This window comes from Dromiciops gliroides, chromosome 4 (genome assembly GCF_019393635.1).
Source record: "Dromiciops gliroides isolate mDroGli1 chromosome 4, mDroGli1.pri, whole genome shotgun sequence".
Lineage (NCBI taxonomy): Eukaryota > Metazoa > Chordata > Mammalia > Microbiotheria > Microbiotheriidae > Dromiciops > Dromiciops gliroides.
Genome location: NC_057864.1, coordinates 445,021,997 through 445,598,712, shown reverse-complemented (window position 1 = coordinate 445,598,712; position 576,716 = coordinate 445,021,997). Strand labels below are relative to the sequence as shown.

At 41.7% G+C, this 576,716-nt stretch overlaps 3 protein-coding genes and 1 pseudogene across 5 annotated transcripts; 2 read left to right on the top strand and 2 right to left on the bottom strand.

Annotated features, from left to right (window-relative positions):
- Positions 1–105,355: 105,355 nt before the first annotated feature.
- On the bottom strand, positions 105,356–224,746 carry CD2 (CD2 molecule). Of its 2 annotated transcripts, none has more exons than XM_044004769.1 (5): positions 224,549–224,746; positions 144,557–144,862; positions 142,802–143,050; positions 127,077–127,199; positions 105,356–108,458 (listed from the first exon to the last, which is right to left on the bottom strand). In XM_044004769.1, exons 2-5 carry the CDS (start codon positions 144,855–144,857, stop codon positions 108,145–108,147), a joined length of 987 nt encoding a protein of 328 aa, XP_043860704.1. In that variant the 5' UTR covers positions 144,858–144,862; positions 224,549–224,746; the 3' UTR covers positions 105,356–108,144. The 2 variants fall into 2 exon arrangements, with proteins under 2 accessions (XP_043860704.1, XP_043860703.1); XM_044004768.1 differs by lacking the exon at positions 224,549–224,746 and adding an exon at positions 145,196–145,354.
- A 49,744-nt stretch (positions 224,747–274,490) lies between these two features.
- Positions 274,491–420,305, top strand: IGSF3 (immunoglobulin superfamily member 3). Of its 2 annotated transcripts, none has more exons than XM_043962351.1 (11): positions 274,491–274,752; positions 275,562–276,233; positions 357,260–357,637; positions 362,372–362,782; positions 371,626–372,015; positions 376,937–377,338; positions 382,716–383,120; positions 399,846–400,256; positions 402,988–403,395; positions 411,630–412,061; positions 416,012–420,305. In XM_043962351.1, the coding sequence occupies exons 2-11, from the start codon at positions 276,164–276,166 to the stop codon at positions 416,260–416,262; spliced, it is 3,558 nt and encodes a 1,185-aa protein (XP_043818286.1). In that variant the 5' UTR covers positions 274,491–274,752; positions 275,562–276,163; the 3' UTR covers positions 416,263–420,305. The 2 variants fall into 2 exon arrangements, with proteins under 2 accessions (XP_043818286.1, XP_043818287.1); XM_043962352.1 differs by lacking the exon at positions 274,491–274,752 and adding an exon at positions 275,013–275,099.
- A 2,727-nt stretch (positions 420,306–423,032) lies between these two features.
- Positions 423,033–514,218, top strand: CD58 (CD58 molecule). The gene is made up of 8 exons (XM_044003547.1): positions 423,033–423,048; positions 424,397–424,582; positions 432,579–432,758; positions 432,988–433,119; positions 480,380–480,673; positions 497,256–497,504; positions 503,751–503,834; positions 513,862–514,218. Exons 1-8 carry the CDS (start codon positions 423,033–423,035, stop codon positions 513,873–513,875), a joined length of 1,155 nt encoding a protein of 384 aa, XP_043859482.1. The 3' UTR covers positions 513,876–514,218.
- LOC122725531 lies at positions 462,572–462,892 on the bottom strand (annotated as a pseudogene).
- Positions 514,219–576,716: the final 62,498 nt, after the last annotated feature.

Below are 576,716 nucleotides of genomic sequence, written 5' to 3'. Positions count from 1 at the left end.
CTATCTATTCTTCTTGAAGAATGACTCTTAAGAGCATTCAATAATTTATTAATATCATTCCTAAAAAGTGCTACCCCAAAATGAACACAGTATTCCAGATCTAGTCTAGTCAGAACAGAGGGCAAAAGGACCATTGTCTCTATCATTCTGGATATTTTGTCCACATTAATATAGCTTCAGATCCAAATAGCTTTTCTGGCTTCTAGCTCACACTATTGACCTATATTGAACTTGTAATTGATGAAAAGCCTCAGATCTTTTCCACATAGATATGTTTAGCCCCATGTTTCCCATCTTATATTTGTGTGGTTTCTTTTTTAATACAAACTTAGACTTTCACAGTTATTCCTATTAAATTTTCCATTCATTATTCAGCCCAATGCTTTTGCCTATTTAGGGTTTCTTGGATCCTGACTCATCAAACAGTGAGCTAAAATGAGAATGGCTGCTTCAGACAATAGTGAGCTCCCTATCATTAACAGTCTTCAAGAGGTAGTCTACAAGATTGCTACATGGTGGGCATGTGACTGAGTGAATAGGTAACTGGTCAATTATAGGCTAGCCAAGAGGTCAGAGATCTCATCCAACTCTGAGATTCTCTGATTTTTTTTTTTTAGGACATAAGAAGTAAGTAGAATGAGATCAAATACTAAAATAATAATTATAGAGCAAATATTTTCCCCTCACTGTTTACTTATATTCACATTCTCATTCATTCAATAGAGATTTATTGAGTACTTTGTATGTGCAAGGTATTATGGGAGATATAAAGAACATATAAAGAAAAAGATATGATCCTTGCCCTCACAGAGCTTGAAGATCTAATAGGGGAGGTTAGGTACATACACAAGGAAGTGCAATGTAAGGTAGGGAGTAACAGTGGAAGAGAGATTTTTAAAGTGCTCTGGGGATTCAGAAAGAGAAGTAATTACTTCTGTCAGTTGGGAGGGAGATATAGAGGAGGTTTCATGGCAGAGGTGAAATTTGTACTAGGCCCTAAAGGATAGATAGGAATTGTACATCATTATCATAATAATATCTAACAATTATACGGTTACAATAATAATGGCTAGCAATTATACAGTGCTTGTTTGCCAAGCACTTCACATATGTTATCTTCATTTGATCTTCACAATGCTAGGAGGTAGGTGTTGAGGAAATGAAGACAAACAGAGGTTAAGGGACTTGCCCAGGATCACACAGCTGTTAACCATTGAGGTAAGATTTGAACTCACACCTAACCTAACTCCAGGTCCAGTGCTCTATCTGTTTTTCAAGATGCTGTGTCATTACACACGCAGAGTAGAGGGCCAGGGAAAGAGTGTTGCATATCTGAGTCCATAGCAACATCAGTGAGAAGGGGATGTGACCAATCTACTATGCCACAGAAAGGTGATTTCTCAAGTAGAGACTATACAAGGGACAAACTAATTTACGAATGGCTTATGTGACTCACTTGGTAGTGATTTTCTCAGATAATCCATTCGGATTTCCCTTGGATTTTGGACTGCTATTCCAATCTTCTGTATTTTACTCAAGTGAACTCTTTGTTCTCCTTTTGTTTGTAGTTCTTTCTTGTGATTTCCCTTTAGATTCTACACCTTTTTTTCTTCCAAATGAATTTTCATTATTGTCATTATTTTGTCTAGTTTTTTTGGTTTTTTTGTTTGTTTTGTTTGTTTTGTTTTTGCAAGGCAATGAGGGTTAAGTGACTTGCCCAGGGTCACACAGCTAGTAAGTGTCAAGTGTCTGCGGTCAGATTTGAACTCAGATCCTCCTGAATCCAGGACCAATACTTTATCCACTGTGCCCCCTAGAGGCTAGATTTGAACCAATCTTTGCCAAGTCAAGATCCAGCACAGTCTTGGTAGCTAGTACAATAAGTACAGAAATCGGTAGAGTGAATAAAGAGCCAGAAGTCAGGAAGATCTCAGTTTTGCCAGTTAGTTATTATCTGAGTGACCTCAGATCAACAAGTAGAGTCAATCGCTCACTTTAGTGTCTTGGTCCACAACAGCAAGTTGCTTACCCTTTATGGGCCACGTTTAGAGGTTGGGCTAGATGATTTCCAATGTTCTTTTCAGTTCTGAAATTCTGTGAACCTCTAGTAGTGCAAGGAGGGAGGCTGACCTGAGGCCTATAAGAATCATATCCCCTCTGATTTTACATTAGATGAATCACTTTTTAACTTAATCCTATAATCACTTTTCCCTTTACAACTACAATTATAGGTGACTCACAGTGTTTCTAGTCCCCAGTGTTTCATGGTGCAGGAGGAGGAATAGGAGATGGGGGAGGCTTTGATTTGGGAAGACTAAGAAAATGATGGTGTCACTAACAAAAATTGGGCAACCAGGAGCAGGCATGATCTTTATGGGGAAGATCTAGTTGAGGAAAAAGAAAAGCACAGTCAAGAATTCTGTAATTCAAGGGAACATATGATAAGTGCTAAATGGGTGGTCCCACCTGACATGCACTGACTGTTCGGGTTTCTGGGCAAGTCCCTTAACCTCTCATGGGGCCAAATAATTCTCTTTGTAGTTTAAATTTCAGGTGGAGACCTTCTTTGCCCTAGCCTCAGTCTACCAGCTAGATCTGCTGGAGGCTAGGACACAGAGAACAAGAGTGAAAGCAAAAGATCGGGAGTGAGAGTGAGAGGAGAGAGCTAGAGGAGAGAGCGTGAGAGCGAGGCGAGAGTGAGAGAGGGAGAGAGAGAGGGAGAGGGAGAGAGAGGGAGAGAGAGAGATTGAGATTGATTGTGAGAGCGAGAACAAGTGAGCTTTGGACCATCTCCTCCTTTACCAAAGGCTACCAATTAGCAAGAGGGAACTCTTCTCTTTCCCTTATAGTTGCTCAGTTCCCACAAGCACTGAGTGCTAACTTTTCAATCATCTAGTATTTATGAAGAGCGTACCTCATACCAGGCATTGGGCTAAGTGTCGGACATAGAAAGACAAAGAAGTTCCTGACCTCCAGGATCTTATATTTTAAAGGTTGAACACCACATTGCTATTTCTAAAGTATAAGTTGAGTGCCAGCTTTTGATAGGATGCCGGCCACCTCCCTCATCCCCTCTTCTGCCGTGCTCTGGCTCCCCAAAGTCAACAGGGCAGGAGGCTTACCATCTGCCCACTGCTTTGCTTGCTATATCCTAAATGCCACCTGATTTTTCTATCTGTCATGAGGATGGCTTCTCCTTGATGCATTGTCTCCTCCTATTTCAATAGATCTTTGAATGCCAGGGATGTCTCTCTATTTATATCCCCAGTGCTTAGCCTAGCATATGTTGCTGTTCACTCATATCCAATGCTTTGTGACCCTGTGAACCATACTGTTCATGGGGTTTTCTTGGCAAAGATACTGGAGTGGTTTGCCATTTCCTTCTCCAGTGGATTAATGCAAACAGAGGTTAAGTGACTTGCCCAAGGTCACATAGATAGTAAATATACAGAGGTTAAGTGACTTGCCCAAGGTCACATAGATAGTAAGTGTCTGAGTCCAGAAGACTCAGGTCTTCCTGACTCCAGGCTCAGCACTCTATCTACTGAGCCACCTAGCTGCCTTCTAGGCGGAGGTTAAATGATTTGCCTGAAGTCACACAGGTAGTAAAAGTCTGAGGTTGGATTTGAATTCAGGTCTTCCTCACTCCAGGCCTAGTGCTCGATCCATTAGCCATTTAGCTGCCATCTATATGCTTGGCATGAAGTAAGAGCTTAATAAAGGATTTTCCATTCTATCCCATTGTATGGGTATCAAAAGTTTCTGCACTGGTCGTTCCTATATCAATGAAAGGATTACTCTGGATTGAACAAAAGGAGGGATATGGACAGTAAGGAGTTCAGAAGAGGAAGACTTCCCTGGGCATAGTCAAGGGAGGCTCAGTGGTGGAAGTGGGGCTTAGTCTTCTCACTTTGAAGAGTATGTAGGATTTGAGTGTGTAGAGAATAGAATGAACATAGGTCAGGAAATCAAAGCCTTAGACTTCAATTCAATAATTACTAAGTGTGGACTTAATAGCCTGGTGGATGGCCCTTTGGCCTTGGCATAAGGAAGATCTGGCTTCCAGTCCTGCCTTTCAATGCCCTAGGAAGCTCTCTAAAACAACAGAGTTGCCAATATGCACTGGTGAAGGGAATTTCCACAACTAGAGTTCCCCCCAAATAATGGTCAGATAATAAAATAATAAATATATAATAGAAATGAAGTCAGATAATAATGGGCTCCTCCTCCCTCCCCCCAAAATGTGCAAGGCTGTCTGCCACACAGTGGAAAGTGTCAGCAGCATTTGGGCTTGATGGGTAGTAGTATCTGGCTGGAGGTAAGGATTTCTATCTAGCAGCCTTGCTAAATGGTTCCCAAAACCCCTTCTAACTCTAAGAATCTGTGATTCTAAATACAAATTGTATCCGTGGTGTGTAAACACTGGACAGCTCTTAGCTTTCCAACATGCTTCCCTCTCCCAGAGATTCATTCCCTTGATATGAATTCACCTGCCTCATTATTCACACTTTTCTCCTTTCCCAGCTGTGAAGCGTTCGCTGGATTGTTCTATGAAGTTTGCATAGACGAAACAAATTGCAGGGGGATTCTGTAGACCTGCAACACTTCAAATAAAAGAAAATCATGCCTTATTCTGTCAAAAGCTTTTCTTGATCTAGCCTGAAAAGATATCCGGTCTGTCTTCCTTCTTCAGCACATGTTACAATTTCTCTCATTATCATAGAAAGTCTCCCTAGTTTTCCTTTCTCTCTCGGCCTGTGTTTGAGCTTGGTGAAGCATCTGATGGGCCAATACTGCCGCTCTGTGTAGGAGAATGCCTGATAATATTTTGTAATTTGCATTCAGCAGTGTGAATACTCACAGCTGTCGGATGTTAATTCTGTCCTCGGGCTGAAAAAACAAATGCCAGTCACTTTTGAATCCTGGTTGGGATAGCCTTGCTCTTTCATCTGGCAATTAGAGCTGCTGCTAACAGCTCAATCAAACTTTCAGGGAATAATAATAGCATTAATAACTAAGAAGCAGGATGGCATAATGGAAAAAGAGCCCATCTTGGTATCAGGAAGGCCAGGTTTCAGGCTCACCTCTAACACTTACTGGCTGTGTGACCCTGGACAAATCACTTCACATCTTACTGCCCTGGAAACTCTTTTTTTGGGGGGGGGTATTTTTAAAAAATTGTAATAGTATTTTATTTTTTCCAATTACATGTAAAGACAATTTTCCTGGCAATTCTTTAAGACTATAATTTATAGATCGTAATTCTAGAATTCAAATGGGTCCTCAGAAGCTATTTCTTCCAACCCCCTCATTATCTTTATTTATTTATTTATTTTATAGGACAATGGGGGTTAAGTGACTTGCCCAGGGTCACACAGCTAGTAAGTGTCAAGTGTCTGAGACTGGATTTGAACTCAGGTCCTCCTGAATCCAAGGCCGGTGCTTTATCCACTGTGCCACCTAGCTGCTCCCTCAACCCCCTCATTTAACAGGAGGAAACTGGGGTTCAACCTAATGGCTGTGCAGATCCCACTAAGCATGAATGAACTCACTGGAGCAGGTGTTGTAAGGAGCCCTTCTACCCAACCTTCTTACATATCCCTTTCTTGTCTTCCTCCTCCTAACTAGACGCTGACATTCCCATCCCCATTCTCCACCCCATCACAGGAACTCAGAGCCCCTGTTCTACCCCAACTCTCCAGCCTCCTCTCCCTTTTCAATGATCATGGGCATGGCTCCTTCATAGTCCTCCCTACTCCCTGTATGGTGGTGGTGGGGGGCGGTAACCCTAGCCACTTTATGAGCAGAGAGCCACTAACTATAATCTTTCTGACAAGGTGGAGGACCACTGGGCCTTGCCATCTGCCCTTCCACTATGTCCCACAGACCTCTGGGTATTATCAACCACCCTTTAGTCATACCCTCTTCTTGGAATGTGACCTCTTTGAGGGCAGAGATTATGTTACATTTCTATTAGTAGTCACAGCACTTACCACAGTGTTGCCCTTATAGTAAGCATTGATATATTTCATTCATTCATTCCCTCAAGATCATTTACACGGATCACTAATCACTGATCTGTGGCAATCATGATGATGATAATGTTACTCCTTGCTCAGGATATTTCATCTTTTGTCTCCATGCCTCTGAACTAGCTGTCCTCATGCCTGGAATACTTCACCTCCTCACGTCTGCTTCTTAGAATTCCCAGCTTCCTTTGGGACTCAGCTCAAATGCCACTGTCTGCATGTCACCTTTTCCAGTGTCTCTCCTCCTCCACCCCCAGCAACTAGACTGTTCTTCTTTAAAGCTGCTGTCCATCTACTTTGTATTTCTCTTCTATGTCAGATTTATGGATAGCCTACACATGGCCTTAACCCCTACAAACTGGCTCTCTGGGCTGGCTTGATCATCCAGCCTGTACTCACCCTGGCAAATCTTTTTTTCCTTGGTGTGGTGCTATGCCAGGCTGCTGTATCTCACCATTTATTTCCTCAGGGTCCTAGGGTTAACTCTGGTGTGTGTGAGTGTATGTGTGTACAATGTGTGTCACCCACTACTCTCTACTGTAGCTCCTGAGCTGCCACAGTTGAAATCAGACACTATGACAACATTCACTCTTTTATGGTCTAAAATAAAATTTTATTGATATCTTTCATTTTTACATTGCCTAATTTTTTCTCAGTATTCTTCCCTCTTCCCCTTCCCAGGGAACCATTCTACAAAACAGAGAATAATTTTAAGGATACAAAAGAAAAAGAGGAAAAAGAAGGGGAAAATCAGCAAAACTGATCAATATATCAAAAACATCCAAAAATATATACAAAAATTTCAAATCCGTGGATCTCCAATCTCTGCAAAGGAACAGGAGAAGAACACCATTTACTCTTTTTTTTTGGGGGGTGGCAATGAGGGTTAAGTGACTTGCCCAGGGTAACACAGCTAGTAAGTATCAAGTGTCTGAGAACGGATTTGAACTCAGGTCCTCTAAATCCAGGGCCAGTGCTTTATCTAGTATGCTACCTTGCTGCCCTGACACCACTTATTCTTTTTTTGGGGGGGGGGGCAGGGCAGTTGAGGTTAAGTGACTTGCCCAGGGTCACACAGCTAGTAAGTGATAAGTGTCTGAGGCCAAATTTGAACTCAGGTCCTCCTGAATCCAGGGCCGGTGTTCTATTCACTGTACCACCTAGCTGCCCCACCATTTACTCTTAAGCATAAAAGATGACTAAATGATAAAGTAAAAGCAAGAGTAACCTTAACATTTGGTCAGTAGAAGGCAAAAGCAGTAATAAACATTTACCAAATTAAAAACTAAAGCAGGAATAATATAAACAGTCCCCTCATACATGTGGGTTACAATCTCCCACCAAAGCACACAGTGTCAGTAGTGGAGAATGGGCAACACAGAAATCTAGCAAAGAGGTAAATAGATAAGGAAACCCATATTCCCAGGGCAAATCACATCTCAAATCCGCAAGCTTTGCTGTTCTTGGTCCTTTCAGTAACAATCTATACCACATGAATCTGCTTCTCTGTGAGGTATTCTCCATTCTCCTGGGTAAAGCTGCTGCTTTGCTGCTCTCAAGCTGATAAAGCAATGACCATCTTTTTTATCTCATATCCTTTATCTCATCTTTTTTTTTTTAATCTCATATCATCTCTTCTAGCTCATATCCACCTCTACCAGGGCTCTGAGAAAGTGTTATGCTATTATAGTGACAAGCAATTCCCTTTATTGTCAGGGGATTATACTTTGCCCAGTTGCCTCCAAGCCTCTACTCACACACACAAAAAGCACAGCTCACAGTAAAATGAGATGCGGGACTTTGACTTTGCCCTTTGTTTCTCCTTCTCAGACTAGAGGGGGCAGTAGAGGGCAAGACAGCCGACTGCAATCCTTAGCCTGTAGATGGCACTAAAGAGCAACAAGCTGTGAGCTCATTTCACAGCAGCAGCATCCGGCTCTGTTCTAATGAATTTACTGCAGTTCCTCAAGCCAACCAGGAAAAAAAAAACCCCAAAATATCTCTCTTCCAAACAACAAAGTCCCAGCAGAGGAGCAGGAGTCAGGTCTCTTAACTGGAAGCCTTCTGGGTCTCTTGTCCCCAGCTTCTTGTGATTTCTCAATTGCTCAGCTTGTTCTTCTTTGCTTCTTTTCTCTTTCTTATCAAAGCTTCTTTGCTACCTTCTCTTCTTCTTCTTCTTCTTCTTCTTCTTCTTCTTCTTCTTCTTCTTCTTCTTCTTCTTCTTCTTTTGGCTGGGCAATGGGGGTTAAGTGACTTGCCCAGGGTCACACAGCTAGTAAGTGTCAAGGCCGGATTTGAACTCAGGTACTCCTGAATCCAGGGCCGGTGCTTTATCCACTGTGCCACCTAGCTGCCTCCCTTCCCTACCTTCTATGTTTGTTTGTTTTTGTAGGGCAATGAGGGTCAAGTGACTTGCCCAGGGTCACACAGCTAGCAAATGTCAAGTGTCTGAGGCTGGATTTGAACTCAGGTCCTCCTGAATCCAAGGCCGGTGCTTTATCCACTGTGCCACCTAACTCCCCCCCTTCTCTACCTTCTTAATGGCTTCTAATATCTCAAATCAAAATCCTGCTGGCTAGAGGATCATCTTTACCTTATAAGGTTAAAATGTAAGAGACCCATAATTCTGTTAGACATGATCCCAACAATCTTTATGTAATTTCCCCATTGTTCCCAAGCAGCTATTTGAATATAATTTTGTCAGTTATAAACTTCAAAATGCTAAAAACAAAACAAAAAACACCACACAACCATGTGCAAATGAGCCAATGGACCACAATGCTCTATAGACATCACTTGGTTTACATTCTGCCTTCAAACTGGTGCTCAATGTACATTCAGTGGGGTAAGCAGGTGGGGTGATGAGATCCTCAGAACAATCTGTGTTTCTTCTCCACATTTTATCTAATATATTTTATTCCTTTGCAAATTGATTTTTATCAGGGTTTTTTACACAATGTTCTTTCTCTGCCCCCTTTCAGCAAATTGTTCATATATGAAAGGGGGCAAGACCTTGCACATCTATGGTATCTTCCTGTATATAATATGAGAAGCTAGAGAGATGGCGCAGTGGATAGAGTGCTCCGCCAGGAGTCAGGAAGACCTGAGTTTAAATCTAGCCTCAGATACTTACTAGCTGTATGACCCTTGGCAAGGCCCTTAACTTTATCTCAGTTTCCTCATCTATAAAATGAGCTGGAGAAGGAAATGGTAAACCCCTCCAGTATCTCAGCCAAGAAAATCCCAAATGGGGTCACAAAGAGTCAGACATAACTGACCAACAACAACCATATAATGTAAGTTACCTAAAGTCAGGGACTGTTCTTGGCTTTTTCTTTGTATCCACAGGGCTTGGTACAATGGCTGACACATAGTAAATAAATATTGTTGATTGATTAATAACTGACTTTTATATAGGATGTCTCAGAAGTCTTAGTGCCGTTTTAAGCTTTACTATAGGTTTACTACATATATAGTATATATACAAACATAGCATATATATATATGTTATATACATAGTATATAACATATATATGAGGAAGCTGAATCTCAGCGAGGTTGTGACTTGCCTGTGGTTATCAGAGGTGAGATGAAAACCCAGGTTTTCCGATTTCCCAAATCTATCACTTTAGCCACTATCTCTGTTAGTTCATATTTTGAAAGGATCGTACCTTTTGTCAGAGAATTTGGTCAATTCTTTCTCCTGCAGACAGGGTAGTGCCAAGCTTTACTACCATGGGTTTCTGTGGATGCCTGTTTTAGAGTGTGGCTTGACCCCTATTCCCTAGCCATAAGTCTCAGTCATCCAAGCAGTTCCCAATGACTCTGGGAACACATGGGTTCAGAGAGCTCAGCTTTTAAAACTTGCTCCATGTCAGTAGCTTTAATTATGCCATCAGGGTTTCTGCAGAGTCCTGCGGGTTTCTCTTTTAACGATCAAATGCTATCCCGTCAACTCAGACAGGCTGAGGGATGACATAGAGTCTGCATTCAAATCAAGACAATTTGACCACCTGAGGTCTCAATAGATAAGGCAGGGGAAGAAAAATAAGTCACTTTATTTACATGTTCAGGCAGGCCCCTAAGGCCCTGGCCTAGTTTTCAAGAAGCAACTTCTCTGTTTATAGGAAGCATCTGAGTTGGAGTTCCCTTTGTCCAGGGTCTAATATGACTTTATGTAGGGTCCAAGGAGCAGTTGGTAGCAGTGGCCTTACAGAATAATCCAACTACAGATGCAATTAGGACTTGGAGTGACATGGGGTGGTCCATTCCCACAGAGGCTTGTCTCTCATTGCCATCGTTACTGGAGGATGGGCCTCAGGAAAAGGGGCCTGTGGAGATTGGAATGGAGGGGGGGAGCAGCTGTACCACAAGTCCTTGGTGGATTATAAAACGACGTATAGGGATGGTAGTCACCATGGTGAGGAAACTTATCCCCTGCATAGCTCTTCCTCCTAGCAGAGAAAAAAAAAACATTCATTCAGCCCTAGTTATTCTCCTGCTGACCAACAGGCCTTAAATTAGACCCCTTGCCTCAATAACTGACTTACTTCTCTTCCTGATCAACATGTGTTCATTATAGACCTCCTTTCTAGCATATTTGTAACAATACATTCAGAATAAACCATTTCGTTTAGTCTTCTCTTGCTTCTGCTTTCTTCAGGGAATCAAATCGCCTCCTGAAATCCTTCCACCTTGGTCCTTGCCTCCTTGACCCTTGAGCAAAACCTAAGCTGGAGGATCAAAGAGTATCCAGTAGCTTAGATTGGATGGCTTGGGTTAATATCCTCTGTTCAAAAGTATTTTGATATAGGCGATGAACTCAGTATGCTCTCTTGGGAGATAGACCACATATTGCCAAAACTTGGTGACTCCTATGGACCTGTGAGTGGCCATTTCGAGCTGAATGCTAAAGTATTCTTGCATTTTTTTTCTTGCAGAGGCAGGAGATGCCAAATTGAGATGCCATTCAAAATAAAGTCTCCTTTTCCAATGCAGAGCAGGCTCTGCTGAATTTCAATTCTCAAGTCAAAGCTATCCCTGGGGTACATCAATCCCTTCAGCGCTGGTGGTGCCAAAATCATGCCTCCCTGGAGGTAACCAGTCTGAGGAGAAGGTGGCTTCGTAGGTGAGGTTGAAAGAAGCCCTGAGGCTTATATATAGATGGATCAATGCTCCATCTTCCCAGCACCCCTTAGAGCACATCCCTTAGGCTGGTCTCTGGGGAGTAAGGCTGCCCTTGCTGTTCTCTCTAAGCTGATTCACCTGTGTAAAAATGTTTGGGGGTGGGACTTAAAAATGCACACACAGTGTCATTGGCCAGGCCAGACACCCCCCTTTGGGACTAGCCCTATCTCCAGTCCTGTGCGCGTGCACACACACACACACACACACACACACACACACACACACACACACACACACACACCACAGAGTGGGACAGAAAAAACGAGATCAGCAGGCATGACAAAAGGGGTGGGGAAGTGGGGGGGTGAGTCTGAGTAGAACCAATGCTGGGCAAAAACAAGAAGACGCAAAATAAGAAACCCTGGTGGAAATAAAGTGTTCACCCAGTACTGTATCCATTAAAGTAATAACATCATTGCGTGGCAGCTTTATCACTCCCTTGCAGCTCCTCAAATGTGGGAGCTGTGGCCCTTCTAGAAATGAGAACTGAGCTGCAATGCATTGTGGATGGTCAGGGCGCCCCTCTCTCCCCTCTCTCCCCTTACCCCGCCCCCTGCAGCACCCCTCCTCAAACGCATTCTTGGACATCTCCCAGCTTCAAGAAGCATCCCTAAAATTCATTTCACTCTTTAATTAGATTTCACGGAGGCCAGAGTAGAGAGGGGGTGGGGGAGCTCGTATGACCTCTTTCTGTTGAATGTGGTAATGCTCTTGACAGGGGAGGGTGGGACAATGGTTACTATGGTGACATATTCCCAGACATACAGACACACACATTTTAATGCCTTTTTTTTTCCAAGCAAGGGAAGGATCCAGTGCCCTATTTTTAGTGTCAAATTTCAGCAAAACAATTCACTTTCATTTCATCACATTTAGACTGCTGGGCTTGTAACTAGGTCACGTTTTCTAGGCATATCAAGGGCTCAGATCTGTCTTGCTTGAGTACCTCAAGGTAGTGAGGAGAATTTTTACTGAGTGAGAAGAAGCTCTCCAACTTGCTTTGATACTGACTTCTTTCATCTCTGTTTGACAGTCAGAAAAGAGGGGAACTATGAAAAGGGAAATGAAGAGCTGGATAAGTTTACATTTTAAAAGCTACTTAATGCAAGATGTCTAATTAAGGGTAGTGGTAAGTGCAGATATAAAAATCTGAAATGAGGAAGAGGCAGAGGGGTGCCGAGCAAAGGTTAGGGAGGCAGATATCTCTGCTCTGCTGGATGCTACCTGTGTGACCTTGGACAAGTCACTAGGAGAGATGTTGAGTCTTCTTCCTCCCTTTACAGGGAGGAAGTCAGCCTACAAATTCTCTAAGGTCCTTCTGAGCTTCAAATCTTTTCTTTTATTATGTATTATCAGTTAGAGTCTACAGGGTGGTATAGTGAATGGAATGTTAAACTGGGAATGGGGAAGACCTGAACTCAGAATCGTGCCTCAGACTAGCTGTGTGACCCTGGGCAAGTCCCTTCACTTTTCTCAGGCTACTGTTACTGTTACTGTTACTGTTACTGTTACTGTTACTGTTACTGTTCCTCATCTGTTAAATGAGCATTACCATCAACCAGTTGAAATTCAGATCAGTTTGCATCTTTTTTAAAAAGCCACAGCTTAAAAAAAAAAAAGCCACAGTTTCCATGTGGAGGATAACATCATCTCATAGGACCACTGTAAAAGATCAAATGCGAGATTACATGTAATGTACTTTTGCAAACCTTAATGTGTTATATAAACACATCAGACATTGTTATTACTGATCATAATACAAAACATTGGCTCTCCATTTAAAAAAAAGACCCTTAGATAGGCATTCAAAGCCTTACCCATTCTGGTTCCAGTCCAGTCCTTCACAGTTTCATCCTGTTGTCTCCTACATCTCAGCATTTGCATAAGTAATCACCCTTACATAGAAAAGCCTTCTTCTATATCTCTTCCCCACTGTAGCTCACTTTTCTTCTTTCCTTTTCTTTTTTTTTGGGGGGGGCGGGGCAGGGCAATGAGGGTTAAGTGACTTGCCCAGGGTCACACAACTAGTAAGTGTCAAGTGTCTGAGACTGGATTTGAACTGAGGTCCTCCTCAATCCGGGGCCGGTGCTTTATCCACTGTGCCACCTAGCTGCCCCACTGTAGTTCACTTTTATCATTGTATACACAGTACCTAGCATATAGTAAATCGTTAATAAATGTTTATTGATTGATTGGATGGTTAAGGGCAAATCCACAAGCCACCTCTTTATTGAAGCCTCCCCTTTAGCCCTAGCTAGAAGCAACCTTTCTCTCCTCAAATTTTCCCAGTGCATTGTGTCTAAAACTCTCCTTTGTCCATAATATCTTACCTTGTACTTACTTATCTATACCCTCCCTTATAGACTGTAAACTCCATGAGGTCAAGGGTCTACATTTTAAAAAACATATCAACAGGGGCAGCTAGGTGGCACAGTGGATAAAGCACCGGCCCTGGATTCAGAAGAACCTGAGTTCAAATCTGGCCTCAGATACTTGACACTTACTAGCTGTGTGACCCTGGGCAAGTCACTTAACCCACATTGCCCCTCGCAAAACAAAACAAACAAACAAAACAAAACCAAAACCAAACCATATCAACAGCCCCTAACACAGCGCTTTGGACACAGTTAGAGTTAAATAAATGTTTGTTAATTAAATCGATGGTCATTACTGTATTGCCCTGTGGATTTCCAGACTACATTTCTGTGTTTTCCCCCCTTATGTTGACAGTGAATATCCAAGTGTGAGTACAGAGTCTTGGGAGTTATGCCTCTTCTATATGTATTTGCATGTACCCATAGGAGCTGAGGTGGGTACAGGCAGCACCAATCATAAGTTTGTGGTGTGGTGGGTTGAGAAGAGTTGTTTATGGCCTGTTTACACAAATGTAACAGAAGGTGGACAATGAACCCAGCCCTTAAAAGCTTGCATAGAGTGCTTGACTGATACAATCTCCACATGGCCTTTGGAGCTTGAAAAGGCATCTCTAACTGGTTCCAGCCCACTAACTACATGGTGAAGAGGAGCCTCTTTGATTCGCTATGGATATGACTTCTTCCCTTACAATGCTATGAAACTAACATGAATACTGGTGACTATGGATGGGCCTGGGTTCTTTGCCTCAGGATTTGTTCTTTCTGGTTTTAAGTGGAGATTGGAGATGACTATCACCTTGTGAGTTTCCCACAGTCCAGGAAAGCAAGGCACCAGGAAGTCCTGGAACAGAGTCTATGCTAGGTTTTGCAGTCTTCCCATAAAGCAATGAGGCCTGAGCATCCAAAATTGACCTTCTAAACACTACTCAGTGGCTATGCTAATCTGGACACGAACTTGGTAGCACCATTGCTATGTGGAAACACTCTTAAGCCTGAGCCCACTCTCCCCAGGATCCAAGGTATTATGGGAGAAAACGTGTCCCCCAGATGTTAGGGGGGAAATGTTGGTACTTTTGTTCTTGCTATATCTTCCCAGTAGATACTTTTGCAAAAGCTGATCCATATTAATTGGATAAGTGGAACTGGGATGTTAGTGGCACTAGAGTGGAAGTTTGGGCTGATAAAATTAAAGAAAGATTCTCTCACCCCTCAGGGTTACCCCTAGGACACAGAGGGAGAGGTATGGCTAGACTTTCTCTGGCAAAGTAATGCCAAAGAATCATCACTATGCAACAAACATGGTAGCAGCTAGTTTGAGTCAAAAAAGAACTTTCTTCCCCACTCCCTCCTCTGCCATCCCCCATGAACTAAGGGGTGGGTGAGCTCTGGGCCACTGGAGGAGTAAATAAGAGCTATCTTACCTGCTTCTCAGGCCATTAATTTCCTGTGAGCTGACTCCACCTGGGATCACCAAGCACATCTTTACAAGGTAACATGAATACCATAGAAAACTCTACTGAATATGTGTCCTTATATTTCTACTTGAGAATTATAACTTTGGGGGCAGCTAGGTGGTGTAGTGGCTAAAGCACTGGCCCTAGAGTCAGGAAAGCCTGAATTCAAATCCAGCTTCAGAAACTTGACACTACCTGTGCAACCCTGGACAAGTCACTTAACCCTGCTTGCCTTGCCAAATTAAAAAAAAAAAGATCAGGAGAATTATAATCTTTACCTCTTAGTGAAACAATTGCTTGCTTATAAAGCTATACTTCAGGTGTTTTATTGTCCCAGATATGCTATTAATTTGAAATAACTGGCCACCAACCACAAAGCCTTGGGATGTCATCTGGGAGTTGAGGCATACATATACAAGATATAGCATCATTAGAGGCAGCTGGTGGTAGAATGGGTAGAGTGCTAGGCCTGGAGTCAGAAGACCTGAGCTCAAATTTGACCTCAGATACTTAAATTAGCTGTGCAACTTTAAGCAAGTCACGTAACCTCTGCTTGACATAGTTTCCTAAACTGTAAAATGGGATTATAATGGCTTCTACCTTACAGGGTTTTTGTAAGGGTCAAATAAGATAATAATTGTAAAGCATTAGCACTGTGCCTGGCATATAGTGGGTGCCATATAAATAATGCATATTTATTTCCCTTCCTTTGCCACATTAAGGGAGTGTGAGAGTGTAGCTGGGTACAGACTAGGTGGAGTCCCAGTCTGTCAGTACCATAGCAAGAGAATGAGAGGCCGGAGGAAAGGAACCATTAAACCTCATCGGAGCCATATTGATTAACCAGAGGGAATGAACCTGTGCTTGCAACAGGAACATGATTCTATGTGCAATTCTGTGATTTCACTCATTGTAGTGGTAGGTTTTGAGGAAGGGAAACAGTCCACTGGGAGAGACTTCCCCAATTGCTTTGCAAAGAGCTTGGATCCAAGTCCACTTTGTCTTCCTTACTTCCTTAAGTAACCTGTTCTATAATTAGTGCCTTTGTTAACCCTAGTGCTTTTGGGGGAGCTGTGGTCATCCAAAATACTCTGGTTTTGGAAGTTGCAGCCTCGTTGCCCACCTAGTCCTTTGAGGAAATGATGGAAAGGCATTATATTTACAATGGCTTTCACACTTTGTGTAATCTCTCCCCTGCCAGGTCCGTTCCATCGATACCATGAATGGGGCGATGACTTTGGGATAGTGACTTTTGGAGCTACCTTACTCAGTATTTGGTGGGGGGGTTGGGCAGGGCAGGATGGGTTCAGTGACTTGCCCAGGGTCACACAGCTAGTAAGTGTCAAGTGTCTGAGGCTGGATTTGAACTCAGGTCCTCCTGAATCCAGGGCTGGTGCTTTATCCACTGCCACTCAGCTGCCCCTTGGAGCTATTTTTAAGGGTGTGACAGATAACACAAAATCAGACTTGAAGTTGTACCTTTAAGGTTTGCAAACTAGTTTGAGAGACTATGTCCCCCAAAACTAGTTTCCCTAGCTTGTGCTGTTTGTGTGCAAATGGAAAAAAAAATCTTTGACTTTGGAATGGTCTTTGATACATGCTGCTAGAACAGAGCAGAAGTTAGGCCCAATAGCGTTAAAAGCATCTAGAACAGAAAAGAATAAATCCCTGCTTGAGCAGCAGGGAAATCCCACCCTTAGGGAAAAAAAACCAGGTTGGCGAAGCAAAGGTCATGTATGTGTCTGCTTCTCCGGCAGTTTTTACCTCAGCGTTCTAATAGCTAAATTGTCTGAGATATTTACGTAAATTGTCATGAAGCCTCTGTTGTACCAATGTCAGATATTATTATTGTTTCTACTTTATGTTTTCCCCTCCCTTGCTTGAAGATCTATTTGCAGGGGATGGATCACCTACAGCTGTCAAGAAGGGAGAATGCTGATGTGAGGCTGGCTGCGTGACATCCATGCAGATTGTTTGCTTGTTATTCTGTTTTGATCTTCGGTCCATCCTCAGGGCTGAGCACCTCTATTTTAGGAGACCAAATCGGCGTTAGGAATGATTATTATCAGCATACCTGCCTCACCCTTACTCTTCCTCCACAAGAGGACACCTGTCACCAGGTTATTTCCTGGGTACCTTTGTCCAACATGTTGGAATATAGGGCTCTGTGCGACACTTCTGAAAAATGAATCAGGCCCAAGTAAGGGACTTGGAAAAGTAGTCTTGAGAAGGTGGTGGTGCTCGTTGCTGTTCAGATGACTCCTCACCCCAGCCCCAAAATGGAAGAGTTGGTCCAACCTGGTAGACCCATCTATTGCATATCTGTATTGGAGATAGCTTGCAAGATCCAATGAAATTGCGTTTGAAATGTAACATACAGTCTAGAAGGGGTAAAAAGGCCTATGAATACAGAATACTGATAACCAAGGGTGAGGTACCTGGAAGTAATATTCAGTTGTTTTTCACTGGTCTCCATGACTTCTTTTAAGGGGTTTTTGTTTTGTTTTGGGTTTTTTTTGGTGAGGCATTTGGGGTTAAGTGATTTGCCCAGGGTCACACAGCTAGTAAGTGTGTAAAGTGTCTGAGGCCGGATTTGAACTCAGGTCCTCCTGAATCCAGGGCTGGTGCTCTATCCACTGTGCCACCTAGCTGCCCCGAGGTTTTCTTGCCAAAGATACTGCAGCGATTTGCCATTTCTTTCTCCAGTTCATTTTACAGGTGAGGAAACTGAGACAAACAGGATTAAATGACTTGCCCAAGGTCGCACAGCTAATAAGTGTCTTTTTTTTTTTTTTTTGCAGGGCAATGAGGGTTAAGTGACTTGCCCAGGGTCACATAGCTAGTGTCAAGTGTCTGAGTCTGGATTTGAACTCAGGTCCTCCTGAATCTAAGGCCAGTGCTTTATCCACTATGCCACCTAGCTGCCCCCACTAATAAGTGTCTAAGGCCAAATTTGAACTTGGGTCTTCTTGACTCCAGGCCTGGCACTCTATCCACTGCACCATCTAGCTGCCCTGAAGGAAACATTGTCAAATCAGTGGCCCTGTTGTGTATAACACTCTAATAGTTTAGTTACAAGTGCAAGAATGGTGAGATGGATGCATTCAGTTCCATATAAATGTAATCAGATTTGATAATTTCCCAATTTAAGTCAATTTCCATTCCTCTATTTTGCCTCAGAAACCAATTTAGACAGGTGGGCTATACACTTAGACCCTCTACCCCAGAAGTAATGATTGAATAGTGGGGCCTTGTTTCCTGTCGGGGTTGTTACTCTGGGCAGCTCAATATGGTGGATAATGTGCTGGACCTAGAGTCAGAAAGACTTAACTTCAAATCCTGCCTCAGACACTTAGTAGCTATAGGACCCTCTACAAGGCACTTGCTGCTCTATGCCTCAGTTTCCTCGTTTGTAAAATGAGGACAGTAATAGCACTTACATCAGAGTTGTGGCGAGTAAAACTATATGTGGTCACCCTATTTCTGTCCCAAATGTAGGGAATTCTAGCTGGGGTTTATCACATATTTGTTACTTAGAAATTAGAGGCTACTGCACCAGTTTTGGGGCATTAAGCATTTATTAAAGCTTATTAAGTATTAGTAAAGAGAGCGCACATGGCTCTGAAAGATTAGAAAGCCTAGCTAGGAAAAAGAAGAGAGAAGAGAGAAAATGGGGAACCCCTAATGGGCTGCCTCTGTTCTCACCCAGTTCCTACACCAAAAGACAGCGAGTGTCTATGCAAGCTTGCTGAGGGCAGGAGCAGAGCCCACCCATATACATTGTTCAAAACTAGTTGGCTAGCATCACTCAAATTTATTGGTTGACTGGATTTGGGGGCTGTTCGGCCCAGTGGTGCTGAGGTCAGAGAACAGATCCTCTGGAGGGAACAAGGATTTCATGTGGGTGCGGTTTTGAATGAGGTAACTTCCTGACTCTGGGCTGACCTTAAGAAAGGTCAGGCCAGTCTCTCTCAGCAGGGGCCCTGGCGAGTTCCTAAAACCCCTATTATTAATAATTTTCTTACAGAGTTGTGAGAATTTGATGAAATTATATCTAAATTTGTTGCTTGTTGTTTTTCAGTCATGTCTGATTCTTCGTGATCCCATTTGGGGTTTTCTTGGCAAAGATACTGGAGTGGTATGTCATTTCCTTCTCCAGTTCATTTTATAGATGAGGAAATTGAGACAAACAAGGTAAAGTAACTTGCCCAGGGTCACACAGCTAGTAAATGAATGAAACCAGATTTGAACTCAGGAAGATGAGTCTTCCTGACCGAATGTCACCTATTTTATTAAGTTCAACTTTTCCTGGGGCAAGGAGAAGCTTCTGTATTCATTTATGTTTTCTTTCTTAATTTTGTCCTGTTCCCAAAATGTTCTCAAAAAAAAAAAAAACAACTGGCCTACATATCCGGTTACGTGTGTCTTTCTTAATTTTGCCCTGTTAGTAGAAAGACTCTGACTGTTCAGTTGTATATAATCACCCTTAACAATCAAGCAACAAACATTTATTGAGCACCTATCATGTGTCAGGTATTGTGCCAAAGGGCAGCTAGGTGGTGAAGTGGATAGAGCACTGGCCCTGAAGTTGGGAGGGCTTAAATTCAACTTCACCTCAGACACTTATTGGATAGCTGTGTGACCCTGGGCAAGTCGCTCAACCCCAGCTGCCTTAAAAAAACATCCAGGGCCATCTCCAGTCATCCTGATGTATATCTTGCCACTGGACTCAGATAGCTCTGGAGGAGAGAGTGAGGCTGGTAACTTTACACAGCCCTCCCTTATTTAAATCTAATTCACTGCAGTCGCGACATTACCCCAATGTCACGGTCCTCTTCGAACGAAGGACAAACAACAACAACAACATGGTGCCAAGTGCCAGAGGTATAAATACACACACAAAAAAATGATCATCACCTAAGAGGTAGAAGGCAAACCCCCTGTTTCTGTGTTTTTCTTATTTTCCTGGAGATTGACCATTCTTGTGACAACTTTCTCTGCTCCAGACTCAATCCCTTCTCTTTCAGTATACCCTCCCTGACTTTTCTCCACAACCCTGATATCTGGAAATGTCCATGTCCCCATGCTACTAGCTTTGTTGGCAGCTTCCTGCCAGAGATATCAGAGGTGGAAAATCAACCAAGTAGGTCTAAGAGGGATATGTGCCTTCCCTTTAAAGCACCTGCCTCTTCTTCTGCATTACAGAGAACCCAGGTGTTCCAGTACCAAAGAACCTGGCATAGCCTAAATGAGGAGAGTCACCTCTAACAGAACCGGGTCATCGATCCTAATCCTCTTCTTTCTGTGGCCTGAAAATCATCAGATCCACACTTTACCTTCCCTCACCTCCCACTGGAGAAGCTGTTGATCTATCCTGCCCCCCTAGAAAGATCTGATGGTACCTATTCCTCTCTGGTGACTGTGATCCAAGGGTATCTTTGCCTTGCTATTTATGGGTATTTTGAATTAAATGCCTTTCTTTGTATTAATTTAAGAATGCCTAATAAAAGTCTATCTCTTTTAGCATCACTGACCAATTTACGGCTTCTGTGGAATTCTCTAAGCTCCCCAAAAGCAACTACAATTGACTGGTGCCAAAACGGAGTGTCCTTTGGGAGACACAAGTGATATTTTGATGCCTCCAGGAGAGATCCTGGGTGAGGACATGAGCCATAGCACTTATTATTTGAGAGAGGCCCCCAGGATCTAATTAAGTTTATCTGATTGAGGTCATCCTATGATTCATGGATTACATATTGCTATAATTATTAAACGATTTTGTGTAAGGTCCTTGCTGTGGCACCTTTGCCAAATTGCTCAGTACCTCTGCCTAGGTTACCCCATCTCCTGGAATGAGCCTTGAGCATTCTTCAGTCAGCGCTGGCCCTAAGCTGTGAGAAAAGCATAGTCTCTATTCTTTACAGAGTCCTTTCCCACTGACCTTGGTATCCATGACTCTCCTTGTCAGCCTTGGCTGCACGTACCTATTGTAGGCCCCCAATTCAGATGGACCGGTCCTGCCTTCTCTCTGTAAGCTGTACTCTTTGACTTCCATCTTTTGGGCCTTCTCCCCTATTTCCCAATTTCTCAGAGCTCTGCTCTCTGCTTTACCAGGTAGCAAAGAGGGAATCCTTCCTTATTCTGTCAGTTTCTCCCTTGCTTTTCCCCCTCTTCACATTCTAGAAGTTTGGAGACCATCACTTCAACAGAGAACACCTCTTACACTCTTGAATCCGCTGGCCCCTTGTCCTCCTGTTTATGACTTGCTAATTTCCAACCCTGGGTCACCTTTACCATCTGCTTTCTCCTCTCTGTCTCTTGAGCTGCCACGAACAGCTGTAAAAAGTCATGAAACCGTGCTGACAGGGTTCGCTACAAATTCATACAGGCTCAGTTCAACTGAGCCCTCATCAGTTGTTCTGTCATCACAGGATGCCAGAAGTAGAGGGGGCTTCAGAGATCATCTGCCCCTTCTCTTGCAAAAAGAGAAACTGAGGCCACAGTTTCAAGGTCATAAAGCAGATAAGTAGCAGAACCAGGATCCAAATCTTTTTTTTTCCTTGAGACCTGAACTTCACCTCTACCATCTTTTTCCAGCAAATAACATAGCCTTCTTATTTTCCTGAGATGTAGATTTTCTGTCATGTGTTCCCTTATCTCTCCAGTTCCATAACTTGAAATTTTTCTATGGTGGGGCATGGTGGCATGGACCTATAATGCCTACTACATGGAAGCTGTGCTCCTGAGCTCAGGTGTTCTAAGTCACAGTGGGCTATGGCAACTGGGTATCCACACTAAGTATTGCATCAGTAATAAGCCCCTGACCTGGGGGACAGTGGGTTGCCTATGTTGGGGTGAATGGTCCTAGATTAGAAACAGAGGAGGTCAAAATTCCTGTGCCAATCAGTGGTGGGATCAAATTTGTGACTATAGCCACTGCACTTATAGCCAGGGAAAGATGGGGGGAGGAGAGACAGAGAGAGAGAGAGAGAGAGGGAGGGAGGGAGGAAGAAGAAGAAGAAAAAGAAGAGAGGAGAGGAGAGGAGAGGAGGGGAGAGGAAAAAAGAAAGAATGAAAAAAGAAGAGAAAGAGAAGGAAGGAAAGAGAGGAAAAAAGAAAAGAAAAATAGAAAGAAAAGAAATGATTCTGGTTTTATTCATATTTTTCCTCCCTCTATTCTTAGGATGAGGTAGGCTTTGTCCTTGCAAACTTAATTCTTTTATTTGAATCCCAGTTCCCCTTTCCTTTCACTTTGACAATTTCCTAGGTGTGAATGCACACCCATAGAATTTAACAATCTGCCCCTCCAGTCTGACTCCAGCACACCTATGTGGTTTCACTTGGGCACTAGGTAGACTTCCTTTCTTCTTATCTCCTCTTGGAGACCTTGTCATCAACCATTCCTCCCCCTTCCCAAGATCTGGCCTTTCCTGACATTCTTCCCCTCCACCTAGAAAAATGCTTAAGTCTATCATGTTGAAAACAACAACAACAAGAAGAACTCCACATTAGACCTTATTATGTGGGTCACTTAACTACTGCCTGCCTCAGTTTCTTCATCTGTAAAATGGGGATAATAATTGCACATAACTCCCAGGATTGTTGTGAGCTTAAATGATATTTGTAGAACTGTTTTATAAATCTTAAAGCACTATATGAATGCTAGCTATTACTATTAACACCTTTCCTTGAGATAATGTGTAGAGTGCTTTGTAAGCTTTCATGTGCTATATAAATGTTATCTATTGTTTGATAATAAGTAAATGTTCCCTCTCAGTTATCATCCCCTGAGACTTATCTACTTTAATGTTAAACATCTAGAAATAATATATACTTGTTGCCTCAATTTCATCATCATCTACTCAATTCTCAACTCTCCATAGTTGGGCTTCTAACTCCGCTACTCTGCTGAAATAATGCTTTCTTGGTTTACCGGTCGATTTTTGATTGCCATATTCAGTGACATTTTCTCAGTTCTCCATATCTCCTTGACTCCTCTTCAGTGTCTGATACTACTGATAACCTTTTCCTCGGTGTGTGTGTGTGTGTGTGTGTGTGTGTGTGTGTGAAGTGATTGGGGTTAAATGGCTTGCCAGGGTCACACAGCTAGTAAGTGTCAGGTGTCTTAGGCTGGATTTGAACTCGGGTCCTCCTGACTCCAGGGCTGGTGATATTTCCATTGTGCCACCTAGCTGCCCCTTTACCCTTTCCTTCTTGATGCTGTTTTTCACCTTTTGTCTCCTGGACTCTACTCTTTCTTGCTTCTCCTGATACCTATTTGGTCTCTTCTATGTAGTCATATTCCTCTTCCTCTCCTCCAAGTGTGGACAATCTCCAAAATATCATGGTTCCACAACCTCTGATCAAGTGGTCTCAGGACTTTTGTCCTAGCCATGCCCAAGAGAGGACAGTAGGGTGCTAAATGTGGAGTCAAGAAGAGCAAGGCTAGGATCTGGTCTTGAACGATGGCTCTCTCTATGATTCTGGGCCAGTTATGTCATCTCTGGGCTTCAGTTTCCTCTTCTGTAAAGTGATGCAACAGATGGGATGACCTCTTAAAACGCTTCTGCTTTTCAGCAGTGATCCATTCAGCATCCCACTTCCTGACCCCTAGTCTTCACCCTAGATACCACACACGCCCCCTCCCACCCTTTCCTCTAGTCACAACAGAGCTCATGGGAAATAACAACGCTTTCCAGCGAGGATGGTCTTCCTTGAGACATTTCTTCACTACAAGAAGACCATCCTCACTACAGTGGTGTTCTGGTAAATGTTTAACAACTTGCCCTCCAGGGGGATGAAAACATATGTAGAACACACTTTTAAGTTTAATCTGCATGATTCATATTTTCTCTGTCAGCTTCCTTGAGTCTAGACAACCAACAGAACTATAAATCAAGCCCTGAGTTGTCACTTTGACAATTTCCTAGGTGTGAATGCACACCCATAGAATTGAACAATCTGCCCCTCCAGTCTGACTCCAGCACACCTATGTGGTTTCACTTGGGCACTAGGTAGACTTCCCAGCATGCATTGCCTCCCAGCAAGGTCATGATGGAGGGCTTGCCCCATCATTCTGCTTAGTTCCCAAACTAACAGACACCGGTCTCACTCCCTGTTGTGACTCATCTTGTAGTAACAATAACTCATACTAGTATGGTGTGTTAAAGTTTACAGCTCCCAGCAGGTGACATCAATATCCTTATGCAAGATAAAAATTCTTGTCTGGTATGGGCCCCATCCCAGCACCACCCGGAGGACCACTCCAGAGTTCTTTGTCTTGGCAGGAAGCGTCCCCAGTGTCCTACTTTAATGCAATGCCAAACTAGGGATCCCTGCTTAGGAATTTCTTGCCAGAACTCTTCCCTCAAAAGTATGCTTAGCTATTGGGAGCCCCCTGCTTCTACCATCTCCAAAGGTGGTTTTGCTTCCACTGTATATTGGGTTGGGGAGGGAGAGGGGTGCAGATGGAATCTGTTGCTCACCCCAGAGACGGTCTGTGTTTTCACTGGAGCAAATATTGCTACTTCCAGCTAGCTCTGCTTTCCCTGAAGGGTACCTGGGCAGGGTTATACAAATTACACTGGACCGATACCTCTGAATGACTTAGGATTTAGAGCCGGAAGGATATTTAGAGACCTAGCCGAACCCCCTCATTTTACAGAGAAGGAACAAGACACCAAGCTGGGAAGAACAGTCAACACATTAGATGACATAATCCTTGTCCAGAAATACCTAGACAGGCTGGAACAGTAAGTCCAGACTAACAAGATGAAAGGAAAAGAGGATAATCAAGAAGAAACCATGGAGTCCCCTGTGCCATGTACTGGGAAAGTGGAAGGGGACAATAGTCTTCTTTACAGGTGGAAATTTCAGGCCCATTTGAAGACTAGTAGGGGAAATGATGGATGACAGATTTGGTTGTCTTTGTGGCCTCCCTCCCATAATTCCACTGATGGGAGGAACTGACCCCCTACTCAAGGGCATCCAGAAGGCTACAATTTTTGCAAGTAGAGTTGAGGACAGAGTAGAAGTTACTGATTCCTTTTTGAAAAGTTATAGAAAATGAGTGCACTGAAATCTTAGACTCATGAAAGACCATCCCAAGGACTGTAGTTTCAGAATATTTGGGAGAAAGAGGGCTCTAAAGGGATGTGGAAGTTCCTGGGGAGGAAGGGTGGAGTGAATGTATCTTTAGGCTAAAGTTTTCTTGAGGATTCTTGGGTCAGTACCAGGGCTACCCTTGGAAATTTTGATCTGCTATTCATGAGTCTGGGGAGAGATTTCAGGATCCAAAGATAAAAATTCTCACAACCAAACTTGAAAATATCCCCTTTCTCCTATAAAATAGTAGCTAATCCCTAGACTGGCCCTAATACATAATCACAAAGAAGATAGACCTGGATGGGGTTGGCATTGGGGGGTGGGGGAAGGAAGCATTGGGGGGATGTTTACTAATGTTCAGAGTAGCCCAATGTCCTAATTTCCTAATCACACACTATAGTGACTTATTAGTCCCACAATATTTAGAGCTGGGAAGGTATTTAGAGATCTTCTTATTTAATCTTCTTCCCCCTCATTTTATAAAAGAAGAATATGATGCCACAAAGCTAGGCGGTATGGTTAACACACTGGATCAGAGGTGTCACACACCTAGCCAGGGTCAGCCTTCAAAATTCCCAAGTACCTCTCAAGCAAACCGTAATTGGGAAAGGTCTAACCCAATTTTAAAAAAATGCAACACAATATAGATAATGTTAATTTGTGGTTTTCTAACTCAATAGTCAGCCACAGGGATCCTAACTGAGTTTGCCACTACTGCATCGTGTGATACAGTCAGGATCGCAAAATTGTGCAACCTAGAATGTAAGACTTAAACTAATAAAATGAAATTAAATGGACGTAGACACATATGTGTGTGTGTGTATATATATATAATATATATACAAATATCTAATATGTACAGATATATGCATATATAAATATGGAAAGACAGCCTGACATAGTGGACATTCAGAATGCCACCTCCATATTTGATCCCAGGTCTCCTGGAAAGACTAATAACTTGTCTGAACTCTTTCCTTAATTGCCAGCCTATTCCTGCCTCATCATACCCTCCCAATCCCAGTCATCCTGACACTCCCTTTGGCACTGCACAAACCCATTCCCTCCCTGTCACTACCTGCTTCCTTGTTCCCCACCCCATCTTCCCACTCCCTCAACTGCTTCTTGGAATACTTGCTCTGTGGGTAACAAACTTGCTTTCATCTTAAATCATTTCCTTCCTCCTTTCTCTCTTCTTTCAGCCACTGAGGCCTGGCTCCCCTCTGATGACACAGCTTCTCTAAATACCCTTTCCAGCACTGGTTGTGGTCTCATTCACATCCTTAACTAACTAGTAGGGAATCTAGAATACTCCTCACTCCCCGCTGCCACTTCCAGGTCCTCTTTCTACCACCACCACTCAATGATTTATCCTCCTTTGAGTTCTTTCAATCTATATTTATCACCCAGTCAAGAATCTAGCAGCTATTATCTACTGATATCCAAAACATTCTCTTCCTTCACCAATGAATTTGGTATCTGGTTTATAGTCTTTCCTCCACCATCTCTTGCCCTCGTGCTAGGAGACTTCAACATCCCCGTTGATAATCCTGTAAACACTCTTCCAAAGCCCTCAATTTATTTGCTTCTCCACCTCAACTGCTCACAGAAATGACCAGAACCCTGAGCTTAGCATCACCCACAAGTGTTCCTTGTTCATGTTTGGGTGCTACAATTCCTTTGTCTCATCATAATCTTTTGTCATTCCACCTTTCCTACTGATTTACAACAGGTATCTCTAACAGGTGAGGTATCCTCACCATGCCCTCTATTCCTTTCATCCCTCAGTTCTTTCCCAGATCATCACCCCTATACTGGCTCCATTTGCTATTTCCATGTCTTTGTAAGGTGTACAATGTACTCCATCTTCAACTTGATCTTTTAGAATTCTGAGTTTTCTTTAAAGGTCAATTCAGGGGCAGCTAGATGGCGCAGTAGATAGAGCACCAGCCCTGGAGTCAGGAGGACCTGAGTTCAAATCCGACCTCAGACACTTAACATTTACTAGCTGTGTGACTCAGGGCAAGTCACTTAACCCCAATTGCCTCACCCCCCCCCAAAAGTCAATTCAAATGATACCTCTTACATAAAGCATTTCCTGATTCCCTCACCAAAATTACCTTACATGATTTTGCAAATTTTAGACATATACTTATATGCATACCTGTTGTCTTCCCTTATATAATGTAAACTCCTTGAGGGCAGAGATTGTTTCATTTTTGTCTTTGTAGACTTAGTACCTAGAACATATTAGAACATATGTTCATTGATTGGTTGATTGTCATTTTGAAATCCAAGTTGACCAGTGGGTTCCTTGTAGAGCCACATAATACCTTTGGATACCTCTCCCTTTTATTTCTCAATGGAAGTTCATGCTTATATCATAACAATTTATTCTTTTTGTGTGTATGTGAGGCAATTGGGATTAAGTGACTTGCCCAGGGTCACACAGCTAGTAAGTGTTAAGTGTCTGAGGCCAGATTTGAACTCAGGTCCTCCTGAATCCAGGGTCAGTGCTCTGTCCACTGCGCCACCTAGCTGTCCCCATAACAATTTATTCTTGAGAATTTTCCATCCCTCTTGGGCCCACCATAATAATAGGCCACAGGATCTTGTTCCTATTTCCCCTAAACTCTGAAATCTACTCTTCTGAAGTCTGGGCCATCCATCAGACTGCATGTTTCCCCCTTTCTTATTCATCACAAACTCCAAGAAGATATGGTTACTTTTTCCCAAGATCTATCACCTCTACCAGACAGAATCAAATCTAAAATGGTAGTTCCCCCTCATTGCTTCTTCCACCTCTTGAGAAATGAAATAATCATTAAAGCTATTTAAAATTTGATCAGCGATTGCCCTCTTAACAGAAATAGAATTCTAGCCGATGTCTGAAAAGTTGAAGTCCTCCCTCACCACTCTGTCATAACACCATGACACATTTGTGATGTTTCCCAAAGTCATCATAAGTATACTTCATTTGTTAGTGGTTCCCCTAAGATCAATTTTACCTCTTTGAACAAAGATAATCTTGTTTGGTTTGGTTTTAGAGCAGACCTGTTATTTCATTGATTTAGGGTACTCTCAGTGAAGAAAATCTATCAATGCAGATTGTGACCTTCTCTATAACCTGTCTGAGGTACTCAGTGGTTCAATGACTTGCTAGGCTTGTCAATTCTCTTTAGGCTATACCATACTGCCACCTCCTTATTGGTTCTTATCTGCATATTTGCATACTGACATCGGAGGCCATGGGTTTCATTGCTGTCCCTCTTCTCCACTGTCATCTACTGTGAATTACTGGTTGTCTCCTCTGGGCTACTCTCTGTCATGTCTGGCTTGACAGATGTTGAGTAGTTTTAGTAGCATCTGACTCTTCATGACCTCATTTGAGGTTTAATTGGCAAAGATACTGGAGCGGTTTCCTAGTTTCTTCCCTAGATCATTGACAGATGAGGAAAATGAGGCAAACAGGGTTAAGTGACTTGCCTATGGTCACACAGCTAGTAAGTGTCTGAGACCATATTTGAATTCAAGAAAATTAGTCTTCCTGACTCCAGGCCCAACACTCTATCCACTGCACCATCTAGCTAAGTAGACACCATCTTCCTCTCTCCTCCACTTTCAGTTTTAAGCTCTTTTGAGATCTGAAACATCTCCAGGTTTACAACAAGAACAGGAAGAAACAGAGAAGGAGGTTTGCAATATATTTTAAGTTTCCATCCAAAATAACTAAAATCATTGTTTTGGTGTCCCAAGGGGGTAAACTTCAGTTATGCCAAAAACTCCTTTTTGTGAAGCAGCTCATTCCTTAATTATTCCAGATGGCAATCTGATCCAAATCTATTTTCACTCTTTAATGTATCCCCATGGAGTTCTCTTTTGGGGGGGGGGTGGTATGGAAATAAATCTTCATGTCTTATTGATTTTCTGTAGTTTCTAGTTTATTCTCTGAATCAACGATGATTACCTAATCACTTGCGGAGCCCATTGATCTAATTATTTTGTTATTGATGAACAGAATGTCATCAGGTACTTTCAATTTCAATTCAGGCAGGATGATAATAATGCTTGTTTATAAAACTGCTTTGAAAATCACCAGGGAGAAAGTGCCACATCAGTACAAAGTGCTGCTTTATCACTCCCCTGGGAGCCTGCCTTGGCTCAAGTCCGAACTCAGGGCATGCATTTTTAAAGATTCCACCATGCCTTTTTTTTTCCACTTCTAAATGATATGCAGAGTTAGGTACAATCTTTGGCTGCTATTTCTGTCAGTGTGTGGCTGGAGGGAAAGTAAGCTAGGAGTGGGGTACACTGAGGGTGATCAAAGAGGGCAGGGAGGCAAAGAAGCTTTCATCAAAGGATTCTTAATTTCCCCAGGGGCTAACCAGGCTGCCACAAAACCTAGAAATGGCTTTGAGTATGCAGCAAAAGCTCACCACCGTCATTGCTGGGAACCTTCACGGTTAGGCAGATTGCTGCAGTAGGCAGCTGTCCCTGTAATAACGTACTCCAGAGTTGTGCCTTTATTGATTAGATGTGTCTAATTGGCCAAAAAAAAAAATAGAACTAGTATTTCTTTAAAAAAGGATTATTTAATGGTTTTTTTTTTTTTGGTGGTTGTTTTTAAGATTGTTCCTGGAACTGAATGTGTAACTGATAACCACTTAGATAGAATTAAGGTAGAAATTTAGTCCCACACACCCATGTGAACAGGCCCCTTGGGTAAGCCAGATCCTACCCCTACAAAAACCCAAATGTAAGAGGTTTAGGTAAGAATGGACTGATATTCAGAATATAGTAAGTTAGTCATTTCGTTCAATTTCCCCTGACTATAAAAGATCTTCCCTTGAGCACAGAGTGGGAACTCTATTTCTCTTGGGAGAGGGCACACGCCGAGAGAACATATGTGTTTATGGAACACAAATGGGAGGTGTCTCTATGTGTCCGGGGAACATGAGAGGAAGGAGAGGAATATGCTCTGTGCCTTTGTGACCGGGGTATACATATGGAGAGCACACACCTCGGGAAATGTATATGGCCAGTGAAACTGAGACTTCCACCACTGCAGAGCTGCTAATGTCCCTTAATGCTGACTGCTGCGTGTGTCGCTTCTGGGAGTCTCATGAAATCACTCTTCATGTGTTTGAGGCTGGGAAGCTACAAAAGTCTCTTGCTTGCTGAGCTCTTCTTGGCTGCCATTTGCTGGGCTTCAGATATTTATTCTCATGGGGATCATTGAGCTTCTTCTAGACTATCACTTACACTGTTACCATCTGGGTTGCAGTGGTTGGAAGGTCTCTTTCCAATGGGGAGAGCTACACCTCTTTTGGGACATAGCTGAGGGCAATAAAACCATCACACCCAGCAAGGCAGACCATAAAAGCCCAGGCCAATATTTATTTATTTATTTGTTTGTTTAAATAATTAATTTATTTTTTGCAGGGCAATAGGGGTTAAGTGACTTGCCCAGGGTCACACAGCTAGTAAGTGTCAAGTGTCTGAGGTCAGATTTGAACTTGGTCTGTGTTTTGTGAGTCAGAATCCTAGAATATCACAGCTGGAAAGGACGTTAGAAATCAGCCAGAGCAAACCCTTGGATTTATAAATGAAGAAATGGAAAATCCAAAGAAATCCTACAGAAAGTTAGTGGCAGAACTAGGACTAGAACTCAGCTCTCTTTATTCTCATGCAGAGGACTGGATGTGGAGTAAGAAGACCCCCTTTCTTAGGTTTTGCATGATTTTACATTTAGAATAATGCTTGCCTTCTCAAAGAGAGGGGAAGGGTTGGAGGGATGGAGAGAATTTGGAACGCAAAATGTGTTTTTTTAAATATGATTTTATGATAAATGAAATGAACAGAATCAGGTGAATAAGCTACACAATAATTATACCATCATAACAATGATACATTAACAAAACTGTAAAAACAAGCAACTTTGAAAGTTGTAAGAACCATGAACAATACAATGACCATTCATGATTACAGAAGAACAATAATGAAGTATTATCCATTATAGAGAGGTAATGGATTTAGAGAACAGAATGAGGAAAGTGGGAGGGTGGGATGGCATTTATTAAATACTTGAAATACAAAATGTTAAAAATTATTACTAAAATTTTTTACATGTAATTGGGAAATATTTAACAAAATAATTTTTTTTTAAAAAGAGAAGCCCTCATTTATTTATTTATTTATTTAGGTTTGGCAGGGCAATGAGGGTTAAGTGACTTGTCCAAGGTCACACGGCTAGGAAGTGTCAAGTGTCTGAGGCCAGATTTGAACTCGGGTCCTCCTGAATCTAGGGCTGACGCTTTATCCACTGCACCACCTAGCTGGCCCCCACATTGATTTTTTTGTGCACACATGAAGGTGCCTTTTGTGCTATTTGATCCAAAACAAATCTCGCTGTTCTCCCAACAATAGGACCATAGGTTTAAAGCTAGAAGGCCCCTTACAGGCCATCTCCCCCAACCTATCATTCTGCAAATGACAAAAATTGAAGCCTAGAAAGACCAGGTGATTAGCCCAAGGCAGTGCTGTCTAGGTGAAGTAGTGGGACCAGGATTAAAAATGAGGACTTTGGGGCAGCTACGTTGCAGTGGATAAAGCACCAGCCCTGGATTCAGGAGGACCCGAGTTCAAATCTGGCCTCAGACACTTGACACTTCCTAGCCGTGTGACCTTGGACAAGTCACTTAACCCTCATTGCCCTGCCAAACCTAAATAAATAAATAAATAAATGAGGGCTTCTCTTTTTTAAAAAAAATTATTTTGTTAAATATTTCCCAATTACATGTAAAAAATTTTAGTAATAATTTTTAACATTTTGTATTTCAAGTATTTAATAAATGCCATCCCACCCTCCCACTTTCCTCATTCTGTTCTCTAAATCCATTACCTCTCTATAATGGATAATACTTCATTATTGTTCTTCTGTAATCATGAATGGTCATTGTATTGTTCATGGTTCTTACAACTTTCAAAGTTGCTTGTTTTTACAGTTTTGTTAATGTATCATTGTTATGATGGTATAATTATTGTGTAGCTTATTCACCTGATTCTGTTCATTTCATTTATCATAAAATCATATTTAAAAAAACACATTTTGCGTTCCAAATTCTCTCCATCCCTCCAACCCCTCCCCTCTCTTTGAGAAGGCAAGCATTATTCTAAATGTAAAATCATGCAAAACCTAAGAAAGGGGGTCTTCTTACTCCACATCCAGTCCTCTGCATGAGAATAAAGAGAGCTGAGTTCTAGTCCTAGTTCTGCCACTAACTTTCTGTAGGATTTCTTTGGATTTTCCATTTCTTCATTTATAAATCCAAGGGTTTGCTCTGGCTGATTTCTAACGTCCTTTCCAGCTGTGATATTCTAGGATTCTGACTCACAAAACACAGACCATTTACAACAGCCCAAGATCTGCTGAAGAGTTGGCAGATACTATTTGCAAAAGAAACATTGGGCATTTGTTGGGGCTCTTTTAGGTCAGTCTTAGGAGATGATTAACCTTGATCTGTTATTAAGATGTGATTTCAGGAACACAAGGCCCCTGCTGTTCAGAAATACAACAGGAAATTTTGACATCTTCCCAAGAAAGGTCAGTGAAAATGGGAGTTTTGCTTGAATGATCTGGGCAGCTATCTCAAATCTTGATTTTTCTCTTGAGTGTGGAGAGCAAGCCCCCAAGTGACTTAATTTTAAAATCTTCCTTGGAAAACCAACACAAATCACGTTGTAATTCAGAATATTAAAGGAGCCATTAGCCCTTGCTGAGATGTGCGCCCTAAGGGAAGCTTAAAACTTAGAACACCCCTCCTGCTGTGGGGACATCCTCCACCCGTTCATGTTACCCAAACCAGCCTCTAATTGGGCCCAGCTGGCAGGATGGGAGAAAGAGGCCCCTGTACTGAGCCAGGAATCAAGTTACATACTTTATCCCTAGAAATAAGCCAGTCTCTCACTATTAAGAGTTAGGATAGGTTAGGTCAAAGGAATTGGCGTTAGGATCTGGAATCCTCATGGCCCAAATAGTACCTAAGATAAAGTGTTCATATTAGAAACTAACTGCTAGGTTCCTTGCTCCAGGACAAGAGATTTAGGAACAAAATGGCTTGATTGTATAGGTCTAGTCTCTGAGCCTTGTTTCATTTTGCCAGCAGCTGACAAGAGGCCCTCGTCTGTTTTGCTTGAAATAGTACAATAAATCTGCATGCTCCCCAACACCCTTCCTTCCCTCAAAGTCATTTCTGCTTAGCCTGTTACAAGTGCAGAATTCTTAATCCTTGCAGCTTGGATGAGATCAGCCTTAATATGATTGATACCTCCAATTCCTGGAGTTTCCCCATCCCCAGTGTTTATGGAGCCATAGATCTATTTCTTCCCATTCCCCTTCGATTTCTACTTCCCTCTATCTGCTGTTGTTAACCTCTCTAACTCAGCCTTGGCCTCTAGTCTGGGTTTGATTAGAACACCATGCTCTATTCTTTGGCAATTATACTATGCAGCTGGTCCCTGTTCCCCTGCCAGACCTATAACAAGGAATTCTTGGGCCTAGGGCAAACTCACTTGAGGGGGGAGGTGAAGGTTAGGGGCACAAGTGGCAGTGCAGAGGACAATCCAATCAGAGGTAGTGGTCACTCATGTAAGGAGAGGGGGTAGCCCATCATCACCCAGAGAGTTTGGCCATCATTCCTGCAGCTGTTCGAATGGAAAATGGATGATAATAGAAGTTGCCATGGGCATGGAAACCCAGGATTGGAGGCCCAAGAATGTGTGGCATGGACTGCCAGAAGACCTTGAGGCAAAGTATGGGGATAGCATTCTCTGCACCCCTTCTCAGAAGAAGCAGCAGCAACCACCCACTCTGGATGTCGGTGCCTTGGTTTTCCCATACTCACTATGACACTGTCCCTGTGAGAAATCTCTAAATTATTGTTCTTCCTGAATTTCCATATGACATTATCCTTCAGAGAGTTAAACACCTATTTGTTGTTGTTGTTGAGTCATTCAGTTGTGTCGGACTCTTCATGACCCTGTGGAACATACTGTCCATAGTTTTTCTTCACAAAGATACTGGAGTCATTTGCCATTTCCTTATCCAGTATATGCACCTATAGGACCAAGAAATGAGGCAATGCCAAAGGGGATGCCATGATTTGGCATGAAGGAAGAAAAGGAAGAATATGGAAAGAGAGACAGAATGAAGAATGTACGAGAAAGTAGAATGAAGTGTTGAAATAAGGACAATGTTAGAAAAAAAAAAGTGGAACAAAAGGAAGAAGTAATTTGAGGAGGGATCAGCAAGAACCTAAGAGGGAGCAAGAGCAAGGAGAGAAAGAAAGGCAAGGAAGCAGTACTCTGGAAGAGGTCATTCACCTTATTAGCACAAGTAATTGAAGACTTTAAGGAAGTTGGAAAAGTAACTTCCCTGAGGTATTTCTCAGGGGAGTGTGTATGTGTGTGTGTGTGAAGTGCCTGTGCTTCAGTTTTCCTGATAATATATCTTGCCACTGGAATGAGATGGCTCTGGAGGAGAGAGTGAGGCTGGTGACTTTGCACAGCCTTCCTTCACTTAAATCCATTTCATTGCAAGTCACGACTTCTATCATGGTCCTCTTTGAGAATGACAATGATGATGACAAAAGACAACAACAGCGTGTTCCTAAGTGGACATTTGAGAAACACAACAGTTTTTGTTTGAAATTTACATCTAGAAATAAATTCCAGTTGTTCTACTTACCAACTGTGTGACCTTGGGCAAGCAGCTTCCCTTTTCTGGGCTTCAGATTCTTTATTGTTAAAATGAGGGGCTTGCACTATTTAAATCTATGAATTCCCTTCTAGGTCTAAATTCTCTTAGCCTGGCATCCTGGAAAATGGGAGAATGATAGCACCCACCTCACAGGATTACTATGAAGATCAAATGAGGAAACAAGAGAATGGACACTTATTAAAGCCCTACTATGTAGCTGACACTACACTAAGCCTTTTACAAATATTATCTCACTTGATCCTCAGGACACCCTGTGAAGTAAGTACTATTAATATCCTCAATTTACAATTGAGAAAACTGAGGCAGAGATAATATGTACTGTTTTGCAAACTTTGAAGAACTATAGATAAATGCTAGTTATCAGCAGCAGCATCATTATCCTATGATTTCCCATTTTCTAGTAAACATGCAGGTTGAGAAGCTTTATATATGTGTATGCATGCTGCATAGTATGTATATACCTGATTTGTTTATGTTATGTGTATGTAGAGATACTGGTGTTTTTGGTTTGGGGAGGGTATTCATGGGTATCTGAGGTAATGTGCAATAAATCTATGTTCATAGGATCTCAGATCAGTGAGATCAATCAATAAGCATTTATTAACCACCTACCAATGCCAGGCATTGTGCTTAAGACAAAGATATCAATCCCTACCATCAAGGAGTTTATGAAAATTAGAGTTATTGGGTTGGAAGACAACTTAAAAGCTACCTCCTAGGCCAATCCCTCATTTTATAGATAAAGAAATTGAGGTCCAGCAAGGTGTAGAGATTTATTTAAGTCCACATGAATATTAAATGATAAAAGAAGGATTGTAGTTCCATTTTAACTTTTTTTTTAGGAAAAAAGGAATTTATTCAAGTAACTACAAATAGGAAACCATAGTGGGGGGGCCCATGACCATCTTGGGACCATCCCTTCCTCTACCTCAGCTGGACCTCCTTCCCTTAAGCCTCTTAACTTCAAGATTACCAAAAGGAGCACTCTGATGGGGGGAACTCCCCTGGGGCCCACTGTATCTTGACCCCCAACATTGTGGTGTCATTTTGGTCCTCTTCAAGAAGGAAAGACAACAACCCAACCTCTCCAACAAGGCTACTTTTTAATAAACTAAGTTTAGTGTCTACCATTCTCCCACCATCTTCCCCATGCTTCCTTGTAAAGACTTGAGAAAGATGAGCAGGATAAATATAGGAGGGGTAGAGGAAAGATGAACATGGCAACCAACCAAGCTTCATGGCTGGTGGGCTGGCAGCTGTAGAACATCAGAACAAAATCATTTTAAAAAACAAAGCCAGCAAAATGCATTGAGAAGTAGACTGTGAACCACTTCTCACTGTAACTTACATCTAAAAAGGGAAACCTTCATTTATTTTCTTGAAAAGGAAATCAACTGAAAGGATTCTTAACAATTAAGGAAAACTCTAGAAAAAAAAACCAGTTGGGATTAAGTGCCCTCTGCTGGCCTTTGTGAGTTTTACCTTCATAAGGTTTCAGAGTATATCCTAGCATTTAAGCAAAAACTCTGTGGTTGAGTATATGTCTTTCATCTATCCACCTAAATGCATCTATGTTCTCTACTCCCTCCCTTCCAAATTGATTGTTGGAATTAGATTCATTTTTACAGGCATATTTTCTATCCAATAAATTCCCATTTTGGGAAATAGACTAAGGAAGGTGATTATTATTTGTAAGTGGTAAGTTGTGACACATTTGCATGGGTGATTAATGTCTCATGTTAGAAGGATAAGCATTGTGTGGTTCTTAGATGCCTGCTTGCCCTGTGCCTGTACCCTCCTCTGGGAAGGGATATTGAGTGGTTATGACTTCAGAAAGTGCTATCCATTGAAAGTCACCATCTTTCAATTGTGACTACAAAACAAGCCAGACTATAACATCCCCAGAGTTGGGAGCAGGAGAGGAGGCCAGAAAGGAAAATTATTTTCCAGTAAACAGATTTACAAGAATTACATTTCCCTCTGAGTTCAGTTTTATAGACTATACAGGAAGCGTACAGCAGTAAACAACCTTTAAACTGGAGAGTTGTGTGATTATCTGCACTCTGCTGATATCTGTGGAGAGTCTCCCTCTGAGGTCTGGTGCATGTCATTTCTGCATGCGTCCTCCTAAGTAGGCACATGGGATCAAAGAATCACGGATTATAAATTGGAAAGTGCCTCAGCAGTCAAGCAAGTTAAGCATTTATTAAGCACCTATTCTATACCATGCACCAGGAATGCAAAGACAAGAGTGAAATCCCTGTACTCAAGGAATGACATTCTAATGGGGAAAGACAGTGTACACATATATAGTTATATACAAGACACATACAAAGCAGATACAAGTCAACATTGGAGGGGAGGCACCCAGGGGGAGGGAGGGGAACCAGCAAAAGTCTCCTGGGGAAGGGAGAGTTTGAGCTGAATCTTGAAGGAAGCCAGGGATCCTAAGAGATGGAGGAGTTCACTCTAGGCATGTTTGGGATATATTGAGTTTGAGATACTTGTGGGAAGAACCAGTTTGAAATGTCCAGTAGGTAATTGATTAAATTTTGGGCTGGAGCTCAGGAGAGAGCCTGGGGTTGGGTGCACAAATCTTTGAGTTATCTACATAAAGAATGAGATTGTTAAATGATGCAGTAAAACAAAAGCAGAGGGGCAGCTAGGTGGCACAGTAGATAGAGCACCAGCTTTGGATTCAGGAGGACCTGAGTTCAAATCCCACCTCAGACCCTTGACATTTACTAGCCATGTGACCCTGGACAAGTCACTTAACCTCAATTGCCTCACCTCCCCCCCCCAAAAAAAAACCACACACACACACACACAAAAAAAAAAAAAAAAACAGAGAAGAGGGCCCAGAATAGAGCCTTGGGGCCATGCCTGCAATTAGTGAGCATGACATGGATAAGGATCCAGCAAAGGAGACTGAGTAGTCAGACAGGTGGCAGGAAAACCAGGAGATGTCCCATGAAAACTCAGAGAGGAGAGAGCATCTAAGAGAAGGTATTCAACAGTGTCAAATGCTACACAGAGGTTAAGAAGGATGGATTGAGAAAAGGTCATTAGATTTGGTATTTAAGAGATGATTGGGAAATTTTGAGAGAAGAGTTTCTATGGAATGATTGGGGCAGAATTGAGATTGCTGAAGACTTAGAATAAAGAGTAGAAGAAATGGAGGCAATGAATAGGCAACTTTTTCAAGGAATTTGGCTGATAAAGGGAGAGTTATGGGATATGATAGCTTGAAGGGGTGGTAGGATCTAATGTGTGTTTCTTTTTAAGAAGAGAGGAGATTTGAGTATATTTTGGTAACAATGGAGAAGGAACCAGAAGATAGGGAGAGAGAGATTAGATGGAGAGTGGACATGATAGTGGAGAAGACAGGAGGGCTTGGGATAAAGGGAATATATGGAGGGGCTCCCTGTGTTTAGGAGAAGGATCAAGGATCACCTCTACATCAGAGAAATTAGTGAGGTATGATGTTATTTTGCGTTGTTTGTCCTTTATTCTCGAAGAGGAGCATGACATTGGGGTGATATCATGACTTGCAGTGAATTAGATTTAAGTGAGGGAGGGCTGTGCAAGGTCACTAACCTCACTTTCTCCTCCAGAGCCATCTGGATTCAGTAGCAAGATATATATCAGGATGACTGGCGATGACTCTGGATTTGGGGTGGGGCGCAATGAGGATTAAGCGACTTGCTCAGGGTCTCACAGCTAGTAAGTGTCAAGTGTCTGAGGTCGGATTTGAACTCAGGTCCTCCTGAATCCAGGGCCGGTGCTTTTATCCACTGCACCACCTAGCTGCCCCTGACTCTAGATTTTTAAGGCAATTGGGGTTAAGTAATGCCCAGAGTCACACAGCTAGTGTCTGAGGTGAGATTTGAACTTGTGTCCTCCTGAATTTAGGGCCAGTGCTCTATCCAGTGTGCTACCCACAAGCCCTGATATGATATCAAAGGACTGTGAGATGAGGTAAAAAAGGATAAGAGGGAGCTCCTAGCAAATTGCCTCAACTTTCTGGATAAGGTGTGAGACAAGGTCCTCAGTTGAGAGGTTTGGAGAAGGGCATGCTCTGGAAAATTCAATAAGAAAGAGAAGTTTGAGGTAGCCACCATGGTGAGTGGGAGAGAGGATTTATTGGGTAGAGTAAAAGGTTACCTTGCTGCTGTGAGGACCCAATTAGGATTAGTTGACATAAATTTGCCATGGGGCTCATCAGATAGACTTCCTCTAACTCTGCTCAGAAGCATATGAGTAATAGTAGAGAAGGAAGATTATGCGAGGAATCCAGGGTTGGGAATGGGCAAAGCATGTGTCAGGCAATAAAATGTGGAAGCCTGAATTAATTCAGACTCATTGGTAACATGGCTAAATTAATTGGTGGAGTCTCTCTTTCACTGATGGTGGCTGGTCAGTACTACCAAGTCTACTTCCAGTCAGCCATGGGATCAATATCTCACTAGAGCTCAACTGATGCAGAAGAGGGAATTAAACCAATTGCTGGGAGCCCCACTTTGCTGCTGGGGCTCTGTAGTATTCCCCTCAAAGGAGAATGGTTTTGGAGAAGAGGTTTGAAAACCCCACATTTCTGAAAGTAAACTATCTATACTTTCCAGAATAACAAACCCTTCCTTTCCTTCCCAATATTACCTAACCTAAATCTCTGCCAAAACTTTTGGTGGAGACAGGTGATTTCCTCCAAGGGGATTCCTCCCGTTGCAGAGACACTGTTCACTAAGTTAGACCAGTGACTCCTTTACCACTTATAATGTTAAAGTCTTGCCTGTAGCACTGACAGTGACTTGCCTAGGGTTACCCTGCCATTTGGTGTCAGAACCCATGGTTTCCTGATGCCAAGGTTGGCTCTTTACTCACCATTTCACATCTCTTTCCCCTCCTAGGATTAAGAAATACATGAAAATCTTGCCAGGATTGAATTTTATGGGTCCACAAAGGTTTCCGCCACCACCACCACCACCACGCAGGTTTCTGTCAACCCCACCCCTTAAGTTGTAAATAGTGGTGTGCTGCCTTGCTTAATATTAAACCAAAACAATAAAGTTTTAAAAAATTGTTGATACAGAACTTTGCCGTTCCTTACATAAATGTTATTTCCAGGAGATTTCAGACTCAGCTGAAACTGAAACTCTGAACCTGATGTGTTTTTCGTAGTTTTCAGAATGGTTCCTAGGTTCCTAAAGACAGAGAAACCTTTTGAGATGCTGGGGCGGAAATTGGCCATTTTTAACAATAGCTTAATTGTTTGGACTTCCGTTCAACAAAGCAGAGCTAGAAATGATTAGACTGGCTTTCAGGGAAGAAGCACCTCATGGATATTTCAAGTGACAAAGACTTTTCCCAGAATTGACCACGAGCAGGGGGACCCAGCCACCAATCATTTCCATTAAGAAAAGGCTTAATAGGGGCAGCTAGATGGTGCAGTGGATAGAGCACTGGCCCTTGATTCAAGAGAATCTGAGTTCAAATCCAGCCTCAGACACTTAACACTTACTAGCTGTGTGACCCTGGGCAGGTCACTTGACCCCAATTGCCTTACTAAAAAAAAAAAAAAAAAAGAAAAGGCTTAATAATCTCATTCCTTGCTTCTCCAAATGGGAAACAGATGTGCCTTTCTTTGCAGCCTTCCTTCTCCCAACTCAGCCCCTTTTTCTCTTTTCCTTAATTGATGATTTATTTTAATATCACAGATATTTCTAGATATGCCAACCCCCAGACTTGAACCCACCCTGGTAACAAAGAAAAAGAGTTAAGTAAAAACAACTGATAGAATAACCACTCCTGACAATGTATGTCACATTATTACCCTCTGGTCCTCTATCTTTCTGCTGGGAGGAAGGAGGCATACTTCACTATCTATTCCCTATGACCAAGGCTGGCAAGTGTTGTTACCTGACTTCCGTGTGGTCTTCTTTTTACTAACATTATTGTGGTCATAGGGTAGTTTGGTTTTCTGGCATATCACTAGTTCATAGAAGTCTTCCAGTATTTCTCTAAATCCCCATATTCATTATTTCTTCCTGCATTCTTATGTAAAGGAATATATTCCATTCCATTCCACATACCATAGTTCACAGGCTAGCAAAGCTCTAGAGTTGGAAGGGAACTTAGAGGGCATCTGGTCCAACCCCTTCATTTTACAAATGAGGAAACCGAGGCACAGAAAGGCAAGTGACTCCTCCAAGGTCATATGGATAGGAAGTACAGAGCCATTCTCCTGCCAGTGGGCAACTATGTTGTTTCCAGTTCTTTGTTGCCCCCCTAAAAAGTTCCACCTCTTTTTAAAAATCAGTTCGACAGGGGTAGCTAGGTGGCACAGTGGATAAAGCACTGGCCCTGGATTCAGGAGGACCTGAGTTCAAATCTAGCCTCAGACACTTAACACTTACCAGCTGTGTAATCCTGGGTAAGTCTCTTAACCCCCATTGCCCTGCAAAAATTTTTTTTAATTAAAAAAAATAATAAAGCATTAGCATTAATTATTAATAATTAATTATTAGTCATTTTGGGGCAGCTAGGTGATACAGTGGATAGAGCACCGGCCCTGGAGTCAGGAGGACCTGAGTGCAAATTCAGCCTCAGACACTTAACACTTACTAGCTGTGTGACCCTGGGAAAGGCACTTAACCCCAATTGCCTCACAAAAAAAATCAGTTTGACATAATTTTGGATCTCATCTTCAAGTCCCCTTTTAATGGCATATCCTACAAGATCAACCAGGAGGGCAGACTTTATGAGATGAAGTAAGGTGTGCCTGAAGAGATAGCAGGATAGAAAAGAAGAATTACTGAACTTAGTCAATAAACATTTATTAAGTGCCTACTGTGTGCCAGCCACATGCTAAGTACTGAGAAGATATAGAAAGGTCAAAGGCAGTCCTTTGCTCCAAGGAACTCATAGTCTAATAGGAGAGATCAGACAACCTGGATTTGGTTCATTTACCAGCTTTGTTAATTATTACTTCACCTCTGCGGCTTCTGTTTCCTCTGTAGAATGAGGGTGACAATAATAATTCCTTGAATTTGGGCAGGGCTTGCCAGTTGCAGAACTTTCACATTCATTACCTCGTTTGCCATAACATGGTGTAATGTGCTTATGATACTGTGGTACTGAATAAATATTATTATTTCCATTTTAGAGCTGAATAAACTGAGGCCAAGAGGGACTAGATGGCATGTCTGGACTCACTCAGAGCTGGGGCTCAAGTCAAGTCACTGGACTCCTAGTCTGGTCATTTCTCCAGTATTTGGCATTGCCGTTTCTCTACTTGTCCACCTACCTTTAAAGGTTGTTGCAAGACTCAAGATAATGTTTGTGGAAAACACAGTGTATCTGTAAAGTATCTTCTAATTGTTAACTATTTTTCATCTGTGAAGTTTACTGGGGGCACCCTCGATGAGCCCCTGAGAATCTCTGTCTCTCTTTCTCTGTCTCTCTTTTTCTCTCTTTCTCTGTCTCTCTGGCTCTTTCTCTATCTCTATCTCTCTGTCTCTGTCTCTCTTTTTCTCTGTTTGTCTGTCTGTCTCTCTCTTTGTCTCTCTGGCTCTTTCGTTGTCTCTGTCTTTCTGTCTCTTTCTCTGTCTCTCTGGCTCTTTCTCTGTATCTCTCTCTGTCTCTGTCTCTTTCTCTGTCTCTCTTTTTCTCTCTTTCTCTGTCTCTCTGGCTCTTTTTCTATCTCTATCTCTGTCTCTGTCTCTCTTTGTCTGTCTCTCTTTTTCTCTCTTTGTCTCTCTGTCTCTCTTTCTCTGTCTCTCTGTCTCTCTGGCTCTTTCGTTGTCTCTGTCTTTCTGTCTCTTTCTCTGTCTCTCTGGCTCTTTCTCTGTATCTCTCTCTGTCTCTGTCTCTTTCTCTGTCTCTCTTTTTCTCTTTCTCTGTCTCTCTGGCTCTTTCTCTGTATCTCTCTCTGTCTCTGTCTCTCTTTTTCTCCCTTTCTCTGTATCTCTCTCTGTCTCTGTCTCTCTTTTTCTCTCTTTGTCTTTCTCTGTCTCTGCCTCTTTCTCTGTCTCTCTGTCTCAATTTGATACTCTGAATTTGACTGATCTATATTATTTTCTAATTGGTTCTGGCTGGTTAGTCATATCTTGCCTACTTAGCTGTTAACTATGAGGCAGTGTGGCAAAGTGTAAAGATCACCGGATCTGGTGTCAGAGACCTTGGGTTTGAGTTTTGGCTCTGCTCCTGCCAATGTGACCTTGGGCAAGCCCCCTGACCAGTCCAAGCCTCAGTTTCCTCATCCATGAAGTAAGAGGCTTAGACTGGATGATCTACAAAGTCTCTTCTAAACCTAACTCCTATAACCACATCTTATGGTTCTCTAGTTTTCTGTGGGTAGCTGAGGCCCCCCCCCCCAAAACCATCCATGCTTTGGGCCTGCAATCAAAGAACATCCAATGATTGTGTGCAGAACCTTGAACTTTATCTCTGGGGCCCCTGGCTCCAGGAGGTGACTGTGTGCCTTACCTTGCCCTGAACTAGACCTTTACCTTACTTCTAGGCCACCAGCTCCATGGTGCCCTCCACTCATCGCTGCTTGGGTGCTGTTTTTCCCTATTAGAATGTAAAATCCTTGAGTGTTGGGAATGTCTTGTATTTGTATTAGAAGCACTTAGCACAGGGCCCGGTACATAGTAAGTGCTTAATAAATGCTCTGTTTCTCTCTTTCTGTTCATCCATTTATTCATCTCTCTGCCTCTTGTCTGTCTGTCCTTCTCTCTGTCTGTCTTTCTCTCTGTCTCTGTCTGTGTGTGTGTGTCTGTCTCTCATAGTCCCCTTACCTAACACTCCATGACAAATCCTGGTCATCACTACCTGTATGAGATGATACCTTACTTTTTGTGGGGGTATGAGCTCCCAGGGAAGGCAGCACTCAGAATTTCTGCTTAACTTGCCTTCTTCCCCTGAGTTCATCATTTCCAATTACACACACACACACACACATACATAGATATGGATATATGATATGATTTTCCAAACAGTCATTTTCATGTTTTCTTCCCTGATTAGAGTATGAGCTCTTTGAGGGCAGGCACCATCTTTTGCCTTTTTAAAAAAAAATTTTTGTTTTTGGTGTGTGTGTGTGTGTGTGTGTGTGTGTGTGTGTGTGTGTGTTTGTTTTTGTTTTTGGCAGGGCAATGAGGGTTAAGTGATTTGCCCAGGGTCACACAGGCTAGTGTCAAGTGTCTGAGGCTGGATTTGAACTCAGGTTCTCCTGAATCTAGGGTGGGTGCTTTATCCACTGCACCACCTAGCTGCCCCCTTGCCTTTTTTTTTATACCCAGGACTTAGCACAGCACCTGGCACCTAGTAGGGGCCTAATTAATTTTTGTCGACTGACTGATAGACAGAAATATAAACTTTTCTGTTTTCTATTGGGAGGAAAGACTCCTGTATTTCTGCTGGAATTTGCCACACATGATGTGCCTGTTTGAACCAGAACACTTGTGGCAGCTTGGAAAACAAACAGTGCCCTTTTCCATGATGTAGTGGAAAGTGCACCAGAACTGGAGTAAACAGATTGATGTTGGAGTCCCAACACTGCCACTAGATGACTGTGTCACCTTGCTTGATTCACTTTAATTTTCTGGCTTTCCGTTGCCCCATTAAATAAGGCAATTGTATCTGATGACCTCCAAGGTCCCTTCCAGTAGTTCCACTCTGAGACGTTCTCGTGTCCACCCCGCAACACTATCCTACTGCCCTGGGATCTCCTCTCACTTCTTTGGCCCCTTTCAAAGCCACTCAATGGCAAGAGCCTGATGGGGAAGCCTGGTGGTAGCTGCAGCCACCATCCCACTGAGTCCTGCTGGAGGAGGACCCTGCCTGAGGCTTCAGCTCAGCAGGGAGTACGCAGTAGGAAGGGGCAGGAACAGGAAGAGCAACATTTTCCAGAATAAAATGACTAATCATGGGTTAAATGCTGCTTCTCACTCCTTCCCACTTCCTGCCCTCAGAGTCACTATTTTCTTTTTCCTCTCTGACTCTCTCCACTCTCCCACTTCCTCTACAGTCACCATCACAGTGGCTAGGGGACCCCCTCAGCTCTGCTTTTACATTGGGACCTTTGGAATGATAGGAAATTCAGATGAATGTAACAACTTCTATGGAGAGTAGAGGGGTACCTGGACGTGCTCTTGGGCTCTCATCAAAATTCACACCTTTCTACAAGGATCCAGAGCTCATAGCTAACAGAAAGGGCCAGAACACCCATCCAACAGCAAGGAAGGGGTCAGAGCACACAGTCTGCTCCACTGGAGGTGACCCAAGCCAGAAAGCCACAGGAGCAAAGGTTTAGAGCTCGAAGGATCATTTTTGGCTATTGTTATTTGTTCAGTCATTTAGTTGTGTCAGACTTTTTATGACCCCATATGGGGTTTTCTTGGCAAAGATACTGGAGTGCTTTGCCATTTCCTTCTCTAGTGCCTTAAGGCAAATAGAGGTTAAGTGAATTGCCCAGGGTCACACATCTAGTGTCTGAGGCCAGATTTTGAACTCGGGTCTTCCTAACTCCAGATCCAGCACTTTGTCCACTGAGCTACCTAGCTGCCTCCTGTAAGGAACCTTAGAGGTCATCTGATCCAACCTACAGTTGACAAAAATAAGCCCCAAAGATGGTTAGGTAGCCTGCCTGAAGTCCCACAGATACTAAGTGGCAGAACCTAGATTTATACCAAATCATCTGACTCCAAGTGAGTCAAGACATCACCCTGTGATTTCATAGGTCCTCTTGAAAAATGAAGGTTGAACAACAAACAAACAATGCTCCCCCTCCCAAATTAGCCCCATGTGAAAGACACTACTAGGTGCTTCCCATGATGTAGGTCATAACCATCCACGCCTGCCCATGCAGTGTAACTCTTACTCAGGTTTGATGGCGTGTTCGGGTGATAGGCTCTAGTCCTCAGTGGCAGCACGCTTTTGACTCTGGTTCTCAGCCTGAGAGGTAGCTTTGGGATTTGGTGAGTTTTATAAAAGAATATAGACTAAGCTTTGATCTAAGACTATTCATTTGTATTTCTACTTTCCTATTTCCCTAATCAGTATCACCTGTTTGTTGGCTAATTAATTCCCAAACAATAAAAGCTAAGTAATCCCTCTCTAATTAAAGCTTAGAGGTTTCTTTCTCTTACTGGTCTGGGAGATATATATATATAAGGGAAAGGTTAAGGGGAATTTAATGCTCTTATATCCAATTTTAAATCTCACAGTTTGCCATAGGGGGCTCACCCAACTTCCTGAAGGCTTTCCTAGCTTTCCTCTTATGTCTCTGGGGTACCAGTGGTACACTCTGTCCACCTGTCATCCCTTGTTCTCACCATATGACCGGTCCATCTTCTCTTCCTGTCACACAATTCCTTGTTGACATTTTTTACTCTTTTTCTTCAGAGTTCCTTATGAGTTCAATATGGTGGCCTGCTGAAATCCACCATGTACTTATCAATGGATAAGTGTGTATAAAGTTGCTATCTAGTTATACTGTCTAAAATACCTAGTGAGTGGTCACCAATAAATTATAAGCTGTAGCAAGAGTTTAGACTTTTAAGCATTTATTAAGGAGAATAAGAATATAATGACCAGAGAGAAAGGTAAAAGTCCAACTATTTCTGAGAGACCCCATCATCCGACCTGCCATGGCGAGGTCAGGAACCAAAAAGACCCAATGCTTCTTTCTTCCTCCCAGAAGCCTCCTCTGAAACTGGGAACATTCCATACACACACACACACACACACACACACACACACACACACACACACCTCCAAGCTAATTGGCTGGTAGCTTTGATAGTACCCATGAACAAACATCACTTCCTGATGCCAAGGAACTGACCTTGCAAACCACATGGCTTGCCCTCAGATGCCTTCTCCTCATGGTGGAGCTTTCCAACAGTAACTCTCCAGCAGGTGGCATCAGTCCAATTGTTACATGTGATAAGCCTTCTGTAACGATTGGAATAATGCCACCTGCTGGAGACTTACTGTAGAAGAGTTCCGCCCATGAAGCGAAGGTCTTTGAGGGCAAGACCAGGAGTCTTTTCTTTGGTGTCAGGAAGTGACGCGGGCTAGTGGGAGGAGGAAGGAAGAGACTGGCGCTTGGTCTCACGCTCTTTCCTGGGGACTCTGGTGGAGAGCAGAGCTAGAAATGTGCTCTCCCTTTAATAGATAGGAATCTAGGCCTTTCTCTCTCTTTACCAAATTCTTATTCTCCTTAATAAATGCTTAAAAGTCTAACTCTTGCTAAAGCTTATAATTTATTGGTGACCACTCATTAGATATTTTAGACAGTTTAGCTAGAATTTTAGCCCTTAACACTTCTATGTGATATACATCTCTAATTTTGCAGAGAAGCTTATAATTTATATCTCATTATAACATGGTAATACCATTGGAAGATTGGTATCAAAAAGATGGGCCTACAATTTTTAAAAAATTGGACCTTTGTTTCTATAGGGATCTTGGAGGTGAATAAATCATAATTTCCCAAAGACATTCCATCCAGTTTGTTCTCCTGAAGTGGTAAAAGCTGGTCTATTGTTGAATATAGTTTTGCTTGTTGACTACTACTAATTGCATCAAGGATCTCCTGAATTGGTTCATAGATGACTCTCATTAAGATTTTACATAGATGGGAGACATGACATCTAGGTCAAAAGTTATTAATATTTTCTTGACCATCTTTTTTCTTGGTATTAAGTCCAAGATTTTCACCTTGATTTCAGCATCTTCCTCTTCTCTAGATACCCTGTATATCAATTGCTCAATACCCTCACAATTGTGTCACCTCCATCATGGATCTCTTTTCCCATATATGATTCAACTTATCTGCTTTTCCCATCTTTGTTCTCTTTGGTACTATTTCTACCTCTCCTCTAAGTATATCTAGACCTGTGATGTTGGGATTCAAGTGTGGTTCTTGTTCATTGTTCTTGGTGAAAACACAATTTGTTATAATGCTTCTTACAAATCTTTTTTATTTTTCTCCTGGTTGTTCTTCCACTTAATCCTTGTAAGTTAGCTCTCAAGGTGACTTGGTTCAGTTGGATGGCTTACCAAGCTTTCTTTAAAATGTTTTTTTCTCTCTACTGCTACTCTGCTTTATGAGACAATACTACCCACAATTGTCCATCATCCTTCTTGATAAGATTTTACAAATGAGTTTATATTCTAATCCAGTGATGTCTTTGGCAGCCATCTCTGTCTAGCAAGGAAGTCAGATGTTTGCTGACTAAGATACCTTCTGTACTTTTGAGAATTCCTTGTTGTGGTAATTAGTTTACATTAGTTAAATTTCAAATAAAATTATTATAGTTGTTGATGCCATTTCTACTACCCATTTCCCATTTTTCACTGTCAATTACTTGTTTAAGTAGCTTGGAATTGAGTTTTTTTTCAATTGTATGCTATCTTTTTTGCCTTTTTCTTAAGTAATTCTGATCTTAGCGCCAATGAGTTGATAATATGAGTCAATGGTCTGACTGTACACAAACAGCTGACTCAGGGATAACTACCACATCAATAACAAGTCTTTTCCTGTCTGTTGAAATATAATCTATTTAATTTTTATGATGTTATGTGGTACTCACCATGTCCAGTGCCTGCCAATTTTTTTCTTGAAGGAAAGGTTCATGATATAAAAGCATGAGGCTTATGTGAAATATATTAGACTTTGGTCATTCTTTATTTCTCAATCATGTGCTTTCTCACATATGTTAAGGGCTAAAATTCTAGCTAAACTATCTAAAATATCTAATGAGTGGTCGCCAATAAATTATAAGCTTTAGCAAGAGTTAGACTTTTAAGCATTTATTAAGGAGAATAAGAATTTGGTAAAGAGAGAGAGAAAAGGCCTAGATTCCTATCTATTAAAGGGAGACCACATTTCTAGCTCCCTTCTCCACCAGCGTCCCCAGGAAAAAAAAGCCGGAGTCAGAGCACCAGGTTCCTCCTTCTTCTTCCCACTAGCCCACGTCACTTCCTGACGCCAAAGAAAAGACGCATGTTCTTGCCCTCAAAGACCTTCCTTTCATGGCAGAACTTTTCTATAGTAAGTCTCCAGCAGGTGGCATCATTCCAATCGTTACACATAGTTTTTCCCCCATTCTCAGTTTAATAAAGTAGAGTTTACATGAAGTTAATCTGACATATACACATTGATGTGCTCATGAAATCATTCTTATTCTGCATCAGGTATATTTTAGTCTGACTTTGACAAAATCAAACCAATACTTTTACTTATTCTTTTTAATTACAATAATTATAATACTGTTTCTCCTTTGTCTTACTCCTCCATCATCATCATCACCTCCTCCTCATGCTCCTTCTTCTCCTCCTCTTTCTCCTTTTCTGCCTTTTTCTTCTCCTCCTCTTCATTCTCCTCCTCCTCTTTTTCCTCCTCCTCTTTCTCTTCCTTTCCCTCCTCCATCATCATCATCACCACCACCACCATCGTCATTGTCATTGCCATCATCTCCTTCTCCTCCTCTTTATCATCTTATGGATGACAAAATTGTCATTCCTGAGAGGATAAACAGCTTGGTCCGTTTCACAGCAGAGACACAGCTGGAGCCTTATCTGTTCTCTCTCACTTTACTATCCATACATAGTCTGGCTCCAATATATATATATATATATATATATATATTTTTTTTTTTTTTTAAAGTGAGGCAACTGGGGTTAAGTGACTTGCCCAGGGTCACACAGCTAGTAAGTGTTAAGTGTCTGAGGCCGGATTTGAACTCAGTTACTCCTGACTCCAGGGCCGGTGCTTTAACTACTGCACCATCTAGGTGCCCCTTCCAATCTATATTTTTAACCTGGGGTCCAGAAAGATCAACTGACTAGTTGAAGGTCATGTAGCTAACCTGAGTACCTGGATATGTATTTGAGTGTTTTCCCTTTATTTCCTTCATGCTCTCTCTGTTCCAGCAAAGCTAGACTTGAAATCCCTACCATGTCTTCCACTTTTGAGCATTCATAGAGGTGGTTACCTAGGACTGAACTACACTCCTTCCTCTTCCCTGCTTTTTTTTCAGGGCAATGAGGATTAAGTGACTTGCCCAGGGTCACACAGCTAGTAAGTGTCCAGTGTCTGAGGCCAGATTTGAACTCGGGTCCTCCTGAAACCAGGGCCAGTGCTTTATCTACTGCGCCACTTAGCTGTCACTTCTTCCTTGCTTTTTAAATCATCTTCTGTCAAGGCTCAGTTCAGGTACCACCTCTTTCAGAAAGTCTTCCATGATAGATGCAGGTAGCTCCATGTCATAATGGGTAGAGTTCTGGTCCTGAAGTCAGGGAGACCTGAGTTCAAATCCTGCCTGAAATACCATCTGTATGACCCTGAAGAAGTCACTGTCTTTCTCAGTTTCTTCAATTGTAAAATAAGAATAATAACAGCACCTAACATAAGGGGTTATTGTGAGCATCAAATGAGATGATATTTGTAAAGTGCTTAGCACAGTGCCTGACACATAGCAGGTGATGTAAAAATATTTATTCCCTTCCCCCCAAGTTGAAAATGTCCTCTCCCCCATGTTATTCAATTATGAAAGAGCATGTTGTCTGGATCTTCCTTTCGTCATTTTCTTGTTCTTTCATGTATACTTATCCAAAAAATCTCACTCCACCACCATTATCCAGTACACCTCACTTAATAGAATTTGAGCTACTTCAAGGCAGGAATTATGTCATTTAAAGAAAACATCTTCTCCCCAGTAGTGTCTCGCACTATTTTGGGGAATATAGACCTGTGATTTCATTGGTATAAATAATTTCTTCCATGGCAAAAATGTAGGTGAGGGGGATATGAAGAACTGAAAATCAAATACAATTTTTAAAAAGATGTCAATTGTGTTATGATTGCACTATCCATTTCACTTCCGAGACTAAAATGTCTCTCCCAGGTTACCACTCCCTATTGTATATTTTTTTCTAAGCTCCTTGAGGTTGGAACTACCTTGCTTTTATTTATTTAAAAAACAAAACTTAGTGGGCAGCTAGGTGGTGAAGTAGATAAAGTACCGGCCCTGGATTCAGGAGGACCTGAGTTCAAATCTGGCCTCAGACACTTGACACTTACTAGCTGTGTGACCCCGGGCAAGTCACTTAACCCTCATTGCCTTGCAAAACAAAACAAAACAATGCAAAACAAAATAAAACCTTAGCTTTCTTTTTAAAATATTTAGTTTATTTTTAATTTATGTAAGAAAACAAACACTTCTATAATGTGCAATAAAAAAAGAGAGGATGAATGAAAATTCATCCAAGACTAATTTCTTAGAGGCTATTTGGCCTCAGAGGGGGAAGAAGGCTCTAAAGTTGTTCCCTTTTCCAGAGAGTACCAGAAATAAAGGGATCTCCACCTTCCCTAAGACACAAATGGAGCAAAAAGAGACAGTGAAGCTGATTCAAGTCGTTTTGAAGACAAAAATAGTTCTGGCTATGGATCTTCCCAAACTATGAAGTCAGCCAACCAGAATGTCCAGCATGCTCTATGCTCTCTCCAAGGTACTTCTCTTCTATGTCATAACAATTGACCCTGAACAAAGCCTCCCAGGTTCTCCTAGTAGAGAGATGCCATCAAAAGTTCTTTATCCAATATAGTCTTTCTCCTTTCTTCTTTGAGGCTGCCCATGACATTAATCTTTAACTTAGCAGAGGGAAGAGAAGGTATAAAATGTGATTTGTCCCAGGTTGATTCTCCCACTCTACCCCAGCCCTACACGGATGATGACCCAATGATCTTACTACATCCTTGTGGGAAACAGTAATAACTTGATTCAGTAGTGGAATCTTCTCAGGGAAAAGCACGCCTATATAAGGAACAGCAGGGCAATATTATCTAATGAATTACGGTCGGCTCATGAAAGAGAAAAGCAAGTTTTTTAGGGCTAGATATAGAAACCAGTTTGAGCTGGCTCTTGCTGGGGTCCTAGTAAAAGTAGGTAAAAGGTTAACCCTAGTTTCTACTGTGTTTGCCTTGTAGACTTATTAATATTAACTTTTCCTCCCCTGTCCACAATCTCCACCTCATTTTGGATCATGGTTTGCATGAAGGTGGATGTGCATGGGAAGGGGAACATATCAAGGAGAATTTAGCTAGGACTCTTTCAGGAAGATTGTGAACCTATGCCTAGCAACCAGTAGCTCAGGGGAGGGACTGACTGCAGAAAGGTGTAGGATAAATACAGGGTGCTTGTTTTCAGTATTTGCACTCACTGACTGCTGTTCTTTCTGTGGGTGCCCATTCTCATGAGAATGCAATGAAAGCCTTTTTGTTATAGCAAAGCTGCCTGAAAGAACTTATTTTGAGGAGGTGTTTGCCCATTCCTCACGATCCTTATTTGGTGTTCAGATGTTCTCTGTTCACATATGACCAAATGGTTGATGAACTGCTGAGTCTCTAGAGCACAGGGATGGTGCCTGGTCAAATTGGGGTTAACTGACCTGCCCAGGGTCACACAGCTAGTAAGTGTCAAGTGTCTGAGGCCGGATTTGAACTCAGGTCCTCCTGAATCCAGGGCCGGTGCTTTATCCACTGTGCCACCTAGCTGCCCCCTCAGAGTATATTCTGAAATGAAAGAATGGTCTTGGGGCCAATTCCCCAAGCAAATTGTATCTCCAAAGGAAGCTGCATCCTATCTTCATCATTAACAACCAAATGGTACCTTGAATGTGGCTATGGGGTTGGCTAAATCCCAGCAACCTGAAGTCTCAGGCTCTTATATAATCGGATGATGATAATGGTGGTGGTGATGATGGGGAGGAGGAGAAGGAGGAGAAAAAAAGAAAAGAAAGGAAGGAAGGAAGAAACATGGGCTCAAGATAACTCAGAAGTTCCTCTTTTGAGAAGCAAAAGGTGGCCAGATAACAGGACAGACATATCAAGGAATTAAGGGGCTATTACAATTTAGCTTGGCCAACTAGATATCAGGATGGACACACCTAAGAAATAAAGGGAGATAACATTGGGTAGCAGGAAAGTCAGTTAGGCAGGGCTACTACCTGAGCTAGGAGACAGATAACTAAAGAGGTCAGGACAATCATTCCAAAAAAACCCACAACAAACAAAAACAATCCCCCTCAACTTTCAGGAATGACAAGCATCCAAGCTTTCCCCACCCCACCCCCAAAAGAAACTTTCCGTTTTCAGGTGGTCCCCCATCTATTCTCTCTAAAAGCCTTTTCCTTCCTTCTATTCTAGGAGGAAGATGTTTCTAAGCCATCTCCTCCCCTTGAGGCTAAGTTTTTGACTTCCTTCTTGGTCACTTTCTCTAGCGCCCAATAAAGGACCATTTTAATTCTAATTGGACTGTGTGTGAGAGTATTATTCTTTACAGAGGAATACCTAAGGACCCCTACCACCTATTGCCCCCATGACAGGAGGAAGGAAGGAAGGAAGGAAGGAAAGAAACCATAGATTCTCTACAGGGGTTTAGGGCCATTCCTAGAGAGAACAGGTAGGGATAAATTCAACTGTGAATCCCTACCCCTCTTTATATATATATATATATATATGTATGTATGTATGTATTCGTGTATGTATATGTGTGTGTGTGTGAGTGAGTAAATTCAGGTTAACATCAAGAGTATGAGCATAAAGGGTGGCCTTGGGGAAAAGAGAAGTCACAAAAAAGCAATATAAAGTTGGTAGGAGTGGGGAGGCAGAGATGGGCCCAATCCTACTAGTTCATTGAGTATAAAAATGAGCCTCAGGACTTTTTTTTTTTAAAAGCAGCAATCACTAAAATCCATTCCAGTTGTAAGATTCTGATTTTAAATATAGAGATACCTTTTTTTCCCCTCCTTGGTTCACTAACTCCTTGAGTTTTTTCTCTGCAAACCAGGCTGGGGAATTTTTCCATACCCAAGGACAGCTCTGTCAGTTGACTCTCCTTTATCTTATCACACCTTATAGGGTTCAGCCAAAGCTGAGAAAGGCAGTCGGAGGCCTTAGATCTTCAGCCTACCTCCATCACAGCAGAGTGATTCAGCTGTTTAGTGTGAGGCCATTAGGAGGGTCTGCATCCTAAAAGCAGAGTGGGGGTAAAGGGCAGCATTAAATATTAACTTTACAAAAAAAGAACTGACAAAAGAGAAAGGATGGAGTGAAAATGCTGCATAAATCTGCATGGCTAATGAAATCAGGTAAAAACCATCCTAATAGTTGTGGGTGACCAGGTAGAGCTGTAAGGAGAGAGCACAAAAAGCACAAGTCTTAGAGGCATCTCCCCCTACAAGTAAAGTAGAAAGTTGGGAGTGTGGGTGGGTGAATATTCTCTGACCAAGTGAAGCGGAATTTCTTGCTTGAACTGAGGAACAGGAAGACAATTAGACTCCTTGGGGTTTGAATAACAGATCTTTTTTAATTCTCTTGTTACAGTAAATGAAGAGACTTAGTGAAAGGTCTGTTGTCCTTCATCCTTGAAGAGGAGCAGGGACATCCTGAGGATAGCTTGGCTTGCACGTGAATGGGATTTAAGTGAGGCAGAGCTGTGTAGTCATCAACCTCACTCTTTCCATCAGTCATCAAAAGTCCAGTGGCAAACTGTCCGATGGCCCAGGATACAGTGGGTGAGGCTTTCTAAATTAATATCTTTCCCAGGCACTCAGTTTCTCTGAGGCAAACATCCAAAGAATGACTAAGGGCTAGGTAAGAATTGAGACAAAAGATGGTCTAATTTACCATCACAAAAATATCAGTCTGGGAGGGGAAGATCCTCAGAGTTTCTGGCTAGAAAAGAAAACAATTGGACTGAAGCTAGAGAAACAGTTAGAAAGGTCGAAGTTACACAATCTTCACATTGTCCATAAGGCTTTTCCTTAAGAAAAGTGCTAGAGATGGGAGCAAAACCATAACAGGGGTGACTGGGAGGCTGACTGAAGCAGGCAAATATAGGGACTCTGTCCCCTGGCATACTTAACAGCTTAGAAACTTCATGGTGTCCCTGGATAGGTGTTCTACCTGCAAGCATCAGCTCCCCAGATGAGCTCCCTCCAACCCTTACCCAGAACCACAACTTACACTGAGCTTCCCCTCCCCAACTCATCCCAAGTACAAAATAACTAGTTTTGCCAGTGGAGACTCCTCAATTTGCAAGTACCTGGAAGAGGGAAGACCGGTATCTATTAATGTAATGCTAATTCACTGTTCCACAAAGGGACAAAGCATGAAACTCTAGGTTCTGTTACCTGGGCAATCGCTACAGTAGTTTGCGACTATCCCTAGAGGGAACAGGTAGTGGCCAATTCAACTGAACACCCAACCTACCTTTTTATGGATAGTGCTGAAGTTGGATTAAGATCAAGAATTTGAACGTGAAGGGGGGTGGGAGGTGGAGCTGGGAGAGAAAAGAGCAACATAAGGTTGGTAGGAGTAAAGAGGAGAGAATAAGCCAAATCCTATCCCCTTTATTATTTTTGTTTTTTTGTTTTTTTTATGTGAGACAATTGGGGTTGAGTGACTTGCCCAGGGTCACACAACTAATAAGTGTCAAGGGTCTGAGTTCAGATTTGAACTCAGGTCCTCCTGAATCCAGGGCTGGTGCTCTATCCACTGTGCCACCTAGCTGCCCCTCCCCTTTATTATAAAGTAATAGAATCTAGAGCTCGGGGGAACCTTAGAACTCATCTGTCCAACTTCCTCATTTTATAGAAGAGGAAACTGAGGCCTTGAGGGATTATGTGACTTTCCCAAAATAAATATATAAAAAAAAAATTTTTTTTAACTGGGCTAAATTTAAATCCAGGTTGTCTGACTCCAAATTGAGGCCTACACTATTTTCTGTAGAGCAGTTTAATAAACTTCCTAGCTCCATGATTCTTGCCCCAAAGAAGGCAAAGACCTAGTCTGAGCAAAGGATTTAGAAGTACACAAAGTGTCCATTCCACTAAGCTCTTTGCTGGCTGGCCAAAGCTCTCTATGCCCTTAGAGAATGTACCTCCACCAGTCTCTATTTAATTAACTCTAGTATTAAAGTTGAAAGGGACCTCAAAGGTTGATGACTGCATAGCTTGGCCACACTTAAATCTCATTCATGTGCAAGCCAAGAATCCCACTCAATACAGGATTCTTCTGTGTAAAATCCTTGGGAAATGGTCATTCAGATTTTTCTTGATCATAGGCAGGGAGGAGGAAAACTCATCTGATGAGGCAGACCCTTTCATTCTAGGGCAACTACTTAGTGGCAAGTTCTTTTTTATATTGAGGTGAAATCTACCTTCCTATAGCTTCTCCCTTTGTTCTTACTTTTTCCCTTTGCAGTCTTACAAAATGTCTATTCCTTTTTATTCTTCTATACCTTCCACCCTTCCTTTCCATTGCAACCCATTTTTCTAGGAATGGAAGGACTGGTCCACTTCCTAAAGGTTTACTTCAATTTGCAAACGATCTTTTTTTTTTTTTTTGGTGGGGCAATGAGGGTTAAGTGACTTGTCCAGCTAGTGTCAAGTGTCTGAGGCCGGACTTGAACTCAGGTCCTCCTGAATCCAGGGACAGTGCTTTTATCTACTGCAACACCTAGCTGCCCCTCAACCAATGACCTTTTAAAAATGCAGATAAGTTGAGTCATTCAACAAGCATTTATTAGGCATTTATTTTGTGTCAGGCACAGTGCTAAGCACCAAATACAAAGAAATACATTCACATTCTAAAGGAAGAGACAACATACTCCCCCAAAAAGTACATATAAAATGTAGACAGTATAAATATAAGGTAATCTTAGAGAGATGGGTATTGGGAAAGGTCTCCTGTAGAAGATAAGATTTAAACTGAGTCTGTTTTTTTGGGGGGGGAGTGTGTGTGTGTGTTTGGTCGGACAATGAGAGTTAAGTGACTTGCCCAGGGTCACACAGCCAGTAAGTGTCAAGTGTCTGAGGCTGTATTTGACCTCAGGTCCTCCTGACTCCAGGGCTGGTGCTTTATACACTGGGCCACCTAGCTGCCCCCTAAACTGAGTCTTGAAAGAAGCCAGGAAAGCCAGGAGGTGGTAGTAAGGAGAGAGAGAGACTTCTAGGGATGGGCACAGAGGCAGAAGATGGAGTATTGTCAGTGAGGAGGGGTAAAGTGCCAGTGTCAATGGAAGGTAGAGTAGACAGAGAGGCTTTAAAACTCAAAGGACTGGGCAGCTAGGTGGGGCATTGGATAAAGCACCAGCCCTGGATTCAGGAGGACCTGAGTTCAAATCCAGCCTCAGACACTTGACACTTACTGGCTGTGTGGCTCTGGGCAAGTCACTTAACCTCAATTGTCTCACCAAAAAACCAAAAACCAAACAAAACAAACAAACAAAGCCTCAAAGGACTTTATATTTGATAATAGGGAGCCACTGGATCTCATAGGGTGGCGGGGGGGGGGGGGGGGAGAAGGGGCTTAAAAGGGAAGAAGTGAGGCAGCCAAACCTATGATTTTGAGAAATCACCTTGGCAGCTGAGTTAAAGGTAGATTGGACTTGAAGTCCAATCAAATGACTATTGAAATAATCCAGGAGAGGGGCAGTTAGGTGGTGCAGTGGATAGAGCACCAGCCCTGGATTCAGGAGGACCTGAGTTCAAATCTGGCCTCAGACACTTGACACTCACTAGCTGTGTGACTCTGGGCAAGTCACTTAACCCCAACTGCCTCACCCAAAAAAAAAAAAGAAAGAAAGAAAGAAATAATCCAGGAGAAAGGTGAACGGGCTGTTGGAAATGTAAGACTAAAGACCAGCAGAAAGGGCTGGATACAGAGCTCTGGGAATAACATGTATAGAGATCATAATTGAGCTCCTCATGGGAACTGCCGAGATCACCAAGTAGAATTGTCAATAGACAGAACAGGACAGAACCTTGGTGAACACTTGGGCATGGGTGACCTAGATGAAGACCAGCAAAGGAAAGTGAGAAGGAATGATCAGACAAGTAGCAGAAGAATCAGGCAAAAATAGCATCAGGAAAACTTAGAGAGGAAAGAACATATCAAAAAAGGATGATTAAAAACATCAGAAAATGCAGAGAGGACGAGAAGAATGAGAACTGAGGAAAGGTCCTTTGATTTGGCAATTAAGAGATCCTTGCAAGGGCAATTTCAGTTGAATGATGAAACCAAAAAGCCGATCACAGAGTGAGAAGAGAGGAAGTTGAGGAACAGTGAAGAGACCTTTCTTGAGGAACTGAGACACAAAAGGGAAAAGAGATCTAGATCAGGGCCACACAGAGAAATGTAGGGTTATAACTTCCTTTGTTATTGTTACTATGTGATATGGGTCTGGGCTAACTCAGGGATTTTCTCCTTGAGAAGGTAAACTGAAGGACAGACACACCTAAGAAGTAGAGGCAGATAAGCAGGCCCTGGAAAAAGGTAGCTTCAGAAGTCAGGACCACCAGTCCTCATTCAAGCTTCTCCCACCTCACTGGCCCATTAGGCCAGGGGATAGAAGTATGAGCACCCCTCATTCACACCTTTCCCATCCTACTCCTCATTCAAGCTTTCCCCACCCCCCAAGGGAACTTTCCATTGTCAGGTGGTCACCCCATCTATCTTCTATGAAAGCTTTGGCTTCCCTTCCATTCTCGGAGGAGAGAAAGATGTCTCTAAGCCACCTCCTCCCCATGAAGGTCACTTTCTGTCATTTTCTCTAAGCACCCAAATAAAAGACCATCTTTATTCTAATTGGATTGTGTGGGAGAGTTATAATTTAATTCTTTACAGAGGAATGCCTAAGGACTGCCACCACCTATTTCCCCTGTGACATATGCTTCAATTAACAAAGATTTAGCTATTTGGATATATTGGGGGGACTTGCAAACTGGATCAGGGGGCTAGCTCACCCAAAGAATTGGAGGCTCATCATGAATCTTATAAAATAAAAAGAAATTTATTAGGAGAGAGGAATATATGGCCAGGAGACAGATCACTATGGAAAGCTATACCACTTGAGTGAAAGGCCCGGTCTTTTGCATGTTTACAAAACAAAGCGGAGAAAATTACACAGTAAGAAGAAATGCAAAAAGTGGGAAAGGCAAGATAACTGGGAGGGGATCTTTGAATAATGGGGTATCAGTAGAATATGCAGAATCCATCTATATCCTTTATATCAACTTGCATACCTTGGTATTGCTTATCAGCTACCAGGGTCATGTTCTGCCACACCTTATTCCTGAGGGGGGAGACAGAGCTGCTTTTCCCTTGGGAGAGTTTAAGGAGTTCTTGGGGTCCCACTGCATTCCCACAACAGATAGACATATTGGCTCTTATTGAACTTTCAGTCAATTAAAATCCCTAGGTCTTTTTCATATGATCTATCTTTTACATAAAAGCTCAATTCAATAAACATTTATTTTTAGCAGGGACTGTTATGTACAAAGCACTATGTGAGTGACTGGGGATACAAGTGAAAAAAATACAACTATCCCTGCCCTCAAAAAGAATACATTTAGGGCAGCTAGGTGGCGCAGTGGATAGAGCACTGGCCCTGGAGGCAGGAGGACCTGAGTTCAAATCCAGCCTCAGACACTTGACACTTACTAGCTGTATGAACCTGGGCAAGTCACTTAACCCCAATTGCTTCACCCCACCCCCCAAAATAATACATTCTATAGAAGGAGACACATATAGAATTAAGTATAATACAAAGTAGTCTGAGGAGGGGATAAGAGTTAGCCAAGGGTGAGATGGAGAACCAAGGAAGACTTTCCAGAGAAGGAGCTGTCTGAGCCAAGCCTTAAAGGAAGATCTGGATTCTGAGAGAGACATGAATGAGGAGAATGTGACTTCTGGTCACGGTGGAAGATGGAATGGCAGTTTCTGAAACAGACCAGCTTGACCAAAATATATATATATATATATATATATATATATATAATGGGCAATAACATGAAGTAAAGTTAGAAAGGATAGAGAGATCTGGAAGTCCTCTGCAGAGAAGTGATGAGTGAACACACTGGAGCTCAAGAACTCACTTAAAGGATATTGGAGGGAAAGAAGAAAAGAGGCCCCCAAGACTGAGCCTTGAAGGACACCTTCACATAATTGGAGGGTGATAGATGGACGATGAATCATCAAGGAGACTGAAAACAGCAGTCAGAAAAATAGGAATTGGATCAGGAGATAATGTGACAGGAGCCAAAATAGGAAGAAGTACAAGTTTGTGCTATCTAGTACTTTTTTTTTTTTTTGGTGAGGCAATTGGGGTTAAGTGACTTGCCCAGGGTCACACAGCTAGTAAGTGTCAAGTGTCTGAGGTTGGGTTTGAAGTCTGGTCCTCCTGACTCTAGGGCCGGTGCTCTATCCACTGCACCACCTAGCTGCCCCTATCTAGTACTTTTTAAAAAGTGTTTTGTTTTTGTTTTAACATAAGTAAAGGATATTACATTTATGAGGTAGCTAGGTGGCACAGTAAATAGAGTGCTGGACCTCATTTTCCTGAGTTCGAATCCAGCAGCAGACACTTACTAACTTTGTGACCCAGGGCAAGTCACTTAACCCTATTTGCCTCAATTTCCTCATCTGGAAAATAAGCTGGAGAAGAAAATGGCAAACCACTCCAGTATCTTTGCCAAGAAGACCCCTAAATGGGGTCACAAAGAATCTGACATGACCAAAAAATGATTAAAAAACAACATTATGTTCATATGATTAGATTTTAGTCCTACTAATCTGGTAAATCATTCCAGCCAATGAAGAATTTTTTTTTTTTAATTTTGAATCTGTCAGGGACAGCTAGGTGGCACAGTGGATAAAACACCGGCCCTGGATTCAGGAGGACCTGAGTTCAAATCCAGCCTCAGACACTTGACACTTACTAGCTGTGTGACCCTGGGCAAGTCACTTAACCCTCATTGCCCTGTGCAAAAAAGAAAAAAAAAAACAAAAGAAACAAACAAACAAAAAAATTTGAATCTGTCATCTAGTGTTGAATCATAGAAATGTGTAATTGAAAAGGACCATGAGGGTCAATCCACTAGACTAATCAGTACCAAAACAAGAATCCTATCCATAATATACCCAGAAATTGTGCATTCATTCTTTTCATGAATACCTCTAATGAGGGATGTTATAGGGGAAATGGGTAGTGATGTGGGCTGGAATTTGGGGTCAAATTGATCGTGAGTCATCCCAAAAGAATTACAAAACTCAGTGACTTGGTTTCCCAAATTTTATTGCAATACTGTGAGTGAACACAGGGAGAGAACCAGAATATTGGAAAGGTATCTCTCAAATAAGGAAAGGAAAGACAGTTATATTTATAGTATGGATAAATTGATTATCAGTCTCATTATAATATTCTCTACCTTGGTGAGGTACAGGGGAGGCCTTATCCTAATTTAGACTTCCTGGGGTCCTAAGCCAACCCCCGAGTCAGGTACCTTTTTCAGTGGAGGTGTGTTTTTGGGGTTTACATGTCATAAGGTGAATCTGGGGACAAATTTGGCCTTTTCTGCGCATGTCTCTTTCTGATTCCCATGCTCAGTTTCAAAACATCTTCATTTATTATTTATTCCTAGTTTGAGTTTCTATAGCCTGTCAATGTATCATTGTTATAGTCTTAGGCCTTCATGGCCTAGCTCCCTCTGTTCCTGTTATGGGTACTGATTTCTGTGGGTACAAGAACTTAGCATCCTGACTTGTAAGTTATCCATTAACTGGGGTCTGAATCTCTTTTTGAGCTAATATCTAAATTAGAGCTTGGGTCTTAGGTTTTTCTGTTAACCCCTTTTTGCCTCCTACATCAGTGGGGGTTTGGGATAGGGGTTCTTAGGAATTCCTCTTTAAAGAATTACACCCTCTTGCACACAAATCCAATTAGAATAAAATAATTGTTTATTTAGGGTACTAGGGAAAGGAAACCAAGAGAGAAATCCTTGGACTTCTCATGGGAAGAAAGACATGGCACAGAGCGTGGCTCTGTGATACCAATCTTCTCGAGCAGGAGACAGGTAGATACTTTTATAGAGGACTGATGGGGGATGACCATCTGACTGTGGAAAATTCCCTTATTGGGGGAGGACCATCCTTCACTGGTGGTGGCTGGGGGAATTTGGCTGAAGGTCAGCTCTGGATCTCTCCAGCCGTCTCTGTCCTCCTCATGACACAAAGGCAACAGCCATACCTAATCTTATCTCCCCAAGGGGGTGGGGGGGGGACTGGAATGAAAGGTGGTGGTCCTGGAGCTAGCTCAGTCTGACCTGGTGCCACTTATCTCTTTAAGTGTGTCTGTCCTTTAGTTTAGTTTCTGAAGGAGAAGGTTCTTTGATTTGCCCCATAACAAGGGAGAAGCTACTACCTCTGGAGGAAGCCCACCCCCCCTTCTCTCTCTCTCTTCCTTCTATCCACCCTTCTTTCCTTCTTTCTTTCCTTTGTCACTTTCCCTCTTTCTTCCTTTTTTAAAAAATTGTGTCTTCCTATGTTACCTAGGCTGGAAGTATAAGGGCTACTTATGGGCCTGGTACCACTCTGATAAATAGAGGAGTTTTGACCTGCTATGTTTTCTGATTTGGGCCACTTTGTCCCTTCTTAGGAAGCCTGATGGCCTCCAATTCCCTTGGGAGCTTACTGCTTAAAGGAGAACTTAGTGTGGCCATCCCTGTTGACTACTGTAATAACTCAAAACTCCCAAGCTCAAGAGATCCACCAGTCTTAGCCTTCTGCTAGCTGTGTGCTACCATGTCCAACCTCCCATTTCACTTTTAACTAGCTCTAATCTTTAGGACATTTTTCCCCCTTATATCTGCCCTAAATCAGTCTCTTGCAACAACCATGAATTACTCCTGATTCTGCCTTCTGGGCTCAAACAAAACAAATCTCGTACCTTTTCCATATGACAGCACTTCAGCTCTTGCATCCCTCATGGATCTTCTCTTTCTCTGCCTTAAAATTTCCAGTTTCTTCAACTGACTATCCTATAGAAGGAACCAGAAGCCCTTCACCCTCTATCTATGACTGAACTCTGGACATTCTCCAGCTTAGTGTCATTCTTAAAATGAAACCAAACATAATACTCTAGAGGTGATCTGGCCAAGGCAGAGGAGAGGAAGTGTCATCTCCTAGAATCCTTACTGGACATGCTACTTCTCTTGAGTTAGCCTAAGATCACAATAGTTTTTTGGGCTACTATATCATACCATGGACTCACATTGAATCTGCCATTTACAAGAATTACCAGATCTTTTGCAGACAGACTTCTATCTAGCCAGGCTTCTCCCATCTCGTACATGTGAAGTTGATTTTCTAAAAAATCCCTATTGATTTTATCCTAATAGATTTCGCTTAATATTCAAGTTGTCAAAATCTTTTAAAAATTCTTATTCTGCTATCCAAGGTGCTAGTTTATTTATTCTTCTTGTCTTTCTATGACCTTCAAATTTGATAAGGGTGCCATCTATGCCTTTATCTAAGTTATTGACATATGTCATTGTATTAGCATGTCATTCTTTCATTTGATGTGTGTCATCTATGTCTTTATGATAATCAGTCTAGGAAACAGAGACAAAGCCTCACACTAAATTGTGAAGGCTTTAAATAGCAAACAGAAAATTTTTTATTTTACCCTAGAGATAGGAAGCCATTGGAGCTTTTTGTCTATGATGTTCCACTGTTCATTCATCCTCCAATCAATGGGCACTCACTTTGTTTCCCATTTGGGGGTAGTGAGGTTTTATTCTAAGGTAGACAAAGGAAGCTTAATGTTCTAATCTAGGATTAAAAAAACCCCAAACAGCCACCTTTTCATACTCCAGTCTTGCTGTATGTCAGATATCCTGAAGATAAAGAAATGAGTTAATAGAATTCCTCTGAGTTGGGACTTGTACTCACAGTTGTTCAGTCACATCAGTTGTGTTCACCTCTTCATGACCCTATTTGGGGTTTTCTTGGCAAAGATACTTCAGTAGTTTGCCATGTCCTTCTCCAGCTCCTTTTACAGTTGAGGAACTGAGGCAAACAGGATTAAGTGAATTGCCCAGGATCACACAATTAAGCAAGTGTCTGAGGCCAGATTTGAATTTAGGAAAATGAGTCTTCCTGAATCCAGATTGGGTAGTGTTCTAGTTGCCCTCTGTACTCATGGACTACTTGTTAGTCACTTTAACTATTCTTATCTGTATGTCTTTCCTCTTGAAGAGGAGCCATCTTGTATCAAAATCATTGCTAAAATTGTCAAACAATGCAGTGAAGGACAAAGCCCCATGGCACACCACTACACATATCCCTCTAGGGCAGAGGGTTTTTGTCTGTTTGTTTTGCAGGGCAATGAGGGTTAAGTGACTTGTTGAAGGTCACACAGCTAATAAGTATCAAATGTATGAGTCCGGATTTGAACTCAGGTCCTTCTGACTCCTGGGCCAGTGCTCTATTCACTGTGCCACCTAGCTGCCCCCCAAATAGTCTTGCTTTTCTTGTGGATTCCTTATGCTATTCCCGCCTGATCAGGTCACTCAATTGGACTTCCAGGGTCTGCTCCTATCTTTAGCTCAATTACGGATTGCCAGTGCAGTAACTGTCTCCATACCTCCATAACTGACTCTCCTCTCTGCTCCAGATGTTACTCTTTTCAGAACTTTTGGCACTGTCTTTTTTACTCCCTACTAGCCATGAAGTCTCCTAATGGGCAAATAACCCCACTGCAAAGCTCTGTGATCAATGCAGGAGGAAGAGAGGAGAAGAATTTCCTCTTCTTCCTACTGCCTTCTGGTAGAGGTACAAGGAAGAAGGTAAAGGGCAACCCCATCCCAAGAGTAATGTTTCTTCTCCATAGGTAGTCCTCTTCTCTGCTGCCAGGGGTCATATTCTATAAAGCCCTCCTTTATTGTCTGGCTCCATATCTGACAAAATATCATTTTAAAAAACTACCATGGGGGGCAGCTAGGTGGCACAGTGGATAAAGCACTGGTTCTGGATTCAGGAGGACCTGAGTTCAAATCCAGCCTCAGATACTTGACACTACTAGCTGTGTGACCCTGGACAAGTCACTTAACCCTCATTGCCTCGCCTAAATAAATGAATGAATGAATGAATGAATGAATGAATGAATGCTGTTCACCTATGAGTCAAGACATCACCTGTAATTTCATTGGTTTCCTTGGAAAAAGAAGTACCAACAACAATATAACAACAACAGAAACAGAAGGATGTAGAAATATCTTTGCACTTCTTTTATCATATTCATGCCCAGTTGTCTGTTATTTATCTCCCCCTTTTTTGATTTCATCAACTGGGCTAGGTTTGGGATAGAAGAGAGAGATCAATTAATCTAGAGTGTCCTTATCAAATAGACTGTCTTTTCATGTAGTTTAGGTCCCGATCTAAAATGATTAACTCTTCTGAAACTAGGGTGACCAGGCAGCAGTTGCAAAGGAACAGATTTAGTTTGAAGTAAGGAAAAACTTCCTGACAATGAAACCTATACAAAAGTAAAATAGCTTTCATTTTTTGAGGTAATGTCTTAGAGAGTTTAAAATCCCTTCATTGGGGCAGCTAGGTGGCGCAGTGGATAGAGCACCGGCCCTGGATTCAGGAGTACCTGAGTTCAAATCCGACCTCAGACACTTAACACTTACTAGCTGTGTGACCCTGGGCAAGTCACTTAACCCCAATTGCCTCACCAAATCCCTTCATTGTAGTCTTTAATCACACTGGATGTGGAAAGAGTAATATCTGACTTAGGTAAGCTGGGTTGCTTTTTCTTCAAGGCAGGAGGGAGGTAATCCTTGGAATTTGGGTGGTTTAGGGGACTAGGGCTTGATTTATTGACATGACTTCCTTGTCTCCTGAAGCAGAAAAAGCCTAGTCTGTGGGGAGTTAGCATGCTAGAATTTTTTTGTTTGTTTTTTTTTTAATGTTATTGTTAGCCAAATTTCACAAAGTGAGCTTCTCATGGGCTGGTTGGTGAAATGAATGAATTATTTCTTTTCTTTCCTTTTTCTTTTGTGGGGCAATGCGGGTTAAGTGACTTGCCCAGGGTCACACAGCTAGTAAGTGTCAAGTGTCTGAGGCTGGATTTGAACTCAGGTCCTCCTGAATTCAGGGCTAGTGCTTTATCCACTGTGACACCTAGCTGACCCAGCATGCTAGAATGTCAACAGAATTCCAACTGCCTTGTGGTACCTCTTTCTGACCCAAAGTCGCCATGATGAGTACAGAAGTAGAGGGGCAAATCATCCATTGAAATTAATAATTACTTAATTCTATCCTTTTGAATCTCTAATTTGAAATAAATTGATTTTTATTTAATTTTATGATCAATTAATGTTTTTTACATTTTACTCCTCAGCCTGAATTACTGTATTGGCCCAAGCTGGGCCTGGCTCAGAACATTTGTGGGTGTTCTGTAGCAAGGGAATGGGTTGGCCTAAATAGACACTAAGGTCTCTTCTGAAATTCTGTGTTTTTGTGATGAAGTTGTGCTAAATGAACTCAGAGGTCCCTTCTAGCTCTAAAATTCTATAACCCTATTAATTCAGACCAGATGAGCAGTGATTGCTCAGTATTCAGCCTCTCCATAAAGGGAGTCCCAAGCTGAAGTTCTTTCTGCAAACCACATTGATTGCAAAGTGTGTTCCCAGCAGTGCCAAATTTCTGTCTGTGTGAAATGCTCAGGGATTTGAAAAATTTCAAGTATAGTGTAGTGTAGGTGAAATGAGAGAGGAAAGTCAAGTGCCTAATCAAATCAACAAATATTTATTAAGCACTTTTAAAACTCTTGATTGGGTAGAATGTTGGCCCAAACTAATAAGATTAAATTTTTAAAAGGATAAATGTTAAACTCCTACCCTTAGGTTGAAAATAATTAACTGAAATAAAACAGGATGGGGTGACCTGTCTTAGCAATAATTCAAGTTTAAATAGTAGGTGCTTTCAATGACTAAAGAGTATGATGTTATTATTATAATGATGCTATTATTATAATAACTGTAGTACAATTATTTTTGGTTCTGAATTCTTTCCCTCTCATCAGCCCTTTCTCATCCATCAAAAAAAGCAGGAAAAATAAAACCCAATCCAAATATGTATTGTCTTAAAAAAAAAGTCTTAATCTGCACTCTGAGTCCATTAGCTCTCTATCAGGAAATGAGTAGCATGAGTCGTCTGGAACTGTGATTGGTCATTGTATTTATTAGAGTTCCCAAGACTTTCAGAGTTGTTTGTCTTTACAATTTTGTTGTTATTATATAAATTTTCTCCTGGTTCTGCTCGCTTCACTTTGCATCAGTTCATAACAGTCTGCCCAAGTTTCTTTGAAACCATCCCCTTCTTCATTTTTTACAACAAAAGAGCATTCCATCCATCTCAATATCATAACTTGTTCAACCATTCCACAATTGATGGGTACTTCCTTGATTTCCAATTCTTTGCTACCATGACAAAGTTGTAACAAATATTTTTATACATATGGATCCTTTTCCTTCTTCTTTGAACTCTTTGGGGGTATAGACCTAGTAGCAGCATTACTGAATTAAAGGGTATGCAGTTTAATAGCTTTTGGGGCACAGTTCCAAATTGCTTTCCAGAATGACAGTCCCCCTTTTAAAAAATCTTTCAAAATGTGTTCAAGATCCTCTAACTTGTCAAAATAACCATGTGATACCCTCCTCCTAGAAGTTAATGGTGTCATGTCCCTTAGAATCTAAGCAATGAATCTGCAACAAGCAGATTTTTTCCCCAGAAAAATCGTTGAGTTAATCTTGGCAAAAACAAATTGAAATACAACCGCAAGTTCACAAGGCAACTCACCTTATGAATGAAGTCTAAGTGTAAATGTTCCATGATGCCAAGAGTAGGTTTAGAATTTCCATAGCCATATGGAGGTTATTTTTGTAAAAGAGCCGAGCTGTGGTTTTTGAGGTCCTTGCTCGCACTGAGGAAGTTGGTTGTGCGTTTTGTTTTCCTCTGTGGGTTAGTTTAAAAACACCAAGATTTGAAGACAATTGTTAACCTTTCAAATTGGAATTTAAGCGTTAGGTCTTTGTAGTGGACCTACCAGAGGTGAAATCTTCACTGCTGGGCAAAGGTAATAAATGCACTCAGAAGGGATTCCCCAAAGGCCCATCTACCACTAACTTAGTGGCTATAACACTTTTACAAGGGAAGGGAGGGGACAACAGTAGCTTGAGTCATACCTGGCAAATTATTGTGTGTAGCTTAACTTCATAAGAACTGACTAATAGAGATAGAGAAAGCCTATCTTCTCAGTAGAACATAATAAACTCTGTAAAGACAGAGACTATTTCTCAATATTAGAGCAGTTGAAAGGAGTATATATAGGCAGAGGGCACAGGTGTGAGTTGAATATGAAGGGATGATATCTAAAAAAATAAAATGAAGGGGGAGAGAGGAATGCATTGGGAGAAAGGGAAGGGGAGAAGTAGAATGAGTCAATTATCTCACATAAAAGAAGCAAGAGAAAGCTTTTACAGTGGAAGAGAAGGTGGGTGATGTGAGAAGGAGTGAGTGAACCTCATTCTCATCAGAACTGGCTCAAAGAGGGAATAACAGAAATACTCCATTGGGTATAGAAAGCTATCTTACCCTTCAGGAAAGCAGAAGGGGAAGGGGATAAGAGATGGGGGCGGGTGATAGAAGGGAGGGAATGTTGGAAGAGAAGGTAGTCAGAAACAAAACACTTGAGGAGAGACAGGGTGAAAGGAAAGAAAATAGAATAAATGGGGGTGGATAGGATGAAGTGAAATACAGTTAGCAATAGTAGCTATGAAAAAAATTGAAACAAGTTTCTCTAATAAAGGCTTCATTTCTCAAACATATAGAGAATGGAGTCAAATTTATAAAAATAAGAGCCATTTCCCAGTTGACAAATGATCAAAAGATATAAAAAATATTCAGATGAAGTAACCAACACTACATATAACCATATTAAAAAATGTTCTACCTCACTATTGATTAAAGAGATACAATCAAAACATTTCTGGAGTACTACCTCATACCTATTACATTGAATAATAGGACAGAAGAGGAAAATGACAAATATTGGAAGGGATGTGGTGAAAACGAGACATTAATGCACAATTAGTGGGGTTGTAAACGGATTCAACCATTCTGTAAAGCAATTTGGAACTATGCGCAAAGGGCTATAAAACCATGCATACTTTTTGACCTAGCAATACCATTACTATGTCTGTATCTAAAAAGAGATAAAAAAGAAAAAAGAAAAGGGAACTATATTCACAAAAATATTTATAGCAGCTCCTTTCCGATGGCAAAGAATTGGAAATTGAGGGGATGCCTATCAATTGGAGAATGTCTGAACAAATTGTTGAATGAGATTACAATGAAAAACTGCTTTGCTATAAGATATGATGATCAGGATGCTCTCAGAAAAACCTGGAAAGAATTACATGAGCTGATGCAAAGTGAAATGTACTGTGTACAAAGTAACAGCAATATTGTAAGATGATTATCTTGTGAATGACTTAGCTAGTCTCGGCGATACAATGATCTAAGACAGCTGTGAAGAACTTATGAAAAATGCTATCCATCCCCAGAGAAAGAATTGATAGATTGAAGCATACTTTAAAAAATTTATTTTTCTTGAGTTTTTTTGTCTATGTTACCCTTTACAACATGACTAATATGGAAATATTTTGCATGACTATACATGTATAACTTATATCAAATTGCTTGCCTTCTCAATTATGGGGTGGGGGAGGGAAGGAGAGAATTTGGAACACAAAGTTTTAAAAACAAATGTTAAAAATTGTTCTTATGTGTAATTGGGGGAAATAAAATACTAAATAAAATTTAAGAACCCCCAAAATAGAACATAAAAAATAAAGACAGAGACAATTTTATTTTAATAGTATTTTTTCCCAGTTACATGTCAAGAAAATTTTTAGCATTCATTTTTACAATATTTTAGTTCCAAAATTTTCTCCCTCCCACCCCTCTTCTGAAAATGGTAGGCAATCTTATATAGGTGTTACATGTGCTGTCATGGAAAACATATTTCCGTATTAGTCAAGTTGTAAAAGAAGAAATAGATCAAAAGGAAAAAAAATAACAAAAAAGAATAAAGTAAGTGAAAAAAATACGCTTCAATCTGCATTCAGAGTCCATCAGTTCTTTATCTTAATGTGGATAGCATTTTCCTTTGTGAGTCCTTAGTACTTGTCTTGAATCATTGTGTTGCTGAGAAGAGCTGAGTCATTCATAGTTGATCATCACACAATGTTGCTGATACTACAATGTTTTCCTGGTTCTACTCATTTCATTTTGCATCCATTCATACAAGTCTTTCCAGGTGTTTCTGAAATCTGCATGTTCATTTCTTATTGCATAATAGGATAGCCATCCCCCAATTGATAGCCAACCCCTTAATTGCCAATATTTTGCCATCATAAAAAGGCTGCTATAAATATTTTTGCACACGTAGGTCCTTTTCCCTTTGTTATAATCTCTTTGGGATACAGACCTAGTAGTGTTACTGCTAGATCAAAGGGTATGCAGTTTGGTTGTCCTTTGGGCATAGCTCTAAATTGCTCTCCAGAATGGTTGGATCAGTTCACAACTCCACCAACAGCGCATTAGTGTCCCAAACTATAACTGGTTTGTGTCCTGTTGTTTTCTAGTTTTCCCAGCAGTTTTTGCCAAATAGTGAGTTCTTATCCCAAAGGCTTGAGTCTTTGCATTAGCCAAACACTAGATTGCTATGGTCATTTACTACAGTGTCTTGTGTACCTTATCTATTCCACTGATCTACCACTCTATTTCTTATCCAGTACCAGATAATTTTGATGATTACTGTTGTATAATATAGTTTGAGATCTCATATGTCTAAGCAACCTTCCTTTGTATTTTTTTCATTAATTCCCTTGATATTCTTGACCTTTTGTTCTTCCAGATGAATTTTGTTGTTAATTTTTCTAGTTATATAAAATAATTTTTGGTAGTTTGTTTGGGATGGCAATGACTAAGTAAACTAGTTTAGGCAGAATTGTCATTTATATTGTCTTGGCCTACCCATGAACAAATGATATTTTTCCAATTGTTTAGATCTTATTTTATTTGTGTGAAAAGTGTTTTGTAATTGTGTTCATATAGTTCTTGAGTTTGTCTTGGAAGGTGGATTCCCAAGTATTTTATATTGTTTGCAGTTATTTTAAATGGAATTTCTCTTTCTCTTTCTTGCTGCTGGGCTTTGTTGGTCAGAGACTATTTTATTAGTTTTTTATCTTTGTATGTTGTTGTTGAGTCATTTTTAGTTATCTCCAACTCTTTGTAACTCCATTTGGGATTTTCTTGGAAGAGATACTGGAGTGGTTTGCCATTTCCTTATTTAGCTCATTTGACAGATGAGGAAACTGAGGCAAACAGGGTTAAGTGACTTTTCCAGGGTCACACAAATAGTAAGTTTCTGAGGTCAGATTTGAACTCAGGTCTTCTTGACTCCAGACCTGGTGCTCTGTCCACTCTGCCACCTACCTATCTCTATCTTTGTATACCCAATATCTAACAGCCACCCAGAACAGTGACTTGTACATAGGCATTAAAGAAATGCTTGGATTGGGTTAGAATGACCTATAGGCTGTTACCCTTTCATGTTCACTTCCAAAGGTTTACTTGGAGATCCCATCTTTCTTTGCCATTTCAACACATATTTCCATGTCCCTCTGTGGGGTTTGAGATGGAGGAGATGAGGTAGGTGATGGACAGAGCACAAAAAAGCTTGTGGTTCTGCTAGCAAAGTCTACAGTTTCATGATAATTTAGAGCCCAAGGAAGGAACCTTATCTTGTTCTTCATTGCATCTTCATCACCAGCAAGTTTATTGCCAAAGGCAGAGGCACAAGAGTGCTAGATCTGGGTGACCTTAGGCGAGTCATTTAACTTCTCTGAGCTTCAGTTTCCTTACCCGTAAGATTGAAGACTCTACAGTTTGCTCTAACTCTAGATCCATGGCACATAATCTTTTTTTTTAATTAATAAAGTATTTTATTTTTTGTTTCCATTACATGTAAAGATAGTTCTCAACCTTTGTTTATACAAGCTTTACAATGCACATGATCTTAATAGTGAAAATGGCACTAACACAAGGAATCAGAGGACCAAAGTTTAACTCCTCTTACTTACATGATCTTGAGCAAGACATTTTATTTCTCTGAGCCTCAATGTTCTCATCCATAAAATGAAGATAATACTTGTATTACCCATCTCACAGGTCTACTCTGAGGCCTGATCTAATCCAACAAGCATTTATTAAGAGATTACTAAATTCAAAGCACAGTGCAAAGTGTAAGGAAAAGAGAAAATGAGAAATACCTCCAACTCTCAAAAAGCTTACTGTGCAAGTAAAGATCTTGATAGGCATGTAAACAGAAAAGTATGTCTGTGATAATTTGGAGAGAAGGAAGTGTAACAGTAAGGGCAACACGAAAGGTTTCTGGTTAGAGATGGCACCTCTGCTGAGCTTCAGGCCTCATGAAAGCTAGGGATTCTAAGATGCAAAAGTAGGTATCAAATGAGGGCACTTTAAACTCTAAAGATCTGTATTAATACATTTATTGTTGCTTTTATTATCCAAACATATTTTTGATGACCCAGTATTTGAGGATGGTACTTTTAAAAAAACAAAAACATTCTTTGAGATCTCTCTTCTGGTGCCTCCTAATGAGATGGAGCAAGGTAGAAGTGGAGGTGGGCAGAGACAATGGTCAGGGTTGGGAATGAGTGAGCAGTTGAATGACTTATTGGAGATGGAGAGGGAAAAATTCTTGGGCAAACCATCTTGGCTTTCTTTGTTGCTTTTTCCTCCCCCTCCCACTTCAAGTAATGCTATTTCATTATGTGTAACAAAATAGGTTTCCAGACCTGAAGTCTCAATTTTGAGAGAAATCTTCCTATCTCATATCTCCCCATTTCTAAAGGCAGATGTAATAAGATTACATCCATAGTAACTAAACAAAATCTAGGGTAGATGGATAATAATTATAAATAACTAATCTTGAATTAGTTCCTTAAAGTTAACAAAACAATTTATATGCATTATCTTACTGATTTTTCAAAACAACCCTGTAATATATGTACCACAGGTTTAATCACTGGGTGGCATTGATGGGAACTTGTTGAAAGTTCCATACTTACTTGATAAGTTTGTACCTATACTGCTGTGGTGGAATCACTGAGTAAGTGTTGTGTTCTCTATGGTTACCAAAGAGTCTGAAACTTTCTGTCACTCAGCAGTATCTCTCACTATAGAGTTCGTCCTTTTTGAAGAATGAACAACAACTTCACCTGCTGGTTAGGGGTATGTGAGATAGGGAGTTCCCCAATCAGAACTTTGCCCTAAGCCCCTATGCACTGGATAAACCCATTTTCTTCTGATTATGCTGTATTTTGATGAGGAATAGAATGTGACCTATGCATGCATACATACAGACATGCACACATATATACATATATGTATAGAAAGACAGATACATACATATTTACACACATACATAGATGGATCCAGAGATAGGTAGGTAGGTAGGTAGATAGATAGATAGACAGACAGACAGACAGACAGATAGATAGATGGAGTTAGATACATAGATGCATAGATAGAAAAATAGAAATATTGTATGTGCATGAGAGACTTAAAAATATTTATTTAGGGGCAGCTAGGCAATGCAGTAGATAAAGCACTGGCCCTGGATTCAGGAGGACCTAAGTTCAAATCCTGCCTCAGACACTTGACACTTACTAGTTGTGTAACCCTGGGCAAGTCATTTAACCCTCATTGCTCCGCCTCCCCAAAAAATTTATTTAAAGGGATCTCAGTGATTCATTTAAAGGGATCTCAGTCTGATTTATACCTGAATAAGACTTCTGTAGATAACATAGGCCAAAAATGGTTATACAACCTTTGCTTGAAGACCTCTGGTTAGGGGAATCCATTCCCAAGGCTTCCATTTCCCTTTCAGGATAATTCTAATTGTCAGTAAGTTCTTCCCTACACAGAGACTGCATTTCTTTCTCTTTAACTTCCATCCTTTGCTCCTAATTTTGCCCTGTGGGACCAAGTAAAACAAGTTGAATTCCTTCCACATAATAACCTTTCACATATTTGAAGACAGTTAGAATATCCCCCTTGAGTCTTTGCTCATCTGGAGGAGGTATTGAGATGTTTATTTTACTCACTAATGGATCAAATGGAAAATGTAATTATTTACAATTGTTTTATAGGCTTAGGTTTGCAAGATTAGCATGAAACTATTTACATCCTTCCAGGCATTATGCAGCTGTCACAAAATGAACAGTGGCACCTTGTGTTAGGGCTGTTTGCCAACTATTTAGACTTACCTTAGGAGTGGATACCTTAAATTGGTAATACCTCATTATGTTAGCCCTCAGGACAGCTGTCTGGGCATCAGTGAGCTCATGGATCCTTTCTACTGACAATTAATAGTAGGATTGATTATTGGATATGCAGGATGATCCTTGCACTCAGCACCTCCCTCAGAGATGGTGGACAAAATGCTGCTCAATGGTCCTCTGCATGGTCTTCCTGCCCCAAGTCCTGAAAAACCTGGACGAAGTAGTGACCACTAGTTTTATGGCCTTTAGGAGGACTGAATGGCTCAATACCACCAGCAGTTTCCTAATGTTGCTAAAGTCATGGAGTTTTCTCATAGCTGACCACAATAAAGCCTTATGCAAGGCATGTCAAAGGTGGCAAAGACAATTTATGAGCCATGACCCTGGCGATCTTCAGATATCCAGAAAAAAAAAAGGATACATGTCTGCTACACTGGCGTGTTGGAAATTGGTAGGAACTGCTGTCCTCCAGACAATATGATCTCCTCCTGACTCTCTGGACTTTCTCTTTCAGCAGCCTCCTCACTGTGGACATACACCCTACCCCAGGAGTCTCTCCTTCTGACTGGTCAGTTCCTCTCAGAAACTCTATTTTAAGGAACACATTCAGGCCAGTCACATCTTTCCACCTGTCTGTGCTCTACTCCTGATTCTGAAAGTCTGAAGACTTTCTCTCCTGGGCTCCTGAGCAGCCACCTTCTCTTCCTCCTCTGCTCTCTCTCTCCCTCTCCTTTTAGTTTCCTTTTATATATTATCTTCTTGTAAGATGCTTGAGGGCAGAGACTGTCATTGTTTCTGCTTGTATTTGTATTCTTGGCACTTAGCACAGGGGCCTGGCACAAGGTAATAAGTGCTTCATAAATGGGTTGTTTTTTTTCTGACTTGACATAAATATTGGTTGAAAGAATGGGTTATTTTTAGCCTGGAGAAGAGAACATTTGCGGGGAAAGGAGTAAGTCATGGCACGTGTTGGAAAAGTTGTCATAGAGTAGTTGTGCTTGTTTGGGTTGTCCCTAAAGGGCTTTAAGCACTGGGTGAAAACTGAAGAAAGGAAGATTTCCTCTAGACATAGAGTGGCACTGATTTAGTTTAGCAACTAAAACTCTCCAGAAGGGGAAGGGGAAGGGGAAGCTTTAGGAGCTCAGCATACTTGAAGTCTTTAAGTAAAATTGGATAACCATTTGTTAAGGATGTTGTAGTGTCTTTGCTCAGGTTCGAGCTGGAGTAGTCTCTTCCTCCATCCCACCGCTTTAAGAGAGAGAGAGATACACCACCTACTTCCCTATGGGCTACAGTGTCATGCCCAAGGTAATGCTTTATAATTTAAGTAAATAGTTATCTGGAGTAGGTGGTGAAGTTTGTAGAGCATGAGACTTGGAGTCAGGAAGTCCTGGGTTCAAATTATACTCCAGGTACTTACTAGCTGAGTGACTCTAGGCAAGTCATTTAACTCCTCTTGACCTCAGTTTCCTGAACTATAAAATGGGGAGAATATGTTGAAAGTGTCTGGCAAACTTTAAAGCAGTAGATGATAGATAGATAGATAGATAGATAGATAGATAGATAGATATAGACATAGATATATGTATGTATATATTATATATAATATACAAACACACACACACACACACACACACACACATATATATATATATATATTCTACCTCTAAATCCAATTCACCCATGAGTCAAGACATCATATGTGATGTCAATCCTCTTTGAAAAGGGCAAACAAATACAGTGTGCTAGGGATGATGGTGGTGGTGGTGGTATTCAGGTATGAGAGCCACATTTTGTTTTCGTTTTCGTTTTGCTTTGTTTTGTTTTGTTTTTGGTGAGGCAATTTGGGGTTAAGTGACTTGCCCAGGGTCACACACCTAGTAAGTGTTAAGTGTCTGAGGCCGGATTTGAACTCAGGTCCTCCTGAATCCAGGGCTGGTGCTCTATCCACTGCGCCACCTAGCTGCCCCAGAGAGCCACATTTTTACAAAGGACATTGACAGCTTGGAGGCCATCTTGAAGAAGCCAACCAGCAATGGTCTCAAGCATATGCCATGTGAGGAATCAATTGAAGGAAATGAGGAGATGATTATTTGGATGGTAGAGGAAAGTGTTTAGTTTAAGTATTTGTAGGGCTGTCCTATGATAGAAGGATTAGATTTGTTCTGTTTGGCCTCAGATGGTAGAACAAGGGGCAACAGGTAAAAGTCAAAGAGATAGAATTAGGCACAAGGAAAGGAAAAACTTCCTACCAATTAGAGTTATCCAATAGCATAGTCAGTTTCCCCTCACTGGAGGTCTTCACATGGAGTTATACTATACTGTGGATTCTTGTTTGTATTGGGATTGTTCTGTTAATAATTCATCTCTCATTGCTAGATTAAATATAACTTGGGGAACATCATCACCTCAGAGATTGCATCGGGAAAGCCCATAACCCCTCTTTTCCTTCTCGTTCTCTGTACCCAATGTACTATCAGGCTCTTTGTCACTTTAGTATGTATCTCAGGGATATTAATGTGTGGATCATCTGACATTTTCATTCTTCCTACATGACTAATTCACTCCCTTTTCTAGTCCGGGATATATTTAACAATGTCTTTTATACCTCTTCTTTTTTAAGATTTGGATTTTATTTTTTGTTTTATCATTTATTAAATTCTAGAAATGTGAACATTTGAATACACAAAGATTAGAAAAAAGAGAATTGTACATGAAACTATGAATTTCTATTACATGGAATTTGGTTTTTAAAGTACATTTTACATTTCAAACAGTAATTCCCAAAGTGCCCGACTGCTCTGGTTCCTTCCTGAGATTCCTTCTGCTTTCTTCTTCTGTATACTTGTAAATGTTTCATTGATGCTCTTTTCTTTCTTTTCTTGCTTCTTTTTTTGTATCACTAACACTGTCCACCAACACCCCTTCCAACCTTTAAATGCCTCCTTTCCTAAATAGAAGTTTTCCCTTTAGGCAAATATATACAGTCAAGCCAAAACGAATCTGCCTTTCCTAAAATATATGTCTCACTTTGTACCTCTGGTCTATTACCTCTCTGCCAAGAAGTGAGGAAACATACTTTATCACCAGCCTTCCAAAGTTATGATTGGCCATTTTGTTGATCAGAATTCTTAACTGTTTCAAAGTTTCTTTCTACTACATTATTAAGGTCATTGTATAAATTGCTCTCTTTTTCTCTGCAAACTTCATTCTGCATCAGTTTATACAAGTTGAATTGATCATTAATTTAATGAAATAGGGGCCAGCCTACCCAGTTCTTTGGGTACTCACTGGGAACTTGAGTGCTCACATGGAAAGACCATGGCTGGCAGTGGGAAATGGGGCAGCAATCACATTTTAATAACCACAATGGGTATAAGGGTGAACGGCACAGGAAATACAGAGAGGAGTAGTGAAAAGTGGGGATACAGAGGCAAACCAGGGGAAATGGGATGGTAAAGGGAGGCAGACAGTGTGAGGAAGAAGCCTCTGGTCCTATCTGAGCTTGGATGGGAAAGAGTGGAAATTGTCATTGAAGCTCAGACCCTAAGTCCTTTTCCTGCCTCTGTGTGTGTGTGTGCGCGCGCGCGCGCACATGCATGCCCTTGGAGGTCTACATCTCATTGCTATTTAGGAAGGTGACAACTGGTTATTTTATAGGTCCCCTACTGTCGTTGAGGTGCTGAGTGGATTAGTGGAAAGAATGTCTGATTTGGAGTCAGAACTGGGTATAAATCCTGGCCCCTCCACTTACTAATTGTGTGACCCTGGGCAAGTCACTTACTAGCTTATCTCATCCTAAGAAATGAGAAGACTTCTACTATCTAACTCATAAAATTTGTCGATTATAATTTATAAATGTTGTAAAGAAAGCATTTTGAAAACCATAAAACCATATAATAAAAATAATAAATAACATTTGGGCAGTTAGGCAGAGTAGTGCCGTGGAGTCAGGAAGACCCATCTTCCTGAGTTCAAATCTGCACTCAGACACTTCCTAGCTGTGTGGCCCCAGGTTTGCCTCAGTTTCCTTATGTATAAAATGATTAGGAAAAGGAAATGGCAAACCACTCCAGTGTCTTTAGCAAGAAAACCCCCAAAAGGGGTCACAAAGAGTCAGACACAACTGAAAAAATAAGCAGCAACAGGGAAAGTACATTCTAAGTGATAGGCGTCATGTTTTAAGTATTTGTCAATTGATTCACATTGGCTAGGGAAGCAACCCTTGCTTTGATGACAATAAGGGGGGCAGCTAGCACCGGCCCTGGATTCAGGAGGATCTGAGTTCAAATCCGGCCTAAGACACTTGACACTTACTAGCAGTGTGACCCTGGGCAAGTCACTTAACCCTCATTGCCCTGGAAGGAAAAAAACAAAACCAAAACAATAAAATGCACCTCTGGAAGGAAATTCCCTGTTGCTGAAGCATAGGGTTCAGGTTCCAACCCTTGATCTCTTTAGTGAAGGCAGGAAATCTTGCCCAAGAGGTAAGGCTGCAGACAGCCCTGGTCCCAGTAATTCATGGATCCAAGAGAGAATAAATTATCTATGACTGAAATACAAGGTTCAGCGCCAGAGCCCTTGCTTTCTCTAGAGAAAACAGAGGTTAGCCGTGGTGTTCCCTATCCTTGCTTTGGAGAATGGCTAATGAATTAAGTGAAGGGACCAGTGGCACCAGCTCACTGTATTACCCATTCACTGGGTTCAGCCAGATTCTGACAGGAAGGGATGACTCCAACAGTCATTACAAGAGGCTCCAATAGCAGAACATTGACACCCCAACCAAATAGCAGTGGTAAAAATAAACAAGGCACTGATGCCAGTTGTGCGAGAAGTGAAACCTACATAAAAAGGAATTAGGAAGGGGAGAAAAGAGGAAGGTAGGGTCCCACTCCAGTAATTATATTACCTATGAGGAAAAAGAGCTCATCCCCATGTATCAGCTGAAGTTAAGACATAACCATGCTCGCAAGGGCCCTGTAATGATTGCTCCACTGACTTGGGACTTGAATGGGGTTTTTATAGGGCTCTTCAATGACATTCCTTCTGCCCATTTACACAGTGGTAGTGCCCATCTCTAGGTGCAGAATAAACAAAAGCTCACCCACTGTTTCAATCTCAGTCATCTCTATGATGATGGCTTTATGCCAAGAAATACAGTAGGAGATGGTGTGATCGACTTATACTAAGAAACCAAATAGGAGATGGTTGCTTATCAGTATACACAGTCAGAGAAGACCAAGCCATGTGCGCATGTGTGTGTGGGAAGTGGGGAGAATCAGTGAGGTGGCTAGAAAGTTTCCATAGCAAGTTAAAACTCTGTCACCAGTCAGAGTTACAAGATGAACCCCAGGCCACAAAATGGCGTCTAAGAGACATCAAAGAATAGAAAACAATACATATTTCCACTTTAAAAAAAGTATTTTGTGGTAAAGGAAATAAATAGTCATCCTGTGCCACAACTGCTTTGTACATTGAATACCTCTGTGGAAGGGACATTACTAATCCTTTTTGGGGAGGTCCTAGATGTAAGACTAATCTAAGCTTTAAGACGTTTTCTCTGAGGCTCCAGAGATGAGTATGAGTCAGAAAGTCCAGAAACCCTTGATTCCCACCTCTTTGGAGTCAGGGACCTCCTCAGATTGAACTAGGTATATGTAAGCCCAGAGCAAAGGCCTGTTAGTTAGAGAGGGTACTCCAGGATCTCTTGATCTCTTGATTTGTCTTTATACTACGACAAAAAATAAGTACTGATATAAATATTTGGTGTTTTCGTTTGTTTGTTTTTGGTTTTTTTGTGGGGCAATGAGGGTTAAGTGACTTGTCCAGGATCACACAGCTAGTTAGTGTCAAGTGTCTGAGGCCAGATTTGAACTCAGGTCCTCCTGACTCCAGGGCCGGTGCTCTATCCACTGTGCCACCTAGCTGCCCCCTGATATAAACATTTGTGTACACATGGATACTTGGCCCCCTTTTGACTTCTTTTTTTCTCCTTTCTTTCTTTCTTTCTTTCTTTCTTTCTTTCTTTCTTTCTTTCTTTCTTTCTTTCTTTCTTTCTTTCCTTCTTTCCTTCTTTCTTTCTTTCTTCCTTCCTTCCTTTCTTTCTTTCTTCCTTTCTTTCTTTCTTTCTTTCTTTCTTTCTTTCTTTCTTTCTTTCTTTCTTTCTTTCTTTCTTTCTTTCTTTCTTTCTTTCTTTCTTTCTTTCTTTCTTTCTTTTTTGCAAAGCAATGAGGGTTAAGTGACTTTCCCAGGGTCACACATCTAGTGAGTGTCAAGTGTCTGAGCCTGGATTGGAACTCTGGTCTTCCTGAATCCAGGACTGGTGCTTTATCTACTGCACCACCTAGCTGCCCCCTCCCTTTGACTTCTTTGGAGAATATGCATAGAATCGGTATGATTGCATCAGAGGGCTATGCATGCAGTGACTTTGGAGGTCTAGCACCAAATTATTTTTTGTTTGGACCAACTCACAGATCCACCAATGGTGAATTACTGTGGTGGTTTTCTATAGCCTCTCTAACAATAGCCACTTTCCTTTTTTTCCATCCACTCTGATGATGAAGCCAGAATTGTTTATAGTGCATTTCTCTTAATATGATCTGGAGTACTTAAGCCACTTCTGGTTAAATTGTTATTTGCAATGTGCAGAAGCCTATTTCTACTCATTCCAGTATTTTTATTATGAAGCCTTCCAAGATCATAGTCTTCCATGATTTACAACTATAGAGCATCAATTGGCAAACATTAGCATCAAAGAGACAGGCTTTTGTGTCTGAAACACTCTTAAGGTCACAGAAAATACTGTATCATCTTCCAAATGTGATTCAGAACCATTTCGTCCTCCAGTTTAATTCTTGGCCATTGTCAACCTGAAGCACCAGACTGGAGTTCGGAAGACCCAAGTTCAAATCTGGTGTCAGACACTTATTCACTGTGTGACCCTGGGCAAATCACTAAACCCTGTTTGCCTCAGTTTCTTTATCTGTAAAATGAGCTGAAGAAGTAAATGGCAAACTTCAGTATCTCTGTCAAAAAAGAACCCCAAATGGGGTCACAAAGACTTGGATGTGACTGAAAATGACTAAAATGACAACAAAGCTACCTTGCATTTACTTGAAAAAGTTTAGATGAGACAGGATTTCATGGAGCTTACAGTCTGTTGAGGGAATGTGACATATACATAGGGAGTTTCAATAAGTAAATTATAGGAGGCACAAGTTTTATGCAACATATAAATGAAGGAAAGTCGTTACTGGCCAGGGACATCATGGTTGTGATGTCCACCAGCAATCAATTAATCAGTCAATTAATCAACAAGTATTAAGTGTCTACTATGTATCAGGCATTGTTCTAGGTACAGAGGATACAAGCATAAATAATGAAATAATCCTTATTCTCAAAGAATTTTCAATCTAACAGGGGAGAGACTACAAGGAAGATGAAAAGTAGCACTGTGCTAAGTAAGCACTACCTTGACAGTAGGTGCTATCATTATTTCCATTTTACAGTTGAGGGAAATGAGGCAGACAGAGGTTTAAGTGACTTATCCAGGGTCATACAACTAGTCAGTATCTGAGGCTGGATTTAAACTCAGGTCTTGCTGATTCTAGACCCAGTGTTCTATCTATAGTACCATTTAGCTGCCTAATAACAAGTTCATATATAAATATATATAACAAATATAAAGTGAAAAAATCCAAATATAAAAAAGTACTTAAATGCATGCAACATTTTAGGAACAGATAATAAAGAGTTAGCTCAGGGTTAATCCAATTAGCAGAAGTAGCTGGAGGTTGGATCTGAAATCCAATTTTAGCATCAGTTATACTAACTCCAGTGTCTTCTATATATGAGCTCTAGAACTAAATGTGTCAAGAATTCAGATACAGAAACTCATGATTATACCCCACTCACTACAATGAAGACACATGGGGGAAAATATAGACCTCAAGATTGCAACCACCACCACCACCATTGAAAGACTCTCTCTTTCTCTCTCTCTGTCTCTCTGTCTCTGTGTCTCTGTCTCTCTCTGTCTCTGTCTCTCTCCATCTTTCTGTCTCTCTGTCTCTCTGTCTGCAAGTGCTCTGCTCATCATCAGATATAACCAGCCTCAACCCTAACACACCAGCTTCTTTCCCACTGTCTGACTCCTCTGAATATTCTAATGAAAGCGTGAGTGTAATAAGCCTTCACTCAATTTGCCTATTCATTGAAGCCCCAGCTCTATAGGATATCAAGCTGTGTCATCTCCTATATGTTATACAAAATGTTTCAAGACTATACAGTATCTCATTTTTCTTATTGATAGAAAAGTAGTGCCATTAATTCCCTATTCTCTCTAGGCTCCCTATTTCTGGGCAAGAGCTGGCTTCCTCATCCCATATACACCACTCCAGTAGGTAGGGGAAAGAAGGAAGAGGGAAAATAAGCATTCATAGAGTACCTACTATGTGCCAAGGACTATGTTAACCACTTTTTACAAATATTATTTCATTTAATCCTCACAGGATTAGGTTGGTATTATTATTATCCCTACTTTACAGTTGAAGAAACTAAGTCAAATAGAGATTACATGATGTGCCCAGAATCATGTGTGTGTCCGAAGCTAGATTCCAACTCAGGTCTTCTTGACTCCAGTCTTAGCCCTTTGTCCACTGCACCATCAGGCCTGGAGTCCCAGAGGATCAGCCATGTGGCTACACCTCACTTTCAAGTTCCTTGGTACTGGGGGAGAGACATACATTTAACAATTCACAACTGTATCTCCTCAGCCCCAGATGTTGTACTTTTCATTTAAACTAATCATGCAAGGTGGCACCATCAACAATCACGAAACACTTATCAAACAAGAATACAAAAGCCATCATGATTGGAATATCACAGTCCACTCTTCAACCTAGGCCACACTCTCCCACTAGTGTCCAGTGTCCACAGAGAAGATGCCCATAGGTACAGCATCCATGGGCATATGCTTATAGAAAACTAGCAGTGAGGTGCATGAGAAGGTGCTAAGGGGAACTCATGACTCGGGTCTGGGGATTTTGATGTCCTCATTTCCTTTAGGGTACAGCCTGCACCACATATCATGAAACTTCTTCTTTTCTAAGTATTATCTGTCTCCAGCTAGACAAAGCCACTTATCTAGTACTCTATGGCACTTTTAACATATGGTAGCCTTCATTCTGAAATGTTCAGAAGTTCCCATGTTTATTCCCTTTTCTGGGCACTGGAATCAAGCCTCACTATTATACTTAAAAGCAGCCCACTTAAGTCTGTGATCACCAATGCTCTTCTCATCTGCCTTCTAGTTTTGAAGGAACAAAGCACCTACCCTGGACCCAGGAGGACCCAAACCCAAATCTGGCTTCAGACACAATATATTCCCCAACTGCATGACCCTGGGCATACCCCCCAACCCTGACTACCCCACCAAAAAAAAAATAAACAAATAATAAATGCTTTACAGATGGCATCCCTTCATAATCAGTTCCCACCTATGCCCTCTGTCCAAATTTATTCCTTTCAGCTGCCCTAATACTGAGAAAGTTCTTATGAGTTAGAAGTATCATCTTCCCATGTAGGAATGTAAACAATTTAACCTTTTAACATCCCTTATAGTTTCTTTTTCCTGTTTACCTTTTTATGCTTCTCTAGGGTCCTGTATTTGCAAGTCAGATTTTCTATTCATTTCAGGTCTTTTCATCACAAATGCCTAAAAGTCCTCTTTTTCATTGAAGTCCCATTTTTCTCCTGAAATATTATATGCAGTTTTGTTGGGTAGGTGATTTTTGGTTGTAATCTTAATTCCTTTGCCCTCCAGAATATCATATTCCATGCCCTCGGATCCTTTAATGTAGAAGCTGCTAGATCTTGTGTTATCCTGACTGTGGCTCCACAGTACTTGAATTGTTTCTTTCTGGCTGCTTGCAATATTTTCTCCTTGACCTGGTAGCTCTGGAATTTAGCTATAATATCCCTAGGAGTTTTCCTTTTGGGATCTCTTTCTGGAGGTGATCAGTAGATTCTTTCAATTTCTATTTTACCTTCTATTTCTAGAATATCCCTGAAATCTCTTGGAAGATGATGTCTAAGCTCTTTTTTAAATTCGTGGTTTTCAGGTAGTCTAATAATTTTCAAATTCTCTCTCGGCTCTATTTTCCAGGTCAGCTATTTTTGCAAGGAGATATTTCACATTGCCCTCTATTTTTTCATTCATTTGGATTTGCTTTATTGTGTCTTTATTTCTCATAAAGTCATTAACTTCCATTTGTTCAATCCTAATTCTTAAGTAATTATTTTCTCCAGAGAGCTTTACGATTTGGCATTTCAGGCTGTTGACTTTTTTTCATGATTTTCTTGTATCACTCTCATTTCTCTTTCCATTTTTTCCTCTACCTCTCTTACTTTATATTCAAAGTCCTTTTTGAGCACTTCCATAGCCTCAAACCAATTCACATTTTTCTTGGAAGCTTTGGGTGTAGGAGCATTGACTTTGTTATCTTCTTGTGAGGGTGTGTTTTGATCTTCCTTGTCACCAAAGAAACTTTCAATGGTCCGCATTTTTTTCTGTCTGTTCTTGTTCCTAGCCTATTTTTTGACTTTTAAGTCCTTCTTAAAGTGGGGCACTGCTTCCAGGTTGCACTGTCCCAAGCTTCAGGGGGTCCCAGGTGGATAGATTTAAGGAGAGGCAGGTTCTTCATTTCCCTGACCTGAGCTTTAGTCTGTAAATAGCCCCAGGTTTGCTTGCTCTTTAACCTGGAAACAGAATTATGTCTCACTATGGTTGCTAGCTTCAGGCATGCCTGCACCCCTCTCCCACCTGGGCCCACCACTCAAGACTGCTTCCTGTTTCCCAGAATAGGCAAGACAACCGAGTTCTACCTCAGTGCCAGCAGTGACCCCTGTAATCTCCCCCTGGCCAGCTGCTCAACCCTCTCACTAGACTGTGAGTTGAGTTTCAGAAGTATCCACAGTTGCAGCCTATTCAGAAGCTCCAGAGGTCTCTTTCTCTGGTGCAGCCTGCCTGGGGCTGGATCTGTGTCAGTGCAACTGCAGGGCTGGACTCTACTCCCCCCCTGGTATATCAGGCTTTTCCTGCTGACCTTCTAAGCTGTCTTTGGCTGGAAAAAGATATCACCCCATCCTTTTGTGGGTTCTGCTGTTCCAGGAACTGTTTTATGGCATTATTTGGAGGTTTTTGGAGTAACTGTGTAGGGAGCTCTGAGAGGTAACTGCCTTTCCTCTGCCATCTTGGTTCTTCCCCCTGGAAGTAGCTTGAGAGTAAGTGTAAATAGATAGAAGTATGTCTAGAATAATTTTATATGTATGTGTATAAATATACATACATAAATGTACACACCTATTTGTGTCTAATGTTAACCATCTCTAAGGCAGGGAAGGGGAGAAGAAAAAAAGGAAAGAAAAAAAAGAATTATACAAAATAACTTTATTATATATTTAAAAGCAAGTTGTATATAATAGATTTGCATTTTTCATCTGCTATCATCTTTTATTATATTATAGAATTGCTTGTTTTATTCCATAAATTTTTTTAAAAAATTGAAACCACTTTAAAATATAAACTCTTGGAAAATTGAGGATGTGGAAGTTGAGAATAGGGATATGTTGGGGTTTTTTCAATTTCATAGCAAAGGGTAAAGAAATTATATTGCATTTGGTTGGGATAGAAAGGTTATGCAAAGACCTGAGCCTGTTTGTGGGCAGAGTAGAGAGGGAGGGATTGAAGAAGCATGAATGAGAAGGCATCATTGTTGAAGTAAGATCCTAGAGAACTTCTGAGAAGATGAATGAATGATAAAGCATTTAGTCATGGTCTGTTAAGTGCAGAACACTCTACTAAGTGCTAGGGATGTGGATAGGAAAGTAAGACAGTTCCTACTCTTAGAAAGTCTGTAGTCTAACAAGAGGCAACATGATGCAGTGGGTTTGCTGTTCAGTCATTTCAGTCTTGTCTGACTCTAAGTGACTCCATTTGGGGTTTTCTTGGCAGAGATACTGGAGTGGTTTGCCTTTTCCTTCTCCAGCTCATTTTATGGTTCAGGAAACCTAGACAGAGTTAGGTGACTTGCTCAGGGTCACACAGCTAAGTGAGTGTCTGAGGCTGGATTTGAACTCAGGAAGTTGGGTCTTCCTGGCTCTAGGCCTGGCACTCTATCCAATATACCACCTAACTGCCCTGATGCAGTGGGTAGAGTGATGTAATTGGAATCAGGAAGACCTGGGTTCAAATTCCACCTCAGATACTTATTATCTATGAACCCAGGAGAGTCACTTTATCTCCCCAGACTGTAAGTTTCCTTATTTGTAAAATGAAGAGTATGGATTCAGTGAACTCTGGGATCCCCTCCAACTCTAAATCTGTGAGCCTATGATCTTAATAGGGGAAGACAAGACACATAGGAGATTTCAGCTATAAGTGCAGATGGCAAGACCCAGTAGTTCTTAGGCAGATGCTAACCCAAAACAAAGATGGATCAAGGCCACAGCCAGAGGCACTATTCTAAGTGAAGAATAGGAATATATCTTCTTCTATGACTGGAGGGAAGAAAAGAGTGAGGCTGAGAAGCTGTGAGGCTGAGGTGGGGGGCGGGGATAGAGGGAGTTTCTGCCAGATGGCCTCAATATTCAATAGGAGGTTAAGTAATCTGCTATAGGTGGGGTTGGGGTTGAGTGTGGGGCAATGTGGTTGTGAGCTTTGGGAGTTATGAAAAGGGTCATCAAATTCTCCACATAGCACATAAGTGCCTGCTTGTCCCATCCTGGATGAAGCAAGGATGGCAAATGCATAATAGAGTTCATGTCAAATACTCTCCAATAATTACTGTGCAAGAACAATGCATATTCTGTCTCAAGTGTGGTATGTTCAAGTGTTGTATATGAACATTACAACTGGTATTTAAAGTTCGAAAAAGAATCAAGATCAACATGGAAGTTCTGAGGTTGATGATAGGGAATGGTTGTTGTTCTTGAAGAGGACCAAAATGACATCTCTAGGTTAGAGTTGAGTTGCAGTGTGTCCGACTGTGGTTGATCAGACCAATACGAGCTCCAAATGCTCTTCCACAGGTCGGGCACAACTATTCCAAGTGAACATTTGGGGTGGATTTTCTAAATTTGTTCATCTTGTGCTTCTTTGGAGCTACTTCAATTCTGCTTTGCCCATAGAGTACAGAGCCTTCTTTGATCCTAGCACACCATGTCCTGTGCCAGCATCTCTCATGTCACACAATCAAGCCCAAAGTCCTTCAGAGAATAGGATGGAGAAGAGGACCCTGAACCAAGTACTGAAGTCATTTAAGAAGTTAGGAAAGTGACTTGTAGTTCAGTCAAAAACAGCAACAAGGATGGGAAGAGGAAGGCATGAACAGAAAGCATGGACTTTGAAGGAGGAAAGAATATTTAGTGATGGTGACAGAGAAATCTAGAAGTGGCAAAATAGAGAAAGGAGTGAGCAGTTAGATGGCTCAGTGGATAGGGCGCCAGACCTGGAGTCAGAAAGACTCCTTCCTGAGTTCAAATCTGGCCTCAGACATTTACTAGCTGTGTGACCCTGGGCTAGTTACTTAATCCTGGTTGCCTCAGTTTCCTTATCTGTCAAATGAACTGGTGAAGGAAATGGCAAACTGCTCCTATATTTTTGCCAAGAAAATTCCCAGATGGGGTCATGAAAAGTTGGAAACAACCAAAAAAATGACTGAACAACAAGAGAAAGGAATACGCCAGCCTCTCTTCCTTGATGCAGAGGAAAAGGGAAACAAGAAAATTCCAAAGGAGAGAGAGGGTTGCCAGGGATTTGGTATCCTCAGGGGAAAGGCAGGTTTCAATTAAAGCAAGGAAACAGGAGGCATGTTTACTGAAAACCCAAAATGTAGAAGAATTTGTTTGAATAAAGGGTTTCAAAGAATGTCCTGGGGTGGACTAGAAGGGAGGTGGGCTAGGAAGCAGCAGGACTGATTTGGTGTCAGAAGAGACAAAAGGAACATGAAGCATCCACCCAAGGTTTTGAGACTGGATGACTGTGTTTTAGAATAGTGAGTAGCTCACATTTATGTAGCATGCTAGGGTTTCCAAAGTGGGTTTTGCATGTGTTAGTGATGGGTCCATTCCCATTCCCTACTGTCCCATATCTCTCCTCTCTTTTGTGGCTCAACTCCTTGAGAAGACCATCTCTAATTGGTGCCTCCACTCCATCTTCAATTATTCTCTTCTTCACTCTTTGCATTCTAGCTTCCATCCTTTATCACTCAACTGAGACTGGTCTCTCCAAAGTTACAATGATCTCTTAATGGCCAAATCTAATAGCCTCTTCTCAGTTCTCATCCTTTGAACTTTATGTGGCCTTAATCAAAATCAATTAATCTCCTCCCCTATATACTCTCTTCTCTCTAGGTTTTCATGACACTCTCCTGAGGTTTCAGGTGACATTTGAGGTAGCATTTCAGGTTGGGCATTTGAGTAAAGTCAAGTAAACCTGAACCATCATTTTCTTTTATGGGTAGCCTGCTGGCAGCCATTCTAACCCCAAGTAGTGGGTGGTATAAATGACTGACCCAATAGAAACAAGGGGATTATAAAAGAATGTTTGCTTATCTTCTAAGAGCACTATTGTCAGACATGGGGCAAGGATGTGTGTTGGTAGTTCTGATTCAGCTGGACTGAGTGCCAAGACCTCCCAGGGAATCCTTCTTTTCTTCCTGGAGAGTTTTGTTTTGCTTTGTTTTGTTTTTTACATGTTAGCAAATGAGGCCACCATAGAGTGGAGAATCAATCTACCAGATCAAAGAAGATAAGAAGATGCCTTGATAGGAGGCTTTTTACAGGATTAGGAAGGATCCTGGGGACCAGGTCACCAGTGCAAATCCTTCTTTTATGCATGAAACAAAGACATTCTAGCTGCTTGTGTGGCAGGGGCTACCATTAATCAGCATCTCTTAATTGCTATGTGGTTTATAATTCTATTTTCCTCTCAGCTTAGATTCTCCTTCCCTACACCTCATCTTGAAATTTTATCCATACCATAGCCTAGAGACTTCCCTCTTAAGATCCCATATGCTAGGGGCAGCTAGGTGGTGTAGTGGATAGAGCACTGGCCCTTGAGTCAGGAGGGCCTGAGTTCAAATCCGGCCTCAGACACTTGATACTTACTAGCTGTGTGACCCTGGGCAAGTCACTTAACCCCAATTTCTTCACCAAAATAAAAAAAAAAGATCCTATATGCTCTCCATTTCCTTCCCCTTACCTTATGATGTATATAGGACTGGGTATAACCTATTATATCCTCTTGAACCCATGGTTTGGGGGCCTTGGGTTTTTTTTTTTTTGGTCCCCCTTCTATTCCTCTTCCAGCCATTCATAGGATATATGGCTACCAGAATAGTTGTGGCATAATGGCAAAACACTAATTGTGTATACTTGTCTAGGCCTTTATTTGTTAAATGTTCAGTGTGAGCATTTATGCCTAGGAAATTGGTGATTGTCATCAGGGCTTGATTTATTATTTTGTCAGTTCTCCAGACTTAAGAAAGTGATGGAGGAAATGTTAATAACGTGGATTAAACTTAAAAGTGTGTTGCAATGCTGTCCCCTCCAAAGAGCTAATTGTAAAATATTTACCAGCACACTCCTGTATGTGTATATATTATATATGCATGCATACACATATATACACAAATATGTGTGTGTATATATATATAAGTTTATATATTCTATTATGAATCACATATTAATTCTCTTTGAGGTGGTGATATATATGTACTATATGAGTGATAGATATATATCCCACATAAACACATCTCATATACCATACCTTATATGTGTGCATGTATGTATACACACACACAGAGCCATGTCATGGTAAGTTAAAATAACAGGAAAAGCACTTCACTTTGAGTCAGAAGAGCTAAGTTCTGTTTCAATGTCTAGTTCTTACTATTTGTGTGACTCTGCAAGTCATTTCACTTATCCAAGCCTTGATTTCATTGTCTGTAAAATGGGGTTAATGATACTTGTACTACTTACCTCACTTACCATATTCATCCTCCATTACCTGCCAACATTTCCATCTATACTCTTGTTTCTTTTCTTCCCCATCAGAATGGTTTCTCTTTGTAGCTTCAGAATTTCATTTTTAAAAGCTGCTTCTCCCTCTTGGGCTTAGTTCCTCTATGCAATTTTAGGTCATGGGGTCCTAACTATCCTTCCTCTGGATTTCCTAATATCTCCTCTTCCAAATTCCTATGTACGTGCCTGTGTACATTCAGTTTTCCTCCTCCTTATTTCTCACAAGCTTAGTTGCTCCAATCCAGAGATGCCATCATTTCTATTTCATCAACTAGTTCATTCTTGTTGGTCAGAATGAGTGCCTGAATGTTAGTTTCCTTTTTTTGCTGCTTCTCTTTTTTAAAATGCAAGAATGAGTAGACACCATCCTCTTAATCTCTTCTTCTTTGAATATGGAATTATTCTTTTTTTAAAAAAATGTTTGTCAAGTTCACAATAAAAAAGAAAAATCTCAAAAAAGAAAAACAAATGAAAATATGATTTCTAAATTTGCTTTTAGAAATTTCACCCACAACTACCTTTTTCAGGAGGGTTTGACAGAATTAAAAGCTAATATTATAAAAAATGCCCATAGAAATGGTAGTGATCTTAGAGATTATCTCATCTAACTCTGTTTTACAGATAAGGAAACTGTGGCTCTGACAATAAAAGTGACTTGTCCAGGTAGGAGTGGCAGAAGCCGGAGGAGTACTTAGACTGCCTGACTTGCTGACTCCTTGTCCAAGTCTCTTTCCATGATCAATTGACCACCTGTCTCTCTGCCACAAATGACATAACATAAATTATATCAAATGACACAACATAAGCAAAGTATTTAACAAATCTTAAAACACTATATTGCGTGGGTTAATATTATTATTTTGCTACATATTGTGAAGGATACAGGGAAATATCTGTTCCTTTCATCAGTGAAATTTGTAATTTTGTGGGGGAGACAAAGAATAGGGATTGGGACTATGATTTCATTGGTAAAGGTAATTCCTAGGTAAGGAAGCTCTCTTGACCAATGAAGATTGGTTCCTTCTCTGTAACTGATAACCTTATGTCAAGCTTAAATCTGCCTCTTAAAAACGTCTGCCATAGTAATGACACATAGCATCACTGAACCAAGTTCTGTCCTCTGGGGTCAAGCAGAACAAGAGTAAAATACGGAAAAGTTAAGTGAATTTCCCAGGATGCCACAGGCAGTTTTTATCAGAAGCAATACTTGAATTTGTGTCTTTCTGGCTTCAAGACTGACTCTGTAGCCACTATACCACAATGATGCAGCCATGACATTGCTAGATCTAAATAACTCAGCACTTTAACCAAATCTCTAAACCTCAAAATGAGTTGTGTAGATGACAAGAGTACTACATTCCCCCATCTTAGCAGGATTGTCCCTTCATAGTAGAAGATAACTGTGCTGACTTTGTTCTTTCCATAAAGCTGGATAAGTGGTCTCATCTTAGGAATACCATCTTATATCAGAGACTTAAATGATAAAGATCTAATGGATCTTTACAGGAGACTCAGAACACTCTGAAGTTGGGTTTCCTGATAGATTTTATTTTGTTTTGTTTTTTACATAGAGGGGCAATATAGGGATGATGGATGGGTTCTGAACTTAGGAGACCTTAGGAGGAGACCTGAGTTCCATAACTCTCTCTGACATAGAGTAGCCACATGACCATGAGCAATTCCCAAGCACACTAAAGGACAAGAATTACTTACAAAGCCATGGAAAGAGAAAACCATGGTGGAATAATGGTTAAAACACAAATAATTAGAAGAATTCTTTTGATACTCTTTGATTTACATTATCTCCCAAATGATGACCTAAGACATTGGTTATTTTCAATCTGCAGAACATTAATATATATATATACGTATTTACATCTAATGATAGCCATCTCTAGGGGAGGGGAAGGCAAGAGGGAAGAAAAAAAAAGAAATTTCATGGCAAATTTATTATATATATTTAAAAGAAATAGGGGCAGCTAGGTGGCACAGTGGATAAAGCACCAGTCCTGGATCCAGGAAGATCTGAGTTCAAATCCCACCTCAGACACTTGACACTTACTAGCTATGTGACACTGGGCAAGTCAATTAACCCTCATTGCCCCGGAAGAAGAAGAAGAAGAAGGAGGAGGAGGAGGAGGAGGAGGAGGAGGAGGAGAGGAGAAGGAGAAGGAGAAGGAGAAGGAGAAGGAGAAGGAGAAGGAGAAGGAGAAGAGGAGGAGGAAGAAGAAGAGGAAGAAAAGGAAGAAGAAGAAGAAGAGGAGGAGGAGAAGGAGGAAGAAGAAGAAGAAGGAGGAGGAGGAGGAGAAGAAGAGGAGGAGGAGGAAGAAGAAGAAAGAGGAGGAGGAAGAAGAAGAGGAAGAAAAGGAAGAAGAAGAAGAAGAAAAAGAAGAAGAAGAAGAAGGAAACAGTAAGTTGTACATAATAGATATGCAGTTTCATGGACAAATTTTTTTTGCTATTCCGCTATGTTATGGAAATACTTGTTTTATTTCTTAAGTTCAGAATAAAATAAACAAAATTTTAAGAAAACACTAACATGAGGATCTTTGGGAAATGGGAGAAATTTTTTCCTAAGTATTGTTGTTTTTCTTTCTTTGTCAGCCATTTTCAGATATGTAACACCCCTCCTCAACACATAGACACACTCACCATACCCCCCTCACAGCAGAAAACCAAACAAAACTAGCCAGCATTTCAGCTCACATCCATCAGTTACAACATTCTTTCCCTGTAGTCCTTCACTTCTCCATAGGAAGGAGGAAAGTATATTTCAAGATCTCTTCTCTGCAACCATGATTGGTCATTACCACTACATAGTATTCAGTTTCATTTTAGTGCTCTTTTCATTTATATTATTGTAATAATTGTGTGTGTTGCATATGGAATTCATGTATGTAAGTTTTTTCATGCTTCTCCACTCAGATGTCAAACTAATTTTTCCTAAAATGCAGGACTATCTTATCCCCCTAATCAATGAACTCCAGTGGCTCTCTATTATCTCCAGGATCCAATTTAATATACAGTTGAGCTTTTAAAGTCCTTCATACCTTCCTACCTTGACAAGCTTCTTTCACCACACTTCCTGGGAGGAAATGGGTAGTGGTCTCCTCCCAGTAGAATATAATACCACCATTCAAATTATACTCTTCCAGACCTGTTTGAGGACAAAGGTCTCAGTCACCCTCCCCTCCCCTCTCCACCAGCAAACAGATCACATGGTTCAAGTAGTGCTGAGCTGGTCTCAATGAGGTCCTCTTCTGGGATATGTCCATATAAGGGAAGACTGAAGAAACATCCCTGTATCACCTCCCCCATTGGCTGAGAACCCAAAGAATAATTGTGGAAATTAGGGTTAAGAATACTGAGTTCTGGTTAGCTAGCTTTCACGCATAGATTGTAACCCTTAAGTAATCGGCCAATGATGAACAAAGGGAGAGTCCATTTCACATTAGGGACTAGGGTATTAAAATGAGGTCTGTGAGCCTGAACTCTGCACTTGCTGGTTGTACAACCTATTTGAAGTGTCCATTCTCTGGAGAATGAAAATAAATAAGCCTTTGACACATCACCCTGAGATGCAGAGAATTATTGAGCAGGGGTCACTTTCCTCTCACTTCCTTACACATACTTGGTGATCCATTAGCCTCCTTGCCACTCCTTACTCAAGGCATAAAGGAAGCATTTTCAAACTCCATTCCCCAGGGAATTCCAGTTCCTGGAATTCTCTTACTCCTCATTTCTACCTCCTGGCTTCTTTCAACTCATAGTCATCTAGAAGAAGCCTTTCCCAATCCCCCTTAGTGCTAGTGCCCATTGTCTTTTGATTAGCTCAATTTATCCTGTATATATTTTCTTTGCGCCTAGTGGTTTTCTTACTGTCTCTCCCCTTAGATTGTGAGCACCATTTTTTGCAAGTAGAGATTGTTTGTTTGTTTTTCTTGGTTTGGTTTAGTGTTAGTGGTTTGTGTTTTTTTCAGGGTGTGTGTGTGTTGGGGGGGGGGCGGTTTGCCTTCCTTTCTATTGCTAGTGCTTAGCACTGTGTCTGACACATAGTAAAAATTTAACATAGTAAATAAAAACTTGATAAACATAGCAAAAACTTACTAAATGCTTATTGACTTGTTGACTTATGTCCCAGAACAAAAATCCTTGTTCCTATGCTTGATGGAAACATATTTTTTTAAAGTTTGGTGGGTTTAAAAATATTAAAATACTTAAAATATTATAAGCTTGTGGAGGTTTTGACTGAAATAGTGGGAAGTTAGAGTGACCAAGATTCAGGGTCTTATTCAGGTCCCCTAGGAGAGGTGAGGTACATTTGCTGTCAATGATTGCCCTTAGTCCATTGTCCCCACACCCTCTGCTCCTTTGCTGGTCCCAACTCTAAGGATCTCCCTCCCTGCACAGGTTTGGCCGTCCCCAATCCTTCGCCCCCAGCTGCTGAATCCTTCCCCTCTCTACTTGGTCAGACAATCTGGGAGACAGACAACTCTGCCTCCTGACATCAGTTTGCCCCAACTCAAGACAAATTATTCTCTGTGTCCTTCCAGTCAACTGAATTTGCCCCGGTGCCAATTTTCCTAGTTATAGCTCAGCCCCAATGAAAGGGTTTTCTGGATTTTAGAAAGCTTTATCTAAGGGTTCAGAAAACCCTGGGATTTGGAGAGGCATGCTACAATCAGCTTAGTGTTGTTGAAAGGAAAATTCTTCATTTAGGCTTTCACTCTGATTAATGGAGCAAAACTCAAGACAAAGAAAATTAAAAGGATTTTATTATAAGTACTCCGAGGTAGCAACACATTTATAGGCTGATTACTGGAAATCAGCAATGGCTTCAAGGTGGGAACAGCTTTTGTAGGTAACTAAGACAATTCAGAAAGGTCCATCTCTGAAGAAGAGGCAAGCCTCTCGGTTCCTCCCCAAGTCACAATAGAGTGATAATTTACAGGTAGGGGTGTGTGATAAGGAGCAGGTGATACAGAAAGCTGAAGATGGTGTCACCTACCCCCCCCCCCCGCCCAGAACCTCCCCCAACTCTGGTTGGAACAATGGAGAACTGAGTCAACATAACTTTCAACAGTGTGACCCCCAAATCCCAACCCAATGTGCAACAAAAGGACACTGAGGCTCTCTGAGCATTTTCAATTTATAGGGAAACTGGTGATCCATAGGAATTGGATCCAAGACTTGCTTCTGTAGCTATGGACTCCTTTCAGTATAATGACCAGGTATATTTAAGAATACTAAAGGGGCAGCTAGGTGGCACAGTGGATAAAGCACTGGCCCTGGATTCAGGAGGTCCTGAGTTCAAATCCAGCCTCAGACTCTTGATGCTTGCTGTGTAACCTTGGGCAAGTCACTTAACCCTCATTGTCCTGCCCCCCCTAAAAAAAAGAATACTAGAAACAAAATGGAGAAGTAAAATTTTTCAATTGGTCACTTCTAAAAAGGGGAAATTTACATGATTGGTCATGGGGATGGAGTAGAACTCCATATTTGGTCATAGGAAGGAACACCCATATCTGGTTCAGGGTAATGTTCATCAATACATAGTGTATCAATTAATCATAACTCTTATCCTAATAGCATTAACTATCAGAATTTACACAAACTTAATCCTATTCTACTTGAACCATTAATATAATCACTGATACCCATTAAATGGCAATGAACTGAGTAGATACTGATCAAATAGGAGTGTCAAAATTATTCTCATATTAGAGACCACTGGAACATATCACCACAGAAGAGTGGGCTTTGAAAGAAACCCAAGGTAAAGAGAGGAAGCAGCAAGAGAGCTTGAGAAAAGAGAGAGAGAGAGAGAGAGAGAGAGAGAGAGAGAGAGAGAGAGAGAGAGAGCTTAAGAGTAGTCTCCCTGTCCTCAGAAACAAAGGAGTAAAATTAATGTTGATTCCTCTGCCCTGGCCAAAACAAGCAAGCAAACAAATCTCCTTTCTCTCCTATTTTCTATCTTTTTTTTTTTTTTTTAGTGAGGCAATTGGGGTTAAGTGACTTGCCCAGGGTCACACAGCTAGTAAGTGTTAAGTGTCTGAGGCCGGATTTGAACTCAGGTCCTCCTGACTCCAGGGCCGGTGCTCTATCCACTGCGCCACCGAGTTGCCTCTTCTCTTTTTTTAAGAACTGACAGAATTCATCCTATAAAAAAGAGATTTATTAGAAGGAAAAGCGTGGGTAAAGTGAAGAAGAGCTGGGAACATGTGTAGTCCACTGGAAAGAACACTATTGGAGTAAATAAGGGAGCTTCAGGTTCAAATCCCAACTCCAGCTAACATTAGCTGCTTGAACCCAGTATATCATTTTCTTTCTTTCTTTTTTCTTATATTTTCTTTTTCTTTTTCGTGGGGCAATGAGGATTAAGTGACTTGCCTAGGGTCACACAGCTAGTAAGTGTTAAGTGTCTGAGACTGGATTTGAACTCAGGTCCTCCTGAATCCAGAGCCAGTGCTTTATCCACTGCACCACCTAGCTGCCCCCCAGGTAGATAATTTTCTGTCTCTGAGACTCACTTTCCTGATCTGCAAAATGGGATAACAATACGAACACTGCCTACATGCCTGGGTTATCCTGTGAACCTTCAAGCATAGCACCTAAAAGTGTGTTTTCATTCTCCCCATCCCATTCTTGTCTTTTTCGATAGGGTTCAGATAAAAGCAACCCTGGAACAGGTCACTATCCAGCTATTTAAAAAAATATATTTAATGTTCTACAGACTAACACCCAGCTGGACAAAAGAATTACTTTTTGTAGTTGAATAAGAGACTTTGGGTGCAAGATCATCTTCTCTTGCCTTGCTGGAAGCTCCCCTACTTGTTACAGCACCAGTATTAAGAGAAGGCAACAGGGACAAATAGATGGTTATTCTTCCACCACCTTCAGGATTGCCAGAAGCCCAAACACTGTTAGACTTCCCTTAGGTCCCTGTCCATCTGGGTTATTACAGTGCACTGCAGCTGAGAGGAGTTCCCGGTATGAGTGTTGGAGTGGGTGTCTTCAAGAGAAATGTGAATAACAGCATCAAGTATTTTGTCAAATGGTTTGCCTAGACATTGGGGAGGTCATGCAAATTGATTTCACTGGAAGCGGAACAAGCAACAAGCGTTGGGGATTCTGTTCATTCCACTCGTCATTATTCATCACTTGGCACCTTCTTGCTACCCCTGATTCCAGGACATTGGTGGCTGGGAATGCTTCACAAACAGCCCCCAGACACGGTTTGTGTTATATCTGGTAGCCAGTGCAGTAAACAGAAATATTCCTCTCATGGAAATTCTAGCTGTGTTTCTACCTTCACAACATCTCTTATATAGGTCTCTTCTTTGTTCACACAACCACCTCCCAAGTTTGGGCCCTCAGCACCTCTGGCCTAGGTTATTTGTTTTTGGTTTTTGTGGGGCAATGAGGGTTAAGTGACTTGCCCAGGGTCACACAGCTAGTAAGTATCAAGTGTCTGAGGTCGGATTTGAACTCAGGTCCTCCTGAATCCAGAGCTGGTGTTTTATCCACTGTGCCACACAGCTGCCCTCTTGGCCTATGTTATTGCATTAACCTCCTAATTGGTCTCCCAGCCTCAACTTTTTCCTAGCTCTAATCCATTTTCCACTCTCAATCATAGGTGTGACCAAGTCTCTTTCTCTCTCTGTCTCTCCGTCTGTCTCTGTCTGTCTGTCTGTCTCTCTCTCTCTCTCTCTCTCTCTCTCTCTCTCTCTCTTTTTCTCTCCCTCCCTCCCTCCCTCTCTCTCTCTCATTCTCCCTCCCTCCTTTTCTCTCTCTTTCTCTTTCTCATTCTCCCTCCCTTCCTCTCTCTCTCTCATTCTCCCTCCCTCCCTCTCTCTCTCTCATTCTCCTTCCCTTCCTCCCTCTCTCTCTCTCTTTTTTTCTCTCTCTCTCTCTCCCTCTCTCTTCCTCTCCCCCCCCCACACACATACACACTCAATAAATTCCAGTGACTTCCTAAAATCTTAAGGGCCAAATAGAAATTCTTCTGTTTGGCATTTAAGGCTCCTTACCATCTTTCCAGTCTTCTTACACTTTATACCTAGGGACAAAAGCGGATAGAACACCAGCTCTGGACTCAGAAGGACCTGAGTTCAAATTCAGACTCAGATACTTATTAACTGTGTGACCCTGGGCAAGTCACTGTTGGCCTCAGTTTCCTCATCTGTCAAATGAGCCAGAAAAGGAAATGGCAAACCACTCCAATATCTTTGCCAAGAAAACCCCAAATGGGGTCATGGAAAGTTGGACATGACTCTCAGGACTCCAAAACACAATCCAATTATATTGCCTATTTGTTCCTCAGGCTTAACACTGTCACCCACTTTTTCACTTTTGATGGGCTACCCCCCATGCATAGAATGTATTCCCTTCTTATCTCCACTTCTTTGGGTGTTTTTATTTGGTGGGGCAATGAGGGTTAAGTGACTTGCCCAGGGTCACACAGCTAGTAAGTGTCAAATGTCTAAGGCCAGATTTGAACTCAGGTCCTCCTGAATCCAGGGCTGGTGCTTTATCCACTGCACCACTTAGCTGCCCCTTCTTTTGTTTTTTTAAATAAATTTTTTTTAAGAAAAAGAAGATTTTTAAAAATCAGCAAAAACTGATCAAAACTTTTTTTTTAACTGAAAATATATGTGTAACCTTGGTTTCCAGTAAAGCCTGGAACGTTTTTCATGAGATTCTCTTAATTGGTGGAGAGGATGCTGATTCAACACTTTATGCCTGCATGAGGGGTAGAGTTGGCCCAAAAGCTTTGGTGAAGGGAGATATTCTTTATTTCTTGAGAGAATCACTCATGATCCCAGCCTCTCTTCCTTGGCTCCCTTTACATCTCAACTAAAGTTTCACTTTCTTCAAGGAGCCTTTCCCAAGCCTTCTTTATTCTAGTGCCTTCCCTCTCCCAATGATTTCCTATTTATAGTGCTTTTATGTTGTCTCCCCCATTAGACTGTGAGCCTACCTTAAGAGTGTTTCTCTTCCTTCTTTGAAGTGAGAGATGAGACTGCCAAATCTCCATGCATGATCTTTGAGTGATGGAAGAAAGAGAGTAGAAAGATATATCACAATATGGGAGACAGACAAATATTGTCCCATTTAAAAAAAAAAAGGAATAGGCTAGAATTTGAACCCTTGAAAAAAGTCAGCAAGCTTGACTTTAATTCTTGGCAAAATTCTAGAATGGCTTAATAAAGGAAAGAGTTTTGAACATTAAGTATGGGAAGTGATGATTTCTAAGGGCCAGCATAGCTTCAAGAATAAGACATATCAGACTACATTCCTTTCCTCTTTCCTTCCTTCCTTCTTACTTTCTCTCTCTTTTTCTTTCTCTCTCTTTCTTTCTTTCTGTCTTTCTTTCTCCCTCCCTCCTTCCCTTCCTTCCTTCCTCCCTCTCTCCCTCCCTTCCTTCCTCCCTCTCTCCTTCCCTCCCTTCCTTCCTTCCTCCTTCCCTCCTTCCTTCCTTCTTTCTGAGAGACGGAGAGGGAGAGGGAGAGGGAGAGGGAGAGAGAGAGAGAGAGAGAGAGAGAGAGAGAGAGAGAGAGAGAGAGAGAGAGAGAGAAGGAGGGAGGGAGGGAGAGGAAGGAAGAAAAGAAGAAAAATGAAGGGGTTAGATTTGGTAGACAAAGATACGTTCCAGCTCTAAGTATACAATCCTGTGGTTCTATGAATAAAAGACCAAATCTAATAAGATACAATTTAATACCATGATATTCAACAAGTCAATTCCATAAGTACAAGATGGAGGAGGCATGGTTATTCAATAGTTTATATGAAGAAAAAGGACCTGGGAGTTTTAATGGACTGAAAATCAATGTGAGATAATGGTATAATATGCCTGCCTGAAAAGGGTCATGTGAGCTTTGGTAGCATAAATGGAGACATATCCAGAATGAAGGAAGTGATGGTCCCTCGGTACTCTGTCCTAATCAAACTACATCTAAAGTATTATATTCCATTTGGAACTAGAGGGGCACTATGGTGATGAGAACCTTGTGTAAGGGAAGGCCACACAACAATACCCTAAGGGGAGATTTCAAGACAAGGAAAGGGGATGGTAGATGCTGTGGAGTTGGTGATTCTTGGAATGGTGCCTTCTGGAGAATAAGCCGACCAGTGTTGGTACCCCAGGACAAAGCCCTGCTGGCCCCCTTCTAGTTACAGCTCTGTGATCTATGGTTATAAGTGCTTTGCAAAAGGGCTTAATATAAGTGAAATGCCCTGCTAATGAGAAGCCTGGTCTTCAAATAGTTTTGTATGTGAAAGCAAGTCTCATTCAATTATTCAGCAGGAGGCAGAACATGGAGGCAAAAGAGATAAGTGGAAGAGAGGGGAAGTTAGAGAGTCAGATGGGAAGGTGAAAATGAAGAAAAGAGAGAGATGGAAGGGTTCCTCTCTTATTCCTCCCCCCTTCAAGCATATTGTATTGCTATTTCTTGGCTCTTGGAAGAAGAGCCTCTTATGGGAATTATTGCATGTTCAGCAGCCAAGGAGGTTGAAAACAATGAAGAAGATGAGGACACGAGACCTGCTGCCTCCTTCCTAAACAAAGGAACAATGGGTTATAACTTTGCTGATCTCCCCTTCTATATTTCTTTTCTTTTCTTTTTTTTTTTTTTTAGTGAGGCAATTGGGGTTAAGTGACTTGCCCAGGGTCACACAGCTAGTAAGTGTCAAGTGTCTGAGGCCGGATTTGAACTCAGGTACTTCTGACTCCAGGGCCAGTGCTCTATCCACTGCGCCACCTAGCTGCCCTGCTTCTATATTTCTTAAAGATGCCCCCCCCCCCCACTATCCAGGGCAGCAGGAAGATGGAAGGCCGAGATTCTGAGTCAGATATCCAGAGGCATCATCATCTAATCCACAGGCTCCAGGGTTCCCCTGAAATGGTGGTAACAAAGACCAGCATTACTTATGGAAACTATTGCCTCTTTGTTATGTGGACAGTTTAGTTTGCTGAAAGGGGCAGGAAAAAAATAACATTCACGTGTAAAACATTTTTTAAAAATCAAGTTTAGAAGAAACACAGCCCATTAAGTAAACATCCTTGTAAGAAGACAGCAAATGCTCTGAAAGGACTAGAGAGAGAACAGTCTCTCTCAGAGACAAAAAGCCTGGCCTTAATATATGGATGGCTATAGGGCATTGTTGTCCAAAAGTTCCTTTACATATGACTGTCTTCAAAAGGTTTGAAGGATAAAACTGAGAAACTATAAATCACAGAAATGTCTGACCTAGGACAAAATTGTTTGTTGTTTGTATTATACCTGACAGAATTGTCGATTTTTGTGTTTTTAAACCCAAGTTAGAAATGGATCACTCCTCATGAATAGGTCCTGATTTGAGGCATTAGAAGTCGCAGATGACTAGATAAAGATTGAAGATGAGAAACCAGAGAGCAGAAGAATGAGAAGACAGAAGAGAGTAACTGACAGAGAACTGCCCCTTGCCACTGTGCAGAGGTCAAGAGTGTCACAAGAGCCATTGGTTTGAACATGCTCTCTGACACCGTGTGTGTCGATGGGAGAGTGTTACCCAGGTCTGTGGATGGACGGTGTTAAAATTATTTCTAATTTTGCCTTCTGTTGAGCAAATGCTATGATTCTTGTGTTTGCATTCTTACTTGGTCAATATTCCATGTCTAATGACCAATGCAATGGTGTCACTGTGATTAATTTTGTGCAAATTGAAGTGTGTGAGGTGGGGCTCAGGAGTTAAAGTAGCAAGGATGAAGAGTGTATCCCCACACGCATGCCAGGGCTACCCTCCCCAGACCCTGGGAGAAGGTAGTAGCCATGTGGCCACCCTTCTGGGGACATTACTCTGACCTGCCAACATTGGAAAATTGGTTCCAATCCTTGGGAGAGAAGATTTAGGGTAAGTGAGGGTTGTTATTTTCGGGCTAGATTTATATAGTCAGCAAGATATCTCTTTTTCTTGTAGATTATCAGTTACACTGGTCCCTCCAGAGTATGCTAAAGGCTCTCCCTTAGTCAAAACTCTGAAAACCATGAGTATGAATCCATCCTTCTAGCACCTGGCCTGTGCTAGAACTATGCTAGGACCTCTTCCCCTGGCCCTAGTATTTGGTGGCTAAGCCCTGACTTCCTAGTTCTGGGAATTGTTTATTTTTGTCTTCCTGGGGAGAGTTATTGACACTCACTGGTCTAGAGTGTGCATGCCTTTCCTCTTCCTGGTGCCCAATTGTTAACAACCCAGGGGAGGCAATGCATCTGAAGCCACGGAGACAGAAAGGGAGTACTCATGGACATTGCCCCCTGATATTGAAAGGGTTTCTGCCTCTGCCAAAGCTCCATCCAGCCTGCATATTTAAGTGATAGCAGAGCAGTTGATATCACTGTTGCTGTTCTAAGCTGATCCCACTGAAGGTCGTGAGAGGCAGAATTGTTTAGGGATTATTAAATCAATCTGCTTTCCAGTCAAGGCTTTTAGACTGAATTGTCCTCTCTGAGTTTCACTTTGCTCCTCTGTGAAATGAGGGTGTTGGCCCTCATTTTCCATAAAAGGAAGCTGAGACCTAGAAAGATGATCAGACTTGTCCAAAATCACACAGCTATTTTACAAACAGAGCTGGGGTTCTTGGTCTGATACTTTTTTTAAATGAATGAAAAAGCATTATTATATGCTATTTGTTGTTGTTCAGTTCCATCTGACTCCAGCTTTTTATAGGTGAGGAAACTGAGGTAAATAGGGTGAAGTGACTTGGCCTGGGTCACATAGCTAGTAAGTGTCTAAGACTGAATTTGAACTCATGAAGATGAGTCTTCCTCATTCTAAGCCCTGTGCTCTATATACTTGGCCAACTAGCTGCCCACTATGGGCTAAGTACTATGCTAAGGGCTGGAAATATAAATAAAAAGGCCAGACAATCCCTGCCCTCAAGGATCTTATATTCTAATAGAGAGAAACAATATACTAAATAGGGACTCTTAGAGTTGTATGCTCAGACATATGCTTTTATTGACTAGTATGACCAATTTTAACCATCAATTAGCCCCTCTAATCAGATTGGTAAATTAGGAAGCATTTATTAAACACCGACTATATTCCAGATACTGTGCCAAACACTGGGGATAGATACAAAGAAAGGCAAAAGACAGCTTCTGCTCTCTAAGAACTCATAGTCCAATGGGGGAGACAACATGCAAAGCAACTATATTAAAAAGATACGATAGAAGGGGTAAATTGAAAATAATCTCAGCAGGCATTAAGATTGAGGAGGATGGGGGCAGCTAGGTGGTGCAGTGGATAAAGCAACGGCCCTGGATTCAGGAGGACCTGAGTTCAAATCCAGCCTCAGACACTTGAGTCTTACTAGCTGTGTGACCCTGGGCAAGTCACTTAACCCCAATTGCCTCACCAAAAAAAAAAAAAAAAAAAGATTGAAGAGGATGGGAGCAGACATCGTATAGAAGGTGGAACTTTAGCTTAGACTTAGAGGTGAGAAGGGAGAAAATTCCAGACCTGGGGAAGCCCCAGGGGAGACTGAGATAAAATGGCCAGAGTTGGGAGAGAGAGGGCCTTGTACAAGGAGGCCAATGTGACTGGAACATAGACAGTGTAAAGACATAACTTTTATTAGTGAAGGTCCAAAATGAGTCCAAGATCCAGAAAGGCCATCCAAGCAGGGACAAGAGAGGTCATTAGCAGAGACACAATGAGGTTATTGGGAAATTGGGGAATGTGTCAGGAATCCCACTTTTGTTGTGAAACAGAGCAGAGTGGGGTCAGCATTATGACCTAGGATGCTAAGACCGTGAGCATTTATCATAAAACTTCTTATATATGGTCTTTCTGCCTGAGGCCAGGACTGGTTCTGGAAAGATGGGCACAATTACCTTCTTCATTCTGGATGTGCTGGATAAATAGAATTTATGTAGCCAAAGTTCAAATCAGCTTGATTGGTAGCCGTGTTATTTTAATGACTCATACTGATCTTTAGTCCATTAAAATTCCTAGGTATTTTCATAAACAGTTGGATAACCTTGCTTTCCCCATCCTATACTCATGAAGTTGATTTTTTAACTCAAGTATTGGACTTTACAAATATTAAATTGCCATTAAATTAATGGCACAGTGAATAGAGCACCTCCTTCCAGAACCAGAAAGAGGAGTCTTCCTATGTTCAAATCTGGCCTCAGAACTTACCAGGTATACAACCCTGGGCAAGTCACTTAACACTGTTTGCCTCAGTTTCCTCATTTGTAAAATGGGTCAGAGAAGGAAATGGCAAATCACTCCAGTATCCTTTTTTCCATTCCAGTATGTTTGCCAAGATAACTCCAAATGGGGTCACAAGGAGTCAGACATGACTGAAAATGAGTGAACAACAACTAATTAATATTAAAGCTGAAAGGTGTGAGCTTGGAGTGGAAATCAAGAAGGTGGGGAGTCAGGCAGGCAATGATAGAAACTAGTCCTTCTCTCTCTGTTCTTCCTCACTCCTCTGCCTTTGCAGTCTGTCTGGCAAGTCTCTACAAATTATGAAAGTTTTTCAAAATGTGGCTGACTTCATTTGAATGGTGCTTCATTGCCAGAGCAGCTCTATACATTTTAGATTATTTTTTTTCTTTCAGCGCTACACCATTTACATAGTAAAGCTTAGAGTCTGAGCACTTGTCCTCAACTGAGAGATTGTAACATGTACTTTAGCATGAGAGGAACGGTGTGAAAAACAGCCACCCACATTTACCAAGTTCTTATCTTGGGCTGAGTACCATACTGTGTTAGGCAGTGACGGGGAGGGGAGATAGTAAATTGAGATCAATCATGGACCTTACATCCCAAGACCTTTTAGTCTATTGAGGTGGGTGAGGTTTGGGGCAAATAAAAAATGCGTGGGTGGGGTCGACCCTTTGCAAAGGAAACCCCAACAAGGTAGTAACTTCAGTATTTAGTATGATGCTGTGCCTTTGAAACTGACAGAGATGTAGATGTATTGCAGTTTGTATTTCATAAGAACAATGCTTGCTCACTTTAAATCTTTACAATAAACATTGAGATTTATTAGGCTGAGTGGTGTGGGCAAACACAAACATAGTAGATGCTTTCTACCCTTGAAAAGTTACAGGTTAGCCTGAAAAACCAGAAATACACATATCAAAAGGAAGGTTAACAATATGAGATAGTGAATCAATTAATCAACAAGCATTTATCAAGAACTGACTATGTGCCGGGCACCCATAAACCAAAGGCATGTAGATAAACCAGGTGTTCAGAGGAGGAGATAGATTACAGAAGACTTCTTGAAGAAGGGGGGACTCATCTGGGTCTCAAAAGAAGGGCAGGATTTTTCTGCATTGCCCAGATGGGAGAAAGGGAGAGGATCCAGGGTCCTCTTGTATCCAGCTGAGTAGATGCTTAGCTTAATGTTGTTATCCTGTTGGTTCTCATCTTTGCATTCCAAGTGAATAAATGTGGGGTTTTAACTTTTTAAATGATTGACTCCAGATGTTCAAACTGGAGACTCATATTAAGTGGGCAAAGTGTGCAACACACACACACACACACACACATATACACACATACCAGGGCTGTCACAGGAAGTTTTAAGTGCACAGAGAGTTTGTGGTTTAGACCTCAATGTTTCCTGGCAAGGCTGAACAAGTTTGAGAAACCCAGGAAGAGATAGAGCCACAAATATCACACTGCTGTTTCAAAGAACCGACTTCATTGTCTCCACTTTAGAACTTTAACGGACAATTCTTGTTCGTTCCTGTTTCTTCTCTCCTCCCTGATCCAGAGTACCTGAATATCAAGTCCCGGGTGGGAATAGGCATAGGCATGCAGAGGCAATTGGCCAGCCCTGAGCTATCTGTAAACCTGTGGGGGGACTTTTCTATAATGACCCATTATGGCTGTTTGATGGGACTAAATTCTTTCTCATTCCTGCTATTGTGATGCCATCTGTTTGGCTTCTTACTACTGGACTTGGGTTGATTCACAACAAATAGTGTGGTACTGTGAAAAGACTGGGGGCAGCTAGGTGGCTCAGTGGATAGAGCACCAGCCCTGGAGTCAGGAGTACCTGAGTTCAAATCCAGCCTCAGACATTTAACACTTAACTAGCTGTGTGACCCTGGGCAAGTCACTTAACCCCAATTGCCTCACTAAAAAAAAAAAAATGCTATGGAAAAGACTATTGTATTTGGAATCAGTAGACCTAGGTTTGATTCCCAGCTGTGTAACCCTAGACAAATCAACCTGTCTGGGGCTTGATTTCCTCACCTGTAAAGTGGCAGAGTTGGACCAGATGGCCTTTAAGATCCCTGACAGTGCCAAAGCTCTGGTCACTTTCAGGTTTGCTGCTTTCTACTCGAGTGACTTTGGGTAAATGATTTCATCCCTCTGGGCCTTGGTTTCCTTATCAGTAAAATGAGGAGGTTGGATTGGACATCCTCCAACTTCCCTTCCATTTTTTTTTGGTCTTTGGTCCTGTGAACCGTGATTTCCCACTTCCTAGAGTATCTGTGCAGGGCCGAGGGACGCCAGTGGCCATTGAGGAGAATCGTGAGCAGCTCCAACAGCACAGGGAAACCAGATCTCAATTCCAAGTTGTGCTCATCCCAATTTGCAGTGGTTTATTGATGCCGCCAAGCTGGGGAGCTGACACCTCCCTTTTCAGTTTCATGCCGTGGGACTTGGATATGGGTGTGGGAGTGGGGATGCTATAGACCTTCTTATAGACCTGTGCTGACCAGACTTTGGGACCCCAGTTTGATTATTCTCCTGTTGTATAGACCCGGTCCAACTCCGTTTTATTTTAACTGCTTAACACTGGCTCTGTCTGACGAGGAACAGACTGAGATTGTCACAGTAATGATTTCTCGCTCCCTTACAAAAGAGTAGATAAGCAAACACTTCAAGAGAAGGATTTTCTCATTTAGTTACACAATATCTGCATGGCCCAGTCAAGCTTTAAAAAAAAAAAAAAACACACCAATATGTATTATTCCCTCACTTTCTTCAAGGCTCAGTACTTGTACTATCTCTTAGGGGAAGTATTTTTTGATACTCAAGTTTGTAACTTGGGGGTCTATGAACTTTTAAAAAAATAATGTCAATAAGCATTTCAATATCATTTTGTATTCCTATTTGCTTTATCTTATTCATTTAAAAACATTCTTCTGAGAAGTTTCCATAGGCTTCAAAAGACTGCTGAAAGAGTCCTTGACACAGAAAATGTAAAGAACCCCTGCCTTACTTGTTAATATTCTCTCCCCCCTCCTTAACTGATGAGGTACTTACTTAGCTGCGTGTTGTGTCAGCCCAGGAAGATCTAAGTTCCTTAAGGACAAATACGTTTTTCAGTTTATTTTTATTGCCCTGGTGCCTAGCAAAGTGTCTTACTTGTTGGACTGTTGGATTGAACCAGAAAACACCAAGGACTTCTCTTGTCAAGGGTAAGAATTGTTGATTGGTCATCTGAGGGTCCATTCTACCTCCGGTTCAATGATACTATAATTCATCCTTCTAATGGTTGCAACCTTAAGCGCTTTTCTCTCTTTGACACTGAAGGAGTGTGGGCGTGAAACCACATTACCCTGGACCAGGTCAACAAGTCCTCAGGCATTTTGGTTTCCTTCATTTCATATTATATCTCTCTCCCTTACCAGAGTAGATAAGCCCTCACAAACTGTCCATGACCAGTGATGCTTAGGAAAAGTAATAACCCAACAATAGAAAACGCTCATAGGAATTTGCACCATGAATAGGGAAAACCGCAGTATTGCTTATTTGGAAGGACCTTTTTACATCTGTTCACAGGTGGGGCAAAGAAAAACTTCTCGCAGGAGAAATAATTCTCATTTTTCCATCCCCTGGTGAGGAGGTCTCTGCTGATTTCGAGGCCTGGGCAAGGGAGGGCCGGTTTGCTGCTGGACTTTGGGAGAAGGCCTTTTCTGCTGCGGCTGAGGACGATGACCAGCTGCTGGGGGACAGTGACCAGGTACCTGGAGACGGTGGCCAGGTGCCTGGGGATGGTGACAAGGTGTCTGGGGGCGGCGTCCTCCTGGTTGCTGAGGATGGCGACCACCAGCTAGCTGCGGATGGTGTCCTGGACTCTTTCGACCTCTCTCTTCCATATTTAGTCTGGGGATGTTAATATCTAGATTCTGATCTGTAATTGCAGAAAGAAAAAATATAATGCATTTTAAGCCTTTAAAGAAGTAGTCTTATATTACTGAAGAAGTAATATAAGACCCCAAGGGATGCAAGTGGGAGGACTACACTGGAGAGTTGTTATAAGGCTGTTTCTAGGGACCATGCCATCAGACTACCCATGGGAAGGATTCTTAGCCTGAAATCATATTTTGATGCCGCCTGTATTTTAGTAGAATTGGTTTCCTTTGTAATCTGTGTGTTTTATTTTGTACACTGAAAAAACATTCTGAGAAGGGATTCCTATGTTTTATGAGACCACCAAAGGGGTCTAGGACACAAAAAAATGTTTAAGAACCTCATGACTTAGGGTCAAATCAAATTTGGGGGGGCAGGGCAATGAGGGTTAAGTGACTTGCCCGGGGTCACACAGCTAGTAAGTGTCAAGTGTCTGAGGCCAGATTTGAATTCAGGTCCTCCTGAAACCAGGGCCAGTGCTTTATCCACTGGGCCACCTAGCTGCCCGGGTCAAATAGAATTTTTAAATTTTGGAGCTGGAGAAAGCCTTAGGAGGTCATGTGATCCACTTTTTCATTATATGGATGAGGAAACTGAGAGTCAGAGAAGAACAAAGTATGAAGAGATTCCAAGACAAATTGACTTTTTACCAAATTCCATTCTATAGCAGTGTTCTGAGTTGGAGTGTATTTTAAGGGGCACTCTTGATAGACTCATAAGATTTCTTTTCTTTCTTTCTTTTTTTTTTGTGTGTGTGAGGCAATTGGAGTTAAGTGACTTGCTCAGGGTCACACAGCTAGTAAGTGTCAAGTGTCTGAGGCCGGATTTGAACTCAGGTCCTCCTGAATCCAGGGCTGGTGCTTTATCCCCTGCACCATCTAGCTGCCCTTAGGCTCATAAAATTTAACTCTTTAATCTTCAGCATATCACAAGTTGTTCAAGTTCTGAGGCCTGAAGTTAAGAAACCCTCCCTCTGCCCCTCTCTTCCTCAAAGTCTTTTGTAATGTGCTTTACTGTATTATTTCAGAAATGACAAGAGAAATCTAGTGATAGTCAGTGTCCTCCTACTGTCCCCCTCTTGTTTTCTTCCCCCTTGGAAGCTGAAGATTAGGGTTTAATCATACCCAGGGCTTACACCAGATAGTGGTGCCCCCAATAATCTGTCTCATCAGCCCCCATGAATTTAATTATCTTCTCTTTAAAGATTCCCAGATCTGTATTTCCAGTCCTCTGGATGTCCCAAAGACATCTTTTTTTTTTTTTTTTGGTGAGGCAATTGGGGTTAAGTGACTTGCCCAGGGTCACACAGCTAGTAAGTGTTAAGTGTCTGAGGCCGGATTTGAACTCAGGTCTTCCTGACTCCAGGGCCGGTGCTCTATCCACTGCACCACCTAGCTGCCCCTGTCCCAAAGACATCTTAAATTCAATGTATACAAAACAAAACTCATTAGTCTTAGCCTATCAGAATTCTCCTCTTTTCCAAACTTCCCTATTATCATCAAGGGTACTGCCATCCTCCAAGTCACTGAGGCCCAGAACTTTAGTATCATCCTTGATTCTTCATTCCTACTGGCAGTACATATTTAATCCGTTGCCAAGTCTTTCATCTCCACATTTACTACATCACTCCTATATGTCTCACACAGCAAGCAGTGTGATGGGGGTCCCCATCACCTCCCAGAACCTGCTAATTGTTCTCTCTGCCTCAAGTCTTTCCCCATTTTAATCTATCCTCCACTCAGTTGTCAATGTGATCTTCCTAAAGTACAGGTCTGGCCATGTCACCACCCCACCAATTGGATAAATACCAGTTTCTCTCCATTACCTTTAGGATCAAATATAAAATACTCTGCTTGGCTTTGGGGGCAATTGTATGGTGTGGCAGACAGAGCACTGGCCCCACAGTAAGGAGGATCTCAGTTCAAATCCAGCCTCTCACATATATGAGCTATGTCACCCTGGGCAAGTCATTTAACCTTGTTTTTCTCAGTTTCTCATCTGTAAAATGAGCTAGAGAAGGAAATGACAAACCACTCCAGTATCTTTGTCAAGAAAAGCCCAAATGGGGAAATGAATAGTATGATACAACTGAATAAAAGCTTGGCTTTTAAATCTCTTCACAGCCTCTCCAATCTTCTTATACTTCCCTCCCCTCTATGTATCCTGCAAATCAGCCACACAAGCCTTGTTGTTCCTCACACTCTATACATCCAGTTTCTTGAATCTCTGCCTTTTCACTCGCTGACCCTCATTCTTGGAATGCTCCCCCTTCTAATCCTGGATCCCCTTGCTTCCTTTAAGATTCACCCCACATTCCATGTTTTTATAGGAAAATCTCATCAAAATCCCAGTTACTTATGCCTTCCCCTTTCAGGTGATCTTCCATTCATACTATATAGATCTTATATATTCACAGTTATTGGTATGTTATCTCCCCCATTAAAATGTGCCCTCTTCCAAGGTGGGAACGACGTTTCTTGCTTTATTTCAAAAATGTCTTTGCCTTTATCTAGAAAACATTTTTTCCTTTATTCCTGGAGCTTAGAATGATTCCTGAACTATCGTAAATAATAAATAATGTTTGCTGGACTATCTAGTACTCCCTTTAGGTAACTGTGGCCCAGTGAATAGAGCATTAAAGACCAGAGGTCAAATCTGGCCTCAAACACCCCTTACTAGCTGTCACTTAACCTCTGTTTGCCTCAGTCTCCTCATCTGTAAATGGGGATAATAATAACACGTCCCTTCCAGGGTTGTAATGAGGATCAAATGAGACAATATTTCAAAGCACACAGCACAGTGCCTGGCACAAGGAAGCACTTAATAAACATCTGTTTCCTTCTTTCCTTCCCTAATGGTACAGGATAAATATCTCCTCCCTCAAGTAAACCTAGATTTCTTCTGGTGACCCTCCAGTAGCTCTTTCTTCAACATTCATCTTTTGGTCGAGACATCATGGTGTAACGACTGCCAGTCCACAAACCTGGACTTTATCTTTGTCCCTGCCAGTAACAATGTGCATGACCCTGGGTAAGTCACTGAAGCTTTTTGAAATTCAGTTTCCTCGTCAGTAAAATAAGGAGAGTCACACTCATTTCCATCTACCTCATACAATGATTATGATAATTAAATGAGATAATGTTGGGGCAGCTAGGTGGCGCAGTTGATAGAGCACTGGCCCTGGAGTCAGAAGGACCTGAGTTCAAATCCAGCCTCAGACACTTAACACTTACTAGCTGTGTGACCCTGGGCAAGTCACTTAACCCCATTTGTCTCACTAAAAACAAAACAAAACAAAACAAAAAACAAATGAGATAATGTTTGAGAAATACAAAATTCAAAGTCATAGCATTCTAGAGATGGAGGGGTACAACTGGAAGAAACCTGGCTTTGGAATCAGAGGATCTGCATTCACACCTTGCCTCCTTACTAGCAGCGTGACCTTGGACAAATCTCTTAACCTCTCTGGGCCTCAGTTTCTTCATTTTTTTAAGGCAGGGCAATGAGAGTTAAGTGACTTGCCCAAGGTCACACAGCTAGTAAGTGTTAAGTGTCTGAGGCTGGATTTGAACTCAGGTCCTCCTGAATCCAGGGCAGGTGCTTTATCCACTGCGCCACCTAGCTGCCCCCTGCCCTGGTTTCTTCATTAAAAAAAAAAAAAAGTGGGAATTTAGACTAAATGGCTTCTAAAGTTCCCTTCCAGATCAAATCTATGATGCCAGCATGTCATCTCCCCTATTAGACTGTGAGCGCTTTGTGAACAGGACCTGTCTTTTGCCTTTCTTTGTATCCCCAGAACTTAGCATAGTGCCTGCCGCATGGTAGGGGCTGAATATAGGTCTAGTAACTGCCTGACTCAAAGAAACTTTAGAGGTCATCCAGTCCAACCCCCTCGTTTGACAGATAAGGAAACCGAGGTCCATGCAGGTGAAGGGCTTGTTTGAGCTCATTTTCTGCAATTTTGACTTCTGCAAAGGGGGAGAATATTTGGCCAATGCCATGCTTACATACATATGGTAGGAATTCTTGATAACACAGCCCCTTATTACCTTCATTCAAATATAGCATTTATCAAAGAAACTTTCCATAAAACAGAGGAATGGCACCTAGTGAAATTCCAATGTAACACAATAGTCTTTAAGGCAAATATTAGCCCTATTTCACAGAATTTTACAATTGAACCAGGACCTCTGTGACCATAGTCCAACCCACAATGGAAGAATGATCCTCACTACAATATAGAAAAAATATGGGCATCTGTTAGTCTGCCAGCCAGTCAGTCAATAACCTTTATTAAAACACTGGCTACGAGGGCAGCTAGGTGGCACAGTGGATAAAGCACCCGCTCTGGATTCAGGAAGACCTGAGTTCAAATCCGGTCTCAGACACTTGACACTTACTAGCTGTGTGACCCTGGGTAAGTCACTTAACCCTCATTGACCTGCAAAAACAAAACAAAAAAAAACAAAAAACAAAAAATAAACAAACAAAAAACCACTGGCTACTTGCCAGGCACTGTGCTAAGAAAGGTAAAAGATGGGTCCTTGCTTTCAAGGAGCTCACGGTCTAATGGGAGATATAACATGCAAACAACTGTGTACAAACAGGATATCGACAAGATTCATTGGAAAGGATGGACAGAGGGAAGGCATTAGAATTATGGGAGATCAGGAAAGACTTCCTGTAGAAGAGGGGATTTATTTATTTTTTTTTTTTAGTGAGGCAATTGGGGTTAAGTGACTTGCCCAGGGTCACACAGCTAGTAAGTGTTAAGTGTCTGAGGCTGGATTTGAACTCAGGTACTGCTGACTCCAGGGCCAGTGCTCGATCCACTGCGCCACCTAGCTGCCCCAGAAGAGGGATTTTAGTGGGAACTTGAAGGAAGTCAGGAAGGTCAGGAGGTAGAGATGATGAGAGAGAGCATTCCAGGCGGCTTGGAGTCAAGACATCATCAAACTTTGGCTTGTAATCTCCCAATGAAGAGAAACCCACTATCTCCCAATGAAGAGAAACCCACTATCTCCCAATGTATTCCATTCCACTTAAACTGTGAAGAAGCAGCTGGGCGGCGCCATAGTACACAGAGCTCTGTGCCTGGAGTCAGGAAGACTCATTTTCCTGTGTTCAAATCCAGCCTCAGTTGAGGCAGCTAGGTGGTGCAGTGGATAAAGCACTGACCCTGGATTCAGGAGGACCTGAGTTCAAATCTGGCCTCAGACACTTGGCATTTACTAGCTGTGTGACCCTGAGCAAGTCACTTAACCCTCATTGCCCTGCCCCCCCCCAAAAAAACAAGCCAAATCCAGCCTCAGAAACTTAGTAGCTCCATGACCTTGGGAAAATCACTTCACCCTATTTGCCTCAGTTTCCTCATCTGTAAAATGAGCTGGAGAAGGAAGTGGCAAACTACTCCAGGACTCTGCCAAGAAAAATCCAAATGGGATCAAAAAGAGTGGGACATGACTGAAAAATGATTGAATAAACAGTAGTATAGAACAGCAGTAATAGAAAAATGACCAGACAACAGAAATGTGATGTCTCCTGACATTAACCCTAAATCAACCTTACTGAAATTTCCACTCATTTACCTGGCTCCTCCCTTCTTAGAAGAAATCGAATGATAGCTCCTCAAATCTTTGAGCACAGTAATACTATCTCCTTTGAACCTTCATAGGCTGGACACTTCCGATTGCTTCAAGCAATCCTCACGTGGTGTGGATTTGAGACTTTCAACATTGTTGTCCTTTTCTGTAAGCGATCTAGCTTATCCTAATTATACCATCCATAGCTAGATATAATACTGTAGGTATGGTCACATCCGGTCAGGGTACCAAGAAGCTGTCACTACCTTGTTCCTAGAAGCTGTGACGCTATCTATGCAGCCCCAGATTGCATTCATTTTTGGGGGTTGCCACAAAACAGTCCTGACTCATATTGAACCTGCAGTCCACAAAAACCCCTGATATTTTTTTTCAGATAAATTGCTATCTAATCATTCCTCCCCCATATTCTACATGCAAAGCTGATTTTAAAAATTTTTTATTTTTTTTTTTCAAAGCAGATTTAAAAAAATATATGTCTTCACATTTAATCCTGCTGAATTCCATCTTTCTAAATTTGGTCCAGTGCTGTAGCCTGTTGAGGTCTTTATGGATATTGGATCAATCATCCAGTATGTTAGAAATTCCTCCCATCTTTGTGTCATCTGAAAATCTGATGATCTTGCCATCTCAGCCTTTATCCAAGGCATTAAAAGAATTGCAAGCAGCACAGGGTCACATGCAGACCCTTTGGCACTCAAAAGAAGGAAGATTTCCTGCCAAATTGTTAGCGACTACTCTTTGTTTCTGGCTTTTCTGAGAATTGAAATCCATCTGATGGTGTTATTGCCTAGTCCCCATCTTTCCCACAAAATAGCATGAGATGCTTTGCTAAAGTCTAGGTAAACTATAGTCAGCTAGGTGGCACCAGTCCTGGAGTCAGGAAAACTCACCTTCGTGAGTTCAAATCCGGCCATAGACACTTACTAGCTTACTAGAATTCACCCTGTCTGCCTTAATTTCCTCATCTGTAAAATGAGCTGGAGAAGAAAAGGGCAAACCACTCCAGTATCTTTGCCAAAAAGACCCCAAATGGGGTCAGCAAGAGTCAGATACAACTGAAAATAACCAAACAACAACAAAGGTAAACTGTATCTATGGAATCCCAATGAATAACTGTCAAGAAAGGAAATAAGTTTCACTAGGCATGATCTGTTCTTGATGAAGTCATGATGGCACTTCATAAACATCCTTTCAAGATGTGAACACAATTGAAAAAGGGGTTCCTGCTATACTTAAAAAGCAAACATCACTTTTTTCCTAGTTTGAATTATCTCAATTCCCTCTTTCTCCCCTTAGAATTTTTATTTTCTGTCCCCTTATTCATTTCTTTAACTTTCCCTGAATCCAATAGAATTTTAGAGGCAATGTGGCAAGAGTGCTGGACTTGAGGTCCAAGTTCGAATTCTGACTCAGACACTGACTAGCTGGGTGACCTCAGTTTCTTAATCTGTAAAAATGAAAATAATAATAGTTGCAGTCCCTGTCTCAGAATTTTTGTGAGGAAAGGCTTTGCAAATCCTAAAGTAGTATAGAAATGTGTTATCTTTTTTTCTCCCTTTAGCCATCTTAAGGAATGGGGATAACACAATTAACTTTTTATTATCCAGAGACTGATAATCCATTTTGTGTAATGCTCTCTGATCCCTCCTCCCTGTTTCTGCTCCATACATATTAAGATACTTATCACAGTAAGTAAAATGTGTAAAAATATTCTGCCCAGAGCTAGTCAGTTCTTGGTGGAGATTAACCACAAGATTTTGTTTGCCCAAAGAAACTGTGCCCTAGATTACATATTGAACACTAGTTTTGCTCTGGTAGTCATTGGGAAATTTCCTTAGAGGCTGGATACAGTCCTGAACAAAGCTGAGAAACCCATCCCAGTCTAGGCAGCTAGGTTGCACAGTGGTTAGAGCATTGAACCTGGAATCTGGAAGACCTAAATTAAAATCTGGCTTCAGAAGTTTACTTGCTGTGTGACCCCAGACAAATCATATAACCTCTCTGTGTCTCAGTTTCTTCATCTATAAAATGGAGTTAATAACAGCACTTATCTTCAGGGTTGTTGTGAGGATAAAATGAGATAATAATTATAAAGTACTGTACAAATCTCAAAGCTCTATATAAATTAGCTGTTATTAAAGTGGCTTTCCTTTCTTTGGGTCTTTCTAGGTGCTACAGTGGATAGAGTGTCAGGCCTGAAATCAGGAAGACCTGAATTCAAATTCAGCCTCTGACACTAGCTGTGTGATCCTGGGTAAGTCACTTCGCCCCGTTTACCTCAGTTTCCTCATCTGTTAAATGATCTGGAGAATAAAATGGCAGACTACTACAGGATCTTTGCCAAATAATAAAAAAAACCACACACTCACCAAAAACCCAAAAGGGGTCAGGAAGAGTCAGACACAATTGAAATGAATGAATTCAGTCTGACTAAACCAGACTTAAAGGTCCAAAGACATTTACAGGATTAAGAAATATGGAAGAAGGGGCAGCTAGATGGCGCAGTGGATAGAGCACTGGCCTTGGAGTCAGGAGTACCTGAGTTCAAATCCGGCCTCAGACACTTAACACTTACTAGCTGTGTGACCCTGGGCAAGTCACTTAACCCCAATTGCCTCACTAAAAAAAAAAAAAAAAAAAAAGAAATATGGAAGAGGGGAAGCTAGGTGGCACAGTGGATAGAGCACTGGCCCTGGATTCAGGAGTACTTGAGTTCAAATCCAGCCTCAGACACTTAACACTTACTAGCTATGTGACCCTGGGCAAGTCACTTAACCCCAATTGCCTTACCGAAAAAAAACAAACAAACAAAGAAATATGGAAGATAAGAGGTGGGAAGGACCTGAGAGGCTCCCTCACTAACCTGTACCGAAAGGGTACTTCTACTACAACTCCCACGAAGAGCCATTTAACCTCTGTTTGAGGTTTGCTTCCTGAAGCAGCCCATACAGTTCTAATTAACAGGAAGTTTTGTCTTGCCCTAATATACCCTAATATAGAACCTACCTTCCTCCCGCTACCATCCACTGCCAATGCTAAAAAAATACCCAATCTAATCCCTTCTCTACATGGTGGCAATTCATATATCTTAAGACAAATATCATTCCCTTATCTATACTGTCTCTAGATACCCCGTTGGTTCCCTTAATGGTTCCTTTGATGACATGCACTCTAGTCCACACCACCATTTTGGTTGTCTTCTTTTGCACTTTCTCCTGATGATGTCAGTATCCCTATGAAAATATGGTGGTAATGATGGGGATGATCATGATGGATAACATTTATATTGTGCTAACTATGTGCCAGGCACTGTGCTAAGTGCTTTATAAATATGATGATTTGATCCTTACAACAACCCTGGGAGGTAGGTGCTATTATTAGTCCCATTTAACAGATGAGAAAACTGAGGCAAGAAGTTAAGTGACTTCCTAGGGTTACACAGTTATTAAGTAGCTGTGTCACTGTATCACTACTGTGTCACCAGCTGCCCTTCAAATCCAAAGTGAACACAATATGCCAAACATGGTCTGACCAAGACAGAATACAGAGAGACTCTCACCTCCTTCATTCTGACACCATGCATCTCAGTACAGCCCTAACATAGGGGAGAAAAAACTTTCTATCTATCTATCTATCTATCTATCTATCTATCTATCTATCTATCTATCTATCTATCTATCTGTCTGTCTGTCTTTCTATCTATCATCCATCCCTCCATCTATCTACTTACCAAGCTAGAGATCATAGAAAAGAGCAGCTATAACATCAAAAGAATGGCAAGAGAGATTCCCATTAATTCATGGGAGTTTCAATCCAAGAAAGAAGCCACAAAGCAAATCCATGGCCTCCAATGTCTATACACAAGTACCCAATATATTAGTAATAAGCAGAGTAAACTAGAAAGCCTAACATAAAGACCTTACAGGTATCACTGAGACTTGGTAGACAGAGGCTCATGGCTGAAGTGTGGGTCTGAAAAGAAACTTTATCCACAAAAAGTGATGATGATGATGCCGTTCAGTCATTTTTTAGTCACGTCCAACTCTCTGTGACCCCATTTGGGATTTTCTTGGCAAAGATACTGGAGTGGTTTGCCATTTCCTTCTCCAGCTCATTTGACAGATAAGGAACTGAGACAAACAAGGTGAAGTGACTTGCCCCAGGGTCACATAGCTAGGAAATGTCTGAGGTCAGATTTGAATTCACAAACATGAGTCTTCTTGATTTCAAGTCCAGGGCTCTATGCACGGTGCCACCTAGCTCCCTTGTTTAAAAAAAAAAAGGAATAGATAAAATAGGAAGCAGAATAACATTGTATATTAAGAGGTATAGTTGCATGAAGATATCCAGGTATCAGACTGGGGAGGCCTGGTGGGGAACATTTGGTTGAAAGTCAAGAACATTCTGAAGAAATATCCTGGGAAGGTGAATATAGTATCTCTGCCTGGTAGGTTGTATAATCAAGCTGCCAGGGTGTTCTCTCTACTGTATTCTGGAATTCTTTCCTTATTGCCAAGAAAAGCTCTCCAAATCCGTAGCCTTTCTCTGCTGCTAGAGGTCTTGTTCCTGGAAGTGACTTCTTCCTTCAAGTTACTCAGTCTCTGTATTTGGAATGTGTATCTTGCACCTTGAAGCAGCATTTCCTTCTGATTGAGGAGCCCCCCTTCCAGCTATAGCTCACAATATATGACTGGTGGAGGGGTGGTAGAGAAATCATCCCCTCTCCCCACCTATCCATGTTGGTCTCCTACACAGGTAACTCCTGGCATGTATTCTAAAATTTCTGAATTAATCCAGTGTTTATTTATCAAAAGTCCTTCAAAGCCAGTTGTGAGAGAAAACAGTCAAAAAACCCAAAACTTCAGACTAAGGAATTGTCAAAGAGGAAATGAAAAAAAAAATTTTTTTTTAATGTGTTTCCATCTGTTTTCCAAGTCCAAAAGGATTTCTCCCCTTAATTCCATTATAGAAAGGTATTCACATTTTGTGAAAGGATCACTAGATGTTAACACCTCCTTAACATATCAACACCTCATTACCTCTGTCAAACTTGCCTTTCTGAGACTATATTAATTATGTCTATTAACTATAATTACATTCACTATCTTCTTTTCCTTGCAAAATTTTGATTGATTAATATCATGAACTGATCATTGAGTTATCAGGAAATCTTCCACTGATCCTTTTATTTTTTTTTTGAGGGGCCATAAGGGTTAAGTGACTTGCCCAGGGTCACACAGCTATTGTCTGAAGCCAAATTTGAACTCAGGTCTTCCTCACTCTAGGTCTGGTGCTCTATTTGCTGCAGCACCACCTAGCTGCCCTACTTTGTGCATACATAGCTATTCTTTGACAATAGCAGGAAGACAATCCTTCACTCTTATTACAACACTACAAAATTTCCCTAGCCTAATTATTATAATTATAATTATAATTTATGTAGTGCTTTAAGGTTTGCAAAGAACATTACAAATACATTTCATTTTATCTGTATAAGAATCCTACGATAATGTTGTTTAATCATTTCAGTTGTGTCTGACTCTGTGTCCCCATTTGGGGTTTTCTTGGCAAAGGTATTGGAGTGATCTGCTATTCCCGCCTCCAGCTCATTTAACAGATGAAGAAAATGAGGCAAACAGGGTTAAATGACTTGCTCAGAGTCACACAGCTGGTAAGTGTCTGAGGTCATATTTGAAGCTACAAAGATGAGTCTTCCTGACTCCAGAGTCAGTGCTCTATCTACTTTGCCACCTAGCTGCCCATAGATGCTATTATTTTCCTCATTTTATAAATGAGGAAACTGAGGCAGGCAAGGATTAAGTGACTTAGCTCAGGGTTACACTGCAGGTAAGTTTCTGGGGCTGGATTTGAACTTAGTTCTTTCCAATTCCCTGTCCAGCTCTCTGTCCACTGCACCACCTTGCTTGGCTTCTATTCCTTCTGGAAGTGAAACTTGTAGTTCTCAGCCCTCTATGTTCTTGTTCACGATCTTAAGGCAAATTGCTGTGATGAACTAAATGCCTTTTAGTGATAGCTTAGTCAGCTTCCTGAATGCAAATTGGCAACTCCCTGTGAACCAATCATGAGAAACTGATCCCAGCTGGTGTGGATGAGGGCATTTCTTGCTGAATCCCATGACCAGCCACTTCATACCTCTTCCTACCTTTTCTATCCTCTCCCAATGATGGGAGAACAGAAGCCTCCTCCCATCTTTCTGCTCCTTCGCTGCTCATCATCTGTCCTCTCTTGGAGAAGCAGCTCACTCTTGGAAGAGTCCTGGAAGTAGAGTCTGAACCAAGACCCTAAGGGAGAATCAGTGAAACATTGATTTATTTTTCTCCCTGGATCTGTTGGTTCAGAAGAGCCTTTTCTCCAGGCTGTGACAGAATGGTATCGCCTGGCCACTGTGGAGGTCCTGGAATAAATAAATAATCTGTGACCCAGCCACGACTCCTCTCATACCTCATGATTCTTGTCCTCACATTCTTGCTTAAATCCTACATATACTTAGTATACTAGAAGTCTTCCTCCTGGGCCGCTAGTGGAGAGAGTGCCTGATGTGGAGTCATTAAGACCTGGATTCGATTGCTACCTCAGATGCTTGTATTCTATGTCACCCTAGTATTATGGACCAGGACGCTATGGTGCAGACTCAGAGCAACTTGAAGTAACCTTTCCCCCTGTACCTGCAGTGCATACCCTGAGAGGCTTCAGTTGGCTCCTCAACACCTTTCCCCCACCCCAAGGTTGTTGTGACCAGGGAACTGTGGGACAAGCCCAGGACAATCTGAGTTAACTTTGCCACTAAGTGGAGTGACCTAAAACACAGTTGTTGTCCCTTTGGACAAGGAGTATTTAAGAACTACTTTATGGGGGGCAGCTAGGTGGTGCAGTAGATAAAGCAATGGCCTTGGATTCAGGAGGACCCGAGTTCAAATCCAGCCTCAGACACTTGACACTTATGATCTGTGTGACCCTGGGCAAATCACTTAACCCTCATTGCCCTGCAAAAACAAAACAAACCAAAAAAAAGTTTTTAAAAAAAGAACTACTTTTGGATTTAAGCATAGGCTTCTGTGATTTCACAGAAACTCCTTGAGGACTGATAAAAGAAATTACTCATATGGACGTTCAAGTTCTGAGTGGTCCATTGCATTCAAAGTGGAACTCCTCCCAGGATACATAGGCAAGTCACTTAACCTCTCTCACCCTCAGTTTCCTCATTTATAAAATGAGGATAATCATATCAGCTATCTCATAGAGTTTTGTGAGAATTAAAATAATTTATTATGTATACATATATATGTACATGCACATATGTATGTATAAATATGTACTGCATAGACCTCGCTATGCATAGCCTTAGCATAAGACTTTTGGGACACCCTGTCTATATAAATGTATGTGTGTGTATGTGTGTGTGTGTAAAACTCTTGGCAAACCTTAAAGCACTGTCTGAATGTTAGCTATTATTATTTTCATATTTTGTGGATATCAGTATGGTACTTCAGCTGTCTCTCAGTTTCACTATATGAACAATTAGCTACCTTTTCTCATTATACATTTCCTGAAGGATAGATTTGATGCCACTTCTGTCATTCAATTGGGGCTAATATGCCAGTCTATTTAGGTCAGGGATGCTCCAACAGATCACCTGCAATTGTGTTTCTTCAACAACTGCTGGGAACCATGATCATAGACTTAGAGCAGTGGTGTCAAACTCACCTAGAAATGGTGGCCAATAAGCCATCCATTAGGATATCTGAAGGCTGCATATTGACTCAGAAAACCACATATTAACATTATCTATGTTATATTGTATTTTTATTTATTTTGTTAGATATTTCCCAATTACAATTTAATCCGGTTTGAGGGCACTTAGGAGACAACACTCTTAAGTACCCTCAAATCAAATTAAAATGTAATTGGAAATTACATTTTGGAAATGTAATGAGAAATGTAATTGGGCCTCTATGGTTTAAAGTATTGGTGTTCCAAAAATGGAGTCTGGTATCACAAAGCAGCTTGGGGTTGCTAAAAATGATGTATAACTTCCCTATCATCTGTCCCATTTTTTCTCCCACTGTCCATCCACTTGCATACTCATCAGGTCTCTCACTTTTGCTTCCCATCTCGTCTACACAGCATTGCCAGGTCGATCTTAAGAGTTCTGAACATACCACTCACCTGCTTAAAAGCCTTCCATTTAATTTGTTCTTTCAATTAAGACTTTATTCAGAATCCCCTATGTGCATAATGCTCTATGGTGGGAGCTGAGATCCAGAATTGAAGAAAGACACAGTCTGGACATCAAAGAGATTAGTGTCTAGTTAGGGAAGGCTATAACAAATACATAAACGCACAAAATATATATCAATGCTATCATTCTGTGCCAAGCTAACTCAGCACTGGACCTCAGAACGGGAAGAATCCTCAAGGGTCGCCAATCCACCAATCAGCATGCTACAGTGGAACAAACAATTGCTTCTGAAGTCCAAGGACCTGGGTTCAAATACCAATTTGGGTATTAACTACCTCTATGACTTTGGTCAAGTATATTAACCTTCCTTCATTTATAAAATTAGGAGATTGGGCTAGCTGGACTCCAGTCAAGCAGACCAAGTGATCTGAACCTGATTAAAATGTAATCAGTGGGGCAGCTAGGTGTTGCAGTGGATAGAGCACCATCCCTGGAGTCGGGAGTACCTGAGTTCAAATCTTGCCTCAGGCACTTAACACTTACTAGCTATGTGACCTTGGGCAAGTCACTTAACCCTAATTGCCTCACTAAAAAAAAAAGTAATCAGTAACTATTAAACAAAATAAATAAAAATACAATAGAACATAGATAATGCTAATCTGTGGTTTTCTAAATTAACATACCCATAGATCCTTATGTATGCTTTGGTGGCCCCTTTTCTATTTGAATTTGATATCATTGTTCTAGATCCAGCAGAATCCCTTCTATATCATAGCCAATCAGTGGTCATCCTGCTTGAAAACCTTCAATAAAAGGAGATTCTACTCTTTACTCCCTAGGCAACTTTAGGCAAATCACTTCTCTCTGGGTCTTGCCATGGATAATCTCTAAAGTCCCTTCTATCTTTAAATCCTATGCATTCTGGGAATTTATAAAGTAAACAGGAGAAGTCCAGTTAAAGTGGTATAGTAGATTCAAGCAGGGAGAAGTCGCTTTGTAGTTGGAGAAAAGATCAGAGAAAGCTTTGTGGAGGTAGGAGCCTTGAAATAGGGGTACTTACCCTTTCCTGTGGCATGGAGCCCTTTGGCAGTGTGGTAAAGGCTATGGATCCCTTATCAGAATCATATTTTTAAATAATGGAAGGAAATGTTCAATTTCAATTAGAAGTCAGTGAAAATAAAAGCTGTCATTTTTCCCATCCAAATTTATGGATCCCCTGAAATCTATTCTGGGGTCTCCTTGGTGGGGAGGGGGTCTATGGACCCCAAATAAGGAAAGTCTACCTTAAAGAAAGAGAAGTATTTCAGTAGACAGAAAGGTGGCGGTTACATGGAAGAGAACATTTCAGGAATACGAGGAACAGTGTCAAAGGTCCGGAGATGGTAAAGAGAATGTAAATTGGGGAAACATCAAGGTTCATGGCTTTCTGACTGGTCTAGCCTTCCAGTCACTGAAATCTGCCAACTCCTACCTTTCCAGAATCACCTTGCACTACCTCCTCTTTTATGCCTTGTACTCAGAGCACCAGAAAAAACCGAATAATTTACTGTTCCCAAACACTGTCCCAAGCTTTCCCTCCTCTGTGGCTCATAACATTCTTATATTCCCTTCTCCCTTTAAATCTTCATTCTTCCAGGGCTCAGCTCAAATGCCTCTTCCTCCACAAAAGTGTCCCTGAACCCTCCCCTTGCCCCGGCCAAGGCTGATCTCTCTGTGATTTGAGCTCAGAGCAAACTCTGGCATATTTTATGTTCTTAAATTTCAATTTTTATTACAGTCATTTGTATATATTTAGGGATGAGCTGTTTTGATTGGTGACTGAGTGCAAGCTTACATAGCTCACAATATCCATCCAGGTCCAGACCAGACTATGATTCACACATCCCATCATGGCCTTCCTCTTGCCATTTGCCCTACTGAAACCCCCGCCCCCCCAGGATGGCTAGGTGGCATAGTGGATGGAGAGGGCTGGAGTTAGGAAGACCTGTGCTCAAATCTGGCCTCAGAAACTTACTAGCTGTGTGATCCTGAGTAAGTCACTTTACCCTATTTGCCTCAGTTTCCTCATCTGTAAAATGACCTGGAGAAGGAAATGACAAACCACTCCAGTATCTTTGCCAAGAAAACTTCAAATTGGGTCATGAAGAGTTGGTCACAACAGAACAACAACAATCCTTCTCGCTGCCCCCCCCCCATCTCTTTTTTACCTCTAACTCTGGACAAAGAAATTAAATCAAGATTACCATTATTTCTAGCAAGGGTGAGTCAATTGACTGCCCTATATATATATCAGCTCACCCTCCCTGTGACTCAGGATTAAAACCCCTGCTACATGTGCATATGTGTATGTGTGTATGCATGTACTGTGTATGTGTGTTTGTGTGTATATTCTCACACATGTATGTATGCATGTATGCATGTAAGTTGTTTCTTTCTATTAGAATGTAAGCTCCTTGAGGTCAGGCACTCATTTTTGGTATCCATATCCCTAGCTCTTGGTACAGTTCCTGACAGATAATAGACATTTAATAATATCTTCAATTAATTGATTAATTTCATTTCCTTACTTCACCACATAGATTGTAAGCCTCCTTTGCTCAAAAGAAAAAAAAAAACAGTCCCTGTGCTCAAGGTGCTTACCTTCTACTGGAGGTGTACAACATGTACCCAAATAAATAAAAGAAAGATAATTTGAGAAGGGACAGAGCCATTTATGGCAGGCAAGGGACCCAGGACAAATTTCTCATCAGAATTATCATATGAGGGGGCGGCTAGATAGCACAGTGGATAAAGCACCGGCCCTGGATTCAGGAGTACCTGAGTTCAAATCCGGCCTCAGACACTAGACACTTACTAGCTGTGTGACCCTGGGCAAATCACTTAACCCCCATTGCCCCGCAAAAACAAACAAACAAAAAAAAGAATTATCATATGAACTGAGCCTTGAAAGAAACAAAGGACTTGACAATAGAAATGTGAGAAAAGATTGAACGCATTCCAGGCATAGAAGTGGCAGATGGGACACCAAATCTGGGGAATAGGAAGCAGGCCAGTTTGGCTGGGATGTAGAGTATGGGAAGGGGAGTAGCGTACAATAAGATGAACTAAATCCAAACTATGAAGGGCTTTAAATGCTAAAACAAAGGGTTTGCATTTTGTACTTGACGCCTTGTTCTTGAAAGAAGACTCAGGTAAATGGCGCAGTGCATAGAATTCTGCACCTATATTCAACAAGACCTGAGTTTGAGTCCTGTCTCAGACATTTACTAGCTGTGTGACCCAGGACAAGTCACTTAACCTTGTTTGCCTCAGTTTCCTCATCTGTCAAAGGAGTTGGAGAAGGAAAAGGCAAACCAACCAACCACTCCAGTATCTGCCAAGAAAACCCCAAATGGAGTTATGAAGAGTTGACATGACGAAAAAATGACTGAGCAAAAACAACTGAATCAGACATCCAGTTATATGACTCGGGATAGAGAATATATATATATATATGAGTTATCTATATAGAAATGATAGTTGAACTCATCAGAGCTGATGAATTAACCAAGGCAAACAGTGTGGCAAGTGAAGAGAAATATGTCTCTGAGGACTAGTTTCTTTACACACTTAAGGCTCAATCTGTAAAGTGCTGTACGACGTTTGGCATTCAGAGCTGACCCCAGTCAACCCTTCCAGTCTTGTTTCCTAATTCTCTCCCTTCAAGCAGTCTCCAATCCAATGAAACCAGGCTATTCACTTTGCCCAAAACATGCCCTAGGCCTTCCACCTCTGTGTTTTTACTTATGTTGTTATTATTTCTATCTGGAATGATCTCTCCTTGCAATATTGTTTGAATAAATAAATAAAAGAATGAATCAAAGTTGTATATAGTCCAACCACTGACAATGTACATTTTGACTGGCCTAAGATGGCAAGGAGATGCAGAAAGAGGCAGAGCTAGCCAGAACCTTTATGCCAAGGTGGGAGTGAAGTCGACCTACCTTTTGGGGTGTGTGGGGGAAAACCCCTCTGATACTCTCCGCTACCTTTAGAATCTATGACATTCAAATTTTTACTCTGATCGATACAATGACTAACCACAATTTGAGAGTACTCATGTTGAAACAGCCTTCATACTTGCAGAAAAAGAACTAAGAAAAGGGGAAGGCAATAAGCATTTAATCGCCCACTATGTGCTAGGCACTTTGCTAAGTGCTTTTGAAATATTATCTCATTCAGTCCTGCAGATTGAAGCCTATTTCTTTTTCTTTTCTTTTCTTTCTTTCTTTTTCTTCTTTCCTTTCTTCCTTTCTTCTCCCTTCCTTATTTCCTTCCTTCCTTCTCTCCTTTCTCTCCTTCCTTTTTTCTTTCTTTCCTTTTGGAAATAATATGCAGGAATTTGTTTTGCTTGACTAAACATATTTGAAACAAGTTTATTTATACATTATATATATATATATATATATTCTCAATAGATTGAGGAGAAGAAAGTCAGAGAAAATATTCAGAACTAAGAATAAAATAAAATTCAATTTAAAATGTAAATTTTTTTTGAAATGTAAAACTTCATGTAACTCTATGCCTGGAAGAAGCAAATCATTTGCTATTCGGTGCCTCATTTGAGGTCTGTTTTTTTAATCTGCCCCATTACCACTCAAAAGTACTTGATTTTCACAATTAAGCAAACTGCAAAATGTCCTGCACAAGCAGAGGTTGCCAGCCCTACCAGTTAAAGTTGCCCAGCTCACCAATCTTTTCTTCATCACCTCTTTTCATCATGGGCAGCCAGTTAGCCCAAGCAGGTGTACAACAGCAGGACTGAACAACAGCTTACCATTTGTCTTCTTATTTTGTTTTTTCCTCCTCAGGCAACAGGAAATGAGCAGAGCCAAGAAGATTAACAGGATTACCCCACCTCCACAAATACTCAGGATGTGATAAATGTCCAGGACTGTTGCTGTAAGGAAAAAAAAAAAAAAGATAGCTCACACGAGATAGGGACACAGTGGCAAAAGTCACCAGTTAGTTATCCAGATTGAATGTAGGTTACCTCCATCCCAGGTAGCTCAATGAGAAAAGTCGTTTCAACTTTATCCTGGGATGGCTGGATCACATAAGTGGTGAAATAATGTTTGAAAGCATCTTGACAGAGTCAACAGATGACACAGAACCCTAAGAATCTGTTTTGGGCATTGTTCTCTCTTTCAGACTAATAACATATTCTTTAGAGTCCAAGCTGAAACCACTGGACAGTCAACAAGTAGTAAGTGTATTTACTATAAGTTGGGTTTTTTTGGTTTTTTTTGGGGGGGGAGGTGGTGAGGCAGTTGGGGTTAAGTGACTTGCCCAGGGTCACACAGCTAGTAAGTATCAAGTGTCTGAGGCCGGATTTGAACTCAGGTCCTTCTGAATCTCGGGCCGCTGCTCTATCCACTGCGCCACCTAGCTGCCCCATAAGTTGTTTTTCATCAAGGATGAGGTGTGGCAATGAGCCATCCTCAGTTTTCTACCTCCACGTGATCCATTTGTGAAGGTAGCCAGCTGTGGTCAAGAGGAAAAAAAAACATGGCTGTGAATTAGATCAAAGCAATCAGGGAGGCACCAAGATCGAACTCATGACCTTGACCTTAGCAGTATCATTTTACAACCAATACAAATATCAGTCTAATAATGTATCATGAAATCTGACCCAATAGGGCATCAAAACAGAAATAGCTTCTTCAGCTGAATGTTTCCACAAAAATCAATGATGGGAAGAAATTTGCTTACTCTTTTGCAAGAAACATGATGGACTCCAGGGGAAAAGTCAAAGAGATAGAAATCAGATTTCTTAAAGGATTTTCTTTAAGAAGAGAAATCCCCCTCTAAATAGGAACTACAGTGGCTTATTAATTGTGGCTTTGCTGTTTTATGCTCTTATACTCACTTGCCTTTTATAGATAAGCCATATTGTGTCTTAAATTATCCAATGGGAAGAAGAAAATAAGGCTAATCCTAAACCTGGTGAAACAGGGCTAAAACATTCAGGATCCTTTGAATAGAGCTGAGATGGGGGACTAGGTTAGTTTGAATCTAACATTAACCGAAGGGAAATTATTAGATTGGCCATTCCCTCCAAGCTCTTTTTGTTTGATGACTGCAGTTCTGGTTTTAAAGAATTCAGAGGGTGGGCAGCTAGGTGGTGCAGTGGATTAAGCACTGGCCCTGGATTCAGGAGGACCCGAGTTCAAATCTGGCCTCAGACACTTGACACTAGCTGTGTGACCCTGGACAAGTCACTTAACCCTCATTGCCCTGCAAAAGAAAGAGAGAGAGAGAGAGAGAGAGAGAGAGAGAGAGAGAGAGAGAGAGAGAGAGAATTCAGAGGATTGTTAGTTCTATGACTGCTGCATCCTCACATCACCCTCTATATCTACCATGGTTCTCAGGCTTTCCCAATCTAGACCTGAAGCTCAGGAAGAGAACTGGAAGCAATTTGGGCAGAAGGAAGGGGAGCAGAGGGATGGCACTGCTGCCTGCTGATCATAGGATGAAAAACTTCAAGATAGAAGACACCTTAGGCATCATTTAGTCCAAACCACTAATTTTGCAGATGAAGAAACTGAGACTTGGAGATGTAAACAAGTTCTCCAACATCACATAGGTAGTAAGTGACAGGGCTTTGATTGAAACCGAGGCTGGGATTTGAACAAACATTCTCTGTCTATTATCCTGGCATTATTTCCACTGTACCATACTTCCTGGTTTGATAGGATGGCCAGGGACTACTATGAGGTTCGCTTATAATTCAGAGGGCAGGAAGGCAATTCACATAAACCCAGATCCACTTAAATAATGAACCCTAAAGAAAAAATAAATATTTTAAGAATTGAGTGGCCCTAGATAACCCTAGAGAAGCATTGTGGCATAGGACAGTGAGAAGGCCTTTGAGTCAGAAGACCTGCTACACTATGGAGAAGTCACTTATCCTTCAAGATTGAACTGAAATCTCACCTTCTGTAGGAAACTTTTCTAGGTCTCCCCCAGTTGCTAGGGAAAAATTTGCCTCTGAAATTATTTTCATCTACTCAGTTTATATTGGGTATGTACTTACTTATTTACATGGTATTTCAATATTAGAATGTACTCTCCTTGAGACCAGGGGCTATGTTTGCCTTTCTTTGTATAGAGGATAGGTGATTGATTTACTCAATTTCATCCCACTGAAAAGATGTTCAATCCATTAAGTATAGGCATTAGACAAAGTCTGGGAAAAGTCCTTCAAACTTCAATGACATTACAAGAATAATGTTTGAATAAGCCAAGGAAAGTTGAACACTATAAGTCTATAAATTAACCAGCTAGAGAACTGGAATCATTGCAGAAATTAGAGCAGGTATGGCTTTCCAGCACATCCTTGAGGAAGAATCATCTGGGGGTAGGAGGGAGGGAAGGAAGGAAGGAGAAGCTTCAGATTTGGCCTTGGCCAGTTCTCTTTCTCCATCCTTTGTGTAAGATCTTGAAAGCTTTGTAGGGTCTGAGAAATGTTGGACCTTTTTCCATTCGTGTCCTTGATGGATCCCCATATAAGGGGAGCCTAATGAGCACTTCATGAATGGGAGAAACAGATTTCAAACAACCAGGAGATGGGAATTACCCCTTTGCCACGTGTGTTCTCTTAGTTTGATCCCACTTTCCCTTGGACTCCCCATATGTATTTGTGGAGGGGGATGTGTCACAAACATGTGTAGGGGATGTTTTATACCAACTGTTATTGTACCATCTGAGTAAGTCCTCCTTTCTAAAAGCTACTTAAGGCTGGCAAACGAAGCTATTTTCAACTGATAATCTTAGATAGAAGCACACCAGTAGGGGCTCAAGTCAATGACCTTATAGAATAATTCCTGCCTCCTCAGAGGTACCCTTGGAACCCTAAGAAATATAGTTACAGGGGCAGCTAGGTGGCACAGTGGATAAAGCACCAGTCCTGGATTCAGGAGGACCTGAGTTCAAATCCAACCTCAGACCCTTGACACTTACTAGCTGTGTGACCCTGGGCAAGTCACTTAACTTGTTCCTGACTCAGTTTCTTCATCTGTCACATGGAGATCATAATAGCATCTCCCTCACAGGATTATTGTGAGGATCAAATGAGACAATATTGGTAAAGTGCTCATTTTACATACTTACTAATACATAATAATATTATAATGCTTATTAAATGCTAGCTCCCTTTCCTTTTGCTTCTTACTGTGTATAAGGAGAGAGGTCTATGAAACTAATAGCAGCATGAGGGGAAGGGAAAAAAAAAAACAACTCTTTTCTGTCTGGGCTATAGGTACCAGGTGGCCAAAATGTCTAGAAGTTAGCCTAGACACATAGCCCCTAAATGGGCAGGGCAGGGAAGAGCTTGGAAAAGGCTTGGGCTCTTTTTCTCTGCTAGATTCCTCTTGCATGGGAAGCAGAGGATAGATACAGGTATGTGCATTGAAGGGTACACACTCAGAAACCCAGGGATCACCACCCTGAATCAGGCTCATGGCCAAGAGTCCAGTTTTCTGAAATCCACAGATGCACCAAGGGTTGTGTCCTGGAAGAACAGGGCTGTCCACTCTAATGCCCACTTTGAAGATTCAGTACATAACAACAATGTCCATTTACAAGACACATCACTATTACAAAGCACTGTATGGATATTTTTTCATTTTATCTTTCCACAACTCAGTGAAGTTGTATTGTACCTATTTTACAGATGATGAAACTAAAGCTGAGGGAGGTAAAGACACTTGCCTAAGATCATACAATTAGTAAATGGCAGTTAGGATTCAAATCCAAGTCCTCTGACTCTAAATCCAATATGCCTTCCACTATACCAGGCTGCCTTTCTTAGTAGCAATTTAGGGCTCTCTCTATTCATACGCATGCACCTAAATAGAATCTCCTCCTCCTCCTCCTCCTCCTTCTCCTTCTCCTCCTCCTCCTCCTCCTCCTTCTCCTTCTCCTTCTCCTCCTTCTTCCAAAGGAAACTGATTATATTTAATTTATCATGTAATTTTTTTTCTCCACCTACATTCACAGATCCTCTGAAATCTATTCATGGACTCCTTAAAAGTTTGTGGATCCCAGACCATCCCCTCATAGTATTACCACTCACACCAAGATAGAGAATCATCTTCTATTCACTGCCAGCATCCCTTCTTAGAGGAATGAGTTTCTCTCATGCCTAGTGCTTGTGTAACTTTGGCCAACTCACTAAACCTCCCTGTGACTCTGTTTCCTCATCTGCAAAATTCGGTGGCTGGACTGGATAACCCCACATGTCTATTCCAGCTCTGAATCTGAAATCCTGAAAACATCCCGATTCTCTCTCTCTCTCTCTCTCTCTCTCTCTCTCTCTCTCTCTCTCTCTCTCTCTCTCTCTCTCTCTCACACACACACACACACACACACACACACACGCACACGCACACGCACACGCGCACTCACATACTTTTTTTTCCCTTGACTTCTCATGGTGTACGTATTCACTCTAAAAGTATGTGCTTAATTTGCATTCTAGTACATGATTTTGCACTTGCTGACTTGATGCTATGTAAATGGTCTCTTATTTCATGTGCTAATACATTGCCTCCGCAATTAGAGACAGAGAGAGTGTGGTATAATTAAAAGAACATGGAAATGAAAGTTGAAGGGCCTATGGGCTAGTCCTGGCTCTATCACCCACCAAGCCATATGACCTTGGGCAAATGGTCCAAGTATCCCAGGACAAGGAGAGGTTTTTCTGAGATAATCTCCAAGGGGTTTTGAGGAGATAATCTCCAAGATTCCTTCCAGCTCTGACATTCTATGCCACAAACCACACAAGGGGAGGGACTATTTCTTTCACATTCCTTCCCCCAGTGCCCAAGACAGAGCTCACCCCAAGTACCTCCTTAAGGGGCTGCTAGAGTCCTGGGCAAATAAAAAAGGATGCTGTAACTCAGCCAGAACCTGCAGGCTCCCCAAACACATCCAAGATTTAAAATGAGCATGAAGGTCAGCCACTAGAGGAAAACTATGATCAATATATTGACACTCTAGTTGAGGGAGTGCTCCAGTTCCAAGCCTTCCTGAATAGGTCATCTTTTTTTTTTTTTTTGGTGGGACAATGAGGGTTAAGTGACTTGCCCAGGGTCACACAGCTAGTAAGTGTCAAGTATCTGAGCCTAGATTTGAACTCAGGTCCTCCTGGATGCAGGGCTGGCGCTTTATCCACTGTGCCACCTAGCTGCCCCCTAAGTAGGTCATCTTTGTGAATTAAAGACCCCTCACCCAAATTCACCCTCAGGGAGCCAATCATAGCATCATAGTTGGAGAGGGAAGGGGCCTCAGAGGCTATCTAGTCCCACCCTCTTATTTTACTGATAAGGAAATTGGGGCCCAGAGAAATTAAATAATTTGCCCAAGGCTACACAGGCAGTAAGCATGAGAGATAGATAGCATTTGAACCCGGGTCCTCTCATTCCAAAGCCTAGTGTTCTCGTCCTGGCAGCAGTCCTTCGTTGAGGTAGACTGATCTACATCTCTCAGACACAGAGGTCCTCTAGGAGCATGGACTCCAAACTGTTCCAGCATGGAAGAAGAGGCCAGAGTTCTCAACCTACTGGCAGAGCTTTTGAGAACCTAGAGTGACTCTAGGTTCTGTGCCAGGATGAACGATCAAAAGGAGACTTGAGTAAAGGTGAAAGAAAGCTATAACGCTGGGGGAGAGGTGATTTCACTCCATCTTAGTGACAGGGGAGGGAGGAGAGAGTTAGAGATTGGTGACGTGATCCTTTTATTGATCCTCATTGAAGTCTCAGGATTGTCAGCTGGACTGCTACCCTAAGTCACCGCCCTCTTGTTGGTAGCCCAGAGAGTACCCCAAAACCCAGACCAAGGCGAGCATGTTACCCTCTGGACCCTTGATTAAAATCAATGTTAAGGAAACTGAAGTCTAGTGAGCTGAAGTGAATTGCAGAGGCAGGTTGGCATAACAGCATGCTGGACCCAGAGTCCAGAAGATCTCTTTTCGAATGCCACCTCTGACACTTTAGCTTGGAAGACCGCGGGCAAATCAACTAACCTTGCTCATGCTCAATTTCTTCATCTGAAAAATGGGGATAATAAAACTATACTGCCTCCCTCCCTCCCAGAATTGTTGAGAAACTCACATGAGATAATATATATGAAAAGTGCCTTGTAAATTTTAAAGCATCATATATGTATGAATATGACATGGATCGTATATGTCAATCACTATGCTGTTATTCTCCAAGAAGAAAAATCTATCAATCAGTTATGGGTATCAACTAAGTTAGGGGTAGAACTAGAATTGGAATTTATGCCGTACCTTCTTGCCCAGTCCTCTGTCGACTATAGTAAAAAGCCTCTCTAACAGGCAAAAGACTGAGACAAAAGACGTTTCTTTTCCCATCATGCAAAAATGATCAATTCCTTGCACAAAGCTGGCTTGGCTGGGAAGCCATATCTGTCTGACCTCCTCTTATTATATCCCCTGAGAAACTCTGAAAAGAGAAGCGGAGCTCCACTGTCAGCCAACGATTGCCCCCAAACTGCCTTACACATTTTCATCATTTCTTTTTGGACCCTGACTCTATCTTGTTTTGCTTGGAGGGAAGAAAGAATGGTCTGCCAAGCTCTCCTCATCCTCCCCTCTCTAGACCCCAGTGTTCACATGGTCACAGACCTTCAAAGCTGAGAGACCTCAAAGGCTCAAGGATCCAACCAGACCTGAATAATAATCCAACCTTCAATACCTCCCCACTCCCATTTCCTTTGTGGAGCTTGGGGTCCATGTGTGCAGGACATAAAGTATAAGGTCAGATTTTTTCCAGTTTTTTTGCATTAATTTTCTCTCTCTTTTTTGTCTTTAAAAAGAAGTGATGGGGCAGCTAGGTAGTGCAGTGGATAGAGCACCAGCCCTGGATTCAGGAGGACCTGAGTTCAAATCTGGCCTCAGACACTTTACTAGCTGTGTGACCCTGGGCAAGTCACTTAACCCCAATTGCCTCACAAAAAAAAAAAGTGGAAAGAGACATATTTCCCTCTGTATGTCTCCTCCTTCCTCTTGGATGGGGATGGGGAGGTTTCCTTCAGTACACCCAACTAGTAGACATCCAGACCTTGTTTGAAGACCTCCAAATAAAGAGAGACTTATTAATCAACTAGTATTGATTGATAGATTCGTCTTCTTCTTCATCATCATCACTAGCATTTATATAACCCTTTAAAGTTTACAAATATTACCTCATTTTATCCTCACAACAGCTCTGAGAGGTGCTATTGTTGTCCCAAAAAGAGAAAACTGAGGCAAATGGAGGCTATGTGACTTGTGTAGGGTCACATCACTAATAAATGTTGGAGGCTAGATTTGAACTCAGGTCCTTCTAACTCCAGATCCATCCAGCCCTCTCTTCACTAGGTCTCCCCCAGGATAGGGACGCTATTTGCATGACTTTTGACAAGTTACTTAATCTCTAAGAGACCTTAATCTTCTCAGGCATAAAATGAAAGGGCTGCTTTTGGTTCTGGTCTCTGAGCCTAAGTGGAACAAGACTTATCCATCTTCCCCATGAAATCCTCAAACACAGCTATCACATTTTCCCCCATAATCTTCTCTTCTCTAGATCAAGCAGTCTCATAAGACATGATTTCAACTTCAGGATCCTATAAACCCTCATCTTGATGCCCTCAACATTATCAATATGCTTTTCAAAACATGATCCCTAGATTGAACTACTCTAGACATGATATGACTAGGGGGAGAGCACAACTGAACTCCTTCCTCCTTAGTCCTGGAACCCAGCCTCTTTCATTGTTGGCTAATATCACATGAACTTTTTTGGCTGCCAAATTTGCATATCACTACCCCAACACCCCCAGTTGTGGTCTGGTCAGGCCGCCTCCAACCTTGTTCTTGTGAAGTCAACTTTTAGAAAATAAGAGTAAGACTCTCCATTGGTGATGGTTCAATTTCATCTTAGAAATAGCCCATTGAAGTTTTTTTCATATGTGTCACCTACATGTTAACTCAGCCTCCTAGATTGGTGTCATCTACAAACTGGAGAAGTCACCCAGCCCTGGTGCTAGCCATGCCATTGATAAAAATGTTACACAGTGCCCAGGGTTCCAGAAGCTTCTGCCTATCTTCAGTTCAACTCAGTCCAATTCAAAAAGTATTAATTAAGCTCCTCATATGTCAGACACTATGCAAGACGATACAAAGAAAAACAAAAGTGCCTATCTTTAAGGAACTTACATTGCATCAAAAAGAAACCAACCAGTATCCAAATAAGTTGTTATTCAGTCTTTTCAGTCTTGTCTGACTCTTTGTGACCTTATTTGGGGTTTTCTTGGCAAAGATACTGGATACTTGCCATTTCCTTCTCTACCTCATTTTACAAATGAGGAAACTGCAGTAAACAGGATTAAGTGACTTGCCAGGATCACACATCCAATAAATGTCTGAAGCCAGATTTGAATTCATGTGTTCTTGACTCCAGACCCAGGACTCTACTGTGCCACCTAGCTTCCCCACACAAAGAAGTACTTTTGAAATATGTACAAAATATATACAAAATGAGCACTCTATGGAGTGATCATGAGAACCCCTGCTCAATCTTATAATCCCATCCCCCCCCCTTTATCTCCTTGATGGGATTAAAGGGCATGGACTTTTATCTCAAAGACTCACATCCCATGGAGCTAGCTGTACATGTAGGTTTCAGGGGCACCTTTCTGGTGGGGGAAGAGGCAGCTAGGTGGCATAGTGGATAGAGCACCGGCCCTGGATTCAGGAGGACCTGAGTTCAAATTCGGCCTCAGACACTTGACACTTACTAGCTGTGTGACCCTGGGCAAGTCACTTAACCCCAATTGCCTCACTTTAAAAAAGAAAAAAGGGTATATGTTAATTGTTACATGAGAAATATACATTTATGGTGGCAGCTAGGTGGTGCAGTAGATAAAGCACCGGCCCTGGATTCAGAAGGACATGAGTTCAAATCCAGCCTCAGACACTTGACACTAGCTGTGTGACCCTGGGCAAGTCACTTAACCTCCATTGCCCTACAAAAACAAAAACAAACAAAACAAACAAACAAACAAACAAAAAACTGGTGGGGGGGGGGGAGTTGAGGGAGGCAGCCAATTGCTGAATCATGTCAGAGGGAATGTCCCTACTTTGTGGCCTAGAAAAAAGAGCAAGGAATGAATTCTGCTTCTCTAAAGCTTTCTCTCCCTTGGATTGTCAGCAAGGCACCAGGGCTCATGTCTACCTCCATGGGATGCATCATTCTCACCTTAGCTCCACACCCTATAATCTTATCAGGTATATTGAGAGGACTCTTGGAATTGAGTTCTGTGTTATCTTGATTACCCCTGAAATTACAGGGGTCACAAAAGTCTTAGTGTGTTTTTAAGAATGTTTATAACTTCACTAGAGACTCTTGGGATGCCATGGATAAAGTAAATGGGGGGAGGGGAAGGGTTAGAAAATAGTGTTGACAATTGAGACAATCAACAAAGGCTTAGAGTAGGAAGCAGCTTTTGAGGCACCTTTTGTTTACTCTTTCTGGGCTCTGAGTTCTATCCCTACTTCCAGTATGAAATGGCATTACTTGCCAAAGAAATGTTCTTTCATTATTCATCTTTTCTTTCAGAGAAAAAGGGGGTATGATTGGGGAAAGACATCTCTTAGATTGCTTGTTAGTTTGAGTGCTGTGGCGAATTTCCAAGATTAGTACGGCTAACAAAGTAAGCCACTTTCCTTACAACTTTCCCTAAACATTTCAGTTCATATTCCAGGCAGCATGATAGTCCAAGACAGGGACATGGTTTTGCCCAAATCAATTAATCACCTCTAATAAAATATAAACTGAGGGCAGGGATTATTTAATTTTTTTTTCTTTGTGTCCTCAGCATCTAGCATAGTGTCTAGCACCTAGTAGGCACTTAATAAAATACTTGTTGATCAGTTGATTGACTAGAACTGACATCTCCAGAGGGATGGGTGTGTTGTTTTGGGGGGGGGGGGCAAAAAGGCAGCATAATATAAGGGATAGTGGACTTGTCTCAGAGTCAAGAAAAAACTGAGTTAAAGTCAAGAAATAGGATGGAAAACGAGCAAATAACAAAAAAAACCTGACTATAAAAAGTTACTCTGGTGACAAAGAGCAAGACACAAACTCAAAACAGGACAATTAAATAAAAACAGCTACAAGCAAAGCCTCAAAAGAAAAAAAGTGAATCAGATACAAACCCAACAAGAATTCCTAGAAAAGCTCAAAAAAAGATTTCAAAATCAAATAAGAGAGGTAGAGGAAATTTTGGAAAAGAAATGAAAGTTACATGAAAAATAAGAAAAGAAAATCAACAATTTGGTAAAAAGAGGGGAAAATACTGAAAAAAAAACCACCTTAAAAAACAGAATTGGTCAAATAGTAGAAGAGGTACCAAAATCCACTGAAGAAAACTCCTTAAACAGCAGAATTGGGCAAATGGAAAAAAAGAGAGATACAAAAGCTAAGTTAAGAAAATAATTCCTTAAAAATTAGAATTGTAAGTGGAAGTGTATGCCTCCACGAGACATCAAGAAACAATAAAATAAAGCCAAATGAATTTTTAAATGGAAGAAAAGTGAAATATCTCATTGGAAGAACTGACCTGGAAAATAGATTGAAGAGAACTAATTTAAGAATTATTGGAATACCTGAAAGCCACGATAATAAAAAAAGAGCCTAAACAATATCTTTCAAAAAATTAACAAAGAAAACTGCCTTTATATCCTAGAATCAGAGTATGAAATAGAAATCGAAAGAATCCATTGATCACCTCCTAATTTGATTTAAAAAAGAAAGAAAAGGGGCAGCTAGGTGGCACAGTGGATAGAGCACCAGCCCTGGATTCAGGAGGACCTAAGTTCAAATCTGGCCTCAAATCCTTGACACTTACTAGCTGTGTGACCCTGGGCAAGTCACTTAACCCAAATTGCCTCACCAAAATAAAAAAAAGAAAGAAAGAAAATCAACTTTCCAATATAAAAAATGAAAATGGTGAATACATCACCAATGAAGATAAAACTAAGGCAATCGTTACAAGTTATTTTGCCCAGTTATATGTCAATAAATGTAACAAAGTGAAACAAATAAATATTTACAAAAATAGAAATTGCCCAGATTAACAGAAGAGGAAATAGAATATTTAAATAACCCTATCTTAGAAAAATAAATTGAACAAACCATAGATGAGATCCCTAAGGAGAAAAAAAAAATACAGGACAAGATGGATACAAATGAACTCTACCAAACATTTAATGAACAATTAATTCCAATACTATATGAACTATTTGGAAAAATAGGCAAAGAAGGAGCCCTACCAATTCCTTTTATTACAAAAATATGCTGCTGATATCTAAACCAGGAAGAGCAAAAACAGAGAAAGAAAACTGTAGACCAATTTCCCTAATGAATTCAAAAATTTTAAATAAAATAGTAGCAAGGAGATTACAGAAATATATCATAAAAATCATACATTATGAGCAGGTGGAATTTATACCAGGAATGTAAGTCTGGTTCAACATTAGGAAAACTATCAGCATAACTGACCATATCAATAACAAAAACAACAAAAATCATATGATTGCAACAATAGATGCAGAAAAAGCCTTTGACAAAATACAACACTCATTCCTATTGAAAAACACTAGAAAACACAAATAAATGGAGCTTTCCTTAAAATTGTAAGTAGCACCCATCTAAAACCATCTGCAAGCAATATCTATAATTGGAATTAACTAGAAGCCTTCCCAGTAAGAAAAGGGGTGAAGCAAGGAAACCCACTTTTACCACTATTATTCAATATTTTACTAGAAATACTAGCAATAGAAATAAGAGAAGAAAAAAGAAATTGAAGGAATTAGAATAGGCAATGAGGAAACAAAACTATTATTCTTTGTAGATGATATGATGGTCTACTTGGAGAATTCTAGAAAATTAACTTAAAAAATAGTTGAATTAATTAACAACTTCAGCAAAGTTGCAGGAAAACCCACATAAATCATCAAAATTTTTATATATTACCAACAAAATCCAGCAGGAAGAGATAGAAAGAGAAATTCCAATGAATATAACTGTAGACAGTATGAAAGATTTGAGAGTCTACCTGCCATGACAAACCCAGGAACTATATGAACACAATTACAAAATACTTTTCAAACAAATAAAGCCAGATTTAAACAATGGGAGAAATATTAATTTCTCATTATTAGGCCAAGCCAACATAATAAAAATGACAATTCTACCTAAATTAATTAACTTATTCCATTCCAGTGCCATACATATCAAACTACCAAAAAATATTTCACAGAGCTAGAAAAATAATAACAATTTATCTGGAAGAACAAAAGATCAAGAATATCAAGAAAATCAATGAAAAATGTGAAGGAAGGTGCCTAGCAGTACCAATTTCAAACTGAATTACAAAACAGTAATCATCTAAATAATCTGGTACTAGCTAAGAAATAGAGTGGTGGATTGGTGGAATAGATTAGGTTACGATACATGAGCCTAGTAACCTAGTGTTTGATAAACCCAAAGATCCAAACTTTTGGGATAAGAACTCAGTATCTGACAAAAGTTGCCAGGAAAACTAAAATTCAGTTTGACAGAAACTAGATATAGACCAACATCGTATATGATACACCAAGATAATGTCAAAATGGGTACATGATTTAGAAATAAAGGGTGATATCATAAGCAAATTAGGGGAGAATGGAAAATTTTACCTGAATGATGGGGAAGAATTTGTCACCAAATAAGAGATAGAGAGTATTATGGGAGGTAGAATAGATATTTTAGAGTACATGAAATTTTAAAAGTTTTGCACAAACAAAACCAATGCAGCAAAGATTAGAAAGAAAGCAGGAAACTGGGGGGGGGGGAGGATTTTACAGTATTTCTTTGATAAAGGCCTCATCTCTCAGATATCTAGAGAGCTGAGTATAATTCATAAAAATATGAGGCATTTCCCAATTGATAAAGGATGTAAATGGGCAGTTTTCAAAAGAAATCAAAGCTATCTATAGTCATATGAAATGCTCTAAATCCCTACTGATTAGAGAAATGCTAATTAAAACAACTCTGGGGGTAGCTAGGTGGCCCAGTGAATAAAGCACTGGCCCTGGATTCAGGAGAACCTGAGCTCAAATCTGGCCTCAGACACTTGATACTTACTAGCTGTGTGACCCTGGGCAAGTCACTTAACCCTCATTGCCCCACCAAAAAAAACAAAAACCCCAAAAACCAAAAAAACAAGTCAAATCCAGCCTCAGACACTTAGTAGCTCCGTGACCCTGGGAAAATCACTTCACCCTAATTGCCTCAGTTTCCTCATCTGTAAAATGAGCTGAAGAAGGAAATGGCAAACTACTACAGGACTCTGCGAAGAAAAATCCAAATGGGGTCACGAAGAGTGGGACATGACTGAAAAATGACTGAATAAACAGTAGTATAGAACAGTAGTAATAGAAAAATGACCAAACAACAGAAATGTGATGTCTCCTGACATTAAGCCCCACAAAAATAAAATAAAATAAAAACCAACTCTGAGATATCACGTAACACCTAATCAGATGGGCTAATATGACAGAAAAGGAAAATGACAAATGTTAGAGGGGATGTGGAAAAATTGGGACACTAACGCACTATTGGTGGAGTTATGAACTGATCCAACCATTCTGGAGAACAATTTGTGACTATGCCCAAAGAGCTATAATATTTCACATACCCTTTGATGCAATAAAACCACTATTGGGTCTATATTTCAAAGAGATCAAAGGAAAAGGAAAAGGACCCTTACCTACAAAAATATTTATAACAGTTCTTTTTGTGGTGGCAAAGAATTAGAGAAGAATGCCCATCAGTTGAGGAATAATTGAAAAAGCTATCATATATATAAGAAATGCTGAGTAGGATGGTTTCAGAAAAACCTGGAAACACTTATAAGTAAGTAATGGTACAAAATGAAATGAGCAGAACCAGGAGACCATTGTACACAGTAACACAATATTTGTGTGATGATCCACTGTAAATGGCATATCTATTCTCAGCAATATAATTATCTAAGTAAATTCCAAAGAACTTATGATGAAAAATCCTATCTACCTCCAGAGGAAGAACTGATGGAATCTGAATGCATATCAAAGCATACCTTGTTTATTTTTCTCAGGTTTGGGGTTTTTTTTTGGGGGGGTCTATGTCTTTCATGACATGGTTAACATAGAAATACGTTTTGCATGACTTCACATGTAGAAGCTATATTGAATTGCTTGCCTTCTCAAGGGGTGATGTGAGGGTAGGAGAGAGAAAATTTGGAAGTCAAACATTTTTTAATATTAAAATTTTTACATGTAATTTAGAAAATAGAAGAGAAAAAATTAAATTAAAAAGATTACAAAAGACACAATATTGTAAAGACAGACAACTTCAAAAGACTTAGGAACTCTGATCAACCCAATGGATTCAACCACAATTCTGAAGAACTCATGATGAAATGTTCATCCTGTACAGATAGAGAACTGGTAGACTCACAATGACAATTAAGGCTATTTTTCTTTTTTCTTTCCTTTTTCCTTTTTTGGCTATAGTTAATGAAGGAATTTGTTTTGCTTGACTATACATGTTTTGTTTTGCCTTCCTCGCTTCCTCAGTTAGTGGGGAGGAGGACTCTAGATTATGACTTCTTAAACCTTTTCTACTAGCAACCCCTTTGTGCCCGAGAAATGTTTATGCAGTCCCAGGTATATAGGTATATAAAAGAGGCATACATAACCTTTTACTGTTGCCAAATTTTTCACAACCCCCACATTCAGTAACGTGACCCCTTGTGAGATCACAACCCACAGTTTAAGAAGCTAGGATCTAAAGAACAGATAATAAATACAATTGATTTAAGAAAAAGAAAGACTGTAAGATACAGTGTAGCTGTTGATGTACATAGATAAAGTTTCCTCAGCAGGAGACACATGTCTTGACCAAAGGGGGTAAAATACCGAGTTGGTCTGGCATAGTGGATGGAAGACTACAGAGAGAGGCAAGTCTTGGTACAGTAGCCTGGCCTCAAAGTCAGGAAGACTCAGTTTCAGATACTGACCTCTGACATTTACTAACTGTGTGATCAGTCTCTTAACCTCCGAGTCTCTACTTCTTCATCGGTAATATGGGGACAATAATACCTCTAGTACCCATCTCACAGGATTGTTATAGGGCTTAAGTGAGAGAAAGTCCAGAAATTGTTTTTACTCATTTAAAAGTACAATATAGGAGCGGCTAGGTGGCACAATAGATAAAGCACTGGCCCTGAAGTCAAGAGGACCTGAGTTCAAATCTGGCCTTGGACACTTGACACTTACTAGCTGTGTGACCCTGGGCAAGTCACTTAACCCCAATTGCCTCACCAAAAAAAAAAAAAAAGTACAATATAACTGTCGTTACTATGTTTATTCTTACCGTGGCTATTTCACACTCGCTCTCAACTACGCACCTGTGCAGGGGTTTTGGCCCACAGCCCACTCCTCGCTGACTTGGTTTTTCACCACACATTTGAACTCCCTTGGTGGTAGGCCCTGCCAGGTGTACTTGAGACTCAGTCCCTCCTTCTTCACGGTCCCCTTCTTCAGAGGCTGCGTCCCATTGTCAAATAAGGTCAGCTCGGCATCAGTTCTGTTCTGAACCTCACAGATGATACTTCTTTTGGTGCAGTTCCATGTCATTGTTGGCTTGGAAACAGCCTCTTTGAAAAGAAAAAAATTTAAATCTCATTTACTTTGAGAACATGGAAGATATGTTCTAGCTTGTGTGGTCCACACGGAGGCAAAACAAAGCTGGCCCTGGAGCAGCAGGGATTGAGACGTGACTCTCAGGCCATGGCTGGATGTGAAAATCCTCTTGGTGACAGGCCCCTTTCATTCCATTCTATTCAACAAATATTTGAATGCCTGCTCTATGGAAGTAGAATATAACTTTCATGAGGGCAGGGACCACTTGTTTTTGTGCTTGTGGCCACAACATCAAGCACAATGCCTTGTACCTAATAGGTGTTTAATAAATGTTTGTTGAATTAAATTTGAGAACACTGGGCTAGGGGCTGTAGGAAATGGAAGGTTTAGTTAAACCAGTCTTTTCCTCATGAAACTTACAGTCTAGTAGGACCATTCAGGAATAAATATTTCCCAAGGTACAAAGGGTCGAGAAGTTGAACAGAATGTGCATGTAGATATATATTTAGACTTTACTTAGCTCAAAATTAAGATTGCTTTCTATGGTTACTAGGGAAGGCAAAGATGCTTTGAGAGTGAACATGTAAAGAACAAGGTTACCTTGCACTATTAAGTGGGTGGAGGGGAGTTAGAGGGAAAAGGATGGGCAAGAAATCCTAGAGAGAAAATACAATAGGATGCTTCATGAAGTAACAACTTTTTAATCCCTGGAAGTGTGTAAGAAGCAGTTGAATGGCCTTATATTAGTGACGTTTTAGAAGGGATTCATACCACAGGTGAAGTATTGAGCTGAGATTATCTGATCCCAGGGAGGCATCATGTCATGGCAGAGCAGGTTGGCTTTAGAGTCAAGAAGACCCACATTTCACGTCTTGCCTCTGGGGCGGCTAGGTGGTGCAGTGGCTAGAGCATCCATCCTGGAGTCAGGAGGACCTTTGTTCAAATCTGGCCTCAGATACCTACTAGTTGTGTGACCCTAGGCAAGTCATTCAACCCCAATTGCCTCCCCTCCCCCCCAAAAAAAGTCTTGCCTCTGATTAATATTGAGTTTGCAACCCTGAACAAGATACTTACAGACAACTCTGAGACTATTAACTATAGATAAGTGGACAATCTTCATTGGCAGAGGGAGCACCACACTGGCATCACTTTCCTATGCTAATGAAATCATAAAGGGTGGGGATATTTGGGGAAGTATATTCATTTTTCATTGCTATCTTCCTCATGCAGCCAATAAATTGCATCATGAGAAGCCTGGGATTGGGTAACTGAGAACTTGGCAAAAACAACAACAGAGCAAGGCAAGAATGGGGAGGGCAGGGTGGCTGGGAGACCACATCAGGAATGGGATCATCAGAGGACAGCTTCCTCATAAAGTCCATGACCTGAAATTTCAGCCAGGACATCTGTCTCACACTAACTAGTTCTTTATTAGAGTCTATGGCCAGCCAGAGGCCAGAGAAATGTCAATTGTTTGACCACCACCAGCGATGGAGGAGACAGAGAAAAGGAAAGCTCACCCATCACATGCAGAGTCAGCACTTTCTCCAACAGGTTTGTCCCATTATGATGATACACTGCCAACTTGTAGCTGTGCTCAGAATCTTTCTCCAGATTGTTAATTCTCAAGGTTCCGTTGCTGAATATTTCGTAGATTGTTTCATTTTTCACCAAATTTTTCCCCTTTTTCTTTGTTGTTGCAATCACAGACGTTCCTTTCAACCACCGTATCTCATCTACTTCCCAGTCCTTCAGGAAATCAGGGATGTCCAAAGAGATGGACTGAGTCAGTATACCCCAAACAACATTCTCTTCTGACATGGCACCTGTTCAAGAGAGCAGGGACATTATGGAATCATCAAATATTGGGGAAACATTGAGGAGATCAAGTCTGCCCCCACCACCACCACCACCACCATTGTACTAGAAACAAAGGGCAAGAGGTTGAGCTGGGTCTAGACTGTGGGCCTTTCGACTCCTAATCCAGTGCTCTTAAAGAAAAGAGAAGAAAACAAGAGAATATGCCTGGGGACATTCCCACAAGGAAGAGAAACCATTTTAGATCCCCTTAGATTCCTACAATCACAAATTTGGTATTTTAAAAGCAGCCTCTCAAAATATTGCAGGAAGAAAGAGGAACAATCAGACAGTTCACTTACCTCTTGAGGAAAAGAACAAAAGAAACTGGTAGGTGACTAAAAAATGACTTTGGAAGTTCATCTTCGGAAAGTATCTCCAACTTGGGTTACCAGAAATTTGTTAAAGAGAGAAGCTGCAATTCTCCAGTAGGACCCACGCACTCGTCTTTCTGTTTCTTCTGTTTGTATTCAAGAGTTCAAGCTTCACAATACTCTGTTCTTGCCACTCATCCGTGTACAGTATTCTAATTCGGCTGGGTGGAGGCTAGGGGATGGGAGGGTGGGGCCCAGAAGAAGGATGCCAAGCGTGTTGTGGGCCCAAGGGGAGCAAAAGATTTCTCTAAGAACAAAACCGCCTTCAAATTTTCAGTAAAAGGAAACAGCAGGATTATGGGGAGGAGTTCAGGTGTTCAACTGCTTCCAAAGTTCATTCTCCCCTCTTACTTCCCTTTACTGATTCTTCTCCCTTTTTCATACCCGCCAAGCAGGAAATGGAGCTAAGGGGGCACTGTGGCCTCACAGGACTTGATCTGTTTAACAAATACTTGAGTGCTAGAAATTATAGCATTGGTACCCACAAGAGACTTATTTGTTTTTGTGGCTTCTTACCTTAGCCCAGTTGTAAACCTTTTGATGACAGGGGAATGGTATCCTATTGCTTTTGTGAATGGACTTACTAATAACCAATATTTATGTTGAGTTTGCAGAGTGCTTTCTACACATGATTCTGTTTGATCGCTACAGCAATTTAAAAAAAATTGGGGTAGTATCTTTATTTTTGTTATATTTCTATATCACACCCATAAGCACTATTTTATCCCTCCGGTTATTTAAGTCATTCTTTATTTCTTTGTGTAAACACTTTGCAATGTTACCTTATCTTAATATGTGTCTTCAGAGCAGGGGCTCTTAAATTATTTTGTGCCATGGACCCGTCTGGCAGTGTGGTGAAGCCTATGGACCCCTTCACAGAATAATGTACAGCAACACTTTTTAGAAAGGGGCAGCAGGTACTATTATTCCCCCTTTATAGATGAAGAGACTGAAGGTCAGAGAGTTTAAGTGACTTGCTCAGTGTAAGTGTCAGAGATGGGATTTTAAGCCAGTTCTTCTGGCTACAATATGCTAGTTCTATACCATCTTCTTCACTCCCCTAGCCTGCCTTCCCCTACTCCCCCAAACCCAGTGTATCTGGATGGGTTTATATTCTAGCTTTTGACCAAAGGTTTAAGCCATGAGTTCTTTTTTTTGGGGGGGGGCAGGGCAGTGAGGGTTAAGTGACTTGCCCAGGATCACACAGCTAGTCAGTGTCAAGTGTCTGAGGTGGGATTTGAACTCAGGTCCTCCTGAATTCAGTGCTTTATCCACTGTGCCATCTAGCTGCCCCGTAGGCCATGAGTTCTTGGTTTGTTTTTTTTGCGAGGGGCAATGGGGGTTAAGTGACTTGCCCAGGGTCACACAGCTAGTTAAATGTCAAGTGTCTGAGGCCAGATTTGAACTCAGGTCCTCCTGACTCCAGGGCCGGTGCTCTATCCACTGCGCCACCTAGCTGCCCTGGCCATGAGTTCTTAATCCTTTTTGTGTCATGCATTCCTTTGATAATCTTGGGTAGCCTATGGACTTCTTCACAGAGTAATGTTTTTTAAATACATAAAATAAAATATATGGGATTACAAAGGAGATATGGAACTACAGTCATCAAGATATTTTTTATAAAAAATTTAATGATCTCAGGTCAAGAACCCCTATAGGTTAGGTCCTACAGTATTCTTTCATTTCATTTCAATTTGGCAAACATTAAGGCCTATGCCCTGAGTACCAATCAGTTGAACAGTATAGATGGAATAATGACACCTACTAGGGGAAATATGACACATATACAAATAAGTATAATGCAAAATAATAAGTGATAAGTTCTCAAAAGAAGTGGAAAAGTTATGTGATGTTCAAGGGAAGAAAGGTCAATACCCACAGGGAGTATCATGGGGCTTTTGGGATTTATTAGGCCCAGATTTTTTAGTGTTGCCATCAGAAAAAAAAAAGAGCTAATCAAAGAATTATAGATTTTAATGTTGAAAAGAAGCTCAAAGGTCATCTTATCCAATACCCTCTTTTCACAGAAAAGAGAGCTGAGGTCCAGAGGGTGAAGGGACTTGTCCAAGGTCACCCACACAGGCATTAAGAAGCAGAGTCAGTATTTGAACTCAAGTCCTCGGATTTTTTTTGGATTTTTTTTTTTTGCAGGGCAATGAGGGTTAAGTGACTTGCCCAGGGTCACACAGCTAGTACATGTCAAGTTTCTGGGGTCAGATTTGAATTCAGGTTCTCCTGAATCCAGGGCCAGTGCTTAACTACTGTACCACCTAGCTGCCCCAAATCCTCTGATTTTGAAAGCAGCTCTCAACCTGTAATGCTGAGAGCCCCTGAAATTAGCTTCTGACCTTGGCATCTGGAGCTGCAGAAACCTGGAACCTGAAGCAATGAGGTCTTTTTGTGTCCATTGAGTCTAGGGGATATCAGAGAGGGGTGAAGCAGGGTAAAAATTGTAAAATGACACATTTACTAAAAGGCGAAAAAATAAAATAAAAGGAGGGAGAGGAGAAAATAAATCTATGAAATCAGTGAAAAATCAAGAAATCTACCCCCTTAAAATAACAAACCAGACCCCAAACTTTCATTCATTTGCCCAATTATTTATGGAATGTCTCTTAAGTTTAAACATGGTACTCCTCACACAAAATCCACTGGGATTCAAAGGTGGGGGACTCATTTTTTTTATGTCACCATTGGCTACATGAGCAATCGAAAGAACCCAGAATTGACAGAATCACAGCATTTTAGAGTTGGAATAGTCCTCAGTGACCAATTATTCGAACTCAGGCCCCCAAAAAGAATCTCTCCTACAAAAAATCCCCCAAAGTGTCATACAGCCCTTGAAAACCATCAATGACAGGGACTCCCACAGCCCACCCAGTCTACTTTTGGATGGCTCTCTTAGGATGTCTTCCCAGACATCAGACCTAAATTTGCCTCTTTATGACTGCCAACCATTGGCCCTGGTCCTGTCCCCTGAGGTTAAACAGAAACAAATTAAATCCCTCCTCTACCTGACTGACCTGAAAATACTTGGCAATCACTTTCCCCACTGAGTCTTCTCTTCTCCAGTTCTAGTTTCTTCAACCTACCCTGTCTTAGGTAAAGCATGGATTAAGTCAGAATGTTCTAAAAGAGCAAGTGGAGCAATGATGAGTGAGCATCAAGGATGAGCTGCCCTGGAGTTCAGGCTCCAGATAAACTGCACTGCTCTAAAGTGTGACAAATCATCAGTCCATTGGGCAGAAATCCTTCCTCTGAAATCTCAGAGTGTCTTTTGTTGTTAAAAGGGAACTGATATATATATATATATATATATATATATATATATATATATATATATATATATATATATATATATATATATATATATATATATATATATATATATATATGACATCTTATTTAACAGGAGAAATAATGAAAACAGAACCAAAACTCTGGGCTAGTCTCTAATGATGTATCAGGAACTGCCGCTGGCTGGGGAACCTTGGACATGTCGGGGAACCTGGCTTCAAATCTTCTCTGGGTGATCTTGGGCAAATCACTTAGCCTTCCTCAGCCTTTGTCTTACTCATCTTTGAAATGAACAGTTTTGACTAGATGGCTTCTGGGGTTTCTTCGCACCTCAAAATTTGTGATACACGCTTTCCCTCTCTGACTCAGTTTCCTTCTCTGTAAAATGGGGGATGGACTCAATCATCAAGGTTCCTTTCAGAGCTAAGATTTAATCATTCTGTGATTTAGTTCATCTGATCTCAGCTGGAAAGAAAAAGCTTATGTCTTATTTATTATTTGGAGTCTCTTCATCTCTGTGTGGCAAGGCCAGGAGACATCAAAATAAGGACCCTGACATCAGCAGACATACTCTCACTACAGCTCATCCATTCGGTGGCCTCCAGATCTCCTTTTCTCTAGTTCATTTAGGGAAAGATTCTGGAGGGCCACCTGCAATCAATCAATACAAATATTTATTAAGCACTTTGCGTGTTCATAGTTGGGTAGCGGTGGGTATAATACACACACACACACACACACACACACACACACACACACATGGGACAGTTAGGTGGGACAGCCTGAAGTCAGGAAGAACTGAGTTCAAATATGGCCTCACACATTTAGTAGCTCTGTGACCTGGGGCAAGTCATTTAACTCTGTTTGCCTCAGTTTCCTCATCTGTAAAATGAACTGGAGAAGGAAATGGTAAACCACACCAGTATCCTTGCAAAAAAAAATAGACATGGGGTCACAAAGAGTCAGACACAACTAAAACAACTGAACAACAACACAATACAAAGCGAATGCAAGCTATTTTGAGGAAAGTACGCTAGATAGGATGAAAAAAGTTTTCTACAAAAGATGATGCTTGGGGCAGCTAAGTGGCACAGTAGATTCAGGATTCAGGAAGACCTGAGTTCAAATCCGGCCTCAGACACTTGACACTTACTAGCTGTGTGACCCTGGGCAAGTCACTTAACCCCCATTGCCCCGCAAAAAAAAAAAAATTATGCTTGAGATGAATCTAGAAGGAAACCAGGGCTTGCAAGAAGTGGAGGAGATCAGGCAGCATTTTTCAGGCCCCAGCGACAGCTAGGGCAAAGGCACAGTTATAAGAAATCAAAGATCGTGTTCTTGGACTGGTGAGTAAGCCACCATGCCTAGACTGAGTCCAAGAAGAGCATGGCAGGAAAAGACTGAGGAAGTAAGAAGGGGTCAGGTTATAAAGAGGTGTAAGGGTCAAATAGAGAAGTCTGTTTTTGATCTTAGAAGCAATAGGGAACCACTGAAGTTTATAGAGCAAGGGAATAACATGATCAGAACTGCACTGTAGGGGAATCTTTTGGCAGTTGTTTGGAGGATGGACTGATGTGAGTGAGAAGAGGCTTGAGGTTAAACTGAAGGCTGAGTGAGCACAGACAAGAGAGAGTCACCATGCTGGTTTGTAATGCAGTGGGTTACTTTAATGTGGGTTGGGAAAATATCTTTCCAACTTAACCACCCCCAGGCTCAGGCAGGTGGCCAGGAGGTGACATCTCTATGACTGAAGTGGCGAAAACAAAAATCATTAGCAACATCTTTTAAAAGCTACTAGTGGGGCAGCTAGGTGGCGCAGTGGATAAAGCACCAGCCCTGGATTCAGGAGGACCTGAGTTCAAATTTGACCTCAGATACTTAACACTTACTAGCCCCACCAAAAAAAAAAAAGCTACTAGATATAATTGCTACTCTCATGAAAGTCAATCTTTCCATTCCATTGAATTTTTTAAAAAACAAACCCCAACATACTTATTGTTTCCTTGTCACTGCATAGAGACTGGGTAGGGAGACAAACAACAACAACAACAAAATGACAGGTGTTTGTCCTGATGTTGCTGTCTTTGTCTCTCATGGTTTTCTGTTTGTGATGATCTATGAGCCCCTATCTGTCTATATTCAATCTATAGGTATTCTATAGGTAGATAGGAATCTACCTCAAGGAATCTAAGATCCTTGAGGGCAAGAACTGCTATATGGTTTTTCCCCTCTTTTTATCCCCCCAAAGAGGGCAACTATGTGGCACAGTAGATAGAGCTCCATGTCTGGAGTCAGGCAGACTCATCTTGCTGAGTTCAAATCCAACCTCAGACAATAGCAGTGTGACCTTGGGCAAGTCACTTAACTCTCTTTGCCTCAGTTTCTTCATCTGTCCAATGAGCTGGAGAAGGAAATGGCAAAGTACACCAGTATCTTTGCCAAGAAAATCTCAAATGGGGTCACAGTCAGACACAACTGAAAATGACTAAACAACAAATCTGCCAAAGAAACCTTGTATGTAATAGGTACTTAAATTTTTTAACTGAATTAAATTCTGTGCCTCTGTAACTCCCTCTTTATTGCTCTTATATTCCTCTCTATTTCTATCTTTGCCCTACTATGTATCTGGCTTTGCTTCTCTCCTCTGTCCCCCTTAATTAAGCCCTAAAGTAGAACTCAAGCATCATTTTAAAATTATTTATTGTATAATATTAATAATATATTATTTTATAAATATATTTCTAGTAACATAAAATATATTTTATATAATCTATTTAGAGTAATGCATAATATTTATACTAATATATTTATTATATAATGTTAATATTATATAATATTAATATTGGTACTTACTATATGCCAGGCACTATGCACATATATACTACTAATATTTTAAAATTATTTATTAAATAAGATTAACATCTCTCTAGCACTTTACAAAGTGTTTTTCTCACAACCTTGTGATGCAGAGAGGCTATTATTATCCCCATTCTTCAGATGTGGAGTCTAAAGTTTGGAAAAATAACGTTATTTGTCCCTAATTGTTAGAGGCAGACCTGGGACCTATGTCTTTGTCTTCTGAATGAAGGTCACTGTTTCTTCTAGTATATATCATGCTGCTTCTCCAGAGTCACTTATATACTTATTTATGTATTTAAATTTTCTGTTTCCTACCCTTAATTTTAAAACCCATCAAGTTCCCTGAGAGATAAGTGGTCAAAGTCTATGAACAAACATTCCTCAAAAGACAAATTGCAAACTATTAACAACTAGATGAAAAAAAAATGTTCCAAATCCTTATTAATAAGAGAAATGCAAATCAAAACCACTTTAAGGTTTCACCTAATATCTAGCAAATTGGCTAGATTGGGAACTAGTCAGTGCTGGAGGGGTTGTGGAAAGATAGGTACACTAACACAGAGGTTTCAGATATGCCAACTCACCACAGATGCCCTCAATACTTTCAAGTGCTCCCAACCAGATTAAAGTGTAATTGGGTGGGCAGCTAGGTGGCTCGGTGAATAAAGCATGGGCCCTAGATTCTGGAAGACCTGAGTTCTTACTAGCTGTGTGACCCTGGGCAAGTTACTTAATCCTCATTGCCCCACCCCCAAAAAATAGCAGTTGGGAAATTTTCAACAAAATACAAATACAATAAAATATAGATGACATTATATTTTAAACCTAAGTCAATATGTGCTCCCCTCCTTCCAGGAATCCTTTCAAATGGATCGTTGGCCCCTAGTTTCTATTTTAATTTGATACCAATACACTTATGCATTGTTGGTAAATCTTTGAATAAATATAACAATTGTGGAAAATAATATAGAATTATGCAAATAAAGTTACTAAAATGCCCATACCCTTTGACACAAAGTTTCTGTTGCGAGGCATTTATTTCTAGGAGGTCATTGATAAAAAGAAAGTCTCCATATACATCAAGATATTTATAGCATTAAGTTTTGTGGTATCAAAGAATGGGAAACTAAGTAGATGTTTATTGATTGGGGAATGGATAAAAACATTGTGGTATATTAATATAACAGAATGTTACTCTGATGGAATATTCTTTTAAGTCCCAACTAAAATTCTACTTTCCATGGAAACCTTCCTCAACCTCTCTAAATTCCAGAGCCTTTCCTCTGTTAATTATTTCCTATTTATCTTGTATATAGCTTGCTTTGCATATTTGTGTGTTGTCTTCCCCATTAGATTATAAGCTCTTTGGGGCAGCTAGGTGGCACAGTGGATAGAGCACCGGCCCTGGAGTCAGGAGTACCTAAGTTCAAATCCAGCCTCAGACACTTAACACACACTTACTAGCTGTGTGACCCTGGGCAAGTCACTTAACCCCAATTGCCTCACTAAAAAAAAAAAAAAGATTATAAGCTCCTTGAGGGCAGGATCTATCATTTGCTGCTTTTTGTATTCCCAGGTCTTAGCAGAGTACCTGACACATAGTAGATTCTTAATAAATGTTTATTGATTGATTGATTACTGTGCTCTATGAAATGACTAATATGATGAATATAGAGAAGCATGGAAAGACTTAAATGAACTGATGCTAAGCGAAAAAAGGAGAGTCAAGTAAACAACACATAGAACTACAACAATATAAATGGTGAGAACAACACAATTGTAAATGACTATTACAAAATGACAAAGTACAAACATGGCAACAAAGGATATATAGGAGAAGACAGCTCCCCCCACTCCTTTACAGAGGTGGTAGGTATCCAGGTATGAAACATTACAAATATTTTCCAGTCTTTAAAATATATTGATCACTTTTGCTATTTTTTTCCTCTTTACTTTTAAAAACCATGTTTGTCATATGGGATAGTTTTCTGGGAAGGAGCAAGATAGGATACAGACAATATAAAATATTTGGGAGTCTACCTGCCAAGACAAACCCAGGAACTCTATGAAAACAATTATAAAACACTTTTCATACAAATAAAATGAAATCTAAATAATTGGAAAAATATCAATTGATCATGGATAGGCTGAGCTAATATTTTTTTTTTTTGCAGGGCAATGAGGGTTAAGTGACTTGACCAGGGTCACACAGCTAGTTAGTGTCAAGTGTCTGAGGCCGGATTTGAACTCAGGTACTTCTGAATCCAGGGCCAGTGCTTTACCACTGCGCCATTTAGCTGCCCCAGGATGAGCTAATATAATAAAAATGACAATTCTACCTAAATTAATTTACTTATTCAGTGCCATACCAATCAGACTACATAAAATAATTTTTTAGAGCTAGAAAAAATAATAGCAAAATTCATCTGAAAGAATAAAAGGTCAAGAATATCAAGGGATGTGTGTCTAGGTGGCGCAGTGGATAGAGCACCACCCCTGGAGTCAAGAGTACCTGAGTTCAAATCCAGCCTCAGACACTTAACACTTACTAGCTGTGTGATCCTGGGCAAGTCACTTACCCCCAATTGCCTCACTAAAAAAAAAAAAAAAGAAGAATATCAAGGGAACTAATGACAAAAACTGCACAGGAAGATGGGCTAGCAGTCATCAAAACTGTTTGGTACTGGTTAAGAAATAGGATAGTGTAGGGGCGGCTAGGTAGTGCAGTGGATAAAGCACCAGCCCTGGATTCAGGAGTTCCTGAGTTCAAATCCGGCCTCAGACACTTAACACTTACTACCTGTGTGACCCTGGGCAAGTCACTTAACCCCATTGCCCGTAAAAAAAAAAAAAGAAAAAGAAAAAAGAAATAGGGTAGTGTGAAGCTATGTGGTGCAGTGGATAAAGCACCGGCCCTGGATTCAGGAGTTCCTGAGTTCAAATCCAGCCTCAGACACTTGACACTTACTAGCTGTGTGACCCTGGGCAAGTCACTTAACCCCATTGCCCGTAAAAAAAAAAAAAAGAAAAAGAAAAAAGAAATAGGGTAGTGTGAAGCTATGTGGTGCAGTGGATAAAGCACCGGCCCTGGATTCAGGAGTTCCTGAGTTCAAATCCAGCCTCAGACACTTGACACTTACTAGCTGTGTGACCCTGGGCAAGTCACTTAACCCTCATTGCCCCACAAAATAGAAAGACAGACAGACAGATAGATAGATAGATAGATAGATAGATAGATAGATAGATAGATAGATAAAAAGAAATAGAGCAGTGCATCAATGGATTAGGTTAGGCACAGGAAACAGAAGTAAATGACTACAGTAATCTACTGTTTGATAAACCCAAAGACTCCAGTTTCTGGGATAAAAACTCACTGTTTGACAAAAACTGCTGGGAAAAGTGGAAGATAGTATGGCAGAGACTAGGAATAGACCAACATCTTACACCATATACCAAAATAAGGTCAAAATGGGTACATGATTTATTCATAAAGGGTGATACCACAAGTAAATTAGGAGAGGAATGAATAGTTTACCTCTCAGATCTATGGAGACAAGAAGAATTTATGACTAAACAAGAGGTAGAGAATATTATGAAATACAAAATAGATGATTTTGATTACATTAAATTTAAAAGGTTTTGTACAATCAGAAGCAATGCATCCAAAATTACAAGGGAAGCAGAAAGCTGGGAAACAATATTTATAACCAGTTTCTGATAAAGGCCTCATTTCTAAACTATATAGAGAACGAAATCAAATTTATAGGAATGGAAGTCATTCCCCAATTGAGAAATGGTCAAAGGATAGGAACAGGCAATTTTCAGATAAAGAAATCAAAGCTATCTATTTCCATATGAAAAAATGCTCTAAATCACTATTGATTAGAGAAATGCAAATTCAAACAACTCCAAGGTACCACCTCAAACCTATCAGATTGGCTAATATGACAAAAAAGGAAAATAATAAAGGAGAAGCTATGGGAAAATTGGAACACTAATGCATTGTTGATGGGATTGTGAACTGATCCAGCCATTCTGGAGAGCAATTTGGAACTATGCCCAAAGGGCTATGAGACTGTGCACACCCTTTGACCCAATAATACCACTACTAGGTCTGTATTCCAAAGAGATCATAAAAAAAGGGAAAAGGACTCACATGTACAAAAATATTTATAGTAGTTCTCTTTGTGGTAGCAAAGCTTTGGAAATTGAGGAAATGCCCATCAATTGGGGAATGGTTGAACAAGTTGTGTTATATGAATGTAGTGGAATACTATTGTGCTATAAGAAATGATGAGCAGGAAGATTTCAGAAAAACCTGGAAAGACTTAAATGGACTGATGCTGAGTGAAGTGAGCAGAACCAGGAGAACATTGTACATGGTATCAACAACATTGTGTGATGATCAACTGTGACAGACTTAACTCTTCTCAGCAATACTCTGAAGGACTTATAATGGAAAATGTTTTCCACATCCAGAAAATAGAACTGTGGATTCTGAATGTAGATTGAACCATACCGTTTCTATTTTGGTTTTGCTTTTGTGGCTTTTCCTTTTTGTTCTGATTCTTCTTTCATAACATCACTATTGCAGAAATATGTTTAATGTGATGAGATTGCTTTCTATCTTGGGGAGAGGGGAGGGAAGGAAGGGAGGGAGAAAAACTTGGAACTAGAAATCTTATGAAAACAAATGTGGAAAACTGTCTTTACATGTAACTGGAAAATAATAAAATACTTTTATGTTAAAAAAAAGTTTTTGTACAAACAGAAGCAATGCATCCAAAATTAGAATGGAAGCAAAGAGCTGGGAAGTAATATTTACAGCCAGTGTTTCTGATAAAGGCCTCATTTCTAAACTATATAGGTAACTAAATCAAAATTATAAAAATGCAAGTCATTCCCCAATTGTGAAATGGTCAAAGGATAGGAACAGGCAGTTTTCCGATGAAGAAATCAAAGCTATTTATTGCCATATGAAAAAATGCTCTAAATCACTATTGATTAGAGAAATGCAAATTAAAACAACTCTGATTGAAACTAGAAATCTTATAAAAAGATAAGTGGAAAACTATCTCTACATTAACTGGAAAATAACAAAATACTTTTATGATTTAAAAAACAAAAAGATAGGATACAGGGGGAAATTTAGGAGATGTAAAAACAAAAGATATCCAAGAAAAAGATATCCATAATGCTTATTTTTAAGTTGATTGAGTGCAATTTCTTTCTCAAAATATAAACCCTGAAATTTAGTTGTTTTGTTTTTGTTTATCATTGCATGGTACAATACAAAGAATACTGAAATTATAAGGTCTGGATTCAAACCTTGCCTCTGAAGCTTTCCATCAAAGTGACCTAGGGGTAAGTCACTTAACCTCTCTGGGCCTCAGTTTCCCCACATGCACAGTGAGGGGTTTGGACGTCATGACTTCTGAGGTCCCTTCTAGTCTCAGATCTCTGTCCCTATAAGTGTCCAGTTCACACATGTCTTTTCTGATGGAGAGCCAACAGGAATGTGCTGTGAAGTGCATAATTCCCATTTGGGTTCTAGCACTGAGTTGTTCTAGACACAATGTGTGAAAACGTCTCTCCCTTCCCCTTCCTATACGTTTCAGTTCTATCTGGCTCTCCCTTACTTCCCCAATACCCAAGGTTAGCTTAGGACAAAATTGATCAATAAGCCCTCCAGAAAGGGCATCACCTCATAGTTCTCTGCTGCCCTCTGCTGGGCTCAGTCACTATTACCTTACCAACACAGGTTCTCCCCAGCTGGCTAATACCTGAGGCCAACTCCCAGGAATATAGATTTAGAATAAGAAGATGTTAGAGAGGATTGACTCCAACTCTTCATTTTATGCATAAGGAAACTAAGGCGTAGAGCAGGGAAATAGTTTGTCTAAGATAGTGCAGTAGTATAGCCAGCATTCAATGCATACCTGTTCTTTTTTTTTTTCCCCACCTCAGGGCAATGAGGGTTAAGTGACTTGCCTAGGGTCACACAGCTAGTAAGTGTCAAGTGTCTGAGACCAGATTTGAACTCATGTCCTCCTGAATCCAGGTACAGTGCTTTATCCACTGCACCACCTAGCTGCCCCTGCATACCTGTTCTTTACTCTGTGACCCTTGTCAATCTCCCTATCAACATCTGACCTCCCTTTCCTCCCTGATCAATCTGGACCTCATTGATCATTCACTTTGATCATGAAGTCTCCTCCATTTCAGAATCCTTCTGCCTCTCTTTCTGCCATTTTCACTCAACTCTTAACCTTGGTTAACTCCTACCATCCACCACTCCTACCTTGTGACAGAAAGGTAGCTCAGTGGGGAAGTTAGATAGCCCAGTGGATAGAGTGCTGGGCTTGGAGTCAAGAAGACCTGAGTTCAAACACAATCTCAAACCTTAGCTGTGTGACCTTAGGCAAGTCACTTAAGCCTGTTTACCTCAGTTTCCTCATATGTAAAATGACCTAGAGAAGGAAATGGCAAAACACTCCAGTATCTTTGCCAAGAAAACCTCAAATGGGGTTTCAAAGAGTCAGACAACACTAAAATGACTCAACAATAAATTAGCTCCAGTGGATAGATCACCAGATCTGGAATCAGAAAGACCCGAATTCAGATTCAGCATCAAATGCTTCCTAGCTGTGGAACTTTGGACAAGCCATTTAACCTCTGTGCCCCTTGACTTCCCTAAACTGTAAAATAGTTATCCCTATCTAGTAGCACCTACATCCTAAGGCTGTTGTGAGGATCAAATGAGCTAATTTGTAAAATGTTTAGTCCAGTAGGGACTTAATCTATGTTTGTTTCCTTTCCTGGGGTTGTTTTGGGGTTCAAATGAAATGATTTATAAAGTACTTTGCACAGTACTAGTTGCATGCATATACAAGTATATATGTATATGTATGTATATGGAGAGGGAGGGAGGGAGGGAGAGAGAGGGAGAGAGAGAGAGAGAGAGAGATCACTATGTTATATGCATGGTGGCATATAGTAAGGGCTTAATAAATGCTTGTTTCTTCCCTCCCTGTTTGTACTTCCAAGCTGCCCAGCGCTGCTAGAAGAAATAATGAAATCATGCTGACTGGGTCCACTACAGATCTATTCTCAATTGCTATCTCAGTACTATACAACAATTCTTTCTTGGTAGCTATTCCTAAAATTTTTCTCTTCCCAAACATCCAGTATTTCCCTTACCTCTCCTTCCTCTTAGCATATGTATTCATCTCCCACTATAATGAGAAGATGAAGGTTATCTGAAAAGAATACCCTCAATTCTAATCAATCAGTGAATCAACACACATTTATTAAGCACCTACTATGTGCCAGGCACTCTCCTCTTCTAATCTTACCAAAGTCCATGGTCACCCTCTCCTTCCCCTAACCTCAGAGAAAGAGGCTCTATTCCTTGCTGAAGCCCACTTTGTCACTATGACTTTTAATACCTCCTTCTCATGACCTTGTTCCAACCTAGCATTTCCTGCCTCCATGCCTTTGCATTGGCCCTAACCCCATTCCTGGAATGCTCTCCTCCTAACTTCAGTCTTTTAGTATCCCTTGGCTCCCTCAAGGCCCAGCTCAAGTCCTCCAAAAGGCCCTTCCCAATTCCATGCTTCCCACTCCCAGGGAATTATTTGTGTTTATTTACCTGTGTATATATTGTTTTGCCCTAACACAGTGGGGTCTAAACTTTTTGTGTGTGTCATGAACTGCTCTGGCAACCTGGTGAAGCCTATGAGCCCCTTCTCCATAGTCTGCTTTTAAATACATAAAATATATGATATAAAAATGAAAGGAAACCAGTTCTATTGAATAGCTATCTTTTGGGGGGGGGGGTTCACAAATCCCAGGTCAAGAATCCCTTATAGAAAGTAAGCTCTTTGAGGGCAGGGACTATTTGATTCCTGTCCTTGTATGCATAGGACTTAGAGCTTTTTTACTCCTTGTGATTTGACCTCTCCTTAGGGAGCTCTACCAGTGGAGATCAGCCCCAGCCCTGCTATGAGAATTCCCCCAATCTGTTCCTGTGGGTTCCAGGGAAGTTCAGTGAGTTGCCCAAAGACACCTAGCCAATATATGTCAGAGACAAATCATCCTTATTCCAAGGCCAGCTCTCTCCTCTCGCTCTAGCTCTCGCTCTCACTCTCTCTCTCTGCTACTATACTATGCCTAATGAATGTTTGAATTGAAGTTGAATTGAATTTCCATCTCCCCCCAAAGCATCTTCAATCTCCCTCTCTCCAGTCCTTCCCCTTGGTTTACAAACCTGCTCATGTCTTCCCTATTCTATGGACCTCCCTCTGACTCTTCCACCCTCTTTAAATATGATTCTCTTTCCTCCTGTTACTGCCAATCCATTAGAAAGAATATTCTCGGAAATTGAGGGGATATCCATCAACTGGAGAATGGCTGAACAAGTTGTGGTATATGAATGTAATGGAATTCTATTGTGCTATAAGAAACGATGAGCAGGTGGAGTTCAGAGAAACCTGGAAGGACTTGCATGAACTGATGATGAGTGAGATGAGCAGAACCAGAAGAATATTATACACAATATCATCAACATTATGTGTTGATAAACTATGATAGACTAGATTCTTCTCACCAATCCAACAGAACAAGAAAGTTCCAAAGGACTCATGATGGAAAAGGCTCCCCAAATCCAGAAAAGAAAGAAAGAATATTCTCTGGGAGCAGCTAGGTGGTGCAGTGGATAAAGGATGGGCCCTGGATTCAGGAGGACCTGAGTTCAAATCTGGTCTCAGACACTTGACACTTGCTAGCTGTGTGACCTTGGGCAAATCACTTAACCCTCATTGCCCAGCAAAAAATAAGAAAAAAGAAAGAAAAAAAGAACATTCTCATTGTCTCTACTTTCTCCCCATCCCCATTCCTCCATCCTTTGTAATCTGAATTCTACCCTTACTACTCTACTGAAAATGGCTGGATTGTAAATCACTGATGATCTCCTTGTTGCCAAATCTAAGGGTCTTTTTGTCCTGTGCTCCATGAGGATTTGTTGAATTGTTGAGACCAGTCACTGAGCAGATCCTTGACTTTAGATCTGCCTCAGAATTCAATAATCACAGTATTTCGTACCATGCAGTCATTGAACATAATAATGACAATGAACCGAAGCTGCTAAAGTCTCGACATGTCTGCTTTGTAGCTTCGGGGAAGGCTTACCCACCTGGGATTGGTCTCTGAGCCGGCACAGCACCTCCCGCACAGAATGACGCTCCCTGGGCCTGTGGCAACCCTGGGGCAACTGCCTCTCCCACCTGGGAAGGGCAGTGCAGCTAGTAGTCACAGAAACTAGCTGTCAGAGCCTTCTGTGCTGGTTACTGAAAAACTGGCCTCTCTCCAGAGGTAAATAAGAGAGAGAAAGGCAGCAGGAATGATGGCAAAAGATTGCTCCATACAACTTCCTCCTCCTCTCTCTTCCTCCCCACCCCCACCCCCACTTGGGATGTAACCCCAGGTCTTCTGATTCTAAGAATCTCTCCTCTTCCCCACACTGCCCCTCCTTTCCCCTCACGCTGTGAGTCTTGTTTCTTCCTGGGTGAAACCGGCTGCCCTTCTGGTTCCCCGGGGAGGCTCGGGTACCTCTGTGCTTGACTGAATGTCATTTTGTGACACTAAAGGGCTTTGGAGTTGGTTCTCAAGCTCATCCCTTGGGCAGGGGTTAATGATTTCTGACAAGGGTTGACCTCAGCTTAGCCCATAGACTAGCGATTGTTCTGAGCAACCTGTCCCAGTAATATTCAGGGAAGATCCAGCCCCCTCACCTTGAGATTCCTCTAGGGGGGAAGGCTACGCTTCCTTTTTCCTTTTATACACAAGATGTGCTCTGTCCTACAACCCCTTAGTCCATCAGGGATGAGGACTGTATACAGTAAGCACTTAATGAATACTTATGGAGTAGCAGAACACCACTGAAAAAATGACTCCAAACAGAAGGGGGAAAAAATTCAAGATAATTGTTGGTGCCCTGCTTGGCTGAGACCATTCATTAATATTATGGTTATTATTATTATCATTAATTATAATGATCAATAAAACAATATCCTATTTCTCTAGTGTTTTGAGAGTTAGCAAACACTTTGGCTCTATTCCCAGCCCCAGTCCTCAGTCTACAGCATCATGGCCAGCTGCCAAAGACAGTATACCAGGAAAGCTGAATGATACAATGGAAAACCTCTTAGATTTGGAATCAGAGGACCTGGGTTCAAATCTCAGGGCTGCCACTTATTACCCATTTGACATTAAGCAAGTTGTCTGACCTCCTTATGCCTGTGTTTCCTCACCTATAAAATGAAGGGGTCAGGGTAGGTGATCTTTGAAGTCTCTGCCAGCTATAAATCTATGATCCTACTCTAGTTCCTCCTTTGGGGTCACTCCCCCAAATGGGAACTCATACTCAATGTGGGGTCCTGAGAAGGAGACTGAGTCCTCTTTGTTCTCTTCTTATGGTTCTAGGAATAACCTGTAGAGGCTGAGTTTCTAGCACTGTCCCCACCACCATGCTTTCCACCCATAATCAACCAGTGGCCTAAATTAATTTTTTAGCAAAGGAATTTACTAAATATAATAAGAATTGGTAGAAAAAAAGCATTCCACCAAAACCTGGGGCTTACTTTCCCACCAATACATACAGTATCCATGAGAAGAGAGGACTCAAACTTAAAATGCAATGATAGTGAGGGACAAGTATATGTAGCCATGGGGTGCTTGCTTCCCAACTTCTGGTACTAGAACTCCTTTTCTCCTTTCATAGAGTCTTCATGAAGTTAACCAATCAATCAATAAACATTTATTAAGCACCCACTATGTCCCAGGCACTGTGCTAAGCACTGGGAATACAAAAAGAACAAAAGATAGTTCCTGCATTCAAGAACTCACAATCTAATGGGGAGTTCCTCTTAGGGATAGCTCCCTCCTGAGTGGCTAGCCCAGTTGGGCCATGAGGGTTTATTCCACTGTCAAGTCCATGGCCAGTACTTCTCAAAGGAATACCACTCTCTGGAGGTGGGGTTTTTTTGGGATTTGAATAGAATTTTATTTTCCAAAATATATATAAAATCAAAATGTTAACTGTTTTCCTCCTGGTGGCTATAGTCCTTGTCCATATGTCCTCATTGTAAATCTTTTCTGCTGGAGACAAGCTGATCTCTACTTCATTCACCTCTGATCATGGACAGCATCTCTGATGGGACCTCTGCATCTTCTGAACTCACAAAGTTCCCTGGCCCTCCCATCTTGGAATGCTGATTTACTTAAGGTAAAGGAATAATATATAATGTGCTTGGAGATGCCATGAGCAATTAAGAGACCACTCTTCCTTCTACCCAGGTACATCTCAGGGTTGCCTTACTTCCCCATATCTGTAAAGAAATGAGAAGGATGAAGAAGATGGGTTGTCCATTTTGGAAATTTATTCAGTTCCAGCTCTGAAGTGACTGTCTATTTCAATGATTAAGCTCTTATTCACTATCCTCCTCCACTTCCTAAGATGGACCAATCAGCTTTGCTGTGTTCTATGGCCCGAAACTGGAGATCTAATATTGATCAATCAGAATGTAGAAGAATGAATGTAAATCTGTACTTTATGCCTAAAGGAATCAGGAACAACCTCTCAGTGGAAGGTAAATGAATTAACGAATGACTTGAATGGGCATTTATTTTTGTTGTTGTTGTTCATTCATGTCCAGCTCTTCCTGAACACACTTGGGGTTTTCTTGGAGTGTTTAGCCACTTCTTTCTCCAGCTCGTTTTACAGATGAAGAAACTGAGGCAAAAAAGTTAAGTGACTTGCCTAGAGTCACACAGCCTCTGTCTGAGGCCAGATTTGAACTCAGGAAGATCAGTCTTCTTGACTTCAGGTGTAGCACTCTATCTACTGTGTCTCCTTGTTGTTGAGTATATATTAAGTGCTTACCATGTGACATATACTGGCAAAGCAAATATTAAAAGTAAGACAGTCCCTGCCCTCAAGGATCTTATATTTTAATAGAAGAAAGCAACATATTTGGTGGAGTAGTGGCCAAGGAAGTGTGTTTTGGCCTGAGAATTATCAGGGATGATGACTGGAGTCATAGGGCAGTTGACTGACATATCATCTGCAAGATGGTCAGTAGTCAGTTTGACTAATGTTCCTAGAGCTAGAGATGGAAAATGAATAAGGCTAGGCAGAGGAACAAGTACAGATAACCACATGGCATGAAGCTAGCTGGAGAGCAGCCTAGTGAATCTATGTTGGGTTAAATAAAGATAATTCTCAGGGGCAGCTAGATGGCGCAGTGGATAGAGCACTGGCCCTGGATTCAGGAGTACCTGAGTTCAAATCCGGCCTCAGACACTTAACACTTACTAGCTGTGTGACCCTGGGCAAGTCACTTAACCCCAATTGCCTTACTAAAAAAAAAAAAAAAAGATAATTCTCACTCATCAAGATCTCTGCCCCAAGGTAGGGGCTGGAATGTTGGGTTAGAGGTGGAGGCAGACTCTAGTCAGGAAGAAGCATGACTGGAGAGCAATGTCATCATCCCACTGACATCTCTGTGTGTAACAAATGGAAACTTCAGAGTACCAGGATTTCCTCGTGTTGGATATTTCCTTTTGTGACATGGATCATGATGTTTTCATAATTTAGTAAATAGCTTTTGAGAGTTGTTGTGGTCAAAAAAGTGTATCTCCATCTCCCTAGTGATCCTAGTGATCCATCCTAGTGATGAACTACCAACAATAGGCATGCAGTCCAACCCTGGGCCCAAACTCTAAGTCTTTCTGAGTCCATAGAACCTTCTAGAACTTATACTCTACTGTTAAAATCTCTGAGCACCCAGGATGATATCCACTTTATAATGAATCAGCAGTGTAGGACCTTAGCAGAGACTTTGTGTACAAAGCTTTATTAAATTCTAGAAGCATCATGACACCAAAAGTCATTTTGCACTGTACTTCAGGGCTTGGTTATGGGTCCTGAGTGATCTCTTCGAAGACATATGTTCTCTTCTATCCCATCAGGACTCCTTTAGCTTAGATCTGTCACTTTCACCAGCAGGTAAACATTGGGGGAGAGCTCTGGTAGAAGTGAGGCAGCTAGATGGGTTGGTGGAATAAAGTACCAGACTTAGAGTAAGAAAGACCTGTGTTCAAATCCTCCTTCAGATATTTACTAGCTGTGTAATCCTGGGCAAATCACTTAACCCTGTTTGCCTCAGTTTCCTCATCTATAAAATAAGCTGGAGAAAGAAATGGCAAACCGCTTCAGTATCTTTGCCAAGAAAACTCCAAATGGGGTCACATAGAGTCAGACACAACTAAAAATGACTGAATAACAATGTCACATGGGTAGTAAAGAACTGAATTGAACTTAAATATAAATCCAGGTCTGACTCCAAAGTCAGTGAGAAGCCTAGCAGCTGGTCCAGTTTGTGCCTTTGGCTTGCCCATCATATGAGGATCTGCCTTTTACAGAAGGTGGTCCTTTCCCTTGAGGACCATGGACAGTGAAGTCCACAAATGGGAGCCCTGAACACAGGTGATATGAGAAGGGAGATCATGGAAATGGAGAACTGACTTCATGAATAGGCCTGTGGCTTCCATTGGGGTGGAAGGTGTACTACAGGGGAGGAAGTTAACCATCTTGGTTAGGGTGTGTACCTTTATCAAAATGGAAACAAGCTAGTGGGATAGTGATAGGTCCCAGCACTATTATCAATCAGAGATGGAGGGGGAGTCAACAGAGTTTAAAACAATACTCTTGACTTCCTCTTAGGGTTTCTTGGCACAGATTGATAGGTGTTATATTGGATGGGCAGATGTAATGTATTTATGGGCACCTAAATTCCAGGGTGATCGTATATAGAGTATCTACATAAGTTAATAACAATTGCTAACAGTTATATAATGCTTAATGTGTACCAGTGTGCTAAGCACTTTACAATTCTTATCTTATTTGATCCTCACAACAACCCTAAGATGTAGGTGCTATTATTATCCCCATTTTATAATTGAGGAAACTGAGGCAGACAGAGGTTAAGTGATTGCTCCAGGGTCACATAGCTAGTAAGGGTCTGAGGCCAAATTTGAACTGAGGTCTTCCAGACACCAGGCCCAGCTCTTTATCCACTATACTACCTAGCTACCCCTAAAATACCACCAGGCTATCATAGTAGAGATGGAACTCTCTCTATTAAACTTCACTAGAGGTTGAGGAATGATATCCAAGAACTATTAGAGGTTCAGGAACCTAGCAGAGAATGAACCTCTTTCAGGTGCAGGAATCACAACATCTGTAAAAGCAGACTATGGGGTCTGGCTACTGGACTTTTATGCATGTGGTAGAGGTCTAGCACCCAGGAAAGAAGAAGAAAGACCCAAGTGGAAACCAGTGGTGAACTGAAATGGAGTAGGTTAGTCTCATTAGAAAATTGGATTTCATTTTGTAACCCTTTTTGAATTAAATTAAATTTTATGTGCTAAGAAAGTAAGCCTTAATCTCCACTCCATCCTCATTCCCTTCCCCCAGGAAGCAGAGGGCATTTAGGGAAATAAAGGACAACACATAGAGATTATTAGCAAAGTGAAAATGGGGTGTATAGACCCATTGGATTTCATTGGGTTGTAGATATTCAGAGCCAGAAGAGACCTCAGGAACCACCTATGCCAATCCTCTATTTTAGAGACATCTGGTGGCACAATTGATATAGTCCTAGGCCTGGAGAAAGGAAGACCTGAGTCAAATCTGGTCTCTTACACTTATTATCTGCATGACCCTGCACAAATCATTTAATCTCTGTGTGCTTCAATTTCCTCATCTGTAAAATGGGTATAGTAATAATAGCACCTACCTCCAAGGGCTGTTGTAAGAATCAAATGAAGTAATATCTGTAGAACACCTAGAACAGTGTCTGGCACATGGTAAGTGCTTAATAAATGCTTATTTCCTTCCTTCCTTTCCTTCCTCTTTCCCACCCTCCTTCCCTCCCACCTTCCTTCCATCTTTTTTCTGCTTTCCTTCCTTGCTTCTTTTCTTCCTAAATTTCTTCCATCTATCTGGATTGACTTATACCAAATCATAAAGAGTAAGTGGCAAAGTCAGGATATTAAGCTTAGTCTTCCAATTCCAGACCCAGTGGACTTCCCATTACAACATGCTGACTCCCACATCTTGAGAGCTTATATCTGCTAAATAAATGAAATGCTTCCTTCTCCCTTCCCCCTACTCATACCAAACACACACACACACACACACACACACACACACACACACACACACACACACACACACACCCCTATGCCCTCACAGTTGGGGAAAGCTTATTGCCTAAGGGATTGCAGGAGAGGATCTGGAGAGAAGCAGCAAGGTGAAAAGAGGTGGGTAGATATCATTAGCTTCCTGTCTGACTTCTTGCAGCTCAGAAATTTTGTGAGTTTGTCAAAGTGTGTCACAGCAGTTAGCCAAAGAGTGTTACCAAAAAGAAACAAAGAACTGCCAATCTTGCTTCAAGCAAGTGTGGAGGGCAAGGAAAATCTTGCAATTACCTGTCGAGAGTATATTATGTTTGTGTTTCTGCCAGTAGCAAGTAACACCTATGTGCATCCGCAAGGTTCAAGTTGGTGTCAAAATGAAAGAACTATAGGAACACATCTCTGCTCTCTAGGTTGTCAGGATGAATGAAGTGTTCTTTGAAAGAATGGAAGAAATGCTTCAAGGCAGAAACTATGAAGAAAAAAGATGTGAGGCAGAGGAGAATTCCCAGACACTGCATCAGCTTGGTACAATGGCTTGGGATGGAGAGCGGGCTTTGTAGAAGAATTAGGTGAGCCATTCAACTGCTGAAAGCAAATTGGGTGCTCATGCATGGATGTATATGTGTGTGCACATATACGTGTGTGCATATGTGTATGTGTTCTTTTAACTCGACACACTCGACATTGGGACTGTGGAGTGGAAGGCAGGGGCAAGAAAGAAAGAATAAGAGAGCAATAACCAATATGTAAACCGGTACAGCAGCCAATACTTCCAAACAGAACCCAACAGGACAAGGAAGAGACACAGCCAGGTATGTTGGTAGAGGCTCAAATGTGATGGCTTTGAAACCATGGCAAGGCAATGAAGTCCACTGTGCTCCTTAGGAGAGGCTGCCCCATGGACTTTGCCAAAGTTTCACCAAGTTCTTATCCTACCTTCCAGTTCAGTGGGAAGGACTCCTGGATCAAGGTTCTCTCCAAGAATCCGAGCAGCTCAAGGATGCTGAAGATGACTAGAGGTTTATCAGGTGAAGGGTAGGGTTTTGCCCAATTGCTTAGGAGTCTGGAAGTTTCTAGCATGAAAATTCCTAGATATAAATGAGTCTACAATAATAACAAATGTTTATACAGTACTCATCTAACAGAGATTGGCATCTCCCAACATGAAGAAGGTAGGAAGTACATTGAAGAGACCATGGAGGGGCAGCTAGGTGATGCAGTGAATAAAGCACTGGCCCTGGATTCAGGAGGACCTAAGTTCAAATCCGGCCTCAGACACTTGACACTTACTAGCTGTGTGACCCTGGGCAAGTCACTTAACCCTCATTGCCCTGACTCCCCCTCCCAAAAAGAGATAGAGAGAGACCATGGAGCATCTATAGACATTCTCTGAGTCTACTATCTTCATGGTAAATGGCAGCCTCTTCGATTGGCTACAGTAGTGAAATCAGAACTAGGTCTGCCTTTGAAAGACCTTTGTGAGCTTTGACAATCCTCTTTGGGCTTCATTATTTTCAGTTGCTCTCTTGGTTTGATCCCCTTGCTGATGGTATCTAATGAGAGAATTCTATAAGCAGAAAGGTCTTGGACCTTCCCATGTAGCCTTGTGAGACTGGGGTTCTTTTCATTTGCCTTAGCATTCATTCTTTTCTGTGTTGGATGAAGGGATTGGAAACTCCAAAAATTGAGAGTTGGAAAATGTCAGGAGGGCTAGCAAACTAGCATCCTTGTGTCTTAGTATCCCAGAGTCTGAGTTTTATAGTCAGCTCAGAACCTACATCCAAGGAACAAGGAATTGCCTCTGGGACCCATCCCACTGGTAGCTGAGACATGAAGGGTGGAAAGGGCAAGGGCATCAGCACAAATAGAGAATTGTCCCAACTCAGACTGTCGCAATCATACCAGGAGAAGAGGTGGTCTGGTGACCAAGAGGATCCCACTGGACAGAACCAAGCTCCTGGGAAGAGGCAAAGTGAAAAATAGTATGGGGACACCACTTTTGTCTCCATGGTGCTAAAAATGTCCTGGCAATCCTGGTCCTGGCAAGGAGACTCTGACTCTTGCATGGGCTCCAAAGGGGGCCAGAGATGGATGGAATGTGTCAGCCCCAGACGATATTTCCAGCGATGCTGGAGGCAGAATATGACCTTCCCCAGATCCCATGCAATGGCTTCATCATTCAACACCAGTCACTAGGGATCCCTCGCACCCCCAAGAAGAGGAGGGATTGAATCATATTCATCTTGAGTATTACAAAGTTTCAGAGTTGGAAGGGACCTCAGTGGCCATTTAGTTGCCCCCCACCCCTTCATGACATGCCTAACAAGTGGTCATCCAGCATCCATTCAAACACCTTGAGTGAAGGGAAGAGCTGATTGTTCAATTTTTAGTGAGAGCACTTCCACCTCAGAAATGGGTCAACACTATAAATCAGGGCCTGGCTTATTATTTTGTGGATTGTTCAAGACAATCCCAAAGGACTCATGATGCTATCCACATCCAGAGAAAGGACTGATGGATTCTGAATGCAGAGATCAAAGTATACAATTTTCACTTAATTTTTTGGTGTTTTTTTTCTTTGGGTCTGTTTCTTCTTTCGCGACTGTTACTAATATGGAAATATGTTTTAGATGATTGCACATTATATAAAATTGTTTACCATTTTAGGAAGAGGAGGAGGAAGGAGGGAGGGAGAAAAATTTGGAACTCAAAATATTTTTAAATGAATGCTAAAAATTGTATTTACATATAATTTTAAAATACCATTTGAAAATTTTTAAAGATTATCTAGACGTTTAAAAAATGATAGAGGGGGGCAGCTAGGTGGTGCAGTGGTTAAAGCACCGGCCCTGGATTCAGGAGTACCTGAGTTCAAATCTGACCTCAGACACTTAACACTTACTAGCTGTGTGACCCTGGGCAAGTCACTTAACCCCCATTGCCCCGCAAAAAAAAAACAAAAAAAAACAAAAAAAAAAACAAAAAAAAAAACAAAAAAAAAAAGTGATAGAGGGGGGCAGCTAGGTGGTGCAGTGGATAGAGCACTGGCCCTGGAGTCAGGAGTACCTGAGTTCAAATCTGGCCTTAGACACTTAACACTTACTAGCTGTGTGACCCTGGGCAAGTCACTTAACCCCAATTGCCTCACTAAAAAAAAAAAAGTGATAGAGGCGGACAGCTAAGTAGCACAGTGGATAGAGCACTGGTATTAGATTCAGGAGGACCTGAGTTCAAATCTAGGCTCAGACACTTGACACTTACTAGCTGTGTGACCCTGGGCAAGTCACTTAACCCTCATTGCCCTGAAAAAAAAAAAGTGATAGAGAAAATGTTAATAAGGGGAAGGGGGAAATAATAAGGGAAGTAGCATAATAATAATAATAACAATAACAATAACAATAATAATATCAACAATTACAGCTAACGTTTACATAGTGCTTACTTGTGCCAGACCTGATCTCTGTGCTGGTTGGCAGGAAAGGCTTAATCTGCTCTGTTTTTCTGACCTGGGCTGATTTGCTCCATCCTTACTGAGCCTGGTGGGCCTTCACTCCCAGGGGCTCACAGTAAGTCTGGTACCAATATGCAGTATAGAGATCAGGCCCATGAATGTCTGTTGTACTTCCAGTCTGGGTAAGATAGAGAAACTAATCTCAATTTTTTTTTCTTTTTTTACAAGCCAAGAAACATGTTATAATTATCAGTGAGGCTGTGAATCAGTGCTAAGTGGGAATGCAATCACTCTCCCCTTGTATGCTGTTGGTAAGTAGGCTGGTCCCTGGATAGTCATGTGCCCACATATTGCTCAGGTACTAAGCAGCAGGTGGGAGAGCCTGGGGCGATATTCTTTGAGCTCCATAGGCTCCCCATCCTCATCCCCATCATGTATTAAGCTGTTGGCAGTTGAGCTGGGAGAATGTTATGGAAAACACCCTCAGCTTCAACCATAAATGAACCCAGGCCTCAATCTGAGATAATATATCATTCCAAAAATGGATTCACCAGCGCATGAGTGTTTTCTAACAAATCCCAATTTAGGGTCTGAATGATGGACCCCATCTAAATCAGGGACTGTGTATGTATGAGAGCAATCAGGCCAACTCCTATGAGGGGGGGAGGATTTGCCTGGTCAGAGGAGGCAGGGTCTAAATAGGTTATGTAAAGCAAGTGTAAATTCAAACATCAGATTGGGTTGGACCCAGGGTATTTGCAAAGTGATAGAATCTGGGGAATTATGATAAATGAGAAGGCATTATTGGAGCAAGAATGCAAATCTGGGAAGACCATATTAGAAAAGGAAGCCAGATTGCAGGGAGTTCCAGGTTGCTGACCATTTGTTCGACTCAACCTATCTTCCCAACCCTTGATCCTTTTGTGATTGCTTCCTACCCCTACCTAACACCTACATGACCCTGTGGTCTGGAGTAGGAAGTACATCATTTCTTGATTAAGTCAATGCCATCAGAAGGTCAGAAATTCATATGTTAAAGGTGCTAGCACATTCTACAGACCTTTGTCCTAGCTGCTCCCCCCACTATCCTTGGTATCACCACTGCAACCCTCACTCGGAGTGTTTTTTTATTTATTTATTTTTTTAACCTAGGTGAAAGAAAAATTCCTTGTTATGACTACCTAGAAAGTCTCTCTCATTTTCTCTGACTAGTCTTTCTTGTGACAGGCTCTCTTTGTTTTAGATATTCCCCTTTCCCCTGCCTGATACCTCCTTCCTTTTCTATTTGACAGTTTGACATAGTAGATAGAAGAATGGGCTTGGAGTTGTGGCAGAGGAGTTCAGATCCCATCACAGATACTTACTGTGTGACCCTGGGTAAGTCACTTAACCTCTGAGTCTGAGTTTTCTCATTTATAAAATAGAGATAATAAGAGCAGAATCATTATAAGGATGGAATGAGATAGAGTATGTAAAATAAGCATGTCATAAGTCTCAAGGTGCTATATAAATTTTAGCTGTTCTTATAAGTAGAATTTCTTATTCTTGGAAATCTTCAGGCTAGAGCCATCAAGCAGTTAGAAATTTTGGATTAAAGGGAGGTGCCAAATGTCTCTTTGAGGTCCTAGAGCAAGGGTTCTTAAACCAGAAGTCACATATCCCCAAGTGGTCCATGGATTATAGGGGATCTATGAGGATGGATCGGGGAGGGGAAGAATTCTATCTCGATTCATATCTTCACTAACTTATAACTGAAACTCAGCATTTCCTTCAGTTATTAACGTAGGTAACAAACCACAGTAGAAATAGTAATGCCTGTGACTTTGTCGCCAATAGAAATCACCTCTATTTTCAAATCATATTATAGTTATTAGACCAACTGCCAGCTCCCACATGACTGCAGTCATTCTGCCTAAAGAGGTTTGAGAGAACCCTATCCTCCCCTTGCAAAAAAAGCTCTGGGGACTTTAATTCTATTTGCAAAATGGGATTTTCAACACTTGTAACCATCAAAACAAAAACCAAAATCAACATGACGTGTTACCGTAACAAAGACCACCCTTCAGTTGAATGCTCTTATTTAAGCTAAGTGACAATAGCCTTCACACCTTGAAATAATAAAATTTAACGTGACCACATTTTAAAAGTATTATGTGGGTATTGAATGCATTCATGCAGAAGCATACAGGTTATTTTATCAAAAATTATTTTTTAATATTTTGATAACTATATTTCAAGACAATTGTGGCCAGTTTTAGGTGGCACCGTGGATAGAATGCCAGGCCTGAAGTCAGAAAGATTCATCTTTCAGAGTCCAAATCTAGACTCAGACACTTTCTAGCTGTGTGACCTTAAGCAAGTCACTTACCCCTGTTTGCCTCAGTTTCCTCATCTGTAAAATGAGCTGGAGAAGGAAATGTTAATCACCCCAGTGTCTTTGCCAAGAAAACCCCAACTGAGGTCATGAAGAGTCAGGCATGATTCAAGCAATTGAATAATGACAACACAATTAGTTTCCTTTGTAATCCTATGTATTTTATGCACTTAAAAACATTATTCTGAGGAGACATGGTCCATAGGCTTTACCAGCTTGCCAATGACCCAAAAACAGCTTAAGAACCTTGTCTTAGGGGCAGCTAGGTGGCGCAGTAGATAGAACACCGGCCCTGGAGTCAGGAGTACCTGAGTTCAAATCCGGTCTCAGACACTTAACACTTACTAGCTTTGTGACCCTGGGCAAGTCACTTAACCCCAATTGCCTCACTAAAAAAAAAAAAAAAAAAAAAAAAAAAAAAAAAAAAGGGAAAAGCTTTGCAGATTGTCCAATAAGAAGCTGAGGTAGGACTGGCCCAGTGAGTAGGCTGAAAACAATTACTGGGCTGTAGAGACTGGTCAAATTGGAGATTAGTGAAGAAGAGGTGCTATTATAACCTCTTTGCTCACTACAGAAATAAGGTGGTTCCTGGACGGTCTCTTACCTAATTAGTATTCAGAGCTTTACCAGCAGGGATAGATTTGCCCCAAATGTCCCATCCTATGAGAAATTCCTGGGAGAGAGAATTATAAACAGTTTGCACAAGAACCCCTGGGACATCTATCCACCCTGTGAAATAATCTGGGGGACTCACTGTGTGGGGCCAGTAAGCAGGGACTGACCATGACTACTTATTTCCTTCCTATAAGGCTTCAAGTGCTCCTTAAGCACAGCCAGCCACTGCATCTTGGGCCATTATAAGTTGTCTTGACTTTTGTGTAGCCACTGGATTTCCAATGACTTTGGAAGGGAGAGAGTGGCTGACAACTTTGTGCCCCTCTGCCACACTTGAATACAATCGCAAGAGTTGAGACATCACCCTAGGACGCCACTGGTCTTCTTTGAAAATGAAAAATGAACAAGAAGGGTAACTCTGCCAAAAGGTCGTAGGTGAGGGGTTGCCTTGCAGGAAGGCAAGTGCCTGGACCATGTTTGAGCTGAGAAATGGGGGTCAGGTTACTATGGTTTGAGGATTAGACAATCCTATCCCTTTACCCTAAAGAGAAGATAGAGTAGAGGGTGGGGATTTCAAGATAAAATGGTTAGGAGAAAATGAACATCACCCAAAGATAAGAATCCTCCTGGGCAGAGGGGAGATGGAGCAATACTTTGAGAATGCAGACAGAATTGAGGCAAGGAATGATTTTCACCAATTGGGGGGGGGGCAATGAACATTAAGTGACTTATCCAAGGTCACACAGCTACTAAGTATCAAGTGTCTAAGACTGGATTTGAACTCAGGTCCTCCTGATTCCAGGGCACCACCTAGCTGCCCCAAAATTTTTATCACTATTTTTTTTGGCAAAGAATGATTCTAAATCCAGAGGGGCAGCATAGAGTTTGACAGTGTTCACAATGAAGGGCAGCAGCAGGCATTTGTGGGAAATGGTTTGTCTCCCTCAGCACCTAACTCTGTCCCTTTCTACCTATGGGACCACAGAGAGTTAATCTAGGGGCAGCTAGGTGGCGCAGTGGATAGAGCACCAGCCCTGGAATCAGGAGTACCTGAGTTCAAATCCGACCTCAGACACTTAACACTTACTAGCTGTGTGACCTTGGGCAAGTCACTTAACCCCAATTGCCTCACTAAAAAAAAAAAAAAAAAGAAGGAGAGTTAATCTAACTTCTCTGGGATTCAGTTTCCCCATTTGTAAAATAAAGTCATGGCACTAAATTGGGGTTTCTTAACCTAGAGTCAGCAAAATTGTTTATAAAACAATATCTTGATAATTTATTTCCTTCCAATATAATTGTTTTCCTTTGTAATTCTATATATTTTATTCTATGCATTTAAAATATTACTCTGAGAAGGAGTTGATACTATTGACTTCACCAGACTACTGAAGGCATCTATGACCCCCCAAAATATTAAGAACCCTTGAGTAAAATATTCTCTATGGCCCCTTCCAGCACTGAATCTATGATCCTGGTGGTGGCCCTAGACAGTTACTAAAAAGCAGTTTGAAAGTTTTTGTTGCTTCCAGCTGATGAATCCCCAAACAGCCAGCAGTGACCTTTCCAATTATTGATAATTATTAAGTACTGAGTACCAGGCACTGTGCTAACCACAAGATATGTGAAGACAAAATTGAAATAGTCTCTGCCTTCAAGGAGTTTATGGTCTACCAGGGGAGGCAACAGACCGGTGTGTCTATACCAAAAACAAACAAACAAACCCACAAACATACAAGATAATTAGTGGGGAGCCAGGAAAGGGAAGGACAGGGAAGCTAGAAATTGGAGGATTAAGAAAGGGGATTGTAGCGGGGCAGCTAGGTAGTGCAATGGATAAAGCACTGGCCCTGGATTCAGGAGGACCTGAGTTCAAATTTGACCTCAGACCTTGACACTTACTAGCTGTGTGACTCTGGGAAAGTCACTTAATCCTCATTGCCCCACAAAAATAAATAAATGGATAAATGAATGAATAGATAAATAAATAAATGAATAAATAAATAACTAGATAAATAAATGAATGAGTGAAGGAATGAATAAATAAATAGATAGATAAATAACTGAATGAATAAATAAATAAGTGAATGAATGAATAAAGTAAAAATAATAAAAATTTAAAATAAAAAAAGAAGAAAGGGAGTTGTACTTGAAATGGGTCATTAAGAAAACAAGAGATTCTAAGAGGTGAGGGTAAGGAGGAAGTAGTATATTCCGGGTGTGAGAGACCATGATATAAAATCACAAAGACAAGATGTGGACTGTCATGTCTGAGGACCAGTAAGAAGACTGGTTTGACTGGAACATAGAATGCAGGAAAGGGCATAATATATAATAAGGCTAGAAAAGTATATTGGAGGTAGCTTGTAAAGGGCCAAATAGAAGAGTGTGAATTTGACCCTAGAGGGAAAGGGACTGAACAGAACAAGTATTTATTAAGCACCTACTATGTGCCAGGCATTAGGCTATTTTGCTTTACAAACATCATCTCATTTGATTAGAAGTAATAACAAACCACTGGAGTTTATTGAGCAGATGAGTGACACAGTCAGCCCTAAATCAACATCCAGTGAATTTAGGCTGAATTGGCATCTAGAATCCTTTAATATTTCTGTCCCCCCTGCCACTAGTTGGCTTAATTGTCCATCAGCATGTAATCAGTGCAAATGTAGGGCAACCAATTAAAATCATTGTTGAATAGCCAGATGCTGATGAACAGATTAAGCATCCAGTGACAATGTTGAAAAAGGAGGGCCAATGAAGTCTATTTCCAGTGCATCTTTAAAAGAATCATTGTTATTCCTGGGGTCTATCAGTAACAGTTATAACTCATTAATAAAGAATTTCAAGATTAACAAAATGTTTCCCTCACAAAAGCCCTGTGAGATTTTACCAATGAGGGAAACTGAGACCCAAAGGGACTTGACGACTTGCCCAGGGACACACAGCTAGTAGATGTCTGAGCTGAACCTTGTTCAAAGTTCATAGGTCTCTTCAATGCCAGGAAAGCAGGCTGAAATCAAGCACTAAATGAAGCTGCAAGGAAGTGTAGTGTATACTTGGGCCACCAGGTGGTGCTGTCATTAATCATTGTGCACATCTCAGCTTTCCCTAAGAAAGACTCATTCTCCCCATTGCTCAGCAGAGGACATTTCATCTATATACTCAAACGGCTCCCCTTGATTCTGAGTTCACGTGGCTCTTGTTGCCTCTGAGCTGGACCGGGGTTCAATCTGTGGGCATGATCTAGGATATGCTCAAATATTGCTAAAATGGGGAATTATTTTCATTTTTGCACTCAAGCCCCAATGCCAAATCTAGAAAAGCTCTTGCACTCTACCTACAGACCTCATTTATGAGACAGACAGTGAACATTTTGGTGTCCACATGATTTATTTTTTTTAAAAACCCACAAACACAGTAAATAACTATAGACAGGATTTCTACAGAACAAAAATACCAAGAAATCACTTTGTCTGATCATTTCCTCCTCAAAATCTTCTGTCTCTTGAAACAGAATTCCTGCACTTGCCACTATTTGTCTCCTGTAGTAAAACAATCAGGGACAGGATATCTTTGTCTGAAGGCTCCTTTCAAAGGCCAGGGGCCTCAGTTACCTGGGGCAAGGAAATGTCAGAGGAAGGGAATTTGTCCTCTTTCCTGCTTACTATCTGCCATAGGCTCTCAAGAGCTGTTCGTCCAGGTGCCCTGGAATCTGTCTTTGCTGTGGATCTTGAATCCCATTACTTTCCCTCCCCACCCCCACCCCCACATCTGACTCATGTAGCCCCAGGAGGAAATTACCATCCCAGTTCCAGATCCACTCTGAGCTCTGGCTGGTCCCAGTCAGAGAAGATGCAAATGCTAGAAAGTGCTGGCATTGCCAACACAGCCCAAAGTGTCAGTTTGTGAACTGGGGCTGCCAGCTCCCTGTGGCTAGCATTGGTGACCAGCACACAGCTACACAGCTGTCATCCCCAATACAGGCTGCATAGGAAGGAGGAAAGGAAATGAAAGGTGGACTAGGGTGTCAGGCTCCAGGTAAAGCCCATGAAAAACACCTAAAGGGGAGGGACAAGATTGAGCAGCACAACCCTATGCAGAATCTCCCCCTGCATCCTGACCTCTTCATACCAGTCTCAAGCTTGGGGAGAGCAGAGAGGAAGAGAGGAAGCATCATTATGGACCTTGCTACATGTGTTTAGATGATGGAGAAAGGAAACAAGTGCTTATTAACTACCTACTTATGCCAAGTGCTTTACTAATATTATCTCACTTTACCCTCACAACAACCCTTTGAGTTAGGATAACACCTTTTTGAGGTAGGTACTTTTAATATCCCCATGTAATAGATCAGGATAGTGCTATCAAGTATCTGAGGCCAAATTTGAACTCAGATCTTCTTGACTCCAGTTCCAGTGCTCTAACTAGTGTGCTACCTAGCTGCCCCTTTCCCATAATTTGATTGAGTAGACTTGCCTGGGGTATAGGGAAGGAAGGAAGGAAAAGGGAAAGGGAAAGGGAAAGGAAAGGAGGGAAAGAGGGAGGGAAGGAAGAGGGGATGAAAGGAAGAAAGGAAGGGAGAGAGGAAGGGAGGGAAGAGAGAAAGAGAAAAGGAGAAAAAGAAGGTGGGAAGGAAAGAGAGAAGAAGGGAGGAAAGGAGGAAAAGAGGAAAGGAGGAAAGAATGGAGGAAAGTAAGGAGGGAAGGAAAAGGAGGGAGGAGGGGGGGGAGGAAAAATAAGCATTTATTAAGTGACTACTATATACTAGTCAATGGGCTAAATGCTTTACAAATATTATCTCATTTGATAAGGGAAGGCAAGACCATTAGAGACCTAGTTCTTAGAATTCACCTAGGTCCTAGAAACTCTGTTTTTTATACTTAACATTCATCTTCATGTATCTCTGGGGACAGGTTAGGGTTAATATAGCCCTAAGTTTTATAGATTGAGCAGGACTCAAACATCCTTTTGCAGAGCACCTGACTGAAGGGGTCAAATATATGTCCAGCCTGCATAAAACATGAAATGTCCCAGTGGACCCTGAGTAGAAGGTCTGCCCATGTCCTCAATCCTCTCTCTCCATGCTGTATTAATATACATATGGATTCCCCCTCCTCCTCCCCACCATTGCTGCCCCCAGGGAATCTGTGCCAAACTCATTGCTAAATATATATTAATAAACTCTGATCCATTATGACTGTCTCATGGTTTCCCCCTGCCTTTTGCTGCCTGCAAAACATTTTTCCGATTAGAAGACCACCTGCTGTTTCGTCTATTACCAGTGAAACTGGATGAGTCTCCTTGGGTCCACTGGGGGTTGGCAAGTAAAGCTATTGTGCAGGGTTGAGAGGGAAAGAATTAAAAAGGAAGTTAATGCTGTCGCCAGGGAATAGCTGAGGAAACAAAATGCCACTCCAGGAAAAGCAGGACTGCACAATGATTTTCTGAAATGTGTAGCCCCACACAGGACAGTTGTAGTTTAGGTGGGACCTAGAGATTCCTAATGCGATGATTGTTTCATAGGATTCTACAACAGGAAGTGACTTGGAGGGGGCCGGGAGTAGGGGTGAGAGACATCTTAACAGTTGGATAAGATTTCACGGCACCCACATGCCTGATTTTCTTCCCTTTTTTCCCAAAAAAAGCCAATAATATCATATAAGAAACCTTTGAAATTATACTGATCATTGGAGAAATTACATCATTTGAGATCAAATCAATGTAGGCCCATTGAATAATGCTGCCTGGGGGGTTAAGGAAATGACTGTGATATGGGCCTTCTGAACCATGATAACAGATGATGTCCTTATACATACATCTGTCATTCAATACAACATAGCCTAGAGTAGGAGAAAGAGTACTGGGCCTGGAGTCTGGAGGCCTGGCTCCCCTGGTTACCAGCTTTGTGTATTCAGCAAGTCACAGAATCAATCAACATGTCCTGTCTGCCCCTAGACTTATTTCAAAGATGAACTTTAAGTACGCCCATAAAAGAGAAGCTTGGGTAGCTAGGTGGTGTAGTGGATAGAGCACTGGCCCTGACATTGGGAGGACCTGAGTTCAAATGTGACCTCAGACACTTATGAGCTTTGTGACCCTGGGCAAGTCATATAACCTCAGTTGCCTTAAACATCTGGGGCTATCTCCAATAGTCCTGATCTATATCTTGCCACTGGACCCAGATGGCTCTGGAGGAGAGAGTGAGGTTGGTGACCTTCATTCCCTCACTTAAATCCAATTCACTGCAAGTCATGATATCTGTCATGGTCCTCTTTGAGAATGAAGGACAAACAACAACAAGACAAGCTTACATCTCAATGCTTTGACTGCACTTGTATAATCTATATAAAATTGTTTGCCTTCTCAAGGAGGAAGGGAGGGAAAGAATATGGAACTCAAAATTTAAAAAAATATGTACATCTCAGTGCTCAATTACAAAAAGAAGTCATTTTCTCCATCTGCTCAATAGTCCACCAAACAATAAACATTAAAAAAAGTTGAACAATGATTTTTGTGAGGAATATTTCTATCTGAATTTTGTAGAATATAAGATGGAAAGCATAATAAAAATCACATAGGAATACAATGCAATATATTGTGATAAAAGCAGCTAGGAAGCGTAGCAGATACAATGATACGCCTGGAGTACAGAAAACCCAAGTTCAAATCTAGCTTCAGACACTTTCTAGCTGGATGACCCTGGGCAAGCCATTTAACCCCAAATGCCTTTAACATCCAGGGCTATCTCCAGTAGTCCTGATGTATAGCTCACCACTGGACCCAGGTGGCTCTGGAAGAGAGAGTAAGGCAGGTGACTTTGCATAGACTTCCCTCACTTAAATCCAATTCACTATAGGTCATGACATCACTTCCCAATGTCATGGTCCTCTTCAAGAATGAAGGACAAACAACAACAATTAAATACCTACTACATGCTAGGCACTAAGGATACAAATACAAAGAATAAAACAATCCCTACTTTCAAGGAGTTTGTCTTTTAGTGGGGAAACAAGTATACATATGTGTGTGTGTATATATAAAATATAAAGTTAATACATACATACACAGTATAGTTAAACAAGGAACCTTGGGAGGGAGAGAAGTAGCAATGGCAGCATCAGGAAAGGCATCATGCCGAAGATGGTGCTTGAGCTGCTTCTCAAAGAAAGAGAGGGATTCTAGAACCCAAAAAAGTGCTCTAAATTTCATAAACTAACAGAAGACAAATCCTCATACAATAAATATAGACAATTAGTCTAGGTAATTAGTTACAGAAGAGTTGTTGATATGAATGACTGAAGGGAGATTCTACTGCAGAATTCCTTATGCTGATGGCATCTTGGGTCTGGACCAAAAATGAAACAAAACAGTAACAATAATATATAAAATAATAGGGTATAATGTTACACACAAACACACACACATTGAGTTAGGCTAAATCAGGAGACCTTGTTTCAAATCCAAGTTCTGTCATGTACTTCATGGGCAAGTCCATGTCTATACCTTAGTTTCTTCAGTGTCATATGGGGATAATGATATTTGTACTACCTAACTCTCATTATAAGGAAAGCATTTTATAAACCTTAAAGTGCTATAAAAACTGAGTTAATAAAATTATAAGTGTAGCTATCATGATCAAATGGCAGCTAGGTGGCGGAGCAAGTCTGGAGTCAGGAAGACTCATCTTCCTGAGTTCAAATCTGGCTTCAGATAGTTACTAGCTGTATGACCCTTTTTACCTCAGTTTCTTGATTTGTAAAACAAGCTGGAGAAGGAAACGGCAAACCACTCCAGTGTCTTTGACAACAACAACAACAACAACAAAAAACCACCCAACAACCTCAAATGGGGTCACAAAGAGTTGGACAGGATTGAAAACAACTAAACAAGAACAAAATCATTATCACATCCCAAATCTGATGTACAGGGACATGCTTGGCAGCCAGGTTTTGTAGTATTTAATACACAAACAGCTACTGATTCTCCATGGTAACTGACCACACAGTAGCATGAAGAACTGTCATCCTTTTAGCTGTTAGTTTTCCTGCCATGACACCTAAGCATCTGCTAACTGGTAGCCAAGTGTCATCTAATCTGGGCTTCCCCCTCTCCTTTCTGGTTGGCTCTGTCCCCTGCAGAAGGAGGTCAGGCCTCCCTATGGGTCTGGCTCTAAGAAGGCTAAGTCAGCTGGCTTCAGGGGGAGTGGGTTTCAAGTGGGAATGTGTCCGAGACAAATTAAAGCTCAGCCCAGCACTTCTTGGGAACAGAACTGCAAAATGCCACCACTGCAACTTCCCCAAAGGCTAGTGAGAGATCAAGGGAGAAAGAAATACCATTCTGAGTGTGAGAGAGAACTCAATGTAATATGCCACATCGGTTAAAGCTTCCTAGGAAAAAAGAAGAGCGGAGAAAAATCAGAAGTAGATAATGCTAGCCAAAGCAATTAAGGAGAATAAGATGTGCTCTTACAAATATCATGGGGAAAGAAGATTATAGAGAGGAAATAAGACTTAATAAATGCAGAGGACCATGAAATTGATGAGGACCATAAAATGGCTGAAATACCCAATTCATTCTTTGTTAGCCTTTAACTGGAAAAACAAAGAAAAGACATTTGAGCAATTAGGAAGTAACTGAGACTTTAAAAAAATAGTTAACAATAAAATCCTGATGAAGGAATGTTTAATCTGTGTCTGCCCACTAGTGGTCCTCAAACTTTTCAATTTGCAAGTGACTTTAGTGGGCCAAATCCCACCACCAACTCTCATCAACACCCCCCCCCCAAGCACAAATCACTTCCCATGGGGCAATGTCCTGTGGTACACTCCCAAATGAGTAACTCTTAGAGTTATAAGGGACCCATATAACTAAGACAGAGTAATGGGGCCTTTACATCAAGATGCCAAAATTTAGAGGGTGAAAAAATTTAACATGTCTTCCTTAAGTAGTCCAGATGCTACCAGATCAACTCATTCTTTTTCCCACTCAACTGAATTTGTCTGAATTACTCTTCGTATTATTTTTACGTAATCAATTTAAAAGTTAACATAAGGATGCTGTAGCCTACCCTCGGTGCCTTTTGTGCTGCTTTCCTGCCTCAGTCACCAAAACTCCTAGTTATGGCATCGTTAGAGAATCTGGAGTTCAACCTCCTCATTTCACATGAAATGAATTACTCAAGATCACACAGTAAATTAATGGCCAGTCTGGGATCAGAACTGAGGTCTCAACTCTAGTTTGGTGCCATTTCTGTATTACAGAGTCATTCTTCTATATGAGAAATGAGAAAACAGGGTAAAGCAAGGCATAGGGGGAGATGCAGATAATCCTGATCCCAGAGTCTGCCTGATATTTTTAAGTACTGTATAGCAAGGGCAGGTCTTCAGTGACTGCCCCAATCTGCTCAGTCTCCAGGTATTTACTGTTCCCATACAACCTACAAGTTTCTCATCAGAGTAAAACATAACCTGTCAAACTCATTCAAAATAAAGATGTTTTACCTCTGGGGTGGCTAGGTGGCACAGTGGATAAAGCACCAGCTCTGGATTCAGGAGGACCTGAGTTCAAATCTGACCTCAGATACTTGACACTTACTAGCTGTGTGACCCTGGGCAAGTCACTTAACTCCCATTGCCCAGAAAAAAAAAAAAAAGGTTTAACTCTCTTAAGAGCATGCGAAATTAAAACAAGTCAGACTCAGTGGGGCTAGGTTTAACATTAAGAAATTCTTCTATAATGGTGAAAGACAGGAAAAAACCCTCTAAGACTATAAATTACAAAGGAGTTCTCCATTTGTATCAGTACAGGGTCTTTTTACCTCAGAGGAAGGAAGGAAGGAAGGAAGGAAGGAAGGAAGGAAGGAAGGAAGGAAGGAAGGAAGGAAGGAAGGAAGGAAGGAAGGAAGGAAGGAAGGAAGGAAGGAAGGAAGGAGGGAAGGAAGGAGAAAAGAGGAGAGGGGAGAGAGGAAGTATTTTGTCTGCTTATTGTCCCTTGTTTGAAATGACCACCTAAACCAAAATCTACACGTTTATTACAAAAAAAAGGAGCTTCTTTAAAAATTTCACCATAAAATATTTGCAGATTATCATTTTCTCGTATACCAAAACTTTTCTATTTTACCTTACTTTCCTTCATTTCTTTTATAACATAAACTGTCCTCTTAATGAAGTCACGCATTATCTTATTCTGAGAGTTCATTACTCATACTCTCCTCTAGTCTTTCAATTACCGCCACATTAACTAACTTCATTTCCCCTCATTCTTCTTTTTAAAATATTAGTCAGACAATTTATAATCATGCCATTGCCCCTTTCTTTACACAACAGTTATGTTCCTAAGGAATTTCCTCCTTTTTAGTCAATTGAACATGATTTCATATGCCTTCTTATAACACAGATCAAAATTAGCACAAAGCTAGAAGAATTAAAAAAAGATATGATATATATTTAAAAAGACTCAATCAGTGCCGACCTGTTCAAACAAGTTGCTGATAATGAAAATGGTCCCAAACAGAAGATTATAATTTCTTACAGTATTTTAACCACTATAAATTCATTGCCATAAGCAGAGAACCAACAGAGCGTACTGTGATGTTTAAAATATAAATGTGTGGTTGCCTTAAAGTAGAAGCTTTAGCACCAGTCTTTGGGCATTAAGCATTTATTAAAGCATACCAGGTATTCTGAACATGGAGTTCAGAAAGTTAAGAAAAGGTCTATCTAGCCTAGAGTTCCAGCCTGGTCGGGTTCTTCCTCAAGTCTTCCACCACAAGCCTGCTTCAACCATGGACTTCCTCAAACTGAGTGTGGAAGTTTTTTATAGGTCCAGAGCATAGGAGGTCCTTACACACTGCTTCAAGCTGATTGGTTAGCATCATCCAAAACCATTGGTTCACTGGATTTGAAGGTGGTCTCCAGTTAAGTTCAAAGTCTTTAGCTTCTGAGAACAATACCTCTTTAAGGGCCATCCAGGTGTGGTTACAATCTAATTAACTTGAAGTAGGCTAATCAGCAGTCAATCACTCTCAGTTAACTCAATCAGTTTAGATTAATCTCCAGGTGAGCCTTTGAGTATCTGCCAGATCCCATTATTTTCTCTAATTACAAAGCACTGGAGATAGCCAACATTTGGCTTATTGGTCAAGTGGAGAGAGAGAGTGGTCAGAGATAACACCAGTTTAAAACCTAAACTCATCTGTAAAATATTATGGCAAAGGAGGATGGATGATTATGAACAGCATCACTTCATAAAGCAGAAGGAAGCCTAGTAAGAGGCCCATCTGAGGATATGTTACCCCGAGGACACCAAGGATGAAAGAGAATAACAAGCAGATGAAAATTGGAAAATATCTATAAAAATTTACCCAACAAGCTGTTTTCACCATCAAGGACAATTGGATTAGACCAAGCGTATACAGAGGAGAAGTGTACAGGAGGGAACACAAATGTCAGGGTGCTGAGGGATAGGTGCATAAGGAGAAGAATATACCAAAGGCTTGAGACAAAATCTTGGACCTGATTAACAACAGAAAAAGGCAGCTACATGGCACACTGGATAGAGCACCAGGCCTGAAGTCAGGAAGACCTGAGTTCAATAATGGGCTCAGACACTAGCTGTGTGACCCTAGGCAAGTCACTTAACCCTGCCTGCCTCAGTTTCTTCACCTGAAAAATGAGCTGGAGAAGGAAACAGCAAACCACTCCAGGATCTCTGCCAAGGAAATCCTAAATGAGGTTATGGAAAGTCAGACAGGACTGAAAAATGACTGAATGATCACAGCTCAAAAAGATGGCCAAAAGAACATTAGCAACTACTGAAACATATGCTGATATTCCCATAGCCATTCAATTTCTATGAGAATCATCTTCATATGCATCAAGAGAATCCTAGATAACAGTAGTAGGAGAGAACATAAAGGGTTTCACAAATGATATGCCACAGGACACTTAAGTGACTGCAAGATGTTTTGTTGTTATTATTTGGTCATTTTGTTGTGTCTGATTCTTGGTGACCCCATTTGGGGTTTCCTTGGCAAGGATACTGGGGAAGTTTGCCATTTCCTTCGCTAGCTCATTTTACAGATGAGGAAACTGAGGCATACAGGGCTAAGTGACTTGCCCAGGGTCACACAACTAATAAGTGTCTCGAGGCCAGATTTGCACTCAGGAAGATGAGTCTTCTTAACTCCAGGCCCAACACTCTGTGCACTATGGTTGTAAAAAATGCATAATTTCAATGTGCCTATTGTTTGTTAATTTTTTTTTTTGGCAAGGCAATGAGGGTTAAGTGACTTGCCCGGGGTCACACAGCTAGTAAGTGTTGATTGATTTTTTTTTTTAAAGCATTTGATCCAGTAAGACAAAAGGCTGCCTTAAATAGTCTCTCTTTCAACAAAATGTCACCTGCTACATGTCAAAATTGTTTAAGATTGATTGAAAGCTACGTATGATAACAGAAATATTCTTGTTCAATAACACCAGGGGAGGTAGAAAATAGGAAGGCATGAGCTCTCTGAAGGTGTTCACCAATCTGAGGGAGGAGATCCTGAAAAGAATCCAAGTGAAGGAGGAATTCCCTGTGGAAGACGAGGTTCTCCCAGCTGTTCCTGTTTGTAGATGACATTACCCTGATTGCAAGTATGTTGGGAAGATTCCTAGAAAAGATCTGTAACCACTCAAAAGAGTTCCACATAGGCATCCAGGATTAGGGCTCAGTGCAGAACACTGGACCTGGTGGAAGACTTCAGTTCAAATCTAGCCTTACTAGTTGTATGACCCTAGAACAGTCACTTAACCTCTGTTTGCCACAGTTTCCATGTCTGTAAATTGGGGAAAATATTAGCATGGGCCTCCCAGGATTGTTGTAAGGATAAAATGAGATAATATTGGTAAAGTGCTTTGCAAGCTTAAAACACTATTATTAGTTGTATTAAGAATAATAATTAAAAAAAACATTATTGTTGGGGGAAGTAAGGAAGAAAAAAGGAAAAAAAGAAATTTACACGATAATTTGTTGTTTATTCAAAAGTTGTGCAAAGAAGATTTGAAACTTCATCTTTTTATTGTACTATGTTAAGGAAATGTTTGTTTTATTCCATAAATTAAAAATAAAATAAAAATTTTTAAACATTCCTATTCTTATTATGTTAGCTATTATAATGATGATGTAGGAAAAACCAAGTGGATAAAGAATGCCTGTTGCCCAGATTATGACAGGCAGCTGACTTACAGTTCTTATCCATCAGCATGTATGTGACAGAGAGTAAAATAAATTGGGCCCAGAATTAGACAGGAGGAGGAGAGTGGTCTGAATTCCCTTCAGGAAACTGCGAAGCTCCTTTAATAACTTCTCCCAAACTTCTCCCAAAAACAAAATTCCATCTGCTTAGTACTAATCTCCTACCCGTGTTTTATGTCTGCAGAGCATGGAATGCCACAGACTCAGAAGAACTGAAAATAGGCAGCCCGCAACAGACGACAGATGAAGAACTTTGAAGAACAGACGTGAAGGATGACATCAGGGGAAAGTAGCATCCAAAAAGAAAATGGGATGATTGTATGGTGAAGGTGAAGGCAAAGAATAGCAGGTTAACAACCCGTATCCTCTGCTGGTTATTTTCCCACATCAGGAGAAAATGAATAGGAGCTTCAGAACATGGCTAAGATTTCCAGGGGTAAACATATGAAAGCATGTGGACAAGGGTCACCCAAGATGGGCAGACAGAGTTGGTGATTGGCCTCATGAAAAGGAATTCCCAAATCCATGAAGTTTAAGATCCATTTGTTGATTTGAGCGATACCATTAGGTCTAGGGGCCTTGTCAACCTTAAGATTCCTAGAAAGAAAGGATCAATGATGGTATGGAGTTTATTCTTAGACACCGCCCCCCCCCACTTCATCAAGGGAAGGATGAGAGCAAGGACAGGCAAGCAGGGCATGCTCCCCATACTGGGACTTGGGAACAGTCCCATTGTATAAGACTTTTTTTTTTTTAGCGTGGCAATGAGAGTTAAGTGACTTGCCCAAGGTCACACAGCTAGTAAGTGTCGAGGCCAAATTTGAACTCAGGTCCTCCTGAATCTAGGGCCAGTGCTTTATCCACTGTGCCACCTAGCTGCCCCTGTATAAGACTTTCAAGATTTAACAATGCATCCCCAGGCAGTGGCGTTTTCAAAGACATTCCCCTCAGTCCCTGCCACCTGGTCTGTTAAGAAAACATCCTAAGACAATGAAACATTTTATCTCGAGATCCTCCTTCAGAGCACTGAACCGTTCATGCCTCTAGCTTCAAAGGAAGTAAATCTTAACCTTTGCCCAGGCTGTCCCCATGTTTAGAATTCCTCCCTCCTCACCTCTACTTCCTTCAAAACATAGTCGGGCATGACCTCAGACATACCTTTCCTTATCTCCGCAGCTGTAAGTATTCCCTCCCTCTTACATAATAATAATTTTTTAAATCATCTGATTTATTGTCATATATTATGGAAATATTTGTTTTGTTCTGTGAATTGAAAATAAAATACAAGTTTTTAAAATAAAATTATGAAGATGACAATAATAATAATAATTCACATTTATGTAGCACCTTCAGATTTACACAGCACTTTACAAACACTATCTCATTTTATCCTCACTATACACCTGGGAGGTAGACTCTCTTATTATCCCCAGTTTACACGTGAGAAAATTGAGGCAGGCAAAGATGGAGTGACTTTCTCATAGTCAGTCAGCTAGAAGTGACTGCAACCTAGATTTGAATTAGAGTCTTCCTTTCTCTAGGTCTATATCACTGTACTCACTGAGCCACCTAGCAGCCTCTTGAAATTATTTTTATTTTTTTATTTTATATATTTATTATTTATTCTATTACATTATTATATAGTGTTGCTTATTATATTTGTTATAGATATGCGTGTATATGTATGTATGTGTATATATATGTGTGTGTGTGTATACACATACATATACACGCATATCTATAACAAATATAATAAGCAACACTATATATATACATATATATACACACACACATATATATACACATACATACATATACACGCATATCTATAACAAATATAATAAGCAACACTATATATATATATAATACCATATATATATATATATATATATAATACCAGGTTGAGGTTGTATATACCCACAACCTGGTTTAACCTGTCAGTCAATACACTTTTACTACTGTGTGGTCACTGTCCACAATACAACTTCTCGGAGTCACAGGTGAGAGTTGTGTGACAGGTGGCCACCAAAGGTGGATGAACAACACTGAAAAGGGCCCAGCAAGCCCTTACATTGGAGGTTCTGGTCCTCCCTTAACATCCCATACAGGCCTCAAACCCATTGGTGAGTTAGGGGGATGTCTGCCCCAAGCACATGAATACATCCCCCTGTGGAATGGGTGGATGAGAACAATTTGTCCCAATGAAGGCGGCTAAAGAAGATGTTGTTTAGTCAAACATCAAAGACACCAAAGTCATCAAACATATGTGTATGTATATGTGTAACATATATAAATATATTTCCTTATCCTCTCCTCCCAAACAAGTAATCTTCATTCCTCAAGGATAGGGACTATCTATCATAGTACCTTGCATATGTTGTTGTTGTTGTTCAGTCATTTTTCAGTCATATTCAACTCTTCATGACCCGATTTAGGGGTTTTCTTGCCAGAGATATTGGAGCAGTTTGCCATTTCCTTCTCCTGCTCATTTTACAGATGAGGAAACTGAGGCAAACAGAGTGAAGTGTCTTGCCCAGGTTCACACAGCTGAGGGCAGATTTGAACTCAGGAAGATGAGCCTTTCTGACTCCAAGCCCAGCACTCTATACACGGCACCACCTACCTGCCCTACCTTGCATACAGTACGCCCTTAATAAATGTTGAGTTAAATAGAATGTGTGGCTCATCTTCCCAGAGAGTCAGAGTAGAGGAATAAAGAGGGTTCAGATGAAAACCTAGGCAAGTAGCAGAGCAAGGAGCAGGTTAATGATTAAAGGCGTCAAATGCAAACCTTTCCCAAACAATGGATGTCATGATAAAACAGATACAGGCAGCATAGCTGTTGCCCTGCTGGACCCTGGGAAAGCTTTAGGGCCACAAGAAATGCTGAGAGGCCAAATCAGAAGTTACAAAAGTGGCCATCCAGGGAGTGAGGGTGCCAGAACACCCGGTTCTGTCTCTGCAAGGTCTTCTCCTCTCTGCTCCTTCCTCAACCTCACTTCCATCACAAAGGGATTGTCCACTAGAGGAGAGATCCCCGGGAGCTACTTCCCTGTGACCTGGGGAGGGGACATGGTAGGACCCACTTATTGGCATGACCTGCTTCTCAGACATCTTTGCCAATCCTCCAAGTGTGCCCCCACCCCTATACCTGAGTGCCACCCAGAGCTCTGCCCTGCTCCTCTTCTCATAACTCTCTATCTCTTGATGATTGACCCATAATGATCTCAGTCAATCATCATGGGTTCAATTATCATGCTGATGATGCCCAGATCTGCACATCCAGCCCTCATTTCTCTCCTAAGCTCCATATTATCAAATGCCTGCTAGATATTATTACTTTGGCCTCTCAAACTCAACGTCCGAAAATAGAGTTCATTAGTCAATTAACAAGCATTTTTTTTGGTGAGACAACTGGGGTTAAGTGACTTCCCCAGGGTCACACAGCTAGTAAGTGTCAAGGGTCTGAGGCTGGATTTGAACTCAGGTTCTCCTGAATCCAGGGCTGGTGCTCTATCCACTGCGCCACCTAGCTTCCCCAATAAGCATTTTAAAAAATGCTTTCTATGTTGCAAGACACTGAGCCAAATACTAAAACCCACAAAGAAGGGTAAAAAAAATAGTCTCTGCCCTCAAGAGGCTCATGTTTGACTGGGGAGACAACAACATGTAAATAACTAGGAAAATACAAGATATATTTCAAGTAGATGAAAGGGAATCTGAAAGGTGAAGGTACTAGCACGTAGGGCAGGGTGACCAAGAAAGGCTTCCATTATATTTTCCCCTAAATCTATCCCTTCTCCTAACTTCCCTAATTCTGTCCAGGACATTTGGACCCTTCAAGACACAGGTTTGGAATCCCAGAGTCAACCCTGAGTCCTTCCTCTTCCTCCCTATCCATCCGGGATGAGTTAACAAATCCCGTCAAATCTACCTCTCTGACCTTTATCTAATACGTCCCCTTCTCATTCTTCCTACAGCCACCCCCTACTTTAGATTCTCCCTGCATCGTATTTAGTCTACACTGCAATAGTCTAATTGCAAAAGCAGCTAATTGGCCGCTCTTCCTCCACCTGTTCCCCTCTCCCATCCATCATCTGCACAGCTCCCAGACTGATATTCCCAATGCACAGTTAGGACCTCGCCTCTCCCCTGCTCAAGAAGTTTCGGTGGTTCCCTGTATCTCTAGAATAAAATACAAACGCTTGTGCTTCTTCAAGTCTTTAGCAATATGGTCCCAATCCATCTTCCTGGGCTTATTGCACAGGGCTCCCCCTCATACTATCTTCTCTCCTACCAGTCTGATCTATGTGCTCTTTCCTGTGGACCACAGTCTGTCTGTCTCAGCTTTTCGTCTGGCTCCCCTCCAGGCCCGGAGCACTCTCTTCTCTTTGACTCTCAGATTCCTTGGCTGTTTTCAAGCTTTGGTTCAAATGCCACTTCCTATGGGAGGCCTTTCCTGACCCATCAGCTGTGAGCATCCTCTTCTTCCTAAAATTACTTAGTATTTATTTACCTCTCTGTGCATGTTGCATCCTTCCCCACTCCAATGGGATGTAAAGTCCTTAAGACAAGGATCCTTCCTTCCTATGTTTTTTCCTTCCTTCCTTCCTTCTAGCTCTCCTTCCTTCCTTCTATCTCTCCTTCCTTCCTTCCTTCCTTCCTTCCTTCTTTCCTTTGTTCCTTTCTCCCTCCCTTTCCTTTCTTCCTTCCTTCCTTCCTTCCTTTTATCCTTCCTTCCTTCTTTCCTCCCTCCCTCCTTCCCTTTCTTTTCTTTCTTCCTTTCTCACTTCCTTTCATTTCTTTCCCAAGAGCCCCCAACCCAATGCTGTATATCTAATAGGCCCTTTGGATAAATGTTTGTCATTACCAAATGTAATGACAATCACATGAGTTGGGTATCATATAAGTTTAACTCTCATTTTACAGATGAGGAAACTGAGGCTTATAGAGGAGAAATGTCTTTTAGATAGATAGATCATAGAAAGCTAGGATAAGAACCTGATTTCTCAGAGCCTAACCCTAACACTGCACCACACCTAGTGCTCAATGATAACCTCAGGCATCATGGCTGGTTCTGAATTCTGCCAAGGGTGAGTCTCCCCAAGCTAAGCAACCTTCTGGAGTCTGCAGATTCTCTTTCTCAGCTCTGCCTTGCTCCCCTTTCTGCCTCTTTTGACATATGCAGATGTGCTTCAGCTTAAACCTGATCTTTTAAAAGGTCTTAAAGAACAGAGCTGTCACAAAGTCAGTTTTCAAGGAGAACACATTTGCATCTTTTTCTCAGCTAGTACATTAATTGCAGATAATAAAGGTATTTAGCAACAGAAGAATGGTTGATGATCCTGAACTATAATAAAAAAAAAGACTTTGCCAAGAGCCATTTCCTTTGTCAAGAAGAAACTTGCTCTGAGAAAATGGGAAGCTGTGATTCATTCCTGGGCTTTGGAGATGTTAGTATAAGTGATTCAGAGCATCAGGCCAGTTAAGATGCCCACCACTCTCCAAAAGGGTCTATAACTAACTATCAGAATCACCTTAACAAGAAAGGTGCCTCCCCCCTTTGAAAACCGACATTCTTTTTTGGAGGGGTGGTTTAAGCTGAAGATACAACTTTGTGTTAATCGTCTGTAATCAATGCATTGCAACAGGCTTCCCTGAGAGGGAAGACACATGGCATGCCCAACTGGTAGAGATTTGGCTGAAAAAAAAGGCTTGTGATGTGGTGCTTGGGAATCCTTAAAAGGTTCAATCCCCATCTTGATTTCCCAAGTGAATCAATCCCAAGATTAGCTTATGTCCTGTATGGGTGCATTGTTCTTGAATTATGTCTATAGGATGACACCATCCCAGGGACTGATGCTTCTAGGTCTGGGCTGATCCCATTGCTGGGTGGATGAATCAGGGTTGATTAGTTCAACCAAGACTGAGGGAGCATGATTTGGGCACAGTTCTCTGTCATTACATGCATACTTTTTGAAAGAATAGATCAAGAGCAAATATATACTTTAGCACGCCAATTTTTTTTTTTGTTAGTGCGGAAATCAGTCTTCTAGACACAGGGAGAGGCCTTTCCAGTTTGGCAACATCTCTGATACTTACTACCTATATGACCTTGGGTAAATTATTTATGTGTATCTCGATAAGGCAATGGATAGAGCACCAGGGGTGGAATCAGGAAGATCTGAGTTCAAGTCTGGCCTCAGATATTTTATCAGCTGTGTGACCTTGGGCAAGTCACTTTAACCCCTGTTTGCCTCAGTTTCCACATCTCTAAAATGGGGACACACTGGAGAAGGAAATGGCAAACCACTCCAGCATCTCTGCCAAGAAAACTCCAAAAGGGGTCATGAAGAGTCGGTCACCATTGAAAACAACTCAACAAACAACAACAACAACAAAAATGAGTGGGAAAATCTAACTTGGTCGATGAGTTCCCTGGGTAGTCACATCAATCTCTTAAGGTAATTCTCTCTTTTTTATCCCTTCTCATCAGAATGATTGGCTTTGGATCTTCAGAATGTTACTCTTGTAAGTTTCCCCCTTCTCCTGGGCTAAGTTCTGGAGCATTTTAAAACATGGGCTCCTACCTAGGATCTGAATTTTTCAAAATCTTCTCTTCTCAAATCTAGAACATAAATCAGACTATGCTTAGTTTTTCTCTCTTTCTTTCAAAAGAGAGTGATCCATCCCCTGGGAGATTTCCATCATTTTTACTCTAGTAAACAGTCCCTTCTTTTTTTTAAGAAAAATTTTGTATTTATTTTATTCTGAACTTAAGAAATAAAATAAGCATTTGTGTAGCATAGTAGAATGGGGGGAAAGATGATTGTATATGAAACTGCGAATCTATTATGTACAACTTGCTATTCCTTTTAAATATATAATAAAGTTATCATGTAACTTTCTTTTTTTTCCATTTTTCTCTTTCCTCTCCCTCTCCCTGCCCTAGAGATGGCTACTATTAGACAAAAATATGTACATGTGTATATACACATATAAATATTTGTACATATATTCATATGTGCATACACACATGTATATGGGGAAACATTCTACACATATGTGCATTTATCAGTTATTTCTCTGGATGCAGATAGTAGTATCTTCCTCATATGTCCTTTGTAGTTGTTGATTTGGGTATTTATAATAATCCAAATGACTTAGTCACTCAAAGTTGTTCTTTTTTTTGGTGGGGCAATGAGGGTTAAGTGACTTGCCCAGGATCACACATCTAGTAAGTGTCAAGTGTCTGAGGCCGAATTTGAACTCAGGTCCTCCTGAATCCAGGGCCAGTGCTTTATCCACTGTGCCACTTAGCTGCCCCCTAAAGTTGTTCTTAACATAATATTGAAGTTCCTCTTCATTGGTTCCTCTGCCCTGACTCATATCCAATCAACTAACAGATTTTTATGGGTTTTACCCCTACCATATTTCTCACCTCCACCCCCTTTTCTCCACTCATGTACCACCCCCCCAGCTTAAACCACCATCAGATCTCACCTAGACTCTTGCAATAGCCTTCTAATTGGTTGCTGTGTCTCTAGTCTCTCTCCTCTCCAACCCATCCAGCTGCCAAATGGATATTTCTCCACCTTAAATGTGACCTTGTCATGTCCCAACTCCAGAAGCTCTGGTGGTTCCTTATTACTTCTGAGATAAAGCACAAACTGCTTGGCATCTCGAACCTTTCCCAGTCTGGCTCCAGCCTCTTTCCAGGTTTATTGCATATTACTTCCCTTAGCATAATACTCATTTTAATCAAGCTGACCCACTTGCAATTCCCCATATACTCTGTCCTCTCTCCCAGATCCATGCTTTTGCACAGCCTTGAATGTACTCCCTACTCATTGTTGTCTTAGAGAATCCCAAGCTTCCCTCCAGGCTCATTTCCAGTGCCAATTTGTATATGAGGCCTATCCAAAACCCCTCCTACCCCACCCCACCCCTAGTTTATGCTGTTTGCCCCCTGCAAAATTACTTTGTCTAAATTTTGTATTTTCTTAACTCTTGAGAGAATATAAGTCCTTCAAGGACAAGGAAGATTTAATTTTTGCCTTTGAATCCCCAGAGACAAGCACGTTGTCTGGAACAGAATAGGTGCTTCCTGTGTGTCCCTGGGCAAGTCACTTTACTCTGTTTGCCTCAGTTTCCTCAACTGTCAAATGAGCTGGAGAAGGAAATGGCAAACCACTCCAGGGTCCTTGCTAAGAAAATCCCCAAAAAGGGGTCACAGAATTGGGCATAACTGAAAACAACTAAACAACAAATGCTCATTAAATTGTATTGAAAATAAAATTATCAGGGCAGGAGGGCTGCGCCACCTAACTGCCCCCAGTCCTTCTTCTTTTACTACCTCTTCCATTATTATTTTCTTCTGGAATGGAGCTTCCCCTCTAAGAGTCACTCATGACTTGCCTCAGGTTTCTGGCTACTTTCTGGCTTCCCCATTGCCTTTCTTTCTTCCTTCCTTTCTTCCTTTCTTCCTTCCTTTCTTTCTTTCTTTCTTTCTTTCTTTCTTTCTTTCTTTCTTTCTTTCTTTCTTTTTCTTTTTCTTTCTTTCTTCCTTCCTTCCTTCCTTTCTTTCTTTCTTTCTTTCCTTCCTCCCTCCCTCCCTCCCTCCCTCCCTTCCTCCCTTCCTTCCTTCCTTCCTTCCTTCCTTCCTTCCTTCCTTCCTTCCTTCCTTCCTTCCTTCCTTCCTTCCTTCCTTCTTTCCTTCTTTCCTTCTTTCTTTCTTTCTTTCTTTCTTTCTTTCTTTCTTTCTTTCTTTCTTTCTTTCTTTCTTTCTTTCTTTCTTTCTTTCTTTCTTTCTTTCTTTCTTTCTTTTCCCATTGCCTTTCTTAAGACAGGATAGAAAAAGGAGAACTTCAAATGGACTTTCCCAGCCTCAGAGATGGAAGCAACATCTGGAAAATATCATGGGTCTCTGCCAAGCAGACAGGTTTTCCCACATGGGGCAAGAGTGCTATTCATAAGCAATGCTCTAAATCCCCAAACTCCTGTGTAAAGAGGGAGGATAGCTCACAGCTATATGGCACCTTAAGGTTTACATATGTTATTTCATTTGCTTCTCACAACAATCCTGTGAGGTAAATTCTCTTATTATCCTCCATTTTATAAATAAGGAAACTGAGGCCAAGAAAGTTGAAGTGACATGCTCAAAGTCACTCAGATGATTATTTTTTCTTCTTTTCAAGATTTTATTTTTTCCAATTACATTTATAAATTTTTAACATTCATTTTTTAAATTTCAAATTCTCTCCCCCTCTCTTTTCTGTCCCCTCTTGAGAATGCAAGCCATTTGATACAGGTTATACATGTGCTGTTATGCAAAACCTATCTTCATATTAGGCATGTTGTGGGCGGGAGGGGAACAGACAAAAAAAAACCTCTAGAAAAATAAAGTAAAAAATAAAGCATGCTTCAATCTGCTTTCAGATTCCATCAGTTCTTTCTCTGGAGTTTGATAGCATTTTTCATCATGAGGTTTTCAGAATCGTCGTAGATCATTGTATTGCTGAGAATAGCTGTCATTCATAGTCGATCATCCTACAGTATTGCTGTTACTGTCTACAATGTTCTCCTGGTTATGCTCCTTTCATTTTGCATGAGTTCATGGAAGTCCAGGTTTTTCTGAAAGCAACTCCCCCCCCCCATCTCCCCTGCTTGTCATTTGAATGGTTGCTGTCTATAAATTCTAGCTAGTCTGTCTAAAATATCTAATGAGTGGTCGCCAATAAATTAGAAGCTTTAGCAAGAGTTTAGACTTTTAAGCATTTATTAAGGAACATAAGAATTCGGTGAAGAGAGAGAAAGAGGCCTAAATGCCTACATCTATCTATCTCAGGAAGCCCACCTTTCTGCTCCACTCTCCACGAGACTCCTGACGAAAGAGAGCAAGAGACCCAGCCTCACCCCTTCTTCCTCCCAGAAGCCTCCTGTGTAAACTGGAAATATCCCATCCACACGCATACACACAGCTCCAAGCTAATTGGCTGGTAGCTTTGAGAGACAGTACCCACGAGGAAATGTCACTTCCTGATGCCAAGGAACTGACCTTCCTAGCGACATGGCTTGCCCTCAGACACCTTCTCCTCATGGTGGAGCTTTCCTACAGTAACTCTCCAGCAGGTGGCATCACTCCAATTGTCACACATTTCTTAAAGTATAATAGCATTCCATCACAAACATATTCCACACCTTGTTCAGTCATTTCCCAGTTGATGGATATCCCTTCAATTTCCAATTCTTTGCCACAAAAAAAAGAGCTGCTACAAATATTTTTGTACATATAGGTCCTTTCCATTTTTTTTTCTTTTTAAATCTCTTTGGGATATAGACCTAATAGTAGTATTGCTGGGTCAAAAAGTATGCATAGGGGCAGCTAGGTGGCACAGTGGATAGAGTACCGGTTCTGGAGTCAGGAGTACCTGAGTTCAAATCCAGCCTCAGACACTTAACACTTACTAGCTGTGTGACCCTGGGCAAGTCACTTAACCCCAACTGCCTCACTAAAAAAAAAAAGTATGCATAGTGGGGCAGCTAGGTGGCGCAGTGGATAGAGCACCAGCCCTGGATTCAGGAGGACCTGAGTTCAAATCCAGCCTCAGACACTTGACACTTACTCGCTGTGTGACCCTGGGCAAGTCACTTAACCCTCATTGCCCCACCAAAAAAAAAAAGTATGCATTGTTTTGTAGCCTTTTGAGCATAGTTCCAAATTGCTCTCCAGAATGGTTGGATCAGTTCACAACTCCACCAACAATGCATTAGTGTCCCAGTTTTCCTACAACCCCTCCAGCATTTGTCATTTTCCTCTTCTGTCCCATTAACCAATCTGATAGGTGTGGGATGGTATCAGAGTTGTTTTAATTTGTGTTTCTCTGATCAATAGATCAGATTATTAATAAATATCAAAAGTAAGATTTGAACTTACATCTTCTTGACTCCAGAACCACTGCTCTATTACATTGAGCTGCTTCTCTATTTTCTAAGAAGTGTAATCCCAGAATCTAGGCTGCTAACAGAGACAAGATATTTCTTGGGCAGTGCCAGCCTTAGGAGGTTCCCTCAAAGGTGACATCAAAATTTACAAGTTTAGAGATTAAAGAAAGAGCAGGGCTTTCTAAGCCCCAAGTCTACTGGAGAGAAATGAGAATTACCCACATACTCCCCCACTGCCTGGGGCCAAAAGCACATAGGTTACTGCTACTGGTTCTTCTACCCATGTGACCCAGAAGGAGGGTCCCTGTGTTGCCTGAGCCACCAACCACCACCATTGCTGCCTCAAGCTCTATAGATGGCAGTAGCTCAGGACATGGTGAAAAGTCAGGAGTGTCTTGGAGAATCTCCCAGAAACTCCATGTTCTTACTCACATACCCCAGGGGTGGGGGTGGGGGGGTTCATAGACAGTGTTCCTGAGCCCCAAACTCCAGTGTAGAGGAGAAAAATCTAAAACTGCTAAGTAGTATGAGCTTACAGACCACTAAAATCATGAGACATTTTTTTCCAAACAAACTGCATCTCATACATCATCTTATATTTGTAAAGCTGATTTTTTTTTACCGAAGTATAAGAATTAACCTTTATTCCTACTGAATTTCATCTTAGATTCAGTCCAATGACCTAGCCAATCAGGACCCTTTTAGACCCTGACTCTTGTCAGTCCTTTTAGCTATTTAGTATAGACATCTGACTTTGGGTTTTATTGCTGACTTCTTTCTTGGATCTTGCCTCTTGTGAATTTCTAGGTTTCTCTAGTCCTATTCTCTCTACATTGTAGGTATTCCCTTTGGTATCTGGTTTCCTGGATATACATAAACAATTTTCTCTCTTTCCTTTCCTTCTCTACTCTTTAATGAAAACTTTTTTGTCATGGCAGAAACTGGTGGTGTGGAGGTCCTTAGGTATTCCTCTTTAAAGAATTACACCCCCTGGGGCAGCTAGGTAGTGCAGTGGATAGCACACTGGCCCTGGAGTCAGGAGGACCTGAGTTCAAATCCAGCCTCAGACACTTAACACTTACTAGCTGTGTGACCCTGGGCAAGTCACTTAACCCCAATTGCCTCACCAAAAAAACAAAAAACAAAAAAAAAAGAATTATAACCCCAGGGGCAGCTTGGTGGCACAGCGGATAAAGCATTGGCCCTGGATTCAGGAAGACCTGAGTTCAAATCCAGCCTCAGACACTTGATACTTACTAGCTGTGTAACCCTGGGCAAGTCACTTAACCCTCATTGCCCCACAAAAATAAAAATAATTACACCCTCTTGCACACAAATCCAATTAGAATAAAATTATCTTTTATTAAGGTGCTAGAGAAAGTTGACCAAGAGTGAAATCCTTGGGCTTCTCTTGAAGGGAGATGTTTCAGAGACATTCCCTAAAATACCTATCTCCTTGAACAGGAGAAAGGCAAAAGCTTTTATAGACAGTAGATGTGGATGATTACCTGGGGGTGGAATGCACTTTACTGGGGATGGGATGGGAGAAGTTGGGTGAGGGGTGGCTGGAGCTATCTCTGTCCCCTTGATGCCACTCAGGCAGCAGCCATACCTAATAGGCTTATCTGTCTTGCTTCTCAAGGTGTGTTTAACTTCTCAAGGAGAGTTACCCCAGACCTGTGTCCTTTAGTCTAGTTTACCAGTTTAAACTTTAATAGTCCCAAAATCCCAATCTCATAATATTTTTATTAGATTTATAGGACTAGAGAGGAATACTTTCTTATCAACCTTCTTTTAGATATACTCAATTCCTAGGAGTCTGTCATTCATAATATTTAACGTGTGACTTTTAAGAAGATTCCATAGTTCCTGGGTAATTTAATCATTTTTTTTAACAAGGCCAGCAGGTTATCAATAAAATGATGGTCATTTAGCCCTCTCGCTTAGATCAAAAGCAATCATGGCGGTGACTCACAGGTTATATACCCTAAGAAAGAGTAGGTGGTTGGGGGCAGCTAGGTGACACAGTGGATAAGGCACTGGCCTTAGATTCAGGAGGACCTGAGTTCAAATCCAGCCTCTTGACACTATTTAGCTGTGTAACCCTGGGCAAGTCACTTAACCCCCATTTCCCTAAAAAAAAAGAAAGAAAGAAAGAGTAGGTGGTCAATGAGGGGTTCAGAGTGACCCTTGGAAAGAGAAATTATTTCTACTGAGACTACCCCATAGCCTTGGGCTATCTAGACAAAAGGATCTATCTCCACCCAAGCTACCCCACCTTAAATTAAATTCCTTGTAAGGTTAGGATGGGGTCTGGCCAAGATGGAGGAGAGTTAATACAACCTCATTATCGGTAATGTCCCTCAAGAAACTGAACTTTTTCAAATTAGGGATTTAGAAGAAGGGGAGAACTCTCATTCTCCCCAAGACATTGGTTATTAATAATCATTTCTCTCAAAGCCCAGGTCCAGAAAACCAGATCCTGTTTTCAGAGACCACCCTCTTAACCAATTGTTCCTCTTCCCATTCTCTTGCCTTACTTAGACGGTCATCAGTGATGAAAATGTTACCTGTGGGGGCAGCTAGGGGGCACAGTGGATAGAGCACCAGTCCTGGAGTCAGGAGTACCTGAGTTCAAATCCGGCCTCAGACACTTAACACTTACTAGCTGTGTGACCCTGGGCAAGTCACTTAACCCCAATTGCCTCACTAAAAAAAAAAAAAGAAAAAAAAAAGAAAATGTTACCTGTGTCTCTAAGGACTTTTATCTTTCCCATCGCTTCATTAATGCTTTATAGATTTCTTCTAGAAGCATCCTTTATATGTAAATCACCAGAAGCAGGTACTAATAACTTAGTTTGACTAGGTATAGGAGGTTATCTATGCTCTACTGAATAGAATACTCTGGAGAGCTAGCAGACATTTCTCTTTTTCTTATCAAATAAACAAATATCTTCCTTAGCCACCAACCATCATTATCATCTCTTTCTCTGCTGACCTTTATGAGATGATCTCTCACTATATATGTATCTATATATCATCATTCCAAGATGGACCCTTCAGAGAATCTAAGTCTCTCTTCTTTGGTAAGAACGAGTGCCGATGGAGGAATCCACAAATTAATGAAAGTACCTAAGTGCCCAAAGATGACAGGGAGATGATAGCTGCCACTATCCTCTAGCCAGATGACATCTGGGGTATTTATTGGGTCTAGTTCTAGAGGTTCTAATTTTAGGAAGGGTGTTGACGAGCAAGAATAAGTACAAAAACATCAGCAAATCAGTTCCATTTAACAAGGGTTTATTGTCCCCGTTCCATCTACAAATGGCCTAAAGATGATCTGGCAGAGTTGTGGAAATACTGATCAGTTACAGTCGATAGATTTATTTTTGTACATTTGCTATTTGGGGAGAGGAGGTTGAAAACTTTGTTAAAAAACACACCAAAAAACCCAACAATAGTTTGAGTAGAATTTTAATCCCATGCAGTGTTTTCTCTTTGTTTGTCCTTTTTCCTTATTTAGACTAAATGGCTATTGAGAGCTCTTTCAACTCTCAAATGACATGATCCTCTGTGTCCTGAGATGACATAGACAGAGAGATGAACTGGAGCAGATTGAATTCTGGGTAGGCTCCTAGCTAGGAGGTGATGAGGTAGCAAAGCTGTGGTGAATAGTAGGATCTTCTAATGATGCCCAGAGAGCTGCAGCTGGAAAGCAGCATAACAACCCAAAGTTACAAGATTGGATTAATAACTGAATGAAAAAAAAATTATTAAGCACCTAATACTGGGCAGCTAGGTGGCATCATGGTGAATAGAGTGTTGGACCTGAAGTCAGGAAGACCTGAGTTCAAATCCAACTTCAGATGCCTACTGTGTGACCCCTGAGCAAGTCGCTTAACTCTGTTTGCCTCAGTTTCCTCATCTATAAAATGGGGATGGGTAATTAGTGGTACAGTAGATAGAGAGCCAGTCCTGTAGTCAGGAAGACCTAAGTTCAAATCTGGTCTCAGATACTTACTAGCGGTGTGACCCTGGGCAAGTCACTTCCCCCTGTTTGCCTCTGTTTCTTCATCTGTAAAATGAGTTGGAGAAGGAAATGGCAAACCACTCTGGTATCTCTGCCAAGAAAACCCCCAATGGGGTCACAAAGTGTCAGACACGACTGAAACATCTGAAATATTTCTCACTATGTGCCAAGCACAGTGCTTGAGAGTGCTAGAGAGACAGAGAGGTGAAGCGGCCCCTGTCACCATGGAACTCACATTGTAATAAGGGAAGACAACTCATACAGTAGGGCTCATCTACAGGGCAAATGGAAAGGACCTGAAAATTCTTAGGATGAAGCTGCAGGTAAAACAGCAAGGCCTGGTGACTTAGAGGGGGCAGGGGGAAGGCAAATGAATGTCAAAACTTTATGCTCAACCCTTTGCCAAGCTGAGTGAAGGGTGTCATTATTAAAGAGGAAGGAGGGGCAGCTAGGTGGTGTAGTGGATAGAACACTGGCCCTGGAGTCAGGAGGACCTGAGTTCAAATCTGGCCTCACATACTTAACACTTACTAGCTGTGTGACCCTGGGCAAGTCACTTAACCCCAATTGCCTCACTAAATAAATAAATAAATGGTTTAAAAAAAAAAAGAGGAAGGAGATGAAGCATTCCTTCACTGTGGCTTTCCTCTTCTCTGCTGCTCCAGTCCTCTCATTCCCCGCCCCAGGCCTCATGGCACCCCCTCAGCCCCGATGAGTAGGGTGGGAAGCTGCTGAGGTATTATGCTGTAATCCCCAGTTGTGAGTGGAAATCTCAATGGGATGCAGTGTCTTCCTCAGACCACGCTGGGAAAGAGAATGGGAATGCATTCATTTGAGGGATGGTCGCTGAGCATGTTTCTGATCGTTTTCATTTCCACTTCTGTTCCGAAGAAATGCGTTTGCTCATTCTATGCTGCTGTTTGCCTAAGTTTGTGTTAGCACAAAACAGTATATGCCAAAACAGACTAGGCACAGAAAGCTCGAGGTTCTGGCGATGCCAAGTAGATTGTGTGAATTTTTGAAAACGGTACTTCTGATGACTATAGAATGTGAAATTAGCACAGTGTGGCATGCCGAGTGAACACTTAACAAATGCTTTATTCATTCATTTAAATATTATTTTTATCAAGATTTATAAAAACACAGAATCTTTTTTTACTGAACTATTTTGGCAGTAACTCAGACCTGAGTTTTACTTTACAGAGGCCCCCATTTTCACAGTGGGATGTAGGCTGGTATAAGTGAAGATACATTTTCATTTACTAGAGAATACACCCCCACAAGCATGGACTCCCTCAAGTCCATGAGGGACTAGTGATGACTGACCCATGGAAAGTCATTCTTATAGGTCCCCTACTTGTTTCCTGTCTGTAGAGGCAGAGGATCATTGTTTCCCCCGTGTTGTTTGGTATTTATCATACCCTGAACTTTCTACCTCTCTTCTTCAAGGATTCATGAGATATGTGTGAGACTTCTGAGTGGCCTATCAATCAATTGATAAACTTGTGCCAGACACGGTGCTAAGTTCTAGAAATACAAAAAGAAGCAAAAGACAGTCCCTGCTCTCAAGGAGTTTACAATCTGAATGGGGGAAACAGCATGCAAACAAATCTATGCCAAGTAAATTATCTACAGGATGGAGTTGTTCATCCTTTGTTCTCAAAAAGAACTCATAACATCAGGAGGATAACATCTCAACAAATTGTTCTCTTTCATTCGTTTTCAATCTTCTCTGACTCTTCATGATTCCTTTTGGGGCTGTCTTAGCAAAGATACTAGAGTGGTTTGCCATTTCCTTCTCCAGTTCATTTGGCAGTTGAGGAAACTGAAGCAAAGAGGGTTAAATGACTTGCCCAGGGTCACACAGCTGGTAAGTGTCTGATACCAGATTTGAACTTAGAAAGATGAGTCTTCCTGACTCCAGGCTTAGCACTCTATCCACTGTGTCATCTAGATGCTCCCAGGATAAATAGGAAATAATAAAAAGAGAGAAAGCACTGGAATTAAGGCGGGGATCAGGGAAGGCTTCCTATAGAAAGTGGGATTTTAGTTAGGACTTACAGGAAGCCAGAGAGGTCAGTAGCTACAGAGGAGGAGGGAGAGTGTTTCAAACATGAAAGCTAACCAAAGAAAGCCTTTGGTTTCTTTTATGCTTAATCCAAAAATATATTTTCCAACACAATCTTTGTTGTTCTTCCCAGTGTCCACCCTTGCCAACCTCACCAAGTAACAATATATACATTGATATAGTTCAGTGGATATTGTCAGATTCTTTAGGGAATTGTTCTACTTCTTCATCCTTCAAGGTGGACATTGATGAAGCAGCTGCAATTGTCTTCCCAGTGATGTGTTCACCATTAAATGTGCCATGAAGTTATGTTTTCTAGACTTTGAGCACACGAGTGAACTGCCTCTGCCAATTCCTTTGTTCAAATCACCAACAGTTAAACTCACTTTTATAGATTAAGAAAGTTGGGATTCTTAGATCCCTCTGCCCACCTTTCTGTCCCCATCATTGCAGAAGTGAAAGGAAGTCATATAGAATTAAGACCCATTTTGCATTTTGTCTGGTCACTATGGTGACTGGCCTTCTGGACATGAGCCTCTCCTTACTGACTGAGCTTCGATTGTCTTTTGGTGAGCAGACACAGCAAGCTATTTGGACTCATACTTGAAGTCTTTACAGTTTGGCAAAACTTGTCAGAGTTTGCTGCCCACTGTCATGGACTTTGAGATCCTATAGTTACCATCTTGCCATGATGAAGCAGGAGAATAGAATTCTAGAGGAAGGGCTTTGGACCCACCCTGTTAATGTTCCTATTAATGCAGCTAAAGAATATTTGAGCTTTTTTAACTGTCTATTGAGAGAGGGGGTTAGAGAGAGACAGAGACAGACAGACAGACAGACAGACAGAGAGCCCACAAACACCCACTTCGAGTTTATTAAAACCTCTAGGGCACTGGTTCTCAATGAATAGTCCAGGAATGTCTGGGTGTACTGAAGACTTTATCAGGGGGTGTTCAAGGTCAAACCAATTTTCACAATTGAATTCACACTCAAGTCAAAAGACAACACCAAAGTGATATCATTGGTCATCTTTAAGAACAAAGGACAAACAACTACATTTTCATATAAGATGTCAATTTCTAACAAGGGAAATATCTATAGTTATAACCCATGTAAGCAAAAGGTCTTGGAAGAGGGATCCTCAATAATTTTTTAAAGTAATATTTCCCCCTAATTACATGGAAAACAATTTTTAACATTTTTAACAAAGTTTTGAGTTCCAAATTCTATCCCTCTTCCGTCTCCTCCCCTCTCCTGAGATGGTAAGAAATCTGATAAAGATCATACATGTGCAATCATGTAAAACATTTCCATTTTGTGCAAGAAAACTTGAACAGAGAAAGAAAGAGTGAAAGAGACAAAAAGAGGAAGAAAGAAAGAGGAAGGAAGGAAGGAAGGAAAAGAAAGAAAGGAAGGAAGGAAAAGAAAGAAAGGAAGGAAGGAAGGAAAAGAAAGAAAGGAAGGAAGGAAAAGAAAGAAAGGAAGGAAGGAAGGAAAAGAAAGAAAGGAAGGAAGGAAGGAAAAGAAAGAAAGGAAGGAAGGAAGGAAAAGAAAGAAAGGAAGGAAGGAAGGAAAAGAAAGAAAGGAAGGAAGGAAGGAAAAGAAAGAAAGGAAGGAAAAGAAAGAAAGGAAGGAAGGAAGGAAAAGAAAGAAAGGAAGGAAGGAAGGAAGGAAGGAAGGAAGGAAGGAAGGAAGGAAGGAAGGAAGGAAGGAAGGAAGGAAGGAAGGAAGGAAGGAAGGAAGAAAGGAAGAAAGGAAGAAAGGAAGAAAGGAAGAAAGGAAGAAAGGAAGAAAGGAAGAAAGGAAGAAAGAAAGAAAGAAAGAAAGAAAGAAAGAAAGAAAGAAAGAAAGAAAGAAAGAAAGAAAGAAAGAAAGAAAGAAAGAAAGAAAGAAAGAAAGAAAGAAAGAAAGAAAGAAAGAAAGAAAGAAAGAGGATTCTTTCTCCAGAGGCAGAGAGCATTTTTCATTATGAGTATTTTGGGATTGTCTTGAGATCTTCAATAATTCTTAAGAGCATAAAAGGGGTCCTAAGACCAAAAAGAACTGCTATTCTAGGATATTGTTTTTCCCATATAAAGTCTTTTGTAGTATACTAGTATAATGGGGGAAAAGGAATAGGTTCAAAGATAACAAACTAAATTTTCAATGTGTTAAGGAATCCAAATGTAAATGTTTTATTTATATAAAACTGTGAGCCCACTCACCCACTCCCATCAACTGATATAATCACAGAAGGCCTAGACTGAAATCATAAGGTGTTAAGTATCAGAATGAGAGGTGGTAAAGGTTTTTTTTTGTTTTGTTTTGTTTTGTTTGCAGGGCAATGGGGGTTAAGTGACTTGCCCAGGGTCACACAGCTAGTAAGTGTCTGAGGCTGGGTTTGAACTCAGGTCCTCCTGAGTCCAAGGCTAGTGCCTTATCCACTGTGCCACCTAGCTGCCCCCAGTGGTAAAATTTTAATGTGTAAACACGATGGATTGTCTATGCTCTTTGAACCTCTGTGATTGGGAAAAGAAGAGAATAGAGTGATTGGCTATGAAGGCTGCCTGGTCATACCTTTGGTGCCTTTAAATACTTGTAGGAAGTTCAGTAGCCAGAAACAGAGAAGGAAACCTTCCTTATCCCAGCTCCTACCTTTGACCTTGTCATAAGAAAGATTGGACTGGTAGGAGAAAAGGCATCCAGGTGGGAGCAGGGAGAAACAAGAAAGACCTCACCAGAGGAAGGAGGCATTTTTAAGAAGTGTGAACCACTCATGTTGCAGAGAAGTGCCAGCTATCATCTCCTACTGAGTTGCCTGCCCAGTAGAGAGCTGCATCAAAGAGGGGCTGCTTGTCAACTCTATGAAAGAGGAAAGAACAATCAGGAGTCATAAGTTACTCCTTTGCCACACGTACTCACCACCTAAGTACCTCACTACTATTGCGCTCTAAGTTTGAGCCCTTTTAGCCCACAGATCTATGTGTATTTCTGGAAGAAAGTGTCCCCCAGGATTATGGGGGTGTAAGGAATATCTGAACCAGTTGTTCTTTACTATATACCCTCCCAGTAAATGCTTTCCTAGCCAAGTGACCCTGGTCACTCAACCACTGTTTGCCTCATCTGTTATATGGGGATAATCATGGAAACTACCTCCCAAGGTTGTTATAAGAATCAAAGGGGATTATAATTATAAAGCACTTAGTTTTGGTTATTATTTTTATTCATTTGTTATTTGTCCTTCATTCTCAAAGAGGACCATGACATCCTAAAGGTGATGCCTTGACTTGCAAGTGAATTGGCTTTAAGTGAGGGAGGGCTGTGCAAAGCTTATTAATTAGGTCTCCCAGCACAACTGTTAATAGAAAGCACACTGGGGCAGCTAGGTGGCACAGTAGATAGAGCACCGGCTTTGGATTCAGGAGTACCTGAGTTCAAATCCGGCCTCAGACACTTGACACTTACTAGCTGTGTGACCCTGGACAAGTCACTTAACCCCCTTTGCCCAGCAAAAAAAAAGAAAAAAGAAAGAAAAGAAAGCACACTGGTAGAGGATGGTAAGCTCTAAGGTTAGAGGCAGTCACCCGTCCACCAGCCCCATCTTCAAGTACAAGTTGAAAGAGTGCCCCATGGAGGGTCAGCTAGGTAGTGCAGTGGATAAAGCACCAGCCCTGGATTCAGGAGGACCTGAATTCAAATCCAGCCTTAGACACTTAACACTTACTAGCTGTGTCACACAAAAAAAGTGACTTGGGCAAGTCACTTAACCCTCATTGCCCCGCCCCCTCCCCCAAAAAAAAGTTCCCCATGGAAGGTATCATAGATGCAAGTATGGAATCTGCAATAGAATGAAAGAAAGGTCTGGTATAAATTTGGGAAGAATACAAATGCAACTGAAGTCCTGTGAGAAAGCCAAACTGACTTTCTTGATTGAATTTTTAAATATGCAAAAAAAAAAAGAACATGTTATTTTCAGTTTCAAGTCTTCTTCCTCCTTTTTCTTCTTCCTTTCTCTCATCTACTTCCTCTTGCCCACCACCACTGAGGAGGTATTTCTTGATGATCTTCTTCTCACGCATCACTTCATCTCCCTTCTCCTCCCCTAGGCCCAGGGTGTTCCCCCATGCTTAGAAAGCACTCCCTTCTGCCTTTTGAAGTCCCCACTTCCTCTCAAAGCTCAGCTCAAATACTTTCTGCATGAAGAGTACCCTGATGCCCCCAGCTGCTAGTGGCACCCCCCTCCAATTCATCTTGTATTTATTTTACATATACGCTTATACGTGTGGATGTTCTCACCTCTGCTGGAATATAAATTCTTTTCATTTTTATATCCCCAGAAACTAATGCCAACCCTGGAGCATAGTAGGTACTAATAAATGTTGTCGATTAATTGATTCCTGAGCTTTAGGAATTCTCCATGAACAGTGGGGAGGGAAGAAACTAATGAAGGAGACCTAGAAACAGGATAAAGTTGGATAAACCAGGAGAGCACTGTGTCACAGGAGCCAATAGAGAAGAGTTTTAAGGAGGAAATTGATGGCGTAAATGACAGTTTTCCATTAACTCTTCATGTTATTTTCACAGCCGTTCTGCAACACACACCCCGCTTTGCTGTTTACCACCCCCCTCATGTAGACAATGTTTCCATCTGTCTCAGCTCTCTCTCTTAGCTGTGTACACCCCATGTCTCTGCCACCAACCTCCATCATACCCAAACCCAACAGCTAGGTGAGATATGTAAACCCCAGCGTTGTTGGTCTTGGTAGATAGGAATGTGCCTCTGAACAACAATGTACCTAATGGATGTCATTATAGAAACTGACAAAAAGAACACCCAGAAGTCTCATCTTTGGAGCACGGGGGCCTACACTGGCAGTTTGCTAGGACCCCGGGGGCTGAACTTAATTTGCATAACTATTTGCAATGCACAATTTCCTTTTTACCCATTTAGATGGAATTAAATTCATTTTGGAATGCTCATACATTGTTTCTTGACTCCCCACCCCCTTCCTCAAATGCACATACTCTGTACCTCCAAGTTCCGAATCTGGGGGCCTTGGAAATAGGGTCCAACCAAGTCACACCCTTCCCCTAGGCCATAGCTTTGCCTAGGCAAAACTGGAAGGAGTGTTTTTAACCTATCTTTATTTCCATACCCCAGAAAGCCAGAGGACTTTTGTCCATACCCTGTGGGACTAACCACCATCAGTTAACCCTTTCACTGCATAGATTATTAATTCCCCAAAGAAATTTTTTTTTCTAAAAACTATTTTTTCTATTTCTTTTTTTTTCTTTCTATTTCTTTCTTCGTATTTTGTGTGCTCCTGTTCTACTGAGGATGATCTTTCTTTCTGCCTATCCCTTCTTTTAGGCACATTCTACTTCTTTCTCACATGCTGACATTTTACATTTAAAAATGGATTTATTCCTCAGGGCTTTGAAATCTTTCTCCTATGTCATCCCCGTCAGACCTTCTCTTCACAAAGCTCCCCTTCCTAGGGGAGAGAGAGAGAGAAAGGTGGGAGAGGAAGAAGAAAGGGTTAGGAAAGGTTAGCTCTGTACCTTCTTAGGCATAGAACTCTGAATCACAGAATCTCAGAACTGGCAGAGATGTCAAAGACTATTAACCCAATCCTTCCTGGCCAATCATCTACTCTCAGGCATATCCAAGAAGTGATAATCCAGCTATTACCCCAAGGTCTCTAGGGAGGGGTAAACTGCCACCTCCCCAAGTCTCTTTTTCCATGTTTGGAAAGATCCAATTGTAAGGATATTTTTCCTCACATTGAGCCAAATCTATTTTGATACAACTGCTGCCTATTGCTTCTTGTTCTTCCCTTTGGGGCCTAGCATCCTTCTTCCTCGTGACAGCCTTATAAATATGTGAGAATACAACTATTATGTCTCGCCTGATTCTTCTCTTCTCCAAGTTAAAGATATCCATTTCCCTCAACCTATCCTAATAAGGGCATAGTTTCCAACCCTCTCACCATCTTGATTACTTTTCCCTATACCTTCTACATCTATATAGGGCTTCATAAACTTTTTCCACTCACAATCCCTTTTCATCTGAGAAATTTTTACTCGACTCCCCCCTCTCCATTTATAGGCATATAACAAAGCTTCTTAACCTTTTACTGTTGCCAAATTTTTCAGGACCTCCAATCAGTTACCCAACTCCACATGGTTCAATGCCCACAGTTTAAGAAGCTTTCGTTTAGAGCGGTTATTTAATATAGCTCAAGCACTAAGAAAGATTTCTCTTCAAAAACTTTAAAACCCTTCTTGTACAAACAACAAGCAATAGGTTGGTTTTGGTCCCTTGGGCAGCAGTTTGCTGACTTCTGCTCTCACTTCTGCCCCATTTCCAAACTCCTCCATTCCTCAACTTCATCTCCAGTTAGTTTTCTCTCTTCCCAAACTGAAAGAACTGCAAATTCCAGTTTGATTTTTGTAACCAACCAATCCTTTGCCAGGGGTTGTTACATTTGCTTTCCCTGTGATGCCTATGATGTTACTTGGTACACAATAGGTGTTTAATAAATAGTTGTTGAGTGAATGACACTGCCCTGGCTCATTCTTTCTGAAGGGAAAGGAGGGACCTGGAACTTGATAAGTTAATATAAGACCTAAGTTCCATGTGAACTGTGGTGCCCCCTCTAACCATTTTCAGAGAGCAGATTGTTAAATTTTCAGTGTGAACATTTACACATTGGAAATCAGCAATTGCTACAAATTAGAATTTGATTTATTATTTTGTTGGTTGTCTAGACTAAAGAAAATGATAGAGAAAAATATTAATAATACAGATTAAACTCAAAAACATGTATTCTATTTTTGAAGTCCTGGTTGGAAAGCTGGTTGTTAAACACTTATCAGTATATGCCTACATTTAAGTAATTGGGTTGCGTTTAGACAAGGGCTGGGGAAGGCCAAGCATAAGAACTAACCTCAATTTTTGATGTGTACCTCAAGAAAAACATGGGTATCCAAACATCTAGAGACATGAAGTCCCTTATGACAGAGACCTTCACAAAAAACAAGGGTTTATTACATGCCTACTATGTGCCAGGCATTGTGCTAAGTTCTGGGAATGAAAAGGCAAAAATCTGATCTCTACTCACACACTGTAATGACTGAGGCAATATGCAAATATCTATGTGCTAAAATGTGTGTGTGTATATGTGTGTATATTTATATACACTCATACATGTATACATGTATACACACACATATATATATGAATATATACATGGGTGTATGTATGTTTATATATAGTTCCACATTGTGGGGGGGGTAGGGGTGCGGTACCCCCCCATTATCTGGAAAATCCACATAAAATTTTTGGCTCTCTCTTCGTTCCAGAGAAGACTGAATTTTTTCTTTTTCTTTTATGGGGTTCCTTATTGTAAAATTTGGGCCATTTGGTCACAGGTTATATATCGGTCAATGTTAAATAAAAATAATTTTTCTGTGTCATCTGCTGGCCTTTGTCATCTGCAGCTTCTGTAAAACTCCTCAAAAATTCCCATTTGATTTCTTATGCTGAACTTCAATCTATCAAAACTGTAATGAGGAAAGTTGTGATGTGGAAAGGATAACTATATAAGTGCATACATGCCATGTTAGATATATGTACACATATATTTATCTGTGGGTATAGACATACATACATATGATGTAAATGTAAGGTCATCTCAGCGGAAAGGCACTAGCAGTAGGGAAAATGGAGAAAGGCTTCTTGCAGAAGGTTGGATTTGAGCTGTCTTGAAGGAAGTCCAGAGGCAAAAGTCAGGAAGGGGTGAGAGCTGTCCAGCACAGCCAGTGAAAAATCACAGAATTGGAAGAATGAGCGTCCTGTGAAAGGAACAGCAAGGAGACTGGTGTAGCTGGATCATAAAGCATAAAAAAACTGGAAAGGTAGGAAGGGGCTCTTCAAAGCCAGAAGATTTTATTTTTGATCCTGGAAGCAATAGGGAGCCACAGAAGTTTATTGAAGGGGGGAGAGGTTGACATTATCAAGCCTGCACTTTGGGAAGATCACTTTAGCAGCTAAGCAGAGGATGGACTGGAGTGGGGAGAGACTTTGAGGCAAGGAGACCTCCCCACCCCCCACCAGGAGCTAGTGCAATAGTGTAGATGTTGGGGAATGAAGGTCTGTACTGGGGTGGCATCAGTGTTAGTGTGACAGAAAAGGATAGAGACCAGGACAATTAGGACAACAGGCTTCTACCATATTGGGCCGATCATTAGGAAACACCCTGGGCTACAAGGGATGGGAGAGTAATTTGTTCTTTTTTCCTGGAAGGTCGAAGAATAGAACCAAAGCCAGACAGTGTGGGATCTTTTAGGAAGCTGGAAACAAAGGGAGTTACTGTAAAAAGATCTTTTCATTGTGAAGAGTATAAAGAATAGGATTCTTTGTGACTCCTCCATTGTCCTGCTAGGTCCAGAAAACAGGGAGGCCCCAGTGTCAGGTAAGAATGGTCAAGACACACAAAAGCGGCTTTGATTCTGGATGTTATAGAAGACCCAAGGCCCACTGTCCCTGCAGTCTACCCCATACATCCCCCAAAGGAGTCAGTTCCTTCCCTCGAACAGAGACAGCTCTGTACAGGACACAAATCCCTGGCATTGTAATGCTTCCAGAAACTTGGAAATGTTTTAATTAGGGGCAGCTCTGTGATCTTAGCCATGGTGAATACTCCCTTCAAAAGTGCAGAATCCAACTGAAACATGTAGTGCTGTGGAAAGGACTCTGGATTTAAGAGTCAAAGAACCTGGATTTGAATCGTGACCTTCTCACCAAATGCCTGGGTGATCTTGGGCTACTCACTTAATTAATCTCCCTGAGCCTCAGTTTCCCCATCTATAAAGTAAAGAAGTTGAACTAGAGATGACCTCTGACATCCCTGTGAATGTTCAAGTTATGATTCTGCAGGACTCAACTAACATGAATTCTGTTGTTGTTGTTGTTGTTGCAGTAGATCCTTCCCCTCACCCAAAGAAGAAATCAATACCCTGTGTAAATGACCACATTTCTTCCTTCCTTCCCTCCTTCCCCTAACTGTGGCAGCTCTGGTTTCCCATCTTCTACAAACATCTAACCCCTATGCCTTTATGTTGTCCCATCATTTCAGTCTTGTCCGACTCTCTGTGACCCCATTTGGGGTCTTCTTGGCAAAGATACCAGAGTGGTTTGCCATTTCCTTCTCCAGCTCATTTTATAGATGAGGAAACTGAGGCTAACAGGGTTAAGTGACTTGCCCAGGGTCACACAGCAAGTAAGTGTCTGAGGCCAGATTTGAGCTAAGGTCTTCCTGACTCTAGGCCTGGTGCTTTATCTATCATGCCACCTAGCTACCCACCTATGTCCTTATGCTTTACAACTGTGAGATTTAAAATTGGATATTAGATCATAAATCTCCCCTCTTTAACCTTTCCCTTAATTTATCTCCCAGACTAGTAAATGGAAGAAGCTTCTCGTTTTCTAGTTAGAGCTTTTATTGTATGGTAGTCACAAGGTGATGTTGATTAGAAGGATAGGAAAGTAGAAATACAATACAAATCATCTTAAGTCTAAGCTTAGTCTATATTCTGTATAAAACTCACCAAAAGCCCAAGGCCACCTTTGGGGAGAGAGAAAGACCTGTCAAGCACGTGCTGCTGCTAACTGCGAGCCGGCCGAGTCGAACTCCCGTCAGCATCAGTCTGTGCAGCAAAGTCAGGAGACCAGCAGAGCAGGAAAAAGTTCCCACTTCCGTTCCCTCCTTGCCTTTTAAGCTCGCACCCCGGAAGTCGAGTGTATAGCAGGCAGTCTGATGTGTGCAGTAGGCGGACTGGCATGCCGTAGCTCATGCCATTGGTCTCCTTCCCAAAAGAGTGGTCCTTCAGTTATCCTAACTGACTGTTAAAAGACTTTCATTTTTTTTTTTTACCACACCACTAACAAAAGTGATGCAGTAGTAATTCCAAAATATATTCCTAGTAATAACCATGGGACATAGGTAATTCAAGTATTATTTCCCCCAGGATAGTAACACTAGAGTGAGGCAATTGGGGGGCTTAGACCCAATGGGCTGGAATTTATAGAACTGCATTCATCACCCTTCAGAAACGAAAAACTTAATTTAGCCCTTAATTAGCAAAGTAATTCATTAAAGTGAGAAGCTGTCAGATGGCATGCTTCCTTTCTCTCCTCCCTCACCTTCAGTCAAACCTGAGACGAGTTTCTCCCCAGCAGCTGCCTCATAGTATCCCAAGATCCCCCTGGCCAAGCAACTAGATTTGCCTTTAAAAGTTTATTTGATGGCAGACTTTTTTGGTGCTTGCCCCAGGCACAAAAACTGTTAGTTACAACTCTGACTGTTTCCATTTTACAGATACACAAAATGCGTCTCAGAAAAATCAAATGACTGACTTGACATCACATAGCTTGTGAGAAATTTTGCACTGGATGTGTTATAGGAATCTCAATCTCAAAGTGATCAAACTAGAACTGTTGAGTGGGGCTTACAACCTGAGTTAGAGCGAGGAATTAAGGAAAACATGGAGATTGGGAATCTGGGTGACCTGGGCAAAATAGAGAAGCTCACCCAAAGAACTGGAGGCTCATCACAAATCTTGTAAAATAAAAAGATATTTATCAGGAGAGGAATATATGGCCAGGGAACAGATCATCTTGGTGACTGTCCCACTGGAGTAAGAGAAGACTGGTCTTTTGTATCTTTGCAAAACAAAGAAAGGGAAGGGTATTACAAGGTAAGGGGAAATGCAAAGACTGCCCCCCCCCGCCCCGCCCCGAGAACTAAGAGAGGATCTTTGATAACAAAGTATCAGTAGGAGATGCAGCATCCAACCATATCCTGAATATCTTCTTGCAGACCTTAGTATTGCTTATCAGGATAGTGGGACCATGTCCTGTCCCACCTCATACCTGAGGTGGGAGAGAGAGCTGCTTTTCCCTCAGTCTTGGGGGGGGGGGGTTTGAGATCTTTAGGTTTCTTGGTTTCTGCATTCCCATAACAGAACCAATTGCTTTTGACCCCAAACTCACCCCAATTCTGAACTTCTCTATTATTGCCTGGGTGACCCAGATTCACAATTTCCATGCTTTCTTCAATTCTTCACTCTAACTCACCCCAAATGGCCAATCAATTTTCAAATCCCGTTGTCTCTATCTCCTAAGCAATTCTTGTATATATCTCCCTTTTCCCCCACTTCTACGGCCACCACCTTGTACAGACTCCTCTTGCCTATATCATTGCAATGGCTTCCTATTTGGTCTCTGCCTCAAATCTCACTCCAGTCTGATCCATCCTTTGTCTAGCCACCAAAGTTATTTTCCTAAAAGACAGATCTGATCATCCCATTACTCAGTAAAATTCAGTGGCTCCCTATTACCTCCAGGATCAAATATCAAGCCCTTGGTTTGAAATTTAAAGCTCTTCTTATCTTTCCAGTTTTCTTAGATATGATTTCCCACTATAAATTGTATGACCAGGTCAGTCACACTGGCCTACTTCCCATTATTCACATCCAACACCCAACCCATGTCCTTGCCTTTGTACTGCATGTGCCCCATGCCTGGTATACTCTCCCTGTTCACTACTATCTCTTAGAAGGTTGCCCAGTGGATGGAGCACTGGTCCTGAAGTTGGGAGGACCTGAGTTCAAATCTCACCTCAGATACTAGTTGTGTGACCCTGGGCAAGTCACTTAACTTCAGTTGCCTTAAACATCTGGGACCATCTGCAGTCATCTTGATATATATCTTGCCACTGGATCCAGATGGCTCTGAAGGAGAGGGTGAGGATGGTGACTCTTAAATCCAATCCAACGCAAGTCATGATATCGCCTCCCGATGTCATAGTACGCTTTGAGAATGAAGGATGAACAACAACAAGAAGGTCTTAAAATCTCTGACTTTCCAGACTCAGCTCAAACATCAGCTGTCCCCTCCACAGCTAGTGCTTTTCTACTGATCTTATATGGACGCCACATACATTCATCATCAATTTGCATATACCTATACTGGCCCCTGTTATCTCTCCCCCATTCGAATATAAGCTTCTTGAGGGCAGGAATTATTTTCTATTTTTCTTTGCATTCCTAGGACTTAGCATGGCATCTGGCTAGACTTAATAAACTCTTTTTTTTTTTAAGCGGGGCAATGAGGGTTAAGTGACTTGCCCAGGGTCACACAGCTAGTAAGTGTCAAGTTGTCTGAGGCTAGATTTGAACTCAGGTCCTCCTGAATCCAGGACTGGTGCTCTATCCACTGTGCCACCTAGCTGCCCCTTTATAAACTTTTGTTGATTGAACGATGGTTGATAGAATCAGAATTTGAACCCAGGCCTGTCTCTTGACTCCAAATCTGGAGTTCTTCCCACTAGACCGTGGAGAAGTAACAAGCTATTTCGTTCAGCTGCCTTCTAGGAGGAAGGCAACAGCTGCTTTATTCTATGATTTATAGAACAGATTTGCATTTCTTAGTCTTTGAAGCTTGCCTATAATCTGCCACATAAATATTTGAAAGACAGGATGGCATGGCAAAAACAGATTGAAGCAGCCCAATCAAACTGCTATCTTGGCAGTTAGGAATTTTCGTCTTGTATTTATTTAAAACTCCCTCATTGCCCTAGGGTCTCTCAGGGTGTATATACAAATGTAAAATCAAGGTTAAAACTGAATGCAAGGGAAAGAAAAAAGGGGGGCGCAGAATGAATGCAAGAAGCAAAAAAATCTGCCTGAAGAAAAAGCCAGAGGGCCTCCCCATGGGGAGGTTGGGTCTGCTAGGGAAGGTTGGTTTGGTGGCAGCTCCACTGGGAAGGTAAGTAGCAATAAGCAAGAGGCAGGTGCTCCTGCCCACAGATCGCTCACCTAACCGGGGAGTGTTCACCATCCTTAAGATCACTGATTCACCCCAAATTAAAATGTTTCCAAGCTGCTGGAATTCTCACTGTGCCCAACATTTGTGTCTTTTTTGTTTTGTTTTATTTTATTTATTTATTTTTTTACTGGGAGATGAGGGTTAAGTGACTTACCCAGGGTCACACAGCTAGTAAGAGTCAAGTGTCTGAGGTCAGATTTGAAGTCAGGTCCTCTTGAATCCAGGGCTGGTGCTTTATCCACTGCACAACCTAGCTGCCCCAACATTTCTGTCTTTTACAAAACTGTTCCTGTTTGGGAGAAACAACTGATTCCTCACCTAAAGGTGAGGCTCACCCCACCCCCATTAGCCAGCTCTATTCATCTTATTACTCCTGATGGGGAACCTGCTTTAAATTGGAGTAACCCCCTCCTCCCTTCCTTTCTCCCCCCAGCATGACCTTAAAGACCCCTAAGGTGGCCCTGAAACCTACTGGCCAAGGACACAAGAATGGACCTTCATACCATACAAGCAAGTCAAACCAGTACCATGACCTTGATCAACTCGGGACCCTAAGCAGAGGAGGAAAGGGAAAAAGCACTTATTAAGTCCCCACTATGTGCCAGGCACTGTGCTAAATGCTTTACAAATATTATCTCATGTGATCCTCACAACAGCCTTGGGAGGTAGGTGCTATTATTATTATTACAGTTGAGCAAACTGAGGCTGACTGAACCCAGGGCTTCCTAACTACAAGACAATATCCAGGGGGCAGCTAGGTGGCACAGTGGATAAAGCACCAGCCCTGGATTCAGGAGGACCTGAGTTCAAATCTGGTCTCAAACACTTGACACTTGCTAGATGTGTAACCCTGGGCAAGTCATTTGGCCCTCATTGCCTGGCAAAAAAAAAAAAAAAAAAGACTTAATATCCACTATGTCACAATACCTTTATTCAACATCAAACCTGTAATGGTTCCCCACCCCCACTTCTCTATGATGTAAAATACAGAGTTGCTCCCAACCCATAGCCCTGAACCCTGGCATAGCTTAAGAAAACTGAGAGAAGAGGGAGCTTGGAGAGTTTAAGTTGTTGGAAGCATTCGATTTTGTACATAGACCAGGGTCAGAACTGTTGTCCTCTAAGTCAAGGCAGGAAGCATTTGTCAAGAGCCTACCAAGTGCAGGCACTATGCCAAGAAGGGGATACAAAAAAAGGCAAAATCTCTCAAACAGCTCACAGTCTAATGGGGGAAGGCAATATGCACACAACTGTGTACAAACAAGATATGAATAGGATACACAGGAGATAATTAACAGAAGGAAGGCATTAGGGGGATTGAGAAAGATTCCTCTAGAAGGTGGGATTTTGGTTGGTTGCTGTCCTTTGTCCTTGAAGAGAACCAGAATGGCATCACTATGCTAGGGTCAAGGGGCAAGGTGTCCAACGGTGGCTTATCAGACCAATACAAGCTTGGAAGGTTCTACCACAGGTTGGACACAAGTAGTCAATATGAACACTTGGAGAGAAAATGTTTCTAAATTTGCACATCTCACTTTTCTTTTGAGCTACTAAAATTCTGCTTTGCTCATAGAGCATAGAGCCTTCTTTGATGTGGTCACACCATGCCAGGTGGTCCTCCACCAGTTCTCCCATGCCTCACAATCACTTCCAAAGTTTTTCAGAGAGGCCTGAGAGTATCTGTGTATCAATCACTTCTTCTGACCTCCATGTGAGTGCTTGCCTTGTGTGAATTCTCTGTAAGATAGTCTTCCAGGCAAATAGAAGTCTGGGGCCCAAACAACAAGGCCAGCCCATCAGAGCTAGACTCTCTGCAATAGAATTGGAATGCTTGCATTTTACCTTGAGAAAGGACCTTGCTGTCCAGTACCTTATTCTTCTGGGTGATCTTCAGAATCTTTCTAAGACAATTCAAATGGAAGCGATTCAGTTTCCTGGCATGGCGCTAGTAGACTGTCCAGGTTTCACAGGTATACAACAACGAGGTCAACACAGCTGCTCTGTAGACCTTCTCTTTGGGATAAATTTGGGATAGATTTTTTTTTGGCAGGGCAATGTGGGTTAAGTGACTTTCCCAGGGTCACACAGCTAGTGTCAAGTGTCTGAGGTCGGATTTGAACTCAGGTCCTCCTGAATCCAGGGCCAGCGCTTTAACCACTGGGCCACCTAGCTGCCCTGACCTTCTCTTTGGTAAGTAGCCTAATACCTCTTCTCCCTCATACTTTCCTAAGCTAGTTCTGGCAATGCTTACATCAACCTCATCATCTATGTGTACATCCCTAGAAAGCACACTGCCAAGGCAAGTGAATTTATCCACGGCATTCAGAATTTCTCCATTTGCTGTAACTGATGGTTCTATATATGGATGATGTGGTGCCGGCTGGTGAAGCACCTATGCTTTCTTGGTGTTAGATGTCGGGCCAAAAGTAGCACGAGCAACAGAGAATCGATTCATACTCTCCTGCATCTCAGCCTCAGAGGCTGTGTTGAATGCACAATCATCTGGGAACAAAAAGTCGAGTACCAACTCTCCTTCCGCTTTACTCTTGGCTTGCAGACTTTTCAAGTCAAATAATTTATCTTCGGTGTGGTAGCTGACTTTGATGTTGGTTTTGCCCTCTAAGGCATCCAACAACATTATTGAAAACATCATGCTAAAAAGCATGGGAGTGAGCACACAGCCCTGCTTCACTCCATTAGTGACTGAGAAAGCTCAAGAACATCAAACTTTATCCAGAACCTATGTGAGCAGGTAGGGCTGTAGCTGAGGCTTGAAGGAAGTCAGGGAAGCCAAGAGGTGGAGATTAGGAAGGAGAGCATTTCGAGTGCGGGGGACAGCCAATGAAAATCCATGGATTCCTTGGGGCAGCTAGGTGGCGCTGCAGTGGGTAAAGCACCGGCCTTGGATTCAGGAGGACCTGAGTTCAAATCCAGCCTCAGACCTTTGACACTTACTAGCTGTGTGACCCTGGGCAAGTCACTTAACCCCCATTGCCCTGCAAAAGCAAAGAAAAGGCAAGAAAATCCACGGAATCCTCAGATGGAGGGCCTTGCTCAAGGAACACAAAGGGCCTGGGGAGGAGTGAGGTGTAAAAAGACAGCGAAGATGGGGCAGCCAGGTGGCGCAGTGGATAGAGCATCAGCCCTGGATTCAGGAGGACTTGAGTTCAAATCCAACCTCAGACACTTGACACTTACTAGCTGTGTGACCCTGGGCAAGTCACTTAACCCCAATTGCCCCCCCACACACACACACACACAAGACAGCAAAGGTGAGGGGGAGGACAGCTTATAAAGGGCTTTGAATGCCAGAGGATTTTCTGTTCAATCCTGGAAGTCATAGGAGCCACTGGAATTTGTGGAGTGGGGGGTTTGGGAGGTGTGTGACAGAGTTAGGCCTGTGCTTTTGGAAGATCATTTGACATCCAAGGGGAGAATGCACTGGAGCAGGGAGAGAGATGAGGCCAGGAACACCATCTGATCATTAGACAGAGGGACACCCTGTTGCCAAAGTTCTTCAGGCCTACAGATCTGCATGATGGAATATTCTGTACCCAAATCAGAAGGCATGCGTCTATTATCGTCTCAATGGATAAACACACACACACACACACACACACAGAGATATCCACATACCCTGATCAATGGAAGAGAGGATGCACTATTTTTAAAAAAGTAATCTAAGTGACATTTACAGATGAATCACAGTTTTCATCACTTTCTAGTGGACTCACATACAATAATTTGTATCTCTCCCAATATTACCAGCCTTTGCATGGCCTCTAGGGTTCACTGATTCCCCCAAATCTCTTAATCAAGGATATAAGAGGGGCCAACAGAGCTCACCCTTACCATCAGTGAGGCATCTGTCTTGGCTCTGGTTTACTTATAAGCTCTGAGATACCTGGCACCTCCACATGAGGTTTTCATGGGCCGGGTGATGCAGACTTTGGTTCAATGGGGACATCTGCAAGGCATGCTGGGCAGAGATCTCCTCAGAGAGACAAGATATGGAAGGGTTAAACAGAAGACAGAAAGCATGCAATGAAAAGAGCCCTAGAGCTGGTGTCAGAGGACCTGGGTTCCAATCTCACCTCTATTAGCATCTGTGTGACCGTGGCCAAGTTACCTTACCTCTGGCCCATAGTTTTCTCATTTATATTGAACTAGATGTTTCTAAGATACCCAGCTCTAAAAAGAGGGGTTAGGGAGAGGGATTTATTAATTTATTAATTTAATTCCATATTCTACAGGAAACCTTTCCCAACCCCTCTTAATTCTAGTGCCTTTCCTCTGTTAATTATTTCCTATTTAGTCTGCATAAACCTTGTTTAGGCAACTAGACTGGTCCTGGAATCGGGAAGACCTGAGTTCAAACCCAACCTCAGACAATAGCTGTGTGACCCTGGGCAAGTAATTTAACCCCATTTGCCTCAGTTTCCTTATCTGTAAAATGAGCTGGAGAAGGTAATGGAAACGTACTCCATATCTTTGCCAAGAAAATCCCAAATGGGGTTATTAAGAGTCAGACAGGACTAAAATGACTGAACAACAACAAAATACCTTGCTTAGGGATATTTGTTTACTTGTTGTTTTCTTCTTTAGATTATGAGATCCTTGAAGGCAGGGGTTGTGTTTTACATCTTTTTGTATCCCCTGCATTCAGCTTAGTACTTGACACATAGGAGTGCTTAATAAATGCTTCCTGATTGAAATCACTATGCTAAGTGATCTGCAAATAATATCTCTTTTAATCCTAACAACAACCCTGTGAGGTAGGTGCTATTGTTAAGCTTCAATTTATAGGTTTCTTTTTAATTTCTTTTTATTTTTTTCTCAATTACCTGTAAACAAAAATGTTTAACATTCTCTTTATAAAATTTGAGTTCCAGGGGCAGCTAGGTGGCGCAGTGGATAAAGCACCAGCCCTGGATTCAGGAGTACCCAAGTTCAAATCCCACCTCAGACACTTGACACTAGCTGTGTGACTCTGGGCAAGTCACTTACCCCCCATTGCCCCGCAAAACAAAACAAAACTGAGTTCCAAATTCTCTCCCTCCTTGCCTCCCTTCCTGCCTCCTTGAGAAGGCAACCAAGTTGACACAGATTATACAAGTACATTCATATAAAACACTTCCATATTAACCATGTTGCAAAAGAAAGTGCAGACCAAAAAAACTACCCCAAAATAAAGTTTTAAAAGTATGCTTTCATCTGCATTCAGACACTATCAGTTCTTTCTCTGGAGGTGGATAGCATTTTTCATCATATGTCCTTTGGTATCATTTTGGATCATTATATTGCTGAGAATAGCTCAGTCATTTCCAGTTGATCATCATACAATACTGCTGTTACAATGTTCTGGTTCTGCTCACTTCACTTTTGCATTGGTTCATGTAAGTCTTCCCAAGTTTTTCTGAAAGCATCCTGCTCATCATTTCTTACAGCACAATGCCCCATTTTATAGTAGAGGAACTTATAAGCATATGAAATGAGAGAACCTGAGACAACACAGGAGGAGGAAAAAACAGACCCAGAGACCGGAGCCCTTAGCCAAATTTCAGCTAAGTCTAATTCCAATCTGTGCTAACAGGAGGCTTCCCATCAGCTGTGTCTAATTCCTGCTGGGCTGTGGCAGAAGAGGTAGTCATCCGGCACAGTGAACCATAGGGTTAGGTTTCCCATCCAGAAGCCCAAATACCCAAGACAAGCTGCTGCTATACTGAGAAATGCTACTAGTGATCCCTACAAGGATCTCTGGTTACAAGCCCAGCTCACTCAGAAAAAAGGGAGGTACCACCAGCTGTGCATTCTAGGTCCTGGCATATTTATATTAATGAACAGATGTGTCCTCTCCTGCTATGGCAGATATGTAGGAAAAATGGGCTTGAAAGTCAGTCCCCTGTGGCTTGAGATCCACCCTTCTTGACTTAGCCCTTGCCTCTTCTTCTAGCAAAGGGCCCTTTTCCCTTACGCAGATGTTGTGTGTTGAATCAGCACCCAATCAGGAGATGGAAGGTCAGTGGAGCAGCAATCTGAGTAGATGAGGGACCCAAACCCATTCCGGGAACCAGAAAGTAGCCATGGAGGCTATATGGATGAAAGTTACACATAAGCATGGGCAAAAGCCCTTCTCAAGGCAAAAGCTAGAGTTTCCAAAAAACAAAAAACAAAAAACATTTTAGTAGCACCTTGGGAAAGTCATGGGGCCTTAGTTCCCTAATCTGTAAAATGAAGGGGTTGGATTAGAGGAGCTTCAAGATCCCTTCCAGTTCTAAATTTTATGATTTTATGAAATAGGATGAAATGAGGGGGAATCAAAGAAACAGAAAAAAAAGGATTAATGAGTTTATAGTATAAAGAAACCTTAAAAAATCCATAATGTAGCCCTAGATGCCGACACAGCTTTCAGAGGTCTAGCCAGCCCCAATCCAATCTTTCCCCTTTCTTGATTATTCTTATTACAAACCTGTCCCTAAGGCTGGTGTTTCCCTTAGATCAAGGTTCTTAACCTTGGGTCCACGACTCCCTAAGGAGTCTCTGGATAGATTTCAAGGAGTTCATGAAGTTGGCTAGAGGGGGGGAAAAAGCATCTTTATTTTCACTAAGCTCTAATGGAAATTTAGCATTTCCTCTAATTGGATTTAAAACAAAGCTATTGTTCTGAGAAGGGGACCACAATGCCAAAGGGTCTGTGATACAAAAAAAAAAAAAAAAAAAAGGAAAAAGATTAAATGAAAGTGAATGCCCTAAGTGAAAGGCTGCTCTTTTCTTTAACTCTTGTTTTAGCTGGTTAGCCCCCCTCTGTGGCCAGCCACCACCACTCCTGGAAAAGGCAGATCCAAGATCTGTCACCTCCCTTTTCTTTGATGCCCGTTGTGACACCTATTTCCAAGTTCCAGTTTCCAAGAGATTCTGGTTTTTCTGTCTTCTACTTACTGGCAGAATCTGGATAACAGAAATACCCTGGGGTCCAATTCGTACTTAAGCCTTTTTTGGGCTTAGGCTACCAACTCTGTCTACTTCTCTATATTGTTGCTCCCATATCCCTTGTGGTTTCAAAGCTCTCCTTAACACTTTTACATCTGAAATACTTTACCAATCCTATAATAATGATATAATAGCTCCACTAACAGTGGGGAAGGGTCATTTAAAAAGAGTTTTGATGGTTTTTTGGTTTTTAATATCACTGTTACTTCCCAATGACTCCCCCAACCCTCAATAGAATCCTCCTTGGGGACAGCTAGGTGGAGCAGTGGATTCAGGAGGACCCGAGTTCAAATTTGACCTCAGACACTTAACACTCATTAGCTGTGTGACCCTGGGCAAGTCACTTAACCCTCATTGCCCCACAAAACAAACAAACAAAAAAAACCCACCTAGAATCCTCCTTTTTAAAGGACAGTTAAAACATATCAGCACATAATCCATGTGTGAAGTTGTACTTCATTTTTGTTATTCCATCATTCCAGTCATGTCTGACTCTTGATGACCCCATTTGGAGTTTTCTTGGCTGAGACAATGGAGTGGTTTGTCATTTCCTTCTCCAGCTCATTTGACAGGTGAGGAAACTGAGGCAAAGAGGGTTAAGTGACTTGTCCAAGGTCACACAGTGTCAGAGGCCAGATTTGAACTCAGGAAGATGAGTCTCCCTGACTTCAAGCCCAGCACTCTATCCACTGTGCCACCTAGCAGCTGCTCCCAGATACTTCATTTAAGGCCCTCCACCCCCATATTCCACCTCATCTTTGAAGAGAAGCAGAAGGGCATGCTTCATCCTTAGTGCTCTGAAGTCATGAATGGTCACCGAATGCAGAATCAGATCTGAATTTTCTGATGTCTTTCAAAGGATCTTTTCATCACAGTAGGACTTGTTGGGTGGGAGGGGAAATGGGTGGCAAGATCAGTGAATTGAGAAGAACTCTCTCGGTGGGCAGAAAAGACTGAACTCAAATGCTTCCACAGCATGTGGATCTCTCTATAATAGGCTGATTTTAAATTGAATTACTGTAGTCACCTGTGAGTCCTTTCATCTCAATTCACCCTAATTGTCCAACAGGGCCCTAAACGTTTAGCAACCCACTTTTTTTTTGGTTAACTAGCCTGTAGCAAATATCACATAAATGATCCAATAAAGGAAATTCAGTGGTATTTACTGCTGGCCTGCCCCTAAGTGGTGACTGCCCTCAGACACACAGAGACACAGCTATTTAGAAGAGATTGCTTTAAACACTGAAGAAGCCATTCAAAAGAGCACTCAGTCCCAGGGAATTACCTGATATTGTGAGTTGGCACCCCGATATCCTGGAAAAGACAAGTAGACAGGCAGGCCAGGCTGACACTGATGAGGCACGCTCTCGTTTTTCCTTCTCTTCACTAAACAATATGGTAGACACCCATCATCATAATAGAATAATGACATGAGCTAATTTCCCGAGGCTTCCATCTCAGCAGGGGAGAATATAATATTGCAAGCTAGCAGAACCCAACCTGGTGGTGAGATACAATGGTTCTCTTTTACATTACATTAAATGTTACTATTTCTGAAGGGACTATCTGTGGATGCCGGGGGTAACCCATAGCAACCAGCTAATAAATTGTAACTTTCACAGCCTCAGCTTATCGTAGGGGTGGAGAACAGCATGAAAAAGGCAAAACAAAAAAGAAGAAGAAAAGAGAAAAGAAGCAAATGCTGGCAAAAATCCGCTGCCCCCCTCCCATCAGCCTCAATGAGGGGAGGCAGCATCAGCATTCCTCAGCAGAATGGCTTGAGGTTAAATGGGGCAATGGTTAAATGGCCAAGGTCTGTCGATTCTTGGTCCTTGGGTTTATCAGGATGTGGTATGATACTCCAGAAGCTCCAAAGGCACGCTCCAACTGTGTATAATGAGGGGTTTCTACTCTGCAATAAGACATTCCTCATCATTTCAGAGAATGTCTGGCAAGTCGCAGAGATGCTGACCTCTTAGGAGGAGCCCTGCCTAGAGGGTTTTAAAAAAAAGAACAAATTCCTTAGCATGGCATTTAAAGCTACCTGTAGTCCAACTCCAGCCTACTTTTCCAGCTTTATTTCACCCTGAACCACAGTTCTGCCATTTACTATCTGTGTGACCTCAGGCAGTCCTCTCTGGACTCCAGGCTGCTCATGTATAAAAGGAGGGGGTTGGTCTAGATGCCCTATGAGTCCCCATCCAGCTTCAGGTCGATGATCCTTGGAAGTCATTTAACTTCTCTGGATCTGCTGTTTTTCATCAATAAAATAAGCAGGGTTATCTATATGACCTCTAAAGTCTACCAGAACCAGTGGTTTGCTAGTAAATGTTTAATAGTATCTTTTTTTAAAAAGTAAGCAGGACACATTTTTTAATTTTTTCTTTTTCTTTCCACTTCCAAATTCTCTCACTCTATACCCTCTTCCACCCATTGGGAAGGCCAAAAATATGATACCCATTATACGTATGAAGGGCAACCAGGTGGTGTAGTGGATAGAGCACCAGCTCTGAAGTTAGGAAGACATCTCCCTGAGTTCAAATTTGGCCACAGACACTTACTAGAGGTATGACCCTGGGCAAGCCACTTAACCTTCTTTGCCTCAGTTTCCTCATCTGTCAAATGAGCTGGAAAAGGAAATGGCAAACCACTCCACTATCTCTGCCAAGAAAACCCCAAACAGGGTCACAAACAACTCACCAACAAGAACAATGAATTACGCATATGAAGGAACAACACACTTTGAAGTTTTAGTCTACAAATCATTAACCTTTTCTCCATCCATTCCCTAAATCTAAAAATTAACAAGACAATAAATCAAGCCCAGATTTGTAGCCTTTGCCAATTTCCAAGGTGCAAATGCTCACATTGAAAATTTTACAATCACCCCTCACAAGCAAGTTTAAACTTGCTTCATCACATTCTGGCTTCCAGCCCTAAATCTCTGATCCTTTATACACTTACAATGCAACAAGACTTTTAGTTCTTGCCTGATCTCATCTTGTCCTCTCTCACTTTTGTATCTTCTTAGGTCTTCCAACATGTCAAGAATGCCCTCCTTCCACACCTAGGCTTTTTGAAATCATAATGAGGTGATTAAGAAAATAGGTTTGTGACATACTCACGACTTATCACCTAGATTTTGTTGCTGCTGGGATTATATTATTTGACTATTCAATTTGACCATTGATGGAAATCCCACCTCGGCATTTCCAATCCCCCTTTAACTGGAAGTTTGACTTAATAAGGATAATCTGTAAGCAGGCATGAATTGATGCAAAGCCCTAGTGTAGGGATTGAAGGAAGCAGTTGGGCATTGCTATTGGCCTCTTAGAAGACTCTCATAAATAAAACCCTTCCACCCTAGGGATGGTTGTTAAACTAGCAGTCTCTAGCTTTTGCGATTCCTTGAGTCCTGCGGTCCAAAGTTCACTTGAGTCCTAGAGAAGAGTAGACTAGACTAAGGACAAGTGAGCTGGGACAACAGCCAAGGGACTAGCAACCCAGATATGAAAGCACCTAACATCTATTACCACACGAGCTTTCCAACGTCATATGAAAGGGTTATGATTTTTCAGCAGGCAGAATTCCTTTTGAATTACTATAGAACATCTTGTACCATAGGCCATCTCTTGGGGGGGCATCTAGGTGGCACAGTGGATAGAGTGCCTGAAATCAGGAAGACTTATCTATCCCCTTGAGTCCAAATCTGTCCTCGGACACTTATTAGCTGTGTGATCCTGGGCAAGTCACTTAACCCTGCTTGCCTCTGTTTTCTCATCTGTAAAAATGAGCCAGAGAAAGAAATGGTAAACTATTCCTGTATCTTTGACAAGAAACCCCCAAGTGAGGTCAAAAAGAGTCAGACACTACTGAAACTAGTGAAGAACACCACCATCTCTTGTACAGATAACCTTCCATAAGTATATGAGCCACGTATGTATATGTATATATATATATATATATATATATATATATATATCAGGAGGACTGACCAGTGAGCTTAGACTTTCTGAGAATGTGCATCATGCATAGCTGGCACAGTCCTCATGTGGATTCCAGAACATATGCAGGCATTTCTGGTCTGCTGGGCCCACCCAGGGCTATGAATACAACCCTCTGTTCTTTGCCTTCTTGTGTTTTTTCTTTCCTATGTTTAGGTGAAAGAGTATTAGAAATGACTATAACCTTGTAAGCTTTGAAAAGTGAGAATATCCATCACTGAAATCTGGGAGCTGAAGTCTACACTGGAACTGGCCAGAGACCTAACAGGGGTGAGGCAACAGCTGAACATTCTGAACAATGATCTTGACCCAGCCCAGCAGTAGCAAAAACATGGACTCATCCATTGGTTATACTGCATTTGGAAGTGAACTTGGGGTGAATGTCTTAGAGTAAGTGCTTTAAAGGCACTTACTCTAAGCCCCCCCCCCCCCCCCCCGCCACTTCCTGGTGACTGAGGTAATAGATGAAAGTGTGACACTCCTAATATGGCAGGAATACTCTATAACTTCTGTTCTCCCTATAGTTTTGCTTTAAATATCTTTTTTTTTAGTGAGGCAATTGGGGTTAAGTGACTTGCCCAGGGTCACACAGCTAGTAAGTATGTGTTAAGTGTCTGAGGCCGGATTTGAACTCAGGTACTCCTGACTCCAGGGCCGGTGCCATCTAGCTGCCCTTTTAAATATCATTTGTAAAAGCTACTTGGTGTTAATTGTTTAAATGAAATTAGGGTGCTAGTCACTGATTATTGATATTAGAGAGAACACATTAGAATGCGGGCACAATCTAATAACCTTAAGAAGACACCTCTGACTCCTTCAAGGGTACCCCTAAAACAATGAGGGGGATATGTGGCCTTACTCAATTACCTGACTCATAGATATGAGTGTCTCTTGGGATGAGGTTGCCCAGAGCTACATATGGCCTGCAGATATCATATTTGTAGCCAATATATAGATATTGTAGATAGATGAATGGATGAATGGATGGATATATAAATATATCTTTTAGAGTACCTAATAAATGCTTTTGGAATCCTAAAGTGAATCTACTCATTAAGTAAGATAATAGAAACCCAAATAAAAGTTAACAAATGGTACAGTGAAAAAAAAATTGACATTGGCTATAAAGAATCTAGGTTAAAATCTGCTAATTACTATCTCTGTGGCAACTAGCAAGTCAGTTGATCTCTCCAAGCTTCAGTCCCTCATCTATAAAATGAGGGAGTTAGACAAGATTACCTCTGAGGTTCCTTCTACTCATATAGATCTATGGTCCTTCTCAGCCAAGGGGCAGAGTGAATAGAGCACCAGACTCGGAGAAAGGAAGACTTGAGTTCAAATCTGGCAGGACACTTACCAGCTATGTATTGTGCCAAGTGTTGTGTTGTCTATTTCAGTTTCCTCAGCAGTAAAATGAGGTTGATAACAGCACCTACTTCACAGCATTGTTGTGAAGATCAAATGAGATAATATTTGTAAAGGGCTTAACTCAGTGCCTGATACATAGTAAGTGCTTAATGAATGCTTTTTTCCTTCCTTCAAAGCTCTAAGCCATGGTGTCATCTCTGCCTTTCCTGATACAGCCAGATAAAAGTGTTCTTCCCCTCCTTAAAGCTTCTCAGAACACTTTGTCTGCACCTTCTCCAGGGCTCCATCCCTGGATTGGACTCTACTATTCTACTGGACTCAGCTCTGCTGGGTCAGCTTCCAAACTTTCTTGTCAGGCCTCAGGATTCCACACCACATCCTGGATGGTTCCACTGCAAGCCACCAAGCTCTTCCCCCTTTGCAGAACCACCTGATGTGTTGTCTTTCCCCATTAGAATATAAGATCCTTGAGGGCAGTGCTTAATAAATGCTTGCTTGTTCTTTCTATCTATCTATCTATCTATCTATCTATCTATCTATCTATCTATCTATCTATCTATTTATCTATCTTTCTATTCATCCATCCACCCACCGATCTATCTATCTATCTATCCATCCATCCATCCAATACATATTGTGCCACCTCACCTTCACAAACTCTCCTCCACCCCCATGCATAGAAGTTCATTGAAGGCAAAGATTTATTTTTCAGTTTTATGCCTAATTCAATGCCTTGTCCATGGTAGCATGGGGACCAATTTTTAATTGGGGAGTGTTAGCTAAGCGGCTCGCCGCAATATTGGGACAAGGAAGGAGACTGGCAGCCTCCCTCAAAACAGAACAGGATTTATTTTAACAAGAACGAACTTAAAAAAAATTAAAAACACAAACAGGATCAGTAGGATCAAGGGAAAGGAAATAAAATGGGGAAAGGGAAATTATACAACCTGAAAAATACCACTGCCCAGGAATCAGCTGAGAATACGCAGCAGAACTCCTGTCTCCTTCCAGGGTCCAGCTAGAATGCCCAACTCTCCTCCCCCAATCCCAGAAAAACCCCACACAGCCCCAGCCAATGGGATAGCCGCTCTGACAGTCACATGACTGCCCTCACTAGGCTTCCAATCATTATAATTTTGCCAGGCCCATGTAGGCATCAGCGAGTGGTGATGACATGAGGTGCCAGTGCCATGGCAACAGCTACAACCAGTGGGTGGAGCATCGTGCGGTTTGCAGAGCCCCAGGCCAGTGTGCACGGAGGCATAAAAACCTCAAATAACAATGAATTCTTTACAGTAGGTATTTAATGAATGCTTGATACCAATGTTATACTGGATTCTTAGGTCCGCAGGATTTAGACCAGGAAGAAAGCTTTCAGATAATTTAGTCTAATGGTCCCATTTTATAGATAAGGACATCAAGACCCAGAGAAGTAAAACTGCTCCTCCCAAGGTCTTACATGTAGTAACTATAAGTATCAGGCTTTGAACCCAGAACCTCTGACCACTGGCCATGTAGGTGTTCTTTCCACTATACCAGATGCTTCCCAAATTGACTTGACTGAAGAATATTTAAGAGCAGGGCTAACATAAAAATTAAAATTTCTCTTTTTCTGTCTCTAGGTTTCTCATTCTAATTTATGTCACCATCTAAATACACGTAGACTCTTCTTTGCCTTCCCAAATCCCTTTAGTCTCATCTCCAAGAAGATTCCTTCTATCCATTAACTCCTGTTCCCTGAACCAGCCAGTCTTTTCCACACTTATTTCTTTCTGAAACTTGACCATTGGGTCACTATTTATAGAATTGTGTAGCCTCTGCTGAAGCAGGCACAAAATATATACGGGAAAGAGTATTGGACTGTATATCTGTTTCCAAGACAAGTCTGACTCAGTTTGGAGTGGCTCATCACCAGAAAGTGAGTGCCAAAGTGATGCACTTTTTGGTCACATTAAAACTCCAAGCCAAGGGCTAAATTATAGAAGGGTCAGGCTCTGTGTTGGTGGCCAAAGGGCCCAGATCAATGAAATTACAGATGCTTGAAGTACAGAAGGATAACATTATCCTATTGTAATGATTGCCTATAGACTGAAAAATCAACCAATCGATAAACATGTATTAAGTGCCTACTATGTGCCAGGGACATATAGGGTGTTCAGGGACAACTAATACCTTTAATGAGAGGGTCTGCCAAACCCTGCTTATCCAAGTCTGGTGTCCACCTTCGCCCAACTCTCACCCATGGCTCCAAGAAGCTGTAGCACATGCAGCAACCACACCCTGGGAAACCATCTGGCAGATGGGCAAAATCAGGAGGGTAACCGACAGGCTTCAAACTCATCGGTGAGTTAGGGGATGTTTACTCCAAGCATGGAAAGACTTCCCTGGAAGAATGGGCAGATGAGGACAATTTGTTCCAGTGACCATGAAGGCAGCTGAACCAGGTGATGTGGACTCAGACATCAAGGACTCCCAGGTCACCACCAGTTGTCCTGACTTTTGTCTTACCAATGGACTTCGATGACTCTGGAAGAAAAAGTGACGCTGATGACTTTGTGCAACTCTGCCTCACTTAAATCCCATTCACCCCTGGTGTCATTGGTCTTCTTCAAAAATGAAAGGCAAACAACAACTATGTGCCAGGCACTGTGATAAGTACTGGGGATACAAAAAGAGGCAAAAGACAGGCCCTGCCCTCAAAGAGCTTACCATCTAATGAGACACATACCAACAAATATATACGAAGCAAGCTAAACATTTAGGGTACATTCAATTCAACACCAATTCAGTTCAGTAAACATTCAAGTACCTACTATGTGTAAAGCATATTGCTAGATGTGAGGGGTATAAAAATGAAAATCTGAAGTAGACTGGGTTTACTACAAACTCAGGAAATCTGATCTCAACAGAGCTTTCACTGCTACTTGACATTCATTTTATTCTCCCTTGATTGACTCTTTATCACATATCACAAGGAGCAGTTCCAGACCACTTACTCTCTCCTCAAAACCCCCATGCCTCTTCAATCCTTCCCCTTTCTCAGAAGATGAGTTTGCCTTGTATGTTATTGAGAAAATCAAGTCCATTTGTCATGAGTTCCCTCAGCTCCCCATTGCACAGTTCAAAATTCTCTCTCTCTCTCTCTCTCTCTCTCTCTCTCTCTCTCTCTCTCTCTCTCTCTCTCTCTCTCCCCCTCTCTCTTTCCCCCCCTCTCCCTCTCTCCCCCCTCTCTTCCCCTCTCTCTCCCCCTCTCTCTCTCCCTCTCTCCCTCTCTCTCCCTCTCTCTCTCTCTTTCCTTCTCTCTCTCTCTCTCCTTTCTCATTCTCTCTACTCCTTCCTTTCTTGCTCTTCTCTCTCTCTATATATACATATGTGTATGTGTATATATATGTATATACCTGTGTATCTATGTATATGTATGTATCTATGTATGTGTGTATATGTATATATGTGCATATATATGTATATCTAGGTATGTGTCTATGTATATATGCATGTTATAAATATACATGTGTGTATGTATATGTGTGTATTGTGTGTCTATGTATATGTATATATTGTGTTTATATATAAATATATGTCTATATATGTCTATATCTGTGTATGTATATATGTTTTTGTCTATGTATATGTGTGTATGTATGTGTATATATATATACATATACATATATATATTCGCCTATGCTCTTATCCTTTTCTTCAACTTTTAAGTCCTTCTTGTTCAGGCTTACCCTGACCCCATCCTTGTGCCCTTGATCCCTTCCCCTCTCATCTCCTTTAGGACCTTGTCCCAGCTATTAGTCCTTCCCCTCAATCATCTTCCATCTCTCCCTTTATACTTTCTCCTTTAACTGCCACCTACAAACATACTCACCTCTCCTCTCCTAAAAAAAACCCCTTTCCTCGACCCTGCCGTCTACTCAAAGTTCCTCCTCTGAGTAGTCTCCTCTCCTCCCTTATGGATTTCACTACAGGCCTCTCATCATCCACTCTTGCTGCCTCTACTTCCTTACCACCTACTAGCTCTTATTCCTTACCCTTTTGCTTCTGACCTCACCCACCATGCTACAGAAATTGCTTTCTCCAAAATTGCCAGTTATCTCTTAACTACTAAATCCCAAGGACTTCTCCCATTTATCATCCTCTTTGACTTCTCAGAAGCTTTTGGCACCATTGGCCATCCTCTCCTCTTGGATGCTGTCTCAGGCCTTGGCTTCTCTCTTATTTTTCCTCTTACCCAGCTGACTCCTCTTTTTGAGTATCCTTTGCCACATCACCCATTCCCTACCCTTTGAACATCCTTCAAGGCTCTATCCTGAGTCCCCTTCTCTTCTCATTCTATCAACAAATCAAGCAGCAAATTTATTAAGTGTCAACTAAACCTAAGTGGGGTCACAGTCAGACAGAACTGAAAGGACTGAACAACAACACCAAAAAGTGCCAAGCATTGTACTAAGTCTTTATGAATCTTAACAGCTTTCATGGGTTCAATTATCATCTCTATGCAGATGATTCCCAAATGTTTCTCCACAACTCCAGGATAACAATGTCAACTGCCTACCAGATGCCTCTTATTGGTGTCCCCAAAATGGAACCTATCTTCTTTCCCTTCGTGTCTGCTCTTCCTCCAAATTTCTCTATTTTGGTTGAGGTCATTGCTATTTTCCCAGGTACCCACACTGATCCCTTCTAGGTCATCCTTAACAATTCCCTCCTCCTTACACCCCACATTCAATCAGTTTCCAAGTCCTGTTAATTCTATCTCAGTAGCATTTCTTGAATTTATTCCCTTCTCTCTCCTCACATGTCTGCTACCCTAATTCAGGACTTCCATCACCTCTCACCAGGACTGCTGTCATAGCCTCCTAATTGGTCTCCCTGCTTCCATTCTCTCACTTCACTAATCCATTTCCCACAGAACTGCCAAAATAATCTTCCTAAGGTACAGGTCTAACCACATGAATCTCCTTCTCAAAAGCCTTCAGTGGTCCTTATTATCTCTGAGATAAAATAAAAAAATCTTCTACCTGGCTCCAATCAACCTTTCTAGATAAATTTCCCAATACTCCCCTTCCCACTCTGTCTTCCAACCAAACCAGACTACTAGCTATCTTCAGAATTGATGTTCTATCTCCCACCTCCAAGTATTTGTACAACCTGTCACCCAGGCCTAGCAATCACTCCCTTCTCATCCCTGTATCTTATGATTCTTATCTTCCCTCATAGCCCAGCTCAGTTCCCACTGCCAAAAGCTCCCCAGATCTCCATCACTGTCCATTTGTCAAAGACCCAGTTGCTAATGCTCTTTCCTAACTCAGATTACCTTCTACTGGTTTATCTATGTGCATATCATATCTAACAGGTTGGATGTTAACTTCCCTTTTCCTTCATTGCCCCCTCTGTTGCCTCAGCCTCTCAGAAGGGAGGGTGGAAAGGAATTCCTCCTCAAGCCTCCCTTTCCAGAGGGTTCAGAAGCCCAGCTAACCCTTCATTTCCCACCAACTACAGTGCTAGGTTAGATTCCCCCATCATCATCATGCTCCTGGGTCTGGTAAGCCCCTCCCTGACACACTCTTTTTAGTTTCCTTTCCTGTATTGTCTTTTCTTATTAGACTGGAAGCACCTTGAGGGCAGGAACTGTCTTTCTTTTTCTTATTTGTATCCCCTGCACTCAGCACAGTGCCTGGCACATAGTAGGTGCTAAATAAATGTTTATTCTATCATATAGTATTCATGCTGGCTATTTTTGCTCTCTAGACTCACTTACCTTGGGATGGTCCAAGTACCCACCCTGGGATCCTGATTATCTATATGGCATATCATCATATTTGTACCTCCTTACCTCTCCCCTCCCCTCCACCTTTCCTAAAATAGCATCGCATCAATACTCTGATAGCTGTCCTTTCTGACCACCATTTCCCCTCATAAGAGAAGTAGTCACTCCTTATTTGTTTGTATTTGTAGCCCAACTGTTTAACACAGTGCTTGGTGCTGAATCAATGGTTTTCCATTCTATACCATTCCAACCAGAGACTTTTGTCTTCTCAGTGTCTAGGGCAATGCTTTAAAAAGAAAAGGTGCTTTGTTGAATTGAATTGAATGAAAGATGGTGGTCACTATTCTCAGGGGGTTCAGGCTCTTGTAGGGAGATTTGTCATACACAATTAAGTATAATTCAGATAAAATGCTCCAGGAAGATTTAAGTAGATCAGGGAAGGCTTCCCAGAAGAGGTGGCACTCAAGTTCAAGCCTTGAATAGAGAGAAGTCTATGAAGTAGTATCGAGGAGAGAGGGCATCCCATGGGTCAGACACAGCCTGAACACATGCACAGTCAGCATGTTGAATTCAAGGAACAGCTAAGCAGGCCAGTTTGGCTGTGATGGAGATGTGAATGATGACGAGCTTAATTAAATGGCTTGGTGCCTCAAAGTGACTATTACTTAATGGCCTGGAAAATGCCAAGACAGTCGTACCTCCTGGCTAAGTACCAAAGGATACCTTCCTCCCTCTTTGGCTTTCTGGTCCTATCTCAGCTTGGATGGAAAAGAGCAGAAAAACATCAGTGTAGCTCAGGCCCTAAGTCCATTTCCTTCCTTCCTGTGTGTGTGTGTGTGTGTGTGTGTGTGTGTTTGTATGTGCGCACATGCACCCTTGGAGGTCTACATCTCATTGCTATTTAAGAAGGTGACAACTGGTTATTTTACAGATCCCCTACTGTCATTGAGGTGCCAGGTGGAGTAGTGGAAAGAACGTTTGATTTGGAGTCAGAACTGGGTATAAATCCTGACTCTTCCACCTACTATTTGTGTGACCCTGGGCAAGTCGTAAATCTGGCTTGGATACTTACTAGCTGTGTGACCCTGGACAAGTCACTTACTAGCTTATCTCATCCTAAGAAATGAGAAGACTTCTACTATCTACCTTATAGAATTTGTCCTTGGTAATTTATAAATGTTGTAAAGAAAGCATTTTGAAAACTGTAAAACCATATGATAAAAATAATAAATAACATTTGGGCAGTTAGGCAGAGTGTAGTGGATGCAGTACCAGGCCTGGAGTCAAGAAGACTTATCTTCTTGAGTTCAAATCTGGCCTCAGACACTTACTAACTGTGTGAACCAGGGTAAGTCATTTAACCCTGTTTACCTCAGTTTCTTCATTTGTAAATAAGCTGGAGAAGGAAGTGGCAAACCACTCCAATATCTTTGCCAAGAAAATCCTAAATGGGGTCACCAAGAGTAGGACAGAATTGAAACAACTGAACAACAAGATCTTTAGGTTTTGCAAGGCACTATACATACATACATGCCTGCACACATGCATGCATACACACATACCTATATACATGCACATATATGCATATATACATACACAAAAATCTGTGTGTATATATGTATGCACACACAATCTCATTTGATCTTCACAACCACCCTGTGAGGTAAGCAATGCCATCATCTCCATTTTATAGATGAAGAAATTGAAACTGAGAGGTTGTGACTTGCCCAGGGTCATGCCTCTAGTGAGTATCCTAGGCAGGACTATAACTCAGGTCTTCCTTCCTTCCTTTCTTTTTTTTAGGCAATTGGGGTTAAGTGACTTGCCCAGGGTCACACAGCTAGTGTTAAGTGTCTGGGTCTGGATTTGAACTCAGGTCCTCCTGAATCCAGGGCTGGTGCTCTATCCACTATGCCACCTAGCTGCCCCTCGGGTCTTCCTGACTTAAAATTCAGGGTTCTGTCCCCTATGCTACATGGATGCATTATAGGATTATATAAACACTAGCTATTCCTTACCATCTGCTATTCCTTTGTACCTGGTATTCTATAACCCATCCCCATGCCTTTGCCCAGGGTAAGTCCATTGCTTTGATTGCTCTTCCTCTTGTCCTCTACCCTTTCAAAGCCTGCTTTAGGTGCCAGCTCTTAGAAGAAGCCTTTTGGAATCTCCCTTTTCCTTGTTAGGAATTCCTTCACATCCCTAACCCTCCCCCCCCCCCAATTTATTTTGTATATATTTTATGTAAGAGCCTGAAACTGAGACTTCAAGTGATCATTTGCATATGAAAGCATCAAGGAGTGGCCTGGGGAATGGTAGAGAAAATGGATTTGCCCCTGCATTGCCTGGGTGTTTTTTGGGTTGTTGTTTTTTTCTCCCACCCTCTCATTTATGTGAATAAATGGGAGAAACTGAGGAATTTACATTGGCAACCCTGGTGAGAGTCCATTAGAGATGAGAAATCCTGGTCCCTGGGTAGGGGATCCTGCAGTTCAAGAGATGGTAGAGGGGGCAGCTAGGTGGTGCAGTGGATAAAGCACTGGCCCTGGATTCAGGAGTACCTGATTTCAAATCCAGCCTCAGATACTTGACACGTATTAGCTGTGTGACCCTGGGCAAGTCACTTAACCCCCATTGCCCCGCAAAAAAAAAAAAAAAAAGAGATGGTACACCTCAAAACTGAGACTCTAAGGGAACAGAACTGGGGGAGTTTCCTGCTAGTCTTAGGGTAAAAGTTTTAGCTTTTTCAAAGAGCTCAGCAGGGCCCCATCCAAGAATTTTAAGTGGCATGAAACTGTAGGTAACTAGCTACTCTGTAGGGAGCACGGTACAGTGAGCTCAGTAAAGCAACATGGCCAAACAAGACATCTCACCTAGCAAAGAGCAGAGTGGGGGACATTATGAGAAGATACCTTTCTTAGTGACTTGACCACATGTATTCCCTATGAGTTTGACCTTCTGCTTATGAACAATTCTACAAATGTCCATTCCCCCACTGATGTCAGCTATATTTAACAAGGGATATTGTGTTCCCTATTATTTCTGTTCAGTAAATGTCTTTCAGCCAGTTTTCCTCTTTGGTATATTTATTACTGAAAGGTAAAAACATTGGTGGGAGCTCATGAACTATGATTTGAAGAGTGTGAAACTCTGGTGTTATTGAACCTTAGGACTCAATCTGTGAGTGTAACTTGAAGAGCTAAGGGCTAGTACATATTTACTTATCTATGCACACATTATTTTTGCCTAGTAGACTATACACTCCCTGAGGTCGGGTCTGTTTTTTTTTTCTTTTTTTGTTTTTTGTTTTTTAGTGAGGCAATGGGGGTTAAGTGACTTGCCTAGGGTCACACAGCTAGTAAGTGTTAAGTGTCTGAAGGCAGATTTGAACTCAGGTCCTCCTGACTCCAGGGCCTGTGCTCTATCCACTGTGCCACCTAGCTGCCCCCGGGTCTGTTTTATTTTTGTCTCTGTGGAACCTAATTGTTAGCACAGGCGCTTAGTAAACGCTTGTTAAATTGATTGAATTGGTCCCTAGACACTGAATTCTTAAAAAGCATTTCTCATTCCCAAAGAAGAATGGGTGAAGATCCAACTCTTGAAAAATGGGTCATATTCAAGGAAAAGAAGAAACAAAAGAATCTAAGTAGCAATAAAGCAATGGGCAAGAGCGTGTCCTTTCTTGATGTTGGTGTTCAAGTACAGACCATCCTGGCAATGGATGCATTCTGCATTTCTCTGGATCTATTTGGAAAAGAGACAATTTTGAGAGTAAAGATGGCCAAAGCAAGGCACACAAAGACCATGGGCCAGAGCAAGAAATCACGCTTAGAAGCACTGGGCCTGGAATCATGAAGAACTGAGTTCAAATCGAGCCTTGGATACTTCCTAGTCATATGACCGTGGGCAAGTCACTTCAACTCTGTTCACCTCAGTTTCCTCATCTCTAAAATGGGCATAAAATAGCGCCTACCTTGCAGGGTTGTTGTGATGAAATGTTTACATAGTGCCTGGAACGTAGTAAACACTATATGAATGTTTATTATTATTCCTTCAGATTGTTCACTCGACAGCTAACTTTGGGTGCATCTTTCTCTGTTAAACCTCCTGTCTCTATTTTCAGCCGGCCATCAGTTGTCTTTTTGACTTCTGTTACCCAGCAGAAGGCAAGGCAGGAACAAACAACTGTTAAGAGCAGATTGACAAAGGCAGGCATGTGTAGACCCACACTTGTTATAGAATAGGAAAAGTAAGGGGCCCAGAGTCAAGAGATACGGGTTTTAATTGTTTTTGTTTGTTTGTTTGGGGTTTGTTTTTTTTTTTTGCAGGGCAATGGGGATTAAGTGACTCACCCAGGGTCACATAGCTAGTAAGCGTCAAGTATCTGAGGCTGGATTTGAACTCAGGTCCTCCTGAATCCAGGGCTGGTGCCTTATCCACTGCACCACCTAGCTGCCCCTTCCCTATGTATTTTGCTGAACTTCAATCCCACTTTTCACTCTGGCCTGCCCCGAAGCAACACACATCATACATACACACACACATATACCCCACACACACACAGGCACCCATGGAAAAGGTTTCAATATTTGTTTGGCATGCATAAATTGAGATGAAAAATCAGCTGATTCATGCTGAGGTCTTCTTTGTACAAAGAAATGTAAATGGCTATGTAGAGAGAAGCTAATTTTTCCACTTTATGTAGAGACGCCCCTGGCTTCTCTAAGATGAGAAAGGGTGACTGTGGGTCCTAGACAGGGGAATGCTGGAGATCACATGTACTATCTCACCAGAGCTCATTTTAGAATTTTTGATGTGAGCATTTACACCTCAGAAATTGGCAAATTCTACAAATGAGGGCTTGAGTAATTGTTTTATGGATCATATGGACTTGAGAAAATGATGGAAGAAATATTCAACTTACTTGTGTCCTGAAATCCATCCCCCCAGAGCTAGTTGTTCAACATTTACCAAGTCATCCCTGGTTCCAGAACAATAAAGGAAAGGAAACCCTAACTCTGATCAGAGATAGAGGGCAATTAGAACAATTAAAGACATTAATGGGGTCTAGGGAGCAGAAGATGCTCACTTATTTTACCCAAAAAATTTTTTGGATTATATTCAAGTTGTGGGAAGGGGTGAATGCATTCTACCTAGAAAGCTCCATCATTACATTTCCAAAAGATTTCCGTAGTTCGTACACATTTCTTGGATAGCCGAGGTAGGAGTAAGCATTGGGGAGCACTCATTCACTCATTAAATAGAAATCTCCTAAGCAGCTGCTATAGGCAATGTACAGTGTGAGGCATCATAGGAGTTAAAAATAAACATAAAATACAGTCCCCGTCATCAAAGAGCTGACAGCATAGAAGGGAAAACATAACATTAGCACAAATAACTAGGCATTTCCAGTGTTCTGTGGTTGGCCCCTTTCTCTTCTCTGCAACATTTGACACTGTTGGCACTTCCCAATTCCACTTTCATGACATTGCTTTCTCCTGATTCTCCTCCTATTTATCTAACTTCTGTCCCTTCACTGGTTTGTTTTTCTCCTTTTGCCTCCTAACTGTGGTTGGCCCCTGATACTCCATCCTCAGTCCTTTTCTGTTATTCTTGACTATTATTATTATTATTATTTCCATTTTACAGATGAAGAAACTGAGGCAGAGAGAGTCATACAGCTAGTGTCTAAGTCTGGATTTGGATTCAAGGCATTAGATGGCCCAGTAGATAGAATGTTGACTTGGAGACTGAAAGACCTTAGTTCAAATAGCTGTGTAATTCTAGGCAAGTCACTTAACTGCAGTCTGCCTATAAAACTGAGCATAATAATAGCACCTACCTTCCAAGGTTATTGTGAGAGTCAAATGAGATGATATTTGTAAGGCACTTTGCAAATCTCAAAGGGCTATATAAATGTTAGCTATTGTTAGCTCATTCTGACTTCATGCCCGGAGTTCTATCTACTTGTTGTAGTTCATCCTTAATTCTTTTTTTTTTTTTTTTTTTTTTTTTTAGTGAGGCAATTGGGGTTAAGTGACTTGCCCAGGGTCACACAGCTAGTTAAGTATTAAGTGTCTGAGGCCGGATTTGAACTCAGGTACTCCTGACTTCAGGGCCGGTACTCTATCCACTGCACCATCTAGCTGCCCCCATCCTTCATTCTTGAAGAAGACCAATGACATCACACATGTGATGTCCTGACTTGTGCATGAATTGTATTTGAGTGAGGCAGAGCTCTGCAAAGTTGTTAGCTTCACTCTCTCCTCAAGAGTCATCGGAATAAAAAAAAGGGGGGGGGAGCAGCTAGGTGGTACAGTGGACAAAGCCTTGGATTCAGGAGGACCTGAGTTCAAATCCAGCCTCAGGCACTTGACACTTAACTAGCTGTGTGACCCTGGGCAAGTCACTTAACCCTCAGTACCCTGCCAAAAAAAAAAAAAGAGTCATAGGAATCCAGAGGCAAGACAAGGGTCACAGTAACTGGCGATGGCCCAGGATGCAAGGGGAGACCCTGACCTTCCTAAATTAAGGTCTTTCCTGGTTTCAGTTTGTCTGAGGCCACACGCATTCAATGACTAAAGGCTGGGTAAGAATTGAGGCTGTACCACCTGAATGAAGGTTAAGCAATGAGGATGAAAACCCAAGACATTGTACATGAAGGACCAAAAAGCCTTGGCTAGGATGGTTAGATGTGATGGACTAAGGAAAGGGAAGAGTCAGTGAGGACTGAAAATTTGAAACCTAGCTGACTAAGAGAATGATGATCCCACCAATAGAGGTAGAGAAATAAAAGGGAAGGAAGACCCTGGGGCTCTGTTTTCTGAGGCAACCCCTGGGTTTTCAAGTCTAGGCTTTCCCAGTCCAGCAAACTGTCTATGTCCTATCCATACTCCTTCCTACTGCCTGGTATCATTCCCCTTCTGCCTTTTTTCCTCTTAAGAACCCAAACTGATTGATGCTTCTTCCCTGCCTGCATGCCCATGACCTTAGAGCAGGGAAACCAATGCTAACTGCCTCAGAAAGACTTCTCACTTAGTATAAGACACCTGGAGCAGCCTCAAGACCTGCCCTGACCTTGTTCAGCCCCAGAGCAGGAAGCCAGGAGTCTCAGTGGGAATTTGATGTAACCATTCACAAGTCATAGATGCAGCCTTTTCCCAAGACCATCAAGGACTCCTACTTGTGCAGTTGTGGGTAAGACACTTCACCTCTCTAGACCTCAGTTTCCTTGTTTGTAAAATGGGGTGTTGGAGAAGTTAGACTAGATCATCCCTAAGATCCCTTTCAAGTCTATATCCATTACCCTGGGCTAATCCTTATGCTGTGATCCAAATACTGCCCAGAGCCCTGTGGTAACAACCTGGGCTTAATACTTCTCTGTCCTTTCCCAGTCCTTTTTTCCAAGCCAGTCCTAGTATGACAGGTGTAGTGGGCTACCTTTTTCTTTTTTTTCTTTTTTTCTTTTTTTTTTTGTGGAGCAATGAGGGTTATGTGACTTGCCCAGGGTCACACAGCTAGTAGGTGTCAAGTGTCTGAGGCTGGATTTGAACTCAGGTCCTCCTGAATCCAAGGCCATTGCTTTATCCACTGTACCACCTAGCTGCCCAGGCTGCCTTTTTGGATAGACATTAATCATGGCCTTTGAGGGGAGGTGTGTGTGTGGAGGGTTCAGGGACTACCTCTTTGCTGCATGTCTCTCCCCCTGCAGTAAGTTTCTCCAGTTAAGGCCTCATAACCATATCTTTTAGATTTTTCCTTAAAACACCCCCAAATAAAAGATCCATAGCTTTCAGCATTAACTGACCAGTCTGCTTTTTCTTTGAAGCAACAGCCCATGACAGACCAGGGGAAACATTGGTCAGCTCATTAGGTTGTGGGGCCTCAGCTTGGATAGTAAATGGAAGGAGTTTTAAAATAGAAAGAAAACACCTATTTTAGGGGTGCGGGAAAGGACTCTGTAACTAGAAAAAGGTGAGACTTAAATACAGTACTAAGGTGATCCCTGTCCCAAAGCCCATCAATATAGGACTCTTTATTGGTAGATGCCCTGCCCTAAATTCATCTCCAACAATAAGAAGAGAATCCTGTATGATGGGCTTGGGGACAGGGGTTACACTGAGAACAACAAAAATTATCATAGTGACTCTCAGAGATGGCTGAGACAGTGATATCACCAGAAAGACATGACTCCTAAACAGGACCATGAAGGATTTGTATGGATTTCACAGACTTGTGTTTCTTGGACCATACCCATGTGGTTTCTCATCCTCTGTCAGAGCTGTAGCCGCAAGCAAGCATCCCCAGGTTTTGTTGGTGACAGGCAGTCAAGAATGGGAGCCTAGAGTATTTTCATATGGTGACAAGAGTCAGCAAGACTTGAGGCCCCCGTGGTCTGGAGAGCGGCACCATGATTTTGGTCTCCGTTTTTGACCTTTGGCAAAACCACACCTCCTAGGAGTTGAGGGAGAAAGGATGGTACAGCAGAAAGTCAGGGGTCAAAACACCCATTGGTTTTGTATCTCAGCTTTGTCACCTACTTCTTGTGTGACCTTGAGCAAGACAATGGAATTTTCTGAATCTCATTTTTCTCATATGTAAAATAAAGAGATTGGACTCAGACTCTGAGATTCCTCCCAGCACTAAATCTACCATTCTATGATCAATTCTGATACCCTGAGGGGCAGCTAGGTGGCGCAGTGGATAGAGCATCAGCCCGGGATTCAGGAGGACCTGAGTTCAAATATCTGACCTCAGACACTTAGCACTTACTAGCTGTGTGACCCTGGGCAAGTCACTTAACCCCAATTGCCTCACCAGAAAGGAAAGAAAGAAAGAAAGAAAGAAAGAAAGAAAGAAAGAAAGAAAGAAAGAAAGAAAGAAAGAAAGAAAGAAAGAAAGAAAGAAAGGAAGGAAGGAAGGAAGGAAGGAAGGAAGGAAGGAAGGAAGGAAGGAAGGAAGGAAGGAAGGAAGGAAGGAAGGAAGGAAGGAAGGAAGGAAGGAAGATCCCTCCAATTCTAATACTCTGGAGTTTTCCTTCTTACACCAATTCTTTGACTGTGAGAATAGGGGAAACAGTCTTTGGGGGTGGAAACTCAGATTGTCACTAGCCTCTTGCCTCCCAGATGGATTGCAATCACGGAATCAAAGACAGAGACAGAAACTCCATGGGCCCTGAAAAAAACCTCTCCCAAAACAATGAAAGTAATCCTGGAGAATCCTTTTATGCTCTTAGTTTGAAGATACTCTGCTTGGTCTGCTCACTCTAGCTCCAAAATTATTAAATATCATTATTATTTCTACTAATTATGTTCAATATCATCCTTATATTATGCTGATAAGCATGTGGTGCAGACTTATCCCACCTTCCCACAGGATCGATAGCTACCCATGGTGCTTTTTACATCCCTCAAATCTGGGTCCTCCCCTTTCCCCCCACACCAAACCTCAAGCAAGTATGAGGAGGCTAGGGTTGGGCAAGGGTGGAGTTCAGAAATTGTTAGGCACCCCAAGCCTTAAATAGATTCCCAAAGCCTCTGCTGTCTGCTGTGTCTTAAGGATGAAAGGGAAACACTGGCCACATTACATCTGGAGGCAAGGACTGGTGGTGGGGAAAACTCTCCTGGCACAACTCCATAAGGCGGCCATTGTTACAAGCAGGACTGTGACAGTCAAGTGAAGGGTATATTTTTAGACCAGAACCAAGCCAGACTTGTAGTGGTTCAGGGTCACGGGAGAAAAATAGCAACTTTTTTTTTTATTTGGGAGTTTTAATTGGGTAGCCCACAAAGAAAGGGGGCTTTGTTTTTATAACTTTTTTTCCTCCCGGCATCAATTGAATGTTAATATCTTTCTTGAGTAGTCGCAGCTGTTTAAGTGCAGACACTTGGAATGTCTTTTACAGACGCATCTGTTTTCAAGTTAAGGTTCCTTGCTCTGCCTTTCTTCCTACTCTCCTTCAATTCAGTAAATGGTAATGAGTCACCTACTCTGTAGCTCTAGGTATTCAAACACAGTATTAAGCTCTAGGGAAACAACAGGGAAAATGAGACACAGTCTCTGCCTGCACAGAACTTACAATCTGAATATCCCATTCTCTTTTATTGCTTCTTTCTTTCTTTCATAAACAGACAATAGGGAAAGAGAAGAAAGGAGGAAAGAAGGGAGAAAAGTGTTGTAAGCATTGCTAGTTATTAGGGCAGCATCTCAATGTCAAGGTAAGTTTATTGAATTATAACAGTTATAATAGTATGTTATTATTGGTATCATATTGATATTATAAAGAAGAAAGAGGAAAGAAGGAAGAAAAGTATTGCAGACATTGCTAGTTATTAGGGCAGCATCTCAATGTCAAGGTAAAGTTATCAACATTATAAAAGTTATAATATATTATTGTTAATATGATATCGATATTACAAAGAAGGAAGAAGGGAGATAAGTGTACGTGTTGCTATTCATTATGGAAGAATCTCAATATCCAGGTAAGGTTAATGATTCTGTGATTTCAAGGATGCTTTTTTGGGTATCCTTGAAATCACAGAATCCTTGAAATCACAGATCTGGGAATTTGTATGATGAAAAAAGAAAAGGAACTCTATGCAGTAATACAGATAAGGAAACCTATTTACCAAATATTATTAAAGAATTATTGAATACTCAGAGGATTCGTGGTACTATGAGTTTAGGCTGTGGAGAGCCTCTGCCATTTCTGAGCTAATCCCATTGGAGATGCTCAAGTTTTTATTATATAGTTTGTGTCACATACAAAGAGTTTGTGGTATTTCTGGCCTTTCTACTCATTGGTTGTATGACTTTGGACAAATCATTATACCTCCCTAAGTCTCATTTTCCTCATCTTTCAAATGAGGGACCTGAATTACTACCCATCCCTTAAGCCCCTTCCAGTGCGAAAATTCTGCGAACCTAGCTAAAAGCAATCCAATCCCAACATGAATTTATTTAGCACCTATTATGTGCAAGATACTGTGCCAGATGCTGGGATTACACAGAAGAAATGAAAAATAGTCCTCAAGGAGCTTACATTCTATTTGGAAGGCTTTGAGATATAAGCAGGTAAGTAGATAGATAATAGTGTAAGGAAGAGAGTAGTAATAACTAAGGGGATTGGGAGACCATGCATAGAGGTTGACACAAGAATTAAGCTTTTAGGAATGCCCATCAATTGTGGAATGGCTGAACCAGTTGTGGTACATGAATGTAATGGAATATGATTGTGCTGTAAAAAGTGATGACCAGGCAGATTTCAGAAAAACCTGGGAAAACTTAAGTGGACTGATGCTGAGTGAAGTTAGCAGAACCAGGAGAACTTTGTACACAGTAGCAGCAACATTGTGTGATAATCAACTGTGATAGACTTGGCTCTTCTCAGCAGTGCAGTGATCCAAGACAATTCCAAAGAACTCATGATGGAAAATGTTATCCACATCCAGAAAAAAGAACTGTGGATTCTGAATGCAGATTGAAGCGTACTGTTTCTACTTTTTGGTTGTTGTTTTTTTTGAGGTTTTTTTCCCCTTGTGTTCTGATTCTTCTTTCACATGACTAATGCAGAAATATGTTTAATGTGATTGTACATATATAACCTATATCAGATTGCTTTCTGTCTTGGGGAGGGGGGAGGGAAGGGAGAGAGAACAATTTGGAGCTAAAAATCCTATGAAAACAAATGTTGGAAACTATCTATACATGTAACTTGAACATAATAAAATACTTTTATGATTAAAAAAACGAATTAATCTTTTAAAGAAGCACCTTAAAGAGAAGGAGATGAGAAGGGACCACATCAGTACAAAAGGATGGAGGTGAGCAAGAGCTTCTGAGTCTGGAAACCATCAAGGAAGCAGTTTGGCTGAAAGTCACAAACCAATGTATTTGTAAGAGTAGAGACTCTGAGTAGCCCAGTTACATTTGTAAAGAATTAATTGTTCTTTGAGGTTTTTATGCCTTGGCGTGCACTGGCCTGGGGCTCCGCAAACTGCATGGTGCTCCACCCACTGGTTGTAGCCTGTTGCCAGGGCTCTGGCACCTCATGTCATCACCACTCGCGGACGCCTACATGGGCCTGGCAAAATTATAATGATTGGAAGCCTAGTGAGGACAGTCATGTGACTGTCAGAGCGGCCATCCCATTGGCTGGGGCTGTGAGGGGTGTTTCTAGGTTTGGGGGAGGAGAATTGGGCATTCTAGGTGGAAGCTGGAAAGCGCCAGGTGTTCAGCTGATTCCTGGGTGGTGGTATTTTTTCAGGTATTATAATTTCCCTTTCCCCATTTTATTTCCTTTCCCTTGATCCTACTGATCCTGTGTGTGTGTGTGTGTGTGTGTGTGTGTGTGTGTGTGTTTTAAGTTCGTTCTTGTTAAAATAAATCTTGTTCTGTTTTGAGGGAGGCTGCCAGTCTCCTTCCTTGCCCCAGTATTGCTGCGAGCCACTTAGCTAGCACTCCCCAATTAAAAATTGGTCCCCACACATTTTAAAGGTTTAGGAAATGGCAGAAATAACAGGCTGCCACCCTGTAGAGCACAGGATGTTTTTCTCTGCTATTCACAAGTAGACAAATTAGAAAGTCTAAGGATGGGGGGTTTTAATGGGAAAATGGGCTCTTCAAGGAAGAGCAAGGACTTGTGGCTTTGAGTGGGGATGTTGCTGAGTCTCCAAGGAAACAAGTTCCCTGGTTCTAGGGTAAAGATTCTGGTAAAGATTGATGGTGTCTTAGTCAAAGACTTCCTGCGAAGGTGGTGGTGACAACAGCCAAGCAGTGTAGTGACATGATCATTCTTGTTTGGTTTCTTCATTCTAGAAGAGGACCAATGACATCAGTTGGGTGATGTATTGACTTGCATGTGAACTGGACCTAAGTGAGGCAGAGCTGTGCAAAGTCACCAGACTCACTCTTTCCTCCAGTCATCAGGGTCCAGTGGCAAGACTTATATCAAGACAACTAGTGATAGCCCCTAATGCAGTGGGAGACCTTGGCTATTTTAAGCTAAGGTCTTTCCCAGGTTTCAGTCTGTCTGAGCAACACCCATTCGATATTTAGCGGCTAGGTAAGAATTGAGGCAAAAGATGGCCTAGTTTGCCTCCATAAAAGAATCTGTCTGGGAGGGGAAGACCCTCAGGGTCCCATGCAGAGCCCAGAAGATAGCAGATGCAGGTGGCCCAGCACTGCAGCATTGGAGATAATGTTGCCCCCTCCTTACATATAGCCCATGTTGGGAAATGTGAAGAGGGGGAAGGATTGTGTGATCTCTATGTTTGCTCCATTCCCACATTTACAGTATGTCTATTTGTGGGAGCATATTTCCGGGATCGATAGGGAATAATGTAAATCTTATTAATATGTTACTCCAATAAATGGCTTTGTTCTATGCCAATTGTGTCCTTTGATGATTAAAAGGTAAATTCATTGGTAGAGGCTGGTGAATATAAAGACTACTACAATCTTCCCAAATCAGTTCAAAACCTCAGACTCACATGTCAGAGTTAGCCCCCTTTTCCCATAGCCAGGGAGTTTGAATATCAACTAGCTGCTAATTCCCTAGCCCCTACAGCACGTGTCAGCACCAGTTCTGACCCTTGACCTACATGCCACTGTGTCATCTAGCTGCCCCCTTACCACTGATCCTGTTTAACCCACATAAGAACCCTATGAAAACCCATCCAGCTTCACCCAGGTTGGATGCCTAACCCTATCTAGGACCCCCCACCTCAGCAAACTGCCTTACACCCATCTTACTTGACCACCCCCTTCATTTTGTAAGTATCTCCCTCAGCAAAGCTCGATTCACTATCTTTCTGCTCTTTTCCGTCTTGTGTTGATTTTTGTCTGTTCCTCCTGCTCATCCCTATGTTCTCTCCTTAGAAGCATCAGTTATGGTCCAGGATTGGGACTGACAATCTCAGCGACCATTGTTGTTAGTCATTTCAGTCATGTCCAACTCTTCATGACCCTCATTTGAAGTTTTCTTGGCAGAAATACAAGAGTGGTTTGCCATTTCCTTCTTTATATCATTTGACAGATGAGGAAACTGAGGCAAACAGGGTTAAGTGACTTGTCATGGGTCACACAGCTAGTAACTGAGTCAGTTATCCTGACTTCAGACCTGACACTCTATCCACTATGCCACCTAGCTGTCCCATCAGCAACCACACCTATGTCTCAAATCCTGACTTAGAGGATTATAGAGCTAGGGAACAACATGTCCTAGAGGCTTTTTCTCAGGCAACAGAAATAGAAGTCCCAGTACTGGACTTTGGTATCCCAAACCATCATAATTCCACACTAAAACAGTAAGCTGTAGTTTTAAGAGTACAGATCCACAGGTACAGTGAACCTGGCTTAGTCATCCTCTCGAGGGCCCAACCTGTGAGTCCAAGTTATGGAGAAAGGAGGGAGTGACTCCGAGAGGAGCTATATAGTTATATCAACAGATGGAAAGCTGGAGGCCATATCATAAAAAGGATAAGACAGTTTAGTCAATAGCCCTGCCTACTGTGAAAAGCACTAACAAGAGTCTGCATACCAGGGATCAAATTCTCTGTGGGCAAGATACTTACAGGAAGTAAGTCTTCTTGCAGTAGGACTTAAAGATGCTTTTCTGAAATTAAGGTGCCACTCCAGAAGAGGTAACTTATCATGTAGCCAATAAAAAATGATCTATAAATTTGGAGATTATGGTAGGAAGACATGGTGAAATAAAGAAGCCACCTAAGTACATGCTGAAGTAAGTGGTCCCCAAAGTTTTTAGAAAAAGGAGTGGTAAGGGGGCAGCTAGATGACACAGTGGATAAAGCACTGGCCCTGGATTCAGGAGGACCTGAGTTCAAATTCGACCTCAGACACTTGATGCTTACTAGCTGTGTGACCCTGGGCAAGTCGCTTAACCCTCATTGCCCTGCCAAAAAAAGAAAAAAAGGGGGAAAAAAGGAGTAGTAAGTCTGAATTTGTCACTGTCCTGGGAAGAAGACACGAATCCTAAGCAGCTAGATGTCTCAGTGGATGGAGTATCCAGCCTGGAATTAAGAAGACAAGTTCAAATGCAATCTCAGACATTTATTAGATGTGTGATTCTGGCCAAGTCACTTACTTTCTGTCTGCCTCAGTTTCCTTATCTGTAAAATGGAGATAGTAATAGCACCTTCTTCTTAGGATTGTTGTAAGGAACAAAAGAGATATTTGTAAAGTTTTAGCACGGCACCTAGCATATAGTAGGAACTTAATAAATGCTTATTTCCTCCCTGGATGATTGGTCCCAGCTCCTTAAACTGAAATCATCCCTAAAATGAAGAAGGACAATTAATTCATTACTCTCTTTCTTCATAAAAATACTTTTAAATAATATCCAATTCTCATTAATGATATGCTACATTTTCCAAGAAATTTTCTCATGTGTAATTTGATTCCTACCCACCAAGTAGGGAATGATCGGAACAGATGATACATTCCAGTTATTAGGGTAAATGTCCAGTATTTCCCCTCCTAAATTAATCAATTGGGATTCCTGTAAGAATACTTCTTAATTCTAGTGTCTTCTCTCTATTTTTTTCTGATTTCATCCTACATATATAATATCCTCTATATAAAAATTTTATCCTACATATTTGTTTGCTTATAAGATCATGAGTTCTTGGAGGGCAGCACTTCACAATTATTATCTCATTTGGCCCTCACAATGATCCTGAAAAGTAGGTGCTATTATCACCCCCACTTTACAGATGAGGAAAGTGAGACAAGCAGAGCTTAATTGACTTGTCTGGGGTTACATAGTTTGCAAGTGATTGGGGAAGGATTTGAACTTGGGTCTTTCTGACTCTACCCCATATTTTAAGCACTCTGTCCACTGTGTCATCTAGCTACTCATTTAATGCTTCTGTGCCTCTGGCAACTCTTTATGACTCTAAATTGAGGATAGTTGCTAATCTTTGTTGGTAAAGGGAATTTCTTCCTCTGGGATTTCCCTCTACTTATGTAGATGAAACAACATCTGTTCTGCCATTGTAAATAGCTTCCTGATCTCCCACCTTTCAGGCTTTCCCCATTCCCATTTCTCTTTCATTCAACTGCCCAACGTGATTTTCCAATATATACTTTTGACACCATTATTCTCCTACTCAAAAATCTACAGTGGTTTCCCCTGTTCTTAAAAAGAAGAGCCTTGGGGGCAGCTAGATGCTGCAGTGGATAAAGCACTGGCCTTGGATTCAGGAGGATCTGAGTTCAAATCCAGCCTCAGACACTTGACACTTAACTAGATGTGTGACCCTGGGCAAGTCATAACCCTCATTGCCCTGCAAAAAAACACTAAAAAGAAGAGCCTTTCTCCATATGGGCCAAAATATTTATGTCAGCACTTTTTGTAGTAATAGGAAAGAAAGTAGACACACAAATTGTAGTGTATGAAAGTAATGAAATATCACCTTTTTGTAAGAAACACACACAAAAATATGATGACTATTGAAGAGACTTATATGAACTGATGCAAAACGAAGGAAGAAGAACCAGGAAAACAAAATGCACATGACAACAGAAATGTTAATGGAATGAACAGTCACACAACAATTGAAAATGAAAGCTGTGTCGTTATAATTACCAAGGTTGGCTCCAAAGAAGAAATGTGAGAAAGGACTTCTCCTTATTTCTACAGGGGATAATCAGGCTTTTCTGATATACTGGTTCATTTCGCTGAACTATTCCTCCCACCCCTTTTTTGTTTCTTTGTATAAATATAAATATTCCCTTTGTATCAAGCTAGGACTTGATACAATCAATACAGTACCATGTACAAAGAGTAGCATCCAAGCATCAGTTCTCAAAACGCGGAGCCTGAACCCCTGGGGATTCCTAAGACCCTTTCAGGGGGTCTGCAAGGTTAAAACTATTTTAAGACATTATTGGCCTATTAAAATATTTCTCTCTTTTTCAACTATGTGAGAACAGATTTTATTTCTATTGTTCACTTGTTCAATAGCGTCCCACTCTTTGTGACCCTTTGGACCATATTGTTCATGGGGTTTTCTTGACAAAGAAACAGGAGTGGTTTATCATTTCCTTCTCCAGTGGATTAAGGCAAATGGAGGTTAAGTGACTTGCCCAGGGTCATTACAGCTAACAAGTGCCTAAGGCCATATTTGAAGGGGGGAGTGGTCTTCCTGACTCTAAGCCCAGTGCTTTATCCACTGAACCATCTAGCTAATCCTTTCTTCATAATTTACAACTGAAACAACACACATCACAACTGATTTTTTTTGGGGGGGGGCCCCAATGGGGGTTAAGTGACTCACACAGCTGGTAAGTGTCAAGTGTTTGAGGTCGGATTTGAACTCAGGTCCTGCTGGCTCCAGGGCTGGTGCTTTATCTACTGCACCACCTAGCCACCCCCATCACAACAGATTTAATGCAGAAGCAAATAGGAGAATCCAACTGTCTTCTTTTTAGCCAGATGTTAAAGAGATCTGCAAAAATATGGAAAACTATCATTCTTAGGAATTTTTTTTTCAGAAAATATTTTTTCTTTAAAATATGTTAATGGTACTATATAATGACTTTATCATTATCTTAAATGAATTAATATAAATATTTAAAATGTTATTAGTTTCCATTTCTAATCCAAGAAGTATCAATAGATATAACTGACACAAACAAAAGCTTTTGGGGGTTCTCATTAATTTTTAAGAGTTTAAAGGGTAGAAGGCAGCTAGATGGCACAGTGGATAAAGCACCGGCCCTGGATTCAGGAGGACCTAAATTCAAATCCAGCCTTAGACACTTGACACTTACTAGCTGTGTGACCCTAAGCAAGTCACTTAACCCCAACTGCCCTGCAAAAAAAAAAAAAGTTTAAAGTGTTCCCATGCCAAAAGTTTGGAAATTGCTCATCCAAATATATCTAAATATCTATGCAACACAAGGAACCGTGTTTTTAAACATAGAAACTGCACCAAACCTCCTCCATGAAAGTGGCAACCACCTTTGACAAGCATGTCTCCCTGTTTTATACCTTTCTTGACATTAATAATCAGAGGGTTGTTATTTTTGTTGATATATCTTTTAAAGTATCTTTTATGATTTTGAAATATACACTGGGGACACCATAATGGAGGATAACCTTAATGGTGGCATTTCGCTTTACCAAATTAACTGCTTTTCTTTTAAATAGCAAACTGCACAATGGGATCTTGGGATACAGCTTGGGCACCCAAACAACTCCTTGAAACAAACCCGGTTTTTTAATGCCAATATTGCATCTCTACAAACTCATGGTTGTATCAATCTACCCGACTCTCAGTCTCTCAACGTTTTTGTTGCCATTCATATGAAAAGAACCTATCAAATTTTGCATCAAACAAGGGACCAATAAAAACTTTTCAGGAAATGGCAATAGTTCCAACCAGACTGAATAGGGTTTCCATCCCTGGCTAGCTTTACAGACCAAACCCAGCCAGAAAAGAAGGGCAATACTGTAGCAAGTCAACTGGGTCTTTCTCCCTCTACGCCTCTACCCCATATTCTTTTTTGGGGGGCGGGGGAGCAGTGAGGGTTAAGTGACTTGTCACACAGCTAGTAAGTGTCAAGTGTCTGAGGCCAGATTTGAACTCAAGTCCTCCTGAATCTAGGGCCAGTGCTTTATCTGCTATGCCACCTAGCTGCCCCTCTACCCCATATTCTAAATGCTCTATCCCTTAGGTATAGGAGGTGTACCAAAGAAGACTCTCAACATACTTGTTAGTGACTGAAAGGACAAATCAAGGTACTTATCAGGTGGAGGATAAGAGCAGAAACACATGCAGCATCAGCCAGAGAGTCACTCCCAGACCCTGGGCTCCGTGCCAAAATCAGAGCCTTCATTAACCAAGAGATGGCCAGGCCAGGTCCCACTAGTACTGGATGAGGTAAAACAAGCAATGATTGTAGGTATAGGGCTTTTCATAGTAAAATTGTGTCAGCCCAAGGACTATTACTGTTTTTGTGTATCCCCAGCATTTAGCACTGTGTCATTTAAGAAAAGAAGGTGCTGAAGGATGCTTGCTGAATTGGATTGAATTAAATCAAGCCCTGCAGCTGACCAATCAATTAATCAATAAGCATTTATTAAGTACCTATTATGTGCCAGGCATTGTGCTAAGGGTTGGATTTATCATGGGCAAGCATTAAGCTTTAGTCAGTCAGGAGAGGGGGATCTGAGGGAGTTGGAATAGACATTAGAGGTCATCTAGTCCAGCTCTCTCATTTTATAGAAGAAAAACCCGAGGTCTGGAGGTAAAGCAGCTTGCTCGATATCCCTCAGATTGCTGAGCTAAGATTTGAACTTATATCCCTTAACTTCAAATCTAGCACTCTTCTTATTGTATCATCTTGCTTCTGTAATTTGGCTGTAATTATGGCTAAATGGGGAAACATCTGAGCCATTCAGTATAGGAAAAAAGAGATACTAAGCTTTTAAAGTGGAGAGAGGCACACATACACACACACACAGAAGTTAAATAGAATTTGTTGAAAGCAAGCCACATAATTTTATACTAGTGAGAATATGTAAACTGGGTCCTATGGACTGCTACGTGGGGTCAGTCCTGGGGCTGAGTGATTATCTCTTCCCAAAGCTCTATATTATTTTTTTAAATTCCCAAAAAAAGGATTATAGTGTTAGAGGCATAAAGGTTTACCAGGTTCCTGGGAGGAAAATATAGAGTCACAAAAATATAGAGTAGGTAGGCAGCTAGGTGGTGCAGTGGATAAAGCACTGGCCTTAGATTCAGGAGGACCTGAGTTCAAATCCAGCCTCAGACACTTGACACTTAACTAGCTGTGTGACCCTGGGCAAGTCACTTAACCCTCATTGCCCTAAAAAAACAAAAAATATAGAGTAGGCAAAGATCTCAGAAGTCATCTTATCAAATCTCCTAACTGATGTGTGAATCTGTTCTAAAACAACCCCAGTAAGTGGTCATAAAGCTTCTGAATGAATACTTTCCAATGATAGGGTATTTACTACCTAACAAGGCAGCCCCTTCCATTTTGGATGAATTCTAATTATTAGTAAAGTTTTCCTTATATTGAGCTAAAATCTATCTTCTGTAACTCTTAGCCCATCAACCATTGTTCTTCCCTCTAGAACCATATAAAGATGAATCCCTTTCCTATATGAGAACTCATAATCTCTGGAGTAAGTATTTTGTCCCTGACTAAGTCTTTTCTTTTTCCATCAAATATCTTCAGTTCTTCCAACTATTTCTTCTAAGGAAGCTAGGTCCGTTTCACGTCCTGGTTGACTATATACCTCTTGTCAATGTCCCTTGCTAATAGCCAGAACTGAATGTAACCTGCCAAATGGGGTCTAACCATCATGAAGCAGAGTGGGACTGTCATCTCCCTTTATTTGGACACTGGGTTGCTGTTAATGCAGCCTATGATTAAATTAGCTTTGGCTAATTAACCACATCACACTGTTGACATATTGAGCTCACAGTAGCTAAATCCCCTCAGTCTTTTTCCACAAGAACTGCTCTCAAGCTACATCTCAACCATCCTGAATTGATGTTGGGTTTTTTTTTTTTAACTTAAGCAAAGAACTTAACATTTATCTCTAATTCAAGAGCAGTTATGTTGGGAAAGCATTGGTATTTTATGGTTTACTGAATGTAGGAAGTAAAGAGCATTGAAATGTTTAAAAAAAACCTTCAGGATTTTAAATTTGGGCCTGGGTAAACAACATCAGCTGACCAATCAACCATTATTTAAGTACCTACTAGGTTTCAGGTTCTGTGCTAGGTGCTGAGGATCCAAGAAAAAAAAAAAGAAATGAAACAGTCTTTTCCCTCAAAGTACTTACATTCCATTAAGATTGTGGTGTTTCTGACAGTAATGAAGAAACTAAGTTCAAAAGGAAATTTTATGGAAATACTAAAAATTTCTTCCCTACTGAAATTATGTTTTTGTTCAGTCTTTTTTTCAGTTGTATCCGACTCTTGGTGACCCCATTTGGGTTTTTTTTGGCAAAGACACTGGAGTAGTTTGCCATTTCCTTCTCTAGCTCATTTTACAGATCAGAAACTAAGGCAAACAGGGTTGTGACTTGCCCAGGACCTCACAGCTAGTAAGTGTCTTGGGTTAGTAAGTCTTCCTGACTTCAAGCCCAGCATTCTTAGCACTGCACCACCTAGCTGCCCTGAAGTTGTATTTTAAATCTCTCCTAATGGTAATAATGGTGCAAAAATTCTATTCAAAGCTACACATGGATTTAAGTTGCTTTGTCTCCCTATTCTTGACTCTTCTGTGCTTTGCTAGAAGGATTTCTCTCTAAGAGTCTAGAAGAACATCCGATCTTTTAACCTGGAGTTTAGTGGGTCCTAGTAGGAGGACCCCAACAATTCACATGTACAGTCCTTCCTTAAAAACGAGAATGTATTGGGGCAGCTAAGTGGCACAGTGGATAAAGCATCAGCCCTGGATTCAGGAGGACCTGAGTTCAAACCCAACCTCAGACACTTGACATTTACTAGCTGTGTGACCCTGGGCAAGTCACTTAACCCTCATCACCCTGCAAAAACAAAAACAAAACAAATCAAAAAACTCCACAAGAATGTATGTTTATTCTCTGGCTCCACAGCCTGAGGCTCATCCCTGTTACATATTAGCCTCTATTCCCACCTTAGTAAGGGCTTAAAGAATAACTGTTCTCTACCATCGGTTCAATCCCTCACTGATTATGTTACTCCCTAAATTTAGGAGTCCAGTGTCAAACCTGTTGGTGAGTTGGGGGGAGGGGGGAGGTATACTCCAAGAGTGTGAAGACATTCCCTGGTTGAATGGGCAGATGAGAATAGTTTGTTCCAACAGCTATGAAGGCTGCTGAAGGAGCAGCTGTAGAGTGCTTAGAGCTTGGTAAGACATCAAAGCCACCAAGGTCATCCACAGCATCCCAGGCCATCTCCAGTTGTCCTGACTTTTGTCTTAACACTGAACCTCAATGACTCTGGAAGAGAGACAGTGAAACTGATGACTTTGTCTAGCTCTGCCTCCCTTAAATCCAATCCACCGGCAAGTTAAGACATCTCCAGTGAGGTCATTAATCCTCTTCAAAATGAAGGATGAACAACAACAAGGAGTTGGGTGTCTAGCATCCTATTCCATTTAAAATCAGATTAGTTTTTACACAGGGAGATTGATTCCAAAGATATAGCAAAAACAAACATAGAAACATTTGCCCCCAATGCCTTGGGGGTGCAATCTCCCCCTTGTGTCTCCTCAGTCTCCATAGAGGGAAGGACGATTATTCTCAGAGTTTAGTTCAGTGCCTACATAGAATTAGTTCCACCAAGTTCAAGTTCAAAAGCCCTTGGACCACTAGACAGGCTGTACAGCCTAGCCTTGATTCCTGGATCCCTGCAACTCAAGCCTCCATTCTTACAACCATCCCTTCTATGACAACTGAGTGTCATAGCTCCTGGGTCAGTGGCTCCACTTTCTTAACTTAGAATGGGCAAAGAGACCTTTAAAGGCTAAAAGTCTAGGTCTAGGAGGGCACCTAGGTGGTGTAGTGGATAAAATACCAGCCCTGGATTCAAGAGGACCTGAGTTCAAATCTGGCCTCAGACACTTGACACTTACTAGCTGTGCGACCCTGGGCAATCACTTAACCTTCATTGCCCCCCAAAAAAAGTCGAAGTCTATTTCTCTGGGGTTTTGGGGATGGGGGGTGGGGAGGAAAAGATGCAGCCCTTAGACCCTCCACCCCTTTTACTAAATGATGTCACTTATTGTGAAGAAAGTAACCTTTCACTTTGGAATGCAGGAAAAGTCCTGACTATATTCAGGCAGGTGTTTTAAAGACTTACACAGATCTGGCTGCATTGATTTTATTATTGTTTATCCTTCATTCTTGAAGAGAACCATGACATCAGGGTGATGATATGACTTGCACCGAATTGGATTTAAGTGAGAGAGGGCTGTGCTAAGTCTCAGCTTCACTCTTTTCTATCTGAGTCCAGTGGCAAAATATACATCAGGAGGACTGGAGATGGTCCTGGATGCCTAAGGCAATTGGGGTTAAGTGACTTGCCCAGGGTCACACAGCTAGTGTGTCTGAGGTGAGATTTGAATTCAGGTCCTCTTGACTCCAGGGCCAGTGCTCTATCCACTTTACCACCATATGCTTGACAATATGTTAAATGCTAGGTATATTAGTACAAACACAAGTAGGAAAAAAAAAAGACAGTCCCCACTCTCAAAGAGGTCACATTCAAATGATGGGAAACAACACATTCAAGCTAAAAAGGAGAAGAGGGCAGAAACATAAAAGTATCCAGCTCAGGTGCATGATGAATAAAAACTGGATTGTAGCCTGATGGGAAATGAAGAGAAACCTGGCCTAGGACCCTCCTTGAAAGGAGATCCTAAAAGAGCCAACCACTATGATGGAGAGCCGCAGGGGTTCTTTGAATTCAGAATGAACTCTCAGGATGCTCCATGCATATACCAATTCTCCCAGAAGTAGGTCTCCCAATCCTCCATTGTTGGGTGTCACCATGTTAGGTTACTTAAGCATTACATTAGGTTTCATGAGTCCATTCATTTAAACTAGACATTGACCTTCTTACTTCACACTTCAAGGATCTCCTTGATTTCTTAGTTTGGGTCCTTATTTGTCATTTCTTGGCTCTGTCCCTCCCTCCATCCACACTAATCACATCTACTCTTTATCTTAGTAACCGGCCTTTCAGAACTACTAGACTCAGAAAAATCTATCTTCTTGGTTGACTGTGAAAGGCTGCTCTTGTGACTGTGACTCCACTGGTATAGACACAAAGAATCCAGGGTCACTTCTAAGGGACAGGGAGGCATCAGAGCAGGGCTGATCACTTTGAGTAACTTTTCACTCAAAAACAATTATGTGAATCTCGAGTCATCCAAATGGGAAATGATACATCATAGTAGGACCTTAATGGGAGCTGATGCATTGAGGTAACAGCAATCAAACCATATGGTTATTTAAAGACAGCACATACAGAAGAAATGGATGAGAGGTTAAAACAATCACTCTCACACCTCTCACTGTCTGCCTCTATGTCGAACTCTGTCTCTTTCTCTCTCTGTCTCTGTGTTTGTCTCTCCCCCTTCCTAGGAATTTTCTCCCTCCTCAATTCTGGTTCCTGGCTTCCTTTTTTTTTAATGCAGGGCAATGGGGGTTAAGTGACTTGCCCAGGGTCACACAGCTAGTAAGTGTCAAGTATCTGAGATGAGACTTGAACTCAGGTCTTCCTGAATCCAGGAGGTGGTGCTTTATCCACTGTGCCACCTAGCTACCCCCTGGCTTCCTTTCAAGCCTCAGTTAAATTTTTCTCTTCTTCAAGAAGCCTGTCCCTGTTGCCCCCTCTGCTAGTGCCTTCACTCTGAGATTATCTCCCATTAATTCGCTATGCATTGCATATCTACATGGTTGTTTGCATGTCACTTCCCCCATGTAGGCCAGGACTGTGTTTTTATTCTTCTTTATATCCCCATTGCTTAGCTAGGTGCCTAGTGCATATCAAATGCTAAGATAGGACAGTACAGTAAAGATCATTTTTACCATAGTTTTGTTAGACCCTTCTTGATGAGGTGGTTTGAAATTCTGAGTTACATATAGGGTCTCTGAGCCTCACAAAGCCTCAGGAAAAAAAGGACTACCCCAGAGAGAGAAAAAATCCAATGCCTTACATAGGGTGTCTTCTCAATGCACTGGAGGGCTGGTGAGCAGCCACAGAGAGCAATCCCCATGTGGAAAAGGGCTGGGGAATCTGCATCCAGAAAGGCAGATGCCCTTTAAGGGATGAGCCCTAATCTCATTTTAGAGCATGAGCAGATCTTCTGTAACTGGTTCTGGTCTGCTAACCATGAGATCTAAGAGACAGTCTGTTGATCAGCTGTGTAGCCAGAACACCTGCTTCCTCCAGATCTCTAGAATGTCCTGAATACCAATGGAACATGCGGGCTCTTCACTAGCTGCATCTATCCCTCCCTCTCCCCACTGACTGGCCTATTTTCTTGTCTGCTCATACATCTATCTATATGCTATCCTCCACGCACTTCTTCTCTCTCACATTTCTTTGTCAGTAACATCTTGCTGCCTATTCACAGCCATAATGCCCTGTGCCAGAAATCATTTTCTTTGATGACCCTTTGATTATTCATATCGAGCAAAGCACAAAACAGGGAGATGTCCTCATCAAAGGCATTTGCCACTCTTATGAAAGATGTCCAGGGAAGAGTCCAAAAGAAAGTGGGAATGTCTCTTCAGGAAGAGGTCCTCTAGATGTTGTTTCATCACAATGATCGCATCCTATTATATTGGAGATACCTCCTAAAGGAGAGTCTTAGTCACTTAAAAAGTCTTTTGCTGGGGCACCTAGGTGGCGCAGTGGATAGAGGACCGGCCCTGGATTCAGGAGGACCTGAATTCAAATTCAGCCTCAGACACGTGACACTTACTAGCTGTGTGACCCTGGGCAAGTCACTTAACCCTCATTGCCCCACAAGCAAAAAAAAAAAAGAGTTTTGCCCAACTCTCCATACAGGAAAAACAAAGTGGATAAAGAATCCCTCTTGTCCAGAATATTTAGTTGTGAGCACCACACGTGGAGCTTCATGAACAATACACAGAGCCAATTATCTCTATCTCTACCTCTAACTCTCTATCATCTCTACCTCTATCTATCTCTATCTCTATCATCTCTATCTATCTCTATCTCTGACTCTCTCCATCATCTCTATCTCTATCATCTCTCTGTCTATATCTCTATATTTCTATCATCTCTGTCTCTAGCTCTAGCTCTTTCTATATCTATATCTATATCTATATATGTACACCTAGGTATCTATATCTAGATATATGTATATCTAGATATCTATACTTATAAGTTCATTAAAGGCAAGAAATGTCTTTTGTCTTTGTGTGTGTGTGTCCCCTGTGCCTGGCACATAGTGGACATTTAATAAATGTTTATTGAATTTCTTCACCTATATCTAGAGGTATATATACATATAGCTCTCCAAATAGATGTCTATATCTGATAGAAAGATAAACCTATATCTCAAGTGGGGCACTATGAATGTACAATAGACTCAGAATGGAGCAAGAGAAGTTTGATAGATTATGTTGGTGTTGTTGTTGTTGTTGTTGTTGTTGTTGAGTTCTGTCCAACTCTTTGTGATCCCATTTGAAATGTTCTTGGCAGAGGTACTAAAGTAGCTTGCCATTTCTTCTCCAGCATATTTTATACATGAAGAAACTTAGGCAAACAGGGTTAAGTGACTGGCCCAGGGTCACATAGTAAGCATCTGTGTCTAGATTTGAACTCAGGAAGATGGGTCTTCCTGACTCCAGGCCCACTACTCTATCCACTTCACCAACTAGCTGCCTATCATAGGTTATAGGATGATAGATTTTATAGATGAGAAAACTGAGGGAAACAAAGGTCAAGTGACTTGTCCAGGGTCACACAGCTAGTAGGTATCTGAGGCAGAATTTGAACTTGGGCCTTCCTAACTCCTAGCCCAACACTTTCCCTACTTTGACACCTCAAGGCACCTTTGGAAAATTGTCCTGGGCTCTCAGTTTGACTCTTTTTCACATAAAGACAATAGCTAATTACACACCCACACCCACACACCCAGAGAGAGAGAGAGAGAGAGAGAGAGAGAAGGACCTATATCTTATTAAAAGATCAGAAGAAGTTAGGAAAGCACCCAGTAGGGCCAGTCTGTGGATTTCATCCTTCCAGATTTTGGCATATAAAGTAGCCTAAGCGTGAACAATTCTCTCTCTCCACCGAAGTTTACATCTCAAGAGCTAATGGGAAGAAGGAAAGGAACATCCAATCCTGTACCCTGATGTAGCAGCTTGATCATGGCGCTCTCCTGTCGTATGGCTTGTCACAGAGTTCAGTCTCCCATACATCTTAAGAATGGAATAAGAATCCCAAAGAGATCAAAGAGAAAAGTGCCCCATATTTAAAAAAAAATTACAGCAGCTTATTTTATGGTAACAAAGAAGTGGGAACTAAGGAGGTACCCATCAATTAGGGAACAGCTGAACAAATGATCTCATATGACTGATGAAATAGTGTGTGAGAAATGATGTTAGAGAAATTTGGGAAGACTTGTATGAACTGATATTAAGTGAAATGAGCAGAACAAGGAAAATGATTTTTGATCAGAACAACTTCTTAATATTGACTGACTGAAATTTTAAAGACAAAAAACTTTCAAAGACTTAAGATCTCTGTTTAACACAATGACCAACCAATTCCACTGAATCCATGATAAAACATGACTACCCACTGGTGGATAGAAGTGACTGAAACAGGATATAGACTGACATAGACATATTTGGATGGAGAATTCACTTTGACCGTGCATATTTGTAATAAGTGTTCTCATTTTTGTTTTATTTTTTTGGTGAGGCAGTTGGGGTTAAGTGACTTGCCCAAGGTCACACAGCTAATAAGTGTCAAGTGTCTGAGGCTGGATTTGAACTCAGTTCCTCCTGATTCCAGGGCCAGTGTTTTATCCACTGTACCACCTAAATGTCCCCAGTAATTTTCAAGTTGGCTGTCTGACCCTTTTCTTTCTTTCCTTTTAAAATAGTGTTTTATTTTTTCCCAATTATGTATAATGATGATTTTAGCATTCTTTTTTTTGGTGAGGCAATTGGGGTTAAGTGACTTGCCCAGGGTCACACAGCTAGTAAGTGTCAAATGTCAAGCATTCATTTTTACAAGACTTTGAATTCCAAACTTTTCTTCCTCTCTCCCTTCCCTCCCCTCTTCCTAAAATGGTAGGCAATTTGATATAGGTTATATATGTGCAGTCATGTAAAATCTATTTCCATATTAGTCACAGTTGTGAAAGAAGAAATAGACATAAAGGGAAAAAGACACCCAAAAAACTAAAGTGAAAAAAATTATGCTTCAATCTGTATTCAGAGTCTATCAGTTCTTTATTTGGATACGGAGAGCATCTTCCATCATGAGTCCTTTGTAATTGTCTTTGACCATTGTGTTGCTGAGAAGAGCTAAACCATTAATAGTTGATCATCAAATAATGTTGCTATTACTGTGTACAATGTTTTCCTGATTCTACATATTTCACTTTTCATTAGTTCACATAAATGTCTGACCTTTTTCTGTTCCTCCAAAATGACCATTACCCTCAACCCTGGGATAAATAATTGAAGCACTGATAAGGGGGCCTGGCAGGACACTTTGGGGAGGGTACCACTTACAGTGGGAGGAATTGGGTTTGGGATTTAGAAAGGGATGAGTAGGGTTTGGAGAATGAGGCAAAGGATTCAAAGTTTGTTATCTCTGATAGGGTTAAGATTTTGACAGAGAAGAATGAGGCTAGACTGGGGGTGAAGGCCTGGGAAAGCTGGGATGGGTGGAGTGACTAGAGGTTGTGGTGAGGATAGAGAATGGATTTAGCCCAGGTGTGCCACTGGGAAAACTGGAAGGACAAGAGGTTATGGTCAAAGAGAGGAATTTCAGAGTAATAGATTGGGGGAGGAGGGGTCACTTGTGGCTCCAAGGCTAATCAGGAGCTGGCTTGACCTGATTCTTCAGAGAAAATTGTTAAAGTTTTAGTGTGAGTATTTGTAACTCAGCTAGCACTACAAATCAGGGCTTAATTTATTATTTTGTTGATTTTCTAGGATTTAAAAAGTGATGGAGAGAATAATGCCGAATATATAATAATGCAGTTTAAACTTAAAAGTGTCTCTTGCACTTCAGAGATCTGATTGTTAAACATTTACCAGCACACCCCTAGGTGTGCATGATGACAATCTCAAAGGCATAACCATCTCTGTGGCTTCATTGGAAATTGATGAAGTCAATGATATCCATCTAGAACCAAGTGGGTCATCAGGTGAACACCTCAGCTAATATTTGTAAAGGCTCAGTACACTGCTATAGTAAGGGATTGTTGGATTGTTGTTGTTCGGTCCTGTCTGGTTCTTTGTGACCCTATTTGGGTGTTCTTGGCAAAGATACTGGAATGGTTTACTATTTCCTTCTCATTTTACAAATGAGGAAACTGGGGCAAACAGGGTTAAGTGACTTGTCCAGGGTCACAAAATTGATGTGTCTAAGGTTAGGATTTGAACTCAGAAAGAGGAGTCTTCCTGATTCCAGGCTCAACATTCCATCCACTGCACCCACCAAGTTGCCCTACAGTAAGTGATTAATAAATGCTTATTCCTTTCCTCCTCCTTCCTCCTTCAGCTATTATTATGGCTTTAGAATGTCCTTTGGATCAGCCAGTAAACAGCATGCTAACAGAAATTCAACCAAAAGCATAAGATCTATTTGAAAAGAAAAATCTACTAGATTGTATGCTCTGGAAGAGTTGAGACGATATCTTATCCAAATCTTGTATTTCCCCCAGTACCTAGTTTAGCAATCTGTCCACTGAATAGTTTATAATAATAAAAAGTACTTGAATCAATGTTTGTTGAATTGATTTAAAGAATCTAGCAGCTGATATAATATTGGAGGAAAGTTCAGGGAGTGGTTTTGAAGACATTAAGTTAAAATAATTTATCTCACTTTTTTTAACCACTTGCTTTCCTCTTTTAATGGTGACTAATCTGCTCTTGAGGCCCAAGAATCACCTAAACACAATGAACAAATCTTGATCCAAGGCTCCACCACTAGATGGCACATCAAATATTCTGGAAATTAAACTGTTTCATGTTAAACTACTTGGAACAAATCATTCTCCCTCCCTTCTAGATATCAGGATGATGATCATATTCAACTCCATTTTTCTTTTAAAGCGGATGGGACCCTGTCTAAGCTATTTCTAGTTATCAGCACTTAGGATCCTAGCAAGTGAAGGAGGAGGTGATCACCAAGAAAGTCTTGCTAAGGGGAGGAAAATGGAAAAAAAAACCCCAAACCCCAAAACCCCAAATCACTTTTAGGACTATACTTTTCAGCTCCGACTTCTTTGTGTTGGTAAGTAATCAAGATTTGCTCTTTCCCATTGTGTTTTGTAAGTGCATTAACAATGGCTACTTGTTAACACATAACAGGCTATCTTTTGAAAAACTGCCAAGCTGTAGACTTAAGAAAAAAAAAAAAAGACAAGGTGAGCTTGGATAATTACCCATCTTTTTTCTTTTACTAGGAATTTATACCACTGGGGACTTGTTCATGGCAGGAACACTGTAGGTCCTGGCAAGGGAATAGGACCACCACATCTAAGCAGGGTGGGCATAATTTCACAATTCTGGGCCACCAGGGACTCATTTTGAAGCAAAATGTTTTCTTCTAGCCCAAGACAACAGAAGTCTTTCCCTGGGGCCATGGACTCCTGCTTGATGAGAAATCTCCATATATAGCCCAACCCAGATCCCAGCCCTACCCTTTTACCTCTCTCCCCTTTTCCATCTCTGGCTCAGGGTACAGTAATCAAATCAATACTCCCACTTCTGGAAATGACTTGTCAATCAATGGCCCAATGGCTCCATTCTCCATCCCTGTGACTTCCCAAAGAGAAACACTTCTGCCCTCCCACCATTCCCCTACATAATATTAGAATATAAACTCATTGGAAGAAGGGGACTGTCTTGCTTTTTAAATCTGTATCCCCACTTTTTGTTTAAGTGTTACTTAATATAATGTCTGACACATAGAATTTCATAAATGTATTTTTTTTCATTCATGCTTTCATTTCTAGAGGAATGGCTATGAATCTGGATGAAGGAAGAATGAGGTTGTTGAGACAGTCCCTTCTCCATTATACTTTCCAGTTTGACCCTTCTCCAACTCAGCTATTTTAAAGGCACTGTGCTAGAAAGCAATGGTAGAAAGAGTCCTGTACTTTGGAAGTTGGTGGTGGGTAGAAGACTCAAAATCCCTGTGCTGTAGTAATGGCCAACACTGATCTAAAAGCCTTCAGCAACATGCTCAGTCTTTCTGAAGCAAAGAAACAATTGAGCTGGACACTGGGTCAGCAAAAATGATTAGCTAAACTAGGTCATTGCCAGATGGCAGGTAGAGTCCTCCTCAGCCCAGTCCATACATAGCCTACTTCCCATTCCAGATGGTAGCCTTCCTCAAGGTATCCCAGGGTTCTCTGCCTGGCTCCCTGATAGCCCCTCACCAGCATCAAATGAATTGAGGGCAAATCTTGAACCTTATGCTCCAGGTGCATTTTGTGCCCTTGCCAAAGGGAGTAAAATTGCTATTTATGGCTCTGGTGAGCAGATATGGTAAATATTCCCAGAGGATCCTATCTTTAGCAATAGGCACGTAATCCTTGAAGGGCTAAGCCCTAGAAAAATCATAGCCTGCTCTATTGACTAGTAGGCACCTAGCATCCCTCTGGACCTAGCACCAAAGTAAGATACAGCTTTAGGGTTTTTGTTTCTTTGTTTGTTTGTTTTTTGGTGTTTGGGTTTTTTTGCAGGGCAATGAGGGTTAAGTGACTTGCTCGAGGTCACACAGCTAGTAAGTGTCAAGTGTCTGAGGCCGGATTTGAACTCAGGTCTTCCTGAATCCAGGGCTGGTGCTCTATCCACTGCACCACCTAGCTGCCTCCCAGCTTTAGTTTTGAAGTTATCTTTCTTCTCTGGCAATATGAATACCCTAAGAAAACTCACCATCAGATATTACTTTTATCCTACCTGTAGAAGCATGCCACATTGTGATTGAAAACAAACATACAAATCATATTTTACTTTTTAGCTTCTAGTTGGCTGCATCCTAACTCAATTCAATTCAATAAATATTTATTAAATGCTTACTATATGTAGAGCACCTAGTTGGGGAAGGGGGCTTGGAGTTGGGAAGACCTGAGTTCAAATTTGGCCTCAGACACTTCCTAGCTGTGTGACCCCGAGCCAGTCACTTAACCCTGTTTTCCTGTTTCCTCATCTGTAAAATGAGCTGGAGAAGGAAATGGCAGACCATTCCACTATCTTCAAAAGACTGCAAATCACTAAATAACATGCAGAGGACTATGTTCGATAGAGGGGAGATTTATGAAGGCAATGTCAAAGAGGTAAACATGTAGATAATAGTTCATTGTCTTCAGGTAGCTTACAGTCTAGTACAGAGAGGGCTGAGCTGACAAATCATTACACAGAGCCACCAATTATTAGATTTTCAGTGTTAGCATCTGCAAAGGCTAGAAATCCGGGCTTGATTGGTTGTTCTGTTAATTGTCTCTTGTCTCAACAAGACAGAGAAATGTTAGTAATGCAAATTAAACTTTTAAAAAAATCATGCATGCATTTTCCTTTATTGAGTGCTGGTTGTTGAACATTTACCAGTACACAGCTGAGTACAGGGGATAAGACAGTCTCCTGTGCATCTAGAGTGAACAGGGGTTTTATTTTTATTGTCTGTCATGTGAGTATAGAAAAGAGCTTTGTTCCCTACTCTCCAGTATATCCAGAGTCTTTTGGGGTTAAATTGGGGTTAAATGACTTGCCCCGTGTTACACAGCTAGTAAGTGTCAAGTGTCTGAGGTCGGATTTGAACTCAGGTCCTCTTGACTCCAGGGCTGGTGCTCTATCCACTATGCCACCTAGCTGCACCCAATTTCTAGTCTTTTTGAGCCATATGAAGGCTTCAAGCCAATCTTACCAGTTAGACAATCGATTCTGGAGGACATGGTAGGAAATGGAAGGAAAAATGAAAAGGCTCTACCTGTGCTCACCAGCAGGTTCAGAAAGACTTGGGGTGGAGGTGCTGACCCTGTAAGGGGAAGAAAAGATGAAAGAAATTCTCTGGCCTTGACTTAGCTGTGAGTAAGAACTGGGTAATCTTCCATTGAATAAACAAAGACAAAAAGCTCTCACAACTATTTGAGTGTCCCTTTTGTGCTGGCTGGGTAAAGTTAGATGGATTTAAGACAGAACTGAAAAATGTGTTGACTAGCCCTGAGGCATGTGGCCCTGGTGATCTCATTTAAAGAATGACAGCTCCCTGAAGCAACCAGCTTTGGCAAGTAACAGCAGTGGAGTGGGGCATCAGCCAAGAGTAGCTAAGAAACCATTCTGCAGCTTCTGAAACAGTGGGGAGGAGAAAACAGCCATAGGCAGCTTCAGAAGCTAGGAGCAGCAGCCATGGGTGGAGCATCAGCAAATGACAGCTGCAGAGAGGAAAGGGATGGCAGCAGAGCTCCCTTGACCATGCCAAGGAGTTGTAGAATGCAGAGCTGAGTAGCAATTATTAAGAGGTGAAGCCAGCTACAATACCAAGTAGATGGTAATGAGGGTGAAACCCTTCCTCTCCTCAGAGTGTGAGTTTTCTGGGGCTCTGTTCTTTTTCTCACAAGTAAATAAGTTTGTAGAAGATTAGACTCATTTCTGTACTTGAAGAAGATGACTTTACTGGTTATTTCCTTGGCTATCCTGTTCCAATTAAATAATTTGTTAAGTACTATGTGAAGGGCAGCCAGGTAGCACAATGGATAGTTCTGGGCCTGGAGTCAGGAAGACTTGAGTTCAAATCTGGCCTCAGACACTTACTAGCTGTGTGACCCTGGGTAAGTCGACTTAACCCTGTTTGCATCAGTTTCCTTATTTGTAACATGAGCTTGAAAAGAAAATGGCAAACCATTCTGATATCTTTGCTAAGAAAACCCCAAATGGAGGTCATGAAGAGTTGGACATGACTGAACAACAACAAATGTACTGTGTGATCCCTGCCTATTATGTTGGTTGGGGCAATGACTGGAGGAAGGCTTGACCTATGTACTTCTCTTCATATTGAACCTAAGGAATATGCAATTCCTTGGTTAAGTGAAATACAAATAAGTATCAAACTTAAATGAATGAGAGGTTCAAGTCAAGTGATATGTGAGGCCACAGCTGGGGAAAGGTCCTTATTGACCAGGGGAGATCTCAGGCTTCATGGAAGAGTTCTTGATGGTTGGATAGAATCTCAATAGGTTGGTTTATCTGGGGAATGAAAGGCATTCCAGTCATGGGGACCAGTGTAAGCAAAGGTACAGGGGTGTGAAAGTGATATAGCATGAGATAAAGATGGAGAATCACTGTAGGAAATATTGTGAAGGGTTTTAATGTTAAAGAAAGGAATCTATACTTTACTACAAATACTAAAAGTTAACATTTATGTAACCCCATGTCCTAAAGACCATTGTTATGGAATGTTCTTCTTAATGGTGCCTGGAGAAGGCTTGTCCCCCTTATGCAGAGCAGGGCTCTTATCTCCACTAATAAGAAGAATATCTCCTTTCAGTGGGCTTTGGGACAGAGGTAACATTTGTATAATGGTTTGCACATTTTAAAAACAGTATAATGGACACTTTCCTCACAACAAAACTGTGAGGTGGATAGAGAAGTATTATTATCATTTTACAGATGGGGAAACTGAGGCACAGAGTGGCAAAGTGGCTTCCTCAGGATCTTGCAGTGTCAGAGCTAAAAAATAGAACTCAGTTCTCCAGACTACAAATTCAGTTCTCTAGCTCCATTTCACCACCCTCCCCTGTCATTGAAGGATCTTCATAAGGGAAGCAAAGGAATAGTGACATCACCAAAGTCATGCATATGGAAAATTAGCTTGGCTCTAGTGTGAAGGCTGAGCTTGAAGGAGGTGTGAAAGGAATTAGAAACTGCCAAAATACTCCAGGCATCTGGTAATGAGGGCACTAGGATGGTGGCCATGGGAATAAGGAAGAAAAGATAGGTGCTAGAAATTCTGTAGAAGTAGAATCCACAAAACTTGGTGACTGGTTCCATATGACTGGTAAGGTGACTTTACTAATTACTAATTAGCAAATTAGATTACTAATTATGAATAGGCATTCATGCTAGCCCTTCACTAAATGTTTGAGTCTAATGCCTCCTCATGGTAAGGAGAGTTGACCCCTAGGTATTTGAAGCTTATGCCAGTAAGTGCAAGCTTGGGCAGGCCCTGCCAGGCCAGAAAGCCCTTAAGTATAAGCAGCCTTGTGATGGACATCTACCATTTGAGAGCCAGTCTAAATTCTTGGAGAATTATCTGGTTGGCCTCAGGGTGGTAGATTTTTCTGCTTAACAGCTCTTGACTATCTGCTGGGTTGTCAATCTGTATTGAGGGAGAACTTGAATAATGAAATCAGAGGCCTTAAAGATAGAAAGACAGATAAATAGAACATTTATTTATTTATTTATTTTTATGTAAAGAATGTTTTTATTCTTTCCCCATTACATGTAAAAACAATTATTTAGATTTGGTTTTTGTGATTTTTGAGTTCCAAATTCCCCCCTTCCATCCCTCCTTTCCCTTTTTCTTGAGAAGGTAAGCTCCTTAATATAGATTATACATGTGCAAAACATATTTCCATATAAGCCATGTTGCAAAAGAGAACACAGACCCCCCCCCCCAAACAAAAGGTAAAGTTTTAAAAGTTTGCTTTGATCTGCATCTGACTACATCGGTTCTATCAGTTCTTTCTCCAGAGGTTTATAGCATTTTTATAAGCCCTTTGGTATTATTTTGGATCATTGTATTGCTGAGAATAGCTTAAGTCATTCAGAGTTGATCACCATACAATGTTGCTGTTACTGTGTACAATGATTTCCTGGCTCTGCTGACTTCACTTTGCATCAGTTCATATAAGTCTTCCCAGGTTTTTCTGAAACCATCCTGCTCATCATTTCTTAAGATAGAGCATTTATTAAGCATTTACTAGATTGAACATTTCAGGAGTTCACATTCTAATGGGGAAAAACTACCCAGATTAGGAAGATGAAAGGTGGGGGAAGGTCACTAATCTGCCTCAGGGCAGAGGTTTCTACAGGACAAGATAAATTGGTTAGGAAAAGGAAGAAGAAAAGTCCAGAGAATTCATGTTCGAGTTAGATGAAACACGATTGGATCCTTGCTAAAATGGTAGTTCTAGAGAGGAAGTCATCAATCTGTAGAGCAGGGTAGAGGTTACTTCAAGGTACAGACATGTCCATTTCAGCTTGTGTCCCTATTAAATCTTACTGATGATAGTAATTGAATGTAGAAATCCTTTGAACTTTATTCAAGTTAATTCTCATGTCTTCTACTTTTTTTCTCCCACATCAACCCAGATTAGAATATCCTTAAAGTTCCCATGGACTACCTTATCATTCCTGCTTTTTTTAAAAAAAAATCATCTTATTAAAAAGTTAATATTGAACATCAGCAAAACCAACTAAACTTGCTTATCAGCTATTTATATTTAAAAATAAATGTATAAATTTATGTTTTAAATTAAACTGTAAATATAGAAAGTATTATTGCAAGCGCTCTATAGATATTACCTATTCTTATTACCAGTTTTTCAGTTATTCTTTTAAAGTCTTCTTTGGAATTTGTTGGCCTTTTGGTCCCAATTATTTTTCCTCTGGTTTTCTTGATCCCATCCCCTCTTATCTCCACCATGAGTTTGCCTTTTTAATTCCCTTTTTCTCCCTAACCTAATTTTAAGTTGATTCTATTCCCCTGGCATGCTCCCTGCTGTTGACAAATATTCTCAGAGCTCCCCCATCTTTGAAAACCCTTTCCTTAATCTCACACTCCCCTTGAGCTAACCTCATCTAGCTCCATTCCTTTTCACAGACAAACTGCTAGGAAAAAAAAAAAAAGCTGTCTGGACTCGTTCTCCACACCTTCACCTCCCACTCATTTCTCAACCCCTCACAATCTCAGAAGACCTTTATGAACTAATGCAAAGCAAAAAAACAAAAACAAAAACAAAAGTAAAAGCAGAAAAGTCAGAAAAGTGATTGTGACTGAATGGACAGAAAGCAAAGGATCTGGGTGGGAATTTTGGAGGAAAGTCTGAAAAATTGTTAGGATACTTTATACACTGATATTAATTCATTTAAATATATAATAATAATATCTAACATTTACATAGTACCTACTAGGACCAGGCACTGTGCTAAGCACATTTACAAATATTATCTCACTTGATCATTGAAAGAACGCTGGGAGGTGGGTGCTACTATTATCCCCATTTTACTGTTGAGGAAACTGAAGCAGAGAAAGTCAGTCACTTGCCCAGGGCCACACACCTAGCAAATGTCTGAGGCCACATTTGAACTCAGGTCTTCTTTGATTCTAGGACCAGTGTTCTCTCTACTACACATATAGCTAGTAAGCAAGTTTAGTTGGAGTTTATGAGGAAAAGGACCACTACTTCCTTCAACATTGGAGGATGGAGGTAACAGTTGGGTGGGAAGTTCGCAAGTTTGGGAGTTCATATCTTCTTTAGGCTCACCCTCTTTCCTTTAATTACTGGCAATTTCCCATGCTCTGGTTCACCCAAAAACAACAACAACAACAAAAACACACCAAACCATCAGGGGCCACACCAGCTACTCCTTAGACTCACCACTATGCAAAAATGAGCTCATAACTTGTTCTAAAGAAGAGCATCCTGAAAGAAAAGGTGGGCCAGAAATGGTGTGATCCTGAGAAGGCTTTCTAGGTCTAAGGGAGTAGACAATTTCAGTAGTTCTGCTCTCAGAATTCTGCAAATGGTTTTTAGTTACTCTTAAATAAAGCAATTTCTTACCAATATAGAATAGAGATGGCAGAGAAGAAAGTGATGAGGAGATGGAGCCATCATCTATAAGTTACCTAGTGGAGAGATTTGGTCTGGAAGGAAGGAATGCTGGGGTCATAGGAAGGTTTCTTTAATGCTGAAGACAGTTGAGTATACCATTTTTATGCTGTCCCATTGGTAATGATGCTCCCCACTCAGACCTCACCTAGCACTTTGTCATAAACATTTCCAGCACAAGTTATTACATGATGTATATTATGATTCTGTGGGTTCGTGTTTTATTCTCGACTAGATGGTAAGCTCCTTGAGGGCCGAGACGACATCTTGTATGACTTTATTATCCCCTTACAGGGGAAATAGTCCTCTGTACCCTGGAGGTACTTAATAAAGTTTATTGAAGGAATGGGGGTGGGGAGGAAAAGTTACATGATAAATGTGGTATAAAAGGAATAGCAATGGCTCTGCAGTTTCAGATACAATCCTCTTTTTTTTCTCTACTCCACTTTGTTTTGGAAATGCTTGTTGTATTTCTTAAGTTCAGAATAAAGAAATGTTCATAGAAGAGTAAAAGAAAAAGAAAAAAGCAATCACACAGCCTTTTTTTAAAAAAGAATGAATGGGGCAGCTAGGTGGCACAGTGGATAGAGCACCAGCCCTGGAGTCAGGAGTACCTGAGTTCAAATCCAGCCTCAGACACTTAACACTTACTAGCTTTGTGACCCTGGGCAAGTCACTTAACTTCAATTACCTCACCAAAAAAACCCCAAAAAACAAACAAACAAACAAGAATGAATGCCTAATGAATATCATGTCAAACATTTCTCTTTTACCGGCACCCACAAGAAACAACTTTGAACTGAGCTTCCATTTGGGCAATCATACCTTTCCTGAACCAGTGGATGGAAAAAATAGGCTCCCTCTCCTAAATCATCTTTAAAGTGTCTTGCCTCTGCTGATCATGTTTTGTTTCTGGAATCATTCTCCAAATCCTTAATGCCTACTGATACTTTGGAAGTAGAAGCAGTAGAGTTGTCCGAAAAGTTTCCAGAAATAGTTGAGCAGTAGCTGTTGTTGTAAACCTACGGAGCCTCCCACTGATCCAAAATGGGCAGCAGGAACATCTTGGTGGAAATTTATATCATTGTCACCACCAGTCAAAATTAAAAAAAAAAATGTTTGTTTTTTTTTTTCCCTCAAAGCTAACAAACACTCCATTCTTCTAATGAGGGTGTGAGCCTCAGCAATGTTGATCTCAAAGGTCACTTCCACCTCTAAATCTTATGGTCCTGTTCGTCAGATAAGAGCCCAATAAAATTTATTGTCTCTGCTACACATATTATGCTCTGACTTCTTATTCCAGTTATTTTCGAGATATGTTTTATCCCTCTTCAACAAAATTATAAATTCCTTGAGGGCAGCTGCTATGTAACATGCTTCTGTTGTATCCCTGGCAGCTCTTGGCATAATTTGAAGCAATGCTGGACTCTCAGTAGATATTTGTAGAAATGTAACAGGGGATTAAATCTAGCTGGGACGTCCCTTAAAATGCATTTTCCAGTTGTGCCTATACTCTTCACCTTGTTGTTCTTACGCACACCTCAAACTCCACAGGTCCAAAAATCGAGTCATTTAATTTCACATTAAACTGGCTCCTTTTCAAGTGAAAGGTTGTAGATTCAAGACCTTCACTGAGCATTTTTTTAAGGGGCAGAGTAGTTCAGAAACAAGCTCCTAGCTCGTCGCCTAAAAAATCCTGGGTTCAAATCAGATTCTGCTATTTACTACTTCTGTGACCTTGAACAAGTACATTTAACCTTGGATCATGTATTTTCTCATCTGAAAAATTGAAGTGGTTGAATTGAATGACTAACTCCTATAGATTTTTCGTTAACAATGTAGACTTATCTCATTACTTATCACATTCGAATGTATTGTGCCATGCTAGACTAGCAGCTGGGGGGGGGGGCAAGGATCCTTAGCTTTATATCCACAGGCACTAGTTTTACACCCAGCTGACGCTACATATGTTTGTTGATGGGAAGAATAATCAATAAATAGTCAATAAACATTAAGCGCCTACTATGTGCCAGGAACTGTGCTAAGCGCTGGGTCAATCTATTGTAGGTCAAATTTCCCCCACTATAGACCTGTCCTTGGGAGGTTGCAGTGATTGAACAACTTCAAAACAGAATGCAAATACATTTTTCAAACAAAAGAGATGTGCCTTGGAGCGGGTGAGGAAATTCTGAGAGCTCAACTAGAGAGTTAGTTACTAGATAATGGGGCCCACGCCTCCCGGCTTCCAGTTCGAAATTTAAAAAAAAAAAAAAAAAAGAAGTCTCCTAGCCCGCAGCCTAGCTCCCAGTTGGGGGAAGCGGTTGGGCCAGCCAGCGGTGATGGTGGCCCACACATCTGCCCCGGCTCCCCCAGCTGTACAATGCCTCGAAGGGGCGGGGCCGGCGGGGGCGGGGCGGTGAGCGCCCGGTTCGGTCGCTCGGTCGCTCGGTCGTCCTTTAGCTCGCTCCCTCCCTCCCTCCCTCCTTCCCTCGCTCGCTCGCAGCCGCTCGCCGTCTCCTCTCCGTGTTCGGCTCCCGGGAGCCGGCTCCGGCTCGGGCTCGGGCGTGAGCTAGGAGGACGAGGAGGAGGAGGAGGAGGAAGAGGAGGAGGCGGGGACTCAGGCGGGGCCGCCGCGGAGCAGCAGCAGCTGCTGGTGCGGTTGCTGGAGGAAGCGGCCGGTCCCTTGAGGCTCGCGGAGAAATCACGGCGGAGCGGGCAAGGTCCGGGGACCAGGTCAGCGCGGAGGTGGAGGGCGCGGGGCGTGGGGCGTGGGGCGCGGGGCGCGGGGCGGGCGCAGGGCGCCAAGCCGAGGGACCAGGAGGCGAGCGAGGACGGCCGGGGGTGAGATCCGGGCGAGGCGGGCAGCGGGGGGCCACGGCGGGGCCCAGAACCAGCTCCGCTCCGGGCTGGGGGCGTGGGGGCAGCCCGCCCCCCGCCCTTCTCTTCCCGGTCCCCCATGCCTGCCCCCGGCTCCCATTCTGGGGGAGTGGTTTCCCATGTTTAGACCTCCCTTCCCCTTGTTCTTTCTTTCTGTCTTTCTTTCTTTCTTTACAATCGGCGCAAAACAAACACCCGAGAAGGTAAAACAATAGCGGGGCCACCTGGGACCCGGCGGGCTCCTAAAGCGCCCATGTTCTTGGTGGGGGGGGGGGTCCCTTGGGGCGGCGCCGGGCCTCTGGAGGGGAGGGGAGGAGGAAACCGAGTAAGTGGGAACAAGGGCACCCTGATGTACCTCGGAACCCCTTTCCAGTGTGCTCTGGCTCAGAGGGTGGGGCCAACTCCAAGCCTTGGGGACTAGGAAGAAAGCACAGGGAAATCTCAGAAGTGTAGGTTTCCCAAAAGTACTCCAGGAGCTGGGGTCTTCCTGGTATTCCTCTGGCTCTGGCGGGGAAACTGAGGCACGGGCCTGTTCAATAACTTGCTGAAGGTCAGAGCCGGCAAAGCTAAGGAATGAGTCCCAGGTCTTAGGGCGCCTAGCTTACTTGTCTTTCTAGGTCTTGCCGTTCCTACTTTTATCTTTTACAACAATCTGTTTGTTTTAGAAATCGGGAGTCATTTTTTATATGGCTGCTTCGGAATTGCTGACAGTCCAGCTTGCTTTTCTGTTCGTCGGACCGGCCTGAAACAAGAGGCAGGGCTGTGACCCTCACGACAATGCAAAGAAGCCGACCCACTGAAAACCCCCAGATCCTCACTACCTGCTGCCGGCCCTTCTCGTAGGGGTGTCTCAGGTTTTAACTAAACCAGTTTTTTCCCCTATTGGAGAATCTTGAGAGACAGAGCGTGTTGCATTGTTGGAGAGGGGAAGGACATCCCCGTATAATTTAGCTTTGGTGGATGAAAGGATTTTGAAAAACTCTTCTCTACGTTTTCCTTGAAGATTAATCCAGAAGGAGTGAGTGGGAAACAGAGCAAGACATGTAATGTGGCAGAGACCCAGACCGGCTTCAGGATGAATCTGGACACCTCACTTAGTATAGGGCAGTGCTGTAGCTCCCAGATGCCTTACGGAGCCCTCTGCCCCACTTCTCCTTAAACTCTTCCTCCTTTCCCCGTCAAATCCCACTTCCGAAGAGATCCTTTGGAACTCAGAAGTGGCCGGCCAGGAGTGGAGAACAAATACTGGGAGAAAAGGAAGGGCCACATGTTCTCTCTCTTCCCAGGAGCAGATATGAAGTACTGTTTCCAAGCTCTGGCTTCCCTGGTGTTACTGGGTAAGTGGATGTGCTTTTATCAATTCAACAGACAGCAAAGTTTAACCTCCTGTAACTGATGGTGGTTGTCCTCCATCCACACTGAGCTGTGGGTGACCCCAGGAGGCCGCTGGTGTGCATCACAGAATGAAAAGGTCTTGTGTTGGCCATTTCTGAGACAGAAAAATCTGAAGGAAAGGGTATTCTCGACAAATAGCAGTCATTTATCCAAACGGCAGACACTTAGAGTGATTCTTTTGAAGCACTCTCATTTTTCTTTTCATTGTATCCAGAGTACTAGGGAGAAAGGGGGGTGGGGGTGGCCAATGGTCCTCTGTGAACTGGTCTCTTATTCTTTTTTCCTAAACACTAATGCTACAATAGCCACTTGTAGTGTGAATCCATTTAAAAGCCGAGCTGTTTTGTTTGGATTTTTTTTTTTAGCAATCAGTAAGAGCTGATGGTTGATGGACTGTGTGTTTTTAGTTTAGCACTCAATGAACACCTGATGTGTGCAGAGCACGGGATCATGAGCTTGAGTTGGAAGGGACCACTTATATGTGGGGCCATCTCAAGTGGCTCCCAGTTGGGGGAAGCGGTTGGGCCAGCCAGCGGTGGCTCAACTCAAATAGAAACTGCTATTGACTTAGAAAATGACAAATTAACATTATCTGTGTTGTATCATTTTTTAAAAAAATGTTAAATATTTCCCATTTTAATCTCATTTGGGAGTTTGTGTCCTGTGGGGCTGTTTGATGCCTCTGATCTCTTTTGGTTTTTTTTGGTGGGGCAATGAGGGTTAAGTGACTTGCCCAGGGTCACACAGCTGGTGTCAAGTGTCTGCGGTTGGATTTGAACTCAGGTCTTCCTGAACTTAGGGCTGGTGCTTCATCTTCTTCGACACCTAGCTGTCCCACTCAGATCTCCTTTTACAGATGCAAATTAGATAGTCCCTAGAATTTTAAGTGACTTATCCAAGGTCACAAAGTAGTGTCAAAGACAGAATTTGAACTCAGGTTTTCTGATTCTGGAAGCAGTATTCTATTGACCAGTGGCATAAGGAGGCATGTGCCATTTTATTGATGAAAAAATTAAATCACAAAGCTGACTTAAACTTACTATGACAGTTTGTTAGCCAGCATAAGAGAAATTTATAATACATAATAATGATAATCCATGGGAATGCATCAGGAAGGCATCATAAAAACAGTGCTGTGTGAGGTCTAGGGGGTGGGGGGAAGCTGTTTTTGAGGGGAAAATCCAGGAAGTTTGTTTTTCTTTCTGCTTTTTCTCCCCACTCTTTCTCATTTGTCTCTAGATTGAGAACTGTTGAGAATCTGTTCTTTCTCACTCTTCTATACCTGAAAAGGCAAATCAGTGCTTTAGAGAAAAGAGAGGCTGGAAGAATAGGGCTGAGGTTGAGGGGATGGCTGGACCACTCCATGACCTATTTGAGAATTCCCAGCCCAAAGTGAGCCCCGACCCCTCACTTGGGGAAACCCTGACCTTCTTCTAAGCCCTGAAATCTTGTTCAGTCATGTAAAATGCTTTGGTTGTAGTAGAGATCATCCATACTGAAAGTGAGATGACATTCTCTGAGTCTCTTATTTGGTTCTGCCTGTGCCTACCTGCCTTTCCTTTGGCTTCTCCCTCAAAACACACACACACACACACACACACACACACCATCCCCCAACTCCTCACTATATGACTTATTCCTCTGACTTTTGAGTATGCTACTACCTTTTCTAGTGTTGTTTCCTTGGCAAGATGCCATCATACTTATCCCTTACCTATGATCTAGTAGTGGAAAAAGCAATGGATTTGGAGTCAGAGGAACTGGGGTTCACACCTTGGCTTTCAGTGTCTAGATAGGTCACTAACATCCCTGGACCTTGATTTCCTATTTTGTAAAATGAGGGGGTTTTAAACCAGGCAATCTCTTAAGATCCTTTCCAGTTCGGAATGTTGTGTGCATGCCTCCTCTTCTCTCTCTCCCCCTCCCATTAGATTGCACTTGCCTTAAGAATCTCATATTTCTGCATATCCTTTATGCCTACCACAAGTACTTTGCACTTAAAAAAAAAAAAGGTGAACTATAACTTTGACCCATTAGTTTTAGTTCCCCTCTCTGGAGCTAAGCCAAATAATCTCTCTCCCACCTAACACCTTTTCAGATCTTTGAAAACAGTTATCTTGTCCCTTCCCGAATCTTCACTTCTAACAAGGAAGGAAACAAATATCCCCAGAATTTTCAGGCTGATCTGCCTGCTGGGATTTTGAATCCAGCCACCTCTTTCCTGCTCTCTGAAAGAGCTTGTCAATTTCTCTCCCAGAATTGAACGGGAGACTTAATCCAGGCCACTTTCTTTGCCTTATGGGAACAACTCTTGTCTGTCTCAGGACAACAGCAAGCTTAGCCAGATGTCCTCCAGAAGTTCTGGGGTGGGAAGGGCCAGAAAAGACAACTGGCTGGGCAGGAGACCATTATCATCATTTACTCCTCCCCAGACACTGTCTTGCTTCAGGGAATGCTTTTTGTTTGCTCGTCATTTAGTATTTGACTTTCTATTAAATTTAGTTTACCTTTTTTTTTTTTTTTTTGAGGTAGGGTCATTTCCCTAGGGAAGGGAAGGAAGGGGGAAAAAAAATCTGGATAGTCAGTGGGGATGTGTGTGTGACTGGCCTGGGAAGTTAGGATAAAATGAAAGAGGGTGGGGCTGATGGGGAAGAGAATAGGCTGGGAGAGAAGGCCAAGTTGGCATCTGTGCCTTTTTTTTCTTCTGGCTATTTGAATGTAGCTAAGGATGGTAGTTGTGCTTTGGCCTTCCCTTCTTCTCTCCATCCCCCCAACCCCACCTCTCAGTCTCTTTACACACCTGTTTGTCCAGGTGAAATCGGGTCACAGTAAGCTTAAAAGGAAGCTTTGAAGGCATAAGTCACAAACATCCTCTTAAGTGATATTAGACAAGGGGACTCGTTCTCCCTAACCTTTATTGTTTGCATGAAGACCCCTTTTAATCAATCATAGGCTAATCCTAGACTGTCTTAACTGGAAGGCTCATAGGATTGGGGAGATAGAGCATGAGGCACAAGAGTGAAGGATCAAAAGTGTATGGTTCAGGACAGCTAGGTGGCACAGGGATAAAGCATGGGCCCTGGATTCAGGAGGGCCTGGGTTCAAATTTGACCTCAGACACTTGATACTCATTAGCTGTGTGACCCTAAGCCAGTCACTTGAACCTCATTGCCCTGAAAAAAAGGGGGGCAGCTAGGTGGTGCAGTGGATAGAGTACCAGCTCTGGAGTCAGGAGGACCTGAGTTCAAATCCAGCCACAGACATTTGACACTTACTAGTTGTGTGACCCTGAGCAAGTCACTTAACCCCAATTGCCTCACCAAAAAAAAAAAAAAGAAAGAAAAAAAAGAAGTGTTTACTAAAAGCATATGTTTCGGGGGCAGCTAGGTGGCGCAGTGGATAGAGCACCCACCCTGGAGTCAGGAGGACCTGAGTTCAAATCCGGCCTCAGGCACTTAACACTTACTAGCTGTGTAACCCTAGGCAAGTCACTCAACCCCAGTTGCCTTGCCAAAAAAAAAAAAAAAAAAAGCATATGGTTCAGAGAACCATGTAGAACTAGAAGGGATCTCACAGCCCATCCAAGTCAACCCATTCATTTAACTGGTGAAGAAACTTGAGGACCTGAGAAATGAAGTGACTCACCTGTCCAGGGTAATGTAGATAATAAGAATCCAAGGCAGGATTCAAACCCAGGTGTTCTTGACTCTGAAGTCCTGAACTCTATCCACCATACCCATGTACATAGATGTCTGATGCAGAGTAGAATGTGACAAGGGCAGCTAGGTGGGGCAATGGATAGGGCACTGGCCATGGAGGACCTGAGTTCAAATTCTGCCTCACACATTTGACACTACTAGCTGATTGCTTGAAACAGCTGGGGACATCTCCAGTCTTCCTGATGTATATCTTGCCATTGGAGGAGAGAGTGAGGCTGGTAACTGCACAGCCCTGCCTCACTTAAATCCAATTCACTGATGACATCACCTCCCGATGTCATGGTCTTCTCTGAGAACAAAGAATAAAAAACAACAAGAAGAGACAGAGACTTCTAGGAAAATTTGAAGGAGAGAGCTTTTAGCAGAGAGATCAGGGAAGACTTCATGGAGGAGGTGTCATCTAACCTGAATCGCTGAGCTAAGGGAGAGATGAGGAAGCACGTCCCAGCTACAGCTGGGGGCTTAGGAATGGCACAACATGGGAAGAGAGCCATGAACAGTTTAATAGTCTCTATAGCTAGTAAAAGGAGGAGTGTGAAGCAGGGTAGGCTGGAGCCAGATTGAGGAGAGCCTTAAAAGTCAGCCACTAAGGAGTTTGTGTTTATCCTCTGTCCCATAGGATCCATTGTTGTAAAAGAGGAGTGACTAACCCCGGGGCCTGAGTCTGGGACTGTAATCTGTTCCCTGAACTAGCAGTGTGACCTTGGATGAGTCATTTGCTTACTCTGGGAGCTCCAGCTCTGAATTTGTAGAAGTCTGAACTCAGCTCTTGGTGCTTTGTGCTGCCATTGTGCCCCTTCCCCATTATTTCCTCCCTCCCCGATCAGACTCCTCCTGACCAATGACCAGCACTTCTCTGCCTCTTCCTGGCTGGGCCCTGCACCCCTCCTTCCCTGCCCAGGACTGATGCCCCTCTGTCTTTGCACAGAATTCGTTCTACCCTTTTCTGATTACCCATATACCTTTGATCCTTCACACTCAGCTTGTCTCCTGCTCTGTAAATTGTCCCACATCCCCCCAATCCACTTTGTGCTCCAGAGTCCATCTGTAATGATGATGTCGACGTGGCTTTTGTTGAGAATGTTGATGAATCCAATAAGGAGAGGCCAGGGGCTGGGGGAGGGTGGGGGGAAGGGGAGTTTAGTGGTGAGTGTAATAAAGACAGAAAGGGGGTGAGGAACAAAGTGCCTTTGACTGAAAGCATACTCAGAAAAGATTGGGAAGATGACAGGAAGGTAGGTGTGTGTGACAATAGATTCATACTTCCTTTCCCGTGTGAGAGACAGGAGGGGGAAGGGAAGAAACCAAGAGAGATGAGTACTGAACTTCAGGTCATAAAGCAAAATTTCATTTTTCTGTGCACTATGAAGAAAGAGATAGCTGTTCCCCACCAAGGCTGATGCTACAAGCAGGTTGAAATCTCTTTTCAAGATGGAATATTAAAAAATGGAAATGCCACTTGCAAATAGAGGGTGAGGAAATAAGTTTGGCCGGCCTTGTGAGCAAACACTGAACAAATAACTCAGATAACAGGGTATTCATTTGCATTATCTACCAGGCCATCTACAAATACAGGATTAAGTGTATTTGTAGAGTTGGGGAAGCTTCTTGTTTGATTCCCTCTCAACAGGCATTTTAAAAAATACTCATGGTGTGCCAGGCACTATGCTAGGCACTGGAGGGGAAAAAAAACCCGGCTCCCAGTTCGACAAACCACAAGAGTCACTGAGTTAAGAGCTTCTATTCTACCTGAGACTTGTTTGGACAGGGAGGGATTAGGGAAGCTATCACCTCTCTTCTAAAAAGTCAAAGCTAGCTTCCAAGGGAGGGTGGTGAAACAGTAGTTGCTTTATAGGCTGTAGTATCAGGAGTCGGGAATTTTTCCCTGGTGTCTTGCTGTGCCAGGTGAGAATCAACCCCATCATGTCCCATTATGCTAGGAAGGATTCCAATGAGAAACTAGGCATGGACTGAAGGCTGGGCTGGTTTTCAGGCAGTAGGCAAATTGGTAAGAGGCTCATCACATGTAGTGGGGGTAGAGTTCTGGACTTGATGTCAGGAGGTCTGGAGTCAAATCTTGCTTCAGACATTTACTAGCTGTGTGGTCCTGGATCAGTCATTTAACTTCTGGGCCTCAGTTTCTTGATCTGTAAAATGAGGGGGTTGGACTAGATGACCTCTGAGGTCTCTTCTAGTTTTATATCTGTTACCCCATGGCTTTTGGACTGGTCCCAGGATAATGGATTTTTGCTCCCAGATAATCTACTATTTGCCATGGGGTTTTGATTTGCATATGGAGGGGGTGTGACCAAACTAATGAAATTGTCTATGGAAAGCCCTTCCCAATCTGGTGCTAGCTCCTTTCTAAACACTTCTTTTTTTTGCGGGGCAATGAGGGTTAAGTGACTTGCCCAGGGTCATACTGCTAGTAAGTGTCAAGTGTCTAAATCTGGATTTGAACTCAGGTCCTTCAGAATCCAGGGCTGGTGCTTTATCCACTGTGTCACCTAGCTTCTCGCTCCTTTCCAAACTCATTAGACCTTACTCCCCTTTCTGGGTTCAAAGTTAGCCAACATGGATTTGCTCTCTCCCATAGTGGATAGAGTGCTGGGCCTGGTGTTAGGAAGGCTCATTTTCTGAGTTCAGATCCAACCTCAGACACTTGCTTAAATATGTGACCCTGGGCAAGTCACTTCAACCTGTTTGCCTCAGTTTCCTCATCTGTCAAATGAGTTGGAGAAGGAAATGGCAAACTGCTCCAGTATCTTTGCCAAGAAAACCCTAAATGGGGTCGCGAAGAGTCAGACAGGACTGAACAACAACAACATAGTGGGAAAAATGCCGGATTTTAAATGATTGCACCTGGGTTCAAATTCCAGCTCTGATGATTGCTACCTCCATAGCCGTGGGCCAGGTGACTTAGCTTCTTTCTGTGCTCCAGTTTCCTCATCAATAAAATGAGGAGCTGAACTAGATTGACTTCTGAGGTCTCTTTCAGTTCCATATTGTGATTCTGTTAGTGAAACTCCAATTTAGGGAATAGCATGTTGTTCTGGACAATAACATCTCCTATTGACTTGATCTATTTCAGTCTGACACAGCTTTCCTCACAATCCTGGGAGGTGTCGGTATTGCAAGTATGATTGTCCACATTTTTTCAGAAAGGTTGGGACTCGCTTAGGGTCACACAGCTAGTGAGTATGGGAGTCATAATTCAAACCTAGCTGTGTGTTTCTCAACTCCAAATCCAGTGCTCTTTGCTGCAGCGGATTGAACACAGATGCTCTTTGCGAAGAGCTTGCTTTCATGTTGGGAGAATTTCAGACACCTGTGTGTGAATGCCACCTAATTTTCAAAGAGGGGAAAAAAGATATGGTTGCGCAAAAATCATGCATATTTTTGTGGGAAACGCTTTGGTGCCAAACACCATCAAGGCACTCTTATTAAGCTCTTAATTGTGTGCAAGGCACTGCAAGAAGAAAATGAGGGGAAAACCTCCTCACCCAGAGAACTCAGTCGAGGGGGCTGCTGATTGTTCTACCCTACTTTGAGAAGAACGATAGGAATTTATTAAAAGGACACTTCTCCGCTATATCCTAGGGTCAGTACGTACTCAGCCCAATCTTTTACATCTTCATCTAAAATAATTTATGTGCAGAATGACCCCTGCAGCATGGTGGAATCTTGAATCATCAAAGAAAGATGAAATCAGCGAGGCATTGGGAAGGAAATAGTCTAATGTGCTTTAGCAAGATTTTCAACAAGGAAAGGGAGTTTTCTGCCTGATCCTCTATTAAACAGAAAATTTTAGTTCTTAAAAGTACCTCATTCCCTGAGGAACTCACATAGAAATGGAGATTTTCCTGTACATAAATGTCATTGCCCTCTAATAACTTGCCAATTGGAGAACAGAAATGTCAGAAAGAGAGTTTGGTGCAGAGTAAAGAGTACATAATTCAGAGATGAAAGGACCTGGGTTCAAATCTCAGCTCTGCTTCCTATCTCTTTGGCCATGGCCAACCCAGTCAACCACATCTGTAAAATATTCAAAACCTGTAGTCCTTAAACTTTTGATCTCAAAACCCATCTATCAGTACTCTTAAAAGTTATTGAGACCTCCCCCCCATATCTATCAATATTTTTTTTTTTGCGGGGCAAAGGGGGTTAAGTGACTTGCCCAGGGTCACACAGCTAGTAAGTGTCAAGTGTCTGAGGCTGGATTTAAACTCAGGTACTCCTGAATCCAGGGCCGGTGCTTTATCCACTGCGCCACCTAGCCGACCCCCATATCTATCAATATTTACCAATTTAGAAATTAAAATGTCTTAGTACCATTATGAAAATAATCATGACTTGTGGACCCTCCTAAAAAGGACTTGAAGTCCCTTGAAGCTCTTCTCTAAGGGTATTGGTCTAGACCCCTGAAGTCTGTTCCTGCTCTATAGCAAGTGGTCCTTGGAATTAAAATACAGATGGACAGAAAGGTATTTACATTAAATGAAATTAAATCCTTTTTCATTAAAGGAACAATGAATGGAGTTAAATGGAATGGACACTGGGCTAGGAGTAGAAAACTGGAGTTCTACCACTTAATAAATAGCTCTTTGTTTTTGAACTGGTTACATAACCTCAGTTTCCTCATCTATTGCCTGATCTTCAAAGGGGAAGTTGAGAAGAAAGAACTGTTTAGATGAGAGCTGTGGTGTGAGAGAGAGAGAATATGGAACTCAAAATGAAAAGAGTTAAACATTTTTATTAATTTTAAAATTAGATGTAAAAAAAATGTGGTAGGATTTGAAAGCTGATTTCCATGCTTAGGGAAAAGGAGAGAGGTTTATTGAGTCAGGGTCCTGACTCAGAATATTGGGGAGATAATGATGGGATCCCCATAATGGAGAATTTAGGCCATTATGGGAGGGCTGAGACAGGTAAAAGAGGCAATTCCACTCTTAGGGTGTTGTACCTAGTGAACGTAAGATGTCTTAAGGGCAGAGCACTAAATAGAAGTGGGCTCACAGATTTGGGTCTCCTGGTTGTAGATGGATGATTGAATCCTTGGGAGTAGATGATTCCCCCCAGGCTCAATATACTAAAATCAAAACTCTAGGTACAACCCACAGGAGGAGGAGTGGGGGGGGCGGGGCTGGAGGGGCAGGGTTGTCATTGTTGGAGAGCCAATGGGGTGTAATAAAGAGTACTGACCTTGGAGTGGAGTTAGACGAGAACATAGGTGTGAATTCCACTTCTGACACTTAGTGACCATAGACAAGTCACTCCTGAGCCTGCTTATGTGTAAAGTAGGGATTATAACAATACCTGGCTTACTTATCTCACCTGATTATCATAAAGATTGAATGTGATGATGTGTGTAAAGTGTTACCCAAATGTCAGCGATTATCATGGTTAAAAAGTAAGCTCTTTGACAACCGAGATGGTTTCATTCTTTCTACTTGTATCCCCCGAACCTTACACGGTGCCTGCAACTTAAGGACATAGCTCTGGAGCAGTGAGGGACATCAGAGGTCATCAAGTCCAGCACTCCCTCAATTTTACAGATGAGGAAACTGAGACCAGTTTAAGTGACTTGTCCACAGTCATAGAGGTAATAGACACTGGAGGCAGGTTTTGAATCCAGAGCATCCAACTTGAGATCTGTACTTAATAAAAACTTGTTTATAGACACATACACACGTAGACATACACTTTGTAACAAGCGTTTATTAGGATTTTATTTGTAGATATGTGATATATATTGTAACGATTGGAATGATGCCACCTGCTGGAGACTTACTATAGAAAAGCTCCGCCATGAGGTGAAGGTCTCTGAGGGCCAGACCATTCGTCTTTTCTTTGGCATCAGGAAGTGATGTTTGTTTGTGGGAGGATGAAGGGGGAGCCTGGCGCTCTGACTCTCTCTTTCCTGGGGACTCTGGCGGAGAGCGGAGCTAGGAATGCTCTCTCCCTTTAATAGATAGAGGAATCTAGGCCTTTCTCTCTCTCTTTACAAAATTCTTATTCTCCTTAATAAATGCTTAAAACTGTAATTCTTTCTAAAGTATATAATTTATTGGCGACCACTCATTAGATATTTTAGACAGACTAGCTAGAATTTTAGCCTTAACTATATATATATGAGTATTTTATACATATATACACATAGACACATATATACATATATTAAAACAGTATTATGCTTTTATTTATTGATATATGATATGTATGTACATCATATATACACATACACATTTTATTTTTTTACATGCACACATTTTAACAAGCATATATTAGGATTTTGTTTATAGATAAGTGATATATACATATATGCCTGTATATATGTGTGTATACACACACACACACACACACACACACACACACACACGTCCCAAATAGGTATAAGATAACAGGGGAAACTAGATGTTGCATTTGAGGCCTTTCCCTCCCCTCCCTCCCAGCTGCTAGAACCTCTTCCCTGGGTTACCTTGTACCTGCTTATACTACTTATATATGGGCCTTTTGTGTACCCTTTTCCTCTCTTCTACCTCTCCCCCAACATTAGACTATAAACTCCTTGAGGACAGGGATGGCTTCACTTTTGTCTTTGTATCTCCAGAGCCAGCCCAGTGCCTCCACAGAGGAGATGCTTAGTATGAAGCTGCTGACTGATTGAAAAGGGAGCTTTGCCACATGAAGAGGGAGTTTCCCTGGTGCCTTGGGTGTGTTCTGAAGGGGGGGGTCTCCCTAATATTTCCTTCACTTCCTAGCACCAGGGGAAGAGAAGAATTGTAGCAGCCTAGCCCTGCTACTCAAAGTATAGACAAAGATAAGCAGAAAACCCAGTGAGACCCAGGTCACGGTTTTAAAAATCCACCGACTCGAGCTATAGTCACTGATGTCTTTGCCTGAAACAATCTGACCTGCCAGGACTCGGAATGAACATTTTCCCCATGCCCTGGAATGATTGGGAAAAGGCAGGTCAGATCAAACTTGGCCCGAGGATCTGTTCCGACCTGTAGCATATAGATCTAACTCAGTTAATCCCCTGGGAATCGAGCTCTGTCACAGAAGTCAGGAGTGCTTTAAAAAAAAAAATCATTTCATTGTAAGAAATGTTGGACTGTCTCAGTAGCAGTGCCTCTGCTAAGCTGTAGGCCATTTACCATGTCTAGTTTCTAATTGTCCTGGCCTGAGCAAACCCATGGAACTAAGTTTTCTCCTTTCTGTTAAGAGAGTTATTGTTGTCCATTGAAATGAGGTTGAATTTATCATATGAAAATGTTTCTTGGGTAGCATTTTGATGATGGAACTCGTTAGGAAGGTCTTGTTCTGGGGGAAAACAAAACAGGAGACATAAATAATTTTAAGAAGCCTTGAAAGAGAACTTAGACCCACCCCTGCCTTCTGGCAGAAGCAGGCCTGCACAGCCCTAGCCAGATAAGCATCTTCCCTTTAAGGACCTCCAAAGAAGAAAATTTTGCAACCTCTTTTGCTTGTCACTTTTCAGTGAGTAGACTCACTGAATTAAAACTAGGAGGTGTCTTTGAAGTCATTCATCTAGCTGGAATCCCCTCTGTAATGTCCATGACAAGGAGTCATTAGGCCTCTCTCTGAAGACTTCACATGTCAGGAACCCATTCCTGTAGGAGGCTGCCTGTTCTACTTTTCACAGCTCAAATTGTTGTTTCCCCAGATATCTCACCTAAATTTGTTTCCATGCACTTTTACCCATATTCTCCCCCTGAGGCCCAGGAAAACAAGTAAAGTCTCTTTTTCCAATACTTGAGGACAAGCTATTACAGCCATTGAAATCTTCCCCTTCCCCAGGTCAACCATAGTCAGTTGCTTCTACTGTCCCTCACAGGGCCTGGTGCAGTGTTCCCACACTGTTTTTGGCTGCTCCAGTTCGTCAGTTCCTTTCCTAAAATGAGGTGCCCAGAATTGAATGATGTCTTCCAGACGCATACAACGGCAGAGTTCAGCAGGCCTTCCTAGGCTTGGACACTGGGCCTCTCTTAAGGACAGCCAAAATCACACAGACGCCTTTGACTCCCATGTCACGTTGACTCATGTTGAGTTCATAATTGAGGCAACCTCCTGGATTCAGGAGGACCTGAGTTCAAATCTGGCCTCAGACACTTGATACTTATTGGCTGTGTGATCCTTGGCAAGTCACTTAACCCTCATTGCCCTGCAAAAAGACAAAAACAAAAACAAAACAACATAATTGAGGCAACCTTACCCTGACCAGTTCTTTTTCATATTAAATATGGTCCAGCCTTGCTTTCTCTCCATTCTTATGCTTGGGCAGTTTTGTTTTGTTTTGTTTTTAAACCCAAGGATAGGACTTTACAATCCTTACCTAGGTATTTCCTCTCTATCTCCTGCCTCAGGACTTTGACCTAAGTTGTCCTCCATGCCTTTGGTATGCATTCTCTTGGAGACTCTACCTCTCTGAAGCCTTATCGTGCTTCCTGGGTCAACTCTGTTATCTCCTTTTCACTGAAGCCTTCTTTGGTAACTCCCCTCTACCCCGCCCCCCCCCCCCAATTAATGTACTTTGCTTCACTTCTTGTATCTCTCCAGTTAGAATGCAGGCTTCTTGAGGGCCAGACCCATATTTTTTTTATCCCTACCCCACATGTTGTAAGAATTTAATGTTTACTGAATTGATAACTAAAATGAAATCAATGCAGATTAATCAAATAGATATTCCTTTCACCATTATAGATGGTAATTACTTGTATGATTCTTTCTTTTTTTTATTTGCAACAAACATTTTATTTTTTCCAGTTACATGGAAGGGTAGTTTTCAGCATTCATTTTCATAAGATTTAGAATTCCAAATTTTTCTCCCTCCCTCCCTCACCCTCCACAAGACAGCAACCAGGTTATATATGTACAATCCACAAGTGCTCATTTTATCAGTTCTTTCTATAGGGGTGCATAGTAAGCTTTGTCATTAGTCCCTTGGGGTTGTCTTGGATGATTGCATTGCTGAAAGTAGCTAAGTCATTCACAATTGCTCATTGAACAATACTGCTGTCACTATGTACAATGTCCTCTCAGCTCTGCTCACTTCACTATATATCAGTTCATGAGTCTTTCCAGGTTTTTCTGGGATCATCCTGTTTGTCATTTCCTATAGCACAATACCATTCCATCACAATCATATACCACAGCTTCTTCCGTCATTCCTCAATTGATGGACATTCCCTTGATTCTCAATTCTTAGCCACCACAAAGAGTTGCTATAAATATTTTTGGTACAATTTTCCCCCCTTTTCTCTTTTTCATGATTACTATTGTTAACTGTTTCCCTTCCATCCTCTTCTCTTCCCCATGATATTTATTCTATTATCCATCTTCTTTCATCCTATCCCTCTTCAAAAGGGATTTGCTTCTGTCTGTCCCCTCCCCAATCTGCCCTTCCATCTTTTGCCCCTCTCTCTTTATCCCCTTCCCCTCCTATTTTCCTGCAGGGCTAGAGAGATTACTCCACCCAATTGAGTGTGTATGTTATTCCCTCCTTGAGCCAATTCTGATGAGTGTTAGGCTCGTTTACTGCTCTGCTCCTCCCCCATCTCTTCCCCCACTCCAAAAGCCTTCTCCTGTTTCTTTCATGTAGGATTTCACCTCTGCCCTTCCCCCTCTCCCAGTACATTCCCCTCACCCCTCAATTTAACCCTAAAATGTCATCATGGGGCAGCTAGGTGATGCAGTAGACAAAGCATCCACCCTGGACCCAGGGGGATCCCAGCCAAAACCCAGCCTCAGAAACAAGACAGTCACCCACTGCATGACCCCAGGTATGTCCCCCAACTCCAATGTTTTATGGTTCTCTAGGGTCTTGTATTTGAAAGATTATGCTCAGTTTTGCTTGGTAGGTGATTCTTGGTTGTAATTCCAATTCCTTTGTCCTCTGGAATGTCATATTCCATGCCCCCTGGTCCTGTAATGTAGAAGCTGCTAGATCTTGTGCTATCCTGACTGGGGCTTCACAGTACTTGAATTCTTTCATTTTGGCAGCTTGCAATATTTTCTCCTTGACCTGAGAGCTCTGGAATTTGGCTATAATATTCCTAGGAGTTTTCCTTTTGGTATCTCTTTCTGGAGGTAATCGGTGGATTCTTTCAATTTCTATTTTAGCTTCTTCTAGAATTTCAGGGCAATTTTCCCTAAGAATGTCTTGGAAAATGATGTCTAAGCTCTTTCCTTAATCGTGGTTTTCAGGTAGACCAACAATTTTCAAATTATCTTTATGGACCTATTTTCCAGGTCACCAGTTTTTTCCAGAAGATATTTCACATTGCCCTCTATTTTTTTATTCATTTAGATTTGCTTTATTGTGTGTTGGTTTTTCATAAAGTTACTAGCTTCCATTTGTTCAATCCTAATTCTTAGGCAGTTATTTTCATCAGAGAGCTTTTGTACCTGCTTTTCCATTTGGCCAATTTGACTTTTCAAGCTGTTGACTTTTTTCTCATGTCTTTCCTGCATCACCCTCATTTCTCTTTCCATTTTTTCCTCTACCTCTCTAACTTTATCTTCAAAGTCCTTTTTGAGCACCTCTATGGCCTGAGACCAATTCATATTTTTCTTGGAAGCTTTAGATATAGGGGCCCTGGTGTTGACATCTTCCTCTGAGGGTGCACCTTGATCTTTCTTGTCACTGAAGAAACTTCCTATGGTCCTCACCTTTCTCTGTCTATTCATCTTGCCTTTCTTTTACTTGACTCTTAGCTCTTTAAAGTGGGGCACTGTTTCCAGGCTGCAGTATCCCAAGCTTCAGAAGTCCCAGGTGGTATGATTTAAGGAGGAACAGGTTCTTCACTCACCCTGCCTGTTCCCTGGTCCGTAGATGACCCCAGACCAATTTGCTAATCAACCAGCTCTGTATATTGTGGTTGTCAGCTCTGACAAGCCTGTGCCCCTCCCCCACCTGGGCCACTGCTACTCAAGCCTACCTCCTGGTTCCCAGCAGGGGTGAAAAACCCAAGTTCTGCCTCAGCACCAGCAGAGACCCCTGTAGTCTCCCTGCTGCCAAGGGCTCAGCCTACTCACCAGACTGTGAGCTTAGTTCCAGGACAACACTGGTGCTTCAGCTGATTCAGAGGCTCTGGGGGTCTCCTTCTCTGGTGAAGCCTTCCTGGGAGTGGATCTCTGTCAGGATGACTGTGGGGTTGGGCTCCATTCCTGTCTCAGCACAGCAGCTCCCTCCTTCTGACCTTCCAAGCCGTTCTTGGTTAGAAGATGATTTCAGCACATTCTTCTGTGGGTTTTGCTGCTCCAGGCCCTGTCCTATGGCATTATTTGGTTGTTTTTTGGAGCGATCATGTCATGAGTTTGAGAGCTCACTGCCTTTCCTCCCTACTTGTATGATTCTTGTCCATGGCTGCCTACAAACCTTCCATATTAGAATACAAACCCTAGAATCATTCAGAACAGTTTTTGGTTTTGTTTTTTAAATAGTTCTTGAGTACTACCCTCATACTTTGGTTTTCCATCTGGTGGTTTTTTTGTTTTTACAAAGACCAGACCACCTCCTTTTCTAGTCATGTGTGTCTTTGATATCTTTTAATCTGTTTGCATAGACATTGTCACTAATAATATGTTATAGCCTCATTCTGTCTATTGTATATGTCTTCATTAACCTTTGACCCATCCACCATTTTGATGTTTGGTAAGTGTCTGGTTGACAGACATAGGATATAATAAGGAAACTAGAGAAAGGAACTGGACCAGTACCTTCATGGATGCAGGATGGGGAAGATCCTCTACTAATGTGAATTGGCACCTTCTGGGCAATTCACAGTGATGCCTAGAGTGCTGAGAAATTGTGACATCCTGAGGGTCACAAATTATAGGAGAATATTAGTGTTAAAAAGATTTCTTTTTGTGTCAGCAGCAGTTTTGGACCATTGAAAGTGCCATGGAGTTCCCAAAACTCAATTTAGCCTGCTCTCCTTTCTAATTCTGGGTTTTCATTGGAATAATTTAATAAGCTGCTCATCCATGCCATAATCTGGATCATATGAATTCTTCATCTATTTGCTTTTTGAGGTATGGATTCCTAGGCTCATTTCTTCTTATGGGCCATAGATTTCATTAAAGATAGCCTTGGTTTGATGTGGTCAGCACAGTGTCATTTGCAAACAGGAGCATGTGACGGATTTCAGTATCTTAGAGAGAATCCTTCTTGTGTTTGAACTCTAGGCAGGGCATCCCTCATGCAGTGGTGAACACCTTAGGCAAGCATTTTTTTTCTTCCTTGCAGGAGAAGAGTAAGGTATTTGGATCTATTTCATTAATATGTAGAAATTCCCTTTCCCAATGCAGATCACCACCTTCTCTGCCCATTGCAGATCAGAATTGCCTGGAATAATTTGTCAAGATTTACAGCCACTGTGTTAGTGGTGGGATTTGACCCCACTACCCTCTCTACTCTGTATGATTCTATTCGTCACTGAGATCACCTCTCATGTCTTGAAGAGCCTGTCTCCCTGTGTCATGGGTCATGTGGCATGTGATGTTAATAATTGGCAGGTTTTTGGCATGAGTGGTCACTGTGGTTATATCTTGTATCAAGCCTCTAATGTTCAGGACAGGCATCTGAAAACTACTGCAGAATCTTTAAAGCTGCATAATTGCCCTACCTGGTCAAATGTATTTTGTTGTTATTATTGTTGTTATCAGTAGACCCAATGGGCTGTTATATTCTTTAGACTTCTCATTCAGGTATATGAAAGTCATCTTTGAAAGCCTGTCACTTCATTGCTCATATTTTTATAAAGAATAAACCTTTATACATGTGTAGGTCATTTTCAGAAAAGTTTTATAGAGCTGAGGGAGGAAGCATGAGGTGAGAATTTCTTTGGTCTTCTTGATTGCCTTTTTTATTGATAATGATATCCATGAGTTTTCCTGTTCTTTTGGTAACTTCACCTTGAAAACTGATCGTCTAACACATGTTTCTTCTGTATACTTGGTCAACTCCAGCCACTTTATCAACCTGTCTTGAATGTCACTCCCATTTGTCCACTTCTGGTATTTAGGAGCCAAGAGTACTAAGTTCAGTCCGAGAAGATTCAATTAATCACGCCAACATTCCTGTCGAAAGTTTCTTGGGTCCTCTTTCTGTCATATAATATGATAACTGTACTTTCCTGACTTCATGCCTTCTACCATTTCGATAAATAGGCCAACTAAACTGTCATCATCCACATTGTTAATTAAAAATATTAATAACTTGGTCTCAGAGACAGATCCCTGAGGGATGGATGCCTGCAGAAACCTCTCTCCAAACTGACTTTGAGCCGTCAGTGGCTTCACTTTGGTTCCCATCACTTAAGCAGTCCTGTACCACCCTAACTGTTCTGTCATTTAGCCCACATCCCTTTCCATCTATGCCCACAAAGTTGGCATGAAAGATATTGTCAAAGATTTCTCTAACATTGTTACCTTATGTCAGCGACATTCCCCTAGATCTTAGCAGTCTAGTCACACTCACAAAAAGGGAGATGTGGTTAGTCTGACATTTCTTCTTGTCAGTCAAGCTAACTTGGCTCTCAGTAATTACTGATGCCTTTTTTAGTTGTTTTCTAACCAGCCCTTTTACACTCTAAAATTTTGTTGGAATTGATATCAGAGTCACTGACCAATAGGTTGCATTCTCTTTCCTCTTTGGAAAATCAAGACTATCTTTCTCTATCTCCTGTTTCATACTTCCTCTCCAGTTCTTCCTGTCTTTCAGCAGCTCATTAATCTTGTGCTTCAGATCTTTTTGTATCCTGGGATTACAGTTCTTCTGGTTTTGATGAATTGAATGATTAGAGGGAAGTTAGGTATTTTGTCTACAATCTATTTATTTACAATAACTCATTTATCCAGCTACAGCTCACAGTTGACCATTTTTGCTCTAATCTTCCCTGTTTGGAGTTCATTTTCCTTGATAGAAAAAAAAAAAGAAGCTAGCTAGGAGGAGTTGAGTTGTTCTGCCTTCACTTTGTCAACTCTTGTGATGGACCCACCCCACCCCACCCCAAGTATTTAGAACATAAGGTCATAGATATAAAGCTATAAGAGATTTTCTTTCTCTTTCTTTCTTTCTTTCTTTCTTTCTTTCTTTCTTTCTTTCTTTCTTTCTTTCTTTCTTTCTTTCTTTCTTTCTTTCTTTCTTTCTTCCTTCCTTCCTTCCTTCCTTCCTTTTTTTTTTTTTTGTGAGGCAATTGGGGTTAAGTGACTTGCCTAGGATCACACAGCTAGTAAGTGTAAAGTGTCTGAGGCCGGATTTGAACTTAGGTCCTCCTGAATCCAGGGCCAGTGCTCTATCCACTGCGCCACCTAACTGCCCCTGGAAGAGATTTTAGAGAACAAGCCCACCTCTCCCATGTTCCAAATGAGGAAAACTCAGGTCCATTCTGTAGTTTGCCTGAGATAGTTAGGAATAGAAGCAGAATTGAAACCCAGAACTTGTAATTCTAAATCTAGCATTCGTTCCATTCTACCACACTGCATCATTTTTCCTAACTCTGTATCATCTGGCTTGGTTATCAGACAGAGTGCCCACATTACAGCTAGAAATGTTGTGTTGGAGGAATTGTTGGTGATAGTGATGCTCTGTTGTAATCTTTTCCCCCTTTTTGAACTGCCACGGAGTTCTCAGAACGTATAGTCATCCAAGTTATCTGGAAGAAGAGAGCTTATTGTAGTCAGGATTGGGGGAATCCCACTATCTGCCTACAATTTTTTTAACTTGCTGTTGACTCAGATCAGTGAGAGACAAATTATTTTTGCCCTATTTCTGCCAGGGCCCTTCCCTCCTCCCTCCTTCCTTTTCACCCCTTCCCCTCAGGCCAATCAGCATTTATCAGCCTTTTCTCATGTGTCATCATTGGCATTGTATATAACTGTGTATTCCCCCTCCCTTTCCCTGATTCATCAAGACTCCTTATCCCCGAGGTGTTTTGTATGGGCTTGCAAAATGTATGATGTAGGAAGTGGCCATGGACCAGATGGGGGTTGTCTTGATGTTCCCTTGCGATTTCCCTGCAGCAGATGTCCCAGCCTTCTTCAGTATCCTCTGTAAGGTCTGTCTTCCAATTGCAGCCTTCTTTGCCCGGTGACCACTTCCACACTTAGAGACGGCTGTGGGGGCCCTTGGGAATTTAGTGTCCCACATGGACAAATTAGCACATTAGAGAGATTATTATTTAGATAGATTCCTTCTGGTATCCTAACATTACCCAAAGGCAAGACAACCCTTATGACAAGGTTTGAAGACAATTTGTCGAGCAATTTCATAATAAAGCTTCGAAATGTTTTAGTACAAGACACAATTATATTCTGAACACCTCTCTCACAGCGCCCGCCCTCTCTTCTCTCCCTCCCGCCGACCCCCCCACCCCCAGGCCTTTTTGCTTCTTCCTCCTACCTTTCCTATTTGAATATGGGATGATCTCAAGTTAGGTATTCCAGCAATACCTAGAAGGAAGGAATGAGATCTCTTCAGTTTATAGGATCATAGTAGATATGCTACAACTATCATGAAGTAGACATGTATATTATAATATATAGAACATATAATTATAATGTAATTATACATGTATGTGTTGTGTATATACACACATGTACCCATATACGTGTATATATACATGTGTATGTGTATATGTGTATATTCATACATATATACACACACACACACACACATATATATATAAAATATATATATTTGAATTTGGAAATCTCCCTTGTAAATAGAAAATCTCAGAAGCATAGACTTGAAGACAGAAGGTTCCTTAGAGGCCCTTGTTTTGGAGATGATGAAACTGAGACATAGAGAGTTTTAGTAGTTTGACCAGAGTCACGCATGTAATAAATGATAGAACCAACGCTCTCTCCATGTACTGTACTATCTCTTAAATTTGACCTGTTCTTTAAGAAGTTTATATTTTTCCCACCCTCTTAAAGAAGAGAAAATTGAAGTATCTTCTACAAGGCAAGGTTATGTGTAAGGTGCTCCCAGATATAAGGGCGGGGGGGGGGGCAGGAAAGAGAGCTCCTTCCTTCAGAGTGCTTAATTCTATTGAGATGCTATTTTAGAGAAGTAAGTACAAGGTGGAAAATTGGAGAAAAGATGAAAACAGGGTGGTGAAATGGAGGAAAGACTGGAAAATACCTATAACCAAATGGTGAGAGAGGATTCTGTTATTCTTTATTTTAATTGAAGCATTATCAAATAGAAACCTCTTAGAATTAAAGAAGAAATAGAACTCATTCAGTAAGCTTACTTACCTTCAACCACTGGCTTAGGGACAAGGTGAGTAAATATGGGAGATCCATTAGGTCTCTGGTCTAGCTAGGAAATTTATGACTGCCATATGGGCTTATATGTAGGAAGTAGGCAGCGATTCCTGATATCTGTCCTTATTCTCCCTGAGGATTTTTTTTTTCAGGGCAATGGGGGTTAAGTGACTTGCCCAGGGTCACACAGCTAGTAAGTGTCAAGTGTCTGAGTCTGAATTTGAATTCAGGTCGTCCTGAATCCAGGGCCAGTGCTTTATCCACTGTGCCACCTAGCTGCCCCCTGTCCTATCTCTACAAGGGATTTGTATCTCTTCTTGCTTTGCTTCATCCCGCTTTGTTGTCGGGTTTTTTGGTTTTTTTTTTTCCTTTTGAAAACTGTAAGATGTTAACCAGAGGCTTTAACCAAGCAGCCTCTTATTCTTTGAGCTATAAGCAGGATGGAGGACTCACAATATGGAATCTCATAAAATATTCCAAGTATAATCTCTCCTGGTCAGTGATCATCCTGCCTGCAACTGGGAGATCTTTGTGGCCCTGCAATGGAGGCCTTGAAAGAAAAGGGGAGGCTTGTCACCCCCTTACTGGTAGCACTTTCTTTTGCTGGCCTCTGTCTCAGAGACTGGACTGATCAATTAGTTTGGGTATGTCATATGACTAATGTGCTATTAACATTACAGTGCCCAGAGGGTTGAGGCTCTGGAGATGGGAGCTCTCTCCTTATTCTGTAGCGACCTTGTTGTAGGGAGATGGGAGCTCTCTCCTTATTCTGTAGCGACCTTTGGGCTTCATCTCCCCTATCCTCACTCAGTCTCATCACTGGTATGTAGTGCTCGGATTGGATTTTCTGAGATCCTTTCCAACTCTGGACCATATATGCAAAAGTGACATAAAATATAATAACAGTGGTAATTACTAATATTTATACAGGGCCTACTAGCCATCAGACACTGTGCTAAGCACTTTACAAATATTTTCTCATTTGATGCTTACAACAACCCTGGGAAGTAGGTGCTATTTATTATCTCCTTTTAATAGATGAAACTGAAGCAGACAGAGGTGAAGAGACTTGTCCAGGGTCACACAGCTAAGTAACAATCTGAGGCTTGATTTGAACTCAGGTCTTCCTGACTCCAGGTCTGATGCTCTAGCTGTCCCCCTTCTTTCATCTAAAGTTTCTTTCTAGAATTGACTTCTTAGGGGTCCTTCCAAACCAAGTTATAGGAGTGAACTTCCTTGTTCAAACTCCTTGTTTTCGAGATGAAAAAATTGAGAGCCAGAGAGAAGACTTACTCCAAGTTGGGTGGAGTAAGATGTAATAAAAGGATCTGAACCCTGTACTTTTGAATCCTACATCATTAGTCTTTCTATTCCATGTGCCCCTTTGCTCTTTCTCCCTTTGTTTCTTTCTCTGTTTCACTCCCTTCCCCTCTCTTCTTCCTCTGTTTCTGTCTCTTTGTCTATGCCTCTCTCCACATATAAGTTTTTTCATATATAAGTTTTTAATGATGAATAGCAAAACCTCTATTAACATGTACTATTTGGAAATATTCGTTTGAAATAGTAAAATGTTTGAATTGCAGAATATTTGAAATAACTGGGTTGTTACTTCTATATAAAGTGGGCTAACAAAAAAGGCTGCAGGTGCCTTGGGGAAAAACAAAACAAAACAAAACAATTGATTTGGCATCAATGTGGTCTTGGGAAAGTCTCTTAACCTCCATGGCCCCATATGTAAAAGGAGGGAGTAGTTAAACCGGATGATCTGGGATGTCCCTTCCAGCTCCGAATGTCTGTAATCTGGAGTTGCCTCGAAAAGGCCTTTAAAGATCTTGCTTTATTGAAGAAATGAGTGATTCTTCATTAGCATATATCAGTTGTTTGTGTGTAAATGTTGCCTGGGAAATACCCAGCTACTGAGAACAGTGTATTCTTACGCGTATTTTAAAAAGTCCTAAGAGAAATCTTTGTTTATATTAACGGTGCTATTTATGAGGGACTAATGGAGTATGCTTTGGACCAATCTCGCTGGAATAGTCATAAATCCTAAATTAGGAAAATTGTCATAAATTCTAAATTAGGAGACCATGTAGTAAAAGTCATTGGGGCATATAAGGACTAGGAATCAGGAGATCTGGGTTCCAATCCAGTTCTGCCACTAAAGGGTTATATGACCTTGGGGAGGGATCCTCAGTTTCCTTATCTGTAAAACGAAACTGAATAGGCAATCTCTAAGGTCTCTTCTAGTTATACAGTTCTATGATTCTAGAACTGAAAATAATGGGACCTTACTCTGCTGACTATTTTAAGGCAAATTTCATTAGCCAGGAAAATGCATGGAGAAGTAATAACAATCATTTTGAGGTGGGGGGGGGGAGAAAAGCTTCAGGAAATCTGCTGTTTGCAAATTTGCTGACTCAGAATATGGCAATGTGACTTTAGAGGAAGCTGATGGATGTTCTTCATTAAAGGCCCCCAGCCCCCCACTCTCCAATAGAGGCAAGTTCCTCTTCCCTGTTGGAAGAGTGGTGGGGAACCTGGCTTAAGCCACCTATCTGGGCTGTGACTTCAGGGTCAGGGGCAAGGAACCTTTCCTTTGGGATTGAAATTCCTTTAATGGGGGCAAGATCTTGCATTTCACAAGCAGAATAATGACAGGGATAAGGAAGAGAGGGCAGTGAAAATAAGCCATGTGTGCCTCATGATTTTGATGGAATTGTCTAAACCATTCTCTTGGCTTAGGGATCTTTTTTTTGGGGGGGGGGTGCATGTAGCTAGAACAGCTATCTGGAGAGGCCCATGATTGCTTGGCTTGGCTAGTATTGTCAAGGATAGAAGGCATTCCATTTTTTTTTCTCTTTGAGATTCACCATTGCCATATCAGCCCCTAGGAAGGATGTGCCCTGATAGCTAGCTACTCTAACACCTGTAAGTAAAACCCTTAGTAAGATCAGGAGGAATATCAAGGGGATATTGGTAAAAGACATGGGCCATCTAGCCCGGGTGGCATAATATAGTTATAAGGTACAATATAGATGTTAACTTATATAGTTGTAAACTTCCCAAAAATGCCTTTGTGATCTTGGGCAAATCACTTAAGCTCAAACTCATGTGAACTTCCATTTTCTCATGTAAAAGGAGGCCCTTAGACTAGATGACTGACCTAGAACGCCCCCAGCTTTAAATTCATGCTCCTGTAACCAAGCTCCATTGCAAGTTTTTCTTAAATCTAGCATCCTATAAATGGAGCCCAAGGTCAATCCATTCTAGCCCTTTGTTATCAGCAGAAAGGCAACCTGGCAGATACTGAAACAGAACTGGTCTTATTTAAATGGCTTGTGCTTAAACTTTGTTCTTTTGGGTATGTATTTGTTTGTAGTACCAAGGAGCTCTGGGGCCTTGCTATGACTCATTGCCAGTTTATCAAATTAAAGGCCCTGGACACAGTGGGAGTGGCCAGTGTCCCATGAGTTAGCCCACTGAGAAGCCAAGTCATCACTCAGAACACACAGTTAAAACCAAGATGGAAGATGAACAAACCACCATTTCTTCTCCTAGATGTAAGGGTGAGGCTGGAGGGTGCTCTTAGAACTTCTGGACATGGGCTGTGATTTTTATTTGTGCCATCTTGGAGTTGTAACCAGCACACCACCACGCAAACCTGATAGTACCTGAGCCATATGTTTCCATGACACACTAACCCCAACCTCTCCCCACAGTCCACTTTCTGTGGGCAGAATCAACCTGGCAGCTGCATCTCTGAGGCTATGGAATGTATCTGTGATGGTCAGTGTTTCCTCATGTTCTTTTAGCCATCTCCTGGTGAGGTTTTCTTTCTGAGGTTGCCAGAGCTTTTGCCTCAGTTTCATTGGCAAAACCAGCAAATTCTCCTTTGAGCCTGGACCTTCAAATGAAGCTTTAAAGATAATAATCTCATGTTAATGTTGTGCAGTGTTTTAGCATTTTTCTGGGTGTTTTATCTGATGAGAGCTTTTTGTTTTCTGAAACAGAATGTACTATTGTTGTTTGGGACTTTGCCCCCACTGAAGACCCCTTTTTATCATCAAAGGGACTTGAGGATTCATCAGCATTGTGAGAATTCATGGCTAGATAGGTGTAAGGGAGGGTGAAAGGGACAAAGGAAGATGAAATAGGATAGAAAGGAAAAGGAACAGCCTATGTAGAGAAACAAACTCTCTGGTCAGAGCTTTAGTATAGGTGCTGTTTATGTTCCTAATTGGTCATCTTTTTTTTTTTTTTTAAGTGAGGCAATTGGGGTTAAGTGACTTGCCCAGGGTCACACAGCTAGTAGGTGTTAAGTGTCTGAGGCTGGATTTGAACTCAGGTCCTCCTGACTCCAGGGCTGGTGCTCTATCCACTGCGCCACCTAGCTGCCCCCTAGTTGGTCATCTTGTTCATTCAGCAAGCCTCGACTGAGTGAATGCCTACTAGACCATAGGCCAGTTCAATAGCAGCTCAGTCAGAATTCAGTACTCAGGAAGAAGGTGATGTTTGTCAGTCTACAACCACATAGCATGTGCCTGGCATCATGGTAAGTACTGGAGATAAACATCAAGACCCAGGAACCTCACTCACAGAGCTCTCATTCAAATGGGGAAGACAACTAAGATACATACAGAGGAAGTAGAAGGAAATTGGAGAAGGAAAGCTAATTAGTCACCAGGGAGCCTGGGAAAGGCCACCCACAGAAGGCAAGATTTGAACTGGTTCTTGAAGGAAGCCAGGGAAAGTGAGAGACAGGAGAAAGATGCAAGAGCATTTCAGGCTTGAGGCTCAGCTAGTGCAAAGACTTGGAGATCGGATGGAGAGCTAAGTGTGAGGGTCCTGCAAACAGATGAGTGTGTTTGGATCATAGAATGCATGGAGAGAGCGAGAAGCCTGGAAATGGAGAAAGAGGATAGGTTGGAAAGCTTTAAATGCCAACTGGACATCTTTATAGTAATCCTGGTGGTAATAGGGAGTAACTGGAGGTTGAATGGGGAAGGCAGAGGGGGATGAAACATGAAAACCCGCATTTTAGAAATGGCACTTTGTGGGGCAGCTAGGTGGCACAGTGGATAGAGTACTGGCCCTGGATTCAGGAGGACCTGATTTCAAATCTGGCCTCAGACACTTAAACACTTACTAGCTGTGTGACCCTGGGCAAGTCACTTAACTCCGATTGCCCTGCAAAGAAAAAAAGAAAGAAATGGCACTTTGTGGAACATAGATTTGAGTGGGGAGAGACTTGAGGTATAGAGACTTATTAAAATGCTATTACTAAGAATCTCTGAAGGACGATGCTCTCCATCTCCAGAGAAGGAACTGGTAAATAGAAGTATGCATTTCATGGTTTCTCTCTCTTTCTCCTCTCTCTGTCTCAAACACACTGTGTCAAATGGTGGCCCTCTCTAGTGTGGTCAGGGGAGAGGGGGGCAGTTTGGAACATGAAATGTAACAAATAAAATATATTAAAAATTAAATTAAATTTGTAAAAAATGCTATTACACTGGTTTAGTTGGGAGATAATGAGGCCCTGAACTAGGGTAGGATGGTGGCTTTCGGAGTAGAGAAAAAGGGTACCTATAGAAGAGAAGTTATGAAGGTAGAAACAATAAGATTTGGGAACAGATTTGATGTGTTCAGTGAGTGAGAGCAAGAGTGAGGAATGAAGTAGAATCCTAAAATTTGTCATCCCAGGTGACTAGGAGGATGGTGACTTCCTTGACAATAAGAGAGAAGTTTGGAAGAGGAGAGAATGTGGGAGCAAAGATAAACAAGTTCCATTTTGGATGCGATGAGTTGGAGATGCCTTTGGAACGTTCCGTTTGAGATGTCCAAAAGGCAGTTGCCGATGTGTAATTCTGGCTTGGGCTACATATAGAAACCTGGGAATTGTTTGTGCAGAGATGATAAGTATGGCTGAAGAGAACACCTAGTGAAGTAGGATAGAAGGAAAGAGGCTCTGGAAGAGAGCCTTTGGTTAGTGGGCATGGTATGAATAACAAACCAGTAACGGCCCCTGAGAAGGAGAGAGCAGACTGATAGGAGGAGAACCAGGAAAAAACAATGCCATGGAAACCCTGAGAGAGAGAGAGAGAGAGAGAGAGAGAGAGAGAGAGAGAGAGAGAGAGAGAGAGAGAGAGAGAGAGAGAGAGGGGTATCCAGGAGGAAAAGATGATCAATAGCATCAAATGCAGCAGAGAGGTCAAGAAGCACGAGTGGAAAAGGGCATTTAGATTCATCAATTCAGAGGTCATTGGAGAGGGTATTTTCAGTTGAATGATGAGGTCAGAAGCCTGATTGTGGAGGGTTTGGAAGACAGTGTTAGAGGACAGCTGGGTCTTGAACAAGATGAGCTGGGAATGAGGTTCTGAGTATAGGGAATGGTGTGAATAGAGGCATGAAAGGAAAGCCACGGGCAGTGACAAGTCAGTAGTCTATCTATTCTAGAGCATGTACTTTCCACGTACCGTAGAGGATAAGAGGGAGGGAAGTAGGCCCCAGAAGGTTGGAAAGATTGAGCCTGTGGAGGGCCTTCAATGACAGTTTGAATTGTAGTCAATAGGAAACTCGTGAAAGGTCTTGTCCAGAGGAGGAATCTCCGCTTACTGGGGACTGCCGCAGTAGAGGTGTAAAGATGGAGAGAATGGGGGGTGGCTAGGTGGCGCAGTAGATAAAGCATCGGCCCTGGAGTCAGGAGGACCTGAGTTCAAATCTGGCCACAGACACTTGACACTTACTAGCTGTGTGACCCTGGGCAAGTCACTTAACCCCCATTGCCCTGCCCCCCCCCAAAAAAAGATGGAGAGAATGTGCCCAGCACTTTTCTGCGGAGGGGATGTTGTACCACCTTAAACCATGGTTCCCTGCTAGCTGGCTCAGCCAGGAGCATTGGCCACGGAGGTTGCCACAGCTGTGGATAGTCCAGCAGTCTGATGTGTAATGCCTGCTGGCCTCTGAGTGGAGCTGGGAGAAAAGCCCAGGCCAGGTTCTATCAGATCGATGGTTCCCAAACTTTCTCTGCCAAAATCTTCTTTGACATCTGCTTGGATTTCATGGTCTTTCATGGTCGGCCTTCTTTTCCATTTTGATGCATATGTTTTCAATTGCGGGGCACAATTGTAATGCATTCACAACTTCCCCACACCCACTGGACAGCTAACTACTTCTAATTGGGTTCAACATTACAGCCATTTATGGAATGCATTTGTGTGCCTTACACTGGGGGATGCCAAAGAAATATGTAGGGACTGCAGAACCATAGCATATTAGAACATGGGAGGGACTTTCAAACCATCCAGTCCAGTGCCCTCAATGTGAAATAGCTCTTGCCTTCCTGTACTAGAGGTCAAGGAGATTGGAATTCTCCTGACTCTGCCGTGACCTTGTTCTGTGACCTTAGGCAAGGGTGCCTTCATATTGCATTGGACGATGAGATGTGCTAAAAAACAAACAAACAAACCATAAAGCCATGTAGTTCTTTCATCTAAAGTTGGATTTATGTCCAGAATCAGTTCCTAAGGAGACTTTTCAAGCTTAGGAATAGGCTACCTTTTCAGTCTCCTTATTTTCTAGATGAAGAACTTGAACACCACAAGGTGACTTGACATGCTCCAAGTTGTACAGGTGGGTAGAGTAAGATGGTTGTGTAAGAATGTGAACCCTGTTCTCTTGAATCCTGGGTCATTGTTTTTCCTACTGCAGTATATGTGGCATGCTGCTTCATTACACACACCCATACTCATTCCTAAAGGTAAGTTGTAAAAAACCTTATTAACTTGTACCAAATGGAAATACTAGTTGGAATAAGTAAAACATCTTAAAATCTTCATAAAGGGACAGGACTTACCCCCAAATAAACAGAGAGAACCCTAAGAATGTGAGAATTGAAATGTGATGAATCCATGATTAGTACATACAAGATCAGCCATGGGACATTGGGTAAAGAGTTCTGGATTGAAATCTGAGGTCCCTGGGGCAGCTAGGTGGTACGGTGGATAAAGCACTGGCCCTGAATTCAGGAGAACCTAAGTTCAAATCCATCCTCAGACACTTGGCACTTACTAGCTGTGTGACCCTGGGCAAGTCACTTAACCCTCATTGCCCTGCCCAAAATAAAAGAAAAAGAAAAGAAAAGAAAAAAGAAACCTGAGATCCCTTCTTTGAGGTAGATGGATATCAGGGACAAATCAACAATTTACTCTAGGGTTTGGGTTCTGAAAATAGAGGCGATACCATTGATATTAAATGGGCAGCTTGGAATATGGAATGGGTGGGGGGAATAAAATGAGTTTGGATTGATGGCACAACATAAACTAACATTTATTAGGCTCCAACTGTGGGCAAGACACCATGCTCAATGCTGGGGATACCAAACCAAAACCAAAAATCCCTGCCCTGAAGGATCTTTAAAGCCCTGAATATAATTAGAAACATGGTCTGGCACTTAGGTGAGAAGTCAAGTATAGAGAAGAGGAGATCTGGGAATCACTGTAATGATGGGTTGTAGCCACAAGGGTGAAAGAAGTCTTTCTGAATTTGCATATAAGATTTAGGTGGACATATATATGAACCCATGTAATTTCCCTTCTGCTGATCTGACTAGATCAAGTCCCTGCAGCCAGGAGATTAGCTTACCACTGGAACTTAAAGCCGCAACCTAGGGCTTCCTGATCTTGGTTTGGGGGAAGGGCGAAAGGATGACTTATTTTTAGTCCCTAAGTCTGGCTATCACCAGGGGCAAGACATTGCCTGGTCATCAATCACAGCCAGGAAGCTTCTGCCATGTTTCTTTGTTTGCACTTACTCCTATTTCAGACAGTCATCTTTGGCCGGGAGGGCCTGGCAGAGGCCACAGTCTTTTTGTTCCCTGGGTTGAACTTTGCAACCTATAGATTAATCTTTTTTGAAAAATACATTTTTATTGAAATCTCTCATTTTTATATCATATTTCCCTATTTTTCTTTTTCCCCGTTTTCTCCCAGAGAGGTATACATTGTGATAAAGAAGGAAGAAAAGAAGAAAAAAACTCACCATATCTGACCCTAATACTGCAATATTCTAGACTCCTGGCCCACTCCTCTGCAAAGAAGTGGAGGGAGGTCTTGTTTGTGGCCAACCACAGTCATTATAATTCCACAGCATTTGGTTTGTTTTCATGTTCATCTTTTCATTTACATTGTAATCATTGTGTATATTGTTTTCCTGGTTCTGTGTAGGTCATTTTGCATCAATTTATATGTCTTTCCATGATTCTTATAACATAGTAATATTCCATTACATTCATGTACCATAATTTATCTGCCCATTGTCTACTTTGTTTCCAGCTTTTTGCTACCACAAAAAATGCTGCTGCAGATTTTTTCATGTCTCTCGGGCCTCACTTTTTTTTTTTTTTGGTCATTTACTTGAAAAAAAGGTGCTGTTCCTAAGTCCGAAAAGTATATGACTAGATGTGGAAACTCTGGTCAAAGTATATGGTTGTCTTAGTTCTTCCTTTTATGTAATTACAAATTACTCTGCAGAGTGGTTGGGCCAATTCATAGCTTCACCAACAATGCATGGGTGTTTAGCCATTCTCAGATTGTAAGGCATCTCCTTTGTGTCCAGTTTTTTGCTACCCACAAAAGTGCTGCTATAAATATTATGGTGACTATGGAGCCTTTCTTAAGTCAGTGACTTTCTTGGCATGTATGCCCGGCAGTGGAGTTTGTAGGTTAAAGGATATGGACAATTTAGCCACTCAGCCTAATTCTAAATTGCTTTCCGGAATGGTTATACTGATTCACAGCTCCACCAAAAATGCATTTAGTGTTCCTGTCTTTCTACAACTTCTGCATCATTAATTATGCCCATATTTTGTCATTTTTTGCCAATTTGCTGGGTGTGAGGTAAAATCTCAGTTGTTTTAGTTTTTATTTCTCTTCTTATTGATGATATGGAACATTATTTCATATGGTTGTTAATAATTTGAGATCCTTCTGCGAACGGTTTCTCCATATTCTTTGACTACTTATCTATCGAGGAATAATGTTTAGTCTTAAGTATTTGTGAGTTATCTTGGATAAGAGATCCTTGCCAGAGATCCTTGCTAAAAAATATTTTTCCCCTAATTGACCACTTCCCTTCTTATTTGAGCCAAATGAATTGTGTTCATGCAAAAGGTTTTCAACTTTATGTAATCAAGATGATGTATTTTACATTTCATATTCACCTCTCTCCCTTGTTTGTTTAGGAATCAACCCCCTACCAATAGCTATAAAAGGCATGTGACCTATTTCCCTTCTAATTTTTTGTGATATGAGATTTAGTATTAAGGTCATATATTCATTTATTGTGGCATATGATGTAAAATGTTCATCTAAACTTAATTAATGCCAACCGGCTTTCCAGTTTTCCCAGAAAATCTTGTCAAATACTAAGTTCATTCCAGGTAATTTTAGGGTTTATTGAATCCTAGGTTACTGAATCCATTTTTTGTGCATGTGTGCATGCATGTGTGTGTGTGTGTGTGTGTGTGTGTGAGTGAGAGTGAGATTTGTCTTGGGATACAAAGACAGAATTGAAGCATTCTACTCTCAGGGAGCTTATACTCTACTGAAGGTATGTGTACCACATACACAGAAAACTGAATACAAAATACATACTAATTAAATACAAAGGCATTTGATAGAGTGACACTAACAACTGGAGGAGTCACAAAAGACCCCTTGAAGGAGGTGACACTTCAGTCAGTTATTTTTTCAGTCGTGTCAGACTCTTCGTGACCCCATTTGGGATTTTCTTGGCAGGGATATTGGAGTAGTTTGACATTTCTTTCTCCAGTTCATTTAACAGATGAGGAAACTGAGGTGAATAGGTTAAGTGACTTGCCCAGGGTCACGTAGCTAGTAAGTTTCTGAAGCTGGATTTGAACTCAGGACGACTAGTCTTCCTAAGTCCAGGTCCATGCTCTATGTAGCATGGCACCATCTAGCTGCCCCCTGGCAGTTAAGTTAAACCTTTAATAATGCTGTTGAAGCTGTGTTACAGACCTAAAAGACAGCCTGTAGCAGTTATTGATCTTGGAGATGGGGCAACTAGGTGGTGCAGTGGATTTGAACCTGACTGGCTATGTGACCCTGGGCAAGTCACTTAACCCCAATTGCCTTAAAACATTGACTTTGCACAGCCCTCTCTTACTTAAATCCAATTCAGCGCAAGTCACAACATCACCTCGAAGTCATGGTCCTCTTTGAGAATGAAGAACAAACAACAACTTTTGAGAAGGCAATTTCTTTAGAGTTGTAAGGATGATGATGGAAGCTGGTTTATCAGAGTCTTCGGTGAGAGAATGAGTCTTTAGAAAGTGGAGGCAAAGATGGTGGAGGAAAGACATTAAACGCACAGATCTCCTGATACAATCACCCCAAAAAATAACAATAAAAGAACCGTTGGAGGAAAAACACATAAAAATACGGGCTGAGGGTTTTCTCCAGCTATAGATAGATTTCAGGGGGCCGTGCTGGGCCATGAATAAAGCCTAACCCCGCAATCGGGCTGATACATTAGACACCCACCCAAGGAATTTGCCCCAGTGCCTCTGAATCAGCTGCAGCATCGGCGTCTTCTGGAACCAAGCTCGCAGTCGGGTTGAATGGTTGGCCGGGGGAGTAAGTGCAGGGGTACCAGTGGACTGGGGGGAAGGATTCAACTGTCCCACCCCAGTGGGCAACCAGGAAGAAATCCTGAGCGGCTGAAGGCCCAGGTGGGGGAGGGGAGCAGAGGAGCAGGCTCATCAGAAGCTAAAAACCACACCACAGAAAGCTTTGCTGGTTGGTTGTTTAGTAAGTAGACTTGAGGTTATCTCTGGACCAGAGAACAGGCCAGGTGAGATTAAAACCTGCCCCACCTCAAACCACAACACCTGGGACCCTCTGAAGCTGGGAACAGGAGCAGAGCCCAGAAGCACCCCACCACCACCCCACCCCCAGTGGAGAGTTTATAATCAAATAAAAGTGAGGCTAGGCAGGCTGAGAAGAAGCCCAATCATCCCCTGGGCCACACTGTAGATGGAACAGTGTGTCCTGGAAGCAGCGCCATGCTTTAAGAAGGAGTTAAAAGCCAAGAAATAGTAAGCCAGGATGAGTAAGCAGAGAAAGCAGAAAACCATTGAAAACTTCTTTGGGGGTAAGGTAGACCACAATACAACCTCAGAAGAAGAAGATAATAACAGGGTCAAAGCTTCCAAGAAAAATATGAACTGGTCTCAGGCCATGGAAGCTCTCAAAAGGGACTTTGAAGAGAAAGTAGGAGAAATAGAAAGAAGATGTAGAGAAAGGGAGGAAAGAATGGAAAGAGAAATGAGAGTGATGCAGGAGAGTCATGAGAAAAAAAGTCAGCAGTTTGAAAAGTCAAGTGGAAAAGGAGATGAAATAACTGTCTGATGAAAATAACTGCCTAAGAATTAGGATTGAACAAATGGAAGCTAGTGACTTTATGAGAAACGAAGACACAGTAAAGAAAGTGAAGGCATTAGGCAGAGACTTTTTTTTTTTTTAAAGAAGTTGGTCAGGGAAGGGGAGGGGAGAAATGGAGCCATAGCTGACTGGGTTTGGAAGGGTTTTGAAAATGAGTACTTTCTTCTAAAATTGCTAAACATTATGTTAACATGGTGGATGCATTCATTGCTTTGTCTTAATTGCTCAGGGGCCAGGAGATCGGCACATTTTATAAATAAGCTTTTCTCAACAGTCTCTTGTTCATTTTGCTCGCCCAACTTACTTCGCTCTCCTTGGGGCACAATGCTCAGATTTAGTGCCCAGAGACACGTTTGCATCTGCTTTTTGTCAGGCTGGGGGAGTTAAAGTACAGACGTTGAAACTGATCCTGCCTTAAACAAAGAGGGGCTTAGTCACAAGGGAGAGTGTTCGTTGGTTCTTTCGAGGGTCTGTGTAATCTCAAAAGGGCCCAGCTTCTCAGCTTGATTGTAAATACCCAACAGAAAACCCTTCAGAGTGGAGGTTGGGGATGGGGAGGGGGGGGTGCGGGTGTGAAAGACGCAGGGAGATACACTGGCAGCTTGGGAGTAGGGGGTGGGGAGTGCTACTAATCGCAAGAAGTTAACAGACTTCGAGGGAGTCTGCTTGGTTTTTCTTGCTCAGTAAATGGTTGGTTGGTTGGGTTTGGTGAAAATGCCCTTCTGTGGGTTATGAAGGGGTAAGGAGAGTTGTAGATGGCGTAGGGAAGAAAAGACTTATTAAACACTTTCTCTGTGCCAGACACTATGCTAAATGCTTTACAAATAATTATCCCATTTGATCCTCACATGGGAGGTAGGGGCTGTTATTAGCCCCATTTTACAGTTGAGGAAACTGAGGCAAACAAATGGTTAAGTGATTTGCTCATGGTATGTTCACTAATAAAGTTGAGGTCTTTCTGAGTTGCTTGTTTGTTTTTAACACTGTTTTGGGTGACTGGCACAGATAGGGCAAGGTGGCCTGCTACCTCTCCACGAATACTGGAGATTCCATCACTCCTTGCCCACTTTTTAGGTTTTCTAATGCTAGCAGGCAGGTAAGCTCAGGACCAGGGAGAAGGCAGACCACTCGAGGCACAGCCAGGCCTGCTCACTTGGTACCTGTGGACTGTTGGCTGATTTTTTTTTTTTCCTTTTTGAGGCAATTGGGATTAAGTGACTTGCCCAGGGTCACAAAGCTAAGTAATTGTCTGAGGCCATATTTGAACTCTGGTCCTCTTGACTCTAGGCTGGGTAACAGATCCTACAGGCAATTTGTGTTGCCAAACTGGATCTCAAGGGCAGGCTGTGTAGTTTACCGAGCCATTAAGGTAGGTCCTTTGGAATCTGAGTCACATAAACCTCAAGGATACTTCTTTTTTTTTTTTTTTTTTTTTTTAGGCAATGGGGGTTAAGTGACTTGCCCAGAGTCACACAGCTAGTAAGTGTCAAGTGTCTGAGGCCGGATTTGAACTCAGGTACTCCTGAATCCAGGGCCGGTGCTTTAACCACTGCGCCATCTAGCTGCCCCAAGGATACTTCTTGCAGAGCCACTGTCTCTGGATGGTCCTTCCTGCCCTTTCATAATCTGATCTGTTTGTGGAGTGTTCATCAACTCCCCTTGTGGTCCTTGGTGTTCTGCTGTTAGAGGCAGGAGTATCTGTATGTAGTCTGGCAGATTTAAGAGTCATCCGTTACCTCTCAGCGAGGTCTTGCTTGATGTCTCTACTGTTTCATACTTCTTTCTTCCTGCCAAATGCTTTCCCTTGTATACCCCACCAGCATATAAAATTCAGCACACTTAATTCAAGATCTGCCTCTTGAAGTCGACGCAGTGTGGTGCAAAGAACATTGTGCTTGATGTCAAAGACTGGACTCCCTCACTTATTGGCTGAGTGACCCTGGCAAGTCAATTATGGTGTTCTGAGCCTCGCTTCTCTCATTTGGAAAAATGGGAGTGGTTATTAAAGGCATTATTAAATTAAAGGTTACTACAGGTATAATAGGGGGAAAAAATGGACTTGGGATCAGGAAGACCTGTATTCAAACCCCACCACAGACACTTAGCTCAAGGATTTTGGGCAAATCATTAATTTTTCTAGCTTCAGTTTCCCCATCTGTGAAATGAGAGGGTTGGATTCGTTGACCTTTAAGGTAATTTTCAACTCTAAATGTGATCCTTTAATCCTAAATTAGATTTTAAAAATTTTAATTTTATATAAACGATCATCTTTCATACCTTCTCTCTCCTCCCTCCTAATTACTGTCACTCTTGTTACTGTCTTCTCCTCAGAATCTTACTCTGATTCCTTATATCTACTTAATCAGTTGTTAGCATATAAGAAATAGGAAGCAGCACAATGCTTAGCACATAGTGGGTATCTAGTAAATGATTGTTGGGGGGCAGCTAGGTGGCGCAATGGATAAAGCACCAGCTCTGGATCCAGGAGGACCTGAGATCAAATCCGGCCTCAGACACTTGACACTTAACTAGCTGTGTGACCTTGGGCAAGTCACTTAACCTTCATTGCCCCATCCAAAAAAAAAAATTTTTTTTTAAAGTAAATGCTTGTTGACTTGACTTAAACAATATTTGGAACTTTGTACTAGATTTTTTAGGTAATAAAAATTATTAGACTAGTCAATATTAGATTATTATGACTAGTTACTAGATTAGTCATTAGATTGTGAACTGCTTGTGCCCTCCTTGAGGGCAGGGACCATCTTTTCCCTTTCTTTATACCATTGTGCCTGGCACATAGTAGGTGCTTATTGTTCTCACTTTACTGTATTGAGCATAAAAAGGTATTAGGATTGATGATTCATAGGGTCCTGAAGAAAGTGAAAGGTTTGTGAGCAGATGGAGAAGGAGATACCAGAGTGAAGGTGTGGTCCCAGGACATGGCTGTTTAGAAGTAACTCCTTGCATTAACACTTGTAATAGTCCCAAATATAAGTGACCTTTGCAGAGAGGGATCCTAAGTTGAAGAGCTACAAGATAGCTTAGAAAGCATCTGGTCCAACCACTTTATCATACACCTAAGGAAACAGGCCCACAGAAGGGCCCACAGATATAAAATAGCAGAGATGCACTTTTGAACACGGGTACTCTGACATCAAACTTGTTGTTCTGTCCAGCCTGGAATGCTCGCCTGCCTCATTATTCAGAATTGCTTTCTGGTTTTCTTTGAGTCATCTCAGCTTCTTCAAGAAGCCCTTCCCAGCCCCTCCTAATACTAGTGCCTTGCCTCTGTTGATCATTTCTATTTTTCCTGTATATTACACAGCTTGTTTGTATTTGGTTGTTTGCATATTGTCTCTCCTATCAGATTGTGAGCTCCTTGAGGGTAGGGACTGTTTTTTGCCCTTCTTTGTAATCCCAGGGCCTGGCGCACAGTAAGCACTTAATAAATGCTTATGGACTACACTGTAACCCAGTTTTCTGGATGATGTTTTGGCTGTGGTTAGACTGTTGTTGTTCTGTCATTTTTTTAGTTGCATCTGACTCTCTGTGGCCTCATTTGAGGTTTTCTTGGGAAAGATACTAGAATGGTTTGTCATTTCCTTCTTCAGCTCATTTGACAGATGAGGAAACTGAGACAAACAGGGTTGAGTGACTTGCCATGGGTCACACAGCTAGGAAGTGTCTGAGACCAGATTTGAAGTCAGGAAGATGGGTCTTCCTGACTCCGGGCCTAGCACTCTATCCACTGTACCTAGCTGCGCCTCATGCTTAGATTAGAGAACTGTCAGGCCCAGCAGCTGAGCTACAGTATGTTCCCACTTTTTCTTCTTTCAGACTTTGAGAGCTATCAGCAACTCCTTTAGTAGTCTCTTCCCCATTCGTGTACAACCTCTTCTATCTGTTTTAATCCCCTTCCTTTTATATCCCTCTCCCCACTCTTGCCCGGTTACCTCAGGAATAACTCCCTCTAAAAACGAATCCTAACCTTTACTGATAAAACTAAGGTTAGAAGCGATGATATTGTCAAGAAAAATGAGACTCATAATATTTAAAGTGAATTGGACATAATATATACCCAATGCTTCCAAAGCCTTTAAAAATACCTTGTAGATTCCCTGAAAATCACCCTCTAAGTATCCCTCCCTCCCTTTTCTTCCTTCGGTATCCCTCCTTTATCACCACAGGATGTGGAGCTGAAAGAACTTGAGAGATCATTTAGGCCACACTCTTCATATTTTAAAAGAAGCAGCAGCAGCTTTATTGATTCCTTCTGTTTTGATATCATAGCCATTTCTGGAAATTACTCCCCATGAACCCTCCTCTCCACTAGGAATTGAACCCTCTATTGAAACAAAGAAAAACAGTCTAGCAAAAAGCCATTAGTGGCCTGTTGTGACAGTGCACACAGCGTCTTGCTCCTTGCCTCTCTGTCATAAGGAGTGAGGTACATATTTCGTTATCTTTTCTCCGTGAAGGACTGTTCTTATTTTTTTTTAATGTGCTTAGAATTTGGCTTCCTTTCTAGTGATCTTTAATTGACAGTGTTGTAATCATTGTATATATAATTCTTCAGGTTTCTATTTCTTCTACTCTGCATCAATTCATGCAGGTCTTCCCATCAGACCTCTTGTTTTATAGGTGAGGAAACTGAGGTCTTGAGAGGTATAACCAGTCTGATTAAACTTTTTTTTAACCACAAGCACCAGAATTGCTGATAAATTATTTTTCCTCTTTTGATTTAGTTCTGATATTGCAATCATGCTTTACTATTCTAATAAATTTCATTGGAAATTTAGTTAAGTATTGATAATGTTCATGGCATCAAGATAAGGGTGGGGATGCAAAGATGGAGGGAAAAACCCATAGTTCCTTCCCTCAAGAAGGTTAGCGTTTAATAAAGGGGCTAGGTATGAGATGAATGCAGATAAGTACAATATAGATTATGATGGGGCAGAGGAAAGAACCAAAGGGCTCTAAGTGAATTTGCTGGAGATATCTCTTCCATGTCTATTTCTTGAGTCCCCCAGTATGGGTGGAAATTAATCCACTCAGTTTTGGAACCCCCACCCAGGAACTGAGCTGTCTTGCTTGGTGAGTGAGTGCATGCACACTCGCCTAACCCGCCATATCTCTCCAGCCCCAAGACTTGACCGTATTTTAGATTGCCATCAAGTTGCCTGCTTGGGCTGTCTTGCCATCATCTTTTGCTCTGGACCTAGCAAACAAATCAATAGGAGCATTCCTTCTGAAAAATGGTGGGTCATTTGACTATCCTATTGATCATCTCCAGAGTAAAATGCCCCTCTCTGGTCTTTGCTTGTGTATTTTCCCAATGTTAGAATGTAAGGTTCTTTAGGGCAAAGAATACCTTACTTTTCTGTTGTATTCTCCATGCTTAGCTCAGTGCCTGACATATACTAAGTCCTAAGTAAATGCTTCTTCATTCATTTATATTTCAACTACATTACACATCTAATGGGCCCTGATAGGTTGGCTTGGGAACCCAGCCATTGTATGTGACATTGGAGAGAGGGCTGAACTTTGGGTCAGAAAGACTTAGGTTTGAATTCTAACACATATGTGACTCTGGGCAAGCTATTTAACTTGCCTCAGTTTCCTTATTTGTAAAATGTAAATTATATTGCTTGTAGCTACCATCTAGGGTTACTGAGAAGTTCATTTCTTTGTAAAGGATTTTGCAAACCTTAAAGTGATATGTGTTATTTCTATGGAAAAATAATAATAACATTCATATAGCACATTCATTAAGTTTTACAGATGGCTTTACAAATATTCTTTCATTTTATTCTCATCTCCCTGAAAGGTAGGTGCTGTTATTATCCTCATTTTATAAATGAGGAAACTGAGGCAGACAGTGTTTTAAGTGACTTACACAAGGTCATACATTTGAAATTCAGTCTTCCTGACTTGAGGCCCAGATCACTGTTCACTTTCATGGAGCCAAGTTTGAAAGAATTTACCAGTAAATATTTCAAACACATTCTCACCTGTAAGTTCTGTCTGGTCATCTTGTTACAGTGATGGAGAACACATCTACACTCATGGTTTTTGCTAAGGGAGAGGTAGGGGGCTGGGTCTGGAATTGTAGGACTTTGGTTTAAATTCCAATTCAGGGTTACCTCTATAACTGAGGACAAATGATGTAACATCCTCTCCCCCCACCCCGCCTTGTTAAATGAGAGGGTTAGATTCAGTGAGTGACCTTTGAGGACCCTTTGTAGCTGTAATATGTGGGGTTTTTTGTAGACAATATTTTATTTTTTCCAATTACATGTAAAGATAGTTTTCAACATTCATTTTTATAAGATTTTTGAGTTCCAAAGTATAAGTTTCTAAAATGTAGAAAGACATGCTCGGGAAGGAATGGAAAGGATTTGAAGGAAGAGACTGAAGGTATCATCAGAGCGATAACAAGATTCTTGATCATACCCACATCTTCGGATGATGGTCAGATGGTAGGAATTAAATAGTATGCAGACCAATTTTGTCTAGGAGGATATGAATAGAACAGAAACCTCTGTATTCTGCTGCAGCGTCCTAACTTTGGGGCTCAGCTTTTCTTTCAGGTCGTGGGATGATGCTAATTAGCAGATGTGTCACGGCTCTGGCTCTGGCCATCTGTCCTAACGTGTTAGAACTGGAAGGAATCTTAGCAATAACCTAGTCCAAACCTGTCATTTTACCTGGGAAGAAGCTGAGGGCATGCAGAGGCGAGAGAGAGAGAGAGAGAGAGAGAGAGAGAGAGAGAGAGAGAGAGAGAGAGAGAGAGAGAGAGAGAGAAGGAAATGTATTTAGCTTGGAGTCAGGAATACCTGGGTTTGAATCCTCCCTTTGACATTTACTAATAATACACTCATTAGGAAAGTCATTTGAACTCTCTGAGCCTCAATTTCTCCATCTGTAAAGTGACAATTGAAAAAGGTTTGAGAGGTATAGATAATTTAGTCATCTTATTAACAAAGCCAGCAGGTTATTAGTAAAAGGGTGGACATTTGGCCATCTGTCTTAGATCAGAGACCCCTAATGGCATTGGGCTCACAGTTTATATGCCCTTCCTGAGGGGTACCTAATCAGTTCTCATTGGTTCACACTATGGTACATGACTTGAGGTCACTCAAATCTTGGTCAAAGAGACATCCATTCCCCTTATCACTTGTTAAGACCAAAAGAGAGAATTGAAACTTCCACCAGACCTGTCTGGAAACACACAATGAGCGGGAAAACACCCATTAGCCCAAATGTAGAATTTCTTTTACTGTCTGAGTAGATCTTGGCCTGGGTAAATCTCCAAGAGAGATTTCCCACAGGGGTTGGTTTCTGAAAGAGGAAGTAAAAAAGGGGGAAAACCTTGGTCCTAATACAATAATCAGTTATTAAATATAAGGAGAAATAATGATTTACTCCCAGGAAAATAGGGGTTCCAATACCTCTAGTGCTAACAGACAGTGTTAGGATAATGTAGGGTTTCAGTCATCTTTGCTGTTTGAGGCTGTGATTTGCCTAAGGTCACATGGCTTGACCTTATTTCCTGAATTTTTCAGGAAGGAAAGGAGGGAGGGAGGGAGAAAGGAAAGAATTGTCTTTTTTTTTTAAGGAAGGATTTATTAGGCACCCACTTTGTACCATGTATTGTGCTAGCTGCTTTACAAATATCATCTCATTTGATCCTCACAACCACCCTGCTGTTATTATCCTCATTTTGAAGTTGAGGAAACCAAGGCAGATGCCGGTTAGGTGACATGGCCAGCTAGTAAAGAGTTCTGGATTTGAACTCAGGTCTTCCTGACTCCAAGCCCACCGCTCTTTCCATTGAGCTACGTATAGCTGCTTTTCTGTTACAGCACCTTGTCTGCTTCAAGACCAGTTACTTAACAGCTTTCACGTTGACTTGCCAGGAAAGTGAAATGTTGATGTGGCCATTATCCAGACTAGTGGTTAGTAGGCCAGGGGATATGGCCCAGTACTTGTGTGAAGTGACTGACATGGATTGGGTTGGCTGAGGTTTCTGCACTACAATTGACAAAACCCAGGGGCTCAAATGGCAGATATGGTTGGAACAAATTGCAGACTGCTTGAAAGAAGGCTTTGTCCTGTTCCAAGTTCCATAGTTAGGTCAGAGCTTTGGTGTGGTTACAGTTATTATTGGAACGTACTCATTTGAACTCTGCTTCAAGTATAGGCCATGAGAGATCTAGCCCAAGAGAATGGGGAAAGAGGAAAGGTTGTTTTAGAGTTCATTCCCCCCTTCCACAGAAAGAGAAGGCAGACCCAGTGACCTCACATCCTTCTCCCCACTACCCACTGTCCACGGACAGACACTATGGGCACATTCTCTCTGACCAACTCCTTTTAATGGTTCTGTGTCTATAGTCAGTCAATCAACATGTATTATTAAGGACCTACTTACTATTTGTCAGGTAGTGGCTAGAGAGTGGCCTGAAGAGTTAGGAAAACCTGAGATCAAATCTGGCCTCAGATACTTACTAGCTGTATGACCCTAGGCAAGTCACCTTAACCCTATTTGCCTCAGTTTTCTCATCTGTAAAATGAGCCGGAGAAGGAAATGGCAAACCACTCCAGTATCTCTGCCAAAGAGCAGATGTGACTGAACAACAACAGAATGTGTCAGGCACTACACATACATACAGCCCTCTTTCAGAGAGCTTAGAGAATATCCAGGAAAACAATATGTACATGTGTAAACATATACAGAAGTTTAGTGAGGGAGGGCATCAGTAGTTGGTATCAAGAAAGAAAGGAGTGCCTGAGCTTAATCTTCCAGGAAAACTACAAGGTGGTGGCGGAGGAGGAAAAGAGACAAGGACAGCCCATGCAAAGGTATGAAGATGAGAATACTCTTTAATCTTGATTTATTCATCTTAATAAATTAATTTAAGTTGAGGTGATAACGATTTCCTGTCTTTTATCCTCTGCTGGGCCTATTTAAGACTGAAAGATCCCCGAGGGATTTTGAGAGAGATCTGGGGTTTGGGTGGAAATGTTCTGGCCTTATGGGTGTTCAGCCTATTTCCTCCTACATTTGCAAGGCACAGCTCTCTGGTTTATTTATTTATCTTTTCCCCTGCTCTGTGCCATGATCTACATTAATAATTGAAAGTTACACTTGGAGCTTGAGCCCCTGGCTTGTGATTGGTGGTCATCATGTTGCTCAGCATGAGCAGTATCTGGATTTCTTCATCCACAGCTGATGTTGGTACTTGGCAAGAACCACTGTTAGAGGGGGCCCCCTTCCAACAAACCCAGGGAAGCATAAGTAGATCACTGAGCTCTAGCTGCTGCTTGGTTTTGTTTTCTGAAGTTTTATGGACATTCTGTTTGGGGAGGAGGGGTGAGGTTGCTAGAATTTATGAAGCCCCACTGAGTCCTGAGACAGTTGTTCAGAGCGCTTGTTAATGAGCTCATATGCGTAACTATAGTCTCCTCCAGTTTTTTCCTGTTTCATCCCTCATGTTCCCTGGAAGCCCGAAATCCCATAAGAGACTAGAGGAAATCGAGAGCTGGTTTTAGAGGATGATTCTGGTCTGAGTTTTGTTTGTTTGCTTTTTTGGTTTTGGCCATTTTTATTTGACTCAGCTGCCGTTTCCTAAGCAAGTGATTGGTTGGGATGAGAGTATAAATAAACCAAGGAAGGATACTTGTTCTAAGGAGAGGCTGCAATCTCCATAGGATGGATCAGACAGGTACAGAAGACTGCATGGTTAACCATGTGGTCCTACTGTCCTCCGCTGGCAGGCCATTAGAGGCACTTTATTAGTTCTGGGGCTGCATCTTCAGAAGGACATGGATAACTTGAGAGGAGTCTAGAGAAAGATGGCCAGGATGGTGAATGAACCAAAAATCTAATGGTTGAAGGAACTTGATATATTTAACTGAGAGACTTAGAGAGAATGTGATGCCTATCGACCATCCATCCTGTGGAAGAAGGATTCGATTTATTCTGCTTAGCTTTAGAAGGTAAGATTCACTAGAACTAGGAACAGTGGATTGAAATAAAAGGAAGACAAATTTTGACTCAACCTAAGGAACAACTTCCTAACAATTATTGCTGTCCAAAAGTAGACAGGGCTGCCTCATAAGGAAGTGATCTTCCTGTTACTGAAGTTGTTCAAACAGTGTCTAAATGACCACATATCAAGAACATTGTCCATGGAATTTGTGTTTATCAGCAAGTGTTTAGAGGGGTGGTTAAGTGGATAAAGTGATGGGCCTGGAGTCAGGTAGGATCATCTTCCTGAGTTCGAATCTAACCTCAGACATTTCCTAGCTGTATGACTTAGGCCAAGTCTGTCTGTCTGTCTGTATGTCTCTTTTTGGTGAGGTAGTAGGGGTTAAGTGACTTGCCCGGGGTCACACAGCTATTAAGTGTCATGTGTCTGAGGCCAGATTTAAACTCAGGTCTTCCTGACTCCAGGGCTGGTGCTCTATCCACTGCACCAGCTAGTTACCCCTGGGCAAGTCTCTTAACCCTCAGTTTTCTCATCTGTTTGCCTCAGTTTCCTCATCTGCCAAATGAGTTGGAGAAGGGAATGGCAAACCCCTCCAGTATCTTTGCCAAGAAGACTCCAAATGGGGTCACAGAGAGTCATATACTTCTGAAAAATGACTAAACAGCAAACAACGATTTAATTAGCACTCAAAAAACTAGATCAGATTTCTTGTCCCAGAGAAGTGAAGGGACTTACCTTAGGTGACACAAGTAGTAAGTCAAGATACTAAGAGCCAGAATTAGAAACCGGGTTATTTGGTGTGCTGCACAGTGTAGCAGAGGGAGGTGACATTGGATGGTTGTGCTGCGTTTGGAGTCAGGGAGACCTCAGTTGGAATTCAGCTTCCAACACTTATTAGTTGTGCAACCTTGGCCAAGTCACTTCAACCTGCTCTGCCTCAATTTACTCATCTGTAAAATAGGAACAGAAGTAATAATTCTCTATATAAGATGAGATTCTATGTGTAAAGTGATTAGCAAACATTAAAGTCATATAAATGTTAGCTTTTCTTATCGTTATTATTCCAATCCCATTAAGTAGACAAGATTATGGCCTGTGGAAAGTTTATCACTTGTGCCTTAACTAGTCAGTAATAGAGGCTGGAGTTTTAGAGCCTATAGTCCTAGGGAGCCCAGAAGAGTTTCTGAACTCTCCCATCTCTCTCTTCTCCCCTTTCCCCACCTCCCCATCATGCCCCATAGTACATGTGATGTGCATAAACAAACACACACACAACAAGAAAACCAACAGGGCTAGCTGGATTGGGCACTGTGCTAAGCAATGGGGATGCAAAGAAAGATAATATGTACACAACTATGTACAAACAAAATTTAGATAGCACAAATCAGGCATAGTCTCTCAGAGGAAACACCAGTATTGAGAAAATCAGATAGGGCTTTTTGTCAACGGTGGGTTTTTTTGTTTTTTTGTTTTTAAGTGAGGCAATTGAGGTTAAGTGACTTGCCCAGGGTCACACAGCTGGTAAGTATTAAGTGTCTGAGGCAGGATTTGAACTCAGGTACTCCTGACTCCAGGGCCAGTGCACTATCCACTGCACCACCTAGCTGCCCAAAGGTGGGGTTTTAACTGGGACTTGAAGCCAGGAGGTGGAGGTGAGGATGGAAAGAATTCCAGGCATGGGCTTTAGCCAGTAAAAATGCCTGGAGTCTAAAGATGGAAGGAAGCCAGTGTGAGCTCCCAGTGAAGCTGGGAGTGTGATGAGTCAGGTGGAAGAAGACTGACAAGGTAGGAAGTCAGGAAGGGCTTTGGATGCCAAACAGAAAATTTTGTATGTTACCCTGGAGGTTATTGGTAGCCCCAGGACTGACACAGACAGATCTGCACCTTAGGGAGATGAATTAGACCCCTGATTGGAGTGGGGAGAGACTTGAGGCAAGGAAGGTCAACTCATAAGCGGTTTTGAGATAGTCCAGGTGTGACGATGAGTGCAGTGGCAGAGGAGATAAGGGATGTAATGAGAGATGTTATGAAGGTGAAATCCATAGGACTTGGCCACAGATTGGATATGGGGGTGAAAGAGAGTGAGGCATCAAAGATGGAACCTAGATTATTAAGAGCCTGGGGGACTGGGAGGGTGATCGTGCTTTTCATTGTAATAGGGGAGTCAGGAAGAGAAGAGAATTTGGGGGGGGATGATGAATTCAGTTTTGGACATGTTGATTTAAGATATCTTTGGGACAATCCAGTTTGAGATGTTCAATAGGCAGTTGAAGATTGATTTGATGGGAGAAGCCTAGAGAGGAAAGAAAGAATGAAATTGACCAATTTTAGTTTAGTGCCGTAGCAGGTCACTGAGATGGATTTCTGTCCTAAGTGGGGTTCAGGTTACCAAGTCTCCCAACCGACTGGACAGAAAAACGAACTTGTAGAAGCTAAACCCGGGAAGGTTCTCTTAAACTGGGAGTCAGGTCACTAGGAGTCTTGCTGTGGTTCCTCTGTGACGTTGAAGTCTGACTTCTTTTGGCCTCAGTTTCCTCATCTGTAAAAACAAGGGGCCTAACGAGATGATTCATCTCCCAAGCTCCTTACGGAACTGGAAAGCTGTCTTCTCTGATTAAGCCTCCCTAGGCCAGACCTTTGCCCACTGTTCGGGTCAGATTCACCCACCATTCATGTTGTGCCTGGGTTGCTAAACAGTACAGGGGAGATCAGGGCTGCTTTCATTATGGGGTGATAAATCACCATAGTTAGTGAATAATTGGTTTTTTGGTGGGGCAGAGGTGGGGAGAGAAACAGCAAGTGGAAGATTGATTGGGCACCTCCGTTGCATTTTATCAAATGATTTTAGGCAACAGTATGCAAATGATTCTGTCGGTGCTCTTTGCGTTGGCCTTGGGGCTCCTTGGCAGGCTGCCTTGTAGGCCCCTGAGCTCTCTGTGGTGTTCACCCCGCTGTGATGTATTATGGGGAACACGGATATTCTCAGCATGGAATTCTGATGGATGCTTCTACATCGTGGTGTGCCTCAATTAATGGCATTCTTAGCTCTCTCTGACCTCCTAGCTGTCTGTCCTCCCTCCTACCGTGTTAACATTCCCATTGGTTCAGGCGGATGCAGAGCCGGCATCTCATTGGCTCTCAAGCAATTTCAGAGCTCAGGTTTCCTTCCTGCTGAGGCTGCTCCCTCCCCATTTCCTCCTCATTCTGCTCCATTCCACCTCCTTCCCACCTTCAAATGAAAGCTGACTCTTTTTGGAGTCTTAGCCCCAGAAGTAAGGGAGCTTCCCATTTGCAGGGGAGGGAGAAAGGTGAAGGGAAGAGGTGGGGTTTTGTTGTTGAGGGGTAGGATGGAGAAAAAGAGAACCTCCATCCATGCCTGAGAAGTTGTAGTGTAGTCCATCATCTACTTAGCTCCCAGAGTGGTATTCCAAGAGCCAAGCTCAACTCTGGTTCCAGTTACTTCTAGAATGAAATAGACTCCTCTGTTTGGCATTTAAAAGCCCTTCACAACCCAACTCTCCCATTGCAACCTTATTCTATATTACTCCTCTTCATGTACTCTTCAGGCTAGCCAAACAGGCTTTCTTGCTGCTTTGGACACAGAACAAGGCAAGTCATTTAACCTCTGCCTGCCTTGCTTCTGTAAAATGAGAGAAAAATAGCACCTCTCTCCAAGAGTTGTTGTGAGGAGCAGAGAGAGGTAAAATGTTTGCAAACCCCAGTACAAATGTTTGCTCTTAGCTAACTGCTGGCCATACAAAGAGAAACAAGCAAGATGGTCCCTTGCACATTCTAATAGGGGAAGCCTCATTGGTTATATGTTGCAGCTTGCTTGCCCCCACCGAGATCCTTTCCATTGCCCTCTGTGTGCTGCTCATTCGTCAGCCTGTGCAGTGTGCCACATGACAACATCAGTAAAGTGTTATATTTAAAAGATGGTGCTCGGCTTTCATGCTATGCTTGGGGGTCTCTCTAAGACTTTTGCAACTTTGTAAAAGCAATCCAACCTACTTTCCTCCTCTCTTTCAAATCTGGACCCAATTCATGGTTCATCTGTACCATCCATTCCAGATATACAGAGTTCTATGGGCTATCCATCCAAATGCAAGTTGAAATACCCAGATTTATTTTGTATATATGTGTGAATACCCATGTACACATATTGCCTCCTTCCCTCCCCCAGAATGTAAGTCCCTTAAGGACAGAGAGTGTTTCTTACATTCATTTCCCCAGCACTTAGCCCATTACCGGATATATAGTAAGCACTTAAATGATTGTAGTTTGATTGGTTGATGTTCTGTCCAGCATACAACTTGTTCTATATGCTAATTTTACTTTCCACTCTGCATAACTTGGTTACCATCTTTTCCTGCCGCATCCTGCTCTTGCCAAACTCACACTACAGTGTAGGGGCCAAATTTAATATGGGGAGAGTTAATTGGGTGGCTCGCCGTAATATTAGGGTTCAGAAAATAATGAGGGACCTCTAGGTCCAAAGTTTCCTCCCTTCCAAACTGTCTTTTTAAATTATTTCTCCCAGGCCAATAAGAAAGGAGATTAACAGCCTCTTTTCCACAAACAAATAAGGTTTTATTAATGGGAATAAAATATATAACAAAGGTGAAATTAATAAAGTCAAGGAAAGGGAAAAATGGATAAGCTCCCTGGCTCTAGCAAAGACTGACACAATCCCCAAACTTGCTTCCAGCTCAGCTAATTCAAAGAACTAAGCTTGTTTCTATTAACTCACCACCTGGGGTCCATAGTTTCAATAGGAGACAGCTGTGCAGCCCCTCTCTGGTCCGCTCTTGGAAGCTCACAGACAGGAAAGAGAGCTCCCCTCAGTGAGTGTTCCCTTTTCTACTTTTTCTTAGGTCCTTCAAGCTGGGTGGCCGAAAGTGGTCCCCCTGGTGACCCCTGGTCAGCAGTATACATCACTGGGGCAGGCCAGGTGTGGCCCATATCTAATCATCCCAAGTAGGTACTTAGCCATTTTCTCAAACAATACTAGATCAATCAAGTGGGACCCCTGGGCATCTGCCAAATTCCATTATTTTATCACACTAGTGTAGTGACATGTTCTCACACACACACACACAAAACAGAGGGAAGCCATTTTCTTTCCTGCATAAGTAGAAAGGGTAATATTTGGAGAGAGGAGAGGATCCAATACTAAAAATAGAATTGGGAGGGCAGAGAAACCGGAGGTAGGGTACACAAAGGAATGGTTGGGGAAAGGAGAAGGAGCTGCTATTCTTCTCCCCACTCCCACTTTTCTGTCCACTTTTTGTGGGCTGAAATTCCCGATCTGCCATCTGTCCTCAGTGGGCAAACACTCGATTCTGTACCCAAGAGTTCTGTGGTACTTTGGATGCCCAATGAGAACCTCAAATGCTGATGGGCTTAATGTTAAAATTTGCACCTGTGTATTCCTGTTTTACTGCCTGGTATTACTGGGAATATTAAGTGTCATGAAGAAATTTCAAAGCAGCCTTCCATTAGGATTTCCTTTCCAGTCCCTGTGTTAGGTGGAGGGGTTCAGGCCCAGTGTGTAGTTCAAAAAATGTAGGGCACCAACAAGGACTGGAATAATCACTGAAATCTTGCTGAAGGAGGAGGTGCTTGAGTTAGGCTTTGAAAGATGAGTGGGTTCTGGAATAGGAGAGAGGAAGGGGGTGGGCTTTCATGCAGGGTGGGTATGGAATGAAAAAAGGCACGGAGACTGCACAGAACATTGGGAAATGATTTAGATTGCAGCTGGCCTAAGGCCATGGAAATGTATTGGGAAATAGTGGGGGGGAAGGGTAGATCAAATAGGGTGGGTCCAACTTCTTCAGAATCCTTAAATGCCAGGCATAAGGGTTTAAACCTCAAGCATCTTGGCCTGTGAACGGGAGAATGACCAACTCAAAGCACCACTGCAAGAGTAGGAGCAGGAGCAGAAGAGTGATGGAGGGGCAGCTAGGTGGCACAGTGGATGGAGCACCGGCCCTGGATTCAGGAGGACCTGAGTTCAAATGCAGCCTCAGACACTTAACACTTACTAACTGTGTGACTCTGGGCAAGTCACGTAACCCCAATTGCCTCACGAAGGAAGGAAGGAAGGAAGGAAGGAAGGAAGGAAGGAAGGAAGGAAGGAAGGAAGGAAGGGAGGGAGGGAGGGAGGGAGGGAGGGAGGGAGGGAGGAAGGGAGGAAGGGAGGGAGTGGTGGAGAGATTCTTTAAGAAACCACATCTACTTTAGAGGAGATGAGGGGTGGTGACCGTGGGAGGGAGGGAGCAGCTAATGGAGCTAAGACAGTTTAGAAGAATCCTGAGGGATAAGAAGGGAAGAAGAGTCATCTTTGGCACCAAGCAAAGAAGACTGGAAAGATGTTTCTGATGGATGGAAAATGGAGCAGGCAGCAAGGGGAACCTGCTTTAACATGGGCATGTGCTTGGGGGTGGGTGTTGAATTTCTGCTTCAGACATCACATCAGTGTATTTAACTAGCAGTTCCCCTGTACAGGGCACAGGGAATTGATGGGACAGGAGGATGTCCAGACAGAACTGTTCTGAAGGCAGTTGTAGATACAGCCCTGGGGTTAATCATAAAACTATGGTTAACTTGAACTCTGGTAATTAGAAGATCTGATCCAGCCTCCTGCCAGGAATAGGGATGTCCTCCATGACATTCAGACAGCAAGGTGGTGCAGTGGTTAGAGCATTGGACCTTGAGTTAGAAAGACTGGCGTTCAAATCCAGCCTGAGACACACACTAGCAGTGGGACTCTGAGTAAGTCACTTAACTTCTGTTTGCCTCAGTTTCCTCAATTGTAAGATGGGGATAATACTAGCACCCACCTCACAGAGTTGAGAAAATCAAATGAGGTAATATCATTAAGTGCTTAACATAGTTCCTAGCACCACAGTAAGCACTTAATAAATGCTTATTCCTTTCTCATCCATGACAGGCCTCTGCTCGAACATTGGAATGCCCAAAGGTTAGGGGCCAGAGCTCGTATGGCAGTGATCAGGGAAGTTGTGAAGGATGCATATAGGCATGAATGAGCAAGAGAGGGGTGTGTAAAGCAGATGAGTGAAATGTGCGAAAAGTCCATGGGAAGTGGACACTTGGGTCAGGGAGGGTGGGTAGCCACTAGCGTGAGGACCACAAGATGCTACTGGGAATGGATACAGCACAACTTGAGCTCTCCTTCCTTTGGTGACTCTGGTTTGTTCCCTCCCCCATCCCCCTCAATGTGGTCTCCATGGTCTGTTCCCAGAAGTACTTGGTGTTTGGCTTTGCTGCCTGCTACATGGAGAGACTGCAAAGATTAAGCTTATGCTGCAAATAGGTCCTAAACAGCTTGGGTAGCAGGAAAGTTCCATTAATTGATAATTGCCCAGGGGGTGCACTCCCCAGCAGAAACAGCTTTTCTAAGAAAGCATAAATAAGACTTGAGAAGTTCTTTAAGGAATGGTGAGGGGTTTTTTTTTGGGGGGGGGGAGGGATCACTTTTTGCCTAGTCTGCCTTTGTGTGTTCTTTGAAGGATCTTCCATCTAAGTATGGAAACATGCTTTTCTCTGGCCACTATGTTAAGGCTGGCCAGATTTCTCTTTTCTTTCAAGCAGTCTTTCAAGTGAAATGAATGATTCTTTGGCCTCTTGTGACCCCTGTGCCCTCTGAACTCCTAGAATACTTCTGGGTTAACATTGCTCGTTTGTACTTGGCATTCTTCATTCCTTTCCTACGTCTCCATCGTTTATTTCCTCTTTTCTTCCTTGTCCTGTTTGTCTTCTATTTTGACAATTTTACCTTGAAACATGGTTTTGGTTTCTGTTCTGCTTTGCAGAAGGTTGTAGGTCAAGTAGAGGAGAAAATTCTCGGAGGAAGGAAGGAAGGAAGGAAGGAAGGAAGGAAGGATGGATTCTCAGAACAACACTGGGGAGAGATAGGTGCTATTATCCTGATTTCGGCATTGTTCAGGTTCAGTAGTTTTAGTCTTCTCTGACTCTTCATGACCCCATTTGGGTTTTTCTTGGCAAAGGTTTTGGAGGGGTTTGCCATGTCCTTCTCGAGCTCATTTTACAAAGGAGGAAACTGAGGCTGAGCGAGATTAGGTGTCCATGAGCTATCCCAAATCACACTACTAGTCAGTTCCTAAGGCCTGAGTTGATCTTTGGTCCAAAGCTATTTATGATGTTTCCAGGCTACCTGTGCCAGAATGATTCTAATTACTCTATCTCCTGGAAATAACTAGCAGGCGGACTCAAAAGCTCCCTTGAACTGTCCAGAACAAGAGGAGGAAGATAAAGAATGCTTCAGCTCATCTTCCCTTTCTGCACAATGCAAGCAAGCCAGCCTCAAGGGAGGGTTAACTTTGGGGACCACTCCTTTACTGGGAAGAGGAATGCTGTTCTCTTAGCATTTTCATTCCTTGGGACGAGAGTGTTAAGGATTTGGCAGGTGCTTATGTGAGGAAAAGTATAAGAGCATAATTGATGAAGATAATCTCAAGGGATTCACCCAAAATAGCAATTTATAGCAGCAAGTCACTTGAAGGGGAAATGTGAAACTGAATATAGTAACACTCCATTTGTCAGATATTTAGCAGGGAGCGAGATAGATGTTCCAGCTAAGTTAATTTTCTAGATAACTGAAGCATGTTCCTCCGAAGCTGTAAAACTTTTCTCCTCCCCATTCTGGACTGGCATCTTAAACAGAACTAAAGCTTGGATTGGTATTTCCCTTCTTAGGACATAGTATGCAGATTGGGAGTTTAGCTTTCCTTGATGACTCAAAGGCATCACTATAAACAATAAGATTCCCTCCAGCTCTAAGTTCCACCATCTCCAACTGATGACAGATGCTCTTAGAGACTGGTGAGTAGAGAACTCTTTCCCCCTCCATCGAGGGACCTCAGACTGATGGGCTTTTAATTCTTTTATCTGACTGCTTTTTATGGTTTTTCCTCTGTCTCCTATCTCAGGCATCTCTTCTTGCCACGGTCCCTGATCTCTGTCAGAATGTCAGTAGGCAACAGGGAGGCAACAAGTATTTATTAAGCGCTGAAGATATAACAAGGAATGGGAATGCAAATACAAGCAAAAAGAAAACAGAGCCTGCCCTCTGGGAGCTTACTTTTTTTTTTTTAGGCAGGGCAATGAGAGTTAAGTGACTTGCTCAGGGTCACACAGTAAGTGTCAAGTGTCTGAAGCTGGATTTGAACTCAGGTCCTCCTGACTCCAGGGCTGGTGCTTTATCCACTGAGCCACCTAGCTGCCCCTTTGGGAGCTTAGATTCTAAAGGAGGAAGACTTCACATAGAAGGGGGCTGAAGTGTGGAGAAAGAGAGGGTATGGCTTGGTGGTAAAGTCCAGAGACTGACAAGGAAAGGGAATGAAAAGGATGGAGACCCCAGGAGGAGAAAGCAACTGGAGGGGTGAAGGATGTTCCAAGGTGAGGAAGCCCCAGGTGTTCAGGGAAGTACATTTTCTTTAACTCCTCTTCTTCTTCCTCCTCCTCCTCCTTCATCATCATCACCATCAATCATCGCTAGCCATTCATATAGTACTTTAATACATATCTATTTTATAGTTGAGGAACCTGAGTCTGTGAGAGGTTAAGTGACTTCCCCACCACAATCTTACAACTAAATAAGTATCTGGGGAAGGATTTGAACTCAGGTCTTTCCTGACCAGAAGTCCAACATTTCATCCACTGTACCACCTAGCTTCCTTTTTTTTTTTTTTAAGTGAGGCAATTGGGGTTAAGTGACTTGCCCAGGGTCACACAGCTAGTAAGTGTTAAGTGTCTGAGGCCAGATTTGAACTCAGGGACTCCTGAATCCAGGGCCAGTGCTCTATCCACTGCGCCACGTAGCTGCCCTTCTAGCTTCCTTTTCATGTATATGTTTTGTCTTCCCTAGCTAGATTCAAAGTTCTTAGAGATCGGATGGGATGTATTCACTTTTGTATTTTTAAGTGCCTTCCATTATGTAAATGGAAAGCATACATTGTTACTCTTAAGGATCAGAAGACCTGTGTCCTTGTACTGTCTGTATGCTCAGGTCATTGTGATTCTTCGGTTATATCATTTAAGTCAGTCTGTCATTCAGTAAATTCATTAAGCGCTTTCTGTGTGCTGGCCTTTGTGCTAAGTGCTGGGGAATACAGAGAAAGGCAAAAGATAGTTCTTTCCTCTCAAGGATCTAATGGGAAAAGAGACCCCACAAAAAGAAAGCTCAAAAAGATTGGGGAGAGAGGAAAGTCCCCAAAGGCCAGGGTATGCTGAAGTCAGGCATGCATCCAGGTACCCCTGAAATGACGAGGTGGCTGCCCTGGGCTCTCCTTGAATGGAGAATCTCAGAGGAGCTCTCTGCTGTCCACCCTCAGCCCACGCCAGCCAGAGAGAGGGAGGGGCCCTAGAGGCAGCGGGTAGACTGAGGAGGTGTGAATTTCAGGGTTGATGTGACCTTGCAGGCAGATGAGATTCTGATGAAGTCCAGGAATGCAGTCAGGTGGGAAATTTAACCTCACTTGCTTTAAGAAATGAAGAAGTAGATCAGATGATACCTAAGATCTCTTCCAGTCCTTAATCTAGACTTCTCTGACTATATCATCCATCAGGACTCTTCTTTCTCTAATAGTCAACATTATTGAATAAATATTCATTGGAAGAATTTGAAGTCACTTTGAAGAGTTTTTCATATTATTGATAAAGTAAAGCATTCATGCAATGTGAAGCCTTGAACAAAAGTAGTTTTTGAGAGGGTGATATGTAATAATAAATATAATATTTATGTTTAAGTTCTAAAAGAATGTAAATGAATGTATAACCTGTATCGAATTGTTTGCCTTCTCAATGAGAGGGGTGGGGAGGGAAGAAGGGAGAGAATTTGGAATGTTAACAATTGTTTTTATATGTAATTGGGGAAAAATAAAATAATAAATAACTTTGTTTTGTTTTATTTTTGCGGGACAATGGGGGTTAAGTGACTTGCTCAGGGTCACACAGCTAGTAAGTGTGAAATGTCTGAGGCCGGATTTGAACTCAGGTACTCCTGAATCTAGGGCCAGTGCTTTATCCACTTCGCCACCTAGCTGCCCCCAATAAATAAGTTTTTAAGCAAGAATGCAAAGCACTTTACATGCATTATTTGAGCCTCACAACAGACCTGTGGAAAAAGAAGCAGTGATGTGATTATCCCCATTTTCTATGAACCACAGTCTCATGGAAGTTGAGCCAATATCTGACCCCATCTGAACCATGTCCAGCAGAACGTCCACTAGGAAGAGGTATCTTGTTGCCTAGTTCTGTTAAATGTTTTAAATGCCCGAACAGAAAGCATGCATAGGACCATAGATGTGTATCTAGAAGGGACCTTTAGAGGCTCTTGGATCTAATCCCTTCATTTTACAGGTGAGGAAACAAGAGGCAAAAAGAAGTCACACGACTGCTAAGTGCCCGGGACCTGATTTGAACTCAGGTGTTCTAGACCCTCAAGTCCAGCACTCTATCCACTCTGCCACTTATGATTTGCTCAATTATTCCTGTGTGCCCTCCCCTCACCTGGCTTCATATCGGGAGAGAAAACCAAGAAAAAAATATGTTTTCATTACACAATCCTTTTTCCTTCTTTCCCTCTTTGAAATAGGAATCACACCGCTCCTGGAGCTTTTTGTAATCAAAATGGACTTTTTGTCCTTTCTTAGGGCAAACAAACTCTGAATAAAACAACGGACTGGTTTGGAAGAAGAACAGAGTTAGTCAGTTCCATTCTTCTATTCTTCCTGCTGCTTCTTCCTGCCATGGGCTCCTCTTTACTTCTAGGCTGGGATGTGACATTGCAGCTCAGCTCCTTGATAAGCCCTTAACCCCGTGGGGAGACTCCAAAAGAGAAAGAAAGGTCTTTTTGTGAACCAGAGATGTTTGGGCTGAAGCTTGAAAGGAAGAGGCGAAAGCGAGCTGGAATCCAAAGGCCTGCTTTTCAAACACTTGCTCATAACTCCCTCTTAATGGCTCTCTCTTAAGTAGCGATATCTCTTTAAAGGTTCCCCACCACCACTCTGAACATCACAGAATGTCTACATGAAAGATGTGTTAGGAGCTGTAGATTACAATTAACTTTGTCACTAATTCCCTTGTATTTATGGGGGCAGTGGAAGGGGAGGGGGGGTCACCATTCTTATAAAGTGAGGGTGAGATTCTCAGAAGATGAATGCTTTTCTTAGAATGATAGGACCCAGAGTATTTTCCCCCCTTTTTCTTACCTCATTTGAAAATGAGAATATCAGAGAAGGGCAGGCATCGTGTGGACTATAAGCCTTAATACAAAAATACAATCCACTTGGAGAGCTATAAATGTTGAATCAAAAATTTAGTAGACATAAGAGCAAATCTAAGGCGGGGGGACGAGAGATGAATGGAGTCAAAATACAGAGTTGTGAGAATGCTCTAAGACTTTTCCAATTTATTTTGGGGGGGGGTGAGGCAATTGGGGTTAAGTGACTTGCCCAGGGTCACACAGCTAGTAAGGGTCACGTATCTGAGGCCATATTTGAACTGATGTCTTCCTGAATCCAGGGCTGGTGCTCTATCCACCTAGCTGCTCCACAGACTTTTTCAATTTAGCATCTAGTAGGTCTTAATATTCTGAATAGCAAAGTTTCCTATCTACTCTATTGGAATTCTTCCCCAGAGAATATGTCTTCATTTCTAAAATGGAAGCGAGTTTTCCTCAAATATAATATTGAGGGGTCCAGAGTAGATAATTGTAAAAATGCCTTCCAGCCCCATGTCTGTAAGTAGAAGAAAACAGGATTTATTTCACAGAAGATCATTTTATGTTAACAGTAGTTGACTATATTTATTCCAGGAAACCTGCATTTAATCTCTGGGCAAAAGGATTTTTATTCCAATATAGTATTTGAAGAGGGTAGTTAGGCAGTACAGTGGAGAGAATGCTGGGCCTGGAGTCTGGAAGATTCATCTTGCTGAGTTCAAATCTGGCCTCAGACACTTCTTAGATGTGTGACCCTGGTCAAGTCACTTAACCTAGTTTGCCTTAGTTTCCTCATCTGTTTAAAAAAATAAGGAGCTGGAGAAGGAAATGGCAAAGCACTCCCCAGCATTTTTGCCAAGAAACCCCCCCCAAATGGAGCCACAGAGAGTCAAGCGCTACTGGATAATAAAAAAATGTTGTCTTATCCAAAAATCTAAAATTGGTTTCTTCTCCTTGAAGATCACATGGATACTGAGATATTGAGATAACAAGATATTGTGATACTGAGATAATTGAGTCCAAATGTGGTGGTTCCACTTTTCATTGAGAATATAAATGGATGGCAGAAACACTGACAAATGTGCTCCATTTTCCATGTATTTGTTGTTCCTCCACTTTCAGTTAAAACTGCACGTGGGGTGTCCTGGCTTAGTTGGATCTCATGCCAAGGTTTCTGCAGAATTGGTTTTTTCCTGCGTTGTTTTTTAGTTCAGTGCCACTTAACATTTTCCACTATCTTCATCTATATCATTATGCAGATTAGCTGGTATTTGAAATCTGTGTTGCTCTTGGCTATTATATCTCTCTTGGAGACCATAGCATATCTCCCATATCACATCTTGGCAAGGAAAATCAAGTATTTATCCACTAAGGTGGCTTCAGGGTTTGTTTTGCCTCTTGATTGTGGCAACTGTCTTTTTTTTTTTTAATGGACCTGTTATTTCATAGGTGTAGGGAACTCTCAATTAAAAGAAAAACAAAACACCTCCCTTTACTGGTTGAGGTTAGTACCTTCTCTGCAAGTCTTAGAAAGCTGCCTTGGGCACTGAGGTACTGTGACTTGCCCGGGGTCTCCTAGTCAAACAAAGACAGAACTGGAAAAGGTCTTCCTGACTCCAAGGCTGGTCCTCTATCCACTCCACCATATGGCCTCCCAACAGTTGTCTTACATGAATTAAACTTGTATAAGAAATGGTGATTATTATGATCATTGTTTTTGCCTCTATCCGTTTCCCATTTTTCAGAGTCATCAGCTGTTTCAAATAGTTCCCTTGGAACTGGTGTAATTGCATGCAGTGTTTTACCTTTAAGCATTCTTCTAAATTGGTTTTTATTTTAACCTTTGCTCTAAGTACTTGATGCTTTGACCACACAGACAGGTAGATTCAGGTAAGGCTTCCATGCCATTAGTGACCACTTCTTTCTTCCCTGTTAAGATAGAGTCTTTCTCCTGTTTTCCAGCTCTCATCTTGGACCCATCCATCAATAACCATTAATTCATTAAGCACCGACTGTGTGCTACTGGTGACAAAAAGACAGAGAATGAGAAAATCCCTATTTTCAAGAAACTTAAGGAAAGTATTCAGCATCTATCTGTCTAGGTGTGAGGCTTCTGACTACCACAAACCTTGTGGGCAGCATGGCTTCCCTTCCTCTACTGTCTTTTCCAACTTCTTTTTTTCCCTTCTTCTCCGGAATCCCCCTGCACCCACATTTCCATTGAAATAAAGAATATATGTTGAGGAGTCTTGCCAGTTTCTTCCCCAAATCTCTCTCCTCCTTTACCCTCTGCATGTCAGATGCTAGTGCCCATGCTGCAATTGTTTTCTTGTTGGTTTTTCTGTTCATGATCAAATACTGCAAGGCTCTTGCTGACCAAGTGTCCCATTGAAATGTCTCTTGTTAACAAGATGTTACATGATGTAAGCCAAGATACACATGATGTAGCCAACTCTTTCAATTTCTCTGTTAGTCTCCAGGGAGATCCTGTGATTCTTCCTTCCATTTAGATGCGTTGTCTTTCTGCTTTCTACTTTTATTTATGTTGAATATGTTCATGGAAATGAATGTGATCTAGCTTTTTCCAGAGTGTATAAACTCTGCCATTGGGGGAAAAAGGCCTTTAAGAAAAGATTTAAGATATTTTGAATACCAGTCATTAAGTTAATGTGTGATTCTAAGCATCCTTGGTCCCCTTTTCAGCCATTTGGCCCCTGTCACTCTGGATGTAGAAGAGGTGACTCACACAGCACTGAGAGCCTTTTCTTTTTCTTTGTTTCATGGGTTGCCACGGCCAAAAAATTCATCTAGTGGCCAACCTGCTGGTGATGAGCCAGGCTGGTCCTTGGGCAGCAGATGCACAGGCTGTTGGCCAGGCCTGGACCAAAAGCATTGCCAACTTGGTTGAAACTCGACAGAGCTTGGTCACAAATAAGCTGCCAGAAACTAGTTTCTACAAAAGATGGTCTTTTATTTTTCTAACCAGGCTTTTAAAAAAAATTCTGCATAAATCCCTCCCATCACCCCCATAATTTGAAGCAGCACTGAATAGAATTTAAGTTAATAGTCTGAATTGCCATCTCATTTGCTCAGCTATGTGGCCTGATGGATCTGCTGAGCCATTTGTCACAGTTTGTTTTAAAGCCAATAAGAGAATTCCTGGGTACTTTCCAGAATTTCTTGGGGATAAACTCTATATTTGAAATCTGCTTGGGAGGGAGGACGAACAAAAGAAAGCCAATGATGGGCAGCCTAGCCTAGCGGAAAGACCATTGAACTGAATGGGGAAACCTGCATTCTGTTCTTCTCATTCTTTGCTAAGTACCAGCTCTGTGACCTTCACGCAGCCTCCCTCCTGTAGTTGCCCTTTCTCATCCTGGATCCTGTCTTCTTTCTAGGTATTGGAGACACTGCTCTCTCCTGGTTCTCCTCCGACCTATCAGACCATTCCTTCTCAGTCTCTTTTGCTGGATCCTCATTCAGATCGTACCTTCTGACTATAGGTGTCTCTCAATGTTCTCCCCTCCCCTCCTTCTCTTCCCCCCCCTCTCTCTTCTCCTCCCCTTCCCTTCTTCTCCTCCCTTTCCCTTCTTCTCCTCCCCTTCCCTCCTCTTCCCTTCCCCTCTGCTGATGATTCTCAAATTTTCCCATCCTGCCCTAACCTCTCTGCTGCTCCAATCTTGAATCTCCAGCTACCTTTCAGACATTTCAAACTAGATGTTCAGTAGACATCTTAAACTCAACTTGTCCAAAACAGAACTCAAACCCTCTCTCCTTTCTATCTTTCCTATTACTGTACAGGGCAACAACCTTAAGTGTCATCCTTGACTTCTCACTCTCTCTCGCCTCCCCGCCACTGTCCAATCTGTTAACCATAGTCTGTCCATTTAACCTTTGTAACATCTTTCAAAGATGTCCCCTTCTCTCCTCTGACACTGCCACCCCTATGGTGAAGGCCCTGCTCACCTCAAGTCTCATGTCACCTCTCTATTCAGTAAACTCCAGTGGCTCCCTAGAGTCCCCAGGATCAAACACAAAATCCTCTGGTGTTCAAAGTCCTCTGTAACCTGGCCCTCTCCTACCTGTACAGTCTCCTTACACTTTATTCCCTGATACATACTCTTTGATCTAGTGCCACTGGTCTCCTTGCCTTCCCATCAGCAGCAGTCTCATGAACAGGAGACTCCATCTTTTGGTTCGGGGCACTCTTTTTTTTGGGCCAGAGCTGGAATTCTCTCTCTTCTCATCTTCACCTACTAACTCCCATGGCTTACTTTAAGTCCCAAACAAAATCCCATCTTCTACAGGAAGCCTTCCTCCTCCCCACCTAATTCTAGTGCTTTCCCTGACTTTTTTTTCTTTTTATTTATCTTGTATATAGTTTGCATTGTACATATTTTGTTTACTTGTTGACTTCCTCATTTAATTGTAAGCTCCTTGAGGGCAAGGGCTATCTTTTTATTATTTTTTTTTTGCAGGGCAATGGGGATTAAGTGACTTGCCCAGAGTCACACCGCTAGTAAGTGTCAAGTGTGCAAGGTCATATTTGAACTCAGGTCCTCCTGAATCCAGAGCCAGTGCTTTATCCACTGCACCACTTAGCTGCCCCCAAGAGCTATCTTTTAATTCTTTTTTGTATCCCTAGAACTTAGTACAATGCCTGGCCCTTCAGAGAATTCACAGATTTGGAAGGGTTTTCAGAAGCTTCCGCCTAATCTGACCCATCCCTGCACAAGATTTTCCTCTTTGACATATCTGTCAAGTGTTCATCCAGACCAACCTCTACTGAGAAATCTACAGGAGGAGAAACCAAGCACCTTTAGGGCAGCCCATTCTGCTACTGACTACCTTTAATTGTTGGAAGTTTTTCCTTAGCCCAACTCAGAATTTACCTTTTGAGCACCATTGACCCAGTATTGTGAGTTCTGCCCATTGGGGGCCGGAGAAAATCAAATCCCTCTCATACATGCTCATTTGAATACTTGGGGACAGCATCCACTTCCTCCCTGCTCCTTCCATTCCCCCAAACAGAGATGTAACTAGAGAAGAGTGACCAGCACTTGGTTTCTGCTCATTGCTGTGTAAAGTGACTTGGAGGAAGAAATTCACCAAGGTTGACTGCATCCTCCCCTCGATTTCCTGATGGGCTTTTGACCAAACCCAGGCCCTGTCCAGATCAATTCTGTTGCTGTGGCTTGACCAGCTTATCGCTGTCATTTTTACAAAGGGGCTGAGAATTGGTGCACTAGATGTTAGCTGGTTGTGGGTACCTAGTTTTTGTCAGTTCAAGTCTAATTTATTCCATGTTGACCGGCCTCATTCCCCAGACTATGTACTTGCTCCTAGGAAGCCCCTACTTTCCTATAGGATCTCATTCTATTCTTTGGCTCACACAGTGCCCTTGACCCTAGAATGTGGCAAAATACCATTTAATCCAACCCCTGGTTCTTTAGAATTGTGTTTTTTAGTCTCTAATTAATTTGGGGGGTTTGGCTTTTGTTTTTTGTAAATGAGGAAGATAAGGCCCAGGGAGGTTAATTGACTTAACCCATTGTCACACTGGAAATTGACAAGCCAGGACTTGAACATGGGTTATCTCACTCTTGGTTCAGTGTTCTTTTCATTATATCACATTACCTAGTCTTCATTTTGCAGATCAGGAAACTAAGGCCCGGTCAGTCAATAAGCACTTATCAGGTTCTTATCATGTGTTAGGCTCTTTTCTAAGCTCTAGGGATACAAAGAGATAATAAACAGTCCATGCTTTAAGCAGCTTATTGATGAAAGAAAGAAAGAAAGAAAGAAAGAAAGAAAGAAAGAAAGAAAGAAAGAAAGAAAGAAAGAAAGAAAGAAAGAAAGAAAGAAAGAAAGAAAGAAAGAAAGAAAGAAAGAAAGAAAGAGAAAGAAAAGAAGAAAAATGGGGGCAGCTAGGTGGCACAATGGACAGGACACCAGCCATGGGGCCAGGAGGACCTTAGTTCAAATGTGGCCTCAGACACTTACTAGCTGTGTGATCCTGGGGAAGTCACTTAACCCCAATTGCAAGAAGCTCATTGAGTCTAAACATACAAAATATATACAGTATAAATGGAAGGTCATGTCAGAAGGAGGCACTAGCAGTGGTGGGAGGTGGGAGTGGGCGGAGGAGACTAGGAAAGGACCCTTACGGAAGGTGGGGTTTTATCTGAATCCTGAAGGAAGCCTGAATTCCCCGGTGCAATGATGCAGCCAAAATCCTCAAACTAGCTTGGGATTGTAGCCTTGATTATTATTTATTCTCCTCCCCTCCATCTAAGCTATACTCTACTTTCATCAACTAGGGCCCTGTCCTGATGCCCTAATTCCTTTCATTAGAAGGTGGTAAGTGCCTGTCTTGGATAGATACCAGGAAACTCTATCTTACAACCAGGAGTGCTTTAAATCATAAGTCACATTTTACTGGAGTGAAGGTACACTGGCACCTTGCCCCAGGCCTGCATCTATTGAGTGTGGCATTAAAGGGACTGTGCCTTTGTCTGCAATACCCAGATACGCTTGGGAGAACCACGAGATTTCAAGTCTGCGCCATTCCCTATTGATCTGCATTTATAGCTATTTTCCATTCTCTACCTGACCACAACATTCATTTCCTCCCAATGAGCCTGGAAGTGATATTTGGATTGAAGAAATTATCCACTCGTGCTCTATAATCCCTTATAATCACCACCTCAAAAAGTGAATCTAGCAGTCTGTAATCATCTCCTCCAGCCTTTATGTGGGGCTTTAAACTTTGTCGGAGCACTTTCCCTGTCTGGTGGGTCATGAATTCTGCCTCATAGGCCTCCCTGATTTGGAGCTGGGTGGGGTTCCATAAACGAGGTTTCTCGCAGTCATCTCTTTGCCCCTAGAAGGGATTTATTTGTGTTCTGGGGCTCTGCTCTGTTAGTTAGACTGGTATGGGCAGTTAATCCTGTTGGGGGTTAGGTCAACTTTGAGTGATGACTTGAATTTTTTTTTTCCTTAAGATCTCATTTAAGGCCCTTGCTGCTAAGGTTAGAACAAGCAGAAATACACAGCCCAGAAAAAACTTGGGAGGGCAGGATTAAAAATTAATCTATGTGAATCTACCTTCCCATATGCCGCTTTCCAGGGTATTAGGGAATCTCATGCACTTGCTGTTTTCCTTATTTGGTTTCTGGGGCAGTTTCTTTATTGGTCCAGTTTTCTCCTGGAAGTGCTTTCCAAGACAGTGCTGAAGTCCTGGGAAAAGACGTAAGTCTGGGATGAAGCAGGATGCTGGTCTGAGACCACCCCTGGACTTTCTCCTCAGGACCTCCCCACAAGGTAACCGAGGCTCCCCAGGGTGACCTCATGACAGATGGAGCTGTGAGGAGGCCAAAGTCCTGGGAGTCCCAGGAAGCATTTTCTGAATTTGATTAAAAGGGAGGTTTGTCTTAGAAGTACCTGCAGTAACCTACATTATTAGGTCAGAAAATGCGCCTCTCATTCAAAACCCAGCAAGCATTTGTCATTTCCATTAGCAGGGTCACTTCATGTTTTAGATCTCTGTGAGACCAGAGACACCCAGAGATGTGTGTCTGTATGTGTATATACATAAATCTGCATGTATGTATATGCACAAATATACACAGAGACACACATCCAACACATGTGTATGTATCTATATGTATTTGTCTCCATTTGTATATGTGTGTATATATGCAACCATATAGACATATTTATACTAGGTGGTAGAGCAGACAAAGTACTGGGGAAATCACATAATCTATCTGCTTCAGTTTTTTCAACTGTAAAATGGAATAATACTATCTACCTCCCAAGGTCTGTTATGAGGATGAAATGAGATTATATTTGGTTAAACTAAATACCCTGAAGTTCATTAACTGAATTGTGGGATTTGAAGATTATCTAGTCCAGGGGTTGTTCACCTTTTTTGGGGGTGTCCTAGACCCCTTAAGGGAAGCCTATGAACTTCTTTTCAGAATAATATTTTTTTAAAAAAAGAAGAATATATTTTTGGGGGTGGGGCAATTGGGGTTAAGTGACTTGCCCAGGGTCACACAGCTAGCAAGTGTTAAGAGTCTGAGGCTGGATTTGAACTCAGGTCCTCCTGAATCCAGGGCCAGTGCGCCACCTAGCTGCCCCAAGAAGAATATTTTAAATGCATAAAATAAAATTCCCAAGATGACAAAAGAAACTAATCATATTGCAATATAGTTATCAAGTAAAGTTTATAGAATGCAAGGCAAAAACACCTGACCTTGTCAGAGGCTCTCATTTTACAGGCAAGGAAACTAAAGCCTAGAAGAAAAAATGACTTATTTAAGGTCACATGGAGGGTTGGGGGAAGCAAGCTTTTCTTTTTTTAATTAAGCACCTCCTATGTGCCAGGCATAGTGCTAGGCACTTTACAAATATGACCTCATTTGATCCTGATAACCCCTGGGAGGTAGGTGCTATTATCCCCTATTATCCCCATTTGATAGTTGAGAAAACCAAGGCAGACAGAGATTAAGACACTTGCTCGGTGTGTCCATTGCACAACATATGTATATAATCCTATATTTATATAGACATATGCTGTGTGTGTATAACAAATGGCTTGGTACAATAAAACAAGCATTGGATTTGGAGTCAGAGAACTTGAGTTCAAATCCTGACTTTGCTACTTAACTTCTGTTCTCTTTTTTATCTGTAAATTGAGGAGGGTAGACTACATGAAGCAGCTGGGTGCCTCAATGAATAGAGCTCTGGGCCCAGAATCAGGAAGACCTGAGTTTAAATCTGGACTCAGATACTTGACACTTACTAGCTGTGTGACCCTGGGCAAGTCACTTAACCCTCATTGCCCCACAAAAAAAAAAAAGAAGAAGAAGAAGAAGATTGCATTCCCTTCAAGGTCTGTTAAGGGCTAAAATTCTAGCTAAACTGTCTAAAATATCTAATGAGTGGTCGCCAATAAATTATAAGCTTTAGCAAGAGTTAGACTTTTAAGCATTTATTAAGGAGAATAAGAATTTGGTAAAGAGAGAGAAAAAGGCCTAGATTTCTATCTATTAAAGGGAGAGCACATTTCTAGCTCCCTTCTCCACCAGAGTCCAGAGGAAAAGAGCGCGAGACTGAGCGCCAGTCTCTTCCTTCCTCCTCCCACTAGCCCGCGTCACTTCCTGACTCCTGGTCTTGCCCTCAAAGACCTTCCCTTCATGGGCAGAACTCTTCTACAGTAAGTCTCCAGCAGGTGGCGTCATTCCAATCGTTACAGGTCCCTTTCAGCTCTGAAGCTATAATTCTATGATCTCCTAATGCCCCCGTCCAACGTTCTTGTCCATTTTACCAATACCTTCTGAAATAAACTTTTCATTATGTTCCCAAGCCCTTTATTGATTAAAAGTGCTTAGATTGGGAATGAATTGGCTGCTTCCCAGGTAACAGCCATGTCTTCTCTCTTTGCCGTTAGGCACTTTGTAGATGAGCTCAGTGAGTTAGGTCCCAATGTCTTAACCTTTGTGGCTAATGAAGTCCGCTTGGGAGCTTTTGTTTATATTGTTGATTGAGATTTTGAGCAGGGTCAGATGTCATTTCCTTTCAAATATATAGGAATTAAATGCCTTCCCAAAGTATACATTGATGTAATCCTTTCTCAAATGTAATGGCTCAGTCTTGGTGTCCAGTGTCTTCCATTGCATTGCTGCAGAGGACTCTCACAGATAGGGTCAGAGCAGGAAAAAGGGCTTTTGGTGTTCTTTGTTTGTTTGTTTTGGGTTTTTTTGGTGAGGCAGTTGGGGTTAAGTGACTTGCCCAGAGTCACACAGCTGGTAAGTGTCAAGTGTCTGAGTTCTGATTTGAACTCAGGTCCTCCTGAATCCAGGGCTGGTGCTTTATCTACTCTGCTCCACCTAGCTGCCCCAGTTTTGGGTTTTTGGTTTTTTTTTTGGAGAATCTAAAAGCCTCCGTTTGAACACAGGTTCTTCTGTTTACCAGTGCATGACCATGAGCAAGTCACCTAGCCTTTTGAACCTCAGTTTTTTCCCCCTACAAAATGGGGGCAGTGATAGGCAGGTCAGGAGAAATATCTTTTATTTTTAACAGTACTATGAATTTTTAATCTCACTATGAAGAAAAATGATTTTCATCAGGCCAGATAAGGAACTGAATTCCTTGTTAATAAGCCTGCCTTTGGCTCATTTCCTAGTCAATCTCAGAGAACTAGAGCCCTCCATTAATGAACATTTTTCCTTAACCTCTCTGCTGATAATCAGTTTCACAGCTCCAGCTGCCTTTGGGACATCTAACCAGATGTCCTGTGGACATCTTAAACTCATTGTGTCCAAAATGGACACAAAACTTCGCCAACACCTCCCCTTCTTCCTCACTTCCCTATTACTGTCAAGAGGACAGCTAGGTGGGGCAGCGGATAGAGCACTGGTCCTGGAGTCAGGAGGACCAGAGTTCAGATATCACTTCAGACACTTATTAGCTGTGTGACCCTGGACAAGTCACTTAACTCCAATTGCCTTAAACATCCAGGGCCATCTCTAGTCATTCTGATCTATATCTTGCCACTGGACCAAGATGACACTGGAGGAGAGAGTGAGGTTGGTGACTTTGCACAGCCCTCCCTCACTTAAATCCAATTCAGTGCAAGTCATAGCATCAACCTGGTGTCATTGTCCTCTTCAAAAACAAAGAACAAACAACAACAATTACTCTCAAGGATGCCACCATTCTTTCAGTCGCCCAGGATTGAATCCTAAACGTCATCCATGACTCCTCACTCTCTCAGCCTCCATACCCAGTCATTTGCCAAGTCCTGGTGGGTCTCCTTTCATATTATCTCTCCTACCCTCTCCACCCTCACCCTTTTTCTCCTTTGACACAACCACCCCTTGACATAGGCCTTCATCACTTCACAACTCAATATTGTGATTATTGCAATAGGCTTTTTTATTTTCAGTTGGTCTTCCTGCATTGTCTCTCCCCACTTGCATCTGTCTTGCATTCTGCTGTCAAATCAATCTTCCTAAAGTATAGGTCTAACCATGTTAATTCCCCATTCAGAAATCTCCTGTGGCTTCCCATGACCTCCAGGATCAAATAGAAAATCCTGTTTGGGTTTTCAAGCCCTGGCCCCATCCTACCTTTCTAGCCTTCTTATGCCTTCTTCTCCTCTACATAATCTCTGATGCAGTGACACTGGCCTTGCTGTTCCTCATACAAGACGCGCTATGTTCGGAATCTGGGTGTTTTCAATGCCCCTTCCCCATTCTTGGAATGCTCTTCCATTCTCATCTCTACCTCCAGGATTCCCTCGCTTCCTTCAAGTCTCAATTTTCATCACATCTGCTTCAAAAAGCCTTTCCCAGTCTTTATTATTGCTAATGCCTTCCCCCTGAGATTATTTCCTAGTTATCTTGTACATTTCTTGTTTTTACAAAGTTGTTATTTACATGTTTTGTCCCCTATCAGATTGTGAGCTCCTTGAGGGCAGGGTCTGGTTTCTTTGTTTTTTACCTTTCTTTGTATTCCCAGAACTTGTCACAGTGCCTGGTACATAGTAGGGGCTTTAATAAATTTTGGTTGATTTGATTTCTTGCAGTATCAGGAGATAGGGCCAAATGCTAAGGAAAATGGATAAGTATTGATTTGGGGGGGGGGGTGGTTTGGGTTTTTTTGCAAAACAACTTCCAGGGCTTAGTATAGATTTAATAATGTCTCTTTTGGGGGTCTGTTGCTGGGATTAAAGGGGAGTCTTGGAAAAATTAGACAAGCCTATCAATTCTAAAAGCCTTTCATTTAGTGTGTTTGAGGGAAAGCCATGTGGGATTAACTGGAGACATCCAAGAAATTTGTAATAAGAGATAAGGATGATAAAAAAGAAGGATACCAGGGCAACTTACTTGTCCTCAATGCTTTGGTCAAGCCTGACACTTCCAACACAACACTGGGAAAGGCTCCCTACATCTTACTATCCCCACTAGCTGTCTAACTGATTTCTCTGCCTCATTTCTCCCTTCTCCAATCTGTCATCCACACAGTTGCCTAAATTATTTTCTTTTCTTTTTTTAATTCACAAAGCAAAGCAAGCATTTACATAAGACAGTAAAATAAAAAAACAATGATTGCACATGAAACCGCAAGTCTACTAAGTCATTTTCCTAAAACATCTTCATTATTGTTGTTCAGTCATTTCAGGCACAATTCTTAGTGACCCCATTTGGGGTTTTCTTGGTAAAGATACTGGAATGGTTTGCCATTTCCTTCTTCAGTTCATTTTATAGATGAGGAAACTGAGGCAAACAGGGTTAAATGACTTGCCTAGGGTCACACAGCTAGCAAGTATCAGAGGCCAGATTTGAACTCACTAAGATGAGTCTTCCTGACTTCAGACCCAGCACTCTATCCATGGTGCCACCTAGCTGCCCTTCCTAAAGGATAGTCCTGACCATGTCACCCCACTTTTCAGGAAACTCCAATGACTCTCTGTTATCCCCAGGATCATATATAAAGTCTTGTTGGGCATCTGTAGCTCTTTACAACCTGACCCTTTCCTACCTTCCCAGTCTTTTTTTTTTTTTAAATATGTTACTCCCCTCCAGCTTGGTGTTCCTCATACATGATGCTCCATTTCCTGTCTCCCAGCTTTTGCACTGGCTGTTCCTCATGTGTAGAATACATCCCTTGTTCACTTCAGCCTCTTGAAAACTAGTTTCCTTCCTTGAAAACTAGTTGACTTCAAACACTAGGAGCCCTTTGCTGCTTTCCCTCCAGAGTTGCCTTGTATCTACTTTGTTATCTTGTATAGCCTTGGTATAATAGTGCTCTATAAATCATGGTGGTGGTGGTGGTGGTAGCAGCCATTGTTGTTATTGTTGTTGTCATAGATGCTACACTGCTACCAGTGCAGCTTAAGTCCCAATCATCTTTTTGCCTGGGAGGAATTCAATATCGTTTACATATTTGTTTAAAATGCATAATTTGCTTATAATTTTAGTATGATAAAAATTGGTTGATAATACACATTTGATCATCACAACAACCCTGGGAGGTGATTAAATAGGGTAGGCAGCAGGATCCCCATTTTTAAAGATAAAGTGACTCCACATCTCCTTGTCCCATAGTCTTTGTTCTGAACTGAGAGGTAGGAGGTTAGAGGGTGTCGTGACAAAGCCGGAAAAGTAGAGTCCCTTTGGTCACTTTGTTACTGTGTCATTAAGCACTGACTGTAAAGGGATGATAGTGATGTCCCTCAAGTCTAGCTGTGTCCTGGAAGTTTTTCAAGAAAGCTTTTTGATTTAATGGAAATAGTGATCCCAGGCTGCTAGATGGCACAGTGGATAGTGCCCAATGAGGTATCAGGAAGATTCATTATCCAGAGTTCAAATGTGGCCACAGATACTTCCTAGCTGTGTGACCTTGGGCAAATCACTTAATCCGGTTTGCCTCAGTTTCCTCATCTATCAAATGAGCTGGAGAAGCAAAAGGCAAAGCAGTCCAGTATCTTTGCCAAGAAAACAGCAAATGGAGTCACAGAGAGTCAGACAGGACTCAACAACAACAAAAATGTGATCCTACCTTATAGTTGTCTCATTCATTTTAGCCAATCTCAGCCATATCTTTATAGCCACCCTTGAACAGAGAGCAAGGAGTGTCAATATCTTCAGAACTAGGTGGTGCTGCTATAAGACACCAGCTATGTGTTGTTTATCACTGGGGTTTATGGGACATTGCTGGGAATCGTACAGGCCGAAATCTAAAATGACAGCCTCTAGCCACCAAGTTGCTTTCTGAACCGTAAAGTGATGCGTAATTATGATAGCTGGTGTTTATCTAGCACTTGAAGATTTGCAAAGTGCTTTGTGTTTATTAGCTTATTTGATCATCACCACAACCCTATGAGGTAAGCGCTCTCATTTCCCCCATTTTACACATGAGGAAACAGGCAGAAGAGAGGTTAAAGGAACATCACAATAGCTAACACTTATATAATATCTACTATTGGCCAAGACTCTATGTTCTAAGTGCGTTATTATTATTATTTCAATTGCTTTCTGTAACAGCCCTGCATTTTAGGTGCTATTATTATCCTCTTTTTACAAATGAGGAAACTGAGGCAAACAGATGAAGTGATTTGCCTAGGATCACCCCGCTAGTAAGTGTCATAGGCAAGATTTGCATTCATACATACACATATCATATGTATTTGTGTATGTGTGTTTATATACATATATATGTATGTATACATACATATTCATATATTTATCTAACTTTCTACTTGTATTAATAAACAATATACAGTTATAATAAAGAAACTTGTTTCCCAATTCGTGACAAAATGGGAAGAGATTTGTTTGAACCAATATTATTTAATAAGTCAATTAATGGTGCTGTTGAGTTAATAATGACACATAAATGCTTTTTCAAAATTCTTTGAGCCTCACAACATCCTTGTGAGAGAAGTTCTACATGTATGGGTGGACCATTTTAATATTTTTATTCATATCTTTTGTTTTTATTTCACTTTCAATATCCTCCTCTCTTTTCTACCTAAGGAACTATCTCTTATAACAAAGAAGAAAAGAGGAGGGAGAACAGTTCATCCAAGTTAAACAACACATCAACTAGAGCAGAGAATTTGTGTGTGTGTACATGTATTTTGTGTGTGCACGTGTACACTGTTTTTTGCCCATAGGGAGGAAAGTACATTTTATCATCTTTCTGAGGACAGAATTGGTTTTTACAATTGCATAGCTGTCAGTTTCAGGGTTCTCTTGTTGTTTTCTCCATTTACATTGTCATAGTCATTGTGTAAATTGTTTTCCTGATTCTTCTTACTTTGGGATGCATCCGTTCATACAAATCTTTCTGTGCTTCTCTTAACTAATTCTTCATGAGCATCAACTCTAACAGTACAGTAATATTCCATTACATTCATGTACTCCAATTTGTTTAAAAAAATCATTATGTACCTTATCTATTATTGTCCCCCTTTTAAAAATATGGATACTGAGGTTCAAAGAGGTTACTTGCCCATGGCAACACTGCTATTAAGTGTCAGGAGTCAAATTTGAACCTAGGTCTTCCTAATGCTGAGTCTATTTAGTATTCTATCTCCTTTACCATGCTCCCTCCCTCATAGGGAAGGAAAAAGGAGATGAAAGCTATACTGTAGGATGGGGATTTAAGAAGATAGAATGAGGGGACAGAGGCTTTGGGGGACAGGGCGGGTTAAGAAGAAGCCAAAGCTGCTTTTAATAATCAGCTAGTGTACTTAAAAAAAAAAAAAGCCCAAGGTTTGGGACCTGTACGCCCTTCCTCAGCGGATGTTCCACAGCCAGCCTTTAGTCCTCAACTGGGGTCTGTCTTGCTTGATATTTGAAGGAATAGTGAAGAGTAATTAGAATTATCAGGCAGGGAGGGAAAGAGAATTCTAGAGTTGGAAGGGACCTTTGGGATCCTTTAGTCCAGCCCCTTTATTTCACAGATGAGGAAACTGAGGTTCAAGAGGCAGAGTCTTGCCCCCAGCGTCACCCAGGTAGTGGGCAGTACACGAGAAAGCTGGGGTTTGAACCCACACCGCCTCTTACCTCCAAACCCAGTGCTCTTTCAACTACCACTGTCAGAAAACGAGATGAAAAAATAAGATTGGTATGTCCCCAAAGCGGAGGCTAGCGAGAATGCCAAAAGGGAGAAGGCAGGCAGCATTGGCAGAGACATCAGAGGAATCCAGTGGGGTGTGAGAACTGAGGAGAAAGAGAGAGAGAGCATTGAAGCTAGCTAGGAAGAGACCCATGGGGACCCGAGGGGAGCTAAGTTACAATGGAATGGTGCCGTTGGATACCAGATTGCAGGGGATCAAAGACAGAACTCGAAGAGGGAATAAAGGTAGAGTAAGTATAGAAAGAATGTTCAAGGACTTGATTCATGAATGGGAGGAAGCAGTCCCGGGTTGCAGGTGAGCTGGAGGGAACAGCGAGGTCAAAGGTTACCTTTGTCAGAATTGGGGAGATCTGATGGATGAAAGCCAGAAGCCTTAAAATGGGCACCTTCTGCTTTTCAACAGCATCCGAAGAATTAAGTGAGGTGGAGGAGGGTGGCTTAAATGATTTATAGCATAAAGATTCATTATTTTTAAGCTCACTGGGTTTTCCCCTCCTCCCAAATAACAATAGGGAAGGTTATGAACAATTAGAATTTGACACGCGAGATTTAAAGTACAGTACATTATTGGGCTCTGCCAATACTCTGCAGAACTTGCCTTGGGGCCCGGGCAGATTATTTGACCTGCCTGCTGCAGCTTCCTAAGCAGACTATTTATCACTGTTTGCCTTCCAGAGATGGGGCCTGTGTTGTCCACTAATTAGCAGGTGGTGTTCTTGTCATGTGTAGTGTTTTGGAAGGACCCTGTGGACTCTATGGGCAGTATCTGGGGGAAGTAAAGTATAGGGGGTATAAATAGTAGCTGACGTGCTTAAGCTCATTACTGCGTCAGGTGCCGCATTTGGGATCAGATGGGATTTGAAAGCTTGCCCCCTGCTGATCCCAAGTCTGGAGCAACTGAAGTAGAACCTTCTCAGGCTTCAAGCCAGAAATGCTCTTGGACTCCAAACACCTAGGCGTTCATCAGCATCATCAACAAGCATTTATTAAGTGCTTACAGTGTACCTGATACTGTACATACACTACACCCCCCACCCCTAGGACAAAAACCAGCCTCTGCCCTTAAGGAGGTAACATGCAAACAACTTTGTATATACAAGATATACATGGGAAGGATGGGAAAAACAAGGAAAGGCTGGGATTTGAGCTGAGTCTTGAAGGAAGCCAAAGATTGAGAGGTGGGTTTAAGGAGAAGGAGGGAGAGCCTGTGATGGGTGACAGCCAGTAGAAAAGCAAGAAGACAGGAAGGAGGGGCAGTGTCATGTTCAGGGAACACCAACAAGTCTCATGTTGCTGGATGGTAGAATAGATGGAGGGGAGTGGATTAGAAGAAGACTGGAAAGGTATGAAGGGGCCGTGTTGTGAGGAGTTTATGTTTGATTCTGGAGGTAATAGGGACCTACTGGAATTTATTTTGGAGGGAGGGGAAGTCATGACCTGGAAATAACCTGTTCCTTGGGTCTGCCCTGGCAGATTTGTGGGGTGGGTGTATCCAAAGTTTCAGAGGGCAAAACTCTCCCTATTAACACACACCTTGACCCCTGCCTCCAGCCTTTGCAGTTTTCTGTGCCCTTGAGAGATTTATTCACTTTGCACAGCCTATCCACCTTGACTCATAGTGAAAATAACCATTATGGGGATTTTGGAAACATAGGGATACTAGTGCATTGTTGGTGAAGCTATGAATTAGTACGATCATTTTGGAAAGCAGTTTGGAATTATGGAAATAAAGTGATGAAAATGTCCATACTTACTTTTTGTTTTGTTTTGTTTTGGTTTTTGTGGGGCAATGGGGGTTAAGTAACTTGCCTAGGGTCACACAGCTAGTAAGTGTCAAGTGTCTGAGACTGGATTTGAACTCAGGTACTCCTGAATCTAGGGCCGGTGCTTTATCTACTGCGCTACCTAGCTGCCCCCAATGTCCATACTTATTGACCCAGAGATTACACTATTAGGTTTATACCCCCAAGGAGGTCATTAATAAAAAGAAAATCCCCATATCCACCAAAATATTTATGGTAGCACCTCTTGTGATAGAAAGAAACAAAGTAGATGTTCATCGACTGGAAAATGGCTATACAAATTGTGGGATATGAATAGAATGGAAGGTTATTATATTACTCTGTGTTACTATAAAGAGTAACAAAGAAGCATAGGAAGATTTGAACTGATACAGAATGAAGTAAGCAGAGGCAAGAAAACAAATTATATAGATAGAGGAAACAGAAATAGAAACCATAAAATAATTGAAAGTGGATGTTACAAAATTACAAAGAACAAGCATAGCCCAGAAGAAGAGATGGCAGAAGGGGCAGGTCAATTAACCCTCATTGTCCTGCCCACCCCCCAACCCCCCAAAAAAGAGATATACACCTCCCTCCACTCTTTTTAAGAGGTAGGAGGTCAACAAGTGTAGAACATTGTATATATTTTCAGGTTTTTCTCAATGCACTGACTAGTTTTACTAATTGTTTTTTTCTTTCTTTCCTTTTTTTTTTGGGGGGGGAGGTGTGTGTGTGGCAATGAGGGTTAAGTGACTTGCCCAGGATCACACAGCTAGTACGTGTCAAGTGTCTGAAGTCAAATTTGAACTCAGGTCTTCCTGAATCCAGGGCCAGTGCTTTATCCACTGCACCACCTAGCTGCCCCCTGGATATTAAGTCTCTTTTGGAGGTGTTAGGGCTACATAAGAAGAAACTTAGGCAATGCAAAAACAAAAGATAATTTTAAAAAACAGAAGAGAGAAATGAAAGCAATATCTACTCAGGTTATATTTGTGTTGGCTTACTTATTTACTGGGACAAAACCAATTCTGCTAGCCATATTCAATCAAGCAAGCATTTATTAACTTATTTACTATGTAGTTCCAGGCACTGGGGATAAAAATACAAAAAGAGGAAATGATTTTTATTCTCAAGCAGCTCATATACTCACTTGGAGGTGTCATCTACCTGAGGGAAGGAGAAGGCAAGGAAACAAACAAGTACCTACTATGTGCTAAAGGCATCACAAATATTATGTGATTTAATCCTCACTTGGAGGTATGTGCTATTATTCCCATTTTATAAATGGGGAAACTGAGGCATACGGGTTAAGTAACTTGCCAGGGTCACACAGCTAGGGAGTGACTGAGAGTAGATTTATTTATTTACTTACTTATTTACTTGCTTGCTTGTTTATTTGTTTGTTTATTGGTGGGGCAATGAGGGTTAAGTGACTTACCCAGGGTCACACAGCTATTACGTGTTCAAGTGTCTGAGACCGTATTTGAACTCAGGTCCTCCTGAATCCAGGGCCAGTGCTTTATCCACTGTGCCACCTAGCTGCCCCAGATTTATTTATTTTTGCAGTATTTTTTTTTCCAGGGCACTGAGGGTTAAGTGACTTGCCTAGAGTTACACAGCTTTTAAGTGTCAAGTGTCTGAGGCCCCATTTGAACTCAGGTCCTCCTGAATCCAGGGCTGGTACTTTTATCTACTGCGCCACCTAGCTGCCCCTGAGAGTAGATTTATTCCTGACTCTGGGTCCAGTGCTGTATCTGCTATATGCCTTTAGGACTGGTACTAGCCATAGGGCTCATCAGGAAAGGCTTCATGGAGGTTGTCTTGATGACACAGAGGGAAAGGGGAAGTACATTCCATCCATAGGACAGAGCTAGTGCAAAGATGCAGAGAAAGGAGATGGAGAGTATTGTGAGCCCCTTGGCTGAATTCTATTGAGAATGGGCAGGGAAGTAATGTATGACTGTAGAAATTTGAAGGGCTTACAAGGCCAATAGGGAAGTGTGTATTTGTTCCTAGAAGTAATAGGGAGATACTGAAATTTATTGAGCAGGGAAATGATGTAACACTTTTTGACTTAAAGAAAAATCACTCTGTGCGGATGATGGATTAGAGGAGAGAGACGATTGAGTCTGGGAGACCAATTACGAAGATGTTGCAATTGTTTGGGTGAGTGCTTATGAGGGCCCAACCCCAGGAGGAAGCTGTGTCAGTAAAGAAAAAGGGTCAGATATCTGAGATATAATAGTGAAACAGCAAGATTTGGTGATTGACTGGATATGATGGGTGAGGGAGGGTGGTAAGTTGAGTAGAAAGTGAGGTTAGGAAACCAGAAGAAGGGTTTTGCCTTGGCCATAAATAAGGAAATTGGGTAGAGGGCTGGGCTTGGCGGGGAAAGATAATGAGTTCTGTTTTAGACTGTAGAGTTTGAGATATGGAGAGATGGAGATTTTGAAATGTCCATCTTTAGGCTGTTTGAGGCTCACCTCATCTGCAGAATGTGCATATATAATCCTTGAACTGCTTAAATCATGGGATTGTGGTTCTTCTAGCTCGGGTAGAAGACAGTGCTTTAAAAGATTTGCAAAGCACTATTGAATGAGCTGCTTTTGTAACATAAGGAACCAAAACAAAAGTTGGGAAATCATTGGAAGGCAGGATAAATAAAAAATTAGGAAACACATACTTTGGGGGGGGGGGCAGTGAGGGTTAAGTGACTTGCCCAAGGTCACACAGCTAGTAAGTGTCAAGTGTCTAAGGCTGGATTTGAACTCAGGTCTTCCTGAATCCAGGGCCAGTGCTTTATCCACTGCACCACCTAGCTGCCCCCTGGATATTAAGTCTCTTTTGGAGGTGTTAGAGCTATATAAGAAGAAACTTAGGCAATGCAAAAACAAAAGATAATTTTAAAAAACAGAAAAGAGAAATGAAAGCAATATCTACTCAGGTTACATTTGTGTTGGCTTACCTATTTGCTGGGCCAAAACCAATTCTGCTAGCCATATTCAATCAAACAAGCATTTTATTAACTTATTTACTATGTAGTTCCAGGCACTAGGAATAAAAATACAAAAAGAGGAAATGATTTTTATTCTCAAGCAGCTCATATACTCACTTGGAGGTGCCATCTACTTGAGGGAAGGAGAAGGCAAGGAAACAAACAAGTACCTACTATGTGCTAAAGGCATCACAAATATTATGTGATTTAATCCTCACTTGGAGGTACGTGCTATTATTATTATTCCCATTTTATAAATGGGGAAACTGAGGCATATGGGTTAAGTAACTTGCCAGGGTCACACAGCTAGGGAGTGTCTAGGAGCTGATTTATTTATTTACTTATTTACTTGCTTGCTTGTTTATGTGTTTATTTGTTTGTTTATTGGTGGGGCAGTGAGGGTTAAGTGACTTACCCAGGGTCACACAGCTAGTAAGTGTCAAGTGTCTAAGGCTGGATTTGAACTCAGGTCCTCCTGAATCCAGGGCCGGTGCTTTATCCACTGCGACACCTAGCTGCCCGAAAACACATACTTTTAAGGGAAGAGAGATAGCCACAAGGCAGTGTGGAAAGAGCCCTGCATTTGCTCAGCACCTTATATGACCTTGGTCAAGTCACTTAACCTCTGTGGTCTTTGATGAGAGAGTTGGATGAGGTGGCGTTTTGGGCCCCTTCCAGCTCCATGTCAATGAACCCGTATTTTCTGGAAGGGATATAGTATGAAAGGAAGAGAGAGAACTGAACTGGTGTAGGGGAGGCTTCACCTCATGGCTACTGGTTTAAATGTTGTGATTTAAATGGTAGCCTGACAGAAGCTGTTAAGGGTTTGCTCAGTTGGGTGTATCCATTTTTCCCTGGTTGTCAGTTCATTGGGGTTTGTGGCGGGTGGCTGTATTCCAGCCCTCAAGATTTATGTTTGAATGCAGCAGCTTATGGTGGGCAGCCATTCATAGGAACTCTGGCCCAGTGCCCTTTGCAGGCCAGCAGAAGGAGGATGAATAAACAATGCCTCCCTGGGTGGCATTGGAAAAGGGAGGGAAGGATAGATTTGAGAATACAAAAAGAAGCACAATTAAGATCTTCTATGCAGATTGTGGGAGGGTCAGGTTAACAATTAGACTGTTTGGAAAGTTTTTAAGAACCAACTTGTTCTTCTCTTGGCTTCTGGACCCTTGACCCCTCTCTCTATTGCCCCAGTTCATCAGTCCCCCTTCTGACTTCTTTCCCTATCTAGCCTTGACCCCTTGGTCATCCATTTTATTTTATTTTTTACAATTTTTTAATCATAAAAGTTTTTTATTATTTTCCAGTTACATGTAGAGATAGGTTTCAACATTTATTTTTATAAGATTTCTAATCCCACATTTTTCTCCCTCCCTTCCCCCTCCCCAAGACAGAAAGCAATCTTATATAGGTTATATATGTACGATCATATTAAACATATTTCTGCATTATTCATGTTGTGAAAGAAGAATCAGAACAAAAGGGAAAAACCTCAAAACAAACAAACAAAAAAGTAGAAACAGCATGGTTCAATCTGCATTCAGATTCCACAGTTCTTTTTTTCTGGATGTGGAGAGCATTGTCCATCATGAGTCCTTTGGAATTGTCTTGGATCATTGTATTGCTGAGAAGAGCTTAGTCTATCACAGTTGATCATGTTGCTATTACTGTGTACAATGTCCTCCTGGTTCTGTTCACTTCACTCAGCATCAGTCCACATAAGTCTTTTTAGGTTTTTCTGAAATCTGCTTGCTCATTATTTCTTGTAGCACAATAGTATTCCATTACATTCATATACCATGACTTGTTCAGCCATTCCCCAATTGATGGGCATTCCCTCAATTTCCAGTTATCTGCCACCACAAAGAGAGCTGCCATAAATATTTTCATACATTGCTCATCCAACCCTATCCAACCCCACTGCTCACCACAGCCAGGATGCATATCCTTCTCTCTCTGTTTTAATCATAAAAGTATTTTATTATTTTCCAGTTACATGTAAAAATAGTTTTCAACATTCGTTTTCATAAGATTTTTTTCCCCTTTCCTTTCCTTTTTTTTTGTTTTGTTTTTTTGGGGGGCAATGAGGGTTAAGTGACTTGCCCAGGGTCACACAGCTAGTAAGTGTCAAGTGTTTGAGACTGGATTTGAACTCAGGTCCTCCTGAATCCAGGGACAGTGCTTTATCTATTGCACCACCTAGATACTCCGTAAGATTTTTAATTCCAATTTTTTCTTGCTCCCTCCCCTCCCCAATACAGAAAGCAATCTGATATATGTTATATATGTACAGTCACATTAAACATATTTCTGCATTAGTGATGCTGTGAAAGAAGAATCAGAACAAAAGGGGGAAACCTCAAAACAAACAAACAACAACAAGTAGAAACAGTATAATTCAATCTGCATTCATAATCCACGGTTCTTTTTTCTGGATGTGGAGAACAGTTTCCATCATGAGTTCTTTGCAGTTGTCTTGGATCATCGTATTGCTGAGAAGAGTTAAGTCTATCACAGTTGATCATCACACAGTATTGTTGATACCATGTACAATGTTCTCCTGGTTCTGCTCACTTCAGTCAACATCAGTCCACTTAAGTCTTTCCAGGCTTTTCTGAAATCTGCCTGCTCTTCATTTCTTATAGCACAATAGTATTCCATTACATTCATATACTACAACTTATTCAACCATTCCCAAAGTTTCCAATTCTTTGCCACCACAAAGAGAGCTGCTATAAATATTTTTGTACATGTGGGTCCTTTTCTCTTTTCTATGATCTCTTTGGGATACAGACTTAGTAGTGGTATTACTGTGCCAAAGAGTACGCACAGTTTTATAGCCCTTTGGTCATAGTTCCAAATTGCTCTCCAGAATGGTTGGATCAGTTCACAACTCCACCAACAATGCATTAGTGATCCAATTTTCCCACAGTTTTCCCAACATTTATTATTTTCCTTTTTTTGTCATATTAGCCAATCTGATAGATGTGAGGTGTTTTAATTTGCATTTCTCTAATCAATAGTGATTTAAAGCATTTTTTCATATGGCAATAGATAGCTTTGATTTCTTCATCTGAAAACTGCCTTTTCATCTCCTTTGACCATTTCTCATCCTTGTCTTTTAGTGATCTGCTTTCTCTACCTAGAATGGCTGGACAGTTTCTGTCCATCTATAAGCATTTACCCATATAGGTGGCTGGAACTATATGAGGCCCTGGGATACACATTCCACAGCCTAAACTTTCCCTTCCACTTAATTAATTAATTAATTTGTTTGTTTGTTTGTTTGTTTGTTTTTTGGTGGGGCAATGGGGGTTAAGTGACTTGCCTAGGGTCACACAGCTAGTGTCTAAGGCCGGATTTGAACTCAGGTACTCCTGAATCAAGGGCCGGTGCTCTATCCGCTGCGCTACCTAGCTGCCCCCACTTTATCTACTAAATACCCTGGGCTTGGGGAAAGGATTCATCGTGTTTGCTGATTAGGTGAGGTAGTATATGTACAAATAAATACAGAGTTATGGGAAGGAGGGAGGGAAGACTGAGCCATTTCACCAGCGATTGTCAGTGCCTAGAACGTTCTCTACCCCTCCTCACCTCCATGCCCTGTCTGGTTTGCTAAAACTGGGTTTTGCCTTTCTTTGCATCTCCAGAACCTAGCACAGTGATTGGCATGGAATAAGCGATACATGCTTGTTGGTTGGTTGAATTGGGGGGAATCAGCAAGGTCCTCTTGGAGGAGGTGGGCACTTGAACTAAACCTTGAAAGGTCCTAAAAGAGAGATGACTTGCAGCATTGCAGGTTTCCAGCGAGAAGGGACCCCAGAAGCCATCTTGTCCAACCTCCTAATTTACACATGAGGAAATGGAGGGCTGCAGATGGTACTGGACTTGGCCAAGGACAAGAGGTGGTAAAAGCCTGAGAGGCAGGCTCCTGGGGCCTGGGCCCTTTTCACCATACTACACATAGTGTAGGGATAGGGACTGATTGGTCCTGTGATTTCATTGGAATGGAGAAAGGTGTTCCGGGAAAATGAAGCTCTTCCACCGACTCCTGCTGACACTTTCTCTGCAGTTGAGTCCTACAAAGCTACCTAAGGCACTGTGAGGTTGAATGTCTAGCCCAAAGTAAATACAGACAGTATGGGTTAGAGGTAGGACTCTAGCCAACATCTTCTGAGGCAGCCTCTCTTTAATGTGATGCCACTCCTATTCTTCATATGGTATTCATATGAATCTTTCTGATACATAGGTCAGACTACATCATTGCCCTCCTGCAAACCCAATCATTGACCACTTTTTGCCTTCAAAGTAATACCCAGATCAAAGTTTTCTACAATCTGGTACAAAACTGTCTTTAGAGTCTAATTTCATACTATTATCCTTTTTAAAAAGGGTAGATAGGTGGTACAGTGAATAGAGTGCTGGGCTTTGGAACCATGAAGATTCAACTTCTTGAGTTCAAATCTGGCCGCAAATACATGCTAACTGTGTGACCCTGGGCTAGTCACTTAACCTCGTTTGCCTCAGTTTCTCCATCTGTAAAATGAACTGGGGAAGGAAAAGGCAAACCACTTCAGTATCTCTGCCAGGAAAACCCCAAATGGGGTCACCAAGACTTGGGCATGACTAAAGACAACAGCAACACTCCCTTTTAAATTACCTTGTAGTTCAAATGAGATGATTTATTGTTCCTTCAACATATATCACATGTTTTCTTGCTGAGGTGCCTTTACTCATCCTCTTTCGAGTGCCTAGAGTGCCACACCCTCTCATGTGCTACATTTTTATGTATTCAAATCCTGTCTATCCTTCAAGGATCTCTGCCTTGAATTCTTCCTTGACAGATAGATTCTTCGATTTGATCTGCCCATTATCTAGTTTGTTCGGTCATTTTTCAGTCATTCCCAAGTCTTTGCGACCCTTTTCAGGGAGTTCTTGGCAAAGATACTGTAGTGGTTTGCCATTTCCTTCTCCAATGATCTAGTTTCCTACACCTTTTTAAAAATTTATTCAATATTCTAGCAGATATTGTCAATATTTGTGTTTAGGTCATAACCTTTTTCCTCCTCCATGCCTGGGATGCCCTCTCCCTCCTTACCTGTTTCTCAGCTTCCCTGGCCTCCTTTAAGACTAAGCTCAAATCCTACCTTCTGCTAGAAACTTTTTAAAGATTCTCCTCACTGGGAAAACCTTCCCTCTGAGATTACCTCCCATTTACACTGCAGTGTATATATCTCGTATGTGCCTAATTATTTTCATGTTTTCTCCCCCCACCGGAATGTGAGCTCCTTGGGGACAGAGATTGTGTCTTTGCCCTTCTGTGTATACACAGCACTTCCCATAGTGCCCGTCACAAAATGACCATGTTTTTATTCATTACACTGTAGCCTTCACTTTAAAAAAGGGAACCTGGTAAATATTGTCTTCTTTTTATATGGATTCATGTGATCAATTTAATTTCTTTTCTTTTTTTGGTATTATTATAGTTTGGTACTTATCGACACTTTCCCACACCTACATTAATCCTGCTTACAAACAATTAAAGTCATTATTCCTAAGGGTTAGACAGTTAAAGGCAACAAAGACCTGGGCTTGTGTGTGAAATTACTATATATGTAAAATAGGAATGCTACCTTACTAGAATGAGTTTTAATTAATATTTATAAATCACAGTAGCTGGTAAGACATTTATATCGCAATTATTACTACTGTCGTATGAGCAATAAACTCTTTGAACAATGAGGCCTGTTTTGCATTTTGGTCTGATTTTTTGCTCTCTTTTTCCTCCATGTCTAGGTGTGGTGTCAGCACAGAGACAAGTCACTGTCCAAAAGGGACCACTTTATCGCACAGAGGGCTCCCACATCACCATTTGGTGTAATGTCAGTGGCTTTCAGGGACCCTCTGAGCAGAATTTCCAATGGTCCATCTACCTGCCATCTGTACCTGAACGGGAGGTGCAAATTGTCAGCACCATTGACTCTTCCTTCCCTTACGCTATCTATACCCAGAGAGTGCGGAGTGGGAAGATCTATGTGGAGAGAATCCAAGGCAACTCAGCCTTACTGCATATCACAGAATTGCAGGCCCGGGATGCTGGAGAATATGAGTGCCACACACCCACTACTGACGAGAGGTACTTTGGAAACTATAGTGCCAAGATGAACCTAATAGGTAAGGGAGCTAATGTTTTTAAAAGAGGGAAGGGTGCCAGAAACTGGGGGGGGTGGGGTTGCCTTCCAATGCCCTTGTAATACATAACAGAGCTTTATTTTTTCTTGTGAATTCCATTTATTAAAAATCACCATTACCCCAAACGACACAGTTCCCTCCCTTATTCCCCAGTCTTGCTTGCTTACTGTTTTGCCTGCATAATAAACTGCACCACATAGATATGGACACAGGATTTAGAGTAAAAAGGAGCATCACAGATCACCTTGTCCAATTGAGGCTAAGAGGGGCTGCAATAAGTTGCTTGAGTTCACACAAGTAGTGAGCAACAGAGGTAAAATCTGAAGTGGGCTCTAGTGACTCCAAATTGAGGGCTCTTCCCATTAAACCAAACTCCTCTAAATAAAGTATGTGAGTTTGATTTACACATGGTAGGTGGCCAGTGCATAGAGCAACCAGCCTTGAACACTTACTAGCTGTGTGACCCTAAGCATTGTCTCAGTTTCCTCGTTAGTAAAATGAACTAGAGAAGGAAATGACAAACCACTCCAGCAACTCTAGCAAGAAAACCCCAGAATAAGGGAGAGTCAGAAATGATAAAAAAAAAACAACAGCATGGGGAAACTAGGTGGCACAGTGGATAGAGCACCGGCCCTGGAGTCAGGAGAACCTGAGTTCAAATCCGGCCTCAGACACTTAATACTTACTAGCTGTGTGACCCTGGGCATGTCACTTAACCCCAATTGCCTCATCAAAAAAAGAAAGAAAGAAAGAAAGAGAAAACAACAGCAAAAGAAAGGTGAAGTTGAAACTTAGAAGTAGCCTTTCCAGATGTCAAATGCCTTAGAAGAATAAAATATAATCTCATAGAGCCCTGTGTCTGTCATGGGGAGGATGATGGGATGGGGGAAAGAATACAAGGATTAGATAAGAAAAACCTATCATGACCTCAAGGAGATTGCAGGCTGGTGGGAGGATAGATAGCAGTAATATATAGCCAGCGCATTCTTAAGTCTGTGAAATATAAAAGAGAAAGACTTGGGAAATCTGAGAAGGCTTGCTGGAGGAGGTGCAGGTTTGAAAGGATGAGTAGGACTTCAAATAAGTGAAAAAAGGAGGTGAGGGTATTCTGGAGATAAGGATCAGCCTGAACAAAGTGGAGCAGGATTTTGCTCTAACAAGGTGAAGAGAAATTATGAGAAGTGGCAATCGGGAATTAATGTTGGGTGTAGAGAGAAGGAGCTGGGTAAGATGAAGTTTATAAAATTCCTTGGGGAAGGGTGGGAAGGCTTTCAGCAACTTCAGAGCTTCAAATAGGATTCAGAAATGAATGGGAAACTGTTATAGTGGAGAAAAGATGAAGTCGATGTGGTTGCAGCTCTTTATTTAAATACTGAGAGCCTTTTCCAAGTCTTGAAGCTCCATGCATAAGAAATGGTGAACCAGCTGCTTCCTTGGCCGAGATGCTTGATAAAGGATGGTGGGAGTGGGAGGAAGAAGGGGGTGGAAATCTGGAAATTCTATGGATGGCATTGGTCACAGCGGCTCTCCTATGCTGCCAATGCAAAAGGATTAAAAATAACTAGGTTGTTGAGTGTTCTTCTGTCAGGGAGCCAATAATGTGCAAATCTTCCTTTCAAATTCTTATTAATTTAATTAGGCAGAATTGTTAACAGCTCTTAGTTGACACAACTCACTATCTTTTGTTTACTTTTGTTCTTCTAGAGGCCCTGTACCCCAGCAGGTGGCCCTTTCAACCAAAATAGTAATTATTTCCTCCAAAGAGTGTACTACAAATACATCAAGATGGTCTGAAGATTGGGAGCTGGGGAGGGAGGAATTCTGGGGACCTGGAATAGAGTTATCACCACTAGTGAGCCATGTTGTTATTACACTGCCGCTGCCTACCAGTGGTTATGATTTACCAGCCTGGTAGATGAAAAGTCACATTTCTGCAGCAGCTAAATTAGAGAATGATTATTCATATTTAATAGGATATTTCTCTTGGCTAAAAATATATTTAAAAACTTTTTAAGTCTTTAAGTGACTTCCTTAGCATATTTTAAGTATCTAGAGATCATTAACCACCTAACAGGAAAAGTCGGGTTGAACGTGTTTTGGGGGAGGGATCAGTTAATCAGTGAGTCTTTATTAATCACCTACTGTGTGCCAAGTACTGTGTCAGAAATTAGAGATATAGAAACAAAAATAAAAGTCTATGTCTGCAAGGAGTTGGAATTTTATCCAAGTGGGACAATATGTGCATGTTGTTGTTGAGTTCTTTCAGTCATGTCTGACTCTTTATGACTCCATTTGGCATTTTCTTGGCAAAGATACTAGAGTGGTTTGCCATTTCCTTCTCCAGCTCATTTTGCAGTTGAGGAAACTGAGGTAAAGAAGGTTAGATAACTTGCCCAGAGTCACACAGTAAGTGTCTGAGGCTAGATTTGTACTCGGAAGATGAGTCTTCCTGATTCCAAGTCCAGTGCTCTGTTCACAGTATATATGTAAATATGGCCAAAATATATAAAAGGCACATTTTCTGGGTCAGAAAAGGCTTCAAATAAGCATTATTTACATGGAGTTTTGAAGAAAATGGGCATTCACAGAGGCGATGGGGAAAAGAAAACACATTCCAAGCATGGATCACAGCCAGTACAAAAGCATGGAGACTAGAGATTGGTGGTCATGTATGAACAACAGCTAGAAGCCCATTCTGACTGAACCATGGTGTAGGAAGAGAGTGATGCATAATAAAGTTAGAAAGATACTTTGGGGCAGCTAAGTGGAACAGTGGATAGAGCACCAGCCCTGGGTTCAGGAGGACCTGAGTTCAAATCCAGCCTCAGACACTTGACACTTACTAGCTGTGTGACCCTGGGCAAGTCACTTAACCCCAATTGCCTTACCAAAAAAAAAAGAAAGATACTTTGGGAGAGCTTAAAAACTAAACTGAGGAGCTGATACTTAATACTGAAGGTAATAGAGAGCCATTGAAGTTTATTGGAAAAAGAGAGACTTGAGGCAGGAGCCCTGTTAGGACGCTGTTATAGTCATCCAGGCCAGGGTTGATGAGCATCTGAATTTGATGAGTGGTGGCCTTGGGAACAGAGAAAAGGGTAGCAAAGCAAGAGAAAGAAGGAAATAAAATGACAACATTTGGCAACTAATTGAATACCTGGGGTCAAGGATAATGCCAAGATTGTGAACATGGGCAGCTTGGAAGAACGGTGGTGCCGAAATAGAGAAACTTTCACAGGGTTGGAGATTTTAGGGGAAAATAATGAGCTCTGGCATATGTTGAAGGTTTTTTGTTTGTTTGTTTGTTTGTTTGTTTGGTGAGGCAATTGGGATTAAGTGACTTGCCTAGGGTCACACAGCTAGTAAGTGTTAAGTATTTGAGGCCAGATTTTAACTCAGGTCCTCCTGACTCCAGGGCCGGTGCTCTATCCACTGCGCCACCTAGCTGCCCCATTATGTTGAGTTTGATACCTTATGGACATCAAACTTTCAATATCCAACAGAGTGTGAATATAGTGTTCAGGAGAGATATGGCTTGCTATTTAAATTGGAGAGTCCTTTGCAGAGATGATCATTAGACCCATTGGGAGCAATGAGGTCACCAAGGAGGGTGGTCGAGACAGATGGAGAAGAGGGTGCAGGACAGAACCTGCAGTTGGGAGTCTGTTGTGGATAATAACCCAGGAAGGAAGAACCAAGAAGGAGAGATCTGATTGGTAGGGAGAGCAGTGTCATGGAAATCCAGAGTGGGAAAAAACTGTCTAGGAAGGAGAGGATGGCCAGTGGTGTCAAATACATAAACTCCAAAGCTTCATTTTGGGAGTTTCTGCTGTTTGAAGAAGTAAAAACATCTTCTATGTAACATAAATCAAGAAGAGAACCCAGTCTGACTTTTAAAAATTTGTACTTACGCAACTTTTCAGGGAACCAATTTATTATGTAAAGTGACATACACTCATATTTTACACAGTGTTGTAAATTCCCAGAACACCAGACCCACCCATATGCATATTCATGGCAGACATAAAAGCCCATTCCTGTGCCAAAAAGAAAAGATTGTTGAAATATCTGTATCAGAGCACCTTCCCCCAGCCTTCCCTTCCATTTGCTTAGATAATTGAAATTTGATCATTTGTCTGGGATGCTGCAAAGGAGAAAGGAAACAAGTATTTATTATGAACCTACTATGTGGGGCAGCTAGGTGGCACAGTGGATAAAGCACCAGCCCTGGATTCAGGAGGACCTGAGTTCAAATCTGGGCCCAGACACATGACACTTACTAGCTTTGTGACCCTGGGCAAGTCACTTAACTCTCATTGCCCCATCAATTTCCTTTCCTAGGTCTCAATTTCCTCAGCTGTAAAATGAGGGGTTTTGATAGGTCCTTTCTGACCCTCAATCTATAAGTCATCAACCAACCAGCGTTTATTAAATACCTACTATGTGCCAGGAACTAGGGATATAAAGGCAAAAAGGATCAAAATAAAATTATAAAGATCAAAGAATCTTGGAATGAGAAAGGAATTTACAGTCTTATCAAATGAGATAATATTTTAAGTGCTTAGCACTTAAAGGAAATTGACTTGCTGCCCAAGGTTACTCAGGCAACCAGCAATATAACTGAGTTTCAAACCCAGATCCTCTGACTCCCGTCTAGTATTGTTTCCATGGCATTGTTGTAATATTTTTACCACGTTTACATTTTCCATCCTGTAGTGATCCCAGATACCCTTCAGGCAACAGCGACACCCCAGACACTTCAGAAGGTGGAGCAGGACTCTCTGGAGCTGAGCTGCGAAGTAGCCACAGAGACTTTGCAACACAGCCACCTCTCGGTCACCTGGTACAGGCAGAGGGCTGGCGAAAAGCCTGTGGAGGTGATCTCTCTGAGCAAGGATTTTGTGCTCCACTCTAGCAGTGAGTATGCCCAGAGGCAGACCTTGGGAGAGGTCCGCCTGGACAAGCTGGGAGAGACCACCTTCAGGCTCACCGTTTACCACCTTCAGACATCTGACCAGGGCAAGTTCTACTGCGAGGCTGCCGAGTGGATCCAGGATCCTGACAAGTCGTGGTACCCCATGACTCTCAAGCGTTCAGAAGGAACTGTGGTCAACGTCCAGCCAACTGGTTAGTGTCTTTGAGACTCTTTTACTTTCTCTTTGGTTAGTGCTTTATTTCCCTTGGCTGTGCCAGTTGCTTGGCACTGGAGTGGGTGAATTTGGGAGCCACCAGAAACCAAACAGATTTTTGGATCTATGTGGCCTGCCATGCCACGTCTAGATACCTTTGCAACCAGGACAGGTATCACAAACCAGTCTGGGCAGTTGGCCAGTTTTCGAGGGATGGGATGTCTGGAGAGGGCACTAATTCTGTTGAGTGGGTGAGGATAGAAACAGAAACCCTTAGAGACTAACCCATAGGGTGGGGACAGGAGAGGAGAGCTGGGCTGGGGAAGAGTTATCTTCAGACTTCCATCTGAAGAGTGCTATTTTTTAAATTATAAAAGTATTTGATTATTTTCCAGTTACAAGTAGAGATAGTTTTCACATTTGTTTTTATAAGATTTCTAGTTTCAAATTTTTCTCCCTCCCCCCCTCCCCAAGACGGCAAGTAATCTGATATAGGTTTTATATATATACATATATACACATACATATATATACAATAAGATTAAACATATTTCTGCATTAGTCATGTTATAAGAGAAGAATCAGAGCAAAAAGGAAAAACCTCAAAAAAAGAAAAACAAAAGAAATAGTATGGTTCAATCTGAATCCATATTCCACAGTTCTTTTTTTTCTGGATTTGGAGAGCCTTTTCCATCATGAGTCCTTTGGAACTATCTTGGACCATTGTATTGCTGAGAAGAATCAAGTCTATCACAGTTGATTGATCAACACATAATGTTGATGATACTGTGTACAATGTTCTCCTGGTTCTACTCATCTCACTCATCATCAGTTCATGCAAGTCCTTCCAGGTTTCTCTGAAATCTGCCTGCTCATCGTTTCTTACAGCATTACATTCATATACCACAACTTGTCCAGCCATTCCCCAATTGATGGGCAGCCCCTCAATTTCCAATTCCTTGCCACCACAAAAAGAGCAGCTATAAATATTTTTGTCTATATGAGTCCTTTTCCCTTTTTTATGATCTCTTTGGGAAAAAGACCCAATAGTGGTATTGCTGGATCAAAGGGTATGCACAGCTTTATAGCCCTTTGGGCATAATTCCAAATTGCTCTCCAGAATGGTTGGATCAGTTCACAACTCCACCAACAATGTATTAGTGTTCAAACTTTTCCACAGCTTCTCCAGTATTTATTATTTTCCTTTTTTGCCATATTAACCATTTGAAGATTGCTATTTTAACTAACTGTTCCTGCTAACTAGATGCTCATTCTGTTGTTTCTAAGCTGCTAAAGGACTGCAAATGCTGTGAGCATCCTAAATTCAGTGCCATGGGGCAAGGCCCCAGTTGCCTTATCCTACTTATGAATCTAATGGTGTATTAAACATTTGGATTTACCTAGGGGCCAAAGAAGTTGGGACATGTTTAATGTAAGTACTTTAAGAATCTCATTTTATTTACATGATATTAGGAACCTGTACAAATTGTCGTGCAAAGTCCAGATCTCAAGGATGTGATCCTAGAAAGAATCCTGGCATATGTTTCTATAACTCATCTCAGGAGGATGGAGGATGTTGTTAAGCTAGACTGTGGGAGTCTTAATTAAGTCATTCGCTCTACTCTAATGGTTGCTTCTGATAGAAAAATAAGCTCCTTGAGGGCAGAGACTGTCTCACTTTTATATTTCAGTTCAGTGCCTGGCATGTAGCAGGTGCTTAAGAAATGCTTGGTTATTGACTGAGTAATTATTGTAGGGAGCTTGGGAAATATTTTCCCCTGAGAATGGTTTCTTAATGTTGGATTGTTTTAACTCCAGGTGGCCAGCAGAAAAATAGAAAAAAAGATGTAGGGGGTGAAGGAGCACCATGTTGAGATAATATTCCTTTTTACCCTGTGCAGGGAAATGGATAAAGATCAGAATATACTTTATATATTTTTCCTCTATTGATGTTTGAAAGCAATATCTAGGATTCCAGGCACCTTCTGCCTCCATGAACCACAAGATAAATAAGAGACTCTAAGAACACGTCCAGAATGAACCATGGTTCTAGACTGGAGAGCCGATGTCCTGTGTGTTAAATGTTTGGTTTTGCCACCATGAGCTGCTGGAAAATGCTTCTGTAGGGGAAGGCTTTCTCTGTATGGCTCTGTGTTGCTGCTCTTTAAGTTGTTTTGAGTCTCTTTGTGAATCCACCAGATATCCTAATCTAAAAGTGTGCTGGTAGTGTTGGGCATGAATGAGTGTATCCTTCTTGTTGTTGTTTGTCCTTCATCCTTGAAGAGGACCATGACAATGGGATGATGTCTTGCATTGAATTGGATTTAAGTGAAGAACACCAAGAACACCAACCTCACTCTCCTCCAGAGCCTTCTGGTTCCAGTGGCAAGATATAGATCATGATGACTGGAGGTGTCCCTGCATGGTTTTTTCTTTTGGTTGTTATTGTTGTTTTGTTTTTGTGAGGCAGTTGGGGTTAAGTGACTTGCCTAGGGTTACACAGCTAATAAGTGTCAAGTGTCTGAGGCCAGATTTGAACTCAATTCTTCCTGACTCCAGGGCCAGTGCACTATCCACTGCACCACTTAGCTACTCCAATGTGTATCCTTGAGTGTCCTGTGGAAGGAGGAGTCTAGGTCAGTTTAAGGGAGGAGATAGGAAAGTTCCATTTGGATTCTCCTAATTGGGAAAATAAAAGGCAGATACTTTGGTTTCTCTTACTGCCGCTACCTTTTGGTCAAGTCTCCTCCTCCTCCTCCTCCGTGGTTGTGTGGGGCAGTGAGGGTTAAGTGACTTGCCCAGGGTCACATAGCTAGTAAGTGTCAAGTGTCTGAGGCCGGATTTGAACTCAGGTCCTCCCGAATCCAGGGCTGGTGCTTTATCCACTGCTCTACCTAGCTGCCCCCTCCACCACCACCCCCTCCCCCCACCATCCATTTTTCTTCTTGCTTAGAGACTCTCTCTTTTTGTAAAATGGATTTGGGGGGGGCAGTGCAATGAGGGTTAGGTGACTTGCCCAGGGTCACACAGTTAGTAGGTGTCAAGTGTCTGAGGCCAGATTTGAATACAGGGCTGGTGCTTTATCCACTTCACCACCTAGCTGCCCCCTAGCTTAGAGACTCTTAACCTTCCTTGTGTCTGTGGAGCCTTTTGGCTGAAGCCTGGACCCACCTCAGATTCCTGTGTTTAAATATGTCTAGTAAAATACAAGGGATCACAAAGGAAGCCAGAGATGCTGTTTTTTCTCATCCAAATTCAGGGATACTACTCTCTCCCTGACACACACCCCCATTTCCCAGGTTAAGACCTTCTGTTCTAGCTGTTCTGTGCCTTCAAAGGGGGTCGAGTCTCCATGGTTAGGTAGCATTTATTAATTTCCATAATTCTATGGAAATCTAATGGGGTGTGAGAGCTTGAAGCCATGTCATTAAGTAGGGGCTTCCTAAGCAGCTCCCGAGGACTGGCATATTCAGAAGCTTCTGAATCTTTTAGACATCCTGAAATGAATTCATTTGACAAAAATGTATTAATCAGTCAGCGAGCGCTTATTAAACTGTTGTGTTTCAGGAGCTGGCCAAGGCTTCTATTTTATCTAGGGAGATGTGTGGTTCACACACATACATGTATGCAATCCATGTGCAATCCATGTACATGTGTAAGTTTATGGTCATGTTAGAAACAAGGTACTTTGTGGTGCTGGGGATCATTTACATTCTCTATCAAAATCAGTCAACAAGTATTTATTAAGCTCCTACTGGGTAATAGACACTAAAGTGTAGGTGTCTGGATTACAAATACAGAAGTGAGTTGGCTGTTAGCAGCTGGGAGTGGGGGAGGTGCTCAGGGAAAGCTTTGTTTAGAAGGCCATGCTTGAGCTGAGTTTGGGGGAGGGGGGGGAATGAGGAATTTTTTTTTTTTTTTAGTGAGGCAGTTGGGGTTAAGTGACTTGCCTAGAGTCACACAGCTAGTAATTGTTAAGTATCTGAGGCTGGATTTGAACTCAGGTCCTCCTGACTCCAGGGCCGGTGCTCTATTTGCTGCGCCACCTAGCTGCCCCCAAAATGAGGAATTCTAAGAGGCCAAGGTGAGGAGGGGAGTATATTTCAGGCATGGAGGACACATAGTCCATGAAAAGGTACCAGGAGATGAGTCTCATGTGTGAGGAACAAGAAGGCCCTTTGGGCCACAGAGTGGGAGAAAGGGAATAAGAGAGAATAAGGTTAGAAAGGTAGGGTGGGGGCCAGCTCATAAAGGACCTTCCGTGCCATCAAGAGGAGTTTATATTTTATTTTTCAGGCAATAGGAAGTCGATTGATTGGGAGAATGATGTGGTCAGACTCTGATAGTACCTACTGTATTCCAGGCAAAATGGTGGGCGTTAGGTATAAAGGACAAAAACAGAGTCAGTCCCCATCCCTAGGGAGCTCACATTCTACTAGAGGGAGACAGTGTGCACACGGATAAGAAAATACAAAATATGTATGGGATTTTAGTTGGGGGTGGGGAGGTAACACCTGGGAAGGTCAGAAGAAGAGCCTTGAAGGAATTGGGGATCCTCTGAGGTGGGGGTCAAGAGGGAGGGACAGCTTCAAAAGAAAGGAACTGGAATGGCAAATTTAGAGAACAGCAACTGGGCCAGTTTGGCTGGGATGTCCAGTGCATGAAAAAGATTCACTGGTTCAGCTGGTTCGGGAAAAGCAGGCCAAAGGGGAAAGGGCTTTTGAGTTGAAAGAAGGTCTTTCTTCAGGCTTCTTACTCTAGTCTTTCTTCCTTATCCTGAGTAACTTTTTTAAGATCAGTCAAATCCCGAGTGCACTTGAATTAGGTTGCTTGAGTTTAATCATCTTTATTTTAATCATACCTATTTGGAGTTAGGATTTTCCAAATCTGACATGCAAATTCGCCCAAGCCCCATCTTTTTGAAAGACAATCCCAGATTAACGGAAAGAAAGATGGTTGTAGCGTCAGTATATCACCTCCTGTCTGTTTCACTCTGGTGATAGCTGGCTTCAATTAGTATCCTTCCCAAATCATACTTAATGCTGTGGAAACAGTTCAGGGAGAAGTTGCCTGGGAGCAGACGGAGAGATAAGCCAGTGGGTGATGAAGTCACCACTGGGCTATGGCTCTTCTCCCTACCGCAAAAAAGCTTCCTACCCCAGCTGTGCCACATACATGGTGGCCCGGGTTGTATAGTAATTACATGACAGTGAAGAGGCAATTGGACTTAATGGAAATAAAGCTAGCTCTGGACCCTGAGAGACCCTGGTTCAAATCCTGCCTCTGATACTTACTAAGTCTCTAAGCCTATTTCCTTACCTGTAAAAAGAAAAGGTTGGAGTAGACCACCTTTGAAGTCTCTTCTAGCTCTAATGGGGCAGCTAGGTGGTGCAGTGGATGGAGTGCCTGGCCTGGAATCAGGAAGACTTATCTTTGTGACTTCAAATGTGGCCCCAGATACTCACTAACTGTGTAGCCTTGGGCAAATCACTTAAGCCTGTTTACCTTGGTTTCCTCATCTGTAAAATGAGCTGGAGAAGGAAATGGCAAATCTTTCTCTTTGCCAAGAAAACCCCAAATGGGGTCATGGAGAGTCTGACAGGATTGAAAAATGACTGAACAACTAGCTCTAAATCTATGATCCTAAGAAAGTAAACCTGTGCTATCTTAACTTATTATATAATATATTTGTATTATGTACTTATTCCTGATACTTGTATTGTGCTTTAAGGTTTGCTAACACCTCATACATCTTATCTCATGAACCTCACAGGAGCCCCATCAGGTAGATTCTACAGGTACTGTCCCTGTTTCAGGGACTCAGCAGGGTTAAGTAACTCATCCATGGCCATAGGATCAGTGGTAGAACTGGAAGGAGCCCAAGGTCATTTAGAGTTCAGTCTTTCATTTTACAGAGGAGGAAACTGAGGCCCAAAGAGGTGAAATCCTTTGCCTGACATCACACAAAACCAGAACTTGAGACCAGGTTCTTCTGATTCCAAATCCATCGTTTTTCTCGCCCCCAAATAAACACTAGTGATGGCATTTTGCTATGGATGCAACAGTATAGATGGTGCTGACATCTTCAGAGTTGAGAGAAACAAGCCATATTAGGGGACTAGTGAGTGGAAGGGTATTTTCAATGGAATTTTTTTTTTTGAGGGAGGAGGGGAGTGGGGTATAAAAGAAAAAAGTAGGTATAGGCAGGTAGCTCAAAGGCATGCCAGATAAGAGATCATTAGATGTAGCTCTGCTTAATATGGTCCATCTCTCCCACAATTAAGACATTGTCTATTCCTGAACCAGACTTCATGCTTTGCAGAGGACCTGGGTTTTCTCAGTCCCAGGGGCTTTGAGCTAGAAATTATCAAATGGATCAGGGAAACCAGTTCTGCCATTCCCCTCAAGGCATCCTTTCATGACAGCCTCCCCTCTTCCTGACTGTGTCATGCCCCGGCTTCTTCTTGTTCCTCTTCCTCTTTTTTGTTTTTTAAATGTATGTAAAGCTGATAAAAACACTGGTTCACAATTTTTTTTTCAGCTAGTTAATTTCAAAGGTGAGATTTGAAGTCTGGTCTTACTGACTCCGGCCAAGCTTAGCCCTTTCTCTACTGAGCTATAACAGCTCCTTCTGTTAGTGACTAAATGATTCCTTAGGGGGGGAAAGAGTACCTCTGACCTTCATGCCTTCCTTCTTGGACAAAATCAAAACCTTTTCAGAATGTTTGAAAACCCCACTTAAGAGTTTGTCCTAAAAGATTGGGTCTAATTGGTGGACTTCCAATGAGAGGCTAACTTTAATTTCTCCCATAAGATTCTGTTGAGTTTGCCTGTCCTGCCTTATTTGATGATATCTGCCTCCCATAGTATCCATAACCCCTCACTCTCAGTCACTCTGCTTGTCCGATGTGTTACAAATCTTGTCACATCTGCCATTACAAAATGTCTCTTCTACATCCTTTGCACTCTCCTCGCACACGTATTTTGGTCACTCCTCACTTCTTGCCTAGAGTATTGCAATAACTTTCTAATTAGTCTCCCTACCTCAGGTCCTTCCCCAATACACTCTGTCAGCCACTCAGCCCCCAAAGTGATCTTAAAGTGCAGGTGTGACAATGTTTTCCCCCTACTCAGTAGATTCCAATGACTCCCTGTTAACCTCCAGGCTCGAATAAATGCCTTCTTTGCAGTTAAAGCTCTCTAGAATCTGACCCCCTCCTACCTCTCTAATTGTCTTGAACTTGGCTCCTTTCTATGTACTCTCTGGCCTGGCTGCTGTTCCTCAAACACGATACTGCATTTCCTATCTCTGGGCTTTTGAATTGCTGACCCCAGGGCCTGAACTGTTCTCCCTCCTCACATCTGTCTCTTAGAATCCTTAGCTTCCTTCAAGGTTCAGTTCAAATGGCACCTTTTGCAGGAGACCTTTCCAAGGACCCCAGGCTGGTGGAGCCTTCTCCTGTGACATCACTTCTCTTCTACTCTTTATGTAACTGGGGTGTGTGTGTACACATACATATACCTACCTGTTTATTTACATGTCATGTTCCCAGGGCAGCTAGATGGCGCAGTGGATAGAGCACTGGCCCTGGAGTCAGGAGTACCTGAGTTCAAATCCAGCCTCAGACACTTAACAACTTACTGGCTGTGTGACCCTGAGCAAGTCACTTAACCCCAATTGCCTAACCAAAAAAACAAAAACAAAAACAAAATACATGTCATGTTCCCCATTAGAATGTAAATTCTTTGAGGGCAGAGATAATTTTTGCCTTTCTTTGTATTTCCAGAATTTGGTACTGTCCCTGGTACATAGTCGTCATCTTGTTCAGTCACTTTTAGTTGTGTCCGACTCTTTGGGGGTTTTCTTGGCAAAGATACTGGAGTGGTTTGCCACTTCCCTCTCCAGCTCATTTTACAGTTAAGGAAACTAAGGCAAACATGGTTAAATGACTTTCCCAGGGTCATACAGTTAGTGAGTGTCTGAAGCCAGATTTCAACTCAGGTTTTCCTGACTCCAGACCCAGTGTTCTATCCACCGAGCCACCTATCTACCCTGTATAGGGTAAGCAATTAATAAATTCTTGTTGACTGAACCATATGAGGGAGAATATAGCAAAATCTCATTCTGATCATCTTTGAATATTTATGAGTAACAGGGCAGGTAGCTGGATGGAGTGTTTATGGGTAGGTGGGGTAGACAGATTTTCTTAAATCTCGTTTTCCATTCTGGAATTTCTAGAGTCTCCTTATTTTTCTCTTGGATATTGGTCATGTGTAGGCCTGAGAGAGCTGCTGTTTCAGAGGAAAGCTGATCAGTTCTAGGGCTGAGCTGGAGTTGGGATCTGTGGTCTCAGGTCTTAGATACTGTCAGTCTAACATACAGGAGAGAAGGGCAGGAATAGAGACGGGGGGGGGGGTTGGGGGAACAAAGGAGAGGATAGAAAGAAGAGAGAAGTGGAGACAAAGAAAGAGAGGGAAAGGGATGGAATTTATTAAGCCCTTAACATTTTGCTAAGTGCCAGGGATACAGATTAAAATCTGAAGTCAGTTCCTCCCTTCAAGGAGCTTACATCCTTAGAATTAATCAATCCAGGCTCGAGATTTCTCTGACTTCTAGGTGTCGCTTGGTCCTAAACGAATCTGGGTTCCATCTCTCAGGGACATGGTTGCGTTGTCATTATCTTAGAATATTAATAGGTTATTTCTGTCCAGTGGTTTATTGGCATATTTTGACCAATTGGAAACCTATATTCATCTGAAGCAGGTTGAATGATATGTATCTTTTGGCATCAGTGACCACTCATCTCTTCTTTCCCCCATTCTATTCCATTCCTTTCTCAGACAAAGAGTTCAGTGTTCGACTAGAGACAGACAGACGGCTGTACACAGTCGGAGATCCAGTAGAGTTCCGCTGTATCCTTGAGGCCCAGAATGTTCCTGACCGCTACTTTGCCGTCTCCTGGGCTTTCAACAGCTCCCTCATCGCCAGCCTGGGGCCCAATGCTGTGCCTGTGCTTAACAGTGAATTTGCCCAGCGGGAAAGTCGGGGCCAGCTCAAGGTGTCCAAAGAGAGTGACAGTGTCTTTGTACTGAAGATCTACCACCTTCGCCAGGAGGACAGTGGTAAATACAACTGCAGGGTGACTGAGCGAGAGAAAACGGTCACTGGCGAGTTCATTGACAAGGAAAGCAAACGCCCCAAGAACATACCCATCATTGTTCTTCCTCTTAGTAAGTAGAGAATTGTGCTTCTCCCTTCCCCCACCCTGCTCTTTCCCATTGTTTTCTGGTTTGCCAAATGGTATCCTCACTTGAGGGAAACCAGAGGGTGACAGATGGGAGTGGGTGGCACTCAGCCTTGGTAACCACTCTACTGGGGAAAAACAAAACACTTAACCTCCCTTCCTTTTCCAGCTCCTCTCTTTCGGCACTCACTGTACCTCTTTAGGTAGGCAGAGTTTCAAAGGAAGGACTTGAGACATACCACACTTGGGGGTTGTGCATGCGTAGACTCAGAATGTAACATCTATGAGCAGGATTGTAGATTTAGATCTGGAAAGAACCTTAAGAGCTATCAAATTCTTCATTTTACAGATGAAGAAACTGAGGCACAGGAATGTTAAGTGACTCATCCAACATCACACAGCTACTGAGTGTTTGAGGGTCTCCTGAGTCCAAATCTAGTGCCCTTAACCTGTTGCACTGCATTGTCTCTCGTGGGCAATGGCAACACTCCCAAGGTATAGAGAACCTGGGATCTAGGAAAACTATTTGCCTACCCTAGGGCAGCTAAGCCTCAGAGAAGTGGGTGAACCATGAGTGTCTCTTAGAGCTTTAACTTTTTGTGGAAGGATTTTAAATGTTAGTTCAAAATATCATTTGTGGGGCAGATAGGTGGTGCAGTGGATAAAGCACTGGCCCTGGATTCAGGAGGATCTGAGTTCAAATGTGGCCTCAGACACTTGACACTTAATAGCTGTGTGACCCTGGGCAAGTCACTTAACCTTCATTGTCCTGCCTAGGAAAAAAAATACCTTATATGTATTTCCTGCAAATATATATATATATATATATATATATGCATATGTGTATATATATATACACACATGTGCATACATATACATGTACATATACATATAATTTACAAGGATAATGCTTGAGATCAAGACTTCATAGAACTCAGAAGTCGGCATTTGCCTAAATTTCCTTCCTGTGTTAAAATACTGGTTTAAAAAGCAAAGACCCCTTTATCCTGGAGTTGGAGAATCATAGAATTTTGTTTCCATATTTGGGAAAGGTCATTTAGTTGAGCCCCCTGTCTCCAGACAAGCCTATACAGCTGACTTCAAGATCTTAAGGGTTTTTAAAATCTATTGCCCATTAGATCTATATTTTGTGGAAATTAGGCATTCTAATGTCCTTTTTAAAAAAATGGTTGTCAATCTCTTCCTAAACTAACCCTAACCCAGCTTCTTCAGTCTTTTCTCATAGTCTCTTTACAACTTAGCTTTATTCTTTTCGTTGCTGTTTTCCTCCTTAACCATTTCTGGTTCCTTACTATTCACTTTAAGATATGGAGATTAGAACCAGGCATGGGGTAAAGATTTAGGGGTCTTACTGGTCCTCTTCTTCTTCTACACTAAGATAACTTTCTCTCTTGTCCTTGTTTAAAAAGCATCCAATTCCCTTGAATTCTTTTTTCCCTCCCTTTCCTTGGACTCTCTTTTCTACTGGCTTCCAATTCTTCCCTTTTCCTATCTTGTTAATTCTCTATCATTCTATACTGGCTTTATCCAAGGACTTGATCTGGCTTTTCATCCACAAACTAATTACTTGTTGTTTGATAAAGATCAAATGGACAGCCACCATACTCAGTATCTTCTTTTACCCTAAGAAATTTCCCCAACCCCCATTAAGAACTTGTTTGATGATCTGTGGCCTGCTATATTGCTTTTCCAGCAGATAACTGGGTAGTTAAAGTCCCCCAGCACCATCAGATGCTGCCCCAAGGCCACTTGGGTAAGTCTACCAGAGAACAAACATGACCACAAAAATTATGGTGATGATGATTATGCCTTGAATTCTAATGGTGCCTTTCTTCGCAAGAGACCAGATTGCTTTTTTTTTTTCCAGGTTTCTGCTTAAAAAAAAAAATCTTTCTAGACTAGGTTAGGGGAAGGTATTCTATCCATTTTCTATGAATGGAGAAACCAAAGCACAAGAAGTGGAATGTTAACCGACATTGTTCACTGTGTGCTTCCAACGTCCATTCTAGGGCTTTCTCCAAAATCTTCTGCTGCATCATCAGCTCTTGCCTTGAAGATCCCTATTAACTCTCTGTAATATCATCCCTAGTTTTGTCCCCTTTTCATTTCACCTGGATAGTGTTTAATGGCAGTTTTACTCTTTTCCCAAGCCTGGAAGCATGAATAGGTAATCTTGATGGACAAGGCAAACGCTAACGCCTGATTGGCATTGCCCATATTTCCCGAGCCACCTTATTTTGTCTAGCCCAATCTTGTCATTCTTGTTGTTGTTGTAGACCTACTGTATATATGTATATAAGACACACACATATATTTATATATATAATATAAATATACACATACAGAAATATCTGTTTATATTCACATATATGTATATACATATATGGATGTGTGTATGCATTCATGTATGCATGTATGGATGTGTGTATGCATATGTGTATGGATGCAGTGGATCTAGGATGGCTATTGACCTGGAAGTCATTTTTTCACCTAAGTTGGATTTCCTCTCTTGATTCTGGAATTATGACCTTTTGTCCATTGTCTTGGCTAATCAGCCTTACCTGTGAAGTTGAAGCCCAGGGCAAGTACTGTGATGCCTGAGAGTCCTTTTGTTATGCCTTTTTTTTTTTTTAAGTGAGGCAATTGGGGTTAAGTGACTTGCCCAGGGTCACACAGCTAGTAAGTGTTAAGTGTCTGAGGCTGGATTTGAACTTAGGTACTCCTGACTCCAGGGCTGGTGCTCTATCCACTTTGCCATCTAGCTGCCCCCTGTTATGCCTTTTGATACTATAAAGCCTAACTACTGGGCAAAGGACGTTTCTGGGAATTGGAGAGGAACTATCATTCCCTATGGTTGAGGATCCTATACTTCATCCCTGGCAAAATTCTGAGAAGTCCCAAACAGGCCACAGTCATACTCATGGTAGCAAGAGCTGATGAATTGACTTCCTGAAGGTAGCTACTAAGGGGGCCCTGCTGAATATCGGAAAGAATGCCAGATTTGGTGTCCAAAGACCTGAGCTTGAATCCCAGCTGGGCTGCCATTTTGCTTACCCACAATGGACATCAGTTTCCTCATCTCTAAAAGGAGATAACATCTGAAATCCCTTTTACCTCTGAATCTGTAGTCCCTAGTTCTTTCTGACTCTCTAGTGACAGGGAGGATAACAGATATAGGAGCCGCATAGCTCTGCTCTACATCTGCTTCTTGATTTGGAATTTGATTAAACTGATTGGTTTGAAAAATCTTTTTCATCTCATTTCACTTGATTTTTCATTAAAATTCTTCTATAAGCTGGAGACAGTTGTGGTTGCCGTACTTTGCCCTAACAAATGAACTTGAGATTCTAAACAGTCGTGGTCTCGTTATTCATATTTTTGCAGTCCAGTAGATTGGAAAACTTTGGTATGTACCCAAGGGTTTGGGAGGGAAACCCCCCAACAAAATAAACAGAACCCTAAGCTCTAAAGAAAGTAGAAGGAGTAAAGAGTCACTGGGAATACAACAAAATGTATTTATCAAGTGCCTGTTAAGTGTTCAGTTCAAGGCACTAGAGACTCACAGTCTTCCTTCAGTACTTCAAACTTTGTAAGCTTCTCGAGGGATAGAGACTTTTTCATTGTGAGCTCATTGCTCTGAATGTAGTTTGTACTTAACAATTATTTGTTGAATTGAATTGGATGGATAGTATTCCCACTCAAAGCTCCTCTTCCACTGGTAGTAAATAAAAGGTGTTCAAGAAAAATAGACAATAAGTATGAGTTGGGGATGGATGAATGGATGGGTGTTGAACCAGCTCAGTCAGTGAACTCTAATTGTTGAATATAAGTCCAAAAAGCATTCCCAGACCCTGTGTAAATAAATCATGTTCAGATGGTGAATTGTTTTGAATTATCCACACAAATGCCCTCTTCTGTTATTGTAGGGTTTTGAGAAATAACTATGTGTTCATCTTTAAGAAAACTCCTCCAGGGGTTTTCACACCTTCTTTCTTCTTTCTAACTGTACCTAGAACTAGAGAAAAAGCAAGGTATTGTTGTGCAGCTTGTCTTTTGTTTGACTGATGCACAGAACTAAGAAAGGGCAATCAGAGGGGCTGGGTAGAATAAAGAAAATGATGAAAATGCCCGTTTCTCAAAAGCAGTTTTAAATAGGAGTTTCAATTTTTAAAGATATTAAGAACTAAAAAAAACCAGCCTTTCATTTCAGTTGTATGGGTAAGCAGAGGAAGGGCCCTAAAATTAAGGTTGGGTTGTTCTCGTGGGGTTCCACACAGACATTCAGTCTTGAAAACTAGCATCTCTGCACAAGGGGATTCGTGTGTCAGGTAGGGGGTTGGTCTGGATGACTTCGAAGGTAATTCCCAACTCTCCTGTGATTCTAAGGCAAAGAACAAACACTGAAAATAATGGCATTCATCATTGCAGTCCTGAAATAACCACTGTACCAGCAACAAAGTATTTTGGGTCGTTGTTACTAATGTTAACAATAGCTAGCATTTATGTAGTGCTTGAAGGTTTGCAAAGCCCTTTTTATATATTCAGTGCTTTTACATACAAATCCTCACAGCAACTCTGTATGGTATCATTATCCCCATTTCACACATAAGGAAACTGAAGAGAGGCTTAGTGATTTACCCAGGGTCACACAGCTACTAAATGTCTGATATGGAATTTGAACTCAGGTCTTCCTGACTCCAAGTCGAGTGTTCTACTGCATGGAACCCCCAGCTACCTATGAATTAAAAACAACAGCAACAAAGTCAGTAAGAATATTCCCAGTTATTGTTCCCCCTCCTTGATGATGGAAAGGTCTAGAAAGGTTATAGGGAGGGGGTCAGTGAATAGATAATGCCACCTCCCTGTTACTGTCTCCTTCTCCCCAGAGAGCAGCATCTCCGTGGAAGTAACCAGCAATGCCAGCACCATCCTAGAGGGGGAAAATCTTCACTTTTCCTGTAGCGTACGAACAGCGGACAGAGCCCAGGGCCGCTTCTCTGTCATCTGGCAGCTGTTGGACAGGCGGAATCGGCGAAATAACATCATGTGGCTAGACAGAGACGGCACGGTGCAGCCTGGCTCTTCCTATTGGGAACGCAGCAGCTTTGGGGGCATCCAAATGGAGCAGGTGCAGCCGAACTCATTTACTTTGGGCATCTTTAACAGCAGAAAGGAGGATGAAGGCCAGTATGAGTGCCACGTGACCGAGTGGGTACGGGCAGTGGATGGCGAATGGCAGATCGTTGGAGAGCGAAGGGCTAGCACACCTGTGTCCATTACTGCTCTGGGTAAGCATGGAGTCCCTGGCTCAAACAGGCACTTCCAATCCAAGAAACTGCCCTCTGACTCTGACATCAAATAGTCCACAGGCACTCTATTGCAGCCCTTTCTTCTCTGCATGTCCTCACCCCTGCTTTTTGGCTATGGATTCCACACATTTTGCAGCTGCCTCCCTTGTTTCTATTGAGATGCATTGCAAGGCTGCTACCTAAAAAATCCATTTCCTCATTAGTATAAAATAAATACCTTGAGATTTGTGAATGCCCAAGAATATTAGATTTAGTTCTCATGTGGTAGTTAAGAAGGCAGTCCTGTAACATTTATCTACCCAATACAATCAGCATATTAGATTTTATGTGACTTGCCTGCCAGTTCTTGGACTGATAGATTCCTGATTGTGAAATTGCTGGCTTCCAGCGAGGCTTCTGTCTCCTGAGTTAGGACCACACCCACTCATAGAGGTTGCCTTGGGTAAGCCCTCTAATAGATAGAATTTTCCATAGGTCAGGCAGTGTCTTTGCTTCCTTTCTCCCAAGATAAGCATGAAATTGACTTTCTGAGCATTTAATCCGAAAGCTTGACCTGTTTTCTGGCATAATCACACAGCCCAGATTTCTGCCACAGAAACTTCTAGTGATTAAGACTCTTGATCAGCTCAAATGCCGAAAATGGGCTTTAGGCTGAGGCAGGGTTGGGGAAGATAATGTAATGACTGTCCCATTTGTCTCTTGGTGGCAGGTTTCTTCCTGCCCTGTGTAATAAGGAAGGTGGAGGAGGTGGAATAAGTTTGTCAGGACTGTTCATTTCTATTATCTCAGGGTATCTATTACCTGACTGCTTTGCCCAGGACTGGTCAAGGAGGGTCCATAGCTACTGATCTTCCAAAACACTTTTGAGCAAAGATGTCTGGGACTTGGTTCTTTATGCCTGTTTAACTTTTTATTTTTTTATTTTTATTTTTTTATTTTTGGGGGGGAGGGGAGGGGATGACGGTTAAGTGATTTGCCCAGGGTCACACAGCTATTAAGTGTAAAGTGTTTGAGGCTGGATTTGAATTCAGGTCCTCCTGAATCAGGGCCCATGCTTTATCCACTGTACCACCTAGCTGCCCCATGCTACCTAGCTGCCTCCAGTTGAACTCTTATCCCCAGTCTTTCCCCCCTCCAGTATAGGGACCTTTTTTTTTTTTTTTGGTGAGGCAGTTGGAGTTAAAAGTGACTTGCCCAGGGTCACACAGCTATTAAGTGTCAAGTGTTTGAGGCCGGATTTGAACTCAGGTCCTTTTGACTCTAAGGCCGATGCTCTATCCATTGTGCCATCTAGCTGCTCCTAGTGTGGGCATCCTTAAGGAAATGATCTTCCCTCCCAAGACAGCTCTTGGGGAAAGGTGGGGGTGTGAAATGGCAAGCAGTGGTTAAAAAACTTACCTCCTCATTTAAAGACAAATATTTTTATATCTACAAACCAGTAGGTCATTTGCGTTTGGGTACCTTCTTCCCCTGTAGGAACATAAAGGTAGGATCAAAGAGATAATGGATGAGGAAAGTGCTTTGAAAAGTAAAAAGCCCTAATAAATGTAAGATGGCATGATATAATTAGGTCAACTCAATTTCTATGAACGCTGTGTTCTCTAATCCCACCGAGTGCCTGTGAGAAGTACCAGAGGCTGCTAGAGATGCAAGAGAACTTTCCACGGCATATTATGACATTTCTCACACACCAAAGCCCTACTTTCAGCTTGTGATTTCATTGGAGTGCCAAGTTTATTTTTTTCCGCTCCTAAAGGATACGAGGATCCAAGATGGAGAATTACAGTTTCTGACCTTCATTTGTCTGATGTAGGATCTTCAGCAAATGCCTATGCAAACATACCCAGGCACTCATCCCATTTCAGAGTGTCTTCATTAATAAGCTAAGGTCACTGCTACCTGTGATTTTCAGTATCCTACCCTGAAAATAATAAGCATGAAGATTGTTAACTGAAGAAATCTCGAATTTTCAAGAAGATGCCAACCTGCATTGGCAAACGGGGTTTCCTCCTCCCCAGTAGGATCTAGGTGGACACAACTGACTTAATCCTTACCCAGGAGCCCTCAGTAGTCTTTTTTTTAAATTAATGGATCTTGGGGGCAGCTAGGTGGCGCTGTGGATAAAGCACCAACCCTAGATTCAGGAGGACCTCAGTTCAAATCCAGCCTCAGATACTTGACACTTACTAGCTGTGTGACCATGGGCAAGTCACTTAACCCCTCATTGCCTTGCAAAAAACCCAACAACAATTATGTACAAAGTAGAGGCAGGTCAGAAGGAACATAGTACAGTTGGGTGGTGAAGTGGGTAGAGTGACAAGTCTGAAGTGAGGAAGACCAAGTTCAAATCCTCCCCCAGAAACTTACTAGCTGGGCAATGTAACCTATGTCTGCCTCAGTTTCCTCAAATATAAAACAGGTATTGTAATAGCACCCACCTCCCAGGGTGGTTGTGAAGATGAAATGGGATAATATTTGTAAAGTGCCTCACATTGTACCTGATACATAGTAGGTGCTTAATAAATTTGTGTTCCTTTCCTTTGCCCTAAATTTAACTCCATAGTCCTTGAATGATAGATATACAATCTATCACCAGGTCCCTTTCTGGTTTATAAAGAACTCTAACAGTTTATTCTCCATTTAAGAACCTAGGATCACCTCCATGCCTCACTTGAACTTTAGTGCAGAAGTATGATAAGGCTTCCTTACCCAGAAGTTCCCAGGACCAACAGAATTAAAGGATTGCTCCCTATTGCTAACCATATGTACAAGGCTCCTTATTCCTGGTTTTCTTTAGCATTGAGTGAATGGATTATATGGTATATTTAATACCATGTTTTCATTAGTTGTTTGCCTGAAGATTTATTATTGAACAGCATCTTGTTCAAGGACCAGGACTCATTGTGGAAGACTGGGGGACCTTCTATGGGACTGTGCCCTGCCAACTCAGCAAGCATTTATTAAGCACTTATTATATACCAGGTACTGTGCCAAACTCTAGAAATACAAAGAAAGGAAACAATTTAACAGTGTAAATGGACTGAGTTTGTAGGTTGTAGCTGGAGCTAATTTCTTGGGTCAGGTTCTATATAGCTCAAATAGAATAGGCCAATGTACTCTCTTGTTTTGTTTTGGTGAGGCGGTTGGGATTAAGTGACTTGCCCAGGGTCACACAACTAGTAAGTGTCAGGTGTCTGAGGCTGCATTTGAACTCAGGTCCTCCTGAGGCTGGTGCTCTATCCACTGCGCCACCTAGCTGCCCCTTTTGTTTTGTTTTGTTCCAATGTACTCTTAAAGCCCAATGTACTCGTAAAGCCCACCTTATACACTAAGATGTGTATAAGCTTTACCAGGTTGGTATAAATAACAATAACTAATATTCCTGTATTGTTGCAAAGCTATCCCCTCAACCCTGTGAAATAATTAGAGGGTTTTCTTACTCTCCTACCCATTTTATAAATGAGGAAAATGAAGTTTGGGTAAAGTGACTGGGCCAGGATCCCAAAGCTAGTAAGTGTCAGAACCTGGGTTTGAAACTCAGTCTCTGGTCTTCCCAGGGTACCACCCAGCTTTCCTGGAGTCAGAGGGACCTAAGTTCAAATCTGGCCTCATATACTTAATAGCTGTGTGACCCTGGGCAAGTCACTTTACACTGATTGTCTCCACAAAAAAAGGTGGTAGTGACAATGGTGGTATTATTATGATGGAGATAGTGTGATGTAGTGAAGAGAAGGTTTTCCTCAAAGCCAGGAAAACTATCTTTTGCTACTACAGTGCCATAGTGGAAAGCAACTAAAGATACTCTAATACTATCAGCCTAATGAATCATGGCGTCTGGGTTTAAAATTACTAATTCAATCAGGAGTGCTGCCTGAATAGCTAAGGCTCATGAAACACCCTTGTAATGGGTTTCAGACGGCAGGACAACTGGCCAATAAAGGGCCATTCTAGGGAGCATGCCAGTTTGCTCTGCCCGGTGCCAGCCCATGTGGTGGCTGTTTAGGGATCGTTCTGCCAGAAAAGGGGAATGAATGGCGGGTCCTGCGTGCTACTGTAGATCACACAGAGGCATTCTGCGTCTGTTTCCCACTGACTTACTGTGGGATGATGGAAAGGCTTTTTATTGGCTTCTGAGCCACAGTTGGATGGTTTTGCTTCTTGCTGGCCATGAGCTATTAATGATGAATCTCTGAGCTTTCGGGGCTCTAACCTTTTCCCTGGGAAATACCCATGCAGGCTCTAAAGTAGAGAGCTGGGCCTCTCCAGTCCATGTCATCATCCTCTTCAGTACTAGCAGGTTCCCCAAGCATTCATACCATACATACCTCAAGGACTGGGACCTCACTAGCTAGTCCTTTCCTAGTCTCCCCAAAATTTATGCACCATAATATCTCCTTTAAATTTGCAGGAGAGATCCACCTCTACAAAATCTAGTTAGTTTGTCACTAGCCAATGCCTTAAGTCTGCATGGAGAAAGTAGGAAAGGCAATAGAGAGAGAACCAGGATTGAGCTAAGCTAGTCAGAAAGAGTGAGGCTCCCTTCTGTTTGTGTCCTTTCTCTTTTCCTCCCTGCAATTGAGAGAGAGATTCACAAAAAAGAAAGGCCCCCTTTTCTCTCCCCTGGAGAGCTGTTGGTTTCCAGTTAAAGTTTTCATGTTGGTTAATCCAGAGATCCAGTCTAAAGTTTGTTTGGAATCTCTAAGTTTAGGGCTATTCTCTTATCTAGGTCTCACAAGCCTTTGGTATGAGAACGTCATTCTGGCCTATCCAACATGGAACCCCAATCATCATTAAAAAACTTCAGCTAAGCACCTGATGGTGAGCCTTCTGGAATAGATGCCACACTGAGAGGGCTGTCCAGGGACCCGATCTCTAGGAGCTTTGGAACTCTGAGCTGAGATCATAGAATCACCAAGCTAGATAGGACTGTAGACTCATCTGGTCCAAACTGTTCTGGCCTTTTCAGTAGAGCTCTTGACAAGTCTAGCTTGGTGCCGTAAGTATCATTGGCCCTAAGTAATAACATTATGTAGTAAATGAGAGGGGCCAAGAGCCCTAAATATTCTTTGCCAGATCTAACCAGGAAACCCAAGGAGGTCTCCTGTGATACAAGAAAAAGAACACTCAGCCATAGTCAGAGGATCTGGATTCAAATCTCACTTCTAATGGATGATTCGCAAGCTCCCTGGACTTTACTTCCTCATCTATAAAAGGAGAGTGTTGAATTGGATACCTACTGAGGCCCTTTCTGACTCTAGATCTGAGAGCCTATACGCATCCCTACTCAAGTGAAATGGTTTCTATAGAGTCTGACATCCTTGTTCTTTTTTTTTTTTTCCTTCTTCTTCTTCTCTAGAGACTGGCTTTGCTGTCACGGCCATCTCCCGCACGCCTGGCGTGACCTACAGTGAATCATTTGACTTACAGTGCATCATCAAACCCCATTACCCATCTTGGGTTCCAGTGTCGGTGACCTGGAGGTTTCAACCTGTGGGCACCATTGAATTCCACAACCTGGTGACCTTCACCCGGGATGGTGGGGTTCAGTGGGGGGAGCGGTCCTCCAGCTTCCGAACTCGCACTGCCATCGAGAAAGCAGAGTCCAGCAACAATGTACGTTTGAGCATCAGTCGGGCCAGTGACACTGAGGCGGGAAAGTACCAGTGTGTGGCCGAGCTTTGGAGAAAGAACCACAATAGCACCTGGACACGCCTGGCGGAGAGAACATCCAACTTGTTGGAAATAAGAGTGCTACAACCAGGTAACAGGAGCCATTTACCTTTATCACAGCATCTCACTGTCTGGAAACACAGGCACAGTGGACCCTAATGATCTTCTCTTCTAGAAAACTCGCCAGAGTTTTCTGGCCCATAGAAATAGGAATTTGTGGAAAAAATACAGATTGTGGACTTGAGTGCAAATATCACCTCTGTATCTAACTATCTGTGTGACCTTGGGAAAGTCACTGGGATTGGGACCTTTTTCCTCATCTGTAAAATGATAGGAGCAGTGGTGTCAAAATTAAATAGAAACAGGGGCCACCAAATCATAGAGAAGCATCCCTTTGGGACCCACATATTGACTTAGAAAACCACATGTTAGCATTATCTGTGTTCTATTGTATTCTTGTTTATCTTGAGTATTTCCCAATTATGTTTTAGCATGATTCCCAGTGCAGCACTGTGTGTTTGCCAGCACTGGCCTGGGTGAGCTCTAAAGTTCCTTCCATATTTAGTTCTAAGATCCCACTAAGACTCTCTAAGATTCCGAGGCTCCCTGCATATTCCTCTCAGGCCCATGGAAACATTAATTGGTACTTAGTATCACTTGTATTTCATGTTGATGATTGTTCAGGAATCATCATGTAGTTGAATTAGTCAGCTTCAGTTAATGGGGAAGTGTACAAAATGAGGATATCCTATGGAGTGGCTCATTAATTGTCTTCTGAGAGCATCTGTGTTACTTACTAAGGCAGTTCTTTTTCTTTTTAATAGTATTTTACTTTTTCCAATTACATGTAACGATGATTTTTAACATTCATTTTTTAAAAATTGAGTTCCACATTTTCCCCCTCATTCACCTCTCCCCTCCCTAAAATGGTAAACAATTTGACATAGGTGATATATGTGCAATCATGTAAAACATATTTCCGTATTAGTCATATTGTGAAAAGAGAGACAAACCAAAAGAAAAATACACACACAGAGTAAAAATACTTTGCTTCATTCTGCATTCAGACTCTGTTTTTCTGGAGGCAGATAGCATTTTCCATCATTTGGAATGGTCTTGGATTATTGTATTGCTGACAATAGGTAAGTCATTGATAGTTGATCATCATACAATGCTACTGTTACTGTGAACAATGTGTTCTCCTGGTTCTTCTCACTTCAGTTTGCATCAGTTTGTGTAAGTCTTCCCAGATTTTTTGGAAATCAGCCTGCCTGTCATTTCTTATGGCACATTAGTATTCTATTACAATCACATACCACAACTTGTTCAGCCATTCCCAATTGATGGACATCCCCTCAATTTCTAATTCTTTGCCAACTAAGGCAGTTCTAAGGCAGCTAACACAGATCATAGTCCAAGTGACCTGAATGTGAGTTTAAATTCATTTTGTTCCTTTTTTCCCCCCTTCTAATCTAGATGAAGACTTAATTGTTGGGGGGGGGGACTCCCAGTGTAAAAATTCCCCACACTAAGACAGACTGATGACTCATCTAGAACTTAGAGCAGAGGTTTGTAAACTGTTGCCCAAAGGTCAGATCAGGCTCACCTCATTGCCCAGGAGCTAAGGAGGGTTTTTACTTTTTTTTAGTGAGGCAATTGGGGTTAAGTGACTTGCCCAGGGTCACAACAGCTAGTAAGTGTTAAGTGTCTGAGGCCGGATTTGAACTCAGGTATTCCTGACTCCAGGGCCGGTGCTCTATCCACTGCGCCATCTAGCTGCCCAGGTTTTTACATTTTTAAAAAGAAAGTATTATTTTAAAAATGTAAAAGGCATTCTAATTCTAGGTGGTGCTATATTACATAGAATACTGGGCCTGGAGTCAGAAAGCCACATCTTAATGACTTCAAATCTGGCCTCAGACACTTCCTAGCCATGTGACCCTGGGAGAGTCACTTAACCCTGTTTGCCTCTGTTTCCTCATCTGTAAAATGAGCTGGAGGAGGAAATGGCAAAACATTTTAGTATCTTGCCAAGAAAACCCCAAAAAGGGGTCACAAAGAGTTGGACACAACTGAAAAATGAATTAAAACAAATTTTAAAAGGGGGGGTCAGCTAGGTGATACAGTGGATAAAGCATTGGCCCTGGATTCAGGAGGACCTGGGTTCAAATCTGGCCTCAGACACTTGACACTTACTAGCTGTGTGACCCTCGGCAAGTCACTTAACCCTCATTGTCCTGCCAAGACAAAAAAAAAGAATTAAAACAATTTGTTTACCCCTTCCCAATCTGATGGGCATCTTTGTTTTTAGTTCTTTGCTACCACAACAAATGCTGCTATATATGTTTTTGGTGTATATAGCAGCCATTCTGCCAGCAAACACTTATTAAATACCTGTTATATGCTTGGCACTGTGCTAAACTCTAGAGATTCCAAGAAAGGCCAAAGAAAAACCTGTCCCTGTTCTCAAGGAGCTAACAGATGAATGGGGGAGACAACCTGCAAACAACTATGAACAGATAAGAAATATACAAGATGAACTGGAGGTCATCTCAGAGGAAGGGCACTAGATTAGGACGACTGGCAAAGGGTTCTTGGAGAAAGGAGGACTTTAGCTGAGACATGAAGGAAGGCTGGGAAGCCAGAAGGTAGAGATGGGGAGAAAGAGAATTCTAGGCATGGGGGACAGCCAGTGAAAATGGTCAGAGTTGGGGAACAGAGAGAAGGTCAGTGTCACTGGATTATAGAATATATGGCAGAGGGAGTATGGTGTGAGGAAATTGACAAGGTAGGAAGAGGCCAGGTTATGAAGGTTTTTTGTTTTTGTTTTGTTTTTTGGGGGGGAGTGAGGCAATTGGGGTTAAGTGACTTGCCCAGGGTCACACAGCTAGTAAGTGTCAAGGGTCTGAGGCCAGATTTGAACTCAGGTCCTCCTGAATCCAGGGCTGGTTCTCTATCTACTGTGCCACCTAGCTGCCCCATATGAAGGGTTTTAAAAACAAAACAAAGGGATTTTATATTTGATCCTGGAGGTAATAGTGAGCCATTAGAATTTATTGAATAAGGGAAGTTGGAGCTCCTTCATTTCAAGATCAGTTTGCCTGTGCTATACAGATTGGAGTGGGGAGGGATGAGGCAGAGGCACCTACTAGAAGGCTATTGCAGTAGTTTAGCCTTGAGGTGATGAGGGACTGCACCAGGGCGATTGTAATGTTGGAAAAGAGAAGTGATGGGGAGTGATGTTACCAAGTTAGAGTTAACAGAACTGATTGGACATGGTGGTGGTGAGACAGAGTGAAAGGTTGAGGATGACACCTAGCTTTTAAACTCCGGCATTTGGGAAGACAGTGGTATCTCAACAGTAACAGAAGTTAGTAAGAGTGCATATGGGGCGGGGCATCTAGGTGGATAGAGTATTGGCCCTGGATTCAGGAGTACCTGAGTTGAAATCCAACCTCAGACACTTGATACTTACTAGCTGTGTGACCCAGGGCAAATCACTTAACCCTCATTTCCCTAAAGAAAAAAAAAGAGTGCATATGGGACCCTTCTTTCTGTCTTTGACCTCCTTGGGGTTTATGCTTAATAGCAGAGTCTCTGAACCAAAGAATATAGACATGTTAGTTAACTTTTTTTTTAAAGCATCATTCCAAACTGCTTCTGGACGTTGCTTTTTTAAAAAATAAATATTTTTAAAATAAAGGAATTTTTAATTTTTTTTGAAAAAAAAAAGGTATTTTCCTTATAGCAGCTCATTTTGTTATTGAAATGTCATTGGGGAGCATTGGTTGAAAAAAGGCTTTAGTCAAGTAATCCAAAGAGAGACTATGGCCACTAGGGTAGAAATCTCAGTAAAATGTTAGCTCCTTGAAGACAGGGACAGTGTTGAGTTTTTTGTCTTTGTATCTGGTGTCTGGTAGGCCTGTGATCTTTGTTGAATTTAATTAAAACTGATGGGAGGGGGCAGCTAGGTGTCACAGTGGATAAAGCACCAGCCCTTAATTCAGGAGGACCTGAGTTCAAATGTGGCCTCAGACACTTGACACTTACTAGCTGTGTGGTCCTGGGCAAATCACTTAACCCTCATTGCCCCGCAAAAAAAAGAAAAAGAAAAAAAAAAACAACTGATGGGAGAGTTAGAAACCTGATTTGCCTTGGGTGACTTTGGGCAAATCAGTTTTTATGTTTGAGCATTTCCTGTAAAATGAGGGTGCTTGTGCAGTAATATTTATTGAGGAACTTGAGAAACTAGTGCATATGAATTGTGTTTGAGGTATATACATAAAGGTGCAGGAGTATGGCTAGCAGGAGTTAAGTGAGGGGATTGGGGAGTGGCATTACTACTAGGAAGTGTCAGGCACTGGCGAGGATGTATCCCATTAAATGTGGTCATTCCCACTTTATTAAATATTTATGTATGTAGCACTTAATATATTCCAAAGTGTTTTTTATTCACTTTCCCTATTCCTCATACCCATCCTGCTTGGAAACTGGTGTCCTCATCTTACACCAGAGTCGGGGAAAGGAGGAAGAAGGAAGCTGTGATTTCCCCCAAGATCACACATTTGCATGTACTCTTTCTGGTCTGTCTCTGTTTTCGATTTCAAAATATTTTGCCTCCCTTTTTTGTGTACTTGAGGTGTCAGAAGAGAACAGCCTTGTCGTACTGCTTGAGGTTTGTTTTTGGTCGGTTGGCTGTTTTTCAGAGGGTGGGAGTGGGAAATGGGTAGGGGAAAGGAAATCTTTTTGACATCATATATTTGTTAAACCCCATGCTATTTTTATGCTAGTGATTATCTCCCCTCTGTGTTCTGTAATAGTGGGTTCTAAGCTGTGATCTGTGGAACTCTGAGTTCCAGAGAAGTACCTTGGTGCTTTTGTTAATGGTGTTTGTGGTACACTGATGCTCGCTCTGCCCTAAGGCATCTTTGATCATTGGGAATTTGAGGTTTTTTGGTTTTGTTTTGTTTTAACTCATCCACCTTTTCCTTTCTCTTAGTGTAGGAATAATTTGCCTACCTCCTGCATCTTTCATAGTGCCTTGCTCATTCTCGGTACCTAAGTACTTTTGTGTGTGTCCGATTGGATGGTTGTTTGAGTGTCCTATCTCTTAATATCTCCTCTACCCCTTGACCATCTTCTTTGTGACTTCCAGAGAGTTAAACAGAAATGCAAGGGATGTATTGTTACCTGACCTAGCTTGTTTCCCAAAAGAGTGAGTGATCACCATGAAGTGATTGGCTCTAAGGAGGCTGTCCGCCTTGCTTATACATTTGTATCACCCATGTGTGACTCTGCCATTAAGGGGGATATGTGATGTGACGAACTTGCATGGCTCTAATTTGGCTCCTTGCTGTTCATAGCCTCAGAGACTTGGAGCTGGAAGTAATCTTAGAGGTCATGTGATCCAACATCCTCATTTTCCAGTTGAAGAACTGAGACTCCTGGAGGTCCAGTGACTTGCTCAGGGTCATACGAGTAAGGAAATAGGTGACAGAGCTGGGATTCAAACCCAGGTGCTCTGATTCCAAATCCAGCACTCTTCAGTTGCTCTCAGATGCACCCACCGACTGCTCAGACTTGAAATCCCCTCCTGCTGACTCTCCTCTTTCCTTGTGTCCTCAAATAAAATGAAATTAGGAATTGGAGTCTTGAGTCAGGTGGAAGTTGAGTATATCTGAATCTGGGAGGCTAATGTAGTGGCTTCTAATCATTGCCTACATTGAAGTGTTGGATCCTTTGTTACCAGCCCACAAAGGAGACCCAAATAATTCCCCAGAGGCAAGTGCAGGGCCAGTTAGTCAGTGCCAATGGGCGTAGCCCTGTTTGGCTCCCACTCTTCAATCAGTTATGGTTGAGCCCTTAGGGAAACTCAGTAGGAAGAACTTTTTTCTTTTTTAAAAGCCAGGTTGACACATTTTGATTCCTAATCATTTTTTACTCTTTTAATCATTTTTTTACTCTTTTGGAGACTCAATATCCCTCTGATTTGGGCCAACACAAAAGGCACTCGACCACCGTGTCTCTCCAAACACAGAAGCAATAAGAGAAATGTCAGCACTCGTTTTCCAAATGTTTACGACCAGATCTTGGTCTGGCTATTAAATATTGCACATTAAAATTGACAGAGCAATAAACAAGCTTACACTCGGACAGCCTCCGGTGGTAGAAAGCTATCCTGTCAGTAGTTGCCTTGCTCCTGGGACTTTGCTGATGGGCAGTCAGGATGAATATTTAATACCTTGTGGATGTTGCCAAACCAGTTTTCTTCTCTTCTTTAATGCTGATCTGGCCGTTTGGGGGTTTTTCCTCTGATTTTTATTCAAGAGCATGTGATCCACTGACTCTTTTGTCACAGGCGGATAAATTGACTGATCAGTCTGTTGGATTTTACCAAGTAGGTGCCTCCCTAAGATCTGGTACTTACTTCCCTTAGCCCCAGCTTTTTCTAAGCTAGGAACTTATCCCCCCCACAATGGTTTCCCTCCCTCTATTCCAAATAGTCTGGGCTGCTTTTCTGCACAAGCAGAGAGTTCCCTGTGTCAGGTTTAATAAATAAATAGACTTGGAGTCAGGAAGACTTGAATTTGAATTCTGCCACAGACACTTAGACCCAAGTTCAATTCAGCTTTAGACCCTAGCTGTAACTCTGGGCTAATTATTTAATTTAGTTTTTTTCTTTATATGGTGGGGGTAATGGCTTCTGCTTCAGTCAGTTATTGTTGTTACTGTTCAGTCATTTCAGTTGTGTCTAACTTTGTGACCCCATTTGGTTTGGTTTGTGTTTTTTGTCAAAGATTCTGGAGTGGCTTGCCATTTCCTTCTTCAGCTCATTTAACAGATGAGGAAACAGAGGCAAACAAGATTAAGTTAAGCGACTTGTCCTTGGTTACACAGCTACTATGTATCTGAGGCTGGATTTGAACTCGGGTTTTCCTGACTCCTGGCCTGGCTCCCTATCCATCCCGGGACACCTAGCGGCCCTTAATTGAAGTGTAGTGTGCACCAAATGAGATAATATAATATAAAGCACTTTGCAAACCTTAAAATGCTTTATATATGTAAATGTCAAGTATTATCACTATCATTTTCATGTCATCATCAACGGACTGGGCTTTTGAACATAGTTACTCACCATTGAATCTGCTGCTGGTATTAGTCAGAAGTGTATGTGGATGCAGGTGAGGCAAGGCTAGGGCTAGTATCTATATGACTTCTTATAATTCTTTCAGCAAATCCTTCTGAGTAAGAGAGTTAATGATCTATTTAAGAGAGATGTTGATAAATTGGAGCATAATCAAGATAGCGAAGGAACTTGTAACACATCATAGATTGCTTTTAATTTTTTTCAATTAACTATCTATTCCTTCCCTCCCTCTCTCTTCCCTCACCATCAATAGGAGGGGAAAGGCAGGAAAAAAGCCCTTTTTAGCAAATACACACAGGTATATTTTGGGTCAACAAACACATATACACAGCCAAACAAATCTCCACATCGGCCATGTCCTAAGACTGTTCATTCATTCCAGTTTGCACCCTGAGTCCCTCACCTCTCCTTCAGGAAGTATCACAGCTCATCATGGGTCCTTTGGAATTGCCATTGCATTGTTCAGGATTCTTAAGCCTTTCAATGTTACTTGTCTTTATAATGTTATTGATACAATATAACATGTTCTCCTGGTTCTTATCACTTCACTCCACATCAGTTCATGAAGGTTGTCCCAAGTTTCTCTGAAACCATCCTCATTTCTTTTTTTTTTTTTTTTTTTGCAGGGCAATGGAGGTTAAGTGACTTGCCCAGGGCCACACAGCTAATAGGTGTCAAGTGTTTCAAGCTGGATTTGAACTCAGGTCTCCTGAATCCAGGGCCAGTGATTTATCCACTGCTCCACCTAGCTGCCCCCAACCATCCTCATTTCATCATTCTTAGAGCCTAGTGGCATTCCTTTGCATTCAGATGCCTAACTTGTTCAGCCATTGCACATCGTAAAATTGTTTCTGGGAACTGAAAATGTTCAGCCTGGAGAAGACTGTTTTTCAATATTTTTTTTCATGGGATCATAGTGTTTGGAAGGGACTTTAGATAATCCAAACCTGAATGGGGAAACTGAGGCTCAGAAGGGTTAAGCACCAAAGGGCACACGTGGTAAATGATGTGACGGTCATTTGTAACTCATCTTCTACTCCAAATGCAGCCCTCCTTTGATTTCACCAAGCTACTTTTTATATGAAGGGCTGTCAAATGTAGAAGAGCTTGGTTTTACTTTGGGTGGTTCCACAGGACAGAATTGGGGGGGGGTAGGGAGTACAAGTTAAGGCAAGAAATACAACATCAAAAAGAATTTTCCATGATTTAGAACTGTCCAGCAGTGCAATTAGCTGCCTTATGACACAGGGTGTTCCCTCTCACTAAAGGTCTTCCAGCAGAGACTAAATGATGACCTGGGATGAACAAGAGATATTCATGTATCCACTAAAGGGTAGCACTGGATGATTTGTAAAATCTCATTTAGCTCAGAGATTCTATGATTAGGGGATATAGACACCTACTCCAGGCAGGATGCCATGGTAGGCACTGAGGTGTGGGAGATGGTGAGGGGGGGGGGGACACACATGAGATAGTATATAATGATCATAAGAGAGATACAAAGAAGGAACCCTGGGACTTCAGAAAATAAATCACTTTTACTGAAATAATCAGACAAATGGTGTATTACCCAAGAAATTTACAATTAAAAAAAAGATGGAATGGTTATATGTCAACAATCAATGGAGGGCAGCTAGGTGGCACAGTGGATAAAGCACTAGCCTTGGATTCAGGAGGACCTGAGTTCAAATCCAGCCTCAGACACTTGGCACTTACTAGCTGTGTGACCCTGGGCAAGTCACTTAACCCTCAATGCCCCGCAAAAAAAACCAGAAAAACAAAAAAAAACCCAAAACAACCAATGAGAAGTCTACTGGCATCTTGGAGATATCAAGAAAAGTCATTTAGTGTCTTCAGTGTTGGGTAGACACCCCCCACCCCTGTGAAGAACTTATAGAGATCATGGGGCAGCCAGGGGGTGCACTGGACAGAATGCCAGGTCTACAGTCAGAAAGACCTGAGTTCAAATCCAGCCTGAGGTACTTCATGGAAATTTATCCTCCCTCTGCCTCAGTTTTTTTTTTCTTCTGTAAAATTGGGATCACAGTAGCATGTACCTCCCAGGGTTGTTGTGAGAATCCAGTGAGATATTTGTAAAACACTTAGCACAGGGCCTGGCACACTGTAGGGGCCATATAAATGCTAGTTATCATCATCATCATGAGAGGCAAGCATCATATGGGGCAGGCAGGGTTTCCATCTACCTCGTTGTAGAATATCCCTACATGAGGAAAATCAAAAGCTCATTAGGCTGTTTCAAATCAGGCAAGGCTTCATGACCAAACACTGAGATCAGAAGAACTGGGTTCAAATTCTGATGCTTCTGGGGGCAGCTAGGTGGTGCAGTGGATAAAAGCACCGGCCTTGGATTCAGGAGGACCTGAGTTCAAATATGGCCTCAGTCTCTTGACAATTACTAGCTGTGTGACCCTCGGCAAGTCACTTAACCCTCATTGCCCCACAAACAAACAAGCAAAAAAAGGCTATTGCATTCAGTGCCCTGGGAGAATTCCATTTTCACCTTTTGTAGGAGTTTATAGTCTGTAAGGGAGATAAGACAAACAGATAAATATGAAATCCAGTTTTAAGATTGTGCGTTGGGATTATAAAACAAATGCTGACTGACTAGCAACTTGAGGTACTGAATGGAAAGCCATTCTGAGAGTTTAGGAAGGCTTTGGTTTGAATCCTGCCTCAGACTTTAACTCGCTCTTTGATCAAATCATTTAATCATGCTGAGCCTTGGTTTTCCTATTAGTAAAATGACAGTACGTGCTTGGCTTGTGGACTGGAGTTGTTGGACCATAACCGTGGGGGGGGGGGGGGCGGGGATGGGGTGTTTCCGCCTCTCTAAACCTCTTTCCTTATCTACAAAAAGACTGCTGATCTCAGTAGATCTTTGGGAGGATCAGTCTGCAAGTTGTTGAAAGATGGAAGACTTGAAGTCTAAGGGGAAAGGAAGTTACTGTTGTAACCAAGGAAGACTTTCTGGAGAAAGGGATATTTGAGTTGGATTCTATAGATTGCAAGGGCAATTGGGTGATCAGAATTCTCCCTAGACACAAGGAATAGTGTAGACAAAAAAAGCATATAATTAGGAGTGCAGTGTCTAGCATGGCACTTGTGTCCCAGGAGCCAGTAGAGTTCTAGAGGGGAGTTCTGGGAGAATCTAGAAGAAATCGTTGGATTCAGTCTGGAGTTAGGGGCCTTGCTTAATCAGGGGCTCATTTGGGGAATTCTCCAACAGAATAAGCAGGCAGATTAAATGTAAAGCAGAGTGCATTGCATTCCATCATTGAAAGGTGGTACTCCCAGGAAAGTGATGGGCCCTGACCTCTGAGAGGTCTGGTTTCACAGAAGCTAAGGGGGAGTCAATCAGTTAACAAGCATTTGTTAAATCTTGCTCTCTGCAAACAGTGTGTTAGGCAGTGGAGATCTAAATACAAAAGGAAGGAGGGGAGGGGAGGGGAGGGGAGGAGAAGAAAGGAAAGAGAAAGGGAAGGGAAGGGAAGGAGGAGAGAAAGGGGGGGAGGAAGGAAGAAAAGGAGGAAAAAAGAATGAAAAGAAGTAGGGAAGGTCAAAAGAAGAAGGGAGGGAAGGAGGAAAAAAGGAAGGAAAAGAAAATTCCTTACTCCCATTGAGCTTACATTCTAATAGGAGATACAAAAAGTACATACATAGATATATACAACATAAAAGTGAATTGAATTGGTACAAATGTAAACAAAATAATTAAATGCAATGGAGTTTGGGAGGAAGGACATTAGAATTTGGGAGCAGGAAAGGCTTCATGCCTGAGCATCATCTTTAGTAACTTTATGAAGCAGAGGGAAGGGGGGAAGACATTCTAGAAATGGGAGATAGCCCTTGTAAAGGCATGGAGACAGGAGATAGAGTGTCATGTGTGAGGAACAGAGAGAGGGTTGTTTTGCCTGAGTCACAGAGGTCTGGAGGGTGAATAGTGACCATCGAAGCTAGAGAATCAGATTGGAACCAAGTTGTATAGAGTTTTCAGAAATAAACAGAGTACTTTATATATATATATATATATGTATATATATATAATTGTTTTTAATTTAATTTTTTTTGTTTGCGGGGCAAGGGGGTTTAAGTGACTTGCCCAGGGTCACACAGCTAGTAAGTGTCAAGTGTCTGAGGCTGGATTTGAACTCAGGTCCTCCTGAATGCAGCGCTGGTGCTTTATCCACTGCACCACCTAGCTGCCCCCCCCCCCCCGCCCCGGTAGTTTATATTTGATGCTAGAGGTAATAGGAAGGCATTGGAATTGATTAAATAGGAGAGTCATATGATTAGATACGCACTTAAGGAAAATTACTCTGGGTTAGACTGGTTTGGGGAGAGAGGAGGCAAGGAGACTAATTAGGAGGCTGTTATTATAGTCTAAATGGTGAGGAGCTGAACTAAATGGTAGCAGTTTGAAGAGAGAGGACATTATATCTCCTATGTGGAGATAGAAATGGCAAGACTTGGCAATTGATTGGCTATCTGAAGATGAAGAAACAAAATACTATGCAGGTTGTGAGCCTTGAAAACTGCCTCTGACAAAAATTGGGGAAGTTTGGAAGAGGGAAAGATAATGAGTATCATTTTGGACATGTTGACTTATGTCTCTGGGATATCCAGTTGGTGATGCAGGACTAAAGCGCAGGGGAGACATTGTATACAGAAGTAGATAGATAGATTAGATAGATAGACACATATGTATGGACAGATATCCTTGAGTTATGTGCATGGAGATAGTGGGAACCGATGAGGTTACCAAGAGCGAGATTGTAAAGGAAGAAGAAAAGGGGGCCTAGGGTACAGTCTTGAGGAAAACCCACAGTTAGAAGGTCTGTCTGTTATAGATAAAGAACCAAGTCAGCCAAGGGGACTTGGAAGGAGTGGTCCAACAGAGAGGAGGTTAAGTAGGAGAGAGGACATTGAGAAGACAACATGTCCTAGAGGAGAAGTCAAGAAGGATGTTGACTGAGAAAAGACCATTGGAGCTGGCGATTAATTGATCATTGGTAACTTTAGACAAAGAGAGAAGCTTCAAGTGGATAAAGCACAGGCCCTGGATTCAGGAGGACCTGAGTTCAAATCTGGCCTCAGACACTTGACAATTACTAGCTGTGTGACCATGGGCAAGTCACTTAACCCTCATTGCCCTGCAGACAGAGAGAAGGAGAGGGAGGGACGGAGAGAGAGAGACAGACACAGAGAGAGGGAGGAAGAGAGAGATAGACACAGGGAGAGAGAGAGACAGACACAGAGAGAGACAGAGAGAGGGAGAAGGAGACCCTTCATTTGAATGATGAGGTGACCACCAGATTGTCTTACTGTTTCTGTAATCTAGGAACATAAGGAAAGTGGTAGCCATGTGAGTAGGAAGAAGGTGCTACAGCATAGGCCAACTTGCTAGCCAGGAATGTATAACTGACTTAACTGGATGCAAGAATCTAAAGTCTGCCTCAGGCTGCAAAAGTAACCCTTGCTGGACTTGGGATGTGGAAGAGAAAAATAACAAGCTTGGAATAGGATTTGTGCTCTGGCCTGCTTGCCAGGTGTGTGTCTTATTCCCCAAATGCCTTTCTTTCAAATTTCTCAACACTTCACAATATTTTGATGTGAGGAGAATAAATGGAAATGACTTAAACACACACACACACACACACACACGTTCCTCCTCTTTTGATTCTTGCTTTCTGTGCCCAGTGACTGTGTTGCTGTTTAGTCATAGAATACCAATTTAACATATGCAGTTTCTATAGCAATTGAGGTTTCCTTAGTAACAGTTGCAAAAATAATCTGGCCCCAATTAATAATACATTTTAAGGCTATTTCTACACTACACTAAACAACCAAATTATTTGGCAAAGAACCAGATAATTCAGATGGTGTCATCTGTACTGATCTCATCTGCATATGGAATATTTGTTTGGAAAAGCTTTAAAAAAAAAAAGGAGGAGGAGGAGGGGAGGTGGGAAACTGATGGTTGTATGTGTCATAGGATGCTTGCTGGTCCAAAAAAATCTGGATCAGCTAACAGGTGTAGACTGGCAAACTAATAGGAACCAAGTTTCCCAGGCTTGTGAGCTTCCTACCAAACTCTGCCCTCAATTCCATACTATGCTTATCAATGTCTGAGTAGGAAAGAAGGCTGAATGCTAGGCTTAATTAATACAAATAACAAAGCAGGAGATGGAGTTTTACACCAAGAGATGCTTAATACTTGGCCAGTTGGCTTTTGTCTTCAGTTATATTGAGTTGGTTGGTTGGGTGGTATGTATGGATTGCCTGCTCTTTATAAGAAAATATGGCTTGTCCTACAGCTATCCTTAGAGTGAGGCAGCATGGTATAATAAAGAATGATGATGGGTTTGGAGTCAATAGAGATCTGAGTTCAGATGTCACCATTGATATTAGCTGGCACTTGAGTCATTCCTCATCTTTCAATTCTTTTTTTTAATTTTAGTGAGGCAGTTGGGGTTAAGTGACTTGCCCAGGGTCACACAGCTAATAAGTGTTAAGTGTCTGAGGCTGGATTTGAACTCAGGTCCTCCTGAATCCAGGGTCAGTGCTTTATCCACTGCACCGCCTAGCTGCCCATTCCTCATCTTTCAAATGAGGATAACCTTTTTTTTTTTCCTGTTTAGGATCACAGATCAATAGCTGGAAGGTATCTCACAGGTCATCTGGTCCAGATCCTTTATTTTACAGTTGAGGAAACTGAGGCCCAAGGCAGTAAAGTAAATTTTGGCAGTCATACAGGTGGCAATCAATCAGAGGCTGGATTTGAACCCAGCTCCTTGGATTTTATTCTAGAACCAGTGTTCTTTCTTTTTCATCATACTCAACTCCTCATGGGGTTGTTATGAGGATCAAATGAGATAATGTATGTAAAGATTTGATAGTCTTCCAAGGCCTGATTCCTAGTCCAGGGCTTAGATCCAGCCATACTTTTACTCCTCCTTCTCCCCCCCCCCCATCCCTTGTGACCAAACAGCACACATGGACTAGACATCTGGCTGGATTAAACACACACACACACACACACACACAACAGTTGTGACTGTCAAACCATTTCTGGTCCTCTGAAACTAAGGCCCTTTTGGGAATGAAGCTTGGACCGTGGGCAGCACTGCATGCTAACTAACCAGACTGAGCCAACAGAAGAAAAGCAGCTGTTCTCACCAAGTGTGCTCTTCTTCTAGTTTTGTTTCAGCTGCACCTGGCACTGAAATTCCATTCTTCCCTGAAAATCAAGAGCGTGGCCAGCAGAGGAGGCTGGAGCCTCATCAGAGTGCAGCTTTTGTGCTCACAGGCCTGGCTCCTGGCACAGGCTCAGTACAGGGCAGCCTGTAATCAGTAGTTTTTCTTTCTTCCCTATCCCACCCACAAGAGGGATTTGGTTCCTACATGTGTAAAGCTTAGCATGAAGAAAGAATGGAAACCTACTGACCTTGTTAGCAGTGACTATTTACCAGGCACAGAGGTAGCCATTAGAGCCTGCTTGTAAGAAGGAACCCACTGTGGTAATGGTTGTGTGTGATGGAGATTTCAGGGAATTTTAAAATTATTTGCATACGTGCCTTAAGGCAAATAAGATGTTTCAGCTTACAAACCCTAGCTGAGAATTCCCTTTAGGTGTAGCTTGTGCCAGATTACCCTCACAGGGCCCAGTGAATCAAACATCCTTTCCTTTTGATCCAGAGATTCCCACAGCTGGGCATCTACACTGAAGAGGCCAATGATAGAAAGGCTCCATGATACTCCACTATATTTATAGCAGCCCCTTTTCTATCAGCAAAGGAATGGAAACAAAGCAGATGCCCATTGATGGGGGAATGGCTCGATAAATTGTTGCGTGTGTGAATGTAATGGAAGATTAGTGTGCTGTGAGACATGGCTGAGATACATGGTAGAGTTAAATGAACTGATTCAAAATGTAGTGAACAGAACCGATAAAACAAGGTACAAGCCGACTCCAATAATATAAATGGATTGAGTCCAAGGACCTGATATAAATCCCTGCTCCCTGTCTAGCCTAAACACCTACTGAAGTGTTGGGGTTGGGGTTGGGGTTGGGGTTATCATGTCATGTCCGACTCTTCATGACCCCATTTGGGGTTTTCTTGGCAAAGACCCTGGAGTGGTTTGCCATTTCCTTCTCCAACTCATTTTACAGATGAGGAACTGAGGTAAACAGTTGAGTGACTTGTCCAGGGTCTCACAGCTAGTTCCTGAGGCCAGATTCCTATGGAAGTGAGTATAGGAAAATTATTTAGTCTCTCTGGGACTTAGTTTTGATCTCCAATCTCACCTTTGAGCTCTAAATCTATAGTTCTGTCCCAACCCTGTGAGAGTCAGTGTCATCACAAATTAGTGCATCATCTCTGGAGTCAGCTCTGCCTTCTTTTCCCAGCAGCCCAATTACATATGGCAGAGGGGAAGAAGAAATGAGGATCTCTCAATGGTGTGACTATTCTTCCTTCCATTTGCTCCTTCCCCATTCATCTGCCTGACTATTTTCCTTTGGATGGCCCTAACCCAGTTTTCTCTCATTGCCTTCTGTCATGTCATAGCACTAGATATTTAGGGCTGAAAGACCACACAGAGGCCATGTAGTACCACTTTCTCATTTTGCAGATGAAGAACTGAGGTGCAGAGAAGTGATTCACACATAGTCAGTCACGAGAGTAGTAAAGTCTCAGAGCTGGGATTCAAACGAAGGTCATTGAGTCCTACATCTAGAATTGGAAGGAACCTTAGAGACCCTCTGTTCCAGCACCCAAATTTTACAGATGGGAAAATTGAGGCCCAGGGAACTTAAGGCAATACAAGTAGGAGCAGAGGTGGAATTTGAACCCAGTGTGGTGTCCTCTGACACCACCCTCCTCCCTGCCCCCAGTCCCTTTCCTCAGAGAGTATGCCTTGTTTATACCATATATTTCTTATATGTACATGGTTGTTTATTATTTCCCCCATTAGAATGTAAGCCCCTTGAGGGCAGTGACCATGTCATTTCCATTCTTTGTTACCTCATTTGTTGATTTCATTTAAAAAATTTTTTTGAGTTTCAAATTTTATTCCCTCCCCTCCCCCCTCTCCAAGATGGCAAGCAATCTGACATAGGTTATACATGTGCAATAATGTAAAACATATTCCCAAATTAGTCATGCTGTGAAACTAGAAACAGGACAAAAGGAAAAAAACATGATAAAAATAAAACAAAACAAAAAAAGATGAGAATCTGCATTCAGACTCCATAGTTCTTTTTCTGGATGTGGCTAGTATTTCCCGTCATGAGTCCTTTGGAATTGTCTCAGATCATTGTGTTGCTGAGAAAAGCTAAGTCAGTCATAGTTGATCCTCATTACTGTGTACCATGTTCTCTTGGTTCTGCTCACTTCACTCAGCATCAGTTCACATAAGTCTTCCCAGGTTTTTCTGAAATCCACCTGCTCATCATTTCTTATAAGGGATACTAGTTAATTTTGACAAACCTTAGTGTGTGAGACTAGTACATTGAGACCCTCTTAACCTGAAAATTCACTTTGAGGAGGGCTGTGTTGTTGGGTTTGGGGTTTTTTTTTTCAGTGCAGGGGGAAAGGGAAGCTGGATGCCTTGGCTGCCTTTGGTGACCTGTTTTCTCTTCCCTTACAGTGACAAAGCTACAAGTGAGTAAGTCTAAGAGGACTATCACCCTAGTAGAGAACAGGCCCATCCAGCTGAACTGTTCAGTGAAGTCTCAGACCAGCTTGAACTCCCACTTTGCCGTCCTCTGGTATGTCCACAAGCCCTCTGACGCCGACGGGAAGCTCATCCTGAAGACCACCCACAACTCTGCCTTTGAGTACGGCACCTATGCCGAGGAGGAGGGCCTTCGAGGGCGGCTACAGTTTGAGAGGCACATGTCTGGGGGCCTCTTCAGCCTGACCGTCCAGAAGGCGCAGGTCAGCGATAGTGGCAGCTACTACTGCCATGTGGAGGAGTGGCTTCTGAGCCCCAACTATGCCTGGTATAAGCTGGCAGAAGAAGTTTCAGGACGGACTGAGGTCACGGTGAAGCGGCCAGGTAACGTAAGCTGGATCACCTCCCAGTCACCAAATGTGAAGGGATTATGAGATCAAAGCTTTCCAATGGACCTTAGTACACTCCTCCTGGAGGCCTCATCTTACAGCTAAGGGAAGGGAGAGCCAGAGAGGTTATTGATGAACTTGGTCAGGCTCACACAAATACTGAGCATTGAAGGAAAGGTTCGATTTGACTCCCAGGCTTCCCAATTCCCGATGCAACGCTGTGTCCACTGTCCTGCACTGCCACTCCATCACCAAAGGTGTCCATTGTTGGAATTTAAAAGGGGGTTACAAAAGAATTAAGGGAGCCTGTCATTGCATAGGTCTTTTTATACCTGAGGTATTTTAAGGAAAATGGGAAAATTGTAAGGCTTAATTTGAGACACATTCATTCAGTAAATGTTTATTAAGTGTCTGCTATGTGCTGGATATGTGCTAAGTGCTGGCGATACACAAAGGGGCAAAAGATAGTCCCTGCCCTCAGGGAGCTTGGAATCTAAAATTGTCGATGAGTTGTTTCAGTTGTGTCTGACTCTTCATGACCCCTCGGACCTCGCTATCCACGGAGTTTTCTCAGAAAAGATGCTCGAGCGGTTTGTTCCTGTTGGCAGACAAAGGTTAAGTGACTGACCCAAATTCACACAGCTAGGATGTTTCGGGGCTTGTATTTGAACTGAGATCTGCCTGGCTTTAAGCCCAGCACTCTATCCACTGAGCTACCCAGCTGCCTCCTACAGATAAAGGAAGCAGGATGTAGGGACAACTAGGAAAGCCCATTGGTGTGTGTGTGTGTATACATGTGTACACACATGTGTGGTGGATGTTCTGTGAGCCTAGGAGGCATTTAGAAAACTGCCTCATTCTGAAAAACTCTTCCCTATACCCACAGAGCCAAGGGCCTGACTTCTGTGTGCAGCTATGACTTCACATCCATCCGGTTGAGGTTTCTGGTGGCCTGACCTCAGTTTTTCGAAGGCCTCTCCCTAGATTCTTTGAACTTTGGAGATTGACAATTACCACCACGTTAGTTGCCCACATTATCCTGCTTATCTATCCTTACCATTGGAATTGGGCTTCCAGTTTGGTTCAGGTTCAGGTCATAGTGCTCAGAAGCCTTTAGGGCGTTCTTTGCGGTATCACGCCCCATTTGGACTGAAACTAGACACTACGTATTGTCCATTAGAATGTGAACCCCTTGAGGGCAGGGACCACATTTTTGTCTTTCTTAGCACAGTGCTTGGAACTTGGCATTAAGCACTTAATAAATGCTTACTGATTTGACTTGAGGAGGCCCTAATCAAGGTCAGCACTTGGAGAAAGAGAGGTATTATTAAATGCCTTTAAAAAAAAATCTCTGGGGGCAGCTAGGTGGCACAGTGGATAAAGCACTGGCCCTGGATTCAGGAGGACCTGAGTTCAAATCTGGCCTCAGAAACTTGACACTTATTAGCTGTGTGACCCTGGGCAAGTCACTTAACCCTCATTCTTTCCCCCACCCCCCACCCCCGGCCAAATCTCTTCTTGAAAAAAGAAAAAAACGAGCCTCGTCTAAAGTATTTTGGAGGGAAAGGATAGAAATAACATTTACAGTAAATTGATTTTGGTTTTTAGCTTAGCTAATAGGATTTCAAAGGCTAAGGTAGGACCATAACCTCATTAGGTTTTGTGACCTGAGAACCCACCCCCTGCTTCTCCTCCCCTCCTCATTTCTGTTACTTTGTAAAAAATAAAGCATTGTGTTCAAGGCTACTGAGGACTTAGCCAAGAACTAGACTGACATTCATTGCCCTACAAGTGCCCTTTGCTTGAACTGGGAACTCAGAAGTACAGAATTCTCATTTAACTTCTAGTAGGATCCGTGCCTTGTAGAACTGAAAGGGTTTGCCTATTTCTGAAACTGAAATTGAGCCTGTGAAAAAGATTTAAGGAGCAAGGCTGGTCCAGACAGAACAGCCCTACCAGGGAAAGGCCCAGATTCCAGCCCTGGCCCCCTGCTGCATTGGCTAAAATCTCAACCATTAGAGATGAAGTCCTTTGGTTTAAACATGATTTAAAAAGACAGATGATCTTGGGGAAGATAATTGCTAAAGCCCTTTTCAGCCATAGATGTATATTTGGTATAAGGTATGAATTATTTTACTTCTACCCCTTTACCCATTAGATATATTTTTTATTTATTCATTTTTTTCTATATGCTTCCCACCCTCTCCCCCTGATTCTGGCCAAGGATATCCCCACTCCCCATAGGGCAGGAAACTCTTTGCATTTTATCTTTGTATCTTCAGTGCCTTATATATAGAGATAATTATTAAATGTTTGTTAATTTTTTTCTAAAACTCAGAATGATCCAGACTATTTTTCTCTTGATTCAAAGGTTTATTTCGATGCCCACTCAGTCCCTCTCGTACTGTCCCTTTGGTTTGGGTCCTGCAGCATCAGATACATTCGCTTACTCTGTTCCATAAAGTCATGGGCTTCAACATGACTAATGCAGAAATATATTTAATGTGATTGTACATATATAACCTATATCAGATTGGTTTCTATCTTGGGGAGGGAGAAAAATTTGTAACTAAAAATCTTATGAAAACAAATGTTGAAAACTATCTTTACATGTAACTGGAAAATAATAAAATACTTTTATGATTCAAAAAAAAGGCAAAAATAATAAAGTCACGTGCTCTTCTGTCATCTTCTTGTCTGATTTTCTCCTACCCTGTTGTTAACAGATATCCGCCTGAAGCTGAGCCAGGCCCAAGGGAACATCACAGTTTTGGAAACCCAGAAAGTAGAACTGGAGTGTTTGGTCCTCAATCGCACCAGTGGGACATCCCGGCTTTCTGTGGAATGGCACGTGTGGAAGCCCAACCACCCAGAGAGAGAAACGGTCGCCCGCCTGAGTCGAGATGCCACCTTCCACTATGGGGAGCAGGTCGCTAAGAACCATTGGAAGGGAAGGCTGCATTTGGAAAGCCCTTCTCTGGGCGTTTACCGCCTCATCATCCAGAATACCGCTGTTCAGGACAGTGGGACATACAACTGTCTTGTGGAGGAGTGGCTGCTGAGCCCCAGTGATGTGTGGTATAAACGGGCAGAAGAATCATCAGGACAGACGATTGTCACAGTATTGAGACCAGGTGAAGGACAACTGGCTTCCAAACCTTTCTCTTAAATCTTTTCTCTTTCTTTCTTTCTTTCTTTCCTTCTTTCTTTCTTTCTTTCTTTCTTTCTTTCTTTCTTTCTTTCTTTCTTTCTTTCTTTCTTTCTTTCTTTCCTCCTTTCTTTCTTTCTTTCCTTCTTTCTTTCTTTCTTTCCTTCCTTCCTTCCTTCCTTCCTTCCTTCCTTCTTTCTTTCCTTCCTTCTTTCTTTCTTTCCTTCTTTCTTTCCTTCTTTCCTTCTTTCTTTCTTTCTTTCTTTCTTTCTTTCTTTCTTTCTTTCTTTCTTTCTTTCTTTCTTTCTTTCTTTCTTTCTTTCTTTCTTTCTTTCTTTCTTTCTTTCTTCCTTCCTTTCTTTCTTTCTTTCTTTCTTTCTTTCTTTCTTTCTTTCTTTCTTTCTTTCTTCCTTCCTTCCTTCCTTCCTTCCTTCCTTCCTTCCTTCCTTTTTGGAGTTAATCAGGGTTAAGTGACTTGCCCAGGGTCACACAGCTAGTGTCTGAGGCTGGATTTGAACTCAGGTCCTCCTGACTCCAGGGCCAGTGCTCTATCCACTGCACCAGCTAGCTGACCTTCTCTTTTTTCCCCCCTGGGCAATGAGGGTTAAGTGGCTTGCCCAGGGTCACACAGCTAGTAAGTAAGTGTCAAGTGTCTGAGGCCAGATTTGAACTCAGGTCCTCTTGAATCCAGGGCTGGTGCTTTATCCACTGCGCCACCTAGCTTCCCCTAGCTGCCCCTCTCTTGAATGTTTTCCCCATTTGGTGCCATATTATATGGGGGGGGGGGATGGGTAGAGAATTGCCTGCTAATAAATGCTAGATCTTAGATAACTGGCACTTAATTGCATGAGCATCTCTGTTACAAGATTCACTTTTTTAAATATTCCCTTTGGGTGGAGAAAAAAGTCACATCTGGTTACAAATCGTATCTCAAATACTTATTAGCTATGTGAACCCTCGGTTAATCACTTAACTTCTCTTAGCCTCAGTTTTCCCATCTACAAAATGGAAATAATAATAGCATATACCTCCCAGGGATGTTTTAAGGATGATTTTTTTTCCTTAAATGGAATGAATTCTAACAATTAATGGCAGAACATTTAAATATAATTTCTTAAAATAAATTTTCAGAGCCAAATTTTGTTTTCCTTCAGCTTCTTTGTGGGTTGCGGATTTTTCAGGGGGCGGGGGGGAGGGTGGTCAGGGTTCAGTGACTTGCCCAGGGTCGTACAGCTAGTAAGTGTCTGAGGCTAGATTTGAACTCAGGTCCTCCTGATTTCAGGGCCTGTGCTGTATCCACTGCTCCTGATTGCTGATTTTCAGTTAGGAATGGTTAGTGTACATGTTGTAAATGGACCAAAACTTCTTCCCTGCCTTCCTTTTAACTCTCCTTATGGTGGTGGCTGTCCCATTTCTTTTTTCTTTATAGGAGGTATTTAGAAGCACAGAATAGCCTACACATATGGCTTGTTACTGGTTTAAAGAAATAACCTTCAAAATCAGGAAATGCGCGATCTATGTTGCCATAGCAACATCAACTGTCAAAATAGGAGCCGGTTACCATTTAGCAGTCTGCCTACGAATGCTCAGCATGAATGAGTTGAGAGCAGACTTTCCCTACACGTTAGCATGTATGATTTTTAAACTTGACTGGGTTTTTTGCCTTTAATGGTACTATTTTTATTTATTTTTATTTAAAGGTTTTAGTTCCAAATTCTATCCCTCTTCCCCTGCTTCCCCTCCCCCTTCCATGTGGCAGTAAGCAATCAGATATAGGTTATAAATAATATATGGTGCTATTTTTAGTTTCAAATGGAGAGAATTTTTCTTCAAACCCCTCCCCCCCCCCATGTTGGAAAGAGCCTTGGTCTCCTTGGGGTCAGGAGATATCACTTACTCTGACCCTTATTCTAGTAGTATGGGACCTTGAGCAAATTACTAGACCTTTCTAACTTTCTGTTTCCCTCATTAGGACAGCTGAATGGAGTATATTTAGACAGAAGCCACAGGTGTGAGATGAATATGAAGGGGTGATATCTTTAAAGCATTTATTTTTGGCATTTTTTTTGTAGGGCAGTCAGGGTTGGGTGGCTTGCCCAAGGTTATGCAGCTGGTGAGTGTCGAGTGTCTGAGGCCAGATTTGGGCTCTGGTCCTCCTGGGTCCAGGGCTGGTGCTTTTCCACTGTGCCATCTAAATGCCCCATGATGATATCTTTAAAAAAACAAAATTAAGGAGTGAGAGGAATGCTCTGGGAGAAAGGGAAAGGGAGAGGTGGAATAGGGTAAAGTATCTCACATAAAAGAAGCAAGAAAAAGCTTATGAAGTGGAGGGGAAGATGGAGGATGTGCGGGGATGTGAGTGAGCCTTACTCTCATCAGAATTGGCTCAAAGAGAGAATAACATATACATTCAATTGGGTATAGTAATATATCTTGCCCTGCAGGAAAGGGGATAAGGGGGGAGGGGTGAAGGAAGGGAGGGCAGATTGGGGGAGGAGGCAGTCAGAAACAAAACAGTTTTGAGGAGGGATAGGGTGAAAGAAGATAGAAAATAGAGTAAATATCAAGGGGAGGGAATAGGATGGAGGGAAATACAGTTAACAATAGTAACTTAACTTTCTGTTTCCTCATCAGTAATGTGAAGAATAGTAATTGCACTGTGTATCCTTAACTGTTGTGAAGGTCAAATTAATAATAATAATGATTATAATAATAATAGCTAGCACTTGCACAGCATTTTAAAGTTTGAAAAGTACATTACAAATATTTTCTAATTTACTACTCACAATAGCCCTGGGAAGCTATCATAACATCCCCATTTTAAAAATAAGGAAACAGAAGCAGTCGGCAGTTAAGTGACTTGCTCAGGGTCACAGCTAGTAAGTATCTGAAGCTAGATCTGAATTCTTTCTGACTCCCAGGCCACTCTGCTATGTAGCAGCCATAATGAGAAAATATAGGTGGTGGCATGTTACAGTTACAAAAGGTGCCTTTATGCACAGATAGGTTGTAATACAAGAAGATAATCCTAAATGTTTTATAAGCATCTTTTTTTCTAAACATATCCCAGTAAACAAAATTAAGTTCCACACAATTATGTTTCCCTTTAGTGCTGAGGATATAGTCTCTTATTCCCTGGTGTCGGGGAGATAGATATGTAGATTTAGAGATGTCTCCACTCCAGATGTTCATACGGACTACTTGTGCCCAACCTGTTGGTGAGCCTTCTGAGCTCATATGGGTCTGATCAGCCATGGTCATACGTATTATATACTTTGACCCTAACATATTGATCTCATTTTGTTCCACTTTGAGAATGAAGGACAACAACCAACTAACCAGTGGGAGGCAGCATGGTCTAGTGGTTAGGGTGCTGAATATGGAATCCAGAAGTTCTGGGTCCAGATCTCATTTCACTTATTTGGTTTTTGTTTGTTTTGTCAGGGCAATGAGGGTTAAGTGACTTGCCCAGGGTCACACAGCTAGTAAGTGTCAAGTGTCTGAGGCTAGATTTGAACTCAGGTCCTCCTGAATCCAGGGCTGGTGCTTTATCCACTGTGCCACCTAGCTGCCCCCAAGATCTCATTTCCAATGGTCGGCCAGTCAGTGACTTAACTTTTCCTCACTGCAAAGTGGGGATGATGATGATAATTCCTTCTTCAAATTTGTTATGAGGCAAAATCAAGATAATATATCTATGAAGTTTTTTGTTAACATGAAAGCATTTAGAAATATCTTTTTTTTGGTGGGGCAATATTTCTATTTATTTATTCATTCATTTATTCATTTATTTGTTTGTTTGTTTGTTTATTTATTTAATTTGTGGGGCAATGGGGATTAAATGACTTCCCAGGGTCACACAGCTAGTAAGTGTCAAGTGTCTGAGGCTGGATTTGAACTCAGGTCCTCCTGAATCCAAGGCCAGTGCTTTATCCACTGTGCCACCTAGCTGCCCCCCAGAAATATCTTTTAAAATAGAATTTTCATGCCTAAACTGGAAGGGAAGACCAGATTGCCTTGGGTCAATATCCTTTGCCCTGACAGGAAAAGAGGCTGTAGCCTACCAACTGTTTTTGTTTTTATTTTTCTTTTCTCTTTCTGAGAAGCCACCTGCCAACCTTGACCCGGAAGGCTAAAGGTCATAAGGCTATAGATTTAAAAGTACAAAGGGCCTTGTGGGGCATGGAGAGCATTTAGTTTAGCATCCGCATTTTATAGATGAGAAAATTGGAGTTCCGTCAAAATTAAGCAGGTTCCCCAAAGTCATACTCGAGTGGTTAGTGGTGAAGCCAGGACTAGATCTCGCATTTCCTGCCTCTTCAGCAAACTTTCTTTCTATCACTGCATTCTGAGGCCTGTAAAATGAAATCCTAGGGGCAGCTAGGTGGTGCAGTGAATAGAGCACCGGCCCTGGAGTCAGGAGGACCTGAGTTCAAATCTGGCCTCAGACACTAAACGCTTACTAGCTGTGTGACCCTGGGCAAGTCACTTAACCCCAATTGCCTCACCAAAAAAAAAAAAAAAAAATTCTGACTTTCCCGCTTGGGACGAATACCCCTAGGCCTAAATCTCATGGACTTGCAGTTAACCTTAGCCTTGGCTGGACTGCTTGTACTTTTTCTTCTAGGTAGAAGATCAAAGTCATTTTGAAGCTTAGTTGTTTTTTTTTTCCTATTGTTTGGGAGTGGGTTTTGGTTTGTTTTGATTTGAACTTCTTGTTTCAGACCTAAGATTTCAGTGATAGAGGGAGCACCTACGGGAGAAACTTCCTCCTTCAGATCTCTGATCTGCTGATAGATATCAGCAGTGTGTCTGTAATTTATTCTTAGAAAGTGTTCTGAGGTACTGAGAAGTTATATCATACAGCCTTAATGTGTAAGAGTCTGGGCTTGAACACAGAGCTTTATTTATTTAATTCCCCCTTTCCTCTGCCATAGAGTGGGGAATATATTTTCATTTAAATCAATGCACATATGTGTAGATATGTGTTTATGTATGCATACCCCTAGAACATTTAATTTCTCATCACAGCTGATATAGTGCTGACGATGTGCCAGGCACTGTGCTAAGTGCTTTATAATTATTCTCTCACAACAACTCTGCTGTTATTATCTCCATTTTACTGATGAGGAAATTGAGGCAAACAGAGATCAAGTGACTCGCCCAGAGTCATAAAGCTAGTAAGTGTCTGAAGCCAGATTTGAACTCAGGTCTTCCTTACTCCAGGCTCAGGATTCAGTCCACTGAGCCACCTGGCTACCCCTAATATCAATTATAAATATCAGTAATATGTAATGTTGTGAGGCCTCATGATAGAGTGGATAGAGAGCTCACCTCTGAGGCAGGAAGACCTGGATTCACTTTCTGCTGCTGATGTATACTGGGCAGCCTAGTCCTGAGCAAATCCTTTTATTTCTCGGTGCCACAGGTAAGGTCCTAAGACTGAAACTTGCAGAGGAAGTGCTGATTTGTGCTGGGGAAGGGAGAGTCCTCACCAGGAGGTCCTTACACTGATGAAATCCCAGCTCCTGGTATTCCTCTCCTTCATACTACATGTGCAAACACGTATGTGTGTATATGTGTGTATATAGAAAACCATGTGTATGCATTGATATATGTACATACACACATGTAGTGTATTTAATTTCACAGTATATAGTATTTTTTGCAATAACAGTATATAATGTCTCTGCGTGTGTGTATGAGAAGCATGGATATATAGGAAGCATGGTATGTATGTATACATTCCTATGGATGTGGATATATACATGCCCATATCGTGGTTCCTACGTTCAGAGAGCCTATATTAGAAATATCATGGATTGGTTGATTTCCTGCAGTCATGAGAAGGAAGAACTAAAAAACCACACCAGACACTCGACTCCAGCCAAATAGGAACATGTAATGAATTCACTCCTATGAGGTGGTGGTGGTAAGAGATGTCTTATCATGTGCACCTTGGGCTGGCGTTGGGGAGGACAGGCATTTTTCAGCAGTATTTTCTCTTCTGGAAGTTTGAGGCCAAGACAATGAAAAGGGGGCTTGCTGATCCCTGGGGGAGAGGCTAGAAGTAGAGTAGGCAGGGATTCGCTTGGGCAGGAGAGAGGTAGAAGGAGGCAGGAAGTCAGCAGAAAATAGTGAGAGCTTGAATGTCACATGAATGCTTTGGCGGTGGGGAAGGCCTTCTTTCCTGTTTCTACATCGAATTTCACCTAACTTCAGCAGACCTTTATTAACACCGGTGTGGAGCTGGTGGTACAAAGATTCACCTAAGCCAGTGCCCCTACTCTGGTAGTGGGGGATGAGGCATATTCATAAATCAGCATAGTAAGAAACTAATGGGAAAAAAAAGAATAAAAAAAAAAAGACTAATGGGACAAAGAATAAACCCAAGCAACTCTGATCTAGGGACATTTAAGGAGAGAATCACTTTTTTTTTTTTCAGGGCAATGGGGGTTAAGTGACTTGCCCAGGCTCACACTGCTAGTAAGTGTTGAGTGTCTGAGGCCGGGTTTGAACTCAGGTCCTCCTGAATCCAGGGCCGGTGCTTTATCCACTGTGCCACCTAGCTGCCCCCCGGGAGAATCACTTTTGCAGGGGGAGGGGGCACGATCAGGGAGGCAGCACCTGACTCTCTCATAGTGGTTCTCTTCCTGCCTCCCTCCCACCCTTTGGCATAACAAAGTACAGTTAGACCAAACCAGCTGACACTTTGATCACAACTGAGAATGTGTGCATCAGTCCACAATGTAGTCCACCTCCTCTTTACCAAGAGACCGGAGCTTTCTTTCCTTATCAGTCCTCTTTGGCTGGAGCTGGGTTGTCATAGACTTTGAATGCCAGTTTAAAGAGTTTATATTTTATCCTACAGGAAATAGGGAGCCACAAAAATTTTCAGAGAGTGACTTTCGGTATGATAGGAAGTCCATTAACTAAGAGCTTTGAAATAGCATATTTGGTCCCCCAGGAGACTTGCTGTATGTCCTCCCGGGACCTGGAACAACTCTGTAAAATAATACTGGGAGAGGCAGCTGGGTGCTACAAAGGATAGAGCACCAACCCTGGAGTCAGGAAGACCTGAATTCAAATCCAGCCTCAGACACTAGTCGCTGTGTGACCCTGGGCAAATCATTTAACCCCATAATATACATGTGCTGATTGCGGGATTTCAGACTCAAATCCAGGGTTCTCTGAATGGTTTTAGTAATTCCCCATTTTGGTGTTTTCACTGGTCCTTCTGCCAGGTGATGTCGCCCTATTTTCTCCCTATTGTCCATACGTAGAGATGTTTCACTGAAATTCCAGGTGTGCTAAGAGATGTGGGGGGTTTGGACATAGGTTCATGCAGACCCTGATTTTGTGTCCATCCAATATATACAGTAGGCAATTCATTTAAAACTTAAGACAAGGTGGCGCAGTGGATAGAGCACCGGCCCTGGAGTCAGGAGTACCTGAGTTAAAATCCGGCCTCAGACACTTAACACACACTTACTAGCTGTGTGACCCTGGGCAAGTCACTAAACCCCAATTGCCTCACTTAAAAAAATTTAAAAAAAAAAAACTTAAGACAATCATTTGGGAAATGGTACCATTTGGTGCTGATACAAAATGCCTTTTTTTATAACCCACGATCATTATTATTGTTATTATTAATGTTGATTAATTTATTATTATTAATTTCAATTCTGGGATACTTTGCACCAGCATGTAATAGAATGAGGCTTTCACAGGGCCTTGGAAGTGAATTATTGATCACATTTATAACCGCTCACTTATCCAGTAGATCTGTGATCTCATCAGTTGGGACATCCCCTCCCACGGTACAGATTGCAGTCCATCCCTGCCTACCCATCCTATGTGCAGAGGAGCCTTATTAGTGTTATTTTTAAACAAACGTGTTAGGGATCAGATAAGTAGTACATGATGGTAAGTCACCTGGCTAAAGTACCTCTCGGCATCCTTTGTAGGTCTACCGCTCTTAGATTAGGATGGGAGTGTTGGCTGATGAGGTTCAGACGAATGTCTAGACTGACTGTCTGCATGAGGAAGGGGCCCGGACAGGCTATATCGTTGTAATGCTCAGCAGCCTAGCCTTTGGTCATACTGGGGGGAGGAGTAACTCATTTACCCATTGTTCACTCTGCATGAGCAAAGCTATTAATGAACCTTTCTTTTGTACTCTTTCTTTCCAAATTCTACCCTCTTCCCACCCACCCCCAGATGCCACACTGCAGGTGGACACCGTGGTGCCCAACATCACAGTGCCAGAGAAGTCCCCTTTCCAACTGGACTGCAACATCTTATCTCGTTCGAGTCAGGAGTCCCGCTTTGCAGTTGCCTGGTATGCTCTCAGGACTAAAGCAGGAGGGAAGAAAGGCAGCACACTAGAGGATGAGGAAATAGAACGGAAGGCCATGCTAAGTGTGGGTCCTGACGCCATCTTTGGCCCCGAGGGTAATCACTGGGAAGGCCGGCTCCGGTTCCAGAGACTCTCACCTGTGCTGTACCGGCTAACAGTTTTGCAAGCAGATCCTAGTGACACGGGAAACTATTCCTGCCGAGTGGAAGAATGGTTATCCAACCCTCAGAAAGAGTGGTACCGATTGACCGAGGAGGAATCTGGCCCAATTGGCATCCAAGTTCTCGACACAGGTGAGCTCTTACTGTTGCCAGAGAAAGCCCAAGCTCAAAACATTCCATATTAATATTAAGATTTTAAATTTTCTAATGTTGTCGTTCTGTCATTTTTGGTCCTGTCCAATGCTTGGTGACCCCATTTAGTGTTTTCTGGGCAAAGATACCAGAGTGATTTGCTATTTCCTTCTCCAGCTCATTTTACAGATAAGGCAAACAGGGTTAAGGGACTTGCCCAGGGTCACACAGCTAATAAATGTCTGAGTCCAGATTCGAACTCAGAAAGATGAGTCTGCCTAACTCTAGTTAACTCCAGGACGCTATATCCTCTGTGCCACCTAGCTGCTCTGAAATTTCTAATATAGTAAATGTCAATAGATAGTAGCCCATATAAAGAAAAACTCCTTGGGGAGAGGGGTGGTCTTCAATAATTTTTAAGAATGTAGAGGGGTCCTGAGACCCCAAAATTTAAGAGATTTCTGCCTACATCAGCATAATAGTGCATTAAAAAGTAAAAGGGCTAGGGGCAGCTAGGTGGTGCAGTGGATAGAGCACCGGCCCTGGAGTCAGGAGTACCTGAGTTCAAATCCGGCCTCAGACACTTAACACTTACTAGCTGTGTGACCCTGGGCAAGTCACTTAACCCCAATTGCCTCACTAAAAAGGTCTGAGGAAGGAGTTGGGCTCATCCATTCTCAGGGGATGTTCATTAATAGGGTCTGGGATCCTATTGGCCAATTTATAGAGTCTGCCCCTTGGGCTAAATGGAATATTCTCAGGGGGCAGCTAGGTGGCACAATGGATGAAGCACCGGCCCTGGATTCAGGAGGACCTGAATTCAAATCCAGCCTCAGACACTTGACACTTTCTACTGTGTGACCCTGGGCAAGTCACTTAACCCTCATTGCCCTGAAAAAAACAAATCACATTCCCCTGCTCCATGGTCTAGAGATGAAACAAAGGGGACACTCAGCTTCTTTGTCTCAAGTTAGCAAGTTAGTTCTGAGGTTAGGGAGCTAGGAGGGAGAGATTATACACACACCACCCTCGTCTCTGTTGATTCAGGGAAGGTGAGTTGAATGGGGGCGTAATGTGTTTTGAAAGATTAGGTGGGTTTTGCTCAGGTGGTTGGGATTTAGGAAGAGGGGCTCATGGAATTGAAGGATAATTACTGTAAAATAACTTGAAACAATTTCCGTACCTTCACCCCATCAGTTAAGTACCCTTTGTCTTGGTAAGTGACTGACTGCTACAGGAAGAGAGACCTGGGAGGGTACTTGTATCCAGTTATGTGTTGCAACAAGGCCAACAGAAGGAACACTGGTTTTTAATGGGCCATCTGTTGGGACACAGAAGTAATGTTGGAATTACAGTATACTTGGTAATGGGATTTGTACAACAAATTTGGGATTTGCCTGCAGTTCAAGCATCTTGCTTAAACCAGCATCTACTGCCTCCTTGCCCAACAAGGCTCTGCTCCCAAGGAATAGCAGAACTGACTGATTCAAATCCCGTCTCCTTTTGCTTTCCTGATCTTCCCTGTTGAAGGTTATAATGAGCAATGAAGTAGAAAATAGGCATTCAGAGAGAAAGCACAGAGCCCTGGGTAATCTACAGACTGAATAGTCACCTGGTGAATAGTTTACCTGCCAAACAACCCAAATTAAAAGGGAAGTGTTGGGGAACATGTCAGTTTTTCATATTGGTCTTTGTTCATTTCGTAGATAGATAGAAAACTTACTCTCTGCCAGGAACTATGCTATTCAGTGCCCCGTGGAAAAAGAAGCAAGTAAAACATTACCTACCTTCAAGGAGCTTACATTCTAATGAGAGAAGACAAGTCAGCAATTATTTATTAAGTGCCTCCTATGTGCCAGACATTGTTTTAAGCACTGAGGATATAAAGAAATGCAAACCTCCCCCCAAAAAAAACAGCCACTGCTTTTAGGGAACCAACCCATAGTCTTATGGGGAAGGGAGAAGGAAAAGCAACAGAAAAACCTCTATGCACATACAGTTTACATTCAGGATAAATTGGAAATAATCATTGAGGTTAGACACTAGCACTACAATGGAGGACGACGAAAGGCTTCTTGAAGAAGGTGGGGTTTTAGCTGAGACTTGAAGCCAGGAGAGATGAGGAGGGAGATAATTCCAGGTGTCATGAGCCATCTGGTGAAAATGTCCAGAATTGGGAGTGTTGTATGTGAGCATCAGAAACCTGGAGATGAAAGGGAGTAAGGTATCAGAAGACTGGGAAGAATGGAGCTGCTAGGGTATGGAAAGGAGTTGAAAAACAAAGGGGAGAGAGGTGGGGAGGCTGGACAAAGAGTATAGTATAGAGTAGTAAGGAAAATGAATCTCACCTATCTGGAGAGTGGGGCCTCAGAGTGGAGGCTTTGTAAATGAGTAGAACTGAATTAGCAAGGACTTCTGAGGTCACTCAACTCAATTTACCCCCTTATTTCCTTTATGAAAAAACCTAGGGGCAGCTAGATGGCACAGTGGATAAAGCACCAGCCCTGGATTCAGGAGTACCTGAGTTCAAATCCGGCCTCAGACACTTAACACTTACTAACTGTGTGACTCTGGGCAAGTCACTTAACCCCAATTGCCTCACCAAAAAAAAAAGAAAGAAAAAACCTAAACCCAGGAAGTTATGGGTTGCCCAATTCTGAAGACTAGAATTAAAAAGAACTTTCGCGATCACTCGACTCAATTTACCCCCTCATTTTCTTTATGAACAGAACCTAAACCCAGGAAGTTATGGGTTGCCCAGTTCTCAAGACTAGTTATTGGTAGAACCTTAATTTAGAACTCTGGGTTCTTGACTTTCATACCAATTAGCTTTTGAGTTCAGATTACAACGTGCAATGGAAATTTAAAAGGCTAGAGCTTTTTACCCAGTGATAGGATCCTGTGGAAATTAGTGGCCCCCACAGTCTGTTCTCACCAGTCCAGTTTGCTAAGAACATAGACAGTACATGTTGGGGAAAATTGGGAATAAGGCTAGTCCTAAATTTTAATCCTAAGTGACAGCCCTGTTGGGCACAGCCAGCCAGGATCCACAACTTCCTAAAGCTAACTAGACTAGAAGTCCACTAATATATAATGTACATAGCAACATGTACAACACTGTCCTGAGTCTGAGGTTGTCTGGAGACTCCCAGAAGGAAAAATGGTGGCAGTGCTCTTGAAGTATCTCCTGGCACAGTCTTGGGTGAGACACCTTAAGGAAAGGAACTTGTGAGGTGAAGGAAATGACCTCTCTGAAAAGGGTCTTCCAGAGGTGGGGAGGAATGGCATAGACCTGCCCCACTGAAGCTCCTGGACCCCAACCTTCTCAGTTCATCCATGTTCCTTCCATTGCCCCAGTCTGCTTTCTTCAGGTCATGTGTGGCAACAGGCTTTCTGTGGACACTTAAGCAAATGCTAAATGATAACGGTAATGTAACTACCAGCAGTAATGATACAAACATTATCTCCTGCAAGCTTGCTCTCAAGAGCTCTGAGGATGAATGAGCATCCCACTCCCAGCGGATGACTCTTCTATCCCACCGCTAGAGCTAAGTGCAAAGGAATATGAGAAATATGGCTGTGCAGGAAGTGTAGATGGAGTTGGAATCCATTGCTTTAGCATAATAAATATTATTAGGGTGTAATCAATAACTGCCATGGCCTTGCTTAGCATTCCAAACAGTAATCACGGTTAGTGATGGAAGTGGGAGGAGGGGGTCTTGCTCTGTGGGTAGCTGCCGATGGATTTGGAAAAGGACTTGTCACTGACAGGTAAGTCATTCTCAACCTCCCCAGCCATTAGTGGATGTTGGGGGGAGGGGGGAGGGGGGAACCGCACAGGCGGGAGCACTGCCAAATGGTTTCCATTTGTTTGAGTATCGGCTTTGGTAACCAATGAGGGTCAGATTTCTTTGCCTTTTACTGCCCTTTCTCTCACTGCTGCCTTTCAGGTTCCACACTCCAGTCCATCATCTGCTCCAACGACGCCCTCTTCTATTTTGTCTTCTTCTACCCTTTCCCCATCGTTGGCATCTTGATCATCACCATCTTACTAGTCCGTTTCAAGAGCAGAAACTCTAGCAAGAACTCCGAAGGCAAGAACGGAGTGCCCTTGCTGTGGATCAAAGAACCCCATCTCAACTATTCCCCAACCTGCCTGGAGCCTCCTGTTCTCAGCATCCACCCAGGAACCATAGACTAACGGGAGGATTGGAGCAGACCCGGCACGTCAAGGAGCAGATGGATCTTTGTTGCTTCCCTCCCCCGTCTGTGCATTTCGTAACATAGGACAGCCAATAGACTCTGGAGTCCCTTGCCCAGAAGGTTTTCAGACTTGAAAAGTTTGATAAAATCCCCCCAGCCAGTGACAGAGATAGACACTTGTTGCTGGCACCTAGCAGACCCCCTCTGCTCTTTATTTCCATTGCCTGGCTAGTTACTCTGGTTCTGATGTCATAGCCCTACTGTTAGAGATTTCTTCTTGGAACGTAGTGAGTACTTCCTGGAGCCACTTGGACCGATTAACTTATAGTATTCTCTGATGGTCGTTACAGGGGTTTGTTTGGGGGGGGCAGTTGGTCCAGATTTAAGAATCACTTTGGTTCAGTCTTTTTGAGGGATGGAATTCCCCTAACCCCCAACTGATTGTAAAAAGAACCAAGAACTATGGACTGATGAGGGGCCTTTTTTTAAAGATTTTTTTTCTTTTGCACATTTTTTGAAAAAAAGCTACCCCGAATCAGAATATTCCAAGCTGTTTTACTTGCATAAAAAATATTTGAAAATGGTGTGTAGCACAGGCCCAATTTGTATTTTTTCCCCTTCAGCCCAGCCCAGAGTGGTTTGAATCACTTTGTAGTCAAGATGAAAGCCTCACATTTTACTTCAAAGGGCCATGTGCATACAAGAGAAAAGAAGTCCTGCAGAAGCCCATTAGGAGCGGATTGCTGTCTAGCTAACTGGCCTATCAGACAGACCAAAAAGGCTTCCTCGGGAGCTTGCCCCCAAAAAAGGTTTGGACAAGGAGGTCAAAGTTCAATGACACTCCTTCTCCAGACTAGCATAGACAGGAGGGCTGCTTTCAGGTCGTTTTTTTTTTTTTTAAATCAGGCAGTAGATTAGAGAGGGAAGGAAAATTCCTTCAATTCCTGTTGGTTTAAGCAATGATATTTGGTCACTAGATGATGACAGTGACCTTCGCATGCATGAGACTTTAGCTTACGATGCTTTGTCAGACCTTTAAGGAGACTGGGCATGTGACGAGCCTGGAGCCGTGCTCTGACAAAGCTCTGCATGTGGCGGCAGGCAGTAGACGACGGGCACTAGGGACTCCCACCAAACAGATTTGTTGAGAGTTGGAGATTGAGAGGAGAGGGAAAGGATTTCCTTGGCTTGGCATCGGTGAATAAAAACCACCGTCCATTCCTCCCCAAAAATAGGTGTCACTCTTTACTATCATTAATCTTCCTTCCCATGTCCTGTCTTCAGAAGAATGTTATCAAGGATTGGGGGAAGCAGAGAATTACCCAGTATGTGCTAGTAGAAGTTTTTAGTAGATTGAGTATCTTGGCCTTTTTTTAGTCTTAGCGAAAAAGGATCCAGTGCCATTGACTGTGGGTGCTTTTCTTCCTTACCCACTTAGATTTTCTTTTTATAGTTTTAGATTTGTCCTTTAGCTGTAGCTTGGACTTTTGTCCCCTGCCCAATCCTTGAGTCTTCCTGCTGAGAAGGTTAATTCTTTAGAGCCTCCTAGACATGACCTGGGATGGTGTTACTACCATTTCATGCTGTAAGGCAGAATGCTTAGCTACTCTGGGCCATCAGAATTATGGAGATAAGGGGGAGGGGGGCTTACTTACTTTCCCTCCCCTTTCTCTTGCCCTCTTTTCATGAAGATCTTTTTCCAGACTTTTTCTTCACCCATTTCACTTGGTGGTGGCTGCCCCCCACTGGTCCAAATCCTGAATCCCAGAGTAGCTACCAATCTAGAGGAACCTTGTCTCTCCCACCTCCTGACCTTGACAATACCCTCTCTCTTCCCCCCGCCCCAGATCCCACTAAGTTTATGTTGAAACTGAACTCTCACAAGTTTCCTGGAACTCGAGCCTAAACTAGGAGCAGGATCCAGAGGACAGATAGCTGAGGAACTTTCTGGCCCACGTTGGCCTTGACTCCAGCCCTCAGGGTGTCTCAGCATTTGAGCGTAGGGAGCAGTGTGTTCATTAGATGCTTTTCACCTATTTTCTGCTCAACCACCTGCAGCGAGGTGATCAGCCTAGTAGTCGTTTTTTTTCCGACAGCCTGGTATGACCAGGGCTGGTTAGCACCAGCCATAAAAGTACTCTACCTTCAGAGAACACCTAGGCACTGCCACCTTAATCATCCTGGCTGCCTACCCCTCTTCCTTTGGCTTATTTTTATTATCCACTCCATCAGCATTTAGACCATATGGCATTATCTCAGTTGTCATTGTGTTGGGAAACAAAACAGTCTTTGAAATGTGTATTTTGCCACCTCTATTTCATTTCAGGGCAGGTGACTCCCTACGAGAAGGAGCCGGAATAGACTGGAGGTGGGTGGGGGGAAACTCCCTTTTTCTCTCTGAAAGGGAAGGGTGCCATAGGGTGGGATGGGTGAGCTGTTTCTTCCCAAGATATTTGCGGTAACTCGGACGGAAGCCACCTCGAGCTGGTTGGCACTTAGATGAAGGGAGAAGACACTACATGGAACAAAGTGTGTCAGATTCATCATAAGAAATCTGCGATTGAAAAAGAAACCGAAGCCAGTATTTTAGGATGGTGCTGTTTTTTCCTTCTGTGCATATCTCATCCGCCCAGGGATGCCATAAAAGGGTGAATTTGGCCTTTGCCGGCTTTCCCCGGCAACCAGCCACAGCCTATGGCCATTTCCATAGGAATGGTTTTCTCTCTGTGGTCCATCAGACATGTGGTCACATGGCGCCCTCCAGTGGCCCCAGTCCTTCATTTCACATTGTTTTCTGGGGCTTTGTCGTTCCCTGGTCCCAAAGAGGAGAAATAGCTTTGATCTTATTAAGTAACCTTTGGTAGAAATGCAATATTAATGAAGGCGCATTTATGAAACAACCACACTGTGCTAGGCCCTTTGAAGGGACATGGACAAGATGAGGACCTCCTTCACCAGGGTGTTTCTATAAAAAGTTTTATTATTCTTTCCAAACAACGGTTCTTCTGCATTAACTTGAGTTGGAGCAAAAAGGAGAGGAGGAAGGACATTGCCCATGCATGATGTGGAAAGCTGTTGGATTTTTTTTAAGAAAACTATTTGTATGATGTTGCACTAAAAATGTTTTATAAACACTTCAGAGACCTGTAGTAAATTATGTTGAAAATATGACTGTTTCTATTTACTTTCTTTGAAGTTCTTTTGTTTCGACTTCAAGACTTAACTAAAGAGGGCAGCTAGGTGGCACAGTGGATAAAGCAACTACCCTGGTTTCAGGAGGTCCCGTGTTCAAATCTGGCCTCAGACACTTGACACTAGCTGTGTGACCCTGGGCAAGTCACTTAACTCCAATTGCCTCACCAAAAAAAAAATACATAACTACAGTTATCCCTACCACATCTTGACTTTCCCCGTTGCGATTTCACTAGATCGTGGGTTGGCATAAGAAATGAAATGGGAATTTGGGGCGATTGTGCCAAAGTTGCAGACGACATGAGAAAACCAACAGATGACACATAAAAGGCTTGGAAATTCAGAAATGCATAAAATACATGTATAATATCAATATATTTTATCTTTTAATACCATAATAATCCAGACTTCTCTGCTACAAAGGGACGGCCAAATAATTTTACAAAGATTTTCCAGGTTGCAGGGGTGCCACACCCACAACCCCTGTGATGTAGAAGAGATAATGATACTTCCTGCAGCTTCTGACTTTTCCATTTACCAGGAGCAAGCTCTGGGCTCCCTGAGTCCCCAATTCTTAGTACTGGTAAAAAAAAAAAAAAAAAAGAACACTGGAACAGGGAGTCAAAAAACTTGAGTTCCAATCCTGCTTCTCCACTTAACTTGTGATTTTTAAGCAAGCCATGATCCATCTGTGAGCTTCCTTGTGTCCTCAAATAAAATGGGTTAAAATGGTTAAAAATCAAAACGAAAAAATGTTATCACCTCTCTTACAGGTTAGTTGCGATGAGGTATGTGCAGGGTGGGCCAAAAGTCACGAATATTGAATAACTCCTTTACTTTTTGTTTTCAGTTTGCAATACCATAGCAGCATATACAGTATATATAGTATGTGTGTGTATATATCTACATATATATACCCATTATGTATATGTATATATATATATATATATGAAGTTTACATTCCATTTGAAAAATCAAATCTCATAAATGGCCAAAAATAAAGTAAAAATAATTTTCAAAATGTTATTAAAACATCAGACCTCTTCGTGACTTTTGGCCCACCTTATGTAAGGACCTGGTAAAGATAAAGATTTAGAAGTGAGTGCCTATCAAAATCGAGGAGGAGGAGGAGGAAGACAGAGACCAGATTCCAGTTTAAACTGTCAGTTTCCAGATTTCAATGTGACTCTATCGGGGATGGAGGAGTTATTTCTGGACTGAATAAATCAGGGAAAGGGGCCAGACATGGCCAGAGCAGAGAATGAGCATTACTAGGTTCCTGACTTGGTGTTCTCCTTGGCATGATTTCTCCAGCTTATTTTTTGTGTGTGTGTGAGGCATTTGTCTCACCTCTATAAAGTGGGAAGGACAAGCATCATACTCTACAGCAGTTCAAAGGCTAATAATAAGCTATTTATAAATATTAACGGGGGGCAGCTAGGTGGCACAGTGGATAGAGCACCGGCCCTGGATTCAGGAGGACCTGAGTTCAAATCCAGCCTCTCACACTTGACACTTACTAGCTGTGTGACCCTGGGTGAGTCACTTAACCCTCATTGCCCCACTAAAAAAATATATTTACCAACGTTAAAGAGCTGCAAAGTGAAACTGAAGAGGACCCCTCTCTCCCCTTCTCCCACCCCCAGGGGTATTTTCTTTTTTTCTTCAGGCCATGCTAAAAGAAAATTGTTGTTTGTTTTTTTCTTGACCCCTTTGGGGTTTTCTTGGCAAAGATCCTGGAGTGGTTTGCCATTTCCTTCTCCAGCTCATTTTACACATGAGGAACTGAAGCAAATGGGGAAGTGACTTGCCCAGGGTCACACAGCTACTAAGTGTCTGAGGTCAGATTTGAACTCAGGAAGATGTGTCTTCCTGACTCCAGGCCTACTATTCTATCCATTGTGCCACCTAGCTACTTTAAGAAAATAATATCTGGCATCAATATTCATCTTTAAGGTCTTCTACATACTTCACAAATATCTCATTTGCTCCTTACCAAAACTCTGGGAGGTAGCTACTATCAGTATCGTGGTTTTACAGATAAGGAAACAGGCAATCTGAGGTTAAGTGACTTTAGGAGGGTCATACAGCTATTAAGTGTCTGAAGCCAGATTTGAATTTGGTTCCTTCTTGACTGCTCTACCCACTGTGCCACCTAGATGAAACAACCTATCCCTGACAATTGCTCTTTGACATGGCTCTGTCTGGTCTTTGAGGGGCAGGTAGGTGGCCCAGTGGACAGAGCACTGGCCCTAAAGTTGGGAGGACATGAGTTCAAATCTCACATCAGATACTTACTAGCTGTGTGACCCTGGGTATGTCACTTAACCCCAAGTACCTCAAACATCTGGGGCCATCTCTGGTTTTCCTGATATATGTATTGCCACTGGACCCAGGTGCCTCTGGAGGAGAGAGTGAAGTTGGTGACCTTGCACAGCAACCCCACACACACACTTAAATCAAATTCAGTGCAAGTCATGACATCACCCTGATGCCATGGTTCTCTTGGAGAACAAAAGACAAATAACAGCCCGGTCTTTGGGGAGTTATCGGTCCTGCCAGACATAGGCGCTACTCATGCAGAAAGTTGAAAATACATTTATTTCTCAGGAACCCAAATTAAAGTGCACATATAAATATCTGCCCAGTTTTTCCTCTCCTTCCCACAGGTCGGTTGCTTTTGTTCACTCATGTTGAGCTTTCAGGCCATAAACCCCCCTCAGATTTTTTTTTCATGCCATGCCTTCCCTATCTTGGACTTAGGAAGTTAGATCTTTAAACCAAGATGTTGACCCAAATCTATCCTTATTGAATCTCACTTCCTTAGATCTAGCCCATCATGCTAGCATGTTAAGGGCTTGGTGGATCCTAACTCTAGCCAAACTCAATCATCAAGGATTTCTGGGATCTACCCTCTTGTCTTTTTTTTGCAAACTGCACATTTGCTCCTCTCTGGCCCTGAAGTATCTCTCTCCTATCCACCATCTTTAAAATGATCACTGAAGGAGGCTCAGTTCATCCAGGCTTAGTGCTAGAATTCTTTGAGGAGTACCTAGGTGCTTTCATATCATCTTCTGCCTTGCATTTCGATTCCTTGCCTTAGTTAATTTTGAATGAATGGATGGATGGATGAAGGAAAAGGCATTTATGAAGCACTAACTGTATGCTGGATCCTGTGCTAAGGGCTGGAGATACCAATATTTGAATAGAGACAGGCCTTGTCTTCAAGGAACATATTTTTTAAAAAGGAAACAACACATATTAGGGAGTCTGTTCTGGGGAAGAAGAGAGGGTGCATAAGTGAGGGTATAGTAATAGTGAAATGGCCTGAACGGATGGCTAGATGGGATTGGAGTCTTGTAGAGACTCCCTATAGATACAGTGACACAAGACTAGATTGTAGGTAGAGTGGACAAAAGTGGGCCCTGGGATAGGAACTCCTAAATTGACTGGATTAATTTCCTTAATACCTGGAGCTAGAAAACCCCAGGTTGGAGGTCTTGATCTCCGGCACCCTGTTGATGGTGTTGATCCAGATGGGAAGGATGAGTTAAGCAGCAATAGGAAGATGATGAGATGGCCAAGGTGACAGGTAAAAGAACCTAGCTATAGTAGTTGAAAGATCATGGTGGGGGGAGCTAGGTGGGTATAGTGGTTATAATACTGGCCCTTGGAGTCAGGAAGATATGAGTTTAAATCTGGCCTCACATACTTACTAGCTGTGTGACCCTGGATAAGTCACTTAACCCTGATTGCCTCAAAAAAAAAAAAAAAGAAAAGAGAAAAGATCATAGTGGATAAAATAAGACCCAAAAGGGCTGAGTGGTTCTACCTTCACAGGTGTCTGTTTTCATTGTGCATTTTATACCTCCAGCAGTCATACCCTTCTGGGGGTGTGCTTGAGCCAGCTTGTATCTGCCAGCTGTTTAGTTTTCAGCATGAGCATTTATTTGCACATTGGAAATGGGTGAATACTGCAAATCAGGATTTTGTTTATTGTTTCATGAAGGAGAAAGTGAAGGAGAAAATGTTAACAGTACATGTCAAATTTAAACATTTGTCCTGAGCACTTTTTTTTTCTATCAGAGATCCAGTTAAATACTTTTCAGGACCCCCTTGATCCCATCTCTTCTGTGATCTTCTTTCAACATCTAAAAGGTCCTTTTTTTTTTTTTTTTTTTGCAGGACAATGGGGGTTAAGTGACTTGCCCAGGGTCACACAGCTAGTAAGTGTCAAGTGTCTGAGGCCATATTTGAACTCAGGTACTCCTGAATCCAGGGCCGGTGCTTTATCCACTGCGCCACCTAGCTGCCTCCTAAAAGATCCTTTTAATTGCTTAGAGAACTAGGCCATAGTCAGCCTTCCCTCATTCTGAGCACTATACTGGATGATGACACACACTTGGATCTTCCTCTGTTATCCTGCCCTTGAATTCCTAGTTGTCTTCTTTTTGTTATTGTTGTTGTGGTGGTGGTGGTTGTTTTGGTTTTTTGGCTGGGCAGTTGGGGTTAAGTGACTTGCCCAGGGTCACACAGCTAGTAAGTGTCAAGTGTCTAAGGCTGGATTTGAAATCAGGTCCTCCTGAATCCAGGGCAGGTGCTTTATCCGCTGCGCCACCTAGCTGCCCCAAATTCCCAGTTATCTTCTACAGGGTGGGTCAAAGGTAACGAAGGGTTTTAATAACTCCTTTATTTTTTGTTTTTAATTTACAATACCATAGCTGCATATATGGGATATATGGAAAATGAATTTATATTACTTGTGAAAAATAAAAATCTCATAAATGGTATAAATTATTTGAAAAGAATTTTCAAAAAGTTACCAAAACATCAGACTCCTTTGTTACTTTTGGTCCACCCTGTATATGTGTCTTTGTAAAATCTATTTTTAAAACAAAATCTTTGCTTTGTTTGTTTTCTGAAGTCCCATGTGCACCCAGACCACCACCCAGGACCCAAGGACTCCAATCTTTTCCTGCCTACTGGAGCCCCTGGCACAACCACTGGCTTATCCCTCACCAACCCTTTCCAGTCTCCACCTCCAGCCATATTCACTCTGAACCAAGTACATCTCAGCCCTGTACCCCCTAGTCCTGGGGCCCCAATGGCCTTTATCTCACCCCTGGGTGCAGGGCCTGGTCTGCCTCCCATGATGCCCCCAAGAGCCCCACCCCCTAACACCAATCCCTTCCTCCTATAATGGGGGCCTTCTTGCCTCCTCTCACCCACCAAATCAGTATTGTGAGTTCATGTGAAAACGGGGGGCCCTTCCTTCCTTCCTCCCCAGTCACAGCCCCAACCTGACCCACTCACATTATACCCTCTCTCCAGCTCCCAGGGCAGCTAAATGGTACGGTGGTTAGAGCGCTGGCTCTAAGTTAGGAGGACCTGAGTTCAAATCTCACCTCAGACAATTCAGACATTCAGACACTAGCTGTGTGATCCTGGGCAAGTAACTTAACTCCAATTACCTTAAATATCTGGGTACCTCTCCAGTCATCCTGATAACATATCTTGCCATTGGACCCAGATGGCTTGGGAGGAGAGAGTGAGGCTGGTGACTTCGCACAGTCCTTCCTCACTTAAATCCAATTCATTGCAAGTCGTGACATCTGTCATGGTCCTCTTGGAGAACAACAATCCTAGCTCCCTCCTAAAGCTGGAAACAGGAGGGAGGCTTGGCAATCAGGGGGACCCCTCAATCTGGAGGCATTAGATGGAGCTAGGGCACTTGGGTGCCCCCTCCCCTATTTCTCCCAGTTTTGAATCTCTGCACTCCTGTCCCTCCCTCAGCCTCCAATCAATGTTCAAGCCCTGATTTCCCCACTGTGGTCATAGTGATTGTCTCTGACGATCACTATTGTGACTTTGATAATAAATGATATTTCTAACAGGAGAGAGAGAGAGAGAAAGAGAGAGAGAGAGAGAGAGAGAGAGAGAGAGAGAGAGAGAGAGAGAGAGAGAGAGAGAGAGAGAGAGAAACATGAACCGCTAAGTCCCTTCTGTAACTCTTTGACCATACCAAGATAACACAATCACTGTTTCCACTCAATGCCCTCCTTATTTCCTTGCAATTTCTCACTAACTCAAATTGCTCTTTGCAAAGTCACCAGTAATTTCTTAACTCCCACATGCAATAGCCTTCTTCCAGGGAAATTCCCCTTGAACTTTTCTGCTCATCATCCCTTCAATGATTTTTTTTTCTCTCTCTGCCTCTGTGACCCTTTCCTCCTACCCACTCTATTTCTGCCTTCCCATCTTCCCCTTGCTGCCCTCCAAGTATAAGTACTTTCCAAGGTTGTCTTCAGCCATCTCTCTCTGCGTCTGTCTGTCTCTGTCACACACACACACACACACACACACACACACACACACACACACACACACACACACACCCCTCTGTGTGCTCTCCTTCACTGGTCTCCATGTATTTCAACTGACCTCTTGATGCAGTTGATTCCCAATCTATGTCTCTGGTCCTGACACCCCCTCAGCTCTAGTTCTGCCTGCTAAGCACCATTTACATGTATCCCTGGTATCTCAGAGTTCATCTCAGGCACCACTTCCACCATGACTAGAAGAAGGACCACCACTTTCCTGAAGCCCCTTCCCCATATATCTTTCCACGTCAGCTAGTTTTAAAAATCTGTATTCATTTTGAACTTAAATTCAAAAAGATAAAAAAGGAAAACGTCCATGCAATCAGTACGACATAAGAAAAGGTTTTAATATAAAGCCATGGATTTCCATTTCACACTATTTACTGTTTTTGAAAAACTATGTAATAAATACTACACATCATTTTCAAAGCTACCCTGCTTTTCTGTACTTCCTTCTAGGTTTTCTTTTGTTCTTTGCTGTGCACTTTTAATTTTTTTTCTCCCTCCCTCCCCACTCCCCACTAGAGAAGGCTACCATTAAGTGTGTGTGTGTGTATGTGTGTGTGTGTGTGTGTAAAACCATATTATACATACTTCTGTTTAACAGTTAATTTTTCTCAGGATGTGGATAGCATCTTCTTTCATGGGTTCTTTGTAATTGATTTGAGTATTTATAATACTCAAAATGACTTAGTCATTCTAGCTATTAAAAAAATATATGGGGGCAACTAGCTGATACAGTAGATAAAGCACCAGCCCTTGATTCAGGAGAACCTGAGTTCAAATCTGGTCTCAAACACTTGACACTAACTGTGACCCTGGGTAAGTCACTTAACCCTCATTGCCCCTCAAAATGTTCTCTACATTTTCCTTTGTCATTCATCCACTCATTCAACAAGCACTTCTTAGCATCTACTATGTGCCAGGCACTGTACTGGATACTTGAGATATAAAGAAAAAGACAAAAACAAACACACAAACAAACAAAAACCCGCCTCTGCCTGAAGGAGCTTGCACTCTGTGTAGGTAAACGACATGTATATATGTACAAGGAAATGCAAAATATATAAAAAGTAAATATGATAATGGGGGGGCAAGTCAGCAAAGACCTTGTGTAGAAAGATAACACTTGATCTTAGCCTAGACTGAGACTGGATATCCCAAGAGTCTGAGGAGAAAAGGGAGAGAATTCCATGTATGGGGAAGAGGGCATTCAGCCTGTAAATATGCAAGGAGGAAAAGCATGGAATGGAATGTAGGCCAGTTTGGCTAGAAAGTAAAGTGTGTCAGGAGGCGTGATGTGAAATCGGTCTAGAAATATGGGTTGGGCTTTAATGTGACAGAGAAGTTTCTATTTCATTCTGAAGGCAAAAAGGAACCACAGGGGCAGCTAAGGTGGCACAGTGGATAAAGCATCACCCCTGGATTCAGAAGGACCTGAGTTCAAATCCAGCCTCAGACACTTGACACTTACTAGTTGTGTGACCCTGGGCAAGTCACTTGACCCTCATTGCTCTGGGGGAAAAAAAAGGAATCACAGACACTTCTGAAGCAGTGTGGGTAGGTAGTCAGACCCATGCTTTAGGAACATCTATTTAGCAGCTGGGTGGAGGATAAATTGGAAAATGAGAAAGACCAGTCAGAAGCAGGCAGATCAATTAGGAGGTTTAGAGATGGTGAGGGGCTAATCTGAGGGAGGGTGGCCTCAGGGAGGGGAGAAAACACAGGGGAGTGAGATGTGGAGGTAGAATCCACCAAATGTGACAGCTGATTATCTATGAGAAATGAGGGAGAGTGTAGAGTTAAGGATAATGGACTCATAATGTCCATGGCCATGCTTAGTAGAGTGGGACATGGAAGATGCTCTTGCAGAGGAGACTAGGAAGGCATCTGTTAGGCAAGTAGGAGAACAGTTAGAGGATATGGCATGGAAATTCAGGGAAGAGAGACTATCCAGAGAGAAAGGATGGTCATCTATCAAAGGTCAAGGGTCACCTCATTGAGCAATAAGAGATTCTTCATCTTATAAAGATGTTTCAGTCAAGTGAGGACATCAGAAAGTAGGATGAGAAATTGAACAAGAGGAAAGGAAGTAGAAGCATTTTTTCCCAGTGGTTTGGTTACGAAAAGGGAGGAGATATAAGATGATAACTTGAGGGGGCAGCTAAGGTGGCGCAGTAGATGGAGCACCGGCCCTGGAGTCAGGAGGACCCGAGTTCAAATCCGACCTCAGACACTTAACACTTCCTAGCTGTGTGATCCTAGGCAAGTCACGTAACCCCAAATGCCTCACCATAAAAAAAAAAAAAGATGATAACTTGAAGGGACAGAGATTCAAGTGAAGGTTCCTTAGGGATGGAGTCAAGTCAACAAGCATTTAAGGGTCTGCTATTAGCTAAGCACTAAGGATACAGAGAAAGGCAAAACAAAAACACCCCCCCCCCCCATAACCAGTCTCTGCTCTCAAAGAGCAGACAACACATGACTAACTATGTACAGACCTGGGGTATGTTTGTAGGCAGCAGAAGAACCCTGTGTTAGGAAAAGATGTTATATTAGAGGGGAGGGGAAATAACTGAAGGGACAAGCTACTGGAGAGAGGGAATCATGGGCACAGCTAAAGGGGTTGGACTTGGTGGTCTTGGCAGTCTCCTCTTCCTCGGGGACTCAAGCAATTGAAGAGATGATGTCAAGGGGTTTTGAGGCGTAGAAAAGGGGAGAAAGAGCTCTCTCTGACTTTTCTTTTTTGGGTGAGGCAATTGGGGTTAAGTGACTTGCCCAGGGTCACACAGCTAGTAAGTGTCAAGTCTCTGAGGCTGTTTCAACAAAGGTCCTTCTGAATCCAGGGTCAATGCTTTATCCACTGCGCCACCTAGCTGCCCCCTAAAGATAGTTTTCAGTATTCATTTTTAAATTTTTAAATTTTGTTTGTTTTTTTTTTATTTTAAGTGAGGCAATTGGGGTTAAGTGACTTGCCCAGGGTCACACAGCTAGTAAGTGTTAAGTGTCTGAGGCCGGATTTGAACCCAGGTACTCCTGACTCCAGGGCCGGTGCTCTATCCACTGTGCCATCTAGCTGCCCAGTATTCATTTTTAATAAGATTTTGAGTTTCAAATTTTTTGCTTTCCCTCCCCTCCCTTCTCCCCAAGAGGGTAAGCAATCTCATGTAGGTTATATATGTACAATCATGTTAAACATATTTCCACAATTAGCCATGTTATTTCCACATTAGTCATGTTGTAAAAGAAGAAACAAAGGGGAAATACTACCATGAAACCCCAAAAACAAAACCAAAAAAAAGTGAAAATAGTATGTTTCAATCTGCATTCAGATACCATAGTTCTTTCTCTGGATGTGGAGAGCATTTTCCATCATGAGTCTTTTGGAATTGTCTTGGATCATTGTATTGCTGAGAAAAGGTAAGTTATTCATTGTTGATCATTGTACAACGTTGCCATCACTGTGTGCAGTGTTCTGGTTTTGCTCACTTCACTCAGCATCAGGTCACGTAAGATTTCACAGGTTGAAGGGCCTCTGATTTTTTTTTAATCATAAAAGTATTTTATTATTTTCCAGTTACATGTAAATATAGTTTTTCAACATGTTTTCATAAGATTTTTAGTTCCAAATTTGTTTCCCTCCTCTCTTCCCTCCCCCCTCCCCAAGACAGAAAGCAATCTGATATATGTTACATATTAAACATATTTCTGCATTAGTCAGGTTGTGAAAGAAGAATCAGAACAAAAGGGAAAAACCTCAGAAAAGAAAAAACAAAAACAAAAGTAAAAACGGTATGCTTCAATCTGCATTCAGAATCCATAGTTCTTTTTTCTGGATGTGGAGAACATTTTCTATCATGAGTACTTTGGAATTGTCTTGGATCATTGCACTGCTGAAAAGAGCCAAGTCTATCACAGTTGATCATCACACAATGTTGCTGTCACTGTGTACAATGTTCTCCTGGTTCTGCTCATTTCACTCAGCATCATTTCACTTAAGTCTTTCCAGGTTTTTCTGAAATCTGCCTGCTCATCATTTCTTACAGCACAATAGAATTCCATTACATTCATATACCACAATTTGTTCAGCCATTCCCCAACTGATGGGCATTCCCTTGATTTCCAATTCTTTGCCACCACAAAGAGAGCTGCTATAAATATTTTTGTACATGTGGGTGAAGGGCCTTTATTATCTTTCTTTCTTTCTTTTGTGGGGCAATGAGGGTTAAGTGACTTGCTCAGGGTCACATAGCTAGTAAGTGTCAAATGTCTGAGGGAGCATTTGAACTCAGGGTCGGTGCTTTATCCACTGGGCCACCTAGCTACCCTGAAGGATCTCTATTTTAAAAGTAAAGCATGAGACCAGGCCATCTGTTGAGAGGGGGTTGGAGAAGAAGGAGCAGAAAGGTGGAGGAGAGAAGGTTTGGAACAGCCCCTGTGGGATAGAGAGTAAATTAGAAGAGTAAAAGAATTGCAGTATAACTGGGAGGGCCCTGTTGAGATGAGATAACAAATCTGTATTGGATTTTAGTTAGCACTGTTGTGTGAACTCCTCCAGTGTCTTCAGTAGTGAAAGAGTAGGGGAAAAAAAGGCAGATAGGTAACTCTGGGTTGGGGTTTAAAGGTCTGAGAGTCGAGGACAGTTAACTATATTATGTTATGTTATGTTATGTTATGTTGTATTATATCATATACATATATTAGTTAACTATAGGATCAAGGTTGAGAGGAATGAAAATGAAGCCATACTAAGAGCCATATCCTATGAGAGTACTGAGAAGAAGAAAAACTGGAGGTCACAATGAGTATGAAGAATAGATTTAGGCAGATCAAAGCATAAAGAGACATGGAAGGATGGGTGAAGGCCAGATGGAAATTTCAGAGTGCTTACCTGATGGTCAAGTATATGCCTATTTCCAGGCATTGTTGAGGTAGCGTCTTCACAAATCATGGAACTTGATTGAGGAGGTTGGTGAACTGGGAGAGCAGGTTGTTTAAGAGGACATCGACCTATATATTGAAGTCCTCAAGTATAAGAGTAATTGTTAGGATGGAAGAAAGACTCTGAGCCAGCTACTGAACACATTGAGAAAGTGGGGAAAATGAGGACAGGATGATAGATTTGGAGTCGGAAGGGGCCTTCAAGGTTGAGCCCTACCCTCTCATTTTACAGATAAGGAAACTGGAGTCCAGAGATGGTCAATAACTTGCCCCCAGTAACCTAGCTAGTGGCCAGGTCTTCCCAACTCCAGCACTCCATGCCTTTTACTACTCTGCCCCTCAAAACCTTTTGACCAGTTACTGCCACAAGGATCTGACTAGGGCATTGTATCTGGATGGATTCATTCCTTTAATTATCTGACTCTCTGGACTTCTTTTGCTAGGGTGTACCAGTAGCCTTCTTATCTGGGAAGATCCTACCCACTGATTAGTCATTTTCCCCCAGAACTTCCATTTTAAGGAGGGGTCCCCAGGTCAGCTGTGGGGCTTTGTTCCTCTCTAAGCCCCATCCCTTCTTCTCTCAACTTCTTTCTCCATCATTCTTTTCAACAGATACCTTCTTCCCTCATCCCTTCCATTGTATTTGTACTTCCATTTCTTAGCACAGTGCCTGGCACTTACATGCTTCTTGAATTGACTTAGATTGAACCAGGAAGGAGAGGTTGTTGAATGATGGGGCAGACGAAGGAACTAGAAATGTTTATAAGTATCAGAAGCAGGGCTGTTGGTGTACAGTGTATCTGGTGTTATGAGAAGGTACTTAGAGACCTGGATAAGACAGCTAAGGATCGAGTATATTTTTATTGGGGGTGGAGGGGAGGGAGAGCATCGAAGGGAAAGCCAGATGATTAATTTCTTTCTTTCTTTTTTTTTTTTAGCGAGGCAATTGGGGTTAAGTGACTTGCCCACGGTCACACAGCTAGTAAGTGTGAAGTGTCTGAGGCCGAATTTGAACTCAGATACTCCTGACTCCAGAGCCGGTGCTCTATCCACTGCGCCACCTAGCTGCCCCCAGATGATTAATTTCAAAACACAGGAGTGAGAAAAGATTGGAGAGCAGGTTTTTCCATGAAACATTGTCCAAATGAGCACAATGACAGGGGAAGGTTAAGTGGGATGGGGACCTGACATGGAGGGGGGGGGGGGAGGCGGGCAAGGTTGATGTGGATGGGCATGAGGGAGCAGAGGTTATCAGTAGTTAGTTTGCCTAACTAGGTAGGGATCGTGTGTGGCCAGAACGAAGAGTAGAAGAGGTAGGAGTCTGCTAGCCATAGGACAGGCGTTCCGGACCTTTTGATTGGGGTTCCCACCCTCAAGGGCCCTGAGATGGCAGAGGCTGGGTTAGAGGAAAAGTGAAGAAACAAGGAGGGTCTAAATAGAGAAGTGAGCTAAGTATCTGAATCCCATGTTAGGAAGCTATTCGAAACGCTGCAGGGGTTAATCTGAGTGACATTTTAAGGAACCCACCGACTTGGAGGACTTTCTCGAAGAAACTCAAAAACTAATCTAGAGAAGTATAAGCAGGGCTTGTTTTCCTTTATGACTGATAATCATCCATAAAGTAAAAGGAGTTCCTCTCCCCGTGCCGTCCCGCCTCCGCCCCCGCCCCCGCCCGCCTGGTCCCTCTACTCTCCGTACGTAACCTTAAAAAACTGGATGAAATCTTACTCAGCTGTTTTTAGCCGCGGTCTGGCGTCATGAAACCCCGCCCACTCGTGTTAGCCCGGTCTTCCTCTCGCAGAGCTGGGCTTCCTAGTGTGTAGACAGCTCTTGTCTGCTGAACCTGCTGGGCTCTGGTCTGATCAAGACCCCACCCAGATTGCGGGACAGTTTTCACCGAAGGTGCACCCTAAAAACGGCTTTGCGTGGCCCCAGAAACAACGGGACACGGACCTGTTTGTAACCACATCCCATCTTGGGCGTAAGTCGCAACCGAGCGAAGTCTCTCCGCTCCCTAAGTTCTTCTACTAATGGGAGTGGGGAGGGGGGAGGGGGGGAGTAGAAGGGGTGGGGAAAGCCCGCGCTTGAAGGAGACCTTGTGGGTTGGGGTGAAAGAGGAAGGAAAGACAAGGGACAGAGAAAGGAGTATCCTGGGGCTGGCCCTTAAAGAGGAGAAAGCGGGGAGTTAGTATCTATTCGCCACTTTTCAGACCCTCCAGCCACCTTCGTCCGGAGCGTGCATCTCCCCCTCTTCTCGTTCGAGACCTGGGGCTCTATGGCGACAGAATTTCGGAGGACGAAGACCCTACTGCTGTGTGGGCTGGCACTGATCGCCCTTTACGGTAAGTGGGGAGGTCAGGCCTTGCTTTCCGGGCAGCCACAGCCGAGAGGGGCTGCGTTAGGTTAGATCGCGCGTTTGGGAACGCGTATCCCCCCGCCCCCGCGCACTCTCCCGGACCGAACGCGCCACATTGTGGGCAGGGGAGGCGGGGCTGGATGCTGCTGGGGAATGGGAAGTCGCCTCTCATTTGTAAAGAGACAGCTAAAGGCTAGGGGAAGTTAAAAATAAATAAATAAATAAAAACTACACACACCCATACCGTTGGCCAAGGATCCCGGGCCAGAACATCCGGAATAAAGTTTGGGTAAATGCTAAGAAAAAATGCCAACTTGTGGTTTGCTTTCGGAGACTCTTTCAGCCTCCCAGCTCTGTTCCCCACCCTTTCTGCCTCGCTATCTCCTCCAAAAACAGTCAACAAAGTCTCCTCCTCCTCTTCCCCTCCTCCCATCTTTACAATCGGAACTTTTTCTACGCTAAGAAAGCTGTGGAGAGAAGTTCCTGGGCACTTGACCTTGACCCAGCAGCAGAAGATGCTGTTTCAGGGACTGGGCCAGCATGTCCATGGCTGCCCCCTTCCCTTCCTCCGCCCTCTCCCCACCCCTTTTGCCATCCTCTTCATTTCAGAAATGGACAACCAGAAATCTTTCATTTCTGAGCAACAGGAAGAGCAGCCCATTGTTAAATGACGTTGCTACTTTGTAGGCTAAGACTGGGAAAACCGAGAGACGAGGTGGCTTGTAAGCCACCAGGATTTCTTGGGTGGTCTTAACTCCCCCTCCCCCTATATCTGTTGTTTCCTTTGATTTCCTAGTTCAGGAGCTCACAGTAGGCCTCTTATTATTTCATAAATGCTTGTTGCATTGCAATAATCAATTCCCCTTCAGTTTCTCCACTTTCCAATCCATCCTTACCAAAAATGTCAGCTTAATCTTTTTTTTTTTTTGAGGCAGTTGGGGTTAAGTGACTTGCCCAGGGTCACACAGCTAGTAAGTGTCAAGTGTCTGAGGCTGGATTTGAACTCAGATCCTCCTGAATCCAGGGCCAGTGCTCTATCCACTGTACCACCTAGCTGCCCCAATGTCAGCTTAATCTTCCTAAAACTTGTCACTCTTGAGCTGGAAAATTTTCCACGACTCCCCACAACCAACAGGAAAAAAAATAGTATATGTCCTAGGCACTGTGCCAAGTAGTTGACAATTATCTCATTTGATCCTTCCAACAACCCTGGGAGGTAGGTGCTCTTATTATCTCTATTTAACAGATGAGAAAACTGAAGCAAATGTAGAGGTTAAGTGACTTACAAAAGTCACCCATCTAGTAAATGTCTGAAGCTGGATTTAAATTCAGGGTTTTGAAACTCAATTTTCCATGGTGAAGGGCCTATCTTAGATGTTATCTTCTCTGCAGCAACTAGCATTGTGCTTTGTATAGAATACATTTTAGAAGCCTAGGATTTTCAAGATAAATAGGGATTTTAGACTTGCTGAAGGTCACAACTCAGAGGACCTGAGTTCAAATTATGTTTCTGTCAGTTAATACCACTGTGACCTTGGAAAAGTCACTTAGTTTCTCTAAACCACAGTTTCCCCATCAGTAAAATCAGGGGATTGAATGAGATGGCCTCTGAAATTCCTTTTAACTGTAAATCTAAGACCCTGTGATCTATTATCCCATTGAGTGAGGTAGAACTCAAGATGTCCAGACTCAATGTACAGAACTTTTAATGCTTACAACTTCCCATAGAGAGGCAGGGTGGAATAAATGAATTGTAAGGTTTCTTCCATATTTTGGGGGGTGTGTGGGGGGGAGCCAATGAGGTTTAAGTGACTTGGCCAAGGTCCCACAGCTAGCAAGTTTCCAAGACCAGAATGGTGCTCTATCTACTACTGCACCACCCAGCAACCCTGGGGTGGGGAAACAAAAACAGCTCAAAGTGATTTCCAAAACTTAGAAAGTTCCTTATGTTAATTTCACATTTTCCTCCCAGTGGCTCAAGAGTTCTAACTGTATTCTTTGGAACAACAGAGAACAAGCATCTCTTTTTTCCATGAAAACCCTTCCTGAATTTGAAGGCAGATCTCTTACTCATCATCTCTACCATGTGAAACAGCCCACTTGTTCTCATCATTTCTTGTGCGACAGGGTTTCATCATCATTTTCTGGTATACTCTCAGTGCCTTTCGTTTGTAACACCAAAATAGGACACAGTTTTCCAGTTGTGGGCTGACTAACCTGAGCACAATGGGTGATTGCTGGTAGAAATCAGAACGTTACACATCAGAACCTTTTTTGTTTTTGTTTTTGTTTTTGTTTTTTAAAGCAACATTACCATGCTCCCACTGAGTTTGTGACCTGATTTGAACTCAGGAAAATGAGTCTCCCTGACTCCAGATCTGGCATTGTATCCACTGAGCCATCCAGTTGCTCTGATATTCTTTTCTAGAATAATGATTTTAAATGCATAAAATAAACTATACAGCATTACAAGTTATCAAACTATTGTTAAAAACAAAGTTCACGGATTTCTGTTTAGCAACCTCTTCTAAATCTAAGTGAGTATTGTCCATTAATATGATCTCCAGATAATAAAAAATTAACAGAAACTTCTTTTTTGGAATCATCCACAGAACCAGTTTTGATCGGCTATACAGGAAGAAGTTTTAATAAATTTATGGAAACTTGACCCTGGCCCTTGATTCATGCTTGCTCCCTCCCTTCCCTCCCTCCTCCCCTTTTTGCCCTATGTAGGTCAGCCTCCTTTGTTTCTTCTAGGGTCTCATTAAGTAAGGGTCCAGAGGGGCAGCTAGGTGTTGCAGTAGATAGAGCACTGGCCCTGGAGTCAGGAGTACTGACATCAAATCTGGCCTCAGACACTTAACACTTAGTAGCTGTGTCACCCTGGGCAGGTCACTTAACCCCAATTGCCTCACTTAAAAAAAAAAAAAGTAAGGGTCCAGAGAGCATCCTCCCTGGAGAGGGTCTAGGCTGAAACCAAGAGATAGATGTAGGGGAAAGTAGATCAAGAGAGCTGTGAGATATGGTGTGAGACTGGTGGCAGGCAGCTAGAGCCTTAGTTTGCAAGTCATAGGAAGAATTCATGGTAATTGCCAACATGGTCTATATTTATGCTCTCTTGGAGTCATTTCCCTCACCAATTCAATTCAAAGTAAGAGGCATTTATGTAGTGCCTTTGGTGTACTTTTGCCCAGCTCTCACAGACCTGTACTAGTGGCTGCACTGTAGGGGAGGAGGAGATGGGAATAAGTATTTATCAAGCACCTGCCAGGAGCTGGGAACATTTGCTAAGCACTTCACATGAGTATTACACTTGATCCTCACAACAACTGGAGGATAGGCAGCTAGGTGGCACAGTGGATAGAGCACCGGCCCTGGAGTCAGGAGTACCTGAGTTCAAATCCAGCCTCAGACACTTAACACTTACTAGCTGTGTGACCCTGGGCAAGTCACTTAACTCCAATTGCCTCACCAAAAAACCCCCAAAAAACCAAAAACAACTGGAGGAACAAGGTGCTTCTATTAAACTATTTTACAGTTGAGGAATCTGAGGCAGCTAGAGGTTAAGTGACTTGTTCAGGGTCACACAGCTAGTGTCTCTGGGCTGTATTTGAAGTTGGGTCTTTCTGACTCCAGGCCCAGCCTCTATGCACTTTGACACCTGGCTGTTTATCTACTAAATCCTCAAGGCTCGATTATGAAGGGCATAAGATATACTTGCTGACTAGTCTGATTAGAGGGCATTTAATAGCGAAGCAATAAAAGCAATCTGTACCATAGTTGTAACAATGTAAATGAAAAGATCACCTTCTGGAACTGTGAAAAGATGTGATGGTAGGTCTTTACCTGTGGTAAAAAATTATTTGTGGTAAAAATTATTGGAATTTAGCTGACTCATTTGGGAGGGGCCATACCTGGCCTACCCTGAAGTTATGTATGCTACTGAGGTCAGAAGGAGAATCCTCTCCATAGGCAGTTTTTGAAGAACATCCCCTTTTAGGAGAGGAAGATTGAACGCTCTCTGAGGGGGAGGAGAGTCGATTCCAGAATGCTCGTGCTTCGGTTCTCTCTCCTTGATTTTCCGGGTGATGTTGTGGTGAGTGAAAAAAAAACCTGCCTTCCTTTGAACTAGCTTAATTGGAAACGATCTGGGGATTGTATAGACTTAGGTTAGAGTTAAGAGAATTCATCTGTATTTCTTTTTCTCTATTTCCTTATCTTTGATTTTTTATTAATTTCACCTTTGTTGTTTAATTAATTCCCAAGTAATAAAATCTGATCCTTTTGTGGAAAAGAAGCTGTAAGGCTCCTTTCTTATTGGCCTGGGAGAAATATCTAAAAGGGCAGTTCGGAGGGGAGGGAGCTTTGAACCTAGAGGTCCCTCATTATTTCTGGGACCCCAATATTTCAGCGAGTCACCCAATTAACGCTCCATTTATTAAATTTGGGCCCAACAGACCCAAGATGGGTCCCAGAAAAACAGAAGAGAAAATGTGCTTCCTTCCCAACTCTGCAGAGATGGGGGATGCTGGGCATAGATTATTGAATCTACGTGTTGGTGAGAGGTTTTTTTTTTAACTGTTCTCCCTTCTCCCCACCCCAAACCCCACTTTTAAAAATTCTGTGTTAGAAGGAATGGTTTTATGAGTACGAAGGTGGTTTTGTTGTTCAGTAGTTTTAGCTGTGTCTGATTCTACATGATGCTATTTGAGGTCTGCTTTCAGAGATACTGGAGTGGTTTGGCATTTCATTCTCTGGCCCATTTTACACATGAGGAAACTGAGGCAAACAGGGGAAAGTGACTTGCCCAAGGTCATACAGGTAGTAAGGTGTCTGAAGCCAGATTTTTAACTAGGAGTCTTCTGACTCTAGGTCTGGTGCTCTATCCACTGGGCCACTTAATTTTCCAGGAAGGTAAAAGAGATATATTTGAAAATGTAGATGATATAAAAACAAAAGGAAAAAAAGGACAAAAATGAACCCACCCAAATCTTGCCCTGAAGGTGTTTGTAGATTACTTGGGCTATCATTTGATGCAATAAATTTTTATTGAGGGGTAGTGTGTAGTACAGTGGAGTCAGGGGACCTGGGTTCAAATCTGGCCTCTGTTTACTATATGTGTGACTTCGAGTACATCTTTAAAATTTTCTAGGTCTCTTTCCTGATCTGTAAAATAAGCTGATTGGACTTGAGGATTTCTAAGAGCCACTCCCATTTTAGATTTATTATTTTCTTAAGTTCCTACCAAATGCAAGGCACTGAGGATATAATTTAAAGAAAAAAAGAGGGATAATCCCCCTGGATTTTTTCTTTTTAAAGTGAGGCAATTGGGGTTAAGTGACTTGCCCAGGGTCACACAGCTAGTAAGTGTTAAAGTGTCTGAGGTCAGATTTGAACTCAGGTCCTCCTGACTCCAGGGCCTAGCTGGCCCTGGATTTTTTAAAACAAATATTATTTCATATGATCTTCACGACCTTTGAGGTAGGTGCTATTCTTATCTCCATTTTACATTTGAGGAAACTGAGGCAAATAGAGGTTAAACAACTTATCCAGTGTCTGAATCTAGATTTTAATTCCACTCTTCCTGTATCCAGCATTCTATCCACTGTACCACCTGGGTTGGATTCAGTCTATTAAAAAAAACGTCAGGGCACTATCAAGACATAGAGATTAACCTTGGCACCTTCCTTCTGAGATTATCTCCCATTCATCCTGTCTATGTCTTGTTCCTAGAGTCAGGAAGTCCTGAATTCTAACTTGAACTTAGACACTTACTGGCTATGTGACTCTAGGGAACTCACTAAATCATGCACATGTAGTTATTTGCATATTTTCTCCCCATTAGACTGTGATCTGGGACTCTTGTGCCCTACTTTGTATCCCCAATACTCAACATGGCACCTGGCACATCGTAGCTTGTTGACTTGAATTGTTGACATCTGAATGGCAAGCCCCTAGATAATTGACTTGTTATCTAAGTGGTTCCCTCTGCTGGAAATTCAGCCTACTGCTACAACGGCCATTTACAGATGGTAGCCAAGCCAACTCGAGTCTTATGAATTGTAAACTGAAGAAAGAAGGAGAATTCACAGCAATAAACATACCCTCCAACCTAGAATTATAAAATGAGAGATAGTGACTTTTGGCCAGCTTCCTCAGTGCCTTTCTCACTTGTTATAAGAAGGTCCCTTGGGTGTGGTTCTCTTTCTAACTCAAGCACTCTTCTTGATGACTCAGAGGTGGTTGTGCTGAGGGCCTAGTGTGGCATCCAAACTGAGGCAGGAGGGAGAATGGGCAACAGCATGACAGGGATGTGGGGGGAGTACAGCTTTGTGTGCTGGGGGAGACCTAGAGGTACTGAACTATTAACAGTGAGAAGTATGGGGCCCCATGGTGGGCACTGGGGCTCTGGCTCTGGCACTAAGGCAGATGAGGGCAGGACAAGGGCAAACCAGGAAGATGGAAACAAAGTGTTGAGCACTGTGGTGTGAAGAAACTTTCCCCCCCTATCATTATAAATCCCTTTCTATAGCTCTGTTGGGAATTTATAGTTTTGGGTTCCAATTTTTATTCCTTTTTCCCCTCCCTTCCCCCCCCCCCCGCCCAAGTAAGCAATCAGATATAGGTTATACACGTGCAATTGTGTAAAGCATTGCCATATCTGTCGTTTTGTACAAGAAAACTTGAATAAAAGAAAAAATGAAAGAAAGTGAAAAATAGCATGCTTCAGTCTGTGTTCCATCAATATAAGTTCCTTCTTTGGAGGTGGATAGTATGTTTCGTCAATAGTCCTTTGGGATTTCTTGGATCATTGTATTGTTAAGAATAGTCAAGGGGCAGCTAGGTGGCGCAGTGGATAGAGCACCGGCCCTGGAGTCAGGAGGACCTGAGTTCAAATCCGGCCTCAGACACTTAACACTTACTAGCTGTGTGACCCTGGGCAAGTCACTTAACCCCAATTGCCTCACTTAAAAAAAAAAAAAAGAATAGTCATCGTTGACAGTTCTTCGTCAAACAATATTGCAATCTCTGCTTATAATTTCTTATAGCACAGTAATATTCCATCACCATCATATACCACAGCTTATTTAGCCATTCCCCAATTGATGGGCATTCCTCTGATTTCCGATTCTTAGCCACCACAAAAAGAGCTGCTATAAATATTTTTGTACAAATAGCCCTTTTTCCTCTTTTTTGGGATGTCTTTGGGACATCCTAAACCAAGCAGTGGTATTGCTGGATAAAAGGGTATGCCCAGTTCTGTAGCCCTTTGGAGATAGTTCCAAATTGCTCTGCAGAATGGTTGGATATTTTTACAACTCTGCTAATTGGATTAGCATCCCAGTTTTCCCACACCCCCTCCAACATCCAATATTTTCCTTTTTTTGTTATATTTGGCACTCTGATAGATGAGAGGTGACACCTCAGAGTTGTTTTAATTTGCATTTCTCTGATCAATAGTGATCTAGGAAATTTTTTCATATAATTATAGATAGCTTTGATTTTTTTTGTCTGAAAACTGTTCATATCCTTTGACCATTTATAAATTGGAGAACAACTTGCACTTTTATAAATTTGACTCAGTTTTCTATATATTTGAGAAATGAAGCCTTTATCAGAGATACTTATTTCAAAAATTCTTCCCCAGTTTTCTCCTTCCCTTATAATCTTGGTTACATTGGTTTTGTTTGTACACAACCTTTTTGATTTTATATATTCAAAATTATCTATTTTATATTTTGTATTGTTCTCTATAGCTTCTTTGGTCCTAAAGAATGTTTTGTTTTTAATGATGATGATGAGCATTTAATATAGTGATTTGTTTGGCAAAGCACTTTACAAAATTAGCTCATTTTATGCTCACAACAACCCTAGGCAGGAAGATGCTATTATTACTCCCTTTTTGGGGGGCCAGGTAATGAGGGTTAAGTGACTTGCCCAGGGTCACACAGCTAGTAAGTGTCAAGTGTCTGAGGTCGGATTTGAACTCAGGTCCTCCTGGATCCAGGGCCAGTGCTTTATCCACTGTGCCACCTAGCTGCCCTCTTTTACTCCCATTTTTACAGATGAGGAGGCCATCTAGAGGTTAAGTGACTTGCCCAGGGTCACAAAGCTAGTAAATGCCTAAGGTTAAATTTAAACTCAATTCAAATTTAGAGCCAGTGCTCCTAGTGCATAATGCCTAAAACACTGAAAGAGATCAGCACACATGTGTTGAATTGAATTAAATTGGGGGGTATCTTGTTGCTGTGGAAAGGGTAATAGATTTGGAAACTTGAGATGGTGGTTTTGAGTTCTTGCTCTTCCACTTATAATCTTGGGGAGGCCAATTAACTTCTCAAGGCCTTAGTTACTTCAGCTTTAAAGGAGGAAGTTGGGAGTGCACAAGAAAAATACAGAACAATTTGAGGAAAGTCCTGCCGATTTGGGGTGGGGAGGAAATCGGGAAAACCTTTTTTTTTTAAACTGTTTATTTTTTATTATTATTTTTTTAATGTATGAGGTATTTTATTTTTTCCGTTACATGTAAAGATAGTTCTCAACTTTTGTTTATACATGCTTTACAATTTCAGATTTTTCTCCCTCCCTCCCCTCCCTACCCCCTCCCCTAGACAGCAGGTAATCTGATATAGGTTATATCTATATATCTCTATACATATACATATACATATATATATATACACACACATATATATACACATAATAACATTAATCCTATTTCTGCATTAATCCTGTTACAAGAGAAAGAATCAGAGCAGTGGTGCAAAACCTCAAAATAGAAAAAAAAAAACAGCACCCAAAATAAAAGAAATAACATGGTTCAATCAGCATCTATACTCCACAGTTCTTTCTTTCTTTTTTTTTCTTGGATTTGGAGATCCTCTTCTATCATGAGTTCCCTGGAACTCTTCTGTACCATTGCATTGGTGAGAAGAATATAGCCCATCACAGTAGGTCAACACTCAATGTTGATGATACTGTGTACAATGTTCTTCTGGTTCTGCTCATCTCACTCATCATCAGCTCACGTAAGACCCTCCAGGTTTCTCTGAACTCTTCCTGCTCATCATTTCTTACAGCACAATAGTATTCCATTGTATTCATATACCACAACTTGTCCAGCCATTCCCCAATTGATGGGCACCCCCTCAACTTCCAATTCCTTGCTACCACATTAAGAGCAGCTATAAATATTTTTGTACATGTGGGTCCCTTTCCCCCTTCCATGATTTCTTTGGGCAAAAGACCTAAAAGTGGGATTGCTGGGTCAAAGGGTATGCACAGCTTTATCGCCCTTTGGGCATAATTCCAAATTGCTCTCCAGAATGGTTGGATCAGCTCACAGCTCCACCAACAATGCATTAGTGTTCCAATTTTCCCACAGCCTCTCCAACATTTATTATCTTCCTTTTTTGTCATTTTAGCCAATCTGATAGGTGTCAGGTGGTACCTCAGAGTTGTTTTAATTTGCATCTCTCTAATCATTAGAGATTTAGAGCATTTTTTCATATGGGAATAGATAGCTTTGGTTTCTTCATCAGAAAACTGCCTGTTCATATCCTTTGACCATTTCTCAATTGGGGAATGACTTGGATTCTTATAAATTTGATTTAATTCCCTATATATTTTAGAGATGAGGCCTTTATCAGAAGCACTGGCCTCAAAAATTATTTCCCAGCTTTCTGCCTCCCTTCCAATTTTGGATGCATTGCTTCTGTTTGTACAAAAATTTTTTAATTTAATATAATCAAAATCATCCATTTTGCATTTTATAATATACTCTATCTCTTGTTTGGTCAAAAACTGTTTTTCGGGAAAACCTTCTTAAAAGAGGCGGTGAGGAGGCAGCTAGGTGACGCAGTGGATAAAGCACCGGCCCTGGATTCAGGAGTACCTGAGTTCAAATCCAGCCTCAGACACTTGACACTTACTAGCTGTGTGACCCTGGGCAATTCACTTAACCCCCATTGCCCTGCCAAAAAAAAAAAAAAAAAGAGGTGGTGAAATAACTATAGATAAGAATGGTGCCAACAGAATGTGATAAGAGGCATCCCCATCATCCACCCACCCACCCATCCATCCATCTCCTCCTCCCACTCCTCATCATCGTTAAAGTAAAGAGCAACCTAGCAGTACAATCAAAAAGGAAACTGGATGAGTTGGAAGTGCCCAGGGAGACCCTGGTGAAGCTTTTCTAAATCCTCCTGAGGCCGTTCTATAACCCGTTTTAGACTTTTGCCAGATATGAACAGCAGGCTAGTCATTCTGTGCTTTCCACCTATATATTCCTTTCTTGCTCAGAAAAAAATGGAACCTTCATTCTCAGAGACTGTGCAGTTTCAAGTGCTATGTGCCCAGGAAAGCCATGCACACACAAGTATATCATACATAATGCACTGAACGAAATAAAAACGGATTGTTGGCAACTTGTTAGGATCTTAATGGAACCGTCAGTTGTTTCTGGGAGTGCCTTCATTGGCTCTTGTTGTTTGTCTTTAGTTCTTGAAGAGAGCCTTGACATCGAGGTGATGTCATGACTTGCACTGAATTGGATGTAAGTGAGGGAGGGCTGTCCTAAGTCACCAACCTCACTTTCTCCTCTAGAGCCACCTGGATCTGGTGGCAAGATATATATCAGGACAACTGGAGAGGCCCCCACCCCCACCCCTTGATCTCTACATTGCTGACTAAACTAGAAAGTACTTTAAAGGCGGAGATTGAAGGAAAGTGAAGACTCCTATTTACATGGGGCTTCATTTGAAAAGGGATTTCCTAACTACGACTTCTTTTGGTTTTTTTTTGTCTGTATGTATTTTTCTTCATTAATTTTGGAAACTCCCTTTACTCATGCAGATCTACTGCTGTTCTGCATATGATAGTTTTGGTGCCCACAGGCATTGAGAGGGTCACAGTCATTGGGATTTGTTTCCAGTTCACTTTGCTACTGTGTATCTTCCTTTTTTTTTTTTGGTGGGGCAATGAGGGTTAAGTGACTTGCCCAGGGTCACACAGCTACTGTCAAGTGTCTGAGGTCATATTTGAACTCAGGTCCTCCTGAATCCAGGGCGTGTGCTTTATCCACTGTGCCACCTAGCTGCCCCCCTGCTACTGTGTATCTTGAACATAAATAGCTCAAAAAACTTATTTGGCAGTTGGGAGTATTTTGGAAACCTGGAAAATAATCCATTCGTATTTCTGAATCTTTAGCTCTTCCCCAGAAATAGCACCTGTGTCCACTTTAGAAAGGAAGAAAAGCATTTGGGGGTGCCAATCCTCCCACTTGCCTGGTTAGTTTGGGTCCCCAAAAGGTACCTGCTATCTCAAGCTCTATTGGTAACTATACATCTTCGTTTTAAATACCCTAACTCACAAGTCCCCCACAAGTGTGCTTCTCATTAATGGTTAGCCATTAATGGATAGCTCTGAATAAAAGCATTTTCTCAGATGGGATACAAAAATTTCTGCCATAAACCTGTGGTACACTCTCTCACAGATATAGCATCCATAGGAAGAGTGAGCACAAACCTGCTAAAATTGGACACAAATACGGCAAAGATAACTCAAAACTCTTAGTGCTGCAGAACCCGGCTCTTCACAGCTTTATACACTTGACATAGCTATCCTTGGGTGCAGCATCTCTGATAGGCTCACAAGGTCTACTTCTTTCCTCTTCTTGACTCTTGATTGCTAGAAGTCCCACTTCTTCCTCCAGTGACTATCTCGAATGTATAATCCCTGCTCCCTGCTCCCTGCTGGATGCAGTGTCTGCTACTGATCTGATAGTTCTTATTCAAAGCTATAATGCAGCTAAATGGTCAGTGGCTAGAGCTTTAGAAAGCAGTGGATGGCAGACTCATCTTGCTGAGTTGAAATCCAGCCTCAGACACTTACTGGTTACTGGTTACGTGATTCTGGCAAAACCACTTAACCTCGGTTTGTCTCAGTTTACTCATCTGCAAAAATGGTCATAGTCATAGCACCTACCTTCTAGGATTGTTGTGAGGATCAAATATGATAATACCATAAAGTGCTTTATAAATGACACGTAGTCATTATATAAATGTTAGCGATGGTGGTGGTGGTGATTTTCCCCTTCTTAGGTCTTCACTATAGGCAGTTTCTGCTTGTGGCTTCAACTCAACATAGACAGAAAATTTCCAAAGGCTTAGCTCTTTAAAGCCCCAAGAAACATCCTTGCACATAGTAGGCCTTTGATAAATGCTTTTGGATTAGATTGTATAGATTCTTCTTACAAGAGTTAAAAAAAAATCTGTCTCGCTAGAATTTCATACTCTTGTAAGAGCCAGGAATAATTAAAATGTAACTGTGGATGTTGAGAGTGCTAATTGTTTTGCATTCTAAGTACTAAAAACTAGCTGCCAAAGAAAAAGCTCTAGGGCACTGGTGAGGACTCCAAAGGGAGGTGTTTTGGGGAAAAAGATCAAAAAGATGTAAAGGCTAGAAAGTCATTGGAGGGTTTAGAGAATTCGAATTTCATCCAACAAGCATTTACTGATCTCTGCTCTGTGCAATGCACTAGGGATTCAAAAACTAAAGCGTCTCAGAACTCTGAACGAACGGCAGGTACACAAATAAGTGTTTATAATTAATAATAAATATTTATAAGTAATATACAAATAATTAATTTATAAGTAATATACAAAGTAGATGCAAAATGGTTTTGTGGACTGGCTCGTTTAGCTCATTAACAGCTGGGGATTTGAAGGGAAGGCCTCCTGTAGGGGTGGCAGCTGTGCTGTGTTATGCCTTGATAGAAGCTAGGGATTCTGGGAGGGGATCATTTTGGTTGGAACTTTGAGCAAATTATTGTTGGTGGTGGTGGTCCTTCCTTCTTGAAAAGGACCAGTGAGACCAGCAGAGTGATGTCTTGACTTGCAAGTGAATTGGTTTTAAGTGAGGCCGAGCTGGGCAAAAAGTCATCAGCCCCCTTCTCTCCTTTAAAGTTTTGAGTCCAGTGGCAAGACAAGGTCAAGATTACTGTCAATGGCTCCAGATGCACTGGGAGATCTTGACCTTTTTAAGCTAAAGTCTTTCCCAGGTCAGTTTGTCTGTGGCAACACCCATTCAGTAGTTAAAGGCTAGGTAAAAATTGAGGGAAAAGATGGATTGATTAGTTTGTCTTTAGAGGGGAAGAGCCTCTGAGTTTTTCACCTAGAGCAAATGAAGGAGAATAAAATGGAAGATGGGTTGGATCCAGATTGTGAAGGACTTTGTATGCTAAACAGAGGGGTTAATATCTTCTGGGCAGTAGAGAGCCACTATAGTTCCTTGAGCCAAGGAGTGGCCTATTAAGACCTGTGGTTTAGGAAGGGATCTATGTTGAAGCCAGCCCAAATTGGTTGGAGAGCCAATTAAGTGTGAAATTTTCAGCCTAAGCATTGACATATCACCAAAGACTATAAATCTGGTGTTTTGTTAATTGTCTAGACTTAAGAAAATGTTAATATTGCAGATTAAATTTATGTCCTGGGTATTTTTTGTGTGTGTGAGACTGTTGTTAAACATTTACCAGCAATATGGGAATAACTTTTCAGCTGCTGTTTAGAGGATATGGATCAGAGAAATAAGGGACTGGAGGAAGAGAGACAAATTACAGACTATTATAGTATTCCAAGTGAAAGATGATAAAGGCCTGAACAAAGGTTATGACTGTGTAAGAAGAATAAAGGAGACAGACAGAGGTTATAGAGATAGTCAATAGGACTTGGTAACTCGGTGTACATGGGAAGTAAAGGAAGAATGAAGAATTGAAGAAAATTCCAAGGTCCTGGACCTGGGTGCTTGGAAAGATGATGGGGCTTATGCAGAAATAGAGAAATTACAGAAAGGGATAGATTTGGGACACGTTGAATTGGAAATGCCATTGGGATGTTATGATAGTTAGATGGCACAGTGGATAGAGCGTGCCTGGTCCAGAGCCAGAAAGACTCATCTTCCTGATTTCAAATCTGACCTCAGACACTTCCTAGCTGTGTGACACTGAGCAAATCACTTCACCCTGTTTGCCTCAGTTTCCTCATCTGTAAAATGAGCTGGAGAAGGAAATGGCAAAGCACTCTAGCATGTTTGCCAAGAAAACCCCAAATGGGATCATGAAGACTCAGACACGACAGGAAGCAATTGAACAACAACAAAATGGGATATTCTGATGGAGATGTTGAAGGCAAGGGATTTCCTGGCTTCCGAGACAAATCTGACTGGATGTAAATTTGAGTCATCTATGTAGAGATGATATTTGAATCTGTGTGACCGAATGAAGACGACCTGGAACTGAGTAACTGAAGTCTACATCCACACAAAGGAAATGCACTAATGACCCCAACAAAGAAGCCTGAGAGGTAAAAGTTATATAGTTAGGAGAATTGGGAAAAGAGTGTCTGGGAGAAGATCGTAGTCAACAGTGTTAAAAGTCAGAGAGAGGGAAGGGAAAAGAATGAAGCATTTATATAGGGTGCAGTGGATAAAGCACCAGCCCTGGATTCAAGAGGACCTGAGTTCAAATCCAGCCTCAGACACTTGACACTTACTAGCTATGTGACCCTGGGCAAGTCACTTAATCCTCACTGCCCTGCAAAAATAAAACAAAAACAAAAACAAACAAAAACAAACAAACAAACAAAACCCAAGCATTTACATAGCACTATTTGCACAGCACATTTATTATGTGCCAAGTACTATGTTAAGCACTTTTTAAAAAATGTCATCAGGGGCAGCTAGGTGGCACAGTGGATAGAGTACCGGCCCTGGAGTCAGGAATACCTGAGTTCAAATCCGGCCTCAGACACTTAACACTTACTAGCTGTGTGACCCTGGGCAAGTCACTTAACCCCAATTGCCTCACTAAAAAAAAAAAAAAATGTCATCAAAGTTGATCCTCACACCAGAAGCCTGGAAGATAAGAACTATTATTATCCGCATTTTACAAGTGAGAGAACAGAGGCAGACTTCTGTCTGCCTCATGGTCACACAGCTAATGTAAGTATCTGAGGCTGTATTTGAACTCAGGTCTTCCTGATTCCGGACCAAGTGCCCTATCCACTGTGCCACCAGATGCCTCAGGAATGATGAGGTCTAAGAAGAGACCATTGGATTAAGCAGTTAGAAAATTGGGTAACTTTGTAGAGAGCTATTTTATTTGAGGAAGTGGAGGCAGTGAATATAAACTATTTTTTTCCCTAGGAGTTTGGCAGTGAAAGGAAGGGGAGAGCCAGTACTAATAGCTTGAAGGAATGGTAGAGTCAAGTGACAGGCTTTAAAATTTAAGGATGAGAGATCCAGGTTTATTTATAGGCAGCAGGGAAGGAACCAAGGGAGAAATAAATAGGGAGGAGATAATCAAAAGGGCAGTGCTTCTGGAGAAGGAGGAGGTGGCAGGATGCAGGATCGAGGGCAAAGGTGGAAGGGTGGGTCTTGTTCAGGCCAAAACTGGAACAAAGCTTCGAAGAAGGAGGTGGGGGAAGATATTGCAGGGATTTGAGGTGCATAAGTGAGGAGAAGAGAGGGAGATCCTGATGGCTCCAATTTTCTCAGTAAAGTTTTGTGACAGGGCAGCTAGGTGGTACAGTGGATAAAGCACTGGCCCTGGATTCAGGAGGACCTGAGTTCAAATGTACCCACAGACACTTGACACTTATTAGCTGTGTGACCCTGGGCAAGTCACTTAACCCTCATTGCCCTGAACACAAAACAAAACAAAGTATTGTGACAGATAAAAAAGTGCAGGACAGAATTTCTGGGTAATTAATCATTTATAACTATGACTAACAAGTAATTAATAAAAGAATGATTATTTAGTGAAACATAACAGGCCTCTTAAGTTTATATGCCCTTGGAAGAGTGGGTGTTCCTGACAGCTGGCAATCAACTTTGGTTGGCTAACAATCAGTAAGAAAATGGCTATTTTGGGGGCAAGTGACTTGCCCAGGGTCACACAGCTAGTGCGTGTCAAATGTCTGAGGCCAGATTTGAACTCAGGTTCTCCTGAATCCAAGTCCAGTGTTTTATGCACTGTGATACCTAGCTGCCCCCAGAAAATGACTATTCTAATGAGAGGTAGGCTTATTCTAATGAGGGGCTGGGGCACGTGTCTGATCACTCAGTGTTGGACAAAGAGACTTATCTCTGCCCAGACCATCCCCATCTAGGGTAGTCTAGCCAAAAGGAGGACTACACTTCCACTCAGACCCCTCTGCCTTGAACTTGATGGGCCCCTGGGAATTTACCTGTTCCAAAATCTCTTTACCTTTTTTTTTTTTTTTGGTGGGGCAATGAGGGCTAAGTGACTTGCCCGGGGTCACACAGCTAGTAAGTGTCAAGTGTCTGAGGCTGGATTTGAACTCAAGCACCAGGGCCGGTGCTTTATCCACTGTGCCACCTAGCTGCCCCCATCTCTTTACCTTTTGATCAGATTGAAGCTTTCCCGGTTGGCTTAAGCCAAGATTTCATCTCATTATCAGCTGTGCACTTAATAATTATTCAGGCTGACTGAGAAGAATTCAGACTGAAACTTGAGGGTGGGACATGTGCCTAGAAGGGACTTTACCTTCTCTCCTCTGTGACCCAGGACACCAAAGGAGTAACTATGGCTTAGACCAGGAGTAGTAGTAATAAGAGACCAGGGGAGAAAAGGGACAGTGTGGTTTGTAAACACCACACAGGACTAGGAATCAGGTCCTGGGTTCTAGTCCTTGCTTTGACACTAAGTAGTTTTATGATTAATAGCAAAGCCTTTAATATCTGGGCTTCTTTTCCTTTGAACATTTCTGGGCCTCAGTTTACGAATACATAAAATGGGGGCAACTAGGTGGTGCAGTGGATAAAGCACTGGCCTTGGATTCAGGAGGACCTGAGTTCAAATCCAGCCTCAGACACTTGACACTTACTAGCTGTGTGACCCTGGGCAAGTCACTTAACCCTCATTGCCCTGCAAAAACAAAACAAAACAAAACAAACAAATACGTAAAATGAGAGGGTCAGACTAGATGAGTTCAAAAGCCCCTTCGGGCTTTCAATGTTTGATCCAAAAGTGAAGGCTTTGGAACAGATGAGCTCAAGGTGCCCTTGAAGTTGGACCATTGAGAGGCAGTGTGGTGCAGTAGACAGAGCCATGTAGTTTAACCTTGACTCCAGTCCCAGCTCTTCCCCTTACTACCTGGATGACTTTGGGCAAGTCACCTAACCTCTGTTTTCCTCAGTTTCCTCAACTGTCAAATGGAGATAATAACACCTATCATGCAGGGTTTGTTGCTCATCCAGGGCCATCACCAGTCATCTTGATATACATCTTGACACTGGATCCAGATGGCTCTGGAAGAGAGAGTAAGGCTGGTGACCTTGCACAGCCCTCCCTCACTTAAATCCAATTCAGTCCAAGTCACAATGTCATGGTTCTCTTCAAGAACAAAAGACAAACAACATGGTTCAAGAAAACAGTGTTGCACTCTGCCTTCCTGAATATGAGCTGTACCGAAGGGGTGACATGGAGGAAGGATGTCAGACAGGAGTGAAGGAGAAGGGTTGGGGCACATTGATCCCTGAGGGAGAGTGGTGGGCAACCTTCAGGATCTCTCCCCATTGCCCAGGTAGTAGTCTTTTCTTTTTTTTTTGGTGGGGTAATGAGGGTTAAGTGACTTGCCCAGGGCCATACAGCTAGTTATGTGTCAAGTGTCTGAGGTTAGATTTGAACTCGGGTCCTCCTGAATCTAGGGCTAGTGCTTTATCCACTGTGCCACCTCACGGCCCCCATCCCCCTCCAGGTAGTAATCTGACCATTATTGTTAGCCCAGAGGAACTGTTGAATCACATTGATGGGTCATCAGTCTGGGGAAAATCACCAGGATGGTTTTTTTTCCCTTTAACCACAGTTTAGAGACCATACAATATCTTCACTGCAGCTGCTAGAATCTGCTGACCATGTTGAGGTGTTAGGGAGTTTTAGAAATGTGCTGTGAGGGAAAAAAAAAATGTGTTGCCCATTTCTAACTGGAAAAACACCCCAAACCCAACAACATCTACTCAGAGCAATACTGTGAACCTAAACCTCCAAAAGGCTGCTACCTCTTTGCTCAGCACAGTGTTCAACAAGAGCTTAATAAATGCTTTTGACTTCCTGTGACTGTCTCCCTCATAGAATTTGAGCTGCTGGAATACAGGGTCCACTCCCCCGCCGCCGCCGCTTCCTTCCTTATCCCTAGTTCTTTGCACACAATATGGAATTAACAGATGCTAGTTGACCAAGCCTCCTTGGGCAGCCTTCCAAGGTTCCTGCTGGTTACGCTATGTGATTTCTCTTTTCTTCCCCTTTCCCTCCCCCCCCCCCCCCCCCCCGCGTCCCAAAATATGTCTAAGAAAATTGGTTCAAGTGAAATTTAAGGCTGGGGAGAATGTATAGAGAAGGAAGAGGGGACAGCGATGCTCTTCAGCCAGCCCCAGGCCCACCTTTGGGAAGAGGGGGGGTTGACAGAGGTGTTATATTCTGATTCTCTAACCTCAGGTTATTAGCACAGTCCACTGCCTCCTGCTTGATCCCAGAGGCACTTGCGGCCCTTTAAGCCTCCCAAAGCTTGAGGCCTGAGGCTGTTGCCCTAATTTGTTATAGGCTAGAGAACAGGCCTGCCTAAAAAACTTTGCCTTTAAATGGACTTTAAACCAAGTTAGTTCTAAATATAGCTTGGGCCAGCTTTGCCCACAAGTGGCAGGAGTCTGTAACATGATCTTGGGATTCTTTTTTTATAATATTCAGAGTTTTAAAAATGTTTTAAAAATTCATTTCATGGGGTAGCTAGGTGGTATACCAGCCCTGGATTCAGGGGAACCTGAGTTCAAATGCGGCCTCAGATCTTGAAATTAGCTATGTGACCCCGGGCAAGTCACTTAACCCTCATTGCTCCTCCCACCCCCAAAAAATCCATTTCTCCATACTAAGTAAAACAGAAAAAGGATTAGTTGTGAAAGGGTAACTGTTTCATAGAGCCTGCTTTTTAAAAAGTATATAAATTCAACATATTACTTACACAGATTTCCTGCTTCTTTGGGAGTCCTACAGTGAATCCCCTTTTCTTTTTCTATTCTTTCTTTCTTTTTTGGATGTACTGGTTCTCCCCACCTCCCAGAAAAGAAAAAAAAACCCAACAAATGAACCTAGTCAAGCTAAAGAAATTCCCCACATTTGCTATGTTGTTTTGCACTTCTTTTCATCCCTAGCACTTAGCACTCAAACCTAGTTTACCTCTGCTTGGTGTAGCCATGAAGCCTGGTTCATCATCACCCCTTTGGGGTCATGGTTGAACATTTTCACTGATCAAACTTTTTTGTATCCCCGGCACTTAACACCATACCTGGCATATGGTAGGCAATTAATAATATTTTCAAATTTTGTTGATTGAATGGATGAAGAGATTTGCTCTATGAATGTTAATTGAATATTATTATTATTGTGCTATATGAAATAATGTATTGGAGAATTTCAGAAGAAACCTTTATGAACTGATATGGAATAAAATGAGAACTGGAAGAACATAGAGAAAAGCAACTTTGAAAGACTTTAGAATTCTGATCAATTCAATGATAGACCACAAGTTCGAAAGATTGGACATGAAACATGCCACTACCTCCTGATAGATGATGGATTGAAAATGCAGAAAGTGATGGGCATTTGTTTTTGTTTTTATGGGGGGTGGGGCAATGAGGGTTAAGTGACTTGCCCAGGGTCACACAGCTAGTTAAGGGTCAAGTGTTTGAGGTCGGATTTGAACTCAGGTCCTCCTGAATCCAGGGCCAGTACTTTAGCCACTGTGCCACCTAGTGGCCCCCAAAATGCAGTTTTTTGGTACAATTTTTGTAGTTTTTTTATGATCAATGTGGGAATTTGTTTTGCAGGACGATGTTCATCAGTATTTCTGGAATTTGGTATTTTGTTTTTAAGCTGCTCAATGAGGGATAATGGGAAAGTCAGAGAATAAATTTAGTTCTTGAAAAACAATTTTTTAAATTATAAAAGTATTTTATTATTTTCCAGTTACATGTAGAGATAGTTTTCAACATTTGTTTTTATAAGATTTCTAGTTTCAAAGAAAAATAACATTTTAAGAAGATTTTTAAGTTGTCCTTTCCAGTACTCATACTGAATTAGAGCTGATCTCATTGTTTCAGGAGTTCTCTTCCATGACGTACATCAAAATTTATCCGTGCCAACCCATCCTGTGAAACGTTTTTTCACATCCTCTGGAAAGCCTTCTTTTCATTTCCTCAATATCATAATGTGTAGCTATGTGACCAGCCTATCTTTTATTTTTGTTCTCTTTAGCACCCTTTTTACTTTCTTTGTAAGGGGTGTTCAAGGAGGACTGGCAGCTCTGGTGTGAGGGCTCCCCAGCCCTTTTCTGAGCTGCTCATTCATTTTTATGGCCCCTGGATTCATCCAACTTTCAACTGTGGCTCCAACAAGCTGTAGCATACACAGTGGCCACACCCTACTCAGTTATCTTGGCAGACAGGCTTAATGAGGTTGAGGGTAAGCAATGGGCCTTGAGCCCATCTGTGAGGTGGGGTAGGGTGGGGTGTGGTGTCTACTCAGAGCATGTGAAACTTTTCAGAATGGGCGGATGATAAGAGCGTCTTCCAAAGGCCATGATGGCAGCTGAAGCAGGTGTTGTAGAGTACTTAGAGCTTGGTCAGACATCCAAGTAATCAAGGTTATCCATGCAGACTGCGCCATCCCCAGTTGTCCTGACTTTTGTCCTGCCACTGGACTTCGATGACTCTGGAAGAGACAGGGAGGCTGACGACTCTGTGCAACTCTACCTCACTTCAGTCCAATTCACTCCCAAGTCCTGACATCACCCCATGATGTCCTTGGTTCTCTTTGAAAACAAAGAACAAAGAACAACCCCCTTTGTGAGCACCTCGGAGACTGTAATGTTAGGATCCATCACAGTGCTTGATGGAGAAAGCAATTTCTTGAGGTTTTTTTCCTAGATCCTCTCCTTTTTTCTCTCGCTTTGGAGTCTTCTTTCCATTTTCACTCCCAAATGCCTTAGGATGACTTAGTAGGATATCTTGCCAATCTTTCTTTTTCTTTTCTCTCTCTCTTTTTTTTTTTTTTTTTTGCTGGGCAATGATGGTTAAGTGACTTGCCCAGGGTCACACAGCTAGCAAGTGTGAATCAAGCTTTCTTTAAAGCAGTTTTACCCTTTCTGCTTCTCTCTACTTTATGAGACAATACTACTCAGGATTGTCCATCATTCTTCTTTGTGAGATTTTGCAGATGAGTTCATGTTCTCACCCAGTGTTCCCTTTGCTAACCATCTCTCACCGTCTGGCAAGTCCAGTGTTTGTTGCTCTTTCTAGTCTTTTAGTCTCTGTTGCAGCAATTAATCCACATTAATTTAACTTCCAGATGAAATTATTATAATCAGGGCCAATATAATTTCTGTTGTCCATTTCCTATTTTTGACTTTCAAGAGTTTATTTAAATAATTCTGGGTTAAATCTTCTTAATTGTATGCTATATCATTTTTATTACTATTCTTTCTTCTTGTTTATTATAAATTCTGCCCTTCGTTCTTATGAGACAATGGTCTGATTGCACAGACAGCTGGTGCAAGGCTAATTTTCATGTCAGTAATGTCTTCCCATGTCTGTTAAAATGTAGTCAGGATTACTACATCTCTTATAATAAAGAATAAAAAAAGGACTAAGATGATTCTGAAAACCTAATCAACATTGAAAAAGCATAACATGATATAGCCTGCTTCACCCCTATGGCTTCTCGCCCCAATCTCTGCAAATACAGGAGGGAACACTTGATAATATGGGGCTTCAAATTGGGGGGGGGGGCAATGAGGGTTAAGTGACTTGCCCAGGGTCACACAGCTACTGTCAAGTGTCTGAGGTCATATTTGAACTCAGGTCCTCCTGAATCCAGGCCCAGTGCTTTATCCACTGCGCCACCTAGCTGCTCCTCAAATGTATTTAAAATAGAAATTAAGTGTTCGAAATATATTGTATTTTCAGTCATTTCCATTGTGTGTGTGACTCTGCCTGAACCGTTCCATTTGGGTTTCTTGGCAGAGATACTGGAATTGTTTGCCATTTCCTTCTCCAGCTCATTTTCCAGATGGGGAAACTGAGGCAAACAGGGTTAAGTGACTTGCGCAGGGTCACAGAGCTAATAATTGTCTAAGCTTGTATTTGAACTCAGGTCTTCGGGACTCCAGGCCTGATGCTCTCTCTATCCATTGGCCACCTAACTGCCTTCTGAACTATTTATCTATATTTACACACACACACACATATACATATACATATACATATACATATACATATACATATACATATACATATACATATACATATATATCCATACAAATATACTATTTTCCCAGGTGAGCTGGCACTAAATGGTAAGGACATTAAACTGCTAAACACAGGAATTTGTATTTTTATCCTCCAGGCAATAGTGAGCCACTTAAGGTTTTGTTTTTTGGGTTTTTTAAATGGGGAAAGTGGCATCATCTGACAGCCGTGTGGAGGATAGATGGGAGAGGACAGGAACTACACGAAGAACTATTTGAAGACTACTGTAATAATCTAGGCAAGAGGGGATAAGATAGAGAGCTAGAAGGTTATATATCATGTTATTAAGTGACTAGGTGTTGCAGTGGATAGAGTTCAGGTTTGGAGTCAGGAAGATCTGAGTTCAAATCCAGCTACAGCCTAGTTACTAATTGTGTAACCCTGGCCAAGTCACTTAAGTGCTCTCAGCCTCAGTTTTTACATCACTAAAATGGGAATAATAATAGTACCTTTCTCCAGGGTTGTTGTGTGAATAAAGTAAGATAATATTTGTCAAGTACTATGTTAATGCTATCATTATTTAAATAATCTTCACATTTCGTGACTTTAGTTGGATTTAAATTCATACACGTACCTTTCCAGGCATTATTTCCCCACATGTACTCCAATCCAGCTATCTCCTATATGTTCTCACCCTATAGATTTCATCTTCTTGTTTCTTTGTGTTCCCTATTCCCGAGATGCACTCACTGCTCCCCTCCACCTTTTAGTTTCCTTTCCATTCTAGCTCTGATGCTCCCTCCTACAGGAAGCCATATCCACCTCCTGAAATCACTCTGTATTACTGTTTTATAGGGCAGCTAGATAGTACAGTGGATGAAGTACCAGGCCTGGAGTTAGGAAGACTCATCTTCCTGAATTCAAATCTGGCCACAGACACTTGCTAGCTGTGTGATCCTGGTCAAATCATTTTACCCTGTTTTCCTCAGATCCTGGTCAAATCATTTTGCCCTGTTTTCCTCAGTTTCTTCATCAATAAAACAAGTTGGAGAGAAGGAAATGACAAACCACTCTGGTATCTGCCAAGGAAACCCCAAATGGGGTCTCAAAGAGTGGGACATGACTGAAAAGTAAGTTGAACAACAACTGAAATAGGATGTTACTTTTTTTCCAAACAGCCCATTGTACTTAGAAATCACTCTCTGTACTAAGAAGTTTGCTTACAAAGAGACCACACCGTCCTCTTAGAATCTTCTACCCATTGCTTTCAGTTCTGCCTTCTGTGGTCAAGCAGAATGAGCCCCTATTCTTGATGACTCATGGCAACAAGGTAGCACAGTGGATAGAGTCCTAGACCTGGAGATAAGAAGACTTAAGAAATTTCAAGAGGCTCCCCCTTTTTTCTTAAATGACTGAAGGACTGTTTCATCTCTTGTATTGACTTGTCCGTGTATCATTTCCCAGGTTGCAACAAAAAGTATGTATCAGGAAGTGGATACAAAATGTAGTTGTTGTTCAGTCATTTCAGTCCTGTTTGACTTTCCCTGACCCCCTTTGGGGTATTTTTGGGCAAAGATACTGGAGTGGTTTGCCATTTCCCTCTCCAGCTCAGGGAGTCCAGGCCAGGTCAGACACTGTATCCATTGTGCCACTTCTAGTTGCATTGTAGATAGCTACAAAATTAATCCAAAGCAATTAGTTGGGAGTGGGAATTTTTTGTTCATCCATACTAAGTACATGAGCACAGATCTGTTTTATTATTTATTTAATTTTTTAAAAACTCATTATTTGAAACTTATTAATGTTCAGATTCGGGGCGGGGGGGGGGGCGGGCTATCTGTGAGTCTGAATCCAGGCCCCTCCATTTATTAGTTGTATGATCTTGGACCAGTCACTTAAACTTTCTTTTTTTTTTTTGTGGGGCAATGGGGGTTAAGTGACTTGCCCAGGGTCACACAGCTAGTAAATGTCAAGTGTCTGAGGCCGAATTTGAACTCAGGTCCTTCTGAATGCAGGACCGGTGCTCTTTCCACTGTGCTACCTAGCTGGCCCCCACTTAAACTTTATAAAACTCAGTTTTCTCTTCTATAAAATGAGATAGATGGACTCTTCTACTTCTTCACCTCTCCTTTAGTTTAAACAAGCAGTTCTCCCATAATCGGCATATGCTGTAGGCTCGTCAGTTAGTCAATACAACTTTATTAAGGTCCTTCTATTTGCTAGACCCCGTGCCAAGCACTAACGGTACAAAGAAAGGCCAAGCAACAACAGAATCCAAAACAAATAAACAAATCCTAGTCCCTGCTCTCAGGAGAGCTCCAAGTCTAATGGGGGCGATAGTCTGCAAACAGCCCTGTATGTAAAAATGGGACATACAGGAGAAATCGGAGGTAGCCCATAGAGGGAAGGCCCTCACATTGATTGACTGGTGGTTGGCAAAGACTTTGCAAAATATGAGGCTTCTGCCGAGACTTGAAGGAAGCTAGGGAGGCCGGGACGCAGAGATGAGGATGGAGAGCAAGTAAAAATGCCCTGAGTTGGAAGATGGATTGTTTTGTGTGGCTAACAGCAAGGAGTCTCTTGTCCTGAAGTGGCAGATTATGTGAGCATTAGGAGGGTATAAGAAGTCTGGAAACATAGGAAGGGCCAGATTTCGATGGGTTTTAATAGCCACGCTGAGGTTTTTAGATCTGATCCTTGAAGTAACAGGGAGTCACTGGAGTTTATTGAATGAGATGGTGACATGGTCAGACCTGTACTTCAGGAAGATCTGTTTGCCATTTAAATGGAGTAGAGACAGATTGAGCCAGGAGACTAATGGGCAGGTGAGTGTAATCCTCCAGACTGAGGTGATAAAGGCCTGCACCAGGGTGCTGACAGTGTTCAAGGAGAGAAGGGAAGGGGGGGCTTATTCTTATCTATTATCTTTAGCCTCTAGTCTAGTGAAGACCTCTCACCATTCCACCCACTCACTGAAGCTCAGGCTGCACCTCCAAAAAAACACCTCTGTGTCCCAAAGGACACAGGATATTATCTCAACACCTTGAGTCAAGGATGACAGACTAGTATGACAAGGGGCAACATAGTAGAGACCTCAGGACATCACAGTGGCTCTGAATTCTAGGTGATTGGGAAAGTAAAAAAGGGGTCGTGGAAGACCGGAAAGACATCACAAGATTGGGTGTCAAATGTCCTGATTTTCAAAAACAAGGAAGATAACAAGAGTCTGTAAATTATGAGCAGTTGAATTTGACTTAATTCCTAGGGAATTTTTGAATGGAACTTTAAAGAGATCTCTGATGACTGTCTAGAAAGGAAGCAGCGATTGGAAAGAGCCCAGATTGACTTGCCCAGAGTCATACAGCTAAGTGTCTGAGGCCAGATTTGGACTGGGGAAGATGAATCTTCCTGCCTCCAGGCCTGGCGCTTTAACCACTGCACCACATAGCCACTAAACTTTTGATCAAATATCTCATATTATTCTTCTGCAGAAGGAAGATAGAGAGAGAAGGATTAGATGAGAATACTATTAGAGGGAAACATAGCTCCCAGAAATAGGGAGATGACAGCCCTGTCCTTGTCAGACCTCATCTGGAGTGTTGTGTCCAGTTGGGAACACCACACTTAAGACTGTCACGGGGGAAATAGGTGGGGGTCCTTAGGTATTCCTCTGTAAAGAATTATGCTTTCAGGGGCAGCTGGGGGGTGCAGTGGATAAAGCATCGCCCCTGGATTCAGGAGGACCTGAATTCAAATGGGGACTCAGACACTTGACACTTAACTAGATGTGTGATCCTGGGCAAGTCACTTAACCCTCATTGTCCCACAAAACAAAACAAACAAAGAATTATACTCTCACACAGTCCAATTAGGATTAAAATGGTCTTTTATTTGGCACTGGAGAAAGTGAGTGAGGGGTAAGTCAAAGACTTTATCCCTGGGGAGTAGGTGAATTAGAAACATCTTCCCTGAACAGAAGAAAAGCAAAAGCTTTTATAGAGGGTAGATGGAGTAATCACCTGAAAATGGAAAGTTCCTTTTTGGGGTGGGGTGGGGAAAGCTTGGATGCTTGTCATATTCCTGAGAGTTGAGGGGGATTATTTTTTAGTTATCTATGTCTCCTGGCTCTGGTCAGGTAGTAGCCATGCCTAATTGACTTTCCTGATATAGAATTTTATCTCCCCTTACTTCTTAGGTTTGTCCTTCCTGTTATCTAGTTAGCCAAGCTAAGCTCTAATAGTCCCTTAATTCCTTGATATGTCTGACCTCTTTTCTGGTCATCCTAAACCCCACGTGAAAACCAATATGGATAAGCTGCAGAATGGCCAGATCAAGGAATAAGGTTGGTGAAGGGCCTTGAGTCCATGTCATACAAGGGTCAGTTGAAGGAAATAGGCATATTTAGCCTAAAAAATATTCTAAAAAAGACTCGGGGGGGGGGGGGGAGCTAAGTGGCGCAGTGGATAGAGCACCAAGCACAGGTTCTGAAGTCAGGAGGACCTGAGTTCAAATCTGGCCTCAGACACTTGACACTAGCTGTGTGACCTTGGGCAAGTCACTTAACCCCAATTGCCTCACCAAAAATAAAATAAGATAAAAAAGATTCAGGGAGAAACACAATAATTGTCTTCAAGTATATTGATTCTCCTGAATCAAATGCTTTTGGGGGGCAATAAGCAAGCAATAAGTGCAATGGGACTGTATATTTTCAATGTATTTCAACTGGGAAATGGCAAAGATAAAATACTTAGTTAGATATTATTCATAAAGGCCTACTTGTTCTCCACCAATCAAGGATGCTCCCAGTTGATGCATAGCTGACTTTTTTTTTTTTTTTTGGAGCTGTGTGACTTGCCCAGGGTCACACAGCTAGTAAGTGTCAAGTGTCTGAGGCTGGATTTGAATTCAGGTCCTCCTGACTCCAGGGCTGGTGCTCTATCCACTGCGCCACCTAGCTGCCACCATGGATGACTTTCATAAAGGTTTTTGTATAGATGGGAGGATAGGCATATAGACTGGTAGTTATTTTGGTTGCTACTTAATAATTCCCTTTTTTTAAAACCCTTTTTTTTTGGGGGGGGGGAGAATCAGAATTAAGTGATTTGCCCAGGGTCAAGTGTCTGAGGCCGGATTTGAACTCAGGTCTTCCTGCACCACTTTAAATATCAAATATTCCAACAGTGAGCCCGCCTTAGTGAAACCTGTGAACAGAAACTTAAGCAGGAAGTTAGGAGGCTTTTGCCTCTTGGTGTAGAATACATGAAGTGCCATCGCAGAGCTGCTTCCTTTTCTGTTCCAGATTCCTTGCTCTCACACTGGCAGCCACATCTACTTACTTCCTTTTCTGGGCTATCTCAACCACATTCCACTACCGGAATTTTATTTTTCTGAATTCTGGAGAGCAGAATTTTTATTTCTGGTGCCTTAGAAAGTTTGTGGTTTTCTGAAAAACATTTTCTCCCCTAGAGGGTACTTCAGTCTTCTTTCCCAAGGACCCCAGGTTCCAAATGACTCTTTGTGGGCCTGACTTTGAAGTCACCTTTACTTCCTAGTGTGGGGAAATTGTTGGTCCTGTTCATTATCTTTGCTTCCTGCATTTGCCTATAGATGCCTGAAGCCATGGATTTTGTTACAGGCTGGATTCTTCTATACTATAACCTAGGTCTTCTGCAATTCTTCATCCTTTCTGCTACTCTCTGTGGTACCAGTATTCTTAGGTCTGTTTTCCTTCCTGTTCTTCCTTTTTTTGTTTGTTTGTTTTTTTGCGGGGCAATGGGGGTTAAGTGACTTGCCCAGGGTCACACAGCTAGTTAAGTGTCAAGTGTCTGAGGCCGGATTTGAACTCAGGTACTCCTGAATCCAGGGCTGGTGCTTTATCCACTGTGCCACCTAGCCGCCCCCCTCTTCCTTTTTAGTATAAAGTCCTTTAGTTTAGAATCACAAAACTAGGAAAATGTGGAGTTTTGTTTTTGTTTTGTTTTTATTACCTCTGTTTAGGTATATGACATCCTAGCCAAGAGCTTTTCATTCCTATATTTTAAACTATTGCCCAGAAATCCACATCCTATTTTTGGACATTATCTTTTTCTTCATTTTTGTTTTGTTGGGTTTTTTTGGCAGGGCAATGAGGGTTAAGTGACTTGCCCAGGGTCACACAGCTAGTAGGTGTCAAGTGTGTGAGGCCGGTTTTGAATTCAGGTCTTCCTGAATCCAGGGCCGGTGCTTTATCTGCTTCACCACCTAGATGCCCCAGGTTTTTGTTTGTTTTTGTTTTGTTTTAGACATTATCTTTTTTTTTTTTTTGTGAGGCAGTTGGGGTTAAGTGACTTGCCCAGGGTCACACAGCCAATAAGTGTTAAGTGTCTGAGGCCGGATTTGAACTCATGTCCTCCTGACTCCAGGGCCGGTGCTTTATCCACTGCGCCATCTAGCTGCCCCAGATATTATCTTAACCAACGATTATCTTATTCTTGTGTTTTCTAAAATTATTTGCTAATACTATACTTTATACATTAATACTATACTTTATACATTAATTGCTATTTATATATTAATGCCTATTATACCAATTTGGGCCATAAGCATTTATTATTAATTAATATTATCAATCAGTAAAGTATTGACTACATTTCTCCCTAACTTCTCATAGTCTCAGGCCTTCATACTTACATAGTCCTAAGAGGAAGAGTGTATACCAAGAGAAAGCATTGAGACAAGGGATTGGCTAAAGAGGGCCAATATCCCGACCCTGGCATGGCCAAGGGTTTTATCCTCTTTAGATAGAGGTGGGTCATTTTGAGGAATATCACTCCAATAACTTCTGGAAGTCAGCGTTGGTGGTGTGTCAAAGCCTCATTTATTGTTATTCTCTCGAGAATGGGCCACCCCTTGTCCAGCTGGTGGGTGACCACAAAATGGAGGCTCGAAGGCCTTTTTATCTCCTAGTCCCTAACTCAAATGGCCCCTCCCCTTTTTCACCATTATTTTGATTACTCAAGGATTACAATCTACACCAAAAACTAGCTAATCAGAACGCAGTATTTCTTTTTTTGTTTGTTTGTTTGTCAAATCTTTATTGGATAATTTATTGGATAACTGGGACAAGGCAGGCAGGGTCCAGTCTAGTCTTTCTTGGCAGTGGCCTTCCTCATGGCAGCCAGGATGTTGCTGAGTTCCTCTCTCTTCCTCTTGGCTTGCATGTGAGTTCCCACCCTTTTTTTGATGAACTTTAGGGCTCGCTGATCCTTGGAGACCTTTAACAATTCCATGGCTCACCTCTCATGAGGGGCAAACCCACACAGCTCCCAGACCATATCTCGCACAAACTTGGTGTGTTTGGTCAGGCGCCCACGGCGGCGGCAGTGTCGTGACTTCGAAACGTTCTTGGTAACTTTGTGGCCCTTGTTGAGGCCCACGGCCATGGGGTAGCAGATAGCCATGGCTGCGGCGCGATTGTAGCCTCAACGTCCAGAACACAGTACTTCTTTTTTTTTCTTTTTTTTTTTTTTTAAGTTTTTTTTAGTGAGGAAATTGGGGTTAAGTGACTTTCCCAGGGTCACACAGCTAGCAAGTGTTAAGTGTCTGAGGCTGGATTTGAACTCAAGTACTCCTGACTCCAGGGCTGGTGCTCTATCCACTGCGCCACCTAGCTGCCCCTCAGAACGCATTATTTCTTAACCAATAGGGGAAGTGATACAGGGACAACTCTTCCATTCCTCCTTTATATAGACACAGCTCTGGAGCAGACCTAATTGTGACCAGCCCAGGGTTTCCCTAAATCCTGTGATTTTGTTGGGGGAGGGGGGAGAAGGAGGCTTTTTCCTCAAACAGGTCTGGAGGAGTGTAATTTGAATGGTAACTATTATATTCTTATTGAAAGGAGACCAATACCCATTTCCTCACAGTCATTGTATATTGATCTGAGCTAATTGATTAGCATCATTCAAGTTCCATTGATTGACATGACTTGAGGGTGGCCTAAATTGAAAATGAACTCAAAAGCACCGGCCCTGGATTCAGGAGTACCTGAGTTCAAATCCAGCCTCAGACACTTGACACTTACTAGCTGTGTGACCCTGGGTAAGTCAACCCCCATTGCCAGAAAAAAATAAAATGAACTCAAGAAAGAGTATGTAAAAGAAGGGCAAATTCCAGTATTCTTCACTTAGCTAAAGAAAAGAATCAGTTTCCATTTCTTTTGTTCCCTTGGGTTTGTCCTGGACAAGATTTGCTGAAGTTCCCTAGAACTGGACTTTCTGGAGGGGGGGTGGGGGGAAAGAAAGGACTGAAACTGATATCTGGGTCCCCCAAGAAATTCATTATTAATAATTATTTCTCACACTCTTCAGTCTTTAGACCTTGAAATTTTTTACTAGGATTTCATAATCTTTATCTAGGCTCTCTAGGTTCTTTGTTATTGTTTAGTCATTTTTCTCAGTCATGTTTGACTATTTGTGACCCCATTTGGGGTTTTCTTGGCAAAGCTACTGGAGTGGTTTGTCATTGCCTTCATGAATCACCATGAGTAGCCGCTCTCTTATTTGACAAGTCTGCTCCCTCCAAAAGTATTCCAGTTCTCCTCTTACCCATAACTCTAGTATCTATTATTTGGCTCCATATGCTCATTGGTTCTCCTTCCTCCCTTCCTTTCCTGCACTGTGTTCTTCCTTTCCCCTGCCTTGTAAATTTGCTATCTCTCAGAGGCAAAAGGAACCTCAGTGGTCACCAAGCCTAGCTCATACCTAAAGAAGAAGTCTTCTCTACAAACATCCTCAAAAAGTGGACAATGATGGGAGATAAGATATCGGTCCTCTTTCTTTTAGCAACTGATGTGTTGCCAAGGCACTGTGCCAAGTGTTGGAGATACAAAGAAAGGCAAATGTCCATCTCTGATCTAAAGGAGTTCATAACGTAATGAGGAAAAAGACAACACATTGAAAGAAGTTGACAATGGAGGTGGGAGAGGAGAAGCAAAAAAAGGGGAAAGTTGTGGGGGCAGGCAGAGGATACTGAAGAAGTTTGAGTTTTTGAGCTGATGTGATCTTGATGTGAGATTCCAGAGAGCCTTCCCTAAGCCCTTTTAATTCTAGTGCTTTCTCTCTGTTATTTCCTATTTATCTTATTTATAACTTCTTCATACATGATTGCTTGCATGTCTCTCCCTTACCCCCCCCCCCTTTGTAAGCTTCTTGTCTTTTGCCTGTTTTTATATAGGTAAACCTTAGTACAAGTAGTAGTGATATGTTGGGGGCGGGGGGACTTGTGACCTGAAAATGGTGGGGGATGGGGGGGAGGCTAGCTCACTCAAAGAACTAGAGGTTCATCACAAATCTTTTTTGTTGTTGTTGTTTTGTTTTTTGTTTTTTGCAGGGCAATGAGGGTTAAGTGACTTGCCCAGGGTCACACAGCTAGTTAAGTGTCAAGTGTCTGAGGCTGGATTTGAACTCAGGTCCTCCTGAATCCAAGGCCAGTGCTTTATCCACTGTACCACCTAACTGCCCCCATCACAAATCTTGTAAAATAAAAAGAGATTTATTAGGAGAGAGGAATATATGGCAGGGGGATAGAATCACTATGGAAAAACTGTCACCCTCAGTAAGAGAAGGCCTGGTCTTTTATATGTTTCCAAAACAAAGAGACAGGAGGAAATTACAAAGCAAGAGGAAATGCAAAAACTGGGAAGGGATCTTTGAATAATGAATTTGAATAATGGGGATATACAGCATCCATCCATAACCTTCATATCATCTTGCAGACCTTGGTATTGTCAATGTACCAGGCTCTTCTTGCTCAGCAACATCCATTCCTTAGGTTGAGGACAGAGCTGCTTTTCCCTTGGGAGAGTTTAAAGATTCCTTGGGGGTTAGGATCTTCAGATCTCTTGGGGTCCCACTGTGAGAGGGAAAACAACTCCTGCTCAGTAATTCTCTGGAACTCAGCAGTGGTGATGCGTCAAAGGCTCATTTATTGTCCTTCTTGTGAGAATGGTCACCCAGTGTGCAGCTGGTGGGTGCAAAGAATGGGGGCTCGAAGGCCCCATTTTAACCCCTAGTCCCTAATGTGAATGGACCCTCCCTTTTTTTCATCACTGGTCGATTACTCAAGGGTTGCAATCTCTGCCACAAAACTAGCTAACTGGAATGCAGTATTCTTAACCCTAATTTCCATGATTATTCTTTGGGTTCTTAGCCAATGGGGGAGGTGACACAGGGACATTTCTTCAATCTTCCCTTATGGACGCAGACCAGAAGAGGACCTTATTGAGACCAGCTCAGGGCTCCTTGAACCATGTGATCTGTTTGCTGGAAGGGAAGGAGGGGGACTGAGACCTTTGTCCTCAAACAGATCCAGAGGAGTGTAATTTGAATGGTGACTGTCATATTCTTATTGAGAGGAGACCATTCCCCATTTCCTCACACTGCATCCCCACAGCAGTGCTTGATAAATGCTTGTTGACTGTTGGGTGGTCTAGGAGAATCTCATTTAATTCCAGTTCTGAACCTATAACACCAGAATGGCAGTTGGGCTCAGACTGTTGCAAGCTGTGAGTTTCCTCTGCTTCTTCTCATCCTTTTCTTCCTCACTTTTTTCTTGAAACTCATTTTTAACTCTTTCTGTTAACATGGAGCGTAGTGAGATGTTCTTCCAATCTTGCCAATTTGACGTTCTTACCTCTAAGGACTACTGAGCTAAAAGGATATCAATCATCTAGCAGAAATCCAATAATTAAGTCTATCCACCTCTTTGGTTTTGTCACTGATCTCCATATATCTCCTAGTATTTCCCTAGTCACTGGTCTCCTGAGTGAGGTTAAATACATTTAGCTGATAGGAAACATAAGACACAACAAATAAGCACTTAAATGCTAATAGCACCCAGTCCACAAGTAAAAATCTAATTATCTAATTAGAGCTACCTACCTTTTTTTTTTAATTGTGCTCCAGGCAATAGAGAGAAAAGACTTGGGAAACTGATTTGTGCATTAAGATAATTCACTATACCTTTCCTTTTAATACATACCCATCACAATAGGGAAAATCAACTTGTGCATTTATTAATTAAAGTCCTTTAATTGTGAATGATAAGCATGTGTTAAAGACAATGTTGTGCCACTGTTAAAATTGCCTCTTTATAGTGATTTAAAGGGAAGGGTCTACTAGAAAATAGGAGCCCTTGAAATTCAAGCATACTTGGGCAAATCCAAAAATATTATAATGTATTTATAGGGACTGATAAGTAGCAATAAAAACATAATTAATAATGATAATAATTACTTTTGTGATTATAATAATGGCAGTTGATATTTGCACAGCCAGCTAGGTGGCACAGTGGATATAGTTCTGGGCCTGGAGTGAAGGAAGACCTGAGTTCAAATTGGACCTCATATATTTACTAGCTAGGTGAACCTGGACAAGTCATTTAACCCTGTTTGTCTTGGTAAAATGAACTGGAGAAGGAAATGGCAAACCATTCCTGTATCTTTGCCGAGAAAACTTCCACAGAGCTGGACACTGATGGAACAACAATAAATGTTTATATAGTGCCTATATGTGTATGTGTGTATGTGTGTATGTATATATATATATATATATATATATATATGCATGTATAGGTATGTGTATATATGTGTATATATACAGCACTTTATATATTATCTATTGTTATATTATCTCAATTGATATATTTGATTTATTGATACATTATCATATTTGATCTATTTTATTGATATCTTGATATATTATCTCATTTGATCCTCACAACAACTCTGTGCTAGGTTTCATTATTATCTCCATTTTACAGATCAATAACTGAAACTGAGAGAAGTTAAGTAACATACCTAGAGTCATACAGTTCATAAAGAGTCTGAAGTGGGATTTGAACTCAGGTCTTCCTGATCCCAAGTTCAATGGTTTATCCACAAATAAATATTACAGGAAGGAAATAGGTATTTTTATATAGCACCTACTATGTGCCAGGCACTGTACTTTATCTCATTTGATCCTCACAACAATGCTTCAAGGTAGGTGCTATTATTATCCTCAATTTACAGTTGAGGAAACCGAAACAAATAGAGGTTAAGTGTCTTTCCCATGATCACATAGCTAGTAAGTATCTAAGACCAGATTTGAACTTGGATCTTCCTGACTCCAGGGCTCTATCTACTGCACCATCTAGATGATGAGAGATGACAAGTCAATTATGTCTTTTTTGTTGTTGTTGTTCAGAATCTGCCAGGATTCAAGGAAGGAAATTAATATAATGTCTTATGAAGAAATGTGTGATGTTATTTGAATAATGATAGGAGATAAAGATGGCAATCCTCTTTTTTATTCCATTTATCAATTGAAAGACAAAAATAAAATACATATGTCATAGTTTTATTGCACAAAACTGGTATTTTCTTTTTAAATTTTAAGTTTTAGTGATACCACTTCATTCATTTCTCTGCATCTGCCCCTCATTCCCAAATGAAGCCTTACTTGTTATAAGTTAAGCAGTTGTCCAACCCTGGTGAATATGAAGGACATGCTTTCTCGTCCCTTCTTTGTGACCAAGAGTGGCAGTTAATTTCAGGAGACCTGAATCTTAGTGTTGCGTTCATTTGTATTATCATAGTTATTGTGCATGTTATTTTCTTGATTCTTTATCCACTCGCATCAGTGAATCCATGTTCCTGTATTTCCCTGAATGTCTAATGGTTGTCATTTCTTGCATGATAATGATGATTTAATGCATTTATTACATAGCATAGTTTGTTCAGCCATTCACCAATTGGTGGGTACCCGCTTGTTGGTTTTTGTTGCTTTTGTTGTTGTTGTTGTTGTTGTTACAAAAAATTCTGCTATAAATATTTTGGTGCATGTGGGCTCTTCCTATGTTTGACCTCCTTAGCATATTTGCCTGGTAGTGAGGATTGCTGGGGTTCAAGGTTTGAAGAGCTTGGTGACATTTTGACATCAGAATCATAAATTATAAAACTGGTTGTTTTTGTAGTTTTAGTTATTTCAGTCATGTCTGACTCTGCAATCCCATTTAGGGTTTTTTTGTTTATTTGGGGGAGGTGTTTGTTGTTGTTTGTTTGTTTTTGGCAAAGATACTGGAGTGATTTGCTATTTCTTTCTCCTGCTTATTTAACAGATGAGGAAAACTGGGGCATACACGGTGAAATGACTTACCCAGGATCACACAGCTAATGTGCCTCAGGCCAGATTTGAACTCAAGAAAATGAATCTTCCTGACCCCAGGCAAGCCTGACATTCTATCCACTGTGCCATCTAGCTGCTGATATTTTCTGTTAAAACAGTTGTGTTTCCTCATGGAAATATGAGACTCAAAATCCAGGAATTGGAAAGGACTTCAGTGACAATCTTGTCTAAGAATCCCCTCTTCCACATACTCAGCAAGTGGTCAGTCACATTCTGCTTGAAGACCTCCATGTCGGTGGGGATGGGGTGGGGAGTAGGATCCCACTACTTTCTGGGATAGCCCACTTTGGGACAGTAGTTCTCCCTGTTAGTTTTTCCTTAAGTCTGGTGTCTACCTGTTGTTTCCAGCCTTGCCCCCTGAAGCCAAGTGGGATGAGTCTAACACCCCTTCCATATAAGAACCCTTTTAATTCATGAAGAAGGTTATGTTCCCCTTCAGTGTGCTCTATGCACTACCAATTCCCTCAAGTGTATTTTATGTGGCATAATCTTAAGGCCCTTCGCCATCTGATTTGCTATCCTGGATACTCTCCAACTTATCAATACCCTTCTTAAAATGTGGTACCCAGCAATGAACTCAGCACTGCAGATGTAGTTTGACCAGGCAGAATAAAGTTTCCCCAGCCCTGGACCCTTATGTTTCACTTTTTTTGCCTAAGAACACATTTACCATTTTTTTTTACTACCATATTGAACAATTAGGCAGCTAGGTGGCACAGTGGATAGAGTCTGGAGTCAGGAAGACCCGAGTTCAAATCTGGTCTCCGACATTAGCTGCGTGTCTCTGGACAAGTCACTTAACCCTGTTTGCCTCCTTTTCCTCACTGTCAAAGGAGCTAGAGAATGAAATGGCAAGCCAGTCCAGTACCTTTAATCAAGAAAACCCCAGGGAGCAGCTAGGTGGTGCAGTGGATAAAGCACCATCTCTGGATTCAGGAGTACCTGAGTTCAAATCCAGCCTCAAACACTTGACACTAACCAGCTGTGTGACCCTGGGCAAGTCACTTAACCCTCATTGCCCCACCAAAAAAAAAAAAAAGAAAAGAAAAAGAAAGAAAACACCAAATGATATCACGAAGAGTCAGACATGACTGAAAATGACTAAAGAACAAAGAGGAACAACATTCTGTGGAGGGAGATAGGTAGAACCAGCAAGTTTCAGCAACCATTTAAATATGTGGTTTGAAGAAGAATAAGAAATTGAAGATAACTCCAGGCTTATGAAGCTGAGAAACTGGAAGAAGAATGGTGATATCTTCAACAAAGATAAGGATATTTAGAATAGGGGCTAGCTTGTGGTGAAAGATAATCCACCTAATTATAACATCATCTCACCCACATCTATCTTTTTCTTTAAGAAAAGCATGAGGGGGCAGCTAGGTGGCACAGTGGATAAAGCACTGGCCCTGAGTTCAGGAAGACCTGAGGTCAAATCCAGCCTCAGATACTTGACACTTATTAGCTGTGTGAACCTGGGCAAGTGACTTTACCCTCATTGCCCTGCAAAGAAAGAAAAGCAAAGCAAAGCACAAGATTTTGTCAAGTTTTTCACTGTTAAATTCTTCCCTGACCTTCTACCCATCTAGTAATTGTCTTTTTTTAAAAAAGGAAATGAGGTTAGTTTTGAATGAACTATTTTTGATGAAGGCGGATGTTGGCTCTTTGTGATTACCATATCCTTCTAGTCCCTGCTTCCTACCTCCCCATCCACAATTTAGCACTCCTGACACTTTTTTTTTTTTTTTTGGTGAGGCAATTGGGGTTAAGTGACTTGCCCTAGTAAGTGTCAAGCGTCTGAGGCAGGATTTGAACTCAGGTCCTCCTGAATCCAGGGCTGGTGCTTTATCCACTGCACCACCTAGCTGCCCCGCTCCTGACACTTTTTATAGGATCTTGCCACCCTATTAAAATTCATCTTGTTCCTTCTCCTTAAGTCTATTGATCATTTTCCTTTCCATTTATACCAGTCTCTGTAGAGGGAGGAAGGGGAGGGATCAATGTGCCAGGCACTGTGCTAAATGCTTTACAAATACTATTTCGTTTGATCTTTAGAGGTTTCCTCTTTTTTCTTCCTCATTTAAATTTTCCTTTTTCACTTCAAAATTTTTTTTCTGAGAGTTTTCCATCCCCTCTGGATTCACTTCCCTGCAGGAGTTTTAGTCAACGGGATGTTTGTGAGACTCACATGAGATAATACATGTACAACATTTTACATACCTTTAAGCTTCATGTAATGATAGCCATTATTTTATTAGTAGTATCTGGAAAAAGCCCTCAAAAAAAGGATTCAAAGGGTGGGCCATACCACAGCTCACCCCAATAGCTCACAGTCACCAGTCACTGGGGACCAATCAAAGATATTATTTCCTGTGTCTTCTCAGCAGAAGGTCTGGAGGGCAAGTCTAAATTCGTGGCCAGTATCTCTTTTCAACAAGGGTCCACATCCTGTGGCAGGTGAAAGATGAAATTACTGAGCAAACAAAGGTTTGATCTTCTGAACATTTCAAATTTAATAAGCAGTACATGCCAATTGCCTAATAAAGCAGTACTAGATTTCCTCAGCTTAGGGCTAGAACCCCAATACAGGGGGAAACAGACTTTTATACAGTAAAAAAACCATCAGTCAAATAAGGCCAATTAATTGAAAGAAAACAATACAATATTAGGTAATCTGATTTCTAATTGGATGAAAGATTAAGGACTTTCCAAGTTGGGAGGGGGAGAGTGAACAGGTGCCATATTCTGATTTCAGAAAAAGAGGTATCCCACTCATCCCAAGTGTCTCTAAATAAGCAATCAAAGGAACATGAAACAATAACTGATTGATCAGTATGGGACCAGTTTTCAGATAAGACATCTTGTTGTTAATTTATAAGAATGCAAGTCATTCCTCCAATTGAAAAATAGTCAAAGGATATGAACAGGCAGTTTTCTGATGAAGAAATCAAAGCTATCTATTGTCATATGAAAAAATGCTCTAAATCACTATTGATTAGAGAAATGCAAATTAAAACAACTCTGAGGTACCACCTGACACCTATCAGATTGGCTAATATGACAAAAAGGGAAAATAAGTTGGAGAAGCTGTGGAAAAATTGGAACGCTAATGCATTGTTGGTGGAGCTGTGAACTGATCCAACCATTCTGGAGAGCAATTTGGAACTATGCCCAAAGGGCTATGGGACTGTTCATACCCTTTGACCCAGTAATACCACTAGTAGGTCTGTATCCCAAAGAGATCATAGAAGAGGAAAAAGACCCACATAGACAAAAATATTTATAGCAGCTCTCTTTGTGGTAGCAAAGAATTGGAAATTGAGGGAACACCCATCAATTGGGTAATGGCTAAACAAGTTGTGGTATATGAATGGAATGGAATACTATTGAGCTGTATGAAACGAGGAGCAGGAGGATTTCAGAGAAATCTGGAAGGACTTACATGAACTGATGCTGAATGAGATGAGCAGAACCAGGAGAACATTGTACACAGTAACAGTAACAGCAACATTGTGTGTTGATCAACTGTGGTAGACTTGGCTCTTCTCAGCAGTGCAATGATCCAACACAATTTCAAAGTACTCATGATAAAAAATGTTCTCCACATCCAGAAAAAAGACCTGTGGATTCTGAATGTAGATGGAACCATACAGTTTCTACTTTTTGGCTGTTTTTTCATTTTCTTTTTTGAGATTTTTCCCTTGTGTTCTGATTCTTCTTTTACAATATGACTAATGCAGGGGGAAAAAAGACATCATGTTGTTTAGTCATTTCTTTGGTATCTGACTGACTCTTCATGATCTTATTTTGGGGGGGTGGGGCAATGAGGGTTAAGTGACTTGTTCAGGGTCATACAGGTAGTAAGTGTCAAGTGTCTGAGGCTGGATTTGAACTCGGGTCCTCCTGAATCCAGGGCTGGTGCTTTATTCACTGTGCCACCTAGCTGCCCCTCATTTGGGGTTTTCTTTGCAAAGATAAGGGAGTAGTTTGCCATTTTCTTCTCCAGTTCATTTAACAGATGAGGAAACTGAGGCAGAGTGAAGTGACTCACCCAGGTCACACAGCTAATAAGTATCTGAGGCCAGATTTGAACTCGGAGAGATGAATCTTCCTGGCTCCAGGCCTGGTGATTCCACTGTGATTCTAGCTGCTCAGATAAGACATGTTTTACTTGATATGTACAATTCTGGAAAAATTTCTTGAATCAGTCTTTGGATGTGACTGAGCTTCTGGTTCGCATAACCTTGGTTCTTAGTTAAGGGTCTCTCAACAGCAGGTACAGGTGGTCCAGTTTCCTAGCCACACAGGGCTACGTTCAAACAATACAATATGGTTTCCTCCCAATTCCCACAGTTTCCTCACAGGACAGAATTTGTACTAGACCCATAATTGAATAGCAAGGAAACTGAGCTAGATCCAGAATTGAGTCACAAGATGGAATCAGTGTGGTTCATTCATTTAACCATCTTTAGATTAATTCGGAAAATTTCCAGATCAGATCCTGTAACCACTACCATTCCATTGAAAAAATAATTAAAACAAGAGGACAATCCCTATGTGCTAACTAGATTGATAGTATTTGAGAGGAACAGCACAAGAAGATGCTGGACAAACCAAGGAAATCCTGCTATTATTAGAAATGTTCTGGGATAAAATATGTGAGAAATTCAGAATTGAATGGCTTGTTAAATTGAGATCTCGAAAAATCACTTAAGGCTAGCTACTTTTTTTTTTAAGACTAGCTACTTCTGAAATAAGCTACCTATCAAATCATATATATGCAAAGGGCTTTGCAAAACTTGGTTGTTGTCCTTTTGTCTCGAAGAGGACCAAAATGACATCACTATGTTAGAGTCAAGTAACAGTGTGTCCCACCGTGGCTGACTGGAACAATATGAGCTTGGAGTGCTCTACCACAGGTTGGGCACAAATAATCCATGTGATCATTTGGGTTGGATTCTTTAAATTTGAACACATGATGTTTCTTTTGACCTAATTCAATTCTGCTTTGCTCATAGAGCACAGCAGCAGCATTATATCAATTTTCTAAGATCACCAACACCTGATGAACAACATTTTTACCTCTCAGTTCCCTTTGCTTTCTTCCACCTTCTCCAAAACAAAACATAGCAAAGATATCCATTGGAGAACCAAAGCCATCACCCTAACCGACCTCTTTGATGGCTTTTTCTCCAGCTTTGTCATATAAATCTCTCTTCTTTGCATCAGAAAGTACTTCATAAACTCTAGAAATCTGCTTGCACTTTTCTCCTTCATTTGGCTTCTTCTCTAGCTAATATTTCAAGGTTAGCTTGCTATATGCCTATTTTAGTTTTTTCTGAGAGTCATTGGGTTTTACCCCCAGACTGTGGTGCATGAAAAATGAAATGATTCAGGAAAACAGAGGTTGGAGCTTTCAAGCAGCCAATTGTCTAACAAACTGGGACCAGACCTCCTCAGCTTAGGGCTGGTCCATAAACACAGGGGGAGACAGTCTTTAGACACCACCTACCCCCCAAAAAAACATACCAACATTTTAGCAGTGTTGTGCTAAATGAGCAAGGGACCAAGGTTTAATTGTTTAATTTACAGACTCAAAGGAACAATACTGGTACTCCTTTATCACAGATCAAGTGTCTGTTTTGAAATGGAATGTTTATTTAGCCTTTGTCTTTGTGCTGTGTTGTCCATCCAAGTTGCTTGTAGATTTGTGAAGTTTTTCTTGTATCAGGCTATTTTAAAAAAATGGTATCCAGGTTTTATTTGAAAAGTTATATGTATATAAATTATAAAAATATTTTATTATTTTCCAGTTACATGTAGAGATAGGTCTCAACATTTGTTTTTTGGGGGTTTTTTGCGGGGCAATGGGGGTTAAGTGACTTGCCCAGGGTCACCCAGCTAGTAAGTGTCAAGTGTCTGAGGCTGGATTTGAAGTCAGGTACTCCTGAATCCAGGGCCAGTGCTTTATCTACTGCGCCACCTAGCTGCCCCCTCAACATTTGTTTTTATAAGATTTCTAGTTTCAAATTTTTCTCCCTTCCCTCCCTCCCTCCCTCCCTCCCCAAGACAGCAAGTAATCTGATAAAGGTTATACATGTACAATAACATTAAACATATTTCTGCATTAGTCATGTTATAAGAGAAGAATCAGAGCAAAAAGTAAAAACCTCAAAAAAGAAAAACAACAGCACCAAATAGTATGGTTCAATCTGCATCTAGATTCCATAGTTCTTTTTTTTTTCTGGATTTGGAGAGCATTTTCCATTATGAGTCCTTCAGAACTATCTTGTACCATTGTATTGCTGAGAAGAATCAAGTCTATCACAGTTGATCAACACATAATGTTGATGATACTGTGTAGTGTTCTGGTTCTGCTCAATTCACTCATCATCAGTTCATGCAAATCCTTCCAGGTTTCTCTGAAATCCTCTTGCTCATTGTTTCTTATAGCACAATAGAATTCCATTACATTCATATACCACAACTTGTACAGCCATTCCCCAATTGATGGGCAGTCCCTCAATTTCTAATTCCTTGTCACCACAAAAAGGGCAGCCATAAATATTTTTGTACATGTGGATCCTTTTTCCTTTTTTTATGATCTCTTTGGGGAAAAGACCCAATAGTGGTATTGCTGGGTCAAAGGGTATGCACAGCTTTATAGTTCTTTGTGCATAATTCCAAATTGCTCTCCAGAATAGTTGGATCAGTTCACAGCTCCACCAAAAATGCATTAGTGTTCCAATTTTTCCACAGCTTCTCCAACATTTATTGTTTTCCTTTTTTGCTCATATTAGCCAATCTGATAGGTGTCAGGTGGTACCTCAGAGTTGTTTTAATTTGCATTTCTCTAATCAATAGTGATTTAGAGCATTTTTTCATATGACAATAGATAGCTTTGATTTCTTCATCAGAAAACTGGTATCAGGCTATTTTTAAATGCAATTCTAATCTGATAGGAAATAGGACTGAGTCACAGGAAGTGGTTCGCACAAGGTCAATCTTTGGATTCGCTTCAGACAGAATTGGTCTTGATCCATCTTAACTCTGGGATCTGTGGTACTGGCTGTGACTTCAAGGGGAGTGAAAATGCCTAATTTGAATTGGGTGATGTTGGTCTCTTCATTGGTTTAGGTCACCTTGGGTCTCTACTTATCAAAGGGCCAGGCCTTTTTCTCTCAGACTGCTTTATAGTTATGATTCCTCCCTATTCCCCACCACCCCCAACTGCTTTCTACCTGTACTTCCTCCCCATTTCTCTACCATCGTAATGCCATTTATAGTTGTTAAATTTGTTACTATTTTTTAAAAATTCATAAGATTTTATATCTCTGCTTACTGAATTTAATCTTGTTAGGCTGAGATCATCACAGCTTAGGGAGATCTCTTTTTCATCCCGATGCGTGTTAACTACCACCCCAAGCTTCATGTCATTAGCAACTAAATGAATGAAGCATTTATCAGGCATTTTCTTTGTGTAAAGCAAAAGTTAAAAAAAAAAAAAGTAAAATAGTCCCTACTCTCAAGTAGCTCACATTCTAACAGAAGGAAAGGACATATAGAAGAGGGTCCACTTGCAGGATGAATGGAAAGGCCTGGTGGTCCATAGGGCGCAAGAATAGGGAGGTGGTAAAATCCCTTCTTTAATGTCATTTCCACTAACAAAATAACATCTGTTATGTTGAACCACTCAACAGTGACAAAGGTGTTGATGCTGAGTACAGACAGTTGCCAGGTCATATCTTCACAGTGGTTGTCTCCCTGGTTTGGGGCCACGTGGTGGTCTAGAAGAAAAGTCATGGTGCAACTAGACACTTCCTTGGTCTCTAGAACTTAGCTGTGTTGGTCAGTGGTTAGCGTCAGTGGTGGTGGGGATGATGGGCCCCTTTGTTGGCACATGCCACCTCTTTTCTCTTTTGTCAGGGCTTCTTGCTTCAATTGGCTAGTTTGCCTCTCCCCTCGGTGGCACTTGGGAGTAGTGGTAGAGATTGGGGAGATGGCATTTTCAAAGGGCTTACTCTCTTAAATAATGACAGTATATTGTACGAGTATGGTATTTGACATTCTGTATTAGTCTAATAAATATTCCATCTATGCCTTTATTCAAATCATTGATAAAAATATTAAGGCAACATTGAAAGGCAGCATAGTGTAGTGGAAAGGTCATCAGCCTTGAAGTTAAGAATGCCTGTGTTCAAATCCTGCCACAGACAATGGTCTAGCTGTGTGACTCTGGGCAAATCACATAACTGTTGTCTCCCTTCGTTCCCTTATCTCTAAAATAAAGGAGTTAGAGTGGATTTCTTCTAGGTCCCTCTCAGTTCTAAATCCTTTGTGTTATGTTTCTTTACAAAACAGAACATAACCAAATACAAATCCCTGTTTGGTAAATTATCTCCTTACAGTCCAGCTTTTTCCATTTTGCAGATGAGGCCGGAGGTTCCCCAGTGTTGTGTACCCTATTAATGGGAGAGCCCAGATGAAAACCCAGTTGCCTTTCTTTGATGCTAAGTTACTGTGGAAAATCTTCTCCAAAGAGCCTTGTGCTATTTAGGCTAGCTAGAATAATACCAATGCTGCTCATTAGTAGTAGTGGGATCATGCAGCTGTAATACTCTTTACCATTATTAGTACACTCATATTACTTAGATACTAATAATTGTTACTATAAGTGGCAGCTCATGGTAAAACATTTATCTCTCTGGGTGTCTCTTGCTCTCAAACCATAAAATCTAGCTATGTGTCTAGCTCCCCTACAGCCATGATCACCTACTAGGGTGAACATTTTGCTGAGATGACTGGGTAGTGTGAATGACTAGCACACTGTGGGTCCAGTCTAATATTTGCCCAACACTGGCATTGTAAATTAGCAGATAAGTGCTGGGGGGGGGTGGCGGGGAAGGGCAAGCAGAATAGCAGAGTGAATAGATTAGTATACTTGGCGTTAAGAAGACCTAGATTCTGGCGGCTAGGTGGCGCAGTGGATAAAGGACCGGCCCTGGATTCAGGAGGACCTGAGTTCAAATCCGACCTCAGACACTTGACACTTACTGGCTGTGTGACCCTGGGCAAGTCACTTAACCTCAGTTGTCTCACCAAAAATAAATAAATAAATATTTTAAATTGATTTTAAAAAAGAAGACCTAGATTCAAATCCAGGTGTGTAAACATAAGTAGATCGCTTCATATCTCTGAGCTGCCATCTCATTCATAAAATTGGGATGGTAATACCTGTTAGTGATTATCTGGTAGGATTCTCATGAGAATCAAATTATTTTGTGTCTGAAAAGGCCTTTGCAAGATTAAAAGCATTATGTAAATGCCAGGTGTTATTTTTTTAATTAAATTATGTTGTCAGAGATGGACCAAGGTTTTATTAATAATGGTTTTGATGGGGGGCAGCTAGGTGGCATAGTGGATAAAACACTGGCCCTGGATTCAGGAGGACCTGAATTCAAATCCGGCCTCAGACACTTGACACTTACTAGCTGTGTGACCCTGGGCAAGTCACTTAACCCTTATTTTTCTGAAAAAAGAAAGGGGAAAAAATAATGATTTTGATGAATAGGCAGTGTGACATAGTGGATAGAAATCCAGCCTCAGGTCCAAGAAGACCTGGGTTCCAGTCTTGCTTCTGATACTTACTGGCTGTGTGACCTTGGGTAAATCACTTAATCTCTCAATGCTCCAGGTAACTCACTAAACAAATAAACTGAAGAGAGGGTAAAGTGTTGCTTCTACCAGTGAAATCAGTCTTTCTTCTAGTTTAATCCTTTGATACAAACTAGTCAGACATAGGAGATGGCCTATGTAGTTTCATTCTGCACCTTGAGTATGGAGTTGTCCCTCATTTCCTTGTCAGCAGGTGATAGTTGTTCAGGCATTTCAGATTTTTTGTGCGCGTGCGCTCGCGCTTGTGTGTGTGTGTGTGTGTGTGTGTGTGTGTGTGTGTGTGTGTGTGACAAAGGTACTGGAGTGGTTTGCCATTTCCCTCTCCAGCTCATTTGACACATGAGGAAATTGAGGCAAACAGGATTAAGTGACTTGCCCAGGGTCACATAGCAAGTAAGTGTCTGGAGTCCTATTGGAATTCAGGTTTTCCTGACTCAGGTCTAGTGTTCTATCCACTGAGCCACCTAGCTGCCCCACAGCAGGTGGTTAGCATGCTTCATCTTCAGTCCTCTAGAATGAGGGATGAAACCACTTATTTATAAGGTTGCAAAACCCAGTGCTATATGTTGGGGCAGTTCATTACTGATGAGGAGATAGTATAGAATAGGAAAATAAATACTAATAGAGAAATAGACTAATGAACAAATCTATGAACATTAGTTTCTATGCGAAAAAAAGACTTTGAAAAAGGCTCCTAGGGAGCAGCTAGGTGGCATAGTGGATAAAGCATCAGCTCTAAACTCAGGAGGACCTAAATTCAAATCTGGCCTCGGACATTTGACACTTACTAGCTGTGTGACGCTGGGCAAGTCACTTAGCCCTCATTGCTCTGAAAAAAAAAAGAAAAAGAAAAAGGCTCCTAATTCTATTCAAATTTTCTTCCTTTTCCCTCTTCCCTCTCTTCTTCCTCTTCCCCCTCCTCTTCATCTTGCCCTCTTTCTCTTCCTCCTCCTCCTCCTCATTCTTTAAATTCTGATTATTCTTGGGAGAAACATCAGCTGATTATCTGTCTTCAGCACCCTTAAATTAAATTAAATTTATAATGTAAATTAATAACACCCTTAAATTTATAACTTAATTTTTAAAAAATTTTGAGTTCTTGATCCTGAGTGAGATGAGCAGAACCAGGAGAACACTGTGCACAGTATCAACAACATTGTGTGTTGATCAGCTGTGATAGACTTGACTCTTCTCAGCAATACAATGGTCCAAGATAGTTCCAAAGGACTCATGATGGAAAATGCTCTCCAAATCCAGAAAAAAAAAAAAAAAGAACTGTGGTATCTAGATGCAGATTGAACCATACTATTTCTATTTTTTTTCTTTTTTGAGGTTTTTCCTTTTTGCTCTGATTCTTCTTGCACAGCATGACTAATACAGAAATATGTTTAATGTGATTATACATATATAACCTATATTGGATTGCTTGCTGTCTTGGGGAGGGTAGAGGGAGGGGAGGAAGGGAGAAAAAAATGAAACTAGAAATCTTATAAACACAAATGTTGCAAACTATCTCTGCATATAACTGGAAAATAATAAAATACTTTTATGGAAAAAAACCAGCACATTAAAAACAAATTTGAGTTCTGAAATCTCTCCCTTCATCCAGTCTCTCCCACTGAGAAGCCAAACAATAAGATCGATTAGACACGTGAAATCATGTAAAACATTTCCATATTAGCCATGTTGCTTTAAAAAAAAAAAAGAAAAAAGAAAAAAAGAAAGCTTAACACCCATTTTTGGAGCTTGATAATTTCCCTTTTAACTGCATTGTTTGCCTGGAAGCAGGAAGCACTTGAATGGATGGATGGTGGCTTATCAGCATGTGCCAAAAACAGTTTGTCTCATTTTCCCCACACGTGTGGAAAAGGTGCTATCTAATGCCTTCTGGTTCTGAAACAGAGTGAGCAATCAGTTGGTGATGATGTTGGCTTCCTAGACTAAAGATCATTTATGTTGACTGGGGCTGAGAGTGGCATTTCAGAAGGGGTGACTGTATTATCAATGTGTTTATTGGGTTTTATCTCATCTCTCTCCTCCTCTTTTTCATAGACGTGGGAAGATGTGACTCCAAGAATATATTTGGTCTCAGGAACAATAATATTACACTTTCGCCATTGGAAAAAACAGCATTTAAAGATATTACCTGGAAGAAAGGGAAAGATAAAGTAGCAGAATGGTCAGAGCATGGTGATTTTGCATTCTTTGGGTCCTTTCAAGGAAGAGCAACATTAGACCAGTTTGGTAACTTTACCATCCAAAATTTAACAGCATCTGACGAAGGCCAGTATGAAATAGAGTCATCAGACCTTTCGGAAAGTGAGAAGACATTTCTTTATGTTATCGGTAAGTAGCACATTCATTTTATAGACTTGTTTTGGACTCCAGACTGGGGGGCTCTTTGATTTTCCCGATGTGGGCACTCTCTCTCCACCCATGAAAATTGCAGCACCCGCACCCCCACCCCCATCCTTTGGCAATAAATCTGTGAGCTGTTGTGGACAAAACCTTTCATCTCCTGGTGATCTGGTTTTTGGTAATAAGTCTGTCTATATCTGTAAAGTGTCCTTAGACAGCACTCATCACACCCGAAGCCCTTCCTGCTTGGTCAAATCGACTAGAATGTGAAATTGACCAGTAGAATCTTCAACACCCTTGGGGACGCTGCCACGCCACACCATGCCATACCACACTATACCCACTAGACTTCAGTGAAGGATTTTATATCAATAATGAAAATGATACATTTCCCATTATTTTAAGAGACCTTTACAACGAATGATTATGGGAATGAGAAAGATTTGACACATACAAGATATTTTCAGACGAGGGTTCCTTTTCTCGGAGCTTTCCAATCCTTTGTTTTGGGATGGTGTGGGGAAAAGTATGTGTCCACTGATTGAACGTACGCTCTTTGAAGTCAGAGATTGTTTGTATCTCTAGTGTCTGTTACATAGTAGATAGCTATGTTGTTTAGTCACTTTCATTCATCTCTGACTCTTTGTGACCCCATGTGGGGTTTTCTTGGCAAAGATGCTGGAGTGGTTTGCCATTTCCTCCTCTAGCTCATTTGACAGATGAGGAAACTGAGGTAAACAGGGTTAAATGACTTGCCCAGGGTCACACAGCTAGTAAACATCTGAGGCCAGATTTGAATGGGCCAGAGATGAGTCTTCCTGACTCTAGGCCAGGCGCTTTCTCCACTGCACCACCTAGCTGCACCATGGATGATTAGTAAATGCTTACTGATTGATTGAACTGGTACGAGTGGGTCCTGACAGTGACATCCCTGAGTGGAGAAGAAAAAGGATCTTGAGATCATAGCTCTCAAGCTGGAAAGGAGATTGGAGGCCATCTTTGGTTTTATAGTTGAGGAAATGGAGATCCTGAAAGATTAAATCACTTGTCCAACCATTCTCACTCAGCTGGAATTCCTGGCAAGATGGAAGGTAATGACAGTCCTGACTCGGGTCACTACAAACTGATGTTGCAAAATCTCAACCTCACTGCAGAAAGGAAATTTTTCTGATTTAATATCCTTTCACACGAATGGCTGTCCCAACCTTTTTTTTGTTTGTTTGTTTTGGGGGTTTTTTTGTGGGGCAGTGGGGGTTAAGTGACTTGCCCAAGGTCACACAGCTAGTAAGTGCCAAGTGTCTGAGGCCGGATTTGAACTCAGGTACTCCTGAATCCAAGGCCGGTGCTTTATCCACTGGGCCACCTAGCTGCCCCTGTCCCAGCCTTTTTCATCTCTCCTTAAGCCTGTCAGGGTACCATCTCACCCCGCATTCTTAGTTGAGAAGCTGGCCTCATTCTTCACCACGAAAATGTCATTTGTCAATAGCTCCTTCTCATCTCCTGTTCATCTCATCTCACTCAGATTTCTTCCCCTACCATTTCCTCCTACACCTCTGTTTCCCAGGTGGTCCTTTTCCTTATCAGCCCTTTACATTCACTCTTTGTCCCATTCCATCCAGATTTCTCCAGCAGATTGCTCCCTCTGTCATCCCCACTCGATTATGACTCATCACTCTCCCTCACTACTGGCTCCTTCCATTTCGCCTGTGCACATGCCCAAGTCTTCTCCATCTTCAAATATAAATCCTCACTTGATCCTACCGTTTCTGCTTGCTAATATCCTCTATTTCTCTCCCTTTGATGACCAAATTCCCTGAGAAAGCTGTGCATTTTCAGTACTTTCACTTTCTTTCTTTTTAATAATCTATAGTCTGGCCATCTTCATCATTCAGCTGAAATGATTCTCCCTGAAGTTACCAATGATCTCTTGATTGCCAAATCTAATGACCTTTTCTTAAACTTTGTCCTCGTTGATCTCTCTGTGGCTTTGAACACTGTCAACCACCCTCTCTTTCTGTGTACTCTATCACTTAATTATGCGGCTCTCTGGCTGCTCCCCATGTCCATCTTCTGACTCCAAGCATTATCACTGGCTCTTCTCCATGCCTGGAATGCTCTTTCTCCTCACTTCTTCCTGGATTCCTGGCCTTCTATCAAGACTTGGCTCAAATCCAGCCTTTTGCAGGAGACTTTTACCAGTCTTTCTCCTTCTCTTCTCCCAAATCCTCCCACTTCCACTTGAGATTGCCTTCCATTTACATCACAGGCATGATAATTATAATAGTAGCTAATATTTCTGTAGCATTTCCTGTGTGCCAGGCACTGCACTATTTTACAGCCACTGTATCATTTGATCCTCAGAACAACTTTGAGGGGTAAGTGCTATTATTACTCCCATTTTACAGATTCAAAAGCTGAGGCAAGCAAAGGTTAAGTGACTTGCCCAGGGTCAGACAGCTACTAAGTCTCTGAGGCTGGATTTGAACTAGGGTCTTCTTGACTCCAGGTCCAGCTCTCTCCATTGTGCTACCAAGGTGTCCTAGTTGTATGTATGTATGTGTGCATATGTGCATGTATGTATATAAATATAGAGTAGATATAGAAATAGATTAGATATACATATAGAATAGATATAGGTGAAATAGAAATAGAATAGATATGGATATGGATAGATGTAGTATAGATATAGATATAGGTACACACACAAAGGTGGTTTTTTTTTCCATATCTCCCCTATTAGAATGAGAACTTTTTTGAGGTCAGGGATCATGTTTTGCCATTCTTTGTATCCCCTGAGGTTGGTCAAGTGTCCAGCATAGAGTGAGAGAGTAAATTCCCTCTTCAGTAAAATGAGAGAATTGTACCAAATGTCCTGGGAAGGTTGCTTCCAGATCTAAATCTGGATTTCTAGGATTCTTGCCCATATCTTTGTGTAAATCCTCACATCCACTTAACACATTGCAGGCCTTCCCTTTAGGCTATCCATCTGTTCTCTCTCAGTCTCTACATGACTGGCTTCACTTTGACAGAGATAACCTATTCTTACAAATATCATATTGGTTTCAGTTTACTTATCCCCACCATATCTCTTTCCATTGATCTTTGGGTCACCAGTAACTTGGATTTTTTTTTTTTTTGAGGTCGTGATGTTCTGTGCTTTGTGACCACGTAGCAATCCTCAGAGAATTAGGGATGCTAAGGGCAGCAAGCAACTTGGGATAGGAAATGCTATAAAATTTCCTAAATGAAATTCTAGTGTCAAGGACTCTAGACTCATTAAGACAATGTAGTACAGTGGAAAGATCGCTGGACTCAGAGTTAAGAGAATCAGGGTTCTTGGAAAAGAATTGGAAATCGAGGGGGTGCCCATCAATTGGGGAATGGCTGAACAAGTTGTGGTATGTGAATGTAAAGGAACACTATTGTGCTATAAGAAATGATGAGCAGACTGGTTTCAGAAAAACCTGGAAAGACTTAAGTGGTCTCATGCTGAGTGAAGTGAGCAGAACCAGGAGAACACTGTACACAGTAACAGCAACATTGTGTGATGATCAACTGTGATAGACTTGGCTCTTCTCAGCAGTGCAATGAACCCAAGACAGTTCCAAAGAACTCATGATGGAAAATGTTCTCCACATCCAGAAAAAAGAACTGTGGATTCTGAATATAGATTGAACCATACTGTTTCTATTTTTTGGTTGTTTTTTTCTTTTCTTTTCTGAGGTTTTTCCCTTGTGTTCTGATTCTTCTTTCACAACATGACTAATACAGAAATATGTTTAATGTGATTGTATGTGTATAACCTATATCAGATTTCTTTCTTGGGGAGGAGGAGGTAAGGAAGGGAGGGAGAAAATTTTGGAACTAAAAATCTCATGAAAACAAATGTTGAAAACTATCTTCACATGTAACTGGAAAATAATAAAATACTTTTACGATAAAAAAAATAAAAGAGAGAGAGTTCAAATCCTACCTCTGATATACTCACATACCCCTGAGCAAATCATGAAACTTCTCCAACCCTCAGTCTCCTCATCTGTAAAATGGGAATAATGATAGAAACTACCTCACAGAACTATTCTGAGGTCCAAATGAAGTAACAATATATGGAGTAAAGCATATTATGAACCTTAAAACACTATATAAATGTTAGCTCCTGTTGAGAATTATCCATTTGGATCTGGAAAGGCCTTTACAAGACATCAGATCCAACCTTCTCATTTTACAAATTGGGAAATTGAAGCACAGAGATTCCTTGATTTGCTCAGGGTCACAGAGCCAGCAAAGGGCTACGGTGAAACCTCACTGGTTTTTCTTGCCTCCAAATCCTCCCTCCACTGTCGTCACCTACTGTTGGTGGTCAGATTTTTAGGCATGACTACTCTGTATAACAGATAATTACAGAATCTCAGAGGGACCTCAGAGATCAACTAGCCTAACCCATATGGGAATAAGAAATCCCTCTCCTCTCTGAAAATCTCAGGGTTCAAAGGGTTTGCAGACGTTTAATCCCACCTCCTGCCCAGAAAAGAAGTCCCTTCCATTGTATTCCTGACAGGGAATCACCCACCCTCTGCTTGCATATATCCAGTAATGGTCAAGCTCCTGCCCACTCCACCTTTCTTCAATATTTCTTTTTTTTGCTTCATTTTTATTATTTAATATTTTATTGTTATATATTATACATTTATTATTTTATTATCTGATATGTTTTATTATTTAACATTTTAAACATTTGTTTCTTTCTTCTATATTTTTAAACATTTCTCAGGCCAAACCAAAAGCTTCCTGTAGCTGTTATGTTATATTCTTTACAGACGTACCAGGAATTCCTGTGGGCCTCAGCATCAGAGGGGCCAGCTCTTCTGGCCCAAGATCATTTTTCCCCCACCCATTGAAGCTGACATACTTTCTAAATCCATGTCTCTCGCTTTCAAATGGCTGGCAGGCCGGAGTCAGTGAAGTGTGTCTCAGAAATAGCCTCTATGTACTGGCGACACGTGGACCACTCGGTTGGGCCATTCTGACTTCTCTGAAAATGGCTCAGAGGCCCTTAAAAGCAAGATGGGCAATCCACTTCCCTCTTGCCTGCTTCCTACTCTGTGTACTGTTGCATACCGAAATGCTTGATCATCTAAAATCTGTGGTCTTCTTGGTGAGCTAGGGCATGAGAAGGAGAATGGGTATGGGACAGATGGCGCTGCTTCTGACAAAAAGGCATTGCTCTCTGCATTTCTGTGAGCTCAGTTCCAGGTATGGGTGTGTGCTAAACTCATTCAGACCATGGCTGGGACTACCAAAAATGTACCCAGGGCTTGTTGCTGCTGCTTGACTGTGGGTTATGAGTTGAGTGTTGGGGAAAACCCATCCTTGTTCTAGGAAACTTCTAAAAAGTGGTTGCAAGCTCAGGGTTTATATATATATATATACACACACACAAGTATGATATAATTTTTTTTCTCTCTTGTTCCATTTAGGTCTAACTGACCTAACTGAGAAATATTTAATAGGAAACAAATATTTTGTGGTGATGAGGCAATGTTTCTTCTTTTTCTTAATAGTATTTTGTTTTTTGGGCAGCTAGGTGGCACACTGAATAAAGCACTGGCCCTAGATTCAGGAGGACCTGAGTTCAAATCCGACCTCAGACACTTGACACTTATTAGCTGTGTGACCTTGGGCAAGTCACTTAATCCTCATTGCCTCACTCCCCCCCCCATAGTATTTTATTTTTTCTAATTACATGTAAAGATATCTTTCAACATTCTTTTTTTTTTTTCAGGGCAATGAGGGTTAAGTGACTTGCCTAGGGTCACACAGCTAGTAAGTGTCAAGTGTCTGAGACTGGATTTGAACTCAGGTCCTCCTGAATTCAGGGCCGGTGCTTCATCCACTGCGCCACCTAGTTAGTTGCCCCTAACATTCATTTTTGTAAGATTTCGACTTCCACATTTTTCTCCCTTCCTCCCTGCCTTCCCCAAGACAGCAAGCAGTCTGAAATAGGTTATACAGTATAGTCATGTTAAACACATGAACATATGAGTCATGTTGTGAAAGAAGAATCAGAGCAAAAGGGAAAAAGCACAAGAAAGAAGAAACAAAAGAGCATCAAAAATGAATGCAGCATGCTTCCATCTGCATTCAGACTCCATGGCTCTTTCTCTGGATGTGGAGAGCATTTTCTGGCATGAGTCTTCTGGCATTGTCTTGGATCATTGTATTGCTGAGAAGAGCCAAGTCTAAAACAGCTGATCATCACACAGCGTTGTTGTGACTGTGGTTCTGCTTACTTCACTCAAGTCTTTCCAGGTTTCTCTGAACTCCTCCTGCTCCTTATTTCTTACAGCCCAATACTATGCCCTTACATTCATACACCACAACTTATTCAGCCATTCCCCAATTGATGGGCATCCCCTTGATTTCCAATTCTTTGCCATCACAAAGAGAGATGCTATAAATATTTTGTACATGTGGATCCTTTTCCCTTTTTTATGATCTCTCTGGGACACGGACCCAGTAGTGGTACCCTTTAGGTAGAGTTCCAAATTGTTCTCCAGAATGGTTGGATTGGGAGCTGATGGGTTTCTAAGTGAAAAGTAGGTCTCGGTCTAAGCCCTGTGAGGCAGAAGAAGCTAGAGAGAAGATGACTCTGCCTCAGTTAGGAATCCTCAAAAATCTCAGAGTAAGAAGGGACCTGAGAGGATTTTTAGTCCATTCAGTCAATCAACAAGCATTTATTGAGCGATGACTGTGTCAAGTACTGTGCTAAATGCTGAGGACACAAAGAAAACCAAAACAAAATAAACAACCCCAAACCCAAAAAACTGTCATCCCTGTCCCAAAAGGAGCTCACGTTCAAAAGAAAGAGATAGCATGTACGTATATGGAAGAATCGATGGTGGGGAGGGGGCAGCTAGGTGGCGCAGTGGTTAAAGCACTGGCCCTGGATTCAGGAGGACCTGAGTTCAAATGTGGCCTCAGACACTTACTAGCTGTGTGACCCTGGGCAAGTCACTTAACCCTCATTGCCCGCCCCCTACCCCCCAAAAAAGAATGGATGGGAGTAAATCTGGAAGGGGAAGGCAGTGGCAGCTGAGGAACCTCAGAAGGCCTCTTACTCAAAGTGAAATTTGAACAGAGACTTGAAGAAATGAGGAAAGCTCAGAGCCACGTGTGAGGGAACTGAGTATTGAAGGCATAGGTCCCTGCCAGGGCAAAGGCATCCAGTTGGGACATGATGTCTAGTAATCCATTACAGTCTTTTTTTTTTTTTTCCTTCGGGCAAGTGACTTTCCCAGGGTCACACCACTAGTAAGTGTCTGAGGCTGAATTTGAATTGAGGAAGATGAGTCTTCCCGACTACAGGCCAGGCACTCTCTCCACTCTGCCACCTAGAAGCCCACTTGGCACATAGTAAGCATTTAATAAATACCCTTTCTATGTCTGTCTCTATGTCTCTCTTCCTCCCTCCATCTACCTATCATCTAGATCCTTGTTGCTTTCTTCTGTGGACCTCCATTCCCCTTTCCCTTCTCCCTAGTAAATTCACTACCTGGCTTCTTGTCTTATCTCCCCAACCCCTTTCCTCTTCCAGCCTTGACCTCTCAATTTCTCAGCCTCCTCACCTCCTGTGATCTTTCTCCATCTTGGAAACACAAAAATGTTTACACTGTCCCCAGTCACAGACTCTCTGAGAAGACCTCAGAGAGATCTCCATCTAAGCCAACCCATACCCAAAAAGAGACTCTCCACTCTGAGAGAAATGGAATGATCCACATATGAAATGGGCAGATTCCCCCTTCCACCTTGCCTAAAGCCCCCTGAGTAGGGGAGGATATGTGATGCTCTGAAGGCAGAATTCTGTTTGGGAGACCTAAGAATAGTTCTAGACCTGCCCATGCAAGTGGAAAGCAGGGGACAGGCTGTTAGGGGATTCCAGGATGGAGGACAAATCATGCCTGAGGTGGTTAAATCCCGAGCCTAAACTGAGGAAGGAAGAAAGTAGTTAGAACAAGGGTAATAGATCAGAATAACAAGGACGCCTGATGGAGTGGAAAGAGCTCTAGGCCTTCTTGGAAGAAAGCCACCAAGATCACAGTCCTAGATCTGTCCCTCTGGCCACGTGGTCTTGGTACTTCCCTGTGGTTTTTTGTTGAAACAACAGAAAACCGAGAGTGGTATCAGGGATCTGAAAGAGGAGAGGATATTAGATGCGCTAGATGGCGCAGTGGTTAAGCACTGGCCCTGGATTCAGGAGTACCTGAGTTCAAATCTGGCCTCAGACACTTGACACTTACTAGCTGTGGGACCCTGGACAAGTCACTTAACCCCGTTGCCTGAAAAAAAAAAAAAGAAAAGAAAAAAAGGAAGGAAATAAACATTAAGTGACTACTACGTGCTTAGCACTTATTGTGCTAAGTGTCTTAGAAATATCATCTCATTTGATCATCACAACTACCCTGGGAGGTAGGTGCTATTATTTTCCTCATTTTACAGATGAGGAAACTGAGGCTGACAGAGGATAAGTGACTTATCCAAGGTCACACAACTAATAAATGCATGAGGCTAGATTCACATATCATCATATACAAAATTAAGGTGTGGGACTAGTTGGACCATCACTTCTAACCGTCCATAAAGCTAGAAAGATATTTGAAGGACCAGTGGCTGTGATAAGGGCACAGAAAAGGTTGGGCAAGATCAAGGCAGAAGAGACAGATCAGTTGCGCATGGGCAATAAAGGCAGAGCCAGAGTGGGTTTTGAGATGTCAGACCTGGGTAGCTGGAAGAATGACAGTGCCGTTAACAGAGAGAGGGAGAATTGATCCTTCAAGGACTATGTGTTTGTTTTTATTTTATTATTTTGGGGGTGGGTGGTGAGGCAATTGAGGTTAAGTGACTTGCCCAGGGTCACACAGCTAGTGAGTGTCAAGTGTCTGAGGCCAGATTTGAACTCAGGTCCTCCTGAATCCAGGGCTGGTGCTCTATCCACTGCGCCAACTAGCTGCCCCTGTTTTTTTTAATAAGATGCTTATTCAAAGGAATGACTCTCTTAGGGCAGAATGTTTTAGCAGAGAGTTTTGGATTTTTCTGTGGGGGCTTCTTGGGATCCTTCGAATTATACCATGTAGGCAATCTCCCATTTCACCTGTGACTTCGACTTGCTTTCTTTGTCATAATTTCTATTCTCTGCCTCCTTGAGGCTACTTTTAAGTCCCTTCCTGGGCGAAGCATACAGAGGTATGTGGGAGCCAGCTCATGCCCAGATAGAGCTGATTGTTAGATTTTCAGTGTGAGCAGTTACACCTGGGAAATTGCCAAAGCTATAAGTCAGGTTTTGACTTATTGTTTATTGTTTGTCTAAACCAGAGGTACCAAACTTGCCAGTAGGTGAGTGCTGCCTGAGCTGGACTAAAGCGTAATTGGACGTGGTTAACTAAATAATGAAATGAATTTTGAATGAATGAAAATACAGAAAAACACAATACATCATAATACTGTTGACTTCTGGTTTTCTAAGTCAATATGGGACCTCTAGAGATCCATGTCTATTAATGTTTGATGCCACTAGTCTAGACTTCAGAAACTGATGGAGAAAATGCATTGATTAAGTGCCTATTATGTGTCAGGCACCGTGCTAAGCAATAGGGATGCAAAAAGAGGCAAAAGATAAGTCCCTGCCCTCAAAAAGATTATGATCTAATGGGGGAGACAACATGCAAACAAATATATACAAAGGAAGCTGTATAGAGGATAGATAGGAAATAATTAAAAGAGGGAAAACACTGGAATTAAATGGGGGGTGGGAAAGGTTTCCTGTAGAAGGTAGGATTATAGCTGGCTCTTTTTTTTGTTTTGTTTTGGTTTTTTGCTTTTTTAGTGAGGCAATTGGGGTTAAGTGGCTTGCCCAGGGTCATACAGCTAGTAAGTGTTAAGTGTCTGAGGCCGGATTTGAACTCAGGTCCTCCTGACTCCAGGGCCGGTGCTCTATCCACTGCGCCACCTAGCTGCCCCCTATAGCTGGCTCTTAAAGGAGACTAGGAAGGTCAGTAGTTAGGGCAGAGGAGGGGAGAGTGTTTTAGGCAGGGAGAACATTGAGAAAAAATATCCAGACCTGAGACGTGGAGCATCTTGTTTGTGGAACAGCTGGGAGGCCAGTGTCACTGCATTGGAGAATATGTGGCAGGGAATAAGGTATAAGTAGACTTTGGGGGGTATAAGGGGGCAGGTTAAGAAGGGCTTTGAATGCCATACTAAACAGAGCATTTAAAAATATTTCCTAGTTTTTCAAGAGCTGATTATTAAATATTTATCAGCACACTTGGAATTTCTGATTTAGAGCTGTGAAGGAACTTTTTGGGGGGGGGGGGCGAGGCAATGAGGGCTAAGTGACTTTACCCAGGGTCACGTAGCTAGTAAGTGTCAAGTGTCAAGCTGGATTTGAACTCAGGTCCTCCTGAATCCAGGGCCAGTGCTTTATCCACTGCGCCATCTAGCTGCTTTTGTAAAGGAACTTGAGGTCATCTTGTCCAACCACACATTTTAGGAGGAAACCAAGGCCTAGAGAAGTTATGTGACTTTCAAGGTCACAAAGGTATCAAGTGGCAGAGATTGGATTTGAAGCCAAGTTCTCTGAATCCTAATCACACTCTCTTTCCACTTCACCCCAGTGCTTAAAGGGCCTCTCCGAGTGAGAAATCCTATACTGCAAAGAGATGCTAATTCTGGCATTGTTTTTCCTTCTCACTGCACTGAAGGATTGTTCATATAAGTGAGATGAAGTACTTTGCCCTCAATCTGAATTGCAGTAATACCTTTAAATAGACTAATTCAGGCATTTCTTTTAGAGTTATGCATGTAACTCTCTTTTCTTAATGAGAAATGAGTTGTATTAATTAATTATAAGCACTTATGAATAGGTTAATTATTTCATCTTTTAGTCATGAAGTCAGCCCCTAGCCTATTTCCTTGCCAGGTGACCCTGAGCCAGCGGGTGGTTACGATGATTGTTTTCCAGGAGGATCAAGGTGTGTCTCTGAAAGAATGAGTGTCATATATAAAGATCTAGAGTAATCTGAAAAATCCAGAATTGGAGGAAATGGGATCTGGAACCCTGCAATTATATTTGTATATTTTAATGAAAAAGTTATCTGGCATCAGTCAGTTTTAGTGAGATTCTCTGAAAAGATTTTGCCAGTATTTGGAATATTGGTCTTTGTGCTGGTGTGTTTAATAATAATAAAAGCAAATAATAACACCTGACATTTCTATTATACTCTAAAATTAGCAAAGCTATTTACATATATTCCTGTTCGGTCCTCACAACAACCCCATGCTATAGTATTAGACCTAGTTATAGATGAGAGACCTGAGTCAGACAGAGGCTAAGTGACTTGCTCAGGGTCACACAGCTAGTAAGTGTCAGAGGAAGGCTTAGACTCCAGGCCCAGTGCTTTGTCTACTGAGCTACACCTTAGGAACATGGATTATAATACCATATGAGTAATACTGTATTAAATTCTGTGTAATACAATAAGGTTTTGATGGATTCATGACATCATTGTTCTGGGCACTCCCTTTAAATTTCAACATATCCTACTTTGGTCCATTTTTTCTGACCCCAGGATTTCTTTCTCATGTGGAAATCCCAATGAGAAAACTCCCTTTACCAAGTCAGATCACAGCCTTCTCCTCAACTTATCGTTTTGGAGAGATGCCATGCCCGCTGAGAGGTGCTTTGTTTCCACACAGCCTGTCTGTGTCAGAGATGGGCTGGTATCCAAATTTTCCTAAGGGAAGCTGTCTTTTACTCAGTGTGCTATGCCGATTCTCATACTCTTGTCCAAGCCCTCCTACACATCTCCATAGTGGGGCCACCTAACACACCAAAGGTCTTCCTGTAGAGAGATTGATGCTGTGAATTGCCAGTGAAAAAGAGATGCCCCATCAGTTATTGATTTCTTGGTTTTTTTTTAATTAAAATAGTTTCCTCAGTGTCCTTCTTCTCCCAGAGAACTATGCCATTTTTAAAAGCATTTTTAAAAAGACAAAAAAAAGGAGAAAGAAAAGGAAAAATCAATACAACTGATCACTACATTGAAAGTCTGAAAACATGCAACACCCCTACAAAAGTTCCTCTCCATCCTCTTCCCCTGCCTTCCCAAATCCCAATCTATACATTCCTCTAAAAGTCCCTTCCCTGCCCTGTCCTTCAGTTTTCTCACCTCTTTACAGGTTCAGAATACCAATGGTCTTTACCCTTCGCTGAAGGGGTAGGTTGGGAGTGGTTCTCATATATCTATTTTCTTTCAAGCCATGCTTGTTCTTTATAATTTTGCAACATTTACTTTTTATTTTTGTGTATGGTTGTTCTTTTTGTTTACTTTGGAGTCATTGTGTGTATTGTTTTATTCAACAATTAATATATGAAATTAATTATTAATTAAATGTTAGTTAAACATTATATGATTAACGGGCATTTAACTATCTACTGTGTTCTGCTTACTTGACTTCTGCATCAGTTCATGTAGCTTTTTCTTTGCTTTTCTGTTTTCATCATTTCTTAGAGCATCATAATAATCCATTATATTCATGTACCACAGTTTGTTTAGTCTTTCCCCAATTGACAGGCATCTACTTTGTTTCCAATTCTTAACTATCACAAAAAAGTGATAGTGTAAATATTTTGAAGTGTATGGGGACTTTCTTCTTATCAACAGCTTCCTTGGGATAAAAGCCCAGCAATCTATGAGTTAAAGGATATAGACATTTCAGTCACTTTATTTGCACAATTCCAAATTGGGAAGTCATGTTCTTAATCTGTTTTTGTGTCATAGACCCCTTTGACATACAAATGAAACTTACAGATCCCTTCTGGGATAATGTTTTTACATGCATAAAATAAAGCATATATAATTACAAATGAAACAATTATATAGTTGAAAAATAGTTATACATTTAAAAAAAAACACAACTTCATGGGGGCAGGTAGGTGCCACAATGGATAAACCACCAGCCCTGAAATCAGGAGGACCTGAGTTCAAATGGCCTCAAAACACTTGCTAGTTGTGTGATTCTGGGCAAGTCACTTATGTATGTCATATTCCCCACTCCACATCCCTCCCAGTAGAATCCAGGTTCTGTGAAGACAGGGATTGTTTATCCCTAGCACAGTCCTTGCCCTTATAGGATCACAGCAGGGAGTGACTTCAGAGACCATCAGTCCAATGCCCTCATTTCATAGCTTGGTTTGGAATTTAAGTCGAAATGGTAGAAAGGAGACCAGATGGATTTTTAAGGCAGAGAGGGACAGCATTAACAGAGGCTATCTGTGGGAGTGGTAAGAAAGCCAAGCTGTCCTGGACAGCAGGATGTGTTGGGGAATTAACTGTTTTGATAGGCATCCCATTGCCTCTTAGTGATACACATGGGGGACACTGGCGACATGGGGCTGGAGGGATGTGGATGCCAGTCTACATACTGTAGATCAGTGACTGGCAGTCCTTGACTTCTGCCAAATGGCGAAGTAAAGGAAGTCCTGAGTTCCAATTCCTGCTCTGTTACTCTCTGTGGGATTTGGGGCAAGTCAATTCCATTGGGCAAATCTTTAGGCTTTAATCTCATATAAATGTAAAAACTGAGAGATTTGAAGTAGATGATCAGTCAGAAAGCATTTACTAACTACTTACTATGTGCCAGGCATTGTACTAAGTGCTGTGGCTACAAAGAAAAGAAAAAATATGATTCTTGTTCCTGTCCCTAAGAAACTCACAATCTAATGGGATCTTTGAGGTCTCTTCTAGCTTGAAAGCCTAAGGAATCTATTTTTAGCATTTCTTATTTTCCTTCTGATTCTTTCCTGCAAACCCATAGTCCCTTCATCCCACCAGCTTGGCTGTTTTGGTTCCCCCAGTAGACATTGACCCTAGTAATGGCTTAGGCACACAGTAGGAGAGGTGTCCTCAAAATCATCATCATCATCATCTCCTTCTTCTCCTTCTCCTTCTCCTTCTCCTTTTGGTGAGGCAGTTGGGGTTGTGACTTGCCCAAGGTCACACAGTTAGTAAGTGTTAAGTGTCTGAGGCTGGATTTGAACTCGGGTCCTCCTGAATCCAGGGCTGGTACTCTATCCACTATGCCACCTAGCTGCCCCCAAAACCAACTTTTTAAGATAAATTCATTTGTGGGCAAGGGGGCAGACCCACTTGGATCTGGGGATATAAAACCCAATGGGGTCAGAGACCTGGAACACTGCCTACCCTGGTGGTGATACAAAGGTTGCCCTTTATGGTCAGAAGCCCCAGGACACTGAACAAGGCCACTTTGGGAAGAATCTTCAGTTGACCAGGGAATAACCCAGTTGGGGAGGAGTTCACCTGGACCAAGGAAGCATGGGGTGAAGAAACCTTCTTTCTGGTAGCTTGCTAGCTTTGTAATTATTCCTGTTGTATGCTAAGCTCAGTTATTTCAACAGAGGGAATAAATACAGAGGCTTTTGAGGTCCTCTTTAATCTTGACCTCCTGGCTAAAGGAACCTTAGGTACAACCTGGGCAACACCCTAACATCCTAGACTTTCCCTAGTCTCAGAATCTACCCACATGACCTTTGCTCCATTCCTTGCAAAATAATTGGGTAGTCTGGCAAATTAATTTAGCAATTATCAATTGTGAACAAGTGGCAGTAGCTTAGTGTGTAATATTTATCCCACATAACAGGTTCTTATTTTACTACTTAAAACAATAAGACTAAACCTGTGAATGAATGATTGAATGAATGAAAAAGGAATTATTCAGCTCTTGCTGTGTGCCAGATACTATGCTAAGGACTGAAGATATAAGTACAAAGGAGGTAGTTTGGTGCAATGGGAAGATTGCTGAATTTACTTTCAGCAGACTTGGTTTATGTGTACAGCTAGCTAGTCTTGCAGATCCTCAGACAGAAGGGATGCAGAAACCCTCCCCAGTGGCCAGACACCATGAGCTATCAACTTATCTGCTCTGGCCGAAGGAGTTTCCAAATCATGCAAAAAAGAGGATTCTTTCCTCTGGTGCTAAGGGAAGGGAACTCTCTTTATGCACTCCTGAGCTTATAAGGAAAGCAAAAGCTCATTATTGATTTGTAAATAGGGAAGGAAATAGAGGGACTTGTAATTTCAGTACTATAGGGCACTCCTGATCGGCTATAGAAGAAACTTGCCCCACTGGGATAGGTTGGTACCTTTTGTCTGCACTTTACAGTCTTAGACAGTTGTGAGAATTGAGAGGTTAAGAATCCACAGGCATGAGGAGTCTGAAGTAAGTAGCTCCACAGCCACTCTCTTCACTACTACCCACTGTCTCTTGTATTTTTTTCTTTTAAATAGTATTTTATTTTTTCCAATTACATATAAAGACAATTTTAAACATCCATTTTAAAAATAAAACTTTGTGGTCAAATTTTTTTCCTTCCTGCCTTCCTTCTCCCCTCCATAAGATGGTAAATAATTTGATATCAGTTATATATGTGTGCAGTAATTTAAAACATTTCCATATAAATTGTGTTGTGAAAGAAGACACAGAATAAAAGGGAAAAAACTACAAAAAGAAAAAAAGAAAAGAAATTGAAAATAGTCTGCTTTAATCTGCATTCAGACTTCATTAGTTCTTTCTCTGGATATGGTTAACATTTTCCATCATGAGCCTTTTGAATAGTTTTGGCTCATTGTATTGCTGAGAAAATCCAGGTCGATCATAGTTGATCATCGTACAATGTTGCTGTTACTGTGTACAATGTTTTTCTGGTTCTGCTCACTTCACTTTTCATTAGGTGATGCAAGTCTTTTCAGGTTTTTCTGAAATCTGCCTGCTCATCATTTATTTCCCCGCCCCCCCCCTTTTCAATTCTAATAGTATTTTCCCCCAGGTACATGTAAAGATAGTTTTCAACATTTGTTTTTATAAGATTTTGAGTTCTAAATATTTCTCCCTTCCCTCCCCCCTCCCCAAGATGGCAAGCAATCTGATATAGCTTATATATCTACAATCACATTAAACATTTCCATGTTAGTCATGTTGTGAAAAAAGAATCAGAACAAAAAGGAAAAACCTCAAAAAAGAAAAAAAAACATAACAAAAGTAAAAATAGTATGCTTCAATCCGCACTCAAATTCCATAGTTCTTTTTTTGGATGTGGAAAGCATTTTCCATCATGAGTCCTTTGTAATTGTCTTGAATCATTGTAAATACAGCTGATCATCCTATTGTGTTGCTGTTACCATGTACAGTGTTCTCCTGGTTCTGCTCACTTCACTCAGCATCAGTCCACTTAAGTCTTTCCAGGATTTTCTGAAATCTGCCTGCTCCTCATTTCTTATAGCATAATAGTATTCCATTACATTCCTATACCACAACTTATTCAGCCATTCCCCAACTTATGGGTATCCCCTCAATTTCTAGTTCTTTGTCACCACAAAGAGAGTGGCTGTAAATATTTTTGTACACGTGGGTCCAAAATGGCATTTTTAAATGTAATTGGAGCACACGTCGGTTTCTGTTCTGATTCATAACTTGCTTGATTTTTTTTTCTCCCTAGAGAAACTTCCACAGCCTCATCTCAACTGTTCTTTTGATGGTGAAAACATCACAGTTTCATGTCACGGGCCAGCAGATAGTCGCTTTCTAAAGTACAAATGGCGACTTCCTGAACCATATATAAATCTTACAGAATCAAAGGTGCAGCTGAAGATTTCTGAAGACCTCTCTTCAAATATCTATTGCACTACATGGAACCCTAAATCTACCAATGAATCTTCACTTTTCCTCCGTACTTGTGTCCCAGAGAGTGAGTATTCATATGAAGTTGCCTTTAGGAGGCAGTGTAGTACAGTGCAAAGAAGTGCTGGGACTGGAGTCCATAGGACTTTATTCTATGATCCCAGTTCAAAGCCTGATTCTGAGACATCTTGCCTGTGTGACCTTGGACAAGTGACTTAACCTCTCTGAGCTGTAGGATCCTCACTTGGAAAGGCAATAGATTAGACCAGACTAACCTCTTGGGGGCCCCTTCAAGCTCCGAATCCAAATGAGCCATAAGCCTTTACAGCTCATATGCAGAAACTTGCTCAGTGTAAATAGGTATGTCTTATCTTTGATTAATGAGGTGAGTTTTGCTCAAGAATCATTTGAGTAAAATAATTACAGAGAGGCAGCTATGGGTCCAATATAAATAATAAAGTAGTTCAATACTGGAATGGGCTATCTCTGAAGGCAATGAATTCCTTAACCTGGAAAAACCAGGAACAGCAACAATACAGTTTGGTTTTTTTGAGAGGCAATCAGGATTAAGTGACTTACCCAGGGTCACACAGCTAATAAGTGTCTGAAGCTGGATTTGAACCCAGGCTTTCCTGACTCCAAAGCCAATGCTCTATCCACTGAACCACCTAGCTGCCCCAACCGTACACTTTTTTTGTTTGTTTTGGTTTGGTTGTTGGTTTTTTGTTGTTGTTGTTGTTGTTGTTTTTTTGCGGGGCAATTGGGGTTAAGTGACTTGCCCAGGGCCACACAGCTAGTAAGTGTTAAGTGTCTGAGGCCAGATTTGAACTCAGGGACTCCTGAATCCAGGGCCAGTGCTCTATCCACTGCGCCATCTAGCTGCCCCTCCAAACATACACTTTTAGAGGGGTATTTATAAACCAAATCAGATCAATAATACAGTTACTATAACAATGTGGACAAAAATTACCAAAAGAAAGACAAGCTCTGAATAATCAAAGAAGTAAGAATAATGGCCCCAGAGGACCAATAATGAAACCTATCTCCTGTCTCTTAAAGGCAGGGAGGTGGGGGACTACCAGGGCAAAATGTTGTACACATTGTATGCTTATGTTGTACAAATGTGGTTTGTTTTTGCTTAAAACTACTTTTCTTTGTTACTAGGGAGAATTCACTTCTGGGAATTGGGGGCGGGAAATGACCATCTAGAAATGACCATGATACAAAAACAGAAGGCATCAGTAAATGTATTATTTATTATTTTTAAATTAAAATGTATAATTTTAAATTCAGATTTTAAAATCTAAATGGAAAGCTTTAAAAATATAATTAATTTTTAAAATGAAAGATTTTAAACTTTTAAAAAATGAAAAAAAAATTTGTTGTCAAATTGAAAGACAGCAAATGTCAAGTTCTTCTGTTTTGCGCTAAGCAAAATAGACAAAATAATGAGTTCCCTAAAGGTTACCTGTGAAAAAAATAGATTTTGAGACTTTCTGGTTAAACATATGTTTAAAAACAGTTATAAAATCAGGAAGCAAAGACATAAAATGTTTATTCTCAGACTTTCTTATTTAAATCAGTCAATAATTTATCACAATGGAAACTTGCATGTTGGGGGAAGAAATAATTGAGTTTTGCGGTCTGGATGTGGTAGAGGAACAAAAAGTTCTAGAGGTAGGAACAATTATGTTGTTTATGGTCAGAGTGGTCTTGCAGAAGAGATGGGAGATGCACAGATTTAGAGACATTTCCATTCCACATGTTCATGTGGACTATTTGTGCCCAAGCTGTGGTAGAGCCTAGAGCCTTCTGAGCTTGTATCGGTCTGAACAGCCACAGTCAGACACATACCTGAACTCCAACACAGAGATGTCATTTTGATCCTTTTCGAGGACAAAAGACAACAAAGTCTAAGATGCATGTCATATGTCCAGCTTTTCTTTCCTCTGTCATAAATTCTAAGTTGGCATTGTCATCCCCCCCCCCCCACCTCCTGCCAAGGTAGCAATGAAAGGGAAGAAATAAGTGGGGTAATAGATCTGAATGGGACAAAAGGAGCAGGGCAAAAGAAAGCTTGTTTAAGAATGAGGAATCTTGAGAATGAGATGGGAAAGAGCCCACGAAGAGGAAGAGTTTAAGGATGTCACCTCTTCATTTGCCCAATGGCAATGGAGGTTTTTTTTGTTTTATTGTTTTTGTTGGATTCTAACATTCCCTAGGGCAGGGTAGTGGTACAGTGGCTAGGGGCTTGGAGACTGGAAGACCTGAGTTCAAATCTGGAAATCTGGCCTCAGGTACTTACTAGCTGTATAACCCTGAGCAAGTCACTTAGCTGTTTGCCTCAGTTTCCTCATCTATAAAATAAATTGGGGAAGGGAATGCTGAATCATTTCTAGTATCTTTACCAAGAAAACCCCAAATGGAGTCAGAGAGAATAGGACACAACTGAACAGCAACAACAAATATTCCCTAACAACTACATTCCAAACTTTAGCATTAACACTACTCTTACAGAACCACACTAATATATTCATTCATTTTTCCTGCCCTTGATTCTACTTTCTCTAAATGTCTTTTTATAATCTCTGTTGGTTGATGAGTTGTCTGTACACCCACCCCACCAGGCATCTGGGGTACAGTGGATAGGGTGCTAGGCCTGGAGTCAGGAAGACTTGGGCTAAAAACTGACTGGAGACACTCACCAGCGCTGTGAACCGGGACAAGTCACTCAACCTCTGTTTGCTTCAGTTTCCTCAAGTGTAAAATGAGAATAATAATATAACCTACCTCTCAGTGTTGTTGTGAAGCCCAACTGAGATAACATTTGTAAAAAGTCCTTAATCCAGTGTCTGGTACACAGTAGGTGCTATATAAATGCTCATTCCCTTTGTGATAAAATTTGATTGGATGGAGACAACACCTGGCTGGCCCTGAGTGACCTGCTGTTCTCGGAGGCTGTGGACTACTGACGTCAGCAGGAGACCACTCTGAACTAATTAGCTTAAAGGACCTCCCCTTTTGGGGAGGGAGACAGGAACTAGGAAGCTGAGGTTAGCTCACTGGATCTGCCTCTTCACCTTGAGGAACAGCACGTGCTGGGAGATGGGGAGAAAAAAGGAGGGTCTTCCTTGTTGTTTAGAACTTTGGCTTGGTGGGAGACAGAAAAGGTGGACAGAGAAAAAGAGAGGAAAGTATATAGATAGACTTTTCTGGTGTTATGGGATCTCATGTGTTGCCTTTACTCTTTAATAAATCTTTAAAAGCCTAAACTCTTGCTGAATTTATCAGTGATTTTAGCCAGCTTCCCCCCACCCAAGGGAGAGGAAATGGGGGGGGGCACAGATTAGAACCCACATTTAGATTTTAAACATCACACCTTTTGAGATAATTCTTTTTCTTTCTCTTCACTTAATTACTGAGGAATTGACAGTAATTCATGAATACTCTTTGAATCTGGTCATTAAATCAGTTTTAAGTCCATCTAATTACCAAATACTTTGCTGAAATTTATATTTAGAGAAAACTGGTCATCTGCAAGTCATATGAGAATTTTTTTTTCCCCTTCTCCATAAGGAAAGGCAGCTAGGTGGCACAGTGGATAGAGCACCAGGTCTGAAGTCAGGAAGATCTGAGTTTGAATCTGGCCTCAGACATTTATTGGCTGTGTGACCCTGGCCAAGTCACTTAATTCTGCCTCAGTTTTCCCATCTGTAAAATGAGCTGGAGAAGGCAATGGCAAAGCACTCCAGTGTCTTTGCCAAGAAAACCCCCAATGGGGTCACAGAGTCAGACACACCTGAAATGACTGAACAACAATAAGGAAAGGTGATGAGGACAATCTGGGTTTGACCTTTTCTTGATGAAGTCCCAATACCTTTTTCTAATCATTGCTTTCTTTAATTTGCCAGGAATTAAAGTCAAGTTCACTGGTTTCAAGTTTGCGTATGACAGCAAGCACGCTGGGCTGAGAGCCAGGAGTCCTATTTTCAGGTCCCATTTCTGACACTTAGCAATTGTGTGGCACTAGTCTAGTCACATGCCTAATGATGAATAACAATAACGACAACTCCTCAAATCTATACAGCTCTTTATGTTTTGCAAAGCCTTTCTCTCCTAACAGCAGCATGAGGTAGATAGTAACTAGCATTCATTAATCTTCCGCTATATGTTTCAGGCATTCTACTATCCTCTGTGGATAGATAGAAAGGCAAAAACAGACAAAGAAAAGCAATCCAGCGCTTACAGTCTAATACAAGTATCGTATAGTTAGAGCAAAAATTATTATCCTAATTTTACAGATAAAAGAATTGGGACAGAGGAGCAAACTAACTTGCCTGTCAGTAGTCACATGGTTAATAAAAAGGGCAGAGCCAAGATTTGAATTTAAGTATTCTAATTCCAGAGCATTTTCCAGTGTGCTCACACTCTGCCTAATAGCATTAGTACAGAATGTTAAAACAAAATACAATTAAGTATAACTGGGGTTGGGGTTGGTTTTTGTGTGTTTTTTTTTCTTTTAGTCGTAATTAGTACTAGTATTTTTCAGACTGGATCTGTGATTTCATTGGTATAGGGAACTCCGAGCACAGGAAATTCCCTCTACCAATATGGATCTCAGGAGTTGCTTTGCCACTTTTCAGTCTTAGAGTGGTCTAGGATTCTGAGAAATCCAAGGTCACCTATCTGATATGTGTCAGAGAAGATACCAGAAACTGAATATTCCCGACCTTCCCTATGCTATGCTTCTATGACGGTGGTAAAACTAAATCACCTTACCTGCCCCCCCCCCCCCAGTGTGTGTGTGTGTGTGTGTGTGTGTGTGTGTGTGTGTGTGTGTGTGTGTGTGTGTGTGTGTGTGTGTGTGTGTCAGGGGAAACTAGCTAGGATTTACTTATAAATTAGAAACTTCAGCAACAGTTTAGATATTAAGCATTTATTAAAGAGTAAAGAAGTTAGTGAAGAGAGAACATGTGTCTCTGAAAGAATAGAAAAAACCTAGTTAAGATCTATGCGGGAGGGGGGGCAGCTAGATGGCGCAGTGGTTAAAGCACCAGCCCTGGATTCAGGAGTACCTGAGTTCAAATCTGGCCTCAGACACTCAACACTTACTAGCTGTGTGACCCTGGGCAAGTCACTTAACCCCCTTTTGCCTGCAAAAAAAAGAAGGAAAAAAAAAAAAGATCTATGCGGGAGAGAGAGAGAGAAAGCCACCTCCACCTAGCAGATCACACTACCAAAAAGAAAGAGCCTCAGTCAGTTTGACCAGAAGCTCTCTATGGGACCACACACAGCTGCAAGCTAATTGGCTGGTAGCATTCAAGTCCCTTGATTGACATGACTTAAAGGCAATCCATGAATTGGGAGGCAACTTCCAGGATGCCAATTCGACCTCAGAAAGGTCACCTGGTTCTCACACTTCTCAGTGATAGTATTGTAAGTGGTGGGTATTTGAACAGCCTAATGGCATGTAGACATGCAAAAGTTGTATGTGGACTTCCTTGGCCTTTGAAATAGTGGTTTCTCCTTCACTGGAGGTCTTGAAGAGAAGGGAGTAGGGGCAGCTAGGTGACACAGTGGATAAAGCACCGGTCCTGGATTCAGGAGAACCTGAGTTCAAATCCGGCCTCAGACACTTGACACTTACTAGCTGTGTGGCCCTGGGCAAGTCACTTAAAACAAAAAAAAAAAAAGAGAGAGAGAGAGAGAGAGAAGGGGGCTGCTAGGTGGTGAGGTGGAATAGAGTACTGAGTTTTGGGATCAGGAGGATCTGAGTTCAAATGTGCCTTCACGCTGTGTGACCCCGGGGAAATCACTCAACTCTGTTTGCCAAAGTTTCCTTATCTGTAAAATGGGCTGGAGAAGGAGATGGCAAACCATTCTAGTATCTTTGCGAGTCAGACATGACGGAAATGGCTCAACAAACCCAGCTTTCTGTTGGATGACCAGTTGTTAAGAATTTTGCAAGAGGAATTTCTATTCCTGTGTAGATTATACCAGATGGACTTTGAGGTCCCTCCCAATTCTGATAGTCTCTAATTCAGTGACCTTTGCTGATAGAATTTTAAGCTTAGGAGAACTATTTTGGGATAAGATAGCTACTTCAGATAATGTCATCAGACCACCGTTTATTCTGCCCACCCTCCTTTCTTGATGTGGAGAGCAGGGGGTAGTGTCCTTCTTGACCTTTGACCTAAGTTTAGAAAATTCACATAACAAAAGAAATGAGATTTATGGTGTGTGAATTCATTTTCAGTACATATTTACAGTATGCAGCACTTTATTTGCATTTGTTTGATTTTCTTTTTAACAGGGGGTCACTCAAGGCACAGATATTCAATAATTGGAGCATTTGTACTTCCAATCGTGCTAGGCCTTTGGTTCTCGGGAATAGTTGGTATGTATACTTTAAAAAAAAATTAATTTCTTTTATGTACTTTTCAAAGTTAATTTATAAGCCATTGGTTTGAAATGTTAGGCATTTGAAGGATGCATAAAAACTGGTTGGTGTTGTTGCCATTTTCCAATAATTGCCTAAAATTTGGGGCTGCTTGACACTCCAGTTTTTCCCATGTTGATGAAGCATTATGACTAATGATAATGATAGTATTAATAACTAACATGTATATCATACTTTAAGGTTTACAAAAGGTTATCTTTGGCCTTGGAGAATGATGGTACAGGGGACATGTCCAATTTTGCCACAGATTACTTTTTCTAGAAAAAGTAGCCTGGTATCAGGGGAGACAGGTTTTTTTGTCTGCTCCAAAGTGCTCTTAGACAGGAGTTATGATAATAATGCTATTCCCAAAGTAGATCTGAATCACCTAAACACTCTGGAACAGATCCCATACCTGGAATGGTCGACAGACTTGGCCTATTGACTTCCCTGACTGCCTTTAAGTCTCAACTAAAATCTCATCCTTTACAGGAAGCCTTCTCCAATTCTCTCTTCATTCTAGTGCCTTCCCTCTGCTAATTATTTCTTATTTATTCTCTTTATAGCATGCTTTAAATAAATTTACATGTATGTTGCCTCCTCTATTAGATTATAAGCTTCGTGAGGGTAGACTGTCTTTTGCCTCTTTTGGTATCCCCAGTGCTTAGCACAATGCTTGGTCACTGACTTCTAGGTCTCCATAGGCTCTCCAGGCTGCACTCCCCCCATATCCCTGTCATGCTGTTGCCTATTCTCCCTCCTGCCCCTATCTGGAACCCACACTATAGCTGAGGGAGGCCTCAGCACAACCTCCTCTGAGTCATCAGGAAGAGGGCCTGAGTTAGAAAAGCAACTGCTCCCTAGGGACTACCTTATAACAAATGAGAGAGGAACTGAGGAAGCTAGTCTACGTATCACATTTTATCATTTTAGCTCTGCTGTTGGAAGATATATGTATTGATGTGACTTCTCCTCTTTTCTTTGGTTTCCAATTCATAAGACTTGTGCTGGCTTGCCACCATCTGTAAATTGTCATTATGGCAATAGACTGGATTTCCATCAGAGGCAGACACTTAGATATCAAGTCAAGTCTATGAGCAGTTATAAATCACCTACTGTGTGCCAGTACCATGTTGAGTACTGAGGAACACAAAGTAGGTCACAAGAGTTCCAACTCACAGTCAAATGGGGGGAAAATGTGTGAAGAATTATGTTTGCATGGTTTAGTGATTTCCCCAAGGGTCATACAATTAGTAAATGTCTGAGGCTGAGTAGAACTCAGGACTTTCTCACTCTAGGAACAAGATTTAGACAGGATGAATGGGAGATAATCTCAGAGGGAAGGGGTCAAGGTTAAGATGTGTGTCTCTATAGTGCCTTGCCATTTTTTAATTGACTGAAACCAAGCCAGGTGATTACCATGCATTAGTGTGCAAGACATGAAATACAAAAATATAACAATAGGAGAGCAACTTGTCTGAGAATTGTTTCTATCTTAATCTCAATTTAAATGATGGGAATGAGATTATTGTTATTATTGTTGTTATTATTATTATTATTATAACAACAAGAATAATGAGAGGAATGGACTCATAGTGGGTAGAGAATTGGCCTTTGAGACCGAAGGACTTGTATTCAAATCCTGTCTCTGACATATACTGGCTTTGTGACCCTGGGCAAGTCGCTTAACCTCTGTAACGATTGGAATAACGCCACCTGCTGGATACTTACTGTAGAGGAGTTCTGCCCATGAAGGGAAGGTCTTTGAGGGCAAGACCAGGAGTCAGGAAGTGACGCGGGCTAGTGGGAGGAGGAAGGAAGAGACTGGCGCTCAGTCTCGCTCTCTTTCCTCTGGACTCTGGTGGAGAAGGGAGCGAGAAATGTGCTCTCCCTTTAATAGATAGGAATCTAGGCCTTTTTCTCTCTCTCTTTACCAAATTCTTATTCTCCTTAATAAATGCTTAAAAGTCTAACTCTTGCTAAAGCTTATAATTTATTGGTGACCACTCATTAGATATTTTAGACAGTTTAGCTAGAATTTTAGCCCTTAACAGATGGCTGACCACGAAGAGGAAAGCTGAACCTCACTTCTGATCTTCCGGTTGGGTAAGAAATTTCCCCTACCCTTTTAACTGCTAAGTACTGGTGTACTGGCTGTGTTTTCCTTTAAATTTTTTCGAATGGACCTTTTAAACTCCCTAATTCTCCTATTTTTGATTTTAGTCTGTTTAACCAGACAAATGGGAGATAAGATCATGTTAATGCTTTGTTTTTGTGGATTTTCTATTTTTCTTTTTATTTTTGTTAAAAGAGCCAGCAACTTACTCACACAAGGAAATATCTCTCCCTCTCCCAACCATGCTTTTTCAGAGAAACCTGTAGAGATTCCCGCAGCTTTTCCCAGTTCTAACACTAATTGTTGCTCTAATTTTGCATGCCTGGAGGCAATGACCCACCCTCTAGAAGCTTTTAATCCCCTAGCACCTGGAGGCAAAGTGGGGGAAGAGGAATCCAGGCCTGAGTTCAAAATCAAATCTGATTCAAATTGTGCTGGTCCCTCCCCTCCTCTCCAGACCCCACCCTCTACTCCTCCCATGGCCATTGCTTCCCCTGCCTGGGAAGTCCAGAGAACTGATGCGCATGCTCAACTTTCTCTAACTACATTTGCAGCTTCAGGCTCAACTCTTCCCCAGCCTGGCTGTGCTTCTGAGACAACCTTAGAAAGCCCTTTAAATTCCAGATATGCTTGTTTTGTTCATAATTTTGCTAACCTGCTTTTGTCTTTAATTAGTAATCTTATAAAGCATTTGTATGGTGAAAAGCCCGACAGACAATATAGAGGGGTTAAAGAAGAAAAACTTAAGCTGAATAAGAATGACAATCAACATAGTTCAAGACTCTGCTTCTTTTGCCATGGAAGGGTATATATTTTACAGAAATGTAGAAGTAAGCAGCAAGGTATTGATATGAGTATTGGGGATTTTAGATATCTGAATCAAGAGTGTTCTGAATTCACTCAGATTATTGTCAGTTCAGAGGTTACATAGGATTTCTATGCTATTACATATACATTTTGAAATTAATGGTATGGGTTTATTTTCATAGAGATTTTAATGCTTTTGAGATTGTGTCTTATACTTAGTTTCTAAAACAAGGAGAATATTTGTAAAGCTTTTTATAGTCATATGATCAAGTTTATATTTTATAATACTCTTATTAATATTAAGTTCATATTCATTTAGACTTCCTTAGTTTGAATTTCATTGTCTTTTATTGTTCCATGTGTATTTTCTTCTATTCATTTGTCTATCTAATTTTGAAACATTGCAAGATGGTTTTGATTTTATTATACAATGTTAATTCTAGGAGTATTGTGCTCCCATATTCTGAGTTGTTTGTTTTTGTTATTTTTTCTCAACTGATTATTTGATCAAACTCTTTAAAGCATTTCCTTGGCAAATTGGTTGCCATGGCAAGTGTAAATTGATTCTAGAAGTATTATTTTTGATAAGCATATTCCCCCCCCCCAAAAAAAGAGGGGAACATTTGTAAAAGTTTTCTATTTTCAAAAAAAAAAAAGTTCTTTGAGATTCTGTTGTGCTTTAACTTGTATTTAAATATGTTCTGATTTTTCACAAAAGTAATTGTATACTAAGTAAAAAAAAAGATTATTTGAAATTGTTGCATAACTATATATTGTGTTCTGAGTCAAGATGTATTCACATTTTTTGCAATCATTTATTATCCTCAATTTTTAAATCCATATGAGACTTGGATTATGGGAACTTATCATTTAAGACATTAATTGCCTTTATTCTGAGTTATCAGATGCCAGTTGGCCAAGATGCCATCCAATCACAAGAGGAATACATGCAAGAGCAGACACTGAACTGTCACATGAGGGGAGACATGCACGAAGTCAAGGTATGGCCAAGGGAACGGCTTTTGACAAATGTTGAGGTTGGATTCTCTTGGTTTAATATTTTATTTTATTTTTCCCCACAATATTGTACAGATGGCTGGAAGTATTGATCCCACCCATCTCACTTCTACACCTGGCTTCTATGCTCCCTCCTATATGCCTGATGCCATGGACCATCTCAATCCCATGCATCTGATTAAGTCTGACTCAGTTTCCTCCAATATGTTCGGTGGCATGGACGTATATTCCATCCACCTATTTTAAGCCTGGCATACTGTATGGGCAGTACATATTGCTCAAGTGTGGGAATGCTCATATCCCATCATTTCTCTGTTCTTTTATGGTAACCCCCATAATTATCTCAGGTGTCATGATAAATAACAGTGTTGAATTTGGCCTTGACATCTGTTACTAATTATATTAGATTTTAAAATTTCTCATAATGGCATGAGGATAATTAGGCAGATGATGCAAAAAGTGATGAAACAGATAAAAATTATTTTTAATAATTAATATTGCAGCAATTGTCTTCTCAATTACCCTCCATAAGGGGGGGGACTATAGTAATATTATAATTTTAAAGAATGTTTCAATTTTTGTTTTATTATATGTTTCATGTGTAACAACTAAGATTCTGTATTCCCTTAGACATGTTTTTGAGAACTTTCATTGTTTGATTTTATTATTGACAAAGCTATTTTAAAGTTGTGTTAAGCTCAATTTTGTAGGAAATTTCCTGGCTGATTACCAGCATCCATACCTCAACCCCTGAAAAGACTTCCATTCCACGACTACACCTAGAGGACATCTGAGAAAAGACTTTCAGAGACTTTAAATGAACAGTTTTGATTTGTTTTTGTTGTTTTTTTTTTCTCTTTCTGTTATAATATATACCATCTGTAACATGTATTCTCTGCAGAGGCCCTCCCTTTGCAAGACCAATGTCAAAGCGTCGGTTCATGAGGACAAAAAAAAAAAATTGCCCCTCTGGACAAAACTTTCCTCTCTTCCTTTTCTATATTGTTGTTCACATATTATTAGTTAGCAATAGTTATCATATTGTTTTTACTGTTCCGTCAAGGAAACATTTTGTTTCTTGAGGAACAACAGGGGGGACTGTAACGATTGGAATAACGCCACCTGCTGGATACTTACTGTAGAGGAGTTCTGCCCATGAAGGGAAGGTCTTTGAGGGCAAGACCAGGAGTCAGGAAGTGACGCGGGCTAGTGGGAGGAGGAAGGAAGAGACTGGCGCTCAGTCTCGCTCTCTTTCCTCTGGACTCTGGTGGAGAAGGGAGCGAGAAATGTGCTCTCCCTTTAATAGATAGGAATCTAGGCCTTTTGACAGTTTAGCTAGAATTTTAGCCCTTAACACCTCTTACTTATCAAAAACTATTTATTTTGTCAAGCTCCTGCTGATCTTTATCAGTAGAGGAAGTTTTACATCAGGACAGAAAGTAGAGAACAAGCAGTTATTAAGTGCCTGCTGTGTGCTAAGTGGGAGAAGTGAACAAGCATTTATATGGCACCTACTAATTCCAGGCACTACTGCTAAGCATTTTCCAAATATTATATCATTTGATCCTCACAACAAGCAGTTATCATCCCCATTTTACAGTTAAGGCAGGTGGAAGTTATGTGACTTACCCAGAGTCTCACAACTAGTAGGTGTCTGAGGCTGGATTTGAACTCAGGTTTTCATGATTCCAGTTTCAGTATTCTATCCATTGTGCCACCTAGCTGCCTTAAGTGCTTTACAAATATTATCTCATTTGATCTCATTGATTGTAGGAGCCCTCTACACAAAAGAAATCGTAGATACCAACAGATAGGGCAATAATAATGCTAGTAGAGACCTACCTTGGTATAGTGGTAAGAGCACTGGACTTAGAGGCGCAGAACCGGATTCAAATCCCACCTCTGACACACACACTAGCTGTGTGACTATGGTCAAAGTAGTTAATCTAAATGGCCCTCAATGTGTTCATCTGTAAACTGCTAATAACCGCTGTGATATTTACCTCATAGGGCTGTTGTAAGAGTCAAGTGTGAAAGTGTCTGTACATGGGTAGACGAAGACAATTCTTTGTTAACTAGAGGCTGATGATTCTATTCTCTGCGGATCCTCCAAGTCTTCATCCCATTCTGTGATCATTTCACTGCTTATTCAGGCCCCCAGTTTGGGCAAGGAAATGGATAGAAACTAAGATTAAAACCCTCCATTTTCCAACTACCCAGCATGCCCAATGAGAAACAGAATGTATGTGTCTGTTGCCAGTACTGAATTCTAGAGTCGGTTGTAAAAAAAAAAAAAAAAAGAATGAATGAAGAGAGAAAGAAAGAAAGAAAGAAAGAAAGAAAGAAAGAGTCGGTTGTGCTCATTGGCTCATAGACTGCTAAGCCTGGAAGGAAACTTAGAGATCTGCTAGTCCAACACCCCCATATTTTACTCCAGAGAAAACCAAGCTTTAAATGGGTGAGTGAAGTGACTCATCTTCCTTGATCCCCACTGAAAGCCTTCTTCTTTTTTCTTTTTTTTTAGAGGAACACTTCATTCTCTCTGACACTTAAAGCTCCTTTTCTTTCCCTCCTGTGAGTAGCATTGGCCTTCTCTTTGAGTATTAATAACTGTCCTTTGACCATGACAGAAATCCAGACATTCTGCTTTCTATATGGGTCATAGCTGAGGCTTCCCTATTCTCCATACTTGTTGGAAGTGAAATCTCACACCTTTATAAATTCTTGTTCTTAGCTCTTCTGGAGACTTCTTGTGAAACTCTACAAGTATGGGTCTTCTGTTCTTAGATCTTACTCCGGCCACTTCCTCAGCACACCCTAGTCTTGCTAGGACATTGATAGCCACACTCAACTTTATCCAGGTTACTCTTCTTTCCTCAATGAATTTGGTACCTTGACTCACAGTCTTTCTCTCCTCCCTTACTCCTGTCCTCATACTTCAACATGCTTATTGATATTCCCTCAGTCACTCTAATCTCCAAGTTCTCCATCTAACTTATGTCTCCCCATCCTCGAAAAAAAAAAAAGTGCTTGATCCATCCATGCACACTAGCTGTCATCCTGTATCTTTCCTCCTTTAAATGACTAAACTTCTTGAGAAAGTGGTCTATAATGGGGGCTTTTGCTTCCTTTTTTCTAATTAACTCTCTGCAGTCTGGCTTCTAGCTTCATCATTTGACCTAAAGCACTCTCTCCAAAGTTACCAATGATCCCCAAATCGCTAAATCTATTATCTTTTCCTCAGTTCTCCTCCTTCTTGCCCTTTTTGCAACCTTTGACATTGTCAGTCACCTTCTTCCCCAATCTCTCTTCTTTCTGGATTTTTCTTCTGTCTCACTGTTCCTTCTCAGTTTCCTTTGCTGGACCTTCATCCGGGTCATTCCCACTAGAGATGGGTATGCCCAGAGGCTCTGCCCTGAGCCCAATCTCTTTTTCCACTAGGCTATTTTGCTTGGGGGTCTCATCAGTTCCCATGGATTTACTTATCTTCTATATGTAGCTGATTCTCAGATTTATTTATCTGGTGCTATGGTTTCACCTGGACACCGGTATTATATCTCCAACTGCCTATTGGACATCTTGAACTGAATGTGTCCATAGATATCTTAAACTCAAGAGATCCAAAATTGAATTCATTATCATCTCACCCTCCCATCTTCTTAACTTCTCTATTCCTGTCCAGGGCACTACTGTCTCCTCAGACATCTGGGCTCACTACCTAGGTGTCATCCTCAATTCTTCATTTTCTCTCACCCTTCATATCCAATCTGTTGCCAAGATTTGTTAATTTTACCCTACTCATCTCTCATTGGCCCCTTTTCTCATTACATTGTGCCTACACTATTGCAGTAGTCGGCTGGGTGGTTTTCCTGCCTCAGGTCTCTCCCAACTGAAGTCCATCCTCTTCTCAGCTTTCAAATTGATCTTCCTAAAGCATAATACTTCTCTTATCTTCCCCTTATTTAGTCATCTACAACGGCCCCCTATTGCTTCAAGCATCAGATAGAAAATCTTCCATTTGGCTTTTAAAGCCCATTATAACTTGGTGCCTTCCTACTCTTTTTTTTTTTTTGTGGGGCAATTGGGGTTAAGTGACTTGCCCAGGGTCACACAGCTAGTAAGTGTCAAGTGTCTGATGCTGGATTTGAACTCAGGTCCTCCTGAATCCAGGGCCGATGCTTTATCCACTGCAGCGCCACCTAGCTGCCGCCACCTTCCTACTCGTCTTATCCTACTTCTCTCTCCATCCTCAGATTCAGACCCAGGTCCTCAGCTTCCAAATCTGGTCCTTTGCTTCCTCCAAATGGTAATTTCCAATTACATAGAATTCTGTTGTTTGTCACATCCTTTCTGCATGACTACCTTGTGAAGTAGGAAGCACAAGTACCATTACTCTGTTTTACAGATAAGGAAACTGAGGCTTAGGGATATGAAATAACCTGCTTCACATGGCTAGCCAATGAAATGGCATAGTGCAGAGAATACTGGAACCAGGGTCAGGAAGACTTGAATTCAAATCCATCCTCAGACATTAAGTAGCTGTGTGAGCCTAGGTAAGTCACTTAACCTCTGCCTGCCTCAGTTTCCTCATCTATAAAATGGAGATAGTAATGGCAACTATCTCCCAGGGTTGTTGTGAGGATAAAATGAGACGATATTTGTAAAGCACTTTGTAAACCTTAAAGAACTATATAAATGTTAGCTATTATTATTAGTAATAGTAATAATGAATGATAGAGGGGCAGCTAGGTGGCGCAGTGGATAGAGCACCAGCCCTGGAGTCAGGAGTACCTGAGTTCAAACCCGGCCTCAGACACTTAACACTTACTAGCTGTGTGACCCTGGGCAAGTCACTTAACCCCAAATGCCTCACTAAAAAAAATAAAATAAAATAATGAATGATAGAACCAAGCCCCCAAACCTGGCCACCTGACACCAATTCCCATTTATTCTCTGCTATATACAACAAATTATAACCAATTCTTCTCAGGCTTCCATTCACCCATTCAACAGCATACCAGAAATATTCAGGAATTTAAAGGAAGGAAAATTTGGGAATGGTGTGGGTTTAGAATCTCCTTCCTTTCCTAGAAAAGGCTTTTTTTAAAAAAAATAGTTTTTTGTTTGTTTATTTATGGGGCAGTGAGGGTTAAGTGACTTGTCAGCCCAGGGTTACACAGTTAGTAAGTGTCAAGTGTCTGAGGCCAGATTTGAACTCAGGTCCTCTTGAAACTTGGGTTGGTGCTTTATCCACTGTGCCACCTCACTGCCCCTCCTTCCTTTCCTTACCAAGGTTCAAAGCACTTATTTTCATTTGCTAAATCCTCATAGAGAGGCTGTCATCTGCTCTGTTTCAATTGGAGGCCTATGGGCTAGCAAGCAATGTTTTAAATTAATGAATGTGTCTGAGCAAAATTCCATTACAACAAACTAGAGATCCCCTCTTAGAATCCCTGGATTCCTGCAAGAATCTGCTTAGGTGCCACCTGTTCTGGGGAGCCTTTCCTCTTCCCCTCTCCCTCCTAACGATGCTATGTATTTATTCATCTTTGTGTCTCCCTCCATCCCAAGAGATATCCCCAGATCCTAGCATCATGTCTAACACAAAGGAGACACTTACTAATGTTTGTTCAATCAAATTTCATTTATTATAAAAGGATTCACTTTCGTTAGATAAGAAAATGTGACTTTGTAGCACAGATTGAAGAATGGTGGGTCCCTGTCGTCTGTTAAGTAAAGTCCAAACCCTTTTGCCTGGTACTCAAAGCTTCTGGAGTCTAACAGAGGGATGTGCATACAGCAGGTGTTGAATATATGTTGGTTAAATTAGTTGAATTTAGTTTTGGAAGTTATTTATGTAAACTTGTATTTTGTAGGGTTATGGAACAAAAGATGAGCTCCAACACCTGTAAGTGGATGGAAATAATCTTTGGAAAGATATTGCCTACTGTTTGAGTATTTTCTCTGTGGGAAAATGTGTTACTGCTAAACCAGTGGCAGTTTTCTAGCTATAACTTCTTTCTTTTTCTTTTTTTTTTTCCCTAGGTAGAACTTCTTAAAAGAAAAAAACTTGAGAAGGATCTGGACTTTTTTTTTTAATTGCACTTTGAATACATTGAGACCAGCTACCTCACAAGTTTGAACTGTTTTCATCCATGGAGTGGCTCTGGAAGAATTAGCTTTCACCATCACCAAGCTTCACTAAGAAGTGAGCCACAATCAGCACCAGGGGAGCCATTAGCAAGCTAATTGCTCCCATAACAAATTGTTACTATTCTTTGTGTTCAAGCTGGTGCCTCGGAATAAGAGGTACATGACTTTCACCTCCTTTTCCTGAGAACAAAAGATATTTCTTCTTCTTCTTTTTTTATTTTTTACATTATTTTCCCCCAAATACATTGTAAATGGGTTTTGGGGGGGGGTTTGTATGGGATGTTTCTTATGGGGTAGGGTGGGGATGGGTCTCGTGGACACTCAGGACGTAGAGACTTTAATAGTGGATCTCAGTCCTCCAATCTGTGCCCCTCGGGTGCTTGGGACCCATGCTCTCCTCCCCATCCAGCTCAGCTCCGAATCCCTTGGACTCGGCCTAGTGGAACTAGCCTTAATTCTGGAACTGGACTTCGAAGGCTGCTCTCCTTACCCCTTACCCCTTACCCCACCCCACCTCTGCTGGGCTCAGCCTCTTTCTTTGGAACTCGCACAGCCTCCCCTGCCCCCAGGTCCCCTCCTCCTTCCTCATCCCCATCCCTCCTCTTTGGTTGCCTCCCTTCCCCTGCCTTTCTCCCTCCTCTTCACCTCCAGAGCCTAGCAGCTCAGTGAGCCCGTAAATGGTTTTTAACATTCATTTTTGTAAGATTTTGAGTTCTAAATTTTTCTTCTCCCCATCATAAGGCAGCAAGCTGTGTGATATGGGTATATACAATCATGTTAAATATATCTCCACTTTAGTCATGTTGTGAAAGAAGAATGATAACAAAATGGAAAAACCACAAGAAAGAAGAAACAAAAAAGGAAAAAGGAAAGTGAAAATACTATGTCTTGATCTGCATTCAGACTCCATAGTTCTTTCTATGCATGTGGAGAGCATTTTCCATCATGAAGCTTTTGGAATTGACATGGATCATTGTACTGCTGAGAAGAGCTAAATTAATCATGGTTGATCATCACACAGTGTTGCTGTTACTATGTTAGGATGTCTCTCTGCCCTCTTTTATTAGCCCCCCTCCCTTTTCTTTCCCCTTTCCTCTCCTACTTCTGCCCTCCTTTTTTTTTTTTTTTTTTTGCAGGGCAATTAGGGTTAAGTGACTTGCCCAGGGTCACACAGCTAGTAAGTGTCAAGTGTCTGAGGCCGGATTTGAACTCAGGACCTCCTGACTCCAGGGCCGGTGCTCTATCCACTGCGTCATCTAGCTGCCCCAGACCTCAACTTTAAAAAAAAAAACAAGCTATGGGGCAGCTAGATGGCGCAGTGGATAGAGCACCGGCCCTGGAGTCAGGAGGTCCTGAGTTCAAATCCGGCCTCAGACACTTGACACTTACTAGCTGTGTGACCCTGGGCAAGTCACTTAACCCCAATTGCCTCACTAAAAAAAAAAAAAAAAAACAACAACAAAAAGTTGAGGTCTGCTTCTGGGGCACCAGGGTCACTGTTTCAAGATTCTTGTGCTGGGGGATAAGGGCTATGTCACTGGCTTTCTCCTCTGAGGCCTCTATGGCTTCTGGATTTCTCACCACCTTAGGCTTGCTCCCTGCCCTTGCTCCTGGGGCGTTGGGATGGCCAGGCTTGGTCACACCTGTCCTATGGGTGTCCCTCTAGCTGGCAGCCTGCCCTCTCAGCTGGTGCCGGTGGATCTCACCACTGGTCTGCTGCGCCACCAGCTTGCTGAGCCAGGATCAAGGGGCCTCAGTTGCTCATCTCTGGCCTAGAGCTTCCTGATGACTTGCCCAGATCCCCTCCATTCTGCCTCAATGCTAGCAGAAAGACCCCGTAACCTCCTAGCCAATTGTTTGACGCCCTTACCCTCCTTGGGCCAACTTCTGGAAGCAGTTGCTGGTGCTGCTGATTCATTGGCTCCCAAAGCCTGCTCCTGGTTTGCTGGGGTTGGGTCTGCACTGACTGGGTGTGCTCTGGCATGGCCTCTGCTGGACTTGCACTCCACTCTCACCCTGGTGTGACAGACCTTTCCTGCTGACCTTCTAAGTTGTCTTTGTCTGGAAAATTATTTCATCCTGTCTTTGTGGGTTCTACTGCTCCAGGGATTTTTTTATGGCATTATCTGAGGGTATTTAGAGGGGTCTTGGGGAGAGCTCAGGTGAGTCACTGCCATTCTTCTGCCATCTTGGTCTAGTGATATATTTAAAGACAAAGGAAAGAAAAAGATAGTGAGAAAAATTTGTAAAGACCTGGTAAAATTTGTAAAGGCTAATTAATTGGGTATTTTTTTTTCTTGGCTTAAAGAAAAAACCGAAACTCCTCCCTATAGCAAATACCTTTTGATGAGAAGGAGCTGGTATTTAGGAATTTGTGGTAATTAGGAATTCATTTTGTGATTGTGCATTTGGAATTTACTGCTGTTACTTGAAGATGTTTTGCACCAAATCAGTGTGATAAATTCCAATTTTAAAGATTTATTTTTGCCTTAAGGATCAAATGAGAGAGATATTTGTCATTTTAAAAGTATTTTATCTCATGAAGGTTTGGTGATTATTCCTTTTTAACATCAGGATAAATTTGAAGCTGTTTTCTAAAAGAGAAGTACTTTTAGGAAGAAATGTTAAAGAAAAAATATTTTGTTTACATGCTCAACTAAAACTTGTATGATTTAGAAGGCCTGCTAAATTTTATTTGCAAGCAAACTTATTGCAGTGATTATTTGATATTGATACCAATTATGTCCAAACCCACTGTGATAAATGAGACTTTATTAACTGAGGAGAAAGGCTTTTTGGAACCCTCAACCATCTATTATCAGGGAGGACAAAGTGGTATTTTATTATTACAATATTGAACATATTGGTTATTAAATTAATACTGAAACATCTAAATTATTGTAATAAGTTATGAGAAGGAAAGATCTTGCTGTTTTGATTTGAATTTGTTGGCCTAAGCCAGAGTTAAATTAACACTTGAATTTGTCAAATGTGTAAGATACAATTTCTGAAGTATTCCAATTATGTTAGTGAAGAATAGTAACATCTAAACTATCTTATGTTGCCCTAATGGGAAATCTGCTATTTTACTTATGTTTGTGATTTAATCTGGAATTAGAACATGTGTAGAAATGCGTGCAAACTAGTTAAGTCACGTTACAGGTGTTCCCATTGTTTAAAGAGATTCTGAGAGCAGTAGCCTATATTTATGTGGTTAATAACCGAACATGTTTTTACTATATATTATTATATGAAACATTGTCTGATCTATTCTCTGTATGCAATTTGGGATAATGTATTGTAAGAAATAATTATTAATAACCTATATCTTGGTTGGGGGTGGGATTCAGTGCTGGCCCTCTTGGAGTCCTCCCTCCAAGGTCCAGTTCTCCTTGAAAGTAAGATTACATTGAATCTCTTCATCTTGGGCAGGCCCAAACAGATCTGTTTATCTAGATAATCAAAGGTTCTCAGTCTAGGGGAGAGGTTAGTTTTGGGGGGTGGGGAGTCACTCAGGGCACCCCTATTGAAGAGGAGCACATTCTTTGAATTGATAGCCCAAGGCTATAGATAATCTCTCTGTGTAGGGGTCAATTGACCCATTGACCACTTACTGTTTCAAGGGTATAAAAACCCTGTGACCCACTACCATGGGGTCTTTGGTCAGAGAGAGATGTCCATTGACTATCATTTTATTAGTAACTTGTTAATCTTATTAATGAAATGATTAATTTACCCAGAAACTATGTCTCATATTTTTAATCATCTTAGTTATGGCAACCATGAAGGGATCAGAGCCTTTTCACTCTCGATTTTTAATAAGGAGCTCCCCTCAATTGGGTCCACATGGAGAATTTCTCCACAAGGAGAGTTCCCTGTTAGTACTCTAGCTGTGATCTGACCCTTGCTTTTACCAGAACCCCACTCTTTTGTATAAGGCACTGCATGTCTCCTAAAAGTTTTTGTAATTACTAAAATCATCTTAATGGATATCTTTTTAAGGATTTGTTCTACAAACTTCTTCATATATTTGGAGAGTTTAGCTTTTTGATTTCCTAGAGAACACTTGAATTTTATGACAGGAAGAATCCCCTAGGTTGAAATCAACTCCCTAACTTGGGGGAAAAATAGGGCTTTAATAAGACATTGGCTTAATAATAGTATGCGTAGTCTGGGATATGGTCGAAATGTAAAGGAAAGTAGGTTAGTCTGAGTAATGGGTTTGAAAGCTTAGGAAAGAGAAATAAAGGCTTGAGGGAAAATATGGAAGGTTCAAGACAGATCAGGGACACATACACCGTGCACACTGCAGGTGGGCAGTAGGCCATGTGCTCTCAGCCCCCGTACCATCTCTGGATAGTTGCTAGAGCACCATTGTGTCAGTTTCAGATGGTTTAAGCATGGTAAGAATGTGTGAAGAAGTTTGATTTTGTTTTAAGTAGAAAGATTGAGAATGGAAAGTTTTGTAGCTTGGTTAGAAAGCTAATAGACAAAGTTATAGGGGGCTAGGAGGAAAATGGAGTATATAATGTGTCCTAAGCCCCTCTCATTCCATGTGGCAGTTTCTGTTATGGGGGAGAGAAGAATATGATAATTTTTCTAAGTGTGATAGGATTTATTACACTTAAAATCTGTTCTATACTGCCACTTTTTTTTTTTTTTGCAGGGCAATGGGAGTTAAGTGACTTGTCCAGGGTCACACAGCTAGTAAGTGTCAAGTGTCTGAGGCCGGATTTGAACTCAGGTCCTCTTGAATCCAGGGCTGGTGCTTTATCCACTGTGCCACCTAGCTGCCCCACCACTTTTATCTTTTGTAGTAGAATGGCTGAAAACAGGAAGTCCCATAATATGACCTGGAATAAATAGCCCTTGTGTAAAATATAATACCAAATCATTGAAATTATAAATTAAGGTTCTATATGATAATATTTGGACTATAGATCTAGGTGTAATTGAACTAATTCTGGTCTCATTTCAAGTGAAATTTATTATTATTATCATGCTGTATCAGGAAACTTGTTAGCTGTGTGGTTTTAAGCTGTCACCCCAGTTATATGACTTGTAATGTGTATAAAGAAAAGTGCCTAATAGTTTAGTTTAATAATTCATTGTACTAGAGATATTGTTAGGATGTGAATTCCTTAATTCTTTTGGGTTATGGATTTAAATTGTTAAGACTGCTGGGGAAAAAAAAGGCAATCAGTAGTAGATTAGTAACAGAGTTGGGGTGTTAGTATTTTTAAGATTTCAGGATCTAGCCCCAAGCTTAGGTGATTGGAGTGTAGTGATTTGACTTCAATCAAGAACTAGAAATTGCAGAAGAAAAGGTTTTTGTTTTTGTTTTTAGAAATAAATCTGTAGTCAGCTGTAGTCCAGGAATAAGGTTAGATAATCCTAATCCTCTGGTTATTCATGTCCATCTACCTTTCAGGATAAATCTGTAGGGAGGCCTTATTAAATATAATGTTACATAAATATGGCAAAGTTATTAGCTGTTGTGAGAAATAATAATTAATAATCAATATCTTGGGGGAAACAGAGATTCTACCCCCCTTTTTTTGTGGGGCAATGAGGGTTATTAAATCAAATACCCCATAAACATTGGATATGGTAAAGATATTTATTGTTGTGATTATTATATAAAAGCTTAAATGTCTCCTTGTGCTATTCAAATTGAGAATTATTTAATTAACTCCTGTGAAACTGGCCACTCTCTGTTAGCAGCATTAAGCCAAATTCCTTTGGCCCCTTGGCTGTGTCAGAAAAGGGCTGGCCAGATAGTAGGTTTTAAGTTAACCTATTTGATTAGTCTTGGTGGGGGGTGGGGGTGGGAAGGAAAGGGAGGAGATTTTAGCCCCGATGAAGGCTGAGAGAACAGCCAAATACATTCAGGACCTGTCTCTCCTCCTATTGTACATATATTCTCTCCAGGGCCTGCATCAAGCTCATTGTAAGAGCAATTAGTCTCTGAAATGATAAGTTTCCATAATTCATAAATCTCATATTAATTTCACCAAAGACAATATGATGGTAAAACTGTGTGTTATGCTGCATAACTGAGGATATACTTGTAATATATACAATAATTCCAAACCATACCCAGAGTATACACAGTCACAATGACGTATAAATGATAAATGAATGTCAATGGCTGATAATATTAGACATTATTACATAATCTTCTTTTAGCAAGTAAACCACCTCATCTTGTACATGAATTCTCTATCTGGTATGACAATAACAGATATTGAAGTGATAATCAATTTATCAAAAAGAAATAAAACCTCAATCAGCAATCATTGATTGCCTTACAAACCAAGCAATAGGGTTCAGTAACCCATTGGGTTTTTTTGTTTGTTTTTTAAACATAATCACATAAACAGGCTCATTAAACCCATGGTTCTTTAAAAAAAAAAATTGTGATAGCTTCAGCTTCTGAGGCCCAGTGGCCCCACCTATATCCTTAGTTGTAATGACTGTGCTACCCTTAGTCCAGTCAAGGTAATAGATTTTTGAAGTCATCAGAGTTGAATGGTATTTACTAGAAAAGTCTTTGAAATTCATTCACTTTACAAAATTGAGTTAAAAAGAAAGCAAAAGAAACAAAAGTCAAAAACAAAAACAAAAAAGCAAAAGGTTTGCTAAGTACCCTTTTGTGTTCATGAGGAAACTTAAGTATGTGGTGAATTCCAGGCCTTTTCAAAGCCTTTCAAAAACAAATTTCAGCACCAATTTATTGCTTAGGCCAATGAATTCAAATCAAAATAGCTACTTACAGCTTATTATAATAATTCAGATATTCTAGTATTAATTTATTAACTAATAGATTCAGTATTAAATAAAATGTGTAAAATACAGTTCCTGAAGCATCTCATTCTTTCAAAATGATATAATTAGCAATTGATGCAAATATTTTTTAAACTAGAATGATTTTGTTGTTTAATATCACCATTCCTCTGTGTTAAGGAAAGGAATATCAGCATAGTTTTGAGTGGTCTATTTTGCAGTAATCTTAAAGAGAACACCCACTTTTATGAGGGGTTATTCATTTGAACATAGCTAGAAGTTGAAAATGTTTTATTGTAACTAACTTACTTGTTATGGACTGTCTTAAAATTGATCATTCATTGTATTTTTCTATATCATCCTTGAACCTTTTGTTACAACTAATGTTAATCTGGCAATTTTTATATGGATTCATTTTTGTATTGGAGTGAATCTTATAAAAAGGATTCTGAGATTCCTTAGTGGAATCTCATCCTCCTAATTTTCTGTTGGTATCTGAGTTTCATATGTAACAATTGTATAAACTAAAATTGTAAAAGCCTTGAGTCTAAAAAGGTTCCAAATTTCATTCTCTAATAATAGAGACAAAAAGTTTGCGCTAACTTTCATTATCTAACCTAGTCTAGAATTCTAGTCCTTTATTCATTCTAAACATCTGAAGTAGATGAGTATTTGGCATTATCACTGTGTGTAAATATTTTTCCTCAAATGTGTTTTTGAAATGATGGAAGAATGTAAGAATAGTTGGGTATTGATACAATAGTTTATGGGACCAAAGGGCTGTAAAACTATGCATACCCTTTGATCTAGTAATACCACTGCTAGGTTTAGGATGTCTCAAAGACATCCCAAAAAAGAGGAAAAAGGCCTATTTGTACAAAAATATTTATAGCAGCTCTTTTTGGTGGCTAAGAATTGGAAAAGAAAGGAATGTCCATCGATTGGAGAATGGCTATGATTGTAATGGAATATTATTGTGCTATAAGAAATGACAAAGCAGGATGATTTTGGAAAAGCCTGAAAAGACTTATAGGAACTGATGTGTAGGGAATGTGCACAGTGACAGCAATATTTGATGAAGAACTGTGAATGGCTTATGAAACATACTATGCACCTCCAAAGAAAGCACTGATATTGATGGAACACAGATGAAAGCATACTGTTTTTTCACTTTCTCATTTTTTTATTTATCTTATACAAAATGACCAATATAGTCATTTTTTACATAATTGCGCATAACTGCCTCAAGGAGGGGTAAGGAGAGGAAGGAAGGGGGATAGAATTTAAAGTGTAAAATTTTAAATAAAAATGTTTATTTTTTTAAAAGAATTTGTAACTCAAAGCAACAATGAATGTTAATTGGGGGGGGAAAGTACTATTATTTTTAAAAATTGTATTGTTGTTATTGTTCAAATCCAGCATCAGACACTTGACACTTACTAGCTGTATGACCCTGGGCAAGTCACTTAACCTTCATTGCCCCGCCCCCCCCCCAAATTGTATTGTTTATGCTTTTTTTCCCTTGGACAACTGATTATTAAACATTTACCAACATACCCCTGGTATACCCATATTTCATCAAGGTACTTGACAGAGTCTCTTGTGATGTACTTGTGGGCCAGGTGGAGAGGTATAGACCATATCATAGCATATTTATGTGCATCAGTAACTATTATATATAGATCAACAGAATAAATACAAAATAATTTTATCACTGCCAGAATCAGGAAAGGCTTCATGTGGGAGATGGTACTTGAGCTGGACCTCAAAGCTAGAAGTTCTCAGAGCCAGAGGGGAGGAGGAGAGAACATTCCCAGGTGTATATGGGGACTATCAAGTATGCCAGTCTAGCTAGAATACCAAGTCACAACTAATAGGTTCCAAGCCCCTGGGGGCATGCCCTCATTTTTTGATAGACCTTATTTGACTCTTTTAGGCCAACCCATCCCCCACCTGCTCCCTCCCTCCTCCCCAAGCACATGAATGGTTTATATATTGAAATTAAAGGAGCATCAAACACAACTCTGAAGGTCTTATGAAAAATGCCATCTACAGAGAGAGAACTGATGCTGTCTGAATACAGATTGAAGCATAATTTTTTTTGTTAGTTCCTTTATCCGAAGTTTTGTTTTTGTCTGTTTTCTTTCACAACCTGGCTAATGTGGGAATGTTTTGCACGACTGCTCATGTATAGCTTATATTGAATTGCTTGAATTCTTGGGGGAAGGAGGGAGGAAGAGAATTTGGAATGCAAAGTTTTTTTTTAAAAATTGATGTCAAAATTTGTATTTACATGTAATTTGGGAAAATATTTTAAAATTTAAAAAAAATAAAGAAATTAAAGGTGTTTTAAAGAAAACCACTTCCCTCCTATTGGTCCACAGTTGCCCATCTAGGGCCTTCCTCCTAAATGTTCTTCCTCCTCCTACTTTCTTTGTACCTACATTTTGTATTAAGGTTATTTGTGACTGCCCTGTGAATTTCATGGGGATGGGGACCAGTTTGAATTTACCTTTGCATTTCCTCCCTTGGGTCCAGCGCAGTGTTAGTAGACCTTTAACAAGGGCAACAACAAATAGGTGTGTATCAATCAAGTGCCTTCTGTGTAAGCACTGGGATTTTAAAATCTTTTTTAAAAAATATGAAATTTAAAATCCTATGAAAACAAATGTTGAAAGCTATCCTTACATGTAACTGGAAGATAATAAAATACTTTTATTTTAAAAAATGATAGAGCCTGCTTCCAAGATGCATATATTCTCCTCGAGAAAGCCTCTGTGGTTCATTTTCCCCAATTACATGTAAAAACAATTTTTAACATCCATTTTAAAAGCTTTGAATTCCAAATTCTTTCCCTCCCCCCCACCCCCTTTGAGAAGGCAAGCAATTCATTATAGCTTATACATGTCTAGTCATACAAAACATTTCCATTTTAGTCAGGAGAATAATACTTTTAGTGGAAAAAAAAATTAAATCAAAGCATTCCCACTACTATTGGTCCCCTGAGCTAGGGACTTGATGGCTGGTTTGAGCTGTACTGTCAGCTTTTCTGTGGAGCTTCTGTAGCAGTGAGACTGTGACACTTTGGAACAGGTTGGTGTATTAGAGCACATCTAAAACAACCCCTTCCCCAAATAATTGCCATGGGGCTGATTGGTTAACCTTGGGTGGGGCTAAAGAGTCCCCAGGGCACTGAGGCTGACTTTCCCTATGCAGTTTTTTTGTTTTTTTTTTTTAAAGTGAGGCAATTGGGGTTAAGTGATTTGCCCAGGGTCACACAGCTAGTAAGTGTTAAGTGTCTGAGGCCGGATTTGAACTCAGGTCCTCCTGACTCCAGGGCCGATGCTCTATCCACTGCACCACCTAGCTGCCCCCCTATACAGTTTTACAAGGACCCTCATGGGCTATCCTTCACTTGCTCACTTACCTCCAGGTTTCCTTGGGGAAACTCTGTGACTCTTCCCCTCCCATTCCCATAGTATCTCTGCTGACAGCGGTATTTGCCCAAGCTATAACTGTTGACCTCCGGCTCAAATTTCATCAGCTGATTAGCCCACACCTGTATAGAAATGGGGCTAAAGTCAGAAGCCATTCTGGTGAGGCTACATGCAGAAGGTAGGATTTACTGTGCCCCGGGGCAGGCTGAGTTTAGTGTGTGGCAGGCCAGGGGAGAGCTGCATAAATAAAATCTGTTCAACCCCTTTCTTTTAGGAATTTGACCCCCACTGGGGAATCAAGACTGAATCTTTATAGGGCCAGGTGAGAATAACTCATTTATTAGCCACCTGAAAAGGGACAAAGTACAGTCTCCATTTGGAGGTTCTACTAAATGGAGCTGACTCTGAAAAGGGAGTCCTCAGAAGACTTCAGGCCTATGGAATTCAGGCTGCAGAGAGCAATTGGGCCCTGCCCCCATTAGACCATGCCCTCAGCTTCTATTTGGTCTTTTGCCAACCCCCCCCCAATTTACAGCCCTTTCCCCCAAACCCCTCCCCCATGTTTAAATATTAAAGTAATTAATTGTTTGGACAGAGAGTCCAATAGGAGTTCAGAGGAGGGAATCAGTACAGTGGAAAGAACACTGGTTTTGAGCAGAGACCTGGGTTCAAATCCTACCATCTGTAAGACTTTGGGCAAGACAATTGCCATCCCTGAGCCATGGTTCCTTCATCTAGAAAATGTGGGGGTGGGAGTGGGAGTAAATGGTTCCTGAGGTGTCTTCCAGCTCCCTCTCATTTTCTTCTTATATTTTATTATCTTCATTTTATAGTAGAGGCATTCAGAAGTTTAGTGACTTGCCCAGGGTCATTTAGCTAAGAAATGTTGGAGGCTGGATTTGAACTAAGGTCCTCCAGACTCCAGGCCCGGTACTCAATCCACTATGCCACCTAACTACTGTTTCCACTCAAACTGCCTGGACTCTGACCAGAGAAACTTTCTGATGGGCTCTTCCCTCGGTCTCGGACTTACTGACAAATTAGTGCCCCAGAAATGAAATTTCATTCTTTGATCAGTATACCTTGAATTCTATCCAACTCTTGTTCAGTTGTGTTTGACTTCCTGTGACCCCATTTGAGGTTTTCTTGGCAGAGATACTGGAGCAGTTTGCCATTTCCTCCTGTTCATTTTACAGATGAGGAAACTGAGACAAGGAGAATTAAGTGACTTACCCAGAGTCACATAGCTAGTAGGTGTCTGACGCCCAATTTGAATTCAGGTCCTCCTGATTCCAAACCCAGTGTTCCATCCACTGTGCTGTCTAACTGCCCAATTCTACTTTTTACCTTCTTTTTGTTTTTAATTCTGTCCCAATAGGCTAATTACTTCTAAGTGCTTTTTTCCTCAATAAATCTATCTTAGATTCTTCTTGGGTATCCCAACTCCTTGCCCCCCCTGCTTTCCCCCTTCACATTTATGTTCTTTTCCTACTTAGGTTCAATAGGCTGCTTGAATATCTTTCTCTAATCCAAAAATCTACTTTGGAATACTCTGCCCCGCCCACCCCACCCCCCAATGGTCTATGCTCTTGTAATATATGCATAGAACAATATCATAGAGGGTCATAGGGATCAGAGTGGAAAGAAACTTTAAGACCCTTTAGTCTGACCCCTTCCCCAAGTAGGAAATCATAAGGGAATTAAAACCCATGCTGTTTAAGACCAAGAAACATCCTAGCACTAACCCTGGATTCAGGAGGACCTGAGTTCAAATCTAGCCTCAGACACTTGACACTTACCAGCTGTGTGGCCTTGGGCAAGTCACTTAACCCTCACTGCCCTGCAAAACAAACAACCCCCCCACCACCACCACCACTATACTCTATGTTAAGTTTGCTAGAAGAAAATTATTTAAAATTGAGAATTAATATCTAATCATTTCTAGCTTGGAGAGAGATGTCAAAACTGACATAATTCTTCCATGCCTTCTCAATTATAGCAATCTTGAACAAAGAAAATACACCATTAATCACTACTTGGTTGGTGTTTATCCAAAATTCTCTAAGAGGACCATGACATCAGGAGGTGATATCATGACTTACAATGAATTGGATTTAAGTGAGGGAGGGCTATGCAAGATCACCAGCCTCACTTTCTTCTTCAGAGCCATCTGGGTCCAGTGGCAAGATATACATCAAAGACTGGAGATGGTCCTGGATTGTTTAAGGCAATTGGGGTTAAGTGACTTGCCTAGGGTCACATAGCTAGTAAGTGTCTGAGGTGAGGTTTGAACTCAGGTCCTCCTGTAACGATTGGAATAACGCCACCTGCTGGATACTTACTGTAGAAGAGTTCTGCCCATGAAGCGAAGGTCTTTGAGGGCAAGACCAGGAGTCTTTTCTTTGGTATCAGGAAGTGACGCGGACTAGTGGGAGGAGGAAGGAGGAGACTGGGTCTCTTTCCTTGGGACTCTGGTGGAGAGTGGAGCTAGAAATGTGCTCTCCCTTTAATAGATAGGAATCTAGGCCTTTCTCTCTCTTTATCAAATTCTTATTCTCCTTAATAAATGCTTAAAAGTCTAACTCTTGCTAAAGCTTATAATTTATTGGCGACCACTCATTAAATAGTTTAGACAGACTAGCTAGAATTTTAACCCTTAACACTCCCAACTTCAGGGTCAGTGCTCTATCCATTGAGACACCTAGCTGGCCCAGTCACAACTGAATTGCTTCCTGGACCCCTCTCCCTGTAGGATCCAGGCATCATAGAATCAGTAACTCAAGCCTTTCTCTATCTAAAAGGATGGGTCTTTGTGCCATCCAATTGAAGGGACAGAGAAAGAAGAGACTTATCTAAAATGGGTCAATAGCCCAATCATTTCAAGAAGAGTGAAGAAGACATTTTTCTTTTTTGTGTGTGTGGGGCAATGAGGGTTAAGTGACTTGCCCAAGGTCACACAGCTAGTAAGTGTCTGAGGCTGGATTTGAACTCAGGTCCTCCTGAATCCAAGGCCAGTGCTTTGTCCACTGCGCCACCTAGCCACCCCCAGAATACATTTTTCTTAACAAGAATCATTCTTTGTCCATTTCTCTAAGAAAGGCTTTTGTCCTTGGCTTAACTCGCTTTCAAAACGAAGAGTCTAGAAAGGTTATTAGGTTAGAGAAAATGTTTCTTAATATTTCTAGAAGTTTTAAATATGCTTACACAACGGCCCCAGGTTCTTCTGTAAAACCAAGAGGCAAATTTAGGTATCTCAGTTCCCTTAGGTTTTGATCTGTTAGAAAATTAGCCTGGGGTGTGGCACAGTGGGAGAGGTAGGTGTGGTAATAATGCAAACTACCACTTGGGGTCTCTCTCACATAAACAATGGAGCAGCCATGATGTATCTGCTCAGAGAAAATGGATGCTGGAGGAATGGGACTCCTTGGAAACCCTCACTAAACTAGATTGGCAGGAAGGCCCACCTCCTCAGATGGTCATGGGGCAGATATTCTGTTCTTCCTAAACTCTTTGCAGAAAGCCAGCAAACACAGGACCAAGCACTTTGACATCAGAAAATTCAGTGATAACTGTCCTTGTTTATTGGGATTTCATGAGAAACTGGTATTGTTGGGCTGAGTCAGGTCAATAACTCACTCTGCTATATTCACTCTGTCTCTGCTATAGAGGGCAGTTAAGAAATGCTTATTGAAGGAATGAATGAATGAATGATACTGGAAGCAAGCGATGGGAATCCCAGGAAGAGAACTCTGGCTCTGGAGTCAGGACTTGGGTTAAAATCCTATCTCTGATACTCGGTATAACTTTGGGCAGTCATTTGCCTCTTTGGCTTCAGTTTCCTGTTCTGTAAAATCAGAGGATTAGACTAGACAGACCCAGAGATCCCCTTTAGTTCTAAACCTATGAACCTATATTCATAATACTTCACTGGAAATCCTATGAAAAGAGAGTATTTAAAACTGGAAGGATCCTACTAGCTATGTAACTCTGGGTAAGTCACTTAATCTCTATTGCCCCCCCCAAAAAAACCCACCCCACAACTCAAAGGGACCTCCAAGGAGTCTAGACTCCTCATTTTAAAAATCTCTACTTTAAAAAAATGTATAGATATGTTTCATTTTTTATATCATCTTCATTTCCAAATATATCCCTTCCCCAATCATTCCCAAATATATCCCTACCCAGAGAGCCAATCCATGTGGGTGGTGCAGGGGACAGAGAAAGAGAGAGAGACAAGGACAGAGACAGGGACAGGGAAGAAGATAAAGAGCGAAGGAGGGGCTGCTAGGTGGCACAGTGGATAGAGCACCGGCCCTGGAGTCATGAGTTACCTGAGTTCAAATCCGGCCTCAGATACAACACTTACTAGCTACATGACCTTGGGCAAGTCACTTAACCCCAAGTGCCTCACTAAAAAATATTAAATTAAATTAAAAAAGAGTGAAGGAAACAGAGAGACCATAAACATCAGCCAATTCTGACTGTATGCAATTTTTCATACCCATAGTCCTCCACCTCTGCAGAGAAGGGAAGAAAGTGTATATTTTTTTCTCTTCTCTGGGACAAGCTAGATCATTATAATTATCCTGAGCCATCCTGTGCCAGTAGTCCAGTTTGGTAGAGATTTTTAAAAGGGACAACCCATCTGGCTTAGCAGAGACTGAAAGGGTCAAGGAGTAGGATGTGGTCTCAGGAATTAGGATTCTTCCTTTGCTAAACCGAGCTGCCAACATTAGCCTATGGGAAATGATCTACAAAAAGCCAACACCACAGTAAGGGAGTAGAGAAAACCTGCCCCTGGGTAAGTGACCATTTCGGTCCTAAATTTAAGTACTTACAAAACAGAATTAAGACCTATGGCAACCATGCCCTACCTAAAGAGTTGCTTATGAGGTCTTTGATTTCTCCACAATGGCAGAAGCCATGATTAGAAATGTCTTCCTGTAGGGTTCACTGTACTTTGTAGTACAGTGGCCTTGGAATTACAGTGGTTGAATCCTGCCTCAGATACTACTACCTGTGTGACCCTGGGTAAGTCACCTAACCTTATTGAGCCTTCTTTATCTGTTAGATGGGGACAATAATGCCTTACTTGGCAGGGTTATGGTAGGGATTGGATGAGACTATATATGGAGAGCATTTTTCAAGCCTACATACACTACATACACTACACAACAACAATAATTCTCTATCCTCTTCTAGTCTGTGGGCCTCCTGCTCCATTTCCCTCTGGTTCTATTTACTACCCAAAAGAATTTCCAAGAGGGTAAAAGGGGGGGTGGCTAGGTGATGCAGTGGATAAAGCACCGGCCCTGGATTCAGGAGTACCTGAGTTCAAATCCGGCCTTAGACACTTGACACTTACTAGCTGTGTGACCCTGGGCAAATCACTTAACCCCCATTGCCCTGCAAAAAAAAAAAAAAGAGGGTAAAAGGACCTGATACAGGATTGATGTGGGGCTTCTTGACCCCCATAGCTTCCCTTGGACCACATTTAAGAGTGTCATGTTTTCTCCCATCAGCTGTGGCAGCTGTTGGAAGTAAACCTGTGTCCCCCCCAGGCCCCAAGGATTCCAAGGCAAAGAGGTCAGTCCTAGGGTTTTGCCATTTCCCTTTGGGGTTACTTTACAAAAGGCCTGGGCCTCCCCAGAGAATATTAAAACTTTCAACGATGTGGTCCCAGGAAACTCAAGGCTGGAGATGACCTAGGGCATACCCAAGGGGCATAGCCGGTCAGTACTTAGTCCTGTGGAAAGATTGTCCATCCTCCTGTGTGACAAGAGGCACATTGCTTAACCTCCCTGATCTTCGAATTCCTTCTCTATAAAATGGAGGTAACTTCTTGCTCATCGCTACCCTCAAATGGTCGTTGTGGGGGGCAGCTAGGTGGTGCAGTGGATAGAGTACCAGCCCTGGAATCAGGAGTACCTGAGTTCAAATCCAGCCTCAGACACTTAACACTTACTAGCTGTGTGACCCCGGGCAAGTCACTTAACCCCAATTGCCTCACTAAAAAACAAAAACAAAAAAAATGGTCGTTGTGAGGAAAGTAATTTGTAACACATGATCAGAGTAGAAAATAGTTATTACTTTTGTTATTACTATTATAATCTAGCTAACTTTGTGATCATGGGGGGTAAAAGTCGCAAATTCTATTGGCTTAAGTTTCCTCATCTCTATAATGAAGTTGAGCTACATGTCCTTAAAGGTCATTTTACAGATTCACTGGAAAACCTGAGTTCAAATCTAACCTCAGACACTTACTAGTTGTGTGACCCTGGGCAAGTCACTTAACCCCAATTGCCTTAATTATCAAGAGTCATCTCCAATTGTGTCAACATTGGACCCAGATGGCTCTGGAGGAGAGAGTGAAGTTGGCAACTTTGTACAGCCCTCCCTCACTTAAATCCAATTCAATGCAATTCATGACATCACCCTGATGTCACGGTCCTTTTTGTATGGAAGGACAAACAAACAACAACACTTCCAATGTGATAGTGCGGTTTCTCTACCTGCATTTCTACTAAAGTCATAGACAGTGACATTGTTCTTCCCAGGCAATCACACAGTATGAGAAAGGACTTCAGTCCAACTAATGCATGAATGAGGATTCCCCTCTGTAGCCTATCTGACGAGTAGAATCCAGCTTTTGCCTGAAAACTTCTCGTGATCACACCTTTACCCTCCTCCCGATGTTCTGGAGGTGGGAGCTTCTGGGAAACATTCCAGAATTTACTGTCATCATCCTTAGACATCATCATACATGAGTGCCATCATTTCCTAAGTCTTCCCCTGGAACTTTGTTTTCATGACCTTGGGCCTCAGGAACACGTGCCTGCCGGAACATGCCTCCTCTTGCTTTCTGCGAGCTGTTCACCCTCCCCAGTCCCACAGGGTGACTTTCAGTTTCATGTCCTTTCTTACCCAATACCAATTTGCCTCACAGGGTTGTTCTAAGAAAAGTAATTTATTATAAATACTTTATGCTATTATAAATACCTTAAGAGATGAATGTAACTTGTCATTTTTATTAATACTATCGCTAACTAGCTGTGAGACTGGGTGAAAAATTTCTTCACCTCTGTGGCTGCTGGGTTGCCCATTGGGATCATGGGAAAACTGGACCAGTCGTTCTAAGGTCCTTTTACTGAATTATAGAGTCATGGGCTTTTGGAATTAGAAGGGACTTCAGTGGTCATCTAGTTCAATTCATTCCCCAACAATATAACCTACAAGTGGCCATCCAGCCTTTATCTCCAGTGAAGAGAAATCCACTCTCTCCCTAGGGTGTAACAGTTCATAACACCCCAATTTTTCTACTGTTTTGCCTCCAGCACAGCTGCATAAAACTGTTCAAATTCCCCAAGATTATATTCTAAAAGCTTCTTGGGGAGGGAAAGATTTGCAAACCCCACTACAGTTATCCCCAGTGTTTGAGTGAGTAAGGCTTTCATAGGTCAGAGAGAAGGAAATAACCATTTTGAGGGAAGAAGGTCAGAAATTAGGGACTAAAGCTATAAGTAAGGGTAACAATTATCCTTCAGTCCCTTTTCCCAATCCTCCTTAATACTTATGCCTTCTCTATGAGATTATCTCCAATTTATGCTGTCTATATCTTGTTGTCAGGAAGGCCTGAGTTCAAATCTGGCCTCAGACTCTTACTAGCTGTGTGACCCTGGGCAAGTCACTTCACCTCCTGTTTGTTTCTCCATCTCTAAAATGGGGATAATAATAGCTTTTACCACCTGGGGTTAATGTAAGGATCAAGTGAGATAAAAATTGTAAAGCACTTAGCACAGTCTGGCTCATAAGAAATGCTTTATAAATGTTAGCTATTATTATTATGCCTAATCATTCACATGTTGTCTCCCCTATTAGATCGTCAGCTCCTTGAGAATAGGTACTTTTTTGGTGGGGGTGGGGGTGGGGAGGGCTTCTTCTGCATCCCCAGGACTTAGCCACAGTACTTGTCACTTTAAAAAAAAAAAAAGATTGTTGACTTGGCTTGACTCAGGGTAAAAGACACTGATTATCACCAGATCCAGAAGCCCTTCAGCTGTTCAGATTTCTCTGAGCCTGTTGCCTCTTACTGGAAACTGTGAACTTTATCCTCCAGACAGGCTTTAATCTAATAGTAGGTCCCCTAAGCTTTCTAATTGTTCACCTTCAATATCAGCTGGTTCCTTATTAACTTTCCCGTTTCTTCCATAATGCAGTTACCTCTGACTCTTGCAGCGCATTCTTTCCACCTTAAAGGCCTTTCGATTTTTTCCTTCTTTATTGTGTTTCCCCTCCCTGGTGCCTTCTTTTTTTTTTTCCTCTAAATTTTCCCATTGAAGGGACTGCTAGGTGTCAGGTCAAAGAATCCAGCCCATGAGCTTGAGCCAGAGGAAATCTTTCTGAAGCATTTATGCTTCTGCCTTAAACCTTTCTGACTTCCTTTTTGCTGTGATGTCCCCTTCTTATCGACAGAGACCTTTTGCTCATCAATAGTGGACAGCAGGCCGCAAGACTCCTTCAGAGTTAGGTTCAGATTATCTTGCTAGGGTTCCTGTATTCTGTATTATATCTTCCTTCACTCCAGAGAAAGTATTTGAACTTGTTTCTTGGGGAAAGATGAACCACCTTGTTTTGGATGCCTAGGGAAACGTTCCCATTGTTTGCTTGTAATGGTGTCTAAGCCTAGAAGACACCCTATAGTTTTGTTTCCAAAAACAGCTAACTCAAAAATGCCCCAGATGTGACCAGCTAAACAGCTTGAGTTTAAAAAGTGCCTCCCTCTTTCCCTTCCTTTCTTCTACTCCCACATCCTCATCTTTCCATCCCCCCAACACACACACACACTCACATACAGAGAAATCACACAAATTTAGAGTAGACTCTATGACCCATAGGTTATTCACAAAATAAACAGCTCTCTAGCAGAGAGAGGGGAAGGATTTCCTTCTTTTGTTCCCCATCCCCATTTGGGTAGAATTTATATACATTTCATCTGGCATTGGATCTGGAGGCAGAAGAGCTAAATTTGAATGCTGAGGTCTGTCACTTCTTCCCCTCTCTGGGTTTGAGTTTGCTCAGCTGCAAAATATGTGTTGGATTATATGGTTAAAAGATTTGGGTTTGCACCCTTATTCTTCTGCTTACTAGCTGTGCAAACTTGAGCAAATCATTTTACCTCATTTTGCCTCAATTTCCTTATCTGCAAAATATGGGAGTCATAGTAGACAAGCTCTATGGTCCCTTCTACTCAGGATCCTAGTGGATGAAAGATTTTGCTTATATCATCCCCATGTTTTTGCCACAGGCCCCTGGCTCCTGGAGAAGTCCACTTAGGAGTGGGGTGGGGTGTCTTTGAATGCAAGTTGGAATGGCCAGACAAATTTGCCTTCTGGATCAGGAAACCCTGGAATGGTGAGGGTGAAGGGGTAGGATGGTAGATAAGAAGGATGTTAGATTTGGTCAGAAAACCTAAATTTGTACCCCGGGCTCTTAGCACAGTGCCTGGCACACAACATCCAGGGTCACACAGCCAGGAAGTGTCTGAGGTCTGATTTGAATTCAGGTCTTCCTGACTCCAGGTCCCAATCCTCTATTTACTGCACCACCTAGCTGCCCATAATTACCCTTTATTTATTTGGAATATATTTGGTTTATACTTATATGAATATGTGTTGTCTTTTCCTAGAGAATGGAAGCTCCCTGAAGGCAGGGAATGTTTCATTTTTGGCTCTACATCCTTAGCATCTAGTACAATGTATGAGGAAACCATGAGGGGAGGGGGAGTATGTGTCGTTTTCATCTTTGTTTATTTCATGCCTGGAATCAGCTTACTGACTGTTTATCTTTCTGCTGATAAAAGGGCAGGAGTTCATTTATTCTTTCTGTAGATACCGATTGCATGTCTACTGTGGGGGAGGTGGTGGTGGAGCGGGGAGAGGAGGGTGTCATGTTTACGGTCCTAGTGTCTTGTTCCTGGCCACTGTCCTCCCATGATTGCCCTGAACTATCTGCAGTCTAGAGCTGCTTCCTGTTCCCCAGAGCTCTACTCCTGAAGTTTGGCAAGTGTTGCTGACAGGAAGGAGAGAAATCTGTCTTGGTCCCTTTGATCTCCTTGGAGTTACCTTCTCTTCCTAGAATGTAAAGACCTAAGTGAAAAAAGTGCTGTTTCCTGCCATTCCTTAAATATATTAAATTCAGCTTTCTCTCAGCATTGATAGTAGGCATAAACCCACTGTCATGGGGAGAATGGGGTATGGGGTTTGGGGTAGGGGATAGGGGTTTGGGGTCCTTAGGAATTCCTCTTTAAAGAATTACACCCTCTTGCACACAAAAGCAGTTAGAATAAGATGGTAGTTTATTTAGAGGAAGGGGAAGGGAAGGGAAGGGAAAGGAAACCAAGAGAAATCCTTGGACTTCTCATGGGGAGAGAGGCATGGCACAAAGCATGTGGCTCTGAGATACCAATCTCCTCGAGCAGGAGACTGACAGGTACTTTTATAGAGGACTGATGGGGGTGACCATCTGACTGTGGAAAGTTCCTTTAGTGAGGGAGGACCATCACCCACTGGTGGTGGCTGGAGGAGTTGGGTGAGGAGTGGCTGGGATCTCTCAAGCCATCTCTTCAGGACACAAAGGAAGCAGCCACACCTGATCTTATCACCCCAGGGTTGAGGGAGACTAGAATGAAGGGTGGGGGTCCGGAAACTAGCTCAATCTGATCTGGTTCCACTTATCTCTCTAGGTGTATCTGTCCTCTAGTTTAGTTTCTCAAGGAGAAGATTCTTTGATGTGCTCCAGAGAACTTCTGGGGTACTTTGGACCCATAACACCCACCTACCACCTTCACCATCCAGCTATATTTTACTCTTAAGCCCATAATCCTTCTAGGTTCTAGCTAGCTATTCCCCAAGGTTATCCTACTCTTTCCTGCCTCTGAGAATTGATGTTCCCTTTCCCAGGACACCTTCTATCCTCCTCTCTTCCTACTGAAGCCCTTATCTTCAATGCCCTATTCACATGCCACCCACTCCAGGAAGACTATTCTGTATTCCTCCCACTGAAAGTGATACCTTCCAACTCAAATTTTCCTAGAGTGTATGGATCTCTCCTTTGTCCCTATCTAATTCAGCCTTGTTGAATCATACTTAAATTGTGTATATGCCGTATCTCCTAGGCATCTCTTGACTTCATCTCCAATGCCTCAGCTACCTGCTTACCCTACAACCTTCCTCCATCCTTAGGTCCTTTTCATCCTGGAATATTCCCTGCCATGCCAAATTCCTTTTCCCATTGGTAGGTTCCATTCAGATCCTCCATTTTGGACAAGCGTTCAGGGAGGCTGTCTGTTATTCCCCTCCCATATCTGCTTCTGACTTCCTGGACCTTAACACCATACTCTTTCAGAGGTATCCTTCTCTCTCCTTCCATTCTGCTTTTCAGCTCACTTTCCTATATTGATTTCCCTCATTAGAATGTAAGTTTTGGGGAACTCTGTTTCTCTTGGCTTATATTTGGGTTTTTTGGGGTTTTTTTGTGGGGCAATGGGGGTTAAGTGACTTACCCAGGGTCACACAGCTAAGAAAGTGTCAAGTGTCTGAGGCCAGATTTGGACTCAGGTACTCCTGAATCCAGGGCTTGTGCTTTATCCACTGCGCCACCTAGCTGCCCCCTCTTGGCTTATATTTGTATCCCCAGTTCTTAGCACAGTGCCTGGCACATAGTAAGATGCTTGCTGCCTTGCCTTGCCTTGCCCAAAAAGACTCTAAGCTACTTGAGGGCAGGGAGTATGTGCTATTTTCATCTTTGTCTGTTTCAGGCCTGGAATAGTGCATTGTACATAATTGGTGCTTAATAAATATTTTCTGATTTTAACTGAATTTAATTATTTCTCTCATGGGCCTGACACTTTTCGGCCTTATAGTCTACATGCTGCCTTTCCCCCTATTCTTTCCTTATTCCCTTTCCACCTTGACTGAATTGGCAATGAGGACCCACTACTGAAATCACTGGCCATTACTTATCCATAGGTTACCATATTGGCTTCTCTTGGAAGTGTAGGAGTGCTAAGAGGTGGTAGGATGGGGGAGAAAGGGCATGGAGAAAAAAACAAGGGGACACCAAAACCAAACTTCATTCATTTCTTTCTGAGTATGCCTTATTCACCTTCATTTTTTTTTTTGCAGGGCAATGAGGGTTAAGTGACTTGCCCAGGGTCACACAGCCAGTAAGTATCAAGTGTCTGAGGCTGGTTTTGAACTCAGGTCCTCCTGAATTCAGGGGCCAGTGCTTTTTCCACCATACCACCTAGCTGCCCCCATTCACCTTTGATTGTGTTCAGAACAATAAATGCTAGGCCTGGAGGTCTTCTTCTTGTATGTGACCAGCCATTGCAGCTTAGAGAGAACATTGGCCACCATTTTGAATTCAAAGACCCAACATATGCAGTCATAGATTTAGTCAGAAGAGATCTGACAAATCATCTAGCCTAGTCTAGTCACTTAAGCAAGCCCAACCTTGGCCCAAGGTCACTCATGGATATTTTCCAGAATCTCTCAGCCTGGAGTTAACACTGTCCTCCCTCATGTTCAGACATTAAAATGCAGAAGGGCTTCTTTTACATATTAATTCTGAAAGTAACTATGGACTCTGGGGTAGAACATTTTGAATTCTTCTCTGGGGCTGCCTGGGTTGATGGACCTTAGAGACTAAAGTACAATGAGGCATTAATGTATTCATTAAGAGCTACTCCTGAACACTTAATAATGGCTTGGGAAGTGGAAATGGCATTGTTAATAGATCATTGTGTTCCAAGAGCCATTGTTCTCTGACAAATGAGATTTGGGAGGCTTGGTCTGGCACATTGGTTGGTAACCAAGTCATTGAGTTATTGATCCTCTTCTGGGAAGAGAGAATGACCCCATCCAAGGTCTTCTCTGGAGGATACTGATGAGGATTCAAATACTCAGAAGAATCTGTGATCTCATCTATTTGAGAATTCCTTACAATTATGTAGATTGCAACCCATCCATGCCTATTCCTCCTATGTCACTTTTTCACGTTCTCCCAAAAGTTCACCATGGGCAATTGTGTTCAATATTCTGTCTGTCTATATCTCTCTCTCTCATCTTTTTCTCTCTGTGTCTCTGTCTTTCTGTTTGTCTGTCTCTCCATCTTAAGGGTACCAGGGGAGCACTCTGGCTAGCCATCAGTCATTCCTCACTCTGGCCATTGAAGAGCCAAATCTTCTCTATCATACACTTCCTCAATGACATAATTTAGTCTTGTTCCTCTTCTGGGCTCCTTGCACCCTGTTCATACCTGCCACCCCCCTTTCCATTGCTGTGGTAGGAAGCTCTTCATAGGGGGATACTGATGAAATGAAATAAAATCATGACAGACTCATGCTGGAAGGGACCTTCCAGATTGCTTAGTCCGAGTCCCTCGTTTTACAGATCAGGAAACCAAAGTCCCCAAACATAAATGGTTCCTTCCAGGGCCACATGGTTAGGAAGCAACAGAGCCCACAGACCTTAAGCTTGATCCAACTGATGGAACTGAAACCCTGGTTGGCGTTTGGTGCTAATACTGGAGCTTCATATTTAGAACAATTTCAGTGAGAGGTTTTCTCAAGTCAGTCCCCAGGATCATCCTACACCTGTGGTCATTTACCCCATGATAACTCCCAGACTACCAATAGTGGAAGGCTTGCAGCAACTTCGTAAGTCTTATCTGTGAAGTCACAGAGGGCTGTAGTAATGGAGTAACTTTTCTCTTTACAGAGTTCCTTAGGTTGAGATAGTCTCACATTCAAATCTTGGTCATTTAATTTATTGCACAAGGACCTCACCCCCCCCCCAAGTAAACACAATAAACTCCAGATTAGTATCTTGATGCTTATCTAAAGAACCAGCTTCCCTCTTTCAGCTAAAAGAGAATTTTCATGCATCAGAGGTTAGCAGCAAGTACATTCTGTACTACCAGGCTACCAAGGTGAGAGCAGCATATTTCTTTCAGGCTTATGATCAAGGAATTTTCTTTGTTTATTTTGAAGACTCAAAGGATCTTATTTTTATTCACTAAACTAAAAAACTAAACCCAAACTAAACCTCAGCATAATATTTGATGCATTATACAATACAGTAAGACTTAATACAATCTATGCTTTAGAGGTGTCATGTTATTGAACTAAAATACAAAGCCACTCTCTTTAGACATCAGGAAGAAGGCACCTGTGCACACTCTACTTTTCCCCCAAATTCTTTTCATGGACCCCATGTATCAAGGGACCTTAGACACTGACAGGATCAGAGATGTAAAACCATAAGGGACATTAGAAATTGACTAATTCTATCCCCTTCTTTTATGGAGATCCAGAAAGTTTCAGTGATTTGCTGAAGGCCACAGGTAACTGAGGCAGGATTTGAACTCAGTTCCTCTGACTCTAAATGTAGTTCCCTTTCTACTATACCATGCTGTCTCTGTGTCACGTAGGGAGCTTGAAGCAACTCCCAGGATTATAACCTTGGTCTTCTGACTCCAAGTCTAGTGTTAACATTGCCTCTCTCTTAGCCCTTGGGTTGAAATTATGGTGAATCATTCATTACCTTCACTATTGAGTGAACTAATTGAATTAATGCACTTCACAGTCATAGTTGTTGTTGCTCTGCTTGACTTTCATTTGATTTTTTGGTGAAAAAAAATTGTTAGGCTATAAAGGACATGCCAGAGGACACATTGTCTATTACATTTTTAAAGTAGAGGGCTATAAGATGAAGGGTTGGAAGAGCCTCAGTTTCCTCATCTGTAAAATGGAAATAATAACAATATGGCATAGTGTAAAGAGCCCTGATTCTGGAATGGAAAGCCCTGGTTTCAAATTCTACCTTCTCTAATGTTTACCGACCTGGGGGAAAACATTAAACCTCCCTTTCCTTATTTGTAAAATGAAGAGGTTGAACCAGAAAATCTCTGAAGTCCATTACCCTGTTACTGTCCTGACTTCACAGGGTGACTACGAGGATGGAATAAGATGTATTGAAAATGTTTTGAAATCCTTAAGACACCATATGAAAAGGGGCAGCTAGGTGGTGCAGTGGATAGAGCACTGACCCTGGATTCAGAAGGACCTGAGTTCAATTCCGACCTCAGACACTTGACACTTACTAGCTGTGGGACCCTGGGCAAGTCACTTAACCCCAATTGCCACACACACACACACACACACACACACACACACACACACACACACAAGATACCATATGAAAGGGAGATTCTATCATTGGTGCGGTGGGGGTACTGCACATGAAACCACAGAGTCAGATATCTCATCACTCTCTGTTTCAACCCTCCCCCCATCTGTTCCTCCCCATCCACTCCTCCATAAAAACAAAGACCAAAAAATAAAATACCAAACTGAACACCACCACACAGTACCTCACCTTGAGTCACTGACTCTTTATAGTAACATTCCACTGAAGAGAGTGGAGGCCTCTTGCATTCTGGGATCCTAGGAGAGTAGATAGAGAGCAGAAGGAGACCCCAGGGGTGGTCGAGTGCAACCATCTCATTTTAGGACTGAAGATGTTGAAGCCCAGAAAGGCTTGTGACAGGCTCACCAAGCCACTGCCCTAAGCACTCTGATAGAGACAAACAAAGCGGTAGTAAGAAATAACAATTCAAAGCTGGACCCAACCTCCCCTTCCATTCTTTTCCTTCTCCTTCCTGTCCAGTCTAATATTTTTCAAACAGCTCTTTAGAAATACTTACACTAGGGGCAGCTAGGTGGCGCAGTGGATAGAGCACTGGCCCTGGAGTCAGGAGGACCTGAGTTCAAAGCCAGCCTCAGACACTTAACACTTACTAGCTGTGTGACTTTGGGCAAGTCACTTAACCCCAATTGCCTCACCAAAAAAAATAAATAAATAAAAAATAAAATAAAAATACAAAAAAAAAAAAAAAAAAAAAGAAATACTTACACTTCAAACCTTTCTTCTTTCCAAGGTAAGTGAACCTACACCATGACTATTTAATTTTACTGAATCTCTCTAATTGTTTAAATAGAGCTTTAGTTTAAAATCAGTTAAATAGATGACTTTCACATCCCCCCAAAAGGAGAAAGGATCTATTTGTATAAAAATATTTATAGCAGCTCTTTTTGTGGTGGCTAAAAATTGGAAATCAAAGGTGTTATGGGCCCAGAGCACCCCAGAAGTTCTCTAGGGTACATCAAAGAACCTTCTCCTTGAGAAACTAAACCAAAGGACAGACACACCTAGAGAGATAAGTGGAACCAGACCAGATTGAGCTAGCTCCAGGACCCCCACCCTTCATTCTAGTCTCCCTCAACCCTGGGGAGATAAGATTAGGTGTGGCTGCTTCCTTTGTGTCCTGAAGAGATGGCTTGAGAGATCCCAGCCACCCCCTACCCAATTCCTCCAGCCACCACCAGTGGGGGATGGTCCTCCCTCACTAAAGGAACTTTCTACAGTCAGATGGTCACCCCCATCAGTCCTCTATAAAAGTACCTGTCAGTCTCCTGCTCGAGGAGATTGGTATCTCAGAGCCACACTCTGCCATGCCTTTCTCCCCATGATAAGTTCAAGGACTTCTTTCATGGTTTCCCTTCCCTTCCCCTGCCACTAAATAAATTACTATCTTATTCTAACTGCTTTTGTGTGCAAGAGGGTGTAATTCTTTAAAGAGGAATTCCTAAGGACCCCAAACCCCTACCTCAAACCCCTAACCCCTTTCCCGAACCCCCTACCCTATTTCCCCATGACAAAGGGATGCCCCTCAACTGGGGAATGGCTAAACAAGTTGTGTTACATGATTATAATATAATATTATTGTGCTATAAGAAATGACAAGCAGGATGATTTCAGAAAAACCTGGAAAGACTTACATAAACTGATGCATAGTGAAGTGAGCAGAACCAGGAGAACATTATACACAGTGACAACAAAATTGTTCAGTGAAGAACTATGAATGATTTAGCTATTCTCAGCAATACAATGATCCAAGACAATCCTAAAGCACAGATGATAAGGCATACTATCCACCTCCAGGGAAGCAAGGTGGCCCAGCGAATAGAGCTACTGGCCCTGAAGTTGGGAGGACCTGAGTTCAAATCTCACTTTAGACACTTACTAGCTATGCGACCCCGGGCAAGTCACTTAACCCCAGTTGCCTTAAACATCCAGGGCCATTACCAGTCATCCTGATATATACCTTGCCGCTGGACCCTCCAGATGGCTCTGGAGGAGAGTGTGAGGTTGGTAGCCTTGTACAGCCCTCCCTTACTTAAATCCAGTTAAGTGCAAGTCATGACATTTCCCTGATGTCATGGTCCTCTTCAAGAATGAAGGACAAACATTTGAAGAGGATTTAAGATGCAATCCCATGCTTTATAGGACTTTGGGCAAATCATTTTCCTTCTCTGGGAGGCAGTTACTTATGTCTAAAATGAAGAGAGGTAGCTGAAGGTCACAGCAGATAGAGTAGTAAACCTGGAGTCAGGGCAACTTGAGTTCAAATGGTACCACAGATACTTACTGGCCATGTGATCCTAGGCAAGTGGTTTAAATGCTGTCTGCCTCAGTTTCCTCATCTGAGACTCATAATAGCTCCTACCTCCCAGGTTGTTGAGAGGATTGAAATGAAATATTTATAAAGTACTTTGTTTGTTTTGGGGTTTTTTTTTGGGGGGGGGGCAGGACAATGAGGGTTAAGTGACTTGCCCAGGGTCACACAGCTAGTAAGTGTCAAGTGTCTGAGGCTGGATTTGAACTCAGGTCCTCCTGAATCCAAGGCCAGTGCTTTATCCACTGCGCCACCTAGCTGCCCCCAATAAAGTACTTTGTAAATCTAAAAGTGCTATGTAGATGTAAACTATGGTTATTATGAGGTGGGAAAGAAACTAGATTTGGAGTTAGGGGAGACCTAGTTAAAATTCCAGCTCTGCTTTTTACTGCCTGTGTGAATTTGTGTAGGACACTTCACCTCATGGAGATGACCTCTAAGGCCTTGTCCTAGACTGGGGCATGATGTGAGAAATATTTAAGTCCTAGTAAAGTCCCAAATGTCCTCTCAAAGAGTAAATACTATATAGCATATATAATTGTTGTTGTTCAGTTGTTTTCAGTCATGTCTGACTCTTGATGACCCCACTTGGAGTTTTCTTGGCTAAGATATGGGAGTGGTTTGCCATTTCCTTCTCTAGCTCTTTTTACAGATAAGAGACTGAGGCAAAAAGGTTAAATGACTCACCCAAAGTTAAATGACTCACATAGCTAGGAAGTGTCTGAGGCCAGATCTGAATTTGGGAAGATAAGTCTTACCGACTAGGCCCAGCATTCTATCCACCGCACCACCTAGCTCCCCTTGAAATAGGGGGGCAAAATATATACATTAGTGGTTTTCTAATATACATTAGAAAATAATCAAGAACAGAAGGGACACAAAAAAATCCCATGCAAACCAAATTATCTAAATGCTGGAAGTGGGTCTGATTATAAAGTGAAAGGAAATGGAATCAGGTGACAATTTACAAGGGAAGAAGAGGCTTGTGAGCTGCCTTTGAACAGAGGTAGAATTAAGACTTTTGGATTTGAAGGCAAGAGACCTGGATCTGAATCCTGGTTCTGCCACTAACTACTCGCGATCCCTTAGGCAATTTCCTTAACCCCAGTGGGCCTCAGTTTCCTCATATGTGAAATGATGGACTTGAACTGTATGATAAGTCTCTTTGGTCCCTTTAAGGTCTACATCTCTCCTGGGCTGGCAGAGGGGAGATGGGAATGAACCAGTTGGTTGTCTCAGGGTCAAACCAGAAGATTGACTGCTTCAGAACAAAGGACTGGAGTTGAAGAAGTTAATCAATAGCCCAAGGCCCAAGGCTACCCTACTTCCCTATTCCAACCAGTACACAACTCTCACTTTTCCTGAGGGTGAGCTTTTTGATCTAGGGAGGACAATTGTTTCCATAGCAACCAATTGTTCTGTCACAGAGATGTGTTTCTGACTCCAGGTGGGTTCAGAAACAGAAAAACCACTAAGTGAGGGAGATCTAGTTTCCCCAGTAAATACCCCTGCTAATAGAGATGAGAAAAACCATACCAAATAAAAGATAAATGGAGCAGGGAAGAATAACATGTTGAAATTTCCATGAGGCATCAGCTGTTTGCTAAAAACGACAATAACCATCTAATAGGGTCGACAAGAAGTATAGCTATCAAGGACAGCCGACAAGAAGTTCTGTCAATCTGCCAGGCTGGGGCAGATGGCAAGCAGGGCAGGCATCCATTTGACAATGGAATATTTGTGAGGCAGAAAAGAAGGCATCTCCCATACACTCATTTTAATCTCACACATCTCTAATGCATTTAAAGGAAAACAGCACTGATTAAGTCATGAATCATGATCTAACAGGATCTTTGCTCTCATTCATTCACTCCCTCATTCATTTTAATGAGCTCTCCTGGGTATTAGAGTATACTGTTTGCTAGGGGTTATGGTACCAAGTACAATCCTCACTAATTTGAACTAAGGTTGGTGTTGGGGGCGGGGGGGGGGGGAGGGCAAAGGCAGTCTGAATTAATGAAAATATGAATGTTAGAGAAATGAAGTTTCTTATTTTAAGAGTAGTGTGGTATGGCTGAAAGAGAGCTGGTTTTGGCATGGGGAGAGATGGGGGTTCACTCAGTACCCCCATACCACCTGTGTGACTTTAGGCAAAGGAATTAACCCCTCTGACCCGCTATTTCCTCAACTATAAAACAAGCATAACACCTTTGTTATTTCTCAGGTGATGATCAAGAGGATAGAGAATGCCTTGCAAACTGTTAGACTGTAGGTAAATCATCAACTGTAATTATTAAATATAATGCATGCACTATGACAGTGTGTCATGGACTTCCTTTGCTGTCTGGGGAAACCTATGGATTCCTTAAAACAAATGTTTTAAGTGCATAAAAAAATACATAGGGTTACAAATGAGCATCTACGAACATTGAGAGATCTGAAGGAAGCTTTCCAACATGGTTGGTGCCCCTACTGTGGAATATTAACAAGGAGATGAGGACAAGATTCTTCCAGGGTGAGGAGGCACGGATGGGTTGGGATCCATCACCTAGATGGAATCCCAGATCCTTTGGCGTATCAAAGTTTTCATAAGCTTTCCAGCAGATGGCACTTGATTCTTTTTCTAATAGCTCCATTTTTTTAACCTAGTCCATAGGGGAAGAATCTATTTTTTTGTTTGTTCAATTTTGTTTTTGTTTTTGTGGTGTAATGAGGGTTAAGTGACTTGCCCAGGGTCACACAGCTAGTAAGTGTCAAGTGTCTGAGGTCAGATTTGAATTCAGGTCCTCCAGAATCCAGGGCGGGTGCTTTATCCACTTTATCCATCTTTTTTTAAAAAAAAAATTATTTTGAGGTCAGCTAGGTGGCACAAAAAATTATTTTGATATCTTTTCTTTTTACATGTTTACAAACATTTTTTTTTTCCATTCTCCCTGACTCTCACCTCAGCCATATATATATATTTTTTTTTTTGGTGAGGCAATTGGGGTTAAGTGACTTGCCTAGTTTCACACAGCTAGTAAGTGTTAAGTGTCTGAGGCCGGATTTGAACTCAGGTCCTTCTGACTCCAGAGCTGGTGCTCTATCCACTGTGCCACCTAGCTGCCCCTCCAGCCATATTTTTTAAAGAAAAAGGGGGGGGAGACCCAGCAAAACTAAACAATACATCAAAATATTCTGAAAATATATGCAATATTCCACCTCTCTGTAACTATCTCTGTGAAGGAGTGGGAAGGAAATATTTCCTCATATCTCTTATTTTGAGCCATATTTATTCTAATTAATTGTACAACCATAAATTCTTTTTTTTAAATTATTTTGTGGTGGTCATCCTTTCCATTCACATTGTGTATGTGTCTTCATATGTTGTTTTCTTGGTTCCTCTCACTTCACTCTGCATCAATTCATCTAGGTCTTCCTATGCTCCTCTATATTCTAAGATCTTGGCAACTGGATCCATCCCTTTTTGGCATATAGAGGGGGAAGAAATGAAAGCAGTGTCAGATTTTACATTCTTGGCCTCAAAGATCACTGCAGTAACAACTGCAGCTATGAAATTAAAAGATGCTTACTCCTTGGAAGGAAAGCGATGTCAAATCTGTATAGCATACTAAAAAGCAGAGACATCACCTTGTCAACTAAGGTCCAGATAGTCAAATCTCTGGCTTTTCCAGCAGCAGCGTATGGCTGTGAGAGTTGGACCATCAAAAACGTTGAGTGCTGCAGAATTGACACTTCTGAATTACAGTGCTCAAGAAGACATTTGAGAGGAGCAGCTAGTGGTGCAGTGCATAGAGCACCGGCCCTGGAGTCAGGAGGACCTAAGTTCAAATCCGGCCTCAGACACTTAACACTTACTAGCTGTGTGGAAGAAGAAGAGAAGGAGAAGGAGAAGGAGAAGGAGAAGGAGAAGGAGAAGGAGAAGGAGAAGGAGAAGGAGAAGGAGAAGACATTTGAGAGTCCTTTGGACAATGAGGAGATGAAATGAGTCAATACTTAAAGAAATTAGTTCAGACTATTCACTGGATGGTCAAATACTGAAACTGCAGCTTAAATACTTTGACCACATAATGAAAAGATGGGACTCATTGGAAAAGGCCTTGATGTTGGGAAAGATTGACAGCAAAAGGAAAAGGGGAGGGTAGGGGATGGGATAGATAGTGTCACAGAAGTAAATAATATGAGCTTGGACAGACTTCAGGAGATAGTGAAGGATAAAAGAGCCAGGTGTGCTGTATGATCCATGAGGTCACAAAGAGTCAGACATGACTAAACTACAACAACAATAGATTCCCCCCCCCCAAATGGAAGTGATGGAAGGAGCCATATAATGAGAGGGAGAGGCCCAAAGTGCTAAGGGTCCTTCTGAGGTGAGAATTCTAGGACTGAAGTTATCTTCAAAGATGAAGAGTTTTCTGGGGCATGATGGAGGAGTCTGGAGTAGAGCTTGGAGAGAAATAAATTGTACCCTCTGGGACTGGGTACTCAGGAGGATCACCTTTTCAACCATCTCTCAGTTCTCCACACTTCCCCTGGGGAGCCAGGTGGGATTATTTGTCAAGGAAGAAGTGGGAGTGAGTGTGAAATTAGAGAAGGATATGGAAGAATTGGAAAAGATGGAGAATCAACATCACCAGCTGCTGTCCTCAGGAGGGGAACCAGAAGTCCAATAAATGTTTTTCTACATGAGTCAATAAGGTTTTGCTTTCCTTCCTTTGGTTAGAAGAGGGAAGCAAACAGCAGAGTGTACAGAGGCAATGGAGGATAGAGATCTGACCAAAGCGAGGAAAGGAAATGGAAAAATACAGAGAAAAGCAATGTCAAATACTAGTGTTGTTTGTGGGGTTGAGGTGTTGTCTCATTTCTGGAGGTGGTTGGGAAGAGGAGGAAAAATAAAAAGAAGAGGGAGAAACGTACCCGTGTGTGTGTGTGTGTGTGTGTGTGTGTGTGTGTGTTGATGTGTGTAATTAAGGGAAGGAGAAGAACAGAAATCTTTTAAAAGAATAAAAGAACCAAGTAGCAGGGAAAGAAGACTTCCCCAGACTCCTTCTTGGGGGAGGATAAAATCAGAACAGGAAGGATTCAGAAAGTTCATCCAGTCCAGCCCCCTGCCTAATTTATCAATCCCCTCTCCTGCATCCCTGACAAGTAGTTTCCAGCCTCTGCCTAAACATCGTCAGTGGAGGCTGACTCACTTTCCCATGAGGCGATCTATTCTATTTTCAGACACTTCTAATTGTTAGAAAGTTCCTCTCTGAGGTTGAAATCTGCCTCGATGTAACTTCTTCCTTTCGTTCAGTCCTCATTCCAGCCTCTCCAGAGAACTCCAAACCTGCTCCTTTTTCCCACACAACAGCCAAGAGAGACATTTGAAGATAGGTATGTATGCTGCTCCCTCTCAACTAATTATCCTCTTCTTCAGTTACCCCGCCCTCCTGCAATTGTTTTTCCGTATGACATGAACACCTGACTTGGGAATTCTTGATTAGATGATCTCCAAAGCTTCCTTCCAGCTCAGAAGGCTTGGGATATATCACCTGATTCCAGATATGGTCTGATCAGGACCTAGTGAAGTAGGGCTAACACCCCACCCCCCACCCCCCTTGAATGTGATGCTCATTTAGCCTAAGATCTCACTGTATTTTTTTTTTTTTTAGTAACTACACCACTGGGAGGGTGCATATGGAATTTGCCATCAATTAAAACCTCCAGATCTTTTTTTTTTCTCATGAACTAAGCATCTATTCCATTTTGAACTTTGACAATTGATTTTTTAAAACTTAAGTGCAGCTCTTAACATTTGTCCCTATTGAATTTCATTAGATTTAACTCAGCATTTCAGTATATCATATGAGAATGCCCATAGATCTCTAGTTTGTCATTTAACATTTTTGCTATCCTTTTCTTTTTCTCTTTTTCTTTCTTTCTCTCTTTTTCTCTTTCTTTCTCTTTCTTTCTTTTGTTCTTTCTTTCATTCTTTCTTTCTTTTGCATAGTATTCCTTCTAAGTTTACTTACTGGTAAGTTGGATCCCCAGAGTGTGGCTTCTGCTTCTACTGCCTAGGATTCAAGAGATAATTCAAAGGGGCTGAGATTTCAGATACTAATGAGCCCCCATCTGCTGTGTTTCCCCCAATATCAATCAGTCCACTGACATCAATTAACTTTTTTAGCAGGAATTTATTTAGAATGTATAGCAAGACCAGTAAAATTGACTGAGAAGGTATAGCAAGAACAAAATAATTCCCACAAGCCAGAGGGCACAGTTTCCCTTTGCACTCGAGCACGCACACGAGAGTGAGCACACACACACACACACACACACACACACGCCCCCGTTGAGAGTGGAATCTAACTTATATTGCCATTCCAATAAGGCATATGGGGCTGTGGGGAATGTGTGAGGTCCAGGGGTACCCTTGACTCCTAACCCTAAAAAATTTCAAAGAATTCTCATCAAGTCTGCTTTGGGTTGAGGACATTTGGACATGGACAAGTGGCTCCCTTGTTGATCTTGGCTGTTTCCTTATGGGGTGAAGTGTCTTGGCTGAGATGGGGTAATCCATGGTTGCTCTTCAAGGCCTGACTCAGCTACTTCTGGTACTGGTCCCATTGATCTCGACTACCATTTCCAGCTGTTGAGTACATGACTCTTCTAACCTATGGAAACTCATGAGGTTGTAACCTGGTCAACTCATTCATCTATAATGAGGAAAAAATAAACAGAAAAGAGACCAAAGGAAAAGACACATCATAAATTCACAAACACAGAACAGCTGGGTGGGAGATAGAGGCTGCTGCTCTTCCTCCACCTGGTGGCTCACATCAGTCCTCCTCAGGAGAAAACTACCAGGAAAGAGAGACCATTCAGTTCAGTCTCAGCCTCTCTGCTATCATCATTTCTTTTGTCTCCTCAGCCAGTCATAATACTCTATTACTTTACTGTACAAGGCTCTTAATCATTCTTGGCCAGAAGAAGGCTCACCAAACCTTCTGTTGGATTGAAATCAGGTAGGGTAGATTTTGTATGTTCTTATATAACTCACCAGGAAGGGCAAACTGAGGATATTCCAATGACTGGTCCAGTTCCATGCTATACTAGCATCATGTCATCAGTGTGAGAAGCAGTATAATTTAGTAGGAAAAAAAAAAAAACCACACCATGGTGTTTGAAGTCAAAGGACTTGGATTTGGAACCTATCTCTGCTACTTTTGACCTTTGTGACCTCCAGTCTTAATCCATACATCTGGACTTTAGTTTTCTCATTGTAAAATGAGGGTGTTCAGGGGCAGCTAAGTGGTGCAGTGGATAGAGCACCGGCCCTGGAGTCAGGAGTACCTGAGTTCAAATCCGGCCTCAGACACTTAACACTTACTAGCTGTGTGACCCTGGGCAAGTCACTTAACCCCAATTGCCTCACTTAAAAATAAAAAAAAAAATGAGGGTGTTCAGCTAGGCATTTTTTAGGATCCCTTCCCAGTCTAAATCTTATGAGCAAGTTAGGTAAGCATAGGAAAAGCATGACATTTATTTCTCCATTGAAATGAATAATAAAAATATTGAACAAGACAGAGCCAAAGACAGAACTCTGTGGCACTTCAATAGAGAGAATACTCTTCAAGATGGCATCAATTTATTAATCAACACTATTAGGTAATGCCTTTGAACCAGTTTAGAGTCCCATATCTTTCCATCTTGTCTATAACTATAAAGTGAACTATAAAGCTAACAGATGGCTTCTTGAAATCTAATTTTACTATGTCTACCATATTTTCTCAGATTGTCTCTTTCCTTCCCTCCTATCCCAGGCATGACTTCACTCTCAGTAACTGTCAATCACAATCCTACTGATCTTCAGACACTGGCAGAAATGAAAAGTAGGTTTTCCTCTTCAAATTATAACAATGCTGAAGTACCACCTCACATTCATTAAATAGGCAAAAGTAATTAAGATCATTGAAACCAGGTCCCGTCAAGGTTGTTGAACAGCAATACATTCATTGTTAGTGGAATTGCAAACTTATAGAACCTTTTGTAAAGTTCTATAGTAGTGGGGGCCATCTCCAGTTGTCTTGATCTATACCTTGTTACTGGACCCAGATGGCTCTGGAGGAGAGAGTGAAGCTGGTGACTTTGCACAGCCCTGCCTCACTTAAATCCAATTCACTTGCAAGTCAAGATATCATCCCAATGTCACGGTCCTCTTCGAGAATGAAGGAAAAGTAACAATTTATGAGTAGTAGTAGCTGCCCCATTGGGGACCCACTGACCAGTTCCAGATGAGCAATGCTTCTTCCTTCCTTCCTTCTGATATGGGGGAAAAACTGGGAGGAGAAAGCACATGGGTCCTTAGGATTCCTCTGTAAAGAATTACACTCTCGAGGGCGGCTAGGTGGCGCAGTGGATAAAGCACCGGCCCTGGATTCAGGAGTACCTGAGTTCAAATCCAGCCTCAGACACTTGACACTTACTAGCTGTGTGACCCTAGGCAAGTCACTTAACCCCCATTGCCCCGCAAAAAAAAAAAAAAAAAAAAAAAAAGAATTACACTCTCACACAAGACCTAATTAGGAATAAAAGAACAGGTTTATTGGGGTACAAGAGAAACTGGCCAGGATGAAGGTTTTGCATGAACAAAACACTTTCCTCCTCAACTAGTTCAGGGAGCGCCTTTTTATAGGATTTAGATGGAGTGGGTAAGAGTCTCTTATTGGGTCCTCCCGCATTGCACTGGGGTAGGAGGAATACCTCGAGAGCGATCTGGTGGTGGGTGTCAACTATGTCCAGATGGGTCTAAGCAGTCTGCTGATGGGTGGTTCCAGGTGGTCTTCTCCTGGATTACCTCATCCAGGTGCTCAGGACTGGAATGTAGGGTGGTGGTCCTGGAGCATGCTCAATTCGATCCCGTACCGCTTATCTCTTTTGGGTGTGTGTGTGTCCTTGATTGAGTTCAAGAAGAGGCCTACTTGATTTCAAGGGAAAACCCCTGAGGTTTCAAGGAAAAAGTTCCTTGAACTCACCAGAGAACTGTTGGAGTAACCGGGGCCCACAGTCCTCCCATGACATTCCCCCTTCTTATATCTAGAGAAAAAGGGCTGATCCATAATCAGCAGGAAGCAGTTACAGAAGATGAGACTGCCGCCCTTTTTCCGGTTACTCCAACAGTTCTCTGGGGAGTTCAAGGAACTTGAGTTCAAGGGAACTTCCTCCCATGACCCTTCCTTCCTTTCTTCCTTCCTTCCTTCCTTTCTTCCTTCCTTTCCTTCCTTCCTTCTTTCCTCCCTCCTTTCTCTCCCTCCACTCCCCTCTCTTCCTCTGTCACATAGAAAACCATAGCTTTACCTGTAGGTGATCTGTCCAAAGGAATATAAATTCTGGATGCTGAAGCCTTGCAAGATATCTTGGGGTTTATGGACTAGATTTTTTCCCTCTTCCCGGCTTATTTATTCTATTATTAAAACAAAACAAAACAAACTAGGACAATTAACTCTTTTGCCCAATGTAGTTTCATTAATAATTTCTTGAAATACCGCACAGGAAAACCCAGCTTTGATAAAGCCTATTGGGATTCAAATAGAGCTACTTGACTATGCCTTAAAGCCAAATCATTCTGACTCTCACTGATTTACTGACAATGGGTCCAGCCCAATCTACACTTGATCATTGTTGAATTTTGATGGTTCAGAGTGAGAGTAAATAGCAATTGTTTCCGTTCTGGCCAGAAACCCTGAGGGTCTTCACCTCCTAGATTGAATTTTTTTTTCTTAATAGGTAAAAGAAGCCTTTTTTGTTGTTGTTGCCTCATTTCTTGCCTAGCTTTAATCACTATTGGATGTTGACTCAGACAAATTGAGACCTGGGAAAGACCTTAACTTAAAAAGGTCAAGGTCTCCCATGGCATGGGGCCATCTCCGGTTGTCCTGATCTATATCTTGCTACTGGACCCAGATGACTCCTGAGGAGAGAGTAAGACTGGTGACCAACAACAATAATAATCGCAGTACACTAAGTTATGAAAATAACAATACCTTCTGACCCAACAATTCCATCATTGGGAATATAACTGTAAAGTATTATCACAAACAACAGGATGAATATTTATACAAAAATTTTCTTAATGGCATTATATGTAATCAACCAACTCAACCAAGAGTGCATTAATGTGCCTGTTTTCTTGTGGCCTCTCCGACATTTGTAATTTTCTTTTCTTTTCTTTTTTTGGTCACCTTCGCCAATCTGATGGGTGCAAAGTAGGACCTTAGAATTATTTTCATTTGCATTTCTCTAATTATTTTTTTTTTGTCTGAATGAGAGAAATCTATCAGTGCTTTATTTTATTTATTTATTTTTTTTTTTGCGGGGCCATGGGGGTTAAGTGACTTGCCCAGGGTCACACAGCTAGTAAGTGTAAAGTGTCCGGATTCGAACTCAGGTATTCCTGAATCCAGGTCCAGTGCTTTATCCACTGTGCCACCTAGCTGCCCCTTGTTTCTCTAATTATTAGGATGTGGAGCATTTTTTTCATATGGCCATGGATAGCTTAGATTTCTTCCCTTGAGATTGGCCTATGCATTATGTGTGTCATTGAATAAAAACTGGAAACAACCTAAATATCTAGCAATAGGGAAGTGGTTGAATAAATGGAAGTCTATTAATTAAGTGGAATACAGGTATGAAGTGTGCAAAATAATCTAGAAAGATCTGTATGGAACACTGAAAAGCAAAGGAAGCAGAATCTGAAGGTTGCAGTCTACCCTATGACCATGTAGCAGGAAAAGTGAATAAGAATGAATACATGAACAAAGAATCCTGAGGAAGACTTAATGAGAATGAAAAGTTTGTTTGTTTGTTTGTTTAGAGTACTTTGTACTAGGTGGAGCAGCGGATAGAGCTCCAGGCCTGGGATCGGAAGACCCAGTTCAAATCTGACCTTAGACACTTAATAGCTGTGTAACCCTGGGCAAGTCACGCAACTCTGTTTCCTCAGTTTCCTCATCTGTAAAATGAGCTGGGAGAAGGAAATGACAAATCACTCTAGTATCTTTGCTAAGAAAACCCCAAAGAGGGACATGAGTTGGATATGACTGTAAGGACTAAACAGCAACATGCATTGAAAAATAATTATGGGGTAGCTAGGTGGTAGAGCGAATAGAGCACAGGCCCTGGAGTCTGGAAGAACTGAGTTCAAATCTGACCTTAGACACTTGACACTAGCCATGTAACCTTGAACAAATCACTTAATGCCGATTGCCTCACACCAAAAAAAAAGAAAGAAAAGAGAAATAATTCCTTAGCTCATGTCATTGGTTGTATTTATGCTTGTTAATCTTTCAATAGAACATTATATTTTTGTTGTTGCTGTTGGTTTTTTTTTTTTTTTTGCTGTTTTTGCAGGGCAATGAGGGTTAAGTGACTTGCCCAGGGTCACACAGCTAGTTAAGTGTCAAGTGTCTGAGGCTGGATTTGAACTCAGGTCCTCCTGAATCCAAGGCCAGTGCTTTATCCACTGCGCCACCTAGCTGCCCCCTGAACATTATTTTTAAAAGAATAGTTTTTCCTCATGGAAAAATTGGGGGTCCCTTCTATGTGGGATATTTATATACAGTTGTAGGCATAGGGCTTGTGGTCACTGATGATTAAAAGTGTCTCCATGTTCCCCTTGGTCCCATGAAGCCTACTCTGTTAACTTTGCCTAACACTTCTCTGTGATTGGATTTAAACTCTCATACCTATGTTTCCAAATTTGTGTAGAGGTGATGCTTCTCCTCTTCCCCCTGTTATCTCCAAGAGATTAAGTGAACTAATGTTTCCAGAGCCCCATCCAGTGTCCGCAGAAAATGGTCACTAATAAGTAAGTCCCTTGGTCTGGTTAGTGTAAAACTGAGTTCCTTTTTAAGGCTGTGGGGTGAACTGAGTACATCAACTTTACTCCGGATGTTTGACTTCCTGAATCTTTCCTTGAACAATGCCATCTCTGTCTCACCCCGTGGTGAGCAGCCCTGGGAGAACCAGGTTCATGTCACATGTCCTGTTCCTGGAGTGAGTCACTGGAGAATTGGGCTGCAGTTTTTAACCTTCACCATGGAGGGAGGTGAGAAGTGTATTAGAATAGAAATCTTTCAACCCTGGTGCTTAATGTTCCCTTCCATCAACATTTTGCCCTGGGCTTTGACATGGCAACAGGTGAACAAGGGTCACAGAATGAAGGCAAATAGACTGAGTGACCTGCTGAGAATCTTTCAACAAAAGCCCTTTCAGCTTTGCTGGGTTTAGTTTGAGTTACACAGTGGCAAACTCTGTGGTGAATGCTGTCCAGTGCTTTGGACTTATCTCTAAATGAATCTTTCTTCTAATTAAACTCTATCTGCAGAGCAGATAGATAGTTTTGACAGTATAAAAAAAAAGATGAATGGCCACTTGTCAGAGAATTTGGAGCGGAGATGCTTGACTGGGTACCAGTTTGGACTAGATGGCTTCCAAGACCCCTTCTGCCTCTGACATTCTATTATTAATAGACATTATTATTTTTTCACATAAATATTTGATTATTTTTCAGTTACATTTAGAGATAGTTTTCAACATTTGTTTTAATAAGATTTCTAGTTTCAAATTTTTCTCCCTCCCTCCCCTCCCCTTCCCCCCTCCCCAAGACAGCAAGTAATCTGATATAGGTTATATATGTACAGTAATAGACATTATTATTATTTTCTTTTTGGTGAGGCAATTGGGGTTAAATGACTCGCCCAGGGTCACACAGCTAGTAAAGTGTTAAGTGTCTGAGGTCATATTTGAACTCAGGTCCTCCTGAATCCAGAGCCAGTGCTCTATCCACTGCACCACCTAGCTGCCCCAATAGACATTATTTTGAACAAATAAGGTATTTTTTAAAAGCAGACCTGTGATATCATTGGCACGGGGAAATGCTGGTGAGAAGCTACTAATGCAGATTGGCAACTGTTCTGCAATTTATAGTCTTAGAGAGTTTCCTGAGCCTTGATTGGTTAAGTGGCTTTCCAAGGATGCCACAGCCAATATGTCAGAAATGAATCTAGAACCCAAATTTTCCAGATTCTAAAGCCACCTCTCCATCTGCTATGTCAGGGCTTCTTAAACTTTTGCCACTCATGACCCCTTTTTTCCCAAGACATTTTTACATGACCCCAGGTATCTAGATATATAAAATAATACATACATAATCTTTTACATATATAATAATGCACAATCTTTTATTATTGCCAATTTTTTTTGCAACCCTCACATTCAGTTACATGACCTCATATTAGTTTGAGACACACAGTTTAAGAAGCTACCTCATGCTTTGTAATTTTAAATAATAATAGTTCATAAATACAGAGAGGAGTCAGTCAGTCATCAGGCACTGATTAACACTAGAAGAAGGACAAGGCATGTTAATTGATGCATAAAATTTATTATAATTTCACTCTGAAATAAAATTGTTCTTCTTATCTTTATTTTTCTTTGCCTTGTGGATTTTAAAAATTCACTGTGTCAATTGAGCAGCTTAGTCCTTTGAGTTATTATTAAATTCTGTTCTTTCATTAAGAGCTTAGTATGTACCAGGTACTTCATGGAGAGATGGGGATATAAAGAGAGGCAAAAAACTGTCCTCCACCCCCACCCCGTCTCCTAACAGTCTTGTGAGGTAAGTAGCCCAACTATTATTCTGATTTACAGATGAATAAAATGAGGTTCTGTGACATCTAATGGATGTCAGAGTTGGGATTCAGACCTAATCACATTTCTTGGAGCTTCTCTTGCTGTTGTTCCTAAACTCAGCATCTAACCCCAAACTCAGGACTCTTCCTCCAGCACCAGGCTTCATCTTCCAAAGGGCAAGCTCATCGTTGATTTTTTTTCCAAAGAGGATGTGAGAATGGCCAATACTTCAAGGAGGTGTGGCTTCCTCCTCACTCTGAGACTACAAAGAAAAGGGGTATTGGTGTTAGGGCAGAAAAGACTCCCACACTGATTGATGGGGAGCTGTAATAGAATTTATTTGGTGGGGGGAGAGCAATGAGGGTTAAGTGACTTGCTCAGGGTCACACAGCTGTTAAGTGTCAAGTGTCTGAGGCCAGATTTGAAATCAGGTTCTCCTGAATCTAGGGCCAGTGCTTTATCCACTGTGCCACCTAGCTGCCCCTGTAATAGAATTTTAACTTGAGAACTATATATCTTTTGATGACGCAAATTCCCATGATGACGTGCACATACGGCCCTCATAATCCCTCCTTTGCTGAAGTTAGACAGGGACTCAGGAAAATGCTAGTAGATGCCACCGAGGAGAAAACATGATGGAGTGGAAAGAGGTAGTCATGTGGAAACCTGACTCTCCTGCAATTAGCTATGTGACCTTGGGCCCCAGAGACATGACTTCAACAGAAGGAACACAAAAGAATAAATTGAGGGTTTACGCTACATGATTCTAAGGTTCTCTCTTAGCTTTAAGATTCCATCATTGTTTTGGAAAGTGTCACAACACCTCAGACTACAGCTGTGGTACAGAGGAAACAGGAGTCTAATAGACCTGGATTTTAATCCGTTCTCTGCCACTTTGTTTCTGTGACCCAGTCACTCGGCTTTTCTCAGCCTCACTTTCCCCAACTGGCAGAGAAGATGGTTGCATTGGATGGTGTTTAAAGTTCTTTCCGGTCATCTTTTTTCATATTATGCCATTAAACTAAGCAAAAATAAAAATGCTTCTGACAATTACAACGAAACAAATTTGCATTGTCCTCTGTAGCATCCTCTCCCCATTGAAAAGCTCCACCTGGATTTCAAGGAGACATTTAGATGATGGCCTGGGAGTTAGATTTCTATATTCTACACTAGGTCCTAGGACTTGGTTGTAAATCTAGGAGCTGCTACTCACTGCCTCTTTGGCTTTGAGAGAGTCACATCATCACTTCCATTTGTGAAATGAGAGGGGTTGGTTTTGTTGTTCACTAAAACCTTTTCCAGGTCTAAATCCCATCTGGCTCTACTACATACTAGTAGCCTTTCTACTGTAGCCCAACGCCTCTCTTCTTTCATTTCAATCTTCTCCAGCTATGCAAGATACCGAGCTGTGAAATCACAATGACAGATGGCAGGGAAAAGGACCCTGCTGGGTAGGAAGTGTGGGCCCCCGGTCTACTTCAACCTTCATCGGGCTCTCCCATAGCAGATGGACCTCATGAGCCCTTCATTCCTGAAGGCAAGAAAGTCCTCTCCCCTCCCCCACCTCTTCCCCAGGTTCCCCCTACAGAGAAAGCATTCTACTGAAAGAGGAAGGAGAGAAGTGAAGAAGGAATGGAAGGAAAAAGGGAAGTTTCCTTTCTGTGTGTTTGAGTTGTTATAGAGTCACCCATGTCTGCAGTTCTCTGAGAAAGTATAGCCTAATAAGAGAATAATCGGAATATATGTTTAAAGTTGGAAAGGGTTTTAAAAGTCATTTTATAAATGAGGAAATTGAGGCACAGTATGCCACTTACTCAGGTCAATCAGTTAGGAAGTGTCTGAGGTAAGATTTGAATCCATTCTTTCTAACTCTTACTTAAGTCCAGTGTTCCATGCACTATGCCATATGGTTTTAGAGAGTTTTTCACATAAATGATCTCTTTTGACTTTCACCTTATGAGGTAGCTGATAATATCTGATATTTACATAGAACTTAATTTTTAAAAATTCATTTTAGGTATGTTATTTCACTTACATCTCATAACAACCCTTTGAGTTAGCTATTACAGTTATTATTATCTTAATTTTACAGCAGAAGAATTTAAAGGACTTGTCCATGATAAGATAGCTTGTAGTTTTTAGAAGGTTGTATTTGTACCCATCTTCTGGATTCCAAACCCAACTCTATCTACTGTGCCATATACCCCCCAGTTTATAGATGACAAAACTGAAGCTTAGAGGGGCTAAATGACTTTTGACAACCTACAGAGATTGGATCCAATGTTGACTCAGTTCAGTGTTCTTGGCTACCAACACTTATCTGGGAGTAGCTTAAACAGGCCAGGAATCATGGACACCAGACAGGTTTCTATCTAGTTAATAATAACACTGTAGATCTGTATGATATATTTAACTTTTTAAACACTTCACCAATTGATAAGTGGTCAAAGAATATGAAAAGGTAACGTTTAGAGGAAGAAATAAAAGCTATCAATAATCTTATAAAATGCTCTTAAATCACTAGCAATTAGAGAAATGCAAATTAAAACAATTCTAAGGTACCACCTAAACACTAATCAAATTGGCTAAGATGACAGAAAAGGAAAATTACCTATGCTGGAGGGGATGTGGGAAAATAGGTATGCTAATGAACTGTTGGTAGAGCTATGAACTAGTCCAACCATTTTGGAGGACAATATGGAACTATGCCCAAAGGGCAATAAAATTGTGTATACCCCTTTACCCAGCATTATCACTACTGAATCTACTACCACCATATGGATATCAAAGAAAAAGAAAATCAACCTATATATACAAAAATACTTTTAACAGCTTTTCTGGTGGTAGAAACTGAGGGCATGCCCATCAATTGGGGAATGGCTAAATAAATTATGCTATATGGGTATGATGGAATACTATTGTGCTATGAGAAGTGATAAAGGGGATGGTTTCAGAAAAACCTGAGAAGACTTATATGAACTGATGAAAAATGAAGTAAGCAGAACCAGAAGGACAATCTATATAGTAATAGCAATACTGTAAAGATAATCACCTGTGAAAGACTTAGCAACTCTGATTAATCTAATGATCTGCTGCAACTCCAAAGGAGTCATGATGAAAAAATGCTATCCATCTCCAGACAGAGAACTAATAGACTCAGATTACAAATTGGAGTATATTCTTCCCTTTATTTTTCTTTCTTCTCCACCCCCCAAATATAGCTAATGTAGAAATATGTTTTGCACAACTTCATATGTTTAATGGGTATCATATTTCTTACTTTCTCAGTGGGTGTTAGAGAGGGTGGAAGGACAGAAAGAATTTAAAACTGAAGATATGTAAATAAATGTTAAAAATAAAATACCTTCATGTCTATCATCAATAACTTGACCTTCACAACTCTGTAGGACAACTATTATTATTATTGTTCCCATCTTACATATGAAGAAACAGATATATAGAGAAAGTAAATCACTTGTCAGATAATATGACAATGGAAGAACCAGGACTACAACCTAAATTTCTTGGCTCCTATCCCTGTGTTCTTTTCGATAAGATCATATAAAAATGGCATTGAATGAGTTAGCTTGCATGATATTTGATTGATTAGTTGATACATCCATTTATTCCATAAACATTTGTTAAGTGGCTACTACATCCAAGGTGCTGCTTTGGGTGCTTAAGACAATCTCAGAGTTTCCTGGGGAGGGTGGGGTGAAGAAAGGGATATGAAATAAACACACATAAACATGTGGTAGCTAGGTGGCACAGTGGATAGAGCTCTGGACCTGGAGTCAGGAAGACTCATCTTCATGAGTTCAAATCTATCCTGAGATACTAGCTGTGTGACCTTGGGCAAGTCGCTTACCCCTATTTGCCTCAATTTCCTCATATATAATATGACATAAAGAAGGAAATAGCAAACTACTCCAGTATCTTTGCTAAGAAAATCACAAATGGTGTCATGAAGAGTCGGACTGAACAACAGCAACAAACATGTACTTCGTGTGGCTGAGGCTTCCTCTTGACATTAAAGGCCCAAGTATACTTGGGGGATGTCTCATTTCTTTGGCTTTCCCCCCTTCCCCCCCCAGCCCCAGTGGAAACCATGAAACTAAGTATCTGACACTATTCAAGTGGCCACTAGCTCCCCTTACAAGCACTGAAGTTACTTTGCTATTCTCCACCGTTTGACTGTCTCTTAATAGATTCTGTTGTTACCTCCTCTATAGGAACCAGCTTTTGAGCATCTGGCTCATGGAGTGATTATACTGGAACTTCAAATAAAATTGTTAGAGCTCTATTCACACCTTTTGGGGAGAGCTTATTGAAACTGTGTTGTTTTACACCCACAGACCTGCTCTTCAAACAAAGGATCTATTCAAGCTGATATGGTAATACCTCCCAGGACTGGTGGATGGCAAGTCCATCCCATTTACCTTTCTTCTCTAGTTCCAGGGCTTCATGCCTTCTGTTTGAGTTAACATCTCCCACTGAGTCTTTTGCTGTTTGGAAAAACACTCCTATTCTATTTCCATTCATCTTTCTGTGTCTTATATTTCTTTAGAGTCTAGGACAGTACATACTGGACTGTTTCTTAGATACTCAAAAAGACAGAAGGGCCATGTTGGTAGGTCCCAAAACTTCATTCTAGCAGAGATGCCTGTGACTTAGGATGAAGGGCAACTCCCTTCCTACAAGTATGATATAAGGTTAAGAGTAGTGAGAGAAAAGAAGATATCCAGGTAAATTAATTGGCCTAGGAAAATTTGAGGAGGAAGACCACCTCGGGGAATCAGAGAAGGAAGTTGTACCTTAGTTGAGTCTTGAAGGAACAAACAGATTCAGAAAGATGGAGATGTGGAAGGAGTGTACTCCAAGTATGAGAAATAGAATGTATGGAGAGAGAAGAAAGCAGATGGAGTTTGGGGGAACAGCTAATAGTCTAGTTTGGCTGGAATGTGGAATGCTTGGAGGGCAATAATGTGAAATAAGACTGGAAAGACTATTTAGGGCCTTAAGACACCTGGTAGGAGTGTCCCAACATATCCAATTGAGGTTATCACTGAGCAAAATAATGAAATAGATGAAATTAGTTTGCATTTAGTGCTTTTCTCTTGAATGCTTGACCTCTCCCCAACCCCTAAATCTTTTCTAGCTACCTCCAAGAATTGCTTTGTAGTCTGTCTCCCTAGGATAACTCATTTAAAATTTTTCTTACTATCTCTCCAGTCTTAGCCACCAATCAAAACTTAATTCTTCGGGGGTATCTATCATTCAAGATTTTTCTTGAGATTTAGTTTATCTGATTAACTATTTTGTGTTACTTATATTTTGCAAAAATAATTTAACAAACATTCCCTTATTTCAACTTCATAACAGCTCAGTTTGGGTGCCATCTTCTTTTGGAGGCCTTCTCTGAATCCTCACAAGCTGATCTCCCTCCTCAAAATTATTTATGCTAGGGGCAGCTAGGTGGTACAGTGGATAGAGCACCGGCCCTGGAGTCAGGGGGGGGGGGGACCTGAGTTCAAATCCAGTCTCAGACACTTAACACTTACTAGCTGTGTGACCCTGGGCAAGTCACTTAACCCCAATTGCCTTGCTAAAAGAAAAAAAGAAAGAAAGGAAAAAATTAAAATTATCTAGGCTACTTGATCTGGATATTATGTGAATTAGTACTTCAGTCATTATTATCTTATTTTATAGGTGAAGAAACTGAAGTTGGGAGAGGGTAAGTGATTTTCTTGTGGGCCCACAGCTAGTAAATATTGGAGGCAGGATTTGAACCCAGGTCTTCCTGATTCTTGCTCCAGTATTGTATCCACAATACTATGATGCCTAGAAGGTGAATGTTTTACTCCTGGGTTATACATTTATACTTTAGCTTTTTTGGGGATGGGGTGGGGTATAAGGCAATGGGGATGAAGTGGCTTGCCCAGGGTCACATAGCTAGTAAGTGTCAAGTGTCTGAGGCCAGATCTGAACTCAGGCCCTCCTGACTCCAGGGCTGGTACTTTATCCACTGCACCAATTAGCTGCCCCTACATTTATACTTTAACAGGAACCTTCTGACATGATGCTTTAATTCAGAAGAATGATTCCAAATAGTGGGGATTATAGTCATCCTGGCAGTCCAAAGAAGGAGATATTTTGGTTCAGGGGAGATTTCAGTGGCCCTCAGATAATATTATACAGGTGACACCATAGTGGGCTGATGCATAGGGCAGGCTTTGCATGCAGGCTATTTTGAGAGAGAGAGAGAGAGAGAGAGAGAGAGAGAGAGAGAGAGAGAGAGAGAGAGAGAGAGAGAGTATGGGAGGGAGCAGAGGGGAAAGGGTCATGTGGAATAGAAGGGATGGACCATCAGAGTAGCTGTAGCTGAAATAAGAGATAGTTAAACCTAATTCAGCCCATATTTGATTAGCCTGATCATCTCTTATGGCCAGCAGGTGTCAGCACTCCCATTTATAAGAGACAAGACCTTGGTAGAAATAACTGCTTGGCCTTTTGTTCCAAGATGCTGGAAGAAGCAGGCCCTGAGGGTCTGTTCTGTATGGTCCTGTTGTTACCTGACCAAACGCAAAGCAAACTCTGATTTGAACAGAAACACTATGGAATGACAGAATGGGTAGAGTCTTAGAAGCAGTCATGGCCAGAATAGCTTGGACACTCTCATCCCACACATTCCACTACCTACTTAGATATTGAGGCTCTATTGGGGGTGGGGGGTGGGGGGTGGGGAGAGAGAGTTTAGAAGAAAAAAAAAGACAAAAAATTGGTCTTATTTAAAATTTTAAATGGACTTGAAAAACCACCTTAGTCACTCCCAGTCCTAATCAGGGAGCCAGAAAAACCCAAGCTTAAATCTGGAAAGCTCACAAAGGAATATAGGAGCAGAGGATCATAGCATCTTACAGTTGAGAGAGAGCTCATTGGCCATCAAGGCTAACCTGTGCCTAAGCAGACATCCCCTTTGCAATATCCCCTCCAAGGGGTCATCAAGTCTCTGCATGACGACCTTCAGTTATGGGGAACTAAGTCTTTCCAGGAAACTCATTTTATTTTATTTCTGAACAGCTTTAATTGGGAAGTTTTTGTTTCCAAAGAGGCTAAAAGGGAGACAAGAAGGAATTGGAAGCTTCAAATCTCCCCCTTTTCCAACATCCTTTTTAACTTACTCAGAAATAGTGGAGAAGAATTGAAAGAGGGGTATGTGTGTGTGTGTGTGTGTGTGTGTGTTTGTATATATGTAGATGTGTGTGTGAGTGTATATATATATATATACATATCCCTTTTGCAATTCTTCTCCACTCTTTCTTTCTACCAATCTATCTTATATCCTTCTTGTAATTCTTCTCCACTATTTCTCTCTCTCTCTCTCTCTCTCTCTCTCTCTCTCTCTCTCTCTCTCTCTCTCTCTCTCTCATCTATCTATCTAGAGATTCAAAGCTAGAAAGGCTCTCTCATGAAATGAGGAAATTGAGGTGTAAGGCTATTAAATGACTTGCCCAAAGTTCTGAAGCCACTTAGTAGAAAAGCTGGGACCAGAACCCAAGTTTCCCAATTTCTAACCACTTTTGGCCCCTCCCTCTCTCCCAATATCCCTCAAGTACATTACCACTGGTGCTAGAGGAAGGAATAGTTCAGTGACCACTAAGATAACAGACTTTCTCACTTCCAATGGAGAAGCGGTAGTATTGGTAAAGCAATAGTCCAACTCTATTAAAACTTGGCCAAGTGGCCTCATGTCTTGGGATTTGTCCAGTTTGCTTTGCAGGGGTTTCCAGACATGGGAAGAGTTTTGGGGAAAGTAACTAAATCTAATGTGAAAAGGAGAGGTACCGAGGTCAAAGTACTTTAAAAGCATAAAATGCTAGAGAAATCCCAGAGATTAATCTCCTCTTAAGATCCTGAAAATAGTCACTTCCTTTCAGGGGAAGATAAAAAGAGCCCAGTGAAGAATAGGTTCTCCTTCTGTGCCTTAGTTTCTGCCTCTCTGATGTGTGTACTCTTCATTATACATTCAATTAACAAACATTTATTGAGAACCCATCGTGTGGCAGATGGTATATTGTGCTATAGAATGAGGGTGATACAAAGATCAAATAATGCATGTCTCTTGTCCTCAAAAGGCAGCTAAGTGGCTCTGGACTTTGAATCAAGAAAGACTCATCTTCATGAGTTCAAATCTGACCTCAAATACTTACTAGCTGTGTGACCCTGAGCAAGTCACTTAACCTTGTTTGCTTCAGTTCTTCATCTATAAAATTAGCTGGAGAAGGAAGTCACTGAGGTATCTTTGTTAAAAAAAAATAAACCCAAATGGGGTCACAAAGAAATGGACATGACTGAAATCACTCTATAACAATTTGCCGTCAAGTTTATGATTTAATAGAAGGAAGGGGAGAATAAGACTTGTATGAATAACCACACCAGAGAATATAATTGAATGAGAGGTGTAAACAAAGAAGACTAAAGAATGATGAATGAAAAACATTATTAAGTACTTACTAAAATTCAAGAGTAGAATACAAATACAAAAAAACCAGACCCTGCCTTCAAGGAGGCCTTATTTCCCTATTAGAGGTAGATAACACATTATGGTAGTAGCCATGGGAGGGAGGGGTATTTTGGTCTGGAAAGTTTCTGAGTAATATGGAGCCTTAGGACAAGTGATCGACTGTCCTTTCTGGAAACAATAGTGTTGATTTGATTTTTATTTCCAGAGCTATCAGAGGAAAGCAGTTGGGAGTAGTTGAAGAATAGAAGGGAAGGGGATATATGTGGTGGCATGGTAGAAAAATGGCTACAGATACAAAGACTGAATAAAATATGACATCCTCAAGTTTACAACTTAATAGAAGGAGGGGAGAATAAGACTACAACAGAAAATATAATTGAATAAGAAAGGTGTAAACAAAAAGTTGAAGAAGGGTCTTGGATCTAGTTTGGTCTAGATATGGTGAAGTCTCACCAATCAAGAACCCAAGGCCCCAGGGCAGGAGCTGGAGGTCAGGGTTCTAGTAGGAGGGAGCATGGCATGGCATGGATATTCCCAGAAAGCCAATAGAGCTTATCTTTGGCTAGGGGAATCATGGTGGGCTCCTTGTAGGAGCTGGCATTTGAGTTTGAGCTACCGCTATTAATTCTGATTGGACCTGGCACAATTAAATAGGGGCTATTTAAAGTTGCTCAGTTCTCCTTTGAATTCTGGAGAGGAGTCAGGTTGTTGGAGTGAGAATATGTTATAATGGAAAGAGCACTGGGTTTAGTCTGAATGCTGTCTCCACCACTCACCAGGCATGTGACTATGATCAAGTCATTTGATTTTCAGTATCTCAGTTTATTTCTCTATAAAATGAAGGGGTTGGAACAGCATTTTCTCAAAGGTTCCATTCAGTCCTGACAGTCCACAAATCTCTCCTTGAAGCTATCAGAGACTTTCTGACACCTACAAGGTTTTGAAGTTTTCTCCTCTTGGCATCTGTTGCTACAATGTAATCTAATAGATTAATAGGTTAAATTCCATACCATGAAGTTAATGTTTCCTTAGCATACTCAATATTCATTGACTATCAGCTGTTGCCTGGAGAATGGAAAAAACCAAACTTTGGGCCTCTTTTTTTTTTTTGAGAACCACCGACTCCAACACAATTATTGTTGAGTTGGGTCCAACTCCTCGTGACTTCATTTTCTTGGCAAAGATATGGGAGTGGTTTGCCATTTCCTTCTCCAATTCGCTTTACAGATGAGCAAACAGAGGCAAACAGGGTTAAGTGTCTTGCCCAGGATCACATAGCTAGTAAGCATTTGAGGTCAGGTTTGAACTCAGGGAGATGAATCTTCCTGATTCCAAGCCTTTTGTTCTATCCACTGCACCCCCTAGTTGCCTACTCCAACCCAATAGGTGGTCTCAAAAGCCAAGCAAACAGTATTCCTTGGGACCTTGGGATTCAATTAGAAGTTTAGCTGCAGGTCATGGGAAGGCAAACCCATTTGGATTTTAAATATTTCATCTAGACTAAGGGCACATTTGCATTAAATTGTCTATGTTGTAAATGGGAGCCCTTTGAAAATGATTGACTTTTCTGCATTGATTTTTCAGTTTAGGGACTGGCAAAGCTCCCATGAGGTTTAAGAGAAGCAGTTCAATATATCTTTACTTTCTTTGTTTTTTTTTTAATTGTTAAAATTTGAAATTTTTAAAAAATGATTTGTCCTTAAAAAATAGAATAACCTTTTTTTTTTCCAGGGGTCATGGGTAGAGGGGTTAGGTCTAAATCCCCATTGTGTTTTTTTGTTTTTTTGCTGGGCAATGAAGCTTAAGTGACTTGCCTGAGGTCACACAGCTAGTAAATGTCAAGTGACTAAGGCAGGATTTGAACTTAGGTCGTCCTGAATCCAGGGCCAGTGCTTTATCCACTGCACCACCTAGTAGCCCCCCTCATTGTGCTTTCATCAGGTTTTTACTCTTTGGAATGGTGGAAATTTTAAGGATGTGCTGGAGCCAGCTTTGAGAACAGATTGTTAAATTTTTTATGTGAGCATTTATACCTCAGAAACTGGAAAATGCTACAAAAATCAGGAATCAATTTATTGCTTTGTTGCTTGTCTAGACCTAAGTGATGGAGAAAATGTTAATTCAGGTTAAACTTGAGTGTGTTGTGGGTACATATTTTCCCCTTGGAGAGCTGGTTGTTAAATATTTTCCACCATACCACTGGATGTAATAGTCAAGTTTCAGGAGACAGACATTGAATCAGATGGAAAAGTATTCCATGGTATAATGAGCCTCTTAAGATGGTCTGTTATTTTATGTGTCTCATTGCCTAGGTTACCTTGGGCAAGTCATTCCCCCATCTCTGAGTCTCTTGAGTTTCCACATTTGTAAAATGAAAGAAGTGGACTAGATAAGCTCTTTGGATCTGGTTCATTTGGATAAAGTGGGTGAATACATTGTGGAATGAATTTAAATCTCAATGAAACTATTCAACCCTGCTAGAAATCTATCCTGACTGGGAGCTGTGAGTTCTGACTTCTGGATGTAGACTGACACACATGAAAGGACAAGCTATTCTTTTGTGGGCATTATAATAGTAAGAAGAATAAGTAAAACCTTTAAAGGTAGGGTGGCATAGTAGATAGAGTTCTGGGCTTGGAATCAGAAAGACCTGGGCTCCAATTATGGCTTGGACATTTGCTAGCTGTCTGATCTGGGAGGACATGACACTGAACCTTCCCCGTGCCTCAGGCAGCTCCCCAGGATTTATATATGGGGGGGATAAGCATTTGTGTGTCTCCCACAATATGCCAGGCATCTTGCTAAGGCCTCTACAATTATTATCTCATTTGATTCTCACAACCACCTTAGGAGGCAGGTGATATTGTTATCACTATTTTACATATGAGGAAACTGAGACAAAAAGGGGTTACTCAACTTGCCCAGGGTCTCACAGCTAGTAAAAGACTGAGGCTGGGGCAGCTAGTTGGTGAAGTGGATAGAGCACCAGCCCTGGAGTCAGGAGGACCTGAGTTCAAATCCGATCTCAGACGCTTTACACAATTACTAGCTGTGTGACCCTGGGCAAGTCACTTAACCCCAATTGCCTCACAAAAAAAAAAGACTGAGGCTGAATTTAAACTCAGGTGTTCCTGACTCTGGGTCTGACATGGTATCTACTGTGCCACCTAGCTTAATAAATACTTGAGGATTGGATTGGATCTGTATTATAAAGTAGAAAAATTAAGACACTGAGACATACTTATGCTGAGCAAAACAGACTTCTATTTCCTAAAAGTACTTCAAAAAGTAGTTGCTTTGCAGGTTAAACTAATAATTAGCTTCCAGAATAAAAATGTAAATAGAAACACAATTTAGGAATGAGCAAATTTTTAACCCTATTGCAGACACTCAGTAGTGTTTTCCCATTAACTAAGATTGAGATAATATATCTTCTAATTATTGAATAGACTCATCTTTACCCTTGGCTACACAGAGCTTGATTCTTTCTGCCCTTGGAAGGACATAATACGTGATTGGGAATGTCATTGTTGCCTTTCTGTGCTTGTTTTTATAAAGTAGCATCACACCAAGGCAATGGCTGAAAATCTCAACTGTTGAAATACCTACACACTAAAGATCCCACACTGGAGAGATCTCTTAAAGGGACACTGTCCTAACTCAAACTATCATAGTATCAGGAGGAACTGACCAGCTCCCAAGATGTGATTGGGGATGATGAGAACACTCAGAAGGAGCAGGTCTCAGGATCCCTGCAGCATTTTGGTTTCTCTAGGTCTCTCTATTCCTCTGTCTCCTTTCCCCCTCAGCTCTCTTTTTCTCCACTTTGATCTCTTCACATACTTTCTTCTAACCCCTCCCCTCTCCAACCCTTTCCCTTTCTCCTCCCGTTGGATATTGATTTGACATATTAATCATTACAACAATAGCTAAAAATTCCACTGTGCCCTATTAATCCAGAGGAAAATCCCATGTCTGCCACCAAATGCTGTAGGGTACACCTCCTATATTCATCCTAGGCCTTTGGACAATGGAAATATCTAAGGTTCCACTTATTAACCAAACAGGAGGCCATTATGTAAGGCTACACTGAAGAGGGAAAATGGGGAGAAGAATGTGGGAGGGCTTCAATCAAAGGAGTCATTTGTTACCCATGGCTGAGCCTGATGAGCCCAGGAGAAAACCTTGGGATCTCCTGGGGCATGAGCTGGCCGTGTTTAGAGGTAAAGTCCTTAGGAGTTTTGCCAGGGTTTGGTCAGTGTAACTTTAATGAGGTTAAACTTTGGCTTTGTTAATAGCTCTTATTATGATAAGGGTCTAAGTCACATGGAGGAAGAGGAAAATAGAAGAGAACCCCCCAAGAAGGTCTATCCAATCTTGGCTTATTAGCTCCCTGGGTGTGGTCTGGGATGGCTCCTTGCCATGCACCTAGGGGCTGCTACTTCCTGTACTCTGGATCAGACTTGCCAGATATCTTTTTTCCTGTCATCTAGAAATCACCTGTTCACGTGGAAGGAGCTCCCTGGTGCTTTGGAAAGCAGTGGAGTAACGAAGTCCAACTAATTATTTTAATCCTGGCAGGCCCCTGGATATTGGGGAGAGAAAATTGGATCTGAATTCAGAAGACTTTGGCACTGAATGCCAGCATTATTACGGAATGTATGGGAGATTTAGGGCAAGTTATTTTAGTTCTCTGGGTGACTTAGACTTGACAATAACCAAAGGCCCTTCCAGTGATAAATTCAAGTATCTTATGACTTTGGGAGTAAATTGACTCTTCAGAGGGAAAGCAAAACATCACTATTCCATAGCTACAGATGCCATTCTAATCCCTGGCCACCCATCATGCAAACACAATTGATCACAGGGGGACCACATGAGAACATGTTGAAGGCTTCGTGTAAGGCAGCTGCACCACTGAAAACAACTCAAACCATATAATCGAGAAATACACACTTTTGCTTTTCTTTCCTAAATTGCATGTCATACCTGGCAGAGCTGATTAAGGGTGTGCAAATCCCTAGATGGAACTTCCTGGTTATAGGAGCAGGAGTGAGGATAAAGAGTAGAAAGAGATAGCTAGGCTGGAGTCAGTAAGACCTGAATTGAAATCCAGCATCAGACTCACTAGCTATGTGACCCTAGGCAAGTCACTTGGCCTCTGTTTGCCTAAGTTTCTTCATCTCTAAAATGGAAACAATAATAGCACCCACCCCACAGGGATGTTGTGAGGGTCAAATGAGATAATTACACAGCACTTAACACAGTTCCTGTTATATGGTGGGTACTATATACTATTACTATTCTTACTTAGAGATGATGTTGTTTAACATCTTTATTTGACAAATGTAACCAAGGCTATATTAATTTATGAAGGGAAGTAAATATTTTTATTCTAAGCAGAATAGCAAATTTCTTCTAGGTAGGATTAATACAGATTAGTTTGTTTTGTAGGTAGAATTTAGAAATGCATCTGAGTCAGACAGTAGAAATATGTAATATGGTGATTGATTCTTATCCTTGCTGTAATGTGGATTCACTCTAAACATTCTTTTCCAAAGTGACATGGTAAAGACAAACATTTATTTATTTATTTGGTTTCGTCTTCATAGTAGTTTATTTTTTCCAGTTACATGTAAAGTTAGTTTTCAACATTCATTTTTATAACATTTTGAGTTCCAAATTTTTCTCCCTTCCTCCCTTCTCTCCCCCCTTCCCTAAGACAGTCAGCAATCTGATATAGGTTATATATGTACAATCACATTAAACATATTTCCACATTAAAGACAAGTATTTTTTAAGCAACTCCTGTGTCAAATGATGTGGGAATACAAAAACAAAGATGTGATTTTTTTGGCCTCAAGGAGCTCACAATCTAATTGGGGAGATAATAGAAGCACACAAAACAGCTAGAGAATGGTGTTCTCTGGTCAATAACATGGTGTCAGATGTACATTCATGGAAGGAAATAGGGACCATTCATTAAGGACATTGTGACAGGAATGTAAGATAAAGTTAGCCAATTGCCATCTTGCTCCTTCAATGTCATTCTTGTGAAATGTCTTCTGGAAGTTGATTAAAGCTCAAAGGTCATTTCCATGGCTCAAACCCTTGCTGCAGTTGACATGATGGGAGTTAAAAGATATGCATTCAGGGGCAGCTAGGTGGTGCAGTGGAGAAAGCACCAGCCCTGGAGTCAGGAGGACCTGAGTTCAAATCCGGCCTCAGACACTTGACATTTACTAGCTGTATGACCTTGGGCAAGTCACTTAACCCTCATTGCCCTGCAAAAAAACAAAAAAACAAACAAAAAATGACATACATTTACCCCAACCACTCTTGTATGCCAACTAGTGTGACTGTAAGCCCAACTTACAAATGAGCTGATTTGCCCTAGACATTTGGTTCAGGACAGTCTCACAAAAGACCAATGACTCTAACTTTGAGGAAGAAGCTATACAGATGAAAACTCTAGCAGATGTCAGCAACAGCTTGGTGGAAAAACAATGGCGGCAATGGAGAAGGGATGAATGGATAGAGAAATGACAATTTATTAAATGCTTTCTATGTGCCTAGTGTTGTGTTAAGCATTCAAGATGCAGATAGAAAATTGAGACAGTCCTTGTTCTGAAGGAGCTTATCTCCTAACTGGGGATGACAACACAAATAAAATTCAGCTACAGGGCCAATGGAAAGGCCCAGAAGGTTTAAGAGAATGGCACTGGGGTGGATTGGAAGGCCCAGGAATTCTAAGGGTAAATCAAGAGGTCTAGAAGGTAGTTGCAGGACAGATGCTAAGGTCTGGGGTGGGGGTTAGGGGATGGGGGAGAAGGATCATTTCTCTCTCTCTCTCTCTCTTTTTTTTTTTTTACTGAGGCAATTGGGGTTAAGTGACTTGCCCAGGGTCACACAGCTAGTAAGTGTTAAGTGTCTGAGGCTGGATTTGAACTCAGGTCCTCCTGAATCCAGGGCCAGTGCTCTATCTACTGCGCCACCTAGCTGACCCTGGGATCATTTCTCTTAAGAGAATCAATCAGTCAACATGTATGACTAAAGTACCTAGTACCTACTATGAGGCAGACATAATTCTATATAAAATCATTCATAGTCCAATGGGAGGCTGTATTGTAATTGGTGATTTCCCACTCATCTAAATGGTATGGGCAGCCTTTGTAGGGTGTGAAGGGGAATGGCTCTGGAAAGGCCCCACCCAATACCAGTTGGAAGAGGAGAGAATGGGCCTGAGGGTCTGAGTGGTGGGAAGATTCTGATATCTTTACCACAGGGGTGGTAATGGGGGACAGTATCCAGCCAAGAGGGAGGAAGAGGAAGGGGACATTGTCAGGAAGTCTGTGGGAGAAGAGCACTCCACAGCACTTGTTCCACTTCTCCTAGAGAAATGAAATAGAGCAACAGCAAGAGACAGTTGCTAAGAAGCAGGGCTATGAGAGACATTTCAGTAGAAAGTCAAGGGAATATGCTGTCTGAGATGTGGTCCCTCTCTCATCAGCATGCTAACCAGATGGAGATCATGTGTCCTTATATATGAAGTGGGTAGAAAATGAGCCTACTACTACATTTTCCCTTGTCATTTATTTTGCTACTCTGTCTTCATGAAGTCCTTACTATTTGATTTATAATTCTTTCCTCATCTCTTGGTAGACAATATACTGATTGGGGACTTGATCTATATTTATATAACTAGCTACAATTACCCCCAAACTCCCCATCACTGAACCTGGGACAACAAAAGATTCCATAATCATGTGGGACCTGTGTCAGGTCAACAAAAATCATTTTTTAAAACCTTTACTGTGTGCCAGGCACTGTGCAAAGCACCAGGGATACAAAGAATGGTAAAACAAGCAAGCAAACAAACAAAAAGTCCCTGCTTTCAAAGAATTCTCATTCTAAAGCGGTGGGGTGGGAGGGAGATATACAACATGTAAACAACTATGTACAAAAAAGATATATGAAAAATACATTGGGGGGCAGCTAGGTGGCACAGTGGATAAAACACCAGCCCTGGATTCAGGAGGACCTGAGTTCAAATCCAGCTTCAGACACTTGACACTTACTAGCTGTGTGACCTTAGGCAAGTCACTTCACCCTCATTACCCCCCCCCCCCAAAAAAAAGAATACATTGGAAAAAATCTTAGAGGGAAAAGGGGAATCTGTGTTATATAAACTTTTTTTTCTTTCCTAAATTGCAGGTCATACCTGGCAGAGTTGACTAAGGGTGTGCAAATCCCTGGATGGAACTTCCTGGTTATGAGAGCAGATGTGAGGATTAGGGAGTAGGGAAGGAGCCGTCATGGATTGAAAGCTAGCCAGGCTGCTGTGTACTACAGTACACCTTCCCCCCGTTCTGTATGCCCACAATGAGGTCAAAACCACACTGGTTCCTGGAGGTTTAGAGATTTCTGGGCGTCATTGGTCCAGGTGATCATTACAAAGACGACAAGAGGATGGTTGCCTCTGTAATGAAACTCTGGGGGACAGTGCCTAGAAAATGCCATGGCCAGAGAAAGGGGCCGGTCATAGTGGAGGAGGGGCTGGGGCGGCCACAAAGCTCGCTAAAAGCTTCCTAGCATGTCTTGGATTGCCCTCCCTGTGCATACATCAACAAGTGACGAGCATTTTACTAAGTGCTTACCTTACTATGGGCCAAGCACTGAGATAGGCATAAAAGAGGAGTGTGCTGGCCACTACCACACAGCCAGAATTTGGCTCACTGCAGAAGTCCCGTGACTCTCCCCTTTGCCTGGTTAAAGTCGGAAAATCGAATAAGGGTTGCTGGAGGCTCCCTTGTCATTGACCTCTGGGGAATGTGGGAAGGGAAGCCAGTCTAATATGATTAACAATTAGCTCTGCTACTCTAAGCCCTCCATCCCAGGAGGGAGGAGATGTCCTTGTCAAGGTCATCAGTGGGGACTGCGAAGGGGTGGGGGAGAAACTCTCCTTTGCCCTCTGCCACTCCTCGTCCCAGAAGGGGCAGGGTGACTCACAGTTCTCCTGAAGGCAATTGAGGACAGGTGAGCCACTTCAAATGTTAGGAATATTCAAAAAGCACGTTTTTCTATGAATAGCCTCTCCAGCTGTTCTCCCCAGTGTAAGTTACCCTCTCAAAGTACATTTAAACTATGCCTATTTATGAGCCCAAAGGGGAAATATCGAAAGTCTGCCTTTGCCCCTTTGAGCACAGCTTCATTGTCTCTGTTCCATAAACTCACCAAGTGAAAGATTAACTTCTGCTAGGATACCAGGGTCCAGCAACCTCGGAAAGTTCTCTTTTGCAGAATGCCAGAAAGGCATTCACTGACCTGTGACTTTTGTGACCACCGATTGCTTTGTGTTTCATCTCAAATATCATAGAAGCTGGAAGGATTTTTTCCCCCATCCTTCCAATTTAATCTAGAATGACAGTTACAATAACTAGGTGATAACAATAGACAGGAGCTGGGTTCGAATCCTGTCTCTGTTACTTCTTACCCTCATAATCTCAGCTAAATTGTCTTTTCTGGGGCTCAGTTTCTTCTTCTATAAAGTGAGGGGATTAGATGGCTTCTAATAATAGTGAATGTTTATACTGAACTGTGAGGTTTGCAAAATACTTTACATGTATTATCTTCACAGGAGTCACCTCATCCATTTTTTAGGGCCCCCCCACCCCCGTTTTCTCATTTTTAAAGGGGAAATAATGATGTTTGCACTAAGTCATGGGGTTGTTGTGAGGAAGTCTTTGTAAAACATTAAAACACTGTACAATGGGGGGCAGCTAGGTGGCGCAGTGGATAGAGCACCGGCCCTGGAGTCAGGAGTATCTGGGTTCAAATCCAGCCTCAGACACTTAACACTTACTAGCTGTGTGACCCTGGGCAAATCACTTAACCCCAATTGCCTCACTAAAAACAAAACAAAACAAAAAAACACTGTACAATGATTTAGTCTACTTCCATTTTACAGATGGAGAAAACTGAGATCCAGATAAAGAGAACAGTATCAGATCCTGCCATAGTGCTTTGCGTCATTCCGTTATTTCCTTCCCATAATCCTCAGTGTGCTAGCTGTATTCTGAACCCTTCTTCCCCAGCTGGCTTCCCTATCCCTTCTCAGCAAGTGCAAAAAGAGCCTCTTGAAAGGCCGTATTTAGGCACTGGGAGCTGGAAGGAAGTCGCTGACTGATTATAAGCAGTGCTAAAACAACAATAACAACACTCCTGCCTTAAGCTCCTTTCATTGCCACCAGGCAGCTGCAGGGTGCTGGAGGGGGTTGCCCTGAATTCTGCTGTCTGCCTAGTACTCTTGGGGCAGCCACAGGGACTCATCCGGTCAGGAGGTAGAATCTTGGGCAGAGGGGGGTGTGATTTTGAGAACTACCAGGATAGTGTGCTCATTGGAAGGCTTCTCTGGTGGGACAGATTCCATGTCAGGGCAGATTGGCTGGATCCACTAGTAAGCTCCTAGCCAGCACCTAGCACAGTGACTGGCAGAAAGAAGAAGCTTAATAAATGCTTGACAGTTGCTCGATTGGCTGATTAGCAGGATCAAAGCATCACAGAATTTACATTGGGAGGCATCTCAGAGCCTATGGAGTTCAATCAGTATGTACCTTAGCAAGAATCATCCTGCTGAGATGGATGCAACATTGAACTCAGTCAGAAAGACTTGGATTCAAATGCTGTTTCTTACCCTTGTTAGCCCTTGTGTGGCCCTAGGTAAATCCCTTCACCTCTCTTTCAATTGATCCTCTATATAGCTTGTTTGCATGTTCTCTCCCCAATTAGATTGTGAGCTCCTTCAGGGCAGGAACTTTAAAAAAAATTTCCATTCATTCGTTTATTCATTCATTTGCTCGTTTGGTCATTAATTAATTAATTAATTCATCTATCTATCCATTTATTTATCCATTCATTTATTTACTTGGCCATTCATCCATTTATCTATTTATAGATTTGCTTATTTATTTATGTGTTTGTTTATTCACCCTCTTTCCGTTCCTTTCTTTATTTGTTTTTGCCTTTCTTTGTATCCCTGACACAGCACAATGCCTGTGTGGTAAAAATTATTTGTGATAAAATTATTATTGCAGTTTTTAGCTGACTAATTTGGGACACCTAATTGACACCTGGCCCCCCCTGAAGTTACGTATGCTACTGAGGTCAGAAGAAGAACTCTCCATAGGCAGTTTTTGAAGAACCTCCCCTTTTGGGGGAGGAAAGATTGAACGCTCCCTGAAGGGAAGAGGAGGCTCTTCTGGAACGCTAGGTCCCTTCTGGAACGCTCTCTCTCTCTGGTGGCTGCTTTCAGTTTTCTCCCCTTCCGGTGGCGTGAGCTCTCACTCTCTCAGGCTTCCAGGTTTTGGTGAGTTAATTACGGACAACCCTAAATTCCTTTGAACTAGCTTAATTGGAAACGGTCTGGGGATTGCATAGGTTAAGTTTAGAGTTAAGAGTATTTATATGTATTTCTTTTTTCCTATTTCCTTGTCTTTGATTTTTATTAGTTTCACCTTTGTTGTTTAATTTCCAAGTAATAAAATCTCATCCTTCTACGAATTAAAGTTTAAAGGCTCCTTTCTTGGGTCATATTTGTTTTGTTTTGGTGGGGCAATGAGGGTTAAGTGACTTGTCCAGGATCACACAGCTAGTAAGTGTCAAGTGTCTGAGGTGGATTTGAACTCAGGTCCTCCTGAATCCAGGGCCAGTGCTTTATCCAGTGCTTTATCCACTGCACCACCTAGCTGCTCCCAAGGCTCTTTCTTATTGGCCTGGGAGAAATATCTAAAAAGGGCAGTTCAGAGGGGAGGGTGAACCTAAAAGGTCCCTCATTATTTCTGGGACCCCAGTATTTAGGCGAGTCACCCAAATAACGCTCTCTATATAAAATTTTGGCCCTCACACCTGGCACAAAATAGATGTTTAAGAAATGTTTATTGACTAATGCTCTGTACCACAGTTTCTTCACCTGTAAAATGGGAGGGCTGAACTCAATGATCTCTAAAGTCTTTTCTAATTCTAAATCTATGATCTTATGTTTCTATGAATAGCCCACCCTCGCAGCATCCTGGCAAAGGATCCTACAATTTTTCTGTCTGAAGAACTTCAGGGAAGGGGACACCAAGACCTCCTGTGGCTGTTCTTTTCTCTTTTGGACTCCTCTCATTCGTAGGAAGTTTTTCCTAATATAGAGCCTAGGGTTACTATGCAACCTCTACCCATTGTTCCTAATTTGGTGTTCTGGAGCCTAATGCTTTCTAATGTGCCTTTACTGGCTGGGACCAGATGGACTGGACTAGATATGTATTTGTCAGTTTTGTTCTTCATGTTCAAGTTTCCCTGAGGAATGGGGGGTGGGGAAGGTCGATAGGTGGGAATGCTCTGTCCTTTCAGAGCAGTATTAGTTTGAACCAGTCAACTAGTCAATAAACATCTATTAAGCGCCTACTATGGAGTGCTAGGGATCCAAAAAAAAAAAAAAGACAAAAGACAGTTGCTGCCCTCAGAGAGCTTACAATCTAAATGAGGGAGAAAACATAAAAAATATATATACAAAGCAAGCTATATACAGGATAAACAGAAGATAATTAATTAATAAAGGGAAAGTACTAGAATTAAGAGGGGTTGGGGAACGCTGCCGTAAAAGGCTTGAGAGGGTCTAGAGAACCCCTAAGGCAATGGCATTTCCCAGCTCCATATGCCTTGGCATTAGTACTACAGAATCTCTGATATCCCCAGGGAATGCT

Bases quoted from the DNA above. Each gene is read 5' to 3' on its own strand.
- CD2 (XM_044004768.1), bottom strand. From the start codon at position 145,256: ATGAACTTCCAAAGTCATTTTTTAGTCACCTACCAGTTTCTTTTGTTC. The intron at 143,051-144,556 runs GTGAGCTTTCCT...TTCTTTTCAAAG, and splicing joins GCTGACTCTGCATGTGATGG to AGGCTGTTTCCAAGCCAACA. The intron at 108,459-127,076 runs GTAAGCTGTTGT...CTGCAATTACAG, and splicing joins ACAAAATAAGAAGACAAATG to ATCAGAATCTAGATATTAAC.
- IGSF3 (XM_043962351.1), top strand. From the start codon at position 276,164: ATGTTCTCTCTCTTCCCAGGAGCAGATATGAAGTACTGTTTCCAAGCT. The intron at 400,257-402,987 runs GTAACGTAAGCT...TGTTGTTAACAG, and splicing joins GGTCACGGTGAAGCGGCCAG to ATATCCGCCTGAAGCTGAGC. The intron at 403,396-411,629 runs GTGAAGGACAAC...ACCCACCCCCAG, and splicing joins TGTCACAGTATTGAGACCAG to ATGCCACACTGCAGGTGGAC.
- CD58 (XM_044003547.1), top strand. The intron at 432,759-432,987 runs GTAAGTCGCAAC...GCCACTTTTCAG, and splicing joins AACCACATCCCATCTTGGGC to ACCCTCCAGCCACCTTCGTC. The intron at 480,674-497,255 runs GTAAGTAGCACA...TTTTCTCCCTAG, and splicing joins GACATTTCTTTATGTTATCG to AGAAACTTCCACAGCCTCAT.